At 41.5% G+C, this 576,716-nt stretch overlaps 4 protein-coding genes across 7 annotated transcripts; 2 read left to right on the top strand and 2 right to left on the bottom strand.

The window, feature by feature from the left end:
* Window positions 1-23,569: 23,569 nt before the first annotated feature.
* LOC139597691 (neuropeptide Y receptor type 6-like) lies at window positions 23,570-32,501 on the bottom strand. Its single transcript, XM_071443265.1, has 3 exons — window positions 32,293-32,501; window positions 29,647-29,723; window positions 23,570-28,607 (listed from the first exon to the last, which is right to left on the bottom strand). The coding sequence occupies exon 3, from the start codon at window positions 28,587-28,589 to the stop codon at window positions 27,471-27,473; it is 1,119 nt and encodes a 372-aa protein (XP_071299366.1). The 5' UTR covers window positions 28,590-28,607; window positions 29,647-29,723; window positions 32,293-32,501; the 3' UTR covers window positions 23,570-27,470.
* Window positions 32,502-42,778: 10,277 nt separating this feature from the next.
* Window positions 42,779-51,983, top strand: HNRNPA0 (heterogeneous nuclear ribonucleoprotein A0). Of its 2 annotated transcripts, XM_071443263.1 has the most exons (2): window positions 42,780-43,914; window positions 51,899-51,983. In XM_071443263.1, the coding sequence occupies exons 1-2, from the start codon at window positions 43,145-43,147 to the stop codon at window positions 51,966-51,968; spliced, it is 840 nt and encodes a 279-aa protein (XP_071299364.1). In that variant the 5' UTR covers window positions 42,780-43,144; the 3' UTR covers window positions 51,969-51,983. The 2 variants fall into 2 exon arrangements, with proteins under 2 accessions (XP_071299363.1, XP_071299364.1); XM_071443262.1 differs by lacking the exon at window positions 51,899-51,983 and having other exon boundaries at window positions 42,779-45,718.
* Window positions 51,984-56,851: 4,868 nt separating this feature from the next.
* KLHL3 (kelch like family member 3) lies at window positions 56,852-105,632 on the top strand. 3 transcript variants are annotated; one of them, XM_071443259.1, is made up of 15 exons: window positions 56,852-57,058; window positions 64,603-64,719; window positions 67,714-67,820; window positions 72,797-72,918; window positions 80,504-80,666; window positions 83,210-83,319; window positions 88,113-88,229; window positions 89,216-89,365; window positions 91,926-92,043; window positions 92,754-92,951; window positions 93,870-93,971; window positions 96,858-96,986; window positions 100,217-100,357; window positions 100,568-100,711; window positions 100,943-105,632. In XM_071443259.1, the coding sequence occupies exons 1-15, from the start codon at window positions 57,045-57,047 to the stop codon at window positions 100,969-100,971; spliced, it is 1,761 nt and encodes a 586-aa protein (XP_071299360.1). In that variant the 5' UTR covers window positions 56,852-57,044; the 3' UTR covers window positions 100,972-105,632. The 3 variants fall into 3 exon arrangements, with proteins under 3 accessions (XP_071299360.1, XP_071299361.1, XP_071299362.1); XM_071443260.1 differs by lacking the exon at window positions 64,603-64,719; XM_071443261.1 differs by lacking the exons at window positions 64,603-64,719; window positions 67,714-67,820 and having other exon boundaries at window positions 56,925-57,058.
* A 62,286-nt stretch (window positions 105,633-167,918) lies between these two features.
* SPOCK1 (SPARC (osteonectin), cwcv and kazal like domains proteoglycan 1) lies at window positions 167,919-438,210 on the bottom strand. The gene is made up of 11 exons (XM_071443258.1): window positions 438,075-438,210; window positions 437,513-437,680; window positions 349,671-349,716; window positions 284,183-284,297; window positions 257,854-257,986; window positions 226,106-226,220; window positions 186,095-186,211; window positions 179,286-179,507; window positions 178,638-178,700; window positions 173,476-173,613; window positions 167,919-172,490 (listed from the first exon to the last, which is right to left on the bottom strand). Exons 2-11 carry the CDS (start codon window positions 437,678-437,680, stop codon window positions 172,300-172,302), a joined length of 1,308 nt encoding a protein of 435 aa, XP_071299359.1. The 5' UTR covers window positions 438,075-438,210; the 3' UTR covers window positions 167,919-172,299.
* Between the last annotated feature and the right edge of the window lie 138,506 nt (window positions 438,211-576,716).

The raw sequence follows: 576,716 nt of genomic DNA, 5'->3' as shown, positions 1-576,716 counted from the left end.
TGGCTCAGGGTGCCCAGAGAAGCTGTGGTTGCTCCATCCCTGGAAGTGTCCAAGGCCAGGCTGGATGGGGCTTGGAGCAGCCTGGGACAGTGGAAGGTGTCCCTGCCCATGGCAAGGGAGTTGAGATGGTCTTTAAAACCCTTTCCAACCCAAACCATTCTGTGATGTTACGAGTCTGTGAAGAGTCATCACCCTACAATTTACGCCCTTGAAAGAATATCTAGCCAAGGTTTTACCTTGGTGAGTCATTCTAGCAGTCCTGGTGTCTCATGTAAATGTCAACCTTTACTTAGTGTAACTCTAGATCTTTGTGAAGTGGACAGAATTAGACTCAGCCAAATGAAGAGTCCAAGGACCTTTGCAACCCAACACCAGGATGATTACAAGGTACATCCAGATCATGCTGTTGACACAAACGGTGACGATGACACTCTGGCATTACCTGAATAGCTGACATGGCTGCAGAATTATGCTATAGGCAACACTGGGACAAATTTAACATGGGGCTAGGAAAGTATTAGATCTGCACAGAGCCCCTTTGCCAGGTGTTTAGATCATGGAAAACACATTAAGTCTGTTTTAGGAACAAGACAAGCATCTGCTGGATCTGAAATACACTGCATTGCAAAGAGTGTGTGGAGAGGGGAGGAGTACATTTAAAATTTACGCTTAGGAGTGAGGCAGAGCTAGACTGCAACATCACACTGATGGACCAGCTTGTCTTCTATTTAAAAAGCAGCCTTGAATAGATACACAGGATAACAACTTCCAATCACTTTGGAAATGCTGCATTTTGCAAACCATCTGCACGTACCTGATGGTGCTACTCATTTTCACAGAGGTGTTCAAGCTTTGGGAGGGTGTGCAAGACACTTGGGTATCTTGTGGCACTACTCTAGGGCTTAACAGAGATATGAATAGGTCTGCAAAGAATGAGGCTGTCCCAGTGGCAGTGGGCTGCAGAAAGCTCTGTCTGGAGCTGTATTTCTTCTGTGCCATATGGGAAACAGGGAAATTGTCACCACTTAGTAGTGAGCTCTCTAGTTGTGAGTTGCTCAGTGGTGTGAATGTGTGATTATAAAGTGGCTTCTCTGTTGCTCCTGGGGTGTGAATAATGAGACTTCAGTAGGAAGTGAGAAAAGAGTGATTTTATTTGCTTCTCTTTCTACGCTCCAAGAATCCTGAGAAGATCAGTTGGACTGCAGAGACTTGTGATTTGTGAAACAATTTCATAAAATCACTGCTCTTCAGGTGGGGATTGGGCAGGTTTGTGTCAGCTGGGATATTCTGAATATAATCAAATAGCTGAAAGAGGTTATTGTAGCCATTGATAAGGTCTTCACAGAAACTGCAGAATCCTGGTTGGATGTGAAGCCTGCTGAGTCTTTCTAAATTGTAGAAATGCAGCTGAGTATGTCTCAAAGACCTCTTTTTTTTTTGGCATATTTTCAGAACCGTTAGCACTGAAGAGCACAATTTCAGAGGCTTGTTTTCTGTGAATTCAGCTTTTAATGCCTCCCATGAAGCAGGCTGGAGATTTGCATCTCAAAAATTGTGTCTGGCACTCCTGTGGACATTTCCATACATGTTTGGGAAGGGCAGAAATGTGGGCTGGCTTTCAAGGACTGGCTCCCTCTGGAATTAGCAAGGACTGTCAAGCACAGAGACCAGCATGGCAGCAGGAATGAGTGTCCTGTGCTTCATGCTTCAAAGCCACTGCTAAGTTTAAGTTGGGTTTGTCTATTTTACAGAGCAAGTGATGCAAAGCACTCAGTGAGCATCAGCTCTCACAATGTAATGGCATTTGAACAATAACTTCAATATAGGAAAGAGTACAGTGGAAACCTTAATTTTGGAGCTAGTTAAGGCACGTCCCTGCTGAGATGGTGAACAAACACAGCCAGTGTGTGGCTCACGTGGTGCTGTACTGCATGTGAGTGCAGGTGTGCACATACTCAGGGTGCTTGTGCTCACAGGCACGTGTCCCACTCCAAGAGCAGTGTGAAGAGAGGGAATCTCAATATCTGCCATTCAAATCTCTTTTGGTTGCCTGGAGGTCCCCGGGGCAGAGCAGGGTCCCTGGCAGGGCTCGGGGGCCGCCTAGCGAGAGGGACAGGCTGGGAGGGCTCACACACCAGGGCCTCGTCCAGAGCCTGGGACAGGCTCACACACCAGGGCTGAGGGGGAATTAATTTTATCCCTCGTGCTGCATGCCTCTTCTGAGCACAGCTGTTTCTCAGGGCTGGAAAATCCTGGCTTTCCCTCCCCTTATTTGGATAACAGCTGAACTGCCGACAGATATTGGACACTTGAGGCAAACTGGAGTTCCTAGAACCAAGTGACTAAATCCCCTTTTAAGCATCGACATTAAAAGGCTCCTCAAGCTTATTTTAAGAGATGCTAAGCTTCCACTTGAAGTCATGAGGCTCCATACTTGTTAAAGTATATTCGTGTCAAACAGAAATCCTGCTAATTTCCTCCCTTTCTTCCCTGTAAAAAAACCCCAGCCCTGCCCCACTTCATTGCATGCCAGAGCATTACAGAGCTGTAGGAGGATTTTGAGCCCAGACTGCCTGACATGTGAAGCCTACAAGCCCTGGGATGAAGGCTCTGTGCCCATGGCTGTGACCTGCAGAGGATGTGTGGGTGTGAATGCAGGAAACAGCATTTGAGCAGTCTCTGGGCATCTGTACCTGTGCTGTATCTTTGGCATTCCGATGGCACATCCCAGAGGCTGTGCTGGTGGAAGCTGAGGGTTCCTCATGTGAATCCTATGGACCATTCAGTGCCATGGAAAGAATGTTGTTTCAAGAACCTGTGAATGCTGTCTCTGCAGTTAGGATGCTGTAACAAAGCCAGACGGAATTCTCTCCTGAAAGCTGTGAGGGAACACCCAAAGTCTCTCAGTCTCCAGGATTCCTGCTCCCTAAGAACTCAGAGTTAGCGCTGAGCTGGTGCCCTGGGGCAGGGCTGGGCTGGGCACAGCTCTGAGCCATCCAGCCCCAGTCCCTCCCCTCGGTGCTGGGAGCATCCATGGGCTCCTGCTGCTGCACAGCCTGCCTGTGCTGGGAGGGCATCGCTCCCATCCCAGCTCTGCCTCGCCCTGCTCACTGTGCAGGGGTCATTCCCATCCCACAGGATGCCTGATGAAACTGCCTTGTGGCCACATTTCCCTTCACAGAGAAAAGCAAGGCACAACTTCCCAAGGATATTTTCTGGGAATCTCAGCGAGGAATCTCAGAGAAAAAAACCCCAATTCTTATCTCATGTGCTGTGCCTGTGTTTGTGCACAAATGGAATGCATTGTGGAAGATCCTTTACCTGAAGGGAATTGGTAATTGGATTCTGTGTGAGTTTTGATCCATTGATCAATTGAATCCAGGTGTGTGTGTTGGGACTGACAGTCACAAGGTTCTGGGCAGCTGAGTGGAGTTGAGTGCTTGTGCAGATTCGTTTTAGATGTAGTGTAATATAGTATAGAATAATATAGTATAATGAAGTAATTAATTAGCTTTCTGATGTCAATGGAGTCCACCTTGTCTTTCTCCCCTTTGTCAGGGTTGCCTTGCATTTACTACAGAGCCTCAGCCACAATACAAAAGCCCACAGTGGTGTTTTGTTAGAATAGAAATTGTGCCATGCACTGTTCAGGCAGGGAGCGGGTGACCTCCCCAGCAGGGCCCAGGGACAGCTCTGCTGCACGTCACAGGGAGGATCAGGTTCACAGGGCAGAGAGGAGGGCAAGGAGCCTGTCCTGCCCTGTGTCCCGTGTGGGGCACACCTTCCAAGGAGGTGCCTCTCATTCCAGCAGCCTTAGGAGATGGGAACTGTGTGACCAGTGCAGTAAGTGTGACTCATGGCTTTGCTATCCAGAGCCCCAGGGATGACTCTGCTGCCCTGGCTGTACCCTTACGTTTGCGTTTTCTGCAGCGAGTTCTGATCTCCACTGGCCCCTGACCACACCTGTTGCATGTGTCCCTCCTTCAGGAAGAAGGAATTTTTGTGAACAGCACTGCAGGAATTGCAACTGCTACAGCATCCTGTAGCACAGGATGTCTTTGCTATAGTAGTAATTACCAAAATGGAGAAAAAGCCTTTTCTGTCCCCAAACATCATGATTTTACTTAGCTGATTTCATTTGCATGGGAATAAAAGGAAAGTGTGTCCTCAGATGGGAACACATTCAAATGGGATGTCTCCAGAGTGACAGCAGCAGCTCTGTTGCACTCAGATGCAAATAGGAATGTGGGGTAGCTTTTGCAGAGCCTGCATAACATTTTTCTCCCAAGTGCTATGCAAAGCAGCACGTGCCTGCTGTGGCTTCTGTCATCTCCTGTCACACAGGTGTCCCTCAAGTGCTTACTGACTGGTGCTGCTGCCTGTAAACCTGAAATCATCAAAGCTGGCAGGTCCAGAGATGAAGCAAAGCTCCTGAGCCTGCTGAAATGTCAGCTCTGCTGCCCCAGGGCCCGTCAGGCTCCTGAGCTGCTGCAGTGAGGGCAGGGAGTGACAGTGCTGCTCCATGGGAGCTGCTCCATGGGAGCTGCTCCTGGACAATGCCCCAGGCAGGGGAGCTGTGCACAGAGTCCTTCAGCACCTCTCTGTAGGGGACACAGTTTGGGTAAATGAAGGTGCTATAGAATGTAATGTTATCCCCTAAAGAGCTGCAGCTCAACCAATTACTAAAGATTAGGAGCAGGCCTGTTGTTAACAGGCCACACCTGTAGCAAATAAGAAGAGTGTTAGAAAAGGGTGGATTGGTGGGAGCTGCAGGTGTTGGTTGTGCTCTGAGGAAGGAGGAGTCAGTGCTTAGAGCAGCAGCCCATGAGAACCATCGAGGAGGTATGAAACTCTGGAGATATGGAACCTTTGCATAGAACTCTTGATAGATTGGACAACACCTCTCAACTGTGCCCTCAGTGAATTCTGGCCCAGGGATCCTGTCCCAGCTCAGCCCCATCAGCCCTGCTCACCCTGGGATAGGCAGTGCCAGCCCTTCCAGAGCAGAGCAGAGTCAGGGGTGAGGTCTGGACCAGCACAGTTAACCAGGAGCCCAGAACCCCGTGGAGCCTGGCTGCTGTGAGGGTGCTGTTTAAAGCTCTCTGGTTTCCCTGACACTCCAGGAGGTGTTTTTAGCCCACTGGTCAGAGGATTGTCTGTCTGGGCTGCTGAGAGGTGGTGCCATGTCCCCATGGTGGTGGTGCAAGGGTCTGGCCAGAGGGGCCTTTCCAGAGGCACAGGCCAGAGCTGGGGGGTTTGTGCTGAGCCTGTGAACCACAGGAGCAGCTGCTGGGCACCAGGGTTGTGTAACCTGGCTCCCTCTGCTGCCACCTGAGCAGCAGAGTACCCTCAAGCACCTCTCAAAGGGTGCTGGAGCAGGCTGTGAGTGCTGTGGAGTGAGGGGGAGCAGGGGGTGCAGTGGTGCCAACACAAGGAGGGCATTTTCCATAATTTTTTCCTTTGCATGGGCCCTGCAGAGGCTGGAGGGCTGCTGTGCAGTGGGGCAGAGCTGGGGTCTCTTAAATGCTTGTTCTCAGGTCCTACCCCTGATTTCCTCACCAGAGGAGCTGGGGCAGCTTCAGCATCTAAAAGAGAATTTGAGTCCACACCAAGAGCTCTGATTCAGTAGCAGAGTTTGTGGTAATTATCCAAAGCTGCTGGGAGCCAGAATGCACCATGTAACCAAGTCAGAAAGAGCAGCCTGCTGCATGTGCTGCAGCATCAGCACAAAACTCAGAGCAGGGTCCTACCTCTTGCACTATAAAATGTGGTAAAGAAAACTATTCCTGTCTGGAAGCTTTTGCACAGAGCATAAATTGTGCATTTAAAAAGTGTAAATAACCAGGATATTGCAGGCAGTTTGGAAGCCTGTGTGTAGAGCTAAGGTGCAGACTATGGAGCAGTTAAAGGTGCCAATTCCCCAAACCATCATTGTTCAAATTGCCTAAATTAACCTGTCACTGTACAGTCAAAGGCAGCCTTTTATAGGGAAATAACTTTACAAACCCCAAGCCATTTCACAGAAAATTGAGCTGGCAGAAATGATTGCATAGAATTAAATAACTTGCAGAGATGTTTCTTGAATGAAAAATGAGTTCTAATGGTTATTATCTGTGCCCAGCAGGCATCAAGACTGTGCCATCCAAGCTCTCCCAAGCACCTCCTGTGACAATGCCACGTGCCCAAGGAGGAGGAAAGGTTGGTTTCAATGAATTCTGTGGGATTTGGGCTCCCACAGACCCCTGTGCCCAGCTGGTGCCAGGCAGTGACTGCTCACAGCCAGCAGCCCATGGGCAGTGTCTGCACAGCCAAACCCCCCCAGAAATAGCATCAGGCTAATTTTAACTCCATGGACAGCATTTGATATGGAAGCAGCTGCTGTCATACAAAACTCTGGGGCTGTGAGCAACCCGAGTGCTTTGCTACAGCAAATCTGTTCATTTCCACCCAAAGGCCACCAGCAGCCAGGCCTGATTTTAGCCTGCACTTGACTCATTATAAATCAGAGCTGTACATTTGTAACCATAGGCATTCTGTGCCTAAATTCTCAGATTTTAATGCTATTTCTTTAGGAAAGTGAGGCATTTGTTGCCTGTTTCTCTCACCCTGTAATTATTGCATTGCTAGTATGCTTCACCTGTTTGTGTTTGCAGCTGGTGAAAACATTTCCTGGTCATAGTCCCTGTGTTCCCCTCTTGTGAAAAGGTGCTCTACAGTGAAAAGTTGATTTGCTAGACATCATGCTAACTGCCAAGAGCACACACATCTAGGCAGTGATCTCAGTGTGTGCTTGGATTGCCTTCTTTTTTGGCAGCTAACACAAACTTTCTGGGTAGAAAACTTCTAAAAATACAGAAGGGCTTTAATTTCCTGTCTTCTGGAGAGTGGCAGAGGTAGCATATGTGCCAACATTCAGCTCAAGTGTCCCACAAGCAATTTGTATTGCTTAATTACTGGAAAGTCTCTCAAAACTAAAAAAATGCCTGATTTAATGTGTGCCCAGCTGCACTGGGAAGTTGTCACATGTGCAGCCATGTCAGGGTGGCTTTGGACTCCAGCTTGTGCTGCAGGCCTGGCACCCAGCAAGGGGCTGTGCCCTGCCCTGTGTCACCTTTGGAAATTAGGAAATGCCAATAAAAATCATGTGAGGAACAGGAGAGCTTTGAGTCTGCCTGCCCTCCCTGCTAAAAATGAGAAGTTTGCTTCTGCTTAGAGAGCTGCTCAGTGAATGAGTTTAAAATGTTAAATTAGGTTTGAAATGTTAAAAGGTTAAATTAGCAGCAGAGGTAGAGGTGATTTACAGTTCTTGTTAATTGTGCTTGTGGGAAGTGGACAAAGCTCCTCTCTCAGGCAATGAGGACACACCACTCAGTTTTCTTGGTGCCTTTTGCCACAACAGTGAGGAATTTCTCTAGGAGATAACAGTGTTAGGGACAAAGTTCTTGGATACCCCAAACCTACTAATTAATGCAACCAAAAAGAAAAACATGAAAAGGAAGATACTTAGAAAACAAAGGGAATTAAGTTCATTTCAAGGGGCAAAGTTTGCTCTGCTGAGGAAATCCTTGACCCAGCAGCTCCTTTGGAGCTGGGAGGCTCCACGCTCCCATCCACACTTGGCCATTGTCACAACCCTCTGGATTAAGCCTACAGATGTAGGGGGATAGAATATAAGAAAATAAAGATAGTGTAGAAAGCAATCTCACCCCTAAGGAGCTGCAGCTGGGCCAATTATCAGAGATTAGGAGCAGGCCTGGCTTTACCAGGCCACAGCTGTAACCCATGAGAAGAAGATGCTATAAAAGAGTGGGGTGGGTGGGTGAGAAGGGCACTAGAGTCACTTGGCTGCTTTGTGAAGAAGAAAGAGTCAGTGCTCTGAGGAGATGCCCATGAGAAACACCAAGAAGGTTTGGAACCTTTGTGATAGGAGACAGCAGCATGGAACCCCTTTGATGAGATAACAACACACAGACCTGGGCCAGGTGTTTATTGTGCCCTGGGGGCTGGGCTGGGCTCCTGCCCATGGCCTGAGGTCACCCTGTGCTGCTGCCCTGCTGCAGAGGCACAGACAGGCTGTCCCTCCTCCTTGGCTGTGGCACAGGAGCAGCCAGTGATGAGTTCTGGTGGCACAGGGCTGGACAGTGAACCCCTGTGGCTGTAAATGATGCACTGGCAGAGAATCAGAGCAGCCTGAGCTGCTGCAGGGTGGAGCACAGGGTGAAAGACTAAATCCAAACCCCACTGCTGTGGTTCTGGTTGCCTGCATTGCCTGCAGCTCTAGTGCTCTGAAAAGACACCACTGAGAAGCTGTTTTATAATTTCTGGCCACTTTCTTCCCTGTAGAACCCCTACCTCTTTTCCCCTGCCCCACATTTAGTAGCAGGGTTTGGAGCCCTGTGGGTGCTCTGCTGCCCAGCCCAGCCCATATCACAGCTGAAGGTCTGGGGACCATTTTACCTGCTCTCAGGACACTCAGTGGAGCACTGGTGGATGGCTGCTTGCAGAGTCCCCCAAGAAGGAAGAGAGACATTCATGGGGGCAGAGCTCATTGTGGCTTCACCCCTTGTGCCCCTGCTGAGGTGCTCTGGTGGGCAGTGGAGTCCTGTCCTGCTCTGAAAGCAAAATCTTCCAGGTGCCAGGCTGAGAGGGAATGATGCAGGCAGCAGGGCTGAGCCAAGGATGATGTGGGTTTGGAGCTCCTGGGCTGCCAGGATGCTCAAATGACCACCCCTGATGAGCCTAAAGGTAAGAGCAGAGCTTGGTGTGCCAGTAAGGGCAGCGCTGCTCTCTGAAAAGGAAAATCATATCCCTGCCTCTGTTCCCCACCTCTGACAAGCATCAAACATCCTGAGAATGTGGTTAATATGCTAGAAATTAAAGTGTTACTCACCTCTGTAAGCCATCAGTTTGGGTTTGGGGCTCTGGCTGCCAGCAGTTTGTGTCAGTGCTGAGTCTTGAAGTGGAAAGTCTCCTGTCCAGCAGCTCCCTCTGAGGTCTGGAGGCTGTCTGGGGTGGTGGGTTACATTTCTAATGTTCACATCCCTGCTTGTGAGTGATGGCATGGCGGGAATGTCAGCTGTATGGGAATAAACTGCAGCAATTTATTCCCTCCAGCCTGCTTGGAAGTCAACAGGGTGGCACCATTAACTGGAACAAAACAGGTCCAGTGTTGTGAGATACAAAGGTGGCCAGATCCATAATTGCTTATAATTTGAAATGCTAATAGCCCTGAGTGCTGGAAAGATGCCAGCTCAGGTCGATTGTGGCTCTCCACATTGAAAGAGAAGGGTAGAAAAACTTCATTAGAAGCAGGACTCTCTTATACAGACCTGGAATGTCAAGAATTTCCTATTCACTTGGGATATAAAGAAAACCTGAGCTTCTTCCCAGATGCTGAGGAATGCAGGGAGGTGTCTTGGTGGAGCCAGCAGGTGTCTGGCTGGCTTGGGCAGCCTGCAGAGCTGTGGGGTGAGGTTTGTAGGGGATGTGCTGGTGGTGGCAGGGCTGCTGTACACCTGCATTCCACACCAGGTGCACTGAGGAGCCCTGGGGAGGGAGGGAGGGCAGCTCTGGAGGGGAGGGCTGTGTCCCTCAGCAGCTGTAGGGGGGTTCCTGTGCCCCCAAACCCTTGGAGGAATTGCTTTGTGTGATGCACAGAGGGCAGGATCCCCAAACAAAGCTGCCATTGATCTGTGAGTGTCCATAAACAAATTGGTTCTTGTCTGCCCCCTCAGCAGTGCCCTTCCATGGCTGGGCTGGGGTTATCCTGCTCAGCCTTGGCTTGGCCAGCCTTCAGCAGCTTTGTGGCCATGGAAATAACCCAGCTGCTTTGCAGAACCCTGCCCAGCAGGTGAGGTACTGAATAATTATTTACCTTTTGTGGGATTCCCCACATTCCCAGTTTGAAAACATGACTTGTAGTTTGCTTTCCTGCAAGCACAAACCCTCAAATTTTTCCTGTTGCCTTCCTGCTTTATTCACACTGAGTCCCAGAAGCTGTGTGAAAAGGTGTAAATTGTTTTTGGCTAAAGCATCACTCCTGGCACTGTATTAATGGTGGTTTCTACATTTTTTGTGTCACTGCCAATCATATCAAGACCATTTGGGCTCAAGGATGGGATGGGTCCTGCCCATAGCATGGGCCATGCTGTAGGGGTGCTCTCCCCTTCTTCTGGAAATTCTGCCCCAAGTCAATGGGATTTACTTGGATCCCCTCACCAGACAATCCAGCTCGAGGAATTTAAACTATTATTCACCTCCTGGGGGAGTGATTCCCAGATGAACTTTTGGAGCTTTTCGAGTGCAGGGGTGGTGGGAAGAGACTGGCTATTCCAGCCATCTTAAACCCTTCCCAAAATGGAAAAGCAGCAGGTGCAAAGGCCACAAATGCTGGGGCCCTCCTTCCTGAATTGCTTTGTCAAGGGCCTCTGAAGTGACAATTTATACATATAAATATATACATTTATGATGTATATATTTATACATCATATATACAATATATGCAATTTCAATTTATACATCGAATTCTGAGGCAGATGAATAGGGACTTCTTTTTAATTTTAATTTTCTTTTTTTTCAGAGAGATTTCTGAATGAGGAGTGCAGGTAACAAAAATCTTCTTGTGGACATGAAGGGATGTGCTCTTTGGAGAGACTGGGTATCTTCAGTGGCAAGTTGGTGTCTGGGGTAGTTTTGACAGTAAAAATTGAATTAATTCTGACTGTTGTATTCAGAGTTCAGGCAGGAACTCCTCACTTCCTGAGGGAATTCAGCTCAACTTTCCACCCCAGTGTGAAGGAGCTGGGCACAAGCTGGTGTTTGTGCCACACGGGAGCTGGGGGTAGGGAGGGAGCTTGGCAGTGCTGGGGATTTTGGGAGAGAGGAGCTCCAGGCAGGCTGGCAGGCCCCAGCAGGTGTTTCCCAAAGAGTTCCAGGTCACCTGTGGCAGTGCCAGGGAGGCTGTGCCAGGACAGCTTCTGCACCCACTGCAGGGCTGGGGAGGGTGGGGACACTGCTGGGGACAGCCTGGGCCCTTCCTCCAGGACAGGGCAGAGAACGTGGCTGCAAGCTGGACATCACCATTTGAGAGAGAGGAGAGCCTCTGGGAGGTTTCAGTGCATGGAGGGGTCGTTGCCACAGCCTGGCTGGTGTTCCAAGGCAGCAGAGGGGCTGTGAGGGGGTCCTGGCAGTGTCCCCAGGCCTCCCTCCTGCCCTCCCACACTGGGGACTCCACGTGCGTGGCAAACTCGGGCAGACTCTGCCAGGTTTGGCTGGGTGCACCTCATCAAACCTGTCTGAAACTGGACTCACCAGCAGACTCAGCCAAGTCTGCTTAAACTGAACCAAGCCTGAGACCAGCACGGGCTGGGCTGCCCACATCTCTGCCAGCACACTGCTCCAACCCCAAATTTGGGCTAGTCTGGTTCCTCTGGCTTCAGAGGAGCAGTGCAGGTTCCTGTGAGGGCTCTGTTTGGACAACAGGGACAGATTTGACCTTTCTCCTGACATTGCTGTTCCATTTAAGGTCTGATGTTCTCAGTGAGCCAAACAGATCTGTAGTTTTAGCCTAGGTGCTTATCATGGGCATCTTGTAAATTCAGATTATCTCTGACCACATTAGTCAAATACTGTTCTAAATGATGCTGGTGCATATTGAGCAAGTGTGGTGGAAAAGGAGTGCAGATGGGAATGAGCAATTTGGAACTTCTCTGCTACATAACAGAGGTGGCATTGCTGGCAGATATCCTCAGTCATCTGTCAGTATTAACTTCTGAAAGCAGCTTAGCACAGGTGCCTGCTTGCTCTCCACATGCTGAATCCCAGGAACAATATTTTAGTGGGGAGACTGGCTAGGCTCAGATTAAAGTTCTCCCAGAGTGTTGCAATAAAGACATTACTGGATGCTGCCTCGAGGCACTGCTTTATTGGGTGCTCTTACAGCTCTCTTAGTGCTGCTTTCTGGCAGCATTCCCTGGGGTTTCATTTCAGGTATTTTGATGTATCTAATGTATTTTCCAATGTAATTTAAGCCTGTGCCAGTCTGGGCTATACAGATTTGTCTATAGGCAGTTTGAGGAGGGGTGAACATTGTTGGGTGCTTGCCAGCCCTGGGTGGGACACTTGCCCTGATATCTATAGTCTGGGTCCTCTGCAGGCTGCATCAAGACACAGCTCTGCAGAACATGTCAGAGTTTTTGTGAGTTTCCTCTGTGGATGTGGGTCTAGGCTTTGCAGCTGAGGCATTTCCAGAGAGGAATCTTTTATCCTGGCCTTTCCCTCAGCCACGCACTCGCTAAAGCAGGCAGGGCTGCACTCACCACCATCTCCATTTCCATTTCCCATCATCACAGTGCTTCCTACAGCTGGGTTTTCCCCTCGGTGCTTAGCAGATGGAGTTAAATTATTGGGGCAGAGAAGGCAGAGCCCTTTCCCTGGGCTGCCTGAGCAGGGATGGTCAGGACGCGTGCAGAGCGGGGACCGCGGCGCCGCCCGCACTTGCTGCTTTTAGCTCTGGCAGGAGCTCCCAGCGTGCCCAGGATGCCAAACCAACAGCTGCAGCTCTCTTGATGGACACACGAGCACCTCTGGCCCCAAGTTTGCAGGTTTTCATGGCCATAAACAAGGACATTTGAAAGTTACATTGCCTGTGCTCTGGCAGAAATATTCCTCCTGACTCCTGTGTGGCACAGCACCTTTTATCAGCATGTGGGGACCAGCAGGTGCAGGAAGAGGCATGGAGGGTGGTGGGAAGCCTCTTTTCTGGCTAGACAGCAGGCTTAAGTGCTTAAGGCAGAGCCCAATGGTCAGTATAAATAGCTTCCTGTAAGAACAGTGAAAATGATTCTCATACAAAGCAGCAAAATAATATCCCTGGTGAAACTCACACTGATGTCTGAGACCTGCTGTCTGTGACAGGCTGGGTGCAAACTGGGTATCTTGGAAAGGCATTTTCCAGGAGGGTATTGTGAGCCTCTGCAAGTGCCTTCAGTGGAGGAGCTGGATCAGAGGCTGGGATTCTCTCTGGTTTTATATATGGAGATGGTTCTGTTTGTCCTAAACAGGACATAATTTTTAGGAAACCAGCTTGGTGCCCTTCTCCTTGGGACTGCTGGACTTTTGAGCTGCAGGGGTTAAACTCCTGGCTGAGGAGCTAAAAGTAACAAACTGAGCTAGAGCTAAAAGTAATTTCACCCTAAAAGTAAGTGTCTATCTCTGTTTCTATCCCATTCTTTGCTTCTAGAAGGGCATTGGGTCTAATTTCATGCAGCATCAAGGATTGCGCCAGCAAGGATTTGCTTGTGATATTTCCCATGTAAGTAAATTTTGCCTAAAACTTCATTTATCCCTAAATTGCCACATGAGACCCTCAGGCATCTGGAGGATTTTCATTTATGCCAGGCATGAATTGGTCAAGTCTTAATCTTCTGTGCTGCTGTTCCTGATGTGCTGTGGCTCCAGAACGGCAGATGGCACCAGCAGCCTGTGCTGCTCACAAAGCTCAGCTTCCTCAGCACAGCCTCGGCTGTCACCAAGCTGCTGAAATAGGACAGGAATTTTACCTCTAAAATCCAGCTCACAGCAGAGGTGGCCTTTTTTGCTTGTTTGTTTGTTTTTATTTTTCTTGTTGTTTTGTTTTGGGGTTTTTGTTTGGCTGATTGGGTTTTTTTCGATTTTTTTTTTAAATTTTTGTTTTTGTTTTTTTTTTAATCTAAGCATCTTTCTGGACAGCTGGAGACTGTAGTTTTACCTGTAATTCCCCTTGCCCTCGTGGGTGCCTCGCTGGTGGTCTGGGTGGTTTGCAGCAGAGCACAGAAACACAAGGTTTGATTTCTGCTGGGTCCAGAGCTCCTTGCTGCCCAGGTGGGCACAGAGCAGGCACCCTCAGGGCTGGGGCCGAAGGCAGCCAGGTGGAATTGCAGGCTGGGATCAGCTGCTGTGCCAGGGCCATGTCTGGGTGCCCAGGGCCATGTCTGGGTGCCCAGTGTCCCTGCAGCCCCTGTTTGCAGCTGCCCCTGCAGGCTGACAGCTCCTCAGTTCTGTGCCTAAGAAGTTTCAGCACTGGCAGCTCTCCACAGCAGAGCCTGGGCATGAAATTCAGCATTCAGCAGGTACAGCAAGGGAAAGGAGAGCAAACCAAGGCCAGGAGGAAAGGACAGAAGGGATTGCATTCATTAATTGTGGTGATGTTGAATCACTCTTCCCCACTGCCACAGGGGAGTGGCAAAGCCCTGAGCACAGCTCTGGTTTGTTGTCTAACAAACATTTCTGTACATGTGCTTTACCTGGGGCAAGCTTGTGGCACTATCAGTGAAAGCTTTTAAGTTGTCAGGTCAAATCTGCCCAAGCAGAGTTGTTGGGGCCATGTGGCCTGGTTCTGCAGCTGGTCCTTGCCTCTCCCTGAGTGTTTTTCCAAAGCCATGGACACTGTCTGGAGCTTCTCCTTGGTGTCTTTCTGTGCATCTCTCATTGTGGCCTCACCTGGGACCTTCCCCATGGCCTTGCTCCTGAGCTGGGTGAATGCCTGAGATGCAGATGCTGTGGTGAGGATGCAGATGATGGTGAGGATGAGATGCTGTGCCTGGTGAGGATGCAGGGCTTGGTCCCCCATGGGCTGTGGGCACCATCCTGGGTCCAAGAGGAGCAGCTCTGCCCTGAGCACATGGGGGAAGGAGAGTGTTTGCAGCAGCACATGGGAGAGAAGATTGATCTTCTGAGGGATTTGAATACCCAAGTCCATTAGAGTTCCCTGGGAAATAACTCAGATTCATGCTGGCATACCTTGGAAATAATTTTAAATTAAGTACCAAAACCCAATGCACTGCAAGACTCCCAGCATGTAATTCTGAACCCATTAGGAGATTTGTGCTAATTTTGAAAATAATCTTCCTATTTTAAATATTGCTTTGAATGTATTTTGAACTTGACTATTTGGCAGAAGGGGAGCAATTAAATCAAAGGAAAGATTATATTGTGTTACTTTAATTGTGATGGATTGAGTCATTTGCTGAAGGAAAATATCTACAAAGCATGTCTAAGTGCAGAAGCAAAACTGAAAACTGGTCTTGGCTGTTCTCTTCCCTGTGATGAATATATATTTATGTAATGCATTCCTTCTCATACCTTGATAACCCCAGGGGCCCAGAGTGCATGAATGAACTCCACTGAGAACTGCAGGGAGATTGTCTCTGAGCCTGTGAGAGCACGAGGCACCAACCTCCAGGTCCTGTATGTATTCATTTGTGATTTATGGCTTTAAAACCACATTAGGGGGAGGAGGAATGTGCCTGACTATGCATTGCACTGCTGTCTGTGCCATTTGGGGTGCAGAGGACTGTCCCATGGCTGCTGCCAGGGCTTGCTTCTGCTGCCAAAGGCTGGGAAGGGAAGGTTGGGCCTTGTGGGATTTTGTGAGAGCCCTACATCAAACAATGGGTTCCTCTTCAAGAGCAACTGGTGAACCCTGCCTGATTTCCACCTTCAGAAAATTAGGCAACAAGTGGTAGACAAGTGATGATTTTATTAAAACTCTCCTTTTTGGAGGTTTAAATTTAGTCTGGTTATTAATCCATACAGCAGACTGTAGTTTTGGTGGCTTGTATTTGGTGAGTGCTGGGCACTCAGTGCTCCCAGTCCCAGCAAGGGTCAGCTGTGAGTGCTGGACCCCTGGGGGACCAGCACAGATGGGGAGGAGCAGAGGAGGAGCAGGGCCAGCTCAGAGGCTGTGTGACCTCTCTGATGCCACCATGCTCACTGTGAGCTCCCCTCAGGCTGTATCATCTGTCTGAGCCTTTCCCATTCCTGTTTCAGCCCACAGGCTGCTGGCAGCTGCTGTCATTAGAGCTTCTAACTGAGCAGGAATGGTGCTAAATGCTGCTGGGGGCAGGGAATGGCTTGGGCCAAGCTGGGAGGAGTTTTGTCCAGCAAGTGATGTGTTGTCATGAAAGGATTCTATGTGCAAGGGTACAGGAACTGCTTTTGCTTCTAATTAAGCTGCACCTGGAGCTCCTGGGGTTATGGGAACAGAGCTGCACTCCAGGTTTTTAGATCTGTGTGCTGTGGTAATAAAGCCATCAGTATTTGAGGATGGTGTTGGCTGTTAACTGTCCCTCTCTGACCCTTCCCTGGTTAATGAAAATAGCAGTTGGATAAAAAATGCAAAGATTTTGAGTTGTGAAAAATGTGTGTTTGCACCACTAATCACTTGAAAAATCAATCTCCAGACCTTCATTTGTTAAGAGCAGCTGATTAGCTGCTCTCTATGCTTTTTCCCTTTTAATAAAACCCCCGAGTGGAACAACAGAAGGACTATAATTAAGGAGCAGTCTTCCCTTTCCGTGTGACATTCTGTCAAATGTTAGCCAGTGGGTAGCTGGCACACACAGGACAGAAATGCCTTTGCCCTGCTGGGGCAAGGCCAGGCTTCACCTGAGACAGGGAGATGGGGCTTTGCTGCTCTCTGCACAGGCACTGACAAACCTGGGGCTGGATTGTGGCTGTGCTGGATTTGGCAGCACTGTCTGTCCCTTGCTCAGCTGCCCTGGTGGGGAGGCTCTTCCTCTGCCACCAAACTGTGCCTTGGAGGTGACAAAAGGAGCCACAGCACACCCAGGCTCTTGGTTTCTATGTGCTTCTGTCCAAAGGGCCCAGTTTAGATGATGATGATGATGGTGTCACAAAGATCTTTTGACATAGTAAAAGATAACTCTAAGGTTAATACTCTGTCTCCCCTCTATTTTACCTTGGAGAGTAATGGCTTTGAATGAGAAAGAATAATTCTGAATTGTTAAGATTTGTGTGTCTCTTAAATGACTTCCCCGTTCAAAGGTACACAGTACAATTTTTCTATCCAGGCTGCAGGTTAAAAGGAGCTCAGTGAGCAAAGCTGAGGGCTTTGTCTGTTTTCTGACTGGGACCTTCTGGTTTCTAAATGGCCACATATCAGCCATCTGGCAACAAGAAGGGTTTAGTATGAAAAATTAATTAGATACAATCTAAGTATAATTCTGCCTTGGTTTTCTGCAACACAATAACAGTTTGTACCCATAAAAGGCTAGCAGGAAACATGGTAATAAAACAACCATACCTTAAATTTTTTGTTGATTTGCTTCTTTTCCGAAAAAAAGTGAAGAGCTGTCCCAGCTGAAGATATGCCCTGTGCAGGTTCTTGCTGTGCTGCCCAACCCAGCTGTACTGCAGGAGTGCCCACCCAGCTGCTGCCTTGGCCAAACAAGGATGGCAGATAATGACAATAGTGACAATATATGGCAATAATGACAGATTGTGCCATAATGGGTTTATGATGTGGATGAGTAATTATTATGGACTGGAGCAATTCCACAAGCCTTGTGACTGAGGCTCCAGAGATAACAAGACAAAATGTCAATACAATAAAAGAGTGAGATGGGGAGAGACTTTTGGTTATTTTTCTTCCTTCTCTTCAAGACTGAGCCAAGAAAAAATCTGATTGTTTCATAAATTCAGGCTCTTCATATTTACATTGGGGCCACTAGGAGAAAAATACAATTTCAGCTTTACTCACAGAATAGTGAGCATGATGTGGAGCTCGGAGCTCGTGCACAAAGCTGGCCTGGATTCTCTCAGGGTTCTGTCTACATGCAGCTGTATCAATGAACGGATGATGCAGTGTCTGCACACTGTAGCAGGGCTGATGTAAGCTATGGCACAAACAGAGCTCTGGGTTTCTTGGCAAGCAGAGCTGATACAGGGTGGTGCAGGAAGGGCTGCAGCTACTCCAGGAACATGCAGAAAGGCACTGCTGGGAGTCACAGCAGAATGAGTAAACCTGGACAAGGATCTAGAGCTGAGTTTGTCCTGACCTTTGGTTACACTTAAAAGGAGGGAGCTGATCTGCAAATGTGCGTTCTTAGTGATGTCCAACACCTTCACATTTTGGGAGTATTTAAAGAGCAAAATTTGTGCATGGGAAGAGTTGTCTGACAGGACACTGGTTTCCCTAGGAAGGTTCAAGCTGATGTTGAGCTGGAGATCACGAGGATGCTGATGCAAACTTCCAGCTGATGCAGCTGTGCTGCCCCAGTGCCAGGGGTACAGCCAGGCTGGGTGGAATGTGCTGAACCTGTTGGTGGTGGTGGGAGGGGAGATTCCTTGGCTGGTGTGTGCCTCACCTCTGCAGAGGTGAAAAAGGGGGAAAATGTCTTTTGAGGAATTCCTGTGCTGTACTGCAGGCTCAGTGTTTCTTGAGTGTTTCAGGTGTGCTGTGGGAAGCACAGTGCTGCCAAAATCTCTGGGAAGGAAAAGGGTGAATCTGGTATTTGATAGTTTAGTGTGCAGGAATTCTGCTGCCAAGAATCCCATTACTTGCTTAATAGTGCCAAAAATTGACCTTTGATTCCTGATGCTTTGTAGTAGTTATTTTTTAATTTTAAAATTACCTAAGTGAATGGAAACAACTTTTTCATGTATACATGATGGCTGGTAAAAGTTCCAGAATGTGTTGGTGCTTTGCTGTTGGTTTTTGTCTCTGGGATTTATTATTGTTTTGTGGTTTTTTGGTTTTTGTTGTGGTGGTGTTGGTTTTGGTTTTTTTGGTGGGTTTGGTTGGATTTTTTTGTTGTTTGGGTTTGGTTTTTTTTTTGTTTGTTTGTTTGCTTGCTTTGGTTTAGTTGCTCTTTTTGTTTGTTTTTGTTTGGTTTGGGATTTTTTGATTTTTGGAGTTTTTGAGGAGTTTTTGGTTGCTTTTTCCCCCCCTGTAAATCAAACTGCTTCGATTTTCACTGTCCTGATTGGTAAACCTGAATTACAGGTTGTAAAATCCTGGTGCTGGCTCCTTGCATCATGTAGATGTTCTTGCTAAATCCTGTGAGAATAATTATCTCTATTCTTTCCCAGTAAGCAAGGGAGTGGTAGAGAGAAGGAGGGAAAGGGAAACTGAAAATCCAGGTAGAGCAAACTGAGCACTGGAGGATTCTAGAAATGTGATGAGCTTTGAGAAGGAGTAATCCATTTCCCATATGTATTTTGGAATATATATGTATGAATACATGTATATATATACATGAATACATGTATATATAAATACATATGTATATGTATTTAGGGAATTCAGCCTGGGAGAAACCTTCCTCTCTGTGTAACCATCTCAGATAATAACACATTTCCTGTCTCTGGCACCAAAGTGGCTCATTTTTGATGTACTCAGTGCTGTGTGAGCCAGATTTCTGTCTTGGCTGCAGCTGGGGACATTTAAGAGGGTTCCTTGATGTGTGAAGGAGAAATCCATTGTACCTCTGTCACCCCCTGGGAATTCTGGATCCTTTCAAGGCTTTTTGATTAGGACTGCCAAGTGTTCATTTTTGCAGGAGGATGACTGCTGAGATGTTAAAACTAGATGGGAGATTAACCTAAATGCTGAACAATAGGGTAAAAAGAGTGGGTTTTATAGAGCCCGAGTCATTCGATTTGAGAGCAATGTTTGGTCTACCTAAAATTCTTTAGAACAATTTATCTGGAAATGAATGCTCGTAGGGGAACTGTTATTTTATACTTAGGGCTGCCTAAAGCTGACACTGGGATGTGGGGTACTTTTGATAAGGAGGAGTTGCCAGCACCTGGCTTTCCACCTGACTTTATGTGCCCAGAGGGCTGGGCATGGGGTGGGGGTCACAGGGCTGGCCAGGTCTGCCTGTGCTGGCAGAATGAGGTGCTCAAGGAGTGAAGGACTCATTTCATTGCCTAGAGTGTAAGTTTGCTTTCTTTCCATCTGGTTAAATAATGTCAGAGCCAAAGCAAATTTAAATGTAGACACACAGGTTTTCAAGAAGAGCAGGAGAGTGAGCAAAGTGGGTAAAAGTAGGTCTGAGGATTTGGGTAAAGGAAGAGCAGGGAGTGTGACCCTGTGCTACGATGGCTGCATAGCACAATGCTGATTCAACTACCTGCAAGGAAGGTTTATGGTGTGCTGAGCAGACATCTTGGCACCAAAACCTTATTTATAAATCTCTCCATCACAATTCCAATAGAGTTGGAAGCTAGGAATAGCAGAGGTGTAGCAGGAGCACCATATGGTGAGCATGGCCCTCTCCAAGACAGGGCAGGAGCTGGGGCCAGGCTGTGAGCTGTGTTCACATCTCATTTCAGTGCTAAGCACCAGGCTCCAGCTTTTAGAGCAAGCAGGTGCTGATCTGATTGTTAAAGGTGGCATGTGAGTAATGCCTGCCTCGGGGACCAGCTGATTGCTCTCAAGGTAAAGCAAATGAAGTCAGTATAAAAGGTTGACAGATATTCATGGAGATCAAATTTGACAAGCATCCTCTAGATATATGTAATATAAAATGCAGATGGCAGTAATTTGAAGGATCTCTGGATTCTGGTTGTCTAAGGTGGTTCTGCTGGTGTGTTTCTCTATCTGTACCATGTACTGAAATATCAACTTCCAAACCCATCAGGATCCCACAGATTAAGTGGGCAGGAAATGAGTTTCTATTGATTTCAGCCCTGCTTTGGTCTGTTGCATGAAAAAAAAGGGAAAACAAAATTATTGTTTTGCTTGCACGTCTGCCCAGACACACCAGGCTCATTCCTCCTCCACCAGCAGCTCTGCTTCATGAATATCTGTCAGCCTTTTACACCGATGTCTGCTCACCTCTGCCTTTGTGCTGAAGTGGTTTCCACTGGGAGATTTTGGTTTTTCTGAGAGATTTCAGCTCCCCGTTTGTCAGCAACATGAACTGGGACAGAGAAAAAAACCAATCCTTCAGAGTGGGGAGATCCTGAACCAGAGTAGCACCAAGCATCTGGTGGGGTCAGTGGTGGTTCAGTAACACCCACCCAGGAGCAGCTTTCTGGTGAAGTTTTAATTATGTGAATTTATGATTATACTTCAGAAAAAGCATTTTATCTAACTGAGCATAGGGGTTAGATTAGATGATATCAAGAGGCCCCTTCACATCCTCAACAATTCAGTCATTCTGCATATTTTAAAATTCTACTTAATTGTTAATCTAGCAGCTGACTTTTTTTTAGCTTTTCCAAGAAAACAAGAAGCAGCTATTATTTCTTAGCAGCAGATGTACAGTAACCCTTGATTAAATTAATTTGACTGTTCATAGTTTTTCTTTGTTCATAATTTGTTTTTGCACATAACTTGCTGCTGCTATTCTCAGATGCTTTTTGTACAGCTGCTGCAGATCCCCTCCATGCAGAAACACACTGAAAATATTTTAACACTCACCTCAGCCTTTTAACATGGCTTGACTAGTCCTAAAATCTTCATACACTGTATTTGTCTTTAGAAAGAGGCAAGAGCTCAAAGCAAAAGATAATCAACTCTGTAAATTGATAACTCACCAAAGTAAACTAGGCTAACAAAAAACCCCCAAAAAACACCTTTTCCCTTGAAATAGTTGATTTTTGTGTATCTCAATGAATAAAGATGTGAGGTTTAACAGGATACTTGGACTTCCATGATTGTTGGGTTTTTCTTGCATAATGCCCTCAGTATGTGTCTGGTCTGTTTGCATGATGGGGATGAGAAGAAAGAAAGTTTTTGTTATCATTCATCAAAGGCTTTCTTTTTAAATTTAGTGTCAGAGCTTGGGTTTCCTGGAACATCAAGCAGTAATTATCCCCCTGTGTTTGTTGAACTTCCAGTCAACTCAGACTTTGCTTTCAGATTCAATACTAATTCTGGGGCAAATTTTTAAAGGAGTCTCAAGTTCATCTTTAATGGGTAGCCAGGAATCTTGTTCCCAGTCAGTCCCAGGACTTCCCTTCCTTCAGTTGATGACTCAGTGCAGTATGCCAATGGTTTTCTTTGAATACCTAAATGCAAGTGAAGTTTTAGCAGGTTTTAGTTAATAAAGAGCATTTCAAAAAGAGGGTTATGCCCTCCATATGGGTCAGGTTTTGGGGGTTCTGTCTGCCAAGCACTGGGGTCTGGAGGAACTGTTCTGGGATCTCCTTTCTTTTTTCTATTCACACAAATATTCTTGACTTTTGCCTAGGTTTACTCCTCATGTGTAAGGATTGATGCAACATGTGGTTGTGTTTATTTGAAAAGCAAAAAAACCCCCAATACCACTCCCACCCCCAAACCCAATAATCTGCTGGGGACTGAACACCTTCCACTGGCCAAATTTGGGAATTTGATCAGACTACAGTCATGGGCTGGCTTTTAGTAGTTTTAATTATGGCAGTTCCTGAGATGGCTTCAAGGTAGAGTCATCTGACACAACTCCATCACCCAAATAAGTGCACTTTCAAAATAAATAATTTTGTAACTTGTTATAGACAAGTCTGTTGGCCCTTCCTGAGGACAGGAGAGATTTGGGTGTGCTGGGCAGTGCCAGGTGCCCTGGGAGGCAGTGCAGCTCTCACTCCAGCTGTGCCTGGGACATCTGTGCCTCTGTCCTGCAGGTCTGAGTCCATGCAATTAAACACTGCAGGAGTCTCCAACCAAAAATGGAGCTGCCAAGGGAAGGGGATGAGAGATTCTCTTTAGAAGGAACCCAAACTTTCAGAGCTTCTTGTGGCTCTAGTAGCCATTCCTGGCTGGAAAAGCTAATTCATGGAGTGTTACAACCCTGACACCTACATGAATTAACAGGTTTTCCTCACCAGGTGTGAGAGTGAAGCGAATTCTGCAGAGAACAGCTCCACATGTGCCAATTCCATCACATTATGTAAATAGCCTGTGACTAATGGAGAAATCTATGAAATGAAATGAAAGAAATGAAATGAAATGGAAATTAAATAAAAGGCATCAGTCAGTGCATTTGCATGGAAACCAAAGGAATCTTGTTTAAAAATGAGTGATAGCAGACAAGATAATTCTACAGTTGCCATTGTGGAATATTTCTAAGTGTCTTATTAGCATAGAATTGAAGGGACAATGTTGTTTATGGAGTCTGTGAGGTTCCACTCAATTCTGCAGCCTGTCTGACCCTTCCTTCATTGCGAGGTTTCTCAAAGCTTTGCTACAGATTCACTCTCCTCTCATTTTTTAAATTGCTTTTCTGTGTGTACTTTTATCTAGTTTTCTGTCTCTGTTCTCATTTTTTTTCTTCCTCTGCCTTGTACCCCTTAGCTTTTAAAAGTTTTCTTTCTGTTTCCTGTAATTGAGCTGGCTATTCCTATTTTTTAGGTTTTTTTCTCATTTGTCACATACCCTGTTGCTTTTTAATTTTTCTATGTGTCTTTTTATCCCCCTCTTCTCTCATCCTGATGATTTAAAGGGTCACCGTAGCACACTGCTATCTCTGGAGTGTGCTTTGTACCCCTCTGGGTTTGTCAGGGCATCTCTGGAGGTCACAGCTTCTCCTCAGAGCAGTTTTTGTGTCCTCTCCTCCTCCTCCTTTGTCTCCTCTGGGTCAGCAGCTCCATCACAGATCTGAAGTTTGCTCTGGTCCCTTCCTGAGTACCTTTGTGCCCTCCATGGCCATCCCTTCAACCTGCAGCAGGCTCTGCATCTCTCTTGGAGCTCTGGATCTTTCTTTGGACCTTTTGGTGCTTCTTGGTGCTCTGGTGCCCTGCTTGAATGAGAAATGTCCTATTCCAGTTACAGACAGTACAATTCACAGCTGGCCAGGGGGATGGTTTTACACAGGGCAATATTTATTTATCAGTCAATGGGAGAAATCAAAGTCTTTAAATCACACACAGCACTGGCACTGCCTTTGTCCACAGACAGGATTACAGTCAATAATTAATTGAACTCTTTGCTCAATGGAATCATCTCCACAGTGAATGGCAGTTCCCAAGTATCTTACCCTCGTTATAAGGTTATAGGTGCTTAAAGTGAAACCAATCAACCATAAAATACACGGACATATAAGGACACAGTTCATTTACAAGGATGTTTATAAATATATTGGTCTGATCTGCATGACCAAACCACTCAAACAAAGCTCTGACACAGCTTTTATTTTTTAAAAACTAAGACTTTCAATGCTGGAATAGCACTGGGAGTTCAGGCTCCCCCTCTAGCTTTCTGTAGTTAGTTCCATGGTGCTGCTTCCCCAAGGAAGCTCACAGTTCTCCAGCTGGTTGCATCAGGTAACAACTTTCTGCTGAGAAATGCTGTTAGTATTTTTTTCTACTTGGCTATACCAATAAAACAAGAGAAAATAAAGTCATCAGCATCACTCAAGCCAGGGCAACATTTGCCAGTTCAACTTGAGCAATCCTTAAGTACCAGGTATTGCAGTTACATTTACTGCTGTCACACACCATATTGGAGTCCATAATACTTATGCTTTAAAAACAAGTGATTCCTCTTTGTTCCTATTCCTGTCACAGTCAATTGGCTCCTCCTGACTTGCTTGGAAGTTCAGGACCAGGATACACAGGAAGGCAGTGGATGCAGGGAGAGAATGTGCAGCACTGAGCGACGTCTGGGACAGCGAGGATCCTCTGCTCTGTTAACAATGATTGCTGCAAGTGCAGCTCTAAGGAGAGATGCTTGATGACTGAATGCTCAGGACAGAAATGGAGCATCCATCAACACTTGAGTCAAGTGAAATTGTGAGAAAGAAATGAGAAGGAGAAATCAAGGCACAAGTATTACTGTTCACTTTTGATTCTGAAGCAGTGTCATTGCTCAGAGAGCTCCCACCTGCTAATGAAGAACCCTCTTATGCCAAGCATTTCAGACTGGAAGGAAAAATTGAGTGCTTAACTCTGATCAGGATGTCAGGAGTAGACAATTGCTATTACTAAAAGTGATGGCAATCTTCTTTTTTTTTGCCTGTCTAATACATACTGCCCAAGCACTTCCATGGAGAGACAGCAGAGAGACCATCCATCAGCATCACATTATCTGAACCAGAATTCATTTCATGGCTGCTTTAAAACCACTTGGAACATGATACTGAAACCACCTCTGCTGTAAAAGTAAGCACACCTGGGCTTGGGGATGGGATGGGATGGGATGGGATGGGATGGGAGCCACTCAGGCCAAGCTCACACGTGGAAATCTCAGCTGGGCCTGATTCAAACTTTAAATACTGAGATATTTGCCAATGAGAGCAATCTGAACTGCTGTGCTAGTATTAATAAATTAAATTGTGAGTTTCATGTGCTTCTAAAATGCTTTAAACATGGGCCCTGAAGCTGTAAACAGTGTATTTAAATTTGAGGAAGATGGGTGAGAGAGGTATGTGTTCCAAAGCCAGGGAAATACAGTTGATACAGTTGTGACACCAGCATTTGTTAAAACATTGTTAGGAAATGACCTTCTGAGAGGAGCAGATGGTTTTCAGTGCAGGCACTGGGATCCCCAGGAAAAGTGAAGATCCTGGATCAGATTTGCTCTCAGTGCAGCCAGGTGCAATGAAGACAGTGCATCCCTTGGTTACCCAGGGGTCTCAGGGGTGAGAGCAGCAGCTCCATCCCCTCCCCCTGACCAAAGCCCAGCCCCTCTGACCCTGAACAGCCTCAGTGTCACTAATTTAGTTACTGCTCTAAACTCGATGTAATGCCTGTTGTGATGAACACATCAGCAATAAAGGCAGCCCAGTGACCTGGGTGGAAGTTCACAGAAATAGTCAATGCTGAGAAACTCTCAGCAGTCTGATCAGTGGCCTTTTTTAGGCATTTAGCTGTCTCCTGGTTTCTTTTCTATGATGTACAAGGCAGGTGTTAAGGTTTAGTGTAATCAATTCCAAATGCATGATATTTGATTTAATTAGAAAAAACCCCTAAATTATGCCAAAGCTAATCCATACCTATCACTCAGATACTTGATTACCATGTCACTAATTCTGCCATCCTTGCTCTTGTGATGGGGCTGCCCTGATGACTTCTAAGGGCTCAGACACAGAGATTTCACTGAGGTCTTTTATCTCAGTGTGGATCAGGGGACATTTAACAAACCTGAGCATCTGCAGGAGCTGCTGAGGCTCTTGTGGCAGAGCTCCTCTGATGAGCAGGGTGTGCAGGCACTCTGAACTAATGCTGGAACAAGAGAGCTGTGCCCAAACCCTTTAGGAACGTGATGCCTGTGGAAAGCAGTGCTCCCTCTGCAAGAGAACTTCACAGCCTTAAGGTGAGTTCCATCACAGCTGAGTCATCAAGGAGCTCACTGAAATTTGGATGTGAATGCTTTTTGCTTAAGTGGGGCATTAATAAATTGCTAAAGTTAGATAATACTTTACAAGGGACCTTATGTACAAGTGTTAGAACAAGGGGTTTTGAAACTCACTAGAAAAAATAGAAGGGGATTTGGCAGTACAAGTAATTAATTATATTGAATTTGAATAAGAGGAAGCCTGGTGAGTTTTTGGACTAAAGTGTTCTAAGTACTGTGTTTAAACAGCTCAATATTAACTTATTATTTATGTTGCCACTATATCATGGGTAAAGAAGAAGTTTGGCTACTTTTTTATGGCCACACTGGAAAGTGGTTTTTAAAATGTTTTAGTTTAAGAAAAATTGTGCTCAGTATTCTCCCTCTAGGCTTCTTTGCACTGTGTTACAAAAGAAACTGCTTTCAAACACAGAAATTGTGTTTCTGTGAACAGAAATGAACACATCTACTCAAGTGTGCCCTCTTGGTAGTGCAGAAATGTGGGGGAAAATATTGCTGAAACTAAAATGCAAACCTAATTTTCTACTGGAAGAGAAATCTGAGTAAGTAGCTAGAACAAAATTGATTCTGAATTCATAGTGAGTTGCTTTGGTAATGGACATTCTAAAAGGTCTGTTGTAAGGAGCAGTGAGGATGATAAGAGAGAAAACAGTGGTCTGTACTGGTGCTTTGGAGAATGCAATGCTTTTAGGAGAGATGCTAAATATATATTTCATCTTGAACAACATCATTCTGAGTGAAACTTGCAGTACATCAAATGGGTCCTGTTTTAGTGTTCATAAAAAAGAAAAAGTCCAGCTCTAGCCTTTTCTCTTGTTAAAATTTCTGGGCTGAACTGGTACTAAGCCAAAGCAAACTGCATGAGGGGGCTGAAAGGAAGGTGATGGAGTCAGAATAACTTCCAGGGCCTTCCTTACAGTGTGAACTGCCTCTAAACTGCAGATTCATCGGGAACGGCATTGGTGTAGGGCTGGAAAATAAACATGCCAGAAAACAGTGTGTGAAAGGCTGCTGAAGTTGGGAATAGCAGAGTGCTCAGGGTTTACCTGGGGGAAGCCAGGTGTTTAGGAAGGACAACCCCATCAGTGGCTGAAATGGAAACATTTTTATTGGAGTTAAGGTAGCATGCCAGTGACTGGGAAACTGTGGATTAAAAAAAGTAAGGTGTTAATACTGTTTATAATTTATTATGATTGATCTTTAGGGCTGTTGGAAGTGGTTTTACCAGCATTAATACTATCATAAAGTACCTGTTAATACCATGCCTATGTGGGAGCATAATCCTGGTTTTGCTGAACTAAATGGCAAAGACTTCCTCTAAACCTGGTGGTAACATGACCAAGACCTGCAGAAAGAGGCCATCTGCAGCAAAATACAGAATTTTGGAAACTGCGATTAGATTTTTTTATATATCCACATGGGGATTATTTAACTTCAGAGACCCCTTAGATGCATCTGTTTGCAGGTTTGAAAGGGCAATATTTTCATATTCCTCTTGTGATGCTGAGCACCTGCAGTGGTGAGCTAACACTACCAAATCCTTCTGAAAATTCCTGTTCAGAAATCCATAAAAGATGGGATTGATACATGTCGAGATCATGGCCACAAGGTGGCAGATTGTAAATGCCAGGTTGTGATTACAGCTCATTAGTGCCTCGTAGTTCCAGTCAAAAACCACATTGAATATATTGAGAGGCAGCCAGCAAGCTGCAAAGGTCACCACTATTGACACCAGCATCATATTGATCCTTTTGTTTTCACTCAGCCTGTTCTCATTCTCTCTCATCCTGTCTATTTTACCCCTTCTCCTTCGAAGACACACAAATATCCTGAGATAGCAGATAAAAATAAAGCCCAGTGGGAAGCAGTACTGGAAAACCAGCAGGCTGGTGGTGAAAATCAGCCTCTCTGTAAGAGATGGCCATGCCTCGATGCAAGCCACCTTGTTCTTGTAGAAATCACTGTGGAAGGACAAATGTTTGAAGGGTTCATCTGTTATTTGGTGGAATACTAAAAAAGGAGTGGATATGATGAGGGAAAGCCCCCAGATGAAAAGAATTCCCCAATAAGCATGTGAAATATTGGGCTTCCAGCCACGTGGGTTCACAATTAACTGATATCTCTCAATAGCAATGAGTACAAGTGAGAAAATGGAGACTGAGACTGACAGGCTTTGTATGAAGGAGCCTATTTTACACATTGCCTCCCCAAATATCCAGTGGTCCATTAAGGTGTATGCCACTGTGACAGGAATGCACATGATACAGATCAAGACATCTGATAAAGAGAGGTTGGCAATCAAAATGTTGGTGACATTTTGAGCTTCTTTCCGTCTCTTTATTATAATAATTAGGCAAAGATTTCCAACGAGCCCCACCAGGGTAACCAATGTGTAAGCTGTAATTAGCAAGAATTCTGCAAGGGAGGAAAGGTGGCATGTATCAAAGTTCAAGAACTGGGAAAGGCTAATGTTAGAGATAGTTTGATTCAGGGTCTCGCTGGGGTGCTGAACAGCTTTATCCATCCTGAAGCATCTTCCAACCTATGGACAAAACCTTGCATTATTTAAAATGTAATGTATTTAAATTTTAAATGTATTTAAAATCACCTTTGCATGGAGATTTTCAAAGCAGTGAGTACTGTGGGTCTATCGTTGCAGTCAGTGTCCTTAAAGTTTTGAGCAAATCTAACATGATTAATTAGAGAACTGGAAAAGCAGATGCTTATCAGTGGGTTTATGCATCCCTGTGGAAGGAGGTTGATGAACCTCTCTGAGGTCCTGCACTGACTGTGCTACAGATCTATAACTGATGTACAAGAAACAGCTGTGATAGCAGCTCTGACTGAACTTGTACAGACACTCTCCCACAAATCCTCTTTTACCAGTTGTGGATGAAGTTTGCTTCTCAGAATAAAGTATTCTAAGATCTGTCCCTGCTGAAGATTTAAGAAGGTTTAATGGATTCCAATGAGGATAATCTGTTGCTTTTGTATTACCAGAAAAGAAGAATTGGGTCCTGCCATCACTCTGCTAGCTTAGACATCACACTTAGATTTTCTTTAGAACTACAAAGCAATGTGAGTTAATACACTCAATCCTCCTGAATTAATCAAGGTTATGTGTGCTTGAGATCATGACATTCAAAACCTCTATGAATATATCTAAAAGGGGGTTTCCTGTTCTACTGATGCATTGAAGATAGTATGTCCTTTTTTCTAGATCTGACCTGAGAAAAATGTAAACAAAATAAAGTTCACATTGTAGTTATACAGAAAATAACTCCTCTTTCAGCTCAAACAGGAGTCAAGCAAAAAAAAATCTGGGATTAGAACAGTTCTGTGGTTTTAAAACTTATATTAATGGGAAAAGTTAGGTTCAACAGAATATGATGGGTTTGAATATATCAAAAGTGCAAAACTTAATCTTAATTTAAAAGCTCACCAGCTCTCTGGCTGGAAAGAGGTTGTTTCCAACCTGGGAAAGGAAAAGCTAAGTATGAAAAGAGCTATTTTAAATTTTAAAAATGGGTAATGGATATATGTTCTACACATATATATTTCAAAACTCAAGTTTAACTCACCTTAATTCCCCTGTGAAATTACTGGAAAACTAGCTGGAAGGAGATCATTCTTCACCCCTAGGAATGGTGTTGAGAGCCTGTGGAGAAAGGAGAATGAAGAATCAGTGGGATGTAAGAGGATACACAAAAAGAAGAAGGGATAGGTGGATGTTTTGTTATTATTAGAAAAAATCTGCTTATGTGTAGAAGATTTGTCAGCCCTTTCACAGAAATGGTTGCCATTATTTAATCTCTAAGGATCTTTAAAAGTTTGGTTGCCTGTGCAAAATTAAACACTAAATCCAGGGTTAAACTGGAATTATGATTTTGTAGTTGTTTTCCCACAGACACTCAAAGAATATTCCAGCCAGAGTTATATCCTGGACTGCTTTATCCTGACACTTCTGTTGAAGTTTGGGTGCTTCAAATTAGGACCCTAAAAAATCTCCAAAAAGCACCATGCTCGCCTTTGGAGCATCTATTACCAATTTCATTCTGATTAAAATATTAAAACAGCTTACTCATGTTGGAGTGGGAAGTGGCTGTAGATATATGTGACTCTGTGTGGCCCTGATGTCCCAAAAATGATTTAAATTGTGGTCAGGGCTGGCATTAAGCCCTGTAATCTTCCTCCAGAATGTACCTGGCTTGGTTAAAGCTATATTGGGGTATAGGAATGTACTCTCTGTTGACAGAGTGACAAAAGTATCTTTTGTCTCCTTAAAAAGGAAAAAAGCTCAGAAGTTTCTCTCCTCTATTAGGTAAAAAAAACCCACATAGGACTTTGGGGACTTCACTTTAAACTTAGGGATAACCAATTGGACAGGAGACAAAAAGTCTCACCAAAGCAATTTACCAGAAAAAAAAAGAGAAGAGAACAAAGAAACTAATCACTTTTGTGAGATATTTTACCAGGAGCAAGAACCTCTTGCACCTGGCTCGGGGTTTTTCTGTAAAGAGTTTTGTTGTTTTGCCTTTTATTAAAACTTTTCTGTTTCCAACACTACCACAGAAGCCATCCTGCTGATTTTATGCCTTCTAAGGTAGCTGAGCTATATCTCAGGTGTGGTATAAATCTCCAAGAGCTTATAAGACTTGGCTTGAGGAGACCTTATATCATTGGGGAATGACATGGAAAACTACAATCCTTCTGCAAAAACTGTGCAAGTCTGGAGGCTCTAATGGGTTTTGCAGTCCCTTGCAGGTGTCCCCAGTTCAGCAGGGCAAGAGCCAGAGCTGGGTACTCCACTGTGTGCCCACCAGGCTCCACAAACTCTTCTGCTCCTGAGGCCAGGGACTGTCACTGACTGGCACATCCTGCACAACCTGATGGTGTGGCTGGGTGTATATATAGATATATATACATATCACAAAGAGACTCAAATACATGACAAGCAGCCCCTTCAGGAGGGCACTGTCACCCACCTTTCCTGGAGCAGCCCTGGCTGCCTGGCTGGGGTTCTCACACCCAAGGATGTTTGTGCTGGAAGGACAGAGGCACTGAATGGCAGCTTGGCAGCTGTTGCCCCAATGAGATTTGCTGCCACTTCAGAAGTGTGAGGATCTAAAGCCTGGATTTACCCCAGGGGTGATGTTTCTCTGCAGTCCTGTGCAGTCCACCTGGCTGGCACAGATCTGATCCTTCAAAGACAAACTCTGCTCTTCCCTGCTTTTTATGTGAGGAGGAGAAGCTGTGGGCAACTCAAAAGGCCATGAGGTTGAGCCAAGTTTGTAATATTTTATGCACTATTTGCAAAGCTTGTTTATCTCTCCATGCATGCACAACACAGCTTGATAGCAAATTCTGAATGTCCTCTCCCAAGGATTCAGGGTGTTGGGGCTTCTCTGGCATTTTCTGTTTGGGAAAAGTCCCTGGACTGACCTAACCAGTTCACTTGCTACATCAGTTTAGGCACACTCTCCATTTCACTGTCCCTTTTCTCAGGAAAATGTGCAATTTCTTTTCACTCTTTAGTTTGTGCTGGGAGTTAAAGAGTGCAGTCTTTAGTACACACCATTCTGCAAGGCAATTTAAACATTTCCTTGGCAATAAAGCAAATTCACCTGTCTTGGTAAACATCTGGAGCATTCATAGCATTAAAAAGTAAGTTACTCTAGTATTCGCTACAGCATGTTGAACTATATTGTAATACATACTGGCATTTTTTAATCTAATAAATAAATGTTATTGGAATCAGCATCCTTGGATCACAGCAACAGCTGATACCAGAATTGAAGTGTTTAACAAAAAGAACTAATTACTTCAAGCCCTAATCCATGCATTTTGGAAAAGATTCTCTACCATAGTAAGAGTTTAACACTGTAAGATATTATAAACCCCCAGTCTTGTTTCATTCCTCTATCTGCAGAAACATTATTGAAATGTTCATAAGCAAAAGAAAGGTTTAAAATAAAATGAGTTTTAGAAAGGCTTTCTTTCCTAAGTATTTTCTTACCTATGCTAAAGATGAACAGTCCCATCCTTTCAAGCTGACCAACAATGTTTCAATTACAAACCTTATTAAGTTCCTAAGTATTGCACAGATAAAATGTGGAGGAAAATTTACATTCAATTTTAAATATAGGTTATTACAGAGAATAAAATAATGCTTTAAAAGATATTTCAGTAACTTTTGTCATAGTTCTATTGATTTTCTGACTTCTTACCTGATTAAAAATTCAAGTCATATCCACACTGCTTTAACAATTTTTCTTTTCCCTCAGAGCCAGCAAACACATCTTCTTTCTGAATAAAAGAGTCCAGAGCAAAGCCATGTCTCCTAAAGCCACACTTAAACTCTCCTTTCTTCTGTGTGAAGCAAAGCACAGATCCCCACTTTGCAGCAGTGCTGAGGCTGCCAGGCTGTGGGAAGGCAGCTGAGGATTCAAACGAGCTCTGGAATCCGAGAGGAGACGAACAGCAGTGAGCAGCAAGGAGGAAGGACCAGTAGTCATGGGGATGGATTTTCCTCCACTGTGCTGCTTCCCTCCACCCTGTCAAACACCTTATCATGCAATTTCATTTTCAAGTATTTAATCTGTTCTGCAGTTCAAATGTTTTCCCTCTGCAGGATTTCATACATAAACATTTGCAGATGGCATATTGCTTTCTTAACTGATACAGCAATACAATAAGCTGTTTGGAAGGAGCATGCACATCCTATTAAGTGTATCATTTGCTTTATTGCAATTAAGATAATCAAATTTTCATTATAAATCGATATTTTAGCTTATACTCTTCAGATAAAACCAGTATTCCTGAAAAGCAAGGCATGGCACACTGCACTAGCACATGGTGAAAAGAGGCTTTATTTTTCCTAGTGTTTTTTCAGTAAGAATCCATATGTTTTGTAGACACATGTTTATAAAAATAACCATTCAGCTTACTCACTAAATATTTAGAATGAATATTTATGGAGTGGGAAAGGAACTGCTTTTCTTAGGACCTGCAATCTGGTAAATTGCTCTATAAACTCTTGTATTTTTACCCAGGTCCGCTTAACTGCCAGTATCTCAGTCTGTTTTTTTAAGAGAATGGTTTTTCAAAAAAGCAGTAGGATTTTTGGGATTAGCAATACTGATGCTGTACTGAAGTGCAATTCAGAACTAATTATCTAAAAATATAGTTGGTTGTCATTCTATAGTATTTGAATAAAATTGGTGCAGGGTGGAAAGAGCCTTTGTGACCTTGTGACCAGATGAACATCCTGCTTTTCATGTATTTGAGTCTATTTGTGATATCTTTGTCTAGATTGTTTTTTAACCATCTGTGGAGATCTTGGATTCAAGTGCCTAATTGACTGCTAGGAAGACTGCCTGAACACCTCCCCATAAACTTCCTTCTCTTTAGTTTAACCCAGTGCTTTTTATTCTAGGTGTGTTTAGGAATTCTGATATCTTAACCAAAAATGCTGCAATCAAGCAATGGGAATATATTTTTCCAAAGCATTTCTAGAGCTTGCTGGGTTTGATTATGTCAGAATTACTATAAAAACAAGGCTTTGCCAAAGTGCTTTAGAAATTCTGCTTCTGGTTTTAGTGTAACCCCAGGAAGTCAATCAGGACCTGAACATGCAATGTGATAGATAAGCATCAGAACAGGCCATAAAAATGCATATCTACTTATGAAGCAAATAAGTCAATAAAATTAAAAGATGTTCTGATTCTATTTCTAAATTTCAAAGGTCATTTTGCTTATTTACACATGCCTCTGTTTCTAATATAATTCTGCATGCAGTCCTTCGTTTGTGGAAAAAGTGGGGTCTTTAACATATGATCCATTGGTTTTTACAGTTGTATCAGCCTTCTGCCTCGTGTGGATTTTATTGTGCTGTAACCTGTTGTGAATTAGATCACATCCAGCATCAGAGGCTTGTGGGTGTAGCTGCTGGTGTGTTTAATCCTGATGTCAAAGGTATGTATGCTGAGTGGGACCCATGGCTCTGGAGGAGGGATCACAATGTGTTCTTTCAGCCAAATGCTGGAGTGTCTGTTTGCAAAAAAGGTTAATGGATAGCAGAATTGTGTTTACTTTTTATCAATGGTCTTGTCATTTTTAAATTACTCAGTATTAAGTGATAGGTGAAGTGCCATAATAGGTTTTTAAACTTAAAGTTTGTAATAACTTGTGTAGCATTGGCAACAACCTGTTGGTGGAAAATAACATTTAACTTTTTTTCTTTTGCTCTTTTGCTCTGGCATTTACATGATTCCTTGGCCAGCAGGAATCTTTGCTGATGGTTGATCACTCAAAATTTTTTGCTTTTGCTTAGTTGTTTCCCCTGTGTACCTGTGCAGCAGTCCTTGTTGCTGCCTGTTGCAGCCTCCTCCTTCAGAAAGCAAGATTTAGTAGAGATGAACATGTACAATTTCTCAGCTTCCCACATGAAGGAATTCTTTAACAGCAGATTGGCCAAGAGCTGCTTCACAGACCTGTAAAATCTCTGAAGGGTCATGGAATCACAGACTGGTTTGGGCTGGAAGGGACCTTAAAAATCACCCATTTCCAATGGGCAGGGACACCTCCCACTAGATAAGGCTGTTCCAACATCCACCCAACCTGGCCTTGGCCACTTCCAGGGATGGAAGTCATTTCCAGGACACTTCCAGGGATGGGGCAGCCACAGCTTCTCTGGGTGATTTCTTCCATTGACTCACCACCCCCACACTCAAGAATTTCTCCCCAAATCCCAGCTGACTCTGCCCTCTGTCCCTACAAAGCCACTCCCTCTTGTCCTGTCATTCCAGGCCCTTGCCCAAAGTCCCTCCCCAGCTCTCTTAGAGCCCCTTTAGGCACTGGAAGGGCTCTGTGAGGTCTCCCTGGAGCCTTCCCTTGTCAGGCTGAGCACTCCCAACTCCCCCAGCCCTTGTACCACCCTGATGGCTCCTCTGGACTTGCTCCTTCTCACAAGGGAGCCCAGAGCTGGATTCAGCACTGCAGGTGGGGTCTCACAAGAGTGCAGCAGGGAGGGAGAACCCCCTCCATCATCCTGCTGGTCACACTGCTCCTGATGCAGCCCAGGACAAGGTCAGATTTTTCAAATGCACTTTGCTGGCTCGTGTTGAACTTCTTATCAATCAACACCTGCACATCTCTCTCCTGGATTATTGCTTCCTAATAAATACTGTTCTTCATAGCACTTCAAAGAGGCATAGAAAAGTAAATAAGAATAATTGGAAATCTCATATGTTAGTGTTGGATGTTCTGGTTAATGCCATAAAAGTAAGATAATAAGCTGTGATGGAGGAAAAACACACTCCCCTCACATTTTCCTGTTCTGTGGAGAGATCAACACCCCAGGAAGGGATTCTCAGTAAATAGCTCATAATGTGACCAAACTAGCAACAGCTAAGTATGCACTGGGACTTTTTCTCCATGGATGTACATGTGTAAGGTGAAGCCCTGCTCCATGACTCAGAGGTTTTTAACTAATTGGAAATATTTGTCAAAAAATAATTAATGTTCACTACCTGGAATTTAGGTTTCACTCTATTATACTGCATAGCTCTAAGGGACACCTTTGCAATATCCTTGATGCCTGGTCTCAATTTTGATTCTCAATTAGCTCATGACTAGAATGAAAAGTCAACTGTTTAAAAATCTGATATAACTATAAATGAGTTACTTATAATAACATATTAATTTTTAAAATTGTGTCATGCCTTGAACTGTTGGCGTAATTTCTGGACCTTATTCAGTTGGCATAGAGCTGAGATGGAGATGAATAAACTCCCTGGCTGGAAGGTTAGCATCTTAATTTTTTGGGTCAGACAAGTTACTTTTCTCACTGAAAAAGAGATAAGATATATGAGTAATTGTAATAGGAGTGTGAGTGCATAAATTCATATTTTATAATAGGTTCCACTTTCCAAACCCTGATTCAATTCTTTGTAGTTTTCAAGAACTTCTCCAACTCACTTTTACCAAAAGTCATCTCTGCCAAAAAATTAATTATTTCAATAGCTCACAGATTTGGGAGAATGTGACAATTTGTATTTCTGGTTTGTTCTTTCCCATTCTAGAGTCTTTTCTTAACAACACTGTGAGCACCAAACCCTGCTGTTCTCATGGCATGACATCTGTCAGGGTCTTAATTGTTAATTAAGAAATACTTAAATAATCAAAAGGTTTTTCCCATTAATCTCAGTCTGTTTCAATTTTCCAGCATGTTTCAAATGTAACAAGTGTTTTGATTTTCTGGATTAAAATCAGGAATTCTAAATTGCTATTTCTTGTCTTGAAAGTCTTTACACCACCTCATTTAAGATTTCTTGAATAGCATGGATGTCTTTCAGCTAATTTCAGACAGGTACTTACTGAGCTTCAGAGCTCAGCTCTTCCTGCTGTGTTCAAACAAAGTTTAACATCAGTCTTGCAAAAGCACCACAAACCCACCCCACAGAGGATCTGTGGAATGAATTGGAGTCTAGGAATAGCTAAGGGGAAAAAGATAAAAGCAAGTAGATTTTAATTTAATTGGAAAATACATTATGAAAAATTTGCAGGTGAAAAAGATCAGAGTGTGGCTGAGATTGATGCTGGCTCCAGGTCTTCCTTCGGCAAAACTTAGGATCCTGGTCTGTCTCAGACTAAGATACAGTGAAAATTCTCCCCTCTCACATCTGTGACAGCATCACTACATTCTTTGATCCTTCACAAGAATCTTGACTTTCGAGACCGTATTTTGCTGCCTTACTTTCATCCCATCACTTCAAATTATGGCCAGCTTTTATATACAATTTAAGGAAAGAGAAGAAAGGAAATAATGAATTATTAAAGAAGAGTGAAAAGATGAAAGAGGAAAAGAGAAATTGAACTTCAGAGGGAAGAGGAGGGAGGGCAGAGTTTAAGGAAGAATGGTAACTTAAATCCAAAGAAAAGGATGCAAATTCAATTCTCTGATGGCTTTCCAGTTCACCCTTCACAAAGGTGTGTTTCTTTCTTCAGCAAACTCCCCTTAAAAAGGGCTCCAGGAAGATTTTGTTCAACAGATAAACTTTGATACTACTTACTGAAGAAATAGTAGCTGTGGGTTATTCTGTTACCTTTTTATCTGTAGGTTATCTTCTTTTGCATTAGGCAAATACAAGAGAGGGGTAGAGTTTTATTCCCCATCTGAATTTACACAAGGCAGAGATTTTTATCCTGAGGAGTGTCGTGTTCAGACTTTAGGGGCATAGAAGTCTATCTAGTTGCCTCTCAGTATTTTTAAAACTTTTTCAACAAAAACCCCTCTCCTGATCACTACTAATTCATGAAAGTCTCCAAAGTAAGATCACAGGTTTGATGTTTATGCAGATGAAAGTGCAAACAGCAAAACAGAGTGAAAGAGAAACTTTTGCCAAAAAGGCAAGAGCTCTCTCAAGGACAGCTGTACATCTTTCAGAAGTTTTTGTACCTGTAACTAAAGCAAAGTGCCAGGCTGGCAGTGCTCATGGTGCTGCTGTATTTTTGCAATGCTTCCTGTGAACCACACAATTACACTGCCTGAGGTGTTGGTTTGGGTAGGAGTGAGCCTTCCAAAAGTCTAATAATATCTCATTGAAATGATGAAAATAAAAATCTTTGCTTCTGTATGTATCTCAGAGTGATGTGGAAAGTTATGGTTGAATCCCTTGTATTCCCAACTGTTTCCACAGTTAAAAAAATCTGGGTGAAATTTGTGTGTAGCTAAGGTGGTAGTGTTACAGTCTTCAATGTGAATGCAGAACTCCTTCAGCAAACAGTCTGCATGAAACTTCAAAATGCTTTCTGTCTGCTGAAAGGTCAAACTAGACCTAAGTCTAGAGCATTGTACTATACTAAAAAAAATCTTAAACTCATTAAAAATTCAAGTGATATACATAAATTGCTTAAAAAAATAACCAATGCCTGTCAAGAGTGGAAGCCACAGATGTAACTAAAGAGGTTGAAACTAGTTAAAAAGATATGACTTTGTGTTTATATGAGGGCTTAGATAAAATATTTATAACTTACAAACTACTTCTCACTTCATGATGTTTTTCTATTGCCCTTCTATTGCTCTTTTCCAAAACTTAATTATTCCTTTTCCATCCTGGCAGTTTGGACCTATTAAGTAGCATGAAAAAGTTATGTTTATTGAATGACAGAAATTGATACAAGGAATTCCTTAATAGTTTATTTTGCATCAGCTTTTACTAAGAATATTTGGTAGCACAGGAAATTGTGTTGGAAAGGGACTGCTCAGAGCTCTCTGGTTTTCAATCTCTTAAGCAGCAATGCCCTCCTGTGGACTCTGGGTACAATGATTTCTTCTGAATAACTAGAAAGGTGTATCCATGAACATGATTTGGTTTTCCTTCTTCCTAACACATTAATTAAGATGTCCCATTAAGACATTTGATTAAATTGACATTATTTGGCCAATGCTTCTGGTTTGAGAAACACATTTCCCCTAGGTAATGATACAGGTGGAGCTTTTATCTGAAAAAGCACCTAGCTTTAGAAACTTCAGCTGCTGATTTTTTTTATTCTATAGGTTGCTATCAGAATTGAAAAAATGTCATGCTGCAACTGCCTTGTCAGCAAGTGAAAAGCATGTATTTCTTTGGCATGACACTTTCCTAAGAATTTTTATATCCATAGGCTGATATTATGCATTTACTAGCTTACAGCTAAAAGCAGTTTAAAGATTCTGTGGGAAAGCTGCTGTGGCTGCTGCAGTGTTTCTGGTTTACATCTCACACACAGTCAGGCTCATCTTTGGTACTGCACTCACTGTGGCAGCACTGTGTCTCCTTGGCTCACATAGCTTGAAGGATGTCTTGGTTTGGAAAGCCAGGTGTCTGCTAAGGAAGGCAGGAGCCTCCCCTGAAATGGAAAATGTAAACTCTCCCCACCCCTCTGAATTGCTATAAATTTTAAATTAAGGGGCTCTCCGGCAAAAATATGGGAGCAGAAAATAACAGTTCTTTAATAGGGAAGAAAAGAAAAAGATAAAATAAACAATGCAGTAAACCAAAACAACCCTGACAGAGTCAGAGCCCAGCCTGACACCCTGTGGGTCAGGGTGTTGGCAGCAGAACCATTGGAAATGTGGCTGCAGCCCTCCTGCAGTGTCAGGGGTGGCTCTGCTGGAGCAGGGATCCTGGAGAAAGGTGCAGTCTCTTCCTCTGAAGATCCAGGGCAAGAGGCAGCTGCTGTTCCTCTGGGGAATCCAGTGCAGAAGCTGTGCTGGTGTTCCAGAATCTCCAGATTATATCCAGGTAGGAATGCTTGGCTCCTCCCTCTGGGAGAGCATCTCCCAATGGGATGCTGCAGTTCTTATCAGTCATGCAGTGACATTCAATAGCCTCTTATCAGCAGATGTTATGGAAGAGATAAGAAAAACTGCCCACTTAACAGAAGACAGCTGCCATCCAGATGGCAAATAGAATACAATTAGCTTGGCAGTCCAGGACAAAGGAAAAGTGCATTTCAGGAGCACAGAAAGGCACCTAGTTCCTGGGAATGTGTGCACCAAGTGATGAGTGGGTGCCTCAGCAGAGGTGAGTCCAGCAGCAGTTGGAGAGGGCTGTTTGGAGCCCCCAGGCAGCTGGGATGACCTGGAGGAGTGCAGCTCTGTGGGGTGGGCAGGAGAAGCTGGTGCTCAGCTGGCTGTTCAGCTGCACCCCAGGGCCTGGGAGGTGTGTCAGGGCACAGGGATGTGAGCAGGCTCTCAGCCCTGCCAGGCAGGGAATGAGCAGAGCAGGATTGGAGTGAAGGTGTGAATGAACAGCATGAGCTCACTCTGGCAGCTGGGAAAGGCGGGGGCACGGCAGGACAGAAGGACACCAGGCCAAGTGCACTCTGGCCTTTGTGCATTTCCAGAGGAGACGTTTCCACCTGCAGGACAAGGATATGTGTGTCTTAAAGGTGTCTTCCTTTCATTAACCAACCAGTTAAAAGTGTAAATGAAGAGGAAGAATTTGGGCTACACCTGAATTGAGTCAGCAGCTGATTTTTCCTACTGATTTATTCACATCTTAAAGAGACTCATCTCCTGATGCAAGCTGTGACTTTTTTCTTTGATCTGTTCTTGGCCTACTTGTCTGTCTTGCTTTCAGGCAGAGAAAGTGTCTGAAAACAAGCTTTGTTTTCTTTGTTATCTCTTGAGGCCATAATTAGCTCCTCTTAATTTTTCATTCATTTTGCTCTAAATTACTATAGGTCTATAAAACTCTCATGGTTATTTTCCAGGTGACACATACTAATTTGTCTTGTGAAGGGCCATACAGCTCTCACCATAACTAGTACACAAAATAGTTTTGTATTTCCTGTAATTTATGTGCAGCTTGCAGACAGCCTCTGGGAAGATTTTTATTTAGTACAGTAGGATATGTTTGTTTATTTAAAACCTGCAAATATTTCAGTGGCATTATGGGATATTCTCTTTTCTTAAACTAGATAAAATCATGGTGTCAGTTCATGCATTGAGATAAATGGATTTAAACAACTTTCCTTGTGGCTGTCAAACACAGTCATTTAATAGGTTACTCTTACTAAAGACTTGGCTATAACATAAAAAAAAATCCAGTCTGAGTCAGATTAGATTACTGTATTGCAAGTACCAATGCTACAGGTAATGATAATCATAGCCTGTGAGACAAAAGCCTGTTCAGCCTCTCTGGATTTCCTCTGGGGCTGTGGTTAACCAACCTTCCAGCACAGCCAATGTTCCTCTTGTGTGTGTGTCTCCAAGGGAGCATTTCCAATTGATCCCCATCAGGGGGATGCTGCAGTTCTGCTTCCTCCCTCCTGCCAGCACCAGCAGGTCACACAAAAAAATGTTTCAAAAAGCCGAGGCAGCTGAAAACCAAGTTCTTTGTCGTGATAAAACCATTTATGGCTGTCTCAGTTCTCTTATGTGGATCGCTGTGTGTTTGCAGAAGCATCAAGGCTGGCACATGGGAAAAGGCAGGATCAGTTCAGGAAACTTGGAACTACATCCTGACAGTGCCTAATGCAAAACAGCAGCCATTCTTAACTCCTGCTTAATTTTTAACATAAACCCTAGTGGCTGCAAGACCAAAAAAAAAAAAAATCTTTGTAATGAAAAATTCACTTAAGTTGAAAGTAATGCTGCAGTCTTCATGACAGCGATGTTTAATGTACTATAAAAGTAAGAGGAAAAAAAGGAAAATTATCTCACTATTCGTCATTCCACAGGGCTTGCACGCTCTTGAACAGCTCTAATTGTTTTTCTGAGAAAATGCCTCCTTTTCAGAGCTAAGGAGAGATTTAAGGATGAGTAGGCTGTGATAGGGTTGGAAAGAGAAAGGGAAAGCAGGGGAGGAATCGGTAGCAGGAATAGTGAGTGAGAAGGAATCACAGAAAGGTTTAGGTTGGAAAAGCCCTTCAAGATGATCAAATCGAACCCTTCCGTCAGCACTGCCAAAGCCACCCCTGCACCGTGACCCAAGTGCTACATCCGCACTGCCTTTTAAATCCCTCCAGAGATGCGACCCCATCACTGCCCTGAGCAGCTGTGCCAAGGCTGGACCGCGTTTTCCGAGGAGAATTTTTCCCTGATACCCGACCTAAACCTTCTCTGGCACACTCTGACGCTGTTCCTGCCACCCTGTCCCCGTTGGGAGCGGGCTGCCAAGGGGAAGGGGGACACAGACGAGGGAAGAGCCGTGGCTGACGGAGCAGACAGCAGCAGGGCGGAGCGCAGGGTTAAACCCCGGGTAGGGCAGGGTGAGGTGCGGGCACGGGGGCGGCCCAGAGGGTTAAACCCCGGGTAGGGCAGGGTGAGGTGCGGGCACGGGGGCGGCCCAGAGGATTAAACCCCGGGGAGGGCAGGGTGAGGTGCGGGCACGGGGGCGGCCCAGAGGGTTAAACCCCGGGGAGGGCGGTGCGGAGCGCGGGGGAAGGCGAGGGCGCGGTGAGGTGTGGGCACCGGGGCGGAGCCCGGCCGGGGCCGTACCCAGCGGGTACCGGCACTGTCCGTGTTCACTGGGGCCGTGCCCAGAGGCGCTGGCCGGGCTCCGCCTCACCGTGCCAGCCACGGGAACGCGAGGCAGCGGCAGAAAGGGATGCACAGAGAGTTTCAATGAACGTGAGGAAGAACTTCTTTACAGCGCAGTGACGAGTGTTGGGACAGACGGGATGTGGAGCGTGCCTCTCTGGGGATACCCCAGAACCGCCCGGACGGGACCCTGTCCATGTGCTGTGGGCTGGAGCGGGGAGCTCGGGCCAGAGGCGCCCCGGGGCTCCCGCCGCGCTCTGAGGGGAGGCCCCGAGCCCCTGGCGGGCTCCGCCATTGGGGGCGCGCGCGAGGGGCGCCCAACGGTCCCCGCCGTTCAAACGCTCCCGCGCGCCCCGCCCCCCGCGCGCTGCCCCGCCCCCCGCGGGGCGGGCCCAACGGGGAGGGAGCGCGCCGGGCCGGAGGCGGCGTCCCATTGGCTGTCGGCCGCGGGCCCGGCGCATTGACGCAGCATGCCCCGCCTCTCCTCCCGGCGCGCGCGGAACGCGTCCCGCGTTCCTATTGGCTGTCCGCCGCGTCCGTCGTCAGCGAACCCCGGGACTTTTGCGGAGGTCGCGCTCTTTCATTGCTTGTAGCACACGTCCATAGCGGCTTAAGCCACGCCCCTTAAAGGTGAATGGCGGGCGGCGCCGGCGCATCGCTCTCGTTGGCTGCAACGGCGGGGGAGGAAGGCGCGGGGGGCGGGGCTCCCGGCGGCCCCTTTGTGTGGGCACCAGTCGCCGGCCGCGCTCCCGAGAAGCTGCTGCCGCCATTTTGTGCGCGCCTGTGTTCGCGCCCACCCCCGCCCGCCTTTCCGGGGGAGCGGCGGTACCGGGGACGCCCCGACTGTGCTGCCGGTCAGGTGAGGCGGAGCGGAGGCGCCGGGCCGCGCCGAGGCAGCTACCGCCGGCGGCCGCCGCAGCCGTGAGGTCGCGTTGCTCGCAGGGGGAAGAAGCGGCAAGACGGAGCAGGAGGGGAAAAAACCTCCGGAGCTGCCCCCGAACAGGAGGAGGAGTCTCGGCGCCAGGCCCAGGCGCGGCCCCGGAGGCAGCATGGAGAACTCGCAGCTGTGCAAGCTGTTCATCGGTGGGCTGAACGTGCAGACCACGGAGGCCGGGCTGCGGGAGCACTTCGCGGCCTACGGCACCCTCACCGACTGCGTGGTCGTGCTCAACCCGCAGACCAAGCGCTCCCGATGCTTCGGCTTCGTCACCTACTCGGCGGTGGAGGAGGCGGACGCCGCCATGGCCGCGTCCCCCCACGCGGTGGACGGGAACGCGGTGGAGCTGAAGCGGGCCGTGTCCCGGGAGGACTCGGCCAAGCCCGGCGCTCACGCCAAGGTGAAGAAGCTCTTCGTGGGCGGCCTCAAAGGGGACGTGGGCGAAGGGGACCTGGTGCAGCACTTCAGCCAGTTCGGCCCCGTGGAGAAGGCCGAGATCATCGCTGACAAACAGAGCGGGAAAAAGCGCGGCTTCGGTTTCGTCTACTTCCAGAACCACGACGCCGCCGATAAGGCGGCCGTGGTTAAGTTCCACCCGATCCAGGGCCACCGAGTGGAGGTCAAGAAGGCCGTGCCCAAGGAGGACATCCAGGCGGGCGGGGGAGGCGGCGGCTCGTCCAGGCCCTCCCGGGGAGGCAGAGGAGGAAGGGGTCGGGGCGGCGGCGGCTCCGGTAACCGGGATCACAACGGGCTTTCCAAAGGAGGCGGCGGCTACAACAGCTACGGCAGCTACGGCGGGGGAGGAGGCGGCGGGTACGGCTCCTATGGCAGCGGTTCCTACGGAGGCGGCGGCGGAGGGGGAGGCGGAGACTACGGCAACGGGTACGGCGGGTTCGGCAGCTACAGCCAGCACCAGTCCTCCTACGGCCCCATGAAGAGCGGCGGAGGAGGTGGAGGAGGGGGCGGCAACTGGGGGGGCCGCAGTAACAGTGGACCGTACAGAGGAGGCTATGGTGGGGGAGGCTACGGGGGCGGCTCTTTCTGAGCTAGAACGCCCATACCCATTGATGGGGAGGGCGTGCAGAGCCCTCCCTTCGATACGGGGCAGCTTCCAAATGGTTTCTCCCCTCATTCGCCGAAGGGCAGCTCCTTTTAAATGCCTCCCTGCTGTGGGAGCGGCTCCTAAATGCCCCCTGAGGGTCGCCTCTGCTGCCTGTGCCACTTCTTTCTCTCTGAAGATGGACTGGGCCCCACATACACATATTTTGTGTTACAGTCATTGATGGACTCTATTTTTTTATTATTACTTGGACCTTGGTCGTTTTTATACTAGCAACGAAAAATGTCTTGTTTTAATTTGTTTTTTGGGGGGTGCGGGGTGGGAAGTGTCTTGCTGATCTGGAGTAAATACTGGGGAGGGTTGGGGGGAAGTTCCTTTGTTGTAAGGACTCGATGCCTGGATACTACGTTTTTTTCTACAAAAGCTACTCGGATCCCATGACTGACTTTTAACATTTCTGTAAAGGAAGAAAAAATGGTTTTTACGTTTTTTATTTTTTAAATAAATCATTGTGTTCATTGACCTTTACATGTCTAATTTTTTTTCCTAGGATCAATTCCGTACGGTTTTAAGGCTTTTCTAGGTTTGAAGCAAGTGTTCCTCTGCTTTTAAATCTCTGTGTACTTAGAGTAGTAAATATTTTGTTGCCAGTAAAGGTCCTAACTGACTTTTTTTGCTAGTGGCTTTCAAACACTCAACAGAGAAATTTTTGAAGTACTAATCCGTGGATGTGGTCTGTTTTTTAAATACTCGTTCTCACTTTGGCAGTTTGTGTGCATCCACCATCTTGTACTAGGCAGTTTGACGTGCTGACATGGTTGGTTGGTCAATTTTTTCTATAGGACTTTTCCATCAACGTATGTACTGTGTAGTTTTGAAGAAATAGTTTGTGTTAAGCATGTGTTTCATTCATATAAAATGTTCAGAATTTCTTATTGCTTAGTTTTCAAGTCCTTGGTTTGTCTGTGTGTGATTCCTTCCAGGAAAGGGTCGACATTTATCCCTTCTATTAAAGGCATCCTTGTTTTCCTAGCCCCGGGTTAACAGATTTCACTGGGAACTATTGTCCTTCCTGCAAGTTCCTGAGAACCCTCGCAGCTCCATCTGCTGTCAGCATGGCAGCCCCGTGCTTTAAGGGCTTCCTTAAAGCAGGAGTAAAACTGCCTTGCTGATGATTGTACCAGACTTTGGAAAGTTATTTTATGCCACTAGATGACTGGTGTAGAGTGCAGTGACATCTGCATGTCAATAAAGATGGGGTCCCTGACTGCTGGTTGGCTGGGAGGGGGAAAGGAATGGATTTGCAATACCTGCCTCAGCACGTAATTGAACAAATAATAATTGCAGTTGCCCGTATTTCAGTGGTGATCTAAACTGGGCAAAGAGCTCTGAGAAGTGAGCCAGCAAGTGTACCAGTAACATAGGTGCCAGTTGTAAAGCAAAGATATCTGTGTAGTCTGCTTGATTAAAAAATGTATATTTGTAGCCCTTTCACGCAATACAATTAAAGTTTGTTGTTTATTAAAAAGCATAATGTTTTAGGGGGAAACTGCCTTCCTGCATAGAAATATAGAATAGCAACGTTTATGGGTTTATGGATATCAAATAAAAGATTTGAATTCCTTATATGCTTGAGTGAGAGTATATATGATGTGGGGCATGCATTTAAAAAGTACAAAGTTATTTTCACTTCAGGTTTCTAAGCTCTTAGAATGCTGATGTTTCATGGGACTGCATCATAAAAGCTGCTTTTTGCTTTCCTCCAGATATGCAAGATACTAGGCAAATAATTCCCACTGATTCCAGTGCAAAGTTAAATGTGTAGGGCTTGGTGCTTCTGGGCTGAAGAATTTCGAATGAAATTTCAAGGTATTGTTACTATTTGTTGTCAATATAACTTGATGATGATTTAAATTGAAATGAGCTTTGTTGTTATTAGAAGTGAAACTGCATCACCTTAATTGCCTTTGTGAGCTTAAACAGGACAACCTCTTGGTATCATCAGGATTTAAACTGAGAGCTGAGTTTCCTCCTGATTGGGGTTGTTTATGGCTCTTATGGAGACTGGCTCTCTTTGGCTTAGCTGAGCTTTTATGAATAGTTCCAAATAACTTGCTGTTTGCAATTATACTGTAATTTTTCTATCTCAGAAGCCTGTTAGTCACTGTTGTGCACCAGCATCTCTTATGCATTGTTGTAAGTCAAGTTTCAGAGTCTGAGTTTGTAAAACACTGCAAGTGCCAGCTCTTGCCCATGCACAGCTTCAGGTGGTTTTATCATTGAAGGCTTTTTCTGTACCTTTGCACTTTACAACCATGTTGGACAGTCATCCTTGAACTTCATGTGAAGCACAGTTTTCTTGTTTTTAGCTGAAATGAGCAGCAGAGTTCTAGGTTGTGTGTTAGTTTGGGGGTATGATTTAGTCTTTGCAGTGTTGTTGCCTTAACCTTATGAAGGAACAACCTGGCTTGCAGGAAATGGTTAAATTCACTCTTGTGATGTGTCTTGTCATTTGATTTAGGAAGCTAAAGGTTTATGCACCAGCTGTAGCTTTATGGTATTTTCATGTTATGTGCTGTGACAGAATATGTTGGTACTAGAAACAAGTAGGTTTTAAAAAAAGTGACTTTGTGAAATCTGACAATTTGGGAAGTGCTGTACTGAAATGTGCTGTTACCTGTGTGCAATAGTCCTTGTAGGACTAAAGTCTGCTAGGACAAAGAGCTGATCCCAAAAATCACATGTGGATTAGGGGGTGGGCTGCCTAGTGTCACCCTCAGGAGATTGTCACCTGTTTAACCATGTGGTTTGAGTAGGTGGCACCTGCTCTGTGACCCCTGGTGTCTGGGGAGTGAGAACTTGTGACCCTGCAGGTGCCATTGGAGAGGATCCTGTGAAGGATCAGGGAAGGGGCCCAGGGTGTACCATGGAATACAGAACAGTGCAGATCTGTATTGAGTGGCATTGAAGACACTGTGACTTCAGAACTCTTGGAATATAAAACTGTTTCTAGTACAGTTCCTAGTTATAAGAGATTTCTTGATAAAGCTTTGCTCATGTGTTTAAAGGTATTTAATGATTTTCTGAGCCCTTGGTGGATTTGTCTGCATAGAGGTGCATAGGAAGAGCTGAGCTGAAATAAGGTGTGTGGCTGGCATGTAAATAAGTTTGTGACTTCACAGTTGCTTCAGGAAGGTCACAAAGATAGAAATAAAGTAACTTTACTGTCCCTTAGTTTGTAGTTGAGTTATGAAGTTCATATGTCTGAAATTATCTCAATAAGTTAATGGCCTTCTGTTCAGGACCAAATGCTTGATTGTGTTGATGTCACCTGTGAGAAATAGAAAATAAGAGCAATTAGTTTGCTTTCAGCATTTAATAAAGTAAAAATGTGGTAGTTTTCTTAAAACACAGATGTTCTTTTATTTTTGTAATCTGCATGACCAAAATGGAATTCCCAAAACCAAACTTTTCAGGCTACAGTGTCACTGAACTCAGTGTGTTGTGATGTACATATAGTTTTTTAATAGTAATGGGTGTTCATGTCTGCTCTAAAATATAATTTGTTCTTGACTTGTAAATTTTATTTGGCTAATAAAACTAGCCTAACTTAAACTTTCATAATACTGACTACTACTGCATTAAAAAGAAACATGTTAAACACTTGTACGTGGAGTGCAGTGATACTTGCACAAGTCTGTGGAAGTACCTCCCACGTGTTTGTTGTAATATCAGGTGCTGGAAAGGTGGTTTAGAGCAGTGCTAACAGCCCAGACAGCTTCCATGGCAGTAAATCTCTGTGGGTCACTGATGGGGTGACACACTTGCAAAATAAAAGCTGTATCTTGCAGGCTTCTGGAGTGTAACAATCCTTACCCTCCAGAACTGGGCAAGGCTTTGTGTTGAATGCTGCAATAGCTGCAGTCCAGGCTCCAGTGCTGGCTCTGGCAGTCCCGTGCTGGTCCCAGGAGCTCAGCCCCACGGGGAGGTGGGCACTGACAGGAGGTGTGCCTGAACTCTGCCAGATATTTGCACATATGGACTTAACGACCTGTGAAGCAGGAATACTTAAAATCGCTAAAAATGTAAAGTTCTCAAATGCTTTATGGTGTCCTCCTCCCCCCCAGCCTCAGCTGAGATCCCTGTAAGACAAATTCTGCTTTCATTTGGCAGTGGAAGGTCTAATTGGATGGTGTAGGTCAGAAAAGTGGTTTATTACCCTGCTCTGCCAGCTGATGCTGCCATCCCAACATGGCATTGCCACTGCTGCCAGAAAGGGTCTGAGTGCTGCTGAGGACCTCAGCCTCCCATCTGAGTGGGAAAAGAGAGCAGCTTCCTTTCTCTACATACCTCAGAATGTATATTCTGAAATGAAAAAGTTCGGATTAAATAATCATATTGTTAATTAATCCCTAAAAAATGGCCTGAAGGTTACCCCTCTGATGTGCACACAGTGAACAAAACACGGTGTGTTTTGTGAGAATGGGGTTTTGCTCCTACAGTCTGTCAGAGGGTTGGGTTTCTGATAGAAGGCAGCTTATCCAAACCTTTAGATTAGGATTGTTTGACCTGTTGTAGCTACTATGGATTAGTGTTTATCATGTTATCAACAGTTTATACCACGTTTATGTGGTTTACCTTGTTACAGACCTTTACTTTCTAAGCTATTTGGAAAAAGGCATTTTCAGTGGTTTTTCAAACTCTATATGGGTAATACCTTGGCTTTGAAAGTGTAACACCCAATTTTCAGTCTTTCACACTAGCCAGAGGCATACTTTACGAAACAATGGGTTATTTAAGATGTTTTGCATAGCTGATTCTGTGATCTGGTGTATGTGTCCCTTAAAGATGAGTTTTCTGGTTGTTATTTTTGTATTTCTTAACGAATAAAACAGTTGTATCCCTGCTTCACTTGAAAATGTATTTCACAATACAAGCACACCACAAGGAGTGCTGAGCTAGCCTGAACAAGCACTATTTGCTTTTGTTGATGGGCATTTTTTTGGTCTCCTGTTGAAGCATTACTGCTCTGTTATTTCTGGAATGTTCATTTATACACACACACAGATGTTACCTCTCCTTCCACTTACCTTTAATGAGTATTTATTTGTGCTGTAATGTAAGCAGTGCTATTGATGAGTGTCAGATGTGTATTTCTCATTACAAGATGAAAGTCTTCCTGCTCTGTATGTTTTCCTGGGAATTTTGTATATTTACCTGTATATGAGGACTTTTAAGGGGCTGATGGAGTTGGATGCTTTTCTTGTTGCTGTTCACTTTGACAAATCTTAGTCTTTTTACCTTCTCTGCTCCCAGAACTCTCACCAATTTCTATTATATATAAATGGGTGGAAATAGTCACTTTTGAATTGATACCTCTTGTTCATATGGCTCTCAGAGTGTTTTAATCCTATAAAATCTATATTCCCCTTAAAAACATCTCTCTGGGGAAATGGGTAGTGGGAACCCTGAAAGAACAACAGCTGTAAAGCTGTAGTTCACTGCAGAAAAGAGACATTCTTTAGATTTTTCTATTTCCTGTATTACCTGCTGAGTAGACTGAACAGTTAAAAAGATGGTACAGTTCAGGTCTAGGCTGTAGCAAAAGAAAAAAACCAGCCAGCTTAAAAACCAAAATTCAAGTACTCTTCTCTGTGGTTCAGCCTTTGCCAGTAGGAGTCCTAACCTAAAGCTGCAACAGCTTTTTTTAAAGTACATTCTGAGTGTGGTTAATCTTGGTGTAACTTCTTTTTGCTAAAAGTCTTTGAGGCAAAGCTGCAATGTTTCCTGTTGTTACAGTAGTAACAGCAGTGCTATTCTCAGATTGTCAACCATCCAAAGAACCAAAGCTCCTTAACTTGGAAAACTAGATGTCAAGCCCAGGCAGACTAATAATGCCATCTGTCTGAGGTATCTGGATATTAACCCTCTTAGCATGATGCTTAGGGTTTCATTCCCAAATGCTTTCGCAGATGGAAAGTACACAGATTTGAAAGAATAGCTCTTCTTTTTTTAAAAAAATTAAATTGGGCTATGTTGAGCTGTGTACAATTTTGGTGCATATTATATTCATCAAACTACTATAAATACATTTCATGAGTAATGCAGTGAGGAATCTATGCCAATTTAGAAGGGAATTACATTTCTGGCTGGAAATATGTCAAGATGCACATTTGCTCACCACCATCAAAGTACCAATCGCTGATTAACATTGCAGAAAAATTCCTTAGAAGCAAAATGAGCTGACGAATGTGAAAGTACATAATTTGTTCAAATGCTACTTTGTACCATGGAATTGCCAACTGGTTTGTCTCAGAGAAGCCCTGTTCTCCTGGGAATGCTCTTTGAATTCAAAGACATGCAAAACCACACATCTGAAAACACACTGTCAGTCTGTAATCTAGTTAATATAAAAGATGAGTACCATGTCAGTCTCTTCTGTCATTTCTGTAATTTTTGTTGCTTTCTGTAGCTTTACAATGGACTTTCCCTCTTTTGTAAGAAAATTTGCTTTCCACAGAAGCCTGGGGGGGAGGGAAGTGTGACTGTAGTCACTGCAGGCACTGCCTGAGGAGGAGAAAGTTCAGGAATGCTGAACCTGTTTGCAGCACAGGTGTGGATTAAAGCAATGCTAGGTAAAATGCACAAGTACTTTGGGTCTGGAAGTTCATGTGCTTTTTACTTTTTCTCTGTGGATCAGTAATATTGTTTTCTGTACTGCACACTAGCCCAGCTGCAGTGGGAAGCCTCCCTCTCCCAACCTCACACCCTGCTGAACAAATTGCAGCATGGGCAGGGCATGGCTCTGGGGGAGGCTGTGCTTACCTTGTTATTGTATACAAGCACAGCACTATCAGCTGTGTTTTGAAATCCTTTACTCCAATTTCATCCTCCAGATCCCCTCCCTCCTCAGAAGGGGTGTCCTCTGGTTTCAGGTTCACTGGCGCTCCCTGGGCCGGGTCAGAGCATTGTGAAATATTCCTGATGCTAAATCCCCAATTCTCTCCTTGTGCTTATTTAGTACCTCTTCAGGTTTTAGTACTCTTTTAAGTTTACTGGGTAACACATTTGGCCCAAGTCCTTCACTGTGAGATTTCATTTGGAGTTTGTTTTCTTTCCACCACTGTAATAATGATGCTCTGTTTATTGGAAGGGGCTCCTTTGAGTCCTGATTGCAAGGTCAGAACTTCTCCCCCAAGATCACTGCTGGATGTTTGGAGTTGTCATTGCTCATGCCTCTTGCACAGGGTGGTTAGCAGCTGCATTCTGCAAGGGTAGTGCCAGCTTTCTACTGTTACTTTCATGGAGGTGTGTCCTCCTGAAAAAGAGAAATCCCCAGCAGCCCAAGGAGCTGCAGCCCTTGCAGTCAGTGTGCCTTTTCCCTCAGGCCCATCCCTCCATTCCTTTCAGCAGTCTTAAATGCAGGCAAATTATTTTTTCTCAAATGACATCATTTAGATGTTATGGGAATTTTCTTTTACTCACCCAGCACCAGTTAAAACCTCAACTTCCTCTGTGTGGTATCAATTTTACTTTTAAATCTTCGAGGCATGAGCTTGGCAGTGAATCAGCCCCAGTGTGTTTTGGAAAGGTTACAGTGGCTTTGGGTGTAGGTGGTGGCAATGGGGAGCTCTTGTTTTGGATATACTGGGGAGTCAGATGGGAGGGAGTTGGGAAACATCACCTTCAGAAGGAAGAGCTGGGCTTGTTTTATTGCTGGAGCTGCTCTGTGCCAAAAGTGTTGCAACGAGCTGATGCCACACACTCTCTAATGCCTTTCTAAAGTGTGGTTTTCTTCTTTCACAGGGTGCACTTCTGTGTGAATGAGAGGATGGGAAAGCTGAGCCCTGAAAAGCACACCACAAAAGTCGAGTAAGTGAACAGAAACCTGAGCTGAGCCCCTGACATACAGTTCCCACTCTGAATAAACTATGGAATATTGAACAGAAAAAGAGGTTTGTCCAGAAAATACCAGGCAAGATAATGAAGGTCAGTTACCTGTGAGGAAGATATGCTGCCTGAGAGGGTTTTCTGTTCTGGTAAAATAATGTGCCTGCAGAAACAATCCTGTCTGAACTTTTGTGTATGGCATCTGTGGGTTTCACTCATTTGTGTTGATGTTGCAGCACATTATGTTACAATATGAGGGTGGTTGGCTGTGTTTCTTGGCTTTTGCAAAGAGCAAGAAATGAAATGTTTTAAAAAATTCCAGGAAGAGAGCAAGACAAATGAGTGTGCAGGGAATAACAGTAGCAAGAGACTTGGGTTATGGTGTTGAGATCCTGAATGGGAATAGCTTTGTTTATGCTGTTCCCTCTAAGTTATAGTATACAAATATTAATTCAGCCATACATCTTTATGAAGCACATGGATAATTTCCCCTTATTACAGAAGGTAATAAGGAAGCATTTAGGGTTATATTTTAAAGATGAAGAATCACATCAAAATTATATCTTAGAAAAAATTTGGTAAAAAATCCCACTTTTTTGGTCCATAGCCTAAACTTTTTTCCCAAGTTCAGTCTTTTTCTGAGCCTGTAGCAAGAACTGTGCACTCAGTAGGTGCAGACTCTAAGGAGGCAGAGAGACTTGGTAGATTTAGGCAACTGAATACTGGCCTTTGCCTTTGTTCCAGTGCCCACAAGAGTAGTCTGTACAGCCTTCTTCCTGATTTTAATTTTGAGCACTGAATTCTAAACAATAAAATCAATCTGAAAATCTTCCTGCAAATTTCTGATAAATATGCAATGTGACTGAAGGGCAGGAAGTGTGTGCCTCTGACACAGGTGATTGCGGGTGACATCCGTGACTGATGCTCCAGGAAAGAGTCAGGAGGGCAGCAGGAAGAGCATTTTCAGCTGCTGGGTAAATGCTGGGTAGGTGAGCAGTGGAATGGCTCATGCCCCAGAAATCACAGATGAGGGTGAAGATGGTCAGGGATCGTTGCCCTAAAGATGGTAATGTTATTGTAAAATTGTTGCAATAAACCCACCATTTGTAGGAATTGTGATTTGTACAAAAGAGTAAAGGAAAGCAATGTTCTGAAGGCAGATTATGCTGGCCTGCAGGAGCTCGGGAGTGGGATGTGTGCCAGCAGAGGGCAACAGCCCGGAGCGCCGCTGGGCAGGCTGGTGCTGCTGCAGCACCCGCCGGAATGGGAATGCTGGCACCCACCGGAATGCACATCCCAGGGGAATGCTGGCACCCACAGGAATGCACATCCCGGGGGAATGCACATCCCGGGGGAATGCTGGCACCCACAGGAATGCACATCCCGGGGGAATGCACATCCCGGGGGAATGCTGGCACCCACCGGAATGCTCATCCCGGGGGAATGCTGGCACCCACCGGAATGCTCATCCCGGGAGAATGCTGGCACTCACAGGAATGCACATCCTGGGGGAATGCACATCCCGGGGGAATGCTGGCACCCACCGGAATGCTGGCACCGACAGGAATGCACATCTCGGGGCAATGCTCATCCCGGGGGAATGATGGCACCCACTGGAATGCACATCCCGGGGGAATGCTGGCACCCACAGGAATGCTCATCCCGGGGCAATGCTCATCCCGGGGCAATGCTGGCCTGGCTGCTCCTGCCCCTGCTCTGCAATCACAGGCTTCAGAACACAGCCCACCCGTGGGAGTCTCTCACTGCCAGAACATCCCTGGTTCCAGCCCTGGGAAGGTCCTCACCTAGGAGGTCTCCCATCCTTGTGAGCCTTGTGAGAACCTGGATTCCTGTGAGCTGCTGCAGTAGGTAAATTGTAGCTGCTGATTTGGTTTTGTTGCTGAATTCCAGCAGCAGCTGGACAGCTGATACCCTCAGGACTCTTCTGCTGAGGCATCTCCAGGTCCCCTGGGAGCCAGTACCTGACCAGCACCTCCAAGTGACTGCACTTAGCCTGGGAGCTAGCAAGGCAGCTGTTCCAGCAGATACCCTATACATTGCATTTCTTATATTAATATCCTTAGTGAACCTTTTTCAAGAAAACATATGGTCTAAATACAGATCTATCTAAATGAGTACCTACTTAATTAGGATGACAAAAGAAGTTTATTTAGAAGGGACTTCTGGAGATGATCTGGTTCAAAGAACCCTCAAAGCAGGACCAGCTTCAGGGTGAGATCAGTTTGGTCACTCAAAGATAAATATATATACTTAATATATGCATTAAAAATAAATATGTTTATATAGATCAACATATATTTTTATCTAAATATCTGTATCTCTAAAAAAAACAGAATGAAAAATAATTTAGGCTGTGAAGATGCAGCTTTAGAATCTTCTGTAAATGCAGTGTTTTATTTACACCTTTACCAGCTCTTCAATGATGAAACCTTTTTTGAAGGAAGATTTTTGAAGAAGATTTCTGAAGGAAGTTGATTAATAATTTCAAGGACACAGCTCTTGCAGACGTAGGAAGGATTTTTCCCAATTTGATGCCATTTGCTTTCTGCTGGGTTTTTGGGAGGGGCAGTGACCTTTCAGGCTTCTGCAGAGGCTGTGGAGATTGACAAGGTGCTGTCTGATTGTATTGGGGCTCTTCACAGAATTAAGTTCTTGTAAGCACTAGGTGTCCTTTCCTTATAGCCTCAGCATTAAACCAGCTGCTGACTTTTGGGCCAGGAGAGTTTTGGATCAGATTGGTGGGGATTGTTTTTATTCCCTCCCTTTGTGCCACTTTTATTGAAGAAGTTCCTTGCTGCTGTGGAGACACTGGCAATGCTTTTCTCTCTTGTCTCCCTGTGGCTCCTTGGAACTGGGGGCTTTGGTCTTTCACCGTAGATCTGAAGATTGTCACAGGAATCTGGGAAGGTTTTGATGGGCTGAGGGATGGTGGGACTGGCTGGGACAGGTGTTAGGGGACCTTTCTACTCTGAGAATTGGTTATATGGTTGTCAGTGATTGAAGGTAGATTAGATATAGGAGTAATTTTCGACTACTTGAGACTAGAAATTTTTGAAAGAGGCTGGAAAAATTCCACCCATCAGGTGTCACTCATTCCTTTTAGCTGAATGCTTTTTCAAGATACCAGTCTTTGCTTAAAAACAAACAAGAAGTTTTTGCCTTGGGGTTGTTACCAACATGATTATTTTGCAAGGCTGCTGTAAAAATAATCTCTGATTATTGGAACATGCTTTTGTTCCACTCCAGCAAGGACTATTCACTGTTTAGCTTCTCTGTCACTGTACCTTTCAGGATTTGTAGAATCCAGTGGTACACAAGCCTGTGGGGCAAAGCATGTAAGAAGGTATTGCTGGTTTGGTTTAATTTAGGTGCTTTGCTCCCAGGTTGATTGGAGTGAGATGTAAATTTTTAAGGTGAAAGCCTAATATTTTGTTATTGAGAAACTTTGTGTTAATAAAAATACACAGGCACTTTGCAGCAGTTTCAGGACTTGCTCTTGTATCTGGACTTTTTATGATTACTGAGGGATTTACTCAGAGGAAACAAGTTCTAGCCCTCATTTCCGAAGTAAATTCTACTATTTTTATATACTGGCTTTTTCTCTGGTTTGAGCTTGTGTCTTGCAGTTTTGCATGTTGTGCATCAACAGTGTAAGACTGGACATGGGGAAAGTACTCGAGGATCTGGATGTTTTAAACTGATAGTTTAACAGGATTCTCTAGGGAAAATGAAGGAATTTTGCCTGAACTGTGTGAAGTTTGACTTCATGGCTTTATCTGTATTTCTTCTGTTTAGGGGTAGGCTGCCAAATGGTGTTTAAATAGCAGGACTCTCAATCCCCATGTGTCTTTGATAAAGGCCTTTAAGTTTCAGGTGTGTTAAGTTTTCTTACCTCAACAATTAGGGTGATGAATCATTAAGATTCTCAACAAGCTTTTGAAACCCTCCTCTGGAAGGCACAATAGCATCTGTTCATCATTGCTGATAGGTTTTAAAAAGATGTATGAGACTTGGGCTGAGGACATGGCTTCAGGAGAAACATACAAGAGCGAGGTAATTTTATTTATAAAAGAGATGAAATGGCATCTTCAAAGAGAAATCTCTTGATACTTCCAGTTATCTCTTCCTCTTGCACAAGAACATTTTGTGAGTGGATGAGTAATGAAGAAGGCAAATGTTTCTTGTCTTTAATGCAATTAACCTCAAAGGCCTCACTGGTGCAGAATACAACTGAAAAATTCTTTTAGAAAAAGATTTATGCAGAACTCTGTGCATTTGTATCAATTGGAATAAAAATGACAAATGTAATTTAGTTCAGTGCTTTAGGCTAAATAGCACCTGCAGTTGAGAAGGACCCATGTTGCCTATGCAGGGTCTATCTATAACAAATCCTTTTGGCCTGATAGATTGCATAAAGGACAGGAAGGCTTTGATAAATTGGGGAACTGAAGGCAAGATCCTGCTTTCTGCTGTGGGAGTGGGGAGACTTCGGGGGGCTGGGACTCCCTCCTTCCTCACTCCCCCTGCTCCTCTCCTGCGCTGCCCTGTGCGCGGGCTTGACCTCGGCACTGGGGATGCTCAGCCTCTGAATCTCCAGTTCAGTCCGTGGATCGCAGGGACTGGAGCGCTTTGGGCCACCCGGAGGACAAGTCCCGGCAGGGGACGGATGCGGGGCCCGGGGGCTGCCCCGCGGGGCCGGCGCTGCCGGTGCCGCTGCCGGCGGGTCCCGCTCGGGCCGGCCCGGCCCGGGGCTGCCCCTGACCGACTCCGCTGCGGCAGCGGGGCCGTGCCGAGCCCGGGGTGCGGAGGGCGGTGCGGGGCGGTGCTGCCGTTGCCCGGAGACGCTCGCAAGCCCCGCCGCGGAGGGGAGGGGGCTGCGCGGCGCGGCGGAGCGGCGGCAGTCGGTGCGGAGCGGCGGGGCGCGCCCGGCACGCAGCGCTCAGCGCTCCGCTCCCGCAGGAAGCGGCTCCGCGGCGGGGGCGGCCGCTCGCAGCCATGCCGGGCCCGGGGCGCTGAGCCGGCCCCGCCGCCGCCCCGCACAATGGAGGAGGAGAGGTGGGTACCGCCGGCAGGCAGCCTTTGTGTCCGCCCGGAGCGCTGCGGGATGGGGATGCCCTGCCCGGGGCTGTGCGCAGGAATGCGGGGCGCGGCTGCGGGGACCCCGGCGGGGATGAACGCCTCCTGCCGCGGGAGCCCGCCAGCCCCGGGGATGTTGCAATGTCATGGTGACAGCGGCGGAGCCCCTTGCCGAGCAGCCGGGGGGCTTCCGTGCGATGTGCTTGGGATGGAATTAAGGACGTGAGGGACGCAGGTCGGGGGGTGTTCGCTAAAATGGAGGTGCGGGGCAGGGGGCTGGGATGCCGGGCAAGGAGGAAGGGTGCCGGACAGAGGGGTGGGATGCAGGACAGAGGGGTGGGATGCAGGACAGAGGGGTGGAATTCCGAACAGAGGGGCGGGATGCGGGACAGGGGGGTAGGATGCAGGACAGGGGGGTAGGGGGGTAGGTAGCTGCCCCGCCGGCACAACGTGCTGGGCTGGTGTGTGTGCCCTGCCTGCGCCTGGAACATCAGGCAGCCGACTTCGGCATTCCGCTCAGGACAGAGTCGCTGATATTCGCTGCTTTTCTGAGTCACGAGTGAAAATCCCCGACGCCCGTGGGTGCTTTGGGGTCGGTTTTCCTGCCGGGCGCTGTGCGGTGCTCGGGCAGTGCAGGGCATCCCGCGCCTCCCTCGCACGGTAGCCGGGCCGTGTAGACTTTATTTCCTGCCAGGCAGCTATTTTGCTCCAAAACCCGGGTGAAGAAGTGTTTACAGAGTCGACCTAATGTCCACTGAACCCATAAAAGATGTTATTCTGCGCAGGGACCTTGTGAATGCCAGAGATGTTCAGTGTTTTGGCTCTGCCCTCGTTGCTCCCCTCTGTCAGGTGCCTTTTGCACACCAGAAGCTACTTGTGCTTCTTCAAATGAAACGTTGAACTGCTCTGGGTTTTTTACAATATTTTTTTAAGAACAGGATATGCTGAGTGCTTCCTTTTGTGCTGGCGACCTTGCAGGGAGTGGGGGAACAGAGAGGGGGCTTGACCTGCTGGTAGGACTAAATGTCAGGGCTTGACAGGAGTTTTGTTTAAATATGATACATTAGAAAATTAAGCTGGAGTCAACCCCCAAATTCAGGAAATTTTCCTTCTGTTGAGGGAAAACATTCACAGCAGCCTGTAGGAGTTGTTTTCCAAGCTCCAAAGGGCAGCTTTCTACCCTTCTGTGACTCAAGGGTTGCAATTGTTTGTGTATTTAATGTGCAAAACCTTTCATCCTGCCACGTTTCTCATTGCAGGGCTTCTGCTTCCTCTAATGGTGTGAACAGTCACCTCTGAATATTAATCCAAACATTAATTAATTTCAAGTGCCTTGAAATCTTAGTTTGTCACGCTGGATGCCAGCTCATGGAATGAGATTTCCTTTTCTTGTTTGTTTTTATTTTTTTTTCTCTTTATTTTTATAAATGAGCCTGTGTTTGAGGAAATGGAACAGAGCTGTTTTGATACCCCAGGCTGGGCTCATCCTTGGCACAGTTGTTTGTTACTTTTTTTTTGATGGCTACCAGCAATGGTCTCATTTTGACTGGAGGCCTTTTTCTGGGGATACAGTGGTGAAAAAGCCCCTGGGAAAATACCTGGACTGTTTTACCTTATCCTGTTTTTTCCAGACCATCTGTTTTTAGGGCATGAATGACTATCCCCATCATCATGTTCTCTGCCTCTGGAAGTGAGGAATGATTACCCAAATTGCTGCTTTCATTTCTAGTTTTTGGGAAGAGGAAGGCAATCCTGAACTGGTTGTGGGCAGTAACGATGTGGGGTTTGACTCTTGGCAAGAAAAGCTGGAAATATTCACCTGCTTTCTGGTTAAAAGGGCACAGTGTGTGAGGCTGTGCTGGGGCTGCTTTGGCTGGTCAGAGCAAGTCCTGGGAGGAGGTGCTCAGAAATGAGCTTGGTGGGCTCAGTCTGTGCTTGGTGCTGTGCTTTTGCCCCCCATTTAAACTCAGATCTGTGTTGGGCAGATTGCTCCTCAAATTTTACACTTGGTGGCTTTCATTCTGGCGGAGTTCCCCCTGGTTTTTAATATTATTGCATTTTCCCTTTTTGTGGTCGGTGAGGATCTGTGTTGTTGGTGCTCACTTCACCTCTGACTCTGGTCTGAGCCTGCCCAGACTCAAATATCCTGTTAACTTGCACACCCAGGACACTCAGTGGTATCATGTGCCCATGTCATTGCACATGAGCAGAAGCACCTGAGGGCAAGGGAGATTTAACCTGAAACATTCACATGTGGCAATAAAATATTTCAGAATCCTGCTTTTCTTTTACTGTGCTCATAGTAAAATGATGGTACTTCTATTTTATGGAGAAATTGCATAAGGCTTGCAGTTAGGGATGATACTCTGGTTCTGAATTTGCAAGAGTTTGAATAGGAAAAACCCGCTGGAATGCTAATTTTTGTTAAAATATTAAAACACCTGTGGTTTTATATTTAAATGAAGGTAGTCTGTGGTATCTGAGAAATACAATACTTGTCTTTGAAAGCAAATGGTATTGTCATATTTGAGTTATTTTGTGTTGTTTCCATTAGTGTCAGCAAGGACTTTTCTTCTCACTAGTTCCCAAAGTCTTCTTTCCCCCTGAGGTCTTCTTTGATATGAATACCCTTTTAGGGATCTGCTGTATGCCAATTGTGTGTTTTCCTAAGCTAATGTCTCCATGTTGATCTAGGCACTGAAAAAAAATCAACAAAATAGGAAAATAATATTGCTATTAAAAGAAAAATAATCCTTTGCATTACGCTGCCTCCCATATGTTTTAATGAAAATGCATTTCTCTGAAATCCTCTCAAAACCCAGTTCAGTATGTGGATCCCTTCAGTCACAATTTTTTAATACCTTTGTATGTACCTAAATACAAATTCAGAAATTGAGATTTTTATAATTATGCCATTACATAGACATGTTTTCCTTACTGTGTCTGCCTGACTAGAGGAATAAAACTATTGGGCATAATGTATTTGTCCTGTGATTTGGGGTGCTGATTCTAAACAGAGAATCAGGCCAGTTAAAGTAAAATGATTTTTCATTGTGCTTAGAGTAAAACTAAGACTAATTTTGGTCTCTGTTGATTTTTGCACACGTATTAAGGTTTTGAAGACTACTATCTGCTATTGGGCATCTGTCAGGTTTTTAGACCAGAGTGATGCCAAACCTCTCAGAAATGTAGATTAACATTTCCTGGTGATGATTCTTACATATCCCCCAAAGAAGCTCCACAGGCTTTGGAAATTCATGGTTATCAGGCACTTTTAAGTGAATCCAGGGGTATGAAGCTGCTCCAGAGGTGCTGGATTGCCCGTGCAGGACTCTGAGCCTGGCTGGGTCTCTTTGGTTGTGGTGCTGAAGCTCTGCAGTGTTGGGGACCAAGCAGGAGAGCAGAGCTCAGCCTGTGGTGCTGAGGCAGGAGAGGAGAGCAGTTCCCAGGGACCCTCCAGGGATGCACAGTGGGATGAGGCTGGCCTGGCCATGTCTGGTGTGCCATCCCCAGTGGGAGAGGGGGGCTCTGTGGTGTTCATGTTGGGCTGGGAGCTGAGCCTGGGGGCTGTTCTCCCAGAAACGTGAGCAGAACCTTGCCCTTCTGTGCTCTGAAGGAGACTGCATTTGAGATCTGCCCTTCCTTCAGGGTGAGCTCCTGGCTCCCATAAAGCCAGTGTTAGAACTGGATTTGGCAGAGCTGGGATTTTTGTTCCTGGGGTTTACCAGCTCTCTGCACGGCAATAATCTTGCCAGGGGACAGTTTATCTCTAAAAGGAAGGCTTTTATTCTTTCACATAATCTACAAAGACATCTGTAATTATTGCTGGTAACTAAGGCAACCCAACTTTACAGTTGGTACATGTGGGCAGCAGAGCAGTGGGGTATGGGCTTTTCAAACACCTTCCTGTCAGCTGAGGGTGGCCACACTGGGGCAGGAGCTGGGCTGGGAACCCTGGCAACCTGAGCCCAGCTCTGCTAGGGGGTCCTGGAGAGGAGGAACACGGTGTCAACAGGCTGGTGATTAGCTTCACTGGCTTAATTGGGGACTCTCAAATAGGGGTTCATTTGTTCTACTTGGGGACATCATTGAAAGGCCACGCAGGAGGGGGCAGCGGGGCTGGCACTGTCTGAAACTAAGAGCCTCTCTGCTCATTTTAGGAGCATCCTGCTGTGCCTGTAAAGAGGATGTTCATCTGGCCCAGGGAAATTAAATCATTTGTCCATTCACTGAGTGCACGGCCTCGGATAGCCCAGGAATAGAACAAATTGCTCCTGGCAGCTGCTCACGAGTCCTGCTGCTGTAGTAGGACATCAGCTTGGCAAACGTGGGGACAATGTCCCCGTGGTCATGGGGAGTAGGGGCTCTAGCACCTCCAGTTGGTCTTGGCTGGTGTCTTTGATCAGAGAACCCTATTCCTCCTTTGCTTTAATCCATTAAAATAACAACAGTGTAATAAATGTAATAATTCTTAGCCTTGTGGGGGGACAAATCTCAGAAAAGGCTGTGAAATGTAATGGTTTGGTCTTCTCAGGGGCAGCTTTTGCTTTCTGTCAGGGTGCATTTGCTTGGAGCATCCAGGTTCTTGCATTTTTATGTTGGAAATGTGTCAGTGATCTCTGAGAGTATGTGCATGGAAGTGTAAAATATCTCTCCCAGATAAAATCATCCTCTGTCTCTTACTGGAACACAATTCTATGGTAGCTGAATCAGTCTTATAGATGAGTTAAAGGCTCTAAGCCATTAATTCTTCAAATTTGTTTTTTTGATATGAGTCACTTGGAAAAAACTTTAAATAGCATATCTTGATCTTTTTTGAAATAAGTTTTCAACCAGACAATCTGCAGTATTTTCTCTTTGGTAAATTCTGAAATCTGCCCCTTTTAATTAAGCTGAGGGTGTCTCTTAGGATGATTTTTGAAAACTTATCTTTCCTGCTTTTTAGGAAGAGCTGATTGATCTTCTTCCAAAATCCTGAAGCAAGTTTTTTTGCTTTTAAAATACACAGACAAATGTTGGTGCAGTTGAGGCTTTATAAAAGCTTGACATTTGACCTGACATTTACTTTGGTGTTCAGTGAAACTTGCTGTGTTCTTTGAACTGTATCTTTTGCCAGCAGAAAAGTTTGAACATCTTTGGTTTCTGGCACTGGAGAGCTAATAAACAAATCTCAGCAGTGTGCTTGCTCTTATTAAAGAGCCCCCATGGTTTCTGTGTGCATGGTTGGGTTTTGGGTCCCTGAGGTGTCTGTGAGGCTGCCCAGGGCAGTGTCCTGTGGTGATCCAGCTCTCCTGCCCTGGGAGCAATGGGAGTAGCTCTCCCTGATGCTCCTTTTGGTTTCACTTTCTTTTTAATTTTTTTTCCTTTTTTGTTTACTCTGCTTACTTCCTGTACGTGTTCCAGCTTTGGAGCCTGAAAGCTCCATGAAGTCACTTGCACTTCCAGAGCCTTTTTTTCCCTTCTTGCCTCAATGGTGCCACATGGGCAGGTTTAGCTGTTTAAAAATCAAAGGTTTATGCTGGGGTGATGAAAACTGTGGTCACCTGGCCTAAGGTTTCAATGAAGGCTTTTGACAGACCCAGCACTGAGGCTCAGCTGGATTTGGCTGTGTCCCTGGAGCAAGGGAGCTTCTTCACTGCAGTGTGCAGGGCTGGGGAAGAGCCAAGGGCCAGCACAGCTCCATGGCCATGAGCACCTCTGGCAGTTTGTGTGGCACAGAATGAGTTCAGTGTTCCTCAGGGATAGAAAAGCTGTTTGTGTCGTTGCCTGGTACCAGTCCCTTGAATACTGAACATTTAACACGAGGAATTCTTTCTGATTTTTCTTCTTTTAACCCAGCCACACTAAGCTAATTGGATGATGAGTGTAACGGACTCTGGGAAGTTGTCTCCCTCCCTGGGACATGTGCTGAGTGATGTTCTGCTCTGCCTTGTGGCTTCACTTATGGCTGAAAATATTTCACTCGCTCAGCAAAGTGAAAGCATTGGACTTGGCTGGTTTTTGGCATCAACCTTTGTGTCAGGCACAAAGCTGGAGGCTGCTCAGTATGCAGGCTGGATCTGAGCTGTGTGCAGCTTGGCTGCTGCTCAGCCTCTTGCTGCTGCAGGAAGGAGAGTGCAGCCCACCAAAGGCTGCTGGGGGCAGAGAGCTTTGTGTGCTGTCAGGGGACACGGTGGTGCTGACAGCCACTGCTCAGGAGCAGGCAGGGTGTAATGCTAGCCAGGGCTTCACACTCCAGGGGTTGTAAATGGTGAATGATGTGGTTTTCAAAGGGAAAGTCAGTGTGTGTAAGTGTGCTTGTGTATAGAGATGTATGTGCATACATGCACACCTTGACAGGAGCTGACAGGGTGTTGTGGGAAGGATCCTTCCACACTTCCCTGCTCTGTGCCCTTCTGCAAACATCACCTTCTAGTCATCAGAGGGCCAGGATGCTGGGTTGTCCAGACAGCTGGTTTACCCCAATTCAGCCTTTTTTATCATGTCAGCCCAACTAAGAAAGCTGGTAGGGAGGAGGGGACAAAGGTGGAGGAGACTGTCCCTTGGAAGGAAAAGCTCTGAGAAGGTCTCCAGTCAGGCACATGGGGCTGCCTCCTGAGAGCTGCCATTCTCTTAGAGTTGGCTTTAGACAAGGACAGCCCTCCTTGACGTGTCTTGTTTGCCTTTGCTGCCAGGTTTGAGGGGTGAGCCATGAACCTGCCTCAAAGTGCTGCTCCTTTCTCAGGTGGGAGCCTTTAGCTCTGAGTGGTTTCACAGGCTCTCAGATCAGGGAGGTGGAGATATTGACCTGCTGTCAGTTGTGTGTAAAGAGCCAGTGCTCCCAACAAAGTAATGAGGCCACGTGTGTGCCTTAGGCACCTGTTGGCCTGGTTAAACACAGCACAGAGCTGAGTGCCTCTGCTTTGACATTACCTATGGAGCTGGTGCTTCTGCTAGGAAGGTTTAATAATTCATTCCATATGTTTCAGTGGCAATAAATAGACTATTTCTGAAATGGAAAGCAGCTTCAGTAAAGCTTTGAAAGCTGTGCAGAGAGATTTAATAGCCCTTTTCTACTTGCCTCTAAAGAAGATACAAGTCATGTATTGTGTGCTTGCCTTTTTCAGATGGGACATTGAAGGCTAAACTTCTTTTTCTCGGTATGAATGTTAAAAAAATCCATGGTACTCTTGTAGTTCCCAGTGTTGAAGTCCATTTCTATACAGTGAGGCAATTATGTTCTGGCTTGAATTTCAACTTATACTGCTTTCCTGGCCTGAAGCCTGTAAGACTGGGCTTTGTCCTCAGGTGTTTGGCACTTCTTTCTTTTCTTCCCTGCTGGCTGAAATGTGGGCTGAGTTGGCTTTCAACATCCATGCAGAGGTAGCTGCATTTTTTGGTGTGCTTCATGTGGAGAACCTAAACTGATGACTGACTTGTGAGTAGCTCCATGCTTAATACCCTGTGCTGCAGTTTTAGGACGCTTGTTTTTTCAAGTGCCATTGAATCAAACTTTCTGCTCCTTTTTTTGTCCCTGTTTTTAGCATTAAGCAGAGTTCCCGTTCCTCTGAGGCAGCTGAAGATGAAAAGGACCAGAGGACAGTGACAGTCAATCCCTCTCACATGAGAAAGGCTTTCAAGGTCATGAATGAATTACGGAGGTACACTTACTTTTGACTTACTGGGCACCCTCTCTGGTTTAGCAGAATTGTGCTGATTGAGAGATGTAGAAAATAGCCTGTGCCATTTTTATTACAGCTAATGGTTGCATGTGGAGGATTAATCCCAAATAGGAAGCTAAAATATAGTCCTTTTGTGGTGGGCTGCTCTCCCCAGTCTCAGACCTCTGTCTTCCCAAAAACATTATCTGAGCCATGGCCTTCATTTATAGATGATAATTCATTTAGTCTTTTCCATTACTTACAGCAAATTCAGCTGTAAACTATGTCCTTAACTGAGATAAGGGTCTGAAACCCAATAAAAGAACATTACAGACATTAAGACACCTACACATAATTACAGACCAAAGATTATTAGTGTACTGTTCTTAGTCTCTTTAACTAGCAGCATCACTCAGTCTGGGCTCAGCACTCCAAAGTAAGGAGTGGAAAAAAGCAAGTACTCAGTAAGAATGTCAGCTCTCTTCTTGCAAATTGAAAAATCCTCATATTAGTTAAAAGAGAACACCTTGGTCTTTACACAGCTGTGTGGGTACAGGGAGAACAGAGGCTGGAAAAAAAATCTGTGAACACAGCCTTGAAAACTGCTGTCATCACATCAGCAAGGTGGTGGCAGTGGTTCAGCCTCAATTGTTTCTTGGTGCCTGTTATCCCACTAACAAGACAGAAGTTCAGTGAGCATTTCTCTGACTAATTCATCAGACTTTTCACCCTTCTAGTTTTAAAAAGAATTCTTATGTAAAGTGTGTGTGTCACACACATGAATGTGCGTGCTCCCTAACTGTTGAGGGGATGTGATGAAAGCAGGTAACACCCTCTGCTCTTCTGCACACTCCAAGTAATCAAAAGATGCTCTAATAGCTAACTCTCCATGGATTAAGTAGTTTCCTAATACACACTTCTCTAGTGTGGAGAAGGATTGGAAATGTTTCCTTCTACAGAGATCTGACAGCAATTCTCTGTTGCATAGGAACAAAATGGAAATATTGTAACTATTATATGAAGCAGGGTATGTTGTAATTTTTTTTTTTTTTTTTTTTTACTTTTAACTGGCATCCTTCTGGTCCTTTCTTTGTACTGAAAGCAAAGGATCTGAAGCTAAAGTTTGGTGCAGTTATATTCAGAAATCTATTGTGCTACTATTATTCCTTTGTTAATTGAAGCAGAGTGGGAATAACTGGAGACAGACAATGTTTCTTAGTGCCTGTGGTTAGGTATCTTGGGCAATACTGAACAGATAAAATAAAGAAGAATGAAAGCTGCCATTAAGCACCTGTATGATGTTTTCATCTTCTGGGTACTGTTGTTTTTTTTTTGGTTTTTTTTTTTGTTGGCTCCTGTTGCTGTTGTGGAATGTACAGTTTTCACATCTCTTGAATGTGCACTGAGCCTGGGATCTGTTAAGCTCTCAGCAATCAGTAGATTAATAGATGCCTTGAATAATAGTTTCTCCCTTTGCATGCATCCAGAAAACTTATTCAGAGGGTCTAGAAAAATCATGCTAAACTTTTAACCTATATACTATATAGAATCATGGATTGTTTAGGTGGAAAAGACCTCTGAGATCACTGAGTCCAACCCTTAACCCACCACTGCCAAGGCCACCACTAAACCACGTCCCTTAGGCTTTTAGTTGGCAAATGTAGATGAAATTAATTTTATGAGTGGTGCTTTAGATTACTACAGCCCAAAATGGAATTGAGCAGAGCACGTTTTACATAAGCTAGAAGAAATGAGGAAGCTTCCATTAAGCGGCTCTTAAAGGAGTCCTCATTGCCCTTCCCCTTCGAAACTGGAAAGAATGTAGGGTACAGACTGCCAGTTCCCACTTTCTTCTGTATTCCAACCATAACCCTCCATTTCACAGCTGTTTTTTCACATATTTCAATATGTGGGGAAGAAGAGACATAGCTGATCCATTAGAAACTCTGTGTATGTTTATTGGATAATGCAGTTTCCTAAAGACAAAGTTCAGTGTGGAGATAAGTATTTCCAAAGAGAAGGCAACATCTAGATTTACAGGACTGATCCTTTTTTGGGCTTGACATTTGAAAAGAACACCCTTAGTTTGCATTTGTATGCTTAAGCATCTTAAACCAACTTATTGGGAGGCTGAGCACTTCTTGCTGTCAGCATCTGCGAAGCTCTGTGCAAACATTAACTAATGAATCCTCAAAGGACAGACGTGGGGCGAGCAGAAAAGGTCACTCCTTAATGAAGTGACTTTTCCAAAGCTCTACAATGAGTCAGTGGGGGAGCTTACAAGGGTTTTGTTTTTGGTTTCTGTCTGGAACCCCGTTCTTTATCCCAGTGACTCTTAATCCCAGACTAATTCATGAGGTAAATGAAGTCCTCAGGCCCATGGATAAACTCCAGTGATTGATACCTCTGCTCTGGCAGATAGCTGAGGCAGCCTCTGCACCTACCAGTGCCAGGACATATTTTGGTGGCCACTTTCCTTTGTGACAAGCATGGAAGGAAGTACAGAAATCACTTCATTTTCCACTCCACCTTTTCCCCGTGGAAAGACAGAAGTGATGCTGGTGTTCCCTTGCATGGCTATTTCTTGTCTTACAGATCTGCTAGAGCCTGGCTCCAGGTAGTGCCCAAATCTTTAAGCTCTTTTGTGCCTCCTCCAAGCCCTGCTTGTTTGAGAGGTGAAGGAGCTGCTTGTCCTTTGTTCTTTGAGCAGCATGTATGCCTCATTTGGCTTCCAGGTTTTTTTTCCCCTGGGGAAAGCAGAAGCACAGGCAGGGCTGCAGCCTCAGGAGGACTCAGGCTTTGCTGTGTAGGCAAACAGTGATAGGAGTTGGTACTGAAGCATTAGAGACCCTTCCCCTGGGATTTGGCAGAAGCTCAGGTGCTGTGTCTGTAATGGTGGGTCTTTCATTCTCTTGGGGCTGTGGTGATGTAGCTTTCACCCTGACTCCTCAGGGAGCTCTGAGATGATCTTTGTGTTCTCTGGTGTTTCCCCAGCAAGCGGCTCCTGTGCGATGTGGTGATTGTGGCCGAGACCGTGGAGATGGAAGCTCACCGGGTGGTGCTGGCAGCCTGCAGCCCTTATTTCTGTGCCATGTTTACAGGTACTGCTTGTGACACCAGACAGTGTGGCTGTGTCTCTGTCAGGAGCTGCAGCACAGGCTGCAGAGGGTTTCCTTGAGGGAGAAGGGGCACAGATGAGTCTGCAGTCTGCTCTGCTTGGTGGGTGATGCTGGCCACCCTTGACTAATTCCTGTGGGGTGAGTAGATAGCATGTGGGGCACTGTGAGGTTACTGTGGAGTTTGGCTCACTGCTTTATGTGTTAGTTTTTTTTCCCCCTAACAAGACCTTGGATCATGAAAGCATTACCACTGAGCACGTGTTCAGTGCCCTAAATGTTCATGGTGCACATCAAAGAAGTTGCTGGCACAGGAGTTGTAGTTTCAAGGCTCAGTCCTGCCGATACTGATTTGGCAGTCACAGATGTTTAATCTCCCATGGCACTTTTTTCTGCTGCCTGAAATAACACTGTTGTTCTCTTGATCCCAGTGTGTTTTAGCAGCCCAGCTTTTTAACGGAGTGAGTTGCTGCAGCCAAGTGTGTTTTGGTAATGACAGAAAGGAAGAAGAGGACAAAATTCCTGCTCTGATCACCTGATCCTTGGAGCAGGTGCCCTTCAAAGGCTGTGCCCAGATGGGTCAGCAAAAAAATGCCAAAGAAAGCTAGGTCAGTCCTGGAGGAGGGGAGTGAACAGCTTATTTAAGTCATTCTAGTAAAATTGGTGTGGTCAGAAACTCCTGAGCTTCATTCCCTTCTTTGCCCTCATTTTCAGGATAGGAACTGACAAATACAAAGAAAATGATTGTACACCCCAGGGAATGGTTTTTACTGCCCCTGAGCTCCAACATAAATGAGGTTCAGGGGTTTTTTCCCTGTTTCATGTTCATTTGCTTGTGGTCTGGGCCTTGTTTCTTCCTTTTAAAGGCCTTGAGATTAGACCTAGTTTAATTCATTTTGCTGGAAGCAGAATGCAGCTTGTCGTTAGTGAAGCTTTTTTCCCTTCTGTGATGGAGGTGGGGAGAAAACCTTAGGTGTGAGATGTGACGCTCCCCATGGTGGCTTTATCAGTGTGGTGAGCTAAGGTGGGGAGCATTTGTGTTTTCTGGGGTGCTGAACCCTGCAGCTGGTACTGGAGCAAACTGAGAGGAGCAAACACTGCTCAGAAGCAGCTGTGTGTGAGGGCAACTTGTGGTACTTGTTCCTGATGAAGAGTTTAATAAAGAAAAACCCTTGGAAAAACCCTCTGATCCTTAGAGGTCATCTGAGTGGGAAGGTGGTGGTGCAGGGCTGCTCATGTTTCCATGCAGGAATTCTCTGGGCCGTGTAATCCCTCACTGTGTGAGTTAAACAGTAATCAGCTCACCCATCATGTGGCTGCCCTGGGCTGGGTGACAGCCTGGCAGCCGCCTGTCCCCTCCCCCTGACGAGTCCCCGGGGGCAGAGGGTCAGGCAAAGAGCAGCTCTCCCTTTGCCTTCAGTCTGGCCAGCCCCAGATTGCCAAGGATCCCTTGTGTGATCCCCTTCCAGCTGCACTGGGGGTCACTCCCTGCAAGGGGACGGTTTAAAATCACACCTTCAGCACCAGCTGGGGGGTGCAACTTGGGTTTTTTGCACTGCACAGCAGTGATAGAGCCAAGGGCTCAGGTTCAGCTGCACTGTGGGGGTGTTTGCAGGAGCTGCTTGTGCACACTGAATTCCCTCTGGAGGGGTCCCCCAGCAGTGAGTAGTGAGTGATCAGTGTGGAGCTGTGAGCAGTGGGAACCACCCTGGGACCCACAGCTCACCCCCCTCCACCACTGCTTGCTCTGCAGGCTCTGTCACTGTCAGCTGGCCCTGGCTTTGGAGTCATGAATGACCTTGTGATGACCCTGGGGTCTTTCCTAAGCCATGTGTGTCCTCTGGTTAGCCACTCCTCTTTGAAGTATTCCTGGATGGTCTGAAGTTGGGTAGGCACATTTTCCATTTGTATCTTCCAGTGCTGAAGGAGAGATGGGACCAGCACTCCCTGAGTGTCCCTTTCCATGCTGGCTTTCTAGAGCATTTTGGATGCTGGCACTATTCTGTGGGGATGATTTGGGACAGTAAGGTCTGTCCATTTAGAAGAAAACACATTCATTTCAGAAAGGGTAACAAATACTCCACTGACACTGCTAGGACTGCTCCTGTCAGATACCTTAGGAATTTTGGAAGTGCTGAAGGAGGAAGCAGAAACCTCCCTTGCAGGTCTTATGTGCTGCTTCAAAGCACTCACCCCACGTGTGAGAAGCTGTGGTTTTGTTATCCAGTGCACTCATATGCTCCCTCAGCACATCTGTGACTTAGGAAACAGCCAAAGCTGTGGCTTTGCCCTGGGAAATGCAATGTGTAGGAGCAGGGCAGGCTGCTGTGCTGGGTAAACACAGCACTGTGGGCTGCTGCAGTTTGGAGTGTGGTTCATTGTGTGACAAAACAGAGCTGTGCTCTCTTCTGGCCCTGATGAGCAGAGGGGAGTGGAAAGGGCACTGCTGGTGTTGAGTGTGGTGCAGGAAAGGGATGCCTCCATGAGGGGCTGGTGTCTGCTAAGTCTGTCCCCTACAGAGGTCTGCTCAGAGCCACCCTGCCTGTTTTGCCTGCCTTTGCTCCCTCTCACCTCATCCCTGGTGTCTGTCTGGCTGCAGCAGTGCAGGGATGGGGTCTGTGCAGCCTCCTGTGAGGCAGCCCTTCCACATGTGAGAGGTGCTAGTGAGTGGAATTATTCTGTAATTATGGTGTTGGGTAGGGCTGGAGTCTGACTTATGAAAGACACCCTAGGAGTTGTGTTTTGTGGGGTTTAAGGTGTGGGGTTTTTTCCTGGAGAGATGTGAGATGAGATGTCCTCAATCCAGAGGCTTGCCCTGGGTCTGTGCTTGGAGGAAGGGGCAGCCTGTCGCCTGCTCCTGGTCTGCACCAACCCCTGCCTTGGTTCCCTTGTGGTGCCTCCAGGCTCTTTCCCATCCCCAGCCCTGGAGGTTTGTCCCCCTGTGACAGTGGGAGGGTCTGGGTGGCTCTGAGCTGGGTCCTGTCCAAAGGTGGGCACAGCCCACGGGACCCTCCTGGCCCTGCTGGGCTGGTCCTGCAGCAGAGCCAGAGGAGGGTGTTGGTATGCAGGGCTGGCAGCTTGCTGGTGGGTGGGGAAGCCCACACAGCTTTTATTTTTGTTGCTTGTGTCACATGGATGCCACCAGGAGAGATGATGTTATCAGATTGGTCCCTGCAGCTATTTCTGCATCGATCTCTGGGTGTGTGTGGCTGAGCCCCTCCCCACTCTGAGGGCCCTGCAGGGCTGGGGGTCCCAACTCTCCCTCCCCATGCAGGGGGGGTCACTGGGTGCTCCTCACACGCACCTCCAGCACCACAGAGCTGATAGGGACTGCTCTGTCCTCAGAGGCACCCTTTCATCTCTGGAGATGTTTGGGGTTTTTAGGGGGAGAAAGTATGTGAAGATGACATTTTGTCAATTAAAAAGTCCTACCTGCTTTGAAGGCCTCCCAAATGTAGGCCATTTATCCCTTTGTACTGGTACATTTGTATTCATGAGCTTCTCTGAATAACATTTTATTATTCCATTTTAAAAATTGAATTTGGGGCAAATATTATTTCAGTTCTTGGTACATTGTTGACTGTTCTACCACTCATGGTCCCACCCCACTCCTATTATTCACCTCCTTATTCACATAGGGAAAGTCAGCAAAGTTCAATGAGCAGGATCCAGGTTTTGCTCAAGCTTGGGCCCTCTTTAGCATCTGACTGTGTGCTGTGCACTGACTGTGCCTGGCCACGTCCTGTGAATGCTGCACAGAGATGTAGGCTGTAATTACTTCTATAGGCTGCAGGAAATATTTTTCCACTTAATCCCACAGCAGTACTGAGTCACCGGATTTCTGAGAGTAGTGATTATTCATGCCCAGGTTTAAGAATTGACATTTCTTCGTGCTCTCCTTTGTTTAGCTTTGTTTTTCCACCTATCATTTTCTTTCCACTTGGGAGTTTGTTCTTTCTTTTCTGTGGAGATCCTGGTGATTAACTTCTGGGTGAGGTCAGCGTGTGTGGGGATGCTGGAAGGGCCTTGGGGAGTCCTTTCTCCTCCCCACTGGATGTTTTTGTTCCTCTGGCGTGCTCCTGTTGCACGGGGAGTGTGGAGGTGTGCATAAAGCTCTGGGTCATGAACAGGCTCTAACACAGCTGTGGGGCTTTGCTTTGTGTACTCAGAGAGGAAATTATTGCTCTAGTTCCATGTGCCTTGGAGTTCTGAGTTTGGGGAAGGGATACAGTTTGGATCCAAAGGTGTGAGCTTGGGAAGGTGAGAGATGAGAACTGCATCTTTCAGTGTGGATGCTTTGCACAAGGTGTAAGTGATGGATAGGTTACAGCAGGGTAATTTAGGAGAGAAGCTTGCTGCATGCTGGGTGTAACTGCTGGCCTGTGTGCTTGTTTTTCTGAGCAGGTTTTAGCTTCTTTCTAAAGAAGGAGAATAACACTGCTTTGCTTTTAATGAAGGTTATACAAAAAAAAATACCCTGATGTTGCTGTTGTAACATATTAATTCATATTAATTCACATTCATTCATATTCATTCTATCCATGTGTATATATATTTAAAAACATTAATAAATCTATATAAAACTATATTTCTCAAAGGCCTTTGTAAGACACATCCACAGTCTCTTGGAGTCTGTCCCTGTTCTGAGACATGATTGAAGGACATACTGGGGGTTTATTTTTAGCTCTTGTATTTGTTTGAATGCAGGTGAACCATGGCAGGTTCTTTTCTGTCAAGAAATTGAGTTTTTTGCATTTATTGATTTATGTTGTTTTACACCAGTGTCCTCAATCTTGAGTCACTTTTTAGGTGGCATTAGGAGGCTTCTGGGAATCTCCCTGGTGGTTCTTCGATGGTGAGGGATGTGCCAGTAGTCAGACAGCAGGAGAATGTGCTGGATGTGTGTGGGAAGCAAGGTCCTGCAGAGCAAACTGTAACTGTCCTTCTGAACTGAATTCCAGGAGACATGTCTGAAAGTAAGGCCAAGAAGATTGAGATCAAAGATGTGGATGGGCAGACCCTGAGGAAGCTGATTGATTACATCTACACGGCGGAGATCGAGGTCACGGAGGAGAACGTGCAGGTGGGTCTGCATCAGCAGCTCCTCTGCAGAGCCCAGTGCAACGCTTGGAACTCAAGGGCACAGGTTCTTTGGGGGTGAGGGATCTCCTCAGGCTGTGGAAAGTAAAAGGTTGAGCTTGAAAAGAGCTGCTTCCAGCCTGTGTTTAGTCTTGAGGCACTTTAGCGCTCTCCCCACGCTTAAGTCATGTTGCATTTGGCTTTTGTGTGGAGCTGTTGTAACAAGAGCAGGCGTCTGCCTTCCAAGAAGCTGTGCTGACTTGTGGGTCAGTCTGTCGAAGGTCAGAACAGACTCAGACAAGCAGTGAGTCAAATGTTTTAAGGCCATGGCAGAGGAATGTGGCTGTTAGTTTTGAAATTCTTCTAGGTAGTTTGAGTTGTTTCACAGAGCTTTGAGTGGAATACGTTGTTCAAACAAGGACATTCTTCCTTTATATTTGTGTGTGTGCTCTGTCTTGAATTTCTGAGAGGTAAATATTTGTTCAGAAGTGGAAAGAGTAATTGAAAGGCAACCTCCAAATAAAGCAGGGTGCTCAGGAAGAGTGTTTTGCAGTGTCACGTGGCTGTGGCTGCTGGTAAAGCTCTTTCTTTGATTCTGCTTGTATTTGTGGTAAGAAAAAGGCTCTGCACTTGGCCTCTGATGTCTGGGAGGGTTGCTGAGAGCTTGTGTGTGGACATGCTTTTCAGTTGGTCTGGTTTTGTTTGCAAGTGGCAGCTTGAGCCTGTTGTCTTCCTCACTTTGACTTGGACATTGCCAGGGGAGCAAATCGGTGTCAGTGATGCTGGGGAGAGTTTTGTTGACCTAATTAACATGGCAAAATTAGACTGGTTCTGCTTGAAACGGGGTTCTTCTGTGAGCTCTTCTGCTCCAACCCCTCAGGCAGAGTGCAGGCTCTTGCTGCCCTGCCCAGGAGCTTGGACAAACCCCTGAGCTGGTCCCACTTTGCAGCACAGCCCTGCACCATCCTTCATGACCTACATCTGTGGGGGATTTTTCTTGCCCCTTCTGCCCTCTGGTTTTACAAATGTGACTGTTTGGTGTGCTCCCAGCCTGGCAGTGTCACTCTGGAAGGAGTGTGGAGCCTGGCTGCCCTGCAGTGAGAGCCCCCAGTGATGAGATCTTCAAGGTGCAGAATTATGGCAAAGGAGCTGAGGCTCAAACCCAGCTGTGGGTGGCTTGGCCTGGCTGATGCTCTGTGGCCCACATCAGGGTCATCAGGAGCTGGCACAACATCACTCACTGGGGGACTGGGGTGGAGCTCCTTGCACCTCTGGGATCTCCCATTGCAGGAGGAGAAATGACATTTTCACACCCTCAGGCTGTAAATTTCCCTGTGTCTGTGAGGAATATGGAGGCTGTATCCATGTGCTTTGTGAAAGGTTTGCTTTCCTTCCACCCTGCTGGGCCTTGGGTGCTCCAGAAGCTCCCACTTGGCATTTGGGATGTGCAGAGCTTGGGATCCCATTTGCTGAGCCTGCCTTGGATGGGGCTTGGGCAATGACCCCAGCTGCATTCCAGTTTTGGTGCTCCAGCTGCACCAGGGTGTGAGCAGTGCTGTGGGAGCTGGAACAGCTCCATCTTACCCAGAAGGTCTCTGAAAGTCCAGGTGTTGCCTTTCCTGAGCAAGTAGACAGCCATATATTTTAGTAAAACATAACCAAAGCCTGCCTTCTGTGGCCCAGGGATTACAGGGAGTTAAAGCAGATCCCTGGCTACATTTTGGCTTTCATCTCTCAGACAGTAAGTTAAAAAAATATAAGTTTTGAATACTAATTTTTTTTTCCCAATCTAGTAGAGCAGGCCCTTTTACTGCAGGATTTATTTCAATGTCCACTCTGTATTAACTCTTCAGGCTAGAGGTAAATTAATTCATAGGAGCTAAGAAATGAAGCTGATCTACTGACTGCTTTAAATTTTATTACATGTTTAAAGTGTTCATGCTGAAAATGTTTTAAGGAACTTAATATAATTGTGTTATGAAACCAATAGAAAGAGAAATTTGTATCCTGTCCCTGGGTGTTTTACTCTGAACAAAATGCCATAACCAGGTTAATATTCACCTTTGGCCACAAGAAGAAAAGGTTACATAAGTGAATATTCTGTCATTTATTGCAAAGTTTCACATGAAGTGAAGGCTAAAAACAACAAAAATTAAGCTCCTTGTAGTCCTTCATTTGAATTAGCAGTGTCAATATTAGAAAGAAGTGAGCAGGTTTGGTCCCTTGAATCACCACATCCTCCTGCTGCACAGCTTTGGGTCATCCCTCCATCCCTCCATCCATCCCTCCCATCCCTCTGTCCATCCCTCCATCTGGAAGGACACCTCAGCAGTGCCTGTCTGTGCTGTTTCAGCAATGTTTCTTTGCAGCCCTGCTTAGGCACAGTGAGAATTTCTCTTTTTCCCAGCAGGTATCTCCTGAGCTCTCCTGTTTCCTTGTCACACGTTCTGAATCTCTAGCTGGGCATGGGTGCTTTTTTAAGGGAGTTCTTCAGACTTTCTCTGTAGCTGGAAGAAGCAGTTTCTGGGTACAGGTGCCAGGTGATGTCATTGTAGAAATTATGGAAAGACAAAAAAGTTGCTCAATGGCATTGACTGAGCAGATGCAGCCAAGGTATCAAAACTTGTGAATAAATGAAAAGACACTGTCTTTGCAGTGAGAAAAATAAGATGAGAGCAGGATAGAAATGAGAAAAAGATGAACAGTAAAGGTAGCATGGAGTGCAGAATGAATGTTCCTAGGCTTGTTTGAATGCTGAGCAGTGCCCAGGCCTTCACAACAAGAAACCTTTTAACAACCTCTTTTGTTGTTTCTTTCCTAATGGAAACCTGTTATTTTGGGGTTTTTTTGTTTTTATAGGCCTGGTATGGGCTCAGGAAGTGAGACTGTCTTTCTAAGCACGTATTTCTGTAGCTATTGTGCAATGGAACGACACAGTGTCTTATATTTTGTTTTTTATGGAAGGATAGATATGTGTACCAGGGACTGTGTGGTCAGCTCCAGTCATCATCCATGTAGTGAGCTCCTGGGGGTGCTCATCCAGTTCCTTCTCAAGATTATGTCCCAAATGTGCAGGCAAAGGAGATTTTCAGCTCATCCTGAGCCCATGTGGAGGGAATACTCTCTTCTAACCCTGCTGGGGTACATGGGTGAGAATTACCCCAAGAAATGCAATGTGCTTTATCTATTGGAGCCTCATTCTTGGAGTGGGATTTCAAGGTAATATAGGTGCAGCAGTAGGAGGGCTCAGGGCTGATGGATGATAGGGAAGTTTTACCTGTGAGCATGTATTTGGGATTAAACCTCCCACTTGTTTGGAAGGCATGGAGCAGAGACAGAATTTCTGTCTTTATTGCAGTCGTGTTGTAGTTTCAGGAAAATCCATCCTGGGATTTCTACACCTGCTGCCTTCTGTTGTTCCTCAAGGTTGGTTGTAAATTTTGATATGCATGATATAAAAACCTCATTCATTTGAAGATGGAGCTTGATACATTTATTTAGAAGGAAGTTGTATCATGCAGTTTCTGTAAAAGGAAGGAAAACTAAAGTGAGTGTCTCAGGGAACTTCAGAGATGCTCAGGCTCCTGGGCTGATCTCACTGGAAGTCATAAACACACATCAGAGCACAGGGTCTGCTGCTCCCTACATGAGTGGGGTAGCTGGTGCTTTTAACATATTAATTACCTGAATTCTTCAGTTAGGTCTTGATTTTGCAGCTGAAGTGGTTACATTGCTGCCTGCTCTCCAATGCTCATGTCAAACCTGCCAGCTCAGTGATGGAGAAGCTCTGCATGGTGTCCTTGAGCAGAGCTGAATGAAGAGATTTGGGAGCAGGCTCCTCCCTGTCCTAGGCAGTCCTGGGAAAACACCTGCAGCTCTGGCTCTAGACAGTGAATACTTTAGTGTATTCCCTCCTTAGTGTGCCCCAACCAGCCTTACCTATGACACCTCATTACTGGCAGGCTGCCTGAGAATTACCCTCCTGATTAAGAAAGTCGTTATCATTCAGGTTGTAATGATTCCCTGGAAAAAGTCCTGACTAACCTGGTTTCACAATTCAGTTGTTAGGAATGATGTGCCATGGACCATGTGTGAGGTGTCCTTGTGTACTGCCACAGTTTGAGATATGGCTCATACAGAGAACAAATCTGAAATCAGCTGTCTGGAGGAAGTAGATATTGAACCTGTCAGCTTTGCAGGCATAGTAATTGTCATAAAAAAATGTCTCAAGAAAAGAGGAAAAAAGATTTGCTAGGAGCTGCAATATTTCTGTTTAAGAAGTGCTTCTGCACCTCAGCTTTCCCTGCACACTTAGGAGTTCACAGCAAGGAAAGAGAGTTCTCTGGCAAGTGCAGTTTTGATGATAAAGGGTTTATAAATGGGTCAGTCCATCTCTCTTCCCCCTATTCAGTCCCAAAGCTGCAGCTATAGTAGGTGCAAGCCCAGGGTGGGGCAGAGCACCTTTCAGCAATGAATCAGGGCTGCTCCTCCCTGGAGCCAAAGCTCCTTGCTGTGCATCTCCCTGGGGTGCAGGGTCCCATTGCAGGGCTGACTCCTCTGGGCTGGGGCCCCTTCCTTAAACCCATAGGAAGCCTTTAAATTGGCTCAGCCTTATAGAAATCTGAGGAGAAACTTGTGGATGTGGCACCAGAGCACTGTGTTGTGCCTGATGCATGTGTTCCCTTTTTTATTTCACTGTTTAACCAAGGCATGGTGTGTCTGAAGTTGGAGAAGGTAGCTCAGGAGGGAAGTTGCCAGTTGTTCCCCTGTTTTCTCTCTCACCTCTACATCCTTTGTCCGTCTCCTGCTCCTGACAAGGTTTTTTGTCTCCCTGATGCTGTCACACCTTCCCCTGTCTGGGCTATTTCACCTCAGGTGGAGCATTTAAGTGGAAGCACTGTGATCAGCCCATGTGCTGCCTGGGAGCAGCTGGGGTGTAATAAAGCCTGATTGCCACCCTTGCACTCAAAAGCCACATCATTAAGCTAATGTCATTTTATCTCCACTATTTGTGCTGTTCAGAGCAGCTTGTTTAAAACTGAGCATTCTACCTGCCTTGCAAGCACAAAATCCCCTTGTTTCTCTGGGCAGGTGCCTGGACCTGTCTCCCTGTTTGGGCAGATGTTCAGTCCCAGCTGTGGCCCTGGATGTGCAGCTGAGGCTTACAGCCAGCACTTCTATTTGGCTTGCAATTTGATCAAATTGTCAAAGCTTCTTATAAGCTTTAATACATCCCCTGCCTAGGGGAAATGCTCCTTTCCCAGTTTTGCAGAGCAGGAATGATGTAAGTTAACTTTTGGCCAAGGCTACCTGTAAGGCTCTGTCACAGTAGGGAATTCAGCCCAGCCTCTGCAGTCCAGCATTAATGAATGAACCTTATATATACAGAGCACTTTTGGCTGAAAGATATTTCTAGTTTAGAGACATCAAAGGTCTATGGAGGTAATTGCCCAGGCAATGTTGTGTGAAACTTGAAAGTTGTGTGGAGTCTGCAAAGCACAGCTGGTGAGCTAGATGTTATATGTGTGTGTATATATATATATATATATATATATCTAGACACACACCCATAGATGAAGCTCTGGACATAAATTAAGCAAAGTAGTCAGTCTTAGTAGTAATAGCTGATAATTCTGACATAGTTTCAAAAAATGAGTGGGTTTTGATTTGGAGGCAGATCTGGTAGAGGCTGTTGGAGTTCAAATATTAAGAGCCAAATCCAGACCCATGTGAGTGACTTGCCTGGATATTAATGGGGTTGCAGTTTGGTCCTGCTGCATGTTTAGGCAGGGCATTTCCTCTTGTTATTTCTAAAGGAAACAGACTTTGTTCTCACGGAAATCCTTTGCTTGCTTTTTGCCTTCCCTGGTAAAAACAAGATGAGTGTTGAGACGTTCAGCTGGGAAGTAAGAAAGAGAAAATCCCCTCATCTCTTGATAGGCTTTTTATATCCTATTTCTGAGAAGTGCTGTATGACAGTGGCCCTTTCCTGAAGGCTGAAGTGGTGTAAGGCCCCTTCTGCACTGCTTCTCGAGCCAGCACAGGCCATGAGAGCAGCACTGGTTTGCCCAGGGGCTGGTGCATGTGGGGATGGCAGTGAGCCCACCTGGACTGGCAGGGATGCATCCTGGATGGAGAGGGGTGCACAGAGGGGGCTCTGGCTGGTCTGTACCCAGAGATGGCTTGCATGGAGCCTGACTTGGCTACCCAAAGCCTTTATGTAGCTCAGGTGGTCAGAAATGGTTCAGCTAGAAAAAAAGTGGTTCACAGCCAGGTTTCAAAATCCTAGAGCACTGCTATCTTGACTTAATCAAAGCCACAAACTAATCTTCTCCTGGCATCAAGAGGCTTGGGCCAAAACAGGCTCCTGGGTTAATTGCCTTCTCTTTTTATTGCTGCCTGTTGGGGTGGCTGCTTGGCAGCAGTCAGCCACTTACAGCTGGGCTGGAGGGGAACACAGCAGTTGCTTAGAAAGACCTGGAGCAGGCTGTGAGTGTCCTGCCCTGGTGTGAAATGGGACTGTGGTGGCAGGGACAGGGAGGGAACATCTTTATCCTTTGCTGCCATCAGGATCCAGGGAGGTGAATGCTGTTGACCTATTTGTTTTGTTTAACAGCTGCTTATTTTTTTTGGGTTGGCAATAACTTTCCGGAAATGTGTGCTCAGATGGTGAGCACAGATGCCCAGTTGGAAGGACATGTGTGAGGCAGCCAGAGCTATGAAAGAGCTGGAATAAGACACGTCTGCAGTTGCTCTTGGACACAAGAAAGGAAGTAGCTGATGTCACGGGCTGTAATGTCCTGATGGATTTTGTTTTCTACTTCCTGTCCTTCTCACTGCCCTCAAAGGTGGTTTTTTTTCCCAGTAGATGTCACATTCATCATCCATTTCTATCTCCTTTTTCTGTGCTTGGTTTTGGAGGTACAAAGCAGTACCTCATACTCAGATGCAGCCGTGATCCACAAGTGTCCCCAGCATTTTGTGTAAGTGCAAATGAGAGCTACTGATTTGAATAGTTGGATTTGTCTTTCCCAAGGGCCTTGCTGTCACCAAACCTGCTTGAGCTTCTGGGAACCCCCTCTCTTACATGACTGCTTGGGCACCCTCCTCACAAGCCAATAAGGTTTTGTTGGAAGTAACAAAGTCCAGAGTTTTGAGGACTGCTGGGCTGCTATGGGCTTTGAATCTGGTGGCAATAAATAATACAAATCTGGCTTATAAATAATATAAAGCCCTTTGGACGAAAAAAAAATAAATCTTTGTGCAGGACCTACCTGCAGCAAAGCCAGAGATTCAGGAGCATCTGTGGTTGCTTCTACCTTGTCCTCACTTTGCCTTGAGGTCTTGTGAGGAGAAGCTGGGAGAAGTTGTGAGAAGAGTTCCACTTATAGCCCAGTGTAAGATAGCTGTTTTCATGTCTCAGAGCATGAAGAGGGACCTTCTGCATATGGGTAGAGCTCAGACTTTAACCTTCCCTCTCATGACCCCACAGGGACGTGTCCCTGTCTGCAAGGGAATTTTCTCCGATCTGTGCAAGCTGTGAACTGCTCCTCGCTGCTCACTTTCATTCCCCTCTCGTGCCTTTGCAGGTTTTGCTGCCAGCTGCCAGTTTACTGCAACTGATGGATGTCAGGAAGAACTGCTGTGACTTCCTGCAGTCCCAGCTGCACCCCACCAACTGCCTTGGCATCCGCGCCTTCGCCGACGTGCACGCCTGCAGCGAGCTGCTGCAGCAGGCCAACGCCTACGCAGGTCAGGGGACGCAGGGGAGGGGGTCTGTGAGCTCACCCTGCCCCCAGGCATGGCAGCGTGGGGCTGAGCATGGCCTGCTTGGTCCCTTCAGATTTCTGGTGTTAGAACAGGAAGGGAATGATTTGTTTAGTTCAGTGGCGCTGCAAGTTGTGAAACGTGGTTTGGTCGCGGGGGAGCACCTTAGGAGGTGAAAAAGGAGGAGTTTAGGAGGTAAAAAGGTTTGATCCTCTGGATTTCAGCTCATAAAACAGTTCCTGTGTGTGGTCCTAGCAAGCTCTTGGTGTGCCTGTTGAACAGCTCAGTGTTGGTGCTGGGACCCTGCCCTGGGAGAGCAGCAGGCACTGCTGGGTGTTTCCATTTATTCCAGGGGCATTATCCCCTGGAATGAACAGCACTGGGCAAAGTTAAATCCTGGGGTGGGAGCTGGAACACTCAGCTAACATTGCCATGCAGCCTGAGGCTCTGATCTGTGCAGCAATGGCTCCTTACCCCAAGGGAGGATAGATAGGCTCATGTTACTTTGGGAATGGATGTGTTTGGTTGCAATAAGTAGGTGCAGGCAATGGCTTTCAGCATTTCTCCTCTACATCATAAATGTAAAGCTTTTTCAGCCAGCCCCAAGCTCTGAATTGCCCAGCACTTTCCAGTCTCCTCCAGCAGAGTTGCCCTTGACCTCTGCTTGGGAGAAGCTGATAGTTTTCTCCCAGTTTGTTTTTCTCTTTTCTGATAATTTGTATAGGGACACATACACCTGCTCTTTCCCAGAGCACCTGCTCTGTCCTGCAACATTTTCCTTTTTAATGGTTTTGTCCTTAATTGGACCATAAGTAGGCTCAGTGGAATAAAAATGTATCCACTGAGTCCTCCTCTATTCTCCTGCAAATAAAACTAAAACCTTTTCAGCTGCTCTGGCTGTATTATCCCCTGGAGGAAAAGGTACCTTGGAAGGAATGGTTAATTGTATAAAAGCTTGCTTGTAATATCTCATTATCCTTGTTTCCAGGCCCTGTTTAATCTTTAACCCAACAAGCAGTGCATTCACTGTATATTTATTTGGTTGTTTGGCAATTAGAAGGTCTGCTTTGTTGTTTTATTGGCCTTCATAGGTCCCAGTTAGTACAGCAGCCCATGTAATGTTAATGGAACTCCATTAATAAAAATGCCATTAAAATTCTTTTCACTATGTTGTTTATGTAACAGCCTTAAACCAAGACAGAAGTCCCCAAGCTCAAGAGTCCATGCATTCATGAGCTCAGTTACTTGAGAAATGCTGAGTTCTGGCCAATGGATAACTTTAGTAGGTGAAGGAGCCTTCTTGATGCAGGCAAGAGTTCCTTTATTAAAATCAGTAAATATTCTTCCTTGCTTCCAACTAATAATGAGAGATCAAATACCTTTCTGCTGCCAGATGCAAGTCCAGAATGAATGAATATCAGATTTTGCCCAGAAGTCAGAGTGCATCCAGCTTATTGTGTGGGGAGTGTTTCCTGCCTCTTAAATATTTAAGGCCTAAAGAGTTCATTGGATCATATGTATATTTCCAGTATTAAATTTTATCCACGTGCTGCTATTTTTAATCAGAGCCTTTGGCTTAGCTGTGGGGCTTTGTTTCTCAGTAGAGCAAGGAGGGTCTGTGGTTGGGGAGTCCAAGTCCAGAGTCCAACTCTGCAGCAGCAGCTTTGGTGAGGGGGGCTCCAAAAATCTCCTCTCTGCAAGTTATGCCAGCTCATGTCCCTGTGGTGCTGCTTTTTGTCAGGCAAAGCACTTTGCAGATGTGAAAACTCGAGGCAGATCTTGCTGCAGAGAGAGCTTTTGGGATACAGGAGTCTGAGCTTCTCAAAGCTACAGAATTAGAACTTGAAAGAAGCTGCTTCAGATAAAGTGTCTGAGATTCATGTTTCTGTAATTCAGCCAAAGATAAATGGGGCTTAGCAAGTGACAGGTGAGATTAAATTGGCAGTATATGTAAGAAATTCTTGCAAAACTAAAATTGCTGCAGCTGGCTAATGACATATTTGACCTAGAAATTATTTTTTAGGAAGTGATTATTTTGTGTGCCTTTTGGGTAGATATAAAGCTTGACAGATTTGATGATGCTCAGTCATAATTCTTCCAGTTTGGGGTTATATTCATGCTTTTTGTTTTCAAGTGGCTCCCAGAGTTACAGTATGGAGGGATCTGGAGGCAAAAAAGGGAGAAATAGAAATTTGTACAATTGCAGGCTTAAGTGGAAAGGGGAAAACTACTGGGAAGGTGGCTGCTGTGGTGGCCAGGTTATTCACTACTGTGGACATTGGAATATTCTCAGTGGCTTTTCAGAAAGTTTAGTATCATTTATGGAAGTATTTAATGGGGCTGGTGCTGCTTGGAATAACATCAGGTTTCTTTATGCTGCTCTGGGGCTGGCTTCTGTCTGTGCTGCACTCCCAGCTGCTGTGAGTCTGTCTTGGGTGCCCAGAGCTGCTCTCTGAATGCTCCTGCCACTGACTGAAAACATGGATTTCATTATAATTTTCTGTTCCCCCTTTTCGTTTGTTGAACAGAGCAGCACTTCCCTGAGGTGATGCTAGGAGAAGAATTTCTTAGCCTTAGTCTGGACCAGGTTTGCAGTTTAATATCAAGTGACAAGCTCACAGTCTCCTCTGAAGAAAAGGTACAGTAAATTGTATAGCAAGAGTGAATGTAAGAATGCTGGAATGTTTCTAGATCTTACACCAGGAACTGTTATCATGATATGCTCCTTTGGGGCCATTCTCCAACAGAGATCATGTGGAAAGGAAAATTAAAATAATGTGAATCCTAAAAGCACATAAAAATGACCTTCACTTGGTTGTTCTTTGCAGGAAGTTATGACTCTCAGATCCATATCAAGCTAAAAGCCCTGGGGCTCAGAACCAACTACTTTCCCTCTCTGGAAAACTAGGAAACTCCCATCTGCTGTTGTGTAAAGCATTTAATACCTGCTGTAAAACCTCAAAAAAAAAGTGAATTTCATTAGGCGGGGGAGGAATATTGTCTTCTCTTACATGTTGGCTAGAAAAACAAAAGGAAGCGTAGAACCAAAAGGAAGGAAGGAAATATTTTTCTATCATCTTCAGTGTTTTTAATAAAAAAGGGGAGAAAGGCACTGGTTGATGCTGTTTTTGTGGTTGAAACGTTCAGCACATCTCGTGTAGTCTGGAGTCCCGGGGAGGAGGGTGAGCAGTGTTTATGGTGCTTGGTGAACTCCAGCCCCATTCTCTGGCCTGAGCTTCTTGTGTGACCTGCTGCAGGTTTCTGGGGACAGGCACGTGCCTCCAGTCCTTCAGCTCATCTCCAAATTGTCACCGTGAAGAGATTGTAAAGTCACAGAATCAGTAAGGCTGGAAAAGACATTTGAGATCATTGAGTCCAACCACTAACACAGCACTGCCAAGTCCACCACTAAACCATGTTCCTAAATGTAAATGGTCACTTGGGAGAGTGAACTCACAGAAGAGCTGGAGGGTTGTGTGGTTTATAATTTCAGGGCCCTTATGGATGCCTGCATTTGTGTGGGCTGAGGCTGGGCCTAGCTGTGGTGGTGCTGCACATCCTTGTGTGTGCTCTTCTGCTGCTCAGCCCCTCTGGGCTGCAGACACACCAGTGCTTGGGCCCAGAGGGGCTGTAAAACTCTCCAGAAATCCTGCTCCATGTGAGGTGTGGCCTCAGGGGTGCTCCCTGCTGATCCTGAGCCAGCAAACCCAGAGGCTCCTGCAGGCTGGGGCTGTGAGGTGCCCCGGGGCAGGGCCAGCAAGGGAAACAGCAAATGGCACAAACTCACAGCAGAATCCCTCTGCCTGAGCCAAGCAGCCTGCAAAGGGAAGTGCAAGTTTAGTAACCAATTTTTTCCAGTCCTGTGCAGCATTGTTCAAAAGCTTTTATTGGCCTTGCGCCCAGGGGAATCAAAACGCTCCTTCCCTCATCTGAGCTTTACACAATCAAACCCAGTATTTCTTTAGCTGACTGTAAAAGAACTTGTAAAAGAAAAGATTGTTGAGAATGCAAGGCAGTGGAAGGAAATGTAAGCATAAGCTGCACGTTCAAAACAACAGACCTGAATAACAGGAGAGAGGCAGAAAATGGGAATGGAACATAAACATGAAATGTGCTGGACTTCAAAGAAGTGCTGGAAATTGAGGACAGATTCATAGGCTGCTGTTTCATGTTAACTTCATGACAGACAAGCCATTTTCCTCACTTTTATTCTTCCTATCTGCTAATGTTTCAGATATGTAAAATCTACATGTGTGGATACCAGTCTATACACACACACTTATATCTGTGTGTATGCATGTGCAAAATATTTCAGAAACCTGGCAGCTTAATTGTCACAGCCAGATTTCACAGGGAGTTTTCTCGTTCCTGCTCTTGCTGTGTCTCATACCAGAGCACTGCCATCCCTGGATCACTGGGAAGTGTTAGAGCCAAGTCCTGCCAGGATCAGGGAGGGAGAATTGCCCTTGGAATGCCTCAGGAATTTGTGTGTTCTGCCCTTCCTCTGCCACCCCACAACTAATACCAATTGGCCTAATAAAATATATCCTTATCTTCACCAATTTTGGCTTATTTAAACCCCTAGACTATCAGGATGACAAAAATTCTCTGCTACCACAGAAATCTATTTTAATTATCAAGTGGTGACAGCATTTCCTCATCACTCAAAGATTCTTCTCCTTTCTCTTCTGTCCCCCTTGTTGTACCAGCCTCTGCAGTTACACAAGCCTTTTCAGAAAAGGGCAGAGGTTTGCTGTCCCTGCTTGCTTTTTTTGCTATAGCCAGTACAGTAAATAAATCTGGAAGACAGTTTTATTAATGTTTTCTGTACTGACATAATTGGCTCTTTTTACTGTTTGCAAGCTAAAAAACCAAATAAAATAATAATTATTTGTTATTTACTAAATATGTATGAAGTGGAGGGACTTGAGAATAATCTCCTGCCAACTCAGAACAGTGGCTAAAGAAATTTTTTAGAGGGTTGGGATTTTTTGGATTGGGGATTCTATGCAGAGTCTGGTAATTGATTCATTGTCTCATGCTGCTGACATGCAGCAGAAGCTGATGCAAGGTTTGGCCCTCACTCTTGGGAGTCTCTAACAAATGGATTTTTGGCTGAAGAGACTGGGAAAACATCTGGGCTTGCACTTTCCTTAGGCAGCATGCAGAGAGGGGATATTCCAGGCTTTTACCCTTCTCCTCCATAGAGTGGGAAATTTCCTTCTCCCAAGCTCGGGAGTGCTCCTGCAGCCAGGCAGGTGCCAGCTGCTACTTCAGCCTGTGCCTCAGCTCTAATTCAAGCTGTGTGGGCAACTGCTTTGCCCATCCCAGCCTGGCAGCAGCTCCTGCATGGCTGGAGGGTCCCGGGGGAGCGGCAGCAGCTGCTCGGGCACGGCAGGACTGGAAACAGATGTGGCCTTTAAATAGAGATATTGCTGTCTTGGATTAAAGCCTTTTCCCCTTCTCTGAAATTAGGAATCAGAGCAAATGGATGGTGCCAGAATCTGATTTTTAAAAAAAAAAAAAAGTTATTTTTAGAGTAGGCACAGCAGGGAAGCATCAGTGCTTGCCTGACTCAGGAGTGGACGCCAGCACTGAGGAAGCAGCTTATTCCTGGTGCACATTGCTAGTGCACATTGCTAGTGCACACTTGCCTTACCTTCCTTTAGACTTGTCCTCCTGACCTGTAGCTGGGTATGTCCCAACCCTGTAACCCATTCTGCAGCTCAGCCTTTGTGCAGAAGAGGTTAATGAAAAGCCTGTTTGTCAGCTAAACATTTGCTTTATCCTCCTTCCACATTCATTTGCAATTAAAAAAAATCTCACAACAACCCAGTTTCTACTCTAAAGGCCTCATAACCAAAGTTAAAATGTTTGTTTGCTTATTTATTTTAATTTTAAAATACTTAAAGGCTCTGCAGTAGTTATTCTCCTCAGCATTTGCTGTGGTTTGATTACACCACTCCCTGTTGGGTTGCTTAAATCCTCATTGCAGTGTCCTGAATTCCAAACAGTTCAGCAGGAACTTTGTTGGCACAGGAAATGAGGCTGGTGCTTTACTGCATTTTAAAAGTATATAGTTTAGCCCAAGAGGAAGAAACCCCTTTCTGCTCTGCATCTCCTTCATGGCAGGATGTGTCTGCCAAGGCCTCCTGCAAGTACATTTACCAGCAACAACTGGGGACTGAAAGATGGTGCCCTCATTTTTTGGTTGATTTTGTCAAATTAGTGACCTTGAACCAAACAAAATGGTCTCTTGGGGAGTGATGGGCGGGATGGAAAGAAAGAAATAATTATCTGTGCAAATTGGCCTGACCATTTGGTGACCCTGGAAGGAAGCTGAAACCAAGGGTGCTTGCCTGGCATGCTGGAGGGAAGGGCCAGGGAAGCCTTTGGGAGAAGCATGGGACAGATGGGGTCTCTGCTCAGCCCCCCTGAGTAACTGGGCAGTGAGAGAGCTTGGGCAGAGTTGCCTGTAGATGTGGCTTATGTGTCAGAATTTAATTCTATCTCTGTGGGGAAGCTCCACTGCAGTGATCCAGATCCTGCTGTGCAGCATCCGAGACTGCATCAGCCGCTCTTCCTGCCTTGCTGGCTGTTTCAGGAAGCCTTTCCCACTGCTGGTGACATTTTTAGGCCTTTCTTTTGTGAGTGAGGCTCCCAGTTACATAAGCACATGCATATTCATCCAGGAGCCCACATAGGAGGCTTCTCCTGAGCCAGGGCTCTGCCCATGGGGCTGTTTGTGAGCACTTTGTCACGGGCTCCAGCTCTGGATGCTTATCTCAACCAGCTGGATCTGGAAGTAAAACTAGATTTTGGTTCAGACCAGAAGCCCAGTGTGCCCTTGTTCCCCAGCTGGAGTGTCTGAGTATTTTTAGCAGGGAAATGCAGACAGTGCAGAGGCTCCATGGCTGCAGGCAGGGCTTGCCCTGTGTGTGTGGGGAACTTGTCCTCAAGACTTTTTGGTTTCTGGGGGCTGGTGGAAATGGTGCAGTGGTTAAATATGAGTGTAGTGACTTTACTGTGTAGCCAGGCTCCTGGAGGAGGGAGATCTCTGTTATCAGGAGTAATTGTTGTGGCTGATTTCATGAATAACGTCCAGTGCAAATGTCAGCAGGCTCATTAAGTTTCCTGGCTGCCTTCCAGTGCTCATGTCCAAGAGGTATATGATTGTTCTGGACATGCACTTAGCTCTGGGAGTGATACAGCACATCTAGATGTGAGGCTGCTTGTTAACATGCATGGTCAGCTCAGCTCTTTGCTACAGTGCTGCTTGTGCTGTGTGCAGCCACAGCTTTTTCATCTGTTTCATAGAGATCTTGCCCCCCCTTGCTCTGATGCTCTAAAATCACTATGCTGCTGATTTTGGGTGGATGACTCTGCAAGGAAGTTGTCTCTTCCCCATTTAATTGTGCTTTATCTGTGTAGGTCTTTGAAGCAGTTATCTCTTGGATCAATTATGAGAAGGAATCTCGCTTGGAGCACATGGCTAAGCTGATGGAGCACGTTCGCCTGCCCCTTTTGCCCAGGGATTACCTGGTACAGGTCAGTCTGCAGAGAAGCCAGCAGTGCTTGCACTTCAGCTGCTGGCTGCTCCCTAATCAGTGGCTGGGCTGTTTGTGTCTGAGATGGGTAATTTGGTCTGTTGCTGAGTCTGTAAACAGAAGAATAAAAGCAAAAAACTGAGTGGATTCTGAAATCAATGTGTGCTTCAAAAACCTTCTTGAAAATGCTCTGCCAGGCAATGCTCGGGGCAGAGCTGCTCTCCCTCTAGGGGAAACATTGATAAGTGAATATCTTGTGATTTTTCACCCTGAAAATACTGAAGTGGTGGTGTTACAAGCTCGTGCAGCTTTTTTCTGTCATGCACAGGCAAAACATCGTAATGGAAACACATAATGTGTGATAATTTTGGTTGAAGACGTGTGCTGTGCATGCATATGGGTCTGTGTGGCTGGCAGGGGAGGCACTCTCTGACTCAGTCTGACTTGGAGATTGTTCTTCATAAATGAATTCCTGGCATCTGGGCCTACATAATGAGCTGAGAATTCCCAAAGAAGGGGTTGGCATTTGGGCTCTTTGACTACGATGCTTTTATCATATGTCTAAAAAAAAAAATCAATACAATTGGTATAAAGTAAAATTGGTATTCACAAGATGAACCCATCATGGTTTTGCTTTTCTTTCACTTGTATCTTCTAATGGAATAAAAGGTACTGCCTCTCCTTAAAAATTCTGACTCAGATAAAAGAAATCACTTTGTATCCAGACTCCTGGTGAGTCAAGTGCATCAAGTGTTTGGCAGAGGGTGATAAAATACTCACTTCTTGTGAATGATCTTGGGAAAAAGTGAGAAACTTGGATGTTACTGCATGTGCTTCTTTGGGAGGAGCTGGAAATCTGTTTGTCTCCTGCATTTTTTTTAACGTTGGTGCATTTGAAGGGAAATTCCAGGTTACATGTTCTTTCCATGAAGCTCCTTGTGACCTGTGCCAGTGTAAATGATCTTTGTTGTGTGTGCATGTTCTCAGACAGTCGAAGAAGAAGCTTTAATCAAGAATAACAACACCTGTAAAGACTTCCTTATTGAAGCCATGAAATATCATTTGCTTCCTCTGGATCAAAGGCAACTAATAAAGAATCCTAGGACAAAGCCAAGGACCCCCGTTAGCTTGCCAAAGGTAAGCTGAGCTTCGTGTCACCTCACCCCTGTTCCTGGGGGCGTTTTCAGTCCTTTGACAGGAGATCCAGAACTTGCTGTGTTACTCTTTACTCACTCAGTGGTTGTGCTTGGAAGTGTTTTACTCCCTCTTCTGGCATTGCCTGTGCCCAGCAAGGAGACATAATTAAGTTGAATAAGCTTAGATAAGCCCTTAGGGGAAGGAGTATCTCTGCTCTTGAAGGGTTTTGTCAGCCACAAGTGGCTGGTGGCTGGCTGGGCTGTGGAGTGGCTGCTGGAGTGCTGGGAGGGCTGCCTGAGGTGCTGCTGCCTGGTGAGAGTGTGTGGAGCCCTGTTGAGGAGGTCACAGTGGGTGTCTCTTCCTTTCCTGTATCCATAATCAGAAGCCAGGAAAGCAGGAAGCAGCACCCAGCCCCGTGGGCAGGAAGTCTGAAGTGAATTTCAATGGACTCAAAGCAGCAACTGAATAAATAATCCTTGTTACTCTCCACGTTTATCCTGCAGGCGTGGGATGCTCCAGCCACCACTTTATTAGTGAAGAAAAAAACAACCACAGGAGCTTTTCTCTGTGCCCCAGAGATAAACACAGTGTGGCACAGTCTGTCAGCAGACTGCCACTGAAGGTGCTAGTAAGCATTTGGAGATCCCAGGACATCAAAAGCACAATGTGTTATTTTTCCAAGCACAAACAATAATGAGGTTGCTTTGTGGGATGGTCTATGAGATCTGTGGTGTTTCTGATATTTGGATACTGGACTGTGCTTTGAGGAGTCGTGGTTCTGCAGCACGTGGCAGTGTGTGTCAGTGTCCTTTCTGCCTGCTGTGGCTGAGATGAAGTTGGTAGAGCACAGCTTTGGGGCCATGAAGGGCTGACATGGCCCTTGTTCAGGACTAAAGTAGTTAAGGATAAAAGGAACAGCAAATCAGTGAGTTCAGGGGTTCTCAACATCTTTTATAGCATGACCTCTGAGTACAAACCCAAATCCTTCTGCAGGTCTCTCCTCCCTTCTTTTGAACTGTGAAGAAAGGGAAGGAGGTGATGATCTTTCAGCAATCCTGTTACTGAGAAACTTTCATCTGGCCTGTTGGTCCTGCTGATGAGGGATTATTGTCTGCTGTGAAATCCCTTAATTCCGTAATCGCGTGGAGCCCTGCGGCTCCATGGGAGACTGTTACACAACTAGTAGTCAGGCTGTTCATTTAGACTTAATTTGGTTTCCAATATCATGTTCTCATCTTTGTAGATCAAACAGGCCACTGTTTCCATGCTCTTCAAATTCTTTAAATTGCTGTCCAGCTCTTTACTTTTAAAGCAACCTTGCTTGGAGTTGAGTTTGTTATCTGAGTGACCCCAAATGATGATCTTATCCCCTCAGCCACTCCCAGCTGCCTTGCAGAGGCTAAAGCCAGTTTCCCAACCACTCTTTATCAATATTTGAGTCCCCATTATCTTGTTTCTAGCTCCTTGGTCTTGTAAAAATCAGATTCTCTTGGGTGATGTTTGATTTGCTGTGGTTAGGGGAGCCAATCCTCCCTCTTGATGGCTGTGGAGGGTTGAATGAAATGTGTGCTGAACCAAGTTCAGGTCCAGCTGCTTGCCAGTGCAGGAGTTTTGGGGGCTGGCTGCCAGTGCAGGTGTTGGTTTGCAGTGCCTAGCTGGGGCTCAGAGCCATGGGCACCCTCGAGTGCAGAGCTGCAGGCTCCTGGCATCTGTGTCCATGGGGAATTTGTCTTCTGGCAGCAGACAGGGCAGATTTGGGAAGGAACACACTGTATGCTGCCCAGATCTTCTGCTCTTCTCACTTCCCCACCAGTGTCCACCCCTTGCTGTCGCTGGTAGTGGAGCCTGGGGCTGGATGAACCCTTAGCCTGACCCAGCAGGGTGGTTCTTCCACTCCTGAGGCTGCCCTTGACCACCTTGACATAGCCCTTCCCTACCTGTGAGGAATTCAGGGTTTAATTCCTGCATTTCCTGCAGTACCTGTGGAAGCCAAAAGCCTTAATGAGGCTGACAAATCACATCCTTCAGCAGCCCAGACCCCCCAGGTCGTGACAGTTCTGGTGATTTCCCTGAGTGTCGCCTGCCCCGCAGGTGGCACGGCAGCTGTCACGTTTTATTTGCTGAGTGGCATTGATTATTTTTAGCACCACCATGGAGATAATGACTAAACAGTGGGCTGCCAGTGGAAATTATGCTGGAATCTTCTTCACTTAAAAATACTTTTGCAGTGAGTCTTGGGTATGCTGTGGTGCCAAAAGGTTTTGTATTTCAAGGGGAAATTGGGCAAGTTGCCCACCTTGGACACAGTGAGGAAGGGTAAATGGGGTGGCATTTAGCATGCATTAAATTGGAGAGAAATTTAGCATGCATTCAATTGGAGAGAAATTTTTCCCTCTTGAAATATAATTGCCTGAAATAAGTGTCCCTGCAGAGGCTTCTAGCTGACCTTCAGCACGTTTTGGCAGCTGCTCTTGATCGGGTTGTGGTGATGGTTTCTCTGCAGAGAGCAGCTGCCCAGGGTCATGCCTGAGGTTTTCTAGCTCTCCTCTTCCCTCTGCAGGTGATGATTGTGGTGGGTGGGCAAGCACCCAAAGCCATTCGCAGTGTGGAGTGCTATGACTTTGAGGAGGAGCGGTGGGATCAGGTTGCTGAGCTTCCCTCACGGAGATGCAGAGCAGGTAAAGGGAACTTTTGCTGCAACCTTCTTTGTTTCCCTTATGCAGCTCTTCAGCACTGGATGGATGTCCTTAGTCCTCCCTTTAGCTTCCTCTGTGCCCCTGGCCTCAAGCAGGTCTTTTTTTTGCCATGCCTTCTTCTTCCTTCCCTACAGACATCTTTCCCTTCTTGTTCAGGTGGATGTCCTGCTCTCTAGTGGGGCTGCTCCTGCCTGTCAGCCCTCCCACTGTCTTCCCTTCGTCATCTCTCTCTCCTGGCTGTTCCTCCATCAGTGTTTCCTCTCCTCCTCCCCCGTTGCTGTCTTGGCAGCCCACAGGGGTCCAGTTTTTCTTGCTGGTTTCCTAGTGAAAATCAAAGGAGCTGAATCAGTCCCTCTTGGTGCGGAGGAGTGGGTGATGGAGAGCAGATCTTTAAGCTGAAAACATCTGACAGGGTTGTGAATGTGGCTCACCATTTGGTGTTCCCTCTGGCTCACAGAATTACTCACTCAGGTGTGAGCTCCATCTGTGCCTTATGCTGCCATGTTTTCATGTGCATTTCACCTCCCATACGGCACACACGTTTTATCACGCTCGGCGTTAACCGGCAGAAAACGCCGATTGACATCAACCCGCGTTCCGCTCTCCCCAGCCGCCTTTCACACCCTGGCGGGCCAGCAGCAGCAGCTGGGCAGCTCCAGAGAGCTTGCTGTGAACCCCTGTCCCCTTTTCAGGCGTGGTGTTCATGGCTGGCAGCGTCTACGCCGTGGGCGGCTTCAATGGCTCGCTGCGGGTGCGCACGGTGGACGTGTACGACGGCGCCAAGGACCAGTGGACGTCCATCGCCAGCATGCAGGAGCGGCGCAGCACGCTGGGGGCCGCCGTGCTCAACGACCTCCTCTACGCCGTGGGAGGCTTTGATGGCAGCACTGGTAGGTGCTGGGCGAGCACCAGGCACTGCCTGACCTGGCAAAAGGGCTTCTGGGGGCCCTGCAGGGATTGCAGAGCTTTGGAGCAGTTCTTGCGCCCTTCACCTGGGGTTCTGTAGACAGGGAGCCAGAGATGGGGTTTGGTGTGTGTTGTAACTATCCATGTGCACGTTCTGACCTGTCAGTAATTGCAGAGAATCTCACCCTAATTGCTTTCTTTCTCACCCTTATTATTTTCTTTTCCTTATTGTTTTCTTTATTTCTCTGCAATAAATCAAAATTATTTTATTGCAGAGAATCTCACCCTTTATTATTTTCTTTCTTCTTATTATTTTTAGAACTGTGATACGGTTCTTTCAGCCTCATTCTCTGTATGATTATGCTTTTTCCGGGCTGAAAAGGGATTTTTTTCCTTGTTTCCGTTAAATTTTTCATAGCAACATGAATAAAATACTAGTAAGGAATCTTACAGGGATTTGTCTTGGCATGGCTGTGTGTTTAGATTCACACCTCTGCCTCTGCTGTAAAGCTCTGCCACTTGGTTAAGCCCTGAACTAACTATTGCAGCAGGGTCTGGGGGAATTTTTAAACCTTTGCATGGATGTTCTGGAATGCTTGAAAGGATGTGGGGCTTTTGAGCTTGAAATTTGGACTCTGCTCACCTTGGTGGCCTCAGCACATGGGAGAGGCAGCAGTCCCAGGGCAGGGGTGATGGGGTAACAGTTTTGCCAGCCACTGAAGAAGTGGCATTGACATGCTGGTCCCAGCCTGAAAGGCAAGGGGTTAGGAAGTGGGAATGCAGGAGCATGGTGGGAATTACGGGCTTGGGAGGAGGTGGAAGGCAGATGAAAGTGCAACACCAATCTTTTTTTCTTCTCTTTTTTTTTAATTAGAAAACCTGTGTATCCCCTTTTTAACTAGGTCTGGCATCAGTTGAGGCCTATAGCTATAAAACCAATGAGTGGTTTTTTGTGGCTCCCATGAACACAAGAAGAAGCAGTGTTGGAGTTGGAGTTGTGGAGGGTAAGAAAATGAGCAGCCATTTCCATCAAGCAAATGTTACTTGTCAAACAGAAGCCTGAATGGTTAAGTGCAGTAGGAGGGAATGGCAGGAACTGTTCCCTATACCAGTTGGGAAAGATTGATTTTATATGATGTAATTGCTGCAACTTTTTCCATTCTCCTCTTTATCTTGGTGAAAAATCATGTGTAGCTTTCCAAGAGCCTCAGACATGTATCAGACTAGCCCATGCCTCCTGTGAATGCAATCAGGTGTGTGCAGGTTTCTTTGAATCCTAATTCTGCTGGGCTGGTTCTGGCTGGTGAGAGCCAGCGCTGCTGTGCAGTGGCTGCTGCTGGCAGACGCTGCGTGGATGGAATACCCATCATGGAAAATCTGCTCAGCCAGAGAAACAGGAACAGAGTTTGTCCCACAGCCCCAGGCTGGTGGTTTGGCAGGAATACTAAAACCTGTGTTTATTGACATCAGGCAGAGCTCTGCTGAGGCTCCTGAAGGAGCAGAGGCCGAGGATAGCAAAGGCTGTGGCAGCTCAGAGCGAGCTGGGAGGCTGGGCAGGAGGGTGGCAGCTGCTGGCACCTCTGGGTCAGCACCAAACTTGGGGGAGCTGGAACTGAGCAGCTTGGTTTGGACTCAGGAGAATGAAAAGTTTAAGTAGGAACCATTTATTCCTTTACAAAATCTATTCTGGAGCAAGTGAAAGGCTTTATTTGAACTTGTCTTTAGTGTGGCATAGCACTTTCCTGTTAGTGCAGTGCAGAGCAGCTTTGGCACAAGCCTTGTTATAAACCATATAAACCATGATTTACAGTGCTTTGGTTAGACCTGTTTGAGTGGGAAGTACATGGAATATGTTAGTGTACATGAAATCTGTTTATGTGAGAAGAACAAGGGAGATACATTCAGAATAAATTGTAGTCATTAACTTATATTTGCATATTTAAGAAACACCTTCTTCAAAAATGGCCTATGCTTGGGAAGTGCTGGGCTTCTATCAGTCATTGGAATTTATTCAAGTGGCTTGAATGCAGAAAAAGTATTAAATATGGACCTGAGAGATGCATTTCTATGGACAGATTTTCTACTGGAGACTCATGAAATCCTTTTCCTTTTCTTTTTTTTGAAAACACAAGTAAGTGTTGCATATGTTGGAGTCCATGATAAAAATAATAAGGGCGTATGATGGGCACAAGAGCTGATCACACTGGTGTAGGGAACAAGCTGCAGCCTGCAGTTAATCTACAGGGTTCATCTGAATGTGACAAAAATTGATCTGATGATCAATTATATACTGAAAATACCTAATAATCTGTCAGCCAGGGAAATTGATCTGTCTTGCCTAGATTGACACTCTTGCCTGATTCACTGACGAATACCAGGCAGGACCAACTGCACAAGTAAGAATTTGAAATGTTCTTAGAGACAGGAAGATGCAGAAAGAGGCCATGAGTGGGCCTGAGGGAGAAAGAAAATGAGATAATATTGTTTTCATTTTTCTCTGAGGCTTCTCAGCTTCCCAGGAGAAGAAATCCTGGTGAAGGGATTTTTCAGAAAATATGACAGTGACAGGCTTAGGTGTGTCCCCTAAAGCCACCTGAGGCAGGGCCTGTCCTGGGCTGTGCCTGTGGGTGAGCCTGGCTGTGTAAGAGCCTGAATGAGAGATGTGGGACTCCAGGCAGCTCTTCCAAATGCAGTTTATTGCATCCAAGAGGTTACAGCAGTCCAGGGTCGTGGGCGACAGAGCCTGTGCCTACAGCTGTCAGCTCCAGCTGCAGGCAGGCCTGGAGCTGGTTTTGGTTACCTTGCATTATATACTTTTCTTTCCTGAGCATCTTAATACAGTAGAACCAATCTGTACCTTAACTTTTATCTATAGCCTACCATAACTGCTATAATTACCATATTTATGTTACTGTTCTCCAATCACTAAAAGCTAGTATGTCACAGTGTAGGCCAGAAGTTGTTTTTCAGTTTTCTTGCAGTGGAAAATTCTGAGACCCTTTTTCTACTTGCAACATTTGCTGACTTGTTTGCCTGTGCTATCTTTCTGCTTGGTGAAAACATCTTCTTGTTTATCCTTTGCTCTATATGGGTTTATCCTTTGCTTTAAGTCACAGAGGTGGGTTTACCCTTTGCTTTAAGTCATAGAGGTGGGTTTACCCTTTGTTCTAAGTCATAGAGGTGGGTTTATCCTTTGTTCTAAGTCATAGAGGTGGGTTTACCTTTTGCTCTAAGTCATAGAGGTGGGTTTACTCTTTGCTCTAAGTCATAGAGATGGGTTTACCCTTTGTTCTAAGTCATAGAGGTGGGTTTACCCTTTGCTTTAAGTCATAGAGGTGGGTTTGTCCTTTGTTCTAAGTCATAGAGGTGGGTTTACCCTTTGCTTTAAGTCATAGAGGTGGATTTACCCTTTGCTTTAAGTCATAGAGATGGGTTTGTCCTTTGCTTTAAGTCATAGAGATGGGTTTACCTTTTGCTCTAAGTCATAGAGGTGGGTTTACCCTTTGCTTTAAGTCATAGAGATGGGTTTACCTTTTGCTCTAAGTCATAGAGCTGGGTTTACCCTTTGCACTAAGTCATAGAGGTGGGTTTGTCCTTTGCTCTAAGTCATAGAGGTGGGTTTATCCTTTGCTTTAGGTCATAGAGGTGGGTTTATCCTTTGCTCTAAGCCATAAAACCCCCTTCTACCTAACACACCCTTTGCCTCCTTGATTATCCAGTAAGACCGGCTCAGCAATTCTTTTCCTCTATATCAAAACCTGCTTCCATCTCTATTCCTCCTTGAGACTCTGCATTGAAAAACCTTTCTGCTAGGCATATCTGTGGGACTTTGTTGCCACACTGCCACCCTTCCCAGCACGGGGAGCTGTCACCCTTGCCGTGTGTTGCAGGGAAGCTGTACGCGGTGGGCGGCTACGACGGCGCGTCGCGGCAGTGCCTGAGCACGGTGGAGCAGTACAACCCCGCCACCAACGAGTGGACCTACGTGGCCGACATGAGCACGCGGCGCAGCGGGGCAGGTACTGCTCAGCACGGGCACCACCGCGGGCTTTGCAGGCAGCCCCGGCACGGGACGAGATGAGAATCTTCACTCTGTGTTTCAGGAGGCTGATTTATTGTTTTACGATGTATATGTTATATTGAAAGAAAATGATACAGTAAAGCAACGCTAAAAGAGTAGAAGAAAGGATTTCATCAGAAAGGAATGATGATAAAATCTTGTGGCTGACCAGAGAGTCTGAGAGCCATTAATTAAAAGCAACCACATGAGAGACCAATCAAAGATGCACCTGTTGCATTCCACAGCAGCAGATAGTTATTGTTTGCATTTTGTTTCTGAGGCCTCTCAGCTTCTCAGGAGAAAAGATCCTAGCAAAATGATTTTTCATAAAATATGTCTGTGACACACCACCTGCTCTGCTCACACACAGGGAGCAAAAGTGGGATTTGCCATTGCTGAGCTTGCAAGTGCAGCCTCTTGTGTGCCTTGCTTCCCGTGAGGGGTGAAAATGGAATGGCTTGGAATCTCTTAGCAGCTCTTGTGGCTTGTTGTATTGCCCTAAATAGTTATTTAGTTGTTTGCACTGGGTGTTTTGGTAATTTGCACTGTGCACATGATTTGTATCCTGTGACCTCTTGGTCTTCCCCTTTTTCCCCTCTCATCTGCACATTGTGTAGGATAATAAAATTAATCTCAGGTTTTCCCTTAGCTAGTTTTTAGTTGATTTCTTGCAAGAGTTGGTGATCTGGAGGATTAGAGTAAAGGACCTGTTGTAAAATGATTGGATTCTAGTCTTGATGGTTTCTAATTCGCTACATGAGCTTGGGCCAGGTAGTAATTTGTCTTCTCTGAAAGGGAGCAGAGCTCTCATCCACTGCATTTAAAATCATCTTCAGGCGAATGGGAATTTGTCCTGTTGGTCTTAATGCTCAGTGTGTGCCGTGGGTCCTCCCTGCTATTAAATTGTGCAGGAACCCACAGGCAAGCCTGGGGGCTGCTCTTTGGGGCTGCAATGACCCTGCAGGTTAAGCTGTGGTGGGAGTTCCCTTTTGAACTGGGCAGGTTGAGGCTGCTCTCTACACCCTGTCTCTCTCTCCTCACTCCAGTATCTTTTCTGTAGCTCCAGGTGAGGTAAATATGGACACACTGTTGGTTTGAGTTCTGTGGGAGAGGTTTGTGGTATCTGCTTGATGCTTAAGCCTAGTCCAGTGCAGCCTTCCAGGAGAGCAGAACGAGTATCTCCTATTGTCGGCACTGTGTTGAAACAGCAGGAATTTTGTGGCTGTCGTGAAATGGATTTTATTGAGTTGTCTTTGTTGGAAACACTCTGAGTGCTGCTTTACAAGTGTTTCTCCATGTAGCAAGTCCTTTGTTAGGAATGCTCATACTCCCCTGCCAAACTTTGCAGTTTTCTGTTCCCACCTGACAGCTGAGCTCCTCAGGCTCTGGTTGTCCCCTCCAGCAGGGATGGAGGGGACTGCCCGGTGTCACTGGCCACCAGCAGTGCTGCAGCACAGTCTGCTGTGCAGCTCCAGCAATGACACCGTGCTCTGCACTGCTGTCCCTGTGCTGACATCTAGTGGGGCTGAGGACAGGTGGCCCCAAGTCCCTGGAGGCACTGGGGCTGTGGGCATGTGCAGGTGCTGCCCAGGTTTTGTAGAATCATACATTTTTTTAGATTGGAAATGACCTTTAAGATCATCAGGTCCCACGATTAACCCAGCACTGCTAAACCATGTCTGCAGGTGCCACATCTGCACATTTGTTGAACACTCCCTGGGTTTGCTGGACCAGCTGTGTGGTTCACTTCCCCGGTCCCTGCATGCCCTGTCTCACTGCACAAGGAGGCAGTTTCATGTGAAAAAGCTTGAGCATTTCTGACTCTTTTACTCTCTTGCTTGCTAAATTATTTCTTACAAGTATAAAATTTCCACTAACAGCTGAATATAATCAAATGCCAAGGTGCTGCACAGCCAGGCTGCTGGGCTCAGGTGCAGTTAAGTGATTTTCCATTTCTCAGTGACCATTTCTCAGACACCTGCTCCAGCTCAGGAGCCAGGACAAACATGTGTGGAAGTGTTCTGCTCTTCCCAAGTCCTGCATGTTGGAGTACTTCAACCACACCAAGGATGTGGTCCAGTAAGGTGGATATTTATGGCAGTTAGAGATCAATTGTATGTTTGCCAGAGGTGAACCATGAATCCCAATGTCATATTAGGATTTCAGCACTTGGTACAGTGAAAGATGGCTGGCCAAAACCAAAGCCAGCAGTAGTAAGCTAGGATAATTTGGAGAGGGGAGAGGTGACAGTGGTGGATCTATGTACCTGTCCCCAGAAGGGGATGCTCCTGATGGAGCTGCAGAGCCTCAGTGGTGCCTGTTCTCTGGCTCAGCAGCTCTTCCTGCCCTCTCCTTTCCTGACCAGGAGAGATCCTTGCACAGGGACCAAGTCAAAAACCTGTTGCTATCAGCCTGGCAGGGCCCCTCTCCTCCCTGCTCATGGTTGAAATGATGTGATTCAGATCTGTTTCTGTTTTACTAACATCCCACCTTGTTAATTTTAATAGAGGCCTTTGAACCTATTAAAGAAGATATGTTGCTGGAAGTTTTAACTCTCACGGATTGGTGAACGTTTTAATTAACTAATTTACTTAATATTAGGCAGAAGTAGCTTTGAGATCCCTGTCATTCCTTCAAAAATGGGGGCCTTCAAAAATGGCTGAGAAGGTGGCATTGGAGGCACCTTGTCTGTGCCAAGTGTTGCCAGGTTTTGGGGTGGGAGTGGGAGGAGAGGAGTCAAGTGGCAGCTTCAAGAGCTGTAAGTTGTTGAGGAGAGGAACATCATCCAAGGCATGAAGTCATGTGGCACAATGGCAGCAGGAAAAACAAAAGTAAAAGTCCTGAAAGGGGAATCAGGATGAAAGCAGAGGGTCCCTTGGCAGAAAATATCAGGCAGATGGAAACAAGGTGGGGTGGGAGGCAGAGAGCAAGTGAGTACAGAGAGATGGAATAAAGGCAGAGGAGTATCATGGGACTAGACTGCTGGTCTTGGATTGCCTGAAGCTTCCTAAGAGGGGACATCTGCCAGGCATTACTGTGCAAGTTGCTGTAGCGCCAAGGGGTGGGCGGGGGCAGAGCTGATCTTGATGCACACGTGGCCCATGTTTTTGGAAATGCCATGCCCAGTAGCAGAAGCAGGGATGTGCAGCCCTGTCCCTGTGCTGTGGCTGACCTGGCTGTGCTTGGCAGGTGTTGGGGTGCTCAGTGGGCTGCTCTACGCCACTGGGGGCCACGATGGGCCCTTGGTGAGGAAGAGTGTGGAAGTCTACGACCCAGGGACAAACACCTGGAAGCAAGTAGCAGACATGAATATGTGCAGAAGAAATGCAGGTAACCATGATAAGCCTTTCTGTGGTGGTTGGCTCAGTTGTCTGTGTGTGGTTTTTAATGCAGTTGGTGTGCTCATGGTGAATGTGATCAGTGTTGTAGAAGATAAAAATGGGAGTTGAGGGATCTGCTTGGGGGTGAATTGGAATGTGGCAGCAGCGTGCTGTGGGGGCTGAGTTGGCTCATGTCTCACCATCTGTGCTCTCCTTTGAGGGGTGTGTGCTGTGAATGGTCTCCTCTACGTGGTGGGAGGTGATGATGGTTCCTGCAACTTGGCCTCGGTGGAGTACTACAACCCCAGCACAGACAAGTGGACGTTGTTGCCAACCAGCATGAGCACAGGGAGGAGTTATGCAGGTAAACAGGCATTGGGAGAGTGGCCAGCAGTGGCATCAACTATAAACTTGAGGGCTGTGCCCCCTGAGGCTTTAATTGTACTTTTTTTGTATATTTTACGTTGATTTCAGTAGAAGGAACTTCCACAGAGGTGGTAGACACCTCCCTCGTTGCTGGCCTTTGGCTTTGCAGGATGATTGTAGCAACCCAGGAGCTGCTCCCAGCATAACTGTCTGTCTGTTCTTACAACAGGTGTGGCTGTGATTCACAAACCCTTGTGACACACGATCAAGCCAATGTGAGGAGCAGAAGTGAAGTGGATCCAGCTAGGTGGTGTTGGGAAGATGACTGACCTCTGACTTGACCCATCTCATTGCTGTTAATGTCTTAGCATGACAAGTGATGCGTTGCAAGCGTCATCCACTCTGCAGTGGATTGCATAGCCAAGTGAAAATCCCTCTGGGGACGTGTTCCATGCTAGACACGAGGTGTTGCTTGTTATCTGTGGTGCAATCAGCTGTTCTTCTCGATGGCATGTGTCCTGAGATAATCACTGTGCTTGGACTGCAGGCACGGGATTTTTTGTGTGAAACAAAACTGCTACGTTTGGGCATGTGAGTAAAAACGAATGTTTCTGGATTTCTTCCCTACTGATGCTCCGTGCACATTGTTGGTTGAACTACTTACTCACTGTGCCTGGAGGGTGGACTTTAATACTGGCAGGGGAAACTTCTGAGTTCCAGCAGAGAAAAACAGCAGAAATGGACTGGAACAGGGTGGTCTGGCTCGAGTGTGACGCTGTCTCAGCCGTATGTTTGTACATGCCACTGGACTGCTGTATGTATCCTGAAATGCTTGTGGAAATAAACACCATGTGGTTTTTCTACTTGCCATGAATGCTGTGTGCTGTGCGTGCCGGGACCTGCTGGGCAGTGCCTTCCCTGGGGCTGAGCTCTCTGCACCTGAGCCACTCTGAACTTCCCAGCCCCACACAACACATGCTGCTCCCACGGGCTTTGTTGCTCCTGTGAAACAAATGTTGCTTGAATAGAAAATGTTCCCAACCCACACTTTTCAGCTGTGCTGAAAGCTTCAGTTCTAGCTCTGTCCAGCATCTCAATGCCATTTCATAATAGAGCATTTAGATGTTAAAAAAAACCCTTATGGTGCCATTAATGTAGAGACATTCCGTGCAGCGAGAGCCCTCTGTCACCCAAGCAGGGATTAATGAGCCAAGTAAAATATCTGCAGTGTTTTAATGCTTCCAGAGCAGGGAGATTAACTAATCACTGTCAATGTAATTGCTATTTTAGTCTTGCCCTTACTAAAAGCATTCCTTTATTAGTATCAAGAACTCATAAGATTATTCAAAACAGACAAATCTAGATCCAGATGTAAGGGACCTGTCTTGCTTATTTACCATATTTCTAAAGTTTTCTGTTTAAGAAGATGTTTGACTTTAAAATACCTTTTTGTGTCTCCCTATGAGCTCTGACATGCTTCTGCATACAGAGATGAGCTCCCAGAAGCTTCTTAGCTAAAGGGAACTAGTGAAGAAAAATATTTTCTCTACTCTTTTTCTTGTTGTTTGGGTTTGGTTTTTTTTCTGTTTTTCCCTTGTAGATCAGCTGAGGCTTTTTGTTGTGGGCAGCTGTCCAGAGTTGTTGTGCTGCTTCTGTCTCCATAGATCTGCTCTGTGTGAGCTCTTCTTTGACAGTAGAAAAGAAAAATACTTAAAAATTTATTTCAGAGGGATCCAAGCTGCATCACCTTGTGCTGCTTTTGTAGAGGAGTGGGTTTCCTCTATAAATATGTGTTCTTTGGTGTTTGAGTTGACACAGTAAGATGGGTGCCTGTTCATGGTGGGGAAGCAGCCCCTGCCTGTGTTGTGTCACTGCCCTGCAGAGGGGCTGCCCTTCCCTTCATAGGGAATGTGAGGTAGCTCCCACTCCTCTTGGGATCTTCTTGCTTTCACAAACAAGGGCAAACTGTCTAAAGAAAAAGGCATTACTGCTCTTTATGTCTACCCTTCCACTGTATGTGAGCTCAGAGATCTTGAAAATAGTAATTAAGAAAAAAAAATAGTCCTTTCCATAATACCCTTTACACCTTTTGCTTTGAGTTTTACAATCTGCAGCGAAATGTGCCAAAATCATAGTGTGACATGCTGCTCTCCTCTGAGGTGTTGCTAACTGTCAAAGCCATTGGGGCTGGTAGGGATGTCTATCCCAGTAGGGATGTCTATCCCAGTAGGAATGTCTATCCCAGTAGGAATGTCTATCCCAGTAGGGATGTCTATCCCAGTAGGAATGTCTATCCCAGTAGGAATATTCTCCTGACTGCAGCTGCCTTCAGATCAGAGTCCTGAGATGCACCTTTATGGTGGCATAAGGAAGGTGCTGAGGCCTCAGCTGGGACAGACCCAAATTCACTGGCCCAAAAGGTGGTTCCCTTCTATGCAGCCTGGGAATAAAGGACAAAATGGGACAGACAAAGCATTTCAGTGCAAGGTAGCATCTCTTGTTAGACAGAGGTGACTGGACAAGGCTGGACAAGCATTTGGGCGCTTGTTAGGTCTGGTACAGACATAAAGCTAAATAAATTCCTGTATAAGCTACTGTACAGCCCAACTGCAGCTCAACAGTTGGGAACAGCTCCCAGCCAACATTCCCAGACCTCTGGCTTCACTGGAGTAAAGGCCAATATTACCCAGAGACTGAGAATTTATGTGGGCTGGAGATAAAAATTGGTAGGTACTGCTAGAGAGGTGCAGGGCTGCAATTTGCTGTGTTTGTCAGGTGGCAAAAGTGGGTATGCCTGGAGGTGGGATAATTTTATCCCCTGCTCTCCATCTGTTCATAGACCTTTCTTAATTACCAGGTTTTGGTGGTTCTCTGCTCTTGTAAAATGGCATTTCTGCCCAGTGCTGGCCCAGAGCTGGCACGCTGGACAGGGCTAGGACTCACAGCCCTTGCCAGGGATGGGTGATGCTGTTCCCAGCCCAGCCAGAGCTCCTCGTGGTGTTCCCTCCCTTCCTTCCCAAACGTTGCAGTGTTATGCAAGTCAAGTGACCTCGTTTTCCAGCTATGCAATACAAACAACATGTGATGAACCAGCTGTGCCCCCCCACCCCCAAAATGCTTTTGGAATTTGTCTTTGATGTGTGGTTTCGTGTTTGTATTGTTCATTTTGAGCACCTGAGCCAGATCCTTTACAGATTGCCTTTTTCTAGGACTGAAAACGTAGCATTAGTACTAACAAATTTTATTGTAAATATTTTTATAAGACAATTTAAAATAATTTTTGGACTGCTTTTTATGGTCTTCAATGACATTTCTGTATCTAATTCGTGCACTCCAGTGTGGTTTTTGCTGGCTGTGGTGTAGGTGTGACTCTGTATGTTCTCTGCACAAGAAATGCCATGTTGTAAGGAAGATCTGGGATAGCTGCTGTGCTGGTTTTAATGTTAGAAGGACAGCACTGGGCTCCACATTATGAGATAAATTCAGACCCATTACCTCAGTCACCAGTAGGCCCTTAGATTATTGGTTATTTTACAATGATTCCAATACCCTGATTTAATTTCCTTGTGCCATGAGTTTGGTTCCTGGGTAGTTTGGGGGACAAGCTGTCACTTGGTGGTTTTGTTTCTTGTCTCCTGCATGAGCTTCTTGAAGACAGAGATACTGCCCACAACAGTCTGGGCACAACCCCCAGAATGCCAAAATCAGACAAATTATTGCAGAAGTTTTAGTAAAGCTTTACAGACCAATCCTTAACCTCTTCCTCATGTTGGTCCTTGGTGAATATGAGCACTTTCCTCAGCTCCTTCTGTTGTATCTCGTTTTGGGGTCACCCTGTGCTTGACCCCTGTGGGACTCTGGCCCAGGGTTTCCTAAAGGGGATTTTGCTCCTGCAGAAAAGCCCCGAGGATGAGCCCCAGCCCCAACAGCATCGTGTGTGGTGCACACCCTGCTGGGCTTGCACTGCAGGGCAGATTTGCCCCAAGCAAGCTGTTGTTTGAACAAGTCTGAATGAGGTCCATCTTTTCCACTGGTGCCTAATAGAGAAATTGGGGTGTTTAAAATCAATTTTCAGTTCATTCAGTTTATCCAAACAGTGTCTTTTTATGGATGTGTACAACAAGTAATTACCATGAATACACTTGGCAGTGTTTGCATGTCACCACCATGAAAGCTTGATACTCTTCTCTGGTTTATGTTGTTTGGAGACCAAAATCCTTAATATCCAGCAAGGTGTGGTGCCTGTTCCTGAAGCCAGTGATGGCTCAACAGGTGAATGCTGTTCATCAAGCTACTGTGATGGTTCAACAGATGAATGCAGCTTGGTCTTAACCTTTGGGATTCATTACTATATTGTCAAAGCAGTTCCCCCCTTTGCCCACATCATGCCCAAAAATCACTTTCATGTGAGCATTGTTGCTCAAGGCTGCAGTGTTTGGGAGTGTGCTAGATATCATGGTCTGAATATGGGCTCATCCACTTTTTTTCATCCTCCTTTATCTTTGTTTATGGGTTTATAAATTATTTTCCTCTTCAGTGACAATAAATAAATAAATAAATAAATATTGATAATTTTAATTTGTATATTTTATGTATAAAGACCCTCAAGGGTAATGAATGATTGTGAAGTAATTTACTTGGGTGAGAAAAAATTTTGGTTTTGTAAACCAGACTACTTTGGTTCAGTAGCTGACAGTATACTCTAACAAGTTTGTTGACTGTTTAAGCTCATTTTTTAAATTAAAGATTTTTTTTGCATGAGTGTGGAGGACAAAGGACTTTGCAAAGTAACTCTCTTGACAGCTGTCTTGTCCAGTGCGACGAACAACTCAAGAAACATTCTTCACTGACATATTATGAAAGAAAATCACACTGTAGTTCCCCATCATTTAATTTGAATAAAAACTGGATTAATGAAACTTTTCTGGGTCTGGCTTTTCTTGGCTTTGTTGACTTCTGACCATGAGGAGCAATCTCATCACTCCACGTGGCTTTGTTTGTCCCCTCTGTGATGACAGCAGGTGCCAGCCCTGGGTCACTCTGCCCCTTGCTGTGGGTGCTGGCACTCGCTCGTGCTGATGCTGAGATGCTGCCCTGATGCCAGCTCTGATGCTGAACCAGACTCTGCTCTGCTCCTTTTTCAAGGCAAGGTACAACCATTTCTCCTGGGGCTGGGGAAGCCCTTGGTTCAGGGCATGGTTGGCAGAAGACAGAAACTTTTAGGGAATGCAGCTGGGAAGAGAGAAAAGGAAAAAAATGAGAGTTTAGCACCTAAGGCTCAATATTTCTTAATAACACCATAAAGTACCACATTAGCCAAGTCACCCAACTCATTTTGCTTCATGCTCACAAAACATCTCACTGAGCTCTTTGGTTTTCCAGAAATGCTCCTTGTGCCTCCCTCATCTGTTAATACCGATGTACAACATCAAATTTACCTTGTGGGATCCTGAAATTTAATTACCTGATACACAGATAATGAATGACATATTGTGGGTTGCTCCATGCAGCTGGGGGACTTTGCAATTATTCCTGATTTCATTTCAAAATGACTTTTCTCTTGTGCAGCTGGCTCCTTTTTATTCATGTTTAAACTGATGAATCTATGAACCTGCAGCTAAAGAAAAGCCTTGGCAATCCAGGGAGAAATCTCACTGCCTTGATTTTGCTGCCTGATTTTTTTTTTTCTGCTCTTATTGTTTCTTTTTTTCACCTTATATTATATATCACCAATCTTATATTTTCACCTTTGGGCATGTTTTCCATCCTACATTTCACCCTTGACAGGGCAGAAACTGCATAGCAGTAGCTGCCACCTTGCCTCGTTCACCTCAGAAGGGTCAGGGTTAGGGATTTGCAGTGAGGAAAGGGAAAGCAGAGGGGAAAGGAAAGAAAACAGGGGGAAAATTTATCCAGTGGGGTTACAAGGTCAGAAAAGCAGCTCCTCTCTTTGCTGTTGGGTGTCACACATGCTGGGATAACCCAGGGTGAGATGTGCCTCCTCTGCAGCAGAAATGTTTTGTGATTTGGTGCCTGAGTCATCTGGAACTGGAATCAAATGGAGGGGAGGAGACAACCTCAGCTATGGAAACTCCAATGCCTGATCAAAGATGAACCTGTCAATTTGTGAATAAAAAAGGCCAAAGAGGAATTCCCTGTGTCCCTGAGCTGCAGTGATGATCTGAGTTGGAGATGGGATGTGGCTGTGGAGGGTTCAGGTGGCAAAATTGCCTCTGCTCTGGCTGGAATCTTGTTCTTGGGCTGTGCTAAGGATGGATGGCAGAGAATAATGGCAGTTAAAAAATAACAAACTCTGTTGGATACTTTTGAAAAAGCCTCTAGGAGGCAAAGGACCACTACAGAAACATTGCTAAGAACCAGCCAGGGTTCCCAAAGCATCCCACAGTTGCTCAGTGACTGATGATATTGCCTCACAGAATGTTATTCTGCACTGTAAACAGGCACAAAATCACTTAACTACTCAGTGACACGAAATATTCTAAGAAATTTGCCAAAGTGATTAATGTTAACGTTCTTGTTCAGCAAATTGAATGAGATTTAATTGGCACAGCTGCTGAAACTCAATGCATTTGATTTGGCCTTGATTTACAAAATATGTTGTCATGAGCCTCCTCCTTCTTACACAGCAAACCTCCACAGCCTCTGCTAAGCACAGTGCTCAGTGAATTACTGGTCTTAAATCTAGAGGGGTTTTATTGTCCACTCAGTAAGACTTCTAAAAGGGCCCTTTGAAGTACGAATACCTGTCCCAAAGGATCTGTTCTTCTTACCCAACCACAATAGGTTTAAATGTTACTTTTCAATGTTTTTCTTATACTTTGTTACATTATACTCTTTCTACAATATTTTGTCACTTATTATTTTTAAAATGCTGCAGGATACGTGGTGCACTATGGTCTAGTCTCAACCCATGGACAACTCAAGAAAGAGGGGTTTTAAAATCCTGCAAGAGCAGGGCTTTATGTCTCAAAAATCAGTCGAGTTACTTGTTACATAAGTTGTTTTTAATAGCTTCATCTTGAACATAAAACATGCTTTTGTTTACCAAAGCATATGTGACTTTGGGAGTGGCTTGGTTTATCTAACACAAAATGAAACCGATATCTTTACAATATCTTAGTTAAAGAAAAAAAAAAGGTGGGGAGTCAGGTGGAGGCAAGTTACTTAAAGCAGGAGCACCTGCTTGATGACTTAACCTTAATTGCTATCACTTGGTTGAAGCACAGGAGTTGGCTGCCTCACTTGTACCCACCCTCCACCCTGGCAAGGCAGGGAAGCTTTGATCCCTGCTCTGGGCTGTCTCCCATTTTTCTCTGCAGAAAGACCTCAGACACCCAGCTGGTCCCCAAACCCATGTCCCAGCAGGGGCTGGTTTCTGTGAGAGCTGCTGTGGTTCATATACCCAGCTGTTCCCAAACCCCTGTCCCAGCAGGGGCAGGCAGGACATGGTTTCTGTGGGAGCTGTGGTGGTGCACACACCCAGCTGCTCCCAAAACCCTTTTGTCCCCAGGGTCAGACAGGACTGGTTTCTGTGAGAGCTGCTGTGGTGCATACACCAGATTGGTCCCCAAACCCTTGTCCCAGCAGGTACAGACAGGAGATGGTTGCTGTTGGAGCTGCTGTGGTGCATACACCCAGTTGTGCCCAAACCCTTTTGTCCCCAGGGGCAGAGAGGGGCTAATTTCTGTGAGAGCTGCTGTGGTGCACACACCCAGCTGTCCCCAAACCCCTGTCCCAGCAGGTACAGACAGGACATGGTTTCTGTGGGAGCTGTGGTGGTGCACACACCCAGCTGTCCCCAAACCCCTGTCCCAGCAGGTACAGACAGGACATGGTTTCTGTGGAGCTGTGGTGGTGCACACACCCAGCTGTCCCCAGACCCCTGTCCCAGCAGGGGCAGGCAGGGCTGGTTTCTGTGGAGCTGTGGTGGTGCACACACCCAGCTGTCCCCAGACCCCTGTCCCAGAGGGGCAGGCAGGGCTGGTTTCTGTGGAGCTGCTGTGTGGAAGCCATGGAAGCGGGGCTGACTGCGAGGGGCATTTGGCAGAGCAGGTTCCGGAGGCCATCACACCCCAGCCAAAGCAGAGCAGGGTGGGTGGGGAGGGAGCTGCAGCACAAAGGGCACCCACAAAGCAGGGGCAGCTCTCAGCCCCAGGGGCTCCCTGGCACACAGGTGGCTGCAGCCATTGGGGTGTTTGGCAGGGTCGGTGCTGGTGCCTGTGCCAGGTCACAGGGAATTCTTGTGTTCTCTCCTTTGTGCTTCCTCTCTGCATCTCTGATGGTCATGCTGTGGGATGCAAAAATTCTGGGATCCCTCCCTAAGTGCAGGGGGTGTTTTCCTAGGAGGAGATGATGCTTTGATGATACAGCACCGCAGATTTCTCTTGGCTTCACCTGTGCTTGGAAAGGGATTTTTTTTTGCAAAGTTATTTTGTGTTTAATGAGTTCCAGCATTTTATATGTTTGTTTATGGCAAAGTATTGCATCCTCAGGTGCTGGCTGAAGGAATGTGATGCTCTCCAGTGCAACCCTGCTGGCAGTAGGACACACTGAGGGGCTGCATGCAGCCAGGGTGCTGGGCTGAGGGCTGCAGGCTCAGGTGGGAGTCGTGGCCTGGCTGTCCCAGCAGGGGTGATCCATCAGTGCCATGGGCCTGTTTGCTGATACAGGGCTCCTGGCAAGTCCTGGCTGATCCATCACATGATAGCTCTCTCTGATTCCTTTCCAGGCTGTTATTTATTATGACTTTTTGTCTTTCTCTCTTTCACACTTCAGCACTTTCCCTTTGTCCCCTGTGTGTGCACAGTGTCAATGTCACCAGTCCTGCAGCTGGCCTCCGTGCTGGTGACAAAGGGGACTCAGGGGATGCCCCTGCTCACAAATGTCTCCTCAGCTGCTCTGTGGCTCAGGGCACAAGTGTCAGCCTGAAGGGTGGTGCAGAGCCAGGCAGAGACTGGGGTACAGCCAAGAAGAAAGATCCTGCCTTCACAGAAGGGTATCCTGAGACAAGAGAGATTTATCAGGTTGTCATTTGTGAAGGGGGGTGAGGGAAGATGATTCCCATCTGGGTTGTGAAAAATGCCTCTTACCTGAAGATAAACTAATGGTTTTTTTCTAGACTGAAGGTCGCATTGAGCTTTAAAAGTTAAAAAATTATGTCAGTATTTTAAACTTGCTTAGAAAGCCGCTGCAAAACCTCATCTCAAAGGAGACCTGAATTTGGGTAAAGAAAACTCTGATTTTTTAGTGCTATGTGCAAGAAAAGGACACTTCATTTATTGGAGTTCCTCTCAAAAAAAAAAAAAAAAAAAAAAAAAAAAAAAAAAAAAAAAAAAAAAAGGTGAGCAATCACTCAGCTTCCAGTGCCTTCTTGTCCTGGGGAAGTTTTGGTGTCTGTCACAGTGATTTTAACATTGTGACTGTGGTCTAAACAATTTCTCTTATGCAGCAACTACCTAAGAATAATTAACCCTAAATTAATCCCTCTCTGTTTTCTGTGTGTTTTATAATGTCTGATTGTTATGTTTGATAGTTAATATAGCAAACAGGTTTTTTTTCTGAAAAATGGAATTGGAAAGTCCTAAAAATGTATGTTAGAATGTATGTTAGAAAATAGTATCAGCTTTCTCCAGACTTAAGTAGCAGATATAAAGGATTCTTTCTGCCCCAGCAGGTGCTTATCGAGTGATAATTCAGGTTTTTCCAGGTGTGTGGCTGGAGATATTAGATATAATCAGGCAGTTCCCCACGAGATTCTCTATGTGCTTTATTATAAAGCCTATGTAATTTTTCCCCCCTTTATCAAGTTAATTCTAATTCTGCAGTTTCAAATGCGCGCAGCAGTTTGAGTCAGCGCGGGGTAAATGTCTGTTTTCTCTGGTGCTGGCAGGGTGCAATCATCCCCAGGCTGTGGGAACAATCACTCCAGAAAAATCCCTTTGAATTAGTGGCAGTGGGAGGAAAGAGGCTGGGCAGCCTGATGGGATTTGGCTCGGGATGTGCCATACAGAGCACTGGACTCTGGGGGTCAGCACAGCCAAATAAATGAGCGTGAGCCTGGCTAGCAAAGCCTTTTGTGATTCAGGGGGGCTTCCTGAAAACAGTATTTGGGGGAAAAATAGAAATATTTTCTTCTCAAGCAGTGCAACTGCACGATTCCAGCGTCTGTGTTGTATTTTGCATGCAGATTGGGATGAAAAGTACTGAAAGTGACACAAATCCTTCCTGTTCTGTTCTTCAGAGTCATCATATCTGAGCCTCACACTAAAAATGAGCTGCAGACAAGGAGCTGGAGTTTTTAAGGGCTGTTTCTTTTAAGCCTTGTACTTTGTCATCTCTTTTCTGGTGGGAGGTGCCTGAAGCTGCAGTGAGCTGAGCAACAGCTGATGTGTGGGGGAGCATTTGATGGATCTTAGGGACAGAACCTGTGCACTTGGAGCTGCAGCCTCAATTAAGCCTCAACGTTGGCTGCCTGTGAGCTCCCAGGGGTGTCATGAGCTGTTTTGTGAACTGAACTGTGTAGAAGTCACTGGGGAGCTGGGGTGGGTCCAGACAAGGGCAGGGGAAGGTCTGGGGCACAAGTCTGATGAGGAGCAGCTGGAAAGGGGCTCAGCCAGGAGCAAAGGAGGCCCAGGGGGACCCTCTGGCTCTGCACAGCTCCTGACAGGAGGGACAGCCAGGGGGGACGGGCTCTGCTCCAGGGAACAGGGACAGGGTGGCAGGAACAGCCTCAGGGTGTGCCAGAGGAGGTTCAGGTTGGGTATCAGGGAAGAATTCTCCACAGAAAACCCTGCCCAGCCCTGGCACAGCTGCCCAGGGCAGTGGTGGAGTCACATCCCTGGAGGGATTTAAAAGATGTGCAGAGGTGGCACTTGGGGACATGGTGTAGTGCTGGGGTAACAGTTGGACTCGATGATCTTGGAGGGCTTTTCCAACCTAAACAATGTCATGATTTACCCCACTTCACAGTTTGATTCTCTGCTAATTCTAGTTCCCTCAAGAATCTCAAAGCAGAAATCATCCCTTACTGATGGGGAAAAAAAGAGGCAGGTTTAGGGTCTCTCTCCAGCTGGGACATGCCAAAGATGCCTGGGAGAAATTTGGCTTTTTGCCTCCTGTATAATGATTGAATCCTGCCAAAGCTGCTGGTCCTTGAGTGCAGGTGACAAGGAAGGATGAGAGGATGCTGCTCTCCAACAGCTGAGTTCTGGGATTCAAATCTGATGGAAACAGCATTTAAATTTCAAGTCTCAATGACATTACCTACAAGCTACTCAGCTCTGTAAGTAGCATTTAGTAATTTCTGGATGCCAGAGTATGATTTTGTTGAGCAGGTACAGTTGGTAGCAGGGCAAACAATTACTCTTGGTAGAAATCACAGCCCCTTATTTATTTCACTCTGCCTCCTACCTCGAGGGCTTTTTTATTTGAAACTCATGAAATAAGGCCCCAGAGGTTATTAGCATCTCCCTTTTCTATCATAACCCAGAAGTGGGCACTGCCTAGGAAGGCACTGATTGCCTGTGCTGTCACTGCCTTGTTGATGAACCAGAAAAGCTTCTATTAGTTTATGGAAATGAGACTGAGACTTACACAAAAGCTTGACACCATGCCATGTTTTTAATTAGTTTTTTTTGAAAAGATATGTGAGTTGAGACACGCATACACTGCTGGTTCTTAATGTGGCTGTTAAGGAGCAGGTCCTTGGTTCTGAAATCGGTGTCTTTTCGCAGTGATCTCATTTTATAATTACCATTTAAACAAATCAGACAGTTTCCTCTAATTCTGCCCTTTCTAGAAAATGCCTCTTCAGATGGCCTGCTTCCTTCAATGAGAGATTATCTGGATTTGTTCACAAGCAAATGTAAAAGCAAATGGTAAAATCAAGATCAGGTACTTGATTATTTGTACAGATAGTTTTAGTACTAACTGAGCCCTTTCAACTAAATATTTTCCGTTTTTCATCTTATGAAGCTACAACAGATTCCCCAAATCTTGTGGTTTATGGATAGGATTACTAGTGGATCCTGGCCTATTTGTGGTTTCTTGAGGGAATCACCAACATTTTTAAGACTTTTTTTTCTTTTGTGTCAGGAAGCAGCTTTACATAGGCAAATAAATGTAGAAAAAATGTAACCTAATCCATTGCCTGATCACCTTAAAATATCCCCTAAACTGTTCAGTTTCAGTTTCAGATTGTGACAGATTAACAGATGACAGTTTGCTTCATCACCTTTGGTAAATCCAGTTTTAATTAACTGACATTTTAATGGGTCCTAAGTGGTCCCAGGCTTCAGTATAACTGAATTTAATTTAATTTGTTGGGCATGATTCTGCACTGGGGCAGTGCACAGCCAAGCCTGTGTTCTGATCCCTGCTGCAGCAGTGCCAGCCCTCCATCCATCACCCACAAGTGTCATTGAGAGCTGGTCCAGAGCCCAGCTAAAAGCTGGGTAGGGACCCCAGGAGGCTTCACCAGCTCTCCATGTGACTGCAAATTCGTAAAGAACTGGGAAGTCAGGGTGGTCTGTTTATTTATTCATGTAAAAGAAAAGGCACATTCCCTGTAGGAGCGGTGCCCGGCAGAGGATGTCACCTGCAGGTGGCCCTGCTGTGGCACTGAGGGTCCCTGCACAGCTCCCTCCTCCCCAGCCCTGCTCAACCCCAGCCAGGCACAGAAACCTCCCAGAGACACCAGAAATTGCTGGTTTGTAACACTGCACATCTCTGAGGCTGCTTTTTAAGGGGATCTGCAGGAAAAGCACCACAACCCCGTGGACACCTTTGAATTGGCAGATCCATGTCATGTTGAGGTGACACTGAATTCTGCCTCTTGCAGAATTCAATATTTGAACAACCTTTCTTCTCCAAACCAGCTGTTATAATCTTAGAATAATAACCATCTCTCTTTCACCAAATATATTTTCCATCCTGTGTCTGGGCTCCAGTGTCCAGAGAGACACTTCACCTGCTCTTCTAGTGCAACTCCTATTTGTCCTGTTGAATGAAGCTGTCTGCAGCTTGGAAGTACACAGATGTGCAGAGCATAAGCTGTACAAATGTTAGCACTTGAGTTTGAAGGCCCCTATTAAATTGGCCTGCCTATATTTGCATGTGTACTTACTTAATTCCTTTCTTTACCAAATATATTCAGCGTGCCAGGGGAATATTTCTCTGCTTTACCTGCTGGCAGGGCATCTGTATCACTTCCCACCTGAAAGTGGTGTTGCATCAATCTCTACCTGTTGCCAAAGATATTGATTTGCTAAGAAGCTAAAATACTATGTTTAGAATACAAAATTTAATTTAGTAATCTTAAAAAAAAATAAATTGCTGTACTTGATACCTTAGCTGTTCTGCTCCCTATGCCTCTAGCTGGAACATGTACAACTCTTTTTATTTTTATAAGCCATGTGCTTGTTCTTAGTGGTCACAGAGCACAGAAATTCTCTTTGTGGCAGTGATCTGGTTTGGTGTGTTATGTTTATACAGGAACTTTTTGTTCTGATGGTCCTGTATGGAAGCTTTTATAAAACTGGCACAGATTGAGACTCTTCACTTTCATATTATTGAAATAATTTCATATCATAATTCATATTATTCTTGAAGGGCATCTGGGAGGGTGTGAGAGAGTGGGGGAATCTCACCAAAACCATGCTCTGCAAGCAGGTACTGCTCTGAGTTTTAAAGATAAATGCTGTGACACCCCATTTTACTCAATCACAGCTATAATGAGAGATAATTTGGTGATCTGACCCTGGAAGGTTGGACAGACCCTGCCAGCCCTGATGTGGTGGCTTTGTTGTGTCTGGACTCATCACCTACAGCACCTGGAGAGTTTCTCTGAGCTCATGACCTTGATGGCTCTGTCCATCCTTCGCCTCCCTCTGTCTGTCTGTCTGATCTCCTGGCCACTTCCAAAAGGGTTTATTTAAAATGGAATTGGAATATAGGGGAATTATGCACAACCTGGCAATGCCAGGCACTGCCAAGAGCCGTGGAATAAACAAAGACAAGTTGGTCACAGAGCCCTGGCTAACAGGAGAATTAACAAACCCAGCTGCTGCCAGAAGTGCTTCAGCCAGTGGAACTCTTACCCCAGGGGCCAAGAAACCCTCATGGCAGCAGACCCCAGTTTCTCCAGCCATGCAGGAAGGAAGATGCTCACCCAGCCACCCTCTGGCAAAGCTCTTTCATGGTCCCTTTGAAGGCCATTCACTCTGCCCAGCATGTACTGAAATTACAACTAAATAAGTACTAATATTAATTTAATTTAACTATTACCTGAATATAGCAAGGATTTAAAGGAAATATTAATTTCTTGCTCTTCGTGGTGTAATATTGCTTCTGCAAACTCTTCAGCAGAGGATGAGGAACCCTGGCAAGACTCTAAATATTGCTAAATGCTGCCTTTAACCATGTCTCAGCACACAGAGGATGAAATTAATGAATCTGATGATAATGAAGGTATAACAACAAGATGAGTGTTGTGCCTACAGGTTAATTATCAAGTAATTCAAGGGAGGCTGCCTTTATAAGATTGATTTGTGTGATAACATTGTGTGTTGGTTTTGCATGGCCTGGTTTTTGGTATTGGGGGGTCACAGAGGTGGCTCCTGTGAGAAGCTGCTGGAAGATTCTGCCATGGCTCTGCAGGTGGACAGGCTGCTGGCAGGGCTGGGCAATGAGAGAGGCTGGTAACACCTCTGTGATAACAGATTGGGGAAGGAAATCAAAACAAAGTGGGACACAGGTTTTTTCCTAGCCAGAGAAGAGGAGGAGGAGGTGAGAACATGTGGGGGAAACAACTGGGAGACACCAAGGTCAGTGGGGAAGGAGGGGCAGGAGGTGCTCCAGGGGCCAGAGCTGAGATTCCTCTGCAGCCATGGTGAGATCAGGGTGAGGCAGCTGTGCCCCTGTAGCTCCTGGGGATCCACAGGGATGCAGAGACTCACCCACAGCCCATGGGGATCCACAGGGATGCAGAGACTCACCCACAGCCCATGGGGATCCACAGGGATGCAGAGATCCACCCACAGCCCATGGGGATCCATGGGGGATGCAGAGATCCACCCACAGTCCATTGGGATCCACAGGTATGCAGAGACTCACCCACAGCCCATGGGGATCCACAGGGATGCAGAGATCCACCCACAGTCCATTGGGATCCACAGGGATGCAGAGATCCACCCACAGCCCCTGGGGATCCACAGGGGATGCAGAGATCCACCCACAGTCCATTGGGATCCACAGGGATGCAGAGATCCACCCACAGCCCATGGGGATCCACAGGGATGCAGAGATCCACTCAGAATCCCTAGGGATCCACAGGGATGCAGAGATCCACCCACAGTCCATCAGGATCCATGAGGGATGCAGAGACTCACCCACAGCCCATGGGGATCCACAGGGATGCAGAGATCCACCCACAGCCCCTGGGGATCCACAGGGATGCAGAGATCCACTCAGAATCCCTGGGGATCCATAGGGGATGCAGAGAGCCACCTGTAGGGGGCTAGAATATAAGAAAATAAAGGTAGTATAGAAAGTAATCTCACCCCTAAGGAGTTGCAGCTGGGATAACTATTAAAGATCAGGAGCAGGCCTGACTTTAACTGGCCACAGCTGTAGCCAATGAGAAGAAGTGTGTTATAAAAGAGTGGATTGGTTGGTTGAGGGGAACTGGAGTCTATTGGCACTGTGAGATGGAGGAAGAGTCAGTGCTTGGAGGAGATGCCCACGAGGAACATCAGGGAGGTATGGAACCCTTGCAATAATAAGACAGCAATATGGACCCTTGTGATGTAATGACAACACTCATCCACAGCCCTTGGGGGATGCAGAGATCCACCCAGAGTCTTTGGGGATCCATAGGGGATGGAGAGATCAGTATGGAGAAAACATAGTTTGGAAAAAACTGTGACAGTAGAAAAAATGGGGGAAAAAAAAGTGAGTAAAACATCTAGAAGTCAGTGAAACTTCTCCAGGTGATAGAAAGAAGAGGCACAGAGTGTTGTGAGCTGTAGTGGCTTTGAAAGAAACCAAAAGTAGGGCAGGAGTGCAGGTGTCTGAAAATGATGACTCTGCAAGAGGAGGAGTCAGCAAATGGAAGGAAATGGAGTTGTTTGCCATGGAAGATGGTGGTTCTGGGAGTAGCAGCCTTGGTTTGAGCTGTCCATGGAAAAACTGTGGCTGCAGGGCCAATTCTGAATGAGGCAGAAATCTGCATGCAGCTTCAATTTCTAAAAGCTCATACTTCAACTGGTTTCAGTGCTGGAATAAGCATTTGGAGTTTAATAGAAATACAGTTCTGGAGGCTGGGACACCTGAGGAGACACTCCTGGTTTGGAATAAAGTCACTGTTCCTGTAACACTGAGTTAGTCAAGGATCATTTTGGCCATTAAAGGAGACTGAAACTCTCAGGAAAAGGAGTTTTTTCCACCACAAGATGGCATCAGTTTTGCAGAGATTGGCTTGCAAAAGGACCTTAGGCTGGAGGCAAGAGTGGATTTAAAATAAAAACATTTTAAAATTGATATCAGACTGGTACAAACAACGTATTTGTCTCTCAAGTGTCCCTTGGAAAACTGTGTTACCTAAAACTGTGTTACCTGATTTTGGGTGCACAAAATGAAGGTCCCACTGATCAGATTAGCCAGTGCAGCTGCTGATTGTGATCCTACTGGCACGAACCAAATTTTGCCTGCAAACGCTTTCTGCTGTTCATGCACATCAGATCTAAGTGAGTTTCTATTGCCCTCTTAGGCCTCCTAAAGCCTTTCAGTTGTTTGCTGTAAGCTAGCAACAATATTTACCCTCATTTAAAGCTCATCTGATGTGTTCTAAAGGTCTTTATTGTGGTTTGCTTTATAGAAATCTTCATTTACATGTTTGAATCTTCACATGTGTATTTTCTAATCCTTTTTCTGGGTTCTGTTTTGACTCTGTGTGGCCTCATAAAGTTTTTTTGAGGTAAAATCCCTCTAAATACCTGTGTTGCCTCATAAATCTGTGAACATCAGCTGGACTGCATTTTATATTAATTTAGATAATTTTATAGTTATTATTGTAAATCCAGTAGTAATCTACTATTAAACTCAGAATATATTGGTATTCTTGGACTTCTCTGTTCAGAGTTTTGATTTTTTTTTTCCATTTTATACTATGAAAGATGTCCAAAATCCTGTTCTGTACCATAGATCTGTGGTATTTTCTAAAAAGAGGCTCTTTACAGCATTCCAGGATGGCCACACTCCTCTAAAAAGAGAGAAAAAAAATCTGATTCCTTTCATTTTTTTTTCTATTTTTTTCCCCCACTTCATTTTGTCTTAAAAGCGCTTCTCAAAGTGTCACACTGGAGAGTGTAACTCATGATGTCACAGGGTTATGACAAGGCATTTGGAGATGCTTTTCTCAAGGGGTTTAATCTCTTCTCCATTTTGCACCAAAAACTGCCAGAGCATCAAAGCAATGATGCCCGTGTCTGTGCCCTGGAGGGTGCCTGCAGTGCCCTGGTCCTTTTCCCAGCAGGATTTGCTCAGCTGGCCCCCAGCAAGCCCCACAAAGGAGCAAAGGTGGCGCCTGCACTTTGCTGTGTCCATCACTGACCCCTGGCCCTCCTGGGCCAGTCCCAGGTAGTGATGGCTGTGCCAGGCAGGGCAGGACAGTGTCATGCTGAGGAAAGCTGGGTTTTCCTAGCACAGGCTTGCCTGTTCGCTGTTGGGGTGTTATTGTCTATTTTCCCCTTTTTCTGCAGAATTGGGGATTACAGGTGTGGTGTCCTTCTGTTAACCTGCAGCTGGGAGCCCCCCATGGTATCTCCTGCTGGAGCAGATTTGAGAGAAGAAAATGTTCATTTCTGGTGTCAGTTACCCTCCTTCCTGCAAGCAGAAATGTTCCTTTTAACTTTTTTTAACTCCCCAGGAGGTAAGTTTTTTGTCTTTTGATCTTTGGAATGTTTGACAACTCATGTTATCAGACTTTTGTTTGAAATGTGCTGGAAATAGGTCTATTATTTTTTCCTTCAATAACCTTTCTTTCATAGACCATTTTAACTTCTTAATCACGTAGAGGTAGCACATCATTATACCATTTTCCCTCTACACGTCCACTTAATGGCTTTTTACTCTTTTTAGTTCAAGGCACTTCTTAATTAATCCTTCATCAAATTATTTTAAATATTTCTTTCCTCTACATTTTTAGAAAAGTAGATAAGAAAATAAAAAGGCAAATTATATAATTGCAAACCTTGTATTTTTGGCATCAAAGCTCTTTGACAGAAAACCTGCAGGACCCAAGAGCCTGGTCTATGAGGGCAAAGTGTCCAACAACTCTGCGCATGCTTTAGACACAGTTTGTGGTAGATTTTGCTTTATTTCTGCAGAAGCACTGCCCTTCTCCTTGGGCAGACTGTGCACAACCTTGTGTTTCATGGCATGGCAACTCACTTTGGTTTTATATCAGTTCTTTACTGGTGGCTGTAGCAAGGACTGAGTGCAAAGGCTCCTGCTCCTGTTCTTGGCTGTGAATTTCCCTCCTGGCTAGGAGGCACCAGATGGAGAAAGTTTTTGAAAATGTCCCACTCCTTTTCTGACAGTATACAGTGTATATTGCCACCTGCCAATCCCCAGTGCTGTTAAATACATGTTCATATTGAAATCATAAATTTCCCGTGTTGGAACTGTGGTATGAGGCAGGGATAGGTAATTTGGCTCTTCCCTCTCAACATTCAGTTTTTATTTTTTTTTTCTTTAACTCCATTTGGATAGCTGTACTCTCATACATAATGTATTCCTAAAAATGTATTCAAGTTTGAGCTGGCTGAACATGGTCCCCAGAGTCAGAATCAGTGCTACTTATAACCAAATAATCCAATGGGTTACCCCTGTGTGGGAGATGCTGGGGGTATGGGAATGAACTTCCTCCTGACTTGGAGAAGTGAAGCAACACTTCAAAAACAATGGAAGGGCTCCTGGAAGTGTTTCTGGGCTTCAGAGAAGGAAAAGAAGTGCTTCATCAAGCCTGAGCAATGCATGTGCAGCACAGTAATGAACAGAGAAAGGAAAGAGGCACCGTGCTGAGCCCAAACAGGCTGGGAGCTCAGATGTGAAACAAGAGGAGCTGGTGGAGCTGCTTACCTAAAAATGAAAGTAATACTAAATTAGATGGAATTCAAGGGATTTGAACCCAAATGTCCCTAGAAGTTCAGCTGGATTTGGGCAGGAGCTCCTGGGCTGGCACAGGGCTCTGCAGGATGCTGTTTGCACTGCAGCCCTGTGTGCAGTGACCTGCAGCTGCTGCTGTTATAGCATGAGCAGTCCCTAGAGAATTGTTAAGACTCAAGAAAGGCATGGGCCTCCTTTAAAGCCTCCACAGCCTGATGTGAAGCAGTTTTTGGGGAGGCACCGTGTGGGTGTGATGGCCGTGGGTGGTGCTGGGTCCTCTGTCTCCAAGGAGCTCCCCTGGAGTGTCCTTGAGGAAATGGAGGAGAAAGACTGACAGATCCCTCTCTGTCCACCTTCCCCTGCACCCTGGGCTGCTGGAGATGGGGCTGCTCTGCTGGAACTGTTGTGGTGTTTGTCTCTGTTGTGAATGAGGGAGGAAAGCCTTTTCATCCAAGGAAATGATCTTTCCATGTTAATCAGCAAGGGCCTTGGCCAGTCTCTGAATTCTTGGAACTGACTTTAAAGAGGGAGATATGCATATGTTTGTGATTATTTTACACCAGCATTATTTTGCAGTGGGATTGTTGGCAGAAGCTGTTATTGGGAGTTTTCCCTGTCTTAATTTAAACTGAGACTCATCAAATTAAATTGAACCAGAGAATGAGGCATTCTGAGTTCAATATCCTTCCTCTCCTTCTTCCTCCTCTGCTCCCAGTCCCACACATAATGTGAGCCCCAGAGTCCCTTGGCCAGCAGCCCTGCTCCAGGCCTGACAGAGTTTTCTCTATTTGTGAGAACAAAAGCTGTAGTGAGCCTGGAGCAGTCCCCCCAGACTGGCAGCATGCACAGAGCAGGCAACAGATGCTGGCATTTTTTTTGTAAACCCAAAACCTAATTATGCTTGGAGCAGTCCCACAAGTCTGGGGGGATAAAAACACCCCTCCACTCTGATTTATGGATTCCAGTCACCACTGCTGGGTTTTAAAGCAGCAGAATATGTTTTTCAGTGATGTTCCCTTTCCTCAACCTCAGGAAAAAGGCAGGAGTGAGTGGGGATGATGAGTTTGGTGCCTTCCCACTGTGGGGCTGTGTGTTGGGGCACTCCAAGGGAAGCTGAATCCTCCCTGGGGTGTGAAACAGGGAACCTGGCATTTAGCAGGCATGCAGGTGTGGCCCCAGCAGCTGCATTTGGTTGGTGTTTAGGGCTGATGAAGCTGCTTCCAGAGTGCTTTTAAGGATATCTCTCATATTAAGATATCAAAATCCAGTGTGACTCTGTACAGCTTATTATTTTTGCTGTTTCAGAGTGGGTATTTCTTGTGTTCATCTATATTGAACAGACACTTTATTCTTATCACAGCACCTGCTCTGCAAGCATGGATAGCTGGAGAACCTTGACCCTTTTATGATCCAGGCTTCCAGAGACCCAGAGGCAAAAATATGAAAACTGCCTTTCACAAAAATGTAAATTATAAACTGAATAGCAATTTCTTCCCCTATCAGGATAAAATTTGTATATGCCTGAAGCTGGAGAAAAGCTGCCTAGAGGAGAGGCAAAGCATTTCCCAGAGCCTTGGAAGGAAGGCTCTGACACACCTCCAGCTCAACTGGACTAACAGCCCATGGCGGCTTTTGGACACCTTTTGTGTCTCTACAGATCTCATTTTTGGTGCAAAAGAAATTTTTTGCCTGTGCAGACTAAAGAAAAAATATATTCTGTGTGCTCTGCTTGTGGATGACGGGGAAATGTTGTAGTCCATAGGCAAGTTCATTGGAATTGGACTTGCAAAACAGTTTAGCCACAAGCAGAAGGCAAAGCAGTGGCTTTGGGGTGCAGAGGAGGTGAAGGGCTGTGGAAATGGGCTCCCAGGGACAGCTGAGAGGAGTCTCTGTGTGCTGGGGAGGGCTGAAATCCACCACCATGGTGTGGGCATCTCCTCCAGCACAGGCTGGATCTGGAGGCAGACAGACTGACAGACAACAGCTTCTGACAGGAGGGCTTTTGGCACAATCCTCTCCTGCTCCTTTGGGAGCTTCAGGCCCTGGGAACTGATGTCACTCAGATGTGACTGAGGCAGGGATTTCAGAGGGTGTTGGCAGGTTGTGGAGGGCTGAGCTCTGACTGGAGCTGACACTCCTCTGGTTGTGAACCTGCTCCCTTGGCTCCTGTTTGCACAGGAGAGCTCTGTGTGTGTGGATTTGTGTGTGGTGGGCTGTGGTTGGGGTGATAGGGCTCTTTTGAAGCAAATCCCATGGCTGCCCCTACTTCCTGTGCCCTGGTTTGCATGGCAGAGCCATCTCTGAGTGCTCAGAGCAGGATCCCTTCAAATGAACCCAGCTGGGCACTGGGAATGAGCTCCAGTCATTGGGAATGTGCTCCAGTCCCCCAGTGCATCCAGAGAAGGGCTGCTGTGACACAAACCCCTGGAACACCTGTGGTTCACCCATTCCCAGCACCAGGGGTGCCACACTGCCCATCCCACCCCAGGGAAAGCTGATGCTGAGACAGGAGCTGGACAAAACACCATCAATCTTTTCAGTACCCTGGCATGATTTGTTAGAGCTGAGTCCTTCCAGCAAATCCTGAAGATTTTCAGCAGCTATAAGCTTTTATAGCAAATCAGATTTTTCCATCTGGCTGACCAGTTATAAACACACATTTCTCAAGCTGGCTTGTTACACTGCGTTGGTATTAAAAAGAAAACCCATGATGAGCAGTGGAGTGTTCATCTGTGCCTGCTCTTGATGACTTGTGCCTCTTGCAAATGAACACAAATAACCAGGAAAATCAGTTTGCATGTGAAATCCCAAAGACAAAAACAAAAAACAAAGAAACAGGTTGGTATGGGGAAATGTTGAAGGAGGCTGAGCATGCTTGCAGCTCTGAGAGAAGCATTCTAGAGCAATAAAGAGCTTATGGAATATTGATAGGGAGCTGCCTGGATTTCAGGAATGCCACCATCCACCAGCCTTGTCAGGGTGATGGGACTGACTTTCAGCATCTGTATTCAAAAGTATTGATCTGGACCTTCAGTGTAAGCCTTCACCCAGGGATAAGCTGCACTAATTAATTTTCCTCGTTTCTTCTGAATCTAGGTAATTTAAGAAATGTCTTATTGATTGTGATTTTGATATGCTAAATTTGTGTTCTGTGTGCTGTGAACATAATGAGAAGGGTTTGCCATCAGGGGCTGCTGTGGGGGGCAGTGTGGTGTTATCAGGTGGGGGGAAAAGGGAAACACTCCACTTACTGCTCCCTCCACTTGGTTGCTGACATTTTTATTGCTTTTGTGCCTGTTGTGGGCATTTTGGATGGATTCAATGATCACAACTAGAAAGGATGTGAAGTACTTTTGACACTAAAATCTAGCAGCATAACTACAGTGCAGTCATAGCAGATTTAGGAGATCTCAACTCAAAACCAGATTTACAGCTAAGTCCCACTGTGTTCCATCAAACTATGAATTTCTCCAGTTTATGGTATGGAAAGGATACAACTGGGGAAGAACCTGGATTTGGTTTGCTGTGGCTTGGCTGGCCTAATGCCCAATGTTTGGTGATAGCTGATATTAACCTCTCCCCTAGCATGTGTGTGATTTTGGACCATTTGAAGTAGAGAATATCTGAGGTTCTAATGCAATTTATTAGAAAAACATTATTTCCACAAGGGAGTGAAATCAATTGAATGAGAAATTCATGTTTAATCCTCTGTCCTCCCCACCCACACCCCACCCACCCTGTGCAAGAGGGAGGTCTGGAGGAATTCAAGCAAAATGTGGTCTGGCAGTGTGTGGCTTCTGGCTGGCCTCCAGCAGCCATGTGTTAGGCTCATCACCTGTGGGATGTGGAGTGCCAGAGAGAGTGACTGCCACATGTAATGTGGAATCTTTGGTGAGGGAATTCACTGTGCAGGAGACAACTCCTTCCATGGGGCCTTTCAGGCTGCTTGGCAGTTACGAGCTTTTTATAGCAAGTCAAATTTCTTCACCCATCTGCTTGTCTGCTTATGAAAATGCATTCCTCTGGTGCACTTGTTACATTTCATTACTGTTAAATAAAATCAAAAGTCAACATACCTTGGCCACTGGCTTAGTCATCTGTGTCAGCTTTGGATGAGGTGCAGCTCCTATCAAAAGCACACAGATGCTCTGGACATAAACATCACCCCCTGTTACAGCTCCCAGGCCTCTAATCATGGAATCAACTTCATTAATGATGAGTGTAAAGGTAATGCACACCAAAGAGCAGCTGCACTGGGGAGCTTTCCAAGTGGAAACGTGATGGATACGTGATGCAGATGTTGTCTTTCATGAACAATTACATTTCCCTTGATTACAGCCTCTTGAGAAGGAAAACCAGAAAAGGAAGCAAATAGTAAACTTTTTTCCTGATTGCTTAAGTGCCCTTCACAGAATAAGATGCAGTAAAAACATTTGAGGGGAAATGTTAGAGAGAAATTTGCTCGAGCCTCAGATATTCTGGATATCAAGTCAATCTCATGCCTTAGCAATCATTTGCACTCCCTCTCCAGTGTTTCTGTCTTGGTCCACTCCTCTTGGGGAAAGAGGAGCACAACAGTCCTGATCTCTAGGGGCAGCCTAAATGGCCTCCTCCAATTTTGTCTTGTTATCTTTAAAGTCTTAAAAATTAAGAACGCATTTTATTGTGCTCTGTATAAACAGTCAGCTCCCAGTGGGAAAGTTAATTAAAATAGCCAATGCATCATATTACCAGCCATCTGATAGTGCTCAGTGCTCTCTTTTTTATGGGCTCCTGCACATAATTCAGGTTGTACAGATGGAGGTGCACACAGCCAGAGATGTAAGATGCTCTTAGTTGTAGGTTCATCACCTGTTAAAACACAACTATTATTTACTGCAAAGACAAAAATGTCAGGTCTAGCCCAATACTGTGCTAAAGAATTAGACACAACCAGTGAAACTGTGACTTAGATTAAATACTAAGCCCCATTCCCTTTCCTTTTTCCTTTCTCTTTCCTTGTATTGAATTATTTTCAAGTTTCAAGGCCCTCTTGCTTGAGGTTAAAGGGGCTCAATTCCATTTTGTTTTTCTTTCTGTACCTTTTCATCATCTTAATGGTTTTTATTTTCTTTCCTTTGCTGGCATTTCTTTAGCTGGTCGGTGTCTAAAGTGGATGGTTCAGAACTAATTTTTATAGCCTTTATATAGGCACCAATATCCACTCCTGATGGCTTCAACTCCCACTTTGTGTGAGCATGTTCTGCCTCCTGATGCTTCCTTGCCATCTTCCTGGGAACAGCATCCTCTCCACCCCAGCTGGCTTGCAGCATTCTGGCTGCCACTGGTGAAGCCATTCCTGTGTTTAATTTGGAAAGCCCAGTGCTTTTCCTCCAGGATGATGGGCAGATAGAAGGGATCCTGTGGGAAGGCAAGATGGCACTGTGTGTTCATCATATGGAAAAGTCTCTGTGCATGATCCAGTCTTTCAGGTGCTGCTGATGGGACACCAAGCTTGATTTAGCTGGCTTTATAATAAAGCTGTTACCCAAGGCTGTGGGCAGCAGCTCACACCTTTAAATGAGACAGTGCCAAAAGTCAGTACTGCAGTACAGAAATTTCCCCACCCTGCCCACCTAAATCCCAATTTTTCCTTTAGATAACCTCCCATTTTACAATAATAACCAAACTGAGGCCTCTTCATAATGCCACAGTCCTGCTCTGTGCTGTATTCTGGTACAGTCACTCTCTTTTTGCAGGGGGTATCTTAGCAGGCTATGACTGTGCTCTATCTGTTTATTTATAGGCTCAGGATTAATGTAGTGTGGATGAAAAACATGTTTACTTATAGGATTGTGACTAATGTAGTGTGTGCATTCTACATCAGTAAACATTAATGAATATTCCTCTGTGAGAGGCTGAATAAGCAACAGGATTGTGAGGTTCCCACACAGAAAGGCTGGGGCTGCAGCACTGGCACGGGGGGATTCTGTCTCCAGCACAGCAGGATGGGGCACTGGACCCATTACAGAGGCCAGAAGCTGATGTTCCTTTAATGAATAATGACTTGGGGTGATGAAATGTTTATTGAGGTTAGCCAGGGGTGACATTAAACCTGTGGGATGGCACCAGTAGCACAGAATCCATTTTCTCATGTAAGTACTATTCAGATTAAATAACTGCATATTGAATATGTTGGCAAATAACTGAAGTTGAGTGGTTGGGCACTATGGCAGCAGCTATACCAGTCATCATGAAATGAGATGGGAAGCAGTAAAAGCTCTGACAGAAAGCTCACAAACAGTGACAGCCAGCACCACCCCCAAGGTGTCACCCAGCCACTCCACCTCAGCCCAGCCTGCGCTGTGTTTGCCCATTTGCAGCACACATGCAGAGCTGGTTCTCCCAAGCTTTGCAGCATCTTCCTTTTACACAGGCAATGCTGGGCAAAGAAATGATAGAATCTGGAGACCTGGATGGGAATTAGCATAAATCACCATAGAGCAGAGCTGCATTTATCCCCTTGCAGCAGAGCCAGCAGCCACAATGAGGCAGGAGGGTCCCATCTGAAATGATCCTTGCAGCTCAGCACCTCTGCTGTCTCTGTGCAATGCAGATGCCTGGGCCATGATTGGCATCTGTGGCTTCCAGCCCCCAGCAAGAACTGCTGTCTGAGCTATTCTTCAGCTTTCTTTTCCCCTGACAGCTCTCCTCACAGCTTTCCAGCCATCCTACATGTTTGAATTCCTCAAGCAGGTTTGAGTGTGGTTCCTGCAAATTCATCTCAATGCAGGAGCATGGGCTGGTGCTGAATACCCAGGACAGGTGCATGTGTTGTATTTGAGAGATCAAACTGACATGTTTGTGCATCAAATATTGACTGAGGCAGCTCCCTAGCTGAAAGGGAGGATTTTTTGGCTGTAGCTTGTGTTTGCAGAGGGTCTGGCTGGCAGGCACAGCCTGGGATGGTGGGTGCATAATTTCTGCACTCTCTTGAGGAGGCTTTAAGCCATACCTTGTTCTGGCTGCTCTTGCCTCTTCCTTCATCCCTCCCAAATTGTGCCCTCCTTGCTAAACCCTCCCAGGTGCAAAATGAAGGAGCCTCCTCCTTGTTCTCCTGACACCACCTTGATTTGGAGTTGTAAAAGGAACAGAATGTGCAGGGTAAATACTTCCAGTCCCTGGTCACAATTTGGGAAAGAAGACAGAGAACTTCCTGCAGGCAGCTTTATTAGTTAACCTGCAAGAGCAAAAGCTGCCAGCCAGGGACTGTGCTGCAATGGAGCCCCAAAAGGGTTCTTGGGGTTCAGTGTAATGTCACCATGCTTCATTAGCCCCATTAATACTTTATCAAGCAGGAGAAGAAAGTTTTCCTTTGAAGTTATACATTAGGAAATCAGCTTATTATAGCATTAAAATAGTGACAGTTTTGCTTGGGGAAAGGGAAACAGGCAGCCCAGCTATAAATACTGCATGGGAGCGATTAATAACTTCAGGAATAAGCAAGTGTTACAAACTAGAAATTTACTTGCTGTGGCCCCTAAAGCTGAACCTGCTGCAGCTCTGATCTTGTTAGTTCATTCTTTCATCCTCTCTGAGCCCAATGCAAGCCCTTGGGGGAGCACTTCAGGCCTAGCTGGTGCGAAGTACTAAGGCACCATAAAAAGAACATTTTCAGAATGATGTGATGGACTAGTTGGGAATGGAGGCAGGAACATACTGGGCTTAGAGCTAACTTTTTCTGTCAATTACTGTAATATGGCAAAATGTGTATATATCTTTATTGTATGGTTACAGATTGTCTGGGAAAAAAAAAATCTCTTTGCTAGTGGACAAGAAGGAAAGCACTTTGTCTGGTAAGTGTAATAAAAACTGACCAGCACACTGTGCTGTAAAGATGAAAAGTGCTGCAAATGTGTCACTACCTGTTATGTGGTTTATATGAGAGATTTGTAGCCATCGAGACAAGCTGCCCATAGGGAGGACACTGGGAATTTGGGAGAGGGGATTGTGCTTACAGGGGTATTGGACAGACAGATCCTGCTGCAATCCTTCCCATGAAGCACTTTTTGGAAATCTCTGTTATCAGAGGCAGGACAGTACAATCTAAATACAGACCCATTTGGGCTACAGGGTTATCTCAAGTTCCAGGATCAAAATAGGTCTCAGCACAACAGCTCAGCTCTAATCACACAGAGAAAACCCCCTTTTCTCTCTGGGTCAGTGCAAATGCTGTCACTGAGACTGGGCAAGGCTTTGACACGTTTGCTGGAGTAAGGTGGAAAGCATTTTAAAACCCTTTAATAAAATCTAGTTGTCCAAGGGGTTCTTTGCAATGAAATCTCTTTTGATGGGTTTTGCTGAGAAGAAAACTTCATGCTGATCAGCTGATGGCAAGTTTAATTTAGTCTGGTGTTCCCTCAGGAGGCCTTGGCTGCCCCATTTCGTTAATCCTCTGTGATTTGTTCATTTGGGAAGGACATTTTTGTGGCTGCTTGTTTAACTACATGTTTGCATAGCTGCTGGCATAACCCTGAGTGGGTCTGTCAATAATGACTATTTCATAAACTGTTAACAAAGATGTGTCCTGTGCAGACATGGGGAAGGGCTTTGCTGTCTCAGACATGAAGCTTTTTCCTGCCAAAGCCTCCTGCCTCTTTTCTCAGCCCAGGTCAGCCCCCTGCTCTTCCCTCATGTCCCCAGTATTGTTCTGGGAAGAAAAAACAACATCTTTATAGGGATTTCATGCTTAACTTCAAAGGCCTCTAATGATTAGAGCTAAAATCATGGCCTGTCTTATCTCTTGTTATATCTAGCTAATGTGTTATCCCTAACAAAAATGAAGTGAACGAGGTAATCCTTTAAGTTAATAACTTCAGGAATCAATAATAATTCTAGATGCTGTGATTTGCTTTCTGCTTGCAAATTTAGATCAGTAAACTATGTCCCTTCAGCTCCTCTGATAGAAAATGGCCAGAAGATCCCCTTTGAAGTGATGGGCTTTTATGGCTTGTTATCTGTTAATAGTATTTATAATCTAATGAAGAACAACTTTCCAAATCTGTTTGAAATATTTTGAAGCTGCTTATCATGATGTAGCATTATAATCCAGCACTAATTCACATTAGCCAAGGTTTGGATTTCAATTTACAGTTGCAATACTAAAGTTTATTTAGCCAAACCATTGACATTGGTGTGGTGTTCACACGAACAAGGTGCAGTTACAGAGCTCTCTTCCACATTTCCCTCAGAACTTTGGACCAATTTTCTAAACTATGGACAAAGATGAGATTTTGGGGGGTTTAAAGTTTTTAAATCCAGAGGGTTCTGAAGGAAAACAAGGCACATATTTCCTTGGTATCAAATCTGCCTCTCTCGCTGTCTCCAGCTCTGACAGAAAGATGCAGCTCAACATCCCAGGCCTGCCTGGTGTGTTTGTGGCCAGTCTTGCCTTGGTGGTAGCAAGCCCAAGCTGGGAAGAAGTGGCAATGTGCAGATGCAGGAGGAGCATTTCCCCATGGCCATTGGGCTGAGTTCAAAGCAGTTTCTTTTACCATTTCATCCTTTAAATTACTTGAGCAGGATTCACTCATTTTCCTGGCATTTCTCTGTGCATATTGCACAAGTGCCCTGCAGTACAAAACACAAATAAACATCAAAGCAGGGAAAATAATTTGACTTCCTCATCTTTTTGGATGTGCCTTTTTTATTTTATATATATAATTCCTGAAGTAGCCTGTGGCTGATATTAAAGTTCAAGCAGTTGAAATAAAGTGACAGTGAGTCAACTTCCTGGGAAAAAAGGAAACTTTTAAAGTGTGATCAGATCCTGAAGTCTGAAAACAATATAATAGAAGAGAGAAGGCCTCCTTTCAACAGAAAAAGCCTGAACTAAAAATGAAAATTTTCCTGGTTTTGCTATTTTTTTGTCAGTTCTTGCTGCGGGGCAGGACCTTGAGAGTGTCCCTGGGGAGCAGATGGATGAGAAGGAGAGCAGAAGTGCCTGTAGCTGCTCTGCTGCTCTTGACCTGTGCATATCTTTGTTCTGTCCCTCTCTCAGACACTCTGATTGGGGTGGTATCTCTGTGTCCCACCAGCAGCTGCTGCAGCACCTGGGCAAGATTCCTTATCTCAGGGAGTTCATGGCTTGGCAACTGGCAGCAATGGAATCCAAGGAAATATTTCTTCAAAGGGAGTGTTGGCAAGCAGCACTTTTGTGGGAACAGCTTCACGTAGGCTCAGATTTATATAGTGCTTTAAAAATAAATCATAAATGGAAAGTGGAAAATTATGTTCCCTTCTGTGCTGGGAGGGTTGGGAGCACGGTGGGGCTATTCCAGCCTCCCCTCTCCCCGGGCTTACTGCCCACCAGCCTGCCTGCTCTTGCTCCTGACACCTTCTTTATTATTATAAACAAAGTTTAGGATGCACTGGGGTGGTTATTGTGTCAAATCAGCTAATTGGGGAATTGCTGAGAAAAATGGTCTTTTTGGAAACTTTCTCCTGGGTGTTGACACTGCTGTTTCACACCTGTGAAGCTGGAAAAGAGCTGCTGAGGCTGCTTCTCAGCTTTGGGCACATTTGGCCTTTCTTTGCATTTCCTTGTCACCCTTGAACTCCGTGGGTTTCATAGAACCATAGAATGGCTTGGGTTGAAGGAACCTTGGAGATCAGCTAGCTCCAACCTCCCCTCCCCTCCTAAGGAGACCACCCACTACCCTGGATTGCTCAGGGCCCATCAAACCTGGCCAAGCCATTTTATGGCCAATTTTCAATTGTGTTTTGTCTTCCAAGGTGGGTACCCCTGAGTGTCTGGGTACCCCTGAGGAGTGTCTGGTACCCTGTGCCTGGCTCCTGCCGTGCAGCTGTGGCTCCCTGGCAGCACACCCACCTCTCCTGCTCCTCGTGTGACACCCCAGCCTGCTCTTAGGAAACCTTTTCATGCACAGGGGTGAACCTGGGAGTGATCCTGAGCTCTGTGAGCACCTGAGTGTGACGGTGCTCACAGGGGTCCCAGGATGAGGGGAGAGATGAGGATCTGACTCCATGTTTCAGAAGGCTTGATTTATTATTTTCTGATATGTATTATATTAAAACTATAGTAAAAGAATAGAAGAAAGGATTTCATCTGAAGGCTAGCTAAGAATAGAAAAAGAAGGAATGAATAACAAAAGCTTGTGTGTCAGACAGAGAGTCTGAGCCAGCTGGGCTGTGATTGGCCATTAATTAGAAACAACCACATGAGACCAATCCCAGATGCACCTGTTGCATTCCACAGCAGCAGATAACCATTGGGTACATTTTGTTCCTGAGGCCTCTCAGCTTCTCAGGAGAAAAAATCCTAAGGAAAGGATTTTTCATAAGATGTGTCTGTGGCACCTGAGCATGGATGGGGTGTGGCAGCCTGCCCTTCCCAGCTGGCCTGGGATGCCCTGGGGTGGCAGGAGCAGGGAGCACAGCTCCTGCCCTCCTCACACAGCCCGTGCTGTGGCACAAGCTGCTGCCTCAGCAACCCCTCCATGCCTGGCTCCAGCTGCTGCTCAGGGCTCTGTGTGTGCCCATCCTTGGTCACCAGTGGAATGGCCCCTCAGAAGTGCTGCTCTCCCACCAGGGCACTTTGGGAAGCTCAGCACCTCCAGGCACTTGGTGGGAGCTCCTCACAAGCCCATTTACCCTTGGTTATCTTCTGCTGTGCTTTGGGCTCTGTCCTGCTGCTGCAGACCTGGCCCCAGGTTCTGCATCTCTGCTGGCTCCTATGCATCGCTCCCTCAATCCAGGCACAGCTCCCAGCAGCAGCAGCAGCTTTGATATTTGCAGGCAAGGGTAGCACAGACTCATTTAACTTTAGGTGTTTCATTACTCCAATTGCACTGGGGAAATATAATGTTTAATGGCTTTGTGTCACTTGATCTAACAGGCCCCTCTTGGGCTGTGTAACATGACCTATAGAAATGGTGTTGAATTTGCAGCCTGTTAAAATTTTTCCTTGCCCTTCCAGGACTTGCTCCCTGCCACTGCTCACCAGTTTGCACCAGGGTCCATGTGTGCCCTGGATGGAGCCATTCTGGCAATAGGAGCTACTGGCTCTCTCCTCCTCCTCCTCTCTGACTGTCAGATGAGACAGAGTAGAAAATTACATATCTGCTTTCCACAAGCAGCTACAAGTCATTGAACTCCCATAAAAACCAGCTTGTGATACTCTGCTTTTTAGCTTGTCTTATTTGCTTGTTTACTCACTAATTTTTTTAGCTTCAGCAGCTTGTAATGGAATATTGGTTATTAGCAGGAATTAGCAGGATTTGGCTGCTTAGCTTTCCAGAGTAGACTCATTTGCTTCTGTATATGTTATGTGCAAATACAAAATCTGAATTTAAACAACCAAAAGTTCATTAAAAATATTGGCAGCATATTCTAATCATCATGACCATTTTCCTTGCTCCTTCCCTCTGCCAGGTGCTTTGGAACCATTCCTCCTTTGAAACATCCCTGATTTAATTTACCATTCTTGCTCTAGGTGTCCTTTGCTCCCTGTAATTAGTAGATGACTTAAGCCCCTAACATCTGTGGGGGACATTGTCAGAAGGATGCTGTGTGGTGTGTGCTGATTGACATTTCAAATGCCCAGTTTCTTCTCTGTGCCCTCAGAGTTCATGACTCCTGTGAAAGGCACTAATTAAGGCTTGAGACCAGCTGCTGTTGGAGCCACAGAGCTGGGAAGGGAGATCCACCTGGAGGGGGTGAGGATGGAGCAGTGTAAAGGTTCCTCTGTCCCTGAGGTAGTGCCTACCTGGGAAAGGCACTCCTCACAAAGGAGGGAGGTTCTGCCTCTTTCCACCCTCAGTATCCTCCTTTTCTCTCCATAAATGTGTCCTCTTGCACCTTTTGGACCGGATTTGTGGCACTGCAGGTGCCCTGCAGCACAGGACTCTGGGTTCTTCCCCATCCACAGCACAGGCACCTTTCCACACTCTTCAGTTTCCATTTTACACTACTGGGAACATGTTTTTGATGTGAACTTCTCCAAATGCACTGTAGAAACAATGATTTCAGGAACAGAAAACATGATAGGTATGTTAATCCTCGTGCAATGCGGAATGCTGGTGGGTTCAGTTAGGAAAATTATGAAAACTGCAAAGAATGGTTCAGATAAAATGAAGGAATTCTCTTGGTAACATTACATATTCCTCACAGCTTTGTATGCTATTTATAGCAATATATTTGGCAATCAGATGGAATACATTCTCCTTGCAACTTTCAGATTTGGAGCTGGTAAAACAGGGGTATCTGCATGTCTTTGTGCAGCTGCACTTGAGTGCTGAGATTGTGTTTGTGTGTGAGGTTCTTGATATTTTTTTAAGGAAAAAAGCTTTTGGGTTTAATTATGCTTCGTCCATTTCTCTCTGACTTTGCACTCTGTCAAACAGAGATCTCATTTTGATCTCATTTTGTTGCTTCTGTAGTGGCTTTGGGACCACCACCTCTCGTTCTCTCCTCAGCTTTGCTCCTGGAGGTGTGTTCAGCTGAGCTGTGGCAAGAAAAGGCACCTTGCCTCTGACTGAGGCAAATGTGGCTCTGAGAGTGAGGGGGTGTCTTTGCCTCCACTGCTGCTGCAATGTTTTCCACCTACCACAGACATGCTCCTCTGCCTCCTCTAATTCTGGCAGATTAAAGATTTCATGTGTTCTTAGGAGCACCTTTGCTATCAAAAGCAAAAGGGACTCATGGTTCAAAGTCATTTAGAAATGTAGAAAAATTGCGTCCTGAATCAGGTCTTGATTTTTTGAAGGCTGTGACAGTGGCATAAGTAAATAACAATGAAGAACTACGAGGATGAAAATGGAAAGAGGCTGTGCCAGCACCTGCCAAACAGATCTGTGTGAAGAAAAGACAGTCTCTTCTATAGCATACATATCTTACCAGAAATTCCTACACATTCTCTTCTTTGATAATAATAAACCTTTTCACCCAATATATTTCTCAAGGCTGTGGTCTAGCTATAAGCTTCAGACTTTATTGAGGTTCAGATCTGGTGCTGGGCTCCTCATCCAGTCTGTTGTCAGCCATCACTCAAGCCTCTGATTCCTCCCTTGAATCAAAAATGTGCAGTCTCCTCCTGCTTTCTTTTGGCATGCTCTGCACATTTCCTCTCATTTTCTGGCTCTCTTGAGCTTTAAGAGTATGCTGGGAAATAATAAGAGAGAAGATAAAGAGTTGATTTAATGCTTAGCAAATATTGGAAGGATGTTTGTACATGTGATTAGAATTTATTTGTTCTGTTCTTAGGTAGCAGAGGAGGGTTTGATGTAATAGCTGAGAACATACATGGCAGAAGTTGCTGAGGAAGGCCTTTCAATGGTGACAGCTATGAATTTAAAAACAGCAACTGCAATTCACACCTAAAGAATCCTTTATGGAGTGGAGAGGGATTTCTCAGCAGTGTGGATACAGCTACAATCAATAGGCACAAATCCATGGCAGGTGGCTGCAAGGAATTTGAGGTGTGCCAGAAATTTCCAAGGAAATGCAGTGGTGAGAGAGGTTTGGGAAAGGTAGAAGAGATTATGTAGTAAATTTAAAAGTTTCCTTCTTCTCCTATTTGGCATCAGGCCCTGAATCAAAGCCCCTTGGGCTGGGGAGCAGTGGGTGGTCACAGAGCCATAACACTGAGTTCTGGTGTGGGCCAGTGGCTTCTGCAGGATCTCCTGGGCTCATGGGTGAGTGTGATACAGGAATCTGGAAATGCTGAGCTGCTCTGATGTCTGAGCTGTGCTGTGGGGGTGTTACAATAGTGCTCTGAAGGAAAAGACCTCATTGGTCTGCCATGAACAGAAGGGAAAGAAGAAAGGAAGGAAGTCAAAGGTGATGGGAACTGCAAAGAGAATAAAAACCTGGGTATGTAGAAGAAGAAGAGATCTCTGAACAGACAGTCTTGTAAGAAAGTGATGTAAAAATAAACTTAATTTGCTTCCTAACATGACATTGCAGCAACATAAGGTTGGAATAAATCCTGAAATGGTTTATGGCAGAGAATATAGAGTAAAGCTTGATCAAGTCGTTTGTGTATGAAGAATGAAGGAACATGTAGGAAAATGGAGTTGTATTGCAGAAAAAAGTCTGTTGCAGAGGGAAAATAGACATGTGGTTCCAGTTCAGCAAAGGTTGTAAATGCTGCTTTCATCTTTCTCTGCTGAACTTGAGGGGATTTTGTAATGAGCAGGCAGCAAAGAAGGTGCAGAGTCAGACCTCAGAGCTGAAAACTGAGGAATTGGGTAAAGGGACTGGGGATGGCCAAGGGACACAGCCACCCCTTGCTGGCTTCCCTGGGCACAAAGCAGCAGTGGCCCCTGAGTCAGCTCCAGCACCTTCCAGGATGAGCCCTAAGTCATTCCAAAGGGAAATGAGAGCAAGTAACACTCCACAGTGCAGCAAACCAAAATATTGAAAACATACCTAAATTGGCTATCAAATGAGAACCTCAGTACCTTTTAAAAATGTTTTGTTGTTTCTGGTTTTGATGGCAGTGAGAGCAACAGAATCAGAGAAATTAATGGAACACATTTGAAGTGGAGACATTGTTGGCAAAGTACAGTGGTTGTTTTTTCCCTACCATCCATAAATCTTAAAAAAACCAAAAGAAAGAGAAAGCATAGAAAGCCAAATGAACTGTCAGAGCTAAAAAGTGTCGTCATTCTGGAACTGGCTGAAAAAAGTCAATAGAAGACTATTGACTTTAGATAAATTGTCAAAAAAATGTCAGCACTTGAGGCTCAGAGAAAGGCCTCTTGACAGTGGAAACTTATCATTTTCCTTGATAAAAGTCTGTTAAGATTATTAGAAATGCATTGATAAGAAGTTTATAGAGCAGCTTTGAAAATAAATGATGAAAGGAAGATGACAAAGAGCAGCTCTGCCAGAGGTAGGAGAGCAAGTGCTCTGTAGCAGAATGACCTCTGCTAGAGAGGGAAAATTAGAAAGCAAGGATATGAAATACATTTTCCTTGATCTCTAATTTTTTATGATCTCAAAATACTTTTATATGGAATGCTAAAGACATTTCTTATAGAATTGTAATTCCCTAAACCATAGTGACCACTATGAAGGTTGAGGTTGCCAAGTGACTGCTCTGGTAGCGAGATTGCTCATACCTCCAGAGGTTCATTGCATGCTCTCAATGGATGTTTACTCATGGGAATTGTCCATTTGCTCTTTTCCATGAAAAATGTGGGGAAAAAACCCCAGATTTTTACAATACTTTCATTCAAGCAGGCTGGGGTGCTGCAAGACTGGAACCAGCAGCAGGGAAGAGCCCTGGGTGGGCCAGGTTTGTGAGGCTGTGAGCTGGGACACTCAACAAATCAGAGCCCTCTTTAACCCTTTGGAAATCATTTCTAGGGGATGCCCTTATGGATTCACTGCTCCTGCCCAGTGGTGCTGAAGGAAGATGTTGGTGCCAGAATGGTCCAGACATTTCTGTGGATGCTGTGGATCCATTGGGCTGAGGTGGGAAGGGTTGAAACAATTGCTGTGCTTTAAAAACAAAGTCCAGAATTATGGAAAGGGTATAATTAATCTTATCCCAGTGCCTGAGCTTGAGCAGCAGCTGGAAAGCTCCTTACAGACAGGATCCTCTCATGCCTTTTTTGAAATAGTAACTCACAGAGTGCTAACCTGGGGGACTGCCCATGTCCATCACCTGCTGCTTCCTGGGATCCATAGTTCCTTGGGTTCCACTTCCCTGATGCCAGTAAAGGGGGATGTGAAGGAGATTTGCAGGCAGAGTGAAATACTGTGGTTGAAGAACTCTATCTTGATGTGATTTATTTAACTCATGAAAAATGTAAGAAGATTGAATTATATTGGCGCCATATATCACATTGCTGGGTGAAAAATTAAGATATATTAGTGGAATTTAAGTGACTAGTTTATCACTGAATTTGCATTATGATTAGCCCAGCTGTCTCTGCAGTGTGCTCTGCCCTGGGTGTGGGCAAGAAAACAGCAGGCAGGATGTCCAGGTGATTTGGGAACTTCAGACCACAATAAGGCACACAGAAGTGTGTGGCTATTATGGAGTCATGTCTTAATCTGCATTTTGATGATACCAGACTTGACAGAGTGGTAGGAGAGAATTAAGGGGGAGGATTTGCACCAAGGAGGAGGCATTAGTGAAACTCAGAGGGTTTTGTTCAAGACTGAGGAACAAAAGTGAGGTAAATTGCAGGACAAAGGGAAATTTAAAGCGTGTTCTCTGAAATGCTGTGATTTGTCAGTACCAGCAGGAGGAGAGACACAATTCCAGTAATTAGCAAGAGAGGAAAAGTTTGTAAGAAACCATGAAGAATCCTGTTCATTCAAAGGTCTTTTGCTTATTAATAGAAATCAGGGAAGAAAAGCAAAGTAGTTAATGAAATTGTAGTTAAGATTATTTTCTAATTTTAATTTTCAGTGATATATTTTATTCTTTTTCTAAACACTTTCAGGTACATCTCCTGAAGGGTAATGATATCACATTAAAATAATCTGAATAGAATTGCATTCTAGGAGTATTCAATACTTTTATGCTAGAATTTTTGAGAAACACAGATTTTAATTCTCAATTTGAGCCTCCAAAACCAAATGAAATCTGTAATTTAACAGCACAGTTTATTATCTTATTATCTCAACTTTTGCCCTCATCCCTTCTGCCATGTTTGAGTCAGTGGTTTCAATTTCAGGTTAAAAAGCAGAATAAAATGGTGTCTTAATGGTGCAGTGCCCATCACAGCATGGCTGGATGGTGCTGGGCTTCCTCTCCTCGCAGGTGCTCAGAGTTCCTGAAAATGTCATGTGAGGTGCAACTGCCCAAATTACCAATTCCGAGGTTATGGATGGCAGAGCGCTGTCCAAGGGAAAACGCCATCGTGTTTAAAATCTAGACTGACTAAGTGGCTTAAGAGGGCAAAATTTAATTAAATGCCTGGAGCCAGCCTGAACTGTCGGGAATAAATCTAAATTAAATATGATTACAAAGTGATCTAATAGAATGAGATAAGTTATAAATAAATTAGACATAGCCTGTGCGACAGAAACAAATCAACAGAAAGTCCTTGGGTGTATATCAGTCCTGGTACATTTTTATGACACAAATCAAAATAGGATGAGAATTCCTGACTGTACAGCAGAAAGGAGCCTGTAAACATGATTGACAAATCTGCCAACAAAAGTTGAGTCCATGGGGGGTGGAGATGGATCATGCAGCAGTTTCTGTGTAACCTGCTCTTGGTTGCTGAGAGGTTATGAATTATTACAAAAGAGCCTGGGTTGCTGCTCTGCTTCTTTTAATAGCAGAAATGGTGGCAGATTTAAATGGAGAGCTCTTGATACAGAAATTAAATGCCATTCCCAGAGCACACTTAATGGTTTTACCTTACTTTCTGCCAGAGAAACATGGCTTGTGACTGCAAAAATAAGCCAGGGAAATTGTCTCCTAAATTGGAATACTCTCTGTGGTTAATCCAGGTCACAATTAACAGTAATCCAAGGATTTGAATCTAGATAAAAAAAAAACAACCATGTGCTGCACGATTTTGTGTTGCAAAAAGCAAACTGTAATTAACTTGTTGCTTGAGATGAGCCAATAAATAAATTAAGATGAGGTTGGCCGCTTAGCAAATTGTATCAGCAAAAAGCCAAACCAAATCAAAAGGCACCTCAACAGTGGCAAATATCAATGTTTTAACAGCTGGCAAGAGCCAGCTCTTCCCCAATTAAAACAGCTTCAAAGAGAATGCCTAGACTTCTGTTATGAAAGAAAGAACCTTAAAAAAAAAGGGAATGTGTACAAACATGGCAAATATTGCTGTTCAGCCTATTGCCCTCTGAATATTTGTGTGTTAATTCTGATTTCTCCTGGCACAGTGACACATGGCAGGTTCAGGGGAGAGAAGCATGTAAAAGGGCACACTCAGGATAAAAAGAATGAGTGTAAACAAATGTTTGAAATCTGACTAAATCAATGTTTTTTTTAAAGGAAAACGTGACCAGGAGTGTCAGGAGACAGGTGAGGCTGCCTGTGGGACCAGGGAGGGCAGCTGTCCCATCCTGGATGGCAAAATGACAGAGTTTGGTGGCATCAGAGCACTCCCTCCTGAACAGATGCCAGATCAAAACCACCCAGCACTTTTGCTGAGCTCCTCCTGGAAGGCTGTGAGGGTTTCCCAGGGCAGGGCAGCCTGGGGTGCTCTGAATCCATCCTGCCCTGGCAGGAGCTGGGGCGCTCCAGGCTCCCCCTTTGGGGGTACCACGTGTGCTGTGCAGGGGCAGGGAGGATCTTGTTCTCTGCCTACAAAAGGAAACAAAAGTCTTTCTGATAGAAAGACTGCATTTGTTTCAAAGCTAGAAGGAAAAGAATAACCCCCCGTTTCTGGTCTGCAAGTGCCACATTGCTCATGGGAATGTTTACCATGTCCCTGGGCAGTGCAGGGCTGCCTGTTGTGCTCTTTCCACCCCAGCACTCACATTTGTGTGGCTGCTCAGCCTGGGCAGGGCAGCACAGATACAGCTACACCCCACGTTTGTCTCTGGATTTCAGTGTAAGAGAGGTCAGATTTCTTATGAAATTGTGGTTCCTCCAGCCTGCATTTCATTAGTTGGTCACAGAACCTATTGCAGAGACTGATGATCAGCAAAACAAGACTGTCAACTCCCCCTAAGCTGCCTCTTGCTTTTGGGTAAAAGCACAATGTTGCCTTTTATTTTCTAGTCCTTATCTTGCTTTTTTTAGTACAGTGTGAACTGATGCTGGCATGGAAAAACATGACAGTTCCCTGAATCAGCAGATATAGGTTTTAGAATGAATAGGGCTTCTGTGGGAAATTTATTAGGTTTACAGACAGAATTACAATGGTAGTGGATAAAGTAGAGAGGAATATAACCTTGAAAAAAATGAAGCAGTCTACTTCCCAGACCCCTGCCTATTTTTCAAGCTGGTTATGTACAAACTCAAATGACTATTTCCAAACCATCCTTTTAATTACTATTATTATTATCATCATCATTATAGCTATTATTATTGAGATATTTCTGCATTTTGCTTTGCCTCCCCCATACCTTCAGCAACAGGGTGTGTTTATGGCACTGTTACAGGAACAGTGTCTGCAGCTGTCTTTAGTGGAAGAGGGAAGTGAGATGAGCATTTTGAAATGGGAGCTGTAACTTGGTGTCCTCTGCAGGAGGGGATGCAGAGGAGCAGACAATCAGCAGTTGCTGTACTGCTTCCCTTCCCTGCCCAGAATGGGACTTGGATCTCAGCAGGAAAAATGTCTTTTGAGACAAGGCTTCACAAATCACACCCCTATCACATTAAGTAGGTTGTAGCCCCAGGACCTGGATTTGTCCAGTGAGTGTGACTTGATCTGCACTTTCCTTGCACAGCTGCTCTTATTTTAAACAGCAGCCTCAGCCCTGGGAAGGTCACAGCTGCTTTGCTGGGGGTTGAGCTCAGGCCACGTGGCTGAACATGACAGGGGGACACAGGTGGAGGCACCTGGGCACAGGTGGGACAGGCAGGACTGGCCCCAGGCACTGCTCCACAGGTACCACCCTCCTGTGGATGTTTACTCTGCCCTGAGGTGCTGAGCACAGCAAACTCTTTCTGGCAGCTCCATTCCCTGGGAAATGCAGCCACTTTCTCCAGGAGACTGTCCCTAACTGGGCTGCAGTTCGGGTTTGCCCCATGGCTGTGGGGGACAGAATATAAGAAAATATAGTGTAGAAAGCAATCTCACCCCTAAGGAGCTGCAGCTGGGCCAGTTATCAAAGATTAGGAACAGGCCTGGCTTTAACAGGCCACAGCTGTGAGCAATGAGAAGAAGATGCTATAAAAGAGTGGGGTGGCTGGGTGAGAAGGGCACTAGAGTCATTTGGCTGCTTTGTGAAGAAGAAAGAGTCAATGCTCTGAGGAGCTGCCCAGGAGAAACACCAAGAAGGTTTGGGACTTTTGTGATAGGAGACAACAGCATGGAACCCCTGGAATGAGGTGACAGCACATGGTGAGTGTTTGGGGGGCTCAGCTGGAAAGGGGAGCTGTGCTCTGTGGGGGCAGCTGATCCTGGCTGGCTTTAGGAGCTGGGGGAGAACATTTGCAGGGCTGCTGGATTAAACCACATTTACATGAACACCTGAGGAGAGAAAATACAGAGCTGGCACAAATGCTGTCAATAGGAGCTATTGCAAACAAACATTTGCCAAGCCACCATAGGGACCTTTCTATTGCTTTGGTATTGGAATCCTTTTACCAGCCTTATTTGTTAATGGTATCTATACAGGAAAAATGCAGTGCAAATACTCTGAGGTACAGCTGACTTTGCTGCCCTGCTTCCTCTGAGGATTTGTCCTTGTGCACTAAGGTAGAGGGGACTTGTTCCTGATCAAAAACTGGCAAAACACATTCATAATTAGATGTAAAATGAATTTACTTACAAGACATTAGTCATCCTCACCATTTCAAGTAACTAATGTCATTGGTGAAGTTAACTCTCCTTAATTCACACACAGAGAAAAGCCAGGATAAGTAATTGTCTGTTGTTGGCATCTTAATTTTGGAGCTCAGTGCAATATATTTGGTTGCTTGTTTCATGGATCTAATCATTGCTTTATTTGATATCCCTACCCTAGCTGGTATTCATTCTGTAGTTTCATTAAAGAGCACAGGATATCAAGATAAATCAATCAGCCTTTTCTCTTCATCATGGGACGAGTTTTCTCCTGCAGGGGAAAGGGCTCTTTGCCACTTACTGAGCTTTGGCCTCCCTTAGCTGCTGCTTCATTGCACCTTGGGTGCTGCTGAGCTGCCCTTGCATGGACTGGCTGGTCTTAGGTTTAGAAGCTGCTGGACTTTGCAGAGCTGGTTTTATGAACTTGGTGATCTTCAAAGATCTTAAAAGTCTTTTCAAAGAGAAAAAATTTCATGACTCTAAGGAGCTGCTGCACATGTTGTCAGAAAAAGCTGCAGCTGCTGCCATGCTCCCCTGAAAACAGAAATGCTCTGAAAACAGCGTGCTCCCCCAAAACCAGCCTGCTCCCCTAAAACCAGAGTGCTCTGGTTGTGGCCCTGGCTGGGTGAGCTCTGTGTGCCCAGTGCTGGGGGAGGCTGCTCAGTCCCTGCCCTTGCCCAGCTCCTGGGGGCCAGGCTGGGCTGGGGTGGGCACTCAGTGCTGGCCAGGGCTTGGCAACACCTCCAGCTCTGGACTTGATTTCCATTTTTATTACTGCTGCACTTGGGGGAAATGAGGAAGTTAGTTATGTCTGTGTTCACATTCACATCTCCATTGTTAGCCATGGCCCAACAGCCACGTTCTGCTGCTGCAGCACTCAGGTGAAATTGCATTTCTTAATAGGGAAACTCAGCTACAGAGTCTGCAAGGGGCTCTGCAGAGATGTAATAACTGCTTGTTCACCTGTCAAAGTGGAAAGGAAGTTTGGTTGTTGCTTTGAGCGTAATTTTTGCTGCTTCTGTGCATGTTAGACTTGGATTCAATATTAAATAAATCAGAATTCATGAAAAAGGCTACTCCTTTTCATGGCATTAAATGGATTTTGAATACTGCACTGAGCTGACAAAAATGGCACTGGAGGCAATGGTTGCACAGACTGCAGACCTTTAAACTGCATTTGAAAAGGACATAAATATATTCTAAAATTTTCTTTCAAATATTTCTATATTTTCTTACCTTTTCCTGCCCCACTCTCCCTCTCCCCCAAAAAATAATGAATGTGATTTCAAATATCCTGGGAAAGTTTCAGCATAAATATATGTAAATTTTAAATCTGTCTAAAGGGATATTGTCAAATGTGTTTCTTTAAATAGCTTCCAACATTTTTGTTTACTTCTCTTGTACAGTTTTTAAAAGTGCAGAAATAATCCTCCTTGACCCACTGAAGCCTCTTCCCATTTATCAAACATTGATTTTTTTGTGTTTTGTGCTACAGCTTGAAATTAGCAGAACTGTGCTGATAATTAAAATACAAATGATCACAGCAGTAGCCTTTGCATATGCAGATCACTTCATATAAACATCATCAAGATAGTGATCTGTAGCTGCTACATATCATTTGTATTTACACATAAAAACAGAGGGAAAATTGTTTAATGCAATAAAATGTTCATTTAGGGAAAACCCAGCTCCCCTCTGCCTGGACAGAGATGAAGGATGGCCAGGCCCTGGTTGGCAGCAGTTTGGAGCTGCTGGAGCTCCTGCTGTGTGCAGAGCAGAAGAGCCTTGCACGTTGCAGAGGGAACATTTGTACCTGCCTCGTGTCTTCCCCGCTCCTGGCAGCACCAGAGACTCTGCCCTGCCCAGGCACGAGAGCTCTGCTGGTTTCTAAGGCAACCATCAGCAGCACATCCATCTGGACACATTCCAGGAAATCAGACCCACAGCCAAAGCCCTCCTGCTTGTCCAGGTGTGAGTGGCAGAAGATCAGGTAACAGTGTGCAGACACACATCTCTGTCACTGAGCACCTTCAGCACAGCTGTGCAGCCCTGTCCTGAGGATGCTCAGGGCTGGAGGTGGAAGTAAATATGCTGCAAATGGGCATTATCAGATAAAAAACAAACCAAAATGAAGTTCTCAGGCACGTGGACACACAGATTGCTGCCATGCACTGGGTCTCTGCTGTCATGGCTCTGTGAACAGAGAGCAGCACCCTCTCTGTAACTGGGAAAAATCCATGGTGGGATGGGGGTCCAGAGCTGAGTTTTGTTGTTTGACTCCACTTTTCACAGAAGGCTTCAGCTCTAGGGGCTCACACCCTGCATGTTGTGTGTGAGTCACACCATGAAGGGCTGTAGGAGATCATGGGCTGTGTGAGATGGTGCAGTTTGAAATCAGTAAGTTGAAATTTGAAGAGAAATGTTTGAGCAATGACTCTCACTCCTGGACAGCAGAGGGTTTTAACTGAATTTGAGCCAAGGAGGTGTGTAAGCTGGACTGGCTACTGGAAACCTTATGTTGGAGGAGCAAATAACTTCTTGTTCTTCTATCCAGGGTGCAGCAGAGGTGTGAAACACAAAGAGGTGCAGGTGGCATTGCTTTGCAGGATTCCTGCTGAAGGTTTTAGGTGTGAGTCAGGTTGGGAATGATGTTCACTCTGCTTTGGCAGTAGACTGCAGTAAGAAGCATTTATATTTTGTGAATAAAAGCTTCAACGACCCAAGCGCCCCATGAAAAAGATTTTGGTTTAACAAAACAATCTTTATCCAAAATAGGTGAGCTAAGGTGACCTTCTGTCCTGATATTTTGCTTCATTCCTTTAGGAAGAAAGTACTTGAGTGCCTTTCACAGTGGGAGGTGAGCGTGCATAACATTTCCTGTGACTCTTAGAATAGCATATCTGGGGGGAAAAAAAAAAAGAAAAGGAAAGAAAAAAAAATCTACTGGGTGTGAGTGGTCTGTTGGTTTCTTAGGCAGGCAGCGAGTTCCTCGGGTGGCTGTAAGCAAGAAGCTTTTACCCTTTCTCAGGGTCTTTCTGCTGTGCCCCGAGAACACTGGCAGTGGCAGCTCTGCCCCGGGGCTGGGGCTGTGTCACCGGGAAGGTCGCTGTCACCTCACCCAGCATCGATTGTGCTGCTGTACCCTGAATAAAGGTTAAAGGAAAAGTTTTCTGCCATATGAAGTGGGTATTGATTTCCTGAAGGCTACTGGGAATTGCATTATGGCTACAGTTTCTTTTGCTGAAATAGTGTCACCTTTTTTCCCCTTTTCATTTTTATTAAGGGCCAGGATGTCTCTTTACTCAAGCTCTCTGCAGTCTTTAGTTGTTCAGTAGTTTGCTTTCTGGTTTTGTGAGGGACTGAAATGAGAGTATGATTTTAATGCTCCCTGTTATACCACCCACCAGTTCCGTGTCTATAAAATTTCATTAACTTTAATGATACAATAAACTCTTAAGAGCAATAATGCAGTGATGATAGAAGGGGAGAAACTCAGAGCACTCCTGTTGTTCATGTGCTCCATATGAGGCCACATCTTCAGTAATTCAGAAAGCAAATTTGGTTTGATTCATGTTGGTACCTGACAGAGCAGTGTCACAGGGTGTGTGTGCAAACCTCCCTGTGCAGGGGGAAATTTGGCTTTCACTTGCTGGGGTGCATGGCTCACCCCCTTCACTCCCAGCACTGATGCTTGTGATTCAGAACTTCTGCTTAACAGGGCACACAACTGCTGACTTATTTTCCAATACACAGCTTATTCAGCGGTCCAAGGCGAGTACAAAATTATTGCATGCTCTCAAATTCCTCTTGCAGGGAAGGTTTTGTTGTTATAGAAATTTAACACTCGATACAGCCTTGCCTTGAAATTGTATGGCCCTGCCAAAAGCCAGCCCGGCTGTCCTTTCACTGTGACCGTTCTGTAAAAAAGATGATTTGTAATTTATTTTTGCAGTAGAATTGCACTCACTGTGAGTGGGGACTACAATTTTGCAAGGCTGATTTAATTTGTTTTCTTGTTTCAAGGACAGATATAATCCCATATTTACAAAGTAATTACATAGTCTTTCATGTATAAGACTTAGTCTGTGGAAGTTATTAATCATATAATTAAATGAATGGTTACCCTTTAAAATTTATTGTAACAGGTAAAAAGTCCTCCAAATTCAGTATTAAATACAGCTTTACCTAAATTGCAGGTGCTGGTTAAAGTGACCAATAGTTTTGCTACTCTATAATTATGTATTCTTTCCATTGTTTTTTTTTTTTTTTTTTTTGAAATTAATTCAGGAGCATGAGTATTTAACTAGAATTGTTTTGGTTTTTTTTTTCTATTTACTGGTATGTTGAGGGGGGGTTATATCTGAAACTGAGGATTAGAAAATAATAATTTTGCAACCACCTGAAGTGCCCATGTCACTCATGTCTGTCCTGTAATGCCCAAAACCTTTGCCAAGCATTTAGAGCATTCAAAATAATGATAACAATTTTTCATTCATTTAGTAAAAGAGAGGGAGAAAATAGAGAAGAGAAACTGAAGTGACCTTTTGTGGTAAGCAGAAATGTGCCAATATTGAAACACAATTATCTGAAGTGCCTGTGGGTACCGGCTTCCTGTTGATAACCCGTGGTGCTAATTACCTGCAAGAATTCAGGGCAGATATTTGTGACTTGAATTAATTGGCTCTCAGGAAAGACAGTGCCTGCACAGGCTATAGAGAGAAAAAAATACAGAATTTCAAGATGGTAAAGGTGCTTGTGATGATGGTGGGGCTTTTTGGTTCTGGTTTCCAGCACTCTCCTCCTCCACATGTATGGTTGTGCCTCAGCCAGCCTGTGAGATGTGATGTTTGATCACACCCCTTCAACCTTCCCAGTGATTAGAAATGTGATTTGGTAGCTTTTCCACCTCTTTGTCCCCCTATAGCCTTGGAAACCTGTGGGGCAGAAGCAAGCTGGCCACTTAATCAAAATACAATGTACTGAAAAGGTCAAAATAGTGGAGCAGACTCACTATATTTTCCTAGAATGGGAGGCATTAATATTCTGTGTCTTTATAGGCCACAGTGTAATGTCAAGGACTGCAACATCAGAGCAGAAAATAGAAAAAAGGCAATAGATTCCCTTGACAAAGATTTTAATTAGAATGAGTAATGACACAAAATTAACTAGTGGGTTTTTAGCACATCTCATTTTGGAAGATACATGGAGTTCTGTGAAGTGGCTCGGAGGATATTTCATTTTGCAAAAACCTGAGTGATTTGCACAGAAAATAAAGTCAGCAACTTTGCTTTTGGATAAAAATGCTGAAATGCCCACTGATGGTAGTGAAGGCAGGACAGCATCACTTCTGGGGTATGAGGTGCCCGTGGCAATTCTCTGCCTAAGCCTCCCTGCTCATCTGCCATAGCTGAGTTAATTTGCACATATCCTGGTGGAGAAGTAAATTGATGTTACATTTTAAAAGGGATTAGGTGGGATCAGGTTTTTCAAAGAGCTTGGTGTCCACCAGGGTGTTTAAAAAGCCAGCAAACTTTTGTGAGGGCTTGAGTCCCGCTGCCTTGAGCATCTGGCTGTGGAGAGCTCTGGAAGATGATGCATAATCCAGAGAATTTTTGCAGAATTCATCTTTACTGCCACACTGAAAAAAGCAGCTTGGTTGCTTTCACATAGCTGCTGAGCCATGGAAGATGTGCTTTGAGCTTCAGAAATGCTCAGGTACCCCCAGCCCAGCCCCTGGGAGGGCAGTTGAGTCCATGCACAGTGACAGCAGAATGAGGGCACCTAATTAGGGACCTCCATCTGGTTGGTTAATGCAGCCTGAGCATCTCCTGGTAGTCCCACAGTCACACACCACCCAAAGCCAGGGCTGGGCTGACACAGTTGTTCTGACCTGTGATGCTCCTATAAAGGTTTATTTTGGCCCCTGCTGCCCACTGAAGCCCCTGTCCCCTCGCTGGGCACAGCTGGATGAGCAGCACTCAGGCAGGCATTGACCTTTTCTTCTGCCCTGGTGACAGATGCTCCTCACAGACATGTCAAAATGTGTTCTTTCTACTCCCTCTCTTCTTTTCAGAGTGTCTTTTTATTGATTAATCCAGGCAGGTAAATCTGAGCCTAAAGTAATTACCTTCTCTTTGTTTCATAAGGTCCCTGGGCCCGATATATTTTAATGACTTTCCTCCCCTTTAATGGATATCAAATGACTCTTCATGACATCCATCATTTCTCCTCAGTGACCCTGTTGGCTGGTTACAGCTGGTTCAGACAATTCTGGGCAAACAGGCCTTTTAAAGATAATTAACATTCAGAAAGGTCAGTTACCCTTGCAGGCCTGCATGCTGATGTTCAGCTGTGAGTAAGAGTTTAGCTACTCTTTATTACAAACACCCAGTTGAAAACCCTGAGCACAGCCAAATCCATTTGTAATAATCCCACACAGGTCTGGCTTTCGCCTCACAGCATATGAATATTGAGCTTTTAATTTTTTCCAATTCCTGCTACCAGCAAAGGGCTCAGCTATATCAATTCCCATCAAATTGTTACAAATATCAGCTTCTCCCACTGCCTCCTGCCTGCCTACTCCAACACTTGCATCCTCAGAGAAATATTTGCGCTTCTTCATTCCCCAACAGCATTGATGAATGATCTTAGAGCTGTAGGAGTTCTAACCGAAAAATCCACTCCCTTGTTTATCTCAGCCTACCTCCATGCTCCTTTCTCCAGGAAAAACACTTTGGATCTGAACATTTATATGTATTTACATATCTACATGTGGATATGAATATCTAGGCATGAGGAGAAGTGTTAGGTCTGTAAGATGATGGGTGCTCTCCTGAGCTGGAACCATTGCAAGGGGAGTTCTGTGTGATCTTGTGATGCAGAATGTCCAGCAGAACATGTTGAAGGGATTGCAGGGCCTGGAGATGGTGATTAGCTGGCAGGGTAGTTTTGCAGGTGTCTATTCTGGCTGAAGGAAATGGCTTGGTCTTTTTGCTTCTAAATGGGATTGAGACACACAAGGATTTAACCCAAATTGCTGAGGTGAAAGAGTCTCAAGGCTGACTGTATGGAAAAAGGAGCTTTCCCAGAGAATAACTGCTTAAACAATTTTACATGTGACTCAAGTAAAAGTTCCCATTATGACCTGCAAATGGAAGCACTTTCTGAATGTACATCCTCCTACAAACTGAAACTAAACTGGGAATTTTCTTTCTTGAGAAAGCTGTGTCTGAAAACAAATGATTTTTCTTTTTTTGCTCTTGCTGCAAGAGTAGTTCATTAACACTGAACTTCTGTGCTTTATAATTTCAGCATTACATGTTTATCTGTCAGGTACTTGTCAGATCAGGCTGCTCTGTGGACAAGACAAGCAAGGGGGAAACGTAACTGTTAGCAAGGGAGATGGGTTCAGCACTTCAGTGTCAGCATGTCTCCTGTGTCTGGGATTTTCTTACTTTTCAGCCTGTGCTTCTCTTTGCACAAAACCTTTTACTGTCATGATTCTCCACCCAGGGCTTGCAGGGCCCAGCAGAGCTATCTTAGGAGCAAGCAGATGAGGTGCAGGTGGTGGCTGCACAAGGCCCAGGCCTGTTGGTGATGGCCACGTGGCCATTATCATGATGGTCAGTGCCTGGGTTTCTGTTGGATGGCTAACGTGCAAGCTTACAGATGTAGAAATGATAAAATGAAGGATTGAAAGGGTTTTGACCAAAACATGGCTTTTATCTCTTCTACTCTTATCAGTTCTGAGTAGGCCCAGTCCTGGGCACTGACACTCCCAGCCCCAGCTGGATGCCAGCGTGGCTTTGGGAACTCTTCCAGTGATTTCTACAGAAGCTTTGTCTCTGCAGGAGCTGCTTGTCTGCTCAGGTCACAGGAGGGCTCAGGGGCTCTGATTTTGGGGCATCCAGAGGATCCCAGCTGTTCTGAGCATTGCAGTGAGGGTGGTCAACTGAGAAAAAGCAAATTCCACATTCTCTATTTCTCAGACTGAACAAACCCACGAGAACATAAAATCTCAGCCTGTTTATGCAGACTGTCTTTATTTAAACCGTGGCTACAGGTAATCAGTCAAAGCTGCTCCAATTGCACTGGTGGCTTCAGGAAAGTCTCTGCCAGCACCAGCCTGGGCACTGTTGGACAATATGTTAGAGCAGGAGTAGGTGTCAGTTCTCCTCTCCCATCCCTGCTGATGGTCATTACTGTGCTCTGGCACTCTCCCTCCCACTGATGGCTGATCAATGAGCTTGGCATGGCTCCAAAAGGACTTAGAGGTCAGTAGTAAAATTGCAGCCATTAGTGAGTTTGCCTTTTGTGCCAGGTATTGCAGAATATTTCCCCACCTCCTCCCCAAATAGTCTGCTTATTGAATTGTTACTTTTTTTTTTACACTAACAGATGGTTCCTAGTGGCTGGCATCTGCAATATTTGGGAACAGATTGATAAAATTGATAATGACCAGTTTCTGCAACAGATGGCTTATAGACAGATTTGGGTGTAAACTGACAATGTTACAGCTAAAGAGAAGTTTCCAATGAACCCACACATTACAGCTATGATTACAACATTATTTAGACCCTGAAAAATGAATCTAAGCTTAGCATGAGCACTATGCAGTGCCTAAGACAAAGGTTAAGAAAGATTGATTAGATAATTAGCATTGCTTTATTAGCCTTTCACCACATCTGCACGATGTTTTTACATAAACATTCCCAGCCTAAAATTACAATGATGATGGTTTAATATTTATTATGTAGATAGGCGAGAACTCAATTTACTTTATAAAATAGAGTTGTCTCAGATTTGCAAACCCCATCTGACACAAAAAGATAGGGAGGAAACAATAAACTGGCAAGAGTGAGCCCCAGGCCTGGTGGGGTGGAAGAACATTGAGTGCAGTTGTGGCTTTTCAAGCCTGCTCCCACTTGTGAGCAGAGCACTCTGCAGTCTAGACAGGGCTGGAGGATGCCTGGGGATGCTGAATTGCATTTTTGGGTTGGCCCTCTGCAGGAACCTGCAGGGCTCTCCACAACAGCTGGGGTGTGTGTCCTCCCCCCATCTGGCCAGCAGATGCAAGAATATCCTTGTGGTGTGTGCTGGTACCACTTTGACAAGGGATTGTGTGGCTTCCATAGCATGAGAGGAGCCCAGGTCTGCAGCACTTGGCAGCTGAAGGTGTCTGAGATGGCTCCTGGCTCCTGCTCAGCCCCTTGACATCTCTGTGCAGGGCCAGGCAGGTGCTGTGCTGGTGGTGTCACTGCATGTCCTGTGTCACAGCAAAAGCTCTCGGGCTGTGGTCTCAGAGAGGTGCCCAAGCAGGGTTCAGGGACCCCAGGGCAGGGCTGGGGCACAGGGATGGTGCTGAGCTGCAGGGCAGGGCCCATGTGCTCGGGCTCTGACCTTACCAGGGTCTGCAGTGCTTGCAGGGAGGGGTGCAGGAGAAGGGGAATGCCCAGCACACCTTTACCTCTCTTGGGGAATTTTTTTTTCACTTCTGATGAATTGTTTTATTCTCCCCAAAACTGCTGACACCTTTGAAGTCCTCCCTGTGTGATGTTGCCAATCATTCCAACAAGTCACTGGGCCAGCACGTACCACCTCCTGGAGATGCTCTACAGCAAGAGGCCACCTCTGTGCTCTTCTCCAGAGCTGGAGCACTTTGGCTTCATCCCTCTCAGGTTTCTGTGGTTGAGATGACCCCCAGGTGTTAGAAAGTCTTTTCTTTCCCAGTCCTGTGAAAGAAGAAGTTGAGATTTGTCAATTCTGCTTTTCAAGGTTGTTTATTTTCTCTTATCTATTACATTCTTTCTCTGACCTGCTGAGATCTGGCCAGCAGGTTGGGCTGTGGCACAGTCCCTGCCCTTGGGGTGGTGTTAACTTTTTATACTAAGAGCTACGTGTACTTTATTTACAATAATTTTCCAATACCTATCATCCATGTTAGACAGTCTGTCTCTAAATCAATCCAGAAGTGCCACCATCCCAGCAGAAGATGGAGGCCAAGAAGGAGGACAGGACATGCCCAGATTCCTCCATCTTGCCCCTTGAACCCCCATTCTAAAACCCCAAAATTCTACTTTTTCACCCTGTGACAAATTAACTATCATTCTACTCAAACTCTTGTGGCTTGTAAATCTTCACATAGAGTTGGTAATTGTTTCCATGGGCTAAAATGGAAGGCACAGGTGTCTTTGACTCTGTGCCAAGGTCTCTGAGCCCCTTGCCAGGGTCTGGAATCACCCAGGGCAGCCAGAGGAATGTCCTGGGTCCCGTCACATCCAGCCCTGGAGGGTTGTGGTCCCTCTCTGGTGCAGCCCAGGGCATGGGGCAGGGTGTGGGTGCCCTTTGGGCTGGCAATGGGGCAGGGTGTGGGTGCCCTTTGAGCTTGCAGAATGTCTCTGGCCTTGCTTGGCTCTGGGTTTTCCTGCCTCAGTCTGGGACTCTTGACTCAGTGGAACAGGTTATTCCAAGCTTGCCTGGACACCTTAATTGTGCCCAAGCTCTCAGAGGCGAGCTGTGCTGGAGCTGTGAGATGGGTGAGGATCATGTGTGGGGTGGGCACTGCTGATAAATTCACCTGCCCAAAAATGCCCTGCTGGGCTCAGCCACCTGGGGCAGACAATGCAGGGACAGCTCCCCAGGAGTGCATTTCCACCTTCACTGGCCCAGCTGAAGATTGCTGGGTTGTTTTTCTAGCAGTGAGAGAAGAGAGGTACCACAGAGGATAACACCACATGAGGAATCCAGATTTTTGTTGGTACAATTGGCACCATGGGACAGTTTTGTTTGTTCCCGGCAAATGTATTTATAAATCCAGGCACTCTTCCTGTAGGCAAAGCTGGAACAGTTTAACTAAAATGAGTGTAAAAACAAAGAAAACTGGAGCAAAACCCCTTAGGGAATAGCAGTTCAACTGAAAATAGTTCTCTGGTTCTCTTAAACAAACAAACTTTAAAACTGGGCTGCAATAATTTAATCTGGAATTGCATGTTTTGTGGTGTCTCACAATGCAGAAGTGCAGCTAGGTGAGCTCTCTGCCCTGCACAACTGCATGTCTCTGCTATTTCTCTCAGTAGCTTTTTTTTTTTAATTTAATTTTTCCTTCTTATGTTACTTACCTTAAAAAAAGAGAGAACAGGTTTGTTTTAAGCAGTGTACAGCAGTGCTGCTATGGGCAGTCCCAGGGTGTCACAGGAGTAACATTTTCAATCACCTTCACCTGTTTTTTCTGAGTGGCGATTTCTCAGAGCTTTTTGTAAAATATTCCAGCTCTGATTCTGATACAGACATTGTGATTGAGATGCAGTTTTCATTGGGTTTGAGTAAATGTGGCTTTTGGATATCTACCTGGAATTGCATTGGCAAACACAGAACTGAATTTGACTGTAACTATTTGCATCTAGTATCAGATTGTGGAAAATAGTGTCCTCAAAATGGAAGTGAAATATTAAAATTCTTGAAGCTCTTTAATCCTTTTTGTTCTTGTTTTCTTTCTCTGATATGAGGTTCCTCAGATGTGGAAAAACAACACCCATGTGCAATACAAATGTATCCAAACAGTGAGGTTAGTTTATTTACATAAATGCTGCTTTCCCTGCCTTCCTGAGATTATTTTCAGTGCAAATCACTGTTGCTTGAATGTGAAGTGCTTATAATGACTCAAAAGCTATTATGGCTTCTGCTCTGAGGGATGATCAGCTTCTGTAGCAATGCCCAGAGAAATGTTCTGCTTCCTAATTGTTGCTCAAGGCAGCTGATTTGCCTTTTTTCCCAGTGTCAGGTGAAATGAGGCATTCCTGCTTGGGTTTTTATTTCTCTGGCTTGCCTGGAGGAGGCAGAGTGGGGAAGGGAAGGGACCTGGAGCCCCTCTCAGCTCAGGAATCTCCTCTGCCCCAGCCTGGGGTGTCCCCTCCATGGGGGCAAGGCTGGAGGCGTTTCTGCCCCTGGCACTGCCCAGATCCCAGCCTGGGTTTGGGCCCTGAGGCCCCTCCAGGTCTGCTCCACCCTGGGACTGTTTGAGTTCATTCCTTTCATTTTGCTTCCCCCACCCTCAGGAAGGGCTCTCAGCACCCAACAACTCCTGGGGCAGCTGGCTGGGACCTGCTCTGGCTCTACAGATAAATCTCTTCCCCGTTTATCATCTTTTGATCAGGATTTAATGAAGCCTTGACTCATCTCAGCTGCCCCAGATCCCAGTGTCTCCCTGTTATTGACCAACACAGCCATTCTGGTGAGATATCCCACAGGATCACATTAGGTGTATAATTATTATTCTATGCTTATTCTCCAGTTTGATGAAAGAAAAACAATTTAACACAAGGATAAACTGAAAACCAGCTAAGACACTGAGTGTATCTTTTTTTACTTGTAAAAACTGGAGGAGATATGTGAGATTTTACATCGTGGATGAGGCAACGATCAAATGTCATCTTTGCAGTGCAGGATTAAACACTGACTCAGGTGTTCTCCCCATATCCTAAGTGCCAGATTCTTCTTTCTGTCCTTATCAGCTGACAGGCTCCCAAGCTGGGAAGCTCATGCCCAGAGGCAATGGGAAACTTGGGTTGATTTTCAGGAAGAATGAGAGAACTTCTGTCAGTAATCACCTCCTGCTGTAGAAATAAAGCAAAAAAAAAAAAAAAAAGGTTTGCCTGGGGCATCAGTGATGGTTGTAATGGTTTTGCACAGCTGGGCTTTTGAAAGAAAATATATAGAGGAAAAAAAGGCTCATTTCAGGAAAATGTCACAAATAGGAGGTTGGCTGAAAACTGTGGTTTATGCCCAGTGTTCCTGGGCACTTTTTAGGTTGTCAGGTGGCCCCAGGTGAACAGAAAATGGCACCAAGGTCCAACACTGAGAGATTCAGGCGAGGTTTTGGGTGGGTGCTCCCTCTCACATGCTCACACTCACATCCATGTTCATGCAGCATTCAAGGAGGTTTGAACCACAGTAAAATATCAGCAAGAAGGAGCATAAAGTCTGTCTGACACACAAGAAATTTGAACTTAAATAAAAAAAAAAACTCGAGGCATGCTGCTGGAATGAATATTGAGCTGTGCTCTGGATTCCTAATAGACACCTTAAAAAAGGATATATTAAAAGGGCAGCCAGTTCTTATTACTTGTAGCAGATTTCATGGTCTGCTTTCGGGCTATTGCAATGAATAACAAAAATAAAATATTCATTCTATTTTCCTATTTGCTTTTCCTAACCTACAGGGTCCCCAGAGCACTGTGGAATTGAAGTGCATCTCTGATTGATAGCAGTGAGAAAGCAACTGTAAGTCAGTTTTAAATTGTTCTAAGTGCAAGATTTATAATTTAAGAAAAATATATAGGTAAGGAGCATTGTCTCTTGTTAGTGAAGGAATTTATGGGTTTAATATGTAAATGGCAAGGATCAGCCTAGAGAAACAGAGCAGGTCTCAACAGAAAGGGGCTGCAGGCCCCAGGCAGACTTTGGTCAGGCTTGGTAAAGCCACACTGGAAGAGCCTGCAAAACCAGGGGTTTTAGGGACAAATCTTTTTTGGGAAAAGCCACTCTTGTACAATACATTTTACTGGGGCAGCTGCTCCAGCAGAAATTCAAGAGCCATTGAAAAGGAGCCAGCTTTTCTGTGTTTATGAGCATTACACTGATTTCTTTCCACCTCTCTCTTGGTCAGGGCAGGTACCAGATATTTCCTGGTACCTTTATTCCTGTAGAAAATGTGTTCACACCCAGAGTCAAAAGGACTTGGGTAATAACAATTATTCTGATAATTCTGATCTCTCCTCCTGACCCTGCTGGCTTACAGCTTCTGAAGGGGCAAGGAAAAAAGGTTCCTTTCCCTCTCCAGTGCCTGTGACAAACATAATCAATAAATGCTATTGGCTGCACTTCCTGTGGCAAACAAAGGGATTTGCTTTAGATCTAGTAGGGCAGTGGAACTTAATTAGCAATTGATTATTAAAGGAGTTCACTGATGAATAACAGCAATTTTATATGTGTGACTTTATCTAGATATAAAATGTGATTCACAAGCACTGGTGGAGTTTTCAAGTCCTTGCTGGGACACAGAAGAGTTTCCAGGGCTCTCCTTGCTGAGCATCCTGGTCACTGTTTGCCAGTGGTGATGTGTGACCGCCTGTGAGGGTGACAGGGACCTGGCAGGGTCACAGCAGGGCTCTGGGAGGGGTTTGGGGCAAGGGCTGCCCTCACCAGCTGTGCACTCAGGGGCCTGGGGCAGTGACCAAAGTGGCCATAAAAGCTGCCCTTAGAGGTGGAACAGTGCAAATGCTGTGCTTGGGACAGATAAATAAATTCTGTGTTTGGGACAGGTAAATAAAGCTTCCCTGGCTGCAGCTGAGCAATGGCTGTGCTGTGTTTGTGCTCCACAAGACTCAGTCCTCTCCATCCTGCCCCATGCAGGATGAAAACACAGGGGAGCCCCCCATCAGCAGCACCCTTTTGTGTAGCACCTTTTGTGCCCTTCATCTTCCTCTGCTCCCCACGTCCTGTCTCTCCCTCTGGCCAAGGGCTGCTCTGTTCTGCCCCCCTTTTCTGCCTCCACTTGTATCATGGGTTTCTTTGCTTTATGTATATATATTTTTTACTGGTTTGCCTCTATCATTTTCTCTCATAGGGACTGCATTTAGTACCATCTTACTACTTTCTTTTTATGCTTCCTACATCCAAATTGCTCAGTATATCACCAAATATCATCCTGTCACTCTCTCCCATACCCATTTACTACTGCTGCTGCTGTTTGAGGCTGCAGCTCTGTGTAAACAAGGAGGAGGATAAATTACCCAGAGGGTTCATGTTCAGCCCCCATCACCCACTGGCCATCAGGCTCATCACACTTTCCCTGGACATGAAATGGTCCTTTCCCATCATGGCCTGTGGGATAATAAAAGAGTTGCTTACAATAGAGTAGGCCTGAGGTGACAGAGAACCAGGAGTGATTTACCCACTCTGTCTACTTTTATTTATAACTTGTGGATTCTCTTCTGAGGGGGAAAAAAAGGGGTGTTTTGACTTTCCATTTCTGGATTATGGAGCAGAGGGTCAACCCTGAGTTTTTGACTTGATGGTCCCATGACCTGAAATAATGTGACAAGTGGAGCAAAATGACAAATTGCCCTTTAAAATGTTTGCAGATGTCACTGGGAGTAAATTGGGCACAGAAATTGATTTCATGGTATTTGCCTCCAATGTCGAGGTAAGAGCCTGAGCAACTTATTCAGATTTTCAGTAATTTGGGGCACCTACATTTCTTCCCAGACTGGCAAAGTGTATTTTGCATGTAACAGCCTCACTTGCTGGGAACTAACATGCAGTTACTGCCCACAACCAGCAGCATTAGCAAAACATGATAAAAAGTGGGTATTTACCATCCAGGCTTACAACTTGTATCAATGTGCACACTTTCAAAGAAATCAGAGATTCAAGATCAGCTTGGATGGGGCCCTGAGCACCCTGTTCTTGCTGGAGATGTCCCTGCTCATTGCATTTGGATTGATGACCCTAAAAGGCTCCTTACAACCCAAATCATCCCCTGATTCCATTCCTCATCCTACCATTCTAAAATCCACAGCAATTCCCAGCAGAAGGAGGCTCTGAACCAGCAAGATCTCACTACAGGCTGGTGGTGTTGTGCCTTCCTGCAGGAACATCACCCATGGAGCAGGGTAGTGGCATCATCAGCTCAGTAAAGCCCCTCTTGCTGCTTTGGGTGTGCTGCAGCAGCATCTCCTGGGCTGCTCCTGTTCTCCTGAAAGGGGATTCTGCATTTCCATCTCCTGTATGGGCACAGCCAAGCAGTTTTCCCAGTGCTGGTGACAATCCTGCCAGGAAACTGCTCCCACATCCCCAACAGCTCTGCCTGGAGCTGTGTCCAGCAGGGATGTGTGAGGTGGGGAGCAGGTGAAGGGGGAATTGGAGATGGGGAGAGGAGGTGAAGGAGGGACTGGAGATGAGGAGTGCAGCTGCATTACTGTGGGGGCTGCCAAGCCTGTGAGCCTTAGATAAACAAAACTAATACCTTCATTTCCAAAACGATGTATTTTCCCTCTTTTCATCTCAAAAGGATAAATATTTCAATTGATTCTGAGATCCTGGAAAACTGAAGTCGTCATCAATCTCAGAGCTCCTCTGCTTGCCTACCCACCAGGTGAAATTGCAGAAAAGGACAACAGCACTTTCCCTCTTGGTGTCTCCAAGCAGGCTGATGCTTGTGCTGGGGTGGGATGGCAATCACAGCAGGGCAGCAACTTTAATTGCCAGGCTCTTATGAAATGCAGCAGAGCTCCCTTTACAGAATTTGATACTGTGGCAAATGTAGCTAGGAAAGAGATTTTCTTAAGTGGATAAAATAGGTCATATATTCTTAAGTGCTAGAGGGTGTTTTCACTTGTTAAATAGTGTTTTCAGTCATTTAAGTGGATTTTCATCACACAAAGTGGATCCTGAAAAAACCCAACACTCACATTATGAATTTATCTCTGCAACCATAAGAAAATCTTCATTTCTGCTCAGTTTAACACAGCAAGTTCAAGCAGCTATTTAGCTTGACAAGGACAAATCTGTGTTCACCATTCACAAAATGGGTCAACTGTGTTAAACAACACCTGTTCTACTGTGACAATCACCAGACACCAAGTTTGTCACCCAGACTTCTCTGGGAGAACAGGTGGGGTGTGTGAAAGGAGAAGTTGTGTCTAGAAGGAAAACCCCTTTCTGCCCGTGGCAGGAGAGACAATGAAGTCTCCTCTCTGTGGCATGAGAGCAATTGGGCAGACAGCTTAGAGCAAAACCCAGCCCAGCTCCTGAGAGCAGCAAATAGGATTTATTTTGGATCAAAAGCCCCCAGCAGTGCCCAGAGCAGACAAGGCTTTGCTCCCTCCCATCCCTCTGCACCCAGGGGTGCCTGAGCCTGCTGCTACCCTTCCCCTGTGCCCAGCAGTGCCCAGGCTCTGCTCTGGACTGGCACAGAGGCATTTGGCCCTTGGAGGCTGCAGGCTGGGCTCAGGACAAGGCTCTGGGCAGTCACAGGGACCTGCTGAGGAAAATGTGGGAATTTGGCAATTCAGTCCCAGCAGCCTTCACAGTGATGGGCATGCACAAACAGAGCTGATGGAATTTCCTCTGCCTGCTAAAGGAAGCATGAAACAAATTATTTTGTGTCCAAAGTTTGTAGTAGAGCCATGAGGGACTTCTAATTAGAGAGCTAATGTGCACTTTCCCAGTGATTAGGTAAACATATTTTTTTGTTATTTATAATAGCTTCCATCACACAGATTCAACTAATTACAAAAACTTCCCTTGTAGAAACCATTTACAATTTTAATTCCAATTATTTTTTGATAATTCAGAAACATTTTTCCTATTACTTATCAGAAAGCAGAAAGTTAATCCATTCATTACCATGCTGAAAGGCTGATTTGAAACCAACCATGGATTACAAAGTCAGAGTGAAGGTGAAAAGCAGGAGTTTGCTGTGCAGAGAGTTGAGGGGGTGGGGGGAACAGCTGTAAAAAAACCCCAATAGCACAAGGCTGAGAAAAAGGAATTTTTTGCAGAGCTGAAAAAGGAAATGCTTGCAATGGTGAATTTACAGCCTGAGCACTCCCATGTCCAGGGGGCTCCTGTGTCCTGCTCTGTGCCAGAGCTGCTCCTGCTGCTCCCCTGCCAGAACTGAAATCCAGCTGTGTTAAACCAGATCTCAGCTGGATCTGCACCAGTTTCAAGGAAAGCAAGGTGGGACAGAGTCCTAAGGATGCTGGAAGGTGGGGCTTGTGCTGCATCCCAGACACATCCCCCAAATCCCACAGCACTGTTGGGAACTGCAGGAATGGTAGCTTTGCCTTTAAAAAATACTTGTTTTACTCAAACCCTAAAAAAGGCCAAAGGTTCAGAGTGTCTTTCATAAGCACTGTGGGATGACAGTGAATCTCCTGTGATTCCTTTTGACTCAAAAAAAATAGAGGTCAGGTCCTACCCATATCCCTCTCCTTAAATTGGATGCTTTCAGTGGAGCTGCACTGATTTACAGCCCTGGACAAAGAATGAATACGTTTCTTTTAACTGAAATGACCTTTTTGTAGTGTACCCAATCTGGAAATTAAACATCCCATCTGATGTCCCATTTGGAATTTCATTATATGAAGCTGTAAGATGTTTACAGCTTTTTTTCTCTGAAAAGTGATTATGCTCTCTGTCACAAACTCCTATAAAATCCTACAAAATTTGCTTCTGCCTCCCAATTTTATATAACAAACTCCAAATTCAGAAGCCTATAAAACTACTTTATTGAATTCAGTGTGAAAAGCTTTGATTTCTGTACATAAATACCTTCAGAGTCGTATTCTTACTACCTCTTATCTTCTCCAAATATTTACTTAAATGCACTTTCAGAAAGACTGTTTCAACTTTGAGAAATGGATTGCTCACTAAAATGGGTTTGACAAGCCATGAATGCAGCATCCAGGTTAGAAAAAACAAAGAGTTTTAGTTTTGAAATGCATCTTGCAAGGCAGGTGTGTGTCTTTTGGAGTGCATGCTCAAAGGTCCAGCTCAGCCCACGTTTCTTGGCTCAGAAGGGATTTTTGGGAGCTGTCTGTCCAGGGATGGAGACACTTGGGAAGGGCTTTGCAGGCAGGGAGGAAAAGGAGGACATGAAGAATGTCCCATTAAAAACAGTGGGGGAAAATTTGACCTTTCAGACCTTTCAAGACAATGATCTCAGCTGTGAGGGCACCAGACCCACCCAGCAACCTTCACCTCTCCAGATGGAAAACCAGCTCAATGGACACCCATTGTCTCACCATTCCACATCCCCTGTGTTCTTTCCCAGCCCTTTAGGGCCCTTCTAGATGGCTTTTTAAGAAACCAGCCTGGAGGTGAGTGCAGCAGCTCTGGTCCCTGTACAGCAGTGGCCAGGCTGAATTCCACCTGGGCTTTGCTGAGGAGCCTGGCTTGCTCTCACAGTGAGCTGTCAGCTGCTGCAGACCTCATTGCCAGAAACCCTCCCACCAACCTGGGCAGAATAAATTGGATCAAGGGAGCAAAACAATCTGAACAGTAGGGGTTCAGTGGCAGAAACCACGCAGGAAAATGGGGCTGGGGCACTGAAACCACAGAGGAATTTCTGCTGGGTGCTGGGCCTCAGAACAGCAGGGTGAGAGATTTTCTCTGGGCCTGAGTCACTGCTGAGCTGGCACTGCTGTGCTCACTGTGCCACGTCCAGCAGACTCCTCACTCCCTTCCATGGCTCTGAAAGTGAGCCTCTCACCCAAAACACTCCTTTCTTCTTCCCTCATCCTCCTCTGCTCCAGGGATGACCAAAACTGAGAGCATGGTTAGTGTTGTCACTGATTGGAGCTGCAGAATGGTAAATTGAAGCTTAATATTGCTGAGTATTTCTGGGGGATGCTGGAAGCACAGAGACCTTGTGCTAGAGAGCCAAGCTCAGCCTGGCTCATCTCATGGACAGGAGCCAAAAGTGATGGATCAGCTCTGCCAAAGTGTTTTCCAGCACATCCCCTGCATTCAGCTGAGGGCCATGGCTGTGGCAGTGCTGTGGTGGCATGGGTGGCAGCTGACCTGGCTTGCCAAGCTCTGGCCCTGGGATAGAGACCACTCAGAGGGCAAACACCAGCAAATGTGTTTGTCATTGCCTTTTTGGAGAGGCACCACTGCAGCAGAGGCCAGGCTGCCTCAGTCCAGGGATACAGGCAGGCAGTGAGGCCCAGAGAGGAGAGCACCCTGGTCACTTCCTTGCAGGATGCTGGGGGGTCTGTGCTTTTTGGCTTTCACCTCCTGCCTTGCCAGCCTGTAAAGCTCTGAAAGCAAAAGCCTGACAGCAGGAACAACCCCTCACTGCTGTTAATAAGCAGAGGGACTAATGAGGCTGAAGCTGAGTGCATTAAGTGCCCACCTGAGCACAGAGCCTCTTCCTGACAGCACTTTGCCAGAAAGGATCCATTTGCTTCCCCCAGTGATGGGCAGGCAGAGCCTGTCATCCTTGTCATTAAAGATTGCTCCAAAGGGAGAAAACACCATTTCTGAGACCTGCCAGGGCCAGCAAGGCTCAGCAGCCCTGCCAGCCCACTGCAGGTGCTTTAGCAGCCTCCACAGTGACCAGAATGCTGCCTGGTGGGGCAGCAGCACTGAGAGAGCACTTAAAATTTCTAAGATTTTCTAACACTGCCTGAGGAAGAGGGAAACTGCACCAAGAGCTGAACCAATGTGGAGCTGATGAGCAGATCAGCAAATGCTGCCAATGCCACGTGCATGTTGCACATGTGAGCACATTCAGAGCAAAAAGCTTCACAACTTTGTATTCTCTGCCCTAGAGTCATTGTCATCTTAAGATTCAATGCAAGGATGAAAACAAATCATGCTGTCAAAAAATCATGCATTAGAAACAAATTATTCTCTCTAAATGCATCTTGGCAATATAATTGATAAACTGTGAGTATGTGAAATAATTGAAAAAGCAGGGTGGGAACATACAGGATAAATGACTAAAATAAGAAAGTAATGAACACATGTAAATAAAAGCCACAATCAATAGATATAAATTACTGCGTGACAAACTGTAAATAATCAGAGCATTTCAGGCCTAGAATGTGATCCTTCTCCAGGGAAAACTTGTGTTAGCAAATCTGCAAAAGCCTTAAGAAGAAAACAAGACGACGTGAGGTTATCAGGGCTGTTTGAAATGGCAGACACGATGGATTAGTCCCTGGATTCATTACTCAAAACCTTCACCAGCAGTGTGGAAGTAAGACATGATACCAGCCCACTTCCTTCCTCCACCCCAACATACAAATAATCCTGGCAGGAGTGATGCCCTCAGCCTTTCTCACACTGTTACAGAGAGATTAAAAAAGGGGATGGCATTTTTCCTTCCTGATTTAGCCATTTAGAAGGGGCTTTTGAAGGCTAACTGTGCTCTCTTGATTGACTGCACTTTCTTCCTTCCCCCCCATCTCAGGCATCCTTGTGCTATTCAAAAATAAACACCCACTGCTCCCAGCTTCTGCAGATGCATGTATTGAGGCAGGTTTTTGTCCACCATGGAGGATTTTATCCCATCTCTGTTTCCAGGTCCTAAATCCTTTCCAGATCCTGGGGATTAAATTATCATCAAGACCAGACCATGCCAAGACCCTTCAGCATGAGTGGGAATGCAGCCTGCATCAGGGATGAGCTCAGCCACTGCTGCTGAGAGCATAAAGCAGCCAGAGATCAGCACTGAGGATGGACTGAAGGGATTTGGGATGGATGAGGGCTGGTGGATTTATACCCTGGCCTCCTGGCTGACTCCTGACAATGCAGGTGAGGGATGCAGACCTTCATTTGCTGTTTCAGAACATGGCTGCTTTGTCTGAGCACAATTCTTCACTCATTGCCCAGAGCACAGCAGGAAGGTTCCTGCTCACCTGCCCACTGTGGCTGCCCTAAATCCCTGAATGTTTGGTGAATCATTGCAACACAGAATGGTTTGGTGGGAAGGGTCCCTAAAGCCCATTCAGTTCCACCCTGTGCCATGGGCAGGGACACCTTCCACTGTCCCAGGGTGCTCCAAGCCCCATCCAACCTGGCCTGGGACACTTCCAGGGATGGAGCAGCCACAGCTGCTCTGGCCAATCTCTTCCAGGGCCTCCTCACCCTCACAGGGAGGAATTCCCTCCCAATACCTAATCCAATCCTGCCCTCTCTCATTTTGAAGCCCTTTCCTCTTGTCCTGTCACTCCAGGCCCTTGTCCAAGTCCCTCTCCAGCTCTCTTGGAGCCCCTTTAGACACTGAAAGAGACCCAGAGTTCTCCTCAGAGCTTCTTTCCTCCAGGCTGAACAGTCTCAATTGCTGCAGGTTTATGTCACATTAAATGAAAGTGGGTTAGAACTGGAATAAAAGTTTACTTAGTGGACAGATTTGAAGGAAGGTATCTGCTGCTCTCTAAGACTGAAGCTGGTTTGGAAAGCACCCTCAGGAGCAGTGTTTGGGCAAAGACTGCAACCTCCACCTTGCTGCTGGCTTGCAGACAATATCATGTGGTAAAAATACATCATGCTCTACATCTAGGGGTAATAAGAAGAAAAGAAATGGCATTAAAATGCAAAGTATTGTCAGTGGTTATTTCCATGGAAAGTCCATTTCCATTTAATAGCAGAGAATCCATCATGTTCTGCCTTATTTCAGCTGTGATGGCTCCCAAGAAAAGATGTAGGTCACAGCACGATGAGGCACTGCCTTTGAGAGGAGCTCAAGGTGCAATTTTCAGGTAGTAGAAGGGAGGGTTGCTTTGTCACTTTCCTTTGCAGCCATGCTGGCACTCACCCTTCCCCAAAAGTGCCAGAAAATGTCACTAAATTCAGCTGTGGGGCTGCACCACGTGGTGCAATGTGAATGGGGGCTGAGGGAGCCTGCAAAGAGCTGCTGCAGGGGGTGTGGAAAGGAAAAATGGGCAGAAGGTTTGAAATTCTGGGTACAGATGAAAGCAAGGCTCAGCCAGTAATTCTGCATCTCTACAGGTGCCCAGGAGCCCAGCTGAGTTAATGCTGTGCCACGACTTGCACCAGTCTGGGGCAGGCTGAGCAGCCAAAATGCCCTGAGTTTAATGGAGCCCTACAAGCAGTGGTTTGGGACTTACCCTTGTTTCACTATAACAGAGAGGATTTCATGAGACTCAATTAGCAAGGTAATTAATTAATCAATTATGCAAAACAGATGAGCAATCCGATATCCTGTTCTACAATGATACAGCTCTTTGTTGAAACTTAATTAATACACAGGCTTGGGGACAAAATAAAAAAAAAAAGGGAAAAAAAACCCCAACCCAAATCCTAGAGAAGAATCAGTTGGAGAGAATGATTCCAACAGAGGATGGAAACTGGGCTGGGGACCAGATGGGACGACAGTGGAGTTATTCTGGGTAGTTTAACAACCAGCCTGATGTTTGTCTCACCACTGCAGCCAGCTGAGCCAAATTGGGCTCTCCTGCCTGCCAAGACAAATCTGTGGTAATTCCTTGTGTGTGACTGCTCAGTGCCCACCTTCCCAAGCTGGCTGGTGCTGTACATGATAAGGGAGGTGTTCAGCAGATGTGTTTGTTGTTTTTGTGCCTCCCAGCTCCTCTTGCAGTACCAGGAGGGCTGCAGGGCTGCTCTGCAGCTTTAGGGTCTCCAACAACCACCAAAGCTCACTGCAGGTGCAGGGCTCCTACGTGACCTGTACCAAAAGCAAGGGGGATATTGATCTTCTGTAACAGCCCCTTGTAACCCAAAGTATTTCAATAGCCTACATTAATCTGTGAAAACCTAACTCTTGTTACAGTCTCTGTTTTATTTAATTTTACTTTAGGCTAATAGTTATTTGGGTCAATTCTTTGCAGTTGTGATAAATTGATACATCATCTGTGATGGAGCAAAACTGTGTCAGGGCTTCTGCTTACACAGACTCTTACTCCAATAGTTTTGCATTAACCAGATTTGTGATACTCAATACAGAAAAATCAGTGTCAAACCTGCAAGCCTCTCAAACCCTCCAAATAATTTTAGAGGTAATGTGTTCCCAAAGCTCAAACCAATGTGCTTATGGGCCTTTCCTTTAGCAATATGCTCTGGGGTCGATTTTCCCATGTTCAAGGGCCAGATTGCAAATGTATTGGCTGGGAATGGAGCAGAGTCATGCTCCAGCAATGATTCTTATTGAGTAACTGTAGATGAGAAAAGGCAGTTACTACCTGGCAAAGACCCTGCATTTTAAGGTTTCTTTACAAACTCTCCCTCTGCCCAAGCCTTTAGCGTGGAATTGCAGGAATTTATAGCAATATGTAGAAGAAGCTGATACTCAAGAGCAGTGGCTGCCAGGGACTGTATTTCCTTCTAAGGCTGCTGTCAGAGGGGTTTCTTGCACAGCTACAGCTGGAGGGTGACTGCAGAGCCACTGAGTGCTCCCACCAGAGTCTCTCCATGCCTGTCCCTCACTGCTGGCCTGACAGAATGCTGCACCACCAGAATTTGCTTCTGGCCTTGCTTCTGGCCTTGCTTCTGGCCTTGCTCTTCCCTTCCTCCTGGAGTGGGTGGTTTGTGTGTTTTAAGCCTTGTTTTCAGGGATTCACTTGTTTTCAGGGAAGCACTTACTGGACATTGCCCAGGCTGTAGCAGGAATCTGCCTCTGCAGTTTCTGGGTTTTCATGGGCTCACCCTGAGCTGCTCCAGTCACTGGGAATTCTCCACTGGGAAAAACGAGGTTCAGTCCTGGAAGAAGTGGATTGGACTTCTCTGTCCATGCTCAGGGGATCCATCCTCCTCATTCACAGTTTACCTAAATCTGGTTTCACTGTTTTCCTTTTCTTTCCAAGATTACATGAAACCATCTCTTCACTCTTCCCCCTCACCCCCTCTAAAAGAGCTGGTCTCATTCCAAAAATGGGAGTGTTCAGAAAGTCAAAAGCTTATTAATAGCTCTCTGCCTCTTTTTAATCTATTCAAAAAGCTGTACAGTGTGCAAAGCTGTTGTGACATGATTTTTCTTTTTTAATAACTCACCCTTTGACTGTCAGTATTTAAGGAAAAATGAAACTAATCATCAGTGAAGGCTGTAATGCTATTGTTTTATAGCTGCTGGGGTGCTCAGAAGGAAATTTTGTAAGAGAAGATAAAAAAGAGAGCAAGAGAGAGAGAGGAGGTGTGTGTGTAAGTGTATGCATGCATCTCATATTAGAGGTTTCACAGAACAAACTAAAAAATACATTCATTTGCAAATAATATTAGTAAAATAAGGAAAGTATATATTGGAAAACAGTGAAAAAAGGCCATTTTTGTAAATTTGTCCTGAGTGCTCCTTTCCATGCAGAGGTATGACACCCCCCATATTGCCCAGATTTTACTGAAGATGCAAAATAGAACATTTGGGTGTTGGATGAACTCTACTGTCCTCCAGGTAAGAGTTGTCCTTGCCAACATTTTACCTTGAACCCTAAATGACCTTTTTGTGGCTGGAGCAACATTCCAGCCACAGTCTTCAGTATCAGTGGGGAAGCAAAGGATGTATCTTCTAGGAGGGAGTTCATGGAAATTAGTCCAGGATTCTCCTCTGAAAATGGAGGACAGAGTCATGGAGAAGCTAAATATAAATCACTGCAGCTTATCAGGACATGACAGGTGGCATATAATAATCTACTTTTTAGTAGATTTTAATGTATGAAACCAAAGTACAGCATAAGCCCAGCACAAGTTGTTACAGGAGAGAGGAGCAAAGCAGGGGTGATAAAACCCAGGCTGAACCTTATATGAGGTGTAGAAGGAATTCCCAAAGTGGATATCCCAAAATTCCAGTGGATATCCCATGCCCAGGGGGGTCTAAAGACATATTTACATACATATATAAATAATGCATGTATTGTGTATCTATTTATACACACATTTGTAATTAGAAGGGAGTGGTGTGTCTGTGTACAGTGCATGTGTAATACAAAGCAAAGCTTGCAAGGTAGCTGTAATTTGAAAGCTAGAAGGAATATTTAAAAAAAAAAACAGAGCACCAATCATCAACCCTTTCTGACAACTAAAATCTCATTTACAACTCACACACCTCTAAGCTCTGGATTTCTTTTGCTTTGCTCCCAGCACTCAGTGCCACACACAGCATCTGACATCTGGAACAGCTGAGACACTTCAGCACAGAAGATCAAACACTTCAAAGAGTCTCAGAGTGGTTTGGGAAAGGGAAAACCCAGTTGTTCTCAGAGTCAGGTAAGTGATGTACTGCAAGTGATGTGTGGTACCCACAGTAAAAATAAACTCATGAATGCAGGCAGTTGAACTGAAATTTCAGGCAGGTTCTGGCCCTTGATGGCCCAACTCAGCCAATGGTGTAGGGACAGACACATTATCAGTGCATACCTGATGAGATGACAATTGTGCAAATGCCTGCAAATTGGTTTCTCTTTTCACCTGGTACTTTTAATATTCCACATACAGGAAAAAGGTGATGAAATAACATTTTTAAACTCTGTAATTAGCACTGCAATAATGCTGGCTGTTTAAATTGGTTAATAATATTAAAGACAAGCTCCTATTTAATTATAGAGACACAAACCCAAGTATTTCTAAATGAGGATGGCTTCTCACCAATTGTATTTAATATAATTTTGCCTTCATTTATCATGTAGATAATGGCCACTGCAGAGTGTGGCTGTGTTTGTGGAATTGCCCTGGATACCTTCAGAAGAGACAGAAAAATGTGACAATTTGCAATCTAGAGAAGAAATAGAAATGAAAGCTTCCCCCTCTGCCCTTGCTAGTTCCTCAAAAATCAATTTTAATATAATTTGAAAAGTTCTGATTTTGGTACAGTTATTCCATTCCGTTTGGTTTCATTTCTGCTTCTGAAATAGAGGTTTCTGGAGACCTTGCATTAACTCCACAGATTACAGCTGGCATTGAACAGAGGTATAAGTTATGAAGCAAATATAAAGGAGCATCCATTTCCATGTATGATTAAATGCTGACTCAAGGTAGTGCAGTATTTTTGGTCCCCTAAGTTTAATAAAATTCAGGACAGGCAACAAGGAGTCGCAGACAAATTAAAATTTATTGAGACAGACAAAAATGCAACTATTTCAGACTACAGTTAAGCATTTACAGTTAACCAAAGGTAGCAAAATGCTCACATTCCACTTAACTCCTTATGGAAAAAGCATTCAGAATTTACTATGCAGTTCTACTTACTATGATAGTCTACATCCATCTACAGTAGGGACATCAAACTGAAACACGAAATATTTGGATCTCTCCTTACAGATCTACACATTGAACAGTAACAGACATCAACAGCATTGAGAAAAGTATAAAAAGACCAGAACCCACCTACTGTAGAAAGGGCTTTTTGATGTGTAGTAACTGTACAAGGCAGTCTGTGGGTGAAAGGATGGGACACAGGAGGGGCTGCAGAGAAGCCAACAAATGGAGGGAGCGAAGCTCGAGCGACCTGGTCTGGGTCAGGTGCTGACCTTAGATCTACATCAGTTGCTGCTTGAGGGAGAAAAGGCTACAAAACTCCTAATATCAAAATATTCCCATGCCAGAAATGTACACTGAGACTAACAGACTAGGCTGGAGAGGCAAAGAGAAGCATTCACTAACAAACAGTGTTGTTTTAAATATAAACTTTACATCTTCAATATAAACTGTAGAATAAATATTAAATAAACAGTTCAAATGGTTAAAAATAATAGTACAGAATAGCTTAAAAAAAAGGCAAAGTAAATAAAGAGGATTCTTTGTGTTCACAGCAAAGGCCAGTAATGACCCAAAAAAACCCAGCTGTGCTGAAATCTGAACTCAAAATTTTGATTTAACTACACTGGTTAAAAGGAATATAAAGCAATGCCTAACAGTATCTCATAGACTGTAATATGAAAAGAAAATGAGATTAAAAATTGGTTTGTGTTTCTAAAAGAATGGGACAGAACTCTGATTCCATTTGGCTTGTGTCTCTAAAAGAATGGGACAACTCAGATTCCATTTTTCACAATGAGAAAAATTGTGAAAAATGTTTGGAAGGTCAACGACTTGATTCAGATGGGAAGTAAGTCTTGTTTTGTAAAAAAAAAAGGAAAGAGAAAAAAAAAAGAATTAAATTAAATTAAGTTGGAAGCAGATGAAATCCTTTACAAAGCATGAAAAATGGAAGGGGCTTGATCTGAAGGAGCACAGGTTCTTGGTAGAATCGCTGGTTTCTTTATCACTATTTCATTAAATAGAAGATTTTCTTAATGCATCTCCCCAAACTGGACACACACACATATGCACACACATATCTGTGCATAAATGCATTTATACAGTCACACAAAGATATACATATGTATAAATAGGCTGCAGGTCCCCAGCACGGCAGGATGCCAGTGGATCACCAAAGGGCTTTGTTAAATATCTTTGCAGGATTTGGGAACTTGCTCTCAAAGCAATCCAGAGTCTGAGCTGCCCTTCCAAGCACGTGTGCCCTGCTCCTGCCTGGCTGGACCCTGGAACTGGGCAGGGCTGCCCTGCCCAGCTGCCCCAGCCCATAAATGGCACATTTCCCACTCTGGCTGGAGCCAGAGGAACACTTGCACGAGTCCAAGAGGTGACTGAACGGTCACCTGCAGAGGGGGGTGTGCCTGGGCCCAGGCCAGCATGCCTAGAACAGTTTGTGTGTGTCTGTGTGTGTTTCTGGGTGCTGGGGATGTGCTACCAGAGGCCACCCAAGCCAGCCAAAGCACCTGACCCTTCACCAGGCTGTGCTGGGCATGGAGCTGTTTCACTGGGGCTGTTTCACCACCCCATGTTTGAGCTGGTGAGTCTGAGAGACAGTAATTGGTTTACAGTTAGATGTAAAGCTTTGATTTATAATTCCAACTCTGATTTGGAAGCATCACACGTGAAAGATCACAGCCAGGAGACCACCAGTGGGTGGTGCTGCCATGTCTGCACATGTAACCTCAAAGATGTTCACATTCCCTTTTAAAGGCTTATTTAACAGCTTTAGTTTAACCATCTTGCATGGGACACAGCCCCCTGCAGCCTCAGACCTGGAACTGCCTGCCAGGGCTCAGAGTGCCAGGCTTTGCCCTGGGGAGTGCTGGGCAGGAGAAGGGATTTGCTCTGTGACCTTTGATGGAAGGCACAGCCCAGGATAAACTGTGTTGGCACAGGACTGCCAAAAAACCCCCCTAGCTCTGTGTGGAGAATGAGTCCAGCCAGGAGGATCAGCAGAATCTGCTGATTGTGGAGCTCAGACATGGCAGAATGAAATGGCAGCTCTGTGCCTTGGGCAGGTCTTGCACAGGACAGCAGAGCCAGACCCAGAGAGTGTGGGGTTAATTAAGAAAATACCAGAGGAAAACTAGACAGGATGTTTGAGAAGGAACCTACTGACAGTGTTCAATTGCTTCTCACAAAATCATATTTAGGAGACAGAAATGCTGGGTTATCTGCTCCTCCTGCAAGCTGGCAGGATTTCTGTGGAAGGCAAATAGAAAAAGTGTTCATATGTGTGTGTGTGTCTGTGTGTGTTTGTGTGGTGCAGCTCATGGAAAATGATTATTAAATATATTTTTCTAAAGCTATGGGAAAACCAAAGGGATTTATTTGAGGCAGGGCAGATTGCAGGCCTTTTGCAAATGACTGTGATGGCAGATTTTTGGGAGGATGCAGGGGCGTGAAACAACAAATTCCTCATGGTTTTACACATCCTTCTGCATTAATAATGATTATGTAGGCTTGCTCTTTGTTCTCAGGTCATTGATCTGGATAAATAGGAAATAAAAGAGGAGAAAACAGGAGAGCCCCTGCAGCACATGGTACCTGAAAGGAATTCCACTTCTGATCACATCTGAAAGCAGAGGTCCTGCCCAGAGGGCTGCCAGGCAGGCACTGGCTTTGGAGAGGGCTGAGAGCCAACATCCCCAGGCCAATGTACCTAAAAACTGACTTCTGCCAATCTGTGTGGTATTTTCCAGCTTTCAACTAACTATGTAGACAACCATGTTGTGACTCAATGCTGTCTCCATCTCTATATCCACCATTTACTCAGAAAAAAAATCTAATTAGTTTTTGTTATAAAAAACACATTTTTCATTCTGCAAAATAACTCACTGGCCAACCACAGGCTCTGCTATAATACTTACACCTGCATCCTGATGCAAGAGTGGGGTTAAGGTTCCTCTTACTGCTTCACAAAACAGCAAAACCAATAAAAGATCACCACAGCACATTACTGCATCTGAGAACTGCCATGGGAAAGGACACTGCAAATAATGTAATGTCAATATGCTCTGGTACAAGAGCTTTGAATATATGGGAGGTATTGAGGGAATCACAGATTGGATTTTAATTCTATTCTCTTTTAAGAGTGTGCATTACAAGTGTGCAGCCACACTGAGCCAAGGGGTTTTGCTTTAGAAATATCACCACCTAAAGCTGTTTTTTCAAACAGGTATCTTTACATGAAATAAGGGACAGTTCCTTTTGAGAGCTGGTGTCTTGGGCAGCATTCTGGCTTTGGAAGGAGGGCTGCTCAGTGGAGAACAGGCAGCTCTGTGCTGTGTGAGTGGGAGCAGGGGCTGCCTGTGTGTTATCAGGGACCCTCCTGGTGCAAATGAGCAGCTGAGGAACAGCTCTGGGGGTGGCTATGGTGCTACAAATTCACCAAATGCTCTCCCCTTAAACACTCTGAAAGGCAGATGGACTCTGTCCCTGCCTCGAGGGATTGGTCCATGGCAGCTGCAGCATCTCTGAAGATCAAGAAGGTCGTGTTCCTTTATCAAATAAAGAGTGTCAGTGAGCTGATGGTGCCCTGGTGGGAGTTTTGCCTTCAGTGTGAGCTGGACTGAACCTGTTGGACTCATTCTCAGAGGATGGAAGGAAGGGGAAGTCCTGCCAGTGGGTTTTCTTCTGGATTTAACCCCTGGTACTGGGCAGCCACTGTCCTAAGAGACTTACTCTTCATGGGACATTATAAATACAGGCTGGAAAACGAGGCACCTGCTTTTCCTGCTTCATGAAAGAAAAACCTCTTTCTCATATGATCCAGGTAACAATTTATGACACAAATTCTCTGACATGAGAGGGGCTTCTTAGCCTTTGTATTGTTTTTTTTGAGCCCCTTTCAGGATTCTTTCATAGGACGGATTTCATAAGTGGTGCAAATGAAGATTAAGACACAAAATGGTTTTGAAACAAAACTCATTGCCCCTGTGGATAGAACAAAAATCCCCCAAACCAACTGAACAAAAGCTGTATTCCAAACAGTCCTTTGCTGGAAAAAAAAAGTTGTCATCCAAATTAAATTGGCTATACAAAATTAAACTCAGTAGAGAGGGAATTTTTGTGCCAGGTACTCTCAGATACAATTGCAGAGATATGATGTGAGTTGCAATATTGTGCAAAACGTGAGTCCTCATCATGATGGGCACTACCATATATAACCAATTTCATCATCCTTATCATCATCTTCATCTTCATCATCTTCATTAGCTGCTCTTACATGAATCTTCAGTTTCCCTTCTTTGTCTTTTTTTGTTGCTTCAGGTTCCTCTTCCAAATCATCCAACAATACAACAGATCCACCACTGCCAAAATCCCCTGAGGTTTCTTGCTCTTCTTCTGAAACAGGTGAGCAGGAAAGGTCATTTCCTCACAGAACACCAAATTCCACATTAATCACTATCCTTGTCATGCAAGCCACTGTCATTTGCAATGTTATTTTTTAAATTAATTGGTTCAGCTATTCATGAAACAACCTTAAAATTTCAATTTTCATTCTGAACTAGGAAAAATACATATAAAGTCTGATTTTTTTTTTTTTGCATAAAACACCCCCTTATGCATTTTCTTCCTTCTAGAGGCTTGACTGGAAAATTCCAAACATGTGCATGCAGGGCAGAAAATCATTATTCCTTTGTAAATCCTTTCATTCCATCCCTGCTCTGTATACCATGCTAAAAAATTTTAAAAAATGGTTTTATTTGAGGGCATAAACCTCACTCTGCAAATACAGTTATTGAACCAAAGATCTGTGATGTTATTCTGGGCATCCTGGACCTTCTAGGTCTCTGTTCCTTCTCAAAAAAGAAAGCTGCACTCAAACCATCCCTGAGGCACTCAGAAGGCCTGTAGGTCACATCTGCCTTGTCTGGGCACAACAGCTAATTGGTGATTTCACTTGCCTACATAATATTGTCCTGTCAGCAATTGTATCTGCCTTGGCTGCTAATGCATACAATTTTACACATTTAGGCCTTCTCTTGTCTGGAAAGTTCCAGCAGATGTGCATTCCAGAGTATACAGAATATATTTAATAGCTATGCAGATCAACCCCAGACCCTTAATTTTAATATCACTAACTGCACTTTCCAGGCTGGTAGCAAAAATACCTTAACAGTGGTTATTGCCTGTTAAGTTGTGCTGCAGCCCTGCTGTCCAAAGGAGCCACGAGAGCCCCATTTGTGTGTGAACAGGAGAACAGAGGAGCACTTTGAACTATGCTACTTGTGCTTTCCCTCTTGTCATCATCCTCAGAGGTACAGCAAAGGCAGGGTTACTGCAGTGTTAATTCCCCATTGTCTGAGGAAAGCAGATCATTACTCACCACAGCTGACTGTGCCTTGCTTTCTGGAGCCAGCTATCTCATTGCCATACTTATCAACACACCAGCACTGCCCCGTGCTGCCATGGCACTGCGTGGCTTTGTAATAACCCTCGTCATTGCAGCGGGGGATGAAAGCACCTGAATAAAACATAAAGTGTGCTCAGTAATGCAGGCCTCTGCAGGAGCAAACACACACACAGGGAATTAGGAACTTAGCACTTATATACATGAAGATCTTGACAATGTTGGCAAGGAAATGCGTGCGATTATCCGGTGCCTGAAAGAGTGAAGGAATTATTTCTGGTGAACTCTTTTCACACAGCCTGGTCACAGTGTATAAATGTGTGCTCATATCCAGCACACAGAGGAGGGTGTCACACAGCTCTAGAGAGAGCTTCAGTCTGCCCCTGAATGATTGATATTCCCACTGAGCCTTTTCACATTTAACTCCTGGTTTTAAACTTTTCTTCCCGACTGGATTATTACCCCAACTTCATTAGTTCTGCATTTCCCCTCCTTCAGTGTTTATCACATGAGTCTTTCCACAACACTGTAATTATCCCTGGAAGGTATCTGCCATCTGCTTGCTATTCATACTAATCTCAGGCACATCCCCTGACTTATTGAGAGCTCCCATGTATAAAAGAAGAAATAATGCACAGGCTTTACAGAGAGGGGCAACAGGATCTGAGTCAGTAAGTCTTTGGATTTGAAGCCCAAGTTTTGTCTCACAATAAAACCAATATATTTCAGCCTTGTAGAGTGTGGTTCATTCTGGCTTCTGCAGAGAGGGAAACTCTCAGGAGAAACCTATGTTATTGTTCCCACAGATACAGCAAATGTACTTCAGTATGAAAAGCCCTCTTGTTCTTGGAGATGAGTTAGCTTTATTCCCACTGGAGGTCAGCACATTCATTTTTCCCTTCTTTGTCAATTGCTTCAATTTGAAACATGACATAAACACCCCCTTGCCCCCAAATTTCTTGTCTCAAACGATTTTTGAGAAAGTGTTTTTCTCCTTTGTCAAAGATACCAGTGATTTACTGGTGGTTCAGTAAAGTTTTTTAACTAGTTCCATGTGTAGCATCTATTCAGACAGCACATGTGTCAAAGGGGCCACTTCCACTACATTTCTCACAGGAAAAGATGAATGAGAAGGTGCTGCCCAAATGTCACCAGATTTCCTATATAAAAGACATAAAAGTGGAAGTCAGTCAGTCTCATGCACACAGAGAGTGAATGTGAAATTCACACAAAGTGAATCTGAATATCCAAACTCGTTGCTCTGCAGATCTTGTCTAAAGTTTGAGTGCTGCTATTACAGGTCTGGGAGATGAGAAGAGAAACCTTTGAACACCTGCAGAAATCTTTGTATATCACATCAGTTTTGGAGACCACATCCATGAGTGAGAGTATTTTAAATAATGTCAAAGCATGGTCTTGTAATAGGTTTGCTAATAAGAATCACCATTATGTACAAATGTAAGCATGCTGGCAACTATCAAAGATTAATTTTCACTATAGTGAAAATAGTTTTAATAACAAATATATGTATTTTCCTTGGCAGGTTTTTGTAAGTTAATAATCAGTGTTTAAAACTTCATTTCACTATCAATTAGGAAAGATATTTTTTTCATATTTATGCTCATGTCCTGCCTCTGATAAGCACTGCAGGTGTTTATCAAACCATACACAGCCTTGGAAAAGTGCTCAGGTGCTGACTGGGAGCTGGTGTAAATCAGCACAGCTGTACCCATGTCACTAGAGGTGCCCTTTTATATCTGATCAACATCTGGCTCCAGGGAAGGATCAAAGGGGGAACCTCAGGGGCATTACAGGGTGAGCACAGAGCAGCTTCTGCATTTTAAACTGCTTCATGCTTTCTCTTTTCCTAGGGCAATGCAACCTTTTCCTTCTTTCAAACAGGCCTTTTTGCATAGTTGCACTGTTTCTTGTAAGGTATGAAAATGTTCCACGCTGCCTATAAAAGCTTTAAAAGATTTAAAAATAAATTGTGGCCCAGGCTCAGAGCCAAGATAACTGTGTGTGAATAGATTCACACTTTGGGTCACAGTGAAGAGTGGAAGGTGCTTTTCCTTCTGCGTGGGAAATTCGTGCCAATTTCTATGTAACACTGGAGCTTTAAATATTTATCTATGCCCACTAATGTCCCAGTATTTGCCAGCCATCAGAGGGAGGATGCAGCATGTCCTCTCTGATGTGTCAGGTGCAGGTCTGGAGAGGATAGAGTGGCTGGGAACAAGTGTTGTACAACGTGATGATTCTCCCTGTGAATTGTACACAAATGTGGACAAATCAGCCTGTCTTTGTTGGAAATGAGCTGGCTACAAGCTCTGCTGTCCTGGAGCATGGCACCCAGACAGGCCATTTGCTGGGTTTGGCATCAGGGAACATCTGGAGCTTTCCTCTCCAGAGGTTCTCGCACAGGCAGTGCTTCCCACAAGCCTGGGCACCACAAAATGTGAGTTCATCCCCACAAACTGCCCCAAGCTACTGAATCCTGCCTCCCCACCTCCCTTTGTCCTGGGAAAGGTTTAGTTATTCCACACAAACTTGAACAGCACTGATGCATCTGTATCCTCTCTATGGACCCAGACCTAGACCTTTTTTTTTTTTTTCATAATTTCCTTATCAATATAACACTCCCCTTCCTTAGAGAAAAGGAGGAGAATAATTATATGCTAAAGATAGAGGTAAAAGCCTGTCAGAATTAAGTACTAGCCAGCACACAGCTCCTGGTATTAGCTATTATATTAGCTGAATCCACAGGGTTGATATAGGAGAAAACAGTGATGGGAGCAGAAATTTATTACTTTAGTGGAGTGGGAGAAGCATTACCAGTCTGCACAGTTGTATGCTCTAAAAGTACAGTCTCTGCAGTTAATTGTACTCCAGATAAATCTGGTAGGAAAAGATGAATAGTGCTGTTTACTTTTTAATTCAGTCTCCTGGGATGCTAGACTTCATTTGAAAGCCTCCAAATTCAACATATCTAATGGCAATGGCTTTGAAGTACTTTGTTGCAACTGTCATGTGTTTTGAAAAATATATAGAGAAGGAAATATCAAAAGTCATCATTTTTATCAATGGATACAAGTTAACAAAAATATTCTTCGTGCTAGTGCCCAGACTGTAAGTGCTGTGCTCTCTATGTCAGGGTCAGAGGAGGAAAGAGAATAATTAAATATTACTTTCTCTGAAAATACTCATCTCTTTTCAACTTTGCCATTGCTACAAGTCACATGTATGTTTGAGCTTCATTTGAATGATTTTTCAGACAGTGAAGAGAAAAGACAATGTTTTCTGCTGTATAAATAGCTCTTATATCAAATTAAAATCTCCATGACAGGTGTCATTATGCAGGAAGACTTTCAGGGTAGATGAAGCAAAGAGTTCCTCTTTATATTATAATTTTCTAGCTTGTGGAACAACCTGTGCCTGACACCTTGATTTGTTGAGCTTCACCACCTTCATTCTTCTTCTATTTTTTTTTTTTTATTAATACAGTTGACTAGAAGTTATTTGTGCTGAGGGACCATTCTTACTCCTTTTACTTTGTCATTTTACTCCTGCTATTGTGATCAGATCCCAGGGACATGTGCTACAACCACCTGCATGTTGAACTACCTGCAACCCAGGCATCATTCTTCCCACACACCAGAACAAACTAATGTTTCAACCTAGGTGACATTTATTGCACGTAGAAAATAACAGCAAAGCATAAAATAAATATGGGATAGTCAAAGCTATCTGTTAAGAACTGGGCTTCTTATTCTTTTAGGTGACTTTGAAAATCATGACACCCATGAGACAGAGAACATTGTGACTTCCTCTGCCACAACATTCCCTTGAACACAAATGCAGAATATTTACTGAATGGAGCACACATATCCCAAGTGATCAATCCTCCCTTTGCTCCCACAGCCAGGAACAGCAGGAGCTGTGACTCTGAAACATCCTAATCTTCACGTGAACTTGCAATGAAAGGATGATGGATCTAAACCACAGTCCCTGTGGCCTTTAGGAATGTTTATTCTTCATTTAAACCAATGAATCCAGGTTGGGATTGTTCACAAGGCACCTGAACCTTGAGCCCAAATGGCAGTGGCATCTGGGAGGGGCAGGATTTGGCAGAGCTGAGCTTTTGCAGGGTGTGCTGAGTATGGAGCAGCAGCAGGCTGCAGTGTGGGAGGCACCAGCAGCCTGCAGCAGAGCTGTGCACACCCTGGGCTGCAGCTGGGGATGCTCTGGGAGCCTGACATGGTCTCCATGATGGGGCTGACAGCTGGGCTGAGCTCAGCCACTCCTCAAGGGGGAAGTGCAGGGCTTGCATCTGTCCTGCCATGCCTCAGGGGCTGGGCTCTGTGGGCACAAATGTGCTGGGACACAAGTTTTGGTAAAACACCAGCACACAAACACCAGGCCACACATCACTGGCTGATTTTAGGGTAGGGAATTAGTCACTTGAAATTTTTTCAGTTCAGCAACCTGATTTTTCAGCAATTAATTGGGAGATGCCAGGTGGGGATTTATTTAACCTAATCTTAGATATCCATCAGAGTAAGTCATGAATCAATTCAGGCTCCCAATAGGCATGAGAGAGGGACAGGCATGACCACATCTTACAGCATGAAGCATCCTGCAGGCTGCCTAAAATGAGGTGGTATGAATTCCTGTTTTCATATACAAAGAATATACTGAAACATTTTAAGGAGTGATTAGGCAAAATTGAACCCCAAGGAAAGCCTGCATTGTACCATAACTGGAAGGGAACATGAATGCATTGGCTTTGCACCTTCAGTCACCCTTCAAAAATGGGAGCCTTGAGTATCAAGCAGCCTCCCAGTACTTACTGTGGCCTGTGAGGGGATGAAGGCAGTATTAAGCTCTGTGCAGACAAGGCTTTGCATTTCTGGAGAGCTGTAAATTAGCTCTGAACCCGTTGCCACGCTGACACCTGTTCTGTGTGTTGCTATCTCATTATTTGTTTAATTTCATAGTGTCAGGCCTACGCTCCATGCTGCATATTCCTGACTCAAAACATTAGTCTCTAATTGAAAAACCATTACTGCATATAAAGTTACAATAATCACAGAAGCTTTAATTAGTTGAGCAAATGAATAGCAAGTAATCGAACTTACCCAACAGACTCTTCCCTCTACTTAGCTTTTGAATTCTATTCATTTCATTCTGGCAAGGAAGACCTAAAATATAATGTATAAGAATCAGTTTCCAGATGGCACGGGACAGGCTCTGTAATGAGTGGCTTCACTGCTGACATGAAATGTGGGCTACTGTACACCTGGGACTGAGAGAAGCCCATATGCTGGTACTGTACTGCAAAACAAATTTATGTCATTAGCTCCACTAATTAAAAAAAAAAAAAAAAGGCAACACTGTAGTTGAGAGTAGTGTTTGGGGGCCATTTTAATTGTTAAACCATTCTACCTCTCTTTTCACCAAACTGACATCATGCCAGCTCCATGATTTATGACTTGCTAATTGGCTAAATTCTGTGTTAATAGAAGAGTAAATCCTTGAGCTTTCTATCAGCAATAGAGCTTATTTCTCGACTGTCTGCAGTGACACTTACTACTTTATTTGCTTTAATGATCAAGGGATGTTAATATAGTTCATCTACGACCATAAACATGGTTCCAGAATGCCCTTCACACTGGTGCTGAGCAAAAGGGCTTTTAACACACCTGCCTGCCAATGAGCAAACTCTACAGGCAGGCCCTGAGACACAGAGAGAGCCAAAGAGCTCCTCTTTGCATGGCCCAGCTCACCTCCTGGCTTCTGGAAGCAGTAGCACCACTCGTTGTTGGAAAGCTTCCCATCCTTGAAGGAGTCACAGGAGTTGAAGAGAGGTTTGACACACGGCTCATACTTATCCAAGTAAATGGCACTGATCTCCGAGGGGTCCAGCAGCAGGTCATAGTTCATGTCAAGCTTGTTGAACATCCAGCCTAAGGAATCCTTACAGATTGGTAGGATGCTGGTGTCAAATCCTGTAAGAAGACAGGCAAATATTCTCCAGCTGAACCCCAGCATGCCCCCAGTACAGGAGCCACTCTAAGGTGGAGCCCTGCCAACTTTTGTTTTTGTGGCTGGACTCTGAACACTGAGCTGACTTGCCCAAAGCAGAACAAAATCCTAAGACTGAACTGACTGTGTAAGGCTTAAACCCAAGCACAGCTACAAACCAGAGCACTACTCACACTCTGTGGGAGCTGTGGGGTAAAGAGGGCTGAGCTTCAGAACTGGTTTCTGTAATTTAAAGTTATCTCTACTCAAAAAATTCTTGCTTTTTTTTTCCTTCAGTCCTCAGTCCAAGTGTCTTGGCCTGGTTCCAGGAAACTGAAATGTGATGAGAAAAGGCTGTATCCACCATATTTTCAACCTAGACTGTATCTGAATGCAATTTAAATCCTGTTTCCCAGACTCATTTCTAGTTGTCTGATCACATTCTTTCCTGCTGCGCTCTCACCTTCTACCTCTCATCCTTGCTTTTCACTTTTCAAAGGCCTGTCTGTGGTTTGTGACAACAAACTGCTTTGATCTGGACTGTGAGCTGTCTGGGGGAGAGAAGAGGTGAAGTGTCTCTGTTCCTCACATCGCTCTGAGGGAGGGCACAGCCTCAGCTGGAGCTGCCCATGCTCTTGTATGCTGTACCAGCACCTTCCTGCAGCAACACAGGGCTCTGCTTCTCCAGCGCTTTGGAAACCATCACCATCATTCATTTTAACAGCCCAGATTCTTCAAAGACTGCTGCAGCAGCAGTGGTTATCACAGAAAGCCCAAGTCATGCATATAGATACCCACTGTGTATATGAGAGACACGTTCCAGTATCCTGCAGTCTCCAGAAAAACAGTGGGGTGGGGCACTATAAATCCACACTGGCATGGTATTTTTTCAATGCTTAAACTAAATTCCAAGTTATCTACAATGTAAGGAAGTATATTTGTAATACAGAGATAATAAATCTGATAACAAGGGTATTGGTTTCAACCAGGACTCAGAAACATGAAATCCACTGGTTGGGGATTTGCAGGGACAGAGGGCTCCTGACACCCTGGGCCCCTGGTGCTCACACTGCTCCAGCTGGGAGCAATAACCTGCCTGTGCACTCTCACTCTGCTTTGGGCCTGAGAAGCCTGATGAGCTTTTTCCTTCAGCTGCAACTTTCACTGAAAGAGGCTAAGCTTAGCTTTGTTTGCTGTATGTGTCCCTTTCAGGATGCTGCTTTGTTGAAGTGAAGCTGAGATGTTGCTGGAATCATGCTGACAGTTTGCACAAGCTCTGCACCCTACTCGCTATTTTAGGCATGAATCCAAAGGAGAGCAGGGCTTTTTGCAGGAAGCTGTGGGTTTTGTATGCAGCTGTGGCTATAGGTTGTCAGTGACACAGAGGGACAATCAGAAGGGTCTACTAATGGGAAGGTTTGTGTCATTCATAATACATGTTTCTCTAAAGAAGGAAGAAGGTAAAGCCATTTCCTCAGGGCTAGAGCAGCTCAGAAAGGGAAGAGAGAAATCATGCTGAACATTTCATCACATTTTTATGCTGTTATCTCCCATAACATTATCTAATCATGTTTGAGCACAGTGAAAAAGAACAAGGCTGTGTGAATAGATGTAGGAGGGAGCTCCTTGCCTTGCTGAAGCAATTAGAAATATTGATTTAAATAATTGAAGTCATCTAAAGAAGGCAAGCAGGACTTGGTCACTCTGCAATCTTTTGTCAAGTGAAAGGATTTAAGATTCCTCACCTTTGCCTTTACAAAGCAACAGGAGCAGGACACCCAGTCCTGCCCTGTGCAGGTGTTTGGTGCCAGATTCCCCCACACAGGGCAGGTTAAAAGTAGTCAAACAGGCAGGGGTAGATCATTCCAGCAGGGTGGAGCTGGGATCAGCTCCAGCTATCCCAGTTTACCAGTTTTCAGGAGAAAAAGAGCTAGTTTCCAATGTCTGCTCTTTTCTGCACAGATGCTCTCTCTGACAATGGATTTTACATGTGGTGGTGGCACTTACTGCTGCAATGGATGAGTAACTGCAAGGTGTGCTGTGTCATCAGTTGAGTATGGTACGTGTTGCTCAGCCCTAATAGTCCCTAAAGGCATCTCTTAACTGGCAGGGACCAAAGCAGGGAGATCTGGCATGAACTTGCCCCTGACAGTGCCTATAGATTATTTCTGAGTCTTGTTGTCCTCCCTGTTGGGAAATCTCCACCTGTGTGTGCAATGGGGATGCACCACCAGCCTGCCCTCAGCACAGATCTGTCCGAGCAAATCACCAGCAGTGACTGCAGTGAGCACAAAGCTGCTCTGTGACACACCATCAGGGCTGGATGGGAGATACAGCTGGGAAAGGTCACTCAAGAAGACAGTTAATGACATTAATTGAAGAGGTTTTGATTATCATTTCTTATAAACAGGGGAGCTTTCACTGCTGTTACCTGAGTTTCAGATTAGATTTATTAAGAGGCTGGTTTACTAAACAGTGCTGGATTATCAGACAATGTGGCCTGGAAGTCCTGAAATATTGAAGTGGTAGGTGTGACAGAAAGTCCTTGGCTAGATGGTCATTATCAGTGGAAAGTTAATTCTTTAATTGTCCCCCAGTATGTTGTTGAAGGTAAATAGCAGCTCCACTTCATATTGTCTCCTGATAAAAGGTGCTGCCCATAAATTGCCTCTGCAGCCCAAACCCAACAGCCCTCGATGCTCTCAGCACCCAGCACCAGGAGTGAAAGCCAAATGTCCCCTAAATGTCCAACACAGGCTCTGATTCATGGCATAACCAGGGCAGCTGATGCAAAATGGCTTTTGGAGCTCACTTACCTTCCCTGGGAGGTCACTGTGTTCCCACTGTGTCTGGTAAGGCCAAGTGATACTGACTGAATTAACTTCTTTTTAGACTCTTTTGATATACTTATCTATAAATATGAAGCAATTTTCTGGATGAAATAAACCACATACTATAATTCTGTGAAGAATTCAGTGCTTGGTTAACAGGCCAAATTTCCAGCACAACAGCCCCAGAATAAGCAACTTCTGTGAGAACTCTTCTGCATTTTCTGCTCATCAGCTCAGTGCTGCAGTGCCTTTGGTGAGAAGCAGGAGGATGGTGCAGGCTCCACATCCCTCTTGGCTCCTTGGCAGAGGCTGCCCACACAGATGCCAACTAATGCCAGCTGAGGTGGTGGCTGCTCTCATTTGGACACCTGCTCACAAGGACCTGGACTAAGACCATCTTGTTCCTCTTTTCAACTGACAGCTGTTCAGCATCCTGACAACTTTCATTCACTACAGAGCTGGAAGGAAATCAAGCTGGTGACCTACATGTAAAAGTCTCTCATCCCATGAACACATAAAATGCTCCACCTCCTCTGAATGAAAATGGAATTAAATTTAAAAAAGTCTTTAGGTGAAAATCTTTATTAAAAATAAACACACCTTCTGGCATGAAAGACTTATTTTCCCCCTTCAAGAGTTGACTTACATGAGCCATTTTTATTTTATTAAAGTATGCTACAATTAAATTAACCTAAGGGGTATAATTAACCTAATTTCCCCCATCGCTTAAAATAAAAGAAGGAGAAGAATGTTCCCCAGAAAAAAAATCCTTTATATTGCATAGACCTCTAGTAAAAGAAAAACAACACCCACTTCAACCAGGGAGACTATCTGGATACAATATGGGGATGTTATGAATTATCAACAGGCTCAAGAGCAATTTGAATCTGATCTTGCTACCTAATTAGTTTTATTATTTCCCTATGTCAAAACATGTCCCTGAGTTTCTTACATCATTTATTGAGGAGATTTTAATTGCACAAAGCCTTCAGAAGACAAAGTACCTGGCCCACAGTGCTTTGCTGGGATCAGAGCTCAGGGAAGGAAGGTTTGAAATCTAAACACAATGATCTTCCTCCTCCTTTTCCTTTCAAGAGAGTTACAAAGAAAATAAAAAGGAGTGTACTTTTTTTTCCTTTACCTGGGGGTGAACATAATACACTCAAAATGCTTATTTACACTCACACTAACATCTTGAAAAATTAATGTAGCACAGAGAAATCTCTGCTGGAAAACCTTCTCTGGACAGCTGATGTGTCCGAGGCATTGGAGTCATGGCATCCCACCATCTGCTCCTTCTGCTGCCACGGGGGCACACCCAAAATGGATTATTTGAGGAGGTTCATGCCTTTTCAAACCCTGCAGGCACAACCAAACCAGCTCAGTTTAATGAAGTGAAGTGTGTGGTGAGGAGGGCAACACAGGCTGAGCCATAAAAAAGGGCAATGTGTACATCAGAGTGCGGGTGTCCTGTTTGCCAGGATTCACAAACATCCTTTCCCACAGCTTGGGTATGTGAACTTTGCTTTGAATTCTGAGTTTAAGGTGTCTTTCATTTTTACAAATGTTTGAAGTTGGAGAGAGCCCAATACTGCTGTCCTCACCCTGTGTGTATTTTCAGTGCCACCAGGGAGAATGTGAGCTGCAGAATTTGGCACATGCAGATTGATTCATGAATTCTGTTGCAAAGCCTCAAAAAGAAAAACAAGCCCAAGTTTTGTGGCATTCAAAAATGGCTTAGGCATCTAAACTCATAAAGTTTCTTTCTTCTTTTTTTTTTTAATTGATATAGAAGAAAATAAGAAAATGTAGAAAATGTGCCAAACTAAGTCAACAGTCTAAAAACGAACATTGTTGAGAGCAAGTGTTTAAAATCATCAGTCAGCCTTTCAAATAAAAGCTGCCAGGAATCAAACTAAACTAAAAAGAGATAACAGCTCCTCTGTGAATCAGAGCAAACACTGCAGAATTACCAGGAATGTTTTTCTCACTGAAATTGCTTAAGGAAAAAACCCCAAAAAACAACTACTCAACACCTTTAGGATTTGGTCTCTGGCAAGGTCACCATGAGGATGTCACGAATCATCTGCATGAAAACATCCTTTTGACAATCTGATAAAATGAGATTTCCTATGATTCTGGGCCTAAAGGACTTCAAATAAAGTTTAAAGCCTCTAAGGCTTTCTGTCATGGGGTTTGAAATGAATTCACATCTGGAAGCCATGATTAGCTGTACATCCAGTTGCTTTTTGCACTGTGCTTCGGATCCTCTGCATGAGAATATCTTTTTTTGGAGCACTGTTTCAGAAATAAGTAGGACATGCAATTTTAAAGACTCTGACTTTGTAGTAAATACTGTGCAAAATAAGGGACACATGAAAGAAGATGATTTACACAGAACATGACTTGTTTCACCAAAGAGTTTTAAGATGTGTGGTGGAATTACTGGGTTTGTCTGTAGTTTTGAGCAATACTGCTCATGGTATATTCTCTTTAGGAAGAGCTAATCTGCTGCTACCCCAGCTCAGATGTAGCAAAAAATCGGGGCTGTGGAGACCTGGACCAACACAAAATGCTCACCCTGATGTGCTGGGTCTGCTCTAGTGCCCCTGTAGTCTCTGCAGTGTCACTCTACAGGGACACCAGGTGAAAAGAGCCATAAAAGCAGCAGCTGCTGGGCCCTTCCAATTCTGGGTTTGGACCCTGGCTTTAGAGAGCTCACCCCAGAGAATCAGTGAAGTGAAGTGAGGCACACACCTAGATAAAACTTGTGCATCCTGCTTTGCAGCCCAAGGGCCCATGTGTCTTGGGACACTCTTTAAAAGAATTAATGAGTCCTTACAGAAAGTGAATTTGCATCTGCTCTCTGATGAGCATGACCTCTTTTAATGCTGTTATCTGAATCCTTCCCCTCCCTGGTGGCTAAATGACATCAAAATCAGTCATGTTGGCTTAACCCACAGAGAGTAAATGTCCTCTAGACTGTTCATCTTCTTTCTTTCTTAAAAAAAAAAATGCATCAAAGGAGGCAAAGATGGTGTTATTAAATACCTAGGGCACAATGGGCTCCAGCTTTCTCCACCATTTAACTCTTCTAGCTACATGGCTCAGATGTGGATGTTTTGATTATTCTTTCCCTTACATAAACTGTTAGCAGAAAATTTCAAAGTAAAATGTGAGTTTTTTCCAGCATTGGCATAATGTTCCCTATGCTTGTATGCCATATTTTCATCTTATGCCACCGACATTGTGTTAGAAAATGCTTGGTCATAAAACTGGTGGTTAAGCAGAGACCAGAGTCCAACCCCAAGAAATGATTTGGATGCAGCCAGGTTGAATTGGAGGATGATGGAATTTAACAGTACAGACACAAACTACACCATAATAATTAACCCCAGCTCTTGAGAGAACTCCCTGAGCAGTTGCAGTTCCTCATACAGGGGTGTTCTCCATGGCCTTCAGACATTTATTTGCCTGATTAACTTGTGAAGGTCTCTCTGTCTCTGACTGCCAGTTTCTAGAGCAGAGAGAGAGGACAGAAGGACTGCATCTCCTTCAGAAAACAGCATTTATTTGCAGGACAAGGTCTCAGGTACCTGCTTGTTCACTGGCACCTGCCTGACAGGATGCCAGTGAATAAGCAGGTGGTGCTTGCAGCACCACCAGCAATGCTCAGTTCAATTCTCTCAGGCTGGGAAGCTGCTACAACCCCCAGTGTTGAAGGGGAAAGGGTTCCTTACTGCCTTGTGCTGTCTCCGAGCTCGTGGGTTTGATGACACGATTGGCATCCTCGTGCAGGGCTCCAAACCAGTCCTTCAGCCTCGAGGCCAGACTCCTCAGCTCCTTGTCTGTGCAAGCTAGGAGAGAACAAAGCAGCAGGCTGAGCCAGGGCCACCAGGGAAAAGCCTCTCCCCAGAGAGTCCATTAGAAAAATTGTGTTTATGGTTGTAAAGTTCTCCTCATTAAGAGCTCTGAAGGAAAAAGAGAAGGTCAGGGAAAAGGATGCAAGATAAAAAGAAAATGTAAGTCATGATGAATTTTAAGTTGTACTCAAGTACTTCCTTGGAAGCTGACACGAGTGGTGATGGGAGAAGTGCCATACAAAGCTCCCTGCCAGTTGGCAATTAGAGCTATGTGACTATTTAACTTAAATGTTTTCACCTTTTAGCATTTCAGAGAAAAATATCAGTCAAACAGATGGGGAGGAGGGACATCCTTGCCTAGACATGCTACTCGAAAAAGATGCAAGGGATAATTTATAACCACATTTGGCTTTGTATAAGGCTATTATCACAGTAATAGAAAATATATATACTTATTTATATACAGAAAAAATTGTTATGTTGCTCTAGTTCTACTGCAAGTGAGCCTCTACCACCTCTGAAGGTTGTCAATTCCATTTTGTTATCTTGGTAAAACATTTATTTTCTTATAAATTTTACTGAGAAGTATATAATTTTCCCAGAAATTTCTGCCAAGAGATTAATGTTCAGCTGAAGCAAATATTTTTAGGGAAGAAAGCTGCATTACCCATGAGTTTCTGTCAAAAAAATATTCTTATTTCTGTATCATGTTTAGTGCTTAAAATTGACACGCTCAGGCAATTTTATTATTCCTACTGTGCACTCATTCTACATTTTAAATGACATTTCTTGAAATACAGAGCAAGACTTTATGCCATAGAGGCAGACATCCTTCACAGTCACAATAAGTCTTCTCCATCTCACTGCACATTATAATATCCCTCCTTCCACCTTATTGAAGAAAATTGAGTTCCACAGCTCTCCCAAGTTTAACTCACTGCTCCAATGACAAGGAACTTCCTGATATGTCACAGCTGTTCTGAGGATTTGTTTGTTCTCACACTTTAGTTTGGGACAGGAATAACTCTGAAGTTGAAAATAGAAATTATAGTCTTTCCTAAATTTCAGGGGGAGAAAAAGAAAGATTTCCCCATTTTTTTTTTTCTCTGTAACACTGAAAGGGTTTGATAAATTTTCCTATGAAAGATAAAGATATGAAGATCAATATCCCTCTAAAGTTGAGTACAGGTAAGGAAAAATCAGGTGTTAAACAAAAAAATCCCATCAATGTAAAATAAATGGAAGACAACACAATACTAATTGTAAAGTGGCCTACCTTGCTGAAAAAGCTACCACTTTATTTTCTCACTTGAATTAACATTACACTTTACTCATAGTAAACTATCTTATCTTTCCAAGTTGGGTGAAAAAAAAGAGGATTAATTCATCCAAGAAATGAATAATATAGTTTTATTGTGCAAACCTGATACTTATTAAATAATCATGGTGGCACATGGAGACCAAGGCTGGATCTCTGGATTACAAACATCCATTCTTGTGCCTTCTGGACAGGTACACTGAGCTCCACAGACAGTCAAGGCCCAGGAAAAAGAAATAATAATAAAGAAAATAATTTCTAGAGCCATTTTCCTGATTCAGATCTGTGTGCTTCCAAACACAAAGCCAACCCCAGACACCACAGCAACCCAAATTAAGCCAAATGCTTTGGGGGACCCTGGATTTGCTCCCAAACTCCCCCTGCATGGAGGGCAGGAACAAGGAGCCCACACCCCCTGTCCCCAGCCTCAGCCCCCTGCAGGATGCCCTCCCCAGGGCCAGATAAAGTCTCCAAAATAAATCTCACAAAGTGGTCATTTGGTGTAAACTGCATTGACTGGGGTAATTGGAATCCATGCTTTTAAACTGCAATACAAACCAGGATTGAATGCACAGCATAGGTGGGACAGAAGTAATTAATGAATGGTAAACAGAAGTAATTAATGGCAAATCAGACTTGGAACAACTTGTCTCTATAATTGAGCCAATCAAACATGTCAGGGTCTGTAAAATGCCATTTCTAATGAAGCCATTACAGTTTTTTCATGTTTGTAACTTCAGCCATGTTGAGAAACAGCTTTTTTGAGGGCAGTGTTTGAGAGTGAACCCTGGGTGAATTTATTGCTTTTGTTTTGCTGACCACAAACCCTGCAGTTTTCCTTTGGAATCTGATCTGAGGCATGATTGACAGCAAGCCCAGAACTGGAGTTTTCTGCATTCTGGATAAATTTTCTGTGAATAAATGAGATATTCCTTGAGTATGCTGCTTAAGGATGATTCCACAGTGAGTATGAGGTTGAGGTTCTCTCTTAGGACTGCAGTCTTTCTTCACTGGAATAAATACTGTTTCATGAGTCAAACAGGAGCCAACTTTGCTATTAATATGGAGTGAATAATAAATTTCTGGACAAGACTTCAAAAATTTAATGCAAAGTTCAGTTAAATTTCTATTCAAGTATTTAATGCCCTCAATCTTACTTTCTCCTGCACATTAAAATAGAGGAAGCATCCTTTTATTTTACATTTCTTGCATTAAATTTTATTTTAATGCCTGGTTAAAAATATCCTGCCTTTCTACCCAATAGAACTGCATTCCATTTTTATTTATTTCATTTGAATTTCATTTCATATTCATTTATTTCGTTATCAGAGGCATATAATAATTTTGTATTTTTTTTGTTTGGGGCACATTTGGGACGGGAATTTCATACAAACAAAGTCAATGCTCTGGCATCTAGGAACCAGAGCATTCAATGTTTTATTTCTGGTGGTAGGGCCCATTAGTTATATATCAAACAATTAGCTTGGAGGAGCCCCTCATCTGAGATCCTTACATATAAATTTACATTAGTAGAAGTTATAAAGCATTCTTAAGAACCCTCTTCATGAAAAATGCAGTGCAAATGTATCTCTTCACTATTTATAGAAGTTTCAAGTCCCATTTCTCAGATAAGAAGAACAGGGCTGTAGGAGGAATGGATGTGATAATGGGTCTCTTGCTATTTGAAGATTTATAAGGAGAGAACACCGGGGTTGCAAACAATATGGATATTGGCATGACTAGAAGCACTGATTTAAAAATCCAGGCTGAAGAGAATCACCAAGGGAGGAGACTCTCCACAGCCCCTCTCTCACAACTGGAATCTGTCCAGTCAACTGCCAACAACCATTTAAAGCTCTGCTGCTGTGAAACAGACCCAAGTGCACACATATGTAAATACATTTTCACTGGTGTGTGTCTTTGAGATAAGAGACCTGGGCTTCAATTCATTTCCTACCCCTCTTAAGAGAAAACAACCCACACCTCTTTACCCTGGCTATTTTACTGATGTCAACTGCTTTAGCAGCCATCTGAGATCAGCCCCTCTGTAACACGGATTGCTGGATCCTCCCCTGCTGCTGGCAGTGATGATTGCTCAGAGCCCATGGCTCCCCTGAGAGCAGCAGGCTGGGCTGGCAGCTGCTGCAGCCAGGGATGGGGAGGGAGCTGGGTAAGAGCTGGGTAGGGGCAGCTCCCAGCCCGACCCCGAGCACAGCCCCTGCCCCTGGGGTGGCACTGGGACCCGGAGCAGGGCCAGCATCTGCCCCTGCTCTGAGTCCCAGCAGTGAGAGTGCAGGGCAGGATATGAGAGCTGCTGGACCCAACGACATCCTCAGATCTGCATCTGCTGATGTGACAAATTATCCTGCAGAAAGTGATTTATTAACAAGAACCCAACGTGCAGATTTATTCCCGAGGGTGAAGCACTTGGTCCAGCAGTTATTTATTCCTCACAAACTGAAAGCACTGTTGCTAAATACCTATTTTCACCAAGCAGAAAGCATTAATCTGACCTAATGGAAAGCCATTAGCATGCTGTAAAGGCTCAGGCTTTTATGGGCCTGCTTTTGTTATGGACTTTTGCAGTTCTACAGATACTAATCTATAAACATTGGTAGTGAAAATTAGCAGTATAATATTTAATTTCACTCTTTCAGATAGGGACTTTCAATAGTACTTAGTGATAGAAATCAACATTAAAACTGAACTTACCTGTAGATGTATAAGATTAAATCAATACTGAATCACATCCCATTTCTACTCCAGCCTAGCAAAGCAATATTGTAAAATCTCCGTCCACTAACAACACAAAAACTCCCAAGCCTCACAACTCCTACTGAAGTGAATTCTAAACAAAACTTAATACTTAGGAAGCCCATTCCTGCAGGATCATATTAGTGTCTCACCTGCTGCTGGAATGTTCTGGCACTGTGTGGCTAATCCATATTGTCCAGGAACAAGTTACAGTGGTATGTTACACTATCTCCCAAGAAGCAAAGTGTTGACAACCAGATTCACAGAATCTGTACAAAAGGTTTTGTGCCATTTGACTTTCCTGACATCTCTCTGGCATCTGTCTGTTGCCTTCTCACTCCTACTGTTCTTATTCTAATAATAATTCTTACAAATAGTACTACCAATTACTTGTAGAGTAATATTCCTACCAATTCCTATTCCTATTCCTACCAATTACTTGTGGAAAGACGCTGTTTGGGTTCATATTATTGCTATATAATACTAACTAGTCTGTTAGGTAGAGATTGAGGAGCCCAGAATGCCAAAGGGACACACCCCTGGGAGGTGGAACAGCTTCCACTGTTTCTGTACTGTAGAAGGAAAGAAACTGCAAATGCAGAGAAATAACAAAAAGAAAAAAAAAGTTGGAGCTTTAAAAAATGCATATTTAGTAGTTTAGTGAGGTTAGTGTTCTTCCCATGCAAATTAAATCTTCAGCTTGGGGACATGCCACTTTTTAATAATCTGCTTAAGGATGCAAATGTGCTGCATGGAGCAGAATCCATGGGTTGTGGTCGAGGTGACCAGCCACTAAACATAAATAAGAAACAGAAACCTTTGCAAGAGAGCCCATGGACTGAGATGCTTTTTATTCCTCAACCACAAGAGGTAGTGGATGCATTATTGGAGTCCAGCCCTGCTGCTGCCTGGCTCCCAAGCAGAAAGCAGCTCTGCTGGTAGCACATGTGAGTGGTAACAAACTGTCCAGTCATTTGTCCTCTGAGCCTGGAGGACAAGTCCATTTAGATTTGATTAAAATGTGATATAGCACAAACCTAAATGACATTGCCCATAGTGATATATTCCTCCACTTAGAAGCATTATTTCAGCAATTCAGAAGGGAAAAAACTCTCATTTTTTGCATTTTTGAAGACTAACTCGACAAAATTATATGGTAAAACATATTTGAAAACAATGTGGCAACACTTCTTATAAAGGTTTGACATAAATGTACCTTAGCATGGATGTTGACAGGAGATATTTTGCTCTAAGTACTAATTTTTATATTATCTTTGATTTTTGCATGCTTTGTAAAAAGAAAATGCAGCAATTTTAACCACGCTTTCTCTGGCAAACACCATTACATTTTCTTGTAGGTAAGTCAGCATCTTATTTCACCCTGCTAGAATTGTGTCCACACGTGTGTGGATTATTAAAACAGGCAGTTAAAAAATTGTGGCATCTTTTGGGCTGAGAGGGTGGGTCTGCTCCCAGAAATGCAGAATAGTGCTCTGCTGCTGCAGGAGCTGCTTTCAAAGTAAGCATCAAGATAAATTCAGGGCTGTGCTAACCTTCCACTTCCAATCCAACTCCACACAGATGCATATAAACATACACACATCTGTGTGACTTGCAGATGACTCCCAAGTGTTTTATATGTGATATTTGGGTGATGCAGCTCTGACAATAATGGCCTCCACAAATATTTCATTGTTCGTGGTTGGAAGGAGTAATGCTCTAATTTGCTCTTTTCATTGAGGCCTCAGGCAACTTCTTATAACAATAAAAAATGAAGTATTATGCCAATAATTTTATGAAGTAGAAAGGAATGGATTGTTTGCTGTTACTATAAGGAAAGGTTGTGCATGCCAAACATGCCTTGCCAGTCCAATCAATGAACAGCTTTCCTGTAAAATGCTCCTGTGGCCACCAGCACTTCATGACAGAGCTCTACAAGGATATATTTGTCTCACTGCATTTTTGGCACTCACTGGCTATTCTTCCACAGGGTTGACACCTATGCTGATAACCACCTCTGATCCTCCTGTCACTTGTTTTGCCTTGGCTTACTCGTATATGCAGCAGCAGATGCCAAGATCCTGCAGTTCAGACTTTGAGATGATTACAGGAGCAGCTGAGTTATTGGGAAGATGAAATAGGCTTTGATCTGGAGCTCCTTTGAAAAGGCACATTTAAAACACAAAGCTCAGCTAGAAGTGTGTGAACCAAGATTGAGAGCTACAAAGCTCCCTCAGCACTGGAGGCAAAGTGTACATCTGCCTTCCTAGTGCTTACTGCTGCTTCCTTTTGTGCTCACATTAATTGTGGAAGCCCTGGAAAGGGCATCTTTGCCAGGTAAGTAAGAAGCCTGGGGTTTTATTTTTTATACATCCAAACTATAATTATGGTGGGGGACTTTCAGAGCCAAGCAGGAAGCTTGTGGGAGTAACATCCCTTGTGACATTCTGGCCATGTCAGGTACTATTTAAAATGTCATCTCCTGCATGGTTCTTAGCCTCCCAAAATTCATTCCCCAGCTCACTCTAATGCCCTCATTCAATTCTGTCACAACACCTGAAAGGTGGAATAGAGTTACATCAACTGAAAACTAAAGCAGAGCAAATAAAAATGTCTGACTGAATGGACTTTTCCAACATGCAGTTCATGCAGCACTCTGGATAAAAAAAGGCTTTATAGAGTCATCATGTCCCTTCTTGCCTTCCTTCTTCCCTCCCTCTCTCCCTCTCTGTTTTTCACACTACTTTGAGCAGATGTCCCCATCTCAGAGCACAGACTCCAGCTGGCTTTGGCCATGGCCTGTCCAGCACTGGCCAATCTTTGCAAGAGGGTTGAGTTCTCAGAAAAACTGACCACTGCTCTGAGCTAAAAGCAGTGTTTAAAGCACGCACACAGCTCACAGCCCGTGGGAGGTTTTCACAGATACTTGACTTCGCTGCTGACAGCTCAGCAGATATTACGCTCCAAGGCCTTGGGAATAACAAATCAGCAAAGCTGGAAGAATGATTAAGAGTAGAAACAAAATCACTGTGGTTAAAATGAAGGGATTGTGGGACAGGAGTCCATAGTGTGTATATTTGGGCTTTAAATGGAATTGTTTCCCACAGACCTTCCAAAGCCACAGCTGAAAATGTTAGAGACAACCTGCTGAACTTCACATCCAGGAGGTTGTTTTGCTTCACTTGCTGAACAAAGAGAAATTTTAGATTCTGATCTTCAGTAAAAATGTTCTGAGTTACAGTAGTTGGAAATAACTTGAGCTGGTGATGTTAAGGGAAGCTGCTACTTTCCATAAAGAAAATGGCTTTGAGCTGTAAAGAGTAAAATTAGTAAATTGAAACTATTTGAGAAGAAATGGGCAGATCTATTTATGTCCAATTGGAATGGGAAAGCAACAGCCAAGAATAAAAATGAAAAGACTATATATAGAGGAAAAAAGTGAAAAGAGAGGGTTGTTTCACAGAATGCCTGTGTTGAAGAATAAGCTCATGCACCACTTCTCAAAAAGAAGTTGAAAATATTACTATAATTGAAATGAGCTGTAAGAGACCTCTAATTTTTACAGTTCCTTGTGCAATCACAGATAGACCTAAACTAAATTAGGAGAAAACCCAATGTCAGTAGATAATTTTTTGTAAAGTGTCATAGTAAAAAGAGATCTTCATTATTATTTGAGACCATTCTTTTAAAATACATGAAAGTTGTTCATAGGATAAAACCACTTTTACACAATTCTGTTCTTCTGACACTACCATCTCTTTAAGTTTGTTCAAATCTAAAATCAAGGAGCTCCCAGTTGGTCATTGGGGTTTTTTGTTTGCTTTTATGTGAAAAGGTATTGTTTTTTATGGACAGCAAGATCCAAATGCTAGTGTGTGCTGGGTATGCTTGTTTTGGGGTAATGTTTGGGCTCTTCACTCTCACAGTAATGATCATTGCTCTACCTGAAGAAAGGAACTGCAGAATATTGTGGAGAAAGACAAAAGCAGGACCCTCACTGTGCAGCCTGAGTGGATCTACACAGGGCATTTGCAGAGTGACAGTGAGCACTAGGACTGAGCTGCTTTCTCACAGGAAAATACCCCACCCCAAATTCTTCCCAGAATCCCTGCCAGGATACTGGATATTGCCTAAAACCTGCAAAGAAACCCAGGAATTGATTGGAAAGACTCCTTCTTCCAGGAACTGGTGCTCTATCAAACAGAAAAAAAGGGGGAAACAATTGAGTAGACTCACTTAATTTTTACTGGAGCCCACTATACTTATTCTCTTCCTGAGAGACCCTTGAAAAGCGACAGATAAATCCAATTTCCCTGTGCTTGAGCAGGATGGAGAGAGAGATACTCGTGAGTCAGCATATGCCAGCAGAAGCTGGTTTTCCCCCTCATTAACTTTTTTGCACATCAGCTGATTTTTACTTTATACTGAGTCTATCCCTGTGCTTATTTTCTCTGTTCCCTACAGAATGTCATCATACCTGATACCACCAGGGCTTCATTAATGTGAAATGTTGTCATGTGGTGAATTATTCTTAAATGAGAAAACACAGCCCTAGAAGAGAAAATGAGGAGTTGTTGGATAGCATGTGGCTAGGAGCATTTGAAGGTGTCCCAGAGGAATTCCTCCAGCAAATTGTTGGGAAACCTGATTGAAATTCAATAAGAAAGTGCAAATGAGACAACATAGCTCCCCTGTGGATTGCAAAGATCCCCTGACAGGAAATCAGAACTACCCATGCACTACTGCACCTTGCAAAGGAAGAAATGCACAAATGCCATGAGGAAATGCAGTGCTGTGACTTGGGCAGCATGGAACAACCAAATGGAGCAGAAATCACCACAAGGAAATACAATAGTCCTGAATATTGGGAACCAAATTTGAACAGATTTATGACCTGACCAGGATTTTATTGGAGCCATTTGTACACCATTACCAGGAGTGAGGAGCAATCAGTGTGTGAGCAAACACACTTGTCTGGGATGGTTCATCCATGCTCAAGTGCATCCCATTAGCAAAGGCATTAGAATGCACTTCTCAGCAGAGGCACAAGAAAGTGCATTTCAAGCAGGGCTCTGGGCAGACAGCTCTGTTATTGGATTTGCAGGGACTCTCATGGCAGGAAGGAATGATAAATCTGACTCCATGTTCTCAGAAGGCTGATTTACTACTTTATGATACTCTATTATATTAAAGAATACTATACTAACTAACTAAAGAATACAGAAAGGATACTTATAGAATGCTAAAAAGATAATAATGAAAAACTCATGACTCTTTCCAGAGTCTTGACACAGCTTGGCCCTGATTGGCCAATGAGTCAAAATAACTCCCACCAGAATCCAATGAAACAATCACCTGTGGTAAACAATCTCCAAACACATTCCACATGTGAGCATAACACAGGAGAAGCAAATGAGATAATAACTGTTTTCCTTTATCTCTGAGGCTTCTCAGCTTCCCAGGAGAACAATCCTGGGTGAAGGGATTTTCCAGAGAATGTGAATGCCACACTCTGCAGTGTGATGTGAGCAGGGGACTGTGGGAACTGCCCAAAGGACAGGACCCCAGCTGGGGCTGAAATGAATAAGCACCTCCTCCCTCACAGAACCCGTGCTTGGCAACTTGCCTCAATCTATCCTGGCAAAGTGGTGCAGTGGCTCAATTTTTAACAAAATTTGGTGCTTTTGGCTGAGGTGGTCACTGACACCGTTCTGGGCTCTGTTTCTGGGCCAAAGAGCTGCTAAAGCACAAACCAAACTTCTCCAGGATTAAAGAGAGGATAGCCAAGATGAGCTGAGTGTCAGAGAGGACTGTAGATAAAAAAGGCTCAAAATAGTCACTGTCTGTTATTTGCCTACTGTAACATGTATTACCTCATGTAGCTACAAAACTTCATTTAACAGAGTAAAGAAAAATATGAGGTGGGCCTTACTAATGAGCACATGGCACTTAGAAGCTGTGGGAATCTATAACTTCAAAAAAGTATGGAATGTAGCTGCAAAGATCTCCTACTAATGCATATTTTGAAGAACCATTTAAAGAAATGTCAATTTTCTCAGCTCTTGATGCACATTTGTGTATTTTTAAAATATTTTAGAGGCAGGCTTGAGTTTTGTGTATTCTAGGATATGGTTTATTGAAAATGTCCCAATTTTTAAAAAGATTTGCACTATTAAAATATTTAACATCCAAAGTAATAGGAAAGCAGCAAGTGAGATCAAACCCATCCTGTGGCATTTTGAAAACCATAGGCTGTGCAATTCCAAAAACGATAAAAATGGCTTGTGTGAAAGGATTTTTTTTTTTTGTGAAAAAAATGACAGATTTGCAACTGTGGCTGAAAAAGCTTTGAAAGTGGCCAGGCTGACAGGGTGTATTGTAGGGCAGTTGTAAGCTTTTGTAGATGTAATTATTATCATCTCCCCAAAGCACAGGCAAGTCTGTGAGCAATAAAAAGCAAAGAATAGGAGAAAAGACTGCCTGGAAAGGAGACCTCCCCCTTTCCCAGGCCTAAATGCTGACTTGCTGATGGCTTAAGCCAAAGTCTAAATAACCTGAATGTAATTTAAAATTTGGTCATTCTGAAGAAGATTAAATTCCTGGATTGTACCTGCTGAAAGAATGAGTGAGAAAAGAGGAATGTTCTGGGAGGGGCAGCAGCAGGGGTCAGAATGGAGCTCTGGGTGGGTTCTTCCAGCCCCATCCCCTGCCAGGATACACAAGTGCTCTTCAGAGTCATTATTTAATTACTCTGAGTGATCCACAGAGTGGCTGTGGATCAATGTCCTCAAAGTGTTTGCAATTAGAAAGACTTTCTAAAAGGCCCAGCCAGGCATCCTGGAGGATTGAGGATTTGGAGTGCAGGATAAGGCACTGCCCACTGTGCAAACATCAGCAGCTCTCCAGGGACAACTCTGAACTGGGAGCTCTGAGGCTGTGCTGGTTTCTCTAACACTGCTCAGAGCTGTCTGTGGGAATTCATCCTTTAGAGAAAATATATTTTGCCTAGATTTTTTATCAGAATGTCCAGTTCAAATCCCAGATTTGAGCACATGTAGATCATATTAGTCCATTTAGACTATGGGTCTGCATCTGATTTTCCAAGGTTCTGAATTTACATGGGTAGCTGAAAGTTCCAGGTGTCACACACTGAAAGAACTTTAGGATTATTTAGTCTTCATTTTAGTATTATTTAATCTTGCTCCAAAAGTTGCCTTATGCCTTTTAGATTTCACTATTTCTTTGGTGCTCTTTAAGGATGCAGGGATATAATTTCACATTCCATACATTTTATTTTTTTTATTTTTAATTCACTATAGAGCTTGAATTTACTTTCCCCATTTTGTCACAACTTCCTGGACACAAGTATCTGCAGATGTCAGGACTTTAGTGCACCATTTACTACCCCTGTCACTGTCAGGAAAAGCAGTCATCCCACAAAGGCAACAAAAGTCTCATCATTTCATTGTGAGCTAACAACCACAGGCTGCTCTATGTGTGTCCCAGTGCTAAAGATAAAACATAATTCCCTCCTTCACTTGCTATGACTGATCATAGAAATGCACTTCTAATGTTAAGAAAATCTTGGAGAAGTCATTGGGAATTTTTTTGAATCTTCCTGAAGCCTTCCCTGACAGGAACAGGAGCCTGGATTTAAATATCTGTGTTCCAACAGGTGGAGGGGACACACATTCACTCGTGCTCACAGACTCTCAGAGCTGCTTCCATGCAAGTAATAATGCAAGAGGATCTTCCTCCTTCAGCTGCTGTAAAGGCAGGCAGTAAAGAGAAAAAAATCACTCTTGGATTCATACTTTCTGTCTGTAAAAAGCACTGCTGAAAGCCCAATTATTTTGACAGATACAGGGGAAAGCCAAAAAAAAAAGGACTTAGGTAAATTACAATGCAAGAACTCAATGTATATCTAAAAGTATATCAGGATTTTGCAGTAAATAATGCTTTCAAAGGAAATGGTAATCTTTCTGCATTGAAAGCTTCTGATCTTACCATCTTTACTTCAGATCATATTAGTACTGAGCATGATTACAAGAATGTGCTCTTTGAAGCATGTGTACTCTATTTTCCTTCTATTCATCATAAATACTCTCTCTGTGAAAGCATGCTTTGCCACTGTGCACACATTTTTCTTTCTAAGATTTAACTCATTTCCTAAAGAAACATCATGCAAAAAATCAATCTTGCCAGTTCAAGTTCACAAGGCCTGATTCATTTAACAGATTATTTATTGACAACTGTGAGATAGAAAATAATGGAATGTTGTTACTAAGAGCAACATTCCACGTTCCCAGCAGTGTGAACAGAGATGGTACACAGAGGGCATTAATGCTCCTTCATGGATGAGTGACACATTGGAGAAGAAAGAAGAGAGCTGCCCATGGCTCATGGCTGCCTTCCAACTTCTATTCCAGCTCCCCTTTGCACTCCCACCTAATGTAATCACATAAATCCTGACCTTTGCTGTTGTTGGTTCAATTGAAAAGCAATAGTTTGTGGAGAGAGAGATAAGAAAGCAAGTGTCCTGTTACATAAGCAGTTCTCAGAGAAAACGTGAAAGTTCCACCAAAACTGCACATGAAGGAGCAGACCACAACTGAGTGTGGTAGTTGACAGTTTGATATCTAATCTGGAAAGTACTTGTCTAGGCAGTGTCACAGACAGGAATTAAAGACTTCCCTTCCTTTTCTTTCCTTCTTTTCCCTTCTTTTCACAGTGCCAAAGAAAGCAGAGTCTGCAGTTCTCCAGGTTGAGTACACCTTGGATTTCTTAATATGGTGTATAGATCCTTTTTATCTTCTACTAAAGAAGACATGGTGAAAAGAACCAATTCCCTGCACCATCCCTCTACCTATATATTCCACAAGTGTGGTGGGAATCCTGGACTGTCTCATAAAAATAAAGAAGATTTCCCCTGAGCTGTCTTACGCTCTCATATTCATCACGACTCGAGTGATCGAATGTGACCTTCAGCAGGATAACTACTCTGCTGTCCCCAAGTCAGGCATTAAATCATCCAAATTCTAGTTCAATAGCTCTTGTAAAAGAGTCCAAGCCCTAATGTCAGGTGCTCATGCTCCTGATTCAAAGTACCTGCACACACCCTGGGCAGAGAGCATCTGGTCCCAGGCACAGAAATGGCTTTGACCTCTTGCTTGTTCCTGAGCACCAAGGAGCTGGGGCTGAGCTGACAGAAAATGCCCTGTGTGCTCCAGATCCCATGGCCAGAATCCTCATGGGGAGCTCAGCAAAAAGACCATTTAACTCCTAGAAAGCAGCAGTGAAACATGGCTGTGCTGCAGTAGAAAACAAACAGTTCTGGGCACAGCCTGTCCCACCAGATTGGTCCCTCAGAGATCTGACCCTTTGCCAGACTCCTAAATCCCAGCACTGCATAGCTGAGAAGTTGGTTTCTTTAAGTAACCCATCATGCTCAATGCTAGACAAGCATAGGAAACAACTTCTCATGCATGAAAGACTCTATGCTTTTTGGAAAAAATAAAAAAGTAAAGCTAACCCTTAATCCTTCTTTCTGAAAAATAGCAGGAAAAGATAGCAGGGAACTCCTACAGATTTCTAAAGTGCAAAAAGTGAGGAATGTTTGACATGCTTCATTAAACAGACAAAAGTAGGAAATATTTTGAAAACACAGAGTTGAATACATCCACGGGACTCCACAGGGAAAAAAAAATGAAGAGAAGATTAAAATCTGTTCCCAGAAAGATAATTTAAAACCAGAATGATACATTCCCTCCCTAGTAATCAGTCTTCAAATAGGATGATTTAACTGAGACCCTCAAAATCTCTGTAACAGAAACTCAGGAAAACCTGATTAATTCAATTGTACTGTATTGCACTGTCAAAATTATAAAGTGAAAATGTTAACTCAGCCTACAAGGCCTTTTTACTGTGTAACAGAATTCAGCTGTAATTAAAAAAAATCTCAAGCACCCACATTTCATGAAAACAAGTCTATATATTTCCCTGTGTCAGAGGAATGGGAGAGCCAGGAGGCAGAACTCAGGCACTGATGCATTTACAGGCAGCAGGCACAAGGGAGCAGCACAAAACATCAGTCCAAAGGATTTCCTGAAGATCCCACAGAGGTGCAGGTGACAGGACCCAGCTCTAAGTGTGCAGGAACACAACTTGTGGCAATTAAGTGCTTAGTGGGGAGGAAGTTCAGTGCCGGGGCAGCCTGTACCAACCTCTGAGCCAGCCAGCAGAAGGCCAATAAAAGAGCTTTTGTTTTGGATTTCTTTTAGGTGAGAGATGTGGAATATGAGCTGACATCAGGGCACAAGGAGAGGGGAGCAGAGGAGGTTTGGCAGGGTCATGGAGGGAAACCTTCCATCTGACAGTGTCTCACAGCTTACAGATTGGCTGCTCAGTTCCTGAGCTGACTGCTTGCAAACAAGAACTGATTGTTTTCCCTCTCTAGGCACTTTTAAAAAGAAAAGGATTCATATCAATTCTCCATATGTTAAGCTGTATATACAGCATGATGGAATATGTATGCATGCACAATAACTGGGGATTTTCAAAAGTAAATCTGTATTCTAGGACATAAATGTAGAGGTCAATAGGTCAACAAAGATTAATAAATTCATTCTTTAGCTCCTATAAGGGGTGGAAGGACTTACAGAAATGAACTGTGATGTGCAATAGAGTTGTAGCTGAATATTCACAGATTTCTCAAGAGCTGGATTTTTTTGGCTATTGATCTGCCAATCACTTTTCTGTCAGAGGAAATTCAGTTATCCACATCTCACTGAGCCTTTTTCACCTAGTTGCTTTTGTAGGAATTGTGTTTGTTGTATATCTGTATCTTTTATGTTATCTCAGAATGAAAAATTCAATAGCTGCTGTGTTGAATTCTAAAGATCATTATTCTGCTTGTTTAGAAAATGAAAATGACACCCACTTTTCTCCCCTCTTGCTCTCACCATCAGTTTACTTTCAAACAGCTTGGTATATTTTACTAAATTAAAAAAAAATGATTATTTTGTTATACTGGTATTGTCTGGGCAAATGCTGCAGCTATGGCATTGTCCCTGGCAATAGAATATGTTTGTAAAACTGTTGAATAAAAGCTCTCCAGCACAGGAATAACTAAAGTGACTTCTCACTTTCAGGACGTTGCAATCATTCCTCTTTACTTCCTACAGTTCTACCATAAACCCCAGTGACCTCCCCATTGTCTGGGAGCTCACTCAACCCCCTCTGCTGCCTTGGGCCCTGTTCCAAAGCACCACCAGAATTTTCTTCCCAGCTCAGCATCCACTCTCTGCCTGCTGTACACCAGTACAGACAGACTCATCCATTCCAAGCTGAGCATGTCCAGCCAACGCTGATGCCACCCCCTCTTCCTCCATTTCTCCAACTCTCAGCTACCTTCAGGGCAGATTCCTCAAGAATCTTGTTCTGCCAGGTTTCTGCTCCTACATTTTTCTGCCTGTCTTCCTGCAGGTCCCATTCCTGCTCTCTGCAGCAATTTGGGAGAGCAGAGAATTCATACAATCTGGGAGAGAATTCATACAATCTGGGAGAGAATTCATACAATCTGGGAGATGACCTCTGTCCCCACCCTCCACAAACACAAACTCAGCTCAGTTGCCAAGGCACACACATGAAGGATGGATGGATTGACTTCTTCCCATCAAATTGAAATTTCTGTCCAAATTTCATACACCTCAAAAATGCCAACTGGTCAGCCTACATTTCCCCACAGGCAGAGCTGAGCTCCTCATTGCTCCTCTCCAGTGTTCAAACCCCTTCACTGCAGATTTTCCCCCACCCTTCTGTATGTTTTTAGTGGGGCTGTAGCCTTTGCTGGGACTGCCTCAAGATTATCTCTGCCTAAATGTTGTGCAAAGTCAGTATATGATACTTTAAAACATAATTTCCAATCTAGTCTCACAGGTAAATGAATGTATCAGTTCTCCTCCTGCCTGTTCTCATGCCCTTTCCTCTGGCCTTGCTGAGTCCCACCATCTTCCCTTCATTCCCTTCCAGAATGCTTCTGCAAAGACAATTTTGCCAAGATAGCACAGCCCAGCTCCTCATGCTGACCAGGCCATCTCTGCTCCCTGCATTTTCCCACTGCTCTCCCAGTCCCCCCACACACACATGAGCTGTAACTCTCAGTTTTGAGACCCTTTACATTTCACTTCTGATCACACCTCTACTGAGCCATCCCTGACTTCTCTCTGTTAACTATGACAGCCTTTATTACCCAGTTACTAAATTTTGAAACAAGTATCTTCAGCTTTTCTTGTCACACCTGTCAGAAACTCCCTGTAAACAGCTGCAAAGTCATGTTCAGGGACTTCTGAAACTCAGCTTTAACATGATGCCTACAAAAACCCAGACAAATACATGACAATTCTTGTCTGAGGCACTGACTGTAAGACTGCACATACTGCTGACCTGTGCTGGCACATTTTTAATTAGCAGTGCTAGTGTTGTTCCTTCCCTTTGCTTTATGTAGGTTGTAAACTTTTTGCTTAGAAACCATATTTTTATTCTTTTTACATGAAATGGGCATAGAAAATATCTGACTACTTTATTAGCTAAGCAAGGAAATTGTTAAAAGGAAGGTGTCTATAAAATAGAGAACTGTATAACCCCTTCCAGATGCATAAATTGTATCTTGCAAAGGATATGAAGATGAATATAATAATTTGGCATTGTGTCAGAAAGAAAACCCACTAACTGGGACGGATGATGATAAAGAGAAAATCAAAAATTCATGGCATGATTTAGTTCAATGTAAATCTGAAAAACACCCCAGCAGTGTCAGAGAAATTATTCTATATTTGTTTAAGCGAGAGGCTGCACAGGATGCAATTCAGCCATCTGTGCTTGGCCCATCTGTACTTTGAAAAGTACTGTGGGACTGAACTGCACCATTTCTGCTGTCAGACCTGGGAGACGTTACAAGAGATGCCAAGGAGCAAGAATGGTGGGTGACAGAACATTGACTGAGTGCGTTTTTTCAAATTGTCTTCTCTCCAGTCCCTTACAGAAGCATTTCAAATCAAAATCACTGGCTAAGTCTTCCTAAGGACTCCTTGACATTACTTTTTTTTCCTAAATTGTTCAGCTATTTCTACTCTTCAATGGAAAGACACAGTACCACCATCAGTTAATGATTATATTTAAAAAAGTAAAATAAATAGTGCTCTAAAAAACAGAATTAACAAAGTCTGCTTTGCTAACAAAGTCAGATTTGTTTCCTATGTCCCCAATGGCTTTGAGCCCACAGAACTCTCTAAAGTCACATGTGCCAAAGTCATGCCAAACTGCCTTCCCACAAAACTCCATCTCCAAGGAACAGCCATGGGGACTTTCCTGCTGTCTGCAGGGCTGGGGTCAGGCCAGGAAACTGCCAAGTCTTCCCCTTGGGCCTCTCTCTTCAGCCCATCTCTCAATTTTGTCCCAAACCAGAAGAAAATCACCACCTCCACCTCTCTGCTTGAGCTGATTTATAGGTTCAACAGGTGAGAAAGGCAGTTCAGCAAAGAAGGTTGTGCAGTTTTTATTCAAAAACCCCCTCAAATATATTTAAATTCAATAGAGGAAAAAAAAGTTCTTGATGCAGATAATTCCACCCCATGGGTTTATTTTAAAAGCAGGGAAAATTGTGTTAAAGCAATTAAAGTACTGATGTTGAGGCCTTTTTCCCCCACTGTGAGTGCTGTGAGGGAGCAGCTCTGCTGCATTTACCAGGGACACAGGGACAGCACTCACATGTCCCTGCCATTGGACGGGATCTCCTTTCAGGAGTTTCTTTCCTCTCAGATACAACAAAGGCAGCTGCAATGAATTCATATCTATATATTCACAAAACACTGCAGTTAAGGGTGAGTGGGCTGATACAAAGCCTCACTAGCAGGGAACTATATCTGCTGCAAGGAAAGTAGTAAAATCCACTTAGCTGTGAATTCATACATCATGAACAACTGACAATAATTATTTCGGTCTAGTGCTGCTGGCCTGCTTCAACACTTCCTTCCTTTTTTTCTAATCATACATTTTAGATGGTTTTGCACTTGACTTCTTAACCACAAAGGCACTTAGTAGTTTGTATTTTCCATTAATTCTCTCTATATAATAGTAAGTGTTGCTTCCCCCAAGAGAGAAGTGTAAATGATTGGCTCTATTTTTTTTTTTTTTTTTGTATGATAAGAATGCAGACCTTGTGACTTAGGGCTCAGCAGAGCTCAACACATCTCATGGACCTTTATTTTGATAAGGCTTTGCTACAGAATGAGGGAATTCAGTCAAGTGTGGTCAGTGTAATTAAAATTGTGTTATGCTGTTGATGCACAGGCAGATAAATTCTATAAGAATTAAATTGCATTGGTTTGCTAAAAAAATTGGCTGTTTGTTTCCTTGTAAAAAACAACATCAATTTAAAGACGGTGAATCTATAAATCTGAAATGAATTACAGTAGTTCACAAGCTCTCAGAATAAACAGAGGGCTATTTTCTCCCTTACCAAGAGACTCCACACTTTATGAAGGGTGCAGTGAACCAGTTTAATAACAATTACAAGCCAAAGGGATCTACATGCACAGATTGCTGACTGCTGGCACATTAATCCACTTTTTTTCCATCCAGAGAATCAACTTAGCAGAAAATACTGAGATTTTCTGGGAGTGAAGGTCACAGGTTTAAATCAAAATGTTCTATTTGTAATTTTTTATTTGCCATTTGTTGAAACAAATATGATTAGGTGCAAATAAGCCTGGCATCAAATGTCATGATATGGGCAGATCTCTTTGCTCTGAGTTGAAAAAAAATTCTGGTTATTTTCCTTGTGTATTAATGCAATATTTCATCATCTTTAAGAGTTTAATCACAATATGTTCTATGTGGAATATTATAAATCAAGAGTCCTGCTTGCTTGTTATATGAACCTGAAGTTTAAAGAGACTGGCCTTTTGGAAAAGTTATTCTTTATCACATTTATCAGTCTATAAAAATCAGAGTAAAAAGTCACCTGTTACAATCTTGTCTAACAAAATATTAATACATACTCTCTCATAGGCAGCAGCAATTACTCACAGGGCTGTAGAGATAATGGGAAGAAACTAATGGAAATTACTTTGCACATGCAAGCAAATTCTTGAATTAAAATCAGATGAAAGTCAGATAAAATTGCATCAGGTTTGAAGCTGAAGCCATGTAAAAAATTTTTGGTTAATGGGCATGCCTTCATTCTGAAAAGAACATTAGCTCAGACTGGGAAGTAATCTGTTGCAGATTTATGTGTGAATATTTATAATAAAGTGAATAATATGTATTATATGATCTTTTCCTCAAGTTATTTATGTAGTTAAGATGAAGATAATGTACAATAAAGATTATATAAATAGGATGAAAGATCAGGGCTGAAGAGCAGGAGCAGCTCATTCATAGAAGAGAAGCAGACAGATATTTTCTGGAAAGAATCAATTTCAAAAGCCTTGTGCTCATGAGAGGAGAGTTAGGGTCAAACAAAGGATGTGGGGCAGGAGGAGCCAGTGTCCATGTGCCCAGGCACTTTGCTGGTGATGAACTGATGTTTTTTGTGGGGTACCTGTTGCCAATTCCCGATTTCTGGGACTCAAGCTGGGCCCTCCCAGGGGGCTCCCCTATCCAGGGAGACCCTCCTGGAGTGGTCTTGTGTCAGGAAAGAGAGATGCACTGGATTTTGTCAGTCTCCAGGTTCTTGTTTATTGTTATCTTATCTAGAGTTTTGCATGCTGTCCACACCAGGCTCAGCACACTGGAAAAGCACCACAAAAATGGCCAACAATCTCTTGGTACAAAGTCTTTTAAAGCTAAACTATCCAATTAAGAGCTGACACCTAGATTATTTTCCCTTTTCACCCAATGAAGAGCCTGCAGTGTGGACTTTTCTGCCCAATTATAAAATGCTACTCAAACCCATGAAGAAGAAGGAAGAAGAAGCATGAGGAAGAAAGCCAGTACAACACCCTGTGCCCTCCATCTTGCTCCCATCCACAACATACTAAAAATCTCAAAATCTAAATTTCCCACCTAAGTGATACACCTGCACTACTCTCTACAATCTACTTCACACTTTTGTGGATTCTGGTCTATCTTGAAGTCTGGGAAACTTTCTCCATGAATGAGGGTCAAAGTCAGTGCTCCTCTGAGGGTCAGGGCACCTCAGAGCAGACAGAGAAATATTCCCTGTGCCCTGGCTTTCCAGTTTTTGGTGGCACATAACACATTCAGAAGTGTCATTTTTTTGCCAGGAGATCAGGTGGCACCAGAGCTGGAATAGCAACACAGAAGCTGGGAAAAGAGGACAGAGCAGGATGATGCTGACACCCAGAGCTCCTGTAAGAGCAGGATGCTGACACCCAGAGCTCCTGTAAGAGCAGGATGCTGACACCCAGAGCTCCTGTAAGAGCAGGATGATGCTGACACCCAGAGCTCCTGTAAGAAGAGAATGATGCTGACACCCAGAGCTCCTGTAAGAGCAGGATGCTGACACCCAGAGCTCCTGTAAGCCAGCCAAGGAGTGACTGAGTGTGAAAAGAAGGGGACTGAGGTGTGTTGGAAGACAGGAGAACACCTTAGGAAAGAGGATGTAATAAGAGGGATAAGGAGATACTGACTTTCCTTCTGCTGTTTCATTGCCATGCCAAACATTGCCTCAAATCTTCTCATTTTATCATGATTTTCCAACTAAAATAATCATCTTTAAGGATAATGTCAATACTTCTGGAAAGAATCAACTGAGGTTTGCCATTTCCCCTTTAATTTAGTCTCCCAAAGTTGCAGTAGCTAACAGTGAGGAAAAAAGAAATCAAAAGATGAGGCCTGTGATTTGATTATATCAAGAAACTACATTTTTTACTTCCAAAGTTGTAACTCTGGTAATTTTTTCTTTCTTTCACCCTTAAATAGGTACTTCTGAAATCTGATTGCCTACCTTGTTCCCTATCCTACTGTTTTTCATACAGGTGGTAAATCTCAGAGGGAACTTCTATTCACTGTTAGCTGTTGCCATTTATTTTTCTTGTAGCAGATGTATGTCAGTTCTTTAAGTATGTTATTTATTACTAGGCTTTTAAAAATCTCTTCTGCAAATCTGTGGGGGTTTTTTACTACATGTTCTCAGAATACTTTCAGGGTGTCAGTAAGGCTTATTTATGTATGAAGTTATTTATGGACAGGAAACAACACATCTGCTTCCATCAAGAATGATTCCATGTGCAGATAAACCCAATATTATATTCTCAAGGAATTCACAGAAAGTTAATAGTGGTTAGAAAGTGATTTAGGGAAAATTATCTTGGTGTCTTGTTAGAATTAGCTTACAGTGACATGAATCTTTTCCTTCTTATCTAGGTGCGTATGCAACATCTGAAACACTAGTGAGCCTTTTTCTGGAAAAGATGTTTCAATATCCATCAACAACAACAAAAAAGGGTAAAATCCAGATCACTAGCAGCTTTAGGACAGCAGCTAGTTGCTTTGAACTACACTCTACCAACCTGTTTTTCAAAACTGTTGACAGCACAAGGTATCACACAGATATCACAAAGCTACTTGTGGAAGTGGGTTTGTGCTCATTCTGCTGAAATTAATCCCTTCTGGAGACAGATGAAAACACAGCACTATCATTGCAGTATCTGCCTGACTTGTTCATTTGAAATTCCCCCAGTTCTCCTGGGACAGTATCAGATCATCCACATCCCTGTGCACATTCCATTCTCATCCCCAAAATCACATAAGGAGGGTGGCAGCATTCTTCTCCCAGAGGTGAACAGGGTACTGGAAAAGCAAAGCAGGTAATAGAAGTATGCAAATAATGCAGCCCTGAACCCAAACTGCATACATCTATATTTTATTCTAAAGCATGATCTAAGCTAAATTCAAAATTGTGTTTTCTCCAACTGCAAGACTGCATGGACACCAACAAGTTGCCCAGGGAGCCCAACACCTAGAGGAACTTAATTTTAATTTGCTTGGTTTTCACCTCCAAGCCCAGTTAGGAGCAGTTGTGCTGGTGATAGATTGGCTGCAGTGATGAAGATATTGGCTTGGCTTCCTTCAACTTACCCATTCAGGCTCTTTGTTCCCTCTGTAACTACAGGTGTGCCAAGCACCAGGTGAGATGAGGGCAGCTCCTAGATGGGGAGTGCTCAGTCCCCAGCCCAAGCCTGAACATGCTGTGAATGCTACAACCTGGAGCAGCACAACACTGCAACACTGCAGCAGAAGGTTTAGTGTAAAAAGTAGTATTTGAATAATTTCTCATTCTTACTACAATCATTAACATAAAATCAATTTATGTTGTGACATTTTCAGTTCTCATTATGATCTCTGTCACAAGAGGGAGGTTTTTAATCCCCCATAAAATCTTTAAGAGACAGCAGAATAATATGCACTAAGTGCATTATACAGCTTCTAATGTGACCTTTTCACGGTTCTGCAGTTTGACTGCCTGGTCACTGCTGTTCCTTGGCTGTCTTGGTAATCTGAGAGGAACAGGTGGAATGGTAAATAATCAAAATACTAAATCTTTAAAAGGTTAACTTCATCCTGCAAGTGACTTACAGGTTATATATACATTCTGTGCTCTTACTGTGCAGCCCAGAAAAAAGCAGGAAGAGAAGGAAATGACAGACAATAACTGTTCTTAAGTCAGTGACAAAAAGAATTTGGGAAAAGAGGAAGATGGTTGTGTAATAGCCACTAATTTTATTCTGCCAGTAGTTCACATGTGTTTATGCTGTGTAAAATAATCCACTCTTGATGGAGATGTGGAGGGCTCTAGTCACCCTTCACCCTTAAAATGTCTGAGAGACCCAAATGGTTTATTATGACCCAATGCTAATCCTCATCCTGCTACCATGGTTTTGGGGTTTTTCATTTTGTATGAAATTTAAAAGTAATCAAGAGTGAACCTAGCACTGAGTAAAGAAGTGGCAGGTAATCATCTTCTCATGTTATTGTTTTAAATGGTGGCATTTACTGCAAAGGCACCCAGGGTCATGCAAGAAATGAGGGGACTGCAAGTGCTGAAAGAAAACAGGGAGAAGCCAACCTATCCAGCCAAGGAGAGCATGGACAAACAGGGGTGATCTGACCCATCAAACAGGGGTGATCTGACCCATCAAACAGGGGTGATATCACCCATCAAACAGGGGTGATCTGACCCATCAAACAGGGGTGATATCACCCATCAAACAGGGGTGATCTGACCCATCAAACAAGGGTGATCTGACCCATCAAACGGGGGTGATCTGACCCATCAAACAGGGGTGATATCACCCATCAAACAGGGTGATATGACCCATCAAACAGGGTGATCTGACCCATCAAACAGGGGTGATCTGACCCATCAAACAGGGGTGATCTGACCCATCAAACAAGGGTGATCTGACCCATCAAAGGGGGGTGATCTGACCCATCAAAGGGGGGTGATCTGACCCATCAAAGGGGGGTGATCTGACCCATCAAACAGGAGTGATCTGACCCATCAAACAGGGGTGATCTGACCCATCAAACAGGAGTGATCTGACCCATCAAACAGGAGTGATATGACCCATCAAACAGGGTGATATGACCCATCAAAGGGGGGGTGATCTGACCCATCAAACAGGGGTGATCTGACCCATCAAACAGGGGTGATCTGACCCATCAAACAGGGGTGATCTGACCCATCACCTGAATGGATTGCTCTAAACCAGAGCATCTCCTTTTGACTCTTTGGTGCTGCCCTGAGTTACTGTCCCATAGCCAGGCACAAGAATTCTCCCAGGAAAAGGGATGGGGAGACAGGCTGAGAAAGTAGGTCAGTTTCTAGAATGAATTCTGTATCAGGAGAAAGAAAAAATTCTAAGAAGGGCTGGACAAAGGGTACAAAATGTCACATGGAGTGATAATGTATCCCCACAATACTGTCACAGATATACAGAGGGAAGGGAAGGACAATAGAGATGTCAAATGATTAACAAAAAATATGATGGCCACCATAGTACAATGATATATAATTTTCTACAGTGTGCCTTTCTTACAGGAGAATGCTTAGAAATGAACAATAACAACAATAAAAACCTAAAAGGGAGAAAAGCCTCCTTTAATGAGATTTTAGAAGGAATCCCATTACAGAGAGAGAAGGGCAGCTCTGGCTGGAAGGGGTCTGTGAGGTCAGGGGAGAGGTCACCTCATGAGGCACTGCTCAGTCTGCCTGCAAAGCCTCTATGAAGCTCTAGCTCCATGTGCTATTTATTCATCCTAAGAAAGGGGGAACAGAGCTTTTCAAGTATTTGAAACTCATAAGCAAGTTAACTTTCTGCTCCCTTGTCTGGGAAGACTTTCAGAAAGGGGAACAGCCACAACCACCGTGCAGAGCAGCTCCTCTCTATTCCCTCCTAAGGTGGCAATAATCTCTATTGCTTTGTAGCCTATAAAGCAATGAAGAGCTGCTAAGATTAATTAAACTCTGAAGAGAAACTGAAGTGTTTAATCAATCACCAGTGCTGGTTGCTGCTGCTATACCATTCATAGGGATTATTATATAGCAATTTGAAATTACAAAGCAAAGCAAAAGCACTATAAGAAGGGTATTGCTAGTCAATGTTTGGATCTCTAGTTCCAGGTATTGAGGACTTGCTTTTCCATGGTATTTGAAAGCTATTAACAGGTCCACACTGACCATTCCCTTCAGCTGGGAGTGCTCAGCACTTCTGCAAATCAGGCCTCAGGGTTTCAAATCAGGAAACTGGAAAATTAGAAGATGCAGCTAATGACCATTTGTGAAAAATCTGGCTTAGCAAGATGGGCACCATTGCAAAGGAAATCAGAGCCAGGGACTGCACCAGAATAAAATTCTTCAGGAGAGCACACTTCAACTGCTCTGCCTACGTGAGGTTTTTTCTTCATCCTTTGCAATTTTGCTGCCTCTTGGGCTGTACAGCTTTGGAAAAATATGATGGAACTGTTGGCTCCTGTAGCCTGCAACGTGACATGGCCAAAACAACACTCTGTACTGAGTGAGAAAATTCTGCCATGGACCAAATGGTAGAAAAATATGCAATGAAAATCACATCATATTGCATACAGAAAAGAGTTGAATTAATCCTACCTAATGGATAGATTTGTTAACCTTTCCCAATTTCAAGTGTACTTTGAAAACTAAACAATTATTTGACAATGATTTCAAATATCAGAGGTATTTTAAAACATATTCAGGAAGTTTCAAAAGACACTTTTCTCAAAAAAAGTGAAAACATGGCCTTGCATAATTCCCAGGCTGGTGACACTGAGGTGTGAGATAAGAAGAGAAACATGGTAATAAGCCTTTGAATTCATGCACAAATCCTGCATTTGCTAACAGTGTGTTTGTTTTCTCTTACATTCCATGTTAACAGTGGTTAACATCTTTAGTGTAGCTATGGGAACATACCAGCAAATTATACATAATTCTAATTTTTAAGAAGATCATTTACAGAACCCTAAACATATACAATAGTGATGTAGACCTCTACAAATTGGTAAGAACTGCTTTAAACTCTTACAGAGCTGGCTTTATTTCTGTTGAAAGGAGGAGGACATCAAAGCTCCAGGATGGGTCCCTCTGATACAAATCAGGCCTGACTTTAATGGAGCTCTGTGGATTTGCAGCAGGCAGAGATCTTGGCTGTCTGATTTTCCAACTGACAACTCTCCTGTATGGAGGACTCCACTGAAAATAGGTATTCCCTACAACCTACACCAGACCTATGTGTATGGTAACAGCCATGAACACTGAGAAATGTAAAGTCTAGTTGAAGTCAAACAGTTGTGAAAAGACAGAAAAAAAAGAGTTTTCTGTAATGATAATAGCACTTACTATATATTATATATGCTAAATACTCAAACCACTTTAGTGAAAAAAGCCATTCATTTCCTTTCATAATATGGTCAAGAGTAATTTCTGGCACAGAGATGTCAGAATCATCAGTGCAGCTTTGTGGAACTGATTACCATGTACTTCAACAGAGACCAGCAAATGCTATTTAAGGAGCAATTTGAATCACTGATGTGGTGATGCAGGAGCTGGTTATGTCTCCTTGATGTGGAAGGATAAGCTGTCACAACACTGACAATGCACAGAGCAACGATGAACTATCCTTAAATTACTCCAGTGCAGGACAGAAATGGAAGTTTGCTCTCATGTCCTTGTGCTGGCTCCTTTCCAGCCCAGTGACAAGGACATCTGAACACCATGTGAGCACATTCCCCCTGAGCAGAACCAGGAAGGATTAATGGGCATCTCCTGAGACCCAGGGAAATGAACAAATGCCTGAGGGACAGGATGTTAAGGGATAAAAGAATATGGCATGGTCACACCAGGTTCATTTAGCCTAATGCACTGTGATGGTGGGAGAATGTGCTGTTGTTATTCTCCAGAAATTTCTTTCAAATTCCCATGATTTTTTCACTATTTAGAGCTGAGATAGATCAAAAATATGAACAAGAAACTGAAATTCCAATGCAATGACAAAGTGTCTTTGAAGTACACCAGGAACTCAAAAGCTTACATGGTAATCAGAGTTACAAGCAAAATCATTGCTAAAAGAAAATAATGATTTGCTACTGCATTCCTTGGGAGAAAAGAATTATTATTATTATTATTATTATTATTATTATTATTATTATGGCTTCTGTGCTGCAGAAAATTTACTTAATTTAGTTTGAGATTATCAAAATAATTTACAAATTGGGATTGACAAGATGAATCACTGCAATACTGACATTTAGCTTGTTCATTTCAAAGTGATGTCTCTGCTTCAAAAACTGTCAGATTTCATTTTTTAAAGAGTTTTTTAAAAGGTCTTTTACTTTACCATGAAGAATTACCCCCTTAAATCCTGACTTTCCAGTCCAGTCAGTAAACTAAAAAATCAATTATTTGCAGAGTACTGGTTTTGGGGAAGAAGGCCAGAAGATGAGACAACCACATACAAAAGTCATTGCAGAATCAAATGGAGAGTGAAAGAGAGCAAATATGAGATTTATCCATAGGGCAGACAGATCCTTACAAGAAGCTGTCTTCTATTCCTAAATTATATTTAGAAATGTACGGGGAAAGGTAGGAGAAGAAACTTTGCTGTGAGTGGAAAAGTTGGCAAGTTCACAGCCATGTAGAGAACCCAAGTACTCCAACTTGGCAAGAGGGCAGATGGTCTCTGCAAACTATTTTAACACTTCTTGGCAGAAGACAGCCATTAAGTAAACTAAGGGAGAAGTTGGTCTTCAAAATCTGAAAAGAAATTAAAAGCATGTGCATGACACAACAGTCCCTGGAGCAAGGTAGGTGTCTAGACTAAAAAAACTGGAAAAGAGCCCCCTGGAAATCCAGCTGAAATGTTTCTCTGTGGAGGACAGTAATTCTTGTTTTGGAAATCAGACGAGTACAGCAGTTGAAGCTGGAGATTGAAACCTCTGCTGGAGGTTTCCTGATGTGTGTGAGTCACAGGAGCTGGGTCTGCATTTGTTTACCTGTGCATTAATGTGAATGCCCAAGGCAATGTGAGGCTGAATCCATTGACATTAGCAAAGAGCATAAACAACTCAGGTAAAGGGGTTTGGTGGCACAAAGTGCCCACAACAAGAATGTTGGTTAGTATTTGACAACAGCAAGAGGAACTGAAATAAGAACATAGCCAAGCACCTAGACTGTGTTTAGTGATATTAAAATTATGCAATTTGTTAAGGACTTTCTGTAGCTAGGCCATGTGGCATCCTTCCAATTCCACTGCTTTATGCAAAACAAATAATTTTGCATAGATTTGCATGTTACTGACAGAAGAAGAGACTTATTAACAACATAAATTACAACTCACTTGTATTTAATTTATTATCTTGAATTAGCTGATGAGTGTCCTCGAGCCTTATCTCTCTGTTTAGACACTAACAGAGCACTTATCACTGTGGCATCAATGCCACTCTTCAGCCTTGATATAGAGCCTGGGATATGGACTCAAAACAGTCAGCTGTGAAATAAAGCAAATTGAATTTTGCCTTGTATAAGGAGGAAGATAAGTCATTTGCAGAAGTTCAGGGCATTCTGTTCTATTAAAATAAATTTCCTAAAAGTATTGAATCCTGTAACTGCTTTGCCCCAGAGGATTAAGAGGAGTATTTCCAGTAGAATGTGTGCACCCAGCTGCTTTGCAGGCCCCAGTCTAAATCTGAAACCAGTCCTTTACAGCCAGTCTAACAAACTGCCCATAAAACCAGCCAGCTGGCTGGATCTCTTCTGGCCACTGCCTTCTCCTCTCATTCATTGTGACCTACAGCTAAGGATGTTTTTCACACTGCAGACCCATGGAAAAGGCTCTCATAATCTTGTTAAAGGCTGGCATACTTGACTTGTACTACATTTGTCTCCCCAGGGAAATAAACATTTTAAAGAGCCTTTGGACTTCAAAAATGCCTTAGACAAATACAATGGCCACTCGAGTAATAAGTGAATCAGTTTTCTGCTCCTCACAAAAATGTCTACAGCCAGGAATTTGGATTTTATGTGCCCTTATACAAACTCATCTAGAGGTTTTTTATTTTTTTTTTTTATTGTTCACATGTTCTCAAGGGAAAGCAATTTCTCTTTCAAGCAGCAGTGACTTTAGGAAGTCAAAGCATCCAATTGCTAGAGGAGGGTTTACTTTACGTCTCATCACTGAAACCCTGCTGTGGAATACAATCTGTTTTCAGAAGAGCAGAGAGGTGAAGGACAAAAACAAATGGCAATTACTCAAAGCCTGTGAAGAGCTTGGAGACTGGTATTCTCTTGCATCTGAATTAGGGCAAGAAAATACACTGGTCAAAATGTTGCCAAGGATAATGCTCTAACACTGAGCAGACTGAAATTTGTCTTGCTGTCATGGAGAATATTAAGCAATAATATAATACTATGTAACACTTGCATTTATGGCTGCTTTTTAAGAAAGACTGAACCAATTTGTTAACTCTCCTTTAGGACAGATGTTTGGCAAGGACACAATAAAATATTCACAGTTTGCACTGCTAACTCTAATTCCATTATTTCATGATTAAAACATTTCTTGCTACTTTCAGAACCTTGCCATACCAGTGAAAAGAGTTTCTGAATTTGCCCCTTGATTATCTACTTGAAAAATAACTGCATTTCAATCCAAATTCATGCAACGCTTTTCTTAGGGATTCCACCAGTCCAAAATGTAACACATTTAATCCATATTAGGGTATTTGAAGCACCAGGAGAAGCACAGTATTTTTCATTATCATAGTTGCTAGAGAAGCACTGTCTTTAGCATTAGTAAAAATAAGTTGGCCTAACAATACTTTTATAAACACAGTGACTCTAGAGAACCTCAAACTCATATATATCTGCAAAATTTCCAATTACAGAAACTGAAACTCCAATGATAATTGCAATATTATTGGGAATTATTTACAAACTTAAGGTGTAGGTATCTGCTAATAAAAATTATGCCCAAGCAAACAGAAACGTGTTTGGAACCTGGTAGCAGTTTGCCATAAAATAAGAAAATAATCTCTTTGTATAGGAAGTTAAATGTAGGAGCAACTTTGTGGCCTTCACTAATTCTTAGAGTGTGACACACAAGTCCAGGCTTGCTTAAAACATAAACTGCATTAATGTAATTCAGTTTCCCAAGGTCAGGAGGAGTTTATTTCCAAAGCCTTGCTCTTAACAGTGCTGTCATACAACATGAAATAACAGCACCACATATCAGCAGGTCCTGAATTTCTTTTGAAACACAAAGGCCTGACAATGAATCTGCTTCTCAGGAGCTTAATATATTGTTTTCACTTGCATCTTCTTTATTGTAGCTCTTTTATACCTGTACTTCAATTGCACATGGCATCTTTCTTTTATTGAGGGCTGCACTTAATCAGCTGGTTCCATAAAGCACCACATAAATTCTGCTTTATGAATTCTTTGTCACAAGAATGTAGCCAAATGCCTCATGTCCCAAGACTCAGCAGTAACACATCACCTTTGCACAGCCTTGCAAAACCATATGGAAATTACAGCAGCCCATGAACAGAAACTCCTCAATCACCTTTACTGTGTTAGGGATGGTAAGGAAAAAATAGAAAGCAGTGATGTTTAACAGACATGTCTTAAAAAAGAGTGAGGAAAAGAAAGAGAGAGAAAGTCAGCCTGGGTTTGAGTGGATAGACATTTGCAAGGTTGCCTTTCAATTCAAGAACCTTGACAGTGTGAAGTGCTGCCATGAGCTCTCATTCTCCAAAATCCCTTACAAGTAGCAGATGTCTTTCCCCTTTCCTCAAATTCCTCCTTCATTTCACACTCTAAACTATATGACTACAAGAAAAAAATCTAAAAAAATTATGTGCAAAAATATTTTTTTTCCACTTAATGCATACTGAGAGAATTGACTTAAAGCTGTATTTATATTATCATTTAAATACCTATACCAGGCTTCTTTCTCCCTTTGGCTTCTCCAAAGCAGCTGAAACAAATCTTTTCAGTAGTCCTGTAGAGTAAACTTTTAAGAGACAGGACTTTTTATGAGGTTTTTGCACCAAGCACAAAGAAGTCTGTGACAGGAATGGCTCAGCTCTAGATTGAAGTAGTGAAAAACTCACTCAGTCTCCTGTTTCATCTTGGAACTCTCCCTGATAGAGCATTGCTGATCTGAATACACAAAAAAAGCCCAGACAAAGTCTTACCAACGTCCTGTCAAGAACTGCCAGTATTTCTGGAGATGCCCCTCCTGACATCCCTGAGGTTTAAATGCCTTTTTCACAGCCCAGAGCTGCTCACAGTTATTCTGTGACCAGCAGCACAACTGAGGCCTTTCCTCCTCCAGGCATTTCTAACCAAGGAGCACTTAGATAAAGCAGATGTTCACATTAGTACACCTCAAGTGTATGATTATGCACTTTGTGCTAATGAACTTCTTCCCATTTCTATTGCTCCAGCTCCCAAGGACATCCCATTGAAAATACAAAAAGGAACTTTTTTTTTTAAAAAGTGAAATACTGTCCAGCGGTTTTTGCAAACAGCTCAATTTCTTGGCATAATGTAAACTGAACAGATAACAATTCCTTCCACTTGCTTGTTTATTGAAAAATCCATTTTAATCATTTATTGCCTTCAGGGTAACAGCATTCTCAAATGCACTTACTCTATACACTATACAGCATAATCCTCATACAATTAAAAAAAATAAATCAAAACAGTTAAAAGTTATATTTACTGGTAAAAACCTGTGCTTTAAAAATTCTGATCTTGTATTTTTTTTTTTGCTCAGAACTTCTTATTGCTCATGGGATTTTACTAAATTGAGGAAAATGATTAACATATAAGCCTCATGTACCAATCTCAAATGTACAATATCAAGATTTCTATGAAAGATTTTCTTATTTATAATGTCCAGAATGCTAGTGTCAATATTAAAAATGAAAGGGAAGCATGATATATAGTTCATAACACTGGTTAGTTTTGTGCCTTTGGCAATTTCCCTCAAATTGAGCCTCCACTGCCCACCAATAATCTAATTTAGAGATAAGAAACTTCATATATGAGATGCTTCTTCCAGTGCCTCTGCAGCCCATCAGGCTCAGAGGAAAGGACTGCAGATGTGGGAAGGATTTTTTTTACACAGGCCAATCTCACTGCACTTTGTCCCCAAAGTCCCAGTGCTGAGGTATCACTCCAGCACATTTCCTGCTAAGAGCTTATAGAAAATACTGAATTCATAGGGATGGTTTGCAGACCTTGAGTTTTCCATGCATGAAACCCAAGGTTTGTTTGTTTTTGTTTGGTCCCATCCCGAAAATGGGAGATCCTGCAGTTTCAAAGTTATTTCTGGTGCTTTTCCTGGGTTTCATTTCAAGCAAACAGCTCAGGTAGGAGCTAATTAATCCCTTTGTGAAGACAACAAAGCAGAATGAGGCACCTTTTTCTTTATATAACTATTTTTTTTAGCCACACCTGAATGTTATTGTATAACATTACCAGAGGATGCAACACACTTGAGAAATACGTGGGCATTGCTTTTTCACAGGGAGTTATTACAGAGATAAACAACCACGAACCAGAAGTGTTTGGAAAATCATGATAAAGAGAGAAATATGGATATTTTGTTGTCACTTCACAGTCCCAAATGAAGCCTAATTCTTGTGGTCTCAGCCAGGATTTTTCAAAAGATGGTACCCCTTTTGCTTTTCCTTTTGCATCCTTAACTCTCCATGGACATTTGAAACCTTTTCAAGAACTGAGAGCTTAAATCTGAATTTCAGTCATGAATGATCAACGAGGCATTTGTAACATACAACTTGCTGTCTGGAATGACAGTGACATGATTTTATTTTACCCAGTTTTCATTTTTTCCAGCTGACAGGGATTCCCTGATAAGCAAATACTTGCTGCTACAGACTATACTTAAAATTTGGACAATTTCTGACTGTTGTCTGTGCCTGATAACACCTGAACCCCAACTATCTTTGTAAAAAAATAGAAAAATAGGTCACAGTGATAGTAAAATCACCTTCAGACAAGCAAGATGGAGCCAAGACTATAAATTATTCAATCCAAACACATAGTGATAACACTGTATAGTCTCATAAAAGAAAATGTTTCCCTATAAACACAGTCTTCTAAACTATTAATGAAATTAGAATACAATATTATAGAAATGTAGTTAAGACCAAGTTTGAAAATCAGCACAGAGTAAACAGATTGCTTAAACATAATCTTAACCGCTCTGTATGTTACTATTAATTAGAAATATTATAAAGGCTTGTCTGAATGCTTGCAGGGTCTAAGAATTTATAATTCAGCTCCAAATTTGAGATTTGACTGTCCAAGCTAATGCCAAGGACTGCTCCAGAGAGGCTGCATCAGGAAACCTGCAGGGAAGGTTAAGCTGCAGTTTTGAGTGACCAACCCCATTTTCAGAGTTTGACCCTGAATCTGAAAAAAACACTAAATGTTGAAACATGGATATTTTAATATTTGGGGCATAAAGATCTATGGTGGTTGCCTAGAAGCTTCTCCCTTATTTATTTTTTGTGTTGCAGGATATTTTAATGTTTTTGTGTGCATGTTGGACTCCTATTTGACAGAGATGGGCCTGAGCCAAATCATTCAGATTTTAGTAATTTAGTAAAGATTCTCATTCTAGTCCACATCTAAGACAGCTACTTCAGAGAAAACAGATAACATTATTTTTTGATTTACATGCAGTCCATTAAACTGAATTACAAAAAAATGCAATTCTCCAGAGACAAATTAATGTAGAAAGGTCCCTGTTGGGTCAGTGGAAGCTATAAAATATGCAAGAATATATATTTGGAATGAGGTGGTGATATCACAAATGCCATCTTCCTTCTTCTGCACTAATAAAGAATTAGAAATTGAAAAAACCAAGAACTAATTTGCCACAATGCTGCATAAAAAGTTACAACCTGTCTGGAAGGATCAATTAATCTCTAGGCTACACTCATTTATACCTCTATGGACTCAGAATAACTTAACCCAAAGTAACTAGCTCAACACTGTTGATGGAACTATTCCAGATTTATACTGGAATAACTAAAAATGGAACTTAGTCCTTAAGATATCAAAAGGAAAAAACTCAAACAACCCAGAAACTGGAAAAAGATGTATTTGAAACATCAAAAGTCTTATTTTCCCCTTTGTTTTACTGAAAAGGTTTGAGGCTTTTTTTCCCTTCACACTGGGATGTTTTACCTTTAACACCACAATGATATGCACTATAATTTATTTCATTGTCAGGTTTCCAGAGATTTTCCAAACTTCTTGGAATAAATGTTAGGGAAATATTCCCAACAATGCATAAATCAATATCCATGAGAAAAAGCTATATGGAACCAGTCTTATTTATTTGATTTTGTTTATGATGAGAGAAATTTTAGTGCTCTAATTATCATTATCAGCACACAAACACCTGCTGTTACTAGATGGTGTTTCTATTAGCACAGTGTGCCACTTCAATAGTTTTTTGCTGGCAATCCAAAATCAAATTACTTCTTGTCTGAAAATTATTGTTACTTGCTGACACAAAGTGTTTACTATGTCTGTCATTTTCTAACCTTTTATTTATGCTAGAAAAGGAAATCAATAGCCATTTAAACAACTTTTTTTTTTTTTAATGCTGTTTATGAAACTAACAACCATTGAACTGTCTCAGTGTGCTCTCTTTGGTTTCGTGCTTTTATGCATCCCAGTATCCTTTGGGACACTGTATCCTTTGTGTGTCCAGGTGGGAAGTTGTCAGCAGGGTCAGTGATCCAGGTGATGCCTACTCTGCCCTTGGGACCTGTGACCCGTTTAGGTTTGGGTTCTGTATCAAATTTAATGTGGAACTGAGCAATCCACAGCTACTGGTTACATGGGTGAGACCCACAAAATCAATTTTTTCAGTATTTCTATTTTAGCAGGTGACCACTCCAGGGGAAGGGATGAAACCTGTATTTACTGCTAAGCCTGGGTAAATGAACTGCTATAAATGCTTGAGAAAACATAAGACTTGACTCAGCCTCAGAGAGATGCCAGGGATTTAACACAGCCTTAAAAGTTCTCTCTGCAAAGATTTCAAAAGGATTGAAAAGAATACCCTACTGTTTTTAATACAATTACACCACAACACAGTTATTTTTATGCAGTTCCTGTCTCCTGCTGCCATCTGGGATTAGCCCTTATTTAGCAATGATGAGGAATTATGTCTCATGTCCTGATTCAGCCTTGAAAATTATGTCAGGAATTTTGGCTCAACGTGATTCTCTTGCCAGGATAGCCTGTTAAAGAGATGCATTTACCAAAAGGGCAAATCCTGCTGACAGGGATGTTGCTGCTGCACTCAGCATCCTCTCAGCAAGCACCTGAGAGCAGCAAAGTGCTGCCTGCTCCTCCCTTCTGTCAGTGCTGCCTCTAAAGCAGATGTTGTCTGCTGTATTTTGGAGCCTGCTGTAATTTGATCAAATCCATAGAAGATCATGCCAAAAAGTGACAGCTAGTCAATGGCTGGTATCATCCCTAACTTCTTATCTGTCTGGGGCCTGCTGCAATCAATGCTTTTGTGCCAAGTTCCAAACCCTCAGAGCCAGATCAAACCACAGCATTTCTACAGGGGACACTTCTGCCTCCTTTTCAAGTTCACGTCAAAGCAGCCTTCACACAGGCACCTGGGTGCTTTCTGGGCATAACTGCTGAGAGCACAAAAAATATTTTAATTCCTATTCCTTGGTAAAAAAAGCATTTAGGGTATTACAGATCCAAACCTAAATTTACTCTCAGGCCTAAGCAAGTTTTTTTGGCTGATTTTCTTTTAGGACACAATTATGATGGAAAACAGAGCAACCTGAAAATTTGCTTTTAATTTCCATCGTATGAATGCTTTGTACATATAATTCAGAACATCAGTATGGGAATACTGAATGGTGGTGAAAAATCCGATAGTATTTGCTCAAGTTGAAAAGTGATTTTAGATTTGATGTTTGAAATCTCTCTGTATTCCTCCTTAGCAGAGCTTTGAGCTCTTAAATCCTACCATTTTGGCTGTTTGCACCTACATGCTAAAATATGGTGCTCATATACTGGTGCAAGAGAAATTTAGACTTGGTTATTCAATGATAAAGTTTGCAATTCACGTTATGTGTTGTCCAATTATACAGTCACAATAATTGTATTTGGGAATGGGAAAAAACACTACAATAATTCTATATCTGGCCTTTCTCACATCAGCTCTTGCTTTTGTCCAGTGCACAAAAGGAGGATTCATGTGAGGTCAAGCAGCAGAACAGCCCTCAGCCACCACTGCTTTTCTCTTTCTTCTTCTGATGCTTGCAAGAGTTTGATTTTGCTGGCTCAGTCTTGGAGCTATTGGCTTTTGCTTCCAAGAGGAGTGGGTGACACCAAGAGCTATCCATGGGGAGCAGAGGCATCTGTCCTTGCCTGCTTCCTGACTTTCTTTAATCAAATATTAATTGGGTGCAGTCACTTACTTCACTACTCCCAAACAGTATCTTGCAGAAGTGAAAAAAAAGTGAATCTTTCATGCTTTGGGGATGCTTTTGGCATAAAGACTGATCTGCTTGTGTGAAGGCTTGCAAGTGAGGAAAATTGTATTGGTAATTGTAATTATTATTTACAGAAACTACATAACTCAGATTTACTTAAGTTAAATTCATCATGTAACAAATAAAAAAATTGAATTGCAGTATTCACACAGAAAATTTTGGGGCAAAAATATCAGGTCCTGCATAGTTTAGAGCTAACAAACCTATTATTTATTGATGAAGTCCAGAGGAAAAAACCCACCTGGTTTTCATGAGATATACTAAAGCTTTGAAACCTTAATTTTGGAATGCTTTTATCATTCCCAAAGTCTGAGACTCAGGTAAGTAACTTGGAAATCTACCTGGAAATTCAGTGTCAGAAAGAGCCTTTTTTCAAAACTAAAGCCACAAAAGGAAACATTTCCTGACAAATCTGCACCAATTTCAAATCAACCATGTTCATGACTCATACTTCATCTTCATAAACTTTAAAATTATGTACTCTGCGGTGATGAAAATCTGTGAACAGCAATTTGAAGCTGAAATATTCGCTGAAAGTGGATTTCAAGACTTTAAATTCTTTTAGTTATCAGTCATTCAGACACAAGAAGTGATACAACTCATTTGGGAAACAAGACTGTTGTTTCTTCCAATGTATTTCATGCACGGAGTGTTCTTTTTTTATAGGAAAGGAACATTAGACCTTCTCATCCATCACACCCAATAGTGCTGGTAGTTAAATGCTACAATTCATACCCTAAACAATGTAGATTCTTGATCAAGCTTGCCAAGACCTATTCTGCAACTTAAAAATGTTCCCTTGATTCTCCTTAGAAATTTAAACAACACATGGCGTATTTGAATATATTTCCTTCTGCCTATTGACCTTATATTCCCCTTATCAAGATAATAAAATTTCCTCAGAAGTTGCCTTGGGCATTTCTGCAAGGTCAAAAGCACACAATGCACAGACAGGGATAAACCTACTTTGAATTACTGCATCCACTCATGCTCCAGTGGCTCTGCAGCCCTGATGGCAACAAATGAAGTCTGGTGTGCTGGGAGTAGAGCACTTTGAAAACACAGAAAGGGTATGGTCAGAAAGAGCCCTGACAGACTGGTAAACATTTACCACCCTGCCTGAGCACCTTCTGCACTAACACAGAGCAAACAGCAGTCACAGAGCAACGGGGGAAGCTGACAGAACCACATTATTGCAACCACAAATTCACACCTGCCAAGAGACAGCCCAGCCATTGCACTGCGTCGGTGTTTTGATAGAATGAACAGCACATTCAAGGCAAAATCTCTCCACTTGCCAGGAGCTTCTGAAGAACTGAAACAGTTTGTTTCTTATCTGAACTTATTTAGGGTGGGATTTTTGGAAGCTTCATTTGGTCTAAAAATAAGTTCTGCTTGATGAGGACTCAACTTACTATTGCAAAGAGGTACCTGAGAACCACCAGCAGACAAGGTTCTGTGCCTTAAATAATTTCTGTCACTGAGACACAGTTTCTAGTCCTTTTCTTTTGTTGAAATTATAGCCTTATTCATTTTATAGTACTAAATCAAAGGGCATACACACTCTGGAAGGGCAGCTAACCTCAGGGCAGTTTACAGCTCAACCTCTGTCTCTGGGTAGCCAAGTTGAAAATCAGCAGCTATCATAGAAGCATATTGTAAAGCTGGGATACTGCTGTGAATTATGAAGCATATCAAGTGTTTGGATAAATCAAAGGAATCTAAATGGGCTTAAAACAGCAAAAAGTAAAAGCATTAGGGTTTGTCTTCTTTTGCAAAATCTTCCATTAGTACCTTCACAGAGACCTGTTTTCTACCTCTCAGACACTGATTCAAAATTCCATTTAAGAAAATGAAGAACATGATCCTGCCATCTCCTCAAAGATTTAACTTTATGGTAGAAAGATTTTATTGTTGTTACTTGCCATTAAAGGTAATAATTCTGGTGTAGTTTTCTTTTGCTTGCATTCATCCTATTTTATTAATGTCTCCATAGCAGCAGTTAGCATTGCAAAAGGAATTCCAATTTTTAAGATGATTATTAGTCTTCATTTTCATCCTCCAAGCTGGGATGTTTTCAGAGGAGCTCAGGGAGGAGGAAGGAATAAGACTCAGACACCACAGTCCATTGTTACCTCTGAGCACATACACTGAGATTGCCTTCCTTTGATGCTGCTGCCAATTTTATTCACAAGCGTATAAAAAAAAAGGTCATGACATTTAGAATTACACTACTTTGGAAATTAAATGTTCCTTTAAATTTTTAATTTCTGAAAGTAATTTATCATGGAATAATATTTGAATATGGTTGAATGAATGTGTAAAGATTAATGCAAACATTCTTCAAACTGGAAGATCACAACAACATATGTTTAACCTTGTTGTGTAATAGGCATAAAAATGTTGATATGTGAGCTTGAAGAGCTGCATTTCCATTTTGCTGGAAGCACTTGCACTGTAATTCTAGTTAGTATTTTTCCATTGGCATGTCTGTATAAGGCATGAGGTTTAGATCTCAATCATTTTCTACTTAACATTACACTTCACAAACCTGGCTACTAAATAAGGAGCAAAAATTAATCCCAATGGTCTGCAGAGTTTTTTCAGAGTTTTATGTGAGAAATCAAACTACTGATTTTTAGGCTCATTCAGCAATATTAATGATATTATTGTAGCATATGAGAAAATAAAATAATTTTGTGTGAGCACTTGAGAAAGCACTAAGATACCACATAACCAACATAATTAATTAATAATAATAGTAATAATAACAACAACAATAACAACAATAATAATATCATCCTTGTCACCAGGACAATGGCAGGAGCATTGCTAATTCAAGTTTGGCCTCTTGAAAAGCCCTCAGGAAAGTTGCTCTGCAGATCACCCAATTCATTAAATTAATGCTTTGTTGGCTGGAGTTAAAGTTTGAGTCAGGCAAAACAAAAGCCTGGGTTTCAGAATACATATACCCTGTCAAATTGCATTTATCAAGATAAGGGTTATTAGAATCTTTTTTCTCTTGTGTGAATGAAATTGTAAGCTTGAAATGTCACTGAAGATTTATTAATCTGATACTCTTTCTGATAAGGGCAAAGAAATAGAAAGGGCAGAGAAAAAGAAATATTTCTTGTAGCCTGATAAGGACTACAAGAAATAGAAAATATGAATAAGGCAATTTATCAGTGGGCATTCTGTAACCAAAAGACTCAAGCCACACAAAGCGATAGTACAGTTATATATTGATTTCAGAACACTGCCATCTACAATACTTGGTCAAAGTTTGAGAGCTGTGCAGAAAAATGTCTGCAATTTTCAAAAAATGATACTAAACCTGAATTTTCAAACTGTAGGCTGGAGTAACACTTGTTCTAGAAAGTAAAATGAGGCCTAAAGTATGTTTTCTTTTCTACTTTCTTTAACAATTTTTCAATATTTCCATTTGAAATATTTTCATTTAAAATATTTCAGTTCATTAGCCAGAATTTAGTTTTCCTATGATACTCTCTCAAGCAGGAGTTATCTTTGCAGCAATTAAGGTGTTTGAAAGCACTACCTGCTTAGAAAATGATTCGTTGTACCATACCCCTTTCTCAGAATGCCTTACATAGAAAAGATGCCAGTTAAGAAAAGTCTTTCTTACATTTTTATAAGAACATAGCAGGAGCCAAATCATCTGCCATGATTTCATTAACAGTTCAACTCACCAGTTTTCTCTGTCTTGTGTTTTAAACTTTCAGGTCCTGGCAGGCAGGGGCAGGGCCCTTCACATCGAGCTGTGATGGTTTTGCCAGAAGTACAGGCATGGAACTCCATCTTGCACTAGAAGCATAAAAAAAGCAAGAATACTATTTAGGACAAGATATAAAATAGCAGCTGTTGATTAAATGAGAAATTGTGTTATTATTAATTACATTGGATAGACTGCAAAACTTCAGTCTCTACTGCAAATATTTTTATAAGATAACACTGACTATTCCTAGCCTTTGTTGTTTGCATTACCTACATTTTAGTTCTGACTTTCCTCTGAGAGCTTTGTGCCTGTGTAGTTGCCCTCTCTTCAGTGACTGCCCCATGGGTATTTCCCCATTCTGTGCCCAGCAGCACCAGTGGCTGGACACTGGACTAATGAAGTAATAAAATGAAGTGAAAGAAAACAGCACAGAAATACAAATGTTCCCTTTGGCTTGATACCTAGTGAACCAAATTCAGGTCCATTTTTTGTCCTCTTCAAGCCCTGCTTTTAGAACACCAGAATCCAAGGGCTTTTGATACACAGGGGAGTGCTGCCTGTGGTGCCCAGGCTGGAGCTCCTCCCTGCAGGGATTGCCCCCTGCCAAGGAAAATGGGAATCCAGGGCTGCAAAATCCCTTTGATCTGAGTTTTATTGAAGATTATGATTCATTTAAAAGCAGGCCAACATGTTTACACAGTGGGACATGACTGGTTTTGACACAGCTGAAGGACACAGAGCCTGGCCCATGGTGTTACCATGGAGGATGCAGTGGGCAACTGGAGCTCACTGGGCAGCAGCCACTGCTGAAACCCAGAGCATCATCCCCTGCAATTCTGGTACAGGGGAGCCAAGAGAATGGATGTTGTTACAAGATAAACACCTCCTGCTTTGAAAGTACTGCAAATACCTTGGCTTTGCCTGCATTTGTTTTTGTTAGAAGGGCTCATCGTGGCCCAAGCTTTAATCTAGCAGCAGGGGACCATTATACTGTGCCTACATCCCATTCTGTTGACATTATCCCCCCACCATCCTCAGCTTCAATGCATCAGAGTAATTCTGTGCTCTCTGTGATGTCCTGCCCTTCTCATTTAGAAAATGCAGGGCCACACACAAGCTTGCAAGTGTACTTTACAAGCTTGCTTGTACTTTACACCAATTTGCCCCAAGACTGAAGGGAATATATGTACTTAGTTTTCAACTATTTGCTCCATAAATACACTTTGCTCAGAGCACAAAGACAAGAGAGAGCACATCAGAAGGAAAGGAGAATAGGAGAAAGGACAACACTGAGTGCAGTCCTGAAGGCAATGACTTTCTGCAGCATATTTTGATAGTCAATGTGTTATTGAGAACACAGGCATAAATCTTCTTCCTGCAGCTGGAGTTGATCATTTAATCCCTTACAGAACATCAATTACTTACATATTTTATTATGCATAATAAATGTAAATTATGTATCTAAGCATTAGCAATTATACTTCAAATACCAACCTTTAAGATGGCACCAGCCTATTTCAAGCCTGTGCAGTTAAGAAAGGAAGAACTTTATACTTAGAAACATCAAGGCAAGTTTTTCCTCAGCTTTCCAGACAATTGATAAAAATGATACCCAAAAAGCTAAACACAAACCAAAAAAAGAAACTGCTTAAATGATTTGTATTATCTGAGGGCAAGGAGGAGAGCCCAGCTTGAAGATCACAATGCTGCAGTCATTATTAACATGATTAACATTACACCCATGATTAACCACATTTTATTCCCACCGTGCTTGTTTGGGATGTTTGGTGTTGGGGGATGAAGATCAAAGAATTCCATCATTTTAAATATTAAATTAGGATAATACTAACTACTTTTCAACACCTAATCACTGTATGTAGCTCTTTATTCCTTACCTAGAGGAAAACATGGAGATCTCTTCTTTGCATGTGATGGTGTGCTTACTCACTGTAACAACCTACACAAGTAGCTCAACTTTGGATTTAATGACTTTGCCTAAGCCTCACTAAGTGATGTTCAGAGGCAGAGTGGCCACAGAGGATGTCTTGTGGAGCAATAATGACTTTTTGGATTACTCTGCCACTGGATCTACAGCATATAAGGAGCCTGCTGGCTTTCTCCAGACCATGGACAATAAGATGATACACAGTGCTTGGAAAAACTCTCAGTCTTTCACACCAAAGGGACATTATACATTTTGCAGACATGAGTCTCAAAGCTCCTTGCAGTGATTGTGCACAGGACTCCATGGGAGCAGCCCCACAGTTTGGGGCCAGTCCCTCTCATTTCAGGGGACTCATTTTGCCACTGATATGATTGGATATGCCTCAACTCTCTGCTGAGCTCCCTGGGTTGTGCAGGCTTTGTATTTTTCTGCAGCCTCCCTGGTGTGTGAACTGCATTTGTTTACTCTGAACCCCAAGGCCCACATAAACATCTCTAAACTATTTTACTGCAAATGGAAAAGCAGCTCTGTTATTTGTTGCTAAATGTATATGGAGATCAATAAAGTATATGAGGGGAGAAATGGTTGAACATATTCATGGAAAATTCATAAATTAATTTATTCAACTAAGATGTGGGAAATTACTGCAGAGTGTGTTTTGGTTAAAGTGTTCCCCTGAGAATCCACTACTCCTATAATGATTCCCTCTTTATTGTCAGTGAATCTACAGCAATGTGTTTTGCATAAGCATTCACATTTGAGGGAGAAAGAAAATAGCTACATAAAATTTATTCTTAGCTATTTTATTCTTGTCTGTTAGTCTCCAGCCTCCAGTCCCTGCTAGAGGAGAATCTAGATTTTTTTTTTTTTAATGATATAATAAAACAGTGTATCTCTGCCTTTATTCTGGCTTTCAACTTCTGGCAGTCAGGTTTTGATCTAATGTTCAAGTAGGTAATCCTGTGGAATAAGTTACTGTGATCTTTTCTGCAAGGGTGTGTATTTGACTGCTGAATGTGTTCATGGACAGCTTGGTGCAGCCCAGTGCATTAATGCTGTGAAGAGTTTTGTATCCTGACATAAGCAACTCATGGATTTGCTTAAAACACAGCCAGGTACAGCAGCACATCCTGCCCTGATGGCACCTTTCTGTGGCAAAGCAGAGTAAATGAGATGCAAGATGCCCCAGGGGCCCTGGGACATCCTGTGTGATTGATTCACAAGCAAATAATCAATAACTGAAATTTTTTTGTAGTCATGCTAACACAGGAGAAAGTGCCAGGTTCCAAACTTCTGTTACTTCTATTTTTAATTTAATGTGAATTAAACAGGAGGGTATGTAGGAATTAGCAGACAATTTACATGACAAAGATAAACATGAAATCTCATTTGAGAAAGAGTGAGCACTGAAACAGGAGGTTAAATTTTATAGTATCCTAATTAAGCATTAAACTCCTGAGATATTACATCATATTAATGGCAGTGTCTCTAGGCCTGTTGTTGAACAGTGCTCCTGCCTGGAAGACACTGCATTTTTAGCACCCTACAGCTTTTTACATTTTCACCAAGAATGATTTCAGAGCACTGTTTGTTTTATGGTGCATCTTTTGTTCATTCACAATATGTCTCTTCGAAACTACACATACAAATAACAAAAGCTCATTATTTTCTACCTTATCTTTTACCCAGTGGCTGCCACAGGCAGAAGCTAAAATTTCCTAAAATTATAGCATGTATATATTTTTAGTCGAGTTTCTTGATATCAGTACTGTTCCCTACCTATCTGTCTTAGCAGATAATTAGAATCCATTGGAATTCAGACACCCCTTTGAGAGGGGTTGTTTGTTTACAAGCTTTAGAGCTGTGCTTGCCATTTCTTCCTTAGCTGGGACTCTTATCACCATTTTCTTTACAAGCCTCTCCTTCCAGTTTTCATCAGATGGAAAACAAAATACAGTATTTGGAACACACTCAGATCAATAGTGTTTTTTTAAAAAAACTTGTCACAGTAAAAAAAGGTTCAGTATCTCTTGTACAAATCCCAAAAGAAATGTCAGATGGTGCACTCCCACTGCTGAACATATACATTAGGTTTTAATGGGAATTCTCCAAAATTTCAGGCTCTGTAAAACCTGAAATCCTGAAATAAGGATTGAGAGACAGCAGTCAACCACATGAATTCATGTTCATTAAAAAACCAGACACTAATGTGGAGTCTGGAGGTGAGTCTCAGATTCTGGGCTGAGGGCAGGGCTGTGTGGTCCCTGAGCACTTCCCCTCCCTGCCCTGGGCTCTGCTGCCTTTTTGTGCTCTGCAAACCAGAGCTCCCCTGTCCTGGCTGCTGGGAAGGAGAGGGGCTGCCCTGGGACACAGCAGCTCAGGGGGGCACTGAAAATATGGGCCAAGCTCTGTCCCCAGGACTGGCCACTTGGGCAGGTGCCTGCTGGCATTAGTGAATATTCCATGGCCAGACCAACACTTGGTGGCTGCTGCAGTCACCTCATTTCTCTGGGCACCCTTCTGCTCACAGAGCACAGCTCCCCACTGCCAGCCCTCCTGCCCTGCACAGGCATTAGTCCAGGATGGGATTGGCTTCTGCTATTGCAACAAAAATTAAAGGGAGGCTGAGGGAAAAATAACTATAATAAAAACACAGTATTTTTCCCTCTTACAATAGCTACCAGGTGAGCACACTTGATCTTTGCAATAAAGCTGTACAAAGATATCTTAAAATCCTGGAGCTCTAATTAGGAGCTATGCTCTCCTTATGAGAATACATAGTTGGTGTTGATATTGATGGGAGTTATGCATACATACTAGTGGTGGAATAAACTCTAATTAACACAACCAATCTATTGTGTAAATACATATTAAAGGCTTTTAAAAATGTGTGCTAGCTCTAGCTTTGAAGCAGATGTTCTTGCTGATAGGCTCAGAAATTCCCCTCTCTGCAAGGAGTGGCATGAAGGACCTTGTTATATCTCAGGTAAACAACAAATATTTGAGAATGTCTCTCACTGCACAAGCAGCTGACAGGCTGGTGGTTCCTAATCTGCTAGAAAAAGAGAACAGCATCCAGGTGGAGGGTCAAGAGGAGAGAGACCCAGGGCCCAAGCCACTGATATTAAAGGGGCTGAACAGGTTTATGCAGCCAAATGCAGTAGCACCAAAAGGTCTCACACAGCAAAGCTCCAAGGAGCAGAAATTGGTGCACACTGCACAGCTCTGCTCTCTGCAATCCTGAAGCTGTAATGAGGGACAGCTGCAGGACTTTGCCCTCTGAGGAAAATTACCAGGGAACAGAAGGAAAGCATGAGACCCCAGCAACCTTTAAATATTAGGGTAAGTCAGGCAGTTACATCAGCAACTGCTCCAAGCACATGACTCAGGTCCTTAAGATTAGAATTGCCAGGTTTAAGATTTTAAAATGAAACAATTTTTTTAATTATTAAAATTTTTAGCTGCTTTTTTTTTGTTAGATCCCAGCCATATACAATCAGAAAGTGACATGTTTTTCACTATTACAGCATAATAGTGCTTAAACCACAAAGTACCACCTTTAGAGTAACAGGAAAGTCAGAAGGTTCATCTTCCAAGAAGAAACAATTGATTCTTGGGCTTCAGAAAAGAACAAGCTGAGTTGCATTTGGCAGCAATCGCGCAATTCAGGATGGCAATAATTGCATATTTTGTGGCTTTGCATTACAATTAGAACTTTACACACCTCTCTAAAAATAGCCTTCAGCTTCTCAGGAGGAGGAGAACAGAAGGAGCTCCTTCTTTTCATCAGCTAAAGACAGAGTGACTTTAGAAAACATAGAGCTTGATTGCTCCATAGAGGGTCAGCTCTGCTCCTAAGCAGAGTTCATGACTTCATAAATAAATAAATAAATAAATAAAATTCATAAGGTAAATATTAAAGACTTCTTTAAAAAAAGAAAAAAGAACAGTTTTCCAACGTGACTGATGGCTAAAGACATAGTAGGATGACTGCTTGTAGACATAATGAACCATCTCAGTGTTTGACTGGCAGGGCAGCAAACTAAGCAAATGATCCTGTACTTGTGTTGCTGCAAACTGCCCTTACAGCCAGAGAATAATCAGCTAATTTGGGGATTCTGGACAGACCACCGAAGCACAAAATTCTGTTTTAATACAGAGCACATTGCCCCAAGAAACAAGTGGCAATCAGCTCAATGTGAAGCAGGAAATTCTAAAAAATGCAGTTGATGGCATGAGCTGGATAATATGGCATTCAAGGCCACAACACTATGTGGAGGTGAAGGACACTCAAGGGACCCTTTAACCATTTATTAATGCAATGTGACACTGAAAACAAATGGTTTCCTATTCTGTGATCAAGCAAGAAAATAGTTCCAGGCACCAAAATCTACTGCATCGTAAAGAAATTGAACTTGTTTTTACAATTTAGATGCCAGTTCGGGAAACATCTAGGTCAAGGGGTGTGTGTGGGAATCTCTCAGTTGGTTTATCACCTTGTAAGAAATTTGGAGAAGTACAGACCAAACAGAGTTGGAACTTGACACAGAAGAATCAATTCATAAGTTGAAACATTTGTGCAATGCTGATTTCAACTTTCCCTTCACTGGCTGATGAGACCATGATGAGTTAAGTGGGAAATGAAGACAAAGCACTTCTGTCCCTTATATAAATAAAGACACCCATCCTCCCTTCTCATGGAGATTTAACACAAAGCACCAGCCTGGCTTAGATCTGCAAACCACCCTGCTCTGCTCCCATCCTCCTCCTGTTACACAGCATGCAAAGGCTTTGGCACTTTGATTTTGGTGACTATTTCAGAGTCCCAAGGTCATCCTCACACTCTGGGCTGTACTAGCTGGTTCTTGTGCATAAATGCAGGAGTTGAGGTGCTGAGGAGATGATGCACAGTCACCCAACCCCATATTCTGCACTCTGTATTCAGTCACAAAAGCTTTTTCTGCTTAATGTCTACTCTGCTGTCTCCCTGCAGGATTTGCATGACAGGTCACTGATGATGAGCATTTCCTAGCTGCACATGGCAGTTTGTGCTTTCTAGTACACTACTCTGCTGTATCTCAGGACATGGACTTTAAAAAATCACTTTCCTACTGCATTTGCTTTCATTCATTCCTAGATTTATATTGTATTGCTTTTGCCTCTATGAAATTATTCCCTATTCTAATGCCTCGTAATCATGAGCTGAGAGTTCATAGCTAATAGCACTATTCAAAGTGGAATGAAGCTACAATTTTTTTCCCTTTAATAGACCAAAGCCATCTTAGATTAAAAGTAAAGAAAATCACAGAAAAACAACTGGAGATTTGGAGTGATCGATGCTGCTTGAAATGTACTTGCCATGTAATTGAGATGCATTCTCATTCTCATTCTGCAGCCATTTACTGATCACATGAGAAGGATGATTTGTCATTTTTACTTGCTCCAAATTACTAAAGGCAATTTAATTTCTCTCATGGAGACGACACATCAGATAACGTGAACATAATCAAGGGGTAACGATCTGTGGCTCTGTGCACACACTGCTGCTCCTGTTACCAGCTAAACAGCCACCTGCATATGGCAGAGGGGAGGCAACACCAGGCACTCAGATCCCCAAGCACAGGCTCTCCACCCAGGCAATCACATTATAAACACAGCAATTGAGCTATGCCGGTGACTACACCAATTCAGATTTCAGATGAGGCAATGCTCCATCTACAGTCATTCCCATACCCCTCTGGCCATACCTGGACCAAAAGCAGCAGCTGGTGACCACTATAAAGGGTGGGCATGTTCCCTGAAGGCTCTCATGCTGTTGGTATGGTGGCAATATCTTAGCATCCCAAAAATCTATTGACTCTCCCTATCAATCAGCAATTACAAAGTATTTAGTACTATACTTGCAGTTACTTTTGGGATGTCTGATGCCCAACAGGATGTGACTGGGGATGGGATTCTGACCACCTATGGCTGTATGGACTGAATATCAGGAAAAGTCTGGATAAGTCCTGAAACAGTATCAGGATAAGCTCAACCTTCTCTCTGATGTATCCAAGTTTTCAAATCAAAGTGAAAGAAAAGTTACTACTACACCTGCTTCCCCTCTTGAAATGTTGGTGAATTAGTCTTGAATTTGTTCTATGCTGCCCATTTCTTCTCTTGCCACACATACTGAGTAACAGCTTGAGTGTTGTTTAGCTCCAACTTAAGGCCAGGTTGGATGTGGCTCTGGTCTAGTGACAGCTGTCCCCACCCATGCTCTTTAAATTCCCTTACAACCCAAATCATTCTATGATTTTGTGGTCACAAAGTTTTGTCTTCCCAGGGCCATTGTTATAAACTTATTGGGGAGAAGAAGTAAGTACCTGGAAACATTTCATAATCCATGGAAAAGGTCTGGGGGGCTTCCAGGAGAGACAGAACAAGGGTTAGACCAAGTGCTGTAGTCCGGGCTCCAGAGCTCATATATCCTGCACTAGCAAGGATCTCTTAGAACTCACTGCACTTTTTTTCTAGAAAGTGGTGGGAGGAAAAGGCTGGGGATACAGTGAAAGAACACCCTGGCTTGTTTGACAACTTGGTGGTGCAGTGAGCAGCAAACTCAGGAGTTCACTTGTGCTGCCAATCATAGGCCAATCATACCATCAAGTCCTGAAGTGCCTCTGCAAAACTGGACACACCAGGTTTCCCAGCATGCATGCTTGGTTTTCAAATGTGTCATCTTTTTCTAACCAAACTTTGTCTTTGCATGCAAGGGGTGAAAGCCAGTCTGAGTTTTTCTGTTCCCAAGCAGCTCCTTGTTCCCAGATAATAGATTTCAGGAAGCCACAGGAACATTTATTCCTGCTCTCTAGAATAGTTATCCCTCCTATCCATTACATCTATCAGATGAACTAGTTCACAGTAGGTTTGCACAGGTTTCACTGACCATGATGTGGCCCCAGCAGTGCTCATTCCTTGTTACAGATGTATGAAATGCACTGTATCCAGCAAACTTCCAGCTCTCAGAGAGACTTTTTGTGTGTTGATTACAGACAGAACAAACCTGAAGTGTAAGTACAAATATAAAATACTCAGCATCCTGTAGTACCCCTGCTCTGGTTGCTTTTAGATTAGCAACAAGACTGAAGTCCTAAGAATGCCAGGGTGCTTTTTAATTGACTTCTCAGAATTTTTATTTTGTAATCAAAACAAAAGCCAAACAATCTCCAATGCTAAGAAGCACTGAAACAAAACATTTGACAGTTACTACCAAAGAAGCTTTAGGGATGTCTTTTGGAGCATAGCAACCAAGGGAGAGTAAGCAGGCTTAAGCTTTGAAGTTAAAGCTTTCAGCAACGTTTCTGATTTCTAAAGAACACAATAGAAACAACAAGAAATTAAAAAAAAAATAAATGGAAAAACCAAACCTCGGGCCTAGTTCAATGCTCACTGAATGGACTTGCTGTGAAAGACACCCATACAAAGAAAGCAGAATTAGTCTGTTTGCTTAGAAATCAAGTACCCACAGCTAATCCTTTTGCAGTATTATCCTGTTTTGGCCTTTAATAAATCTGCTTTAAATTAAAGATGCACCCAAGCCAAGAAACACCTCCTTTGATGTTTCAAATGGCTCAAATAAGCTGTTTGCTAGAAAAAGCTCAAAATATGAATTCTGCAACTGAAAAAAATAAAAGTCCTTCTATGCTACAAGGCTGGCACCTCTCAGGAAGGCCAGAGACCATTTAAAACCACAAATCAGAAGCACCTCAGGCATTGGTCCCTCCTGAGCCCATGCATTAGGGGGAAAAATCCTGAAATACATATCCCTTACAAGCCAAGTAGCCAAGAGCAGCTAATCCCCCCCCTTTTTTTACAATCATAACACCACATCACTGGAATACTGAAACAAGGAATTTTACAGGTTAACTGAATGCAGGCATAGAGCTTGGAAAAAGCTTGGAACAAGTAACTAAACAACTGCAAATGATATTTGTATTTAAGCTTGTATAATGAGCTGCAAGCTGGTGCAATAAACTCTATGTTCTTCTTTCCTCTTCCAGTCAAGAACACAACTTTCAGTACTTGCACTGTATCAGATGACTCACCGTGTAAATAACAGTTTTCTCCCGTTTTGACCTTGACTGCAGAAAGAAGGATTTTAAAAATAATACTGGTTTTACACACCAAATGTACAGCAGGCAAGTGGAACTAACACCAGCAGCAATCCTAAGGTTGTCCTTAGTGCAGGAGCATACGTAATTGATGGGTTTTTAAGTTCCGACCATCACATGCCAATTTGTTTGATTTGGCAGTCACAACTGTGATTCTAATCAAGTTAGAAAAGCAGACCTGTGATTACCATCATCAAGATTGGTAGCTTTCCCAAAAAGAACAAATTGTGTATCTGCAATCCTCACTTACTGCTCACTTCCTTTCGAAGGGCGTGCTCTCGCCCAGAGCCGTTCCTGGCACAGGGCAGGTCACCAGCCACAGGCAGCTCAAGGACAAGAGCTGCTCAAACTTTGTGCTTTATGCTTTGATCATCCCCTTCAGTGAAAATTGTTGCAGCTTTGCAGGCAGGCATGGGAACTTCTGGGAATTTTCCATAAGCCATATAAAAATGCAGGTTTTGGAGGTGCCAGGGTTGGGTGCAAGGAAGCCAAAGGCTTCCCTGTCCCGTGCCCCTTCTCAGGGCTCTGAGTAACTGGGCTGGCTAAACCAGGGTAGTGATGGGAGAAAGCAGCAGCCATAAACCAGCACCCACTCTCACCAGGATGTGACCATCATCCTGGCCTTCATTTCCATTTTTCCTTCTGCCATTCTCAGCCATGAGACCTTGATCCCATGCAGTCTCATACATTCAGATGCAGAAATCCTTTTCCCTTCCAAGCAGGCAGGCTGAAAGACTCGTCTCAAATATTCTTTGGCAAAATGGTTCAACCAGTGGGCACCCACCTTCTAGGTCTTCTGCACCATGAACCAACAGAGAGTACTGGATATTCTTCCAAAACAAAATCCATTGGAGGGAATTGCTCAACACATTTGAAATTTCATTCACTGCAGAGTTAGTAAATACCAATGTTTAAGACAAGTCAAATTACAACTTACTCTGGTTCCATGTAGTTTTCATTGATGTATTATTTTTCCTTCTTGCTGCCTTCTGAATTCTCATTAACCTTTCTGTCAGGACTGCATTAAACATGTCCTGTTAATTCAACTTGTTTTTCAAGAAATCTGACATGGAGATGACAAATGCTCATGTAAATAAAACCCTCTAGTTAATGAAGCGCATAATAAGAAACACAAAATTCTAGTTTACACGTTTTATTTCAGCTTTGCTACTCCAGTGAGTTCAAAAGTGAGATTTTCTGAATAGCTTTGGCATCTGTCCCTATGGGAGCAGAAGAAAAGGTCATGGACTCTGAAGAAACCTAAAGACTTGAAGAACTTCCTCCAAAGCTTTAGCATTTTTGTTATTCTAATATGATATTCTATGGCATACATATCTCCTAAATAAAACCCTTTACATGCTACTCTTAAAATAAGCCAGGGCAGTAAATTTCTCAAGAAAGTTTATAACTTTGTTGGCATTTCTAGTGAGAAGATGCAACCTTGATGCAATACAAGGTAAGGAATAAATATTTATATTCAAGTAGGTTTTTTGAGAAAAGTATTGCATGTTCTATAAACACCAGAAAATACTTGTTAATCCTTAAAAAAATCCAAAGAAGTTTAATTGACTAGAATGATTAATTGCCTGATGTACTACATCTATTCTCCTAAATATTCTTTTGAAAAATATTCAGCAAGACAATTATACTATAAAATTACCATTTATATGACTCCTTTCATCCACAAAGGCGTCAAAGTCCTATGTATGTATAAAGGTATAAATACCCAGTACTGCTCAAGTGCAGCCAATCCTGCAGCAGGAAATATCAAATGCTCTGCACCAGCAGAAAATATAATGGGATGTTCGAAGGGAGCAATGCTATTTAAATTCAGAGAGATGACAACACCCAATTAACCAGATAAGAGTAGTAAACCTGTGCTCAAACACAGGGCTTCTTTTCAGACTTTTGTTTATTTCCCAGCTGCTGAAAATTAGGCCTCATAAAGCAGCTTTTATTTTCTTACATACCTCTCTTGACCAAGCAAGGTAGTGCTCAGACCCTGTGTCAGATGCCCACAGATGCCCTTTCAGAATCCACTGCTTGCTTTAAACATAAATCAACAAGAATGTCAACATTCTCCACAAACCCATGGTTTGCACACTACTGAATGGGCTCTTGGCAAGTCTCACACTTGTACCTGCATTAACTCAGCGTGGCATTGAGTGGCACTAGGACTGGTAATAAAACTGCAAAAGGAATGGTTGGAACCAAATGATTTCAAGCTGGAAAAGCCCATAAGCCACAAATTCTGTGAAAGCAACCCCTAAGCCTTACAGCTGAATTGCTACAGGAGTTTGAGAAAAGTAAAACAGTGTTCCCCCTCCTCTCTGCTAACAGTTGCACATAATGAGCCACACAAACGGGTGAAAACTTCTCAGGTTTTCTCCATTTAACATACCAACTTAAAATCCAACAATTTTACTTTAAAAAAATCATAAAGTAGAACTGCAATGTGGATCATAGGCTGGACATTAGCAAAATTACTAAATACTAGGGCTAATACAGTCTCAGTTTCCAGATGGCCACTGGGCAGATGAAGTTTGTGGCATAAATCTTCTCATTTGCCACTATAAATTCATCAAGGATGAGTGAAGCTTATTAGCAAAACTTAGATGTTATCTCCCACAGAACTGTAAGGCTCCAGAAGATTAAAAATATTTTCCTGCCATGACAAGTACAATGACCTCATAAATATTAGTAGACCCTTTGGCACTTGAAAATGCCAAATCTATTCCTGCTTCTGTGTAATATTACAGGACTGAGCAGAAAAGAATACAAGGATGTTGCTGCTAAAGTTTACCCCCATAGAAGGCTAAGTAAAACTGCAGTCTGAAGTCATATTTCCGTGCTTCAAAAGGCCATGAAAAACATTTGAAGAGTGCATTTACCCTTTTGAAGGGAATTCAGCCCATTAGACTAAGATTTTTTTTCTGAAACATAAATATCTCAAGAACCAAAAGATCTAGCTAGATAATAAATGAGTATTTTTCACATAGGATCAAACAGCCAGTTATACACCATTGATATTTGAACTGCTTTCGTCAGAAAGAGATTTATTTAAACTCCTTTTGAAAGAGCTATTTCCTAGAATAACACAGCAAAGCTGTCATGTCTAGTACTGTACAGTTTGTTGACCAGTTAGTTACTCATCTATTGGTACGTGCATTTATCCCCCATTTATGTGAATGTTCCATTTGTTCCAAATGGCTGAGCTCAAAGCTGGTTGCAGCTGCTTGTGATGGTCCAGACAAAACCTTCCTTTTTTCCCCCTCACAGGTCTGCAGCATTCCTGAATGTCCATAAATAGAACTCAGAAATTATATTTCTAAATGACAATTCATCACATCTCCTGCAGACTGTAACAGTATTTTAAATTCCTACTGAAGCCTCACCAAATTCAAAGTCAAAGATGACTGCTTCTTTTTGGAACCAGTTTTTTGAGCTCTTCCATACTGAGTCTGGAAATTACTTCTTGTGGTAGAGAAAATCTGTGTGTGCCTTCTGCCACATACCTGAATTGTCCAGAGGATGCCACTTTTGATATGTAAGGACTTAAGGCATCTTTGCCCAAGTCCTGTTTTTACAATTGAAACTCCAAGCTCAGCATTGGTGCTTGCTCAGAGGAGAGGCTGGAAATTGGGTCCTAGAGGCACCACTGGCCAAGCACTGCAAAGTGCCATGGACAGAAACTGCAGTCTTGCCTTTCTCATCTGGCTTTGGAAAGGGTCCAAGAACCAATAAAACTCCCCAAAAGAACCAATAAAAGTGAGGCCAGTCCAGCTGATAACTGACTGCAGCTCAGAATTAATGCCCACAGTGACTGATAACAGGTGCCAAAATGAAGTTTGATCTGCCCAACCTGCAGACATTTAATGCCTGAAACAGACACTGAATTCTCAGGCTGGGTTTCTACCTTATTCCCAAACTTCAGACTCATTCTCTCATAGAGAAGAGAATGAGTCCTGTCTCTCCTTGTCTCTCCTTTGCACTGGTGCCAGAAGGGCCAACTTCAGCATCTGAAGCTTCACCTGTCATTTTAGCAGTGATATTATTCTCTTCAACATTATGGAGACTGAGTATATTGATAGGTGAACATTGCTGAAGATAGAAGCACAAATTAATCTATTTTATCTGTTCACTATCATATATGCACATATTGAAGAATTAATTGTATTAAAAAGTTGAAAGTAATGTAAATATTTTGATTGACAGTATTTGGTACACTGGCTGAAGGTGCTATGAGGAGAATATCTGGAATAAAGAGTTGCTGTGTTGCCTTAAATCAATCACTTAATGACTGTGGAGTTCATCTTTGCAGCACCCACTCATTGCCCTGTAGAGCCTGGTAGGGGCTCTGAGCCCTTAGTTCCATGGGGAGGCATTTAACAAATCAGTGAGAACTGGCCTCCATCCTTCAGGAAAGGCCTCAGTCCCTGCTCATTCCCACCACAGCTTGGACAGCCCAAGGGGTGAGAGCCTCATCCCCCTTCCACGTCCTCCTGGCCTCTGGGTTGTCTCAGCTCAGCAGGGAGGGCTCCCCTCATCAAGGTGCTGTGAAGGAGCCATGATCAGGATCATTTGGCTTAAAAATGAGATGAGAATGGGTGAACTGTGCTGTCAGAGTGATGCTGAAGGATGACAGCAGCATGCAGAAGGCAACTGCAGCCCTGTTCATGGCATCACCAAGGAAATCCATCCCTGAGCAATGCACAGGCTGATGGCTGGAAACTGAGGGGACGTGACGGATTTGCACAGCTCCCTCAATAGAAAAAACATTTAATTTAAGAAAGATTAGATTGTCACAATCACCCCTGACAAGAGTGCCTCTATAGCAAGGCCTTGAGCCTATATTTTGGGCTAGAAGTGTGCCTTAGCCAAGACCTTAGAAATATTCACAGTACAGGCTGTCACCAGCGCTACATTTCCTTGTCACTCTTTAAGTGTGACTGATTTGCCCAGATCAAGACTAAATTCACAATCAGCGGCAAGGGCACCCAACATGAATTATAAAACTGCCTTTTCTTCCCAGCCTCCTGGATATGCTAGGGAAAATGCTTTCCCTGCATTCATTGTTGCTTTTTATATCCACAGCATATCCTGCGTGTAATGATGCAGGACTGCTCGGCTCATCCCACAGCCTCCACCCTGCTCCCACAGCAAAGATGATGCTCTGTAAGAGGGAAGCATTTAGCTATTAAATATAAAACCTGTAATAAAAAATGTATTGATTTTATGGCCAAGTGTCTTGTGCTCTGAGATGAAATGGAAATAGAGCTGCCAGTAGAAGTGGAGACAATTTTTTTATGATTTTTAACACTGAGGGAAGGGGCTGGTTGTTTAGTGCAGCTCTGTGGAGGCTGGGGCAGTGCCTGGGCAGACTCCATTTACAGATACAGAGCTCTGTTCAAAGCAAGGAGAGAAAAGAAAACCCAAAGACAAGGGAACAGCTGATTAGAGGGAGGAAGGAATAGGAAAGGACCTTTCCTTTCTCTTCAACTTCCCAAAGTCATGCAAGCAGAGGTGAAACTAAAGTCACTAAATAGACAAACTTAAACCATGCATCCAGAAGAACCTGTGAAGTCAAAGGATTAACTTTTTAAATTTCTAAAAGTGGCTTCCTGGATCTGAGCAGAAGCATGGAAATTACTGCTGGTACAGAGGAAACAGGAGGCTTGGAGCATATCAGACTTTGGGTGGCAACTGATTCTCTCCCAAACCCAGGATTCAGGCCAAAGCTAAAGTTGTAAAATAAGGTAGACAGAGAAGAGCAATGAACAGAAAACCCTAGATAGTGCTCCCAGCTCCTACAGTGACAGATGATGTCTTGAGCATATTAACAAAGCAATAAATCCCACAGAGTGATCTGCCACCCTTAAAGCACAGTGTATGCTTAGCCTTGAGGATTTCTGCCCAAGGGAAGAAAATACTGGAGTTCCAGTGCCAGCTTCCATCTCAGATTCTCTTCCAAAGGTAGCTCTAAGTAGGTCACAATTTACTGGGAGACTGTGAGATGTAATGCTGAAGTTGCAGAGTCTTCTCTGAAGAAGAATCAGATGATGCCAGCTCAGATTCTGATGAACTGGGTTTCACTAATCCCAGCACTGTGGAGATGACTCTGGGTAATGCAGAAAGCTTTCTTCTAAGTCACTTTACAGAAGTTTGTAAGCTTCAGTGCTTTGAAAGTCACAAGACCTACTCCAAGCTTTCACATTCTGTGCTGTGGGCTCACTCACACAGATGACATGGAAAAGTTCATGATAGTACATCAAAAGAAAAACTCTAATTAAAAAGGCTTCCCATTAAAGAAAATGGAAACAATGACAAAAACTAGATTTAGAGTCAATTTTTAGATTAGTCATAAGAAGAAGAAAAATTCCACAACTTTATAGTAACTGTCTACTTACAGAAAAGAAAGGCTCTAAGTTAAACTAATAGAAAACCAGAATGAATGAGATTTAAGGTTGAAATACCAGGAAACTGTTGCTGACCATCATTCCAATACTGTGTTGCATCAGCCTGTGGGGGTGTTCCACACTGACATAAATTAGGAATTCTTCTCATATCACTTTTCTAACCAATACAATTACAGTTGTTTAGTCACAGATCAGCCTGAATGTTGCTCAGAATGATCTCCTACTATTTTGCAGTTATGATTTAGGTCTGAAAACTTTTCTAGTGGAATCAACAAACAGAAAGAGCTGAAATTTAGATAATAATGCCAAATTTATCACCACAGTAGAAATATGATTCATCTGTAATTCTTCCAGAGTTTTTCACCCTTCACTCCTGAATTACAGCTGTTGCCTCATTTAAAACCCTGTATTATTCATACTTTATCATAGCAGTGATCTGACAAAGCTGACTAAAAACCTAACAAACTACTAATCAGCCTGTATTTCACCATCAATGAGCAAATCTAAGTCAAATACCCCTGGGATCACAGCACTACCTTCAGAGTGGTGCACTGGGCACTTCTGGAGTCTCAGTTCATGGCTCCAATCAATTGGCTTTGTGCCTCAAAAAGCCTGACAGCCTTTCCTGCTAGCTGCACAGAGCTAATTGAAAAATGACAAAAGAATATCTCCTGTTGCTATAGTTTTTGATGCTGTGAGCTCTCAGCCAGATGGAAGCTGTTTACTGCAGATTATATTCAGGTATTCTTAATCCAAACATCTTGTTGTAGCCATCAATTTATATATTTTTTTTACCAATCTAATATTTATCCAATATTTCACTGAATTTGACAGCAAAACCTCTCTCTGTGTATGACCACACGAGCTCACAACATTCTTGGTCCATAATGCCCCTGAATTAATCTTTACCTGCCTTATTTCCTATTTTCATTTCCCAAGGAACAGCTTCTTTTTATTTTTATAGACACTATATGGTCCAAAGAAACAGCTAAGTGAAAACATAACAGTTAACTGCCCTCAGCCTGCAGCCCATATCTTTTGGCATCACCAGGAACACTTAGAGCTGCAAGACTGGATTCAGGAGCTCCTAAAAGTAAAATTACTGCTGCAAAGAAAGTACACAAACATCTCTGAAGACTGAAGTGTCCTCACCTGACCCCTTTGTTAAGCACCAGCATCTACAGCTTTAGCAAAAGCACTGATATCCCACCAAAACCAAACAAAACCTGCACACCAAACCCCAAAAGGTTGCTTGTGCCTTCCCTTGTGGATGGGTGCAGAGTGCCACTCCAGCTCTGATGCACAGATGAAGTGGCAATTCCAGGGTCTGGTTGAAGTCTGTTGGATCAGTGCCACTGACAGCTCCCAGCAGGGCAAAACACTGACCCTGCTGTGCCTGGAGGTGTAAGGGCTGGCACAGCCCTGGCCACCACTCAGGCCCCTGCAGGAGCCCAAGCCTTCACTCTGATTCCTGTTTCCCCCATTTCAGGTCTGGCTGGGGACATTCTTTGACTCCCAGTGCCACCACCTGGGAGAGCTGCCTCATAGAAGGCAAAATGGGAGTCAAAATGCACGTCTGAGTGCCTGCAGGTGATGTCACTCAGCCTGGAAATATGGGATCAGGCCTATTGGATAAGTGTTCAAACTAAATGCTACAGGATTTAGAACATGCTTTTAGATTTAAGGAAAAGTGCAGTCTTTAAATTACTGCTCTGGAATTTACTGGCTTAAAAAGAAAGACCTTAAGGCATCCCATCAAAGAGTTATATAACTCAAAAGGGTTTTCCTTGCTCAGTGTTGCTTGTGCAAGATAGATTTAAGTAATAAAACATGCTTCTGGCACTAACCCTTCTATATGGGCTTTATGGTGACAGATTTCAGATTTGAAAATAGAGGTCTCCATACAGGCCAGCATTCCTCTTCTATGCCCTTACAGAAGCTTTGACTGGTCATTTTCTACTCATTATTTATTGCTTTGAACTGAAAAACTTTTGCTATCAACTTCAGCAGGACTTGGTCATGATGTGGATCAGATGGGCCCAGGTTTGGTGCCCAGACCATACCCCAGCCTGGTGCAGCACAGCAGCTTAAAGAGCCTTTCATTTCAGTCTCCCTGCAATTTAAACTGGCTACATCTGATCTGTAAATATCTTCAAACTTCACACAGTTTGTAGCAGCAATCACCCCCTGGGTGACATAGCACTCTTGAGAATGTTAAACACAGAGACTTTAAAACCGGAATTTCTAGCAAGCAGCTTTTCATTGGCATGAAAGGCAAGAGAGTCCTGAAAATACTTGAAATTCTGAAGTTATGAGGAAAAAAGTCCATTAACAAGTTGAAGACTTTATCTGTAGGAGGCTTTTAAAATTTTATCTAATCTAATTGGTATTTAATAAGACAGGTTTTTTCAAACAGTGCATCCATAGTCCCCAGTAAGAATCCCTGTGAACGAAATTAATTATTTTGTACTTTCTGCAGATTTCAATTTTGCATCTTTAGATATTCTCCTTGAAATGTGTAGATAGTCTGGTGTTGCTTTGGCCTGGTAATGATGTCATTTCCACAGATAATTAATCCCATTGATTAACTGGATTTGTTACTTTTAGAGAGGCAGCTAAAAGAAGCAGTCACAATTTGTGCCAGTTTTATTTGTGAACTTCCATTTACAAGTCTATTAGAGTTAGGTCAAAATCAAAAAGTGGCCCACAAAACCCAAGAACTGGCTGTTGATCATGATCTGTGTCAAGGAGTCTTGCAAGTTATTTATGCACTGAATCTTACCCAAAAGGTGGGAGCACAGTACACATATCAAAACGTGACTCCAGGTTTGAGGAGCTGAATAAGTGATTGTACACTTATTTGAGTTTGAAATATGCTGGGACACAAACAGTTTTAACTTTTTCTTTTAATATTCTATTTATTTCACTGGTGGGGCCTTTCACTCCCATGTGCTGCTGTTGGCTGTAAAAATATAAAGATCTCCTCCAACCTTGGATATCCTCTCACAGCAAAGCACTTGGCACCTGCACCTGCCCAAATTAAAGGTGCTGAGCAGTGCCCCAGCCTCCAAAGGGAGCTGCACCCCACACTCCAAGGGAGGCTGCTTCAAGGATGTCATTTTTTTTAGATTTGCTACTGGAAATGCAACTAAGGGCTTCAAGTCTGCAAATGTGATCTCTACCTTAAGCTTGATGGAGAGAGAGCTCCTCCAGCACATTTACAGCCAAACCATATTTTTACAGACATTATGCTGTGTTATTCTAAGCCAGGGAGGTGTGAGAAAGATGTGCTTTATCACATCTGGGAGAAGGACAGCTACTGACTTACTGAAAATAGCCAGATTCCACCTCTCCAGTCGCTGGGACTAACCTAACAATTCAGTTAGCCTGTGTACAAAAGAGAAAAAAGAACCCCCAAAAGATTCACCTAAAACCAAATAGTACATGGTGGCAGACAAGATGCATTACATGGTGTGATTACATGTCTGCATGAAAAGGAATTCTGAGTCTCAACATGAAATATTAAGACTGCAGGCAAATTTTGAAGAACCATGTGGTGCACAGCTGCAGACAGACATGCAAGAATAGGACAAAAATATTCCCCTGCTGATTGAGCCCCATTAGCAGTTTCAGCTCACCCCCAAGAGCTCAGGCAGGGGTGGATATAATTTGCAGGAGAGACAATCCAGCAAGGAGAATTTGTGTGCTGCTGCCATGTACTGCCCCAGGACACGAGAACTATTTGCAGAGGTCCTGCAGGGTTAACTCTGCCAGGCTGGGCAGAAATCCAGATTAGAGCTGCATCCAACAAGGGTTTCCTGTCTTTTCCAACCTACACAGGAATTGGAAGAGACAGCTTGAATAATTTTGCTATCTCCCCTCTGAAAGCCTTTGCTATTCTATTAATAATGTCTTACATTTTACAGCTCATTCTCATCGTGCAATGCAGATGAAGCAGGGCTGTGCCTTCGTCACTCACTGAAGAAAGCCACTCCCACCCCCATTCAGCTGCTGAACTTTCCAAAGGCTCCTTACTCTGCCTGTGCTACCTAAAGAAACTTTTCTTTAAAAGACATTTTGGTATTTCTTTCCAGCATCTCAGTAGTTTTTAAAAAGTTGGGTTTTTTTATCAGACAGGGCAGGTTACCATAACTCTTTTGATATATCTGCTCTATCCAGCTGCAGAAATTCATACTGAGATCTCACAAACAGCCCTGCTGAAACCTGAACTTGGAAACTTCCATCTCTCCTTTATTTCCCTAGCTTTTCATCAAGATCTCCTGCAAGAAAAAGTGAGTACAGCCAGCTAGACCCAAAATGACCCACTTTACTTTCTTTTCTCAGTTTGAAAAGGTAAGAACAATGAAGGCATAACTTCCATTAATAAGAAAATATCTACCACTCTCAAACACATGTAACAAAACATATACTTTTTTCTCCTAGGAAAAATTATAAAAGTATATTTGCAGCAGAAATTGCTTATACTAAGATTGCATTAAAGCAAACTAAAAGGATCACATTAAAACACATTATTTCTCCTTACATACTTATTTCTATCTGTGACACATTAAAATGGGAAAATAAGAGTATAGATCATTGGAGAATAGTCCAAAGCATGTGGAAACAAAAATTAAAAGGTATGCCTACATGCATTTTACATTCTCTTCTCTGCTCTCCTCCAATTATGATGAAAATATCCTGGATGAAGGGAATGAAACTAGTTGAGCTCTCTGCTTCTGTTTTGTGTAGTATTACCTCTGGGAAGAAAACCCTCAGTGAATCAAAAAATTCCACTTGTATCATCTAATTGCCAGTGACTGGGCACAGGCCCAGTTTGTTCGAGGTTTTCTGCAAACAGTGAAATGGAGTCAAATTTTTCTATGGATTCATAGAAATGAATCCCAGTATCTTTCCCTTCCCCTATAATATTCTCAGCATTGTTTTTTCTCCTTCCCACAGATCCTCTCCTAATACCACCAGTCCAAAACCACCTTTGACATCCTCTGCACTGCTCCCAGGTCAGTCAAAACTCCCTCCTGCCATTTCCTCTCCTTGGAAGGAGTAAACACCTCAAAGCAGAGTACATGAGGTATAGGGAGGGGAAAATGGAGAAGAGGATTTGAACAGCCCTTGAAGGAAAAGACAAAGCCCTCTGGAAATGGCCCAATCCTTACAGCACTACCAGGAGATAATCTGGATGACTCCATGTTCTGATGATTTGGAACACTCTGTCCCACCTCCACCACTTCACTCTGACAAAACCCCAACGAACAAAACCAACCCAACCCAACCCACAGCCCACCACCCCCACTCCCTCATCCTCCCCAAAGCCACTCCCTATCTCCTCAGGAAGAACTGTTAACATACAAGATATCACTGGGCAGGCTCTCAACTGATTTCCAGCCCAGGGTACAAATATTTTGAGGGTGAAGAGACATTTCTCTCTGATTTTTGCCTTAGATTCATTGGAAGTTCACAATACTGATTTTGATGAAAACTCTGGGAGCTCAGAGTGACATTATGCTATAAAATGCTTTCACTGGAAAATATGCACATCATTCTACTTGCAACAACTATCACAGTATCTCCTCAATATTATGTGTATAATATCAATGTGATCTCTTTCTAACACCAACTGAACATATTTAATATGATAGAATTACTTTGTGCACAGCTATTAAAAACCCACTTTAGTTGTGGATTTACACTGCACAGATTTTTTCAGCTATGAGAAATGTGTTCACTTAAGCACTTCATGCCACACTGACAAATCACTGAGTAATGTCAACCCCAAGAAGTGTTTTCTAGTCCTGTTATACTACAGGGGCACATTTGAGCATAATGTAGAATATGAAGAAGATAATAATGAGATTTATGTGTGTAATGGAAACTATGTGCATTGCACCTCCCACACACTGTTTAAGAATTATGCCCCACAAAATCATTTAAAATAACTCATATTCTACACACTGTGAACATCTCATCTGAAAACTACTCCTCTGCCTGCTCTATTATACAGGGACAACAGGCAGCTCACAAAGAACAAGCATTATGACTTCAGTCCCTTTGAGTTTCTAGGCTTTTCTTTTGAATACTAAAAATGCAAACCAGCTGTATCACTCAAATAATCTAATTTTCCAAACCACCTACATTAACATACTGGCTGAAGCCAATTACAAATGCCTTAAGGCTTCTAGCCTCAGAAGCATAACCTCACAGGTCAAATTTTATTGTTTGCTCCATCCATCATTACTGACACAGTAAGTCCAAGTACACAAGTCACAGTCAACTCACTGCTGCTTCTTTCTCCCTGTGCTCCTGCTGTAATTTTAATGTAGAGGCTTATTAATAAGGACATTGTCTTCTGTCACTTAGTGCTGGCTCCTTCCACAAAGAAAAAGCTCCAAGTTCTGCTTTTATTTTAACAACATCTAGTGCTCCCTGCTTTGGGGTAATGTGCCCAAGCAAGTCATTGATATGATTTATCCACAAATACTTTTTAGAAATCTAATAAAATGTTTTAATAAGAATTAAAAATACACCTCCCCCCCAAAAAAAAATCAGCCACAAAATAACAAACACCAGGAAAAATCGTACACTTTTGGAAAATCTAGAGAAATTATGTTCTAAATAAGATGTTAATTTACTGTGTAAAATACAGCTGACAGGCCTACATCTCCCAGCCTAAAACAGGCACAGAACTGCATTTTTCAAGATGCTAATAGGATTCAGTCTTATTTAATTCAGTAAGACTTCAGCACATATATTTAAACACATTCCCTAGAAAAACATTGTTTTTCTGGGTCTTTTTGAATAATGAGCACTCAGCAGCAGCAATGTTACATATTCTGACTTCTAATTATTGGCAGCACCTACCTGGGTGCCTAAATAAAAACATTGTCCTCAACACTGCAGAAGCTCATAAACAGGAAGGGGGGAAATCAGTGACATTCTAAACATTATTTCATCCTTCTGAATAAAACACATGTGTGGAAATCAGAAAAGCATGGGGACCAAGCTCTGCAAGAAGCTGCTCTTCTTCAGCATTAACCCTTGCTATGTAAATAAAGTGAATGTGTCATTTTCCTCCCTTGAAAGAAACGAAAACCCCACAAAACACCAAAACCAGAAGGAAACATAAATCTGTATTAAGATTATTTTAGAATGCTAGAAATTGCCATAGGAAAACCCCAAAATATTGTTGTTTGTGGATACCTTGGCCGAGATACTTTAGACATGTATGACTCAACCCCACACACATCTTCCCAGTCCCTCCCTCATTCTTTTTTTTGGTGTTTCTGTAACAATTGACATGAAAATATGAGGAGCTGCATTATCATGCAGCAGGTTCTAGATACACTTAGTGGGTAAACATAAATCTAATCTATTTAAGGAAGATACATTTGAATGAATCCTATCAATGAAATCTGGTCAATCTAAATGACCACAGTACAAAAAAGCATAAAACTGCCAAAAGAGTAGACTACTTCTTTTACAATTTATTTAGGGTTTATTGTGCTGTGTGAGCACTGATGAAACTCAAGACAACCAGGCCAAAATCCTGCACTTCTGCAGCCCTAAAAGATGAGTACATTCAGTTGCTTTAGAGAGCTCTGAGTATTTTCAGAGCCATTTGGGAAAATGGGCCAGTACAGAATTTAGGGGAGTTGGATGTGAGAGGAGCAGCCTTGTGCTCTGGAAGCTTCACCTCTCCCTGTCCCTCAGGGATGGGGGCTGTGGGCTGGAAACCTGAAGGTTGTTTTATTCTGCACAGGTTCTCATTCTGCCTTTCCCAGCATGATATTTCTACATGACTACTGAAGCTGTACATTGAGAAGGATTTTTGGGGGTTTAGAGCAGTTTTCTCTCTATAGTGAAGTTACCCAAATAATATGAAGGAAGAGTTACCACTTGCAGCAACCCACCTAACAGAGGCATTTAATCATAATCTCCTCCAGAGTCTTTAGGCTTGACTTGATAATTAAAACATTCAACTCTGACAAGCCTTAATGTGGCAAAATAACAGATTCAGGAATTAAAGAGAAAATATGGATTTAGAAACTGACACAATGTGTTAATCACAAAGAACGCAGTCTGTGCAAGGCTAAATTCTTGTGGACTGAGAAACGTTAGAATATGGAAAAACAAACTAAAAATATCTTTTCCCTGCTAGGCAAGGTTAGAGAAAGGAGATAAACATCAGCATACCCCAATTAGATCAGCCTGTTTAGCTCATAGTTGCTAAAACTTGGGCACACAACTTTGCATAAATTTTGAGTTCTGTCAGGGCCTTTTTGCTCACTGACCTCAGCACAAATTAAAGCAGTGAAAATTTTAAGTAATCTCTCTTAAGAAAGATTATAGCAAGGAAAAACCAAACCAGGTTGTGATCCATTTTAATCTGTTCCCAAAATGCCTCCAATGTTTCTCTGTCCTGCCTTTGTGCAGGAGCAAAGAGATCACCAGGCAGGACCAAAGCAACCCCCATCTCCTTCCCACACTGACCAGTGGCTTTAACAGAGCTTTAAGTAGCCAATTTCCAACAAAAAGAATCAGTGTCTTCTTTGTAAGAGATTTATTCAAGGAATTAAAAATGTCTTCTTTGTTGTTTTTCCTTTGTTCATTTTTGTGTCTTTACTTCCCCCCTACCCCCAGTCTGTTTTTGAAGAGTTGTTTTCATGAAGACTCCTCCAAAGACTAAGGGGATAGCAACAACCAGTCTCTGAAGGGACATCATGTCCTGGGCCACAGCAATTTCTCATTAATTCACAGAATCTCAAACCTGGCAATATGACAAAGCAGCCCTTACTCTGTAAAAATTGCCCAGAGCCCTTCTCTTTCCCCCCTCTATCTGTTGAGTCACTGCAGAAGCCTCTATTTTGGCTGTTCTCACAATTCATATTATGTCAGGTAAAAATCCTTGCAAACATGTATATATTCATGGGCTTTAGCTGGGGAGCTGTCACAGAAGCAGCTGCAGTGCACAGATGAGTGGTTATGCAGGGCTATTTTTTTCCTGGTTAGGATGTAAAATTGGTAGAGCATTGTTTGGGGTTTTGAATTTACTATCTGACACCACTAAAAAGCAAAAGCTTCTTTACTTCAACACAGAACTAAATGGGATTTGAAAGGAAGCTCAGGAATTTGCAGAACTGAATGATTATGTGAGCAGAGTTCAAAAGTGCTATTTCCCAGCTCCCTCAGAATTTAACAAAGGTTACCCCAATCAGGGGGAAGCACAGATCTTTGTCCTGGATTGTTAATTTGTGCCCAAGACACCCTCAAGAGGCATCACTGGCAAGACTGTAGGAGGCAGAAAACCATTTTTTAAGCATATTAATTGACCAAAAGAGAAATGCCATTCTTCAAGCATATGCAAAAATGCCCTTTACACTCAACCATCTTAAGACACTGACATGGATTACAAGGTACAGAAGAATACAAATCTACCTTACTCCCAATTTTCTGCTCATTTCTAGAGACCATGCAGAGAAGAGCACCATATGAACAACAGGATGTCTTTAGGATACACAGCACTTGATCAAAAAACATTGCTTATCTCATGCTTCAAGCCAAATAAACTGTGCAGCCCCAGATGCACAGCACACAACTCTGCCTGTTTTGCCTTCTGAGAGACAAAATTTATTATTTAGGAGTTGATTATGCAATAACAGCTTCACACAGCTTTTGGATTACACAACTCAAGTCTCACTGGCCCAGAGCACAGGCTGAGGGAACATCTGCCTGGTGGGAATGCAGGAGCCAGATGTGCCAGAGTCAAAAGAGGGGATACACAAAGGTGCTCAACATCAGGCCAGCTCTAGTTCTCCCACAGTCCTCTGAGGTTATTTGGGAGAATAAAGCCAGTAGTGCTAAAAGCCTCGTGTCAGAGGTATTGCTGCAGGGAGGAACCCCCTGCAGCACATGGAGTCAAATAACATATGGAGTCAAATATCCCTATTATCAAATAGGGATAATGCTGAAAATCTGCTACTAGAATAAGGAAGTGGTGAAAATGCTGCAAAATCTTTTTCCTGTAGAAAGTTCATTCAGAATGGTCACATCCCATAAAATCTATCAATTTTCACAAAGAGATATATGAAAGAATAATTTATTCTTGTACCTCCCACCAACAATCTTTAAAATGCATACAGGGAAAAGATGCATAAGGATGACTTGATTTTCTTGCCCATGGAATTTTTTAATCATATCCTGTTACGTCTCACTTTCCCCCTCCTCTCTTATTTTCTTAGTTTTCCCTTACAAAACCAGACCAAAGCTAAAAGTTAGGAGAGAATTTAACCTAACTCTTATCTAAGTGGGCACACAAAAAGTGTTAAGGCTTGCTGAGTCTTTGAGTATCTTGTTTCCATCAGAAGAGGCCAAGCAATCCCTCAGATAAATCACAGAGAGGAAGGCTGTGCAAAACCACAGCTGAGGAGCAGCACCCAGGCTCAAGGACAGGGAGTGCAGCCAACAGATTGATTGTGGAAAACCAAACCACATTGCACTAAATGCTCAACAGTTAGACACTTGAACAAGTCTTTGCTAATTGTGCTTCTGCATACAGACCCCTCCTAATTAAATGTAGCAGCCTTCACTTTGCACACATTTAACTAATAGTGTCTCATTATTTTGGTCGTTATTTTTTCCTTCTGTTTCAAGATTGTTGGAAATTTTTTTTCTCGTACATCCCTGAATATCAAATTTATTACCTAATGTTATGACAACAGGACATGATTTTTACATTTTCAAACAGAAAGAGACATGATTATGGACTTAATTAGTTCACAATGATTTAATTAAAATTTGCAGAACAACAATGTACCTAATTAGAAACATAATAATTATGCCAATGTACCTTTCCATCTTTGAAGGGGCCATTAGTCATTGAGGTGGTATGTTTTGTAATTTAAGATGATCCTAATTTTCATTTTCTGACTAGTTAAGTACAGTCATCGTCATGTTCATGTAATTGCTTTATTAACAAGCTTAATTAAAGTTCCTGTAAAACTGACATCTTCAAAGTTATTCTACTTAATGTGTTGCTGACAAAAACATTAACTAATTACATTGAGCTCTTTACAGGGCTTACGTCCCTCATAAGCTTCATTCATTAGTACTTCCAAGAGCTTTGAAAAATCTGCCTGTATAACCTATGGAAGTGCTTTGTATTGTCACAATATTAAATAGAGCTGTTATACCGAGGAAACTTCTTTGTACAAAGTTATTATGTAAGAGATGGTGCATTTTAATATACTGCATTTCAAGCAGTAACTAGAAAAAATAAATCGGGGAAATCTTTGATAAACCTAAGCCTCTTAGAGTTCAAAGCCCACAGGGAAGGGTGGTCATTTATAAAGTTTTCCAGAAATACAAGCAAATTCTGCAAGTTCAAAAACCACTAATTTTTCAGTTGCTGTAAACAGGGTACAGGGACTGAGTAATACAGACCACATCTGTGTTCAAATTTTGTCATGAAGAAGTGCTGAATTATTGGTGCAACTGAAGAATCCCATTGCTTGGAAGAATTAGTTTGTCATCTGGAGAACAAAACTAGACAATAAAAAACCCCACCACACACTACAGCCCAACAAGGGGGCTTATCAATTTCCACTTTAGCACTTATATGTAGCAGATGAAAAAAATCCAGATCAAGTTTTCAAGATTTCAGAAAAAGGAACCAGAAAGGTTTAATGCCTAAAAGTCAGTGAGATTTTTTAAGCAGTACAACTCCCAAACATGAAGCTAAATCAACTTTAGAGCCATCAAAGTTCTCATTACCTTGTGTCTCCTATAGTTTAGGTGACACTTAAATCATTGTAGCACAAGATGTAGGCATGGCATTTTTATAATTTTTAACATTTTACCATTTGTCTTTGTGCTGGAAATCAACACACTGAATATCTTCCAAGGGAAGATTAAAAAGACAAAAGATTCCTTTGACTAGCCCTCAATAAATTAGTTGTGGGGCTGAAGGGTTCCAAGTCTTTGGTGGAACTCAACCAGGATGAGTTAAACATCCTGAACCTCTGTCTATATCAACCAGTAAGCTCAAAACCAGAGCTTTAGTTTATCTTTTGTTATTTTTTTCCCCCTATAACCCTTGCATTATTGATTTGGTTGACTTTCCCCAGTTTTGCCAAGAAATTCTTGCCTCTAGGTCTACTACATTTCCTGAGAAACAGCTGGAATTATTCCAGGATCAAATGGCTAAATGAGAGCCTCTGAGATGTATATTTAGTACGTGTGCATTTTCTTAATGTGAATTACTGGGCATTTATTGACACCCAAGTTTCACCTGCATTTGATCACCCAGTCATACTTGTGTTGTGTCTTTTCCTTTTCATTCCTTTTTTTCCTCAGATAACAAAGTATGGGAAGGGCCATTGCTGCTGTGGGATGGCAGCCCCAGGTCACCACTGAAACACTCTGATGCTGCCCTGCCAGGCCAGGAGCCCAAATCCCTTCTCCCACCTGAGCTGTGCCTGCAGGAGGGGCCAGACCCACCTGCAGCTGTGTCTGCCTGTCCCACCTGGCTGCCAGCAGCAGGGGAAGCCCAAGGTGCACTTTCAGAAGATTTTTTTCCCTCCAAAACTTTGTGGCCTCTCTCCATGTTTTGCTCACAAGCTCAGCAGGAATCTGCCCATTTTCCCAGCTCGTCAGTGCCCGTTCAGAGATGCAGAGCCAGGACCAGCAAACCCATCCCAGACAAAGCAGTGCCCTCACTCCAGTCCCCCTGGGTGCATTCTCACAGTCAGTGCTAGAACATGGCAGCACTGCAGGGCCAGAAATAATTCCTGCCAACAGTACTGGCATGTGAAAGAAAATTACTGAGAAAACTTTGATTTTAGTGACTTGAAGGCAGAAAAAACGGATCACATTGTCTAGTGAATTCTAACAGAGAGTTTGAGGGAAGCAGTATGTTTCTTTGTAAAGATACTAGATACTCATGATCATTCCTGATCACAAACACTAACATATACTATTATTATATACTATATCATTATTATTATACATTATAGACTATTATTATATGTTGGGACACTAACATACACTATTTTATTTTAATGTTCTCCCTAAAGTATTTTCAGCTCATTGACCAAAATTCATCTTCTGAAAAAAAAAAATAAATTGAATTTTGCTAGAACAGGAGCAATTGATTGTAAAACATAGAATAAATAAAGATGAAACTAAGTTGTTTCAGAATAAATCTTTAAAAAATCTCCTTTGAAAAGAACCCAAAACCCAAACAGGCAACTTCTGTTGGGAGGTGTCTCTGACAGTCAAACATGTCAGCACTAGGAAATGTTTCATGTCTTGTTTGTAGCTGTCAGGCTTATATCATAATGACAATAGCTCAGTGAATTTATAACATTGGCAGTATGTTGATGAAAACCAGTTAGATCTTATAGTGAGAAACAGAGAAGGCAAAAATCCCATTTGGAGCTAACAGAGAGGCAGGTACAATGTGTTTATACGTTGAGAGAGGCAGGTGAGATGCACAGAATGAGTGCATAGATTGACAGAACATGAAATGAAATCTATTTACTACAGAATGTCTTATGGACTCGAGAGTTCAGGCAGAAAAAGTTGTTTTTAAAATGGGCCCACCTTAACCATAAATAGCAAAGCTATGTTACTGCAATACACACTCACAGAGAGAATTAAAGACTAACTTGTTTAATAGGCAACATGTGGCCATTTTTCCTGCAGTCTGTGTGCACAGATGAGAGTTTCTGCTTTCATTTGCTCCTTCTGGCCATGCAAATCTTTCAGCCAGAACAGGAGAGAAGCTGAAACTACCAAGGCATGGCAGCATTTTAACATTTGTGTCCATTGATAAGTGGAGAATTCAAGATGCCCAGCTGAGAAAATAATGTCGCTGTCACAACACAGCAAAGAAAATTTTTTCCCTGATAGCTCTATTTTCCTGTTTGTTTGTTGGTTTTTTTGGTTTTTTTTCTTTTGTTTTGTGAAGGCTATTTTTGGATTTTAAAAGGTAGTTATACTGGCTGTTAAACATTACTTTGTATGCATGAATTTAAGAGAACCTTAAGGGTATTCCCTAAAACATGCTTTCCAGTGCCTGAAGTGCTGTTTTTGGGACACGTGTCCAAGGCATGGAAGGCTTTATTTGCTAATGGGAGATCTGGAATGCTGAGTGGCTGTGAAGACATTTTCTTTTATTGAGTCAAGCCCTAAGGTGATCATATTTTCAGTATAACAATGAGTCAATTTATCCCCACTGGGTTATGGGAATTTTTTTATGGTACCATATATGCTGCATCTGGCACACAAGCCTATTAAAGCCATAGGCTAAATGAATTGTAATATGTTACCCATGCAGTCTAGGAAAAAAGAGACAATTAAAAATAAATCTATCACTGAAGAATGTTTCTGCTAAGTTACTTTATGATTTGGAGACCAAGTCTTAAAAAAAACCTAAACAAACTATCCCCAAATCCTCTTGTCTAAACAAGCCAATCTCATCAAATGATACTTCTTTTTCAGTTGCATCATCAATATTAAAATTGTTCTACTTCATTAAGAGAACAGGCTATTTAGAGAAACATGAATCAGGAAAGTCACAAGATTGCAATTTGACATTCTGATTTGCTGTTTGTCAAATAAAGAAAAGCATACATTTATTAGCACTTTTTACATGAAAAAACATAAAAAAAAACATTCCTAGGGTAATGAAGAGTATAATTTAATATTGCCCAATAACATGAGGCATTTCACCTTCACCCCACATCCCAGCTGAGTGCTGCTGCAGGGGCTGGGGCTGCAGGCAGAGCTCACCTGGCTGCTGTAGGTGTGTCCTTACCTGGCTGCTGTAGGTGTGTCCTGTGGGTGTGTCCTTACCTGGCTGCTGTAGGTGTGTCCTGTGGCTGTGTGTCCTTACCTGGCTGCTGTAGGTGTGTCCTTACCTGGCTGCTGTAGGTGTGTCCTGTGGGTGTGTCCTTACCTGGCTGCTGTAGGTGTGTCCTGTGGCTGTGTGTCCTTACCTGGCTGCTGTAGGTGTGTCCTTACCTGGCTGCTGTAGGTGTGTCCTGTGGCTGTGTGTCCTTACCTGGCTGTTGTAGGTGTGTCCTTACCTGGCTGCTGTGGGTGTGTGCTGTGGCTGTGTGTCCTTACCTGGCTGCTGTAGGTGTGTGTCCTTACCTGGCTGCTGTAGGTGTGTGCTGTGGCTGTGTGTCCTTACCTGGCTGCTGTAGGTGTGTCCGTCGGAGCCGCAGACAGCGCTGGGATGTGCCACAGGGCAGGGTTTGCACTTGGCCATGTTGGCTGCTCCAGCCCAGTGCTTCTGGGCCAAGTTGCCTTTCTTTTGTCGAAGGCTGTAAAATAAGACACACCGCAGTTTTTGAGAAGTTTGTATAAAACAGAAGAATTGGAGCTTCTCTGAATAAAGCTGGATTTTCAGTACAGCATTTATTTAGAATCATTTCAGTTGGAAAAGACCTTTAAGATCATCTAGTCCAACCATTAACCCAGTGCTGCCAAGTCTACTAAACCATAATTTAGAGCAAGTAAATTAAATACAGCTCCTAACAATGCTTTTATAATATGGCATATTACAGCAGACAATCTAAAAAGTCATAAATTGGTAGGCAGACCTAGATTTATAACACTTGATGGTTTCATTTAGATTTATAACTACAAATGATTTCACTTCAGAATATAGCATTTCTTGAGCTACACAGCATTTCTGGTTACACCAGTTTGTATTTAGAGACATTTTCACCAGGCCTTCTCAGAGCTGCCAAACTAGTGCTAAGCTAGCAATGACTTTAAAACAAAATCCTTCAGAAAACACTTTTGTGTGTGATTCTGTATATTGCTATAATATACAGAATATAATATACAGGCAGGAGCCCCTTTGACACACCAGCTACTGAATGATCAGCTGAGGTTCTCAGATTAATCACAGTCCCCCAGGAATGCCATAAAGTCACAGAGAGCATCTCCAAACCCACCAATGTGTGTGTCCCTGGGGAGTGACTGCACTTGTGTTCAAGTTATAGAATACTCAATTATTGCATTAAAAATGCCTATGAAGAAAGACATCTGCTCCAAAAACTTATTGCAAAATGTGCCATTGACAATGACTAACGGCTCATTTTCCTGTCATAATGAGCTACTTGACTGATAGGACGTTAAGTAATTATCACCAGCCTAATGTTGCAAGCTGATTAAAAGTTTGCTTTAGATACCCCAATCCAGTGTTACAATGCAGATTCATTTTGGTGGTGTGTACTTGTCTTTCACTTGAAAGCATTTACAAGAGAAGGCAAAGAATTGCAGCAGCTTTGCTGGAGAACTGGTAAGAAAAATAACTGCCATCTGTTCTTGTACCACAGGAAGAAAAAGATATGATATAACAGTTCAGCTAGAAATGCATTTCAATGTGCTGCTGAATGACTTTATCACAGTTTTAGAAAAATATATACAGATATTTTTTAAAGCAATTTCACTACAGCTTGCAATTTGCTACACAATACCAACTCTGATGTAATGACACATCCAGCTGCTAAATAATATAAATTCTATTCTTTCTTCTCAGTCCTAATTTCACTCAAGTCTAACCTTTGCCAGAGATGAATAGTACTATTAAGAAGATTGGGTCCACAAAAGGAATCCAATCATGATATAATAAACTATGAAAATAGAAGCCAACTATTTAAGACTAAATTCCCTTGTTATTTTGAAAAAGTCTCCTTAATGCAGAGAGCAGCACTCTCTGTTTCAGATGCATTCTGCCTACAAAGGTACCATACACCAGGTGCTAAATGCTGTGGATAAGGATGTTTACTGGCTCTGAGCCCCCTAAAGCAGCCCTGTGGATCTGATCTCTTATGCTGAGGCTGTACAAACTGTTTATTTAAGTTTTCCACAGTAACTGATTTCACTGTAGCTCCCAACTATGCTTTGTTATCAAAATGTAATGATTATCTTATTTTCTTGACCTCTTTGGATTACAGGCATGACTTCTGGTTGTTTTTTTTTCAGCTTGACAGGAAAATTTCCTCATTTACTTTACTTACAGCCCTACACTTCTAGAAATGCACAAACTCAGAGTCAAAAATACGTTTGAATGTTGTACTGAGATACTGATGAGCACAGTCAGGAGACAAATATGAACGGAGTTGTGCTTTTCCTCTGGAGACTGCAGAAGGTCAGAGCTTAAAGCAGACTTTTCACTGACTCTAACTTCCACAATTTCAAAAGTTAGATCCTTTGCTATACATAACATTATTAAGAAGAACATTTTAGGATTAGTTATAGAAAAACAGCCAAGAAATGCTAAATTTGAAGTGTGTGATTTAGTGCCATCATCATCAAACCCATCAGCCACGAAGAGTGGAGGATGGAGAGGAGTGAGTGAATAACGAGCACCTCATCAAAATTAAATATATTGCAGTTCTTAGCTAGACTGATGCCTAAAAAAATCACAGGATCTGAGTGGGAAATATAAACACATTGTACAGCATTTGTGGACCACACTACATCAGGTATTCTACACTATAACATTAAAAGAAAGATCCACTCAGGACAGGGCTTCTTGTCCATCTCTGCACAGCCTTACACCCCCTTGGTCTTAATTTATTCAATCCTTCTTTGATCCCTTCAAGATTCATATTGCAAAGACAATTCCTACAGGAAAATTCCTCTGAAGCTGCTGATGTTTTTCATTTTCCCATCATCACTTAAAAAAAAAAAAAAGAAAAAAGTAATTAAATTTGATTGTTTCGAGCCATTCCAGCAGCTCATTGAGCCTGGTGGCCCTTTCCATCACTTTACAGAGAGTATAAAGAACATGCACAGCCTTAGGCCTGAGCTCTGTTCTCAGAGCAGCTGCCTGGAACACAACACCAAGCCTGGCATGTCCCCTCAGCTGGGGACCACAGCAGCTTCACCTGAGCCCATTTGCTGTGTTCTGCCTGCAGACAATGAAGGAAACATTTACTCTTCCTAAGCCCCACATTCATCTTCGGGATCTTCTTTTAATAATAAAAGGAAGTTTATTCTCGGAAAGAGTGATGTTTAATAACAAGAATTTACAGTGGAGTAGATACCAAAGCATTTCATTAATATGACATAAAAACTAAACAATTTTAGTAGCACTTCATATAATGTGGGTAATAAGGCAGAGAATGCTGCAAGGAATCTGAAGCTCCCTCATTCCTGCAGGTGCATGGAACTGGTAGCACAGCAGCCATTTCTGTGCAAGAAACAGTCTGGCTTCCAAAACCTAATATATTCTTTTCAAGCTGCAAGTTTTTCCAAAATGATAGTGCAAAGTGCCACTGTATTTGAAGCAAGTCAAAAGTAATTTTTGTCAGCTTGGCCAAGTGAGCAACACCTGAAAGTTTTAACTGGATACCCAGGTACCCCACCAAAACCACAGCTGAGCACCTGTCTTGTAAAAGGAACATCTATTTTCCAAAAAACCAACATGTATTTTTCTGCAGTCATATTTTTGAGAGTCTGGATAGGACTTTTGGAAGCTTTTCAATCCTATAACTCCTAACAACACATCAAACATACAAACAAACAAATTAAAACCTAGACAAGAACATTGGCTGCCATAAGCAGCCAGCCAGCAAATCCCCTCTCAATGGAAGTGCACATTCACATACTCTGGGAATGCTCTGCTATGCTAATTATCTTGGTTTAGAATGAATGTGTCAGGAGCAAGCCTGGCCAAAGACAATTAGGCTTTTTTTTTTCCTGACAACCAAATTTAATCCTGCTTTAAGACTCAGAGTTGAAAGGATCTATGACTATTTTCACTATTCCAGAAGCTGGAACACATGAATGTTTTGGTCAAGTATTAAGACATATAGACAAACCCTGTCTGCTCTTGTTTTGCAGACTGGTGAACCAATGCACCAAAAGGCTGAAGAATTATGGAGTTGGCAAGTTTTACAGAATTCAGCCTCTTGTATTTTATCACATTCAGAAATGTCAGTGGTTTAAAGCATCCACAGTTGCACAGTGACTCAAGTTCATTACTCTTTACACACTGCTCACCACACACTGTGACAGTCCAGGGAGCTGCCATCTGCTTGGCTTGCACAGGAGCAGGGACAGTGCCTGAGGCTCTGCAGATGCCACCAGCCAGATGCCAGGAGGGTGCAGAGCAGCCCAGAGCCACAGACAGCTGCACATCAGCACACGGCTTCCAAGCACACAACCCTGGCCATGCAAAAGGGACCTTTAGGAAAAGTGCCTGCACTCAAGGTTTTATGGCTTCCAGGTGTGCCCTGGGGAGCCAGCCCAGCCCCAGCTGGGTGCAGCTGGCAGCCCCAAGGATGGGGAGCACCTGGTGCTGTCCAGCCTGGCAGGGAGCATCAGTTCTGGGCACTGAGAGCCTGCTGGGGAGCTTGAACTGTGCCTTTGAGTCAGCAAAAGTTTGTCAAACAAAACACCTTAAATTGACTCAGGTTAACAAAAAAACCAGCAATGAAACCCAAAAATGCAAAGTCTTAATTCCTGACCAACCCTTGACTGGATGACATAGGCTGAGCTATTTAGGGAATCTCTGTATTTTTCTGGTAACAATTTTTTCAGGAACAGTACAGAAAAACATATATGGAAAAACCTCAGGCAAAGCCAAAATAAAGGCACTTGCAGAGAAAAAAAGATGTTTGGTTTCTTTACATTTGCAATCTATTTACATTTAATTTTATATTTGACACATGTTCAGACTTTTCATTAAGAAGAAAATATGCAATAATGAGAGTATGTTATTTGGCTTCAAGATCAGTTACTCCCAAATGCACATACAGTAAATTAGCAGATTAAGCATTGATGGGTATAATGCAATTACAAATCAGGTTCCTTTGGCAGGCTATTGTTTTGAAAGTCCTGACAAACTTTTAGGATGAAGCAGACAGTAAATAGAAATTTCTCCTTAGGACTTTAGAACTTATTCAGTAATTTTATTGGACAACATTTTACCCAAAACAGTTTTTGTTAGGTGAGTTTTCAAAGGTCTGCTGCAAATAACAGCAGAAAGTTTCTAAAAAACCCCAACAAATAAGTTACACAATGTCTTCTGACAGAAAGTATCAGGTAAACAAATGGTGAGATTGGTACTGTCTCTTCTTGTTCTTTAACTTGGTGTTTCAGTGATGTAACACAACCATAGAATTTGGTTCAATTCATGTTGTAAATTACTTACACCTATGGTGTTTTCTGGGCTTAAAATCATACAACTACTTACTTGAGATCCTACTGAACAGGATTGAGCTGGTTGGGATTTTTTTTTCTTGATAGAACAGGCCTTATGTACAAAATACTGACTTGACAAATCCAAATTAATTCATGGGGACAAACTGGTGTTACTGAACTTTTATTGACATTGCCACTCCTAGCTGGGCTGATTGCAGGAAAGGCCATCTCTTCCCAACAGTCTCTTCCAGAGACTTCTTCCATGAAGCAACAGCCATGTCACCATCCCCAGGGTTTGCAGGTGCCCTGGAAGGCAGGTTTGAGTTAGGCACCCACAGGAGGGCCCACCCACTGCAAGTATTCTCCAGGTAAACCTGTCTTTGGGGCTCTGTGAGTTGTGTACTGGAGATGCAATTATAGCTCTCCCAGAGACATTCCTCAAGATTAGGATTAACTTCATCCATCCTTCTTTCTTTCTGGATGTTAAAGCAAACAGAAATTCCTAAGTCACATAAAACTATTTTAAGCTCTGCTAAAACAAAATTGAAAAGTTCAGTGCACCAGAGCTGGTACCAGAAGCTGGAAGGAGCTCTGACAGCAAACTTGAATGGCTTCCTGAAGCTGGAACAATTCACAGTGGGAACAGTTTAAAATGTACTGTCTGTACCTTCTCCATGCCTCATGCATAGTTTGTTCATGTCCCCCTGAAGGAAGCTTATCACACTGAAGATAAAGCCAGCAGTGCCTGCCTCTTTTTATCTTTCCTTTGCATAAGTTGTTTCTCTTGTTCTCAAGGAAAAGAATGACAAACCTGAAATTTACCAGTATAAATGGCAGTGTTCTCTTCTCTCTTTGTATCATTTTGGTATTCTGCTAGAGTTAAGAGCTTGGCCTCATTTCTAGAACCTTTCATATTTTTCACAAGAGCTGTGTATACCTTGAGCCACTACCAGGCAAGATTTGTGAAGAAAATAGTCTACACATATTACCTTGAAAAACAAAGGTGCTATGCTATTGAATCTGATACAGACTCTTTATTTAAAACAAACACTGTAAAATGAGAACAGACATATGATTACAGTAATTTCTCCATCTGGGTTTTACACTTTCAGATACAAAGAATAATAACATGCAGCCTTGCATGTCAGCATCATCCCACTGTACTAAGTACCACTTTCCATGATTTCAATATTCAAAGAAATAACTTCACCTAACTGGTTTTACTTTCTCTTGCTGCCTTCATATCTTCTCCCCAGCAGATCTGGCTTAAAAGAGCCATAAGAAAGAAAAAGTCCATGGCTCACTGGCAGATGTGCAAAGCTTTTAATGGAGCTTAGTGATGGCTGGGGACCCTTCTGGCAAAATAAAACTAATTCAAGACTGGCCCCCACAGCAAATGGACACTCTACTTCCTTGCTATTCTTTCAAACAATGACATAGATGAGATTATATTAGCAATTAAGTCTGTCCAGAGAGAAGCAGTAGCCACTGGAGTGTTCCCAGAAAGCAATTGGTATCAGAAGACAGGGTTAGAGATGAAAAATTTAGGGAAGAATTAAAGCAAAAATCTCAAGTGCTGAAATGAAAGTGTACCAGGTGTCATTCCAGTGAAATGAAAAACATGGGTTTCTAGGGGAAGAGGAAGCGTTGAGCCTCCATTTCTTACCAACAGTAAGAAGACATTTTGAAATAAGCATGGGGGAAAAACATTCCAGAAGGAACCTGTCAGCTGGATGTAGGGAAGGTTGAAAGGTGTTGTACAGTGTATGTTTTGCAAGAACACCCCCTGACACATCTTGCAGGGAAAATGCCCTGAAGATTCCTGCATGGATCCCACTAGGACCAGCTGGCAACCAGCTCTGGAAAGAGAACAAAGGGCCTGGGGGAGCCAGGGTCCTCAGGGTTATTGGTTCTGCAAGATGAAGGAATCTTCTTATTTTTTTACTTTCTCTGTGTTTTAAAGGAAAAAAAAATGACTTAGACACAGATTCTGAGGCCCTGGAAGGCCAGAAAAACTCTAGTGAGTTTGATTGAGGTGATGCAGCTGCTGCAGGTGACTTCTGAGATCCTGCAACAGCAGTCAGGGAACCCCAAATGCAGCTACTTGAGCAAGGCTACTCAGAAAGCAGCAAGGTCTGTGTCTAAACAGATATAACATGTAATTTCAATATGGATACTCTGAAACTGCCAGGACAACTCTGAACCATATCAGGGTTTCAGTACAAGTATCTTTCTGAGATGTTAGTTCTGGCTTTACTTATTCCTGGACAAAAAATGATAAGGTTGTTTATTAAGGCCATTAGAGAAGCATAAGGATTTCTGCCTTTGAGCACTCAATGCATAAAAATGGTTTTTGAAAGTTCCACTTACAGTCCAAGGTAACAGATTGTTGTGCTTATAGGCAATTCATTTTTTAATCTAAATTCTAAATGATTTTCAACTTTTAGACCTAATACATATGCTCAACAGCTGCACAGGTATGAAAACAGGCAAAGTACACAAAAAAAAAGAACCAAAACAAAAATCGCACACAAACAAAAAATACCAGTGTTCTTAAAAGTCATTGTGCTCTCCTGAATAAATAACACAGCTTCTAAACTCTGCCTGTTCTCATGAATTTTTATAAGAGAATTATTTTCCTTTTCATCGTTATTTTTCCACTAACATAAAAAGGAATCTCAGACACCAAACTATGTAAAACTAAAATGAAATGCCTTGAATTTCAAAGGAGGAGGGGAGATAGCAGGAAGTTTGTAATTAAAGCTGAAATCTTATTCACCACTCATCAGTTTGCAGGAATCTCCAGTCCTGGATTTCACATGCTGGATGAGATGCAAGAACTTGGCACCAAGCACATAAAGGTGAAATGTGCAGCACATGTACTGCCTTTTTTTTGGCACTGGCCCTCTTTATTTCCTGCTAGGACAGCTTATTGTTTTTTCCCCTATTACCAAAGAATACATTTTGAAAGGATAAAGGAGGCTTTTCTCTGCCCAGGATCTGAGTGCCCTGATATTAAAATAATGCATTCATCAGGTCTGCCTCCTCCTGCTGGCAGAACTTGCCAAGATCTCCAAGGAGGCTGAATTGCTGATGGTGTGTGAGATTAATCTGAGCTGTCAGGTTGTTTGGGGAGGAAAGCTGATCCTCCCTCTCTATGCACTGTTTCATGAAATTAGACAGGTTCAAAATTGTTTTCACCAAACCTGGCAGAGCAGTCATTTCCCACCAGTTCCCTGCTCCAGCTCATATTTCTAGTTCCAGTGTTGAACCCTGTATAACCATAGCTGTGCAAACAGGTGCAGGTTACTTAGTAAGGCTAAGATTCAGGGCAGATTTCTCGGCAGCATTTAATAACATTTTAAAGCTCCAACCTGACTGATGAATCCCCCAGAAGCTGAGGATAGAACAGCTTTCAAACCACCCTCAGTCTTGGCCAAATGCAGAGGTCTGTGAGGTTTAGCACCATCAAAGCTCTGATGTGTCCCCAGACATTGAGCAGTTTGGCAGAATGGAACTGATGGAACAAATGAATGGCCTGAAAGAGGCGACAGACCCACCCTGGGCTCTTGCTCAGCTCCATGTCCTTCAGTTCAGTTTATAACCCAGCCTTAGTTATTCTGTCATGTGCCACACAACCCTTAATTCTACATTCCAAATGGCTCCACTGCCCAAAGTGTGAGAGTTTTTTTTCTGAAGCAAAAATGTTCAGAAAGCTCATTGTCACGTTGCAACTGCAAGGGAGAAAAATCAATGCTGCCCCCCCAAAGCATCCTCAGACAGTTCAGCTGTGTTCTGCTTCATTATGTTGCTTTTGCTTATCCTAAGGCAAATAACATGCAATCCTCAGAAAAAAAAAAAAAATTGACATTTTGCTGGTAGGGATGAGAAAGTAAATGAATTTTAAAAATATAGTAAAAATTCTTGCCCTTAAGGCACTAAATCAAATGTTTCTGTTTAAAAATGACTACACAGTACTCCTGTTCTTGAATACTCGGTGCCATGGTTCAGACAATCAGTTACAAGCTGTGCTAGCAAAATATTTGCCCCTTCTGACACATTTTATTATGAGATAGGCTTATTAAATTCTCAAGAAAGCTACAGCAGATTAAGCTGCTGAGGATTTTTACAATTAGCATTGATTACCTAAGAATTCATGTGTGATTTCTGAACAGAATTGGCTTGTCAAACAACAGACAATTAAAAAAAATCAATCCCAAAGCCACCTCCAGAGTGTAGTCAAAATCCACTATTCAAGGTAGGTTCAGGGAAATAATCAGAATGCAGTTTCCTATGTCAGAATAAAATGAATGTTAGTGAAGTGCATGCAAACTAAACCAGTTATAAATACTATAAGGAGCTGAGTAATTTTAAAATCCCATCCTTTTTAGCATCTAAATAGGCTAATGCCCCTGTTGCTTATTCAGCACTGCTGATTTATAGAGCTCAGTACTATGAATGTCTAAACATTCTGCTGAATTTCTCCCACATTCAGTGCTGTCTGTCTGGTTATTGGATGCTGGAGCTCATAATATCTATACCATTCCCAGCTTCTCAAATGAGGCCATCAGAAGCATTAACCCATCTTATATCAGGCTGTGTCTTAATGAAAGGTGACTACAGCTTCGGGAAGGGCCCAGCTGACGGACAGCATTTACATAATCACATTAATTTATGACACAAACTGAATGCACATGATCCAGTGCAGGGACAGCACACAGTGAAACACACCTTTGGGTAAAATTTGAAGATGAGTTCAATTGACATACTTGCAGAAACTGCAAGATATACATTTCATTTCATGAGGTACTTCCACTAAGCGTTGAAGGTCTCGCTTTGCTGTGACCTTGAATCACAAAGCCCAGCACCTGTGCCTTCCAAACCATCCCTTCTTCCCATATTCTTTCACCAGGTAGCTCCAGAGGCCCCTTACTACAGGGGTTAAGGTGGTGTTAAGAGGCACTATACCTACTCATACTTTTGATATTTTCAGCATTTTATAGCTGCTTCCTCAAAAGTTTACTTTCGATTTTACTGTCATTTTACTGTGTGAAAAAGAAAGACTCAACCAGTAGCATATTTATACAGAAAACATAACACTACCTGGGACTTTAGCAGGTTGTAAAAATAAATTAAATACTTTGCTACTGAGTTATTACACAGGAATCAGGTTTGGGTGTTGATGGCTTAAGATGTGCCACCTTACTTTCCATCACTTCTTACCACCCAAATTTCACTTCAGCTACTCAATATTGATTCCTTGGACTCCATTCTTATTCTTTCCACAGTTTCTCTGCTGCTGTAATAGAAATCTAAGGACTGCACTAATTCTCTGTCACTGTAAATTGATGCTATTATTTTTCCTCAAATGTTGTTGCATTTCTTCAAAAAACACTTTGGTTTTCTCAAATCCTACAGACTCTATCTTCTGCCTGACTGGCTTAGCTGACTTTCTCCTCTAGCCCTATTTTCCCAAGATCTGGTCAGCTATTATAAGGAAAATTTTATAAAATTGTGAAAAAATTGCAGAGTCCTTTCTTACTCACTGCTGTATTTAAACATTTTGATTCTAATCTTTCAGCCTGACTGTTTTGCCCTGACATCCTCCCACTCAATCTCCTTTTCCTCACACTTTTTCCCTCCTACTTCTGAAACTTTCTTCTGCTTCATTCAGCCTCAAAAATGAGGCCCCTAGGAGAAGCAGTTATTTCTTCATCTACTCCTGCCTGTTCTTTTCCTCTCTGCTAGGATGTATCATATTAAGTGTTATATTCTCTCTAAATTGTATCTCAATGTCATTTTGGTGCTTTACCTGTAATAGTTTAGTCTTCTTACCCTTCTACACTTGAGTCCTTGGAAGTCTGAGAAACTTTATAGGTGTCCTCTCTGGCTTATCCTTCCATCTCTTTGCACTATTATTGCCATTTCCTCTCAGGAACATCTTGTCCACATTAGAAGCTCACTATGTCAAGACCAAATATCCTGTATTTCTTCCCACATCATCTTTTTCCTTTTTCAGCTGCTGTTTCCCTGTCACATTTATTTGGATTTATTCTTTAACCATATCCTCCCTTCCCAGCTGCAAACCAGAGCACATTATCTTTCTGCTTTCCACAATGCCCAAGAGGCAATCATGAATTTAGCTATGTCCTATAGCTCCCTAAAATTCTTTCAGATCATCTAAGCAATCATTCTTTCATTTCATTTATTTATAATCTATTTTTCTCTTATTTTCAGTCTGTACACTACTCAGGGTACAAATGTACTTTTACATTTAGGGCTAATTAGTAAATTATACTTTTGGGTGAGGGCAGGACACATTTGCAAAGGTAAAGTACAAAACATGAGTTTGTTTCTTTCCAGAGCTGAAAATTAATTGACATGCTCTGAGATACTTTCTTCATAAGCCCATTTCCTTCCTTCTCCCTAAAGGAAGGCAGAGGCTGGTTAAATCTTCCTCTGAGGGTTGCATGATAGCAGCTGTAAGGCTGTTTTTTGTATAGATTACTGTGCTTCAGATTCATGCTCTACTGATCCTCATTTCTCCTCTACCTTTTGGAATTTAGCAGAGAGCCCTCTAAACACTGAATATCAGCAGCACTGAAAATTCAGCTTGTATTTCCTGACAAGGCTCTGCAGGCAGTTTATCTCATCTTGATGTGATCCTGAGGTGTCAGTGTCAGAGCAGCTCTCTCCTGGGCTGGGTTTCCATTTCAGCACTCACATTTCTGCTGTGCTGCACAGGGCTGGGTGAAACTCTTTCTGAAATGAAAAAGCTCTCATTGTGTTTCATCCATAGGAGTTTCTAAAAGCACTATGAACCTGTTACACAGGCAGGCAGCTGGTTCAAAATGAAGCAAAAATTTCTGAACTAATGAAGGAACTAATTAGCAAAACCCCCAGACTTCTGGGCTAAGATAAAGTGTTGTTGCAAATGAAAAATTTATATACAGATAAAACATAGAGGCTCAAGAAATTAACTATGGATGAGGTGCTAAGCAGGAATGACCGTGGTGTAATTCAGCTTGGCAGTCCTGGGCTCGGGGTAATCTGGGGTAGCAAAGACTACAAAAATCTGTCAAAGGACTTGAAAGAGATTTAAAGCCATCCAGAATAATGGCACACACATTACAACATAGGGCAATGAATAATGGACAGAATAATTGATGCAACAAAACCATAAAGTGTCCTTTTTGTTCAACATGAACCATCTATTTAATATGCCAATAAGGTACAAATTTAGAATTTATAAAAAAGAGGAAAGAAGAAGCATGTGTAAGTTTCCTGTGTTTCTGTCTGCTGAACTGCAAGGCAGGGACTGGATGCAAGACTAGAGGAGCAGGTTTGGGTCTTCATTTATGTTTTCATCTGTTTCTAACCAGCTCTGTTCACCTGAATTTTTAACTCATTAAACAAATGAACAAAAATCTCACATTATGTCTTACTACTAAGGTTAATTAATTTTCCACAGTTGAGGATCACTGATTGTAACAACCAAGTAATCAGGATGGCTTGTTTTGTTTCATAAAAGAAGATGGATTGCATGGTGATTAAAGCTAGAGGCCAGATAAATGAAGCAAAATTCCCTACTCTTACTCCCCATATACATTAAAGAATATTATCCTAGATATGATCATAATAAAGCTGACAGCAGCAGTTGCAATAAAAAAATAAAGCAGAATCTATTGTTTCTTAATATTGGCAAGCAAAAAAAAAAAAAAAAAAAGAAAAAAATTGAAAGGCTCAAAATTTTTGCGAGTGAAAGGAGAAAAAAAGGGGAAACAGAAGAAAAATTGACAAAATTGCAAGAGAATCTGAAGTCACAAGGCTGCAATCTGCATTGGTGACAGGCTGAATGTTAATTCTGAACAAAATATGTTAAATTTCAATGCAGTGTTAATAAAAAGTTTGTAAAGATTTACTTGCAGAAGTGACATAACTTCAATACTTGAAATATGTTCAGCAAGACCTCTGCAAAACTATTCTTTTCTACTAGAACCTGCTACTTGAAAAATTTACAGATTATTGATTCAGTCTGGGTCAGAACTGTGGCTGTAGTAGAAAACTCTTCTGATCCAAATCAAAACTGTTGTGACCGTCCTTCCATGACCCCCTTAAAAAAAACCAGCTGCACAATCCTTTAGGTTTGAAGGACAAACAAAAAAATACAGTGAAAATAATTGAAATTTCAATGAAATGCACAGCATGTTTTAGCCCTTGGATGTATTCTTCTTTTTTGAAAAATTAACATAGTTTTGAAATTTGACACGGTTGTAAAAGAGCCTCTAGGTAAAAATTGTTCTTTATTTTAAAACTGCATGACATTGTATAGGAGAGTGTTCATTCAGATGTGTGAGATAACATAAGCCCTCACTAAGGGAAAAAATAATTTCTTTTCAGAGTGAAGACCTGGAAAGAAGAAAAGCACAGTGACTGTCAGAGAATGCTTATTTAATGACAAGTTTTGCTGCTGGAGGTAAAGTAAAATGTAAGTAAAACACTGCAGTAATTAGAGTGATCACATCACTAAGTGTTCACAAGATTTCTGAATCCTGCAGGTGTAGTAGGAAGTCCTCAGAACATTCTGAAGCATCTGCTTTCCCTGGAAAACTATGCAGAGAGGTAATGATAGAAATTGCCTATTCTCCCTATGCACAGAAAAAAAAAGATAAGTTGAAGGCTGTTGGGAAAGTCTACTTTGCAATATTATTACTTATTAAAGATACTGTCCCAGGAAATGGAAAAGAAAGGAGACCAGGGATGTTTTTTTAGTAGTTGGCATTCATCAGAAACCAGTGAAGACCCAGGCAAAGGATTTCATCTTTCACAAATCATAATACAGTGTGTTTAATAGCTATCATTTTAGAAATAAAATATGAAAGCAATGCTGGATCACTTCCAAATAATGAAAAGAGAAGAAAAAATATCTCTCAACACTTTTCCAGGAGCACACTCATACTCTATCTCCAGAGATAATAATGAAAGATAAGGTTTTATTTTCTCTAGGTGCAAATGATAATTGAATACTCAAGTCAGTAGGAGCGGTCTATATGCTACTGACTCTCTTCACAAGCTTAGCATGAAATAAATTTATCACTCCATGAGGATGGGAGGTGATGACAGCACCATTCTGATTTGACTGACTTCTCAAAGGTGTGCTGGGAAGTCGTGGGAGTGGATTTTATTTACAACAGCAGTAGGGACTCAGTAAATCCTGAGTGCCAGCTGAGTGCCATAACCATCAGGCTGCTGGGTGAATTTGGCATAATTAATGGAGAGATCAATCTCTTCTCCAATTAACACCAAAGGAAAGGACTAAAACCTCCAGACTTTCAGGGAAAGAGAATTCAATAATGACTCAAAGAAGATCCAGAAGTCTATTCTACCTGAGTGACAAGGCTTGAACCTCTCCTTTTCACATTCTACATTCCAGGTCTCTTTGTCATCCTACTCACATTTGTGAGGTGAGAGACTTTCTTGTCAAGAACTATTCTTTACATTGCTAGAAAATGTTTTGTTGAATTGACAGGAAAACCATTTTGTCAGAAGACTCCAGCACACATCTACTCAATGCTTAAAGCTGAAAGCTTGTTTTCATTTTGAGCTTATTTCTATTTCCACTTTCTCAAAATGTTCCAGCGTTGAAAAAAATCTCAGCAGGGAGTCAAGTGCAAACTGAGCAAAAGCTACACAGAAAATTCTACAAAGTTAAGAGCTAATCCAAGAACAATAAAATCCCCATAGTTTTAAGTACTTTATCTAATTGCAATATTTGATTTCATAGAGGTGGCAATTTTACACCAACTGCAGTGACTGTAGTGCAAGATTTCATCTTTTTTTTTTTTTTTAACCACTAGTTGGAATAGGAAATAACTCTATGGGATGTGCCAGAATTTTTTATTTTTTAAAATTGCAGTTACTGAACATTCTGTATTTGCTTGTAATGAATCTTTTAGGATTTCATTGGGAAAGTAGAGAACATAAATGCAATAAGTGATAACAAAATGAAGGCTTGATAATTCTCTCTTAACTAATTTGAAAACTTGTTAATCTTCCTGCCCCTGCTATTTCACAAGGATTTAATAACACAGATCTGTAGAAATGTTTTGTGATAATTATGCTCCATTAATGTAATGGAATCTATCACGATACAGTTCCTACTTATTTATTTATTTTAGACAGCTCTATGCTGTAGCTGGTTAAGCAGCTGAGAATGAATACACAGATCAACGACACCATAGAATAGTTTCAGTTGGAAGGGATCTGTAAAACATCATCAAGTCCAACCCCCTGCAATGAGCAGGAACATTTTTCTTATGCCCATGATTTTTTCTGCCCTACCTCTCAAGATGTAGAAGATGCTCATGAGAATTAAATCATCATATATTACAAGACTGCTTTCAACCTTGAGATAGAAGAAATATTCTTTCAAAAGTGCTAAGATATTGCTCTCTCTGCCTAAAAGGTGAATGGCTCAGCATCACCTTTCTGTACATAATTTGGGAGTGGAACAGTGATACCTGAGCAAACACATTTAAAGAAGCAAAATATTTGGGGTTGATTTCTAATCATGTTTAGCACTGCCTACATACAGAGCTTTGAGCAGAATGTACTCTGGTGGCTCATGTCCATAAATAATCTCATCTGTGGTCCATTGGTTGAAGAAATCTGATACAAAATGACTAAACTGAAAATCTGTAGGTAGAACTCTTGATGAGCTCTGGCCAAGCACTAGGGAAGCAATCATAAACTTATTAATAAAAGAGAATGATAGAAATTGAAATATTAAAGAAGGAGGAAGTAATAGAATAAAAGTTAATTTTGATAATATAACATCCACCAAATAAGAAAATGATTGATGCAAGAAGCTCCTTTTCATTGTTTTCATGTGCTATTTCTCTCAGAAGAGTGCCATTAGATGGAATTGCATGGCTCTGAAAAGGATCAAACACCAAAGACTATCTTTTTCAATTTTCTATTTTAGCTGACATTCATGTCTTTGTTGTTAATCTAGTTTGGAACTGGCAAACCTCTGTGGAAATATCTTCACAGTGTAAGTTTTTTGCAAACTTCAACTCAAAAATGAAAGCTCATTGATGAATTCCTTAGGGTAGTCTTGGGTATAGTTTCATCATTTTTCCTAGTGAAGTTTTGTGCCTGAAATGAAGGATGTTGAAGGAGATGTGAAATTTAGCAGAACTCTGCTGGAAACCACTCTCAGCTTTGGAGGAGCCAAAGCTCTCCCCCAGCAGAGCCCCACATGTGGGTAGGAAGCTGAGAGTACTCAAGGCAGGAGGTGTGGAAGGGTCTGACCCAGATGATCAGAGTTTCCGCCTGTTGTTTTTGGTGCCTTTCACTGCCAGGGAATGGCTTCAGAAGCAATAACTGGCAAATCTCAGCAGTGCAAAGGTAAAATAAAATAAAAAAAAATAAAAACTGTTTTGTAAAATAAAACTGTAAAATAAAAACTGTTTTGCAAACAATAAAGATCAGTTTTTAGTTGGTTTAAAAGCTGTGTGTGTTGAGTCTTCATCACATGGAAGACACGTGATTGGAAAAAGCAGCAAACTGGCCAGCTTCAAATGAAATGCAATATTTTTAAGACCTAATTTGCAAATTTCATACAAAATATATTGTTTGTAATATTGACTGCAATTGGAATGGATAATGCCATTTACCAAAAGGCAGATTTGAATTTAAATGCTGCATGTGTAACATTTTTTCCAATATAACAGGATGCTGGAAATTGAAGAAAAACTTTAATAAAATTCCTTTACTGTAAACATCAGCCCCAATCTTACAAAAGCATGGCTTTTATTAGCACTAAAAAGACTTCCACTGAACACATTTATGTCCTGAGGCTTCTACAGCAAAAACCAGCAATAAATTTAGAATCTCCAGTAAACAGATTATTGTATAAACACAGGATAATTTTTTGGTGCATTGGAGGTCATTTGTGAACATTAAATAGTAATTTACGACTGACTGGATTACTCAACAGATTTAAGATAGGGATAAAAAGCAAAAATACAGGCACATATTAAATATTAACACAAATTTGCTTCCAGCAGTTCTATGGTTAAGATTTTTATAAAGAACACAAAGAAGATGAATCGGGAAATACGTCCTGAACTTACTGGGCTGTGATAAACCCGAAAATATTGCAGATTCCAAGTCATGTGAGGATTAATGTAGTCATAGAAGAAGTCAGACAACAGCAAAGCAAAACTACACCCATGTGACTGCCAGGGCCAGTGGTGAAATGTAATGGTGCTGACAAGGAATCCAAAGAACGTGGAACTGCCCTCCTGCACCCCACATCCTCTTACACCAACCTGCTTGTATTTTAAATATAGTGATGACAGTGTATGAAGGTTGATTGAAAAAGCATTGAAAATCCAAGAATTATGAGGCTACTCCATATGCAAAGCCTAACAGCTTCTTAGAGAACAAGGATTCAGAGGCAGTGAATCCCTTCCAATTTTATTCATTTGTTCACTATTCATTTGTTGGCACATCTCGTGACATTTGCCAAGCAGATGACATTTATATCAATTACTGTTTTCATTTCTTGCTCACTTTAAAGTGAGCAAGAGAAGCTTTACAAACGACAAAAAAGCCAACATCCCTTATGCTATCAACAGCTTACAGTCCAAGTCAGGAACAGAGAAATGCCATGGAGGAGGTGACTGAACTTTTAACTTTGCCTTCTTCCAGCTATCCTGAGGGAAACAGGAACTTTTGGATGCTAACTTAGCTTTGGATGGTGGCTCTCAACAAGCTGATAAGAGGCATGCCAAGAGGTTTATATATGACCAATATATAGTCTCCAAAAGAACCCACTGAGACAGTAAAACCACTGAAGAACAAACATGATGTTGTCCTTGTTTTACCTTTCATATATTTAAGTTTTCCTGCTGGCTCGTGTTTCCCGTGAATCTGCTGCAGATCTTACATTCACACATTAAGTTTCAGACATGCATATTCCATCATTATACATTAGCTTACATATTAGTCAGAGCTCAGAGCTCTAAACACTGCATTTTATATATAGTTTGTATGTAATGCTGAACTAGGTATGGCATTTACTTCAAACTCTTCCCTCAGCCCCCTTTTTGTTATCATGTAAATAAAAAATGTTTTACATTACAGACAAAAGTAATTAGTGTGTGTTTCTAGGAAGGATGAAACAAATACAGCATGTTATGCAGGAGTGCTTGAAGCAGCAAACTGCACATGTATTTACAATATATATCAATTTAGAGATCACAAAGTGTCAAAGCCAGAGCTGTCCTCCAGAAAGCTCAGGTGAAAAGCCCAGCTGGAATAAGGACTACTAAGCTGCACACATTCCAAGAGGAGTGATGGAAGAATCATCAGAGGTTTAAAGCAGGCATGGATAGAACAGCCATTTTAAAAAGGGGATTAATTTCAGAAATAAAAAAATAAGAATTAAAATCTTAAAATCTTTTTTGATGACTCAGAGTCACTGCAAAACCAAAGATCTAAAAAGAATTTAAATAGCAAGAAGATGAAATGATAATTTTGGTTTTCTTTCTTTACTGATCTTAGCAGCCGAACCCAATGATCTCTGCTACAAAGGAAAATTAAAACTGCCAAGAGGAATGTCTTTGTAAGAGAGCTTGATTTATAAGAAAAGACTATGAACATTTGCCAATCTAGCAAAACAATAGCAGGTTATTATTCCAAAATAAATACTGAGGAAACATTTAGGAAAACTCCAAAAGTTTTAGCTGGATTTCAATAAACTTAGGCTAGATATTAGCCAGTTCCCAACAAGAAAGGTTTGGATGTTCAGGATTCATCCAAATGGAGTACAGGAGGCAAAAAACCTTATTATCTTTAAGACAGAACTTGATTGGCTTATGAAAAAGTTGATTTTATACTTTTGCAGAGGGATTAGACTTAATGATCCAAGAAGTCACTTCTAGTCCATTTTTATATACTGCTAAAAGCATACAACTAGAAATATTATGAGCGGGAATATTACAAAGAGGTATTCAACACATTCAGTAATAGTATCTTTAAGTGCAAAAACTATTTATAAATGCTAATTAAAGTGCAGAAAAAGAAGTTATTTTCTCATTCTGTTCAATATAAAAACGCTCTGATGATAGCAAAGGTACCCAGAAGTATTCAGGTGGTTTCAGTGAGGGCTCTGAAGCTGGTCTGAAAGGAGCAATGCAGCAGGAGATTGTCTCAATGCCCACTGTGCCTCCTCTGTGCTTGCAGCTCCCTCAGGGGAAAGCAGAGCACAGAGAGGCAGGAGCTGCAGGGTAAAAGCCAATGACCTCAGCAGTGAGATGCTCACCCAGCAGCCTGGTGCTTGGTGGCTGTGAGCAAAATACCCTGAATCCCCAGCTGACAGCAAGAACAACTTCATCTCCTGGCATGGCCTGTGCAGACAGGGATTGAGGATGCGCTCTAAAGTCTGTTATAAGAGAGTTGTGCATTACTATATATTTCAAAAATTACTCATGTCCAGGAAGAGCCCATCACCTTGCACCACTCTAATGAGGTCTAAAGCTGCTGGAGTATGAACCAGCTCTGTGGAGAGACAAGCAGAGTGGCTACCTGGCCTTGGGATGCAGGAAGTCCAGGCTATTGGTGACAATCTTGTGCAATTCCCATGGGAGATATCTGTGCTCTGCCTGACCATGGCTTTTCATGTGCACGTTTTCCTGCAGAAGTTAGGAAATTCATGGAAATACCAAAATGCATGGTGTAAAATTTGAGCTCTTTTTGCTTTGAATTTCAACATGAATTTAAAGTAATTCAATATGAATTTAAAGATGACTGTAGTCATCTTTGACTTAAAGTCAAGGAAGGATCTTTCATAAGTTTGTGAATTGTTCAGAGGTCTTTTACCTCCGAGTTTTCAAATACACCAACGTCAACAGCACACCTAGAGCTTGGGAAAGCCAGAAAATAGCCTAAAAGGAGCATGAATTCTCATCTGCTGAGAGGACAGACCATAGCCAGCTTCCTCCAGAAAGTAATCAACTGGAGGGTGTTTGTGCAGAAACCCCTGGCTGCAAGTAGGTCACTGGAGGCTCAGAACTGAGTGAGCTCACAGCAATGTGTGGGATGAAAGACAGTCCCTCCATAGCCTCTCCACATGGTCTCTGCAGTTAAAAGCAATTTAATGTAGGCAGAGCTGAAACTGAGAAATGGACCACTTTGAGGGGGAGACCTACAGTTTACAAATGACCCTGCTCAGGAGAGTAATATCTGCTTTTAACACCAGCGAGTGCTGCTCCAATATTTGAGCATCCTTGGACTGAATCCCGGGCAGCTACTGATGGAGACTCTCTTGGAGGAAAAGCTATTAACCTTTGGGAGTTCATGCTTAGATCAGAATTTTCATAATCAAAATTTTAGAAATAACTGTAATGGAGAATAGTGCCAGACTCTTATGCTGTTCTCTCTTAATAGTTAGTGGTCCCCTTGAGCACTTATAGATTGATGGCACATCACACCATGTGCTCTCTGTCTTATGAAAAGGCAACTTGGACTCCATAACAAAATGAATATTCCTTATTTCCATGTGTCTGGTACTTGCCTGTTGCAAAATCCCAAGCTCTTGTGCTGTAGTGGAGGTACCTTTGTTGTCAGGCAATCTGGAGATGAAATATTTGTAAAAGCTTTCAAGTTTCCTCCAAGGACTTGCACACATCACTTGCACACTCCTTGCACGTCACATTATCTACTGCACTTGGCTGTGACCTCAAAGGCCCCTCTCTCCTTGATTTTCGTGCTTCTCATTTCTCTTTGTGGACAAACAGCATGAGCCACAGTTAAACTGTGCAATGTACCGTGAGGGATTGGATATTAGTAAGAATAACAGTTTTTACAGAGTAATGCACTGGAGTTAACAACTTACAAAAAAATACCCCAAACGACAAACATTTACTCAATCCTGTTCATGTCTAGAACTTTCATTCACTGAGGATTAAAGTAACTCTCCAAGATTCTATCAGAGCAACCCTTGGGAATAATAAGCCTAAATTCTGGCAATTTCCCCAGTACAATAGCTTTGCTTGAAAGAAACTTAATGCAATCTATTTGGTCTCATGATTGTGTGTTTAATCAAATATTTCAATGCTTTTTCTTCTGAAGCAAAAATCTATGCCAGTAGATTAATCAATACTCAGCACTAGAGGTTGATAAAAAGTTTTTCATAAAAAACATTCCTTTTCTTCTTTTTTTTTTTCCCTAGGAAAATCCAGATTTAGAGTTTGAATCAGTTTGCAGATATGTGTAAATATTGTTGTATTGTTACTTGGGAAAAAATCCAACCTATTTGAAATGGCTTTCTTTTATAATAAAACAATGGTCAAAAGATTTTCTTTTGACTCTGAACTGCTCAGTTTTCTTCCCTTAATTCTGAAAACATTAATCAGCAAAAGAATTCATTTGATGCTCATAAATAAATCTGCAGTAAAAAAAAAAAACTCATAACTGTGAATTCATCCAGAATTCACCAAGACCACTAGAGATGCAGAAAATAATTATGATATTTATGAGATTTAGGTTGGATATCAGGAGAAGTTTGGGCACTGGAAGAGGCTCCCCAGGGAAGTGGTCACAGCATCAAGCCTGACAGAGTTCAAGGAGTATTTGGACAATTGTCTCAGGCACGTGGGGGGATTCTTGGGGTGTCCTGGGAATTGGACTCAATGTTCTTGATAAGCCTCTTCCAACTCAGCATATTCTGTGATTCTGTGATTCATGTAAAGTACCCTTTGGGCTATGCTTTTCTCCCTGAAATGTACATAATACACAAATGAACAACAATTATTTTCTAAATCAGTGTTAAAAGGAAGAAGAGAATAGAAAAGAGCTATGAACACAGCAAGGTTAACTGGGGAGCCAACTGATGGTATTAATTGATCCAAAGATAATTAATCATCACCCAAGTTTGGTTCTCCTATGGATTTCTCACCTACTCAGGCTTTGATAAACATTACCAAATAAATCAGGCAGAATTAAATGAGCTGAGGACCAAGCCCTCCATGGCATCAGTCAGGGCACTGGGAGTGTGAGAGCAGAATTTTCAGCACAGGAGGCTGTAACCCCCACAGGAGCCCTTGGTGTTGTGCCAACCCTTCATTAGCATTAGCAATGAGACAAACAAGAAAAAACACAAGTCAGCGAGAACAGCAAAACAACAGGGCTGGGTTTAGAGGCCCTATTTTAGCACCTTTTAAAAGGTGATTGTTGATGTAATCATAGACACTGAGGAATAGCACTGTTTCAAATCCTTGCTTATGTGCACACAACTTTTCAGTAAATCTCTGAAAGTGCATTTGCTGTGGTCAGAGATTTTTCTGTAATGCTCCCAGCAGTTCTCCAAAGCAGGTGGGTCACTGATGTCCTGGCTGTGATTGCTTTGCCTCCCCCTCTTGGATACAATTTAAAGCACTCACTGGCAAACCAGAGCAATGCTACAAAAATGCTCTATTTCACATATGGGGATGTTTTACTTGACTTGTTTTGAGCAGGGTCCTTCCTAACCAGAAATGGTGTATCAGCTGCAGGATTTGTAAAGAAAGAGAGGGAGATTTGTCTGCTCCTTGTGGGTAGGTGTAGTTGCCAGCACTGGCACGCTGGTCAGACCAAGGCTTTGACGTGTAATTTAGAAGAACAGATGTTTTATCTGGGAACTTGTCCAGATCTTAAAAAAAAAAAAAGTGAGAAACTCAGTAGTAGACTCTTTTGTCAGTAGCATTATCCTTAAACGTCCTGGAGAAATAGTGAGTGAGTAGCTGGATTTCTAAGACACAGCAGAGAAGGAGAGAAGATGCGTGATATCTTTGTGAGTGACTTCCATTGCAGTGATGAATTAATTGGTCATTGCTGGTCAAATGGACTGAACAAAGCTGTAAACCCTGGACATGTTAATATGGCCATTATTTTCACATCAATCCTCTCTTCTCATTCTGTTCTTTTGAAAAGAGCCCAAGAGTGACATCTTTCCTTCCCATGTGCTGCGCTGTCAGCACCAGCAGACACAAATGGCTTAAAGGGACTGAGAATGCATGAGACAACTTTGAGAGACATTAACTACTGCCTTTCATGCAAAACTGAGCTAATAAAGACTTTTCCTCATAGATGTCCAAATTGAAAGGGGTTTTAATCCACTCAAAAAGATTTCATAAGACTCTATCACTAGTACAAGGACTATTAAGCATGTAAGGAGGCACCTCCAAATTTATCTTTTTCACACTCTTCAATTACAACTCAGTCTTGCCTTTTCTCTAAATGTACTGTCCAATTCATACTGTAAATAGTATGTGCTGAGAGGATGTGCTAACAAAACTCCTTTATCTGTCTGAAGTACCTCTCAGACATCTTCTGCCTTAACTTCTGAAGTACTAACAGCTTACAAGAAAAATTAGTTGGTTAATGCCCATGGAGAAAGACAAAAAAAATAAATAAACCCCCAGTGGTTCTCCCCTGTTATTGTCTGGGTTCTCCCATCTTTCTGCTTGCGATAGGCTCTTCAAGAAAATGCATACAAATAAAACACAAACAATTAACATGAATAAATATACCAACAGGAATCCAAATTATGCCATTTTGCAAAATTCCCTTTGGGCTACACCCTTTTCCCTGAATTGTACATAATAATCAAACAAAACCCAATTATTTTCAGAATCAGTATGAAAAGGAACAAGAGACTGAAAAAAAAAATCTACAAACAGAGCAAGATTAATTGAGGAACCAACTGATTGTATCAGTAGATCCAAAGGGCAGAGGGTTGGAATTAGATGATTTTTAAGGTCTCTTCCAACCCAAACCATTCCATGATTCAGGACCCAGGGCTGCTCACGAGGTGACTGTGCAGGGGAGGAGGAGCAGAGAAGGAGGAGGCTGCAGATGCTGCACAGGAGAGGCCAGACTGCCCCTGGGGCAGGGTCTCAGTAGCTTAAATAACACATTCCCATGCAACTCAATTTTCTACACTGCTACTGAGCTCCTGCAGTGGTTAAAAAAGCAGGCATTCCAGCAGAAAGGAAATGAAATGGGAACGGCATCGTGCTGGCACTGGTGATTTCAGAGTTTGCAGCACACTGTGCCTGGAAAACCACAGCTCTCCAGCCAGGCAGGCACTGGGGGACACAAACCAGCACAGCTCTGTCTGGGAGGCTCAGCAATAACAAAGGTGTTGCTCTCCATTACCTTCTGCTGAGCCAACATCCTGTGCAAAGCCACTGCAGCAAGTTGATAATGATGCATGAAATGGAAAATCCTCCTGAGCACACCCAAAAGCACCATGGATGTGCAAAACAATCACAGCAGCACCGTGTTATTTGGTAATTGTTATCACATGTGCCCTCACTAAGATATTCAGATATTAGCTGGTTTTACATAGGTGCAATTCCGCCCCTTTTAATGTGTTTACTCCTGATTAACACAGCATTTAATATGACTGGAGTCAGATGTACAGCAGTATTCAGCTCAGGCATAGAAAAAAATAGAATGCTGTGGGACTGAAGATGAAAACCTTCAGGGGGTGTCACTCCACTGATTCAAATCAACAGACAATTTGCCCTGGTTACTTCCCTCCTTGACCTATCTGCCCTCTGAGGCCAGGCTAGCTGGGTACAGGGAGAATAAAACCACTGTGGGGTTATATGTGCCACTGTCACATATCAGCAGTAGTTCTTCTGGCATTGCAAAACTTGCTGGAAATTGTTTGGAGAATTTTCAAAGTAGGTTTTCAATACTTTTTGATTCATCTCCATAGTCACAGTGCTACTCAAAGGTTTGCTGAAACAGCTGCAGGCAGTGGAGGAATCATAGAGAGATCACATGAAACACAGCTTGCTTTCTGCAAAGAAAGCATATTCAGTTCCTCTGCACCATTCCTCTGAACATTTTGACTACTTTGGAGACGTTAAATACTGGAAATAGCTCAGAAAGCATTTGGCTCAACATCTATGTCTATGGATCACAAGGACTACTATATAATGCAAGGATTTAAACCAGGTTTCAATCCCTCCTCACTAGAAAATATAAGCCACATAATGTCAAAAATATCATTAGAGTGTAAGCACTGCATATAGCAGACCCCTAACTTCCTTCCAGGGATCATTCCATACTAAAAACCAAATACTGAACACACTGCCTCATGTGCATTACACCATTAACTTTGGACTATCAATCAAAGACTAATTTTTCTTACAGGATTAGCTTCCTCAACCAGGTGACAGTGAGGAAAGATGAGATGTAGTACATGGGAATCAGATCATCCTGAATTTAGTTTGGCTTAAACAGTTGCTGAACTACAATATTAGCTGACAACAACATTTGGGGACCTGAGCTGTGTTACAGGCAAATTTTTTCTTCCATACTAAACAGAGAGAGAAACTGAATAGCAGTCCCCAGATTTATCACTCAAACATAATGAAAGCAAGACAATGTATTCTCCTTAAAGTGCAGACCAAGCATTCAGAGTTGCTCATTACAGCAGTACACAATTTATTCTGTTACATATCTGTTGGCAGGTGGAGGGGCTGATTCTTCCAGTTTAATTCTGGGTCTTGAGCTCTGGAGATACTCAACTCTAATTTCCCTACTGGTTCTACTAGCTCTCCTTCCAAAATAGGGCAAAGTCACATTTTTTTTTCTCAACATTTGTTTATAAATTTCTCAGTTCTTGGTTGTAACATATCTCAACCCATGATCAGTAGGCTTTTGTTTGTAGCTTCTCTCTGTTTGTAGCTTCTCTCTGTGAAGTTCTGTGGTCTAATTTGAACATCCTGGCCTTGTAACATATTAGCTAGGCCATTTGCTCTTAATTCAGTCATTCAGCAATCTGATCTGGAGATTTCTCTAGTTACGAGACTTCTCAAGGAGTTGCTCTACAAAATTCCACCAACATTTTTCAGCTCTTTAGCAAATTTAAGCAGACGTTTGATACATTTAAAAAAAATCTTTGTTAATCTCCTGCTAATTACTTCTAATTAAGTTATCAGAAGTGTAGATATTTCTGGCACAGTGTTTTCATATTTCATGTTTTCAGTTTCTAAAATATGCATAATTACTGCTCTCTGGGGGGAGAAGATCCCTCCCAGAACTGGGAGAGAATTCTGCAATCCACACCACAGGATGCAGCATGTTCTGGGTCATCTTTTTTAAATAGCCTCAGCTATAAATATAAAATGTCTGTCTTTTTTTTTTTCTTAACCCAAATTAAAATTTAAGAGAATGTTGTAAAATGATGGGGGTTTAAATATAAATTTTGGAGTTTTCTCATTTTCCTTCTTCTCCCCCACTGGGTGTCTGTGGCAGACACAAAAGCCTGGAGGAAGGGGAAGTTTCCTCACCTGTTCACCAGCTGCTTGCGGCTCACGCAAATCGCGGTCTCGTAGTCGTGGGTGACGCACACTTTGTGTGGGCTGCACTTCACCTTCAGGCAGGGATCTTTGGATGGATCAAGGGCTATAAAAAAGTCAAAATTATTATTATTATTGAATCATTAAATTATTAAATCATTTAAAAGATTTAGCATTAAATTATCAAATCATTAAAAAAAGAAAGTGAGAAATGCACGCAGAGGGCTCTCCCAGCAGGTGACAACTGGTTAGAAGGAACACTCCCCCATGTGAGTGAACAAATACTTTGATATTTTATAGTATGTGCTGCTGTTTTCAGACTGCATGGGAAGTAGAGACGTTTACACAGAAAGGTAGATGGAGACCTTAAAGACTCATTACTGAACAGTGATCTAATTGGTGTTCACATTAATATTAGACACGAGACTTTGGGATGAAGTTCTGGTTTAACAATCTATATCACGCTGTTTATTTCACAGAAAAGCTATGTTTGGATAAAATGTACTCAAATAACAAAATGACCGGTATTTTAGAGCTTACTAATAACTGATATAATGCAGAGTGCTAATAAATTTAATTTCACAGCTGCTGTAAAACAGGCATAATATTTTCAGAGATTATTTTTAATTTTTACAGCTAAGCATCCCCTGTATTTAAAATGCTTGAGTAGAAAAGCTGCAACAAAATAATCCTGGCTTTCACACAACAACCTGCAGCACCAGCAGTGCTGTCAGAGTTGGGATCAGACAGCACAATGAGTTGCCATCTCAGAGCAAACATGTCCAGGCTCTTGTCCCATTTGTATCTGTCTAAATTCATTCTTCTACAAAAGAAGGTTTCTAAAATCAGCAATAAGACATTTTCTGCCAAAATGAATTACAAGTATTCAAAATATGGTTATGTTAACATGTCAGAAGGAAAGTCTCTGCCATACCAGCCACAGAGAAATTTCACTTTTGTTTGAGAAGTGATTTTTACAGAAGCTCTTTTTGGACATTCTGTTGCCATGGATTTGACTTCTGTTCCTCTTCAATGTCTTTAAATCCCATTTTTCCTCTCCCATATCTCCTCACATCTTGGTCCATTCTTGGAAATGGGCAACTCTTGTTTTCATTTTGGGGATGGTCTAAAGCTCTTAATTGCCCTTTATGATAACCATTTTTGATTTCTACTGAATAATCAGAGAAACTTTCAAAGGAGACTATTTGAAGTAGAAGAAGTTTCAGTTTGCTGTGTACCAGATTTCTCTGAGAGCAAATATATTTCCAACAAGCAGAGGATTCTTCTGTTTTCCTTCGGCTCTGAAGTGCTGCAGCTGTTCTGTGCTGGGTTAAACAGCCACAGCTACAAGCTCCTGCCACATTAACACCCATTACACATTTGTGATGGGCAATTAAGCTTCACTAGTGCATATGTATTTACTGGAATGCCTTTGGTGCAAGACAGGGGGAAACCGTAAAAACAAAGCAAAAGTGCTAAAAGCTTTTTCTTTTAAACCATTAAAACTGATAGAAGAGGTGAAGTGAACAAGGAAGGAGAAGAGACCATCTGTTTCCTACACCATAAACAATAAGGCAGCAACATTCAAAGTGTTGCCATTAGGAAAATACATAAGCACTTTGAGCAGACAGGGTCTGTCCCACTGGAAAGACCAAAGGCTGTCAAAGCTCTTCGGGGATGTTTTACTGCTGCCTTTTGGTGTCTTTTTTAAAGCCAGACAGATGAGAAGTATCTGATTCCCTGCCCTTTACATTCCCAGAACACAAACAGTGAGAGACACCTTCTTAATCCTCTTACTTCACTCTCTCTGGAGACTGAGTTAAGGACTGAGGCACATCTTTGACAGGGATTTAAATGGCAAGCCACAGTTTCCTGAGCTGGCTGTCTACCTGGATATTCTTAAACTGCAAACCAGTGAAACACCCCCCTTCTGCAAAGCCTTTCATGAGTGAGCACCACTTGGAGTGTGCAGGGTCACCACATCATCGTTTCAGTGGCTGAGGCAGTTCAAAAGTCATATCCACACACAAATTAATGACCAGAACTTTTGCTCTCTTGCAGCTGGCCTTGCTCTGTTGCTGGAGCCCATGCACATTGTTTGCTTCTGCTGGCAACACATCCTTGAAGCAAAATGCTGCATCAACAAAAATCGCTGTGCAAACTGGCTGGGAGCCCAGGGCTAAGAGCTGCCAGGAGCTCTGGGCTGCTGGGAAGCACAGCCTGGCCTTGTGCTCAGTGTTCCATCAGCCAAAACCTGAGAAGTGGGGATGTAGCTTTAGCCTGGAAAGTCAATACTAGTTTGGCATGAATAAGGAGCAAAATTTAGGCCCACATGGTCTATGAGACATCATGCACAGCTACAATACTTAAGTGTTTTTTTCACAGTAAAATTTACTCTAATTGGTGAATCCATTCCAGGAGCTATTTAGGTCTTCTAAGGCAATAAAAATGCATGCAGTTCTGAAATAGCATCACACTATACATTACTGGTAAAAGGAACACAACTTTCAATATTTTGCAATTTAAAAATTGTCTATTCTAAAATAATAAACACCGTTAAATAATCATCAGGAAGGAAAGCAATGGGAAAAGATGTGGGTGGAAATCCTAGCCTCCATTTCCTTACAAATCTGGCCTCAACTCTCTATACCTCAGTGACTTGCTTCTAAAATCTGAGAACAATAATAATATTGACAATAAATCCTCTTGATTTCACCAAGTATTGAGAACTCTAAAATTTCATGATCACTGTGCCCCAAGCAGCCTCCAGCCACCACATCTCCCACCAGCCCATCTCTATTTGCAAACAACTGGTCTAACACAGTCCCTCACTGGGACACCTGGTGGGGTCACCCACCAGCTGTGACAAAAAGTCATCCTCCACACACTCTAAAAACTTCCTGGACTGCCTCTTTTCTGCTGTATTAAGTTCCAAGCAGATGTCTGGTAGGTTAAAGTCACCTACAAGAACAAGGGTGGGTGATCCTGAGACATTCTCCTGCTGCTTGTAGAATGAGTTGTCCACCTCCTGGTTGGGTGGACAATGACAGACTCCCAGCAGGATGTCAGCCTTGTTGACCTTCCCCTCAATTCTCACCCACAGGCATTCAATCTCATTGTCATTAGTTTCAACGCCCATGGCATCAAAATCTTCCCTAATATAAAGGACCAGTGGTGGAAAACCTCATGAAAACCCTTAAATGGAACACATAATAGAAGCATCATTTATTATTCATTACAAACAACCCTTACATGCAGTTCAAAACAGTAATTTATTAAATACAAGCCAAAGTGTGTGGACTTTGTCAGAATACAGCAAAAACCCATGATGTGGATTGTTATTTCTGGAGATTCTTTTCCCCACTTATGCAGAATGCATGGTCCATATGAACATAAAAGTTCAAAGTAGGGATTTATATGTCTGCAAAGTTCCTCAACATGTTAAATCCATTTGGAAGGTTGTTCTACTGCTAAGCAAGACAAGCCCTAAGGAGAGTTTGTAATAAGAAACAATTTCTGAAATATGCTAATCAAAGATCATGCTTTGTTAATCAGATTTCTACATGACTAGGAGCAGATGCTCATCACTGGAAGAAGAACACACCCTTGGGAGTAAGATGAAACATAACAACCATATTTGTCATTACAGTTCTTTTTGTCCTAAAGCAATGAGTATGAACTCTTTGAAAATGAAGAGCTAAAAGTACAAATAAACAAAGTGACAAGAAGATGTTACTTTATCAGCTTGAAAGGAAAACTACAGCCATCCCTTCACTATGTCAGGGAGTCTGCACTCAGCTCTGGCTGCACAGTAATAACAAAAATACCTTAAGCCTGGCTTTGAGATGTGAACATTTTCCCACTTTTTCTTTAGGCTGAGTCTGAAGGTGAAACTGATATGATTAATTAATCTCACTTTAGAGTGGCTGAGCATTCATTCAACATTTATGTAGGGAGATATGTGTCCAGCCAGTACAGCAATTAAACGATTCACTTGGACAAAAATTCTCTGATGAAAACCCCTTCAGTCATCCTCCCTATCATTTTTTGAACCTAGGCTCCATGGTTTCCTGTTCTGAGAATTTCCCATGGATACTGGGTCTCCAAGGGAAGGATCCACCCCAGGAGGCAGCTGCCTGAATTATAATACTGGACATCTCAGTATAACAATTTTCAGAAGATTTTTATCTTGGAAAAATGTAGGAAATTAGAAAAATATCATCTTGGCTCATGAATCTCACTCTTCCTCACTTCACACCCAGAAGTTTCTGTTGCTGACATTTGCTTTCTGGGAAGCTGTCCTGGTACTCAGAGCTGAGAAGTCTCTTCTTTTTTTCTTTTTTTTTTTCTTTTTTTTTTTTTCCTGGCCTAGCTTTTATTATGCAGAGCAACCTAAGTTCCCTCTTAAAATGATAAATCTTCTATGGTAATATCAGAGAGAGACCAAAGTAATTGGTAGATGATAAACACCAGGGATTGCAGGATTGCATCATTCTCCTAAAAACCTCCTAATGATATGGTGATGTTGTTTTCCAATACCAAAAGGGCTACAAACACCAACTGCATCCCAAATCTCTTTCTGTCCCAGCTCCACACAGCAGCCCAGAGAACTTTCCCCTATGGACTGAACACACTTTCCCTCTCCCCTGCTTGCACCATTCACCAGAGCTGTGGATTTGCAATATAAATCAGTTTTGGACAAAGACCTACCAACAGTGTTTGAGACACTTTTCTATTACATTTCACATTTTTATTTATTACCACAATAAAAAAAGACTTATGACTCGCAGGAAAATCTTAGTTCAGTCAATGGCAGTAGAGGGGGAAGTTGCTCTGTAAGGATGTAGTTCCATATGTTGTGCCAGTGGGTCACTGTGTTAATCACAACAGAGCCAATTTGCTTTTCACACATTTGACTTTAAAAGGGTGATAACAAATAAATACTTTCAGTGTCTCACAGCAATGGATGTGTAATCCTGCAGAAACTGTACAACTAGTTCACAACAAGATTTATGAGGTTGGTTCTGTTTTTATGACCGTTCCTCAGGGGGAAGAGAGTATTTTCAAAATGTAGCTGTTTAGTGAAGCTGAAATGAACTGCACAATAAAAAGAGACGGTGTTATGTAAATATTGGGGGGTTTGTATTTAAAATTGCCTGCCAATAAGCACTATGATCATTCAGTGACAAAATAGGCCTGCATAATGCAATGTCAAGAGCAGTTGCTTTTATGCAATCCCCTTGGAACTGTTCTGACTATACAAGAAAAGAACATCTGCTGGGGAGGTATGATGAAATGGAAAATGAGACCTGCTGTTTTCAATACAAAGATCCTAGTGTGCATTTTAATACAAAAGAGATCAATAATAAAGTCAATTAATGATGCATTACATGATATGTGTGCATTTCAATATCATTATGTGTTACTTGATTCCAGCTATGCTTCACAAGCAGGCAGGAGAAGGAAAGCACAGTTCCTGGCTGTAGAGGCCAGGAGATGGGCAGGGAAGGGAAGGGCAGGAATGGGAAAGCTGTGGATGAACAGCTCTGGGCAGGCAGGGGACAGAAGGCTCTGACTCCTCCTGCCCTCTCAGCATGAAACTCAGATGGCATTTAATGTCAACTGCAGATCTAGGAGGGAAGGTTCCAAATCAGCATCGTGTGTCCACTTCCAGCAGAGTGAGGACCAAAGAGAAAGTGACTGAGGCTGCTGAGTAGGGCCTTGGAGGAATTTTACTCTATGCTTCCATGAAAACCATCATAGAGCAAATGTGAAGGAGCCATTAAGCCAGGTGAAACACGTTAATAAAAATTCCTACAAGCTCCCTTTGATTTTTATGAGGGAAACAACATGTTTCCAAGGCATGCTGGCTAAGACCAGCTTTGGCTTTAACATTTTGGTTATTTGAAGTACGCCACAGCCTTCCCATCAGAGTTAGAGCTTCATCAGCTTCATGGTGAATTTCTGCTATTTTTTCTAAGGTGAACATGGTAATACATATTAACCTAAAGAGCACCTCTCTTGGCATGGTAAGTTTCCAGTGCCCTACTGGTAAACTTGAGCCAGTCCATGTGCTGGGATCAGACTGTCACTGGGGCTCCATCCAGGTGCAATGGGACTAGCCCACCCCCCTTGAATGGACAAGATGTCCCAGGAAGCTCTTGATGGAGTTTCAGGCTTTTATAGCCATTCAGAAGACTTTGTTCTTTGTTGGAGCCAAGTGTAACATTTATTCTCAGAGTTGATACTGTTAATAATTCTGGTCTTAAAAATTTTTATTTAACAACAGATTACAAGACCCACCCACCATACAAATGTAAATAACACCAATTGTTTTATTCTGCTTCTGCAAATATTGGCATAAATCATTCAGCTTCATTAGGGCTAAAATTTGTGCTAGCCCAACCCCAAGTTTAGGAGAGAACATGTCCTCCAACCACCAGCTCTGATATTTAAGTCTCTCTCTCTCTCCTCAGAGCAGTTTGGATACAGAAATCAATTCAGCTGAAAATTAATTACTGAATGTTTCAAACATGTATGTGAATTATTTTCAATAAATGGAGTTTCCCAAGGCAGTTAGGCAATAACATCTCAAACTGGCAACATTTGCTCCATCTCTGTGTAGTATTTTTGTACAGCTTTGTTTTGGAGCACTCTAACATCTGAGAGGCTGAAGATGCTGATACAGCACACAGAAACAGCTATTTTAATTTTTACAGACAGTTTAAAAATCGCTTTTTATAACTGACATATAATTGCTTTTGACATTGCTGAGGGCCATCCAAGGCAGAAGATGCTTCAAAGGACTCTGCAGATTTCCTTTCTGAAGAAAAGGATAAGGACTCTTGGTATTTAAATTAAATTTTCTGACGAATACACAGAAATCCAATTCAGTGGAAAAAAAAAAAAAGCAAAGAAAAGAGAAATAGGGCAGGATTGGAAGTTAGGAAATGTGCTTCTACTGGTGGGTGTGATAATGAAAATCACAACCTTCAGTGCAGAGACCCTTTTCACAAACAACCCTCCTGCCCTCAAGGCAAAGGTTTCCCCAACATGCAAGGATGGCTCACTCCCATCAGTGCAATGAGTACAATCAGAGCCACGTGTTCCCTCAGCTCCAGGCAATTCCACTATGGGATCATTTGTGCTTGCATGTGTACCCAAGGGTGTGTTTCTGCATATCTCACTGAAGGCAAAACAGACTTAAAAAAGGCCCCTGACAGAAACATATTGGTCAGATGTTATTTTCAATTATTAATTCCAGGGAGCAGTGGGGTATAAAAATCACCCCATTCTCTGGGACTCAGAGGGCTTTGGCAGATGTTTAATGACAGCAGCTCTACAGCTTCTGGTTTAGAGTCTCCAAAAACCCCAGGTGTTCCAGCTTCAAACTTCCTGGGATAGAAGGGAGAGCTTCAAAACACTGCTCTAAACTTTAGTTGGTGGAACGGGAGGAAATGCTGAACCCTTTGTGCCTGCCTTGCAGGGAGGGCCCAGCTCTGCAGGATGGGCTGTGAGACCCTCAGGACAGGAGCAGAGCTAGAGGTGTCCATTTCCTTCCACTGCTCAGCTCTGCGGCCTCTCACCAACACAGCGAGGACACGGTCCCTGTCCCCAGGCTCTCCAGGGATCTGCAGCACTCCGGCCTTTCCCTGCTCTGCCCCAGCAGAGAGAGAGACATTGGGAGAGCCATGGGGAGAGACATTGGGAAAGATCCATTGGGAGAGATCCATTGGGAGAGATCCACTGGGAGAGAGCCATTGGGAAAGATCCATTGGGAGAGATCCATTGGGAGAGATCCACTGGGAGAGAGCAATTGGGAAAGATCCATTGGGAGAGATCCATTGGAAGAGATCCATTGGGAGAGAGCAATTGGGACAGCCATTGGGAGAGATCCATTGGGAGAGAGCCACTGGGAGAGATCCACTGGGAGAGCCATAGCTGCCCTGATGCCCCTGGGTGCTCCAAGACCTGCCAGCCCTCATCAGAATGGAGCACCCTCCCTTGGACTCCCACCTTCAATTTCCTGGCAAACGAGCGTGATGAAAAGAGAGACAGCCTGGGAGCTCTGCACTGGTAGATCATGCTGGCTGGTAACACCTTGCCAAAGGATTCTAAATCAGATTTAAGTTTTGTAAGAGGCTGAGGCTGCATTTTGAATATCTGTCATTGAACTGGGTCCTGTGACACCACCTGATCTCCTTAAACCTCGAGATCCCAGTGCCAGAACAGAACTCTGCTTCTTTCCAAATGCCTGAAAGATTTTATTCTCTTTGCTGCTAGGAAAATACTAAAAATAAAAACTAGAAAGTTTTAATAATGTCAAAACCATACAAAAAACCTCTATATCATCATAAATAAATTAAAAGGAGAAAATATATTTAATTTAATTTTGAGATTTCTGAATGCTTGGACTTAACAATCCTATGGTAAGTTTGAAATACTGAATATAATTTCTCCTGTGAACTGACTTAGATTATTTCTGCTTTCTGTTACACTGGAGCGAATTATAATTTATTTAGTGGGATTTAATTTAATACACATTATTTTACTCCAAGGCCAATGAAAACAAACCAGGTTATACCTTCTTGAGAAAATAATATTTGAAATTATTCATGCATAATTAAAAATATACCATTCCCATTTCAGATTAATACAAATATATGTTTTAATGTGCTCAGAGAGAATTTGCATTGCTTGTTGTGAAACACTTCTGTAGTACTTCTGAAGTTGCTGGAATTTATACTTCAACTGAAGTACTAATATGATGGGTAAAAAATTGCTATGATTTAATTCAGATAGCTAATTCATAAGATACTGAACCCTTTTCCAACTCTGATTAAAAGCTGTAATGAAGTTTAATACTATGAACTATGACTAGAAAAAAAAATTGAAAAAGTAACTCCTCTGTATTTTTCACAGAGAATATTTAACCAATCACATTTTATTATTCAATATATTTTTTGTCATTAAATCTCATTTCAAAACATGAACAACATGTACATCTTTTAATCCTTGTTTTTAGAGTTAACGCAGAAGAAAAACTACATCACTGTTAATACTGATTCCATCAGCAAATGGTAAAAAATAAGGACCAAACTGGTTTTACAAATCAGTATTTCAGTATGCATAATTACAACTCTTTCCTAACACAGCACTGTAGAGAGCTAAGCAAGCAACAAAAATTCTGGGTATGAGTTCTCTGAAAGGCTGACGAGGTTGCTCTATTTGTTGACTGAATGTCAATGTTGTCACAGTTACAGCAATTCCCAGACAGGCTGCTGCCTATCTCCACATGCCTGGATTTAAATGGGAGGGAAGACATTCTGCTCTGGAAATGAGAAAAAAATCTACTTTTCCCATTAAGTTCCTAAGCTTATTTTCTAGGATAAATGAAACAGAATTTGGCTGAAAAGATTATCAGCTATTGTATTTAAAATGTATAAGTTGTCCCAGGAAGTTTTCAAGACCAGGTTGGATGGGGCTTGGAGCAAGCTGGTGTAGAGGAAGGTGTCCCTGCATATGGCAGGGGATTGGAACTGGATGATCTCTAAGGTCCCTTCCATCCCAAAACACTCTATGCTTCTCTGATTTTCTACTTAATGAATAAGCCAGAACACTGATAACATTCTTTAAAACAATATGTCAAGGAAGAATTTCCAAATTTGCACCTTTTCTTAGTGCTCTTAGAACATTAATGCATGGGCAGTGCCAGTCCTAGTCAATGGGGCAGCAAAGAAAGGACACCCTTACACACTGCCTTCTTGTTCTATCACTGCCTTCTTTGTCCCTTGAGATAAAGGAATTTGTCACTTTGTGCTCCAGTATCTTTCCCAGCATTTAAAATGGAGATAGCAAAACTCATTGTCTAGAAATCAGCCTGGGACTCTTGGAAAGCATCACAGAACACAAGCAAAGGAGCCTGAGAATGACTTGTAAGGGAATGGTTTCAGAAAAGTCAAACTCTGCAGAACTAAGAGCCATTTGATGTGCATTTATGGCAGCCTGATTGTCTCCATGGAAACATGGGAAAAACACTTCATCTTTTTCAGCGACAGAAGATTTATTTCCATATTACATTAGTTTTAGTGTGCACCGAGCAAAACAAATACTAAAATAAAAGGCTCTTGAAAGAGTGATTTCATTATGAAAACAGCAGTTTCAGTCCTATGATGTGGAAGCACCTCCTGCCAAGGTGATGCCACTGTGGAAAACCTTGCAGATGGGCAGTGTTCTGTGAACACCTCTGGATTAGGGATGAAATGGAAAAACCACAGAATTGTATATTTACAGGTAAAGAATTTATTGTCAGAAGAAACCACTAGAATCATTAAGTTATAGAGATTTTAGCTATCAGACAGAATTAAAAATACTCTGAATGATGAGTGTTACTTCTGCTGCTGCTGCCCATGGCTTGTACTTAATCCAGATAAAGGAAACACATCAGAAGTGGAAATTGGCTGGGGCTGGCTGGTGTAATAGATTGTTGCCTAATGGAATTTTCATTGCTTCTGAGAGGAATTACCTAAGCAGGAAAAGATGAAGCTTCTCTATGGATAATCAATTAGTCATATAATTGATATCTGGAAGAAGTTTAAATGGGAAATAAATGAAAGGACAAACACCCAGCCTGCCTAGATCTAAAGTATAGTGAATATAAATACAGCATAGAGAATTCCTTCTTCAAGCATGAGTTTAACAGAAACAAGCTCTAGGACAAGCAATGTCTGATACCATTCCTCACTCCAAAATGCAAGAGAGAAGCTCTAGTGTGAAACAAATAAAGATGAAAGCTCCTAAATTACAAAATCATTTTGTAAAAATTAACTCCACTCTGCTGGAATTGATCAGTAATTGCTGGAATTGTGTTAAAGGTAGAAATTTTGAGACTGGGAGTCTCTAAAAGTAGATCAGTGACTTTTCTGCACAGAATGAGATAAAAGGGTAAAATTAGCAGGTAACCTCAGGAGTGGAAAAAGCAGATTGTCAAATGGGCTGGAAGACAGAAAGTGGTCACAAGGAAAAGCATTAGCATTGCAGTTTAGAAGTGTTGAGTGGAATGACAGCAACGAAAAGGTGAAGTCACAGGACTTGTACCACACTGCAGAATTTATGTACAGAAGGGAAAAAAAAGCAAGCTTAGGTTCTTTCTATAGTTTTTTTTCCTTGCTACAATTTAGTTGCTGACATCTCATAATCCAATATTTAATTCACACAACCTGAAGTTACTATCTCAGTTTTGAGACCCCAAAATTAATTTTTAACAACAAAAGATCACATCTAGAGAGCTGCTGCTGATCAAAGTTGTCTTTTTATAGCTCTCTGACAAATGCTACAATTCTTGTTTCATTAATGCATTTCAGGGCATCATGATAGGTCTTTTGATAAGTGATAATTTTTAAACACACAAACCCAATGTTTAGAAGGCTTTCAAGGATTTCATAGTTTATTAAGGAATTTATAGTTTAATTAAAATGTTTTATGTTTCTCAAAAAATGCATTGATGAAGATCTCATCTGACAGAGGAGAAATGCTTTTCCTCTTGCCACTATTTAGCTAAAATAATTCTGAAAGAAGATCTTTTATGGAGAATTAAAGTTTGAACAGCTCCTTTTTCGAGTAACTGCGGAATAACTAAAATGTTGTTTTGTCCTTTTCCTACAGAGAAAGAGCTGAAGCTGCCTCAGGCAATACAACAGCAAACTCTGTAACCTTGCACTCAGCATGGTAACTAAAATTGACTTCTACAACAGAGGAACAACTGTTCATAAGAGAATTGCTTGATTTCTGGAACACCTAGGTAAGAACAGCCTTGGAAAAGAGTAAGCTCCCTGAGTTATGAAGTCAGCCTGAATTATTCAGGGTTCCTGATGTACATGATATTTTTTTATTAGAACAAAGATAAAACAGCGTCCCTATGTATGAGTAAAGATGAATCATTTAAACACACATTAACAATGGAATTGGAAACTGGGGTTTACTGTCTTTCAGGGAACATATATTTCCAGATTCAACTTGTCTGATCAGTCTCTAGACAGATCTGGAGGCATTGCCCCAAATACTTTCCAGTTCCAAACAAGATCCTTATGGAAAAATGACAATTAGAACAATTGACCTGAGTATTAAGGAGATAAAAAATGTCCATTTATATAAATTTGCTATGATGTTGAGAAAACAGAAATTTTATTGCAGCACAGTTTGTCCATTCCACTGCTTCTCTTGCAGAATATATATTTCTATTTGCTTTTAATCAGTAAATTGCCATTTTAATACTTCACTACAAAGAGGTCTTCTAAACTTCCAGAAGAGGTTGGAGCAAGGTGTTCAGTAAGAAAGCCTCTCAGTGAGGGTGTATCTCATATCTCTGCTCCTTTCTGATTCCTCCTCTCTACTTCATAGGGTTTGCAATAAGCCCCTGTGATATTTGGGCTGACACTGAACTGGAAAATGAATTTAGCTTGATTTTGCCATAGTCAAACATTAAAATCTGTTCAGAGAAAATGTGTTTGTCTGACATGAATACTGAATTTGCATTTATAATTTGGGCAAGATCATTTTCCAGCTGATGTCACAGCACTTTCCAGGATACAGATGCTGACAGAAAGCCTAACTCAAAATTTTAATCCACTCAAAGTCATATCAGAACAAAGACTGAAGACAATCTGAGCATGCCAGGAGTGCAGAAGGGAAAAAAAAATAACTGAGAGCTTCATGCTCTGCGCTCTGACCCTTTTCCAACACTTGGGACATTAAAGTAACTTTCCTGAGATCCAGAGGTGGGGAACAGCTGTACAAACTAATAGGCCTGAGCAGCAGTTATATTCCAGTCCTGTCTTCTCCATCACAAGGAACACTGGCACATCACTTCAGCTGCTGCCACACAGGCAGCCTCAGGACTGGGTACCATTAAGTTCATCAACAACAGAGTAAAAATGTAATTCTGCCCTTGTAATTCTCTTGAGAGCCTTTATGCTATACATCACAATTTGGATGCAGAGAGTCAGCGTTTCAGTTCAGGGTGTTTAATTCAGCTACTCACTTTAACTATCCCTTGATTAGACAGTACATATAGATTAAAAAAAAAAAAAGTAAAGACATTAAGAAAATATAATTAAAAGAAATAACAGGATTTTAGTGTATTATTCCATGTGCATGCCTGGTACAAATGAGTTATGAGGAAATATCACAAAACCTCAGATTAAACTACAGTAACAGCCATTGTACTAATGTGCAAGACCTAATGAGGGACTTCCTTTCTCTCTTTCTCACACAGTATCAATTTCATGCCCTATAGATTTTTAAATGGCCCACAAATCTTCGTGATTTTTTTTTCTCTAAAGGAAGACTACCATAGGAGGTTTTTTAATGTGAGTTGAACAGTCAATAACAATCAAGATATTTATTAGGCTTAATGGGCTCCTTGAACAGGGCAGATTCTATGTGGGACATGGCCATTAGTCCATGTGTGTAGTAGCCTTTACTACTGGTCCCAGTCTGCTGAACTGGATGGTGCCACACTGACATTAATTTATAGATTGATTTTTTTCAAAGGCTTGGCAAACACTTCAGAACAGGAGGTGTCAAACTGCCAATGTCATTGTTTCCACAGAAACATCCTTCTTTCCTCCTTCCAGTGGATTGTCTCAGTGGCTCCTCCTTAAAGTTTCCTATCAAGCTAATTAATTCAGCAGTTTTCCAGGCAGCAGGATGATTTGAAACTCAGCATGTTCTCCTACTGATAATTTGCTAGCATATCTAAATTTCACATCATTAACTACGTTTCAGGTCGATTTCTGGATCATTTGGCTTTAGAAGGAAACAGGACAAAACCAAAAGGCTGCAGCTAAAAGGCTTTACTGACCCTTCTTATTTCCTTGAAGCCTGAGAAATCAAACAGATGAAGAGGAAGCTTGGCAGGCTCGTGATACAAATACAGAGAAGTGAAGTGTATTTTTACAGAGAGTGGATTGTCAGGTTTTTGTAGTGAAATAAAATGAACATATAGTTGCTTCCTTCTGTAAGTAATCTGAAATAAGGTATTCATCCTGCTTAAAATCCCAGAGTGTTAGAGTTGCAGTGCTGATCCTTTAAAAAGCTGTTTATCCACAACTTCCTCTGCTGGCATTCACTGGCAATTAAAACTTGCTATAGAAATGTCATCATCCATGAAGAGCCATTACCTGCATGGGAAGTACTAAGTGCCTCCATCAGAGAATATGCAAATTTGCAAATGGCCATATTTTTACAGATACTTATCTTTCAATGATGAAACACCAGACATTATCATAGACCGGTGGAAGCTTTGCCTTCTTTGGGATGAGGATTTCACTTTCTGCTTTCAAATGGGCTTTGCTAAATGACTCATAAGATAAAACCAACAGGAAAATAGGGAAATGCTTATCTACACAGTAGCCTTGGTCACTTACAGGATTAAAATACTTCATTGTATTGCTGACACATTTGAGAAAAAGGAGCACGCCAGAAAGTAACAAATGGAAATAGAATAACAGTAGACATAAACATTCTTGCCACCATGAAAAAGCTGATAGCTGAGCAATACATATCATTGCTCCCACCATGTTTTAAAAGAAAAAAAGCAAACCAAACAGTAGGGACAGGTGGGGTCAATGACCCCATCTCTGCATGCTGTTATAGTGCCAATATCTTTGTCTCTCATGCTTGATAGAGCTGTCAAAAAGAGGAGACTGGAACAGCTAGAATCTTTCATTCTCCTGTAATGAATAATTCACAACTCTGGAATTTGCTTGAACTGCTGAATGCTGGGCCTTACAACCAGATAATTAAGTAATAAAGAATAGGGGATTTGTTGCATGGTTCACTTGCCAGTTCCCCAAGTTCATGTAAAGATGACAAAGTGCATTCCTACATGTGCATATACAGAAGCAGTGTAGGAAGAAGAAATCATAAAAGCATCACATGACTGCTAACATCTAGACAATGCACATAGCTTCCAAATGATCTTCAAGTTTGTCCAAGACCCCAGTTGAGGTTTTGCCATATAACACACCATTATATTGTGTGAAATGATCCCACATGGAGATGAAGAAACCCACAACTGATCACACTGTCTATCAGAACAAGCTTTGGGCCTTCCCAAGAAGATCAGCTGGAAGCCCCTTTATTACATTAGATTACACATTTAATTACATTATCCATCAACACCTGAGAGCTTCTAGACTCCTTTAACTACTTCCTTGGGATTAATTGTGCCTATTACCAACTGTCCTAGGTCAGATTGCAAGGATATGCAAATACACAGCACTGCCTCAGATTTAGTGGGGAAAGACAGAAAGTGCTTAACAGAGTATTGCTGCCCATTAATGACATCTCAAGCTGTGTCCACACTCCCATGTCAAATTTCTTCCTCTCTAGGACCAAGAATTTTCTGCATCAAGTATAAAACCAAGTAGTTATGCTTGTGTTATTAGAAAGGAAAGAGTACATTTACTATTTTGGTAACATTTGGATGAAGTATCCCAGATAAAATTTGTACATTGCAGAGAGAGGGAATTGGGCATGAGGCCATCTGTCTTCTGCCTGAAACTGGTAAAAGCTTTCTTGGGGGTACACTGGGGATCTGGCTTAAGTGGGCTGGCAAGAGAAGGAAACAAATGAGAAACAGTTAATGAAGCAGAATGTGAGTGAGCATCAACCAGTGTGACGACTCTAAAATAAAGATACGTGCTCTTCTTGTAGATTTGCCTCAGACTCCTGAGGCAAATCTTTAGCTGAGAACTCCTACATGAACAGCCCCCAGGGAGCACTTAATGTTACGTGAAGAACAGAAGGCTTCATGTACTGGCAACTGTGCATTTTCCAGTGCAAAAAAAGCCCCAGACCTAAAAAATATCAATCAGCTAATGCTCTTGGAAATGCAAGAGAGAGAGAGAAGTACTAAGAGACAGAAGTACCAGAGATTCTTTCTGACTGCCACATCTTCTGTGGGCTCACTGACCCCACTCCTATCTCTAGCACACAGATTACTTGAGAGCTTGCAAAGGCAAATGAAGTACCCCATAAATGCTGTTTCTCAGCATGTCAGTATGTTTTGGTACTTTAACCACAGGTTGTCTGCTTGATGGCATAAAATAATCCTAATTTTCCGCTCTAGAGTTTTGCACAGATTCCATTTGCTAATTCAGCTTGCAGCCAGCATTTAATTTAACTCTAGGCTGTATCCTCTGCTTTGAGGCTTGCTCATCTTACTTAAAACAACTCAGAGGATTCAATATCCAATTAACTTTCTGAAAATCTAGTTGTTCCCCAATTTTGCCAGTTGGAGTGAGTAAGTGCTAAATTTACTCACCAACACAATCTTTTATTATAACTTGACATCCTATCTCATCAGCACTGCCTTGAAATATTGACCTGGGAAATGATGCTGATGTTTAATTGGGGTGGGTGTGGTGGGAATATGGGTGAGTGGAATTTCATTAAGTAGCACCTACCAAGTTACTTCTCCAGGAGGGAACAAACATAAATTATATTACATTTCCCAGGTGGAAATGTCCTAGACATGAAAATATGGTAACAGGCAGCAATTAGAAGATGCCAGAATTTGGCTTTTAAGGTCCTAAGCTATTGCAATGATTACACTTCATTAAAAGGTAATAATTACCAAGGACAGTTGACTACACGTCCAATTCAAGCTCTTACCCGAAATGTTTGGCTGAATGCCTGCTTCAAGAAATCTGTGATATGGAGAGCTATGACACAGAGCTTCTCTGGGCAGGGGCTGCTTGTGGTGAGGGGAATTGCCATTTCAATAACACAATTTCAAACTGAAACATTCTTTCTGGTAGCTGAAGCAATCTAAAGCACTTGGTGTCCATTTCATACAAGGGAGTGTAATCCCTTAATACATTCTGTTCCACATTTCCTTGCAGTCTGTATAATTCAAAGGGACAAAAGTGTAAGTTGCTCCATTTGAGAGACTAAAACAAGAAATGAAAACATTTATATCACTTAAATCTGACTCATTCACACTTCTATTTAAATCTGAAAAAATCAAAAGTTCTCCAGTGTTTGACAACTACCAGCTGGGAAATTATATTGATATGGAAATGTCAAGACATAAACATACCAGGTGGGAAGCCATCTCATTTAACATTAGAGTCCCACACTGTAGGCATCTAAAACCCAACCACTCTCCTGACTTGTTTTTTTTACAGCAATCTGACTGTGAGCTGAATTACACCCTGGAGTATCTATTGCCTGTACTGATGAGAAACAGAATCCAGACAATCAGATCCATAGTAACAGACACTGAAATGTAGACAGATGAATCTCTGCTGCTGTGATGATACACCCTAAGGATACTGCAACAATCCATACAGGGAAAAAAGAGAACTTTGGCAAGCTCCTTTGTTACTGAGGTATTGCTATTAAAAATATTTCATTACTAACAACACTACCATGAAAAAAAAAAAAAAAAACAAAACCTCGACCAGAGGGAGTCTCATCCAATTTACTTATGAAGAATTCACAAAATCTGTCCTTTGGCCATTTCATACAGGCAATTTTTAAAGTGCTTTCCTTAGATAAGAAGAAAGAGAGGGGTATCATATCTTTCATTATTCATCAAAAAAAATCAAAAAGCATTCATGCTTTGAATTTAGTCAGCAAATATATCAACAGGTACCATAGCCATTTATTAAAAAAGCAGCTTGTTCAGCCCTGTACCTGAAATCAAGGACGTGTCTTTGCATGTATCTTTTGAGTGTTGAGGTTTATAAGCCTGGTAAGCAGGATTATGGATTCCATGTTTAGACTACATTATTTACAGTGACTTTGTTAACCTAAGCTTTTATACTCCAGTTATCTATCAGAACTGGTAGCTTGTTCTGGTAGATACAGCCTAACACTATTAGCACCTCAGGAAGATTTTAAGTTTCTGTACTAATCCTTCAAGAATGTTATAAAATTGAAGCAGTGGGCCACTTTAGCCTGTGAGGAAAATGAAAGCAAGTTTATCAGTCTTAGGCAAGGAAATATGGAGAAAAACAGGCAGAGATAGACAGAGAATTCTAGTATCCCTGGCTGCCAGTTCTGTGCCAGTTCACTGAAACATGCTTCTGTCATCATGATTTAGCCAAATTGTAGGCTGCACTCTGCATTTGCAAAAGTTGGAAATTTCTGGATGCAACTGCAGGTGAAAAAGACCTCAGTTACCAGGAGTGGCCTGTCCTGGCTGGCTGAAGGACTGGTAGTGTCAGGATTAAAGAGAGGATGATTTTATTTGTGCTGTAGACAAGAAAAAGCCCCTGTATATTCACAGAAATGTGACTATGACGCAGTAAATGCTGGGGGAGATGCAGGCTCCATCCCAGAGCTCCCTGCTGAGGCAGTGCCGGGATGGGCTGGGCAGCAATTCCTGAGTGCACAGTGTCACACACGGGCAGCCAAGCCAGGAGTGCTGTGCTGCCTCTCACACTGCACTGGGGCTTGGGGGAAAAAGAGAAGGACAGGAACATTTCCTGCAACTGCAAACTCTGCTGGATTTGGGGAGAATTTCCCACCCCTATGCAGAACTCACAAAAAGAACTGACACCATTTACACACACAGTACTGCAAGAAAAAAAGTGAAAGAACCAGCATCAATGGAAGAAAAAATTAGGAATAATAGGTAAGCTAGAATTCACATAGCATTAATAAATCATGGCCAGATTTGAATACAATTAGCTTAATGGACATCAAGTACAGGAAGCAATAGAAAGTGAATTGTGTTGCCAATGCCATTAAAAAAACATTTGTGCTCTTGGGAGTACTGTGACTGGACCTGTATTTCATATTAGGATGACTGGCACATTTCAAAAAGAAGCTGGAAACTTGAGAAAAATTTTTTCCATATCTCCAACTAAAATAAAATTCCAAACTTTTTCTCTGTTATGAAATGTTGAGTTTTTAAGTAATGATCCCTTCAAAGTGTGTTAGAGAATGTGCCTTCTGACAACTTCTGGTGAGGCCAAAATTGGATCAGAAGATTTTAGGATTAGCAGAAGCATCCCCATATCCCCATGCCTGGTGGGAGGCTTTATCTCTAAGAATATCTTCTCAATAAGAAAGTTCATTATTTGTTGGTTGTTTCAATTATAGATAGAAAAAATTAAATAAAGATTCATTAATACCCTGAATGCTGATTGTATAAATATTCATTCTTTCTCCTGTTCTCTTTTTATTTACGAACTTGCTTCACACCCTAAGAGTTTTTAAGGGCATGAACAGTCCCCTTTGGGAAAAGAAATTGTATAAGCAAAAGGATTTTTAGTTTATTATACTAATAGCAACAAAAAAACTATGATTACTGCTGAAGGAGATTTGTGTCCCTCCAAATCCTTCTGATATTTATGCAAACACTCAAAATGGCTGTGTTTTTTCCCTCTGGGGAGGAAATCTTTCATACCCCAGTGTAAAAGCAGAGTGGATATTCCCACTGAGCAGGTTAAAGAACTCATTGAGTTTGGTGTTAAACCAGGGGCATCTCAAGGAACAGAGCGTACACAGAAGGCAGATGGAAACAATTTCAAGTCCACTTGAAAATTCCCAAAGCAGTAAGGGGCACATATGTTTTTATTTCCCTAGGCACAGGCTAGGAGAGAACTCTTCCTGATGTGCCCATGGAAAATTTCAATTAGCGTGAGGAACATCGAGATTTTGCTGTGGATGGGTTTGTGGCCGCCGCCAGTGCCACTGATTTTGGGAGACACTCAGTACCTCTGGATCTGAACTGCCTCAACTCCTTTGCCAAACCTTCCTACAGATTTATGGAGAAGCAAGCAATATGGCTTGTCATAAAGCAGTTTCACACTGTCTCTGTAAAGATTCCTGCTACTTTAATTGGATTCTCAGGCATAGCTCTCCTGCCTTGTTTCTGTACTGCTGCACAGTTCCATTCCATCTCCACAGTAATCTATAACAATTGAGTCTGAAGTGAGGCTATTAGGAAAAGACAAAAGCATCTTGCTTCAGGACTCTCTATAAATGAGAAACATATTCCTAATTTCATATTGGTATTTCATTTATTTTAGGCTTATAAAGGGCTCATATACTCTAATCATGCAAATGGATAGTACATTTCTGTTTCCATCAAGTTTCTGATGTCAATTTTTTCTTCAGTGTTGGGGTAATGGAATTTTTAATTATTTTTTATATATTCCACCGTGGATATTTGGTGTTGATTTGTAAATAAATAGAACAATAATGGAGGAGATAATTATTGCTTGTACGGAAAAAAGGCTACCTAACTATGGAGTTGTCTTTCTAAGTATGCTGGATTCTATCAAAGTAAACCTTGAAAAGTTGTAATTGAAAGCAAGTGCACCCCTGGCAGGCTTTACACTGATAAAAAGGGCATGATAATTAATCACTTGCCTTATTAGAAAGAAATGATTCTACACAATGATTAAAAATTACTACAAGAGCTGATACCCTGTTACCTCCTCAGGAAGGCAGTTTTGTGGATATAAGAGACAATAACTGCAAATTCTGTCAGTAACAGAACACAGACAAATTGCAAGGGACATGGTAAGGGCAGTGCTAACACCAGGGAAGAGATTATTAAAATACAATATAGTCTAAAACCATCTCCTGCTGAATGAAAGGAGTGCTCTAATAGCATATGTGATTAGCTGGAAGGAAAACCTCAACAGAAAACTTTCTCTAATTTTGTCTTCTCAATCATGTATTTTTTCCTTAAGCAATGAACCCACAGACCTTACCTATGGATTATTATCTGATTAAATAATGGTATATTTGGTTTCAAGATAAACCACAGTATACTCATCATCACCTTGGACATTGTCTTTAAAGACCAGTTTATGCACACGACTCAAGCAAAATATAAGACATCTGAAAATGGTCAGCAGCCTTGAAATTCTGTATAAAGAAAAAATAGTTTTGCTTTATACAAAAAACCCAACAAAACCCAAACTCCCAAACAGAGACCACTTTGCTACCTCAAATGAAAACTACAGAATTTTGCTGTGACCTGGTGATACCTCTGGTTGGTCATGACTGATATGGATGCTAAACACTGAATAATTTCTTTCCATGATTCTGACCTTCTCTTGACGAAACAACAGATAAGAGGAAAGAGGCTGAGAGGAAGAGTGTGTTTGTGGGACTTGGTGCTATTACATATGCTTAAATTTAAGACGAAGCTCAATAACCTCAGCAGTCACAAAGTCTGAAAACAGACTCAAATGAAGCACTGAAATGAAGCTACCCTAAAAAAACACCCTTCCTTTGAATATTTCAGACTAAAGACAAAACCAGCCATTTAAACCATGGCTTATTTTGGAATCAGTCTGATATCTACGACCTTGAATTTTCAGAAATCAAGGCAATGTGATTTATCAATGGCACTGCTGCAACTGTCTGACAGACCACACAGGCAGATTAGAATTAACCTCTGGCTCTGAAAATGCATCTTTTCACTGTCTTCTATCATGCCTGGGGAAGACAAGCAACAGGAATATACTTGGGATATTAATGACAAAAAACTACAGCAGTTCACACTTTTTGCTGACTGTGACTCATTAGCCTTGTCTGCCCACCCATCCTTTATCTCCTCATAATTTCTTACTAATTATCTTCTACATCAAAGCTTTTGGGTGGTTCTAATACTGTAAAATCATCTAACGAAGCACCATACTTCAAATTATGTTTTATGTAACAGCAGGTTGCCAGATGGATAAAACGTGGCAGGAAAAATGCCCAAGTTTCAAACCATTCGACCTTTCTTGTGGTCACAACCCTGGCAATAACAACTGAAATATTCAAGCACCCAACTCTGCATTTCCTGAGGGACTGGGAAACATGCAAGTGTGGAAGGTACCTGCCACCAGGTGAGTGTTAAGCCTTGATTCAGTCAGTATGAGAACAGCTATCACAGCTGGGGAGCTGTCTCTTAAATCCTCTTTTCAATTCTGTCCCCAAAACCTTTGGTATCTTGGTCAAGGCAGTGTCATAATAAATATGAAGAAATAACAAAAGCAATGGTTTGCCAAAGGTGCTCATTGTCTGGAGCCTTTAATATGGAGCTCAGTAACCTCAAAGAGACCTGACAGAGGTGGGCATGCAGCCACCTCTCCTGCTATGGAAGCTATTCCTCTCTCAGCAGTGCTCCTCCTGCCCAAACACGGGATCCCGCTGCCTGACAGCACGGCCGGCTCGCACAGCCAGGCAGGCACGGCAAAGACAGCGATGACATTAAAGCAGCATCTCTGCTGTCACTGAAAACAAAGGCCCCATTTGCTGTTTCCTCTGTTGAGGCAGGTGGTAAACAAACACTGCAGAGAGCTCCCAGCACGACAGGGCACCGGCAGCACGGCAGATTTTCCATTGCCCTGTGTACTGGCTTTTGTAAGAAAGCTTTAGGATTGAGGCTGGTATCAACACTTCTTGCTCTTCAGGCAAAACACAGGCAAGCCTTATTAAAACAGCAAGTAGAATTTTCCCCTGGGATGTTCAAACAAGCTTCCCTGGAGTGAAAAAAACCCAGTCCATTTATAGTTCCACGTGTGCAAGATGCCCTTCTTCAAACTTGACATTTGTGCACATGAACAGAAGGTATTTCCTCAAATATCAGGAAAACAGCAATTCTTTGCTCAGTTTCTCAGAATTCAAAACTTTGGCTGTTGTATGGAAATTCACAGATAAAAGGGCTTTTTTTTCATGCTGACCAGAACTGCAGCATCACTGTCATAGGAAAGTGATAAAGCTAATAACTTAACAAGATCCCTAAAGGATTGAGCATTTATGCAGACAGCAAGAATACCTAGAATTATCATAATTTACCACACAAAGGATTTTAAAGCTTAACTATTTCAAGGCTTAATCTGGTATCTGTGAAAGCCCAGGAGAAGACCTAATGGGAAGAAGTGTGCAGCTGTGCTGGGTGGCTGTGACAGATGACTGTGACCATGGCTGTGTGTGGCTCCTTTCTGCTTCACTTGCTCTCTGCACACACGGTGCCCACTGGCATCCCAAACCCCTCACTGGCACATTAAAAATTCTCCTGCACTCTGGCTACAGAAGGTCCTCTTTTCTCTACATCATTCCTGCTGGCCCTGCTGCCTGCAGCTGCAGGGAGTTTCTCTGCTTCTGAAGGTGTCTTTGAAGTGGCCTTCAAAGGACAGCGCTGTGTGTGAAGGAAATTCCTGCCTATTTGCTTATTGTCCAATTTTAACACACTTTTTTTTCTAATGGATCTTCCTCAATCCCCTGTGAAAAAGGGGACATTGGACTTATTCATGTAATTTAGAAAAGAAATTGCCATTTTCCTTTGCTGTTTTTATCCAGCCAACATGACAGACATTTGCTGACTTAAAATCCAAATAGGCTGTGCAGGTGGCTGACTAACTCAAAAGGCAAAACTGACCTCACAGAGAGAGTGAAATAATAAAACAAATTAAAGTTATAAGTTTCACTGGGTTTATAATTATTCATAAGAACAAATGGAGACTCCAGGAAATGCCAACAATGCCGTGTCAAACATGCATGAAATGGGAAAAGAAGCTCTAGCCCTTCAATGTTCAGTTAAGACCAGCAACCACTGCCTCCCATCTGGGACTAAAATTATTGAATTATTATTAGAGACATGCCAGTGCACTGGGATCTCTATGTTTCTGTGTCACAGCTGTGAGCCATGCCATTCCCATGAGCCAGGAACCCAACAAGGAAAGACCAAGACATGTGCACTGGTTATTTGTAGCCATATGTGTATGGCAGCCAATCCATCTGGAGCCTGTTGTGCATGCCAGATATTTTTGGGAGACTGGACAGGAAATGGGGCCTGTCTATATCCAGAGTTAATTAGTAACATTCTCTTTGCCTTTTATCTTCTCTGCCTTTCATCTGTGGATGTTTTGCTACATGAGATGCTGAGGTGCCCTTACACAGAAGTAGTGTTACAGTGGCTTAAATATAATCCCCAAATAGTTTTAAAACATACTGACATGTGTGTGGGGGGGTCACCTCTTCAGTGAAGTTAATATTGGTAGACAGAGTATTAAAACAAAATAGCTTCTTTTGATGTGCACATTGGCAGATCAAGGAGTTGTAATCACTGAACTAAATCTCTCTGAAAGCTCTGCAGAATGCATATGCTCATTAGAGCACAATATTGCTACTTAGCAATCCTCTGAGCAATATTTATAAAAGGAATAAATACTGTTAATGTGAACAGTTCCATGACTCCCATGCCTGGGCAATGCATTTGATGAGTTTTAAAGATGAATAAGATATGCCTTAAACCTTAATTTACCTCCATATAATTGACTCTTGACAACCTGGGCAACTACTACAGATTGTGATCAGAAACAGTTTATTGTACAACCTGCTTGCCCTTAGTGGTTTACAAGATATATCTAATATTTCTCAAATTAAAAAATAAAAAATAGAAACTCACTGTGAAGCCTTAGTCAGGATAAAAATCAGAGGCAATGTTATAAGAAAGATGGTTTAATTAGTGTAATATTTAAGATAAACTAAAGCTCAATAACACAAATTAACATGGAATTTGCTAATCAGTAAATCATGCCAAAAACTGAATCTCAAAATAAATAATTCCCCTTTCCTTTAGACTGCCAGGATTTTAAATATATTTTTGTATAATGAAATTTTTGATGTTTTACATTGCTGCTTTTGGGTTATCGTGTTCGTGACATGAGAGAAAAAAAATCCTTCTCAGTAATTTGTTCATCTTATACCCAAAACTTTAAAGAGTATATATTTTTACACATATTATATATATATATATATATAAATAGTTGTAAATACCAAAGAAAAAAAATGGTAACCTCTGTAACTAAGGAGTGGACAAACACAGGCAACACTATTCTAAATCTTCTCCTCCACAGTATTTGGGAAACAAAGCACGCATCTACTCAACTGAAAATGAAAAAAAAAAAAATGAACAGCTTGGGAGCTACAGACAGAATCCCCAAATACTCAGCAAAACTCATGTGCAACTACAGAACCTGTGTGGCCTTTTGGCTCTCAGAGCTACAAACAATGGATGATATTAAAAACCCATTATGGTTGAGGAGCTGCCTGTGCTCTCTGGAGCCTTTTGAGGTTGTTGACCAAAGGCTCTCTCCCCTCTCAACTCCCCCTCTCTTCAGAGAGATGAAACAGAGCTCAGATTTTTTTGCAACTGATGTGTTTCATGGGAAGATGATTTCTCCAATCTTCACTGCTAGAGAATGGCAAACAGGAAGTGCTTCACCCACTGAGAAGAGACAGAAATGAGTCAGGAAGAATTAGAAATGAGTTGCTGCTCCATCCCCCATGGGGACATACAGGTAAGAGAAGCCTTTTGTCTAACCAGCACCTTAAAATGCCACTTTCCACGCCCCCAGCTGCTTACACTCTTGTGCACTGATTGTGTGCAAAGCTCAGGATGGGAGGTTTGTCTTTGCAAATAACCTGAAGTAAATTTGTATAAAGGAGGAAAAAACCTACCATTAAAATCTTGAAATTTAGTAATGGTCTGATGGCCCTAAACTATTTCATGTCTGTCATCCCCACTTGACCTCTGGCTTCCCTGTCCCACAGGTTCACAGTGATGACTCTCCATCCACTGCAGTGCAAGGACCATCAATTTACTGCACACATGAATAACTCTCTTCCCAAATTGGTTTCTTCTGAGAGAAGCAATGAGAGTAATTTTGCAGTTTTAAAGCATTATATGGGCCCAAAGCTGCCAACAACCATTTAGATACGAAGCAGGGTTAAATTTCTTGACACACAGCTGGCACAGCTTCATCAGATATTAGTGAGAAATTCAGTGATAATTGCTGCCCAAGATGACATTTTCTTGTTCACTTATGAAGTGTGAAGATTAAAAGCCCTGAAAATTTTTAAATAAAAATACCTGCAAATACATATTTCTATATACTAAAATATGCACGTGTACAGCACAAGATAGCCTCTTTTGGTGACTTACACCATCTTTTACTTCCAGTGGATTTCTGAGGTAGAAGGAATTATGTACTTGTTGCATTCCTAAACATCTTAAAATGTTCTCTGCTCCATGGTGCTGGAGAACATTTCCTCTTGTGTGATGTGACAAAGCAGTTCTAGAATGATGTAATGTTTGACAATACTCTGCTACCCAAGGACCTCCAGCAAAGGACATAGGCTTTGCCCTATTCAAAGATGATGAAATGATGGTCTCAATACTCAATTACTTTAACTGATTGTCTCCTTTTAATCCATTCAATTGGAGTAGTTGGAGTAGGTGGATTAATGCCATTTCAGGAGCAAGACGAAAAGACACCTACAACAAAGGAATGTTATGGTAATTGGCACTTGCAAAAACAGAAGCAGTGCTTGAAACCTGTTCTCTAACACCAGGAGTGACCTGACCACTCTGGTGAATATAAAAAGCCTCAACTCTCTGCTTTGACTGAGTGTAGCAACAAAAGTGTTCTGGGGGCTCTTGTGAAAAGAACAAGAGGGCTAAACAAGCCTCAACTCATCAGTGTCAGTAGACATCAGGGGACCTTGCATCCCCAAGGAGATATGCAGTAATTTGGAGAAGCAAAGCCTATAAAAATGTATTAATTATCATAACATACAATACTGGCCTAGCTGGCACTACTGCAGCCATAGCCCTTTAGTCTTTGCATTCTCCTGTAAAATATGATGTCTAAGAGCTTGGAAATGACATATAAATCCTTGTCTGCTTCAAGAGGGGGGCTCAAGGACCTGTCCCAACCTGTCACCCCAAGCTCTCCTGCCTCCACACCTACTAGAGCACTGTGCTGTATTATGGGGATGACTGTCATATCAAACTTGCTTAGCTACAATGTATTCCACAGATAATCAAGGGTTGTGGCTTAACGTTTGTTGTAATTTTTAAAATAGCTCACTGAATTTCATTAAATGTCTCAGTAGAGGCTATTTCTGAGCAGAGCTGTGAAAACAGATGTCTGGAGAGTGCTGTATTGCAAACCTTGAGTGAAATGACAGATCAATCTTTTCACAGAGATTCCTGGGGATATAAGAACTTGACTCTGTGCCAGCCAGGCAATGGCAGCTGCCCAATCGGGACAGAAAGAGGATAAAGCAAATCACTCATGTTGTACCCAGACAGAGTCACTCCTTCCCCCACCTTACCCTGGTGAGCTGGAAGTGTTTAGCCTGGAGAAAAGGAGACTCAGGGGTGACCTTATCACTCTCTACAACTCCTGAAAGGTGGCTGTGCTCAGGTGGTGTTGGTCTCTTTCTCCAGGCAGCACTGACAGAACCAGAGGACACAGTCTCAAACTATGTGAAGGGAAATATAGGTTGGATATTAGGAAAAATTTTTTTACAGAAAGGGTGATAAAGTTCTGGAATGTTCTGCCCAGGGAGGTGGTGGAGTCACCATCCCTGGATGTGTTTATAAAAAGAGTGGATGTGGCACTGGGCGCCAGGGTTTAGTTGAAGTGTTCAGGCATGGGTTGGACTTGATGATCTTGAAGGTCTCTTCCAACCCAGTGATTGTGTGAATTCTTCTGTAAGGGCAGAAGAATATTGGAGAGCTGTGTCTGGAGCTGTGCTGACTGCCAGGGCCTCAGGTCAGCTTCATAAAGAGGCAGCTTTGCCTGAGTGTGTAAAACCAGGCTCTAAGCAAGATGGGAGCCAATGCATTGACAGAACACGTGGAGATCCTAAAGCTGTTTTTCTACCCCCCATTGGTGCTGAAACACAGTGATAACAATGGTGATGTTCAATGCCATACAAGTATTATTCAGATGGATACAAGAAAAGGTGGGAGGCAAATACAAAAAAACAAGGGGGATCAAGATAGGTAGAATATGATCAAAGATTTAAGGAAGGGCTTTCCTAAGAGAAGTTATCATAACTAGCATTCCAGCCATGTAATTTTTTTTTGGCTTATGGAATCCCACTCCCTTCCAAATGTTTATGCAATGCCATGGTGCTGGAATAACTTTCCTCAAGAGATTCCTCACATGTACAACAGCTATACATGGTATTCTCCCAATTAACATAGCATTTTTCAAGCAGATCAAGCTTTTTCCAATTCAAATGCAGACTTCAGCCCTGTTAAGAGGTTCTATACACACTCAATATGTGTACACTGCCCCAACTGGAACAATAAAAAATTATACTGGTATTTAAAACACAGCAGGTTTATTAAAAAATATAGTCTAGAATATGCTCAGTACTTCATTTGTTATTTATATACAGATTCCTCTGAACTCAGAATGCCATGTGAAGGCTCACTGCGAACTCTACACACATCAGGGATATGTGTGGTATGGAGAGCACACTCATGAATATACCACAAAATTTGCCCCAAAAGGATTTTGGCATCACAGCTGTTTAAGCAGCAACTGTAAATTCTGATCATGTTCAGCGGAGATTGGAAGAAAATACAAATGGTAGCTAGGAAACAAAGACACTTGAATAGGAGGAGGTACAAAAAGTAAAAACACAGTATCCTTCACCCAGCTCCCAGACTTAGGCATATTTTCTTGATTTGTTTATTGACAACACACTTAGGATAAAATAGTAATATACCTCAAGTGGCACTATCAGGAGAAAATTGGAATGCAGAGTAGCTTAAAAATCCTTTACAAATGGAAAGAATATTCAGTAGAAAATAACACATCTTCAGTTTCTTTTCTACAAGTGGTGTTTTGTTTTGTTTTACTTTCCTACTTGAAAACAGCAATAATATATTATGGAAAACCTGGTGAGGGAAGGAAGGGGGATTTTGTATTTCAGGCACTGGACTGTATCCCCTGAAACTTGGGTTCTGTCCTGAGGAAGCTTCAGACCTCATTTCTGCACAGGTCATATTACCATTCTTGCCTACTTCAAAAATATTTAATGTAAAAGTGTGAGACTGCAAAGGATACATATATTACAGTGACAGAGACTGTAAAATCATCACATTTTACTAACCTGAAAGAGCTGACAGTGAAAATTTGAGTTATTGCAGGATTCTCTCTTAGAAGGACAGTAGGATATGACTCAGGTCAAACTCTCATTTTTTTTAAAAAGTCCTATTTTCTCAAAAAAATAAAATTAATCCAACAGATGAGGGCTTCCTTGCCTAAAGTTGTTGAACTCCTTTCTCAGTCAGCAGTAATCTAAAAACTCTCTGCTACTTCTACAGGCCATAGCATCACTGTTTCTAAGCTGTGTTATTCTATGATATATTTTTAAAGCAATAGCAAAGCAAAAATGAGCTATGAAAACAAATAGTTTTTTCTAAGTAAAAAAACTTAGAAGTGGGAGTCTTGACTTTTTTTTTATAATGGTTCATGTTGGGCTTTTTAGAAATACCAAAAATGTCTACAGTCACTGTGTTCTATGTCCTGCAACATTCACCTTACACTTTAAGCTATGATTGCATGGAAGAATCACAAAAAAGTCTGTAACAGACAGGCACTGATTTGTGCTTGATAGGACAAATTAATTCTATTCTACAGGAGTAAGGAAACCATTACACAAGTCTTGAGCAGGCTGCTGCCTTACAAATGATCACACATTTTCCTCTTCATCAGCATCCTAATTCCCTGAAGACAACTTCGTTTTATCACTAACACACTGGGAGTCCACAGTTGAAATCTGCCTCTGAGATATGTGCTTTATTTTCAGCTGCTTTTATTGTTATTTTTTTCATGCTAATTAATTGTTAGATGAATCAAGATCTGGATGAACTGGCATCTCTGAAATCACCAGCTCTGATGTGCTGTCAACTCTGGGCCCATGGGCTGTGTTAAAATCCTGCATTGGATTAATCTCCATTTATCCTCTAGGGTTGGGGTTCAGCTTTGCAAATGCTTTGTGAAACAAATTCCCTTGTAGAAACAAATGGTTTGTTCTGGACCAAAGAGAATAGCCTATGATGCATTTAAAACAGAAAATTGATTTGTATGAGCTGCTTGAGAAGTTCTGTTGTTCTCCAGTCATGCCTGGACAACACTGAATGGGTGGATAAAAATGTAAACTGGAACTGTACAAGGTCATCAACCAATGCACATATTTTTGAAATGTGTATTCCCCTGCATGAGCACCTCAACATCATCTGAATACACCTCTGGAACAAGCAGAAACACTTTTTTTTTTTACTTTTCCTCAGCACAGAACATCATCACAAACTGAAGCGCGGCACGAGCCCTCAGGGATTCTGCAGCACCAAACCCATCTCGTGGGGCTCTCCTTTCTTCCACATGGTTACCCAGCTCCTGCAACACCTGCTCTGCTCCCACTGGGCTCTGCTCAATGGGCCAAGCTTGTTCCATTTTCCATTTCTGGAGGGAGACATGCACTGCTCCCTCTGCACTGCAACTCTTTAAATCAAACCTCCTCATTTCATTAGATTCTAAGATAACTTAAAATACCATAGGAGGCTAAACTGGAGGGAGCAGAATGCCAGAACTGAGGAAGGAATTATCCATAATTCAAACATTTCAGGAAGCTGAATACCACCAGGTCCATAACATTTTCTGTTCTGAGCTTCCTTGCTTTGTAGATCTTTTTGACTAAGTGGCTGCATTCAGTGATAAGTATCTGAACTGCTCATCTTTATGAATTTTGCAGCTGAAACAAATGCCACAAATCACAGTTACCTGACAGAGCACCATGGGGAAAAAGGGTTCAATTCATTCTCTGTGACTTTTGGAAGAAGCATTTATCATATAAACATTATTTTCTGAAATACTGAATTTGAAGTTAAGATAAGTAAAGCTGACATTTTTTAATGTTTGTTCTCCTAGGTGTACTAAAACTTGCTAAGAACCTTTTTTCTTAAGGGAAGCAAAAATCTCACCCACAGTGATTTCTTTCCTCAGGAATACTTTCAAATTCATTAATTTTAATAGTAATTCAGGACTTTCAGACCCTGTAGTATCAAGAAAAGAAAAACTTTGATTTCACGTTAGTCTGACACCCTTAAACCAAACCAACCAAACATTCCTCCTGAATTTATTTAACCTTTTCTTTTATCTGCAAGCTTTCATTATACGGGGCACCTGCACAGCAAATTCAAATTTCATTTATCATTCCTTTTTAATTTTTGTTGTTTCAATGCCTTCTGCATGCTCCTCTTCCCCTCATGTGCCAAAGCTGAACTCCCTGGTGGATGTGGGAGGTGTCTTTCTCCCCACAGCTACTCTAACAATTTACTTATTTCTGTAGCACAGTTGACATTTCCTCTAGAAGACAAAAACACACAAAAAAAGAGACAGAAATACTTTCCCAGGTTGTTTTTCTTGTTGTGTATTTCACAAAAATATCTCAGTAAAACATACCAGGAACAAACTGTCTGTGAAATCTTACACTGCAATTACTGCCTACTCTACAATAAAACAGGTAATGGATAGAAACTCTCCTTCTTGGTATATATTACATGAACTTGGTGTTTTTCCAGTCTAAAAATAAAAACCCATTCAGCAAATAATTGAATCTACTACAGGAAATAACAGGGGAACCATCTTCTTCATCAGTTCAAGGATGAAGCCCCTGATTTCCCTGTGAGGCTGCAGGAAGCCTCCAGTGCTTCGAGGGTTTGTGGACAGAGACTCTGCTGCAACACCTCAAAGTTCCCCTCAAAGCAAGAGAAAAAATCTGAAGGACTGTGACAAATATCATTTAATATCAAACATTAAGGGGAAGATTTGTGACTAATGCTGGAAACTTGTATTTTTTTCAAAGCACAGCAAGATGCACATGACTATGTGGTGGTGCTGCCTTCATGAATCTTACTGAAAATAACTTCTTCACCTTTAACTTATTCAGTAAACCAAGAGGCTTTTAATCAAAGCTGCAACTGTAATGAGTTCTGTAACCATAATATAGTTCTTTCTCAAAAGCACCAAATGAATGCACTAATCCTCTGAGAGCCATCACTAACTGAATTCTTTCAGAATAAATTAAAATTTACAGCATAACCAGAGATTTTGTTATTCCCAAGATGATAATGTGCTTCAAGGTTTCCATTTTTAGCTTCTTGGTTCTTTTGGTTTATTATTTAACTATTTATTTTACCAACATATTCTTTTTATAGGTAAAATAAATAGTTATGTATTCTCATAAATACATAATAATTATTATTGTTATTATTTAACAGTGCTGGTACATAATGGGAAAATATAACAAATTTTCAAATAAGGAAATGGATCACTCAGTTTTAAAAATTTAGACTTTGTTAATTTTCTCCTCTCTCTAAGATGGCAAACCCCAACAACTTCAAAACATGACTGTCAATTTGTTTCTGTCGCTTCTTCAATGGAAAATCTATCCCCTCCTTCCAAAAAATTCACTTCCAAATGAGGTTCTTGTGAAATTGGCAAGTCTTGAAACCTTTGGAGTGTCACTGGGGTTTCTACTTGGCTTGTGTCTATTACAATTGCTGACATGGGATTGCTTTTTCCCCCCTCCTCTGGGGTTTACTTGCATTGAAGTCAGGACTTAAATAATCATGTAACTCTTTTGTCAGCTTGTCACTTTGGTGTACAAAGGGCATTTCTGCTTGACAAGTGTGTTATAAGTGCTCAGAATTTAATGAACAAGACAACAAAATAAGAAGCAACAGAATACTAATATTTTCATGCAAACTAATAATGATGATGAATATTTGCAACTAAAACTTGAAATATTTCTACAGTTCTCATAAACACACCCAAAAGAAAAGATGCTTGCTGTGAAGTCAGACATACTTATCTGCATTATATAACATTAATGAGGTTCCCTGCTGTTTCTGAATTAACTTTAAGTACTCTCGGTGTAGTATTTGCTTACAAAAATATAATGTTATAGTAAGTCAATTTCCTTTTATGTGGATTTTAATATTTCTCTTGTAAATAATTTAGTTGCATTGAAAAAAGTCCCAGAGAGCTGTATCATGATCTTATCCAAAACCTGCTGCCAAATTCAGATTTTATAATTTGAAATTAATTGGTGTTAAAATTTTATGTTGATAGTTGTGTAACAGTATGTAATGTTGATTGTGGTAGCATAAAGGCCCAGCTAAATCAGATGACTGAAAGAAGGACCAGGAGCTTTCATTCCTTGCAATACAGTCAGAATCTGTGAGACGGAAGCAGAAGAAAGGACTTACATGACACAGTGACAGTGCTTACACTGAGGGAGCAGTTTCTGGTTTTGAAGTGCAGTAGAACATGTTAAACCCCTCCTAACTCAGCTATATGGAAGACATAATAATCTCATTTTAGAGATGAAAGAAATGCAGCACAAGTAAGAGCCCTGGTAGGTACCAGACAGCTCTTTCAACAGGAGACAAATAGTTCTCTCCAGGTCAACATTTTCAAAGGCTGCCACCATTAGGCTTCCCAGAGTTTAGGCTGGATTGCAACACTTTCCAGGGTGTCTGGAGATTTCAGAGTTGGCTGCCTTTGATTTTGAGTGAGAGAGGAGCAGGGAGGATGCAAAGGAAAGGAAAAGAGGTGGGCACTGTCCCAGTGTCCCAATGCATCACCAATGTTCAGTGCACAGCAGCACTGGACATGGTCAGACCCCCAAGACAATCATTAACCACACACATCACCTGAGGGCACAAACTGGGGCAGAAATTTCTGCAGTCCATATACCCAAGACTCCTTTGATTTTAAAGAAAAGCACAGGTACCTATGAAAATACCATCCTGGGCAACATCCAAGGCTTTTCCTAAATGTGAGTTCCTGTTTAGGTACAGGTCTATTGAAAAGGGGATTGTAGAAACCTCACCCATTAAAATGATTGTGTTGGAATATGCTGGAAACACGAAAGGAAAATGGAAAATAAAATAAATTACACACTATCATCACAGACTGACTGTCAACAGCCACCTCCTACTTAAGGGTCCAGGAGCAGAACCAGGGATTTCATGTATAAATGCATGGACAAATGTATATTCATGAACTGCAAACCATTCAAACTTGCTGGACAAATGATTTGAAAGAAATCATCTACTGATCTGAGGATGCTGATTTAGGAATCTCATACATATTCAGTACCTAGGTGTTTCTTAATCAACTAATCAAAGCACTTGACTAATTGATTGCTTTCTGCAGTGGGGTGAAAGTCAGTTCTCCCTGACCTGGTTTGAGTTACTCCAAGAACTGATGAGATCTGGTTTTTATTTGTTCAGAGAACTGATTAGAGCTGCTTTATAGCTGACTTATTCTTAACATCTGCATTTTCTCTGCTGAAAATTCTTTCCATTCTGCTTCGTAGCTATGTTTGAAGAAAAGTTGAGTAATCCTATCAGATTTCTTGCTAGTTTTCTTATCAATGTTTGATAACCTTCGCACACATCCACATACATTTAAAAGTTCCCAGACAGTTTTCTATTTGTGTTCTAGCTGGAATGTTTTGCTGAAAATCTTGATGGATCACCAGGTGAAATCAAAGCTTTGGGACCTGATAATGAAATACTTTTTCAGGAAAAATTGCTTCTGAGGTTGAGCTGAGCTTCCTGTTCCAGGATTATATGAAACCAAGAGAAAAACCAGGCCCTATTCTGCGTCATACTCTGTAAAGTGGGGTTTTCTTAACCCCAAAATTTCTCTTTGTGGCTTTTCCAAGCATTGCTTTGAATTTTATTGTTTTTGTGTTACAGCAGAAATACACTTTAAACAGAGTTTAAAAAGTAAATTATGAAAGTGGGTTTTTTCCATTTTAATGCATAAGACATTTGAAAACATTTGAGTTAACATAAATGTTTTTGATAAAGCTTTTACACTAACGGTGAGATTTAATGGGAAACATCAATTGAAAAATATAAGTAAGAAAAAGAACCAATTTCATATGGTTCTGAGCAATCACCTTTATTATTACATTCTTACTAAATTATTTAATCAAAGTGACAAGCTGGAAGAACTAACCTGAGAGAAAGAAATTTCCAAAGATGCCTAAAGATATGGTATAATGATAGGTTTTAAAATTCAGGAGAAGTTATTTAAATATTCTGCAGATAATGCTGAAAGTGAGAGGCAAAATGAGAGGATTTTCAACACCTGTTGCTTTTCAGTTCTGTTCTCCAGGAGTATCACTGTCAGAGTCTAGAAAGAAACTAAAGGCTCTTGCTGTCACTTGGCAGCAAATGAAATTCCTCCTTGAACTTGCTTTTTATTGTTTTGACTAAATTTAAGAACCATAGAGATGATCAACTGGTCTCACAGCCTTGGACACTGAGGTTTTGTGGCTCCAGAAAAGAGAAAATACAAATTTAAAGCAAAGAACCTGAATGCTTCTTGACATGATATCTCTCAACCTCCCTAACCAAAAGGGCAATAAGATTTCTATGTCCATTTAAATACAAGTTCAGAGACTTCCAAAAGTCCTAAGCAAAAACCAAAATTTTTCTAACAGGAATATTTATTCACTGCAAACAGCATGTTTATATTCTTTAGCACATAACTTAATTTTCAGATGGGTCACATGTGAAGAGAGGAGCATTAATCATTGTACCAGAAGATTTTGACTCGCACAAGTCAAGCCTTGAAATCTTCTATCATGTAAATAAAATCTTGGGAAAAAACTGTTCCCCTATAAGGAATGCAGACAGTCATTTTAACATCAATGCAACCTTTCAAAGTTTCAGAATTAAAACATACCAAAAGTAGATATATTTTATAACAGCAGTGTATTTCCCTAGTATATCTTTTTGCACAGAACTAATGTATAATGCAATCACTTTGGTGCAGCAATAAATATACTAATTTGAGAAATTTTGAGTTCACAAGAAATAAGCCTAAAGGAAAAAGGAGAAATATTAATTCCTTCAATGAGATGCTCACAATCTGGAGGGAATTTTCTTCTGAGCAAGACCTTTACACTGTGAGGATCTAGTCACACATTCCTATCTAAACCTGCAGAGCTGGCAGCAGAATTTCCTGCTACCTTGGGATTGTAGTTTTACTATTGTATAAAATTTCAAGGACAGCTTTTTTATTTTTCCTTTACTTTTACTGTAAGAGCCAGGACTCTGTACATTCCAGTGTAAATTGAAAGCAAAGCCTTGAAACCGTGTAGCATTACTGTGGATTTACAGTTTTATAACTGAGAGCAGAAAACTGTCCCTAAATATTCAAGGTTATTGTGGAACGATTTTATAGAAGAGAAAGATATTACTTTAAGGATAAAATAGGGAAATTAATCAAAAGGGATTAAAGTGAGAAAAATCTGACAATTCCAATCACTTAAACAGCACAAGGATGAAATCAACTTGTCTTACCATAGCTATATTACACTAATCCTTTTTTTTTTTTTTTCCCCAGGAGGAAGAAGTGTAAAGTAATTGCAGAACCAGCTAGATCCCAAGAGTATATTGCTGTATAAGAAAAATAATCTACTGAGAATTTTACCAAAGCTTTTAGAACAAACCTTACCACTAGAAAAAAATTGTTCTTTTGTAACACACTGATGTCTGTATGGATATTCTGGTGAGCACATGATTGTTCCTCAGTCTTTCTGCAAAGATGGTCAGATGTAACATCAGCATTTATTATGTGAGGAGGGGAAGGAGCAGACAGCAGGGTAAGAATATTGAGGGACCTCAGAGACCACAAAGACCAGAGGAGGAGCACAGCCTGAGCTGAATACACTGGGCTGACTTTTTCCCATCATATCAAGTGGGAGAAGGCAGTGAAAACTCATAAAGATTCCCAAATTCTCCTCTCTTCTGTTCCCAGAAAACACACAGTGCTACAATGGGGCCAAAGGCCAAACACTGAGGTTAAAGCAAACTTCCCAAATGTTTCAAACATTTTTATCCTGCTGGCAAAACCCAAGAAGGCAGGCTGTCAGAAAGCAGCCATGCATCTCCCAATGATTTAACATTCACACTGGCAACACTTGAACCACTGACCTCAGTATTTACAGGTTTTAGGACTGGAAGGAAGAAAAAAAAAGGCCAAGGCACCTGTTTTTAAAAAGAGAGCAAAAATACAAATGTTCAGTATTTCAAAACCTCTTTGTATGTGTCACCAGATCAATGCAATTCATCACTGACCAAAATGGCCCCCAAAAGTGTTCTATTAACTTCAGGACAGTGTGACAAAAAAAGTCATTATTATCAAAGTATATTAAAAAAACATGCTTCAGCAATACAGAGTATTTATTTTTAAACTTCTTCTAAATTTCTTTTATTTCTTCTAGATTTGTTGTATGCTTCATTTTTTTAAGTCAATGCTACCAAAGGCTGAGGAGGGAGTGCGGACACAAACTATAAGCAGTGCAAGTGGAGATGATTATTTTGAAATGTAAGGAAATATCTTCTCTTTTGTATTTCCTCAAATTGATAGAGGAATACCCAATTTTCTTTACAGAAAGTAGCAAATGAAGACAGTTACTACAGGCAGGGGCTATTTTCATAACAATTTGTTCGGGTAAGTACCAGGAGACTTTTTATTCCTACCTGGGGAAGAAGATTACAAAATGTTATGTTTGATTGAACCTGACTACACTTACATTACTTCATATAAAATGCCTTTGCAGAAATTAATGCTGAAGTCAGTTAAAGGAGATGCAAAAATAAATATTGAGAGAGATCTGCATTATCATGGAAGTGAGAAAATATAGATAACTTCCCTTAATCCATGTATTTGACAGTTGGTCTGTGCTGCTAGAGAACAGCAAAGCTGTAATGCCATAAATTTTCATATGTCTTTGATTCAAATGAACAAGAAAGCTCCACTGGGGAGGCAAGCAAATTTAACTCTTTTAGCAGCAGGCTTCATATCTGGGGATCCCTTTTTCTCGCTCCTTTAAAGTAACCAGTAAATTCCTGAGGTGTTTTGTGGACTACATAAGTAAAAGCTGCTGTTATAGAAATAAATCCTGCAAGCAGATCAGGATAGAAAAAGACTAAAAATGCAAAAACACTAATTGCAGAATGCAAACCAAAATGTTATACCCTTGATTTAGTGCTTTCATATTATGATTTCTGATTTCTCATTCCTGAAATGTTTGACTTTTTTCACCTGTTTCTCCCTGTAATCTGACCACAGAATTTCCATGGTATATTAGTTTGATACATGTCTTTCATTTTCGAACTTTAATCTGTGATATCATCAGAATAAAACTATTATTATTATAGTGACACAATTCTCAAGATGTATTTAAGGAAAAACTAGTTTGTATGGGTACACAGCAGGGCAAAGAGCAAGGTTTCCTTTTTTCCTAGAGCAGGAGAAGACACAGACTGGTTAACCACAAATATTTCACACAGGAGTTTTTACTAGTAGACCCTCTAATGTCAATAAGTAAGTCCAAGGAACTGTCAGAGCTGCTAAAATTCTTTGAATCTTGGTATTTTGATGCTGCTCATATACAAATGTCCTCTTTCTATTCTACACCTGAGAACCCCTTTTCTGCAGTTTCCATTTTTGATATTCCCGTGTTTTACTTGCTGCTTAAGGATATCAGCAAGTAATAATTATGTATTATAAAATACATTGCTGGGAAGTTATCACAAAACAACTTCTGTCATGTTACCTAGAAAGCAATATTAAGCATGAATATCATAGTCAGATTATTTATTCAGCACTTTATTATACTGTTTCTGCCATAACCCAGGTAAAAATGTACTGCTTGTGATAAAGGTCCCCATATGATTATCTTCATTCTTATTTCAGACTGAAGCAGTTTTCCACTAAGTTTTTTGGGGACTTACTTTCAAGTGTTCCCATTAGACAAAGCCTTGTGTCTAAGCTACAGGCAATTTAATGCAATAATCTAGGAAAATCTTCCTTCAGATGATAACAGAATGTGTTATAGTTGGCACTTTGGTGACAGTCTTTGGAGATTCTGGTATCTTTGCTGTGGACTCCTTTTGTGTACTGCTAATTAAATCTCACTGAAGCGCCTGCTTCAGTAGATAATTTTAGTTTCTCTTTCTAGTTCCTGAATGTATTAGTGGTTTTATGAGAAATGTGCCCACTGGTTGACAGGTTAAATGGAAAAGCATCTTGGCCAGAAGTGCTGTCACTGGATGGCAACTGGGGCATCTCTGGAGCTCTGATGCACTCAGCAGATGCCAAGAGATGTCTCTGCTCCTCACAGCTTGATCAAATCAGTTCTTAACAATTAAATCCTCATTTGGCCTCCTCTGTGCTTGGCCACTCTGTACTGAAAGTCTCTTAGGAAATTTAGAATCCACTGTCTTTCTACATCTTTGTACAACATTATACCATCAGTTCTACAGTGCCTTGCATGCTATTATTGTTATTATTTTTTGTTTTCAGTATTGATGTTTGTCCACCTGCCAGACTAATCTCAACTGACATTCTCCAGCATCTGTATCTGTTGGCTGATGTCCAGTGTGTGAAAACTAAATTGCTAACATGTCCCTTCAATTTTCCTATCTACAAGTTTGCTTTGTTTTACTGCCATTACAGCAAAAGTCCCTATGCAGGTTATTTTTCATTCTCATGTTATTTTCTGCCACTACCCATAGGTATTTAATTGTATTTTCACTGCTAAGTGTATGCTTCTATTTTTGCATTTATTTTACTTCAATTCTTCTGTTGTCATTAATTCCCTAACCTAATGAATTATCTCTGCTCCTTTTATCCTGAATTCAGTGTAAGTCCAATGACTAGATTTTTTTAACTGTCTAGAGATCTTGATAGACTGAGGATAGAGTCTCTGAATGCTCATTTGATCTCTCTCTTTGTTTGTATTACTGATCTATCAGGAATTAACTCATCTTTTGAGATTTGATAATTGCATGAGTCAATCACTTGGCACAGCTCAGCTAAATAGCACTTTAGTGTTTATTCAGGTCCCTGACTGCACAGGCTTGAGTATCTTGTGACATTTTTGTGGTTTGCAAATACTCCTGGAGTGCTCCTGGAGCTCTGTGTGGATCCCTTTGTTTGCTGCTGGCTAATTGCTGCTGGTCTGTGTAACAGCACTTCTGCTCATGTTTTGTTTGTGTTTCTGCTCGTGTTTTGTGCTTCTCATACAGCACCCACTGTGATCCAAAGAATATTCAACAGTAAATAAACCCTGTTTCATGTCCATCTGCCCACAGGCTGGGGTTTGGTACTTTTCCATTAGTGCTGTTTGATCTTTCTGGTTTGTTTGTTTGTTTGTGTACCTGGAGGAGCAGCCTCACCGTTAACATCATGTTCTCTCCTCAGCATCAGAAGAAGGATCAAAACCACACAAGAGTGAGGCTTTGTCTTTTCTCCCCATAGAGAATTTTTCTTCTTAACATTGGCAGGCATGTTATCCTACTCCCCCTTGATTACTACCTCACATAATGCTCCCCTTTGAAAGAAGCAAATTGCTGCTACAGAAAACCCTTTTCCAACCTCCAGTGGGTTTCCTGTGGCACACAGAACCCAGATATTGTGCCATGTTGTTAACCACCATCTGCAGGTTCTTTGTTAATTAACTATTTACTCCTTGCAGCTCTCCTGTAATGCTTTGAATGAATGTTTCTCCAAACCTGAGGTTTGCACATACTGACAGAACATACAGCACAGCCAAAAAAGTCCCTACACTTCATCTGTCACTGTCACAAAAGCAGCCAATTACAAATCATCTGGCAAGGCATCTTTAATCTAACCTATTTTTATGTTGCTTGCCATTAATTTGTTAGATCAAAACCATTCAGCTATAGAAATGAGTTAGTTCACTCCCCAAGTAAAATCAGGGAAGATAAGTAGCTCACAAAATCGTTTAAAATCTGTGGAAGCTGATAAAGCATATTTATACCTTCTTCTCTAAAAGTGGTGCAGTCTAACATAACTGCCAGGTTTCCCTGGGTCTGCTGATTGCTTATCTCTCAGTACATCACAAAGGACAATCTGGATTCTGGGACATAAAAGCTGCCAGGCAGGGTTGATTGCATTAACTGGAGATCAATGCTACAAGCATGGAAAATACTACAAAGGTATATGGAACCTTCCAAAGAGAATCAGAGCATCCAGTCCTAGTCCAAAATTCAGAAATTGTTTAGATGGTCGAATATACCAATGGTTACACAGGTGTGCAATCAGTTCCAAAGCCACATTTTAAAATATGTTTCCTTTCCAATGGTAGGCTCTGGGTGATGAGTTATAGGAGCTACATGATGCTAATCACTTGATCACTCAACAAACCCTCCCTTCACCCAAAGAACAACAGTAACAAGAATTTGTTATCAAAACTGGGTATGAACTAATGAGTCTTTTCTAAAAACATGCAAAGTTATTTGCACTTAAGGGGAGACAGGGTAAAGTGGGCGTAAAAACTTGGTAACAAAGGCCAATTTCTATGTCCATTTTGCACAAATAGAGAAAACAGCCATCACCCAGGGGGTGCAATAAGGCCCATTGGTTTATGCCCAACACAATCAATAAAATCTCCATCATCCTCAGTCAAGCTTGATTTAGTCATGCAGAGAACAGCTCCTATTGAATATTGCATCTCTGCCTATTGATATTGCTGTAGATTTCAGTGAGAGTGATCATCATTCAGGACTACAGATCACAGCATCCCACAAAATCAAGCACTTGAGTAACAATTTCTGCCCATGAAGAGTTTGAGGCTCTCAGGGATCTTCTGATGAGGCATAAAGTGTGAAAGCTCCATCCTTTGTAGCTAGGCTAAGATGATTGCATGTGTGTATGCCAAATCGTTTTATTACATATCAAAGACATTTACCATTTTGTATGAGACTTGAAACAACAGTTTGAGGATTTGCCAGCAATAGCTTTTAAAGAAATGTTTACAAAGAAAACAGAAGAAATTACAAGGTTTTAGAACTATTAGTATATGAGCCTAAAATTTTGGAGGACAGGTCTGCATACCTGAGAACATCTGCTGTGCTGAAGTATCAATTTCCATGAAAAATTTATTTAAGAAATCATAGGAGAAAGGTTTTTCTGCTTTCCATATAATCCAAAATTAATATAACATAGCCTTAATGTACCTGAACTTCTGGAAAAAATATTTTGACCCCTCCTGAAAATAGGCAGAATCATATAAGCACCTAAACTTGACTAATGAGCAAGGGTGAAGGAAGAAGTGAACAGCATTTTCATGAGCTGATCTTTCACCTGTGCCAAGAGCTGACTCTGGGATTCCCTGAGCCCTGCTGGGCAAAGTTTTGCTCTCAGGAAGGAGAAAATTCAGGAAGAGCAGCTGTAACTCTGACCCACATCAGTGTGACTGATGGACAGATCCAGCACTTGGTCATCCTCACATCCTGCTCCCATTTAAGGGATTAAAATGCTGAGGGATATCAAAACACAGCCCTGCCTCAGGCAGTGGCAATTTCTGGAGCAGTCCTAGACCTTGCTGGGAAGGCTGTTTACATTGCAGACTACTGGCTGATAGCAATGGCCAAATCAGTGAAACAAGATAATTTCTCTCCTACTCATCCAAGTGCCTCCAAGCCATTTAAAATTAACTAACTGCAAATGAAGAAAATAGAATAAATCAATTTTCAGGTTTGCAAAATACTGCATTTTTTTCTGTAATGACATTTTTTGCCTCTGCCCATTCATGATTTTACAACTCATTGCCAACAACTTGAATGATGCTCAAGCTTCCACAACTTTCTCCTAGTGCCAAAAAAAAAACCACTAGAAAAAATTTTTTTTCCATGAAAAAATGGAACCAACATGACTAACAGCAGCCAAAATGCAGATGCCAGAATACATACATAATTTTTTTCCCCAAAGTTATTATCATGGCTTCACAATTTTACTGCCTCCCTGCTGAAATATTTGGTCTGCACATTTTCATCCTTAATGCACCTGAACAAACAGTTTCAGCAACATAGATGAATAAAATGTTGAACAGATGCAAATGGCTTTTATCTTATTCCTATTCTGACAACCAACTTATGCAGTCATCTCAGGTCGTTCCTTATCTATCTACAAACAACTTGAAATTGTCCATAATGCTTCTTTTCCCTCTCAACATTGATTATATTTATGTTTCCTTTATTTTTCATTAATTCAATCAAATCTGAGGAGCAGCTTGATTAACGTTGCTCTTAAGCAATGGATTTATGGTTTGGAGATGATCTTCTGTCATGCCAAATGTGTTATGTGCATTAACACTTCAGTTCAGCAAAAGGCTGCTGCCAGAGCTCAAATACAAACAAAACTTTTAAAAACCAAGAGATTCCTTGTATTACTCATTTCACTGGCTGCTCTCCAGGTCAACTGCCATTATTTATGAATAATAAAAAATTCTTTTTACTATATCATATAGATGTAATGAAGAGAGTTCTTATTCCTATGGAATAAGGAAAAAAAGACTCAGAAATCTTTCAGTGCAAAGGTTTGGACTTCTGGAGAATTGTAAAATAATGATGCACCTGTCTTGCAGCAGATTTCAGTGTAGCATCAGCATCTCTTTTCCACCCAAGAAAAAATTCCAGATTAAATTTGTGGCAATAGAGTATTTTCCTCCTTTGTGAATGGGATGCATTTATTATTGCCACAGTAAATTGGGACCTGTTTGCTTTCCAGTCCTCAACCCTCTGCTTATCAGATCTTTGAATGACAAATTAATATTTCATCATTTTTCAAAATCAGGGAAATAATTCTGACATATATCTAAAATGAAAAATACTTTTGTGAAAAATGCACAAAAGGAACAAGAATGATGAATGTTTTACACTGATTCCAATGATGCATTTACAGTACATTCAGTACAAGACAAAAAAGGGAAAACAAAAAGTGTATTTTATAGGCTTGGTCAATACAGCTGAACCAAACAGATCATCACACCTCCAATGCTGGGTTTTTTTTCAGAATGCTTATCCAAGAAATGTTCCTCCCATTTTGTCCAGAGCTACACTACATGGTACAGTAAATGCACAGTAAAATACACAGTATAGTATTTGAATTTGATAATTGGGCCCCAAGTTAGAAAAAATGTAAATACTGTTTCCCTGAGTGCCTTTTATTAATTTATTTAATTTTACCTGAAATTCTAAGAGTAATGAAAAAATTGCAAGCTTTGAATTTTCCCACATTCTGGCTGCCCTTGTTATACAGCAGGGAAAAAAAATCTGATGCTAAAGAATTAAAAGCTTATCTTCCCACAGCCCATTTCTGAAGCTTTGGTCACTAGAGGACACCAGGAAATACCCTTGGAGATGCAAATTTTCATTGCCCAGACCTATTTAAAGTGATGTATTTACATATTTATCACTTGCTGAGCTGTATCTTGATAGTATATTTAACACATGCAACTGAACTAGCCTGCCTGACCTCAGCTGTATCACTGGGAAATAGACTCATTTCCCAAGTTTCTATTATGAAAAAAAAGAAAAAGGGAAAAAAAAAAAAACAAACCCAGCTATACTTATATGACCCAGAAATGTAAACATCAAGCCATAATTCCTTTCACAAGGCAGCCCCACTTGAGCTATGCATGAGTTATATGGCATTTGAGATGACAGTCATATTTGGGGTGATTAAAAGTTATTTGCATTAATAAATAATGGGGTTTTTTTGCAATTCAAATCCATATCTTATCCCAGGAGTGATTTATTAAAAGAAAAAAAATCAGATTACTTCCAGCTTTTAGAAAAAGTGCCTTCCTTGAAACAAAAAGAATAGCCTTTAACCAAAAACAGAAAGAGCACAACTTATACAGATGAATGTGGAGAATTTGCATGGAAAATTAGAGCTACATGACTAAGAACTACTTGTTTTAACACCATGTCTATAATAAATGAGTCAAATACCTCACGTCAGTGCCTTGTCAGACCTTTGCACATCACTCAACACACAACCCCAAATGCTGCAATGCATAGGAAGCTCCTCAGTTGGAGCTAAAAAGTGCTAAACAGCTGTTCCTACAAAATGCTGCATAAAATAATTCTGTCTCAATATTGTACCTATTTAATCCATGTTGCCATACAATCACTACTTCTCATGAAATATTTCTCTCTAATGTTATTTTTTTCCATTCCTTGCTGATTGTTGAATCCAATTCTGGCCTCATGCTCAAGAATATTTGAGCCACAGACCAGAGTTTTCTACTTTTACTTGCCACACTCAGAAATGGCTTGTGTGAGTAGCTACCACAGGGCTTTTGAGTGGAAAACCAACCAGACAGAAGTTGTAGATTCACTTAAAAGTTGAGGGAAAGAAATGAATCAAGGCATGCTGGAAAAAGTCCAAGTGATCTGAAGGAATGCACAGGCAGGGTTGGGAAAGAGAACAGGGTTACACATATCAGGAATTTGAAAAGCTTGAGCTGCTGCAGATCCAAAGTCTGAGTTATGTGCTGAGTTTTGGCAACCTAACTTAGGATGAATAAAATGAAGGCACAAGTGAGCTGACCAGTAAAGTAGCTTTTGCCTTTATCATTCCCAGAGCAAAACAATGATGGATTAAGAAATAGTGAGTGCTTGGAAGGAAAACTGAGACACACAAACATGAGTGATAAGGGTAGAAGCACTAAGTGGGCTTAAAAATATCAGTGCACTGAAACAAAGCCAAACCAGGCATCAGGGGCTCTAATAAAAATGCAAATCTTGAATCTGCATCACAAATACAATTGAAAAAAAAAGAAAGATGTCTCTTTACCAATACAGAGAATTCTGTGAGAGCAGAGATTCTAGATATCTAAAGGGTTACTTGTGCATACCATCAAGCTGAAGCATTTCACAAAAGCAATTAACAATCCCTTAACTACACCCACTGATGGGAAAACTCAGAGGACCAGGGTGGTCAGGTCATTGCTTCATCCAGGGTCCTGAACCCACTAATGAAGAATTCTGCAAAGTGCCACATGAAGCTGATGGGCTGAACTGAGGTAACAGATAACTGAAGTAGTTATTAGTTATCAGTGTCCTATGCATCTGGCCTCTGGTACTTCAAAGAAAGAGCTGCAAGTGAAATATATTTTTATGTGATTTAAATCACAGTTAATCAGGAGTTTCATGTGCCACATCTCCAATGATCTGATTGCAAAGAATTAATGCACTTCTGTCTATTTTTGTCTTTTCATTGCTCAGCTTTGCATAAGGAAATCTGTTGCAAGTTACTATGGAGTACTAAAAGGGTAAGGAAAAATAAATTAATAAATTAATTAATAAAATATTAAGACACTTCCCAACCAAAGGATGCTTTTTCTGCTTTTTCTGCATAAGATGCAGTTTTAACAAATCATGGCTAGCTGGTGGGTAGCAATATATAAAAGTTAACACAGCTCCTTCCTTCTGAAGTTAAGGATGCTTTCTCAGTGAAATAAAGAGACTTCTAGAGATAGAGGACACTCTCTTTTTTTGTTGTAATATATCAAGGACTGAATAAGCTTTTTAAGTAAATTAAGAATGTTAATCTCACTAAAAAGTGTGTCACAAAATCATTGATCTACTCAAGCAACTAAAAACCTCATTCTGATGTAAAGGCTGTGGATTTCAGCTAAGGGGCTATAGGACTGCAGAATATGGGAGAACTTGGAATGAGGTAAAAATTCAGTGATTACCAGAGTTTCTCAACATTTGGCAATCTCAACAATTTAGTTACAACTATGCAATTGGTACAAACATTTTGACCCCAAATTGGAGAACCTTTAGGATACCTTGTGAAATACAATCTTAGGAGTAAAGAAAAATCCTCAATTCAGTGTTACTTTCTGACAGTTGTAATTAATGACTGAAAAGCCACCAAGCTTGGGTAAGGCACTCTGAGTAATGAAAGCTGAGCAGGTCATTTCTGGCTCAATCACCTTTTTAAGGCTGATCCTTCTGTCTCTCCAAGCAGGAAACTCCTACTGCAGTCAACAGGAACTGTGCACAGAGGGGAAGAGTGATAATGATGCATAAGGCATTCCTGCACCTAACTAATGAGCAAACCCAGAGCTTTAAAAGTTAAGCAACTGAGGGAAGTTAATTTTTCTGGAGTTTGAATGGATTCACAACATGACTTTTACAAGCACACACACATAGGGTCTGAACCCAAGACCTCTGAAATCAATGGGAATCTGTTTTATGTCCATGCTTTTCTGATTAGACTCTCAGCAGTTCATTTAATACAAGATATGAAACAATTTACAAAGCTAATTTATGTCCATTTTTTTCCAAGTGTACATGCTTTGCAGTATATAATGCCATAAAATAGAATGTGTTCATAATAGCCAGACTAATTTGCAGCAGATTCTCAAAATCTTTTTGCAGAGGCAATATCAACTCCAGTGATACTCTGCATACCTAAGTTGTTGGATATTTCAGCTACTAGTAATGCTTTTAAAATTGGAATGAACTTTTAGAGTGCATCCAGTGTAACATTTATCTCCTGCTATCAATATAGGGTGCTGTGGACTATTTTGCTAGATAGGGCTAATAGCAGCCAGCTGACTTTGCAGCACAGGGGTTATACAATGAACCTTTTTCTGTGCACCTTATCTGATTTCAGGTCAGTCAGCCCCTTTTTGAGGAGTAAGAAACACAGGTTTTTCTGCAAAGCTTTTCAAAATAAAATATTTAGTATTGTCCACAGGCTGAGAAGTGATAACAAAAGAAACACAGCTGGAATTAAAATTCTGCTGAAAAAGAATGAAAACCAGCAGCACTGAGAATTTCTCAAACAAGCCTATCAGTAGCTGCACACATTCTGTTCAATTATACTGCCTTTACTTCAGAGTTAATAAAAATCTACTACATAATGCTTCTTTATGGAGATTGATGGGCATGTTTCATGCTAATTCCATCCTGAGTTAGTAAGCCTTTATTTGCCATGTCAAGGCAAAAATGATGGCAGGCAGCCTAGCAGAAATGCCAGCACATATTTTCAAATGTCATTAAGTTGCAAACCAAATTAAACTATTGACCAAATTAAAGTGTTTACCACACATGCCATCTACACCTCACTCCTGGTAGAGGCTGAGGTGACACCTCATGGGATCAAAGTGCATTTTACAGAACTGACACTTCTGGCTCCCAGGAGAGACTACATGATAACATCTATGAGGGACACAGGTGTGACTTCCCCATGCACAGGAGTAGAGGGAAAAAACCCCCAAAAACAACAACTGGCAAACACAAAGAAAAGCATCAAATATGGACTACGATTGGAAATATGATTTACTTCAGCAGAGTTCTATTTGATCTTATTTATCATATCATTCTGAACTGGAAGTTTGCTGACATGGAGAAACTCTAAATCTGGAGAGATTGTCCCCAAGGGATATTCTCATCCCTGCTGATACAGAAATGGAGGGTCCAGTGGTTCAGCTGCCAACCCCAGCACAGCCAAGGCTGGTTCTGACTCCAACAATCAATCTGCCCTCAGCTCCAGCCACAGCAATTCACCTGCAGGCAGCATGGCCACTGTGGCAGTGGACAAAACCCTCACTCCCAAATTTCTTTTGTGTACCAAGACAGGACTTGCAGCTCTTGTTCTATTCCTTTGCAGCTATCAGTCTCAGACAGCTGAGTTTCCCTATATGAAATATCTAAGTGCTAAAAAGTTTTCAGCAGCTCAGTTTCTGACTAGGAAAAAAGAATTTGACAAAACCACCTTGACTTCTTGTTGTCACTTTGTCAGTACTTAGTGCCTGATGGCTTTGATTTAGGTTCAGACACTCTCAGCAGGAAGGATGCTCAGTTCCCAGCAGTGAGAACAAGGCTCCTGGGTTTTGACCAGTTTGATAATGGCCTTGCCAAACAGAACAAACATTACCCTGGCTCAGCAAAGTGTTCCCAGGGATGTGTGAAGCTGGTACATCTGTTCCTTCCCTCCGGGCTGCTGGGCAGGCTCAGCACCTCTGGAGGCTCAGCCCTCAGAGAATGTGGAATATACAGGATAATTCAGAGCAACTGCTAAACAGTCAGCATCCATCCTCACCCCCCAGACACCAACAGGCAAAACTGCCCAGCCAGCATAAAACGTGCTAAAGTGAACACAGGCATCTGAGGAGTTGATTTCATTTTTTTCACATTAGTCTGTCTTCACACAAGGGGCATTTTGCTAATTGGCATGATTCAGTTAAATGAGGAGGTATTTTGAGATTAAAAAACATAGCCCAACTGTTGGGATAATGGAATGGGGAGCAGGCTCATAAGCCACAGAACTGAGGAAAGGAGCTGTCATGCTCTGGAGGTTACAGTTAAAAATGATCTTGGGAAATGAGAGGAATGAATAAGGCAACAGTAAGTACACATAAATACAAAGCAGCAGCATCACAAAGCAGAAATCAAAGCAATAAACACAAAATGGGGATTGACTAGGTAGAAATAATACAAAATGAGATCCCAGCGTGTCAACAAACTGCAGGCTGAATAGGAATCAAAACTGTCAAGCTGCTGCAACAGAAGTAAAGTCTTTGAACTGTAGTGTATTATCAGGAAAGTCTTAACTAAAACACAGGAGATGATTATTCTGCTCTATTAAGCATTGTTGATACCCTCAGCTGGCACATGGCTCAGTCTGGGTAAAAGTATGAATAAGATACACAGGATAAGAGGGTAAGATGAGGATAAGAGTTCAGGAGGGGACAGTAAAACTGATAAAAATTTGAATATGACTTCAAAGGAAATGAGAATTCCTGTTCAGAATTCCAACATTGGGGAAGCAGTGGGAATTCATCCCCCACCTCCCAGGGAAAGAATATGGTGACCAAACAGCCAAGGCAAGAGCTTTGCTTCTGGTGAGATGGTTTCATTTGGAGAGTTTTACAATTGGAAGAAAAGAATGAATTTCTGAATTTTGAAGAGACAACTGGGTTACACATTTTCAGTAAAAAAAGCACAGTGAGGAATGTTCTGATAATCCTTGAGGAGTCCCTACAGTGTGGGTATGAATGCAACCCATCCTCATTTTCTTGGTCATCTTTAGATAGTCTAAGTGTGAGACAGAGGTTCTGGGGAGTGCATGAGGGATATTTACATTTAATTCCATGCAATCAGTGTGTGGCAGTCATATTAGAAATAATTTTTCCTGTGATTGACTCTAGCAGCAAAAATTACTCCAAACTTTCAGGCAATATCTTACTTGTTTTAAATATCAAGTTTTGTTAAAATTGGTTATAATCCCATTTCAGTGGTACATTAAAGTAAAAACACTACTACATCTTAATATGACAAAAAAGTAAACCAAATGTCATTATATCTCCCCACAGCATACTGATAATCTAGAGCATATTCCTCATTTTAGAGCAGGTTTGGAGTGACAGTTAGGTGGAGAAGATAAAAAAGAAACTTTGAGAGAAACTGTAAGGGCTGAATTTTGCAAGTGAAGGAAAAAAAAATAAAATAACATATTATTGTGGCTACTTTTCTATTTCTTTATGAGCAAATAAGGCAGATTGGAAAAATGATCATTCCCATCAGGAGGTTCTGAAAAGATATCAAATAGATTAAACTGCTCTTATGTTTGTGTTTGAATGTAGAAGCAACAGAAAGCAATTTCAGTTCAGGGAGGCTGAAGGTAAACAGCAGTAATCTTCAGTTTCATTTTCATTCTGGCAGGTCTCCTTGCTGATGCTTTGCCCTTAATTGCTTTTCTAGTTACCTGGTTGAGCATAACTGTGTGAGATCATATTCAAACAAACTCACTCTGTTTTCTTAACTCCTGAAGAACCAACATTTTTTCCACCCTGGATTATGCAGTTCTGACTTCATTAAGTAAAAGGTTGACCTTTTAGAGGTTTCTTTGTTTGGCTAGGTTTTTTGGTTGTGTTTTTTTTTTTAACTTCACACTCTTAGTATTGCTATTTTCTGACTCCATGCAGATATGCAATGTTTGACAGCAAGCCTTTCATTCATGATTCCCAGCTGCCCTACAGTCATGGAAGCATCTTGCTGCTCCCTGATCTTACCTTTCCCTTTCCCCCTGATTATTTCTGATAGCAAAAACACCAGATGCCCACAACATGGGGGCTGATCTGACCTTTCTGATCGCACAGCAACTCCTACAAATAGATCCTGAAAAAGCATTAATGGGAGCAATCAACTCTGCTGATGGGGAACATTTCAGCACTTCACAAGTGAGAGGGATCCATGCTGAAGCAGTAAGAAAACAGACAATAGCTGGGATGGAGAGAGTCAAAAGTAGTAGAATGAAAGAAAAGGCTGAAAAGGCAGAGAAAACAGCAAAGTTCACAGATGCCAGAAGATACAGTAGTGGAAAATGCAACAGAAATTCTGAAGGAAAATGAAGCCAAAAACCAGACACAATTAAAAAAAAATTATGATCACAAGGGCCAGATTACTACTGTATGAATATTCCAGGAATGAAACACATTTACTTCTCTCTGATAGGCAGGATTGGGAGTTAGAGATCAGTCTTGAGAACTTTCCAGCATGGCCAGAATGAGACAAAGAGGTTGTGCAGATGCTTCAACCACAGTAGTGCTGCCCTGTTACTTAAGTTTAAGTAACAGTTATTCTTTGTCACATTGATATTTCACTTGTTCATAATGCAGAAAAAAAGTCAGTCCCTCCACATAGCAAAGAATTTTCACCTTCCTTCCTTTTATTTAAATTGATTCAGGAGACCATACTCAGACTGCACAAATCAAAGCACATAAACCAAATCATCAGGGGCATCTCATGATTCAGGGAGAGAGGTGTGCACACTGAGAACACATAAAGCACATGGGAGTGATATCCAGCATGCAAAAGGAATGATTTTGGGCATGCACAATATTTTAAAGATGCAAAACCTTTCATGGTAATTCTCATGTTTTTGTGGGTTTTTTTCCATACCTATATCTACTGTTATATTTTAAGGGAATTCTTCTCTAATAAAATTCGGTAATTTAATGCACTGATGGTAATGCTGATTCAATTTTCTGCTTGCATAAATATATTCTAAATCCATATTATAATAAATACAAAATACCACTGGCCCTAGGTGTAAAAATCTGTACTTTTAATTATCTATGTAGCCAGAATTAATGATCCAGTAATAACTCTCATTTGATTAACTGATCAATCATACTTTATCTGCACTACTATAGCATAATATGGGCATCCACTAAGAAAAACATTAAAAAATAAAAGATCAATTGGTTCTGAGCATAGATTAAAGGATTATTTGACCAGATGAATGCAATGAGGCTGAAATTATTTCAAACAATGTGGAAACACCATTTGTTTCAAACTTCCTCTTCTGTGAGGAAGAACTCATGGATCTATGGTTAAGAAGACAGCGCTGAAAGGAAACATACCAAGTCTTCATATAAAGAACAAGCCACCAAATTTAAGGTGACACCCAGTTGTTTATCACTTCAATGGCACACAACACGAAAGTTTTCAATTCAAAGGCTTGAACTGCAGAAAAGGAAAGTTCAGGTGACAAATTTCCAATGATTAAAAATATCAGAATAAATTGCTGGGGAGACTGTGGACAGTGAGGAAACATCAGGAGTGATGCAGATAGGGTTGATGTTGCCTTGGGGGAAGAAGTGAATTACTTAATTCCTTAAGAGTGTCTTGAGATAATGACACACCATGTCATTTCCAAAGCTTTGCAAGTTTAGTGGATTGAGGAAGTGATGAACTAATTATTTATATGAAAAGATTCTGATAGGATGATATATCTACTAAAGTAAGTTTTAGCTGGATTTATAGTTTGTTCCCTGCCATTTTCATCTCTAGCAGATGAGGTGTGAAATTGCTTCAGTAGAAGGACTCAGCACATAACAGCATCAGACAGCCTTTAGAAGAACAGGACTGCCAGGCTTCAGGATCATGCTGAGCTCATCACTCCCCTCTGGATCTGCAGTTTCCTTGTTTATGCCATATTTTCTAGGGAACTGTGGAAGCCAGATCTGGTCACATGCTCATTTTTTCATGGTTGGACCACTGACACTTTTTCAGTCTCTGCAAATGAAATTGTGCCCGAGAAAACAGCACTGAATGGCAAAATTACAAAATGTGGGATGCACACACAATCCCCCTGCTTCATCTGCTTTATTCACTTTGAGAATTCTTCCAAATCCATGATCTCATAAGCATTTGAAGAATGAGGCTGGGTACCTCAGACAGCACAGTAAGAGAGAGGCAAGGAGCCCACAGGGTGCTGGGCACCCCTCAAACTCCCTCAGCAGAGCTGGTGGAGGGATCTGAGCATGCTCTGGCTGTCCTGTGAAGGGAAGGCAGGGGATGAGAAGAGGCTTCCTATTCCCCCCAAAGTGTCAGACAATTCTACCAACAACAACAACAACACTGCTTTTGAACCTTAGTACTTTTATCTGAGAGGAGAAATGACCTAAATCCACAAGCTAAGCAATTAATCAAAGCTTAAAAATCAGCTAATTTGGACCAAATTTGCCCAACTACTGCCATAATGATGCTTACATGGACAGGAAAATGCACATGATCCAAATGCCCAGTAGCCAGGTTTATACCAGAATGACTGAAAAAGAGAAATACCCAATGAACATGCGTTTTCCATCCAAGTTATGCAAGTTAATTTAAATTTAAATCACTGTAACTTCACAGCCCAATTTAAATCACTGTAACTTGACCAAGAAGCCCGCACGTAGCTGAGGATAGAATTGGACACTGATGAAATTCTGCCTTTGTGTTCTGCCCCTCAGTAATCCATTTAAATCTATTTGTCATACACCCCATCCAGTTTTATAAGCTTAAAGGAATTTTTAGTACGTCCTTTTTCAAAGAAAAAAAGGACGCAAAAGAATTAATGAATTTAGAGTTAATGCCCAACTTTATTTGTCAAGACAGGAAAATTATACTATAATTCATTAAAATAAAATCCATTCCCCACACATATCCAACCCTAGGCTCTTTATGTGTCAGAGATGTCACCTAAATTCACACCATTTGGTGGAAAATAAATGCTACTAAGTTTTATTAAAATATTTGTTAAATCACATCTACCCTAATTGAAATACAAGGAAAAACATTGTAATTAGCTCCCTACTACAAAGATTTTAATGAACTTTTTTATTTAGTCAGCATACCAAAAATTAATTTCTCAAACTAAGTGTTCTTATCATTGAGGAAATTGCTGATTTACATAAGAATGGTCTCTCATAATTATTTAGTGCCTTAAAAAAACAAGCTTGTAAATATTTCAGACTTTCGTTTTTAATAGTTTCCTTTTGAAACCTCTTGTGCCAATGTACTGGACAAACACATGGAGGGAAATAGTGAAATAGAATTTAACACAGACATCCCTAAAACAAATAAAATTGTTCACAAAAAACACCTTTGTTCCAGATATACCTTTAATTTTTCACTCCTTGCCTTCATCAGACAAAAAGCTCTATTTCCATCTTGTACTACCTTGCTCCAGCAACCTCCTGAAACCCCATCCCCCCTTTCACTGAATACTAACTAGAAGTGAGATAAAAACTTCATTATCCTAAGGTGTAAAGGGTATGGATTCAATATTTTAATTAAAGAAAAAATAAAAATAATTTAAAACCTGTGCAGAGATCACAGAATTCCTGTTATTTCAGAAAAGCAAGCAAAAGACTCTTTTCTCTCTACTAGATTGATGAAAAAGACAGCATACTAACAGGCAGGCAAAAATCAGCTCTGCCAGGGGACTGCCACACAAAAATTCCATTATTAATCTACATGATCCTTTTTCAAAGCATTCAACATCATCTACTGCATACTTTATTTTTGCTTCTCTCAGCTTTCTCCCTCTTCCTCATCCCTTCCCAACTCAAATAGTGAAAGGTACACTACCACAAGTTTCCAACACACCCTTTTTCCCACTGAAACTGGGTAATTTTCAAATACTCTGGCAAAGTATGACACAAAGGCTGAGGAGAAATTTCCAGGAGAACCTTTCTGCTTAAGGGACACCTGTCATGGTTATTTAATGCAACACATTTCCTCCAAGTTCTTGTCTTCATTTGAAAGCCTGGCAGAATTAGTAGTTCTTTAATATTTCAGAAAATGTGGATAAAGTAATTTCCAAACATCTTATGTATAACTAACATGAGCTGTGTCTCAGTTGAGATCAGTGCCCAGAAGAGGCCCTGTGTGCATCTTGTTTGCACCTGGTCCCATCTAACTTCTGCCCACTGAAGGTTAATTAGGCTCAGCTAAACCTCAGAGGGGCTTCCTAATCTGAACCACAGACAAAAGGAACAACCACCTCCAGCTTTTGGGTAACTGTCCAGATGAGAAAAGTTAAGCAACTATGTCCTTTCTTTAAATCTGCAGCCTGTGAAGTTAACTTGTTGCATTTTTATAAAAGCCATAAATGTAGCCCTGGAGTGCATTCCTCCTCCTGGGCTTTCTGCTTCCTCTCGACAGGTGGCCTCTCTCTCCTCTTTCATCTCCAACCTTTATTTTTTTTCCTATCTTAAAAAATAAAGTACCTGACTGACTGACATGAACAGGCCTATTTCCAAATCATATCAACACCTTCATCTGCCAAAAAGTTCCTCTTCAATGCAATTTCCAAGGCAGAGCTCTCCACACCGGGTGCCTGCCACAGTTCCATACATCAAGCACGCTGCTCACAAATGCACCCCATGACACTAACAGGGAACACAACTTTCCCTACAAAATCAAGGGAGAGCAAAGTAATAGAAACTGAAAGAAGATAAAATGTTTTGTAGGTAGTGGAACACCAGCTGATAGCAATTTCTCTTTCAAGCCACAGTATACTTAATTTATTTATAGGCATTGGGAAAAATGTTATTGCCACAGCTCTGCGTAGGAAAATACACTAGAAGTGCCACTTCATGAAAAAGCAGCTTAGAAGTAGAAACATAAGGAAAATGAATAATGTTTCCTTAAATATCAAGTCCCATTTCTTGCAATAGAATAATGATGAAGCCAGGAGCTCTGTCAGGCAATTAGGAGGGGGAACAATTAAGTACAGCCTATAGCCAGCACACAGCAATGTCACATTTAGGAATTCTATTGATGAAGTATCTAAAGATGAAAAACATAATAACTCATAGTCTTTAGGTCTAAACTATCACAATAAATATATTTATGTTTCTGATACTTGGATATATCCTTCACATTAACATCCTGCTGGTATTTTTCAAATAGACTTGTGCTTTTTGTGACTCTACTTGAACCTGGCTTTTCATGGTTTTACTTTTATCTTCTTTGGGATAGCTAAACATAATCTGGATTTTGAGGATAAATAAATCCATTGGGTTAGACTGAATTAACTATAACCATATGCTAGAGTTGAGAACAGGATTAACAAATCATGGCTACTGGATTTCTTTTAGATAACACTGAGTCCTTAGGCAGCTTAATGTCCACTGAGATAGAACCTGACATTTTTTGTTAGATGCCTGTGTTTAACACTGTGATGTGCAGAGGTTCTTCCCTTTCGGTTTTGCAGACTTCTGGTTATGTCAGTAAGCTTTCACTGGATTTAAATATGAAAGGTCATTCAAAAGGCACCACTGAAGAGAGAAACAAGCCTCAATGCTGGAGCCTTTCCAGCAAAGATACATTTGCTCTTAGAGAATATGTGCCTCTTCTGAGGAATTTTAACCCCCAGCAGTTAAATAAAGGATAAACTCCATGAGTGCACAGATAGATCATATAACAATAATTACAGTGATGCTCACTTACATTGCATTAAAGGTGGCTGTAATGTGCAACCATCCCTAGGATTGCTCTACTGTACATCCAGTTACCACAGAGTTCTGTTTACTTGTTACAGATAAGATGGGAAGTGAGAGACTGATTTGATTGCTCAGTATATAAATTAAAGCTATCCCAGGAGCAGAACATACTTATATTGCAGGTTTTATTGTACTGCTTTGCCTTGTGGTTAAAGTGAATCTAACACTTCCACATTTTGGGCAGTGCAAGGATGTACATCCATAAGGAAACAATGCTGCTACTGATCTTCTCTGGGTAAAACAGAATAAACCCTCAAACAGACCTTCCAAGGAGAACAGCAGAAATAAAATTTCAGTCTTCAGATTTCCTGTCCTTGCACTTCAAAGAAATATATGTAAATTTGACAAGCCTTTCAAAGCTGTTGGCAATAGCTGCTAAACACAAACAGGTGTTGATGCTGAAGTCCATGGATATATTACAACCAGAGGACTCAGAGAGAAAAGACAGAATGAGATCAAATGACTAAACAACACTTGCCAAACTAAATTTCAACATACTATGCTTAAGGAATTTTTTAGCACAGAATAGCACCAGAAGACATTTGAAAATTTGCTTTATTCATCTTGCTGTGGACTGCTTAGCATCAGCAGTTTGGAGTTTAAAGTAACTTTCCAAATGACCAAGTCTGCAAAGCTAGAATGCAATCATATTAGAGAAGAAATAATATTATTTCATGCAAATATGTTTAATTTGAAACAAGGAGAAGATGAAATAAAATGGCTGTGATTCACTTAGTGTTTTGATGACCTGGGCACTTAGGTTTACAGCAGAGGGAGATTTAATTCCTAAATATATAGGTATCATCACATCTTAGCTCATGAATTGAAAAAGTAACTGATTTTCACCCAGATCTTTAGCCTTAGGGGTAGATCACAACCTTTATTCCTGGAGAAAAAAATGAACAAACAACTACTAACATCTTGCACTTTATGAACATTACTTCCTTCAAGTAAAAACCTGTATTTTTGCAGGTGGTGCCAAAACATCTGTCCAGGATATTGGTTCATTTATTTTCTATTCTTTGCTTTGACTGGAAATTTATTTTAAGAAATCCTTTCTTCAGCATTTCTTCTGCGATTTCAATGGAATTAGCTGGTTTTCATTAATCAAAGTACAATCACAGAGTCACAGTGCTAGAATGGCAGTTCTGGGAAGGATGCTGGTTCCATTCCCCCTCTCCACTGTGGACCAGCTACTCCTGGGTCACTATCTGCAAGACATTTGTCTAATGTGTTCCAGAACACCTTTCAACAGAGTCTCCACATCCTCTTTAAAATATTTTCCCCACTGCTTAAATATTGCTGCCACTATGAAGGCTAAAATTAATTTTCTTTGCTGCAGTTAAAATTACTCCCCCTTGTTATATCCAGAACGGATGTAAAATCAGCCCTCCGCTCTCCTGTTAATTTTAAGCATTTAGAAGCAGGATTTGTGCACTTTTTTGCTTTTTTGTGGTTTATTGTGCTGTTTTGTTGGTTTGCTCCTCTCCTTCAGTCTTTCTTCACAGAGGATATTTTCTGCAACTGTGATCATCCCTATTACATTTCTCTGGGTACTTTCCAGTTGATTCCCAGTACCCAAGAAGCCTGGTACTCAAATATGGACAATGTATTCCAGCCAAGGTCTTACTGGCACTGCTTAGAGCTGAAGGATTACTCATGGTTACACATGCCAGTGCAACATTTGCCTTTTTTTGCAGCAGAATGACATTGTTGACTCATGTTCTATTTGTAATCCAGTATAATCCCCTAGCCCTTTGCTCCAAATTTATTACTCATTGGTTTTCATCCTGTTTTGTGCAGATGATTGTTCAAAGATAAGAACTTTGCATATGCCTAGACTAAATTTATCCTTTGTTTTTAGACCATTTCTTAAATTTCTTAAGACAACAGAATTTTATTTCTGTGCCACATTTAATAGGCAGCCTAATTTCAACATCCATAGTTTAATTAAAATGGTAAGTAACAGTAAATGTTAAAAAGTGGGAAACAATACTGGACCCAAAAGAGATCACAGAGACCTCTACTCAATTTATCCTCCCAGCCTGACATGAACCAATGACAGCTACTACCAGAACACAGTTTTCCAACTGATTTTTGTACCACCTCAGAATTATTTCTTTTAGACAACATTTCTTTAACTTGCTTATAAGGCAGTAATGGAAACTAAAGTCAAAAACCTTATTAAGTCAAGATATGTGATGCTGCAAGCTTATCCTTGAGTCTCGAGGCCTGTAATTGTCACAGAAAAAAACTGAGTTTAGTTTGACATCCATGTCAGTTTTATTCACCCCCTGATCTTACTGATGCTAACAAATATTTGCTTAAATATTTATCCTGGTGTGGAAGTTTGTTTTTTTTTCCCCAGGATTTTAGGTTTAACTCACAGGATACATTTTCCCATTTTCTTCCTTTCCTTAATAGAAAAAAATAAACAGTGTTCCTTGTCTTTTCCCAATCTTGTACAATTTCATAACTTTTCAAGGATAACTTTTAGCATCTCTCAAATTATTTCAGCTGTTTCCCTTAAACCATAGATCAATTCCAGCTGATTTATAGATATCTAATTTACCCAAGCCTGTCCTTTCCCTCATCCAGAATCTTACGTTCCAAATGAAGATATCAACTATGTTTCCACCTGGTCTCAGCAGCCCTTTTATGTGAAAGCCAGAGCAAAGCCAGGTGCCAAAGCTTTGGCCTTTTCACCAGTGCCTGCACAGGAGCATCTCTCTCCACTGAGCCATCATTTTTCTTGATTTCTTTTTCTTTCTTCTAATACACCTGTAAAAAATTGCTATTTCTAAATTTTAGCCCAAAGATCTTGTTTTGTACTTGGCTTTCTGGGTTGAGGCTACCACCTGTGCACCCTTAAGAGTTCACTTAGCTGGACTTTCTGTAGGGTCACTGCAGTCACTAAGGGTCTTGTAATTAGCCAAGCTTTTGGACAATTCATGTTTGTGCTTCCTACATTGAGCAAATGCTAATTATCCCTGTTTTTCTTCCTCTAATTCTTAGTTTACTTAAATCTATATTTTAAACAACTTGTCTTTACTTTGACATTTTTCTCTTTCTAAAAATTCTCCATTATGCATTTTTATGGCCATTGCCACTCTGCCTTCTACTTTTATTCTCCACAGGAGTTCCTGTTTTTCAGCCAGAACCAAATGACAGTAATCATCCATTAAGTGGCAAGCATATAAACATGTTTAAATACTGTTCAAACTAGTCTTCTGACTGGATAGTGATTCAAGGGTCACTTTGGCATGCAGATGCCATACCATCCAAAATTTAAGTCAAATAACATTTCAAAGCTGGAGGCTTTGCCCCTCATTGGTTTGGCCTTCTTAATCAGAATACAAACCAAAGCTGTTTGGCTAAGGAAGGAAGATTTGCAGCAAATAAGGAAGGAAGATTTGCAGGCATGTATTTACAAATATCACCTTTAAAAGTCTAGGTAGGTTACAAAAAATGAGTTCCTATATACTGAACTGAAGCACAGGGAAGGAGACCTCTGCTCCCTGAGAGATGCCAAAGAGAGCAGGGCTGGGTTCTCTGATATGCCCCCAAAATTCCCTTATTTCAATGGAAGCTGGCTGAGCATGGGGAGGGCATGAATTTCCCTTTGAAAATCATGTCTGCTTCACAGTCAATGAAGTAAGAGATATTAAAAGCAAGCCAGCACCATTATTGACAAAACTAACAAGTGCTCCCCAAGTGCTAATAAAATTCCAGCCAAGCAGCCTATTGATCACGGCCTCTGCTCAAAGCACATCAGCCACAATGCAATCACACACAAGGACCCCAGCCTGTCACTCCCTGTGCCATATTTAATGACAAAATTGGTTGCTTACAAGCCCATAAGGAATTTAATATTACCCTTGTAGCATGCAGAAAGAAGCACGTGCATCTGTCTGGAGATGAGCAGCCATATGTGCTGGAAATGCATTTGATGGGAGACAGTGTATTTCATGTGCTGCATCTCAGCTATTGTTTTTGGTTGATTCAGTTAACATGTTCTAAAATTGGACTGATTTACTGAAGATTTGCAAACATAATTCATGTGCACTTGCACTATGAATAAGCCTCTAAAACTAATTCAAGCACAGTCAAAAAATAAATTGCAAAATAAGTTATTCAATTGAAATCTGCCATCTGAGGCACTGTAATAGAAAACATTTATTATAAAACTAACATATATTTGTGGCTAGAGATGTGTTCAGTACTAAACATCTCTTTGTGAGGAATTTATTCAGGCTTTTCTGAAAGAACATCTTAACTGGGCTAACAGAAAATTACATGTTCAAAAATAATTGCAGGTTCTATGATTTTCATCCTGCATCTCAGGCTTCCAATTTTCACTCCTTTTGTTTTGGAAGGCTTATGAATTTTAGGCAAACTTTTTTTCTGCACAGCTGCAGAAGCTCATTTCTGGAGTCTGGATTTGTGATTTAAACATTGGAAAGACACAGGTTGGATGTGATGCACACGAGAGGAAGCACTGATACCAACACATTCATCTTGAAATGTAATGCTCTAAATTTGGTAAATTCACTTCACAGGGCTGCTGGGCTGTGAAAGTCACAGGCTATGCTACACTGGAGGCCTCAATCCACTCCAAAGCAATGTTTCCTCTTCAAAAGTGAGGGTATTTTGCTAGTTCAGCCTTTCATTAGTGCTCAAGGGGAGCTCTTTGAAATGAGAACATGTCTGTAATTAATAATGATAGTCAAGTCTAAATGAGTGTGTCTGACATTAGAGTCAATCATTGATAGGTCCAATTCAAGCAGATAAAGATTTTCACATAATACACTGGGATAAGGAGTTTGAATATTTTTATTTTTTTGTATTACCTCCTCTCCAAGGGCAGATAATGAAAGCCCTGAGAAAGAACATCCCTGTCCAGATTTCTCAGTTATTGGGGAAGAGGATTGGGAATAGACAGTGAAAAGAAAGACAAAGGCTGGAAGACAAGGGGGAAAGGTCAGACTATTTCTAATCAGGAGCTTTTTTTTCCCTGGAGCTTGGAACATTTGGTATTGCTACCACCAGAAATGGGTAAAAGTGTACCCTGTTTCCAGCCAGTCCTTGTGTCTCAGTGCTGAAGGCAGAGCTGAGGGAGGGGACTCAGGCCAGCTCCACCCACTGCAACCATCTGACAGTGTCACAATCCAAATGGAAAGGGGGAAACTTGCACCTCCTTGAACAGAAAATTCCACAGTTCAGTGGATGGTTTTAAACACATATTTGGGGGAAAAAATCAGCACTACCACAGAATCACATTTTTACCCCTCTTACTGCATCCTTCTAGAGATGTGTTATTAAGAACAATGGCAGCTGAATGTTTTAAAGGTGTTTTGATTCACAGCTCATGCATCTGCAATACAAAGTACACCCCATTACTTCCACAGTTCCTGTGTTGTGGGCAAAGATGCTTTTAAAAGTCATATGGCAAATTGGACACAATTCCAAACCGCTTCCAGCAATTTTAGGGGTGGCTTCTAGCAGACCTTTTCAGTAACTTAAACTTATTTTTTTTATTTAACAGTTTTCAATTAACAGAATCCATAAAGTCTTAATGAGTTCATTTTCTGGCAAGTCTGAATAGGTGCTGAATATGAGACACATTTCAAAATCTCTCACTTGAATTATGCTAAAGTTTTCCCCTATTCCCTCTTTTCTTTCTCCAAAGTGGATGAAGAAGACTAGGAAAGTATGCCAGGTTAGCTGTCAAGCTCCTTAAGAACTCTCAAATGACCTTGTCAGGAAAAAAACCCAACTCTTTGATTCATATTTCAAAATCTTGACTACCTGCCCCTTCTGCTCTTCTGCTTTCTTGCTTCTGTAACTGTGACAGAATCAAATTCAATATTAATGACCAGCAATCATTTCCAGGCTGCAAACTCTGCTGCCTTCTGCAGTCCAAGTGCCTCGTTAGCTCAGCTCTGTCAGTAAGTCTTACTTTTGTATTGGTTTCTCCTGGGTTAAAGATGAATATAAAGCTGGGCTGGTAGCTCAGCTGAAAAAAAAAACCCCTCTGATCACTCAAGTGCCCTCTGAGTTGCAGTTGAACCACTCAAGTTGACTCCCCTTGAACAGATCTGTTATCCAAACACACCTCGTGTCACTCCCTAGAGGTTTCAGTGAAAGCCACGAATGCTTTTTTTACAAAACAAGGAATTTCTTCTCTTGAGACAAACACTCAGGTATTTCTCTCCACACTACAAGCAGAAAGCAGACAGCTTGATTACACTGTTATTGCTTTTCAATGCACAATTAAATAATTCATCCTGCTGAATAAAGCCAGCTTTTTGTTAGAAAAGAACAGAGAGTTGGTTGGATGCAGCAGACTACTTTAAGAGATGCAAATGAAGTCCAAGCCTGGAAGTAGAACTTTGCTGATTTTCATAACCTCTGATTACTGCTGGTTTTTAAGTCTGTTAAACATATGGAATCCTGCAGTTACCTTTGTGAGATGCTCTGGCAGGTGCTTCCTGCCTTCAGTTACTTCCAACCCTGCCCTCCCAGCTCCTCCAGCCTGGTTCTGCAGTCTGGCTCCACATAAAGACTTCACAATTAGAATATTCAAGCAGAATCGAGAAGTAGATTTTTAATATAAAAACTTGTAAACCTGTTCCAAAAAGTTAGTACTTGCAAAAAGAGCTTTAGCTTGGTGACACCACACTTAGATTTTCTATAAAATCCCAAATCTGTTTTCATTCACCTACTGGAGAAATTTTTTCTCTTCAGTAACTCGGAGGAATCTTGGTCTTGTGAGGTTAAAAGAAGCCTTTGAGATATTCCTCAAAATAACAATGGTGTGGTGAGAACACAGACCTGCTAGTGAATTCACAGGAGCAAGCTAGGGCTCCTCACCACAGGATCTGCACAAGCTCTCTAGATATCAGAATCCCAAAAATATAAAATGAAAGTTTTTCTATCTTCAAAACCATACAAGAGCATAAGGGACATTTAAACTCTCCAAAGTGAAATAGAACAACATGGGAAAAATACCAGGGCAGGGAGAATGGAAAAAGAAAAACAGATTAAACAATTGTCTTGCAGCTCCTGCTGCATAAAAGAGCTGGGACAAATTCTTCTGACTGTTCTTTTTCCTCTCTGTGGAAAATTACAGAAATTAAAGCTTTGGTGGGAACATCTGGGAAAGATAAAGCTTCCCTTCTTTCCTTCCTTCCTTCATCTCAGCAGTTTCTATTTTAATACAACTCTCTCTATATACACATAAATATATCATGTATACATTTACACACATATACATACCTATATGCAAATATAAACTGAGGATTAGTCTTGTCAGCATCTGACTCATAGGGCCCACAGCAGCATCATATAATTTCTCTTCATTTTTTGGATGACAACACTGGAATCAATGACTAAAGACTCACATGCTCTGTGCATATGTAACTAAACTAATCAACAGTTTTCAAACAATTATTTTTTTGGATAATAAATATCTTTAGAAATGTTTCAGTGGCTATTTTTAACGTTCTAGTCAGGGCAAATTTTGCCACAGCCAAGAGCAGTGACCTCTGTCAAAAAGAACGATCTATTGGCCAAATAAAACCCATTTGTAAGATTTGAGAAGGAAGCAGTGCACAGCTCTTGTGCAGGGCAGAGTACCCTGCTCAGACTGCACCCACAGTCTGCATTCTGTCTCCTGAGCAGAGACATCCCCAGTGTCAGAGAAACTCTACCCTGAAAAAGAAATGATCCTTTTCTTTACAAAGAGACAGAAATCTTACCAGACATCCGACATATCCCTTCAAGGTATCCATGTGTGACTTTAGATTCTCTACAAGCATTCCTGCTTTTGCCCACAGTCAGACATCTCAGTAACACAATATACAGGATAGTTTTAAAGCATGTCAGTTCAAAATCTCTCTGCAATACTTTGCCAGGATTTACCTTTTTGTTTTTTCTCTTGGGAAAACAGAGGGTCACAAGGCCTCCAAAAGTAGTAGGAGCATAAGTTCTATTTGAAGTCAATAGGATTTGTAATCCTAAATCCCTCGAATGCCTTTGAAAACCTCTGTGGATATGTGTCTTGACAAAAGCATCAACTTTGCCTTTCCTTTGACACTGAAGTTCCATTTCCCTAAAGACGGAGAATCTACACTCCTAAGCTCTAACCCCAAAGATATTCCTGTGAGCTACAGACAATACAAGGAACATGCTTGGCAATGAAATATAGAAATAGACACAAAGTGAAATTTTCAAAAGCACCTTCAGAGACTTCCAGTAAGTATTTTCTTCTTAAACACTTAAATAATTTTGAATTTCTTTTTCCTGTTATGGCTGTTGTATCCAGTGCTATCCCAGACACAATTAGAATGGGGTTTTTTTGGGTATTTTTCCTATCCTTTAGTGGCTGGCCTGGAAATATTTGAGGTACTGCCATAACTTAAACCCTCACCAAGACAAAGTGCAAAACATCATTTACAGAACCTGCATCTGAAACAGCAGCATATACACAGCACCATTTCCCTTTTAAAATCAGCCCTGAAATTCATGCATTGTAGCTGATTTCAAAGAATTGGCCTCTTGAGTGTTAGAAAACACAATGGTTACATTTACAACATTAATTTAGTAAAGCCTTTAACATGAAAGAAAATGAACGTGAAGATCCCTGTTTTAAATTGCATGTTAAACCAAGATTCATGGTTACAGACAATCTCTCTGAGCATGCATTTCATCATTGAACAGCAAGTGGAATGGATGGGGATTAAAAAACATGGTGAAAAAATAGCGAGATGAGTCAAACTCTTCTACATAAACCACCTCAAGCTGTGACTAAATTGGGAAGGAGATGTAAATATGAATATAGCTCTTCACTAAAGCATGGGACAGACAGAGGAAGGGAGGCATAAAGCATATGGGGATATCACAAAATAGCAGAAGACAACCACAAAATGTGTATTGAGTTTACCTTGATCAAACGGCTTGTTTGGATTCCAGTTTCTGAAATAATCATCCTAAATGGGGATTAAAACAAAAAGAAAAAAAACTCAGGAAAAATAGAATCAGTATTTTCAATACTATTTTACACAATTAAATGAATCAACTTGTGTTTTGATTCTAACAGATTTAGCTCCAATAAGATAAGACTAATCAACAGGTTGTGTCCTAAAGAGTAGTAAATGCAGGTTAGAAATTAAAGAATAAAAGGTCCTTGGATTCAGAACCTTGAATTTTTCTTCTGGATTGTTTTTGAAAGCATGCCCACTATTAAATATTTTATAATAACTCTGTATGATTTCATGTTAGCCTACAGTCTTTGAAAAGAAAGAACATACTGTTCAGGTAGTATAACGTGATCCACAACATCCTGGTGTAGTGAAAGATCAGCAGAGTGAATTCAAAGATACATCCACATGTGTAAATCACACCGTTGTGAATGTATAAAAATATAGGAGTAACATTGCAAACACTACATTTAAATAGTACAACAACTTCCAGGAGCACTTGCAGTGAATATTTCTGTCACTGTTCCCACTATTAAACTTTAAAAGTTTTATGAAATCTGATGTAAAGAGATCATTGTGCTGAGAGTGTTGTTGTTCTGTTCCACACAATTCTCACTGGATTTTACACAGGAGAAAGCAGGGACTGTCAGAGTGCCTGGCCAAATAATGATTGTTGCAAACTAGCCTCTCTCAGAAAGAATGGAAAACTGCATGGATTGGATCAATCTGTATTCTGTGCACTTAGCAGATATTTATCTGAAGGCAAAAGTTTCCCTGCTTCAGAGAGCCATCAACCCTAGTGCTGAAGAAGTGGAGTTAAGCCCAGCTGATATATCCATTTCAGCACACTCTGTGCATCTCACTTGTGTCCTCTTTCAGAGGACGTGATAACAACAGAATTATCTATTTGAGATGGGGAAGCATAGAAAATGTCTATAGCACTGTCAGATTTTTCTGCATATTAATCTTTGTTTCCTTTTTAATATATCCAGTATTCTATATTCATTTCCTGAGGGATGCCACTAAAGAGATGTATTCATCAAGCTGTCCAGAATGACACTGAGATTTCTTTTTCCTGCCAGGATGGTAACTAAAAACCCATCTGTGTGAATAAGAGACCTAAATTATTTCTTCCATAGGGCTACATTTACCATTTATCTCCAGTACACTGAATTTCACACGCTCTCATGCTATCCAGCTCACCCTGACCTGGAATATTTTGGAGATTTGGAAGTCAGCACGACTTTATGGGGTCAGAGCAGGCTGTTACAGGAGTGAGGACTCCACAGCCTCAGTGAGCACCAGGAGATGCACTCCATGTCCCTTTCAGAGCACTGTGGACAGGATTGTTCTGGAGCAGGCAATCATGGCCAAATGCTGGGTTACATCAAATTATTCTGCATGACTAGCAGAAGGAAATGTATATTTTTTTTTAACCAATATGTTCATGCTCAGTGTCATACTGACTTCATGGACAGTGATAATGTTCCACAATAACAGCAAAGCCTGTTAGCCATAATTTATTTCAGATACATCAAAAGTATCCATATTTTTTTTTTCACAAGTACAGGGTTTGGCACCAGAAATAGAATCACAGGCTTGCCTTTGAATTTCACAGCTTTGCTAATACAAAACCCCCTCATGGTTATACAATGCTTTGTAACTGATGATGATGTACTGCTAAATTCACCAAGCATTAATCACTTTTCAGAATGTGTTGGGTTTTCAGCTTTTATGGTGGATTTTTTTTCAGCAACCTGCTTATATATTTTCCAAGGTGTTGCTTTGCTGCTGGTTTTTCAGCATCAGAAACTGTTAAATAATTCAACTCCCAGCAAGAATTTCTTATGCTGGTGGCATATGGAACCAGTTTTGAAATAAGGATTGGAAAGGGGGTTTATCTCAATTTCAGTGTCAAAGGAATATTTTACAAAAAAATGCACCTTCCTCAAAAAAAACCCTACAATACAGCAATCTCTTCTGTAGATCTATTATTCCTCCTCTTCTCCTTCATGCAGGCCTGTTTAGTATTCCATTTTGAAAATTGAAATTATGTTTATTTTAGAATGTGCCTGAAACCACAGTGTGATAACATAGAAAATACGGGGAAAAAAAACCCTAAAAGGTGGAATAGAGAAAACCTATGAGATTTTCAATATATAAACCCCATTATTATTTATAGGAGTAAATAATGACTATACATACATTAGAGCAATACAGTCAATAGCAGTTCAAAATAACTTCTGCCAGTTGGACAACTGTCCTGGTTTCAGCTGGGATAGAATTAATTTTCCTCTTAGCAGCTGGTACAGCACTGATTTGGGATGGGAATAATTTTGATAGCACACTGATGTTTTAGTTGTTGCTGAGGAATGTTTACTGCAAGCCAAAGACTTTTCAATTTCCTTGGTTTCTTCAGAGAGGAGCCAGGAGGAAGAATGGCCAGGACAAGGGCCTCAAACTGGCCAAAGGGATATTTCACCCCTTAAAGGCCAGAATAGAAACTGGGCTGAGGAGGCTGGGGAGAGATGGTCAGTACTGGGGGCATTGCTCAGCAGGTGCTGAAGATTGTACTGGGCAGTACTTGTCCTTCTTATGGTTTATTAATCTCTCCTGTAGTAGTAGTAGTAATAATAATAATAATATTATAGTGCTGTTCTTATCACAGCTCATGGGGTTTACCTTTTTCCCCCCCAATTCTCCTCCCTTTGCCATCCAGGTAGTGGGGAGGGTGAGGGTGTGGTTGGGTGGTACCTGAATTAAACCACAGCAACACAAAATACAGAACCTGGGCTTCACTTCAAGCAAGAACTGAGACTGAAGGGTTATGGCACCATAAAGGTGAAACTCACCCTGTGGATATGGGGAGCAGAAAATCTGTGTCACATTTAAATGCACACCTCAAGCTCTGTCTCAGAAGCTGGCAGGGCTTTGTGCCAGTCCTAAAGAAGGGGTGAGATTTATAACAATATCCTCAAATGACTTTGTAAGAAGGTGGAACTCTGATTGTCCCTGCAGGAATATCATTATTTCACTGCAACTTCTTCCCACTGAGAAGCAGCATGTGTGTGTGTATATATATATATATATATATATATATATATTTATATATTTATATATATATATATATATAAATTCAAATCTCTTTAATCAAGTTGATTGTATTTCCCATTCAGTAAAAGACCTTCCTGACATAAATTTATGTATTTCTAAACATTCTACTAGAGTTCATACTACTGTGCTAAAAATTTCTTATTCCTTCTGTAACAAATAAAGCTTAAGCAATTTTCATATTAATATTTTAATTAATCAATATTAACAAAATAATTAACATGTATCAATGCATTTCATTTATAACAATATCAACAGTTGATCAAAAGTGTTTCAAATATAGAATGAATTATAATATATTGTAAATATTTTTATTCACTCTACAGATATTTACAAGTTAAAATTTAAAAACCTACCTCAACTTCCTGAACACGTAAGCATTACAAATGAGAAAAGAAAAAAAGAATGAAATAAAGCAATATAAAATTAGGTTAAAATTCATCAGTTATCTCCTTAGTGGCCTTTTAAATGTGAAATCACTTATTTCAGATGACCTTCACCCCCAAATGAAACAATTTTCTCTCTTTTCTGCCCTTTCCACCTCTGTTGCCGTGACCTAGTTTTTATCTGCTGCACTATTAGCCAAAGGCCATTCTAGTAACGTGTTTCTTTCTTGTAGAGCACCAAAAAAAGGCTTTTTCATTCCCTTTTGGCAGGCAAAACCACCAGAAAGTGTTTTCCATAGGCTCACCTGTACATACTTGGTATGAGAGAGACATAATTTAATTTTTTTCTTAGCTGATTTTAAAGACTATTTATTGGATGGACTTTGAAGGGAATGCAAAACCAGGCACAGGGCCACTTCAATACAGCAGGTGACAGCAAGTGAGAAATATTTTTGATGAACAAATATTTAAAAATATCTTTCTTCTTCCACAGAATTCACACTTTGAAGGTTTTGCGATGGTTCAGTGACTGCATATGACTAAGTCAATCTTTTAATTAACTGAAGGGACTCTGCACACCTAAAATCATGCATGAAAAGAGAAGAGCTGATACTGCAAGCCAAGGCTGGATCTGACTCCCTTAGCTAAATTCAGGGTTATAGAAGAGTGATGGGTTGGCTTTGCTGAGTCTCACATCACAGGTTAAATATTTCACTTCCAATTTCAGGAAAAGAAATTCAACTCATGTCAGACCAGGCCCAGTGCAATTCTTGAGGAAATCTAGAGCTCTGTTCTGTTCTCACTAGGTGTGGGGTAAGGCCTTTGGCAGGACCCTTTTCTGCCCCCTGGATGAGGTCCATTGCCTGCCTGAGGTGGGCACAGCAAGGCAGGGAGCCCAGGGGCCCTCACACAGAATGAATCTCACCAGTGATTTCCTCACCCCAATTAAATTGCAGGACTGGAGCTGCCTTTTCAGTTTTGCATCATGGAACCCTTTTTCTAGATTTTACCCTCAGGATATCTAACTTAGCTATCAGTTATGAATATAAAAAATGAAAAATATATATAAAAGCAAATATAATTTTCTAGACTTGAGCCTCAGTTGTTCATTGCATTTTTATTATGTTAGTTTGAGCCATTAAGAGATTAGAGCAAACACATTTTCACAGAATCACAGAGCTGGAAGGGACTGACAAGGATCATCAAGTTCAACTCTTAAGCAAATGGGCCACATGGGGATCAGAACAGTGATCTTGGCATCCCTAGCACCATGTTCTAAAATCAATTTTGCCACACCATGCATAATAAATCCTTGTTTCTTAAGAAGACCAAAATGATCTTTTAGCATTCAGTATGTGGCTGTCAAATCCAGCCAACTTGATTGATGTGCCATCAACAAAGTCAATCAAGAGAATAATCCTATCTTAAACTAAGTATGCAAAGGGCACGTTAAAAACATTAGTTTAACAGTTCACAAAAAGTTTGTATCAGAAATTTCAAAATTCTCCTTCATTAGAACCCTTAGATTCATCAGAATTCATAGACTGGGTTCTGATTTGCAAAAAAATCAAGCCTTGAAGTGGACCTGGGTCTAATACAAGTTCCTGTTAGTCACCACAGAAAAGTCAGCAAATAGAAATTGTCCCTAAGACCGTGACATCAATATGAGACTGATCTTCCCTCTTATTACCCCTTCCATCACTACAATAACAATACAGTTAAAAAAAAAATTAAATTAATGGCAAACCAAACACATTTATCCTCTTTTCCCCTGCCAACTAAGAAAGCAAACAACAGCTTCTCGTTCTCCTGAAGTTTAAGTATTAAAGTTATTCCCACTAATCCCACTGTTTTGTCACTTTGAATTTAGTTATTACCTAAGACTTGATATTTTGGAAGAGTTAATGAAGCATGGATAATTTAACACACAAACACTCTCTACACTTTATTTACTTGTCAAAAAGAAGCTCTTGCAAGATGCTCTTATTTATCAATACAGCCAAACATTAGTTAAATGGCTTCATAAATATTTATATTTGCTACATTAATTGAGCTTATAACTTATTTGTATGACTCAAGCAGAAATCAGATGCTGACTGAAAACATTCCCCTGATTTTGTACCTTTCAGAGCCAGCTCAGCTCAGTTTGCTTCCCCAAGCCTGGGAGCATCCCCCAGGACTGCAGGAGCCTGCGAGGTGCAGAATCATCAGGGAAGGCTCACAGAGCCCTCCTGAGGAACCTCCTGCACCAAGGAGGAACCCCAGGACTCACAGAGACCCCCAAGGAAACAATCTTCACTCCCAGCTCCTCCTAGCCAACATGAGTTTAAATGTCTAAGTACCTCCAGGAGGGCCATTTATTAACACTGCTTTGCAGCCTGCTCACTATTTCCCTCTCTCACCTTCCATCTATGAATAAACCCTTCACCCTCATAAGGACCAGCTGGAAAAAGTGGTAATTACCAGCTCATTGCTTTTGTTAAAATTAGCTCCAGGAAGATGCAGCTGCATTTTCTGCCTCTCCACCTTGCAGTGCAGAAAATCATTCCAACACCAAGCAGTGTTAAAGCACCAGCTGCTGCTTGCTAAAGTCAATCCAGCCTGTCATAAATATCTCCCCAAGGCCTATTGACTGTTTTAAGCAAATAGCTTGTGTCAGCAAATTACACATTATTTATTTATCTATTTATTTTTTTATTTGCTTAAGAGGAAGAGAATGTATTTTACCCACTGAGTATTTCAGTGAACAAAGCTCCCCAATGAGATCTCTGTGTTAAAACATCTCTACCCAATTCCATGCTCTCTCCCAGGAATCATAGAACTGCATCTAAACAGGATGCTTTGGCTTAGTGAATTAGTAATGCTGGTGCTGGAGATATTTAGCTTTAAATTTTGTATGAGAAAGTTTTAAGTTTAGGGAGAAATTTCCCAGAAAGGCCAGGAGTATCCAGGTTTACTGAAGGAGCTCCCAACATTAAGTGGTGACACTGAGAGAATTCATGGCAGAAGAAGCAATGTCGAATGTGATGAAAAGTCTGCAATGTCAGACCTGCCTAGAATGCTAAGTCATTAATAAAAATATAATGAATTGATAAAAGTATAACCATTCACATTAGATTCTGATATAATGGCAAGTACATTAACAGTGGTTTATTAATAACAGTATGAAATTCATAAATAAATATCCTAATGAGTCCTCAGATGTGCATGGCATTGAAAAAATCCTTGACCACATCTTACAATCTCAGATTTCCCATAAGACCCAAATTCTCAGACTTTTGCTCAGATACCACTAAGATGCAACACCAACTTCTTCTGCCCATATTAACAGCCCAGAATGTTACTGTGTTTCTAATTTTCCAAAAATTAAAAGGTTTTTTTGGTTGGTTGGGTTTTTTTTCCTGCTTAATTAGGAAAGATTTGCTACTCCTATTTTGCTGAAAGACTTTTCCGGAAGTTTCCATGAGCAATACTGAAAAATGTGAAACTTTCATCATAGACTTTTCTTACCCGTACTCACAATCATTCACTGGAGTGCAACAATTTTAAAAATTACAATATTTGGGAAAAAAATGAAATATTCCTTACCACTGAGCCCATATCAGCTAGAATAAGAATTCTCATTTCTTACAACTCAATCCCATGGGCTTTTATATAGAAATCTTCCTGCTGCTCTCTCGGGTTTTGCAGTTGGTTGTTTTCAGTTTTTTATTTGGTTGGTTTTGAGGGTTTTTTTTTTGGGGGGGGGGGGGGGGGGTGGGGATTTTTTAGCTGTTAGGGGTTTTTGTAAAAAGACAAATACAGTAAGAATTAAAAATATTTATTAAAAAAGCCCAAATCACTCTATATTAATCCAAAAGAATGAAGGCAGAGTGTATGCCTGCAATGTTGAGGGCAAACATGCTGATTTTCAGTGCCTGTGCTCCAAGCAGGATGAATGGGGGCCAGCTGTGAGCCACTGTGGCACAGCCCTGTGCCAGCACACATTCCTGACAAAGCTGATATATTTGGGTGGCTGGGACAATCACACAACTATCTGTGCTGGAAATATCTAAAACTGGGGGACTGGCAGGGAAAAAGTGCCTTGGTTTTATTATTCTTTGCTGTCCCTTTTGGCAGACTAACTTCAGAATTACAATGCACTTCTGCCTGAACTCCTCCTCTCTTTAGCACGTGCTAAAGATCCTGTCACCCCTGCTTGAATTAAATAATTCTCCCTAACGTCATAAAGCCTTCCAGAGGTCACAGCAGGCCATGCTGCAGGCTGCACAGCCCTCACAGGGCCAGCAAGGCAGAACTCCCCAGAGTTTGCATCCCAAGGGATGGGCTCACTGATTCCTGCTGGGCTGCCAGAGCTGCCACAGCCCCAGAGCCAGACTGACCCCTGGAATGGGAACCACCAGCTCCCCCTTCCCCTGCTGAGCAGCACCCACTCACACAGCAAGGAAGAAGCAGAGCCAGAGATAACAAAGATATATTTGCTCTCCTTCCAGGTGCAATTCCTAAAGCAGCATTACTTCTGCTCTCTGAAATTCCCAGCTGGACAGCCAGGCTAACTCACTGCCTCTGCTGAGCCTCACAAGGTCCCAACTAATGCACAGAAAATCCAGAAGTGCCCACCACATGAAATGAAGATTCACAGGTCACAGCCTGGCCTAATGATGCTTTCTCACATGATCATTTGCTTGTTTTCCACTTATCAAAACCACCATGCCTTGATCTCAGTTTATAATTGCAAATACTACTGGGGGATGGCCCCTGCAGGGTCTCTATAGAGAGAATTGTATTGTTAATAAATCATATTCTCAACAGGGATAATACTGAAAACAAACCTTGAAAAGAGAGCTGCTGAACTCTTTCTACATCTTAATTTTCAGTCAAAAATTCAAATTACGTGCTTAGAAAGCAATTGTTTTTAGGCAGCTTGAAAGCCAAACACATTAAGCTGAAGGTTATAAAGCCATTGGCAATGTGGCTTCACTTGCTGTACCCTTGTTGCTTTGACAATATATCTGCAGTAGCTGTTTTTGACACAATCACTGGTTCTTCTTAGCTGATCATTTATGGGGTTGTATCTGGAGAACAACACCCACACAAAAAAAAAAATCTAATGCTACCACTGCTTTCACACATGGGAACTGCTTTACAGAGAAAAACAATTTGCATGATGATTAAATACATTGCTAGTTCTTGCTTTATTTTAAATTTTTCAGAAATTTCTTCTGAGTCATGTAATTTTTTTTAAAATTACTAAATTGGGAATAATCTCATTATGAAATAAAGTGATAATTCTCCTAATATCAAAGTTATAAAATAGAAGTTATGCATAAAATACTGATGTTCCACTTAGATATACAAATCCCAGTGGTCAAAACATACAAGGCAACAAACAGCAGTTGAATAAAATCAACTTATCTAACTTTGATATTAAGGGACAAAATTTTCTGTAGAGACAATTAAATTAGTTACAATGTCCCAAGTCTTTCAAATACTTATTTAAATGCATAACTAATGACTGGGAAGAGGCTGTATGAATTATACTGGATTATGGGCAATGCACTGTCCCTGGGAGCACACAGGCTTTTTACTTCATTTGTAGCTACAAGGAAAATCTAGCTCCAAGTATTGTAGAAGAAACCTTTGCAAAAGGTGAAATCAAACATGCTGCTGTTGAAAAGGACAACTTTGCTGCCCTTTAGTCACTTTTAGCCAAAATTTGAAACTTCTTAGAACTGCATCAGGAAGAAGCAGTCATGGGCAACCAGTCCATGACACAACCAGCTGCTGAGTGTGGGAGAGGGTTGTGCACATTTTAGATCAGAAACCCTGTGAGCCATTACAAATGTGCAGCTTCCATTCCAGTTTATAACATCATTTTCTTAATTGTCTGACATTTTATCCATTCTAAGAAAAAATAAAAAAGAACACTACATCAAAAATCATTATGCAAAACTGAGGGCGGGTTAATGGGAGCAAACCAGTGAAAAATGTGCAGCAGTTCTGCAAACAGAAATGCTGCTCCCCTTCTGGTAAAGGCTCCTCACTCTGGTTGTCACCAACTTCAACACCCAGCAGGTTATTTTAGTATCTGGCTCAATTTATAAAAGTCATCATGTGATGGAATTGTACAGAATAGCTGGGGCTGGTTGATTCAGCCACCAGAGTCACAGAATGATTTGGGTTGGAAGGAACCTTGAAGCTCATCCAGTTCCAAGCCATGATGATACCCCCAGACCAGGTTGCTCAGGGCCCCATTCAACCTGGTTTTGAACACTTCCAGGGATGGGGCATCCACAATGAAGTCCCTTCATTCAGCAAAGTCCTTCATTACGCTCTTTTGTTACTGATAGACCTGTGTTATCTCTACCCATTTCCTGAAAAATCATTGGAGATACAAAAATGTAACTTTTTTTAGTGACAGTTCCTCATTAATTTATTACTCTGATTAAATAAGATTTTTATGAATATTAAGAAATTAATTTTCTGTGTCAGTTGTAAAGCAACAATGACAAGTTACTTTTCCTCAGTGACTGCTACTTGCCACCTGGCTAAAGCAATAGTATTTTGTAGAGAAACAGACTTTTTTGGAATGGTATTTCAAAGGCTTTAGCTCAAGTAATCAATAACAATGATAAAAAAAGTAATCTAAAAAGGCCAAAGAAACACAATATTCTGATTCAGGCATCAGATAGCTAAACTGCAGTAATGGTTCCAGAGGGATTCAAATGTCAAAGCTGTTGGTGTCCACAGCACAGATTTCCACTACCTTTAAGCCTACTTTATTTTAGCAGAAGAGAGCACCTGACTGCTCAATTTGTGCATAATTTGCTTTTAAGAAGTCCACAGAACACTGTCCAAAGGCAACTTCAGATCCATGCTGAGCATTTTAAGGCACAGAAGTCTTGCATTTGCAATGAAGAAGGTGCTCTAATTTACACATCTCTGCTAGGAGGACTCCTTGGCAGCAGAGGAACTCCAGCATTTCTGGATAAAGATTTTATTCCATCCCAGCATCTTCCCCTCAAGGGGGGAGGGAGACAGTGACCCCTCACACCCTAAGCACTAATTCCAGAACTGCTCACCCCAAAAGTACTGCTGCAAATCCTACATCATAATGTCAGCTGGAAGTCAATAACAAACCCCATTCTGTTAATATACTTGGACTCTTTGTTTCAGAATCATGCCAAACAAAGGAGCAGAAAGGTTCAAAGAGAATTCACTGGTGTTACATGTTTTCAGAAACTTTGATCATTTTGTTTATGCTTGCACTGGCACTTGGTTCATCAGCAAAGATTTGCAATTGTGTACATGGGGAATTTCACACAGTAAGCACTCCAGAAACAGCATTCAGTATCAATTACTAACACACATTCAGAGCTGCTTTAGAAAAGGTTAAATTATAAATAGGAAATATATATTGCATTAGGCTTCTACAGCTGTGATCACAATGATAAAGCAATATTCAAGCTAAGTTCAGATAAAACTGAGAAAACTAAGAGACATTTCGTTTCTTCCAGTAGCATGCACTTGGATCAAGGACACATATCTGAAAGAACTCCTGCAGGAATATATAATGCACTCCTGAGGCTGCCAGAACATGAGCCTCTGCATCAGTGACAAAAGGTCAGCATGTAGTGTGGCATGGAGTGAACAATGACATGAGAAACAAAGATGTAGCAAAACTTTATTTTCCAATCTTAGGAACCTTCTAACCAAGTGCCCATGGCTCAAGAGAATAGAGAGCTCCCAGATCTCAAAATTTTTGAACTGTTCAGCTGTAAATAGAAGCCTGCTCCTGATCTCTAGACATTATAGTTGCTCACTCCTGAAGGGATTAAATCACAAAATGGGTCTAAAGAAAATCAAAATAGCATTTCAGCAAAAAACAGAACCTGAAAAAGCCAGCATTGACAGACATCTGAAGAGTACAGAAGGTCATAGAGAATTCTTTAAGAAAAAGAGAACATTTGCATTTTGATCAGCTGTAATTTTACACCTGAGGTCTAGTACAACCAGCTATTTAATTCTAACAACTGAGAAAATAGTTCAAACTTGCAGTACAACTAATCTCCAAACCTTAGAGATATAAAATCAAAGGAAATGTGTATTTAGAGAGCAGCTGCAACTACAGGATATGGAATTAAAGAAATGTGCTGAGGATCTCTGAAAACATTCACTACAAGATATAAAACACTAAATTACCTGGCAATTGAGAGAAACTGTGGCTGCCCCATCCCTAGAAGTGTTCAGTGCCAGGCTGGATGGGGCTTTGAACAACCTGTTCTGGTGGAAGGTGCTCCTGCCCGTTGGAATGAAATGACCTCCAAGGTCTCTTCCAACACAAACCATTCTGTGATAATACAGTGTCATTCAAATATTGATGGAATTAAGACATGTTTTAGTAAGGCAGAGAAGATAATTTTTACATTAAAGCTTTAATGTCTATTTGTAGGTTCTCTCAGACAGCTCAAATTAGAAATTACACTTCAAACCCACTAAGGTTCCATACTCACCAAGATTAAATTCACCTCCACAAACACTATGAAACTTCTAATTCATGTATGTTTGGGATTTCTGAGAAACTAAATAACAGCAGCCCTTGCTCCAATGGAGATCGAACAGATAAATAAAGCACAATTATTGACAGAATAATTTGAAATGTGTTAAATTTGTAGCAAGCTAACCATGAAATGTGAATTATAATCATGTCTTAATAGGGAAACATAACCCAAACTTTTCCAATTGCTATGAAACAAACATCTGGGGACTTGCCTCATTCTAACTGAATTATAGACAGTCAGGAATGTGACTGCTCAGCTGCAGCAACATTCATTTAGATTATTACCTTGCATGGCATTGTCATTCCTGACACTGTATTTTGGCAGATTCCAAGAAGGCTGTCAAGCCATTTGTCAGCTCAGTCAAACATAATATGAACTGGAGGAATATTTCAACAGAGTTGAACTCATTTTCACCCAAGTATTTTGAGAAATGTTTGTGAGGGAAACAGCAACCTGAATTCAAGAGAAAAAAAATTCAGATGAATGAAAAATATCCTAGAGAATTTTAATATTAGCTAGAAGACTGGAAAAATCTGCCCTCTTCTAGATCTCCCAGTTTGTCTACTCCTCAGAAAATGATGGTTTAACCACACTGAGACTGCTACAGTAGATGTTTAAAGGAAACAGCATGCACTTGTTTTCATGCTACAATCCAGCAATCAGTTAATAAAATGCAAATTATGGTTTAGTGTATCACTTCTTAACAGAGGATTGAGAACATCTGATGTCTGAAAAGCATTTATGTGACAGAGGAAGGACCAGACCCTTCAGCAGTGGCAATTTGCACAAGCAGGTTTGCAGCTGTATCTCATGGAAGGAAAGCAGATCACAGAAAATGCTCCTACAGTGCAGATTCTGACACCTCCAACAGCCAAGGCAGGGTGCCTGGGGACTGGATTTGCAGAATGGGATAGTTCACACTGAGGATCCAACATCTGCTCTGCTCATTAAGTTCACACTTAGCTCCAGAGTAGCTCCAGCCTGATCCCCTGCACTGATCTCTTGGCTGTGAGGTTTGCTATCTCCAAACACATCTTGTTTTCTCCTTGCATCAACAAAGAATCCATTTGATGTGCACTGCAGTGTGCAGTGACTGGAAACAAATGGGAGGTTTGTTTCTGAGGTAGACTGGGATGGAAACTAAAATGTTAATGAAGAAATGCCCTGTGCTCACTGCACACTACTTCAAGACCTTCAAGGATTAAAATAGATCCTGATTAAATAGAGGATGGCTAAATCTAGATCATGTCAGCTGAACTGCTGTGGGATGAGCAATAATACTGACTGAAGAGAAAGTGAGGGGAAGGTCTGACCCAGTGTGAGATGAATCCAGAAGCTGAAGTACAATGCAGCAGCAAAAGGGCAAGCAGGAACCACAAGAGCCATCTGCCAACAGACCATATTTTGCACTTTTTAATCATTCTTTTCTTTATAGCAGATCCTCTTTCTGAAATTCCATCTATAGCTCACCTCTGAGACAGGCTGGTAGATCCTGAAATTTGCTGGAAGGCACCATTATATATGGGCAAATATCCTTTCAAAAATGAAGTGTCATTAATCATGACAAGAGCCATGAAGAGCTTGAAGAAAATGGCCACAATGAATCTCACATCTGCTCAGAAGGATGAATAAACATACACCCCACACCAATGTCCCTGCAAGAAACAGCACTGCTTTATTTGGCTGTGTTTTGGCTCAGTATGATCCCCTCTTCTCTATATCTATAAATGGGGTAAAAAAATGGAGCCTTGATTTTTGAAAAACCCACACTAAATCCATATACTTGGAACTTAAAATAACCATATTCAATATTCTGTGTGACTCTTTGCCACTGTAAGGTGTGACCCTGTTGTGTGCTTTCCTGGCTACCATATCTGTGCAATTACACTCTCAACTGCAGCCCTTTGCCTCCCTCAAAACTGCCTGCACTGACTGGTTTACAGCTTAATACATCTAGTTCTGTATGCTTAATTTCACATTCCTGCCTCAAAAAAATCATCAACGTTACAAAATAAGGTGGGGAAGCAAAAATTCATTGATCAAAAATTTTCTTAATTCTGGATTTTAAGACCTTCAGAGTGCCCCTTCAGTTGTACAGCTTTTTTTCCAACAGGTTTGCATTGACATTAAAGAGAACTGCACAATTACCTGTAGATCTTTTATTTCTTTATGCAAGGTTCAGTGGTTCTGTGGTTTACAAACACTGCAAAGATTTTTCTGTGACTGCTGACAACTCCAGCAACAAAAGGACTGTTTACTGAAAATTGTTAGCTGCTTTTGTTCTGAGCTGATTGCTTCAACTTTAGCATGCAACTACCTAAAAGATTTCTTATTACTTGCATTTCTTTACCTTGGCTCAGATTTTCTTCTTAGTTTTCCATTCAATCAGGCTAAACCTCCTTTGCTCTCACCGATCTGTTAAATTTCTCCCAACTTCATACTGGCTTTCAGCCATCCATTGTTAACATTTCTTTGTAAAAGACAGTTTACAGTTAACCCTGTTCTGTCTCTCTCCTTTTTTCACTCAAGCATCTTTAACTAGCTCTTCAAGCTATGCACCCAATTCTTTATTTCCTCTTATTATGAGCTTAGTCTGGCTGTTTGGCTTCCTGCAATCCACACCTCCAATGTATTCTCACTATCTTTCATTCTGGCCATTCTTTATGTCAGAAAAACAACTCCTATTCTGCCTTCTATTTCACTTCTGGCTGTCATCGAGATACCATGATTTTTCACCATCTGTCCCAATCCATTTGATGGATTGTCACTAGAGTTTCTCTCTCCTAAATGCCCTTGATATCTTTAATTACCTATTTCTCTCTGTTTACTTTGCACTCACTGGGACAGATTATATAAATCAGCAGTACGTGAACTGAAATTAACAGATTTGTACAGATGTAAAAGTGACAGAAATGAGAGCAGAATACTGACTAAAGAAACAACTCCTAATTTCTTTCTACATATATATCTAATGGAAAATCATGGCTGAGAATTTACAACATTTCTTCCTATGCTTAGCATAACAAATTCCTTTCTGTCATCTGCAGCAACAGCACTGGCAAAGCCAGCAATTCATGACTTGCTTATGCTGTAGAGTAAAACAGCATAAGCAAGCATGTTTATTTCTTATCTGCCTTTATAATAAAAGAAAATTTAAAGGAATTTCCTGAAAATTTATTACTTAGGGAATGCTCACACAAACTTGCCTTTCTTCATCATCCTGCCACTTCCAGATTCTCATGGTGTTCTGATGAACAATCCTTATTTGTACCTGTAGTACTCATCAACTAGACAATGGATTGCTTCCTACTTTGTATTTCAAAGACAGACAACATCAGTTTCTAGAGAAAGCCAAACTAGACTGCAGTTTATTTGTTTTAATCATCCAGTGGTTCTCTGAAAACTGAGCCAAAGAATTTATCCCTAGAAAGCTGGACATAATACATCCCCTGGACCTACCGTCAGTAAGCTCAAAACATAATAACCTTCTCAATTTATTACAATTCCAGCATTTCCACACTGATTATATCTGAATCTACTTTCAGTCTATTCTAGCCAGGCAATAACATTGTATATTTTTCATTTTATGGATTAAAGTTCCACTTCACTAAGAAGAAACCCTCCAAGTGCTTCTAATCCACCATCACTTCCCATGTGTGATTTAAACACTCAGGTTCCTCTTTGATGGTGAAGATTGCAAAGGTGCTTTGCAGAAAGCAGCTCAGATGTGGACACACACACACACACACACACACAGCCCTGCCCCAGGGCACATCTCCTGGGCAGCTGGGGCTGGGCTCTGCTGGCCCCAAGGGCAGGTGAAGTGGGGGCACTGAGGAATCCAGTGAAGGAGAAAAGTCTCTTATCACTTACCCAAGTTTTTTTTGGCTACATGGCTTTATGGGCTGCTCACACAAATCTGATCTAGAGACTTATTTTTCCACAGACAGCATGGTGAGATTCAAAGGTAGCTTGGCCACAGTTAAAATTGATCATTTTCCCAAAAAGGCAGCAGCTGGCCTTTGTTCATTCCCAAACTCATCTACATGGGCTGTGCTCTGTCTGCCCCTCCTCTGTCTGATTTGCTTGACTGTTCTCCACACATAGCCATGTGCCATGTGTGGTCTGGCCAGACCATTCTCCTGACCACACCAACAGCTTTCGTGCACTTTCAGTCACTTTCTCAGTTCTCTCCTCAAGCAGTTAAAATATCTCCTCCTTTCCCAGGCTTGCAATGGGAATTACTCCTTCAGGAGCAGCTAAGCCCCTCCAAAAGTGACCAAGTCAAGTTTTAGCAGCTAAGATTATCAAATCCAAATGTTGATAAATCATAACACCCCAAAATAGCCTTCAAATAACAGAGATGAGCCTTGTTTTTTTTCTCAATATAGCTCTTAAAATGTCAAAACTTGCTTGGCTCTTTGGAGTGCAGTGCTCTGAGCCGCCTCTGAGCACTGAGCTACTACAGGTATTGCTGCAGTTCAGCAGACTGATAGCTGAAATATTTGTTTTATTTATATACATGATATATATTCTCCTGGCTGTCATAGAGTATGCTTAGCTTTTCTGGAATGCATAGCAAAATCAAAAAAAAATCCTGAGATGGAAGATGGATAGAGCAGGGCTGTATGTGCAATCAACAGAAAAATCCTTCCAAAGCAAGAATCATGTTACACTTGCTGCCTTATATATCAGTGTTATTTTTTTTAGCTCATCACTCAAAATAAAGTAATTTCAGAGAGAATCTGGGGGATGTTCTGGGGACCTCTCATCTCCTGTGTCAAATTCATATAAATACACAAAATACCCAATTCTACTTAAAACCATTTTCTTCCATTTGAAGAGTGATGACCTACACTTTTGTATGCTAAACAAGCTCTTAACATTGCTTGTTTACTGCAATATTCCCTTTAGCAACTGGAGCTGTGGAGTGGCATGATGATGGATTCTGCTCTTGAAAGGGATTTACAGATGAAAAAATATATTTTTTTTATGTTCAACTGTATTCTAAATTGAGTTGCTGCAATGTAAAGAAGTCTGATTAGGTAAGATAGAGTCTGTAAATTTTTTAATGGGTACTTATTTTTTTGCAATAAGCAATTTTTGCCTTAAAGAACAACCAAAAATTACACAGTACAATTCCTTTCATTCTAAAACATCCAAGGGTTTTAATATGTGTGTTTGCTGCTGGTGGTTACTCCCATAAAATGCCTCTGACTGCACAAGTTCCAAAAAGACTTCTCATTGCAGTGCATTTCCAAGCCTACAGAAAGGCACAGTGCAGCCTGTCCATCCCATCAGACACTCCACTGGATGGGGCTGAGTGTCTGCTCCCCTGCTGCTGTGAGAAAATGCTGCAGAGTGGCTGATGGATCTGTACAGGGTGGGAATGGAGACAGCCTCTGCAGCCATCCATAAACTCCTCTCATTTCAACTGCTTGCTGTCTGCTACTGAGAGGAACACTGGGAAGAGGGAAGGAAAAAGGCTATTTTTTTAAAAAAAGATAATAATAATAAAGAAAATAATTTCCCTTTATCATCTGGTATGGCAACGTGAGCCACTGGATCCTAACACAACCCTGAGTATCACATCTGATAATAACTAAGACATATATTTCCCAAAAAAATTAATGTGGCAGCATCATGTTCCCTTTCCACTGGAGCATCCACTCTTGATCAACAAACATCAGGGATAATTTCTGATGATGACTAGCCTATCATAGGCAAGAAAAGGAATTTGTTTAAAATAAATAAACCAGGACAGAACAGTGCACTGCAGTGCTCAAGAAGCAGCTAAATATTCCCACAGAACAGATTTGCTGAAATTCTGACATCCAGATGAGGAGAGGTGACTAAACCTTGAAAGCAGGTGAATTGAGGCTGGTTCTATGCACTGACTCTGAGATGTCTGAGTTCACCATGAAGTAGTGCAGAAGTATATTTCAGGAACAAATTTTTTCCTTTAGAGAAAAGCCAAAAAAAACCAGAAAAAATAGGCAAGCAGATTATATTTCCCAGGTATGTACCTTTGATATGTTCTGCATTTTTTCTAGTTTTGCTGTTTGAAACATTGTATTTATTATTTGAGTAAAACTAGATGTGCAAAATGAAGCAGATAAAAATGTGGGTCTGTGGGGGTAGTTTTTTGGAAAAAAAAAAGATAACAAAAGGGCATCTTTTGATAAAATGAAAACATACCTATAACATGTATTGGTCAAGGAAAACACCATTTTGGCTTTTTTTGTGAAAAATATTTGAGAGAAACGAAGCCCTCACCTGTATGCAACACTGGCAGTTTGGGCTGGCACAGCCTGTGGCACAGGGAGGGCATTTTGGAGCAGGCAGCACCATCAGCATTGGTGGGGGAGCCCTCTGGAGATTCCCTGCTCTGCTCCAGCCCAGCTGCTGACTGGGCCTGAATCCGTGAGCAAGCAAACTGTTTGCAAAAAGCTTTTCCAAATGGCTCCTCCATTCTCTTTGAAATGGTTTTCAAGCTGAGCCCACTTCAGTTTTCCTTGTTATTTGAGATCTGTTATGCTTCATACACAGCTTTATTTTGCTTTCAGACTCATGCCTGATTCAAATTAGGCATAGGGAGTGAGATCATTGCTAATAGGGGGGAAATCATGTTCCAGGGCAGCAACTGACATACAATTTAAATCATTCCAACAAAACTGCACAAATAACAACTACCTGGATAACCTAATATACCTTGGCTTGAGACACAAAACTTTGCTATTTTGAGAAAAGACCAGTTATTGTTTCCTCTAATATTTACAAAAGCACCTTTGCAGCTGTCTGTCAATTGAATTGAAGTCCTGCCTGCATACAACAAATTGTTCTGGAAAACCTGTTGTCATCTTATTGCAAAGCTCCCATACCTTCTCAGTGATTTCTCATGGGCATCTCCTTGCAGCACTGACTCCTTCTTCCTCAGAGCACAGCCAACAAACTCCAACAACTCTTTCCTCACCCAGCTCACCCACTCTTTTATAGCCCTCATCCTCATTGGACACAGCTGTGTCCTGTTAAGGGCAGGCCTGTTCCTAATCTTTGGTGATCAGTACAGCTGCAACTCCTCAAGTGTGAGATTACCTTCTGCACTATCTTTATTTTCTTACATTCCATCCCTCCACAAAAACCCACCCAGCTGCTCTTACTAGAATAACCTACCTCAGAGGTTTTGTGATGTTCTTACAGAACATCAACTTCCCCTATAGACAATCACTTTGTAGAAGAAAGAAAAGCCCCAACAGGAGCAGAAGTCTCAATTTGCTGTGGAAGCACTGCCACACAGGCACAAGAACATTTCCAGTTCTCCCAGCACAGGACATGTCCCAGGTATGTCCTGAAGTGAAGCCCATTAGTCTAGAAGTGAAAAGTTAATTCTGCTTCAAAATCTAGGCTATCTAAGCAAATTCTTATGTAAACTGTTGCCACAACACAGCAGGAGAGACACATGATGAATTCAAGTATGGAGAAAAAAGCCTCTTCATCCCAATAACTACCCAATTAATTCTCAGGATTTACTCTTAATGAGTAACATTAACTTGTAGACACCCAGTGAAACAAACCCAGAAAAGGTTTTTCAGTCACACTCGTGCTGTCTAGTTAACACTGCAGGGTAGTAACATCCCCAAAAGTAGAATTTGATCCATTTTTCTAGATAATAGTTGTTTTTAGATCAAATACAAATTGCAGAGGCTTAGCCTTTCCATTATGTAATTTAATTGTCATCCTCTCCCTTCTCTATACAGAAAAAAGATAAATGCCTTTTTGGCTTCCAAATTCGTACCCTTGAGACAGACAAAGCGTGGATGAACATATTAAACACTAGAGCTGTTGTGTCCTGGTGAGAATGAGGGGATCATTTTCTTTGCATCTTCTGACCTGCTATAGAAATCTATAGCACATTAATCATTCCTAAACTCAATCTCAGTGTGAGGTGGGAGCAGGGTAATTTACTGTGTCTGCATCAGATTTTTCTTTCATCAGACTTTTATACAGCTCAGTGGAAAAAAGTAATACTTATAAGCTTAACAGGAATGTATTTCTGGTGAGGAAATGTTACTGTTACCCAAATGTAGAAATTAATAATTAAGCTTCTCTTAAGTAAGCATCCACTGTATAATAATTCCTAAACTCATTCATGACATAAATTGAACTAATTAAATTAGAGATGTTTCTTCCCCAATATACAACAGATATGTAAGCACTGAGACAGCAGAATGATGCTCATAATATCAATACCTCCATAGATTAGCCAAAAATGACAGCCTAATTCCTGGATAACATCAGAGGTGAAATGGATCAACCATATGCTGTAACTTTTGGACTAAATCCTCCATCTTCTTTATTCATGAGGCTTTGTGCTTCTAAAAGCTGTATGCTGGAGCCTTGCTGCTGTATTCTGTTTGCTCCCTTCAGACATGGGGGTCCTGTCTAAGATACAAGGAATGGGGCTGAGGACACTGCAAGACAACACTGCATTGGGAAGGATGGCAATTCTTGCTTCCTTACTGGAGGAACACATTTTCACAGCTGCCTGAACATGACATAGGCTGGAAAAGACCAGCCCCACCCTCTTTGTCATTATTTTTCCCTGTACCAGTTCTCCACTGTCTCAACACAACCACTCACACGACTGAGTACTCCTGGATAAGGAACTGCACTGATTAAAATTTTGGGTGGGATAACTCTGCTCCCTGCCTCCTATTCCTGTGCATCAACTGGATCTCCTTTGAGGATGCTGAGAATCACCCAAGCCCAGGTGGCACTGAGCAGTACTCAGCTACTCTCAGTGTTTTTCAAGGCACAGAAGTATTTCAGTAATTGGCTACAAGGATACACCCAAGGGGTGATCTCAGAGCCCTCTGCAAAACCTCTGAGCAAGAAGGACAAAGAGAAGAACCCAGCTCCCACTCCATCTAAGAGGACTGAAATCACAACAGTGTTTTCTTTGTTTAAAACTATGTTTTGGCTTAGAATGAATAAAAATTCACTATTGCATAGAAAATAGTACCCACCACAATACTTCTATATACTTAAAGGACCAAACTCATCAGAACAGTCTGGCTGTTCAAACTGTACAAAGCATCTGTAAACTACAGTTCCTGGCCAGAAGACACTGAGGAAGGTGATCCTCTGCATTTCTCTCTAATTCTCCTTAACACATCATGAATTCAAACTGCCCAGAATTTACATATGTGTTATTACTCTTCTCTGCACATTGGATTCTACTCATGCCTCAGTGCTGCAGGGAACACACTGGAGTGACCATGCAGCCTCTGGAAAGTGTTCCTGAACAGGGATCCTCTGTTTGGCTATTGAGCAGCAGCTATCAGCATCTATTGGAATATCCTTATACTCATGGCAGAAAGGGACACAGTATCATTGTTCTACCTTTAAACCTATGTGATGTACAAAAATTAACAGAGATGTGGCATTCCTTGAATCCCTGCCACTTGTCATATTCACAGCTTTTCATTTTGCTTGGTGTTTATAAGGGTTTGTTCAATGCTTGGTGAGAGAGAGAGCATGTAATGATCTGTAAAGGGCCAAGTCCTCATTAGACTCCAAAAATTATTGAAGATTCCAGCCAGGAACCCTGGAAAGGGATATCACGAGTGCCTATTCTTATCTCCTCTTCCCTGAAGCCATAAGGACAATTTTTATGCCACGATTCAAAGTTAGAAATGTTCCTGTCCAAAAAAACCCAAAACAAAAATGCTTGGAGTATTTCCAAAGGAGGATTTCTGCATATTTCACCTTCTCCTACAAATCAAACCCAGATATCTGGGGGTGGGAGGAAGGTTGGGCAGAGACCAAGCATAAAAGCAGTGCAGTTTGATTTAACTGTCAGAAAGCTCTGAAAGTAGAGGAGTGGGCTGAACTGGAAAGATTACAGCTTCAGCTCCAGATACCCTCCTTGATATACACAACCCATTTATTTTGCCTAATTCAGCCTTTCCATAAACAGGCAGGACAACTATTTCTGTACTTAATGTTGTCATTGATACCTCTGCAATTCAGGAGGTACCAGTGAGTATTAGCATTAAGACATCAATATTCCATCACTGACACTGGCACAAATTCAGAAAAGGAACAACACTGAACTTCTAAAATGCTATGGAAATCACCAGGCTTTCTAACTATGTCCATATTCATTGCACACACCTTGGAGTGTAACAGACTCGCACAACTTAATCATCAGCTCTAAACACTTTTTTCTACTGCTGCTTCCCCACTTTAGCAATTTTCTGTTATTTAAAATGCAGAATGCAAGTGAAATAAATGCATGCATGAGCAAAAAAAAACCCAATGCCTCTTCCAGCCATCAATACACACTGGCAAACACACAACTGCAATAATGGGCCCATTGTATATTCCTAATGTTTCTCATTAATCAAACCTTGTTTGTATTAGAAGAAGGAAATAACTGTATCCAAATTAACTTGCCAATATGATAGCCATTAATAACACCAGAGTGAAGACTCATGGAATGCAATTATGGTAGCAAAGTAATAGTGGTACAAACATAAAACATGATATAGTTGATACAAAGAATGGAACAATATGCATTGTCAGCTGCATATATAAAGGTGCTTTTGCATGTTCTTATTCCTCTAATTCCTTGGAACTGAAACCATTCTCAGTCCACTCAACAGCTCAGACAGCTGTAAGATACCATTTGCAGAAAGTGGCTGCTTCTGGTCATTCTGCAGGGTGCTGAGAAGACAGCAAATGTGTGGGTAACAAAGGTTCTTGAGCTGTGGCAGAACTTCGTTGCCATAAAATAACAAAGAAGGAAGAACAACTTGTAGGTAGGGCCATTATTTCTGGGAAACACAAGAAAGGACTTGAAAACCTTAGTTTCAGTCACAGCTTGAGAGTGAAGATAGGATCACCATCCTGTGATCTGAGCTCCAGAGACTCCATGCAGCCACTGGTGGGACTGCAGATCTTCCATTCTACAACATGGAACAGAATCAGGGAATCAAAGCCCTCTAAAATCATAGAGTCCAACTGTTAACCCAGCACTGACAAGGCCACCACTAAACCATGTCCCCAGGTGTCACATCTACACAGTGTCCTGGCAAACTTGTTCCAATGTTTGACAGTTCTTTCAGTGAAGATTTTCCCTGATACCCAATCTAAACTTCCCTCATTTTTCATAGCTACACTAAGTTTTTAGTATATTTTCCTAAGGATATGGTGTTTGAACATTCTTTCTGTGTTGGGGTTTGTGCACAAGCCACCAAACTCTGAATACACAGACTGATTTTAAATCAGTGTGGTGAAAAGAGCAGAGGGCTTCACATGTAACTATATCCCAACAGGAGAAATGGATGAGAAGAGAGCTTTTCCAACTGTCTCTGCTAGAATACTAAGGCTGTGGTAAGAACACATATATTATTCATGTGCCTGATGCTCTATGAAAGCTGGAAAAGCTTTCACGTGGCATAAATCTGTAGGAAACCAAGCCTCGTTAATTTGCTGCTCAGTGAATATTTACTTATTCCAACCTAGCTTTCAGTGCAGACACTGTAGACTTATCTGTTTTCTTCAATTCCAAACCTGTGAGTCTAAGGTTTTGGCATTTGGCCCACAGCTGACAGGGGATGCAAGCAAGATGAACAAGCCTGATAAAATTGGAGGGCTTTTTCTCACTCTGTGACCAATTAGTTCACTTGACACAGTTAAAAAAAAGACAAAAAAGTGGCAAGCTTCTAGGAAGACCAAATATTCTAAAAATACTTAAATTTTTACCAAGTATTTTAGGATTAAATTCTAACTCCTCACATGGCCCTCAGTGGAATTACTGCAGCATTTTTGTTACACTTCAGGAAGAAGATCATTTACTCTGTAGATATTGTCTGAAGAAAACATGATTATCAGAGCTGGGGAAAAGCCAAGCTAAGTGTCCTGTGCTACCCTGACACATGGTAATCAGTGTCTCACACCCCTGTGAAGGAGTATTCCACAGGTCAATACTCAGAACACTCAGGCAGGGAAGAATCTTGACCAAGAGATGCTAAGATTTCTCTGAAGGCAAAGGTTCTCACTTGACAGGCCTGTTATGTGTGTGTATTTCTCATTCATGCTGCCACAGTGGTAAGTGAGGAATGGCTGTGATGACACAGAAATACTGCATCAGTCCCAGACACTGCCACTGAGCTGCTGCAGCTACTGACAGCAGCACAGATCAGCAGTGTCAAAACTGCTCTGAAAAATTATTTCATTATAGGAATGGAAGATGTGATTTTAAAATTGTCTTACTTGGGTCTATGAACTGAATTCTTGCTATCGATCAGGTAATCTGCTGTGTTGTTTAGGAATTCTTGAAGACAGAAGAAACTATAAGCATGATATTTTGGGATTTTTAGGGTTTTTTTTTTTTTTAAGAATACAAAATTAAAAAAGGAGACAACATTTCAAAGCACCACTAAGAGATGGATTATCCCACCTTTTCACACCCCAGAACTACTCCAAAAGCCAAACACAATTAACCCTGAGCTTAATTCCTGTTAAAAAAATCAAACCAAAACAAACCCCCAAAGTACATCATTATATTTATGCCAGTAACTAAGATTGCAGGAGGCCTGAGCTTTTCTGGAGGGTTGGCTGTAGCAAAGATAAGGATCAGTACACAAGAGCAGCTGTATTCCCACTGAGGGTTAATGGAACTCTCTGACCAGCTGCAGATCCCTGCTTTGCCTTGGAATTGTTTCTTTTCCTGCTGAAAATTTTCCATTTTGCATAAGATACTTAAATATTGATTAATCCAAAAGGCCAGGCAGATGCTTCTTTTGCCAGGTAGACAGATAAGTTGGCAGACAGCCCAAATGGACTGTAACATGGGCATTCATTAATATTTACACATTTTTGTTGAAAGTTTAAGAGTGTTAACCAAGGAGTCAAAGAGCACACAGAATAAAATACATCACAAGACATCTCCTCACCATCTGGGGGATATGAAGGTTAAATGTCCATAGCTAGGTGAAAGATTTTAGCAGGGCACAGCAAATCTTCGCCTAAGTGCATTCTCTCATACCCCAGAAAATACTTGATTTCTCATTAAATAGTCTGGTCTTTACTGGAAGAAATGAAAACATCGCTGCATAAAATATTTGCCCAAAACACAGTGCAGAAACACACATTTCTATGATTAGCAGGGCAGAGAAATCACCCTGCTGAACAGTTTGCTGTTCATCTGTCCAGCTCATAGACAATGGGGGTAAAAATGTGATGGAACAGAAAAACAGTAATTAATAGACAGTATCAGATAATAGTCACACAATCTGTATTTCAGAATAGGCTATTTCTGTCTTAAACATTGATTTATTTTTTCCACCATACCTTGCAATACAGATACCCATAGATGACATCTAATCAAAATTAATAGGGTCATCCAGAGTTTTAAGTAATAGAGGAAGAGGAAGAACTTCTTCTAGTTATTGTTATCCTGGTTAATACAATTTAATATATTAATGTGCTAAATGTATTAATGATAAATGTAATACATAACTAATGTATTAAGGGATGTGCTAAAGTTAATATTTTATTGTGTTAGACCCCCTGCATTTATAAAACTCTTCATCTCTCAGTCTGTGAACAGAGCCCACACTGACAACTCACAAGTACAGTGAATATAGAAATAGCTCTGAGACTCTTCCAGAGCTTTTAAGTTAGTAGTTGAAACGTTAAATCAAAGGGACAAAAAATGTTGAAAACCCCAATAAAATATTTTTCTTCACTAATGAGGATATTCCTCCCAAGAGACTGTAACAAAGGACTGGTTAAAGAAATTCAAAGTTTCAGTTTTATTTGTCTTGGCCACTACATCCTTACCTTCAATTCCTGAGTAGTTACTGGTTTGTTTGCTCTCAAGAGAGCCCATCTATCTCATTCAGCTCCTGCTGTTCTGGGATGAAAATGGGAGACTAGGGCAGAAAAAAGTTTTCCTCACATTTTTAGACAAATAAATAAATAAAAACAGCTTCAAAATCTGAGTTTGGATATTAGAATTGAAGCACTTATCTATTCATGTGACATGACACATTTAAGTTGCACATCTTGCTATTTCATTGTGGGGGATCTTCTGATCAAAAAACCTCAGTGCACAGCCTTGAGTCCTAGATGTACCATGAAAGAGTTAATGCCAATGTTGTCTGAAATACCCCAAATGAAGGCTTCCTGCAAATTTCACTCTCTGCTGTGCCCTCACACAAAACAAACAAAACCTCTTTTGGGTCAGTGGGAGACTCTCTGTGCTAGAGCATCCCACTGTCCTGGTTTGGGTCAGGAGCACAGAGTGCTGCCCTGGTGGGCTGAAAAATAGCACCAAGATTATATTTTAATTATCTTTGCTTCAGGATGTGTAAGTGTGCCCATTACACCCCTAAATCTTTTCCCAAAGCCCTGAGCACAGGGACACACCAGGATGTGTCACATCAGTGTCACACAGACACAAATGGTGATTTCCCACCCCACATCCTGCCCTGGGGACGTGGGCAGGAGCTCTCCTGGGCACATTCACTGCCTTTCCTTGGTCATCTTTCTAAAAAATATCCTCATCTTCTCCTACAGAGGCTGGGATTTATGGCCTCTCCTGCACACTATTTTTGCTTCAATCAATTCTGAATTATACAGCAAGAGAGCTCCAAGAGAAGAACAACTCCCAACAACAATCAGACAGTAAATACAGGGATGGCTTTGAGCCCCTTCTAGGTCAGCACAGGAAGGAATGTTTCATCCTCTTCCCAGATTCAAACATGAATATAGAGCACCTTATCCAACTGTGTTGCTACATTTCGTTTTCAAGAGTTTTAAAATTAAATGGAAATTTAAATTATTTAAAATAATGACCTTTAATCTTGTGAAATGGGATTAAAGGGTTGAACAGAATTTTCCCCATCAGGAATTACACATGGGGACCTCTGGCCCTCTCTGCTGCTGATTACAGTGGATTTGCCTCTTGTCCTTCCCAAAGTCCAGCCTTTTAGCTGTCTCTTGGGAGCTGTAGACTGAGGATATCCCACAGTGCATGTATTTCCCATGTTAGATCTCCTCTTGGAGCAAATTTGAAGATCAGCTTCAACACAGCAGCATTCCAAGGGCCCAGCTTCTAACATTTCTGTGTTAAAGGGTCTGGCACATTAAATTGAGTTCCCCAAGACAAAACCCTAATGAATTTTATTTAAATTATTTTTCTAAAAATTCCAGTAGGAAAAATGTAAAATGAAAAGCCTTAAACTGAATTCTGAAAGTCCCCTTTATAAATTGTTTCCTACATTCCCTGGGGGTAAAAGTGTCCTTCACAGGAAACAATTATTAGAGAAAGCAACCTGCCTCACCAGAGCCTCCCACAGACTTTCACCCTGGATTTTAAATTCTCCAAGGCTTTTACTTTGAAAAAGTATTTTACAGCCCAAAGAACGATCCTTCTGCCTTGAAGTCCACTCTTACTGATACACCCCTTTTCTCCCAGAAAATAAAATCCAATCCTGTATGTGACTTTGTTTAAATGAACAGAGATTTCACACAGATGATTTATCATCCTTCAGCAGAAGGCAGCACCAATCTTATCAGCATACTTTGGGTGTCAAGTGTTCAATTAGAACAGTTTGTAGCTGGCTGTCTTATTGAAGCCAGGGGACCTGAGGTCAGCATTGATTGTGTATTTTATTGATGGGGATCTTTCCTTGACAGTTGTTTAGAGAAACACAAAAATACAAAACACAGCTTTGAGAATAACCTCTAAAAAGGCTGCAAAATGAGCAATTACTTATCATACCTCATCCCCTCTCAGGATGCTTCTGGGCCTTGGAATCTCTCCCAAAAACAGTGTCTGCTGGTCAAATTCTACATTAATGCCAGCTAAGGTGTAGGGATTGTACATCCTTTGCTATCTTAAAGCTTCCAAACACTAAAAGTTTCAAATGTTTGTCTGCAGATTCCAATAATGGAAGGATTGCTTTAAAATTGTGCTGCTTCAATACTAACAGCACAGCAAAATTAATTATAGTTTTCTTGACTCTGTCTGTTGTGTTTCTTACACATAAGGAATAAAAATATGTTCAGAGCTTTTGTGAATTTCAAGATCAGTGATCTATTCAGAAGCTTCAGAGAGACAATGCAGCACATTACAAATGCCCTGTGCTTCTAAAGCAATTCCAGATCTAAGGAAAACCTCAAAATCTCATTCACACACGAAGAAAAAAAAGTCCTATCAAAATGAAAAGTTCATTTTATGGTCTAAGAAATCATTTTATAAAAAGAAATATTTCTACTCAGACATCTCCTGGAAAACATGGAACAACTCATTCAGTGGAAGGTGTCCCCACCCTTGGAAGGGGCTTGGAACCAGATGAGCTTTAAGGTCCCTTTCAGCCCAAACCATTCCATGATTCTAAGATTTGGAGCAAAGCCACAGCTTTATTAGACAATCATTTTTAAATTTTTTTTTATCTTTGATTTACAGGAAGTCAAGATTTCAGTGCAAATAACTATGCAAGAAACCTTTCAATGTATTATGACTCCATAATTTATGGAAAACAGCCTCAAAATATTTTTTCTTGAAATGCAAAACAGTTTTCAGAAAGAAGGTGCTGTTCTTAGTGGTTTCTGATCACTCTTTCTTCCCAAAACATTTCTCTGAATCAAGTCAGGTATTCTTAATGACAAAAATGAAAAATCAGATGCCTGCCTGAAACATCACTTAGAGAGAACAATTTTTCTCGTATTAAATATACTGCAGTAAATATATAACAGGCTATCAATGCTCCCAAGATAGATGCAAGCATTCCAACCACAAAAAGTCTGCATTTTGCCAATTAAAAAAATAATAGCAAATGGAGGCCTATTCCATCACAGGCACAGTAGTAGGGAGATATGGAATAACCACATGGATATATGGTTATATGGATATAAAACTGCACTATGGATACAACGAGGTTTTTAGGGAATTGTTAGATACATCCTGTTCCAGTTTGCATAGTCAAAAAACACATTCCCAGCTAAAGGGATTACACTGGAGAGAAAGCACAATCGTAACCCTTAACCCCAGTGTTTGAGTTCTTCTGGTGAAATTTTTCTTTTTTAATGGATGCTTGGAAACGAAAACGTCTTTAGCCAAATGACTTGGGTGGATAATTAATTCTGTCTTTAGCCAAATGACTTGGGTGGATAATTAATTCTGTTGATCCCACAAAGTGAGAATGCATCAACATAGAATATAGACGCATTTTGAAGGACAACAGAGCAAATAATGTTTAAATCTTTCTTGAAAGCAAATAACTCTGACTTGGCCAATTGATAAGAGCAGTGATTTCAATACAATCGAATTGAAATAAAGCAGTTAAGCATTTAAGAGTTCAGTAACCTTCCTAAAAATCAATCTTTCTTTTAAACTAGCCTCCCTGTCATTCCTTAGCTTTCACAGTTTTAAGGAACCAAAAGTGCCTATAAAACACCTGTGTGGTGAATTTTTTTTTTTAAGAAATCATATTTGGGAAACACTCTAAATAAATTTAACAAAATCACCAAAACCTCCACACCCCAAACCAGATGTTTCTCTGGGGAACTGGGTGCCCCACATGATTGTTGCTTGCATGCATATGTGTGACTGTGAGAGAGTGACTGATTGCCTCATCTCATGGTGAAGATCAATAGTTGCTTTAAAAGGAGACAGATTCATGGAAGCTATTGGATCCAAATAGTTTATTGCTTTGTGCTCATCCTTTTGTTTAATGGCAGCTCTCAGAGTCACCTCAGCAATTACTCTTTAAGTTGACTTTCAAGTAACTTCCTTGCACATCACGTGGCCTTTTAAAGGTTGTGTTGAAAAGCAGCATCTCCCTCTCCCAAAGTGTTTAAAATAGAGGTGGTGTCACATTCTTCAGCGTCAGATGGTGGCACTTAGTAGGAGGTATATACTAAGAAAACATTGCAATTTACTTTCAGCCTCTGGAGCAATCCTTGATCTCTGGAATTAACTACTTGTTGGAAATGTCAGACTTGTGTTGCTAATTTTGATGCCAAAGGAGTTGGTAAATTACTGCACTTCAGAGAAACATCCAAACACCTGTGGGCTCATCTCAAGGTACCTGACCTACCCAAATCTCTGCGTTTACTCCAGTGCTGTGGAAATCCATTTGCTTCTATTATTATTAGATCATAATCCAATGAGTCAGCAGGTTTCATTACTGCATAGTTTGTGTAGCATTGAAATACAAATTTGTTTTTTAATTATTGACATAGCTGTATTTTTCAGCTTCTGGCCAATCGAGTTATTCTCTCTACAGCACTGTAAGCCTCTGCCTGCCCTCACCTCCCTCCGTTTTGTAGGGAAAGAAATAATTTTTGAACGGAACATTTAATTATAAGAAACCTCAAGGAAGAAAACCCAACCTTTCATCCAAAATCCTGAAAAAATCCTGAAAAAAAAAATCTGGTAACTCAGGTAACTGAGTTAGAGAATGTAACCTGCCTCACCATAGCCTCCCATAGATTTTCACCCTGTATTTTAAAGCCAGCTTGCTTTTTCTCCTCAAGAGGTGATGTTGTGAGGATGACAGGCTGTACCTATGGCATCAGACTGGCCTGAGCTCCAGTTTCATTGAGCTGGTGTCACATCTGGGTGCAGAGTGCAGCCTCCTGTGCCTTTACTAGGGACACACACAGGGGGAGCTGCCAGTTGGGATTTAGGGGTCCCTTGCAGCAACACCAGTGTGGGTTCACCCCATGATGCCAGAGCACTCCCCAGGCTTAGACACAGGCACTGTGTTCTTCTCCACCAAGTTATTTGTCATGTCTATCAGTGGCCAAAACCCATAAAAGCTTGAAGTGACTTCTTCACAAGCTTTATTCACATCTACAATCACTCTCAGAAATGTAGAATATACAATCACAATTAAAACAAAGCTAGGATTAAACACAGCATCAGAGTCTTGTCAAGGATTTTTAGCTGGGAGGATTCAGCTATCGTGACTTGAAGCCATGGTGGCTGCATGATAGACAAGCCTGGACTTTCTTGGGAGGACAGAAATAGGTAAATCTAAAACACACAGTATCTTACTTTATCTAGTTGTGGAAATAGTATAGAGAAAAGCAGAGAATATCTTGCAACTTAAAAAAAAAAATCAAAATGTAAAAAGCAGCAGTAATTCCCAGCCAGCCTTTCTTTGTCCTTATCTGCTTAGGAGCCAGGCTTACCTCCTGTTGGTGCCACATTACTCTCCCTGCATCAATCACTGCTCTGGAACTGTCACTTTTTCTACCCAGTGACTTGTTTCACACACCACTAAGAGCAAACCCAAGGTAAGGCCACACCACTAGGTCAGAAAAGAGAAATGCTCACGTATCTGATCACTGTTTTATGAGACAAGAAGCAAAACACCACTGTGGAGGCTGCAGCAAGCAGACAAGCTTTATGCACTGCTCCAAGGAGGGAAGACACATCAAATTGGGCACCAGATATTCAAACACTGCTCTCTCCCATGGTCTGTGCACAATACAGAGCACACACACCATGGAGCTGTTGGGAAGCTGCTGTCAAAGCCACAAGTTTCAGCAAAAATCCCCTCTCACCCTGCATATCCCGAGGGGCTCCTGTCCTCTTTTCACTGAAGTATTCCAGTGCTGCTTCCTTCCACATTCAACCTCCCATCATCTATTTATTTCCCCTCATCCATACTGAGGACTGTGGATGTTGCCTAGAACAAGTTTAGCTCCGTAGGCTCCAGATAAAACATTGTGTCTATTTGCACTTCTTTAGAAGATTTACAATCTCATTCTACACTAAATCCCAAGTAAAGCCACCAAATATAATGGTATGTGCTATTACATGGGTAAAACAGAGCTCACATTGCTGGCTTTGCCCTGCTTATGTCATCAGGATAGCAGCTATTCCCTTATGCCAGCTAAATACCACAGATTAGGCTAAATTCCTTGCTCAGGCTATGTTTACTTGGTCACTCTAATTCAACATGAATCTCTGTTGCCACAGAAATAGAAAACAGGGATTTTATGTCTGTATTAGGCTGAAAACTCATCTCTTTTTTTCAGCCAGCCTGGTTCCTTGACAGAGGCTACAGAAACATACGGGTTGATATTTATAATTAGGCTTCACAGTAAGCGTAATACACAAAATAAAGGACATGCTATTTCCAGAGGTTAGATTTAAGGATGAAGACTTGATTTCAATGCTATTCACCTCCCTTTATTAATATTCCACTTGGCAAGAAAGCCATGCCAATTTTCTGGTATTTTCTTTTGTTACCATTTTTTTCCTTTTGAAATCCTATGAGAAATCTAAAACCAAAATTAGTATGATAATTTTTTCACTTTTTTTTTTTCATTTGTATTTTGTTTATACTTCATCAATAGGAATAAGCAGCCAATCCTCAGAGAAATAAGTGCTTTAGTTTCTTCAAAGTGAATCAGACTGGCTTGGTAGTCCATCACTGTATTACTCTAAGTGGCACATTGGCACCATTGTCAGGGGCCCTTCCTGTGCCTGGAACAAATACCTCTCCCATCAGATAAAAGCAGTTCACTTCAACACAGGGGAAATATGCAATGTTTATTAAAATAGTGTCAAGTATTCTGGACCAACTGCCAGTGAACAGCTTTATCATCTGAGTGACAAATATTGCTAACAGCTGCAAGGGAAAAGCAGTCAGATATTCTCCAAGGAATGCACCTTCTATCAATCTGTCCACTCTTGTTATAAAAACTGTTTCAGATATTTATATACAGGACATGACTTTTTCTTCCAAACAAAAAGGTTAAAAAAAAAGGGTAGGAAAATAATGGGAAGGAAGACAATGGGTTCTGGGATCTGTCTACTATCTGCCTTCTTGACATTTATTCAATAAAATATTTCAGAACAAACATGCTAAATACGTATTTTGTACAATTCCTTTTGTTCCACTTTATGGCCTCAGAATGCTTTATTTTCAGTTCTGCCCCTCGGTTTCTTGCCCCTAAGCATTGCATCAGAAATTTCTGTTTTATTTGGACCCAATTTTTAAAATGAATGTTAGGTGCTAAGAGATGCATACATTTAATTATTACAATCCAAAAAGAGAACAACACTGCCAAACTTGTATCAATTTCTTAAATAAAACTGAATTAATGAACTGGAGTTAATAAATGGGTAGGGAGCTGGAAACAGATGGAGAAAGCTTCTGGGGCTGTTTGGAAATATAGGTTGAGTTTTGAAATCCTGATATGATAGGTGTTTGTCTATGTATGTTGGCACCTAAGTTGCAGATCCAGACCTTTGCTAAATATGAGTAGTGACTGCTGTCTAGCCAATTTGCAAACTGGGACACATCTAGCATCATTTGTCTTAAAAAAAGAAAAAAAAAAAACAATCTGATTTTCTCACCAACAACTGTTGGGCAAAGAAAATGCCAGCAGGACAGGAGGTCAAGGCCCCAGGAGCACTGAGCTGCCTGGGCAGCAGCAGGACAATGTGTTCCAGCCCTCGACAGCAACTGCAGGGCAAGCGAAGCTGTTAAAGCTGCACACATAAGGAAACCAAGGTACAAAGTTGGGAACACTTTTGACAAGGTCACCCAGCAGGACCAACACCACAGCTGAGGAAACAACCCACACATCCCAGTCCTGTGCTCCCATTAGGCTGTTTACCCAGAATATGCATCTCCTATGGAGGCATTCTCCTACACCCTCTTCCTCCTATAATTTTGTTTAACAGCCTGCTGAAGTTACAGCGTATGTAATTCTCTCTAATATTTACAACCTCTGGTTAAAACAATTGCAACCTATTAAAGTGTGTTATAACCTCACAAAAAATAACCTTGTACAAAAATCCTCCACGGCTCTGTATCCCTAAATCTTAACAAGGTAATTTTAGCACTAGATTTCCATCTCTGCAGAGCATAAAAGAGTCAAACATCAGACAGCTACATTTCAGAATGCAGACACACCAAGGCAGAGTGAGACTCCTGTACATCACTGCAGCATGAGTAAGATCAGGGTCAGGGACCCCAGACACAGCTGAAACACAGAGCCAGAGAACACACAGTGCACAGGGAGATCCATCAGCCCAGCAAACATCCTTTCTGCTGGGAGAAAAGGATTTCTCCTGTATCCACTGAGTCATGTGGCTGCCACCCCAGCAGTATCTGCTTTTTTACTCCTTCAGAAACTTGTCATCATTAGGTTCCAGTCATAAGGATTTGATTCTGTTTACTGTGAAAATCCTGAAGGACAATGCACTGCGTGGTTCAGTGCACACAATTCAAGGAAGGACCGTATAATATGCCCTAAGATGTGAAAATGTTTAAGTAGAATTTAATTCACTATGGAAGATGGGTAAACCAGAAACCAACTTAGTCAGAGCAACCCCATGTACACTGTAATTATGGAGTTATATCAAGCCTTGAAATTCTAAATCTGTTACTCTGCATTTCTTCTGCTTCACTTGCTTCCCACTGCCACACTGTGTCGTATCCAATAACCTGCCTGTATTTCTTGGATTGCTTTTTCCACACATACTGGCTGGATGTTTATAAAAGGATCTCCATTTGTTATTTTCTATATGGGTTTTACTTTCTCAGTTTCTATTGGCTGTTGACAGCCTTAGTTGCATACCCATTTTCTCCTGCTCAGTCTTGCCTATGCACTTCATTAATATGCTTTTTTACCTATTTGTTGTTTTTTTACTAATCTGGGTTTAGTCCCATTCTCTGAAGTTGCCCATGTCACCTCCCCACTCCATCTTCAGGAAACCTTCTTAGGGTTTTACTAATGAGAGATGGAAAAATCCTAAATAAGAAACATCATGAAATGTATCTGTCTGCCAAAAGGTGACTTTTTATGCATTCATCCTATTACAAGGACAAGAGCCTGCCAGTTTAGGGCTCTGTCTTGTGTCCTGGTAAGAAGCTGCAGGTACATAAACCACATCTCAGAGATTTGATTACACTGGGGAAGAAACTTTGCTTTGCTATTTCATAACCTCCCTTCTTGCAGGAAGGTCAGAGTATGAAGATGAGCCTCCCACTGTGCTCTTAGCTTAATTACAGAGAGTGAAGAACAACTTGATGGACGACCTTCTTACGAAATCACTCATCCCTTGGCCTCCATGAGCTTTCATAATGGAGCTGAAAAAACTGTAGCAAGTGATAAGAGGAGGGTATTAAGAATTTTCTGAAGAGCAAAAATGGCTCCAAAACCTTGTGACAGCATTTCAGAACTTTAAAGCCTGTTTTTATTCCTAAAGGTCCAAAGCTGACCTGTTTTTTTTCAACACTGTGATTTTCTTCCTTTGACATTTCTAGTTAATAACTAAATAGTTTCTCTTTCCAACAAAAGCCCACATTAAATAGGACTTTGACAAAATGAGAAGAGAAAAAAACCCTGTATTTCTATATTCACATTAAGTATTTCTGCACTCACATTAAAATTCACTAGAATAAAATGGCCAGAGGAAGAATACATTTAAACATATGTGACAATTCATCAGTCCATCTCTGAGAGCCATTCTCCCTTGAGAAGCTCTGAGACAAAGGGGACCAAATTTAGGAAGCAGTTTATTCCTGCAAGGGCTGCAGCATTGGGTTCAGTTCTTTGCAAGAAGAAATATATTTGGCCTTTGGGGCCCAACTTGAGAGAGGTTTCTTTCTATAGCAATGTTTGCTGGGGCAGCTCTGCTCCTCCAGCCCCACCTCCTCTCTCCCCTGAACCACATGCAGCTGTTGAGAAGACAAACATCTTGACTGGAGCATCACCACAGCCTGGTGGGCTGCAGAGAGGCAGATTTACACACACAAAATAAAAAGAATGGAACTGCCTAGAATTGAACTTCCACTGAGAAGGTTCTGGTGAAACAGCCTGAATCCTTCACCTAACGAGTCAGAGGAAGGACTGCAGGTAGACATGAAATATCTGAGCTGATACCAATCATTGCTCCTCTCTCACCTGTCTTCCTCAACACAGCTTGAGATGAAATCCCATCCTGTTCTGATAACAGTGCCATGGAAACAGATACCCTCCCATGAAAAGGTTTTGGGTTAAATGAACTTGTGGTTTACAAGAGGAAAATGTAAAAAACTAAGATAAAGATTAGAAAGGCTATTACTTACAAAAGGAGTTAAAACCTGATTTTTCCCCTCATTTTCTGAAGCCTCTAGCTTTTTCCATTATTAGAAGAAGGCAAGACAATTTCCCATTTAATTGCTTGGATTCAATCTTCCATGTAAGCCTTTTCTATTTATATATGCAGCAAATTTTGATGGCAAAATTTTTATAGAAAAAATTTGAGCTGTTAGCAAAACCAGAAATAATTCTGTATGTTGACCCATATGAAAAATAATCCTTTTACTTACCTAACAGTTAAAATCCATAATAAGATATGTTTTATTTAATACACTCCCTACTTGCCATACCGATAAGAGAAATGAAATGTGTAAGCTAATGTTGGAAACCTTCACAAAACTGTCTTTCCTTTGTACTCTTTAGATTAGAATGATTTTTTTTCCTAATAGCCTTTCAACTTCTCAACATACATTCTCTCTTACCCCCCCCCCACTGTATGTTTTTATGTTGTAGCTAAATTTATCTGCAAGTGATGAAAAGGGTTTCCTTCCATTTGCTTCCTACAGACACCCACCAATCAGAATGTGTAATGCCTCTGCAGATCTTTTTCAAGAAAATTTGCCAGGGTAGATCAAGCATTTAAAACACATTTTTCCTTTATCTCCTACCTCCTATCCAGCTACCTTGAACCAATTTAATAGGCACTCAGTATTACCACAGAAAGAACTAAATGACCTCAAAGTCCACGGAACAGGAAAATACAGGACTGCTTTTTCAGGTATTGATTCTGGAACTGTAGTCAGAAAAAATTCTCTCACAAGCCAGTTGGTCTCAAAGGAAGGTTACAGAAACTTAACTCACTCGTGAGTCTTCAGTAACATATATATATATATAAGAAATACTTGTTGGGGAAATGGTGTTTAAAATGAATACTCTCATTATTAGGTGAGTACATAACTCTGTGGGAAACTGGCCCACGAGGTCCATTTCAGAAAGATGTGCTTGTCCATCCTCTTTTTCTCAGCCACATCAGGACTTGAGTTGCAAAGGAATAGACACATACCCTGTAACTCTTCAAAAATGGTGGGGGAGTAGGGGAAAAGTGAGAAGAATTAAAACAGACCAAGTGAAGTACATGTAGGCGGTTTACATTAACACTTTTTGACATATCAATAGCTTCTATTTTTGGTAGTGGTGGGGTTTTCTTTTTATTCTATAAAAGCACTGAATAGCATGACTGCCTTATAGGTTTAAAAATTCAGAACAGCTGGAACAGAGTTTGAAAAGTGAGTTTGGTTTCCAGAGGGGCCTTGAGGACTATTTTGTTGAAGGTTCTGGGTCTCTCATTTCTTCCTCAGAGGGTTTTCAATCTGAGGACACATTTGCACAAGAACAAATCTTCCCAAAAGTAACATCACACCCAAACTTGCATTGAAATGTTAACAGGAAATTAAAAAAAACCCCAAACTAAACACCTTCCTACTGTTTAGCAAGTGGAACTTTAAATATAACAGCAGGCCCACGGGATGAACCCGATTCTCAGAATCCCACATCAGCTGTCCCCAAGCTTTTATGATGTTTGTTACTCTGAAAATGCAACTTCCCCCATGCTACCCCCGAGAAAAAAAAGGGACAAAGAAACCAGCATCTGCCATCTTGCCATTGATTCTCTCTAAGAAACTCTGCACTTTATTTATCTCTGTCAAGCATTTGGAAGCAGACATTCATACATCCCAACAATTGAATCCAACTCCACGGGCAGTGCCAATTCTTCTCCAATGCAAGGGTGACATGCTACACTGCTCATAGGTCATCTAATCAGCAGTGAAATAAAGAACTGCCAGACCTCATAACATTTAAGCTGTCCACAGAATGAAGTGTGCTGCACGTACCCCCTGCAACTGGAGTACCAAACACACACTGCAACATTGAGAAGCCTGACTCAAAACTCATTCCAACTTAAAAGTTTCCATTTTAATTAACTTCTTCTGTTACATTTTGCTTTGCCATCATACCATAGGATGGGAAAATACAGCAAGCTAAGCAAAGGTTTATAGTCATGCAATTTAATGTGAGAATTAAAAGAAAAAAAAAGGCAAAATATAAAGCTTTATTTGCCCTTAGATATACGTGTACAACTGCCAGTTTGCAATAAGGGATTTTTTTTTTTCTTAAGACAATGTATATTTTTAAATCAGGAAAGGGCAGAAAGTGGGTCAGAGTCATAATTGGGTAAATGCAAACAACCAGAAATTAACTCAGATCTCCTCACGCTTTACAGAGCAGGCAGGGAAGGTACAATTCTGCTAACAGAGGAGACCTTTAGGAGGAGAACTAGCCAACTAGCCTGAAGAACTGCCAACACCATCTGTAACCTGTGGTGGCTCTAAAGAGACCTGGAGCCACCCGAGTGGCTCTGAGAAAGCTGCTGGCAGCTCCTTCCTGCACTGAGGAAGGGAACACACCTCAAAAGGAAGGCAGACCTATTTCCAATCTGCATTTTTCTTCACAGTCCTCCTGCCTCAGCACAGCCAAAGGTCAAAGCCTTCAGCAGGCAACGATTAAAAAGCAGAAGCTTTTGTCTTTTCAATAGCCTTAGAGTGAATGATTTTATTTGGGAGCAATCTGTGATGCAGGGAGAGGATTTAACTGCAGCTGCACCAGCAGCTACAGATTCTCTCTTTAACCTGATTCTTTTTTTTATTAGTTCTTCTTTATCTGTTTATTGGCCCAGGGAGTACAAGGGTGGAATTGAATGAGAAACCCAAGGGAGCTTCAGTCTCAGTCAATGCAATTTTCCTCTCTTTAGAGGCTAAGCACAAAGCCAATTGCTCTCCAGAGTTCCTTAAACTCTCATCCATCTATGAAACCACATTCATCATCCTCATCCCTACATTCTTCTCCCCTAACACACTGGCCATTCAAGTCCTACAGACTTTTTTCCCCAAAATTCATTGAGATGCAAGAAACTTCAGTATTGTCTTTTCTTTCATTTTTTTTAAGTGCAGCAGAACACCTAGAAACAGTTTTTACATAAATTTCCCATTTATTCTGCACATCAAAAGGATATGGGGAACACAATTAACAAGCAGTTTTAAGTGGAAGGAAATTTAAGTGAATCAGAAACCAGGAATACTAACTTGTTCATGGACACTGAATTCTTCAATGGCCCTTTGAAATTGCCCCAGGAGTGAAAGCTGGGGAATATAACAGTATCATGGGAACAGGCACTAAAGGAACAGCAGTGAGAGAAGCTCACATTGACTTTGGAAATGGAGAAAATTGGATACTGTGCCCTCTCAACCTTTAACACATGCAGTCTGCAGGTAAGATAAGAAACAGTCCCCAAAAGATTAATGCAGAGGGAAGTGTCTATTCTTTATATTCTTGTAAATAGGAAAAGAAAAAATCACATCAAATTCCAGCAGAAATATTCTGACTAGAGACTAGAAAATCTTATTTAAGTCAAGAGGAACAAAGCTCACGTGCAAGCTGTGGAACAACAGGCAGTAGGAATATTTAGTGTTTTAACAGACTCAATAAATATTTGCTGGGAAAAGCACAGGAATTGGAGCAAAAGGGTCAGCCAAATAACTTAAAGGTCTTGCCAGCCTATTGTACTTTGATTTAAAACCTCTTTATAAAATAGTTTATCTAAGCACAGCCTACATTTTAGCTGCACAAAACCTGCTCATCCTAGTCTGTGTCATCAGCTCAGGTTAGAAATCTGTTCTGTGACATCTGCAACTGCCTTTTCTTCAGCAATGGGGTATTCCCTCCTCACTCTCTTCAAATGTCTGCTTAATCAGAACATTTAGTCAAAATACATGATATTTTAAGTTTATTAATGTAAAAATGTCTCTAGAGCTCAATTTATATCCCATTATAATTTACTGCACTTTAAGCATATGCAACAACCATTATTCATGCAATCAGAAATGTTTTCCTGATTGCATTTATGCAGTTTTCAAACATGTATTATAACTGACCTTATTAAATATGCTGAAGCACCACTTACACAAAATCATACAAAGGCACAGTTCCTCAACTGAACTCTCAAGTAGCACTTACAAGCATGAATCAGTGCTAATTGCTTCACATTTATCATCTCTGAAATTAGAGTATGGGCAAAAGTTCTCAAACAAACAGCTGTGTAGGTCACAGCTTGGCAACAGCTTGCTAAGCAAGTTATTTGCTCCCCCTTCACCCCAGACTTGTTTTTTAACCCCATTTTCAGCCAAATAGTCTGAGAGATCATGTTCTTTCTCATCACCTATGAATGTCTACTCTAAATTTATAAACATTCCTCAAATACAGTAAAATCATTGGTTTAAAATGAATACTGAAGCTCAGGTTCTAAACCATGCCATGTACTTCACAAGCAGAAATTCTGAGACTGTGTACATTCTTGGTAATTTATTTTATGCCAAATAGTTTTCTGTTATGTTTTTATGGGTGTTTGTTCCAAAATAAAATGATTCCTTTAAAGTTTGTATGTTAAATAAAAATCAAAACAATGAGAAGTCAAAAACTTCTGTAGAAACATATGCCCTTTTTCTTCAGAAGGCAGAAACAAATTACAGAACTTGATTGCCCACAACTTTCATCCTTGTACAGTCAATGACCCTTTCAAAAGATTTGCCACAAACATCCTTCAAATTCAACTGGAGAGTGTTTTAAAAGTGCCTTTACAAAAGTGTCTAGTGGTTCCATGTAATTGTGTCTCCCAACCTCCAGCTATTAAGTTTACCCCATGTTGACTCCCAGTAGAAATATTCTGAATTATACGTTTTCTGAGTGACATCAGTTTACATCAGGAAAAGATCTGATCCACAGTTGTGGATTTGTTTGGTTTTTTTACCAGCACTCATAGAGCACTTGAGTATTACTTATGAAATGAATGCTTGGCAACTTGGGCACATTTACTCGAGCACATAATCAACAGTTACACTTTGGGAATCAAGATATGCAGAAACACCATGGTGTTAAAAGCTGGAAAGAAAACAGAAATAAATAATAACCATTCTAGACATAGCCTTTCAGAGCACATAGGACCACAGAGACTTTTTTGCCTGGAGGCTGTACACAAATCTGAGGAAACCAACGTGTGGATGTCAGTGTGATGTGCAAAGACCTTGGTTTGAGCAAGATGGGGCACCCGCCTCTCCTGTTCCCATTAAATGGCACCCAGGAGTAGAAGTGCTTGTACTAATCACATCCCCACAGTGCAAACATCCTCTCCCTCCTCCACGATGGAGACAGCCTGCTAGGTTTGGATAAAACCAAAGGACTTGTATGAGAGCTTGGCAAGACAGAGAGGGGATGTCCAAGGCACTCCCTCCTTCCTTTGACAAGGGGCAATTAAAAAAGTTACACCCCAAATTATCATAGGCTGACCACAGCACCCCAGATCTCTCCATGGAAATCTTCATGGCTTTCACAGTGTACAATTAACTGAGAGAAATCAAAATTATGAGTATGTTTATAGAACCTATTTCAACTATTTGTGTTCCCTGTACCAGTCACACACACCTGAGTTGGACTGGGCACCAAACCATTCCAGATGCATGAGGACAGCACCAGAGGGAGGATGAACCTGCATCTCTTTAGGGGCCAAAACCATAGGGTAGTGATTAGGATATTAAATCTGAGATACTTAACCCAGCTATTATTCCCTGTGAGAGCCCATCCCAGCCTCAGCTCATCCTAAGGGGTAAAATTTACCTTCACCTTAAAAAAGGTCCTTTCTTTGATGCCAAACCAAAGAACTGGAACATGTCACAGCTGCCACCAGCATCACTGCACATTCCTGTCAGGTGTCAATGTCTTCTTTGCTCCCACAGAGGTTTATTCATCTCAACAACACCAGCTTTCTCCACAGAATCCTGCACAATTCAAGGGCAAGGAAGGCCAGAAAGTCTTCTGGAATTGTTTCAGGCTAAAGTTGCTTTCAGAGTAGAATAAGGCCCCCTGTATATATTCATGGCTCATTTGTGGTAGTGAAGCAAAAGCCACTTGTCCCACATGTCTGCAGTCAGAAAGGACAGAATGAGAGATGACCATGACTGTGGTGTGAGTCCAAGAGAAGATGACTCTCTTAATAAAGACACTTTTAAACAAAGAGCTATAATCATGAGCAAAGCCTAATGGCATCAGGGAGGAAGCTGAAGAGGGCTCAGACAGTTAATTTTACTTTTGCTTCAGCTTCTCCTGATTTAAAAAAGAGGAACAATACAGTGAAAGGCACTTTGGAATGGATTGGTGAACAATATTATTTTAAAACTGGGGATTACAACTCTGCTTTAAGATTAGAGGTAAAACATGGCTTGAAATGAAACATTAGGTTGACTGACAGAGTTATTAATATTCTCACACTTCTTTGACTTACATAATGTGATATGCAGCCCTTTTTGCAAACTAGGAGAATGATGCACACCTTATTTGTCTTCATAAATCATTGTATTTTTACCTATAACAGCAAGACAAACTCCCTAAGAGTAATAGAACAAGGCCTGAATGATACTGAATTTCTACTCCCTAAGAGTAATAGAACAAGGCCAGAATGATACTGAATTTTCACTTTTAAGACAATCTGATAATCAGATGCAAGTCTTAAAGTTTTTCCTCAGTTGCTTAAATGGCAATAAGCATTGCTTAACTAACAAGGCTATAAAAGAATCAGGAAAGCAAAAGATGAGGTCTAAGAATGACAACTTCAAAGCAAGATCAGGGTGAGGAAGAATGAACCAAGTGGTAAGAAAACGTTTAAAAAAAATTGAGAAAGAAGAATTCTACTCCAAAATGTTGGCTGTGCTCAATGGCACTTAGTACAGAATATGCCAGGATAATATGCTGCAGTAATAAAGACACCAGGGTTCAGATCATGCATCTTTTCTGGCATTTTGCTGAAATGCTAAAGTCACCAGTGCATTGAGAGGCTTCAAATGAGTGATCCCATCCTTCTCAGTCATGCACACACCTCTTATGTTCTTTTCAGTAATAATGAAATTCCTCACATAATGGTTTTTCCTCACTCTTGAGAGCATAATTTCTGTCTATGAAATGTTTCCCTGAAGAAACAAAGCTAATAGACTTTTGCCTTAGTTGCTTTTGTCAGTGTTTTTACCCTGGTAATTTCCTAGGAAGGAATTTTTGATTAAATTAATGACAAACAGTTGTCAAATGTATTCTGTCCTCAGGAAACATGGCAAGGATATAATAAGCTGCCTCAAAGTTTGGGTAAGCTGTTTCCCCTCAAATCCAAACTGTAATCACTGACATGCATGAGGTGATGCATTGTTAGACTAGCTGAAAATTTTCTATAAAAATACACTTTGATTGAAAGTAACATTTTTTATAAAATGCCGTTTCTTGGAGATGACATCTGCTGTCCTTAAAAAAAGTGAATGTTTTGGTGTGCCAGAAGACTTGGAAGAAAGCTTTGTATTCACAGTCAGAGATGACTTGATTAAGAAAAAAGTTTTAGTCTTTCCACAAAGAAAGAAAGAGAGAGTATAATCCACTTGGTTCTAAAAATTAATAAAAAGATTTAAAGCTTGGAAAGATCAGAAGTAGGTGGTAATTCTATTGAAACTTTACTGAAACAAGAGGTCCTTATCATATAAGAAGACTTCCAGGTATATCAATTACCAGAGTCCAAAAAAGGGATTTCATCACTATGGTATACCATGGATTTTTTTCAGCAGTCTGTAAATGAAGTTATATTCAGAGATTTAAACACAAAACTCCTTATGTAACTCTAACAGGACAAAGAGAAAAAAATACAAACTCCAGCAGCTGACAAATAATTAATTCATATGTAGGTGGCACAGGACCTTGACCTCAGAACTTGACAATTTATATCACAGAATCACATTTTGAGTCCCTGTGTAGCAAAAGAAAATCACTAAGCATTATGTCTAAGTAAACCTCATCCCTCCAAAAAACAAAAAAACCCCAAAAATCACTGCAGGCCAACATGGCAAGGAAGAATCTTCCTAACCCAATGTAAGTCCAGAAGCACATCTCTGAGCTCTGGTAAATTCAAGAGCTCTGGTTTTGCAGACCTCAGCAGGAAGCCAACATCAGCCTTTCATGACAACAAAGATGCTCTGTGCATTTGAAATGGTTTTCATTATCCTGAATATATGTTAATATCCTTAAACATGAAATAGATCAAAAAAGCACAGATTCAGCCTTACCTCAAAGACAGAGAATTCCCAGACTATAAGGGAAAGTGATGAGGTTTTAATGTACAAGAAGAGAGACTTATTGTTCAAAAGATGCTGCTAAAATGGCAATGTCTTTTTATGCTTACTTTTCATGGAGCTGTTTTCAGGGCAAAAAGCTTTCTTTGAAATGGTTTCTAACAGTTGTAGGATGTCTCAGAATTTTTTAACCCTCTAATAACTCAAGGGAAGGAAATTATTTTTGATTTTTTATTCAGCTCCTTGTTTTCCTCATCCTATTAATCATCTCTTATGTAAGACACTGCTGCAGAAGCCCTATTTCAGAAAGTCAAATGAAGCCAAATAATTTTGGTGGACAGATATCAGTCATGTGTGCCTGACACACTTCAAATGGCTTGGTTTCTTTCAAGCTTTGCTCCCTCAGAGGATTCAGCAAATGAGCATGTTTTCAAAAACTATCTGGAGATCCTTAACAGTACTTGAATGAGCCAAAACAAATACTATCATCTTACTACTTAATGTTGTGTATCATTTTATTTGTTCTTTCATAATCTGGATACAACTTTGATATCCATACAAAGTTTCAAGACATGTTAAATCACTTTCAAGAAGCATTAATCATTGCTGCTAAAAAAGCATTATTATCCATTGTATGGCAGAGTCACTTGTGCCTCCAAATTCCCACACAGGTCCAGGAAGACTTTGCCTGGCCTGGTACTTATGCACAAATAAAATTTACTTTTGTTTATGTCAAAAGGAAATAAGAAGGCCTCACTGCAGTGAATAACAGAGAATGAGGCATGGCTCAGCTCCTCCAGGAAAGCCAGCATGAAGTCAAGGTTCAGAGAAACAAAGTGCTCTCCAAGTATAAAAGGGTAAATGACACACTGCCCTCATTAGGAAAAAATTGCAACTGCTGACTCAGGGAGATCCTTTCCTTCCTGAAGCTCAATGAAACCACAGATCAAAGGTACAACTCAACAGAAGGTAAGAAATTCAGGTGGGAAGAATCTTTACTTAATTGGGAGCTGAAGTTGCAGTTTAACACTGAAATGCCTTGAAATTGCCCACTGCCATAAGATATCTAGGCACAGATATAGATACAGATGTAAGACATGGAGCCTGCTTTCCTTCACTGGTCTATTTGTATATGTGCACACACACAAAAAAATCAGTTTTATTGCTCATGTGGCAATTTCCTGAGTGAAAAGGTGTATGGAAAAGAAAATCCTGATCCTGAAAGAGAGGGAAATCTAAAAGGCCCTTACAAGTGTTAGACCAGAAACACCAACCCTGGGTATGGTAACTCCTGATGCCCAGAGGCTGCTGCCGTCTCTGTATTTCTGAAGCATCCTCAGATTTACTGTTCTGACCTGTTCTGGGAGCAGTCCACATCTCATGGAGCTTGCAGCAATATGCTGATGCTCAACTAACAGTTTTCTAAACTACCCCTTGAACAACACACACCAAGGTTGTTTTATGGTTTGCATGTAGCACAGGCTGCAGCTACATCAACGTTTCAAGTTTAATTGCAAGCCAGCATAAATACACTTTTAGAAGTTATGCTTAGAAGTTATGTGACACATTCTACTGGAAAAACATGCAAATTATTTCAGCTTTCTTGATGGGCTCTAACAAGATTTTACTTTTTAAAAGCTACTTCACATATATATACACACACCTCTCCTAGGTATTTTTACAATGACTTCGTAATTATTCAGCTGCAGCTTCCATTCTCAGCTCCATCAGAGGAGGATTTAAGAGGGACTGTAATGATGATCTGTAGGAATGAGACTGGACTGCTAAGTCACTTTTCAAGAGCTGCCACTGAATTCTGGAAATTAGTTGAGAACAGATCCCTGAATTGCCTCTAGCCCCATTGAAATACACACAGTGAGACAGAACAGCTTGTCCATTTTACTGCATCAGCTAAATTGTGCACTTAACATATTAACTGCAGAAAAACCCCAAACAAATTTGACTTACAAATGGCTACAGGCCACTTACAAACAGAAAAAAATACAGTTAATTATATTACTCTATAATTCTATGTTAATACTGTTCATCTGTTATCAGAGATGTTTATTTGGTCATAAATGATCTAATTTTGCTTTTCCAGGAACCATTCTAACAAATTGCTTTGGTAGAGATCCATTCCTCTTGAGTCAACAGTCAAGTTAGCAGGAACATTTTGCACTGAATTTATGATGTACTTCTTGTGCTTTCTTAACATTATTTTTGCAAGTTATTTTAAAACACATTTTTGCCTTGCACAACTTTAATATCAGATAAAACAGTCCTATTTCATCCCATTTTAACCAAACCACAAATTCATGAAAATTTTCATTCAACCTTTGTGCTCTTAGATGATATTCCAGTAGTTTCAGGCAGAATTGCCATTCAGATAATTTTTTTTAAATCATAACCCAAAACCCCCTTTTGCACTTATTGTGATGTTAATATGATCAGCATACAATTAGGGATACATTAAAAAAATTTGACACTTTCTCATATCCTACCAGCCAAATGTAGGCCAGAAGCAATGAATGGAGGGAAAAAAAAAAGATTAAACTGTAATAATCTGAAGTTTATTATTATTTCACTTCACAGGCAGCCAGTCTTCCAAGCTTACCATTTACCAGCCTGGCTGTACCTGAATGAATTGCCTGAACAACTGGTTGAATTTCAGCCACCAGCAAACATGAAGAAACATGAAGGTTTCATTCTAAAGGTTGTTAGAGATGGTGTTCCTGTGGTGCTGAGCTGAAGCTACACAAGATGAGCATCCTCATGGTCAGCACATTTATGGAGCTCAGTGGAAAATGCATCCCTGGCATTAATTCTCTCCCTCCTTCTGACAAGCTGTAAAACTCATCAGAACATAACCACCAAAACAAAAAAAAAAAAAAAAAAACCACACCAAAACCCAAACAAATAAAAACCAAAAAAACTCAAAAAACAAAGCAAAGCAGCTTTTCACATAAAAATTGAAATTGTGTTCTCTCAGTATGAGGGTTTTTTAATTTACTGCTTGTATAGATTTTCTAAAAAATAAAACAATGCCCCTCTACCAAGTTTTGGGTTCGCTAAAACTGATTTCCCCTCTTCAAATATAGAAACTGAACTAAGAATTCACTTTTATTCAGTAAACTCACCCTGAGAAATATTTACAATGATTCTGCTTTTTTTTTAAAAATTGAATTTATTAAAGTCTAGTGCAACTGCAGCAAGTGATCCACAGAGAAGCCATTATGGAAGATGTAAGGGCAGTAACTGTTCAAGAAGGAAGGGGAGTGAGTTTCAGGTTCAGTCCCCTCTTCTGAACAATACTTGAGCAAATCTAGAGGGTACCTGGTGTCTAAACCCCTAATTGTGAACTGGGATTGATGATTTTGTAACTCAAAACAGAAATCCATCACTTACAGCTGTTCAGATGGTGCAACAAAAATAGAACACAAGACAGAAGTCTTCTAAAGTCCTCAAACCAGGGCTGGCAGCTGCCAGCAAACACTTGACTGTTTTCTCATTTTCATCATATCCACATCTGGTGACTAAAACTAAATTACCCGTTCTGTTCAGCTCCCCAGTAAGTTTGGGATTTCTGCCTTAGAAGAATTCAATGCCAACTGTAATATCCTCAGAACTGTAGGGTTTCTAAAGTTCTGAAGCTGTCCCTCTGCAGACATCATTCTTGTCCTGCTGTACCTGCTCTAGGATACCACCATGGGAGTGACTGAGCACCAAGCACAACTCTCAACGTGTCTGACCTGTTATAAAGCTGCTTTTCAACTTCCATGTTACTTTTAATAAAAGTATTTAAACTATTGATTCTCTTGGCCACAATCCAATTTTATTTAAACAGAGAGAGTGAGAGCATGAGAGAGCCAAACAGTCCTATTTGTTGACCACACAAATAAAGGTTTGCATCTGTTATGCTGGGAAAAAAAGGCAAGGCTGTGATGGACCCCCCTCACTCACTGGTCATACTTCACTTGTCATAACACACAGCACTTTTAAAAAATTTTAAATTCATACAATTGCAGCAGGCAAGAAAATAAATGAAAAACAAAAAAAAAAAAGTAAAAGTTCCATAAAGGGTAGTGCCGTAAAGCGCGACTGTTGTAAAAGGTGCCGTAAAGCCCGACTGTCGCAAAACGGCCGTAAAGCGCGACTGTCGTAAAAGGTGCCGTAAAGCGCGACTGTCGTAAAAGGTGCCGTAAAGCGCGACTGTCGCAAAACTGCCGTAAAGCGCGACTGTCGCAAAACTGCCGTAAAGCAAAACTGTCGTAAAAGGTGCCGTAAAGCGCGACTGTCGTAAAAGGTGCCGTAAAGCGACACTGTCGTAAAAGGTGCCGTAAAGCGCGACTGTCGCAAAACTGCCGTAAAGCGCGACTGTCGCAAAACTGCCGTAAAGCGCGACTGTCGCAAAACTGCCGTAAAGCAACACTGTCGTAAAAGGTGCCGTAAAGCGCGACTGTCGTAAAAGGTGCCGTAAAGCGCGACTGTCGCAAAACTGCCGTAAAGCGACACTGTCGTAAAAGGTGCCGTAAAGCGCGACTGTCGCAAAACTGCGGTAAAGCGTGACTGTCGTAAAACGGCCGTAAAGCGCGACTGTCGTAAAAGGTGCCGTAAAGCGCGACTGTCGTAAAACTGCCGTAAAGCGCGACTGTCGTAAAAGGTGCCGTAAAGCGCGACTGTCGCAAAACTGCCGTAAAGCGACACTGTCGTAAAATGTGCCGTAAAGCGCGACTGTCGCAAAACTGCCGTAAAGCAACACTGTCGTAAAAGGTGCCGTAAAGCGCGACTGTCGTAAAACTGCCGTAAAGCGCGACTGTCGTAAAACTGCCGTAAAGCGCGACTGTCGTAAAAGGTGCCGTAAAGCGCGACTGTCGTAAAAGGTGCCGTAAAGCGCGACTGTCGCAAAACTGCCGTAAAGCGACACTGTCGTAAAATGTGCCGTAAAGCGCGACTGTCGCAAAACTGCCGTAAAGCAACACTGTCGTAAAAGGTGCCGTAAAGCGCGACTGTCGTAAAACTGCCGTAAAGCGACACTGTCGTAAAAGGTGCCGTAAAGCGCGACTGTCGCAAAACTGCCGTAAAGCGCGACTGTCGTAAAAGGTGTCGTAAAGCGCGACTGTCGCAAAACTGCGGTAAAGCGTGACTGTCGTAAAACGGCCGTAAAGCGCGACTGTCGTAAAAGGTGCCGTAAAGCGCGACTGTCGCGCTTTACGACACTACCTTATATGGAACTTTAACGGCACTTTATGGCACTTTACGGATTTTATTTTGTTTTTCATTATTTTTTAATTAATTAATTTTTTAAATTTTATTTTAATTTAATTTTTATTTTTAATTTTTCCATTTTTCAAGCTTTTTTTTATTGTTTTAATTTTATTTTTTATTTAATTTTTAGTTTTAATTTTTCTATTTTTAAAGCATTTATTTTATTTTTTTAATTTTACTTTTTATTTAATTTTTAGTTTTGATTTTTCTCTTTTTAAAGCATTTATTTTATTTTTTAATGTATTTTTTTAATTTTTATTTTTAATTTTTTCTATTTTTAAAGCTTTTTATTTTTTTAATTTTTTTATCTTTAATTTTTAATTTTAATTTTTCTATTTATGTTATTTTTTAATTTTAATTTTTATTTAATTTTTAGTTTTGATTTTTCTCTTTTTAAAGCATTTATTTTATTTTTTAATGTAATTTTTTTTTAATTTTTATTTTTAATTTTTTCTATTTTTAAAGCTTTTTATTTTTTTAATTTTTTTATCTTTAATTTTTAATTTTAATTTTTCTATTTATGTTATTTTTTAATTTTAATTTTTATTTAATTTTTAGTTTTGATTTTTCTCTTTTTAAAGCATTTATTTTATTTTTTAATGTAATTTTTTTTTAATTTTTATTTTTAATTTTTTCTATTTTTAAAGCTTTTTATTTTTTTAATTTTTTTATCTTTAATTTTTAATTTTAATTTTTCTATTTATTTTATTTTTTAATTTTAATTTTTATTTAATTTTTAGTTTTGATTTTTCTCTTTTTAAAGCATTTATTTTTTTATTTAATTTTTTTTTAATTTATATTTTTTAATTTTTCTATTTTTAAAGCTTTTTATTTTTTAATTTTATTTTTATCTTAATTGTTAGTTTTAATTTTTTTATTTTTAAAGCATTTATTTTATTTTTTAAATTTTATTTTTATTAAATTCTTAGTTTTGATTTTTTTATTTTTAAGGCATTTATTTTATTTTTTTAATTTAATTTTTAGTTTTGATTTTTCTCTTTTTAAAGCTTTTTTTGTTATTTTTTAATTTCATTTTTATTTAATTTTTAGTTTTAATTTTTCTATTTTTAAAGCATTTTTTTATTTTTTTAATTTTATTTTTATTTAATTTTTAGTTTTGATTTTTCTCTTTTTAAAGCACACAGCTTTTGGAGCCATTTAAAGGCTATTTAAGAGATGGTGAAGAGCTCCACAGAAGCAATTGGAATGTTTTTCACAAGTACTTTCTGGGTTTTATTTTATCCATTATATTCAGCAGTAAGTAATCAGCTGGCAGCTTTAGTAAGACTGCTCACAGGGGTAAGGATGCTACTTTTGTGACTTGAAGAGTCTGTTGAAGCAAATCTCTTGAATGTAGAGAGGAGAAAATAATCCACAGGAATACCTCAGTGCGGTATGACGCAGCTAAATAATCCAGAATGCAGAATCGTTAAATTAATGCCATCTAATGTACTCTCTTAAATATTACTTTAAAAATAAATATTTTGATCAAAAAATCAAAATTCTGAGAGAAGTTTCACACATCTATATTCTGTCTAGTTTACAGTAGCCATCAGATGTACAGTGTTGGGACACATTTAGAACAGTCACTGCAGCTAAAGACAAAAGAGAGTAGAGCAGGAAGCTTCCAACTGTGAACCAGATGGTCCCCTAAGTAGGGAAGCCTCCTCCTCAAATTTTCCTCCAAGTCATTCTGTCCATTTAGAATGAGGTTTTCCTGTCAGAATAACAGAGTTTGGAAACATGCATTGTGAGATAAGTAGAAAACTCCTAGAGATACAAAAATGCCCTTTGTCTCCAGGGAATTCCCTTCCCACCTGGTATAGCAGCCTCAGTCTGTTAATGGTCCTATTGAAACTTTTTTCAGATTATGTAATTTCCAATTCTCCCTTTTCAGCTTTGGGGCTGTGGGTTTAAATTTTTAACTGCAATATGACATTACTCCCCACATGGGAGTGCAAATCCTTTGCATTTGATATTAAGGAGAGTTCAACAAACTTTTTCAAGGCAGTCTTGCCCCAAACATGCCCTGATTGTCAGTACAAGGAGCATCCACTGAGACTTTTGCAAAAGGCCTCCAAATTTTTAATTGCTTGGCTTCCTTATGCTACATGCAATGTAACAGACAAAGCAGTCCCACTGTCTCATGAAAAATCTTTTATGTGCCAGCAGAGAGTACTTTAAGTATTAATAACTCCAAACATTCAGAGAATAAGAGTAGCTGCTACCAAATAAAAAAGTGATTCACAAAGAATCACAGAAATTTTTTTTAAATTCCAGATTATTGCATTTAAAAAAAATAATGTTTAAGCCTAGCAGCTTCCAACTTGTGGCTTCCTAACTTTTTTCTACACAGTCCTGAAACACATAAAAGATGAGAGTCAAATGTAACTAAGTAACTGCAGGACTAGGACATTAAAAAGAAAATATTGACCAGGAAGGCAGGATCCCTTCTGCAAGCATCTGGTGATCTTACACACATAGTGAGTCTTCAGGCACTCAAGCTGACCCTGTGCCAATAACTTACCTCTAGAAATACTTTTAGATAGTTATGCTAATTCTGAGGCATTGAACAAACCTCAAAGACGAACCAGCTGACCTGTACACCCACTGATTTGGTTAGATTTAACTTTGGAATCTCTGAGTGTCCTTGGTTGTGTGGTGGAACGTGTTCAATTGAGCATTTTTATACCAACACACTGCTCTGGGCTAATGCTTTGCTGGCCCTCTCCAGAAAAACAACTTCTGAATGTCTATTTCTGATTAATTGTTCAATCTAATTTACATTAGAACACTAGTAAATTATTTTTGCATTTAATTTTTTTTTTAAACAAACATTTAACCAGACATTCAGAAAAACTGAGAGTGGAATGCACTAGAACAAGAATTCTAGTTAAAAATATTCTAGGGTATTACTGCTAAAATGTGTTGGTTTTTTCAGGTGGAATTTGAAATAGTGAAATAATTTATTAAAGAGCATGAAATGTCCTAAGTAGAGGTCAGCTACTTTTAAAATGCCCCCCTGCACATTAGAACCCCAAATTTCTGAAATTCTCAGCAGCAATTGCATATAGTGTATTATGGAACTGTACTTATTAGACAAATGGAGGACTCTGTCAAAACTCACTTTCAAGTTCCTTATGTCAGAAAACTGCTCTTCCTGAAGCACTTAAAGCAAATTCTGATGCACTGATAAAAATAAGAAAAAAAGTTTTGCTCTGAAAGTCTTACTCTCCAGATGGTGCAGAAATATGGAACATAACCATAAAACTTCATGTTTACAAAGCACAAGAACAGAAAGATTACAACATTAATGAATTATACTTTTCACCATCCTTTTCTTTTTAAAGTATATTTTTCTGACCCAGCTTCTCATTGCTAATCTACTCTTTTAATTCTGCAGAAATCCATGAAAACACCAAATATTCTTTTTTTCCCCAAATGGCATTACCATATAAATGAGGAATAGCCAGCAGGTATAATCTTGAATTTTAGAGCTACTTTGCTTTTAGAATAAAACACAGTATTATCTGAACAAAGCTCAGCTCAAAGCTGTTACCTGATGTGTCCCAGAGGTAGCTTAACCATGGACAACATCTTCAAATCAACACAACAGGGGAGAACTGACAGTGAAAAAGGTGCAGATCTGAAGTTTCATACTCAGATCCCGACTGGATGATCTTCCCCCTCAAGGGTAAGGCTGTGTCCTGCCCTCCCCATCCGTGCTCTCCTTGGAGCAGCACTTTGGGACTGCAATATGACATTATGTCCCCTTGTCCTGCCCTCTCAGCTCTGGACTTTGAGGCTCACCCTGCCTTCTCCACACATGCAGGGTCTTCAGCTCTGCAGTTGTTGCTCCTCTGCTTCAGTCACACCATGGAAAGAATGAATGCAGCCCCTCTGAGCTGCAGATAAGTTATCAGCTGGCAGTACTCACAGCAGCTCATCAACAGGTGAACCCCACACCTGATAAAATGTCATTTCCCTCTGTGCTCTAGAGTGGAAAATTAAGTCCATTTTTACATGCCAAGTTTCTGTGTATATCTGTATCAGAAAACCCATGGGTCACCAGGGCATAACAGAGGAGAAGATGTTTTATTTCTGTTTCCTTCCCAATATATTTCCTTCTGTGGCCTACTTGTTAAGAATATCCTATTACTGTAAAGGGAAGGCCACATTCTTTCACTTTTCCCTCTGGAGTTGTACATTGCTTGGTCCCCTTTTGCAAAATAAGTAAATTATTTATGTCTCAGAGAGAAGATCACTACAGCATATTAAATACAAGATTTACTAGAATTATAACCTGGCACCAGTCTCTTCCATGCTGCTGACTGCCTTGAGTACCCCAGCTGCATTCATTTATATTCTAGAATATGTATAGGAAAGTTAAAAACTCTGCAGCCCAAAAATACTGACTTGGTAAGACTTAGTGCCATTTTCATAAGGAAACTCTTGTTCTATTCTATGTGTTGATTGAAGGACTGTGTTGATTGAGCTTAAAGTATAGAAAGATTCTGTATGAGGAGATACCTGAATATTGACCTGAAAGGCAGGATTCCTCTGAGCTGGTGTCTAGGTTTCCTTTAGCCAGTAAGCTGAGGCAGGCTCCATTCATCTCATGCTAACACAGCTATCCAAAATAGGTCAGATGAACCACATCCAAAATTAATTGTCCGTTTCACTCCAGTGGCTGCAAAACAAGTGTAACCACTTGGCTGAAGTACAACTATAGTGCAGCCTGCTCAGGTTAGATCAGATGAATTGCATTTAAAGTGTATCTTTTGCTCTATTAAAGCCTGAAAGATCACCAGCCTGGCAGAATTCTGTAATGAAAAACCAAGACTGAAACATGATTGTACTGCTTGCTTAGCAGTATGGACACTGATGCCAGTTCCCTTGGAGAGGGATTTTCACCACCCTGACATACAAGTTGCTTCCTGAAAGTAAGGTCTGTCCTCCCCATCCAAAAAAAAAAAAAAAAATTAAATAGTTTATAGGTGACTTTGCCCTGCTGAGCCAACATATGGCTCTTCAGTTAAACACTGCAGGTGTTCCTGCTGGAACCACAATTGTCTCAGCTAACTATGGAATGATAAACAGGGAACACTGGAATAATGAGAAGCAAGTAGAGAAAGGAAAGGTCAGGGAAAATTCCTAGCACTTTTAATATGTGATATTTTAGCTTATGCAAAAACTGAATTCTCCAGAGAATTAGAGTCAATGACGGCCTGAGGAAACCATTTCCTAGAGCACTTGGTACTAAGAACTTCCTAGGTCCATCTAAGGAACTGGTGGGGCCATGGCATGGTGACCATTGCAAGCCACGCAAATGCCACTGTATGGTCTGTACAGGCAAGTGCCCACTCCAAGGGTGCTTGCCCAGGAAGCTGGATATTCTCTAATTTAGTGGCTTGGGTCATACAGGAAACCTGAGGGGGTGTAAATTGAAAACAAGTTTTCTAAACCCCTGCCTTGCACCACACTTCCTCTGTGAGCTGCTCAGTGTCGTGACTGAAATACCTGCATGTTTGCCTTCTTTGGGAAATCACCCCCACAACAGGTCCAAAACAGCCAAGAGAGTGGAATAAACTTGTATATATACACATATGATGGATGGCTTGAAACAGCACAAGTCACACTTCAAACCTGCAGTTGCTACTCCAGTCCTTAAATAAAAACTAGAATAGTCTTCAGTCCAGTCATGGGTTAGGATGGCATATTCTAGTTACAGCCTGGTTTCAGTTTTGTGTACAGGCTGATTAATCAGGCTGTACATGGCAGAAACTGATTTTACTTATATGGAAATTCAGTAACACAGTAGCAGCTGTGTTGTACATCAAACAGCATGACTAGAAATGCATCTATGGGCACATGACAGCATGTGACCCTTTAGCTTGCACTATATAAATCAAACCAAGTCATCCAATGATATGACTAGTATTACAATAAGCTACTTACATTTATTTGCTATTTTAAATGCTGTAATAAGGTATTCTGAACAAAAAGCAGTGCACTGCACTCTGAGAGACAGAACAACTGAAAGTCCAGAATTTCAATGAATTCAAGTATTTCCTTATTTCAATTTAAATGTATATTTTTTTTTTATTTTTAAGGTCTTTTACCCCATCAGACACACTGAAACAATACAGAACACTACTGCTGAGTGAAGGCAGAGCAGGTTCCATTCCTGCAGACTCAAATCTGAAGGCAGATGAGGATCTCATATCTCTGTACACATGCATGGTAATGTAGCAACTTACTCCTCTGCTCTTTCCTGCTCTCTGTCCTGCCTATCTGAAATGTTACAGCTGTTCCATTTCCCCCATTTGCAAAAACATTTAGCAATTCTCATACTCCTAATTCATGGATTTGAGAGTAATATCCTCAGTGGGGCCATTTATTTTACTGCAACCACATATAACAGAACCTGCACTCCTCCAAGGAGCCTGTGATCAGGGTTTGAAATTACTGTTATCTTCCTATACAGGTACATTTCTCACTAAATAGAACAAAACATTATAGAACATTATTTCAGAATAACACAATGTAGTTATCTAATCTTAGGTTTCTCTGCTACCTACCAAAGCTATAGAACAATTTTAATTTATAGTCTTTTAGGAAATTCAGTGCTCCTGAGGCAGACTGCTCACAGAGAGCAGCTCTCTTGTCTGTCAGGGTTCACACCATTGCCTCTGCCCAATGAACTGTGATGGAAAGCATTGTTTTGCCTTCCTCTCCCCTTCAATCCCATCAGTCACCCAAACAGCTCATGCAAGCTCTCTGCCACAAGAATGCTGCTGTTTGATGGCTAAACTCAACAAAATCACAGGATCTTTGATCAGGGTATAAGAGCAGAGCCCCCACCTGCCTGCCCTGACAGCCTGACCCAGCCCTTCAGCATCCCAACACAGAAAACATTGGACAGGTGAGTGATACCAGGGCTGACCACTGGCAGACAATCTCCCTGAGATACCCCTGACTCTCCCCTCAGAGAAATAGCTACAAAGAAAAACCTCAACCAGCTTGAAATTCTTACATAAAGATGACAAACCATCAGCCTGAAAGAACTGCACTACTATCATACAAAGAGGAAAAAAAAAATAAAAACCCACCCTAATATTTAAAAGCCATACTTTACATAAGCATCAAGCTTAGAAATTGACAGCCACATCCACTGAAAAAGAACACCATGTCTCAACTCCCACAGAGCACAGCTCAGCAGGAGTCACAGGCAGCACAACTGCTCATGCAACCACTCAGCAATGACAACAAATTTCAGCTATAAGGAATCATCAATAGTTCATGAAGCCTTCTGCCTCTTATCTCTCCCCTCCCACATCTCACCAGAAACAAGAAGAAATTCTGTCTGAGGGTCCTCTAGGTGTCTGGCTTTTCCAGAGCCACCTTATGTAAGAGAAAACCTAAGTTTACATTGGTCATAAATTGCCAGTACATAAACTACTAAAATTCTCAACACTATATGACTTAACTTGGCAGTTGTAAAACACAGTAAAAAGAGAAAAAAAAAACAAAAAACAAAACCACTCCATATCATTTTGGTTGAACATTCCTGTATCAGGACATGAATCATAGAATCACCACATCATTCAAGTGGGAAGGTTCCAACCTCCCAGGCAAAGCACAGATACACAACTCTTCACATATGTGAATTATTAATGCCCAACATATACAGAAATAGGAAACAGACATTTGTCAGATGAGTCTGTGATGTGCAACAAATTTCTGGGACTGCCCTTATGGCCCATTACTTCCAAGAATGTGCCTTGCATGCATTTGCCTGGACATCTGCGCTCAATCACCTCAACAACTGCTCCCTACAGGAGTCAGGAACTGCCACTTCTTTAAGAGATATTTGCCCCAGTTCCAGAAAACTGGATCTCTTGTGGCTTCTTAGATGCAAAGGTGTTATTGCTGAACTGCATACAAACCAAATATCTTCTGAAATACACAGTACAATGGCACTGGCTGGTCAGAAGACAGCGCTGCACTTTTGGGAATTCCCATACCACAAGCTTCTTTTCTATGCAAGCCCATCCATAGAATTGATTTTCTAATATTAAAGACAGGATATCTGAGACAACTCCTCTATCAATCAGCCCATCATGCTTATAAATTAACTTTATTGCAAACCTGAGCTTTGTTCAGGTGCAGCACAATGGATTACTTCCCCCAAGAGAATAACATTTATTTCCAATGCTTTTATTGATCTTCATTTTTGTTATTTGCCTGAATGCTACTAAAACCATGGTATAAGCAAACCAGCCTAAAGCTTAGAACATGCCAAAAGTCTTAATATACTACATTACATCATCCATGCTGATCAATATTTCCCTTTAAGCCACTGCTGGAAAAACATGCAGTTACCTTTCAGTAACTTCTGTAACAATTCATTAGGATTAAGAGATATAGGCTAAACTGTTATGGATGTTCTTTTCATGCCAGTGAACATCAGCTTTTTCTATGCATTCAAAGGCATTCATATTATTGCCCAAGTGCTGCTACTTGCCAGGTGACACTCAGCATAAAGAACATCATGAAACTTCATGTAAGAGATCCCATATTAATCATGAAAAATCTGTGCGATTCCAGAAAATTCAGAAACATGCAACAATAATAAAGCATATTACAATTGTCTCTGAGTCTTTTGAGACCCTAAAAAAATACCTGGCTTTCTTCATTCTGCAAATGCAGGATTACTGGAGTTTTATCAGCAGATTCTTGGCTAATAGCCAAGCCTAATTCAACAGAACAGCATTTTAGTATTATGCTTTGAGACTTTCTTAATCTTGTTATTTCAATGAAGTTACACTGAATTAAAAACAATGAGAGAGATTTAGGCTGAGAGTATTTTAATTCCTCCTGTATACTGGGTTGAATAGAATTGTGAGCAATAGAAAGAGTTAGAACCTGAATTGCTTACATACAGAATAAAAAAATACTGCAAAAAAAAATCTGTAAATCATTAAGTAAATGCCATATGAGGAAAGAAGGAAAATTAAATTTAAGAAGCACCCTGAAACATAATAGTTTATTTCCAACAAAAGCTACTATTCAATGGATAGACAAAGTTACTCATTGTATTCCAAACAATCCAGTCTTTGTCAGCTCCATAAATCACAATAAATCATATGCAACATATTTAAAATAAACAATGAAAGAATAAAATGACCCCTCAAAAGACAAATAATCCCTAGTTCAGAAATGTTTTGGAAACTAATAACTTGTATATGCCTGATCCACTCAATTCCCTGTGGTAATAATAGATTAATGCTAAATTCATTAATCACTGCAAAAGACAGAACTGTTACAAAAGAACCATGTTGGGACTGCTGCACTAATGCTCCCCATGGTGTGAGATTCATGTGTGGCCAATACAATAGGAACCAAGGCAGTGATATTGCCATTTATAAATCTGGTGTAACCTTTTTATTCAACAGCCTGCCCTGGAAATCAAAGCTATCGAGCACATTGGTGTTTTTGATCTCACTGCACCTTTGTTTTGCTCCCAAGTCACGAAACTGAAGAATCCAGTGCCAAGTTTCTATATTGCAATCATTATCTTGCCAAGGTAGCAGTGTCTTATCAGCTTTGATCAGTTGGACACTCACACACTGGAACTGCCTTCCAAGTGTTCAGGGGCAATTCTCAGGAGCTGCCCAGGGTTTCCTCACCTACAGTACAGAAACTTGTCTGATTCCTTCTTTTATACCTATTCAGCACGTTCCACATGCTTCCTAATTTTCCATTATAGCAAGGAATTTGTAATAAACACTCAATAAATGCAATATTTCCCACAGGTATCACTGCAAATCTTCCATTGCTTGACAGAATTGTCACTTAACAAGGATGCAAGTGCAGAGGCTTTCATTAACTGCAAGAAAAATGCATTAATTGCAGTTCCATGAAAAACATATACAAGTAAATTAAAATTTGTCTGTCCCCAAATTTGCTAGCAGCTGGGTCAGCAAAGCCTCTAGAACAGCAGGCTCAAGTAGAGAGCAGGATCGCACTGCAGAGACCTGAATTCTATTTGTGGCTCTGCCCTTCACCCAGTAAAGTGTCAAACCCAAAAGTTATATCATCTCTCTGCCTCAGATTCCCAAAGTAGAAACACCCTTTGTGACTTCAGAGAAAGCACGAGGTGTAACAGCAATGCCTTCCAGGACTCCAACCTCATTAAGGGTGTTGAGTACATTTTCAGTTCTGTGGACATGTTAAGACACCTCAAGAACAGTGAGAAAGCTTTGTGGTCCTCTCCAAGAATGGGATCAAAATGCCTGATCTCAATGACTCATTTTAAGGTCAGGGGCAACACCTGAAGCTCAGTGTCAGTGTAAGGGAAAATCTGGTCCCAGTTTTTAAATTTCATGTAGTGGCTTTATTAAAAAGATCACTATTGGAAAAAAAAAAAAACAAAAACAACTAAGCCTCAAATGTCAAGGCTTGACCAAAAAACAATACAGTCAACTGATATCTTACACAGACTTCTGTGTTTTAACCTTGTTATTTTCAATTATATGAATTTAAATTTCATAAACCACAAAGTCACAGAAATCTAGAGATCCAAACTGTCACCTAAGGGACTTCAAAATGATGTATAGATTTTATCTGGAAGGGGGTTGTTTGTTTGCCTTTTTAGTTTTAGAACATTTATAGTATATCTTACTTAAATTTTTAACTATTTTCCAAAATTTTCAAGGTAGAAAGCAAAATGAAATCAGGCACTGGTGCTCAGATTCTGGCAGCAGCTGCCATGCAGTGAGACCCCCAGAAGGTGACATTTGAATACTTAAAGGACTTCATCTATAAGCATTGAAAAACTCAACAGCTACAAAAGCAAGCCTTGCACCAGAGACTGAAATGCAGATATAAACCTTCCAGTTATTGACTATGTTGCTGTTTGAATTTTTCATTTTTTTTTAATGAAACAGAGATTGTCACCCAGTGCCGTGCATTTAGAAACTCCAGTCTTTGCACAAGCATGGAACACTTTGGGATGAACCTGACTCAGCTTACATGGCAGCCACAACAGATCTGTTTCTGTTTCTTCTTCTCCCAGACCACACTTAATTCAGCTGCTTTGATAAAGGAATAATAAGTCAGTTTAGGGAAAGCATAAAATGCACCTGAAAAGAAAGAGAGTAAGATACAGCAGAAAAAAAAAGTAACCTATAGGAAAAGGCAGTTCAAAGTGAACCCAATTATATAAAAATATTTACAAAGTTCTAATTGCTATAAATGAGGGAGCAACTCATGACAAATTCCAATTACAAAAGGAATTATCTGCTCTGCAGCAACTAGTTGGGTGACATTTATAATACACAAGAAATCATGAAGCTTAATTATTTGCATCTTCCATTACTACAGATGCTGCATGGAAATCTAATTAAATAGATCCAGTAAGACTTACAGATGGTAGCCTACAAGTAAAACAAGAGTTTGCTGATCCATGCATTGTTTTTAAAGGAATTCATAATGACCTCTAAATAAAATGGGAATCAATCTTTATTTTAATGTGTTACAGTGTGAAAATACCTTGCAAATCAACAAAATATTTACACATTGATCCAACCTACCAGGATGAAAAAAAGGAATATTTTCCTTAGTCTGAGACTATCTCTGCCACAACACACTCTCTTCTGTGGTGCATTTTTTACATATTGACTGCAAAAGAATGTTTCTTGCCTTAGGAGTTTTCCCAGAAATAAAAAGGGGAGGTTCTCTTTATGGCGGACTTCCCTCTTCACTTGCCGTTCACCCACACCTCATATTCTTAAGTTTCTCAAATAATCCAGTGCAAGTGGGGCCACAGGCTTTAGAGAAGTCCATAGATTCCTCTGTGACTCCCCTCTGCATTTTGAGCTTCCCAAATACATCATTATTCACACTCTACAACTGAAATGAATAAACAGAAATTCACAGCAACCTTGCAAAAATCAGCACACTGTGATGAAACAGAATTTTACATGAAAGTCAAAAGGTAACAGAGAGGTGCCTTTTTTTAAGATTTTGAAAATTGTCATTGTTGCAGTGAAAAGCACAACTCAGGAAAAAACTTACTATATTTCCTAGACTCCCTTTCTAGAGAATTCACAGTCTATTAGAATTTTCTGAGGGGTTCTTCTATGTGCAGATAGATTGATAAACAAACAATACCATGTATGAGCTCTGAACTAGAGCCCCTATAATCTTCCAAATGCTTGCACTCAATGTGCTCTCTAGAAGAGCCAATGAACTTTGCACCTTCCTCTGGATGCACCCAGTGATCCATCACTTACCAAGAAAAAATCCACCTAGAACATGTGATGTTCTATTTGGCACATCCCCAGCCCAATCACAATTTAAAACAGGAGCTTAAGAAACAAACAAAGAAAAATAACCCCACAATACAACCCAAACAGAACAAATGAAACCTAAAACAAGAAAGGAAGGAAAAATAGGCAACAGTAATGATGGTTTGCAGATTTCAGCCCTTGAATTACAGGGGTCACTGCCTGAACAGCTCCAAACACCATCAGAGCATTCAGGGTTGAATGCAAACTGAATATTCATCCTCTCACTTCTGAATGCATGTGTAAAATGCTGCCACTTACCCAAACTCCTCACAAAATTAAAGTAACTTTGTGGGTCCTTGTGGTTTCATTTATTGAGCCCTAGGGCTCAGAGTTGTGTCTTGCCAATCTGTCTCTGATTAAAAAAAATGATTACAGCTTTACTGCTCTCCTCCTGCAGCTCCATAACCTTGCAAAACACTTGCTGCTGTGGCAATCACAGTTCTATTTCTCTTCAGCTATCGGTTGTTGCAAATGATTTGAAATGTTGCTTCTTGTGCTTTGAATTTGCATTTTTGATACATTTGATTTTCTGCCATAATACATTATGCCACAAGCAGTTTGTTGGTAGCAGTTTGGATCCTCTCTAGTGATTCCTAGGTGATGTGTTTATTTTAACTGTTATTTTCTTCATTTGGTGCCTCTAATATAAAAACACTATGCCTTGAGTATGACTAGACATTTATCTGGACAAAGTTTGTTGCTCAGGACCAAATGTCTTGGATAAATTCTTTAATCTCACAGTCTTCAGCCAGAGACATATTCAAGAGAAGGGATACAGTGAGACCTTCCTTACACCCCAGACATCTCCAGTCTGGTTCAAAACTCTGCTGGACTAGAACAGGCCATTATAGGGGGCAGAAACCTCAACCCTGCTGACCTTGCACAGAATTGCCTCACAATCAAGAATCCACAAAGAATGTTTTTAAGCCTTTATCCTGCAACTTGCACTAAGCAATACTTAGATCTTGCTTCTGCTCCATTTACTGCTGTTCCTTTCATTATCTTCATTAAAGCTGGCTCTAATTAAGTGGCTGGTATATATTTCCAGCTGCATGGCAATAAAGGCAAAATATGATCTTAGATCAATTACTTCTGACATGCTCTGCAAAACTAGAAAATACACAGCGTATTAATCAGCATTATGTTAAGATTCCATTAAAAAACGTTTAGCAGATGAGCCTGGATTCTCCTCAAGGGTTTACTGTGTTATCAAAGGCAAAATTCCTTAGATTATGGACAGTAAGAGTTAAATTTTACTGATGTGTCCCATTTGTTGTTGCAGGTCACTCACAAGGACAGACATGAAAGGGCATCTCTTCTGAGCCTTGTAGAAAGCTTTGCCAATGACACAATCAGCCACCTAAGGCAGCAGCATCCATGCATGATGTGACAATCAGATCAGGCCTCAAAGCAGAAGCAAAATGTGTATGAAAAATCCCTCTCAGGGAAAAGTTTTCAGTAAGAATCTCCCTAAAAAAAAGAACTCTGCTATTTCCTCTGAAGGTCAGCAAGTAGTCAGCACGTCAGACTAAAAGTGACAAACTTTGCAATGAGCTCTCACTGAAAGCAGTCAGCTACACATCCCTTCTTGTTTTACTGAGAATTCTTTCCGTGCCAATTGCAGCAGCCCTGAGTCTCTCAGGTAAGCAGTCAGTAAGTCACTGACTCAGACAGCAACTCCCACTCACATATAACAAAATCCTACCTCCAGCAGCAGCCCTAACTGCAACAGGGGAACTTGCTGGGAGAGTTATTGTCCCCTGGAAATGCCCAGGAAACACCGATCACTTTTGACAAGAATGTCCTATGGGAAAGGGAGCAGTTCCTTCTGGCTTAGATCATCAGTGATTTCTCCTTGCAAACCTCAGCGGCTTTCCAAAAGAATTTCAAAGTGGCAGAATCTGATTTTACTTTGCAATAATGAGGCATTTCCCTTCCATTACTTCTTTCTAGAGCTGCATCCATCCAGGTCCAGCCTCCTGCCAGGATTCACTTCACACCCTCATCTCCAGGACTGACAAACATGCCAGCTGCCCTGGGGACAGGCTCCTCACCAGGATTGATGTGGAGAAGCATGCTAATTGTCATTAGTATTGTCAACAAATACCACAAAAGAGTTTCTGTAACAAAAGAAAATCCATTGGAGCATCCTTTCCAATGCAGGAAACGTTTCCAGTAACTGACAGCAGGAGCTGTATAATGGGAAGTGTCACTCATGCCCTCTTATCTGATGTTTAAGGGTTATCTATTTACACCAAGGACGAGTGTATAACAAATCAATAGCCACCTCAAATCAAAGAGTAATTACATGGAAAGGAAAGAAAAAAGGGGAAAAATTAACAAGTCAGGTGTTTCAAAACACTGTAGCATCATTCATTAAGATCAATGCTAATATTTAATTGGAAAATCTTTCATAGATTACTAAGTAACTACTTCAAAATAAAAATCTAATCTAGAGCGAGTGTGATATGGCCTATGGAGGTAGATCTAGTTAAGATCAATAAATGAGGAACAGCTATTCTGTCCATTTTCTTAGCATGATCCTCTCCCTTCCTAGGGCTCCCACTCTCTCAGTGAAATCCAAGTGCTGTTATTTGGAGCCATCCACCAGGCAGTGCTGCACAGCCCAAAACCTGAGTGCATTGATTCCACTTTGGGCAGTGACACACTGAGTAGGGAGGGAAGAACATGCAGCTGTTTCTTTTTTGATCATCCTCCCTTGCTGCTGATGTCCAGTAAAGTGACTGAATTCATGTTTTCTGACCACAAACCTTTCACCACTACGTTATTTTGCTCAACTGTTGAAATCAAAAGGCGCTCCCTTGGTCCAATGTAACAATTTCAGTCACATTGGCAAGCTCCTGTCACTGGCAATATCTTGCTCTTGTGAATAAGAATTCACATAAAGCAGAAGAAGGAAACCTGAGCAAGGAATTTTAAGTCCTCAAAAATGAGCCAAACACATGACACAAATTTCCAGAAGACACAAGAATGAAAAGCTTTTTACTTTACAGTTGTTTTTACATTACTTTCCAGTCATACCTTCAACAAGATTAAAAAACTGTATTTGCACATTTCTCACAGTTAAAGTTCAAGAGAATAATTCTTTATATGAATCACTGACATTACAAAACTATTCTTGTGGAATATGCCCTACACATCTGAATGTATATACATTTATTTTTAAGAAGATTAGAAAGATAAATTTGTATTGTGTATACCTGAGTACAACATAACTTAAGGAAGACTGGATGTAAAGCTTAAAATTTCCCATGCCAACCTTTTCCAAGGGAAGTTTGGGAGCTGACTATGAAGAATATCAATAGTTCAATCAAACTCCGGCTTTAATACTCTAATCCAGTTTGGATGCAAACCAAAGCAGAGCAAAGTACTTTATTTGGAGCACATTCAGTGGGTTATCAGATGAAATGCTAGCAGGAAAAATTGCCATATCAAATGCAGTATCACAGGGAATAAAATCAATAGAGAAGACTGCCTGTATCTGAAATGACTGAACAGACACACAGAGCAATTGAGCACAAATATCAGTAAAATCCTTTAGATCAGACCTGCAAATTTAAACAGATTTAGACTGCTAAATCATAATCCTCACATCCCCTTATGCAGTTAGCACACATTATAAACTATAAACAAAGCAAGACATTAAGATTGCTCAAAGTTTGATTTTTTTTTCTCTCCTACTTTATTTGGAAGCTGTTAGTATTTCCATGATTTTTTGATTTATATTGTAACAGTATTGGACATGACATATATGAGCATGTGCTTTGGGACTCTTCTATTACCTGAATTGTGCTAGTGAACAAATTCTAAAGGCCACTTGCAACAACTTTCTTGTGTTCTGACTTGAAATTATTTTTTTAACCTATACCTCTTTATTTTTTGCTTGAGGCTACTGACTTAGAAAGCAAAGTACAGACATGTTTCAGAAAAATAGGCTTCTTCTGATAGGATTGTTTTCTTGTCTTTCAAGGGAAAGAAGCTTTAAATTAATATGGAGTATATAATATCTTCATGTGGAAAACATGACCCCACTAGAGGTAAATTTACCTGGCTTGAGTGGGACCACAATTTCAACTTTAAACAACAGGCACTTGAAAATTACAAATAACTAACATCTGTAAGTGGGTAGAAATTGAAAAACACTGGGAGAGGTTCAAGTTCAGGAATAAGCATTTGATTTGATTTTGATCAGCAGCTGAGGACAGAGAGCTGCACATCAGCTATAAAAGTGCTCAACCACGAAACAAGAGCTAAGACAACCACTAAGGTGGGTTTAGTATTGTTTAAAGTGAAAGCTTCAGAGCACCAATATGTCACCAGACTGCTTGAAAATAATGGCAAATCTGTCCCAGTGACTAATCTTTGAGCCCTGCCAGCACTCAGAATTTAACAACACTGAAATGGGGAAAGAAAATAATGTCACCTTGTCATTCTGAAATGGACCTATAATCAAAACCCTTGAAGTGGGTTCATAGAGAAGTATCAACCCCACTAAAACAGAAGGCGAGCTCAGCTTGAAAAGAATAAAATACATTTTGTGATCTCACAAAATACAAAATGGCACATTCCATATCTCTGCAACTCTTAGTCATTTATTTGGAATTGTCAGTAATTTATACTGCTTATTTGCAGGTCTGCCTGCAGCCTTACAGCCTCCCACTGTGATTTTGTCAGATTCCAAGCCCAGCAGGGTCAGGCTGGGTTAACTCTGGTGTGTAGGACCAGCTGCTACATTTTACCCTGTAGACAGCTGCCTTTCAAAGGCAGGTAAAGCATTCCACAATTTAATGAAGTCTCAGGAATAAGTCAGTCACTAGAAGATTTTCCTCAATACTTTTTGCAAGATTCAAACACACTTATTCTTTTGTGTAATGTATTTGTGGTTTTATGGCATCAACATACAGACACCTCACTGACCACAGCATTTCTGATTATTTATTACCAAAGTCTTATCAGGACTGAGTGATGAAATTACTTTTGCAAAATAAATAGCTTTCCAATGAAGTCAAACAGATTTTGAAACTTGTAACTATGCAGCTACATGTTTGGGCTCAAAATTCAACCATAAACTAATGAAATGCATCACTAAATAAAAATCCTACAAACAGCTATAGAAAACCCTAATTTAGAGAAGGCAAACCAGCCCACTGAATTCATCATTATTCTTTAAAGTTGAACACCTACCACCTTGCAGATTTAGCAACTCTAAGCATAATGTCTGCGTATTTAAGAGAACTGAGAGTTAACATATTTGTTACTGCTACCAGAATTCAGATTTTTTTCATTTTAAACTCCTTTGAAAAGAAGGCATTCTCCTCACCTCCTTCCCAAAGCTAGCCTTTTTTTCCTCTAGTTTTTCTATTTACTCACATCAAAAAAAAGCACCAAGCAGAAAGAAATATGGATAAGTAGATGTATTTGAAGAGACTGCTGCAAGGAATCTGGTTATAAAACTTCAGTTGCTGTTACAGATTGCTACACCTTATTGTATCATACACAAGAACCATAAGCAAAATTGTCAGAAGGCAACTGAATAGAAAGATAACTTGTACTCAGCTGGCTGATAAAACCAGTAAAAAAAGAAAGGAAAGGTTATATATGTCATTTACTTCAAAGTATGAGGAGGCCAATTGTTTGAAGAGCTTACTGGGGTCTGCAAAAACTCTGCTGGTTGCACTGGGGCTAAGCACAAATGTGAAAATAAAGATTCATTGAAATATTGGAAATATGACTGACTTTCATGCCTGTGGTTACACAGTATGTGTGCAGGTAAAGTGGAAGGATGCCACCAATTTCAGTAGATCTTTCAGAAAATGGAGTGGGGCTCAGAGAGGCAGTGATTTGCCTCACACTTAATTTTCTCAGGCTCTCTGGGAAACTGCTTTGACACACACAAGGGATCAGATAAGTAAAAACCATGGTTTGTCACAAAGATAAGAAAACCAGGTAGGGGGTTATTCTGCATTTCTGAAATATGCTGAAGCTGTATCTTCAATCTGACCATGATAAAGCTTTATCACAGTGAGGACTTCACAACTTCATTATAACAACATTTTGTTCAAAGCTTCCAGCAAGGTACCAAAACCATAGCATAGCCATGCTGTCTGCTTAGTACTGCTGGCCAGAGAAATTAGCTAACCATTATATTGACTCAATCAAAATAATGCAATTTAATTCCATGGTATTTTACATAATAATGGTCAGGCTACCATTTTCCTGAAAGACAGCATGACATTTACAAACTAAATTAATTTCTATAGCACCTATAAAATGGTAAATACTCAATATAAAACATTAACCTCAGGTTTCAAATAGCTCTTTCACATAATGCAACTTGCTTTATACAATACCTTTATTTCCCATGTTAAATGACTATATCTGCTTTACATTAGTGTTTATCCCTTATGTGGTGTTTCAAGAGGCTCTGTTCAATTTATTTGCAGGACAGACAAAATTACACTTGTTAATGATCCCTGTCTACCAGAAAAAATTAACATTTTTGGCTAGGCTTTAAGCTTGCTGGAAAGATTGTACTGATCTGGCAACTCTCCACCACTTTTTCAGGAATCCAAATTCTTTCTAACCTGGTATCTCTAAATGACTTCCTTTGGAATCCAACACATTCCAAAACAAAAGCAGCATTAAAAACATACAAACTAACTTTGGAGAGAGATACATCTCAGAAAAGAAGCTCGCCCTGATAAGGGGAAAATGAGGAAAAAATAGCGCAGCCTGCAAGTCACAGTGGAGAGTGTTGCATTTGGGCTTAGCCTCAAAGCTTAAGAGACATAAATTCCATCTTCCAGAGTATAAAGAAATGATCCTGTAGGGTTACAGAAGCAAAAATATCACCGTCCTCTTCTTTTAATATTTTGAGATCAACTGTAATAGATTTCTAAATTACTACACTTCAAAGAGACTGCAGTACTTTGCTTTAACGTGGGTCCTAGAAAAAAAACCATTAAGAGCACAAAAACTGGACAGCTAAACCTTCCAGTTCATGTGAGATTTGTATTAGATTCCTTAGGTAAGAAATGCATTAAACCCATTACTTGTTTCAGAGATACTGAAATAATAATTGTCCTTTAGTCAGTAATGTTAAGTTTTATGGCAGACACAACAATAAAGAGAATCTGCATCTTCATCTCCTATCTAGTCTCTTGAACTGGAAGTAGAGATCCTCCTTCAGCTAGACAGACTTGAAAAACCCCACTTTTTTGGTGAAGCTGTGTTTAGGAAGCTTAAATAAATGCTTACAATTACAAGTTGGACAGACTGCTAGAGAAATTAGGACTCAGAACTAGTCTCTACACTTCTGCCAAGGCTATATAATTTTTCAGCACTGGTTCATGCTTTCAAGTCCTATAGTCCCAGACTGCAGGAATTCCTGGGCAGGCATACACACCAGTTTTCAGTGTGCCAGGTTTAAGACAAAAATCAGACTGATCACATCATCATCAGTTTAGATAAAACAGCTCTGCTCTGACCTACTGGCAAGCAATGTTTGGTGGCAAACTCACAGGACTTGGAGGAAACTCAGACTTGAAGGAAAAAAATATTAAAGATAGCTGTTGTCATCTCATTGCAAAAGTTCCATACCTTCTAGGGGATTTCACATGGGCAGCCCCTTACAGCACTGACTCCTTCTCCTTCCTCACAGCACAGCCAACAAACTCCAACAACTCCCTTCTCTCCCAGCTCACCCACTCTTTTATAGCCCTCATCCTCATTGGGCACAGCTGTGGCCTGTTAAGGGCAGGCCTGTTCCTAATCTTTGGTGATCAGTGCAGCTGCAGCTCCTCAGGGGTGAGACTGCCTTCTGCACTGTCTTGATTTTCTTACATTCTATCCCCCCACAGATATCTATTATAAAAGGAGGGGAGAAAGATTAACACTAGGAAAAAAAAGAAAGAGGATGGACAACTGAGATTGCAGAGTGAAGAAAGAGCAGAATATGCTACAGAGTCAACTACAAGAGATACTGCAAGATAAGCCAAGAGAGAATGAGAGATGGAAGAGGGAAAGTAAAAGCAAAGCAAAACCACATGAACCTGAGGATCAGCATCAGGGGGAGAGCGTGGACAGCCCAGAGGTGAATGAATCATTTCAGCAGCAGTCAGCTGGGCAGGAGGTGTTTGCACAAACCCTTTGAAGGAAGGGTCTGTTTGCACAGAGCCCCACAGAGCTCGGGTGCTGCAAAAAAGCCACACTTTCAGACTGACAGATGCTCTGAGGTGGAAGATTTCTGTAAAGATTTTTCAGTACCAGAGTTTATAGCTGTTACAATGACACATGGCTTCGTTGTAATTTTCCATGTAAAAGGAGGCAAAAAGATTAAAAAACAAAACTAACAAAAACTCTCCCCTTCACTAGATAAGTGAGTCAAGTATAAAAATGTTCCCAAGCAAATGACAGCTTTTTAGTTCATCTTTACATCAAACAATGACAGCAGTTTGTATGACTCAGACAGATGATTTGGCTGTTGTCCTCTCAGCTCACTCCAGAAGGGAGGGAAGGAGAGAAGCAGTTTATTTTTAAGTATGCCTTACTAGCAAGATTATTATGAGAAACCCATTAAAATGTTTTCTTTCCTTGAGAGCTGGGTTCTTGCTTAAAATCTGCTTCAGAGATAAATAAGAGTAGGAGGGTTCCTGGGAACCTGGAGACAAAGCAGGAAGCCTTAAAGAAAAGAAAGAAACTATTTTGAAAATCTGAGATGCTTTAATTCTACTAAGATCTCTTTAGCTAGGACATGAACCAAAATATTTTATAACTAAATCTCTTTCAGGAAGCACATCACCTATTCCTATATTGTTGATGAATATGTCAAATATAGGATTTTAAATGTCAGTGTAGAGTTTCCAAAGGGAAAGAGCACTGCCTGAAGGATAATCCATACTAGTAACAGCCCTTTCAGAAATACTCACTTAACCTTTGGGAGGCAGGAAGATATTCTATCTGGTTTTCAGGGGCTTAGCCTGAGGCTAAAATAGTCACCAAATGGATAAAAGTCAGAAAACTGGTCACCAGAAGGAAAAATGAAGGGCACTTAATTATTTTTACTTTCTCTACACAACACTTCAAAATGGATATAAGGAAACATCATTTTTTCTTTTTGAAAGACTCTTTTCAGCTCTAGTATCACATTAAAATTCATAACTCCAGAAATCATGAAAGTTTGGCCTCTGTTATCACAGTCTATTATTTCCATGGGAGAGTTCAACATGTTTTAAGGGAATCCTACACAGCTTAACTCACTGCAAAATACAGCAGAGGAGCAGATGGAATATCAGCTATTTCTGAACAGAACTATAACAACATCATAGAATCATAGAACATTTCTACTCTAGTTGATAGCAAGGAGAACAGTAAAAAAAGCTGCCTCTTTTGCTTCTGAATATATCTTTGTTGACAAAGAAACTTAGAAAATAAGGTAAATTCATTCTATAGATGACTTCTTTATAAAATGTGCATACAGGTTTGGCAAAAAATGCTTCAGATTTTTCTCTGAAAATAAACAGTAAAACTTATCTAAACAGGTTTATATTTAGGCATAAAACTGTGAATCTTAAACAATACTTTGTGTAATTGTAAATAAGTGTGTGAATAATTTTCATATAAACAAACTGCCAGAGACAGTTTTAATCTGGGTTGGCTGATTTCTAATTTTTTTTTAAACTCAGTCTTTTTTACCCTCAGAATCTCAGTAACAGGGACATTAGTGCTTCATGGTGCCAGAACATCTCAAAATGCAAGTGGATCCTTTCCACAGAGATCTGAAGCCCATTAGGATTCCTCTTCCAGAGCAGTCATCCTGCTTGCTGCAGACTCACAGAAACCCCAGTGCTCTCTTGGCATAAAATTGCCACAAGTGCCAAATGATTGAGTGGCCTCTCCCACTTATGGGCAGCCCTACCCTGGCCAATTATCAAGGCTCTCCCAGGCACCAATCTAGGAGCCTTGCCAGTGTTACAGGGATAAAAGCAGAGCCTGTGGATATTGGATATTCTTTTTAACTCTGGCTGGTAGTTTGTCATTTGATTTGTAAAGGGAGGTTGGACATGACTTTTAGTTTGGCATTTTCTTATTGTTTTTATTTTCCAAATTACAGTGACAACTCCTACTGCTTCACTTTTGGGAATTTGTCATGAAACTGTGAAGCATGATCCAAGGTCTATCTCTGAAAAACAGACTTATTTTTCTCATATTCAGTAGGGTAAAAAAGGCTGTAGAGATTAAAAATCCGTTTATGTTGCTTTGCTTTGCAGAAAGTAGAAGCTGAAAATAAAAATAAAACCATTTATGTAACAGAAATGATGAGGCTGAAATGAAGGAGGAGCTTTTCCCACAGCATTCCAGCATTTGCTATTTGTGTACTGTGAAAGCAAAAGATAAAAGAAGTGCTCTTAACTAAGCACAGAAGTGAACTCAGTGTCAGATTTACAAGGAGTGATGAACTGGAAGACATGGAGGGAAGGCTGGGTAGTTGCTGTGTTCAATGCAGGAATACAAAGAAGTCACCAACCATCTCCTGCCCCTGTGGCCTCTGTGTACAGGCCCAGCAAAAAGGATTTGCAGTGCTCAGGAAGGGCGAGCAGGCAAAGGCTGAGCACTGCTGCTGACACATGGAAAGGAGGTGGGAGGAGAAGGAGCTGCATGATCACAGCAGGGTGCAAATCTTCCATGGTTTGATTTAACACTGCACTTGTTAGAAAGTTCAGAAAGGCAGCAATGCTCCCAAATCAGGAATTCACTCTATAAACAGCGTTTTGGACAAAAGTGAGCAACAACTTGCATTCTGCCTTTCCCCAGAAAGAAACACTTCATAGGCAGCAAATGAAAATTTGCTTTATGAAATCTGTTTTTGTTTTCCCTCCTGTCACTCCTCCCAGCTGTTAACAAGATGCTGTTTACTCCCTGTTGTTGAATTTCACTGGTTTTCACCATACCAAGCACATTTTTCATGTTGAGTTGCTGAGCAGTCACTTAATGACCTTTTTCAAAAGTCAAGTCTCCCACTCTCTGTACATTCCTGAGGTACATCCCCCAGGCTTTCTCAACCATCCACTCAACTCACAGCCCTAAGTACTGGGCTGCTGGTGGCACTAGGAGAGGGGATTAGGTGGCCTGAATTTCTTGCTCAGCTTTTTGCACAGTCATGTTAGTGCAAGTTACAGTCTGAGCTGGGAGGAACAATTCCCAGCCCAGCAGGTAGCTGTAAGCCCTGTCATTATGGGGAACACCATGTAATTCCTCAGCTCCTGAAGGCAGCTGGAGTTTGGAGCAGCACAGCTGCATTCACTTCAGATCCTGGGTGATGGATATGGCATTTTGTCTATTCCATACTTTCAGCAATTAAGAAGCATCTTCGGAAGCCATGAACATGCAGATAAGAGCCATTGAGGTGGTGTTCAGCAATCACTATGAGGAATGGCATCTTAAAAATCAACTGAAATCTTCAAAAACAAGGGAGAAAGCAGAATTCTACTGGGCAAAGTTCCTACAACTCATGGGCCTGTTGGCTCAAGTGGCTGTAATAAGCTAATAATTTCTGGAAATTCGTGGTGAAGGAACAATTTCTGACTAAAGTTTCAAACAGGTTGGGCTTAATTCTGCTGTGGGGGCAACTGAAATTATATTGCTTTTGTAGCTCCTGTAACTGAATACTAAGATTGTTGTGACTGTTTTGGTAATCCCTAAAGTGAAAATACTTCAATTAACTTAGAAAAGGCTATTTCTGAACCTGAACTGGTTTTATGGGATCTGCAGAAGGAAAGAGAGTCCCAGGAAAAGTCAAATCCTGTGACAGTGCTGCTCTTTCAATAAACTTTCAATATAAACTCTTTCAATATAAACTTAGCTGAAGTTTTTCTGTAGTCTGAGCAAACTACTCTTAAAAAGAGCAGCACACTGAGAAGGCAGAGAGATTTTCAACACAAAAAGACCCCATAGTGACATGGTTGCTTTAATTCAGTTCTACTACTGACCACATCAATTGGAGATAAAGATTAATTATTTGTATTATAAAATTTATACTGGTCAGCAGTCCTCAGAAAGATGACAGGCCCCAGTGAACTCTCAGCTTTTGCACAATCATCTATAGACAAACACAAAACTACTATATTCTGTGAACTATTTTCTGTGAGGAGATTTAGGGAGTTCACAAAAGAAAAAGAAAACACAGCTCACAATATATTTAAATTTACAGTTCAGCATCTGGAGAAAAATAGGAACTATCAAAGATCATTTCATTGGCCATTACAGATATCCTCCAAAATATTACATACATAGAGGGAATGGCACTACTGTTCTCACAGAAATATTTTTTTATCTGCATCCATAGAGTCTCCAGGGAGAAAGAGTGATACAGTTTCACAGAGAAAGAGAATATCCAGTTCATTGTGACTTGAAGGTATATACAGGTCATCTCACAGAGATAAATATCTCAACATGGGTTCATTTATCTTTTTTTAAGAAAAGATAAAAGCAAAAAGAAAATGTGATCTCGACTAGATTGGATGGTTGCAATAATCCATTCAGCTCCTTTGGGACGGAGAATCCCATATTTCTACTTTATCAATGAAAAACAGATTTAGCTTATTTTTCTCTTCAGCAACCTTCTCCTTGCTCCTACCTCTACTTAAAATCAAATATTTCTAAGTTTTGAATTTGGAACATGGAATCACGCAACTAATCAATCAGCCTGTACATCCAGAATCTCATCATTTCCAACATTACCTCATACATATCTCGGTGATTGTGCCTGCCGGGCTACCACTGCCTTCTAAAAAGATTACATGGACCAAAAGAAAGCTCTTTGTTTTGCCCTCTGGCTTTCTAAGTGAAACAAGTGTCATGGTGAAATGCTGACAAAATTCTCTCATGTTTTCCAGCTTTGAGAAATTGCAGCACCATGTTCATGTTGGAAGCACACAAGCAAAATATATACCCAGGGTTTTTTCATTTGTTTTGTTGGGGGTGTTTTTTGATTAAGCTACAGTACAATAGTTACTAAAATTTGAGCACAGAACAACTAAATTGTTCCCTGCTGTGCAGACATAGGACAGGGGAATGGGGAGATCCTTGGGACATTTTGCTGTACTTCCCCTATACATAAATTCATGCATAACAGGTTTCATGTTTGCAGAACAGTAAAGGTTGAAATTATCCTTTTGAAGCACAGGATACGAGCATCCAGGAGATATTTTGTAAGCTTAAATGTTTTCCATGTCCTACACACTAAATTACACCAACTGTTAGAAATTATCTTCCTACTTTACTCCTGCACCACTGTATCAGAGCAGCATCTAAGGGAACAAACTTCTTCCAAAATAAGCTTGCAGCAGTACATGATCACTCAATGGATGCTCTGTTTTATACCAAGCTTTTGCCATCTGTTCGTCAGCTAATTATGAATGCTACAAATACCCACAACTACATTGCAAGGAAAAAAAAGTGATTAAAGTGCATATATTCTTTCTGCCATGCATCTTCATTGTTCATCTCAAATGAAAAGCAACACCACCCACCACACAAGTCCCACAGCAGGAAGACCACAGAAGGGCAGATGTTTAGAGCTCCTCATCTGGCAATCAGCCATTGGTGATTGCTCAGAGTCCAAAATGTATTGTGCACACTCAGCAAGACAAGCTTAAAACTGTGCAGAATCACACACACGTCTGAAGTGGGGCTTGCAAACAGCTTTGCTCACAAGAACTCTTTGCTGCCCAAGTCAGGGTCACCCAGGATGCTGCTCAGTAGGGAAATAATTTTCAGCTGCATCCTTCCTAAATCCCTTCTTGTTCTCCTCTCCCTCTAACCCTAACACCATCATCAAAGTGTCATTTTGAAATTACTTGTAATGAAGTGAAACATCGTTTTCCTCATCTACCTTTTTCCCATTCTCTCTGTGTTTATAGATTCATTACCTGCTATACATGCAGATACATGTCATGTTCTCATTTCCTCTTTCTGCCAAGTATTTTCCATGAGGAGAAATCAGTGGGCTTTAGTAAAGATTGTTCCAGACATGATTTCTCACCTAATGGACCATGTCTCCATTTCAGTCATGACTCCTCTCTCTGGATCCACTAAATCATCCAGCATTCATTTGCCTCTGACACAGATTGTATTCTTTAGGGCTTTGGGATATTTTGGTATTAGGAGGCCTTTTGATTGGTTTCATTCATTTTTTTAGTTTTATTTATTTCCTTGCAGCTATAGAAAGAACTGAAAAAAACACATTTACTCCATCATTGCTGTTTCAGTAACTCCTAATTTCAGGGAGCTTCAGCTTTAAAATCAGCCATGCCTTAAGAAATCTTATGGCATCTTATTTTATATCCACATCTCTCCTTAGTGAGTTCAGATTTTATAGACAACTTTGTGTCATTCTGGAGGGAACACATCAGCTGCACCATCCCTGATATATCAGTAATGGGTTTGCAATTATGGCGGCAGGTTTCAAAATTGCTTCCTATTTGCAGCTTCTTTTTTTGCTAATGGAAACTGCAGCACATGCCACATCTGTCTGTATTTGTACATTGCCCTGCTGTAATAGAATATTGCTCGTTCTTGATTACACAGGGACATAGTCTGCCATTAAAGTGTGGATGCAGTATCTCAACAGAAACTGATGCTAAGGTTGTGCAGTTACTTAAAAAAATACTGATAGCAAAATATGGCCCATAAAAAGTTGTTTGGATTTCTTTTTCCTTTTCATACTGAGATAGGACTATTTGTGATGCCATATGTTACTTTACAAGGGGAAGTTTCAATATATTTTATCATGGTTCTAAAATTGTTTATAGTAGCTTTTTGTGAATGCTCAAAAATTGTTGATCTATACCCATTAAAGTTCCATGTACTTGTGTTCAGTCTTCTTTTCTCTTTTACAGGCAGTGCACATGCATAGGAAATGCTTGCTCACAATCTCCAACAGCACTGTCTCCAGGGGAAAAGGATTACATTTCATCTCAAGTTATAAGTTCATTACAAGTCACAAAACCTTTGCTCTGCTGAGCTTTTTAACTTATTAAGATGAGACACATGCATGAGAAAGAAAGCACTTCTTCATCAGAAGAGACAAAGACTTTATAAAAAGGAGACTAAATATAAAAACAGACATTTGTGTCACAGAAAGATCCTCATTTCAGTCCATCTTGCCTCATATTCCAATGAAAACAAACCCTTAAGTGTCTTGTTATATTCAACTTAACTTTGTTATATAAGCATGAAGAGACTAATAAATCTGTGGTCACTGATCTGAATCACCATATCCTTCCTTATGAGCAAATATATCTGGTTTACCAGCTTCCTTCATGCTGCATAACTGCAGTTCTACACATAACTGACAGTATGCAGTATTTTAGCAGTTTATATTTATTCTAATTAAATGTGGCACAATTTCCTTTTGGATGCTGCTGTCCTGGGTGAACCATAATGTAGAGATTCATGGTATGCTTAAGGAATACTGCAGACAATTCTGTATTTAAACCACTAATTATCATATGTTTATAGATATCCCCACTGAATGTAGCACTCCGATGTACTTTTATTAAAACAGGGGGCTTTTTAAGACAAGTTTTAAAAAGATCAGTAGATGTAAAAGACCTGAGCCTCATGAGTTTCACTAGATGTAGTTAATATAAAAATTAGATTAACACAGGAAATTCACTCTACCTAATACTTGTATTTTAACAGGAAATACCTAATCTCCCTCCAATATGCTATTCACCTAGCGTTAAATAAATAATAAATAACATTTAGCTAGCATAAAAGATTGCTTACCCTGACTTTACTTATAAAAAAAAAAAAAGGAACAAAATTTATCCCTTATATACCTTGAGTGAAGTTAATGTTATCAAACAAGAAATGAATCTGGGCCAATAAACCCTGCTGTCAGATAGTGGCACATATATCCACACAGACCTGTTAAGCTTTGTCTTTCTGTATTCCAGCACAGTTCATCGCTCTACAGAAGAGCACTGTCCTGGGACTTGCACGACATAAATATTGTTGTTATATCTGGCATTAGCTTGATGGATAACTCTGAACCAGCTTTATCCTCTGCTTTCACATCTGTCTAATCTGGAATACATCCCCATGTGCCTAACCACGTCAGAAAAGTGCTTTACCCCACATAGCACGGGATGACACAAAAAGATTCAGGATTTTCAGGCGAGAGGAGGGGTCCTCAACTTGCGCCGCACAGCTCGGTCCCCTGAGCGGCTCCAGCACCGGACAGCTCCGGGCAGCACGGCCGGGCCCTTGAGATCCTCCAGCACCGGACAGCTCCGGGCAGCACGGCCGGTTCATTGAGCAGCTCCAGCACCGGACAGCTCCTGGCAGCACGGCCGGGCCCTTGAGATGCTCCAGCACCGGACAGCTCCTGGCAGCACGGCCGGGCCCTTGAGATGCTCCAGCACCGGACAGCTCCGGGCAGCACGGCCGGTTCATTGAGCAGCTCCAGCACCGGACAGCCCCGGACGGGCACAGCCAGTTCTTTGAGATGCTCCAGCCCCGGACAGCACAGCCCGGCTCTGAGCGGCTCCAGCACCGGACAGCTCCAGGCAGCACAGCCAGTTCTTTGAGATGCTCCAGCCCTGGGCAGCACAGCCCGGCTCTGAGCGGCTCCAGCCCCACACGGGCACAGCCAGTTCTTTGAGATGCTCCAGCCCCGGGCAGCACAGCCTGGCTCTGAGCAGCTCCAGCCCCACACGGGCACAGCCAGTTCTTTAAGATGCTCCAGCCCTGGGCAGCACAGCCCGGCTCTGAGCGGCTCCAGCCTCGGCTGCCTCCACCAGACCCTCAGCAAACCCTGCAGCAGGCAGAGCTGCACTCTGCTCTGGAAGCAGAGTGGGCACTGGCACATGTACACACACAGAGCTGTTCTAGAAATCAAGTGTTCAAAGTACAACACTCTTGTTATTCACCAAGAAATGCCAGGGAATTCTGAATTCTCTCAAAATGATTTTTATAAATATTTACTAATTGTAATCAAATTCTGTCAAGAACTTTAACATTCCTAGTACACACAGAAACGCTATTCTAATAGCAATGTTTTCTATTCCCTTGAAGAAACAATTTAGCCTAATTTATTCTTAATCCTACAAGTATAATTTTCAGCCTCTCTCCCATTCTCTAACATTTAAGCATCCCCCCACTGAGTTCCAATGACTGCAGCTACTTTTACCTTTCTACCTCAATCTTTTGTCCAGGTTCAAATTCTCTAACTGCTACCACTTGAAGAGAAAGCCAGAAAGTCCAAACACTAGAAGATACTACACAAGATACTACACAAGATACTACACTAGAAGACAGTTCTGGAATAAACTTCTGAAGGGACAACGGAATGCAGGGAAGGAAGGATGAAGACTGATGTCCAAGCTAAAAACCACACAAAATTTATGCTGTGCAATTTCAAATGAAATTGTGTGCACAGCTGAATTTCCTGATTAGACAATTTCAAAGCAACCTGCAGAGGCAGACAAGTATCACTTACCTCTATCAATCCCTGTGTTAGTCAGAACTCAACTGTAAGCCATGATATATTGAAACCTTTTTCAAAAACTAATCTGAAAAGAGTTACTCTGACAGTAAACTTTAATAAACTATTTTTCTATCTACCTGGGAGAAAGCAATCAGTGAAGTAAATTTATGACACAAAGTTCATTAAGAGGACAGCTAAGATCACAGAATTAATTGAAGTCCCCATGTACCTATTTAATGAGAATGATTTTCTGTTACCCAGGATTACAAGCCAAGTCACAGAAGTGACAGATAAAGACCAATCTACTCCCTGCCAAAGCCACTATTGAGTAGCTTAGCAATTTATCTGTAAACTGAATTTTGAATCATATCTTAGCCTTGAAAGTCATTAGACATTAGCTGCTCAGTCCAAACGTGTAATTCAATTTTCGCTGCCAACCTGCTACAGCAAATCCCCCAATGATAACTGCTGGAGTTATCTAGCTGATAACAGACTGCTTACTCAGAGCTAGCACTTGGTAACTCCACAGCAACAAGTCCCTTTCTAAAGCTGGAAGAGTTAAGTGGTGGAAGTACAAAAAATCACACTGGAGGCAGCAGCATCACCTTAATTTTACTGTGTCAACTCTGCTTTCTTGTTTTGGTTGAAATCTATAAAATGTGTACTTTGTAGACTACAGATGTTTGATTTTCAGATAGTTTGATTCTTCCAGGGACTTTGAGGGAGCTTCTTCTATTTATGCTAGCCAGACACCTGATCTTTCAGGCTTTTCCAACTCCTCAGGGTCCTCCAAAAGGCAAAGAGAACTGTTTAATCTAACTGGTCTGTCATGTACTGTGGATCTTTGTCTAAGAGAACAGGAAGATAAGCAATACAAGAATCAAACTCAAGCTTCACTAAAGCCTTTGACAATTTGGCAATTTTTGACAATCAGCTTCAACATAACCAAGATTTCACTACAGCTCCTTTGAACACATCTCAGTTTTGGTTACATAAGGAAAGGAATAATCAACCTGTCCTTGCATAAGCAGATGTTATCTAAAAGAAATAGGTTTTCACACCCCAGATGTAATATTTGAACTCTACTTTTCTCATGAAGTCCTACTTCTTGTAAAAGCAGCTCAGCTGCTCCACCCCAAATTCAGACAGGCTTGCATTTTACCCTCAAAACACACACAGGTTGATAAAGACACTGACTGGAATTCCATGTCTCTAGTCTCATGGTTAAAACTGTAAGTATAAAGCTAATAGTTAAAATTTCTGAGAAACCCCACCCCATCCCCACCATCCCCCAAAAAAAGAGGTGACAGTCTCCCTGATGCTCAAAACAGGGTATCATAAATACCCTTTTGGACCTTTAGAATAATGGACCTGTTTTTCTGGACCCTCACCCTGGACAACTTACCTAAAATAAAAGTAGTATAATTTACCCATAGACACCTGAGCTTGATAGCAGCTCTTACACTAACCAACATCAGAACTCAGCCTTCTATAAGGCTTTTCAATCCACCCATTTGATATTACACTGACATATGGCTCACTTTTGTGGCATTTTTTCCTTTTTTCCTTTTGTGAATCTCTCAGGAATCTGACAAAATTACAATTTAAATTTGGATTAAAACAAGCCCCTATAGAAAAGAAATCCACTAGAGGGTGGGGGGGAGGACAGGACAGGGACAAGCAATAGAATACAAGAATGGTTACTCTAAAAATGCATTAAACATGTTGGAGAAAACGTTAAATCTACAGAATTTCATGGTAGGGATATGATTTGTGACTGCAGTCTGCAGAACCCTTCTGTCAGTGAGGAAACTATTAAAGTTATAATTTGAAACATAATACAGAAACTAAAATCCTAGTTTTGTACTGACCTACTTAACTTTAGAGTCTTAGGTAATTCCTAGGGAAGCTGGATAAGTGTCAGTTAATTAGAAAAATCTGGCTCTCTGTACCTTCCTTAAGTTAATTATTCTGACATAAATGCCATTATTTTTCCCCTTGTCCACTGCAAAAGGAAAGTGTCAAGTTTGAGAAGGGCTTTTTGAAAAAGCATATCTCCTCTGTTGTAAGAAGCTGATTATGCATTACACTTGCACAGATTCAGTTTCATGTTTTCCTATTCTTTTAAATTTCATGCAAGTACATCTCAGCTGTACTTTTCAATCACATTTATATTCCAGCCTTGTCCCCCTGTTGAGTAAGAATTGCTCTAAGAGACAACCTATGCTAGGAGTGCCTGGGTAGACTTATAAATCACATTTCAACTCTGTTGTGCTGCAGATCCACTGGAATACACACACACAGAGTCTTCACCTTCAATTAAATCTCAAGGTGGGCTGGCAATGACAATCTCCTGGGAAGCCAGCCTGAGGTGCCTGTGTCCTGTCACAACCCAGCCACTTGGTACATCCATTACCCAGCTAGGAAATATTCTTCAAGAGTACTGTAACCTTCCTTATGACTAAATTCATTACAAATAATTAGCAGGACCTGAATGGATTCTCCAGGAATGTATGTATTGAATGTACCAATAACTGCTTCACAGAAAAACCTGTGCTTACATTTGAGCTAAAAAAAGAAAAAAAAAAGATGTTCTGTTAATAAGTTATGGCAGAAAAATACTTAATTCTTCCTGTAGACCTAAATACAATATAAAAAAATAGAAAATGCAGTATCAGATCTGGTAGTTGACTCATTGAAGGCAGGTGTCTGTCAGGGAAGGGACAGCAGAAAGAAGCCAGTCTACAGAAATGACCTCTTATCTCAAAAATGCTCCCAGAGCAGCAGATATTTGGGTGTCACAGATCAGGTTCCACCACACTGCATGGATAAGGAGCAAGACAACAACCAGCAAGGAGCTTTAAATCTCATGATCTAAAAACCCAAGGCCTTTAGAATTTTGACACAATGCTGGATTTTGTGTCATCTTCTCAATAAACATTCTGAAGAAAATCCACTCATTTGTAATAACTTTTGTTTGACTAAATGAATATATTATATTATTTTAAAATAGGATCTTTTCTTCTATGATGCTGGAAGGCCTTTGGATTACCAACTCCATAAAAATCTTTCATGAATTTTACTGATCAGAAGAGCTCAAAATATTCATAATTATGTGGTCCCTTCTATATAGTGTACATTTTTATGTCTTCAATAGAAGCAGAAATCTTTCATTTTCTGCATTCCTACAGTATATTTGCTCTCCTCAGAGTAGCATTACTTTTGCAACTTAGAATAACTCTGCAAATCAATGAAAGTATACAGGTTTTCCTTCTCATCTATTTCGAGCTGCGCTGCCAGGACCCAGAATAAATTTGTGTTAGCTCTCAATTCCATGACCTTCCACTTTGTACTTTTAAATTTCATTTCATTTCTATTACCTGAGTTCCCAAGGTCTTCCAATTCTGCCTGCTTGGTATTCCAACCCTTCTCGGTACTGGTCATGTTCTCCAACTCCCTGCTATCAAATTTCACTACCACACTTCTAATTTGGGGCTAAAAAAATCAGAGAAAGGTAAGAACCAACAAGGGGAAATGCAGTGAAGAAGTGTGAAGAGCCAGCCCAAATGACAAAAATCAGCGGCAAAGCTGGAACAATTCAAGTTCCTAATCCTGTATTTGTTTTGTCACCTAACACTGCACTTCTGATCAGGTGTGAGGAGGAATTTGCAGGCTCAGAAAGGTGATGTACATTAATAGCTGACAAAATTGACCCTTCAGTGGTTTGTGTGAGAAGTCTAATATCTATCTAACCTGTTGATAGGCATCCTCAGCAGGAATAGTTCTGTGTAACTATTTATCCCCAGTAAGTCTGAGCAACGTGTACACACAGATGATGACATTTCATGCCTTGCTCCTTAGGCTTGCACAGTCTCAAAGCATCTCCAGGCATAAAATACATGGAGGTTTTAACATGATAGCCTGAACTGAAATTCTGTAAGCAATAAAATTTAGAGAAACAGCTTAGTTAATGTTCAGAACGTGGTCTGGCAGCCTGCCATGCATAAACATGCACTGAAACCAGAGTTCATGCCAAGATTCTTAGCTTTCAACTTCATAGAAATTCCTTGTGGGGTTTATACTAGATCCTCTTAGTTCATTTAACTTTTTTCTTCCTTTTTGCAGTTTAATCCATGGCTAGTTGAACTTATTACCTTTTTATATATAAGCATTAATAATGTAATAGACATAACTCCAAGCAGAAGTAATAGAATTAGTCTGTTCATATAATTTTGATTAAAGACAGATCTAACACTAAAATGACATTTATTCTGTGCCTTCTGTGCCAAGCCTCTATGAGCACAATGAGATGCTGCAGTGTGACCTGTTACAACAACATGTATGCTTATTCCCATAACAATAAATGCTTCCTGAGGCTTGTAAGAATTCACATTCAGCTCCCAAATCTATTCTGAAGCTCCTCTCAAGCCAGAGGATCCCTCTCCACAGGTTTGATCAAAAGATTGAGGTCTTCATATTTGGGTTCCTGGTATCAGAAGGTCTAATTTGACTTTCATAATCCTCATGTCTGCTTTTCCAAGCCTCAGATCTGCACAAGGGAAATAGCTGGAGGTCCTCCCCAGAGAGTGCATCTTGCTTACTTTTTCTTTTTCCAGTAATAATTACATTGATTTACTTCTTATTTTTTAGAAACTTACTAGTCAGTTACTTAAGTATGTACCAAGCCACATTCAATATATGGATTAGGTGAATAATAAATTCCATATTACCACAGATTCTGAGCTCTGTCCTTTCTTATTTACAGCTTCAACATATAGTTGTGAGGAAGAAAAATACTATTATCCCCAGCTATAAAATTAAACTTAAGGCACAGCTAAGATTTTTTCATGTATCACACAAAGTCCATGGCAGACAAGGAAAAAGGGGTGAAAGACAGACTGGAGTAACAGGTTTAGATTGCACTGAAAACTTATTAATCCCACAGACATTGCACTGTTATTGATTCTGGGCAGATGTAAAATATACAAGATTTTCAACAGCAAATGTTTAACAACAGATCAGTCACACTGGTCTCACTATTCATTTACAGCTTTTTTTTTAAATGGAGAACTTAACCAAGAAATTGTGTTCAAATCACATGAAAAGATTGTGTTGTAAACTGTTGTTTTAGACACATCCCTTGAGGCCTTTGGAAAATGATGACACATTTCACACTATTGAATTCAGTCACATTTAAAAACTTAGCATGATTCTGTGGCTGTAATGCAGATTTCAAATGAGGTGTACTTCTGTGCCCTCTTTTCACAGAAAAGTAGTGACTGCTGAGACAATAAGTACAACTACCATGCTGCCTTTGCCCAAAAGAAATTTGGATCACGCTAAAAAAAAAAATAAAAATTATCATTAGTTTCTCCTCAAATTAGGCCATATTGGCCCATAGCTCAATAAGGCTGACCAACCAATTGATTTTGAAAAGAATAACTGAAAATGTCAAGAAATGCTTAATTTAAAGTTTTATATTCAATTCACATCATCTGGGTAAACAACCCTCCCAGTACTGCAACATCATGGCAGATTTATATGCACATCTGTGTGTGCAGATGTTTCTGCTGATGCACAAAAAGTGGCCACACCCACCCAGAACTTTGAGCATCAAATCTCAGCTCCACACCTTCAGTGCTTTTCCCCACCATCCAGAAGGGCACATTCATGTAAATATTTGTGCAAATATGTTTATATAACATGACATAAATTTCACAGAGCAGCTAAGGGTAATTGTGCTAATTACTGCAACCTTGCCTCTGCTGATTTACGAGGTACAAGGCTTCTGCCCCGGAGTGACTGCAGTGTCAGATCCAAGACAGTTTAACTGCAACACCACTTCTGCACTCCAGCCTCCTGTGCAAAGCCTACACTGAGAACCTGATGTAGACATGATGTCTATAAAATTAGTTTATTAGTTTGGCAGTGAGGGGAAGGGCAGGATAATTTTCCTAGAAATCAACAATTATCCACGAAATTCTGGTCTAGTGCATCCACAGCAAGTAATACTCTTATGATGCATCTCATCAGGCTGCCTTCTAAGAAATGTTTTAACAAATATTTTAACAATCTATCTCCAACAGCACAGCCATGAAGTAAGGACCAGATTTCTTCTAACCACATCTCTGCATGCAAGAAGTGTGCTGTCACTGCTGTACCTGCTATGCTGGCAGCAGCTCTACCTGTGCATGGCTTCACCTGTGGGCACAGAACCTCTGATGGAAGATTATGATCCAGTAAATCAATGTGGTTGAAGACAAGTAATTAAGAGCTTAATTACATATGTAAGCTTTTTATGTTTTCTTTTCGGAAAAGGCTTAGTAGAAGATGATTACTAGTCTGTTAATTTGCTCCATAAAAGGTTTCATGAATAATTATATGTAAAATGCTAGTTTTGAAGTAATTCAATAGAACCACTAAGATGGCCAGATAGAAGGATACCTAAGCTTTGATGAACTTCATATTACTGCTTTTGCTTGGTAGACCACTGGTTAAGGTTGGTTTTACTTTTCCATAGAATGATTCTTCCTACATAAAAGAGTTTTGAGACTCTTTTATGGGGTTTTTTAGCATTTTCAGAAGGTCTAAAAAGGCATTCTTAGTCATGAATTCTTAAAATACGAGAGGTATTATTCATGAATATTATCCACAAGAAGAGAAATAGTTTCTCTGGACTTGTGAGACTGTGTCTTGGAAAAAGGGACAAGAAAAGAAGTTGCAAGGACTCCAGTTTTAAAGAGAAAAGAAAGAGGGAAGCAGAAAACATAAAAATTACATCAATTTAAATAAAACATTTAAGCCTTGTGATTAACATGAGGCCTCCATTTGGAAGGAGACTGTTGAAAGATTGCTTGCTACAAATCTGTCTCGAGTTAGAAGTGTTTTCAGGTGAATGTGTCGATTTCATTCAATTTACCATTTTCAAATGCTGGCCAACTCTCACGTCAGGTGGGATGTAGAAATTAACAAGTGAAATCCTCCACCTCTGTTCCCTAGAAGACTAAACCAGATATTTACAAAGATTCCCTTGAAGTCTGGTAAATCTAAGCATCCATTTTTACTGTGGAATGCCCTTTTCTGTATGAGAACTCAGCAGTCCCAGCAGGTGGATGTGATCAGTGACTGCAAGTGAAGACACATTCCAAGACAGCTGTTAATTGCCACCATTGCTAAGGCCACACTCTGTTAGGCTGAGATTCCGAGCAGCATTTCTCACACAGAGATGACCAAAAATACAGAAAAGCACAGGGAGAATAAGCTAAGCAGGGACACACCACATTTAACTGCAATACCTTGACTTCCCCTTTCTAAAGTCAGATCCAATTTTAGGATCACAGAGACAAAACCAGAACATAAAAGTTTGACTTGTTAATATCCTATAAAAGACCAGGATTCCTAACTAAACAAACAAATTCTTGCAGAAGGGTACTACCAGAACTGATAGCCAGCTCTAGTCTTCCCTTTCCTAGAGTCTCACTGTGGCCACAGTGCACAAATCCCAGAAAATAAAGAACATTTAGCCTCACTGTGCTCATGATCAACACGATCAGTAAAGCTTCCATCACACAGTCTTGGGCAGACTGAAGCAGGGTTTTCTGTGTGCTCCAAAAAAGCTTCTTCAGTGTACAGACGGCAGAAGTAAGAGGAACTACTTAAATATTACTTCTATTTTAAAAAAGTTGCATTTCCCTTTCTGCTGTCATTGACTTAATACATGATTGTATTCAAACTAGGGGAAGTCTAGAATTAATTTTGAGCCTAAGAAATTAATTTGTTTTATACAGATAACACATTATAATACATCTTAAAAATATCCCTTTTTTCCAGACTACAGGGAAGAAAAAGAGCTAAAGCACTGCTTCCTCCAACACTACACCAGCCTCAAAGATCTCTACAGGCAGAATTGACAATAAAATCCTTTCCACAAAAGCTGCAGGCACAAAAAGCTTTGCTGTTTACCACCTTGTGGCTTGAACTGGTAAGTATTCCTTCTTACACACACACCATTCCATCATTTTTCAGTTAAGCAGACTCTTAAGCAGCAAGCACTGAACAAGAAACTTCACTCAAAGTTCCTCCTCAGAGGAAAATCGAAGACCATAAGAACAGCGAGACTGACACGGAGCCCGGGCTGCCCCAATCTATGGGGTAAATCAAGAATGCCAGGACTGTCTGTCCAGCTCCCAAACAACCCTGAGCATCCCTCACACAGGCACCAACCGGTTGCCCAAGCTGCATTTCTCTTCTACGCACAGCTCTCGGCAGCCAGCAGCCCCCTGGAAGGATGCTACGGTCAACGGAACAAGAAACATGCGGTAAAGCGAGCAGTACTCACATCCCGGAATTTGTTCCAGTACTTGTCTTTATCGTACTGCGAGACGGTGCTCAGCCATTTGTCGTTGTCCAGGAAATTGCCATGATTGCTGTTACTCGTGATGATTTCAGGATGCCGGCTCTCCACTTGCAGGAAGCACCAGGCAGCGATCACCAGCACCCCCGACATCTGCAACGAGAGGAGCGGAGCGAGGAGCGGCGGGGGCAGCGGGGCAGCCCCGGCTCCTCGGGCTCCCAACTTTTGAGGGGACCCAACTCGGGGCCACTCGCCCCTCACGGCCCTCGCCAACTTCTGCCTGCGGAGCTGCCGGCTCCGCCGAGACCCGCCGTACCCTCCGGCGGCCCGGCCCGGAGGGGCGGGGAACAGCGTCAGTAACAACAATAATAACAATAATAATAACAACAATAGTAATAACAACAATAAAAATAAACCGGGCCGCTGGGGCCGGGCGGGGAGCAGCCAGGGGACAGCAGCGGTACGGAATCGCAGCCAAGCCCCTCGCGGGCGCAGCCAGCGCTGGCTCCGCGAAGTTTGGCTGCCAGGGCGGAGAAGAAGCTCCTACCTCCGGGCAGTGCCGCCGGCCGGGCTCCAGCACCGTGCGCCGCTCGTCCTCCTCCCGCTGCCGGTGCCGCGCTGCGCTGCGCCCGAGCCCTGCGCGGTGCCGCTGAGCTGCGTGCGGTGCCGCTGCGCTCTGTGTCTGTGCTGTGGCGGTGCCGCTGTCTGTCTCTCAGTCTGTCTGTCTGTGTGTCTGTGTGCCTGTCTGTCGGAGCCCGCGCGGAGCCGCTGCCCGTGCCGCGTCCCGAGCCCGCCGTGTCCGTGTTGCGGGTGCGCGCGGGGCGGGCGCGGCCGCGGTCTGGCTCCCCCTGGCGGGCGCGGGCCGCGCTGCAGCGCAGGGGCGGAGCGCGGGCAGCGCCGCCGCAGGGCCGGGCCGGGCCGGGCCGGGCCGCGGGGCCCGTGAGGGGCGGGGGGCGTTAAACACAAACAAGAGAGGCAGCGTTTAAATACTGCAAAGGCCGCTGCCAAGAGGAGCGTGGGGATCCTTTTCGGTGGTGCCCAGAGACAGGACAAGGCGCAATGGCCATAGATTAAACGCAAGTTTCACCTGAGCATGAGGAAGACCTTCAGGTGGAGGGTGACTGGAACGGGCTGCCCAGGAGGGAGTGGAGTGTCCCTGTATGGAGATAATCAAAACTCATCTGGACACGGTCCTGTGTCACCTGCCCCGGGTGATCCTGGCATTGCAGTTGGGCTGGGTGATTTCCAGAGGTCATTTCCAATCCAAACAATTCAGTGAAACCTGGGGAGGGTGACTGTGAGGATACCTGAAGAGGAGGGCTGTAAGCAACCCTAGGAAGAGCTCTGTTAGGAATCTTGGGGAGAATCCTCTGTGAGGATACCTGGAGAGGAGGGCTGTAAGCAACCCTAGGAAGAGCTCTGTTAGGAATCTTGGGGAGAATCCTCTGTGAGGATACCTGGAGAGGAGGGCTGTAAGCAATCCTGGGAAGAGATCTGTTAGGAATCTTGGGGAGAATCCTCTGTGAGGATACCTGGAGAGGGTGCCCGTGATCATATGTGGGGATGATCTCTTGGGAGAAATCCTCAGTGAAGTCTTCACTACCGCTGCAGTCTGAAGAGACATAAAAGTGGCCTTAAAAACATAAAACCCCTATCAAACTGCAGCTTTCGTAAGCCCTGGGAAGAGATGACTGTCTTGAGTCAATGGTTTTACAATTTACGGGAGCAGTGACATTTCCAAAGCTCAGAGGTCATCCCGGGTTTGTTCAGGAAGGCGCTCCCTCCCTGGGCCAGCACATCCCACACTGTGAAAAGGTTTTGCTCCTGCACTGGAGAATGACCTCAGACACTGCCCAGGAGGTCAGAAGGGTGCACTGAGAACAGCTCATGTTGTTAAAAAGGAGGAGGGACAAACAAGGGGCACTACATCGCTCTGGGAACTGGGCTGAAAGGAGGAGACCTTCTCCAGGGATAAAAAGGAAAGTTCTCCATTATCAGTGGAGGAGGTGGGAGGGGTCTGCTGGTTGGTTTCCTATCTCCAGGAATTCATCCCCTGATACATCATATGATGCCCTAAAATGAGGACATACACTTTGGATGCTCATTTTAAATAAAGCAGTGACTATTGTTCCATATGATGTTTTTCAAATATGGTTCATTAAACTGTCTTGTAAATAATGCCTTTTCTCTACAAAAAATTGTCAACAAGGTTAATTCCACATTTCCTGACAGACACATTGGGCATTTCTTAAGTAATACAGAACAGGGTCACGTTTATTTATTTTTTTACGGCTGATCTGAGCACTGAATGCAGGACACAGATCTATTCCTAAATCTGATTTTAAACACAGTTCCCAAATGTGATGTTACCTCAATAAAATCCTCGGGGATTTAAAAAAACTGTGAAGTTTTATTAATTTTAACAGCAGAGAACAAACACATGCACATAAGTGCCCTGCATTGAATCCTCCCCTTGGTGCACATAGAATCTAATGAAAAGTACATGCCTGCAGGAGGGCAAAATATAACCCAATAAAAGCAACAAATAGAAGAAATCCAAACTGAAGCCCTGCAGATTTGAATGTAAATCCTTACCTAAAAGCCTTCCTGTGCCCTCCCTTTTACAATGGACTGTACTGTTTTGCTGAAGGTGGCCCAGGGCACATATTCCTCTCAAATCTCTCTCTGTTGTGCACAGACCATCCTATAAACTGTTCATTCATGTGGGAGATAAGGTTTATATAACTTCCACCTGGCAGGGTCAACACAAGCTCCCTCCCTTCTTACTTAGATTAACGGGGTACTGTTCAGTTTACTCTGTATGGGCCTTTTCTGTAAGGCTTTTAACAATAGAGAATTTGTCTCTTCTGCACAGTCATTAAAGATCTTTCACCATTTTAAATCTGATGGTTAAGAGATTTCCCCTGTGACCTTATAGAAATCCATGGCCATTCAGCTTTACACAGCTCCATTTGACTGCATTTCAGCACCACCGGGCACAAACCCTATTACCTGCTAAATATTTGAGGACTTTTATGCCCCATGACAGTTGTGCACAGGAGCACTAATTACTGCTTTCTTCATCCCACTGGAGATCCAACCAACTCAATTCTCCCTTGACCAATTCTTCAACTCATGAATTCCTAGGCTTGGCTTGGTAAAAAGCAGCAGAACATTGTTTCCCCCAAACTTGCAGGAGTTCCACCCATTATATATTTATAGGAGCAGTTAGTTCACCCCTGTAAAACACACTTGTTAGCACAGTGAACCAGACTCAGTCCTTTGGTGACCTCAGTACTGTTGACTTCACTGAGTATGAAATAGGCTGCTCTGCTTGCCAGTCAAAGACCTGGATGATAAATTACAGAAACATTGTCTATAAAGTGAGTAATTACTTTCTTACATGTAGAATTTGTGTCAGAAATGTGTCTTCATTTATTTAATTACTTCATAATCCCATATTCAACACATGGCTAATCTTTCTTGATCCTGTAAAACACAGCCTTCCTGTTTAATCCTGATAGCAATCTCTATCACTCAGCAGCTGCTGCATTTCACCTCCACACTGTTTATCATCCATGACTAGAATTGAAACACCCTTGTCGGCTGGTTTTTATCTTGGGATGGTGCTATAATTGCTTCTAATTCTCATCCAAAAATACAGGATTGCAGATCTCCCTGTTGTGGATGACTTAAGTATTTGGTATTTTGGATGTAGACAGCTCCTTTGTTCCAAATTAGAAGAAATACTGAAGTGGTAAAAACCTTTCTTTTATTTTTTGGGGTTTTTTTATCTTTTTTTCTTACAGCTGTAAAAAGTGCCGCAGTATTGAATTTGGATATTATTTGATAATTCAACTGTATAAATCTTTTGATCAGAAGTTGTATTAACAGCCATACCCTGCCAGCTTCTCTGTGCTGTGGCCTGTCCAGGTTTGTTCTGGAAGCAGAACCCTCTGGTGCAGAAAGGATTTCACACACACACACAGGAATCAAGGGGCAGATCTCGACTAAGACCAAGCTCCCCGTGCAGAGCAATGAATGTCTTTGTGGTCTTAATAGGGCACTTGGGAACTCTCAGGTAACAGAAGAGCCTTCAGCACCAGCCTTGCCTGCAGCAGAAACACAAACCAAGGATGACAGGAAAACCAAGCCAGGCCCTCCTGCTTTCCCTGAAGCTCCCCTCACCTGGCCTCCCAGCAGAGCCCATGGCCAGCAGCTGTGTACCCAGCAAGGTGAAGTCCACAGCAATAGCACAGAAGCATGTGCAGGATTTTACTTCCTCCTTTTATATTTGGCAGCAAGATTCACTTTTTCACTACCTTGATTGCTTCCATAGTTCTTGAGGCAGAGGCTGCAGCCTTTGTAGTGGCACCTCAAAGCTTCTGTGGACTTTTATTCATGGCTTTCCTCCTTCTCTTGTGAGCCACAATTCCTCTCATTCAATTTTTTTTTTAAACATTCACTAAGGAAAGAAAATCTTTGCAGTGACCAATGTTTAAAGTGAATTTCTTTACTGTACCAGAGTCCTTCATGACTGGATTAGAAAAATTCAGGTCTGGTAATTTAAACAGATTTAAAAATATATCACTATAAAGGTGCATGCAGTGGGATAGACCTTTATTTAACAACCCTTTGTATCTTCCATGTACTGTCGTATCCTTTTAATAGACAATAATAAAACTTTTAAGAGTTTTATTTCCTCCTGTGAGTCTCAGAACTGCAGATTCAGCTTTGTTAGCTCTGCTGGCCAATTGTGCAGAAAAAAACCTAGTTTAACCTGTGCAATAAGTGATTGGTGGCTTATACAAAGTTCCTGAGACATTTGTTCATTTTACAACAGGCCATAATTCTGCTTTAAAAATACTGCAAATACAGGTTCTGATTTGACCTCTTTATTTGCCTCTGCTCCTGGCCTCTGCTCCCTGTGACAGCCACATTTTATTGCAACAGTGCCTGGAATCTTGCAAGAATTTGCTAAATGCTTGCTACATGAGTATGTCCCATGGCAGGAGAGTTATGGTTCCTAGCAGGCAAAGTGTCCCCAGTTACTTTGGTGACATTGCAGTTGGTGCAATCCCCCATGTTCTCATCCTCCTGAACCACTTAACCCCTTAATGTAATAACTTAAATCACTTAATGTCAGTGATTTCAGTGAAAGAGAAGACATCCAATGACCAGGAAAGATTATCATGTTCTGCAGTCTATTTGCTAGTTGTAATTACCCAGATTAAAGTGAGTTTTAATACTGGCAAGTCCTGGACAAAGTAAAAGCTGAGCACAGTTTATGGTAGAGAGTATTAGAAACAAAATAATTCAAGTAAAAGGGCAGTAAAAATTAATAATAAAATTATTTATCACATAAAAAAGTGGAAGGTGGTTTTCTAGGTAAATCTTTCTCAAGTTGCAATGTCTTGCCCATGTCTGTCTAGAAGTGAGAAGAGAAAAATGCATTTAAAATTGAAAAGACTCATGTTCACATAAAATGTATAATCAAATACAAGGTTACACTTAAACTGAAAAATGAGATTGAGGCAGGTATTCACAATGTTTAACTTGTGTCTTCTGAGGCTCATCCTCAATTCCCTCTGTCATAAGGAAAAAGAAACAAGTCTGTGTGAATGATGCCTTAGAGCTGATGTCTGTCCTAGCCACTGTGGATTGTTTTGTGAAGGATGCTATCAACTCCAGAAAGAGCCTACAAAACCAGAGGCACACCAGCTGTAAGGTAGGCTTGTGATTGCTGTCCTCAGGACCTACAGAGTAACTTTATAAAATAACTGACATGAATCAGTCTTTTTGGGTCACATCAGAGCATTCATCAATTTAAAGACTAAGTATTTAATGGGAAGATAATCCCTGCATATTTGACAAATGGTTTCATTTTTTTATCTTTCTAGTGGGTCTGGTGATCATGACAGAAGTGATTTTATAGTATTTCACAAAGTATCTTGTAAAATGGCAACCATATTTTATAGTGGCTTTTATTACTACTGGAACTTTTACTAGGAATTACATCACAAAAATCGGTTAACATAAATATTGCAGTGAAGAGCTTTCACCATTTAATGCCAGAGTTAACTCTGCCAATGCAGCCTTCTTTTTCAGATGGAAAAGGTCATTAGAATTAAATTTGTTCTCAGACTTTTTACTTAGCTGAGATGAAACACTGGTATGAAGTTTTGTAGTTCTCTTCAACCTGGAAAATATCATGGCATGATCTGTCACTGTCAAGCTGTCTTACAGGGTTGCCTTAAGCCTCTCTATAATATATGAACAGAAACAGAGATTTGGAGATTAACAAGTGGAATATAAAATGGGTTTGTTCAATATTTACCACAGTAAGATCTGTTTTGAACATCTGCCAGGCACCACAGCAGAAAACAATAATAAATAACACCACTTACATTAACAGGCAGCTTTCAGAAATTAAATTTGCATGGAAGATGGAGCATCATTAATGGTAGAACTACATACATTAAATTTGCATTCATGTAAATGTTAAGAAGACTCAAGTATGCTTGTACTTTCTTTTCTCCTCCTTCAACTTTCTCATATTTCCCCATTTTTGCTGCAAATTTTCTTTGATCTTTAACACAACCTTATACAGCCTTCACATTGTGAGCCCTTTATGGTTCTGCCTGAAAATTTCTTCCATTCTTCCCTTTCTCCTTCTGTTTACTTCACTCTTCCCTTCCCCCTTTTCCCTTGTTCATACATGCTAAAATTCTGACAAAAGCAGCAGCTTTCCTGCATCTCATGGAGCCAGTGCTGCCTGATGGAGAAGGAGTCCCAGAACATCTTGCAGCTCGAGGCCAGGCTTGGCATCAGCCCAGCTGCATATGGTTATCATCAGCTTTGAATCTGCTGAGTAATGTGGAAACAACTGGAACTCGGGATTTATTGTAGCAAATATTCTGGCTCTCTCTAAACCTTCTTTTCATTAAAGAAAATAAAATACAAGTATCGATGTCTATAGATGAGGACAATAAAGATGAGCCACAGCTGAGCCATAATGGTTTGCACACTCATAAACCCTCCTCAGTTTTTGTGGTTTCAGTGCTTTCCTTTGGGGGATAATGTGAAGATGTGCTGGAATGAAATACTCTCGGATAATGCAGGGAAACTATTTTCTTTCTGCCTGTCACTACATTTTAGGTGTGAAGCTTAAACTCTCTAGGGAAGCTGACAGTTCTCTTTGCCAATAACTTGGACCCTTCTGGAAAGCCAAATGCTGTTTCACACAACCACCAAATCCCTTGAAGCCCAAGTGCTTGAGATGAAGAGTTTGGGAAGGGAGGGAAGAGAGGCACTGGGTGTGGCAATGGCTGGAAGAGGGGAAGAGGTGCAGGCAGGATTGACCTCAGCGTCTGCTGGGAGCCAGGAGAGCTTTGAGAATTGTGGACCTGATGTCCCAGGTGTCACATGAAGGTTCTGAAAATCTGATTCTCACAGGCAGCTTCAGGCCTTTGGGTAGGAAAAAGAAAAGAAGGAAAAGGAGACGGGTCAGTTATCTTACTCTGGATACCATTATGTCTGCAGAAACCTAACAATAATTTTCCAATTGAAAAACAATTTTTTTTATCTCAAGCAGAGTAAACACTTTTCTTAAGTATTTTGCCAGCTCAAACTAAATATGAAAATTTATTACCATTGCCAGAGGACCTGAAAAATAATCTTTTGAGATTGTTTTTGCTCATCTACAAGTGCCTGGCTGTTGGTTACATATACACACTCCAGAAGGGCAACAGAATGAAGTGTACTGCTTGATTATATATGTTTTTCTGAATGCAGTTCATAAAACCAGCCTGTCTAACATGAGATGAAGTAAAAATTGCAAATTCCAAATATACAGCTGAGATCCCCCTGAAGAAAAAAACTAATACTATTAGCACAAGTCAGCTCTGCATGTTCCTGGCCCATATACTTTTAAAAATGAGAATATTAAATTGTTAAAGAGGCAAAGATAGTGACTCCCCAAGGCTTCATAGAAAAATTTATGAAGATATACACAAAGGTGACTTTAGACATTAAAAACTCTAAGAAAAGGTCTGAAGTCTTGCCTCAAATGAAGCATGTGCTATTAAATATTGTCACCTAGGCCAGCAAGAGAGACCACACTGAGTGAAAGAGCACATTAGAAGATAATCACCAGCACACTGATGCAACATAGAAAGAATTGCCTGTCCTCTGCTGTCCTCTCCAACAAGAGAATTTAACAACAATGTCTAGAAACAGATATATAACAGTTATATTATTCTGTCCCTCTCAGCAGCATTCTTGCAAGAAACTACAATTAAATAGGCAATCCTGTGTCTCAGTTTATTTTTCTACATATGTAAATACTGACAAGCTCAATAAACTGCTTGGTGTATGTGGCTTCAGTTTAAGCCATTAATTTGAAATGTGGCTTCAGATTCCTGCCCAGTATTCCTCATCATTCATAGTCCAAAGGGTTGCTGGGAGAAAGTGTCAAAAGAACAAAGAGCCTGCCCAGACAGACTGGACTTGTTTCCAGACTTCATATTAAAATTAAAAAAAAAAAATGTAATTAGTTTAATCACTTGCTGATGTTTTATTCAACAGAAGACGGAAAACCTGTTGAATGTTCAAAATCTAAAGCTGCACTCATTAGGGACACAGAGCTACCCAAGGAAGTGGAAAAGCAGCACCATGGTTTGGGTCCCATATGTATCCCACAGCTCTCACCTGAGGCTGCCCTGCCCCTGAAACCCAGGCAGAAGGACAGAAGGGCACCCACTGTGACAGCTTCCCTCTTCCTTCTTAAGGGTAAATCCAAACTCTTGTGCTCCCCACAAAGTACAAGGACTCTACAAGTCCTGGTTTGTACCTAACAAATACTCAGTGACAGGGAAACATATGGGATACAATACAGCAAAAGCAAAATGTTATTTAAGATCTTGTGGGAAAGAACTGAGAAATGAATTGTTCTGAACTGCACAGAAAAACATAACTCCCTCCCTCTTTAAGTCACAGCATAAAGTTTTACACTGATGAAGACAAATTTTTAAAAAAAGCTTAACCTCCAGACAAGAACATGGAGTGTTTTGGTTAATTTTACCAAAAAATTCTCTTGGGCAAATGATAAATAATTTATATTCTGTACTCATTTAAACAACTCATTCACTTCCTAAATGCAAAGTACAGGTTCTTGGAAGAGCCTTTGATTAAAGCTCCTCACATCAGTCCTAGGTGTTACAGCATGGATACTGGAGACTTTATGAAGACTGAGAGAGCATAAGCAAAAATAATAAGAGATGTCAGTAAATTAACCCTTTGTCTGGATCCTGTTGAGGATTATATTTCAGATTTAGTTCCTATTGAATGATGAGTGAGATAATTAATATGAATCAATTCTCTAGGGCTCAACTTTTAGAGTTTTAAAACAGCTAATTATTCCATGGAAGTGGAATAATACATCATACATATTTATCCCAAGCCCTAAACCTTCAGTAATCACTTCTTGCACTCTCTCTTGCACTGGTGTAGCAGGGGCTTGGAAGGATAGAGACAGGAAGGACTCTGGCTTAATAAATGCAGGATGGATATAAATAAGCACTGTCTAGCACTAATAGGCTGTGCAGAGAACTCCCAAAGGGGACATTGCTTGAGACTCTTAAGAAGAGGATGATTAAGGCATTGGTGAAAATACTCTGGGGAACTATCCTGCAGTGGCAGAGAAATGGGCTAGTAGACAAAACAGGTAGTTTCTAGCAACTTCAAGGCATGGAATTCTATCCCCAGCAGCCATTCAGACACCTCCAGAGAGGTAAGGTTATTTCCTATGTACATAAAATTCATGTATGGGAATCACAAACTCCTCTATTCAGCATATAAATGCACACAGTTGTGTAATCTTAATACAGAATATAAATAAACAGTGACAGAGATGCTTAAGATACACACACAAAAACTGACAAGGTATTGCCCTGGATGTGTCAGAATGCAAAATGGGATATGGCTGCTCTGTATTACACTACATTCCACTTATAAGTTTTTCCATATTCTTCAAGGGTTGAACAATTTTTTGCAATTTATTTACTCTTAGCATTAAAGAGTACCAACGGTGAATTTGCATCCAATCCTTAATCCAAATGGACTTTCCCAGCAATTAAAATCTGTATTTAAAATGCAGTTTTAATATTGTGACATTCAAAAAGCAACCAAAGGTTTTCTCTGATTTTAAGTAGAAAGAGGAAATAATGTATTATTCAAGCTCCAGAGCTTGCTTAATGCAAGATCAATTTTGTTAAGTGTTGCTTAGCAATGGATTATGAGTGCAGATCCTGAATATTAATGCAGAATGGGTATGGAAGCAATTTTTGTGAAAGTACACTTTAAAAGCAAAGGCTTTTCCTGGTGAACCACAAACAAATAAATAAATACCTCCAGAGTTCCATGCACAAAAGGAGGTCACATCTTCTTCACTTCTTGCATCATTTATTGGCCACTAAGCCAAACAGGAGAAACTTTTGGATGATCTTTGTTGTTTTCCAGATATGTACCCAATATGCTGAGAGCCTGCTCCCAAACTCTGAGGCAGAGCCAAACTTTGTAGTGGCACAGGATGAAGTCAGAGCAATGGAATCAAAGTCTGGGTCACAGTTTTCATAGTGTGTATTTTATATCTGCAATCCAACACATTGAGTTTTTAAATTTTATATATATATATATATATATATGTAAGACTTCTCCTGCACAGTGGTGATGTAACTCTCCCTTATAATCAGAGCAAAGATTTTTGGCATTTAGCTACTTCTGGTTTTGGTATAAAAGAAAGTGCCCATCACCTCACACAGTAAAATCCTATTTTATTCTGTATTTTATTTCTATATGGTCTGTAGAAGAGAGGACATGTGGGCCATGATGTGCTGGGACAATGATGGGCCACAAAGCCATGCAGGAGTTGCAGCTGAGATGGAAGTTCCAAGGTGGGTTTGTTTGACTGAGATTCCCTGCACAAACTGTGCCTGCCCCACCCCTCTGCAAACAGCCTGTTCTGACAGCACTTTCTGACAATGTGCTTGGCTCTAAATACAGACCCCTCTCCTTCAAAGTTGCAGTAGAGCTGGTCATGAGGATTGCAACATCTAACAACATGCTTTGGCAAACCCTAAAGATGGCAGAATGTCTTTTTGACCTTTTACATGGCTCACATTCTCCATTGTTTTTATAGCGTTCATTACTTGAATTTTTTAATGTAATTTTTTAAATAAAACTAAAACAATGGAGAGATTATTGTCTTATGCCATCATTAAATACTCCTACATCTATATTCTACATTGCCCTTTTTAGCTAAAATTTTTCTGTTATTTCATGGGCTTTATCATACAGGATGAAGTCTGAAGCACACTAAGATCATTGTTCTAGAAGATTTCCTAGCATCTGTCTACAGGAGCCTTTGGGGGCCTTCATGTTAATTTACTGAGTCTATGTTTGTTAAAGATGGGGATTTATAACAAAGTACTTATTTGACTCTGATTAGTGTCTAATTTGTGTGAACAGGTCCTGCCTAATAAAAGAATAACTTTTTGAGTATATTTGTTCCTAATTCTCCACTTTCCACGCAACTTGGGAAATCCTACTTGTGTTTTTTTCTCCCCTCAGACTCAGCTTTATTTATGAGATCTAATTTTCTTTAAATGTAGATTTAAATGAAGTGTGGATTTGGTTTTATGCATTTCTTAGGGGAACTGAGGAGAACAATATATGTGTATGCAGATGTGTGACTGTTGATCCTCAGACCGCTTCCAACTCCTAATTAGATTGTAAACTTTTCAGGACAAGGGCAGCCTCATAGTCTGCATCCAGTAGCTGACTACTATCTTCATCCTTAACATTAAAAATAATTACTGGTGTTTATATTATAACATCAACCAGGGGCTTCAGAATTCGTACATAAAATATGAGGCAGTCCTTGCCAGAGCCCTGATAGCAGAAGTTATTTCAGCAAAGCACTTAAACATAGATGTGACCTTATGGGTAAACTTAGAGGCAACTTCAGGGATTTTCTCTTGCTTCTTTTTTTTCTTTCCCTGTTTGTTTTTTTATCTTCATCCCCTCCTACTGTGGCAGGATATTTAAGAGAAGCAGAGCAGTAAAAGAAACTCAGGAAACACAACCATCTTCCATCTTCATAGCAACTTTGTTCCTTAGTAGGAGGGAGAATTACTTGCCTTTTTATTTTGAAAATGTAATGCTAAGGCTGAATATCAAAGAAGCATGATACACTATCTCAGCCCAACCATTAGTGACTTCCTTCTTCCAGATTCTGCAGCACAGCTAAAATTTTAGGTAAGTCAAGCTCAGAAATTCAGAAAAGACCTTCAGAGATATCTTCAGAAAAACCTTACTGCTTGAATTGGTTAGCTTGACTGCTTAGGGCTCAGATAAGCAGCAGAAATGCTGATGGCCTGTTTTTTTATGCTCTTTTCTTGATTGGTAAACCCTAGATAGTATTTATTTACTCTTCCACTCTCATGAGATAACATATGGGGCTTTTTTATTTGCTTAGGTTTGCTTTCAGAAAGCTGCATTAATTTCCTGTTACTTTGGACATTTGTCTTGCATTGCAGTTCTTGGTTAGGTGACATTTTCCTTGTGCCTCATCCCAGGGGAAGTGGAACTCGGTGTCAGTCTGCAAGGTGAGGGTAATTTTGCTAAGGAACTCCAGTGGGTCTGTCCAGGGTTCTCTACTGAGCAAGTTAGGTGTGCTCAGCTGTGTCCAAGGCTTGCCAAGGCAGGCAGTGAATAATATTTTATGGAAGGCTCTGCCTCGGGAAGTGTGGTCCACAGAACCACAGTTTTCTGTAACAGGAGCCAAGGTTTTTTGAGTTCTCCCTACCACACGTAAAGAACAGGAGTTTTCACCTCAAAGTATCCTGTGACTTTCTTTACCACAGCATCACTGCATTCATTCCCAGCACACATCTGGACAATCTTGCAGTGCTCAGCAGCACCTCCACATCCACCCAGCTGGGCATCCCTCCCACACACACTGACTGGTTGAATGGCAAAGCTGCTCTGTGAAATCAACATCTGCCTAAACACGGGTCCTGTCTTCAAAATTCAGCTCTGCTGCAGAGTTTAGCATTCACCATCTCCTGTCTTCAGCCCCAGCAGTAATTGCTGTGATGCAGCTACGTATGATAAATTTAATAAACCTGGGTCAAAGCAAGTGCTGAATATCATTATGGACAGGACTGTGCGTTTACAAAAATTGCCAGTCAGGTCTAATTCCAGAATTCATATTTACAGTGTGCAATCTTACTCATGAAAACAGCCTCCCTGAAGTCATTGTTTATAATCTTTTCAGTCAACATTGCTCTGCAAATATGAATATGAAAAGAAGTTTTAAAATGATGTGATTTTTCTCCTAGATAAAATTTTCTTTAAAATGTATCTGAGTAGCTGAGTTAGGGTGGGGAAAAAAAAATCAATCTCTGAAACTAGGAAATGCTGCTGTGACCTTTAATTACACATTTCAAATTAGGACTATGTCACATTGAATTTGCACATAATCAGACTGGATTGCAGAATTTAACTTATTATTCAGTCTATAGTCTATAACAATTAGGCTCAGAATTTGATCCCAGTGTATGGGGTACACATATTTTATGGCAGGCATTGACCAGAGAATAGAACACAGCTTTCACTTCATTATAGAGTGGTGCCAATCTAAGTACTCCCTCATCTTACTCTCTCTTTTCATCACTTTTCAGTCACCTCTGTATCCTAGAGTGTACAAACTGCTTTAAGAATTGACTTAAGGAACTGGCAGTTCAACTCTGCTTTCATGGGAAGGAAGCCAAGTTCTCTTTTCTTTTAATCATTCTGTCTATGATCTGTGTTTGAAGAAAAGAGTTTCATTTTCCTTTGTTTCTTTTGTTTTGTTTATTTTAATCAGGACTATAAGTTGTTTGTAATTGCCATCTCTAACTGTAAAAACAATTTTAGCTGGTGAATTTTGCTATCATTTATGTTGCTGTATCAAATGTCCTTCCTCTAGCATAAAAGCATCTAACTTAAATGGATTTTTGGTATTTTTTTCCCTTTTTGTCTTTTCAGATGGAGAACCACACTTTTCTGTACCTTTATGCTTTTGAGTGTTAGTTCCTATGTGTAAACATCAGATTTAGCAACAAATCAGGTGTATTTTGCACAGCAACTAAGGAACATTTTGACTCTTTTCTGGAGAACACAATTCCTGTCGCAGGCTGGCTGATGAGAAAGAGTTTCTAATTAACACATAAATCTCATAAAATATACTGGCATGCTTGTCTTCTGTCAGAGCAGGGATTTAGAACCAGCCTTTTACTCAATCATGTCCAAATCCACTGTGTTTCTTTACCATTAAGGAAGAAATATTAAGCATTATTTCATCAAGTCCTCATCTTTTCATCATGCCTTGAAGAGAAAAGACCAAGCTAAATCCCAGAGACACTGAAAAAAGCAGAAAGGCTTTTACTTTATCTGGGAGGCTCAGATCCACCACTGTGTGAATACAGATTTGGCAGCTTATGACTGTATCTTGAACCAGAGAAGGTTAATTCTGGAAGAAGCTCTCCTGTATGACAACACCTCTTCTGTTAAAGGATGAGATTTAGAAAACTCTTGTTAGCCCTGTGCAATGTTGCTGTTGGAGAAAATGGTACAAGAAGCAGACCTGGATGCTTCCAGGGAGAAAACAATGTGCCTCCTTCCTTGAAATGCACAAGGCATCCATTGTACTGTAATTCCAGGCTGGATCATCTGCCAGTATAAGAAGACACTGCACATAATTAAAATCAATAGTGATGTGTTGATTTATGCCTGCTGGAGATCTACTTCTCTACTTCAAGCATCCAAACTCAAGAAGGAACTTGGAGGCAATTTAGATAAGAAACACCAACTTCACTAAGAGCCAACATAACTGATTTCTGAGCAAAGGTATGCAGAGCATTCCTAAAGAATGGATCACAACATGTTAAGGTGCAGGATGATAGGAACAGCCTATTGCTTATAGGATTGTGTTTTGTTAAAAAGGAAGTACATCCAGAGGGAAGGACAGGATGTAACTTAGTGATGGACAAAATCCAGAAGGGTAAAATTAAAATTAATAACAGCAAATATCTTCAGTGGCTTTGGTAATTGAACATGTCAGAGTTTTATTAAGGATCATGATGAAGATATGCAGCTATGATGCCATGAAAGTAGAGGCAGATAAGTCTCTAAAAACATTTTCCATGGACACTCAACTTTAATGGGATTTTTTTCACCTTTTATCATCTGAAAGTTTTGTGCGATACAGCATTTTATTTATATTGCTTTATTCTACCCAGTAAGAGCAGATGATAATCTGTTGAAAGAGCATTCATCTGTTTTTCCTGGGATTCCTTTGCAGGCCAGCCCTCTGGGTGAGCTCCAGAGAGGTCACACAGACAAGTATCACCTAATGCCCATTAATCTCTCTTTGTTAGACAAAGAAAAATGCTTAGAAGGTGAGCAGGGCACATGGTATTGAACAAAAGCAAAGAGTGTAAGCCTGCTCCAGGATCCTTCCAGCAGATATCCATAATGCTGAACTCTATTTGTTAGAAAGCTTGACCAGAAACACAATGTCTGATTTTTGCTGTAGGGTGCAAGTGCTGAGGACAGGGAAGGAAAAGTAGAAATTTGTCTGTGTGCCTGCCACAGCTCCCTACCATTCAGAGCCAGAAAACAGAGAGAGAAGTGTGAAATATCACCTCAGTTCTGTTGTTCCTCACTGTTACTTCCCCTCAGAATCAAATCTGGGTTAGATTGATAAAGAATGGGATAGAAAGTCACAGGAGCACTGTAATTAAACAATTGAAATAGCAACATCCAAACAGCAGTAGCAACTGAATTTTCATGATTTCATGATGGCAAGCATGGAGTTAAACATAGAAGCCCAATTATAAAGAGAGATGGACAAAAGCCAGAAAACAAAAATTTTACAACCATAAATTGAGATTGTGCTACAAGTGGTGAGATAAAAGCAAGAGGAGCACCTGGCTCTATAAATGCAGTAGTTACTTGAAAGAGAATGCCTGAGAGTGTTTTATTAAAATTGGGCTTTCATAATAAAAGCGGGGGCTTATTTAATAAGTATTCCTCCTAAAGACTTAAAGCGTCCTCTGTCCATGCAGTCTGCATTCCAAGGTTATCAGAAGAACTGTTGCTATGGGCTGAACTCAATTTAGCACATGCTTTTTTGTGTGGTGAGTGGATGTGAAAAGGATTCAGCAACACAAATCTGTCTGTGTTCTGAATGAGAAATGAACTTGTGTTAAAGATCTTGCAAACCTCAACTACAGCTGCACAATACTGATACCGCCAGGCAAGAGAGGATGACCTATTTGTGTCTGTCTGAACTTTGTATTCATCTTTTGATCACAAGCAATGAAACCTGAGGCAATACACCAAACAGGAGAATGTAAGGAAGTGAGAATTGTGTATTTAATTGTCCTTATATGCTGTTTAACTTCAGATTTTAATCTAAGATTTTCCTCTTATAAAATCTCTTTAAATCCAAAAATACTGTATGCTCGGGAGATTTTTAATCATTACTATGAACAAGGAAAGTTGGAACACTGCAGAGAGAAGGTTAGAAAGGCCATGTATTGTAATGTAAATTTCATTGTTAGGATCCACAGAAATATATTTCATTTTTCTAAAGAGGGAAAAAAAAACCCAAACTCATCATTATCTGGATCCATGGCACAACAGAATGAAATAAGACATTTTGCAAAAAAGACCTATCATCTTCCTTCCCCAAGTATTTGTGCCCTACAGCATTTGTACACAATTCTTTGTCAGGAGATAAATCTGTTCTATTGGTTTATGTGCAGATTATTCAAGACCTCTAGACTAAAAGGAATGTTTACTGAAATGCTACAATACGGTCACCACAATCCAACAGTAATGATACCCTTGCTCCAGTTCAGACATCTACCCCACAGACAAGTCCTGAGACCCTCAGCCCTGGCATCATTTCAACCAAGACATGGGAGAACAAGATGTTTTCTCTGGCCCCAATACATAACACACCCCATAAGAAACACTCTGGGGTTTAAAATATGTTCCTCTCTTTATGCAGTCTGTCATTAGCAAAGCAAAGAGCAGCTATGGTATTATCTAAAGAACCCTGCTTAAAAAAAAAAAAAAAAGAAAAAAAGAAAAGAAAGGTAGAAGTAAAAATGTATTTGCTTAAATATTTCTGCCACTCAGATTTCTTATTCATACTTCCAGGTATTTTCAACAATGTTCAGTCCTCTGCTCCCATACAGCAACTCTCAGAACACAGAGTGTGTCTTTCATTTGCCAAAAAAATGTAAAGGGAGAGATGGACACAGTTCACCTAACTAGGCAGCAAAAGATAATCTGGAGCTGTTAGCTCATCTCACAACTCTGGTTATTATTTACTTAGATCAGTGGGGTCTGGAGATTATTACCATTACAGTCTCTTGTTCACCTCAGGCACACATTCTCATCAACTCTTGTTATAGTCAAATAAGTGGCTTGAGACAGTTCCCCCAAAATTCATTGTTTTCAAATCAGTGTCTGTATAGTCAGAGCTCCTGCATGAGCACTCACAGGATTGCTGCAGGAGCCATGCTGTTATTTTGCTGGTTGTGTGTCAGAATTCCAGAGGTGTCCCAGTGGGCAAGGAGTGACTGTGTGGGACACCATGGGCACAGCTGAGCTGTTCAGTTGGCACATCCAGCCCCAGTGCCACCCCTGAGCCTGCTTCTCACTTTGGGCCTACTGGGTAATATTCTCCAGCCTTTACCTTGACCAAACACTCCTGTCCAATTACACAAAACAGTTGGAATGAGCCTTGAAGAGCACAATATAACCCAATACCTGGAGTCAACAAGGATCAACATCTCAGTGTGTGAGCAAAGCCCTGCATGTGCTGCATAAACGATGGCAAGAGCTGCCTCTTTTCCTCTCTAGGAGAGCAGAGCAGAGCAGAGCAGAGCAGAGCAGAGATCCTTTCCCCTGTGGGCTCTCTAGCTCACTCTTTTAATGGCTTTGCTTTGTGCCAAGTCCTATAAAACACAGCCCAGACTCACTGCAGTGTGTGAGGCTAGCTGTGTACATAAGTCACACAGCAGCTCATAAGTATTTTTGTTAGCTATGTAGAGAATGCCATGTTATTGCAAGGTAGGCACATTCATGATCATTAAAACACTTCCCTGTAATGGCCATAATTACATTGTGATATTCTGTTACACTTCTGAGCACACACCCATCTCAGAGTTAACATGCCTGAAGATATTTTCTGTAAGGCAGGTACACCTCAATGTTTAGATCAATAAAAGGACTCTTAAATTTGGTACTTGTGCCTTTTTATGCATGAAATTGTGCTGAGTTTCTCTCTCAATATATGTATAACCAAGAGAGCTAACAGAGTTGCTGGAATTTTAAGTACTGCATTCACTGAAGTTAACTTATGGAAGTCAAAACTATGCAGCACCAGGGAAAAAAAAATCAGATTCTGAGAATCTCAAATCATAAGATCCTTGTATTAAGATTCTGCTAGAAAAATGCAGTTGTGAGAACAGAATGAAGCTCCTTCCTAAGAAAACAACTGGCACAAAAGAGTAGGAATATTTAGTAAGATATTTCTGTCTCCAACTCAGGAGTAGCCTGTTCCTGGAGTCACAATATTTCACTGTAAATATTAAGGAACAGCCTAGATGCCAACACACAACTGTCCACATTAAGTAGAAATGCAAGGGCATGAGATAATGATGTGAAGGTGAGGAAGTCAAACCCCCAAGAACAGGCAGGAGACTGCACTCAATTACAAGAAAAGTGCAGCAGCACAGTGAGAGGAGTAGGAAAGGCTGGCTTTGACCCTCCCAACTAGAGGGAGAACACATAAGAGAGGAAATAAATCTTCCAAATGCCATGCAGGGAAATCATTGATTCAAAGCAGTGTTTGTTTTTATGTAACACAGTGCACACATAAGCAAGATGGTTTAAAGGAAAGCTGGGGTGATTAGTAGGAATGAACATCAGGAAGGAAACTGAGTTTGTAACCCCTCTGATCTGGCTTTCCTGGCTTGCCTGACTCACCTTTCCCAAGTACAATAGTTCAGAGCCAGCTGAACATGCCAGCAGTAGACTTTGGACTCCCCTCCTAACCATGACTGGTGTCACACTCTAGAATTGTTTTTTGTCTTTTTGAGCTCAAGGTCAATCCAGGAAGCTTAAATCACCCATCATATTAGAAGCCCTTTCTCACTTAGAGAGTCACCCACAAGTCTGAGTGAGGGGTAGTGCCAGGAAGGGACTTGCAGCTCCCCAGGCACCCAGACTCCAAATTCCCCAAAGGCTCTTGCCCACTCCGACTCCAAAAGCCACATACTGAAACAATATGACATGAAATGGTACAATATGATTTGGTAAGCAAAGGGTGAAGGGGATAAAGGTGAGGATAAGTGAGGACAAAAGCCTGAAGGAAAATGTAGAGGGGAGGTTTATCCTTTCATCTCTCAGCTTTGTTTCACCCTGTATGTAGCATGGAAATAATCATGTCCATGACAGGCAAAGCTGCTGGGAGGATGCACATTCTGTTCCATGGCAGCTTTCAAGATTTGACAGTTTTATTTCACAGTGAGCAGGAAAGGGTCCAAAGCCCTGTGAGACCTATAATGAAAAAAGCAGTGTCAAAGCATTCAGTTGCTGATCAAAACTTGCACATTTCAGCTCTGGACCATGTGAAAATGCAGTCTTCCTGTAGGGCTTGCCTTTCCTGTAGGACCCTGAGAATTAAATTCCTGGCCTCTTTATTCACAGTAAAGCTTTGTTGTTTTTTTTTTTCCCTGTAGTGTACAATAATCTGTCAGAAGAGGAACCCAAATCTTTTTCTTGGCATCCCATGGTAACCTAAAAAGTTCTTCTTTGAGCTGTTTTCCCTTCCCCATAGCACAGGTTTCCCTCCATGGTGTACTATTCAGCATTTCTTGCTTAGCTGATGTTATTTGTACAAGAGTCTCTGAACAGAGCCTGGATTGACACAGGGACATGTTTCTCAGCACCCATGTGCATTTACTTTTCCATTTTCTCTGTGCCTCTGGCAGTTGGTGCAGCAGGCAGAATATCCCTGTCCATGGGGTAGCACCAGTGCTTTGAAATAGGAATCACACCCACAGGCTCACAGTGGGAATTGACCTCTCAGCTGCTGGAAACCTTGAAGCCTTTTTGTGTCCACTTTGGAGCAAAGGAGGGAATTACAAAGTCTCAGCAGTGCAAGCAACACAGTTGATTCCTCAGAAATGTGCAAATCTTGATTAGGAAATTAAAAACTTAAATAATGCTCCCAAAGTTAACAGGCTTAGGCTAGTTTGCAAATCATAAATATTCTTGGAGAGTCATCAGCATCTTTCAAAAGCACAAGAAGTTTTGCTTTGTTAGGATTGCTGTTGCACACATATTGCAAAGCATCAAAAAGAAAGTAGCCTGGCATGGTTTCTTAGAGCTGAATTATCTACATGAAAGGCTTGTGAAATTAGATCCTTTCTCCATAATCAAAAGACTTTTTACAATGATATGAAACAAAATGCTTTCATGGAGAGTATAAGTCATTCCTGTGTTTTATCTTTATACCCCATTCCTTTAATCTCATGGCATGATGTGGACCTCAGTTGAATCTAGAAGCCTTTTAGCTCTGCAGAAGCACTGCCTGGAAAAAGTATATATCTGTGATGTTATGAACATAAGAAAAAGAAAGAGATATACTGGTTTAGAACTCTCCACTCCTTTGACCATTTTCTTTATTTCACTACTATTTTGTCTCAATTTCCAGACATTACTAGTGGTGTAACACAGTACAGAAATATAACTTGAACCTTTGTTAGTTGAAATAAAAACTTGGGTTTATTATCTGTAATCCCTTGGTATAATTCCAAAATTATAGCACTGAGTAGATGTACAGCTGAAGGTAAATGGTTGTCATTATTAGAGCACCCTTTTGATCATCATTTGATCTCAGTCCAAATCATGTATAAAAAATGTAGCAAACAGTAAAGAATATCAACCTAGAGCATTTGGTTTTCTATGAATTAACATGATCAGGAATCAGAGAAAGTTTACTTATAGGAACCTTTCAGGCCTTCATTTATTCTTATTTGTATCAGATTTGTAGGACTTTGGATCAACTTGGTTTGCATTTTTTAGTATTTTCCTCCTCCTCACACACCTTTGCCAGTTTCTGTCTTATTTTTCAGTGGTCCTGGTGCTGCTTAGCTCCCAGACAATCTGAATGGGAGCAAGTTCAAGCCATAAACTAGGAAAAGGAATTTGACCATCAAAACACTGAACTATCTTAAGTGAAATCTCTTCAGAAGAAGAGGGCACTGGATGCCCAGAACATTCCATTTTTCCAGTCACAGGCTGCAGTGGTTTTAAATAGAGACTGCACATGGATTTAGTGTTGTGGCCTTCAAAAAGCAATGCATGATGCAGTCTGTGCTCTGGAGAATTTTCCACTGCTGTGCAGTGTCTGAAAGTTTATTGTGTGGCTACTCAGAACTAGAGCAAGATTATTCTCTTTTTAAATGTAGTTCAATAATATATTGAAGTTTTTCTGAATCTTGGAAGCTGTCAGAAAAACTCTTCGTGCTTGGTCAAGCAAAACATTTTAAGTAGAATAGCTAAGATCTGTAGTATGATTATTCAGAAGTTTTGCTTTTATTTTAGTCTTTAGTCACAAGATCTGACAATTTACTACAGAAGATTTACTTGAGAATTAAACAGATACATTTGTGGTGACAAACAGTATATGAAAGCTTTTGCTAAACTGGGACATCCCTGTGCTGGAGTGCTGTGGTTTGGGAATTTTTAAATCATTTTTGAAACTTTCTAAAGAGCACAAAAGTCTGCTTTGTTCATCTTCTGCAGATTCACCAGAGCTGCACATATAGTTTGCACATTTGTCATCTTATTTATGACGACTTCAAACATTTTTTTAACATCTATTGAATCATATAGTGAGTTATGGCTCTGGTGAATTACCCAGAAGTCATGCCTCTGAATATATAAAAGATCAGGATGGAATGTCTTCTGTCTTATATGTTTCCAAGGGCAATTGCTCATTAGCTGTTTTCAGATCTGGTCTGCAGGTATTTGCATTTTAAGAAAGTGAGCAGTCTTTTCAATGGGCCACCATCAGTCTTCATGTCAGCTGCAGCAAGCAACATTTCCCTGCATTGTTTTGTGGTGATAACTGAAGGGAACACTTGGGACTGCATTTATTTAAAATTGTATTATTTCTGAAAGAATGATGACAACTGGCTTGGGTGCAGCCTGCCCAGCTTCATGATGCTCAGAATGTTAAAAATTTCATTCACATTGCTGTAATGGAGAATGTTTGGTAGAACAGAAAGAGGTTGCTATATTCTCTGTAAGCAAAGGTGAAGGCACCAAAAAAAAAAATTCCCTGGTCCATAAGACAGTGATGGGTGTTCAGCCAAAGGCAATTATAAACCTTCCCTCAAGAATGGCTCTTCAAATGCTGGGATATTTCTGCCCACTCTCTCTACTGTGGATGAAATATCCCCTGAGTAGCTGAGCCATGGACTGATTACTAACAGAGGAAAGTAATTTTCCCATCCTAGCACTTTCACAGGTATAAGAAGTAGTTTCTAAATGTTTCTGTTCATTTTCCACTTAATTTTCTTCTGTCAGAAACAGAAGCTCAACACAGTTTGAAATTTCAACATTTAATTCAACCTGTTTTGAAAAGCTGTTATCACCTGTTTAATGGGTTTTACTACAGAAGATCTCTTAAACAGGCAAAGAGGGACTATTAACACTGAACATAAAGATTGCTTTTCATTCCCCCAGTAGTAAGATTCACTTCAACCTCCTATTTTTGACTTCCTGACACAGCATTTCATATGTTGGTTTATCTTCTAGGAATAGAAGATACTTAATGGTTACTAAGCTTCCCTTCAAGGAGAATAAAAAAATTAATTGGGGCTGAGCTAAAATATAAAGACATTTGTATTTAAAGAGTCCAATTTGGTCTTAAGACTCCAATAGTGACTAATTAATCCTCAGTTAGAGGCAATTGTTAACAGTGAGTTTTGCCTTACATTCTCCACACAAAAGAAAACTTTCAGTACTTATATATTGATAATCAGCTCCTATTGTGCTCCAAAATAACACTACTTTGTTGAAATTTTGCTTGCTATTCTCAGAATAGTCCATGGTTACTGCACAGGAGGAGTATGTGCAGAGTGACAGTTCTGTCACTGGGTGATGAGGGTCCTAAAACCCTCAGCTCAGGGTCAGTGGGCTTTAGGTCAGCCCCAACGGCCTGGGATTTATCAGTGAGTATTTCATGTGCCATTAATTCTGTGTTGGGTGCAAGGAAAGGTCAGGCCCCAAAGCAGCAAATAATTAAGCAACTGAAACACTAATATCTGCTTCAACACATCAGCTCTAGTACCAGTGGGGGAATTACAGTTCACTTCAGTGTGAAGAGAATGGAATCCCACCTTCTCCTTCAGTAACCCACCTTCCTGAGAGAGAGCAGTAAACAAACTGAGGATTTGCTACATTGCAGTGTCTTTTGAGATTTTATAAAACTACTTTTTCCTTGGCACAATGTCCTGCCATGTCTCCTCTGAACCCCAGCCTGTGTTTTTGTATGACCTAGGAGGGGCTGATGGTGGCCTTTGTGGCCTCACAGCAGGTGCCTTGTGGCAGACAGGCAGCTGGAACCTGGAAGCTGCAGCTCACCTGTTACCTACTCCAGGGGGCATCGTTTGCACTGATCTGAATTAAGTTTGTACACTTCCCACTGAAATGGTGCAATGTTAGTTACATCAACTATCATTGCTTCTGCTGTTGAAGAAGGCTATAGATCTAATTTTCTATAAATTTATTTTCATAACCTTTGTAAACCCAAACACTTAAAATAGTAATTGTGAATGCTACAACGTGGACAGAACATCTAAAGCACCTTAACAGCCACTGTGATGTCTTTGGCTGAGTCAAGCACATTCTTGACAGAAGCATCAACTCTACCTTCTCTTCCCTATTAAAATAAAAATAAAATAGTTTTAGCAGTGGAGGCACATCCAGAGATTAAACTCAAACTCTTGTGTTTACTTGAGATGTCTCAGTGAATTAATCATCTCACTTTGTTAATTAACCTTGCTAGTACCATTAAATAACAATGTGGTTTCTGTTCATCCATGGAACCAAGGCTGCTTGGTACTTATTTGACTACAAAGGCTCCAGCAATGACTCCCCAGAGCTGTTTTATGAGAGGGACTGTGAAAGAGTCTAATCTTAGCAAGGTGATTTATATTGGTCTGTTTACCATTGCTAATTTCAAGGTCAATAAAGCAAAGCAAAGAAACTTGAGTCTGGACTCAGAAAACAGATTAGGAAAACAAAGAGCTAAACCTTCTTGTGTTCTTGAAGCATTTGTTCCCTAACTTAGTGAGACTCAAGTACTCTTGTGAGCTCTTTTGTTCTCAGCAACATATGAAAACACTAAATTGTGAAATATTGCTCTTCTTTCCCTGTTCAGCTCCTTCTTACAAACCCAGAAAAAAGGCATAATTAATCAAGTACCAGCTTTTTTACCCAGAACCCATTATTATTTTTATGAATAATTGCTCTCCTATAAGTTTTTTGTTAGGTATCAGAATCTACTGGGTAGGACTCAAACAAGGGGAGTGGTTTTCCCTTTAAATACAGCCTCAGAAAAAAGAAATGCCTAAGCCCACATGCTTTGAACCAAAGCTTTCCAAAGAGCATCCTCGGGTGCAGGCTCAGGAGGATGCCCATCTTTAGCAGGTTTGAGACTGGGATGCCAGGAGAAAACAGGTGTCACAATGAAAATGTCTGCAAACTGTTACACTACTTCAGTCTCCACAGAAATGGGACAACAATTCCTACTGTTATTGTAAGACTCTTGCTACTCTTAAACAGAGCATTGATCACAGCATCAATGGCCCTGTTGATATCTTGCCTTCCAACCAAATACTGGAGCTGCAGCTCAGATCAAATCAGAAACAAGCTCCAGCTTGCTTGGCTGGTGTTGTGTTGTGTCTGTATAAGCTGGACTGTTCTGTTCCCCCTGTCATGCAATGGTTCTGCCCTGGTCCTCCCTTCCCTCCTTTATGCTGCCAGTTATCCCAGCTCCTCCCCAGTTGCCCTGGAGATTATTGTACCCTTGCTCAAATCCCTGCCCGGTGCCCTGTCCGTCACTCTACGCTCCCACCCTTCTCTCTAGAACTCTCTAGAAACTTCAGCTAGAGCGTCGAGTGATTGGCTCGGGGGCTGGGGCCCCACCCTCAACTTATCCCCATTGGTGTTCTCCCTAAGTCAATCTTTTGTATCCCACTCCTCTCTGAAACCCCATTCATCCAAGGACTGACTCCTCCCTTGTTTCCCTCCCTCCTTATGAGCTGTTGCAACTTCCCCCTCTATTTCTCTTTGGCTGTTGGTTCCCCTGGGGCCCAATAAACCTGGACTCACCCCAGCTGGAGAGCGCTCTCCGATTCCTGCTGACTGTAGCCACAAGCCAAGCCGTGTCCTACCACAATTTGGCGCTGCTGTCACAGCACAGAGCGTTTGCCTTAGGGGCTGTCCCGAACCACAGAGACTGGGACAGTGCCCCCGTAGTGCCAGCGGTGCTGGACAGCCAGCCAGGATGTCCCAGAAGGACAATCAATCCTTCTCCAGCTGGACCGCTTCAGGGTGGGACTGTACCCATCCTGAAAGAGCAGCATCCTGATTAGGTCTGGAATTTAGCGTCATCTTCCTCCTCAAGAAGAAACCATGGCATTTGTATCAGAATGTTCTGTTTTGCACCTTTCTGTGTTTTCAAGGTAAGGCTTATTACCAATGGTTTTGCATTTCCCTGTTGAAGATTTAGGTTTTTAGATTTTCTTCATTTTCACATGGCTGGAGAGCCTCTAAGTAATTATTTTTGAAAGAAGCTTTTCTGCTTCACCTCATTTTAATGGACTTTTTTTTAGCAAAAATAAAAAGAATATTAAAATAAAGAGAGCAAATAGTGGGGATCCAATCTGTCTCATTTTTAAAACAGGCCAGAGGAGGCCATAAGTACTTACATCTGTACCCCTTCCTCCCTGGCCAAATCAGCTGAAAACCACAGAAAAGGAAAGGAAAAAATAAAAGGAATGATTGGTAGGAAATCCATTAATCTATTTTAAGAGAGGAAAAGATTGGGTAACATTGAATAGTCAACAAAACAAAAGTCAAATTGAAACGATTCTCTTGAGGTTCTATTGAGAAGTTTGCTCGGGATAATCCTCCTCAACGACCCATCTTACTCTGCAAATACAGAGAGGCTTCCTCTCCTCCTGTATCAGTGTGATGCATCTACAGCTGCCACAGCCCTGACTGCAACAGAATTCCTTGGGCCTGCTCTGTGTTAATGCCAAGGGATTCAGGTGCTGGTAGAATCCAGCAGAGAGAAGAGGGCAGGATACCCAATTCTCAAATAATCTTTGCTGAAGGAACAACAACAAGGTCATTTCAATAAGCTAGAAGAGCCATTAATATCTTGGCACCATGATATTTCCTAGCAAGTCAGAAGGCAAGCTTAAAGTAGGGATTATCTGGAACCAGTTGAACTGAAACTGTGTCTTTTTATTACCTCCACGACAGGACTTCCTGCTCGGCACAGATGGCTTTGTCAGTCCCTCTCTAACAGAGCTTTTCTTCCAGCTCTGCAGCAACCCATCTGCCAGGGTTATTATTCTTTTGTCACAAAGGAAATAATGTTTCTTTCCCAGGCACAGCCACGGATAACTATTTTTTAAAGCCAGCTCCTCGTTTTTAATTACAATACATTTCCCAACCTAACACCCCAGAAAGGCTGCAAGAGTAATGAAAGATAATGCAGCTTTATACACAGTGACTGTAAATACACATTATTCATTCAGTCTGAAGAAGCAAACAAGAGTCCAAAACGTTACCTTGAAAAGCAAACAATGGCTCTTTTTAATAAATAGATCTCTTCTTCAGCAAGGAATATTATGTTTATTAGAAAATCATAGTTCTTGGGTAAAAAAGAACATCCCCAGCAATTATTTTCCTTCAATATTTTAGCTGTATTACAGACTCATAAGAAAATATTTGAATAATTTAATGAGAATTTTTTCACATGATGTACTTAGATTTCAAAAAGAGCATCAAATAATATAGCAGCAAAGTCAAAATAACATCATACAGCACCATCTGGAACATCAAATTACTGTATTTGAAAGCTTTGACTAAAACTATTTGCTACCTGCTGCAATCTGCAGAAAATACCACAAAAAATGATCCAGTTAGAGGAAGGTCATCACACAGACCTCATTCCAGGGATAAGCCTGCTGCAGTTTAGAAATGCACATTTCTGCTTCCTACTGAAAAAGGTACCCTGTTGGGAAGCTAGAGGAAGATAAAATAGGTACAGCTGTTTGTTTGAACAATCTTGAACTGGGGAGCTATAGAAAGTACATATTTGCTCTGCCACCATGAAGCCTGGAGCAGAAATCACATCAGCTCCTTTCCCAGCCTGGCTCTTTGCCCACACACAGCCTGCCCTGCAGGGATGCCCTGGAGCCAGCTTCAGCCAGGGACACTCTGGAACTGGAGCAGTGCCCAGGGGCACAACCAACTTTTAGTCATTCACAAACACTTATCTTGTATATTTAAGTTACTGTCCTGATTAGAGAGTGGTCATGGACTAAAGGTTGTGGAGCTGGATAGTCCCAAACCCAGCCCTCTCTAGTCCTTTACTATCAGGGTCCTTTCTGCCAGCAACAGGAAATGGAGACACTTTCCAATGAGGTCCAGCATCCAAATATCTACATTGATTAACTCCCTAAAGCAAGAGTGCAGAGAAAAATTCCAATATGATAGTGCACTGGGAAACAAGAAAGCTCGTGTGAAATAAAACACATTTCTTTAACTTTGGTACACAAGCAGGCAACCACAACATTCTAAATATCTTTCCAGTCGCTTGAATTTTCCATAAAGATCTTTTTATTCATAAGAATTAAGCCATAAACTTTCTAACTTTGACAATCTCAGCTGAGACACATCCCTTGGGCAGGATGAAAGAATAACCATGACCCAGTATTTCCTGCAGAAAGTAATTCTGCCTGGTGCTATCTGCTGCTCAAGCATTGTCCTCATTGGACAGCTGGAAATGTCCCTTCAGATCCCAGCTATACATCAAACACCTCTGAGGGCAGCTTGCTCAGTTGGATGGAAAATGGATCATGACCTGAACACTCCCTTGGAGTGCATCCCCCTGTACAGCAGAGCAGGGCTCCACAGCACTCCAGTGCTGCCAAGGGCAGCTGGGGAATGCATTACTCTTGCAAAAGAAAGCAATCTCTAGTGCTCCAGTCAGCTTTATCAAGCTATTTATAAAGTAACTTGATAAAACAGTTAAAACACTGATATAAAATATTTTGCAGTGACTCCAGTGTTTTGGATCAACAAGGGTAAATCTCCATGACAAAAAAATTAGAGGCCATCCTTGCTGGAATCTGTACTTCTACTTCATCCCATTTGCCTTGATGTCACTCCTTGTGACTTGTCTTCCTAGAATAGCTATATGAGCTAAAATCTCACTGTTTGGGGGAGAAAATACCAAGTTTTACATACTAGAGGGTTTTATAAATAAAGATATTGCAGCCTTGTGCAACACTGTCATGTCCACTCTGTGTGAAAACTGTATGTCTTTGTCTACTGCTTTTGAATATTATATTTTAATTCAAAATTCTATTTGAATCAGAGCTTAATCAGACTATGATACTTGTATCAGCATGCTCTCCCTTATGAACTCCTCTGCAATCCCTGGTTTATTACATTGGTTGAGCTCCTTATTTTTTAATATGTTTGAGGAGGACAGGACTTCCCCACTTTAAAGGCAAGGTAAGATTGAGAGTGAGTGAGACCCTAGGAGTCACTATTAAAGTGTTTGCATTTGCCAAGAGAGGAGCCTGGTAGGGATTTTCACAAGTATTTAACAAAGTCCTTTCATTCCCAGTGGATTTAAAATCCATTTCTCTAGAGACATTTGTGCAGGGGATGATGTGAGCCCTCTCTTTCCCCAGGCCAGCAAGCCCTGAGGAGGTCAGGCAGGTCTGAGCAGAGCACTGAGCTCCTGCCGAGAGCCTCCATGGATCTGCTCAGGCTCAGCCTGCAGTCTGCCTCTGCCAGACAGCTCATTATGGTAGCTCAGAGTATTTGGGTCTGTCTAAAGCCTTTCTTGGGAGATGCTCCCTAAATCCTTGTCACTGAGCCAACCTGTAACTCTGAATTCACAAGTGAGGCTGTCGCTGCTGAAAACCCAGAGAAATTTCTGTAGACTGCAACATGTGTAGAATAACTTGACCCTTGGGTCTTCTACCTCTAAGTAGTAGCAAGACCTTAATGTGCCAGAGTGGTTTAATGTCAGATTTTAGTGATCTATTAAAAAAGGGGAAATATATTTTGCAAAATTGAAATCCACATTTAGTTTAGACATGGTTCTTATGTACAGTATCTCATGACCTGGGAGAAGACCTTTCCTCTAACCCAGTCATTGAAACAACACAGCTGACTGCAGAAAATTACTAATTTATTTCACTCTAATAATTTAGAGCAATACCTTTTTAAGTTGTTTTTTTTTTTCCTACATTTGCACAGTGTATGCTGCTAAGGTTTTCCCATGGATAAGGTGGGCTGTTCTCTGACATTACAATTGAACCTATTGAACCTGTCTGCTCAGTCCTTTCTTCTTTCGTCACACAGGGACAGCTGAACAGACCAAGAAACCTGTCCCTTAACAACAGGGTGACCCTTCAATTGGCTGGTGGAGCTGAAGGTTCCAAAAGCAGAGACCTGTTCTCCTGGGGGAGTTTATTATGTGAAAGAAAGGTTATGCATGGTAAATTCCACCAGCAGAGAAAGAGCCCTTTGCACACACAAAAGGAGCCAGTCTTTGGAAATGTATAGCTCCATTTAAAAATAAATTAAAAAAAGCTCTTAGAGATATCGAGTACTCTGTGTGTGGAGATAAAGGTATTAACTTTCTGGACTATTTTTTGACAAAGGAGGAGTTCTACTTTTGTCTTTGCAGAGACACTCTATCCCTCGGAGACTCAAGAAAAAAAATGAGTGTGACAAGCAGTGGAACTTTTTTCCTTTTTTTCCTTCTGATGAAGTCTTCAGGGATTCACAACAGAGATTCAAATAAAAAGTGCTGAGAGCTTCCTGTGGGATGGCCAAACAGAAAACTGTGAGTGAGGCTGCTCAGCACTTTGCTGCTTCCCAAGAGCTTTTCTCTCTTCAGGCCAGCACACTGTTTTACTAAAAGCCCATCCTATTAAAGTGAGGGATTGTGCACATACACATCCACAGATCCCACTGCACCAGGAGGGAGACTGAGGAATCTCCTTGAATTTGCAAGAATTGCACAAACTCAAATTAATGTCTGCAACTGCTGCGCTGCAACTTTTGGTTTCCTTACATCCTAAAGAACAATCAGGTCTTTCAGCCTTCAAATTTCCTCAGTTTTCAAAAAAAGGAATCAAATTTAACACCATCCTTAGCCATTCTTGACACAACAAGAATTCTGATGCCTCATCAAAACCCTTGATTCCATCTGCCACCGATGGATGTGAAATTACATTAACCTTTCTGGATTTACTATTTACCTGCACAGTGATTTACGATGCAAAGATGTATTTTAGCATTTAATTTACCTGGTGCTGCTAAAGTCCAGTTTACTCAGTAATGACATCTCTTCCTTCTTTCCCTACACATAGGAACAGTTACAAGGCTTATTTTTGTTACTACAGACAAAACCCAACTCACATTTCAAACACAACAGCACAGGAAGGTGTTTTGTCTCAGCATGCAACAGCTTCTGTAGCCATCTATTCAGCACTGATTTTTTGTTGAAATCCTTACTGTTATTGAAAAGTAGAGACCATACCAAATGATCAGAGGTTGGTCCCTTTTCAAGCAATATTTTCCTGTCTTTGCCACACATGTGCCCATGGAAGGGGCATGAGTCACAGAGAGGGATGAGTCAATCAGACTCACTGCTGACCTGCAGCTAAAGGCTTCAGAGTCCTCTAAAGGACACCTGGAAAACAGCACAGAATAAAAGCCCAGCAGACTTTTCAGTGGGAAGAGAGCTTTGGGAGTATGAGAAACCTTTATTGGAAATTGTCAGTGTGAGCAGACACTGGTTGCCAAGGTTCCAGTTTGCCCTTAGGCTGATTTCTTAGAATCATAGAATGATTTGTAAGGGAAGGGACCTTGATGATCATTTAGATCCAAGCCTCTGCCCTGGGCAGGGACAGCTTTCACCAGATAAGGTTGTTCCAAGCCCCATCCAACCTGGCCTTGGACACTTCCAGGGATGGGGCAGCCACAGCTTCTCTGGGCAACCTGTGCCAGGCCCTCACCACCCTCACAGGGAAGAATTTCTTCCTAATATCTAATCTAACCCTGCCCTCTGTTAGTCTGAAGCCATTTTACCTTCTATCACTCCATGCCCTTGTCTCAGCCAGCCTTTGTTTCGTGTCTGTGCTGCTGTACAGGGTGGCCTCAAGGTGAATAAGTCACCTGCAGCCTCCCAAGAAGCTGTGGTGAATGGGATTTGTGGGGGAGAGAGAAGAGGACTCTTCATTTGCAACCAGCTGTTTAGGAATACTCAGGTGTTAATCTAAAGCACAGTTTGGCCTCTGAGAGTAAGACACAAATATCTTTAGAAAAGAAAAAGCAGCTTTGCACAGTCTCTCAGAAAAGCACAGTATAGTTTTCAAATTCTCAGTTCTTAAAACATTTCTTATGCTTCAAAGTACTTTCCTTTAAAGATTCTCAACTCCCCTGAGAACCTTAGCTGTCATTATTTTTAAATGCAAATTTCTATCTTCTAAACTACTTAGATTCCCTGAACCCCATACCAGTAACATCTAATACCTCAGAAAACCAAAAAGTAACCCAATTGAAACTAATTTTAATGGTTTTTTTAATGTCCAAATATCTTGCTGTTCTGGGGAGCTTGATTCTCAAATTCTTTTAGAAACTATTTTTTGTATGGCTTAACCCATAACAAGGACAAGGGGAGAGAGTTATTCAGAGTAAGAGGGACAGGTGCTGGACTGAAGGAGGGCAAGGAGCATCCTCATGGCAGCCTGGATGAAGAAGCTGGGCCAGGGAGCTGAAATGACCTTTCTGCTATGCAAGAGACCAATGTCAGCCTCATTAACAGAGTCCCCAGATCTGGTGCCCTCTCTAATCATCCCTGTTGCTTCCTCTAGAATACTCCCTACAGGAAAATATTCCAATAGCACTCAGGGCCTCACAGGATAAAAATCTTTTCTCTTGAACGCTATTATTTAGCACTAATCTTCAGAGGAAAACAGATGATTGGAAGAAGTTGTTGATAATTCTGGCATTACAAATTAAAGGGCAGTGGCAGGGAGATAACCCACATGTTTCTTTTCCCCTTACATCAGCTCCCAATTGATGCAGGTACATTAACACCAGCAGAGCTACTCCTGGTTTACTCCAGTACAGCTGAGCAAGAGCTCCTGCCTTACCTTTCTTAGACCTGCAAAACCATTTTTGGGATCTTGGCTGTAGAACTTCTGGGTGGAAATAGCCTTTGGTCATTATAAGATCAGGAAATTAAACCTGAGGAAGCTTAGTGATGCCTCCAGCTGACAGCCCTTCAGAAGGTGTTTTACTGAAGGCAGCTGAGGAGTCTGCATTTTAAACACAAAAAGGTTTAAAAAAGAAAACTAATGGGACAAGTAATGGATGTACTCTCAATTTAAGTATTACAAGGACTTTCTAGGAGATACAAACTCTATTTGAGACAAATGGGTTTGAAATTGTTAACATTTCAGGGAAGATGTGGCTGCAAGACAGCTTTCAACACAGGGGATCTGTCTCAACTGATTTATCTCCTTGTTTTGAAAAAGGATTTGGGGATGTAGGGCTGGGAACTCCAAGGCTTATTTATACATTTGAAGTAAATAATCAGTTTTCTTACTACCATGCTGAATCAGAATGCTGCATCTGATTGTCTGTATGAGAGGCCACACTGGTGCTGCTGCTGATGTAAGGAATTGGTCATTGTAAGCAGTCAGAAGCCAAAACAGTGAGGAAAATAATCTATTTCTTTCTTTGTCACACAAAATTATAAGATTACATATTACAACGGGTGATATTTCAATGGTTAGAATTAGTTTCTTTAAAAAAGGTCACAATATAAATCCAGCAGTGTGGAGGATTTGTGTTGACAGAGTATTCTACAACTTTTGAAGTGCTTTTCAACTTGGACTCCATTATCCTGCATCATTCATGAAGTGCTTTGAAGTGCTGGCTTACAGAAAAGATCACACATACCTGCAGAGGTCCAAGTTTTCCAAGCTGACTAAATTTTTTTGCATCCATGACTTCTGCTGAAGAAAAAATTAGTTTTCAAGCTAGAGGAGTATAATTTGGTAAGACATTATAAGGCTGTAAAATAACAGCAGCAGCCTTTAAATGCTAAATATTTGCAGAACTCCTAGCAAATATACTCTTCTGGCTACAGTGATTACCTGCCTACTGAAATGTTTGCATACTTGCCTGTATTTAGTATCACCCTTTGCTCAGTGTAATACAGTGTTAAATCATTTTCCAGTGTAATCTTGTAAAGGACAATTGCTGTTTGAGCCACAGCAGCTAAACCCAAGATTAATTACTGAAACCAAAAAAATGATAGGGAAGCCCAGGAAATAACTCCATGGGAAGTTGGCCATCACAGTGACTGTCTGCTGTTATCTTATTGCAAAAGTTCCATACCTAATTGGAGATTTCTCATGGGCATCTCCTCACAGCACTGACTCCTCCTCCTTCACACCACAACCAACAAACCCCAGCTCTCTTCTCTCCCAGCTCACCCACTCTTTTATAGCCCTCATCCTCACTGGGCACAGCTGTGTCCTGTTAAGGGCAGGCCTGTTCCTAATCTTTGGTGATCAGTGCAGCTGCAGCTCCTCAGGGGTGAGAATGCCTTCTGAACTATCTTGATTTTCTTACATTCTGTCCCCCCACAGCTGTCACATTTGTAACTGTGAGGGGCTGCAAGGTTGGCTTCAAGGTCAGATCCTCCCATTCCCAAAGAGGAAGGGTGAGGAGGGTCCTGCCTGCAGCTGGACAGGGCTTGGTGCAGCATCCAGGTGTCAGCACCATCACAGGAGTGAAATGGCAGACATGGGAGGAGGGCAAGAATGTCTGCACACATATGTTCTCCTTTCCAGAGCTGTCCAAGCATTGGTTTGTGTGTTCATTTGTGTTAATTGTCCCAAATCCAGCTTTAGTTGAAAGCCTGTTCTCTTCCACAGGGGTTACAGTGAGCAGCTGCACAAGCAGCACCTTCCAGCACTTTCCAGAGCTGCTCCTAAAAGGAAGAGGAGGAGCCTTGTGAAGCTTTCTGCAGTGAATTTTCTGTTCTATTCTGTTCTATGTACACTTTGAAGAGTGGGTTAAATGACAGAGTCCCACTTTTCAAACCCTATTTACTTGACAGGTATTGACTAAAAAATTTTGAATCTTTTCTCCTTGGATACAGCTCTGATTATGCCTTTTGGGTCTCAGATTGGTGGACAGTAACATTCTGGTGACAAGATGATAAATTTGACATTCTTGGAGAACAGTTTACTGTGCAAATTACTGCACTATAACATACTGTGCCAGATGAAATAAATAGACCATACTTCCCATTTTTTGAATCTTGTACAGTTGTTAACACTTATGCAAAGTGGATATTAAATGTCACTTTTTTGACATCCAAATCACTTCATAAAGTCTCTCAAATGTAGAGGCTTCTGCCTCCAATACTGGTGTATTAGGAGTTTTCCTGCACATTTATTCTGTTAAAACATTTTTAACATGCTTCATGCACAAGTTCCTCTCCCTCTTCAGCCTCCCTTTCTCATTGCAACTGCTGACATGCATTTTTCTTCCACTTGTCAAATGCAATTTCAGGACACAGGTTCTTTATCTGTTACACCTTGCAGATGGGGAATTAGAAATTAATAATGATATATCTGTTGGAGCTTTTTTGATTCCTAATTCAGCACAGCTTTTGGCTCATGACCACATGGATGTCCTAAAACATTATGCACTTATAAAATGTTCAGGGGCAAATGCTATGGAATAAATGTTGACTGAATTCTCATCAAGTGATCTCATTGCATTTTAGAAGTAATACAATTTTACCTTCATTTAAAAATACATCTTTATCCAAAACCTGCACATAGAGGGTTTCAATGTTACTGCCCTTAGAGAAATTGTCCCTGATGCTGTTTTTTCCATCCATGATTTATAGCAGCCTATGTCACAGATGTCTTATTCAGGAGACAGATATGCCAGAAGAAAAGTGTCAAACGAGTTGTGAAGCAGTGATGAAATACACCCTCTGAAGATGCATAATCTACATCAAAATAAATAACTTTGTAAATAACAGAATAGCCCCAAACGATGAAGATTTAAAGAAATGAAATGTGTGGCTTGGTGGAAAGGCAGCAGACATGCTTATCAGCAAGAGCAGATACAGGCTACTGGAAACAGAAGTTACCTACTTAATATTTAATTGTTGCAATTTTGCCTTATATTTAGCTTGGTTTTCCAAACCAAAGATTTGGCTAAAGTACCAGGGCAGCTAGCAAAGACGATATGAACTGCTTTCTCTTCTCCCTTTTGTTTCCCTTACACCACAGTGTAGTGTTTTTCTGCACAAACACCTCATCACTGAGGGAATCTTAGGGGGAATCTTCAAATGCACCTGTGCTGGGAGCAGCATGCAGGTGGTTCTCAGAGGCTGGAAATGGTGCTGGTGATGCACTCAGTCCTCTCACATTACCCTTGCTCTGAGAATGCTTCAAATCCAAGTTTGTTCTGAGCATTAAATTGGCCTTGAGATGAAGCAGCTGTCTGAGTTTCCTTGGAAGGAGGCCAGCTGGCTGTTAAGGCAGGCACTGCATATCCTAAGCAATGTTCCTGATCTTGTCCTTTCATCTGGTGTCCCCTGACATACAATGATCTCTTTCTGGGAGCTGTCTTGCAGCTTATGAATGTATTAGAGGTGCTGGTTGAGCAACTTCTCCTCTTTCCCCCAGCTCAATAGTCCTCTGATTTTTAAAGTAATTTGAAAAGCCACCCAATAACATCGATATCAAGCAAAGGCTTTAGCCTAGGATTCTACAGATACCACATTCTCAGAGGACCCACATGATCTAAATACTGCCTTAATACAAAAAAAGGGCAAAAAGCCTGTAGGTAATTAGGACCCAGGTGTACTGGAGGAGCTTTGTGCTCTCCCATCAGCTGGGGGAGCAAGATGAGCATTCCCTGATTGTTCCCACAGCACTCAGTGCCAGGTGCCAGCACCTTGTCCCACCCACTGCACGCCTCAGTCTCACCACAGCTGGGCCATTTCACCTGGATTTCCTTTAAAAATCAAACCCACGAGTTCAAAACAAAATCATGAAGGATAACACTTCCTTTTTTTTGCTGGAGCAAAAGATACAAATGCATGAGTATTCCTTCAGAAATGTTGACCTTTTCTGCTTTTCTTTGGATCCAGAGTAAAATCCCATTTCATATGACTGCCATCCCTAATGAGACAGAACTGCTGTCCCCTTCACAGCTCCCTGCAGCTGACTCAACAAGTCACTGTGTGTGATGGCAGCATTTTGGAAAAAAGGCAGATTGAAACACTGTGATACTTCTCTCATCATAATGGAATCATTCCCGATTAAAAACCACTCTTTTCACAAGTGCAGTAGTTTAGTGTTTATTAAAACCTAGAGATCAATAGGTTTTCTTAATATGTAATGCCTCTGGGTATCATATGCCACCATAAAATAGAAGAATTCCTATAAGCTGTGTGCCTGATACTCAAATGAATATTTTAACCTTTCAGGAGAAAAAAACCCACCCCAGTTCCCCCCACACCAGCTTCCCTCAAGAATCCACTTAATCATATTTTGAAATTTAATAAGGTTTTAGGAGTGATAACAGTGTGCTAGGTTACAGCAATGGAAGGGAATGGATTATTCTAACCTTTAACAAGAGCAAATGTGAAGGGCGATTAATTTGGGAGTTTTTCTGAGGTTGGAAACAACATCTGAGCTCCTTGAAGTCTATTGTTTCACCTTCTGTTGAGGTTGCACAGCCATCTCCTGTTTAACTTCCCCCAGTGAGCAGCCAGGAGTTATGGCACCACCAAACAAGCTGGACCCACACGTGGAAATTAAACTAATACATCTCAGGAAGGAGCTGAGAGCTAAAGCAGAACAGGGGAAGGCTCCTGTGCTGAGTTCTGCCACAGATCAGAGCACATTATCACCATGGCTCTTCTGGGTTTAGACACAGCCCACGAACAGAGGAATCCACTCATCTCCCAGTCCCAGAGGGTGAGACTGCAAGAGCTATTGTGTGACAGCAGAACAAATAATATGTAAATAACTACTTTGAAACCTAGTTCTGATCTGTGTTTTCATTCTCACCAAAGGGCACTTCTCAATAGAGGCTTTGATCCAGCAGGCTTTGGTGGTAACTTTGATAATTCTTAGTAAATTATCCTCTTGTTGGCAGCAGTCTGGAATTGCCTGCACTCCCTTGGTTGAAAGTTTCCATGACTTCAGGCTGTGAGTCACAGAACACCTCTGACCTGAGCTGGGGAGAGGGAGAGGCAGGAGGGAAAGGACTGGGGAGCATCAGGTGTGGAGCAGAGGTTGGTCTGAAGTGTGTTCCTTCCTTCTGCAGCAAAGGAAGGTGCAGATCTAGAGAAAACTTAAATGACTCTTAAACCATGAATTTTCAGAAACTGAATTGGGGGTGCCATTTTTAACAAACACTATGTGCTATTTTCTGATGCATTGTTGACTACAGTCCACAACAGAATTTTTTTTCTTTTAAATAGCACAATTATGCAAGAAGCTCTTGGTATGTATCCTACTGAAGTCACTAGAAATGTATGGCAGACTTAGAAAGCAACAGTGTGAGCCATTGATTATAGACAGACAGAACTGCCACCACCTCTGCCTGCTGAGAGAGCTCCTGCAATAAATGTGTTTGTCTCTCTGTGTTTCAGATATACCTTTTACCTCTGCATCTCATTTGGATCCACCCCATGGTGCCTGGGTTAAAACCCTGTGGCATCAACTTTGAATTACATTCTTTACAAGCCAGAATTGTCAGGTGTTTTAAGAGCAGGAAGAAGATAGAGCAAAATGATATAAAAAGCTTGGAATTTTTTTTTCTGAAAAATTCTAATGCAAAGGGGATGTAGCACACAAAGAAACACTGGGGAGGGAGAAATGCAAGGGATGGACTGTGTTAAATCAGCATGGATAAACTTTCTCACTGAAGCTCACACATGACACTGTAATCAGTCTGCACACATTTTACCAGTAACCAAGGCATCATAGCAACCTGTATATCAGCTATACCCATGTAAGCAAGCCCACAGTTGTTCTTCTTTGTTTTTCATTTTCTTTTTAAAGCTGACTACATTTAAGTGTTTAGGCTCATTGTAGGTTGCATTCAATTATTTTTTTAAATATTTATTTTAAAATTTATTTAACTTTTTGGTGATATTAAAGTGTTCAAATCAAAAACACCACACGTGATGAGTACCGCTGAAATACTGTTTTTCAGTCCAGAAAACCTGCAGTTTGAGAAACATCCCTATAGATCCCTATAGAATATCACAGCAGACTGAAATGGCTTCAGGCCTTTCTTTGTCCTCTGCAAACAGTAACAGTGACCAAAGAGCCACAGGACAGGAGGATGCAAATATGTCAAATATTCATCTTGCCAGGTACCAGCCATTTCTTTAGGGTTTTGCTTGGGTTGACAGGATCCCAAGATCCCATCTGGGAACCATCAGACTTCAGGACTGTGAAATTTGGCTTTTGTAGCTTCAATGACAGAATGACCTAACACATTGCCCATGAAGTGCTCTCTCCCTGGATTTAATATAGATTTGCAAAATGATTCTGCATCGATGGGAGATGAGGTGTGGTGAGCAGGAGAGCACAGAGGCAATGCATGAGGCACTGCTGCTGCTCACTGAGGACAGCTCTGCTGGCTCATTAATTCTTAGCCTGTTGTTAATCTCAGATGCTCACTTGATTTTGTGACCCTGCCAGGTTTCCATTTAACACAGCCCTCTGTAATGTTCCTTTTTCCTGCTGGTTTTCTCTTCCTGGAACACTGCTGCTCTCTAGCTTTCAAAACTCCTCATGCCCTCCACTTTTCTCTTACACACTTTACTGCTTTCCTGTCTAAATTAAGCTGAAAACACATAATTCATGTTCTAGGCAAAGATATCATGTTTGCTCTGCATGTTTTTAAAAGCCAGGAGCAGAAATTACTCACCTCTGAAAGGAAGGTCAGCAAAAGCAATCTATCTCCCAGGAACAAAGGAACAGTGGAAGGACAAATATTTACAGCACATGTGAGACATGAAGTTTCTTGTGGGCAAGGTGCCCTGAAAAGCTGGAAGTGTATATACAGGCAAAAATCATGGATGAAGTCACACATAAATGTCCTATACCCCTCACAGATTCATACAGCACCATCAGTGGACAAGGGAGGGACTGATGAGACTCTTGTGAGCAGTGAATTGTTTTTACCATGTCTCTTCTTTCCTCTTATGTAGGCAGAAAAAGAACAAAGAGAAAAAGAGTTTAACCTGCATGAGAAGATGCTGCCATGTAGAAGAAGCTCTGACAGATGTGGATGGCCCTGGGAAGGAGCCTTAGGCTGTGTGTGGGCAATTCCAGGTGCTGCTGGCATCCCATGCTGTGACAGCCTCAGAGAGCCCAGGATGGCAGGGCCAGGGGTACCTGGTGTGGGGGGGGTTTGTGTCACAGGCAGGCAGGGCAAGGGAAACACCAGCAGCAGCAAAGTCAGTGCTGGTGGAATAGGTGAGGGTTGTAGGAGAAATCTGGCATGGCTAAACACTCTCATCATCTCTAGCATCATCTCCAACAGGTGGTGGTGGGGTTTTTATCTGAAGATAAAGGTACAGCCTCCAGTAAATCACCCTTTTAAGGTAACATCTGCATAAGCAAAGTCTGAAACTTGACCAGCTCCTTACAGGAACATTTCAGCAGGGCTCTGGCTATGCCTTATGACTTTAGCTTTTATATTTTTTATATATTTGTAATCCTGTGATTCTTTAATTTATAATCAAACTCCATATACAGTGTTAGCTACTGTTCTCCCATTTTGGTCAGACACAACAATTCCTCTCTAGGCCTGAGAACCAAGGACACCTCACTGTCTCAGGGCCTTAAGATATTAACAAAAGTGAGTTGGGGGGGAGCAAACCTGGGCTAAATGACTTCATTACCTGAAGCTGTAATTGGAACATTAACCTCCAATATGCAAATAGACCAAATGTATAAAAGTATAATACCCTATGACCTGTCATTGATTTTTGGTTGTAGCCCCTGGGGGGATTTTGTCTGCCTGAAATGTACCTGAAGGCCCTACAATAAATATAAGCACTTTTTATTCCCTTAATTTTGTCTGGTCTCTCTTTTAAGCAATCCCAAAAAGGCATCAGCTATGGCACTGACTGCCCTAGCAAGAGATGCACAGCTCCCCCCTGCAAACCTAAGAAAATTCTGCCATTCACTTCTACCTGCTCAAAGCTATGGTGATGACCTGGAAATCACTGTGATCTAAAGGCATATGATCAATAAACTGCCTTTGATTTCACACTTCTAAAGACAACTTCAGAAGCCTGAACTTCGGAGAGAGGGGCTGTCCTTTGTGCAACCAGATTTGTCAGCAAGGGAGAGCTTTTTGATCTGAGTCTTTTGCAAAGGTTTCTCCTGACCTTTCCTCCCACACACAGGCATCTCTTGGGACACAAATGCAGCCAAGCCTTTGAATTAAATTCATATTCTTAGAGCTTTCTTGTGTGTTCATCCTGTATTTCAATGATTAATCTGAGAGCAAAATTCATCTTTGCTTAAAAACTTCCTGTGAGAAGAAGGGTTTGGTTTTGTATTTGGTATTTGGCTGCTTTTTCCTTTAGACACAAGGAAGAATTTATTTAGGAATATCAAGAGAGGAAACTGTGCTGTGCAGCCCTCAGCTCAGCTGTGTTTGGGGCAGCTGTGGGCAGGACTCCAAGATAAAGGAGGGAGCTCCTGGGGCCTCAGTGGCTGTGTGACCATCCACACCCACCCCTGAGTTTTGTAGCACGAAACTTGCAGTGAAAAGGCTCATGAGACTGGGACCAAGTGCTTACATGGCCAGGGACTCCCTGCTTCAGTCATTCCAGACAGGCAGAGCAGCAGCTGGGTTACTGCTTGGGTTACTCAGCAGGGTTTGGGAACAGAAGGGCTCAGTCTGGGAGGCAGATTTGTTCATGTTTTCAGAGATATGTTTATCACTGACTAGAACTGACTTAAGCAGGAGCACTTTTATTAATTGTTACAGCAAGGGGTAAATGCTACTGGGCAAAGACTACCTTGAGTTACCTGCCAAATGTGAGGAGGGTCTCCCTGTAGGGGCAGACTTGGGATGAATAGAATTGAATAGAAAGAGCTCTCTGCAACTTGAAGCCTTAAGGCGGCCAACAGTGCCCTCTTCGGGATTCTTGCTGAATTCCTTCAGTAAAGCAGGAATTTACAAACTGCTGGCTGTGAAACGTGTGCTTTGCCTTTACTTTACTCCTCTTTGTATGCTAACACACGGGATGTGTGCAACACTAAGCACCAGTGGAAAACAAACCCATTCTGAAATCGTTTTTGTAATTGTTATTTTCAATATTAGATACTGACACGTGTCAGGCAGAGCACTTGGTCTCTAGACCATGGTCCAGCATTGTTATACTTACTTTTAGCCTTTATGAAGACAATTTTCCAGCTGGAAATAAATTACAGAATGAACGCACCAGGTGCCATTTTAGGTGCTAAAATACTCAGGACTTGGGTCCAGGTGCAATGGCATAAACCAGAAATTGTCCAGACTTAGCTGAAAGTCTGAAAATTCCCCTTTGCCCCTGGTGTACAATCACTGACACAAGACCCCTGTGAGCCATGAGTGGCTCCAGCTTCATGCCCACCCTGCCTCTCCTCAGAGAAGCTCCTGCTTCACCATCACCACCTAGAAAAGGATCTCAGGAGCCCTGAAGCACTACTTTAATATACATGACTTGAACTACAGTTCAAATTACCTGGTTTGGCTCTATGTCACTTGAGTCTGTGCTATCCCAATTCTCCTTTACATTGGGAAGTCTCAAGAGAGTTTCCTCAGGTTTTTCTGAGCAACTCTGCAAAATTCCTCTGAGGTTCCCCTTTAGGTTGTGTTAAAACAACTATAAATCTCAAGTTTGCAATTCAGACCATAGTTCTAAAAGTTTTCAAAGCTTAATTAATCACAACAGCAATAGACAGCCTTTTCAGCAGCTGCCCAGCAGCTGTATTGATCCTACATGTGTACTCAGCATCACTGAAACACCAGCAAAATAATTTATGGCCAGTGGCAGAATAGCTGCTACCAACAAATTATAACCAGAAATAAACAGATAATGCAGAGTTATGAAAAATGAAATAAAGTTAGATGGGCATAACTTAAGTCTAGGGAGAAATAATCACAAATTCACACACCTAGTTTCAAATACAAAAGCCCTGGAGCAATAGGAATGGTGTTTTACCCATGACTACAGACAACTGAGGGAGGGCAGAGGCTAATAAAGAGATGAAGGAAAAGCAAGGAAACATCTGAACAGGAAAGGTTGCTTGAGATAAAACAATTAAGGGGCTTGGTTGCTTTTCCTTCAGGTTTTGGAGATCAAGATGAAATGGAAACTCAGGGTTTTTGCTTTGTGTAAAGAGAAATAAGAAAAACACAGAACTACGGCAGCACCAAGGATTACTGATCTTTCTATAATAATGCAGATGGTGAAGGATGCTCAGATGGTCTAGAAGACAAGGAAACATTATGAAACACAGCCAGAGTATTTAATGGGCAAAGAATCAGAAAAAAGTCTTTATTTCCAAGGCTGTGATGCTGTGGCTCAAGCAGGCTGGATGGAGCCCCAGAAATGCAGCTGGCTGTGGCAGAGGAGTCCCTGCCTGTGTGCTGGGGGTGCCAGAGGAGGTGTAAGAAGCACCTGCTGCTCTGCACTGCTGTGTTTGGTCATATTCTGACTTGCCTTTTTTCCAGCATCTCCCTGAATTCCCTGCTTCAGACCAGAGAGTTAATTGCCTTTTTTTCTTCTCCAAGGCTGCCTGTGTAGAGGCACCATGCCTGGAGATGACTGCTCTGGCTCCTGAGGAGCCTGACAAGCAAAAGGTTCCTGTGTGATCTGTGCTGGTAATCCATTCAGACTCTTGTTTCCCAAAGTGTTGTGAAAAAGCACAAATTACTGTACTCACAGAAGAGTTGTTCATTGTCAAAAGCAAATAATGCCCATCTCTAGCAAAAACATCACTCACTAGAAAAGCAAGCGGTGCAGTCAGACTGAATTACAGATTATGGAGAGCTCTTGCAGCTGCCTTTGCTTTAGAAGAATGAATCCAATCTCTCTTCAGCAAGGGAGGAGACATCACCCTGTCCCAGGGTGAGCTTTCAGCTCCACTGAGGCCCAGCCTTTGTATCACTTTATGAAAGCATAAGGAAGAAAAGGTCAGTGGTAAAGAAGTTTTTACAATTACATATGCTTCTGAATTTTCCAGTATTGTGTACATCCTTTCCCTTGTAATCTCCTGGAAATCTATCCAACAGCAAACGCATCCAAGGTAGCCCTGGCATGGACTAGACAGAAGGAAAAAAAATGTATAGCTTAGGCCTAATAAAAAGCATTTCTCTCCCTGTCACAAATGCTTTCATGTGATGCTGCACTTCTTTCTTTTTTTTTCCCTACTATTTTTAATATAAAAGTTATACATAAACACTGCTTTTGCCATGTAAACACAGACCCTATCAACAGAAGCCAGGAAATGAAGTATCTTTTAAAGATCTAGCTATATATATTTTTTGTTTTCATGTTTTGCTTTGGAGTCTTGTAAAGAGCTACAAGACTAAACCATCCATCAAAGTCAGCAGCCAGTGGTGGTCAATGTGTCCAATCTCCTGAGCATCACTGGGAGCAGCTTGCAGGATGAAATGCTGCTGACAGACCTGACACACAGCATTACATCTGCTGATTGCAAAGTTCAACGTGCTGGTGCTCCTGCACTAAGCAGCTCTCACACTGCAAGTAGGAGGGGGAGTTATTTTTAGCCCCAGGTATTCCAGTGAGACATTAAATGCTGATGTTGGAGGGGACAGTGCATGATTAGCTGAAAGGCAGACAGGAGCGTTCTTGCAATGACAGCCATCGTACTGCGTGTCACCTGCAAACGGGAATGTGGCTAAAAATATACAGCAACAGGATAAAAATACACTGTGCAGAAATTACAGAGCTAATGGAACACCCCAAAAACATGGTAAGACACTGGAATCTTTCTACAGCAGCACAGAATTCCTTTAATCAGACAACAAAGTGTCACTCCCTTCAATGGAGTGCTCAGAGGTGGCTTTAACACTCTGTAACAGGGAGGGCAGAGTGGCACTACAGCTCCAGGACTCTTCTTGGGAATCAGCTACTTTTAGATTGACTACACCCAACAGGTTTGCCTGTGGCAATGAGCATGACCAAGACACAGCTTGACAGGACCAAGTGCAGATTCTCAAAGTCCTGTTTGCCCTCAGACTCTGATCCTGCACAGCTGCTGAGGCAGACACACCTCCATCCTGAGGGGCTGGGGCATGTCCAGAAAGGGCAGCAGAGCTGGGGAAGGTCTGGAGCACAAGTCTGGTGTGGAGGGACTGAGGGTGTTTAGCCTGGAAAAAGGAGGCTCGGGGAACTTTCTCACCCTCTAAAACTCCCTGACAGGAGATGTAGCCAGGTGGGCTTGGGCTCCAGGATGAGAGGAAACAGCCTCAAGTTGTGTCAGGGGAGGTTTAGGTTGGATATTGAAAGGGTTGTGAAGCATTGGGAAAGGGTGCTCACGGCAGTGGTTGAGTCACTGTCCTTGGAGAGATGTCAAAGGTGTGTAATTGTGGTGCCTGGGGTCATGGTGTAGTGCTGGCCTTGGAAGTGCTGGGGTAATGCTTGAGCTTAATGACCTTAGAAGGCTTCTCCAACCCCAGGAATTCTGTGATTCTATGATGTGGGGGTTTTGGGAGTACAGCAGTGACTGTAGCACCCCCAGGTAGCAATGTCCAAACCCCTCCATACCAGTCAGTAAGACAATGGTTTTTAATTTACTGGGGATATTTTTTCCCCAATAATCTTAAAAACTGTTTGTTGTAGCAATTCAGAGGAGCTAAGTTTTGTTACATTTTTCTCAGCTACCAAGGACATATTCCGTGCCAGGAGAGTGTGTTTGTGTCCCATGAGGTTTAGCAGGGGAGAGGTGCCTCTGGGCAAATGTCTCAGAATTCAGACACAGCAGTGGTGGGCAGAGCAGTAGATGGCACCAGCATCCTGCCAAACAAAACAGAACAGCAGCAGAAATCCCTCCCGATGGGTTTTTCAGTATGCAAAGAAAAAGTATTGCAAAAGGAATAGTGATCTTAAAAATTGTAATTCCAGTTCAACTGGCAGTAATAAATCTTGATTTACACATGCCTAACCCACAGCCAGTGGCCTGGGAGGCACCTTGTGTCAGAGGGATGGAAGGTAGAGGTTCACAAGGTCCCAAATATAGCAGGGGTTCAGGTGTGCTGCCCACAGCTCTGTCTGTCTGTGCTTTGGTGTTTTGAGCAGGGCAATAATTCCCTCAGTTCTGGAAGGCCTTCATGACAAGCACAGAACAGGGACAGCAGGAGCTTGGGCAGAGATGTATATTTGATGTATATTTGATCATTTGTTAGCACCTGAAGAATTGGCCTGCAGGGGATCTGTCACTGCTTACTTCAGTTCCTTGCTAGACATCACAAGTGCTGGGAATGCTGTGCTTCCCTGCTAAGTGACATTTCCTTCAGCACTCAAGCACCCAGTTCTGCCATCTCCTGAGCTTATTCCACACAAAAAATCATCCCTCAGATCTGACCCTTTCCTGCACCAGAGATAAATGAGAAAGCACAGCCATGCTCTGCTGCTGCTTTGTGCTTCCCTGTCCTTTCCTTGGGCCCATCTGCTCTCTGCCTCTGGCCCACAGTGGCACAGTGAGGTGACTGTCCCCTTGCTGTGCACTCATGGGGCACCCAGGGAGGTTTTCAAGGTGCTCTGCAATTACCAGAAATTATTGTCTTGCATTGAACCAAGTAATGGGCAGGAGAAAACCTGACAAGTCCTGGGAGAGGCAAGGCCATTAACAGTGTCACGGTGGCAGTGATCTTATTAACAAGTGACCTTCCAGAGCAGAGCAGAGCATTCTCTGGAGATGGGAAGCAGCCAGTCCCTGCCCTTTGCTCCTCCAGGAGCTCTCTGAGCAGCAGGGGATGGTGGCCTGGCCAGCAAGGAGCTGCTGTGACCCTCCCCAGGGCTCCCCTCCACCTCTGCTCCAGGGGTGGTGGCAGCCCCAGCCCTGACCCTGGAGCTGGCAGAGAGCAGAGCAGGATGCTGGCATCTGCCTCTGATGCTTTCCAAATATCCAATTCACTCAGTGAGCTTTTCCAGCCCCGAGTGCAGTCCTTTTTCAGGGTAAATGTGAGATGTAATCACTCCTAAGCTGTGCACCTTCTCTATTCTCCTCTAGGCAAGAACTGCTTGCCCCCTCTTTGTGTGCCAGTGAGAGCAGGAATTCCTCAAAGAGGAGATAACCCAGATGTGCTGGTCACATTACAGTTGTTCTAACATTAATGTGACTTGCACATCTGGGTTATCTCCTCTTTATGGGGGAAAAAAGGTAGGGTTAATTAATTATATAGATCTGAAATTGCTCACAAGCAAATAGGTGACCCTTTGATTTCAGTTATTTCATCAGAAATCAAATGAATTGATGAATTTCCATTGAACTAAAGAAATGATTTAAATGTGTTTCAGAAGAACAATTCGCTGTCAGTTTACACAGAATCAGCTGAAACCAGATGCTGCTGCCACCTGGAACAAAGGGCAGAAACAGTGACCTTTACCTAATTATTTAAATTAGTTTGAAGTATGTGAAACTAAGAGATAAGAAATTCCATTATTATCAAAACTGTTCTGCTTCCTTCTATTCATTAAATATTCGACTTCAGCACCAAACACAGTTAATATTCTCCTTCTGAATTTGAGGATTTTTAATAATGCATTAAATTATTCCTTGGGCTTCACTGAGGCATCATAGCATACACAATGGTTTTTTTCAATGCTTATATACACAAAGCAGCTGGTTGGTTACCCAGGAAGTGTCTGACTGACACCCTTTGCATCTTTACAGATTAAAATTTTGCATTTAATGGCCAGCAGTCACACTGTGATCCTAATTGCAGTGGGCAGTGCATCTCTGTCTGGAGCCTCTTCCCTGGGCACAATCAAAATGACTCTTTAAAGTGCTGGGTACATGTTTGGAAAATTAATTCCTTATTGTAAACAATATCTCAACTAAAATGCTCTCTCTTTCCTTTTATAAAGGATCCAGGTATGGTGGGAGGGGTGACTGGGCAGCACAACTGGGCATGTGCCCCTGGGCCACCCTGTTACCCTCTTGTCTGACCTCAATTTCATACAAAAACCTCCCTTCAAGCCATACCAAAAAAATATTGTTTAATAACAAAAAACCCTCTTTGAATGGCCATCACCATACTGCAGTTAAGCAAAGTCCTGTGAGTATGTATAAAGCATTGATAATGATTTTGGGTTCCACAATTATGCCTGAGACTAAAGTTTAAACTGGTTTTGAACCCTGGATAAGTGGGTTCCTGGCAGAATATCCCTGAATCAATTTTTCTGTGTCTCATAGTTTTTGGCACACACTAATACTGCTAGCAAGTGAATCTCTCAATTTTTGGATATAAATGTCACTCCTGTCTCTGGCCTGGAAGGGGCAGTGACAAAACAGTGTGAGATATGCTTTAGTTAATTGCTTCCTCTTGCCAGTAAATATGAAACTGGTGACCCCACAGTGGTTAGTAAAGATCATGAAGGCAAGACAATGTGTTCTGCTTGGCTATTTCTACCCCTTTGCCCTCTTTTCAGGAGAAGTTGGACTACTGTACTCTTTTTTCTCCTTTTTCTGGATTCCACAGTAACAAAATGCCCTCTGCCATGTTCCTGCCTGTCATTCAGGAAATAAAAACTCTGTGGTTTCAGGTCCAGAACAGATAATTTATATTGACTCCAATCCTGCTGGGTGAAGCCAGAATTGATCTGGGGCCTCTCTGAGACTGCACAGTTCCAGCAGCACTGTGCCAAGAGCAGGGAGCCTGGGGCCAGAAGGGTTTCAGGTCAAACTGCAGCAGTTTGGGGACAGCAATTTCTGCAGCACAGATCAACTCTGGGTTTCACTTTGGGGCAGGTCCCTCAGACAGGGATCAGCTGGAAAGGTTCATCTCCTGCCAGAGCTTTCTGGGACAGAGCTGCTGGGGAGATGGGGAGCTGTGTGATAAAGACAATCCCTATTTTTCTGAAGGAGCAGGAATGCCTTGAGATGCAGGCCTGGCATCCAGAAAGGCAGAGGATACTGCCTCTGTGTGCTTACATGGCCTCAGGATCTCACATATGTGTTTAACCTGGAAATCTACAGTTCTGCTGTATTGGTGCAATATTTTATCTGGGAGTGCCACACAGAAATGTTCCCATCTTTGCAGAAGCTCTGGAGCTGGCAGGAAGGGAAAGTAGAGCTGCACCTTCCCTTGGGTTTCTAGAAAAGCAGACAGCAAATCTATTCTTATCCCAGCTGAGCCTGCCCGTACACATCTTCAGAAACTTCCACACTTCATTCCAGCTTTGAGCTCCCCTTTCATTTCATTGCCTTCTCTCATCCTCATGAGACTTCTCAGATTTATGGGATTGTCAAGGATATTTGCTTTTGCTCAGTTATAATTATTGCCTTTCCTGCATTTTTAGTACAGGTGGCTCTACTGTGTGTCAGCCATGCTAAAAAGGGGCAAGTAGGTTGTGGGGATGTCTCATTAAGGTGAATTTTAGGTTTAACAGAGCACCAGGGAAAAATATTAATGTTATAACCTGATATTGTCCCACATTACACTGAAATCTGGGAAAGATGAACACTTCCAAAGGGACAGTCCCCATTAAAGGGAAAACATATAGAAACTTGCATGGATGACACTAAAATTTTAAATGCATTATATTCCACCAGCCTGCCTTTTCTTGGGTGTCAGAAAGTTACAAATAAACTTCTGGAGAGAGATCACAATACTGGTTGCAATAATAATACAACAACAATAATAACAAAATAATTCAAAGTATAAAATTTAAACCAGAAACCTTTCTACTTTTACACATGTAATTTACTTCTTGATGAGAATTTCCTTCTTCTCGAAAGTTCCTAAATCTCATGAAAGCTTTGAATACCAAAATCTTCTCAGATACATCATGTGACATTTCACTTGGTAACTTTTGAGGACAAAGCTTGCTGAGATTGTGAATTAAAGCTGCCCAGGTTTGGAGGAACAGGGTATTTAAGGAACAAGAAGACCAAGAGAAACATGAAAAATAGAGTAATTTGGAGGGTTTTTTTTGTTCTCTTATAGGAAGAATCATACCTAGAGAGTACAACTTGTCTTTAAGTCTATCCTAATTTCTCTGTCATTTATCAAAAAGTCAATCTTGTCTTCTATTAATAAAATTGAAGCTCTGTATTCTTAGAAAGCTCATCTGTAACTTCTGTCATTGTGACGCTTGGACCATTTTTTGTTGTCACTGGCATTAATTAACCATGAATATTTTTCTTTTAATAAGCCCACAAAATCCAAATAGATGTCTTTTCAGTACATGAAATCCTGCCCATAGTTCACTTTTTAATACCTTTTAGCCTTTATGCTTTGCTTTCTTCTCCCTCAAATGAATGATGTGTGACAAAGGCATTGCTATCCCAGAGAGAAGCCTCTGCCAGCTTTGTGCAAATGGACAGCCAAGAAGAGAAGAGACTTTTTAATGCCTCTGCTATGGAATGACTGCAGCAGGAACAACCCTTCTTGGGGTGAGAAAGCCCAGATGAGAGACTGGGAAACAGCAAATACTGAGACAATCATCCATCCCCGTTGGAGGTTATGTGAGGGAGCTCACTGCTCAGGCATGGGCAGCTTTTATTTTCTGCTGGATAGTGCCTTTGATTACCTAAAGAGGGGCTGCAATGATGGAGAAGCTTTATTTAAATGGTGCTAAGAAGAAAAGATCAGTCTGCCTGTGTCAGCCTGACAGAGTGCTGGAGCCCTCCCTGCTCAGCAGTCAGTGGCTCACCTGAGGGAAAGTTCCTGAGCACAGACATTCCCCACACTCTGATTAGCCAGGGCTGTCTCCTTGGCACAGCTGGGACATCCATCACCACTAAAGAAAGGGAGTATCCACTTCTGAGCTTCAGGAAGAAAATGTCAGGTTTTCAAAACCAAGTAATTATCCCCCAGGTCTTCTCTCAGCCCCTCCCCACTGCCTGGGTCTGCCCCCCTGTACAGCCAGGAGCCCAGCTGACCCATGTGCTGGATGTACCTGGACAGAGGGCAGTGAGGTGCAACTGAAAATGTTCCCCATGTGAAGTGTTTCAGTTCTGGCAGTCATGGAAAGTTATTCATACAGCCCAGGTTCAAATTCTGTGGGCTGTGTAAGAGATCTGAGTCTGCAGAGGTGAAGGATTAGTCTGGAGGAACTCACTCTCCAACTGATTTGCAGAGGGGTGGGGTGGCCTATGAGTCCTGCTCTCATTTGTGTTCTGTTTTGGGAAGAGTACTGCAAAGCTGGGAATTCCTGCATTTCACCACCTGGAACTGACCTACAAGAGCTGCCTCTCACTCCATGGCAGCAGGGACCAGCACATTTCTGCTTCTCTGCACACCTGAGCTATTTCTCAAACTCATATCTGGCAGAGAAAACTTCCCAGGGTAAGCTGTCAGAAACAGAGGATAAGAGGGCAAGACCTGAAAGAATTTGATACACTTGCCCTAAGGAGCAAGAGCACTTACTCATGTCAGCCTTACATAAATCCCAGGGCAAAAAGAGCTTACAAACCTGTCTTGCCTTTTAGTAGGTTTGACAGCACTAAGCAGTCAACTCTCAGAGCAGATTTCAGATTCCAAGGGGTGTTTTAATTCCTGAGAAATAAAAGGACATAACCTATAATGAGGAACCAGGGACATGTCCATGTACTTCAGTACTGGAAACTGATGAAGACATCCAGGGCTCTGCTCCTGTGACAGGCTCAGAGGTGTCTGAAGACACACTTATTACTGCTCTGTGTTCATTAGATACTCTTGTGGTTTGAGTAGCATCTGCTTTTGCTGACAGGATACCATGTCCTCATTACCCCATCAGAGACATGGGTTTACATTGCTCATGTGAAAGTAAGCAAGCAGAGAACGAGGAGGCAAAGATGAGAAACCTTGCCAATGCTCATAACACATCCCTGCTCTTTCATCAAATTTCTAGTCTGGAGAACTGCCAGAGTATTGAAAGGAGACAGAGAGACATGCAAGGAGTGAGGAGGAAAAAAGGGAATTGTCACAAAGCTGATTGTATTGGATTTTCACAAGCCTCACTGTCTGCCTCAGCAGATGCACAGGCAGAATATGCACCAGGAGAAACAGCAAATCTGACACCACATTTCATCCCCACCCCAGGAATGGATGTCTGTCTCCTAGAATAAAGCTGCTAAAAAGGCAAGTTCCTTATGAAATCACAGAAGGAAAGGGGTGGAAGTGACCCCTGAAACACTCCAAGGTCAGCTCTCCTGAACCCCTCCTGGGGGAGGCTTAGGGAGACCTGGGTGAAGGGAGGGGGCTGCAGCCCCCAGGCACAGGAGCTTGGCCCTTTGCTTTGAGTACTTTCATAACAGAATCACCCCTGCTGTTATCCAAACTCTTTATTTCCATACCTGGAAATTTCCTGGCTCAGCAGAAGTTCCTATAAGCTAGAACTGACCTGTGGCTATAACTGTTTAAATCCAAAGCACCATGGTGCAAATTAATTCTGACATGTCCACTCTTCAGTCTCTGCTTGCTGCTCCCCTTCCTTCAAATGACCATGAGAAAAATGACTTCTTAGTACACACCGTATCACATCTTGATGGAATATAAAGTCTACTGGTCAGGTAGTACAAATTAAATTAATTTCATTCATGGGTTTTAATTTACTTCCTACAGAGAGATTTTTTTTCATCCCAGCAAGTTAATGCCAAAGTCAATAATGACTGCCACCATAATTTCAACCTTTCAGTTCAGTTTCCTGAGACACATCTGTAAATGGAATCAGTTCTTGCTGTGAAATGCATGTGCTGTTTATTTGATTAGCTCTTGTATAGGCCCTGTCATTCCCTACCACAGAAATAATTGCAGCTGTAACCTGTTAAACCAAAGCTTGACTCTCTAAGTCCCTGTGCTAGAGGCTGCACAGCTTTCTGTTGCTTTCCAAGCCATTCCTGACCTCATCTCCACCCTGGGTTCTGTGCCTGATGCATCAGCCCAGCAGGTCTTTACAGAGCCCTGGACCAAATGCTTGTGTACAGCTGAGGGTATGAGAGAGTCACAGAATTGTTTAGGTTGGAAAAGCCCTCTGAGATGATGGAGCCCAGCTGTTCCCCCAGCACTGCCAAAGCCACCACTAAGGCATGTCCCCAGTGCCACATTCACACATCTGTTGTGTAGATCCCCTCCAGGGATGGTGATTCCAGCACTGCCCCGGGCACTCTGTGCCAATGCTTAATGACCCTTTCAGTGAAGAAATCTTTTGAATTATCTAATCTAAACTTCTCCTGGCACAGCCTGAGGCAATTTCCTCCTGTTCATGTCTTGGGAGAAAAGACCAGTCCCCACCTGGCTTTGAAGGAGTTGTAGACATCAAGAAGGTTCCCCCTGAGCCTCCTCCCCTCCAGCCTGACTGAGCATGGATTTGGGCCAAGGGGGAACCTTGTTGGCATAAATGATGAGCTAGAGAAGATGAAGCATTTTTAAAGGAATTGCTGTTTGCAAATAATGCATAAAGCTAACAAAGACATTGCTGGTGATTTTCCTGCAAATGATATGTACAGCTGCCAGTGAAATAAAACCAAATTTTACTCCTTTTTCAAGCGTTCAACATGTCTTTTCCCACTTGAGACATTCTGGCTAAAGAAGCATAGTACAGATCCTTCAATTTGAATTGTCCTGACTAACATGATGTCTTCTGACATCTCTAGGTCTTGTGGCAAATATAAATTATAGTCAGGGTCTGTACACTTTGTTCTCTGGTACAGTCAAAGACACATTTGCTGGCATGGAAACCTCTTCTCCCTTCCTCTGCATTCTTCACCAGGCAGCACACCACTGCTGTGTACCAATTCACAAAATGTTTCAGCACTGAAAATTGATTCCTGTTCAAATTTCCTAAAAGCTAAGAAAGAATATTGCCAGGTTGTAACGGGCACATTTCAGATTCTTGTCTCTGCTTGCCAGTTGTTTTGCAAGCCTTTAAAGTTTATAAATAGGACAGCAGCAGAGGAAACTGCCCTTTGCTCCAAACCTGGCTGATTTGCTTAAAAAGCATTAAAGGTTAATCAGGGCATGGCTATAAGGATTTTATTTGTGGTTCAGTAACGTTGATTGTTTCTCTGAAAAATGCAACCTGCATTTTCTCATGGCAGGCCTTTTTATTAATAGATCAAAGGAGATAAATGATATAACACTCCCCTTTTCCCCATGCTGTAGAAAAATCTGCCAGGAACCACTGCAGCACATTTGTGTTAGAGGCTAAGCTCCTAGACTCCCTGACCCCCTTTTGACATCAGAATGGTTAATATTGTATTCTTGAATTGCAAACAGGTAACAGTATCAGCATTTCAAGGGGATTGCTACTTCTTTTGCTTTTCTGCATAGGACCAAGTACCCAATGCCCTTAAAACCTCTGCAGTTGTGATTAAAACCTGTGACAAATATCTGTTCTGTGATTTTTATTTTTTTTTTTAAATCTCATAAGGAATACCTATTACAGCCCTTACAATGCTGTGTCTTTGCACGCCTTCACCCTGGTGAACAGTACAGCTGCATCTACAAAGATGACAAAAGAAACATCACCAGTTCCTGCTTTTCTTTTTGGCAGGTCCAACATTCTGCTTCAGGGAGATTCTGAAATAACTTCATGGCACTGCTCATTTTCAGAGCTCAGTGCATAAAAGCACAAATCATAAAACTCAGCTGCATTTAGCTAAAACATTTTCTAGGGCTCTTGAACTTTTCAAGTAATCCAGGCCTGATTTACAGCTTCCTATAAAAGTCAAGCAGCATTTCAAGGTTTCATGTGTCACCAGTGAAATGATCCCATTTTGACTGCAGTTTGCTTCTCTTTTGTCACCTTTGAACCCTGATTATAAAAATACTCATTTGTGTTAACTAGTTGAATGTGATGAGAATCAAATGAAACATTCACCCAAATCTCTCTGCAGCTTTGCTGCTTTCATTTTCAGTGTTCCTTAACTTTCAGCCTTCCTTAACTTATGGTGCTGTACTATGATGCATTCCTGCTGTGACCTCTCCATGCAAGGCAGACACAAAACACCCACTCTGACAGTGAAAACCCTGAGCTTTTCTCATCCTTGCCCCAGGGGCCACATTTCCTCAGCATTTATGCAATTAGCACTGCTGACTCCAGTGGAGCTACTTTCAAATTGCACTGATGTTGTTTCTTATTCTGATTTGTAGATTTACAGGTTAATGATTAAAGGAACAAAAAAACTCATATTGCCATATAGCAGATGGCAATATTAATTGTTATCTCCTCATTTGTTTTTCCCAGATGAATCCCAGACTTTTCACCCCCTTCACAACATATTTAGACTCCTGCAAAACCGAGCAGTGAAGGTTCTAATTTCCCTTCACTTTGGCAGCAGAAGAACACATTAATAGATTAGCTACCAAAATATTTACCTTTTGTCATATAATGGTTTGGTAAAGAGTTGAAGTGACATAGACAAAGCCCTCCTAAAAAGGAGATGGTTTAACAACCTCAGCATGGTGCTCCAGGAGCTGATGGTGCACACTGATAAAAACACCCATCACATTTCTACATTGGGTTTGCTCAGTTTTGGGTTCCAATCACTGCCTCTTACCCTTTTCTCCTCAATTTACCCTTTTCTCCTCAATTAAGAGGTACCAGGAGTTTTTGTTGCAGAAGCAACTTTGTCTGGTGATCACATCCTCTCTCAACTGGCTGTATTAATGGAAAGAGCCTTTGTAGAATTGTCATCCAAAAATCCTTGACCTTGAAACTCTTTCCTGTGACCACTGTTCAATCATCCTATTTACAACGTGGACAGCAGCACTGCCATCCACAGCAGTCAAATATCTACCTTAAAGTAGTTTGCACACTATAAGTCTTATTTAACACTTATATCTCAATGTTTTGTCCCAATGAGGTGAAGCTATGATTTTCCATTGTGCCTTAGTAGTTAGTGTTTGTGAAAACCTGAAAGTACATACAGATATTAGGATTTGCCTTAATTTTTCCATTTTAACTATAAACACACATTTATTTCTATAATATCATTCCCACAAATTTCCCCTCCTATGGACAGTTTATTATCACAAGAAAGTCTAAAACTTTCCTTCTCATGACAAGTTACTGTATCAGAAAATGCATCAGGGTGAGGGTTCTGAAAACCACAAAGCCCAGAGCTCCCAGCACACTGCAGCTGCAAAGGGCATCCCAAGGAGAACACAAAACTGCCACAACATGGCCCCACCCCACCCTTCCTGCCTGTCACCAGCCTCACCCCTTTATACCTTTTATGCTCTCACCTGGGGCTAGGCTTGCACCCAGGTTTAGGGTTCTGAAAACCACAGTGTGCTCCAGGCACATTGGATTAAAATAAGGTAGTGGCAATGGTGTTCTGGGTGGTTAAACAAAGGGCAGGTGAAGTCATTGGAGTGGAAGCATATATTTAAAATTTATTTAAAGCATGATAGCTGTCATGGACTGATAACTGTTCATAGTGACTTTGCTTCCAGAAGTCAGTTCTTGCTGCTCTCTCACAGCACACAACCTGTGCTTTTCTCTGTGTGCTGGTTCCCTAGGCAGCACTCTGGCAGGCCTGGGCTAGAGTTTCTTCCTCCACTTGCAAGTAAAAATCTTTTAATTATTTCCTGGGTCTGCATAAGCTGGAATTGGTATTTTAAAGAATTTGGCATATTCCAAAGCAGAAGATGAGGTGTGCAGTGCTGCAGACTGCTGGATCTCTTGTGCTGTTGTATTTTTAGAACAGGCTACAACGTGTTTGAGGTGAGATCAGGTCAGGGATCACAGATGTGCTCCTAAGTGTTCCTAGACTGGGTTGTTTCAGTAGTTAAGACACATCCAGTTCCATGACAGCTACTCCTTGGAATACAACACAGCCTCATTTTCTAAACTGTGAAGCAAACTGTTACAGCTTGGGCTCCTCCTACCTTTCCAATCACAGCACATATTGTATTAGTTCAGGCGTGATTCACACTCTGAATGTTTATGAGCTCCCTCTGAGTGTGTTTTACTGAAACAAGCTTTGACAGCTGCTAAAGATTTTCAATGGTAAAAATATATTCTTTGTGATTCAGGCTGTCCCCAGGCTGATTAGAACAGCAGAGCAATATGTGTGTCTTGAGATATCCTGGGCAAGAGGTGCTTTCCTCTGAAGAGACAACTCAATCTGCTACAATTTCTTTTAGAGAAATACAGTAATAAACAAACATATTAATTGGTTGGGTAATTCCCACAGGAAACAGGACCAAGAGGTTTTATTTGACTTAGATACTGCTGTGGAAATGCTAAATGAAAGCAAAACTCTGACTCAGACCTGAAGGTTGAGGTTAAAGCTCTCTGAATCCTTGGAGCCCAGAGCAAAGTTTGCTCTTGTTTGGGAAACTGGCCAGGCAGAAGGCTTCTAGCCTAATAGAAGGACTTGTTTTCATGGGCCTATTTTCTTTTGGTCCCTCTGTCAGGAACTTCTGTCTTTGCCACACTGTTTTATGTCTGGCCCCAGGTGGAACTGGCCAGGCCATCTGGAAAGCAGCTTCAGTTTCACATTTCATTTTAATAGTAAAATGTGGAGGGATTGCAATTCACACAATTCTTGTGCCTGAGTTCTGAGTTTGTGAATATCTCTGTATAAAAAAATCCACTCTTACCTACACTCCCTTTCTGGAGAACTTGTGTCCATTTCCCCCTTTTCTCATTTTAAACTAGGAGATCTTTGGGGCAGTGATTTTTCTCACTCTGGTATCATGTGTTCCCAAGTATAACATAGGAACCAAAGCTCTATTTTCTACTGCAAAACTAAAAGGTTTGCCAAAGATAACAGCCTTACAAGGATAACATTTCTTTTCATCCCTTTTTCACCATCTTGAGAAGTTATTATGGCCACCCATTACTCTGCTTTTCCTGTGAGTTTTGCTGGCAGAAGTGTCTTTCCATCATTGCTCTGCCCCAGAGTAATGAGATGTGGATCCAAGCAAGATCATTCTTTTTTAGACAAAGGCTCAGGCCTGAATTTGAAGGAAAATGTGCACAAGTGTAAGCTCAAATATCTGTAAAATCTCCCACAGTCTGGCTGTCAGCACTGTGGAGCATTTTACACATTAATCAGTGTCAGAGGGGATGATGTCCTGGTCTCAGAAGGGTGAATGCAAGTATGAAATTCAGTGATACCCTCTCAACACACTACAGAATATTGTGCAGAATACGGGTAAGAAATTAATTTGGCATAAATTGAAAATTTTATCAACTGGTCTTGTGATTTTGCACTGTGAATGTCCCCCTGAGGCAGTACTGGCCATTTACTTAAGAGTTGGACACAAGGATCCTTGTGGGTCCCTTCCAACTCAGAATATTCTTTGAATTGTGTCCACCCAAACTGGGTAATGAGATCTGCAGGGCCACGAGGTTACAGAATCCCTGCTGGAACAGCAATGCACCTCTTGCTATGCACAAAGCATCCCACAGATCCTTATCTCAGTGGCCAACCCCAATTCCTGGCTTCTGTAAGCTTTCATAGAAAAAGGTTTTTGTTGTCAAAATTATGTTTTTGACTCCGTACATCTGCCTGTTATAAACTATCCCTCTGACAAGAATAAAATTCCTTTAAATCCCCAATGCTGTTGGATTATTGACAGCCTGAACTCCTAATTCACATGTCACTCAAGAAGAACTTTGTCTTAAGATGAACGTCTGTCACTCCTGTGTATTATTTTACATATGAAAATCAGAGCAAAATTTCAAAAATAGCTGTTAAATCACAGATTCATAGATTTCCACTTTTCTCTGTAGTGTTACAATTAATGCTCTTTCTGGACTTGTAAGAGGCTGAGCCCTGCATGTTTCTGTAGAAAGGGACACATCCAGGTGATCAAGGTTTAATTTTTACTACCATGATGCTAAATGAGCTGTTACCCCTGAATGGGGAATAAAAAGTAGAAGAAAAATAAGGAAAAGCAATACAGGCTCCTTTGACTAAATATAGTGTGGGCTCAGTCCATTGAGCTGAAGTGTGCAAACAATTACTACAGACATCCACAAGATGTGACAGCTTCACTCCTGTGCAGTATTAACACCAACAGCTTTATCTTAGCAACACATGAAATTTAGTGTTAATAGCAAATGAGTCACTGAAGTAATGTATTCTAGAACTAAAGAAATTTAAAAATGTAGATTTTCAACAGAGGGGTAAAACAGCCAAAGATGTGTCAGGGAAGCACAGTGATCTTATATTCTGAAATCACTTATGCTAGATGATACATTTTTATTTTCATGCATTTCTCTAAAAATTAGCAAAAGAAAACATGCTTATAAATACATGAGGGTAAAAGGGGCATAAAGTTCAAGCACCAGTTTAGGACTACAAGTCCTACCTCATACTACATCAAATATTTTTTAATAAGCGTTCATGTTGAGGCTGAAAGATCTGTAACTTTGTGTAGCTGCCTGAGTAAAAATCCCACATCATGATATATAGGCCACTAAAGAATGAATAAAGACAGCATAACTAGGCCTGTTCCAGACCAGAAGATCTTGCTACCAGACAACACTATCATTAGCAAGTGGATAATTATTAGCAAATAATTTCTGTTGTTATTGTAAAACTTCCATACCTTCTCAGTGATTTCTCATGGGCATCTCCTCACAGCACAGCCAACAAACTCCAACTCTCTTCTCACCCAGCTCACCCACTCTTTTATAGCCCTCATCCTCATTGGGCACAGCTGTGTTCTGTTAAGGGCAGTTCCTAATCTTTGGTGATCAGTGCAGCTGCAGCTCCTCAGGGGTGAGACTGCCTTCTGCACTATCTCTATTCTTTTACATCCTACCCCCCCACAAATTTCAATAGGGTTAATTGTGTTGTAACATCATCTTAGTTCCAGTCCTAAAGATGAGGTTATGACTATGATCTGCTGAACTCATCAGTCTCTTGTAAAAGCTGAAAAGTCCTCTGTGCTCGTAGAAGGCAACTGTAAATGTTCTCAAATCACTAGGCTGGACTTCTCACACCAACAATTTTCTTATCAGATCTGTTATAAACCTTTTTGGCCCAGGGAGCTGCTGTGAGTTTCTGACCTGCACTAACCCTGCCAGCCTTACCAAACAAGAAAGTGTCCGGGACAGAAAAGCTCACCTTTCCTAATCTTTCCATTATAAGATGCAGAGAGCAGGCTAAATGAGGTGGGGGAAGGAAGTAATGTTTGCTGGCACCTTCTTGTGTAGGTTTGAACCTGCTTTGGTAAGAAATAATTTGTGAAATGATTGGTGTTGGCTGCATAAACAATGCTTGAGCTGCTCTGCTCAGTCTTGCACAAACTGCTCCCCAGTGCTCCTCTAGCTCTGTTGTTCTCCTTCAGAGCTGAGTCACCCTGTTGTTCCCCTGAAGGAAGGTGTTCACTGCTCAGGAAAACAGAGACTGTTGGGGGAATGATGCAGGTCTCTTTGTACTCTGCAAAGTCTGTGCTGTGTCTGGAGACTGCAGGAGCTGCTCTTCCTCAGGGAGGGCTGTAACCACCAGTGCCTTTGCTGCCCTGAAGATGTGGGTGTTATGAAGCAGAGGACTTTGCATTTGCACCCTATTTTGGGGTGTGATGGAGAGTGAGGAAGTATCTTCTGTTCTTTCAGTTCAGTGTATCTTCTTTTCCTTGTGTGAACTTATAGAATATTCTGCACTGACTTATAAGCCTTGTCCTTTCTTGGCTTTCTCCTGCTGGAAATGTCCTTAGTCATAAAAGAGAAAAGCTTCTCTGAAATACATTAAACTATTCAAACCTTATAACATGTTTTCATCCCTCTAGCAGGAGATTTTTAGGACTGAATTTACAAAGCTTCACTGCATGTACAACTGTAGACTCTTGCTGGTAGCAGGAATGAATTGAATTGTCTTTCCTTGGTAAAGTGAGAGAAAAACAGGACACCTAAAGGCTCAGCCCAGACTGAGTATGCTGTGCTGACACACTCACTGATTTAATGAAAACAAGAATTATTTCTGTCTATATAACAAAAACTGATCAATGTCAAGGAAGATTCTTCACTTCTCAGTGGTAATGTCTCCACTGAGAGGTCTGTGTGCTTTGCTGGCTAGTCCCTGGGTGATTCAAGCCTTGAGACAAGCACCCCCTGGTGAAAATCCCATGTCTTTCAGAGCCAGCACTCAGTGCAGCCCATTGTCACAACTTCCCTGCCAGCACAGGAGGGGTCCCATGTGCTTCCCACACAAGCAGGATGCCCACAAGGATGAGGGCACACAGCAAACAACACCACTGGGAATTTGTCCAATGAGTCCTTCTGGTCTTCTGCTGGCCTAAAAAGTCATGGTGCCAAAAGAGTGGTACAGTCAGGAGAATTGTCCTGGGTGGAAGAACATGTTGTTCAATAGAAATGTTCCTGCAGGGCAAAGCAGAGGGAAGAAATGAGCCCAGCATGTACAAAGGATTGGAAGGAACTCCCCATTAAACAACAGTGCAGTAGGGGAAGGGAGAGCAATTCCTTTCTGCCCAGGTACATAAGAATGAGTGCATGCTACCTTGAGCAGCTCAAAAGCAAATAAACACCCCACCCCAACTGAAAAAAAAAAAACAAAAAACAAAAAAACACCCCCCCCAAACCAAAAACCCAACAACTATTCACAGTGCTCAGGAGCTCACACTCCTCTGGCAGACCACAGGTTGGTTTCATCCCTTGTCATCCAGCCTGCTCTCCTGGAAGGCCCACATGTATCCTGTGTATTCTCATTAAATAAGATGTAATTTTTGCTGAGTTTCTTCTTTATGCCCTAGTTTCCACTTAAGAGTACCAGCCATTCAGAAGGAAAAGCCTCTGTATTTTCCTCCCTTGAAGGTCACATCTTTATATCAAATATTTTGTGGTCTTTGACATTTCTAATGAGTAATGCTTGAAAAGGCTGCTGGCTCTGGCTATTGTGTGAAGCACTATCTGAGACTGACATTAGCAAAAAGCTCTCAGTCCAGCTCAGGAGTGACATTGCTGATGTGCCTTTCACATGAGGTGTTTTATCCCTTATTCTTACATTCAGATTGATGGATTTGCTGGGATTATTCCCTCTGGGCTAATAGCTACAATTTCTTTGTACATAGAAAATTTAAAAGGAGTAGTACATTTGATTGATTTGTTCAGGAACTAGGTGTGATTTTTGGGAATACATTTGAAGTGTCAGATGTTGAAAGCTAATTGCATATTTAACTGCTCAGCTTCACTGAGGTTTAACTTCAGGACTGAGGGCCAGATGAGTCACTAGGTTCACACGGCTGGCTAAATGCTAACAAAGCAATTCAGCCCTGTTTGTTCAACTTCCACCTGATTTTGTTCATGGCTGCATCTTTACCTTCCTCCTGCTACCAGAAGTTCCTCCCTGTGAAGAACCTTGCTAACAGCTCAAACTGAACTTTGAGATGAACCAAGTTGTCTTGAGAAATTGGGCCTGCCCCATCTCTGGAAGTGCTCCAGGTCAAGCTGGATGGGGCTTCCACCTGGTCCAGTGGAAGATGTCCCTGCCCATGGTCAGAAGGGCTGGAATAGGTGATCCTTGGAGATCCTTTACAACCCAAGCCAATCTCTGAGCCTATGCAAGTTAAGATTTTAAGAAAAGTTATCTCCCCAACTGGGTCTCCTTGTTAACATGGCACCCACAACAGACACTCTCCTGCCCAGCCTATTGCCTGTACAAAAGTCTTGGTAAGAATTTCGTTTTGGTAGAAATTTAGTTTGGTAAGCTTATGAGTTGGGGTGGCAGGTAAATCATCAGCCTTGAGGGACTCTGCACAGCTTCTGTCCCACAGGAGTGTGGAGGCAAGGGAGTCAAGGTGGATTTACTCTGCTGAGATCTGGCCTTGGGTTATTTACTCACCTGCATGCCCTCCCATCTTTTCATGACAGCTTGTCTGTCCCCTGCTCAGTTTTCTCTCTATTTTTTTTCCCTGGGTTATTTTTCACTGTTGTTTTTCTCACTTAACCTGAATGTTAAAGGAAAGACTTTCAAGGAATGATGTAGTATACTTGACTGTGTCTTGGGGAAGGACAATAGGCTAAATATAGTTTTAGAAATACTTTCTTACCCCATCTTTCATCATTCCACGAGTTTAAGACAAAAGTGCAATTTCAGTGGGACTCTTCATGGGTCAATGAAAAATGAATTCCCCATCTTCCCCTGCAAGAATAAGCATTAAGCTGTGAAATGTCACATCCTTATTAGAATGCCAAGACCACGACTGTCTGTTTCAATATTTTCGTGAAAGACAGACACAGAATAATTATTTTTCAGAACAAATACTTGTTACAAAAACACCCCTAACCCTTAAACCCAAGAAAACCTGCAGCAAGTCACAGAGTTACTAGTGACTTTTAAATAATTCTCAATTATATTCCAACATCACCAAATGTGACATACTCTTTCATATGTGAGGAAAGTGAAAGAGGCATTGCAAGAGAAGATGGACCAAAAAATTTTCCAGTTTATGTTGCAAATCTGTAGCTGGGGACATAAGTGTGGCTATGTGCCTACACATGCCATGTCATTAAAAGATTACATGATTTAGTATATCCAGTATTGCTTATAAATCTGCAATTAATCACATTCTGTTTCTTGCAGTTACTTATGTGTCCTTTGTTACAGGCACATTATGCCTGTATCCCATATTTTTAGCTTTTATATAGCCCATTTATTGTATGTAATCCAAATATAGATTAGGAGCTGCAGAGCTGTGCAGAAGGGCCAAGCACAGAACTAACACCATGGCAGTTTTCTGTCACTGCCATGTTTCTGTCCTGACACTTCTCTTTCAGGGTTGTATCACATCAGCCTGTCTTGAGGAATCTGTTTTCTTTTTATTCCTGTCCATAATTGCTATAACTTGAGCTGAATGTGATCAGCACTTTCAGGCAATTGTCCTACAACAGATTTTTAGTGCTCTTTCTAGATTTTTTTTTTCTTTTATTTGCTTTCTGAATTAAAACCAGTTTAAGCACCCATGCTTCAACTAGTTGGGATTTAGCAGTAAGATTCACTTGAACTTTTGCAAATGAGAGCATGCAGCTAAGAACAGCTAAGGCAGGTTCATCTGGCAGTGTTGTGGGGAGCAGAGCAGAGGAAGGGAGAGGAGGAACCTCCTCCTCCAGGCTGGCTCAGACATGGAGGTGTCTGAGTTGCAGATAATCAAACACATTCACATTCACAGCACTGGTTTACATGAAGGAAAGGAGGTTTCAAGAATCAGTCCTGTCTGCCACCTACATTTGCTCTCTCCAAATTCCAGGAAATGGATAAATTCAAACTTTGCTGATAGGCAGCAAGAGCCAAGTCTGTGTTATGACACATGGAACAGGGGGAGCAGATGCCATCTTCCCATTTATAGTGAGGAGAAGGATGAAAGAAGCATCTCTACAAATTAAAAAATGTGGAAGAGAGACCATACCAAACACAAGCTCCTCTGATCCTCGAGCAGCCCAGAGCACAAGAGCTGTGAGTAGAGAGGTTTGTGCTCCTCCTGAGGATCCCCACAGGGATCAGGGAGGGAGCTGCAGGGCTGTCTGCAGGTGACACTCCCCAGGGATGAGGAGCTGCCAAGTGTGACAGCACCAGAGCACTCCCCTTGTGAGTTGCATCCCATCCCCTCTATGCAAGGAGTAACATTTCAGCTCTGGGTTGAGGAATTTTTCCCTCTTATTATGTGAGAAAAACTGAACCCAAAAATTTTTCTATTCAGGCAGTTGTTTTCCTCAGCCCATCTCCCTTCAGGGGCACCCTGGCCATGGAAAACAGAATTGATGCTGAGCCCATACAATGAGCTGTGACTGTTGCTACTTGTCCTCTTGCCTTGTGCTGGCTCTTCAACTCGTTGTGTATCTTGACTGTCATTCATGAGCTTTGCTTCTGTTTTCTTGGCAATCATAATGATAATTATTCATGTCTTTCATGCACATTGCACACATTCCTAAACTCTCAAAATAAGACACCTCAGTGATATGAATAGGAGGCACGTAGGTAGGTCCTGTTCTGCATCATGGTCCTGAATATTTACAAGGTAATTTCAAAATGAAAAATAAGTGCAGCTCACTAATGAGCTATAGCTCAATGTTTCCTCATGGATATATACTTATAGGTACATATTCTTCCTGTTGATCACTAAGAAAACATGTGCAGGGAGGATCAGCACAGCAAGATTGAAATGTAAAGAAAGGTAACTTTTAAGAATATTTATTTATTTATAAACAAATAGAAGCAAAACTTCTCATTAGGAAAAAAACCAAACAACAAAACAAAGCCACACCAAACATTCTTTTCCCTAGTGATGAGACTTCTTTTTAGTTTGAAGCTTTTCTGATAGAAAAATAAAATAAGAGGGAAGATTTTGTAGCCATTACTCTCTCCAGGGGGGAGTGGTTCAAAGTAGTTTTACCAGAATTATCTACTAATGAGACTTTTGCCTCAAATTCCCTTTTTCCTCCCCTGAAGAGACTTTATTCTCTCATCCTGAACCCTATGAAATAGGACAAAACACAATCACAAAAAAAAGAGAAAAATCACAGCATTAATAACCCAGGAACTGCCTCAGCCATGGCAGAGCTCCTGCTGGCAGATGCAGAGTGACTTCAGTGACCTCTTGAGCCGTGTGTGCATTGAAGGTGTGTGGGAGCTGCTCCTTCATTATGGAGCACATCAGAGAGATGATCTGAGAAACTCCCCTGCAGCAGCTGCCTGCTGAAAGAGCAGGAGATGAACTGAGAGCTGTCTGGCCTGGATCTTCCCTTTCAGACTTCTCAATGGTGCTGAACTCAGTGCTCTGGAAAAGCTCTAGGCACCCTTCACTCTGCATTGCGTTTCTTGTCGCTGAGTTGCACAGCTCCTGCATCTGCAGCCCTGTCAGGACTTGGTGAGATGGCCCTGGGGCTCTGCCAGCTGCCCACTGAGGCCACCCTGCCAGGGAGCAGCTGAGGTGACACACCTTGGGCAGAAAGCTGTCCTCACCTTGGGCAGAAAGGTGTCCTCACCTTGGGCACAAAGGTGTCCTCACCTTGGGCAGAAAGGTGTCCTCACCTTGGGCAGAAAGGTGTCCTCACCTTGGGCACAAAGGTGTCCTCACCTTGGGCAGAAATGTGCCCTCACCTTGGGCACAAAGGTGTCCTCTCTGACCCTGGCATTGCCATGGAGCAGCACCAAGGGCTGGCACGTTTGGGAGGATATTCCTGATCACCCACCCAACTTTTGCCAAGAATAACTTTGAAGAGTGTGTGGCCTGGTTTTGGTAAAGAAGCAGAGAGACAGGCTCTAAACTAAAGGTGAGCTAAAGGCCACCTGGTGCTGTCCCCACAGCAGCCCAGCACTGAGTGGGCTGAGCTTGTTTGAAGCTGCATCTGCCAGTCCGTGGGCAGCTCCCTCTGCCAAGGCAGCCCCGTCCTTCCTGGGCAGGGATGTGTTTGGGCAGTGCTCAGGAACCCCTGCAAAATGAACCATTCACTGCTGTGAGAGGCTTTTGGGTGCTGAATCAGCCTTGTGAAACTGTCCAAAGCAGGCTCCTGCCAAGGGTGGAGTGGGAATCCTTTGTCTGGAAACAGTCAGCTCTGCTGTCCAGGACCAATTTGTTTCAATTTCCAGGGGTTTGGCCTTGCCAGTGACTCAGCCTCTCCCTCACTCCTAGGTACTCCTTGTGTTTTTTCATGGCTCTGTTCTTTCCCTCTCATAGAGAAGGGGACCACCTCCCTAGGATGATAAATAAATAAATAAATTTCTTGTGCACTCTACCTGTGTAGCAGCAGCAGCACTGTTGGAGATGTTATTTACATGAACTTCATTAATATTTATAATCACATTTATAGAGTTGTTCAGCAGGAGGCTTGATCAAGTCAATAGTATGTCTGGAGATCAGCCTTGGGTATACTACTTTTAATGAGAATAATTTGCATTTAATAAAGTGCCTGAGGTAGCAAGTTTCAATGCAGATTTCATTTCTCTTGGTGTTTGGGGAAATATTTGGATTACTGGTTTGATTCCACATCCATTTTCACTTGCAGTGACAGAATGAAAACAGACATCCAAATCCAAAGAATCAGGCTGACAGGAGCAACATCAGAATATGCCAAAAAATAAAAGGAGCATTTTCCTTGTAACCTCTATAACATTGGTAATGCAGAATTAGAGTTGGACCCTGATGGCTTTGAGTATCTACCTTTGTCTTTGTCTTAATCCCTGAAGATATCTAGAGGGGTAGTTGGAAAAACCTGGGGTTTTCCTCTGGTGCATTTTAAATAAGTTTTACCTGTTAAACCCACTTTTCCCTCCCCACAAATATTCAGGCTGCTCTGGTCTCTCAATGTTCTAATTTCACCTGCCTCTGTTTGTGTGACTTCATGGAGACATGGTTCAGAACCAGGCAGTTTTCAGGACCAGCCTTCAAAGGCATCCTTCTGCCACTGCAAAAAGCACCACATTCCCTTGGCTGTAGTTATTTATAGGCCCAGGCCTCTCCACAAAAAGTTGAAAGGCCAAGGAGATAATAGATGCAGAGTGACTTCAGCTTGAAGATGGTGAGCAGAAATAGATCCAGGAAAAAAGAACATCAGAACTCTCTCTCACTCCTCCTGACCCCTGGGTAATTTGAGGGAAGGGATTTATAATCTTTTTGTTCTCTTCTATTGGCAAAGACATAGAAACATGCTGTATCTAGTTATATGCCCCACTGTTTCTCATTATTTCATAGCTTTGTGATTTATTTTAGCCTCAAAATACTTGAGGCTTAAATGCTTAAATAAAATTTTTCCCCAAAAGAATTCGCATTCCACCAGCCGCAGTTTTTTACATGGGCAGCTGGTTTGGCCAGGCCATGTCTGCAGTGGGATCCCCCTGGTGGTGGCTGTTATTTCTTGGGAGCATCAGTGTGAGCTTTGGAAGTGCTGTTACTGAGGAATTACCAACCCTGTGTTACCAGCAGCACCAAATCCCTGCTCACCTGGGATCCGTCGTGGTTCCTGTGGCTCCTGGGCATCATTTGAATGTTGTGTGGAACATCCCACGGAGAAACCTGCTGGCACAGGAGGTGCCCATGTTCCAGCTCGTGCTTTGGCTACATCATTTCAGTTTTTGAGTTTTGAGCCAGCTGCTTTGCCATACAGTAGGATCTGACAAGGCCTTGCAGTATTCTTATACTTAGTGTGAGCCATGAACTTGGGGAAGTAGAGCTACCTCCAGCCATTCTCAGATGGTTGCTGAGCTGCCATCTCATGGCATAAATGTTACAATAGCTTCATTAACAAAATTACAGCCAAATTCAGTGGGTGTGCTTGTGGTTTTAATGTTCTTGACCCGAAAATCATGGAGATAAGGATTACCTTCTGTTGTTGTTTATATAACCTGATCTTTTGGAATGTTTGCCAGCCTGTGGCAGGGGCATTGGAGTTAAATGATCTTTAATTTCCTTCCCACCCAAACCATTCTAGGATTCTGTGATATTGTGGAGGTTGGAATTGTTTTAAGCAGCCATTACAATAATTTTTTTCTGGATAGGCATTTTCTGTTCAGCTTATTTGTACATTTTGCAGTCATTTCAGCAATTGTTCAGCAAACAATAAATGAAGGACTCATTGAGGGCTGACCTTGCAGAGATAAAAGGAGAAGGAATAAACAGAGTATAAGTGCCTGTAGGTGCTTGCAAACACAGAAACCTTGACCAAGGATGATTTAGAGCCTGAGCAGGGTTTATGTAAATGCTACAATTATTTTGCATTCATACTTCAGTGCTTTTCCACTTCCTCAGGAAGATATTTTTGTGTCCGAGATCATTAATCTCCCCACATAGTATACTTTAATGCTTGAGATTATTTAATATATTTGGCAGTCTTGCTTGTTGTTCTTAAGCATATATTGAATTTTTACACAGCAGCTACTTGTGTAATTCCTGTAACATGCCAGAACAGCTTCCATTTAGTGTCCATAATTTTCTGACTGTCTGGAAGAATTTTTTAAAAAGAAGGAAAAATTTAAAAGATTTTACCAAAACCGTATCTACAATTTCATTCTCTCTTGCATTGGAATTTATCCTCTTGCTATTGCAGCAGCTACTGCTTATTAGGAAATAATCTTCATGATTTGGAGAGTTTGTTTTGAAGTTTGGGGTCTGACTGTTAGATATATTGGAGTAAAACCTAGACAGGAATTTTAATGACACTCTGGATGATCATTTTAAGGGCTCTCTGGCCTTCCACAGAAGTTTTCCCATTGCATTTGCTGCACATTTTTTGTGTTCACTCCTCTTTCCTCCCTGCCTTTGGTGCTGAAAGGTCACAGGCTATTGAGAATCCCAAAAAGCTGATACTGAGTGTGGGTTTAGTGCAGCAGGTGACTGAACCTGCACTGAGCAATCAAAGAACTGCAGGACAGGAGGGACATCTCTGTCTCTCAGCCAGAACCTTCACTAATTAACCCATACTCCCTGCTGACACCCTCTGGAAGAGGCTTCCAAATCCTCATTTTCATTGCTGATTTTCTAAAGGGTTTATTATTGATTTGTCTCAATTTATACTTCATAAAACAATTGGGTATTAATGGATGCTCTGCATTTCCAGCCATACTGCAGGCAGTCCCTGAGTAACAACCAGGGGAACTATTCTAGGTTCTGAATTCCAGTGTGGAAACACACTTACTGTATTCTGGAAACACATTTACTGTATTCTGGAAACACTTACTGAGGGATTTCAGTTTCTATGGGATTTTGTGGGAATCACCTGCATTCACCAGTAAAATATGATTAATGATATCACCATTCTAAATGCAAAATGGGGGCATAACCCTAACCCTAACCCTTGGTGTGGAGGTGTTCACAGGGGTCCCAGGACAGGGGAAGAGATGAGGATCTGACTCCATGTTTCACAAGGCTGATTTATTATTTTATGATATATATTATAATAAAACTATACTAAAAGAATAGAAGAAAGGATTTCATCTGAAGGCTTGCAAGGAAGGCAAAAAATGGAATGATAAAAATGCTTGTGACACTCAGAGTCTGAGCCAGCTCATTGTGATTGGCCATTAATTAGAAACAACCACATGAGACCAATCCCAGATGCACCTGTTGCATTCCACAGCAGCAGATAACCATTGGTTACATTTTGTTCCTGAGGCCTCTCAGCTTCTCAGGAGGAAAAACCCTAAGGAAAGGATTTTTCATAAAATATGTCAGTGACATCTAGGCAGTAAAAGCCACCTGCTAAGGCTGCTTCCAGGGAAATGCTGTGGTGGAAGCCATGGTGTGGCAGTTTTGTGTTCCCCTTGGGATGCCTTTTGCAGCTGCAGTGTGCCTGGAACTTTGGGTTTTTGGAACCCAAACCCAGTGCCTAACCCTAACCCTAGCTGAGGCTGTAAAAGGTTCATGTGGGTGAGGCTTTTGCCAAGGAAGAGGTGGGGACGGAGCCATATTTTGGCAATACTTCCTCCTCTAACTTCCCCTTCATGCATCCTCCTTCTCACACCTCCTCCTGCCTCATTAATAATCATTTTGCAAAGAGGTTCTCGTGTTCAGTGTGTCCAGAGCAAGCAGGATGAGAAATCTCTGCCATGAGCAGAAGTAGCAGGTCAGTTCCCTGCCCTCAAGCCCATCTGCCTCTGAGAGCCCTGGCTATGCTGAGGCATCACTGGTGCCAGGAAAAGGTGAACACACCACTGGCACAATTTCAGGCCACTGAGCTAAGTTTTAATCATGTATCTTCCACTAATGTCAGAAGAAATTACATGGCTAAATCCCTGCAAGCTGTTTTGGATAGGTGAAAGTTAATTTTACAGCTATTGCTGGGGCAAAGAAATAGGCAGCAACTGATAGAGACTGGCAGGGCAGAGGGAGATTAACAGCTGGAAAAAAGCAGCCCCCCCATTATCCCCCCAAAGGATGTCAGTGCTGTTGGCACAGGACACTTCACTGTCACCCCTGGAGCAGAGGAGCCATTGCATTGCACACACTCCAGCCATGATTCCCTCTAGGGAAGGATGGGGATGCAGGATTGCTGGAAGGACTTGGAGCACAGGTTCATTTTTGCCTCTGAAAACCCTTGGGCAGCTCAGTGCCAGGACAAGTAACTGCTTTTACCAACAGCCTCTGACTTTCCAGGCTAATTACCAGGGACAGGAGCATCCCAGCACCTCCCAGTGCTCCCAGCAGGACTGACACAGCCTGGTCCCTGCCCCCTGCAGCACCTCAGGCAGCTCTGCTGGCTGGTGAATGTCCAGGGCACCTTGTGCCTGGGGCAGTGGGCACAGCTCTGTTCAGAAATGCTCCTGCAGGCACTGAAGGCACAGCACAGGCACTCAGGACATGGAGCAGGACAGCCCAGACTATCTTACAATAAAGGGTTCTCATTTCACTCACAGGTAACAGATCTAGAGTTGGGTTTGTGGTGTTGGTTTTGTGTTCTTTTTTTTTTTCCCCCCCAGTAAATTATAGGAATTGTGCCCTCCCACTTCTGAACCTGCCTGAGGTCACTGCTGTGCTCCCATTGCTGTCACTGCTGGAAAAGGCTCTTAAACATCCAGGATCCTTTGAAAAAGGAGAAAGTGAGCAGATAGATGAGTTTCTGGATTACTAGAATCTCTAGAGATTGTTTTTAAAGGCTTTGTATTTAAAAATGGTTGAAGATAAGGTATAGTACCTTCTGCATGCTTCATTCAACAGCTGCAGGATTAATGGCAGCACAGCTGAGAAAGCATTTAACATGCTTCCATCTCCAGGAACCCAGTGCTCCCAGAGTCTCTCTGGGGAGCATTTTTGACTGTTCAGGAGAAAAAGGTCCATGGGATAACAGCACTTTTCATCTCAGCAAAAAACTTCACCTGTGTGCAATAGATTATTTTAGAAGCTGTGAGCCTGAGCCTGTCAGTTAAATCACAGCAGAAAGAATTAGAAATAAAGTATTTGGTAAAACATAAAGAATATTGTGGAATGAATTCAGCATGGCAGCCAAGCTGAATGTTAGTTTTCCTGATCACAAAACCAATAGACAAATCTACTTCAAGCAGGGATTTCACTCGTTCCTTCATTTCAATGCTTGCAGTGATGTCGGTGGTTTTGTACATATGGCAAAAGCAAATTTGGCTCTAAATATGAATTTAAAAACCTTTCTCAGAAAAATCAGTGATGGCAAAAATCACAGCAGAGCTTTTCATATATTTTTAAGCTAAGACAAAGGTGGTGAAGATAACAATATTTATTTAGCTGCTCTCTGCTGATTAAACCAAGCACTAAACAAGGACACATCCATTGCAGATAATGTTTTCAGCACTCACTGCTGAGGCCATTTAATTAATTGTTCTCCTGGGGTCAATATCAAGTTATGTCAATAAACATTTGAGCTCATCCAGCACCAATAGCTGAATCTGTTTGTTTGATCTAGCAGTTTTATCTTGTGAACATGGCTCCTGCTGCAGAGTCTAACCACAAAAACACCTCAGGAATTTTTATTTTTAGGTTCATAGAAGGATTGCACCCACGGAAGTATAAAACTGCTTTTGTTCTTCTTTTAAATAGTGATGGAGTTCCCTTTAGATAAAAAGGATCTGGTGGGGAAAAAAAGAGATTTTGATGTATTAATGGCTTGTTTTCTAGCTGAAGTAAGAATAATCCACAAGATTTTGTCTTCCTCTTTGCAGAGAAATGTTCAAAAAGCAGATTTCCCCCCACTCTTAAAGGCATCTATGTATATTCAAGAGAAAAAACCCTTGAGTCTAGCAAATCTGAAGCCTTTTTGTGAATTATTATAAGAAAATAAAGCGGTTGATTATCTGTCATTAGGCCTAGAACAAAAACCACCTGAATTTAAACACACAATTTTGACATTCAAGATATCATCTTCAGGAAGGAGCCCTCATTTCTTTTGGTGCCGGATTTTATTTTTTTTCCCCTGAGACAGCAGCCAGCACTGCATCTGATCAACACACCTCATAGCACACAGAAAACCTTTCCTGCTTAGGCAGTGTGCAGGCAAGCTTGGCTTAGTGCTCCTGGAAATTGGCCACATGAAATGTCATTTCAATGTGGAACAAGTCCAATGAACTGGAAGTTATAACAAATCATTTCATAGTGAGGATTATTTGCTTATCCTATTCATAGAGATTGGGCCACACCATGGGAACTGGACGCTCTTCAGGTTGCACCAATTAGCCCCCAGTTGCTACTGCTTTGGTTTTCTGGTGTTCTCCAGAAAAAAAGCAACACAGGAGCATGAAGCAGGAAGGCTGGCTGGAACAGAACAGCTTTAAGTGCTAAAAGTAGAACAAAAAGCACAACAGTCAGCCATTTTAAATACTTTGCATACCAAACCTTCTCTCTGGTGTCACCAGACAATTTCACCCACGTATCCCCTGTGTGTATTATCAGAGTGCTCAGGAATCAGGAAAAGGTGAAGACACCAGAAAATATGAAAGTGTCCAGGGAAGCAGAAGGTTATAGGTGAGTGCAGATGCTCAGTGAGAAAGCAAGCACAAGTTGTCTGCTCTTGTTTTTACTGAAAAATCACCAGTCTAAGCAAGAATGAGTATTTTTGGGATAAGCGGGCTTCTTACTTGATAGCTCTTTCCTACTCTATGTGGTGTATTCTAATTTTGGTATAGAATACCACTAAGTGAAGGATAACACGATCACTTGCCTTTATCAAATGGGCTGAGTCCTCCCAAGGGAGGCACGTGCTTTAAATTCCCCAACCATTGGTGCCAAGGTAGGTGTCACCAGCCTGGAATACATTACACAGCTGACAGGAGCCCAAAAAGAGCTGAGCTTTCCAGATATCCTGGTATTTTTTCAGCATGAGCAAAGATCTTTTTCAATGAGATATGTCAGGCACCAAAATCAAGCAATTACTGGTTATAAAACTATTAGCCTGGAAAAGTGGACAGTCTGTGTGTAACTTGCTGTTAAATGACCCACTCTGGGTACATCGTTCATCATGGTACAGAAAATGGTCTTTGTTACTTGAAGCAAAGCTTAGACCTTTAGTATTCATCAGGGACAAAACCATTCCATGAAAGAAAGAGCATTTTAATTTTGAAGCACTAGATTATGTGGTTTTCAAGCACATCATACAATGCACCGGGAAACCCTGTATGTGGGAACATTTTTCTATTAATGTACAATAACCTCTTAATAAGGGAGGAGATGGATCTTGCTCCTCAGATCTATTTACATCTCACCCCATTGGACTGAAAGACTTATAGAACAGAAACTTTCTGCCAATACTATGAATTATTTAGCTGCTGGGGTGTAACACTTAGTAGATTGTAATAGGTTTGGTTTTGCCAAAAGGAAGCTGTTTGTCACTACCATCCCTGTATTAGCACAACATTTATGGCACTGGAGTGCCTTAAAGAAAACTCCATCTGTCTTGAACTGCTGTTCTTCTGCTTTGATGTAATGGTTCTTGAAGCAATAAGAGCTGCATGGTCCCACCAACTGCTGTTAGCTACAGAAATAATAAGTACTGCATTGAATTCTATTAAGGAGTACTAAATATTCAGTGTGACTATAGAATTTCCCTACAACATCCAGATGGACTTACACTTCCACTAAGGAAACAGAAGTAAACATCAGGAAATTTTCTGTTCAGGATTCACTGCTGGTACAAAGTGAGTTCAGCCACAATCAGGGTACTAATGAGCTCTGGGCACTGATGACCACAAGAGCAAGAAAATCGTGTTACATGATACTGAAAATAGCAAACTCAGGAATAATATCTGCTGGACTGGCTAAGAGTCCTTCTCCTTCATCATCATCTGAGCTATGCAGCTTACAAAGTAAGCAGAAAAATTGCCATTTTGTCTTTGTTTTTATGGTGGGGTATATACACTCACATATGGAATACATGCAGAACACCTCTGAAGATCACAAAATAGATATGAAAGCTGTGCAGAACCCTCAATTTTATTTTTCTACTGCACTATTTTAAATTGTAAAATGTCTATTCAGATGATTACAGCATGTTGCTTGCTCGTATTCCAGAATGTTCATTTTCTTTTCACATTTAATATACTGGAATATGTGCACAATCATGCTGTGCGGGGTAATTGAAAATTAAACAGAGAATTACTCACAGCAGCAATATTTTAAATTCAAATAAGTTGCACAACATATGGCCTTTATAACATAGTCTAACAAAAATTTTGTAGCTGCTTAGATGAAGCAGGTGCTTTCTTTTTGTACTGCTGGATCCACACCTGTATTGTCTGAGGCACATCTCCAGGCTGCTGCCACATCAGGGCCTGGCCAAACAGATTTCACAGCCAAATGCTTCATCAATTGCCCTAGCCCTTGATAGATTCTCCAATCCATCTTAGATGCCCAAAAATTTTAAAGTCCCTTTTTACAGGAAAGCTGGCATCTCCAAAGCCACCTGCATCTGTTTAAACATTAGGTCAAGGTGGATCAAGGCTGGTACAGCTCAAGAAGATGTATGACCCCATCAGACCAAATTTCCCTTTTTCCTTACAGGGTGCAGCACCTCTTGGGCATTTCTGATTGTGAGACCCACTGTTGGCAGAGAGCTTAAACTCCAAATATTCAGCACAGAAAACACTTCTGCAGTCTAACCTTAGCTGTCCAATACACATGCTCCAGCCTGGAGTGAGTTCTTTTGCACTGCACAAAGTTTTTGGAGGTCTTGGGGAAGCCCATCCCTTTCCAGCTCCTGACACAGGGAACAGCCCAGCTGATGCAAACATCCTGCTCTCAGACATTACCAAGGGAGGGGTGCTGGCACATCCCAGTTATCTTCAATGGCTACAAAACTCATGTCAGGTTTGAGACAGCAGGGAAGCCTCCTCCACAGAGCAGCACAGAACACTCTCTTTGGGAGCTATAACCTCCCCAAAAAGGAAACTCAGAGAAATGAGTATTAGACAGCTCCCTGTTTCATTTCCCTTTTTCCTCATACTTTTCCCTGTAATATCAGAAGCAGAAATATCTATGTAAGAAGAAGGAGTTTTGCACCAAATAATGCACGTTGTAAGTAATGATTTAATCTTTCCTTATTTGCTCACTCCAGAGATTATTCAAAGTTCTTATCATTTAGATGCAATGAACATGTGTATGTGCCCACCTTGAATATTTTAAAGGGGGAACTTGTAAAAGTCTCTACCTTCACACAAATAACTAAAGATTACTCCAGGACCTCTTTCTTATGTCACACAACCATAACTTTCCTCTGAATTAAGAGGAACCCTATCAAGTTATCCAATTATTTACAGTATCACCCAGTATTTGGGTGCACAGCTGTCTGATCACTAATTGCACACACACCAACACAGCCAGGACCACCGAGGGAAGTCCCCTGATTTTAGAGATCCCTGGATTTCATGGGCATGAGGGAATCAAGCTACAGAGCATTAATTATTTTCTTCTTTAATGACAGGTAACATTCCTCTGTCATTGCTGCTCTCTATTCAATTATCTGTTTGTGGGAACCTGCATAACACCAATGCTCTTTGGCTGGGAAACAACGAGATGTAAAGCAGAAAACTGATGCTCTTCATTACAGTAATTTTCAACCTGTCTGACAGCAATAGGAATTCAATTACAGTCCTCCAGTGGCAATAAGCTCTGTGCACTAGATCTTAATTGTTCAACCATCAGGTTGCAATTTGCATTTGTAGTATAGTGACAGCTGACTGTTTCCATCAGTAGCAGACATTTATATTCATGAAAAAATAAATATATTGTACATCTAGCTCAGCAAGGAAACTTTCTATAATGAAGGAACCAGCCTATTTACTTAAATGGTTGCAATATTTTGCTGCTCTGGAGTCTGACATAGAGCTTTTCCTTGGTATTACAAACTAGAGGCACAACTGTGCCCTCTGAGGGATAGTTATATTTGGTAACCATGTAGAGCACGTTTCAGTTCCCCTCTCCCTTAAAGAAATCAAGTTTTATAGGAAAAGGTTTCCAGTATAAATGGGTATGTCCTGAACACTACACTTTCAAAGCCTGCATGCTATAGATTTGCCTGTGTATAAATAGAGATATGTGAATATTTGGTAGGGTGCAAACAAACCCTTTATCTTGTGCAGCTAAGCTATAAAATAACCCTTAAAAATTGCTCCAGCTTTTCTGGAACAGTGATGTATGTACAGGGGAAGCTGTATGTACATCTTCTTCCCTCCAAGAAGCTTATGGAAATGAGGAATTTTTGGAGCATCCAAGAGGGCTTGTCAAACCCTAAGCAGGGCAGAACTGGGGAAGTGCCACCCATGTGGGGACTGCCCACCACTGCCCACAGCCAGGGCAAGGTGGGTTTTCACTGATGGCTGCAGTCAGAAATTCCTGTGTAAAGAGGAGTTTGGCAGCAAAGTATTGACCCAGTCAGCTCATGGCTGTCAGCCCTTAGGGGTTTGTTAACTCAAATTTAAAATCACTGCCAAAGATCAAGGTGAGAAGGCAGGGCTGTGTCACTAAAGCCCAGAACAGGTATGGGCTGGCAGTGTCAAAGAACCCTGTGCTGCAATAAGAGAAATTCATGAGTGGGAAAGCAAAGGGCCAGGATTGAAATTCAGTAACTGAACAACCTGACAGAATTAGGTAAAATACCTGCTTTTACATCACCTTGATTTGACAACTGGTATCATTCTTCATCACTTTTTTAAAAACAAAACCATGTTTTTAAGAGCTGGGAAAACAATGACAACTCAATGTTGTGTCCCACAGGCAGCTCCTGCCCTGATGAATTACTGCTGCCTCTCACCACACATCACTGCAGGGCACAGGGAATGAGAGAAGCATTTTTGTGAGAGGAGGTATCAGAGATTTCCATCCACAGCTGAAAATCCTTTCCTTTTCATGCAGATAGCACAGCCTGGGACTGCAGCCTTGGGATGTTTTGCTGCTCAAGCCTCTTAGCATAAAGGTGCCAGGTGCTTTACCAGGCTCTAAGGACTTATTCTGATGGGTCTGCTCAGGACTGAGCCTGCCTGTGACAGCCCTTCAGGAGTTTCCACTTCATGATGGATTTCCCTGATGTGGGCACTGTTTTCCTTCTTGCTGTTTGTGTCAGATACCTTCTCTGGCATCCTAAATCTAAGTAGCAATTTGTTAGTGACAGTTTTAATTTAATGGAAAACATTGTACCTGCAATAGTAGGAAAAAAAAAATCAAAGAAATTTTTGACTGTTTTTTTTCCTTTGTCACTCTTAGAATACATAACCCTCCATTATATTGATTCAAGGCAGTCTAAATCAACCTGACTTCATTTTCCAAGATGAATAAAGCCAGAGCTTCAACCAGTACAAATAGGAGTTGCACCCATACTTCAGAAATAATAGAGTTCAGATACTTTTCATATATTTATACATATATAGTATATGTTATATTTTATAATTATTTATGTATTACACATATATATATATTATTTATATTAGAATTTTAAATATGTATCTGTTTTCCTTCAAAAGCCAGACAACTCACGGCACCAGACCAACACATTTCTAGGACACAAACTGTTTTGATTTTTGGAGCTATCCCTATTTTAACATATGTTTTCTTGTTACTTAGGTCACAGGAATTCAGTACACTCCTCTGGTTTGCTGCTTGAACTCAAGTGGTAGCTGTACTTTCAGGGAAACTTTTTTCTTATAAAAAAGAGGAGGTTCAGCTCAATTTCCAAGTAGATCATAATCCATATCCTGTTGTTTTAGAAAAATTAGTCAATCACTGTCCAGAAGGAAAAACCCAGACCCTGCTGGTATTTACCTGGGTGCAGAATAAACAAACATGCAGGTAACTGGTTTAGGTTGGAGATTATATTCTAAAAGGTTATTGGCAATAATAATTTTATTATCAACCTCCCCACAACCCTTTTCTTACAAAAGCAGCACAGATGTGAACCTTTATGCCTGGAACAAGCTGCCTTTCAGATGAGCAACGAGATACTGTACGAATGTCATATGAGAGCACTGCAAGAGAATTCCAAAAGGAAAGAATGCTGGTTTGATCTACATAATCACTTTGGAAAGGGTAAATCTCTCTCAAGCTGGGGTTTGCAGCCTCAGACGTTATTGTCAGCTCACAGCTGCCTGCTCTGAGCCCGATAACAGCCAGGAGTTGTAATGAGTGTGCTGCAGAAATATTACAAGCAATAAGCTCTGAAAATCAATGAAGCATGTACCCTTCAAACCAGCCTGGTGTAAGGCACATCAAGTGATATTTCAGGTGTTATTACAGCTTTGTATGCAATGTTTACTTGGGCTGATTTTGTAAGACAAGCCTTTTCCCAACCCCAAAATATAAAATCAGTGTTATTGAATGTAAACACAAACCTTGCTTTGTGTTCCTTAAAAATCCTACCTCTTTTCTCCCTCCTGTTATTAAAAACAAACAGCCAACTAAAATGTCTTACCTCAGGATTACCTTTTAAGACAGAAACCCTTGTATCTGCATTTTCTGCTTTGCATTAACAGAGCTCTGCTTGACTATGCATCAAGTATTTATTCCAGGGAGCTTTGTCTGCAGAAGACACTACCATGATTCATCGTGCATGTATGCTTACTAAATTTTATAAATACTGTAAAATAGGCCATAAATGCTGCTTTATGTTTTAAATCACTGTTTTGTCTAGCCAAAATGTCTTGAGAGTAGTAGTGCTAGGAATTCAGATAAAGAAAATTAAATGGACATGTGCTTTGCATTCATACAACAAAATCACACTGATATAGAAGTAAATCTCTAAAATGATATGGGTAAAAAAAAAAAAAGTTATAGTATGATGCAAACTGCAGGAAAAGAGACAGATTCCACAACCTTTATCCTGAGCTGAGCTCTGCTGTGCAGAGCAGCACTCAAAGGCTCCCAATGTGCCTTTCCCAGACCAGCAGGGCCAAAAGAAGATCAGCCAGACTTTATTTAAATTAACTGTAATTCAACAGTAAAATATTTTTTAAACATGAACTCTGCTTCAGCTGCTGTGCTGTGGTGCCAGAGCAGCTGAGCTGTGCTGCAGGCAGGCTCCTGCCCAGCACGGAGCTGTGCAGGGATGCACGGGCAGCTCCTTCCAGGCACCTCGCCAGCCCAGCAGGGCTGAGCACGAGCACACTGGGCCAGAATGCCACAACAGCTTCACAGCATTATTATTTTCCCCCTCTCCCTTATAAATATATATTTAAAAAAAAAAAAAAATATATATATAGTAAATCAAAGGCGACTCTGACGAAGGGGAGAGAATTGCATCTGACTTTATTATTTCAGAAGGTTAATTATTATATTAATTATATATTATATTATATTATTCTATACATTTAAAACTGAATTTGTTAAGCACTTAACTCTGCACACAACTGCACACACTCTGCCCTGAATCTCGTGACTGTCACTCTACAGTCTGCACACACACACACACACACACTCTTGGCCCTGATGGGCCAAGGAAACAAAACATTTTCACTTTGGGTAAACAATCTCCATACTGCATTCTACTTTGGTACAACACAGGCACAGCAAGTGATAAGAATTGTGTTTTCTCTTTCTCTGAGGTTCAGGGAATGTGAATCTCAGAAATCTTTGGGAAGAATTGTGCTTTGCTTTTCTCTGTGAAATGTGCTAACATATATATATATATATATGGACAAATCCCCAAGGCTTCAGTGAGAACTGTGAGAGTTCAGAGGGGGATGTCAGGATTTCTCAGCATCCAGGTAATTTCATTTTCCCTTAGAATGTTTTATGAATTTTGTGGGTTGCAGAGTGCTGCTGTCTCACTCTCTTACCAGGGCTGGCATGCTGATGGACTCTCCACAGCACAGGCCATGGAACTCTGCCACCAGCCAGACCTGTACCCTGAGACTCAACTGTCCCAGCTCAAGAGAAGGGGTTCAATAAACTGCAAACAAGAACAAGCTCATTTAACATTGAAATATAACATGAATGCCTTGGGTTGAAAGGGACCTTAAAGACATCTCCTCCCAACCCCCTGCCATGGGCAGGGACACTTTCCTCTAGACCAGGAACTCCTCAAAGCCCCATCCAGCCTGGCCTTGAACCCTTATTCTTCCAAGCTCACTCAAAACATATTTGGAATATTTCCATATTCCAAAACATGGAAAATACCATGGCCATCAATACATACAACATAATGGAAACTTTAACTACTGGAAGCTACTGGTGAGTGGTCTGCCAAATCCCAAATATGAGACAAGCAAGGAAGTAGTTTTAAATAGTGAAACTTAAATTTTGCCAGTGGCAACATGAAACTCTTCACTTACTGAAATTTCATTTCCTTCCCTAGGAAAATTGTGTAGGCTCAGGCACAATCAAAGATCTCCTGAGTGCCAAGGACTGTAAGGACTTCTCTTTCTTTCTGGCTGGCTTCCCAATTAATTATTAAGTTAAACTTAATATGTTGGTCCTCTCTGTCTTGCAGGTGCCTCTAGGACTGGGCTCTAGAGTACATAAAAAGACTGCCTAATGCTTCAGGAGACACTTGATTATCAGCCAGTCAGAATTATCAGTTCTCTCACCTCAGATGTACCAAACTAACACACATTTTGCTGTCTGTGAGCTCCCCACTTGTCTCCTCCTCACAATCCTATTGTGGCTCAGTAGAACCCATCACAAAGGGTCAGGTTGGCAATCAGGGAAGGAGTTTTGGTGGTAGTTCCACCTCATTAACAGGAGATGGACACACTGGGGGTACTGAGAGCAACATAGACTGATGCAGATGGAGGTGGACTGACTTATTAGAGAAGATTAAAAGAGCAAAATCTGTGTAGCTGGGTCCGGTGACAGACAGTGACCATCAAAACTTCTAGGGCATAAAAATTAAAAGGCGTCTTTAGACCCTAAGAAGAATGTGTGGAACTAGAGAAATAAACACTCAAGAAATTGCTTTATCATTGTGAGTTAGTTTGTACAAAACAAGGTTTGCATTTACTACAGATATTTTTTGCCAATTACATCTCAGTACTGATGAATTTGGCCTTCAGAAAAGCTCCAATGCAAGACAATTTTAACATGCATAAAAGATATATTTTTATGTTAATTATTAAAATAGTAGCTGAAGGTGGAAATACAGACCTCTTTTCCAGGCAAAGAAAAAAGTATTTTATATATATATATATATATATATATATATCTTTGGGCTTTCATCATAAAGAAATTTCTGGTTTCCTGGCAGACCCAACACTTTACCTCACACCAAAAGTTTGGTTTATTGCCTTCCTGTCTACTTTTATGTTTTTATTTCAGTGACTGAGCTGATAATTAAAAAAAAAAAACAAAAAAACCAAATAAATTACAGCTGTCTCTGTATTCCAAGAATTTCCTGTACAATATGCAAAGGTTGTAAGGAAAAGCAGAAGTTTGTGTTTCTTGGTGAGGTTGGATTAGGCTATAAGGCCATTTTTTACATCTAATCTAACAATCTGGGCTGACTGCCTTTACCCTCTGGTCTTTACCCTTCAGGTCAGGACACCTCCATTTTAACATTAAAATCTCAGGCAAATGATTCTGCGGTGATTACAAGAAGTCAGCCTTTAGAAATTATCTCAGATTCATGGAAAGCCTGCCATAATCAGGGGTGCATTTTTACTGCATCTGTTATATTTAAGAATATGACCACACATTCAGTTCACTGATCTTTTCCACAGAAAGGTTGCCTGCTTTGCCACCTATAAATTGAAGCCATTTATTGAACTTTTAGCAAACCTTGGGCATTAAAATGTAGCATATATGAAAGATTATAAAATGTGTGATCAAAGGAGACCAGCTCCTAGTAAATTTTCTTTTCTAATCTTCCCTCCTCAGGCAAAAATCTGGATGAATAGCTAAGTTAGTCCCATGAGGTGGATGAGACTTTGATAATAAAGCTTATGCTACTTACACTGATTCTCATTCAGTTTTCTGAAATCCATTTACACAACGTGATTAAAGAAACAAGACTTGGCTTTCCTCTAACATTCAGGCACATTTTGTTCACAAAATACATGCAAGATCATACCCTGTGTGTTTTTTGGAAAGTAGGAAAAATCTCAATACTATCTCCTGTAATTACAAAGGAAAAGATGTAGAGGTAGGAAAAAGTCTTTCAGACTGTGCAGAAGCCAGTAAAATACAGCAAGGGAGTCCAGGATAGTAATTTTAATATGTTTTAATACGTAGCTAAAAATCATTGGAAATTGTCCATAAAGAGCCTCTGATGCACTTAAATTATACATCTCCCAATGTGGCCTTGTTGCAGCTCCCCAAGTAATAGGAAAATTAATATTCTAGGTACTTCTTTGCATCCTTCTGATCTTAAAAAGACCTAAAAACTAGTCCAGAAACTGTAATGACATATTTTTAGACAATTTCACTTAATGCTTTTTTTCAAGATGGAGGCACAAGGGACAGAATCTTTGAACTCAAAATCCCTGCCAGCAGTTCTGATGAGTAAATAAACACATGTTTTTTGATGTTACCATACCAACCTGAGCCAAGGTTTCATTCTACACAGCTACTCAGAAAACACCCATTTACAAAAATAATTGAATTAGTCTTTCATTAAATAGGTGTAAATAATCTCCAACTGCCTCACAGATGTACAAAGTTTTGGTTGAAGAGGAGTTTTTTTGGATGGAGTGGGGAGGTTGGGTAGTTGGTCGTTTTGGGGTTTTTGGTTGTTTTTGTTCATTTCTGCACTCTGCAAGCTCCACAAGTGCACTGTGACCTTCTGGGACAGAATAGATTTCTGCCAAAATTTTCAGTGTTTCTCTGGCTCAGCAGGTTTATTCTTTAAAGTCTCATCTAGGCTATTTCTGTATTCTTTGCTGCACATCACCAGGCAGGTAGAGAGGTTTTTCTTTGTGAAAGATTTGGCCTCAGCACAGATCTTGCAAATTTGTGTTTTTTACAGTGTCAGACCTTTTCCTGACACAAGCTTCAGAAAAGCCAGGTGTGGTCAAGTAGCTGAAACCCTGCTCAGGTGATAAAGTAAAAGAGTTCTTATGAAGAGGGAAAAAAAGGAAGAGAAATTAAGGCCCTGTTGATGCCCCCCAAGGGCTGTTTGTCATCAGCTTCAGTCAGACCCATCAAATTCCAGCAATTCCTTTATCCAAGGAGTGATGTTTTGAGAAACCAAAACCCAAACTGTTCCTTCCAGGCTCAGATTATCTTGTTGCAAGGAGAGCTGCCTTTATAAGAGGATTTGCACTAATTACATAAAGTATGTTATAAAACAGTGCTCGGGAAATAATAGACTAGAAAGCCAGAAGGTTAATAAGAAAACTGATCCTGTACCCCTCTCTGTCCTGAATTCCCACATAGGAAATGCAGTCAGGATGCTTAGTAAAGACACAAACCACAATTACTTTATGGAAATTATTTCTCAGCAATGCAACACCCAAGAGTTCCCTTCCACACTCATTTAAATGACTGGTGAAGCAAATAGCAAAATCAATAGCCACAGAACTCAGTCTCATTTTTGCAATTAAACCCCTGAGAGAGAATCCATCCATAGCATGCTGCTGGCAGTCACAGGGGAGATTGCAGCCTGCCTGCTCTATCTGCCTGAGCACCTCATTCCCATGCAGCAGCTCTAAGGGAATATTTCCCATACACAATTCCATTTAACCTGCTGGAGTGGGGGCTCTGCAAGTGCCCTACATTCATTTACACAGCCCCCTGCATTCCTCAGCTCAGTGCACACACATTAATTACTGGAATTGGAATCAGGCTTGGTTCAAGCAAAGGGGATGATTTAGTGGAAATTTGCCAGTCTCAGGTAAGTGCACCCCGTGGTGGGAACACACATTGCTGTGGTGGCAGGGTATGGCCATGTGTGATTTTATAGCTCTGTGTAACAGCCAGCCATGAGGAGAAACTGCATCCCTGAGGGGGTGTGCAGGGTCAAGAAGAGATGTGATAAAAGCCTGCTCCTTTTACAAGAGGCTGAGAAAAAACATTTTAGACATTGCAGCAAAGGAAAAAATCTTCCCTTTACCAACAGGGGCTTGGGATGCAAGCGCACAGAGACAGGCTTGGCTGCACCAGATCCCTCTCAGCCCCAGCAGCAAATCAAGTGGAATTAGTTTGGTCTGTGCAAGGGAATCTCAAATTTGATGCATTAAAAAAAAATAAAACCCCAAACACTGAAATAGCAGCAATAAATTTAAATCTCCAATTTTCAGCACATAAAAGTTATGTGTATAAAATGTTAACATCACGCAGATTTGCTGAGCTTATGCTCCAACACAACTTGAAAAATACTACAAATTACATGTTTTGATAATGTCAAGTTAAAACACACAAGAAAAATGAGAACATTTCTGCAAAAACCCCTGCTTTCACCAACACTACTCTTTTGGAAATAAGAAGATGCTCATCAGAAATTTTAAATAAATTTGAGAAGTGCCACCTATGCCATGTATATGTACCACTTCTCTCACATGAGCATGTTGTCCCTCTTTCCTCCTTCTATGGAGAAGCAGGACCAATTACTGAAGCTTTGATCCTACTGAAACAATGGGAGTTTTGCCATCTGACTCTACTGCAGTCCCTTTTGCTCCCTTGCTTCAACATTTACTAGGCTTACAGAGCTCATTTTTCTAATGGGTCTTTCCCACAGGCAGGGTTTGTGGAGTAACCCTGATGATGTGGCAGGGATCCCTTAACAATATTAAGGAAAAACAAGGTCACTTAAATATTTACATTATTCCACTAAGGCACAAATGAACACCTAAGTAGTTCAGGGAGGCATTGGGGAAGTTTTTTCACTTCTTTCCATTTTGACTGTGTCCCCAAGTCATACACGAGAAGTTAAATATTTCCCACAGGAATAAAAGCTCCTTGGATAATGTTCATTAGTGGTTAGGAAAGTGGGAGAGGAAAACAAGTCCAAAAGGTTCAAAAGGCTCAGCAGCTTCCCCCACCTGGCTGTTATTGGTGGTTTATTGTTTAAAGTACAAACAAAAGGTACAGCAAAATACACATATTATGACAAAAGAAACTGTATCCCAGCTTTGGTTCTGCACTGCCTCATGGTATTTTGGGGCCAAATTGTCTCAGCCCAGAGGGGTCTCCTACTGCTGGGTTGTACCCACATGAGGTATTCTCATGCCCAGGTTGGATCTGAAACTCAGGGAAGCAAAAAAATCAGAGCAGAGTCTGTGTCCTTAAAGAACAGGGCAAACAAGTATTTTTAGGATGGAGTCCAAACCATACTGTCATTTTAATCTTGTTTTGAAATGTGTTCCATGTAATATTTTAAATTTAAACCAATCTGGAAAGGCATCATGCAACCATAAAACTAACCATGGAGGCAGAGGAGCAGGACTAACAAGGCAGATGCTTTATGAGTTTGGCCAGCTTCCTGCTTGCAGATAAAAACTGCCAGATGCCTCAGTGAAGAGAATTCCTTCCTGGGAATGCTGATTCCAGAGTTGCAGGCCATAATACTGATTAGACAGGAAGACCAGAAATTAAAGGCAAGAGGAAAACCCACAGAACTGCTTCTCCAAATCCCAAACATATCTGCCATGGCCACTCTGCTAAGAGCATATCACAGTGTCTAGTTTGACAAATGTGTCCTTGCTACCATCAACTCCCACTTGGAGCTATTGACACAGAACCTCCATAATAAGATGATAATCCATAATAGGATGATAAAGAGCCCACTGCAGGAAGTATATGGAAATTAAAAAAAAAAAAAAAAAAAGAAAAAAGAAAGGAGAATGTGTTTCCTAGCAGAAGTTATCACTGAACAACATATGCAATTGACTCTGCATGATTTACCCTTGTAGTTTAACAAAAACTGGGGTTTGAACAACTGGGTGTTCATAGGACAAGAGGACACAGCCCCACGTTGCACCAGGGGAGGTTTAGGGGTCACCATTCCTGGAGGGATTCAAAAACAAGTAGATTTTGTGCTTAGGGACATGGGTTAGTGCTGCACCTGGCTGTGTCATGTTAATGGTTGGATTGGAGGATCTTAGAGATCTTTTCCAACCTCAACAATTCTATGGCTATGAGTGTAACAGGCAAGGAAATTGCCAAGGAAATTCATTTATGTGAAAGAACTTTCCCTCAATCCCAGGAAAACCCCATGGGGAGAGCAGCATGCACCACAGACAAGCAATGAAAATCACACTTTGCTTACAGCTGCTTAAGGATATTATTTTATATTGGCTATCTACAGTTTGGGGTTGAATCTCATTGCCAACAGCAAATCCAACAATGTAAAATGAAACAGAATCTGTCTCATTGCAAAGAAAACCCAGGACAGACAGAATGAAGGACAGATACACAGAAGGGGTTAGGTTTTTGATAACTTTGGAACAACAAGTAACCTGCCTTGCTTGGCTGCAAGGAATAAAACCATTAGAATATAAATATCAAGTGAGAAAAAGACTGCAAAATGGCATTTAAGAGTTATGGACCAGCCTGTGTGGACTCACATCCACTGCACTTGATGAACACTTAAGAAGTCACATTTTTTTGTTGATAGCACAGCTGTAAGGAAGCAGAAGGAGACTGCTTGGGGGTCTCAGAAATGGTACTGAATGTGGAATCAGAAAAATATATTTATTTTTAAAGAGAGAGAGAGAAAATAAAAGAGAAAATAGAAAAGTCATTTTAGCAGTGTACCCTTCCTAATGCCAGCCTGTCCAATTGGTAAATTGGTAGCAGCTGTGGCCCTTTAGGCTGTTTTGCATAAAATAAAGAAAAAAAACCCAAAAAACCAACAACAACAAAAAAAACCACCCCACAAAAACAACAAAAACAAAAGCAAAAAGTGCCCCACACCAGTAGTGGAAAAGAAACATTCTTCCAACAACACATCCTATAACCATTCCTATCTATTTTGTGTGTTCTAACTACAAAATATTTACAACACATTTCTGGAAAATACATCTCAAAGATTGCTTTAAAACTTTAACTGTAAGAACCCTGTTTATACCACAAAACCAAGTTCCTCACATGTTTTGTCTCTTCCAGCCACAGACAAGTCCCTGCACTTATAAAGGATCAGTGTTTTTGTTAAAGTGTGCTTTATTGATTAGCCACTTTATTCAAGAGCATCATCATAAACTCATCTGCTTATTAATTTCAGCTTTATCTGAACACTCCCCTCTAGACACTACTTCTTCCTCAGGCATATCTGCCACTCCTGTCAAGAGTGCTTCCAATTTAGTGCCAAGAGGACCTGGGATGTACTGACTGTGGAAAAGCGACATTGGCGTGGATTTGTGAATCCCAGTGGAGATAGAGAAAATAATGAACAGCAAGCCAGAGGTAAATTGGTGTTCCTTGCACCAGGCTGTATCAATATGGGCACAAGTCTACAAAACATTAGCTGCAGCAATGAGAGAAAACATTGAAAAGAAACATGGTGTTAACAGAATGCAAAATTAGGCTGAAAGACTCCTACACACACCCTGACAATGAGGGCAGAGTGTTGCTATTAGGCAGTGTCAGCTAAGCAGAGAAACAGCACCAGGATTTATCTGTTCTGGGAGCAGAAAATATATTTTGTTTTATCTGTTTTATACAGTTGCAACAAACAGAATGAACGGCTCATTAAACACAGTATTATAAAATACATGCAGGGCCACACAGATTTGTTCAAATCCATTCCCAGCTGAACCACAGGCACTGATCTTGCAGCCAGGTCAATACTAATACACTCAGTAGTATTTACCATAGTTTCAGAGTGAAGTCAATTATAAGGGCTGACCATAAGCCAGAGTTCAGTGTTTATCCCAGCATTCCAGCTCCTGTGGACCTCAGGCTAAGCCACAGAAGGCTGAAAGGCAGGGTGGAGCCTGTGCACATTGGCATCAGCATCATCATCTCAATGAGCCAGGATGGGCTGGACCAGCCTCCTGCTCTCTCCTTTTCCAGCCAGGGGTCCCAATAAACCCAACAGTGGCAGAGATCCAGCACATCTCAGAAAAACATCAGCAGAAAGGTGAGGAATGCAGTGGCAATAGCATTTAACTTGCACTCCACACTTATTCCCAATCCAGCTCATGTTCCTGCAGCTAATTCATGTTTGAAAATGCCATCCAGACTCATGGCAAAAGCTTCAAAATGCCAGAGCCTTGGCTCTGCTCCATCTCTGTCTTTGGAAGGTGCAGAGAACAGCTCCGTGCAAGGCAACATCTGGCTTTTAATACTAAGTTTCCTCTTAAAACATGAATCCAAGTTACCCTTACTTCATGAATATTTACTATCAAGGACGTCAGTAAGTTCAATGAATATTTGTCAGACCTCACTCAGATATTATGGCTGTTAGACTTCCCATATTGAATCATCCAAATACTTAAATACAGCTAAAAACACTTGCAAGAGTAATCAAAACTGCCTTAGGACTGTGTCCTGATTGCTATAGAAGAATTTGCAGGTTAACTGAACATCACAAGCTATGGGAGATAAAACAAGTTTTTGAATCTTTAGTCTGATCTTTCTAGATTTGTGATTAACTGCAAAAAGTGTTATTTTAATGAAAGTAGTTACATACTCTTAAAAGTACACCTTTCAGAGGGAAGCTTTGAGAAGACAAAACATGAAGACTTTAATGACAGAAACAGTAGGAAAAATAAAAAAGTACATTTTATATGTCTGTGGTCTTACTCTTAGCTGTGAACAATCTGATCCTGAGTATTGGAGTAGCTGGAAAGGAGGGAACAACCAATCTCTCTGCAGAGCTATTGCTGCAAATACACACGAGATTTATTGTAAAAACTGTGATAAAATCCATACAAGCAAAAGCAAGGAACAAAACCCAAGAAAAGAATGGGAGATATTTACTACTCAGGGGAACTCTTTAGCCAGGAAATGCTCTTCTATATGCACCTGTGTAGCTGGGGTGCAAAGATCTATTGAATTTTTCAATTTTCAAGATCACACTAGGGAGATCAAGAGGGTTTTTTGGCATACAGATAATTCATATTTGCATAAAATGGACCTAGGATGTCACAGCTATGTGGCTTAAATTACAGCAGTGTAGGAAGGTGCCCCTTTAAAGCACTTGATGGATGAAAACATGTAAGACAGTTGACAGCTGGATAACAATCTTTTTCTTGTGCAGCATCATTGTATCATCACCAGCTGCTTTGTGAAGTAGCTTTTAGAACCAGCTATGCATTGCAAATGCTGTAACACTTCTCAGGCTGTTAACCCTCTGCTTTACTTACTCATCTGAGCACCATCAATGAATGCTACAATATTACAATATTACTTTAAGGATTTAATAAATTAGTCTACGAATGTGAATAATTCCCCCAGTGATCCCAGAAAGTCAGTAAAAAAGAAAGCAAACAATGGCTTTTGTAACTCTCATTTTACAGGAGCCTGTTAAAATAGGCAAGTACAAGAATACTATTCTATTTCATTGTTTCCCTGTTTTGCTGTAGCCAGGATCTTTCATTCCCCTGCACCTGGAAAAAGCATCATGGGAGCCCAGGACCAAGTGGTGCCTCCAAGGCCCTGGAATCCAGCAGCCAACTTGTTTTATTCCTTCTATAGATTAAACTTACATTAAAATTCCTGCTGGAGAGCCTGATTCCAGAACCTCATTCCCCAAAACCTATTTCTTCTTTCAAAAACCCCAAATTCCCTCCAGGCAATCAACAATCTGCTGTGAGCTCCATGGAAGGTTCCTGCCTTTGCCCAGAGGGGAAGGGCAGCATCCTCCTCACTGCTCCAGCCTGCCAAGTCAATGAAAGCAGTTACATTAAAAGTACACCTTTCAGAGGGAAGCTTTGAGAAGATAAAACAGGAAGACTTTAATGACAGAAACAGTAGGAAAAATAAAAAAGTACATTTTATATGCCTGTGGTCTTACTCTTAGCTGTGAACAATCTGATCCTGAGTATTGGAGCAGCTGGAAAGGAGGGAACAACCAATCTCTCTGCAATTGCTGCAAATACACACGAGATTTATTGTAAGAACTGTGATAAAATCCATGAAAGCAAAAGCAAGGAACAAAACCCTAGAAAAGAATGGGAGATACATCAGCCAGTGCTGATTTTGAGCCTTCAAACCTCTGCTTTTTCAGCAGCAGCTTCCAAGTGCCCAAGCACAGAGGTGCAGCTCCACAGATGCCTTTGCTGCCCTGCTCTTCCCTAACACTATTCTTTGTTTCTTTAAAGTTAGATTTTTAGTAAAGAAAAGAAAGTGAAAACCTAAAATTAAGGTTTTACCTTTCAATTTCTTCATTTGCTCCCTTAAGAAACTCAAACATTCATACAGACTAAATATAATAATTTTGATTAACCTCCTTTTTAATAACTAATCAGCATTCCTTGTTATGGTTAAACACATGCATCCACCTTGGAAATTTGCATCAATTTGTTGCAGTTTTCACCAACACTATAATCTCCAAATGACAGGAAAAGGAACAAAGTACCAACCATACAAAAAATATTTTTTTCCATGAAAATTACTTCCCGTTGGCATCTGCAATAATTCAGAAACATTGCACTTCTAGAGCATACAATACATAAACACCCATGAGAACCTGCAGAGCTAAGAATTTTTCATTTAGCTTGGAAATTTGTCAGATTACAGGATCACATTACTTACTGTCTTCCCACAAAATTTTAAATCAGGTTTAGTAATTTAAAAGCAACACTCACTCAATCACTGCTTCCTGATGGGAGCAGACCCCAGGCCAGCACTCTGCCTTGTGCAGCAGCAGCTCCCTGCAAAGATCAACATTCTCTCACACTAAATCAAGGATTTATTACAGTTCAAATCAGGATAATTCACTTTTTAAGGAGAGGAAACTCAAGAGTGTCTAAATCAGAAGTAAAAGGGCTCCCAACCAAGCTCACCCTGCTCCCTCCATCCATGCAAGCAGGTCAGTGCCTCCAGGCTTTGTGCCATGCTGAGCATCCATACTGAGCCCAGTCCCACCCTGAACCACCTAAAGCATCATCACAGAGCTGCCACAAACCAGAAAAATACACCCACAAGCCCTGCCCAGGACACCTGCCTTGCCAGAATTGATCACAGCTGTTTATTAACAGCTAAAGGACATTTTCTGACTCTTGTTTTGTGGGCTTTTTTTTTTTCCTGTTGTTCATTTTGTAGGGTTTTTTCCCTTTTAAAACTTCTGATTCAGAATATTAAAAAGCATATTGCAGTATTATGCTTTCTGCAATATATTTATGTTGATTTTAGTGGTTTTTTTTTTCATCCTGTGGGTGATTGGTGTTTTGTAGATTGTTTCTTGCTAGATGAGCTAGATGGAAATCCTTACAAGCTGTGTGTAGTTTATTCAAAGAAATGTTGAAAGTTGCCTTGGGAATTGTTGTTGAAAGCACATCTTGGCAGTACCTGTGCCACGTGTGGAGGACACAGCTCTGCTTCTCAGTCTGCTCACGCTGAGCCTTCTGAGGGTTTGTCAGGCAGAAGGATAGGGCAGAGTGGTTATTCTGAAAAAGAAAAGTGCTCTTTCAAGGGAAAAAGAAACCCCCAAGCTGGTAAATATTGGACAGTTTTCTCCTCCCTTTCCCTAGTACTAGAGCTGCAGTAGGGTTGAGGAACACAGAACAATGCACTGGTACTCAGAGCTGGTTAAAACCCAAATAATCTGCAGAAGGGCTGGTGCTTTAAGAGAAACCTACAAAAAACATTAGAGAATATAAATTTGTAATAGAAATTGCACTGTTTAACTTTGAAAACTCCATGGCACAATGTTTGATATAGAAACACCTCCATGTTGACAATGACTACTCCAAAGCTGAAATTTTAGATGTTGTTTCTATGGCTCCTTAAGGCTGATAAGGAAAATTTAAATCCAAAGGCAAACCCTTGTAATTTATGTTTATTAGTGAAAGAGGGCCCTGGGGCAGGAAAAGCTATTTGGGGGCTGGCATGTGAGTCAGAGGCATTTTCCAAGCTGCAGCAGCTGCAGCTGGCAGGGAATCAAGCCCTGATGTGCTCTGAGGAACCTGTGTAGCAGCTTGGCTGCAGACTGCTCACAAGGCTGTGGGGAAGACAATGATAGCTGAAGTTGGGTCTGGAAAGTGACATTCTGCTTTATGGTGCAATTGAACAAAGCATTTAAAGACATATTTAACTCCCAATAGTCAGTGTTTTAATTAAGCATGTGCTTAAGGATGCTGTTGTCTAATTTGGGATACCTGACTCTAAAAACATGGTGTGATGTGAGGGATTTGCTATAGGTTTGGTGACTGGCTTTTATTGGGGTAGAGGGAGGTTTAGAGGAGGACGAGAAGCTGCAATAAAAGCATATAAATGAATAATTGCATTAACCTTTCCATACCTCCTGGGAAATCACCAGAAAGGTTTTTCCCACTGAGTTTATGGCATGTTTAGAGTCCTTAATACTGACTTCCCTTTCCCTACTTACTGAAGCAAGGCAGGATATTCAGTTCTGGGCTGTCTCCCAGCGTGTCCCTCCAGCCCTGCCAGCACAGTGCAGCTCAAATGGCACAGGGAGAGCACAAAGCCTGAGCCCACTCTGTCCCCGAGTGAGGCAGGGAACCTGGGGGTCACTGCTCCCCTGCTGTACCATTAGAGCCAGCAGGCTGCAAACAGATGGCTGTGCCATGCTAAATGTACTACAATAAGATGTAAACAACTTCCACCCAAGCTAAGTTTTGCTCCTGTGTGCAGGAGCAAAAGGAAAAACTGGAATATTACAAAATCAGGCTTGTTTGCAGAGTTTTCAAACATTTTCTGGTTGTGATTGCACTGAGGTTATCACCCTAGGCAGCCACAGATAATCCACCCAGTCCTCAGTTTCTGGGCAGGGGAGTAATTCTTTCTCCTGAATTAAAAATAATGCTAAGCTGAGAGAGCAGTTAGTTTTATTTTTCTCACATTGCCTTTGTGATGAACTCAACCAGATTTATGGTTTTTGTAACAAAACTGTCCAATTATTACCAAGAAAGGTACAAGATATGGAAATAGGATTCTAATTTATTCTCTTAACCCCAATCCACTATGGAAATACTTGTCTAACTTGTAATGGAGTATGAAGTACATTACAGCAACATTTATGCTTAAACACTACTCCCTGACTGATCAAACAGGAGTTGTATCAAGAGAGAAAATGTATGAAATACCCCAGCACACAGGAATGTCATCAATCATGAACATAACTGTGTGCATTTTGAAAAGCTTTCAACTTGGTCAACTCCTGATCGGTGTTTCTTTAATTGCTTTAATTGGGCTCTTTCCTCTGGTGTAAATTGGTGTTTTTTCCTGGCTGCCAAGCAAAGTACAGCTTGTCATCTCCCTGGGAACAAATGCTTATTTTGTCCTGCCCCAGAGCACTTTGGTTTGTCTAGTTATCATTTTCCTTTTACTTGATGATTAGTCTCCATGTGCTTGATTATTTTCTGATTTTCATTTCCACATGAGGTATGGTGGAACAAGCCAGTATTTTAGGTCTTCATAAAAATATGGCAAAAAATCCCCTTAAATTGAACCAAAGGTCCAAAATGCCCTCCAGACTAACACAATTTTTTTTTAATTTTTTTTTAGTAGAGGTATGTCTTGAATATAAGAGGACACTTGCAAGGTAGTTTCTACAGCTAAGAATTTTTCAGATGAAATATTAAATACTAGTGGCTTTAATATGCAATCAGTGTCGTTTCAGGAATAGAAAAATATATCCTTTCCAGCTTGAAGAACACACATTAATCTCTTCAAAACCTCTGCTATAGCAGAATGGTCACCACAGGCTTTGAAAAGAAATACTTGGAAAGCAGTAATAGAACCTAGTGCCCCAAGGTGCTCTGTGTCCTGATCCTGCCAGCTGCTTAAATCCCTTAATCCCAGGAGGGCTGGAGCTGGAAGGGACCTGTGGAGACCCTGCAGCCCAGCCCCACTGCTAAAGCAGCTTCACCTGCCACAGGGTGCCCAGGACCTTCTCCATGTGGCTTTTGAATATCTACAAGGGAGAAAACTCCACAATCCTTCTGCTAAGTCTCTTCCAGTGCTCTGTCAGCCTCAGAGAAAAGCAGTTTTTCCTCCTGTTCAGATGGAACTTATTGTATATCAGCTCCCAGCTCCACTTGCTCTGTGGATGCCACTGAATTGCAAGGGGCCCTGCCTGGAAAATGCAAATTTGAAGATTTGGAAGGGAGTGAGACCCCTCTGGGCCAAAGATATTGGCCATCCTTCTTTTTGTGCTGTTTATAAAGATTTGGAACCAGAAGGTAATGTAATTTTCCTCTTGCTTAGGGTCTTGATTTAATATTCATTTACAGAAGCCATTTTTCTTTGCACAATGGGATGGGCAGAGCATTAATGGATTTTTCTACTCTGACCTATTATATTTTGCTGAAGTCTGCCAGAGGCTTCCAATCCCTAGAAACTTTTCTGGGACATCTCCAAATCTGTAAGCATGTGGAGACACTAATTAATGTAAAAGCTTTACTTTCAAAAGCAGGTCTACTAAAAATCTGTACTGATACATTTTTTAATTTTTTTTTTTTTAGATCTTTCAACTATATGAAGTTATAGAGCTTCTATTTTACTGAGGTATTTGGCTCCATGTCAAGCAGAAGTAGAAAAAAAAAGGTAATTTTCCAAAAAATAACTTTTACTAAGTAGGGTTAATTTCTTACTTGTGGTATATGAAGATGTGTTGTGTCTTACCAGTGCTCTCAACTTCTTGAGAGCAGAGAGCCTGAAGAGAAGTTAAAAATCCACAGTTTTCAAGATGTGAGGAGCTGTCTCACTGCTGCAGGCACTGAGATGAAGCCTCAGCCCCTGCTCTTGGTCTCTAACCCTCACTGACCCATTGCCAGGGGCAGCTCCTGCCCAGCCTGGATCACCAGAGGCTGCCATGACCAAGGCCAAATTCCATCAGCAGTTGCAGACAAAACCAGGCAGCTGCAGACCCTGCACCTTCCACTCATCCCTTACATCTGCAGCAGATTTTCATCAACCAGGCACTGGTTGATTTGCTGTCACCTCTTTGCAGGAAAGAGATGTTTTAAGTAGGCATTTCTTTTTCTACCCTCTCAAAATCAAACTTTCTTTGTCAGAAATTCTCCTCTACAGACCTTTTTTTTTTTTTTTTTGTATTTGTGTGTGTGACTTTGAGACCAATCTTCACAGTTTTCCTCAATTTCATCAGCTCTGCTTGATCAGCTGTGTTAGATTTGAAGCAGTCAGCTGTTACCCAACACTGGGATTTTCTCATTTTTCAGAAGCTGTAAAAACATTATTTTAGCATAAATATTTATTGTGTTTATTGATGACTTAAAAAAGAAAAGGATGCTCTCTGAAATATGTCTGCTATTTTTTTATCTCCCGCTCTCTCCTGGCACGTATCCAGCCAAGCCTTTCACACAGCAGAGCCCTGGGAATCAGTCCCTGTGATGAATCACTCTGCTTGAAAGTCCTTCTGTGCCATTAAATCAGGCTGATGATCCAGATTTCCTGATGTGTGATTCTGTGCTTCAGATGAAAATTGGTGAAGTCAGTGAAGCTGTCCTGGTCCTACACAAAGGTGATGTGTCCTGGAGGTGAAGCCTGGCAATGTGCTCTTCCCTAGAACCACAGAGTGGTTTAGCTTAGAAGAAACCTCAATAAACCTCAAGAAACCTCAATAAATCATCCAGATCCAATCCCCTGCCATGGCAGGGACAGCTTCCACCAGCCCAGGCTGCTCCAAGCTCCATCCAACCTGGCCTTGGACACTCCCAGGGATGGGGCAGCCACAGCTTCTCCCTCTGCCAGGGCCTCACCACCCTCACAGGGAAGAAGTTTTTCTTAATATCTGATCTAAATCTGGACTCTTTCAATTGAAAGCCTTGTCCAATCACTTTTCTTTTAAAAAATGTAATTTTTCTTTTAACTTTTCAAAATATAACTTTTCTTTTTCTTTTAACTTTTCAAAATATAAATAAAAGTATAAAGAATGAATCTGAGCAATTAGGAGTTAAAGTAACACCAAATACAGATGTGCAGATGAAATTACTCAGATTTGTATCTCTGAGTAGTTGTTTGGAGGGTTTCTAATTTTTATCCTACAACCTGTATGAGTGTCCAGAATACCTCGAGGGGCTGCTTTTAGTGTGGCAGTGCTCAGAGACACTTTGGTGTCAGGGTTTATTCTTCTTGTGACTCAAACTGCAGAAGAATAAACAGTCTTGTTTGAGTTCAGTGATACCAGCACCAGACAAATGGAATTACTGCTGAGAAAAAAGCCAACTCCTGCATGAAGGAGAAAATAAAATATGTATTTTTAAATAAAGCAGAGGCTCTTGAAGTTCCCATGAAAGTAATCATTGAGCAGCAGTAGGCCAAGTAGCCTATTGTGCAGAAATAAGAAATCAGTTGATTTGTAATTTCAGGTCTTCCAAAAACCAGCCCATATAGAAGTTTAAAAGAGGAATATGCATTTTCTGTGAGTAATTTATTTTTCCTGCTACCTACAGTTCTCATACTTTAAAGCAGAATAATTACTCAAACACCCATGTATGTTTGTGTGTGAGAACTCTTTACTGTTTTGCTTACAGATTTGAAGGCACAGTGTGAAGAGTGGTTGAGAGATCTCCAGTATTGAACTGGAATCATTATATGCCATAAAATATTAATATTGTTCTGACTTAATTTTCTCAGGTTTCCCAATTGATAACTTAAAACAAGAGGTTTACACCTGCCACAATCCCAGGAGAGCATCATTTCTGGTGAGTGCACAGGCACTTCTCTGCTCCTGGAAAGGTCACAGGCTATGGGTTGGATGGAACTTGGAGCATCTTGGTCCAGTGGAAAGGGTCCCTGCCCATGGCAAGGGGTTGGAACCAGGTGATCTCCAAAGTCCCTTCCAAACCCAGACTATTGTGGGATTCTGTGTCTCAGGGATATATTGTGTCTATTCTTTTCTGTTGGCATTAACAGAGATAAAATTAGAGCTAAAAAGTAGCTGGGATTTATTTTATATTCATTCTAAAATTAACCTCTGAGCTGGTCAGTTTGATTGTTTCTTTTATGATTTATCTTTAAATGTCATTGAGCAAAGCACATCACTGCTGGAACTTCTGAGGGGATTGTTTTCAAGAATTAAGAAAAAGGGGCAGGTGAAGGAATTAGCAATTAAAAGACGACTTCTGAAGAGGAATGTACTAATTAAAAATCTGAGGAATTATTTCAGCTGAAGTGCTTTTCTTTCCAGAGACACAAGTATTCTCTTGAGGGAACTGATGATGAGCTGTTAAAAAGAAATACAGCTCATCTTGTTTTGTGATGTTTTTATTTGTAATGTGGTCCTTTTCCAAGCAATTTTCAGAAGATTTTACATTTATAATATGTACCCATAAATTGAAATGGGTAGAATGATAAAGAATGGTAAAAAAGTCTAGAAGGGGGTTATTTTATGATTTTGATATACACATGAAATACAAACAGTGAATACTCCACATTTCTGAGCAGGCTGTGTCCTTCCAAAGAACACATCTTCTTTATCCACATACCCCTTTCTCACAGACAGGAATTTGTTCTCACAAATAAACTAAAATAAACAACACCAAATCAATGGAGTTTCCAGCTTTTTTTCCCTTTGAAAAATTGAATTTCATTGTTTCACTTTGTATACATGACGAAATGAATGGCAAAAATAAAAATAGAGGAGGAAAGGAGTGATCCAGACTGGGCAGACTTGATGCTGAAAAATTAATTAAGGCTTTGTCTCATCTGTGCCTGCTGAATCTTGGTGAAGTTTAAGAAACTTTTTATTTAATATGGAAACACTGTAGATGAAATAAAATTATTTTCCCTTTCACACTGATTAGAGGGGATAATGTGAAAAGTGTTTCATCTGACACAGCTTTGTGGAAGCCTGAGACCAGTTGATTGACAGGACTGGGCACTGGAAATAGAAATTACATCCTGCAAATGAGGTTTTTGCCTGGCTCCACATATCACTGAGGCAGATATTCATTGAATTAAACAAAATAATCCTAGAGTTTGGGCATGGGGACCAGGAGGAAATGGTACAGAAAAACCTGTGAGCAGCGTAAGCAGAACAACAAATAGTTCTGAAAACAGGCAGGTAAAATCCATGGCAGCTCTTTCCAGCTGAGCTCTGCAGATCTCAGGATTTGATATACAGGCAACATATTCCAGCTGGATCAAACTGGATAAAACCAGAACAAACCAGTTCAAACCCGATCCAGCTGCATCCAACCAGACAAACAAGGTTCAAGCCAGTACAAATCAGATCTAAGAGCTCCCCTGGGCAAGCTGCACTGAAATCACCTGTTTAAGATGGAAACAGTTGCTGATAACCAAACAAACTGGAAATTACAGTCCAGAGAAATGCTAAAATAGGTGAGTGCCACTTAGCTCCCTACTCCCCAAAGAAATCCCATTCTCTGGCCATCCTTTACTCGTGATCCAGATGACAAATGGAGTAAACATGCTTACAGGTTCTTTTCAGGTATTCATGCATTTCAAGTGAAAAGCTGGCCTTTCAGCACCTGTGGTCTGTGTCCTGGCTGTGCTGGCACTGCTGGACTCACCTGGGCTGGCCATGCTGGCCAAGGGTGCTCAGGGTGCCAGGGCAGCTCTGCTCCTCACAGAGCTCTGGGGTCACAACAACCACAGTTAGGCACAGTTGTGATATTTCTCCATTGCATCTTCAGTGAGGAAGAGGAGGGCTTGGAGAAAAACACAATAAAGCAGGATTGCAAATATACTCATTTTTTTGTGACTGAGTGGGGTAACAGGGGGAAAAAAGCCACTATTTTCCTAAGAGATTAAGACAGATAAGGGACTTTAAAATTCCCTGTGACTGGGAATAGGAACTGAAGGTCTCATGCTGGTTCTGAGACTGCTTGACACAGTGGGCATTCACAGGGGATTCTAGTGTTTCACAGGAAAGTTATTATTTCAGGAAAAAAAAAGAGAAAATTGTTAAAAATGAGGCATTACATAACCCTACTTTCAGATTAATTTACAGCCTCTTTAGAGGGTGAAAATACTACTTGTTAATAAAGAGAAGTGATGACCAATATTAGCCATGGATGGTTGTCCATGGACATGGACGTACAGAGCAACTTCTCATTCTTAAAATCTCTCCTCTCCTCTCCTCTCCTCTCCTCTCCTCTCCTCTCCTCTCCTCTCCTCTCCTCTCCTCTCCTCTCCTCTCCTCTCCTCTCCTCTCCTCTCCTCTCCTCTCCTTCCTTTGCTTTACTGAGAATTTTAGCAATTAATGAGCAGCTAAAACACGACCATGGCAAGTGTTTGTCACTGGAGGTGAATTTCTGCATGCTGGGGTTCTTAAACATGAGAAAACAAGTTTCAGGTGATGCAAACCTGACTGTCTCAGGGTTATTTTGAATCTTGAAAGATTCTTCCATTTTCTTTGTCAGGAAAGGCTAAATTGATAGAAAAGGTTGCTGCAAATCTGTTCTCCAGCTGCAGTTACTGGAGCTCCTGGACAGGGTATTTCAGCCTGGGACTTTTTGTCAGGTACTGTGAGATGCTGATACCAACAGTGGGAAATGCCAGCAGGTGCTCACTTTGGCAGATCTTTAATCTGAGAACTCTGATTTAATGTTTGAGTGGCAGATTTAAGTGACTGGATTGGACTCAGGCTGTGGCACTACTGACACTGACACACTGTGTGCTCATTAATTCAGGATAAAATATAAATTACAATTTTGCCAGTGAGGTACTGCTGTGATCATCTCTGTTATTTACCTGCAGAGAATCTAAGAGAGGCTCTTTGAGCTCATGAATTCAGTTTATGTGACTCTGGCTCACTTTTCACTGCCTTCCATTCATGTTATTCCTCTTTTGTGCACTTCTCCTTGACCACTTACTTTCCAGTCTTTCTGGAGATTTTGGGAAGTTTTCTCTTTATGTTCAGCCCTTTCTTCTCCTCACAGTCCTTACCCATTGCATGGTGCTGAGTGTACTTCATTAATAATTATTCCACACAATGTCCTCCTTTCCAGCCTCTTCCCACATAGAAAATGCCTATTAATCAGTCTGTCTGTCATACTCATTATTCATAAATAGACACATGCCACAGCACTGAAAACAGACTATCTGTCTTACTTAGGAGCATCCTAGATCTTAAATAAAAGAGACATAACACTGCAAAGCACTCAGGACTTTGACAAACAAGGGAAAGAGTGGAAAACTGGATCATCACATGAACTAGGGATTTTCCATTCAGAAGCCTTATCCCAAAGCTGGCAGTGAAAAATAAGCAATGGTCAGAAGGGAGAAGAAAAATAATCCTATTTCTTTCTTTTGAAATCATCTCATGTTCCAATACTCAAACCCTTTCCATTTTGGAATTTACTTGCCACGCTGTCAGCTGTCTCAGAGCACAGTTAAGACAAAAACTCTCACATTATTGTGCAGAATGTGATAAAGTGGGAGTGGAAATCTGAGAAAAACACAAACACAGGATGCAGCTATTGTACCCACAGAAAATTAAAAGGAAATGAAGGCTGCATGGAGGCTTTGTCCCAATAGCTTATTTTCTCCATCTTTCATTTTTTTTCTCAATCTCATTTTACTACATCTCTATTCATGTAAATAAGTCTGGAACTTATATAGACAAAATGTATATGCTCATTATATAAAAGATATGCTCCAGAGCTATTAATGCTTGAGTTCTACAGAAGAAACTGGAAAAGAGTTATTTACTCAGAAATGGGCTTCCACTATCAGAAAAGGATGATTTCTTAAGGAGAGCTTCAAATTAAAGGCTTTCAGTATCCATTTTTGGAATGTGAATTTGGTGAGTTTCATTTTAAAAGAGAGGTTACCCTGAGTTTTGCACTGTTTCTCACCAAGGGAAAAAAGCCCTAGATTTTGGGGCAAGCTCTCCTGTCTTCAGATCTCAAGTAGATCTGTGTTTGAACCATAATACAAATGCTCAGTGAATGATCCTAAAATGCAAGTCTGAATCACCTGGAAGGTGTGGGGTGACTGAGAGCCCTGATGAAGAGAGCCTGGATGGGCTCTGATTCCCAGGATCTCAGGTGGAATTAGGGGCTCACCCATCCCTGCTCCTGTCAGGTTCTGCTCTGTGCTGGGTCACAGACACCCTGCATGGGCAGGACATGGGGTTCCCCCAGGCAATGACTGATCCCAGCTGCAAATATCAGCTTTTGGGGGTGCAGGAGCACCTGGGCTGGGTCTGAAGGATGATGGGAGTGTTGAAGTGCAACATGGATGGTTTGTCTGATGTTGTTTATCACTAAATGTGAGTGAACACTCAGTTCCAGTAACTGAATTAACTTTCCTGTTTCAAATACATTTATTTTACTTAGAAGATGTGGGATATGTATGGATTCTTATTTTGCTAGAGTGATGGATGAAAAGAAGAAAAATCTTATGTTAAAATGGATTAGGTAGAAGTTCTAATTTTTGCATATGTGCAGACATTAATTGAATAACTGGAACAAAATTATGTTTAACACAGTGAGTTGCATGATCTTTTTAGTGAGGAAAAAGAAGTGCTTGCTAATGATGGTGCTGAATAATCAATCTGAAAATCGAAAAAAAACCTTATTACCAAATTAATCTACTTTATTACCTGTCTGTATTTGCTCAGCTATTGTAAAATACTACATTGAGAATCCAGCTTGACTAAAGTAGTAACAAAGAACACCTAGATACTGATAGAAGATTCCAAAGGACTTAATATTATATGATTTTCAGCCTTGGGTTATAAACTGTGACCTTAGGTGAAGTGCAGCACTTTATATATTTAAAGAGCTCTTACTTTTGCAGTAACCTTGCCATTGTAAATTAATCTGGAAAAAAATAGTCTTCATTCATTTGAACTCCATGTGTCACTGTGCTGCCAGACAACCTGATAATTAGATTAATTTGTGCTGGTTGTTGTTTAATTATTATGCCTCACAAATGCTTAATGTTTTCAAATAAAGAACTATCCATTGCCATCCTTGAAACAATTTGATAACTCAATGAGTTTTCAGAAATTATATTTGTAATGAGCCATTTCTTCTAAAACAATCAGGTATTTTCATCTCAATTCCCTTGTTCTTGGTCAATTTTCATTGGGATTTTCTCCACCTAAATCCATGTTACTGTTGCTGTATTGCCTTCTCATATAAAAACTTCTCCAGTGATTACAGGGAAATCTCTGGGTCTCATGTGACTTTCATCCATTTTGTGGCACCACTTTTTTCTTTAAAAAAAGCTTTGAAAAGTGAATTTTATTTTCCCTGAAAATATGGTATTTTGCCTTCTGGTATTTGGCTCAACTGTTCTTTGTGTTAAAAACCACACAACTGTACAGGCTGTTCTCATGGGCAAAGTTAGGGCTCCTTTCCTCTTCATTGTTCTCCCCATTTTTCTGTTGAAAAAACTAATACAACATCTCACTGTTGCTTCAAGCAATCTCTCCTCTCCAAAAGAAACTTGTTGGAATACATTTTCCAGGTATTAATCTATTTTTCTAGCTTTATTCTGCTACAATCCTGAATATACTTATGAGATTAAAAACTTTCCTCTTTTCCTTGTAAAAATTATATTTATTATTGTTATATTTCCTTCTGTATCTAAAAATCAAAAGCAAAAGCTCTGTCTTCAGGACTAAATTCAATCAGTACTCCCAGTCTCAGTTTTTGAGGGTGGCTTGTTTCCACAGCCAAGGCTCTGCGGCAGGTCACAGGACTGGCAGCTGCACTTTCATTTTTTATGCTGCTTCAACCAGCTTGCAAAGTCAAAAAAATGTCCTATAAACATCTCTGATCTGCAGGGACAAGAAGAGAGAGACTCAATTAGGTGGATTGAGAGAGGATTTTCCAGGGTTTTAACCAGTCTGGTGGCAGCCAGCCTCTAGTTTGACATAGTATTAAGTATAGCTTTAAATAAAATTAAGAAACACGTGGTTAGTCCATCCATCTTAGGAGCTGATAAAAGGAGGGAGTAAAGAAAGTACAAATAGGAATGAAACTCTTTCTGAAACTGAGGAATTACCTTGTTTTCAGGCTGAAAGTACATTTTCTCAGTAATTCTTGTACACCGATTACAAATCACTGAATACACTTTATGTGTATATTTTATATTTGAAGAAAAGCAAGGAGGCTGAGGCAAAACTTCATTTCTTTGAAATATTTTCCAAGCTGCCTTTGGGTCTGCACTGATCTCCTCACTGCTTTCCATGGAGTGTATTGATGGGGAATTGAGAGCAGCACCCCGTGAGAGCTGCTGGAGCAGTAAGGAACATTCTCCTTGTGCCATTCCAGAGCAAATCTGCTTAGCACAGAGAGCTGAAAATGAGTTGTGAGCTGAGAGAGTTTGATTGAAATGTCAGAGTACTCAGAGCCCTGTGGAGTTCCCACAGAAGAGACTCCTGCAGCAGAGGATTGTTTTGACAAAGGAGTCCTGCTGTGGGAAATCTGCAGCTACACCTTGTGATGAGTAACCACACACCCGACTGAGAAAAATTCCTGTCACTACTTGGATCATGAGACATTAGCAAGGAATATTGCTCCAAAGCCAAAGTCTTCTTCCTAAATACAAGTGTGCTCTTAAAATCAATATATTTATGTGCAAGGATCAGCCTGCTTTGTGAGCTTTGAAGTCCATTCGGGGGAACGAGCGCCACATTTCTGAACTTAAAATAAGAAATTCAAATGCAGAATGAAGTAGCACATACAGCAGAAGCCAGAGGCATTATATGCAGCAGAAAGAAAAGCAAACTGAGGTCTCTCTGGGACCTGTGGTGCAGCTAATAAAACTAAAGATCTGGTAATGCACCGTGTCTGCTTCTGAGAGGGTGACGAGCACAGCTGGAATCTGTGGCAGTGACCGTGAAGGATGCAATCAATTGGGAGTTTGATCTTCTCACTGAATCTGTGCTTGGCACTGAATTTTAAAAATGCATTTTCTTCGTTTCTTTTGAAATAAAAAAAAAAAAAATGGAAGCAATCTTGACACTGATCAAACAAGAAATACTGACATGCATATGTATTTTCTTGCATGGTGGCTGGTTGAGATTTGGAGCCAGGAAATAGTTTGTTATATCTGCACTGAGAAGCTGGAATTACACTTAGCATTCATCATCTCTTCAATTTACAAAAAATGATACACTCAGTACTTCATGGAGAGCATGGTAAATTAATTCATTCAATTTTTTATTTGTTCATAGCTTTTCCCCCTCTGTTTATTGAGGCACCAGCTAGAGCAGGCAGCTCTGCTTCCACCAGGAACATGCAGCAGGGTCTCCATTTGAAGCTGTGTCCTTCCTGCTCAGAAAGAAGGCATCTTCCCTGAGGAGAGGAAGCAGTCTTGGGGGTCTGGAAAGTAGGGCACACATCACATTGCAGGTCAGGTGTTTTGGGGATCTGGGGAGAAGCTGAAGGCTGCAGGCTCTGGCCAGGCACCAGGGAGAGCAGTGAGATAAAGCTGCTGGAAGCTCCTCTCCCTGTGTGCCTCTGATGGACCTGGGCTCTCAGAAAGTGCTGCTGAAGGAGGGCTCTGTGTGTCTGACATGGCATGAGGTGAGGTATGAAAGGAGCATGTTTCCATATTTTCTTCTGGCTGGCAGAGAAAGAGCCAAGGTTCTAAACTGCTTACAAAAAACTAGAAGGGCTTCACAGTGACCAAAGACAGGCTGAACTTGTAGTTTTCTCCCAGCTCATCTCTCAGGTCTTCAATATCATTCCAGCTCCAGGAAAATCCATTACTTCCCTGACTGCTCAAGCTGCAAGCTCTCACCATAACGGATTTCTCTTCACTTGACACCTTGGCTAGAAGTGCTCTGGAGGAATGAACTATTATTTTTGTCTGGTTTCAATTTGGCACTCAAGGAAAACCTGATAACAAGCTAATATCCAGCTTGCTGAGGGAAAGGCTCTGTCACTGGAATGAAAATGTGAATTACTGATACAAAGCCTGAATGTAGATTTTCAACTTTGCTCTTGCTAGAAAAGCCTTTCCTATGCTTAGGAATTGTATCAGGAACTTGGAGTCCACCCTTTCCTGGGGTAAAATGGGGAAAACAGCAATTATTTTTCTTTTGCATGTAGAAACATATCCTGTCCAGAGTAGAGATCCCAGCACACAGTTCCCCATCTTCAAACCCTACCAAAATTAATTCTGCCCAAAGTAATGTTGCTATGTGCCAAGGGGTTTGGATTTTAGTAATGTTTGAATGCTTGAATTGGAAAACAGTTGTCAATCTTATATTTCAGGATCTCTTTGTTTTTATTATCTCTGCTCTGCCTGCCTTTAAAGGCTTCTAATAAACCACAGAAAATATTTAGCCATCTTTTTCTTTCTCAAATCACATCTTGTTGCAGTCAAATTTCTCCAGGGTTTGGTCTTAGCTTGGCTATGAGATGTGCCTCAGTTTGGATGCTGTTCTGAAGTCATCAAAACATAGTGGATCAGCCAAAATTTGCTTGAGAACTCTTGAAAACAGGCTGTCTCTTGAGCTTTCTAATGTTTTTGGCTTCCAGTCAGACTGGAAATGCTATGGAAACAACACTTATGACAGTCCAACTCCCAGCTGCTCCCAGAACTCATCATTTGGGAAGTAAGGAAAAATCACAAATTAAATGAAAACAAACTGAAACTCAGCAAAGATGCAAGCATGGGTTTAGGTAAATTCCAGCAGTTCCACATCCAATCACACCTGGTTTACCTGCATCTTTTTACTTTAGGGAGTGGGGACCACATGGAGCTCTTCTACTTCAGGTTTGGATTTTCAAAGGTGTTCAGTTCTGGCCTAAATCTATTTTCTTTAAAGCTAGTGGGTAGAGTTTGGATTTCAGTGGGAGTTGAATATTTTGAAAATCCTACTCTGGCTGCATTTTTGATCAAAGGCACTTCCACCTCATGTTCCTTAAGCAATGTGCATGGATGGTAATCAAGTTTCACTGCACTGCCTGTGAGATGGGCACATTAGTGGGGCAGGCTCTGCAGAAATCAAGGACCTCTGGCTACTTAAACACTTTTGCCTTTTATTGGCATCAAAGACAGAGGAAATCAAGGCCCTGATACTGCCTCAAACCTCTTGAAAATCTTCAAGTTGAGCTAAAATTCATCAAACTGTAGGTTTCTTTCTCAGAACTTGAGAACATAATCAGGACACACATAAATGTAGATTGTGGAAGTTTTAAAGGATCTGGGTGTTCAAGTAAAAGCAAAGTGATGAGCAATGTCTTTAACAAGTATTGTGAGACACATTCAATCAATATGGAAGTTGCTCATTTCTCCACTAGAGCTTCCTTCTTCCCACATGCTTTGCATGGATCTTGGTAGGATGGAGCTGGCACGAGCATTAAGCAGATCAGTGTATTTTGCACCTAGCTGGGAAATTTTTAATCTCTTCAGGCATGAGGATGGAGAGATTTAAAGAGGAACACTATCTTTACAAAACCAAACCAGAACCAAACAAAAAAGCCACAAGCAAAACAAAACCAAAGAAAAAGCCCACCAGGGAATGCTCTAGCTGTGGGGCAGCAGGCAATCAGAAGCAGGGCAGGGCTCAGTTTGGGATCTTCAGGTGCCCCAGCAGCAGGGGAGGTGGTGTGAGGTCTCCCATCTCCCCTGGCTTCAGAGGGGTTGCTCTGGTTTGCAACAACTGTGAGCCCATTGGAATCCCTTTTATTTCATGGAGAATGAGACCATTATGGTTTTTACTGGAGGCTGTTTTGGTGGGGAACAGGGAGGCAGGAGCTGGGGTAAAACAAATACTTCTGGTGTGTGATTCCAGCAGTGTTTGGGTGCTGCAAACGAGAAGCCTGAGTGGATTTGGTGGAAGGCAGAGTTACCACAGCTCTGCTGCCCCAGGATAAGGTGCTTGCCTGGCTGACCCTCAGTGGAACCCGGGATCAGCCCAGGCTGGAATCACTGGGCAGCTCCCAGCCCTCCCTGAGCTGAGCCCAGCAGAGCACCCAGCACTGCTGGCTCGTTTGGTTTGTAACCATAACAGAAAAGCTTCCACACCTGGATGAGGTTTCAAATGTTTAAACAGCTTAAATGTAGCATAAACATGGCTTGTAGGAAATCCATGCAGTTGAGGCAAAAATTGTCACCTGATAATAAATGGGATCTGACTTGCCTCTGCCTCACTGCCTTCCCCATTTCACACTGAGGTTTGTATGATATTTCCCTGCTCTAGGATGTGCAGATTGGCTTCATTCAGAATTTGGGTGCCTTAATGGAAACCTTTGCTCTACAGTGAATTTACATCTCTTTGTCTTGCTGCTTGTGTTGCCTGTGCTCATGATATGTAAGACCTGAGTTTCAGGTAGGGTAAAGTAGAGAATTGAAAATTGCATTCCAAATGTAATTTTGATTATATAATTTTAACAGTGGGATTTTGTTTTTCCTTTCCTTGAGGTCATGTTTTCCAGAAAAAATAGGCTTCCTGGGAAAATGTGAATTCATTTTCTCAATTTAATAAAAAAGTCTTAGAAACATTTGTATGTAAATTTCACTGGTAGAGGTCATGACTGCTTGTCAAAATAAACAACTCTCAGCTTGCATTTTTTCTTCTTTCACTTTTTATTTAAATCAGATAGATATCATGTGGAGGGAGAAAGATGACAAATGAAGTATCCATGGTATGCTATGATGGAACATTAATTTATGATGTGGTGTTACCCTGAATTTTGGAACTGATCTTCTCTTAGACCAGTACATTTCAGTCTTCAAAATTAAAATATGCTGTACCAGGCAAAATTCTGCTTGGCAATGTTGCAGGCATCATCTGTCTTGCAGATTTGTGCACATATGCTGCTGCAGAAGTAAAAAATTCTTTGAATACAACATTTGTCAATAATTCAGGAATTTAAATAAACAGAAATAAATTTTAATTGAAGAAATTCTGAGGGGTCTAAGCTGAAAAAAGATACACTTTGTAAGCTAGAAAACTTAGGCTGATTTTTGTGCCATTAAAATCTGAGAACTGCTAAAAAATTGTGATCACTGCTCTATGCTCTTTTTAACAATAATTGGAGCTAGTGCTGCTGAAGTGCATAACAATTTTGTAATCTCATTCCAATCCACCTCACTTCCTGAGCAGCCTGTTTGGGGAAAGTGAGACTGAACTCTGCCTGTTTATCTGCTGAACCCTGAGGCTGTGAAATGCTGATTTATGGCCAACACACTCAACACCTCGAGGGACCAAGCCCTTCATCCCAGGGATATCTACAGCACTGAATTGCAAACATGCTCAACTGTGGCTTTTTTCTTGGGTTTTTGCTTTTTCATTCAAACTTTGGTATTCACAAAATGTCTAGTTTGGAAGATTTTTCAATACTTTCAAGCTCTCCTCTGCAGTTTGTTGGGAGGGTGATTAATTATAGCAAGTGGAAAGGGCATGAAGATTTATTCAGGCAAAGTTTTAAGAAGTGCAAATGTCAATAAAGAAGTTGAAGAAATTAAATACAAGAGCAATCCAAAATAGAGCAGCCATGGTGACAAGTTTACAGTAAGATGTAAAGATATTTGTATTCTGCAAACACTGTCCTGTGTGGTGATACCTCCTGGAATCTGTGTGGATCCACGGGCTGCTTTCTCTGTAGCTGTGTTGCAGATGAAATCTGTACTGCAGAATGTATTGAGGAAAATGTCTTGGCTCAGTTTGCATGATAGCTGATGAGTGAGATGGAATTTAATTTTAATTTTATTAATTCATTTTAATCAGTTCTTGAAATTAGGTATTTGGGAGATTCACACCAAAGTGAATGGACAGAATTAAAAAGCCACAGATCCATATTTGAAAGCTCACATTTCAGGTTGCTATCAACAGAAGCATGAGGTTGTTCAGCCTTGCTGAACAACTTTTGACAAGAAAGTTGTTCGAATATTCATTTGAGCAAGATATGAGAGATACTGTGAGATCAAGCTCTTTGCTGTTGGGTCTTAACTACAACTTTCCTATAATTGGTGCACACAAGACATAGGCCATGTTGTCTCCAAAAAAATTGTACTTGGCAAAAAATCACACTGTTTAGTTCTGTAATTGTTTTAGTTAAATAGAAAGGTTTTTTTTCTTTAGAACACATTGAGCTATTTTACAGACAGATTGTCTGGTTAATTGTTGGCAAACTCAGTGTATGGTGGGTGGGTGGGTGTTTCTGAAAAGAGAAATCTTGTCTTAAACATTAAATTCCAAGGCAGTTTTTACAGGAGGAAAGCAAATAGTCCATATGGAGATTAATTCACAGCCTCAGTAATTGGGCTCAGCTGAACTGTGGATCCTGGGAAGTTGAAGTGATAATGTGGTCCTGAAGGACAAAGTTCCTTATTAGCAATGCTGAGCAGAGTCAGATTGTGCATTTTGGAGACTCTTTCCTTGCAGATTTCCTTAGTGTGACCTTAGCACTGCAGCTCCCCAGCTCCTTCCTCTGATCCAGACCAAAAACTTCCCTGCTCTCAAGGCTTGCTGCATCTTCTGTCTCACTTGAATTGTAAAGTGTTTCTTTAAAATTATTTCAAAGTCCTTCCAAGCTCTCCCTATTTAGGATGTTTAGTCCCAAGCTTGCCATAGCTCTGTACTGCCAGCAGAAATGGTTGGACGCTTTTTGGGGAAGAAACAGGTTGATCCTGAGGAAGGAAATCCAGCCAGTTGTGCCTCTTGCTTATTATTCCCACCACTATTCACAGCCTGACAAATAGGATAGCAGGCAGGAGGTGGGCATTTTCCATCACTGGTTTAACACAGAAAATTTCATCTGTGTAGCACCACTTTTGTGTTCCTCAGATTTCCAAGAATCTTCTCTTTGAGTTATCAAGTCTTTAGACTTTATAGCTTGGAGAACATTAGGAAGAGTGCTGAGAACTCCCTTTAAAAGTCAGTTGAAAATAGGATTTCAGGCTGAACAACAGAAAATAATTTCAAATACACTGATAGATGCAGTTTGGGATTATTTTTTTCGTGAACAAAGTGTATTTGATGCTTTTATATAGCTGCTGAGAAAGTACAAGTTAAGCTCAAGTGACAAGAAGTATCTTTCAATCCTTTCAACATTTTTCTTATTGCAATAATGCTTAAGTTAGGGAGAAGTGAATCCACAAGTCCCTCTGCAGTCCCAAGACAGGAAGAATCTCAAAAAGTCATCTTGTGTTCAGGATGGCAGTGAAAGCTCAAATTACCAGATTCTGATTAATTATTGTGGATTTCATTGTATTGCACTGTCCTCCTGCTGTGTTAATGGCTGGGTGTTGAGCAGTGATTGCAAATGAAGTTCTTGTCTTTGTGTCATCACATTGTATTGGGTGCATCACTGAATCTGTGGTGGGTTTTTCTGTATTTAAAATATATTGGGAAGGAGGTTTGTGTCAAGCAAATTAAGGAGGAAAAATAGAGGAAGGGAGGAAAGGAAGAGGCTCTGCAGCCAAAAGAAGCAAAATCACACACGTATTTGAAAGAGCTGTAACTCATTTGTGGGCTCATGGTTTTGTTCCTTTAGGTTTGCAAAGGACTTGAGATCTACCTCCCGTTTGGGGGAGTGTGTGTTTTCTGGAAGACAATGCTACCCAGGGTTGGTAAATATATTTAATTGATTTATTTCTGCAAATCATTTCAATGCTGAGGGTTGTACTGCTGTTTGGAATAGGTCATGCCATTGTATCTGGTTGGAGATACCACTCCTTAAAATCCCACTGCTTCTGAATTCCTCCTCCCAAAAAGAGCAGAAGAAGCCTTAGGAAAATAATAGCACAAACTATTTTTTTGTAAGATTAAAAGCAAAGAGCAGGAGTTGAGACCAGAGGGACACTTAGGACGGGTAATACAATTTATAACTTGTTCACTCTGCTTTGCTTCTTGCTAATTTGGTTTAAGATGTTTCCTGATCCTGTCACTGAGATTTACCATGCAGTTCCCCTTCCAGACAAAAAGGAATTTTCCACTGCTGCTGGAGCAGTGGGGGAGCAGATGGCAGAGCTCTGGGAGAGGCAGAGGCTCCCTGGTGCAGCAAGGGGGAAGGAGGCATGGGACAGGGTCCCCAGAGCCAGAATCCCGTGGGGTGACACACACTGGGGAGCTGCTCCACTAATGTTTAACAAATTGCTTCAGTCACAGGAGGAAAAATGGCACTGAGGTGAAGGGAAGCACAGCAGCCTAGTGCTAATCTTGTAAAATATCTGATTCTGGGGCTCAGCACAGGATCTCAGAAATGAAGTGCACTTCTGAAAGTACCTCCTGGTCTTCTGCCTTGATAGAAAGCCCTTCATTAAGTTTTCCCTCAAATAATGCATAAAATGAGCTCCATGAGGATGCTGTAATTTCACTCTACTTTAACACTCACATTCCCTTGATTATCCAGGTCCTGCATTACAGCATGGCAGTGGATAATGTTTTAAGGGTTTTAGAGCTGACAAGACAGACAGAGATTTATTAGAGGACAGACTTTTTTCTGTCTTGGCATCAGTGTGTGTGTCCCTGAGAAAAGTGATGGGATTTCTTGGCTCTGCTGTGTCCTTCTGCTTCTCATCCATCCCCACCTTATACCCTCTCCCCTCCAGGGCAAGCCAGTGTGCCAGTTCAGATCTAAATGAAAAAGTGGGTGCAAGAGGAAAGTAAAACTGGAAAAACTGCTTGAGTTTGGTAGAAAAAATAAATTCTTAGAAATCTATTTTTTTTTTTAATTGGGAAATCTGGTTACATTGAAATTACTATTTTACATTAAATTATTGATCTCCAATTCCATGCTCAGCAGAGCTCTCCCCAGAAGGTATGAGAGCTCTCACTTCTACACATTGAATTTATCAGATAGTTCTTTCAGAAAGCCAGCATTGGAAGTGTTTCCCTGGGTGTGAATTGCACTTTCAGGGTGTAAGTGTAGTGCACAAGAGCCTGGTAATCTCTTCTCCTTTTTCCTAATGAAATGGCAGCATTTTTTTTTACTTTTCCCATATATATTTATATATATATATATTTAATACAGCAGCACATGGTAGAACTGAAAATTCTGGCCTTTGGGGCTCTGCTGAAGGCCGAGCTATGAGTTCAGTATTCATATTGTGTAATGAACTTTACTTCTGAGAGAAAAAATACACATTTCAAACATCATAATTCATAGAAAATTTTATGGTTTTTATTATAAATGAAACCATTCTCTTCATATTTGCAATTTTGATCTTAACATAGGAATAATAAAAATGCAACAAAAATGTCTCTTTACTCCATTCTAAAGGAAATATAAAGTTAAGAGGATGAAACAAAAACTCTCTTGGCCAATCTCAGACCAGAACAAATTGTAGAGCTGAAAGGAAATGAGTGAATTACAACTTATATTACAATGTCCCCTCAGGCTTTGCCCGCATGATGAAAACCAAAACAGTCTTCTCAGGAAGATTGAAGAATGAAGAAAAGAAATGTCTTTTTCCAATAGATGGCAAGGATTCATGTGGTGAAAAGGACAATTGGCCACTGAAGCAAGAGATTTCTGTTGGTATTAGAAATAAGAGGTTTTTTGGCTTCTTCTTGCAAACTTATGCTTGTTTGTGTCAGTTAAATGGTCATTTAGTGGCATTTGAAGAATCTATTTGTAGTTCTATCTGATGTACCCAATAAAACCCAGCTTTGTTCTGAAAACCAGGTTATGCAGAAAATCTGTGCCATCTCCATCAGCTTTCATAGCCCCTCTGAGATTAAACCACATCCCCAAGCCTCTTGCTTGCCTGTGCTTAAGGGACAGAATTTATTTCATCAGGTGAACAATGATCAGTTTAATTTTGTAACTGAATTTTCTCAAATGCATTATTTATGCTCATTACCTCATGAAAATCAGTGGGAGTTCACCTCCAATAAGCTGAACAGATGAATATTACAGTTTTTGAAATGCTCTGCAACACTTAGTTAGGACCTGTACTAAAAGCAAAATAAAGAGCTGATATTTTCCTTTTTATTTGAAGTGCCCAGGGAAGCAGAGAGGAATTATTGGGATTTGTTATTTGCATTCCATAAATCTGAAATAAAAGTCATGTCTTTGCAGAAAAGACTTTGTATTTTAACACAGTAGTTTAATAATATTGTACATACAACATTTACATGAGTATTTATTTTTTGGAAGGGCTTTCATCACTTACCCATATAATAAAGCAGAGCATTCAGCTGCATCAAAAGATAAGGCAATATAGATGATCTGAGTTATAATCAAAGATGGGGATCAGCAGTTTATGTTTTCAGCAGCAGTCCATGGGGAGGTACAGAAACCATCTGCACCCTAACCATGTAATACAGCTCCACACATCAGTTATTTACTGCAGGCTCTTCTTTGATCCTGTGTGGTATTGCCATTGATCAGAAACCCCAGCTCAGCTCAGCAAGTATTGGATGTCTCACTTTCTTCAAAACCAGTCTGGAAACCTTCCCAGGGATGCATCTGCTCCTTTAATTTGCCACAGAGCTGAAGAATTTGTGAAGAAAATTAAAGCTGGAATAAACATCCAGCATCCTAAATCTTCATGCTGTGGTGGTAGAAAATGTGTGTAAAGCAAATGGAAAAAGCTTCAACAGATGTTCTGCTTTTAACCCTAAACTGTAACTGATGCCATGCAAAGGAGACCTGTCCATATGGCAGAAATAATCCCTTGTTTCAATTATTTGTTTGTGATAGAATTGGTCTTCCGTGAGTTCTACAGGAAGATTTTCATTTACATTAAATAGGAAAGTATTTACCTATCCAAAGGAAGGTTTCCTCACTTTACTGGTTTCATATATTCCTTTCTATTCTGAATTGCATATATCCAGAGGCCAATTGTCTGGACTTTCAAAGGTTCTGCTACTTGGGGTAGCCAGGGATCCTCAGCAGCAGCCTAAGACAGTGTAGTACAAAAAAATAATTGGGTGTAGTCCAATACTGAAGGAATATTTTCCTTGCCTGGGATTTTCTTAAAAAGTTCTTTCCACTGTTCCCTTTACCCCACAGTTTTCTGGGGGTTTTTTTGGGGTTTTTTTTGGGGGTATTTTTTTGTTTGTTTGGGTTTTTTTGTTTGGGTTTTTTTTTGTTGTTGTTGTTGTATTTTGGTTTTTGGGGTTTTTTGTTGTTGTTTGTTGTTTGTTTGTTTGTTTTGAAGGGCTTTCTTTTGAAGGGAATTTGAAGGGAATTCTTAAGAGTGGAGGAAATGCATGGTTTTGGCTCATCCAAAAACCATAACATGTCTCATTTAGGAAGAGTTCTGTTGAGGTTCCTCTAATCTGACCTCTGCAGGCCCAGCCCACCCTGTGCTCCTCTGAGGAAAGTTAACCAACCATAGTTAATCAAAGTTAAATGCAATCATAGACCAGCTTGGGTTGGAAGTGACCTCCCCTGCACCAACCCCTGCAAAGAGCAGGGACCCCTCCAGCTCAGCCAGGCTGCCCAGATCCATGCCCAGCCTGACCCTGAATGTTTCCAGGGATGCTGCCCCCACCACTTCCCTGGGTGCCAGTGTTTTACCACCCTCACTATGAAAAAATTCTTCCTTCTATTTAATATAAATTGATATGTGTTTAAACTATTAGCCCTTCTCTTCTTCCCTCCCAGGCTTTTGCAGCAGAGTGCAAAAGAGACTTAAATGAGCTCTGCTTTTGCTCCTGGTTCAGAGCTTGCTCTCCTGCTCCTGCTGCTGCCATCCATCTGATTTTTGCACAGCACCTCATGGCACAGCCAGCTGGGGTGGCCTGGTGGCAGGTCTGTGATGGGGACAATAAGTCATAATCAGCTAACTTGAACATTAAATCTGGCTGCAGTCTGGACTGAAAGCTTTCCATAAGAAGCAGGAGAAATGATCCAGTGGGAGCTTGCACAGAGTTCTTTGGGCTTTCTGCCAAGGTGTCATTTGCAGCTGTGCTGCTCTCCTCCTCTGGAGTCCCTTGCTCCAGGCTGTGAAGGGAGCTGGAGATCAAACTGAGGCTGGAAATTTATATGCCTTGAGGTCTTGTTGCTTCACTCTGACAAGGTCTTTCCCCACTGGCACACAGGAGACCACACAGGCTGGGATTCTGTCTGTTCCCACTGTTCTGTTTTCCTCTTCTTACCTTTTAGTTTCTCTGTCCCAAAGTCCTCCACACATTTCTTGTTTCTCTTCCCTTGCTGCTGCTCACCTGTAAATCACCAGAAATCATTTCCTCTGGCTCTCCTTTCAGCTTAGCAGGTGCCATGCACTTGCTTTGAGTACATGAAATGTGGACTTCAGACAATATTATGGCCTGTTTGGGGCTTCTTTTGGGGAGAGGGATTTTTTGGTAGTTAATGGCATGGAACCAGGATCATTGCAAATAAATCCTGGAACCTTGTTGCTTATTACTTGCCTGTAACAAGTACAGAGTGAATGGTTCTCGCTCTGAGCACAGAGTGAATGTTTTATCACTTTTCTTTTCTGTGACATCACATACAAGATATTCACAAAAGATCAGGGTAAGAGTTAAGATGCTTTATTGAATATGAAAGGGAGGGAAAAAAGGTGGCTTATATAAGTTATTCCTTTTTGTTTTCCTTCCAACCCAAAAAGAGGAGCCTTAAAATCAGTTTACTCAAACTGTTCATGATGCTGAGCTGTAAGTCCATAGACTGGTCTGGAGTGACTGTCCTGGGAAAGGGACAGTTTGTAAATGCAGCTGCTGTTGTCTAATTTCATGAAATCTTGAAGGAAATTTAGTGAAAACCTGTCTTTTTTAAATACAAACCAGATTTTCTCATAGTATTCTGTATATAATACAGAATTAGCATTATATACAGTATAATATATTTCAAACAGTTGTTTGAAATAGGAAGATTGAATCCCTTTTTCATTGCTCAGACTCTGTGTGTGGTGAAAGGAAACAGCATTACAAGCCAAGTGAGTGGCATGGCCAGGTTCAAACCTATAATAAAACCCAAACAAATTGGGGTAGTCTATGCTTTTCCACCTCAGTGAGCCCAAGAACCAGTTCAGGCTGAACCTTTTTAGGGCTTTTTGACAGAAGAGATCCATTATAGCTGAACTTCCTGAGAAAATTTTAGAGCTACATTTAGGTGAATCAGAAAACAACCCTACCATTTCTCTGTAAGAGATTTTGGGAGTGGACTAAATATTTCTTGGAAGGCAGCTATACTTGGGGCACTAGTACTCCACATAGACCAGAGTCTGATTCTGCATTTTTAGGAACTTATCCAAAACTGAAACCTTTCTGCTCTTCCTCCTGTGCAAATGCTTTTTCTGGGAGCAGCTCTGGCTGTACCCACAGCTGGAGCTCTGAATGAGAAGCAGACCAAACACATCCCCCTTCTTGTTTCTGCAGCAAAGAGAGAGGATGCACAGAAATGCTTTTATCCAAATTGTCATGTTCAGAGATCTTTCTTTTTATTATTTTCTTGACTTGATGTGTTACTTCCATTTTCACTTTTCTGCTTGACTGAGAAGATGACTGGTGTGAAGGTGAGCAATGGTGGAACAAGGACTGACATCCTGGAAAAAGAGCTGCTCTGTGCCCATGCTGCTGAAGAGAAGACTTTCAAACACATTTTTACTATAGGGAAGCAGACATATAAATGTCAGAAAATGTTTACATTGGTCTCCTAAATCTTGGGTCTTGCCCATGGTTTGATAATGTTATGCTAGTGAATAAATGCTTTATTTAATAGGAATTTTTCACTCAAATTTGCTATGTTTAAGTCTGGTTCTTGTGGGGTGCAGTGTAGATTTCACAGAAAGTAAATAAGAAAAGAGTAAAGGCTAGCTCTAAACAAACCTTTCTTGCTGTAGAATTTGTTTAAAGCAGAAGTTATTTCTACTACAAATAAATTACTCGCCATGAAGTTTCTTGAACAAAAAAAATGCATCTGAAAAATATGGGTGGAGAAAAATAAAACAGATTTTTCTTTTCTATAACAACTGTAAATCTAAAACCACCCTGCAAAGCTCCCTGTGCTTATTCTGGTTTTACATGTGCACAGGGGACACCATGTTCTTGCACTGAAAGACAGAATCCAGGGGTAAATAATTTTTCTAGGGAACCACATATCCCACAGATGGGCAGGGAAGATGTGTTCTCACCTGGTTCACAGCCAGCTGGCTTCATTGCTCAGGGCTCTCTGTTGCTTAATTCATATTTTCCTTGGTGCAGTCCTGGTTCTCCTCTTATTATTATGATCTTTTCTCCAGGTTGTTGTTGGTTCCTGATTTATGTCTAATGTCCTTGATATCTGGAAAGTACAGAAGTTCTTCAGACTCCATCTCTTTCCCTTTTAAAGGTTTTAAAGGCTCGAGTTTCATTTTATGCCTGTGGGTTGTTACACAGGAAAAAACCAATGGAGGATCCTTAGAAATAACATTAATCTTACTCAGTGTCATTCACTTCAGGACTCCATTTTCAAGACATGCTTTCCCTGTTTCTCCCTCCCTGCCCTGCTCTGTCTTTTGGTTATTTAACTCCAGGTCTCCACTTTTCACTGGTTCCTAAATTTCTCTTTTTCTTTAACGCTGTCATTTAAGAGTGGATAAACCAGGAAGATAATGAGTCTCTGTCACAGAAATGAAAGTCATAAGGAAGAGCCAGCTTGATGCTAACTTGCTTTCTAGAGCCAATGGGAATTCTTAAGAGTGGAGGAAATGCATGCTTTTGGCTCATCCAAGCATTCAAAGCCTGCCTGTAGCAGGCTGATAAAAGCCAGAGATAAAAGTGCCTGGTGCCCTGTGTGGGGCTCTGTGGCCTGGGCAGCTCTGGCAGTGAAATTCTTTGGGTTGAAGGGCTCTCAGCCTCTCCTCTCAGCACATCCCTCCTGCTACTTGGCATGGGAAGGGCTTTGCCTCTGGAGACCTTCCACCATCACTGCTGCAGCTCAAAAGGGCAAAGCCAACACTGACAACAGCAGAAGGCTGCAAACTCCCCTAATCCCTGGCTCTGGGAGCACTGTCTAGGCAGAAAACCAAAATTTCACTCATGCTGCCTGGGTAATCCATGGGTGGATTATGATCTACCTCTGGAAAATCCGTGCCATGGACATGTTTGGTGTATTCTCACTTAAATCTAAAATGTGTCATGAGGTGGTAAGAAAACTTTCCTTCAGTTTCTTCAGTTCTCCCTCATACCTCATTAGGCTCAGCAGCTCTGCCATGAAACATTATTTACATCTGTGCTCCTACTATTTCAAAAATAATGTGTGGGTAGACCAACTTGGAAAAATAGTACACAAAGAAAGCAGGATAGCCTTAATTAAACAAATTAGTGTTTGTCTAGTCAGTGTGATTAACTTTTGTCCCTGCAACACCCTGAAATGATAGCACTAACAAATATTGCAAGGCATTTTAAAATTAAATTAAATGCTCCTTTGATTACATTAAAGATAATGCATTTTAAATCTAGTCCTTCAGGAGCTGTTGCTCTCCAGTGACAGCACTGATCAATTTGCCTTGACTTTCCCTGCAGAAGTAATCTTTGAGTCTCCTTGAGTCATCATTTGATCAAAGGGCATTTGCAGCTGGGCTATTTGAGCAGTCTGAGTCGTCATCTTAATGTAAAGGTCCCAAGGGAAAGGAAAACCAGAGTGAATGTGCTTATGCATGGGGGTAATAAATTGATCTGAGTATGTAGATAATTACACACAGGTAGGAAAAAGCAAAAGGTTTGGAGGAAAAAAGCCCTGCTCTTTACAGCCTTGATAAAGAGCTGTTTGAGTTGTTATTTTTCCAAGAAAATCAAATCACAACTACCAATTATTGCTACCTGCAGGGGAAAAACCATTCCTGGATTACACATGCAGGACAGAGAAGTCTGGTGCCTCATTTCTTGCACAAGAAAAAGGTATGCACTGAGTATGTTCTTAGCAGGGAAATGAAAGCTGTAAGGAAAGGATATCTCCTGGATGAACTAAAATATAGCATTAAAAATGTTGACATAAATATACATGAAATTACTAATACACATATACCAGTTTTAACTTGGAAGGATTTTTGATATTTCTAAAATAAATCATAGAGAGCATATTTCAAAATTATTTATAAAACTTGAAATCTTGATATTCTGTCTTGGACTTGTCTTCTTTTCTTTCCTTGAAATGCCAGGGGCACATGGTTATTGTTAAGGTGCTCAACCCAGCTTGGGAATGTTTTTCTTTTAAGCAAGCAAAGTGTGGTGACTTTTTCCAATGAAAAAAGCCATGATTAAAAGCTTATAAGTCAAAGAGCAATTTCCTGGGTAATGGGATATTTGCAAATGTATGCTGCAGTGGCTTCAGATACTGTGGTCATGCAGAGCAGGAGCTGGGTTGCTGCAGATCTCTGTTTTCTTGCTTAGACATTGGCCTTCTTGAAATTCAATTACACAGATGCAAAATTCTCATTCTAACAGCAAGGACAGATAACACAGGGATAAAGCATTAGTGTGCACACACACACTGCCTTCTTGAGAGAAAACTGATATATCCATGTTGTTTATGCCATTCCAGTGCCAGCTGCAGGGACAGGAGTTTTTTGTCTCCAAACAAACCATGTACTCCTCAATCCCTGGCATGAAATCACAGTCCTGCAATCTGAAGCAGGTGATGTCTCCCCTGATAAATGAACCAATGGAGGAATTAAAATCTCCAGACAACCCTTTTCAGAGGGAAAATAATCTGGTCATCCCAATTCCTGACATGGAAGAAAACTATGAAATGTCAGCACCACTCTGCTGCAAAAAAAAAAATTAAAAACATTTTTGGGGAAAGTAAGGCAGGTTGGTCTGATATGAGGTGCAATATTGCTTCAAAGCACAAAGGACTTCCCAGAAATCCAGTATGTTGAACAGAACACCAAACTGGAATTTAAGATGCAAAATAAAAGCCTATAATCACACTTCATAGCTTCATTTTGAATTTGGAGACTGTATTAGGGATGAAGTTTAGTATTAAAGCTGTGGCTTGACATATCCCAAGGATTTGAAGCCTAGAGCTTGCAGTTCTCATTTATCTTTCTATTAAGCTCTCTGACAAGTTTCAGAAAACCAGGCAGTTGAATCTCCAGTTATTTGTGCTGCCTCATAGTAGCTAATAAAGCTGTCCTACTTCCTCAGAGGTATGTAAAAATGTAAATTGTTTTGAGAATTTGTTCGTTTACTGATGTATATTTTCCTTTTGCATATTTTCTAAATGAGTACCATGGCCTGGAGGGAGGGGGAAAGTCCTGTGAAATCCTACACTGCTATATATATTGAGATTTACTTTCTGGCTGCAATTCTACCTAATTATTACTGCTTTCTAAAATTGTTCAGTATAATGCCCAAGAGTCCCAAGACTAGAAAAAAATTGTATATTGTGAACAAGCGAAATTTGCTCATTAAGTTTAGTTTCCTCATGCTATGAGATATTTAAACAAATAACAATCTTTAAACATCAGAGTAATTCTCTTGAAATCCTGATGCTTTGATAAATACTTAAGAAAAGCTTTTCATTGAAAGAGAAAACCATGAGTTTTTTTAAAACTATGCATTCTTTATGTATATGTTATGGCTCATTAAGTCATCTCCTGACTTGCCAACTATAGCACAGATGATATTTTGATTATCAGATGCTGCCTTATGAGAAGAAATTGCAAATTCTCCCCCAGACACGTTGCTGTGGTGCAGGAAGGCTGAAAGAGCTGGGACTGAAGAGGAATTGCAGAAATTACTCAGCCTCCTTGAACATCACAGTGTGGCATTGGATGATGGAGAGGGATGTGATAAATATTCCTGTGGGTAAAATAGCTGTAAAAAGAGTATTCTTTGTGAGTTACAACATCTCACATATTTCTTTGGCCTCTTCCACGCAGGATGTAATTTCACCATTGCTACCTGGACAGAAGGAACATAGAGATTGCTCCCATAGTATTTCACTGAATTTCAATTTTAATACTGAAATTTTCCAGTTACTCGTGGGATTTTCCTGATGGGATTGAGTCACATAGTTCCTGTTAAATTCTAAAGTAAATCCCCAAAGTCAGACTTTCAAAATCACAGGCTTGATGCTGTAACGTCAGTGATGATTTCACTCAATCGGGTACAGCAGCTCCCCATAGAACACAAATTTTTATTATCTGGAAAAGTCAAATCAGGTTTGATTTCCTCTGTGGGCTGGATTTTAGGAGGCAGATTTCTCTCACAAGAAAGGACAGGACACATTGGAAAAGCTTGAATATAGAAAACAATAAAGCAAATAAACTGGGCAGGCTGCTGGGTTTTGGTCTGGGCTTTGCATTCCCTGTTCCTGACACACAAATCAGGAAGCAATTGCACACTGTGGGAGTCACAGCACTCTCTCAATGTCTGTTTCTAGGGTTTTATTCCCCTCCCTGTGTTCAAGTGATCAGTTGTCATCCCCCTGTGCACAGGACCCAGCAGCATTCATGGAGGGAGGACTTCAGACAGGGCCAATACAAGCAGAAACCAAAACAGTTTTTTTGTTAAAGCAGCTCAGTCCATCACCCCAGTGCTTTTCCCTCATTGCTGCGTGAGTAGCTTGATGCTGGATACAGAAACTCTAAATATTTTATTACATTTGTACTCTGAGGAGAGGTGGATTTTGTTGACAGTCAGCTTTTACTATGAAAGGCTAGTACATGCTTCCAACATTGCAATCTATTTTTCTTGGATAAAATAGAGTGAGGGTCTTTTTAATAATAAAATGTGCAGCTCAGCTTTCAAAGAGTATAAATTTAAAGTACTCCATTGAAGTGCATTCTTTAAAAAAGTAATTTATTTTTTTTCCGGTTAAATTCAGAAAAAAGGAAAAATAATGCAAATAAATTTGTAGTTATCTCCTTGCAGAGGGGTAGGTATTTTTAGTGTTCATTAGTATCTATTTTGATGAGAATTGCAAAATTCAGATTACCATTCAGGTTTTATTCATATATTCATGCAGTTCAAAGCAGTTTTGAGTAGATGCTGCTTCCAGGTGGTTTGTAGCTTCTGTTAGAGGGTTTAATACCAGTGAATTGATGTGCTTTATTGCCTTCTCTTACCTGAATTATCCCCATTAGTCTTACTGAATTTGCTCACAAGTGTCATGGGACAAAAAAGAGGAATATTCCTGGCAATGCACACCCAACTTTGTGCATGCAAAAAATTACAGCTGATTGGGGAAAATTAACAAAAAATTTAAAATATCAAGCATTTTCCTTTTTTACACCATTCTGCTGAACACTGCAAAGCCACTTTATATTTATAGATTTAATTCAAATAGTAAAAATCTCACAGACTATGGACAATATTATTGCATTTATGCAGCACCATGAATTTTTGGGTTGGATGTCTTATGATGCAAAGCAATTCATTCTTCATTATTCATGAAATTAATTTATACAAGCAGTGCCTAAACTTGCTCTCATAGAAACTGGAGAAATATTCTCCTTGCCTTCAGTGCAGGAAAGGACAAGCAACTGCAATATTATACATCTGGGAGCATAGACATTTCTGGAAAACCTTTTATTTCTCTATACAATGGGGTAAATGAAAGATTATGTTCAAACTTAAATGAAAAACCAGTAGAGAAATATCAATTCAGTTGTCTAAGAAGTGAGTAGTATTTTTTGCAAAGGATCAGTAAGCAGAATAAATAGAATAAGAGCTGAATAAATAAGGTTTGTATAGAAAAGAACTCCATGAGGGTATCACACAGCATTGAAGATGGGCTCTGCCAAGCAGCTCTGTGGGGAAATAAATGTATACTAAAGGGAGCCAGTGAAAGGTTGACTGAATACAAAATAATGTCAGCTTTGTGTCCTTACAGACTGAAAAAAACCATCCCCAAGCCCCCTTCCTGTCCTTACTTCAGATAAATCTGCTGTGTCCCAAGGGTATTACAGCTGGAGGTGCCAGCTCACCTGGGCTGGAGGGGCACAGGCCCCACCTGGGAAAGCCTCTGGCAGTGCCTCCTACCATGAAATGCTGCTCAATTCCAGAGGAAATTCTTGTTTCAGTGTTAAACCTCTCCTCTGCTGGTCAGCCTGCCTGGGCTCTGATTGTGGCTTGTCTCTTTCCAGGGCTCTGGATATGTTTTTCAAGCTTTTAGATCTTGGAGACTTTAAATGGAACTTAACCAAAAAACTCAACAGAGTCTTTCCTTGGGTCAGTTATTGATCCAATAACAGACCAAACCAGCTTCATTACATCATTTTCTGGCTGCCTGAAGTCAGATGGAGAAAAAGTTGCTTTCCAGCATTGTGGAATTACAATAACTTCATATATTCCCTCACCAGAAAGCCATCTATTCTCTCATCCTGCAATTAATCTTGCAAAAGAGCAAACAATGACATAGAATTAATCAACCACTGTGACAAAAAAATTGTGATGGAAAGATGAACCCAGCTAAAATTAATTTTTTGAGCGACAGCTTGAAGCTCAAACAAGTGGAAAACATGGTGCAAATTGTACCTAGCTTCAAGAAAGGGATTTTAATGAGAAATGTAATGGCACAGCAATACTAATCAGTTCTAAAAACACAGTCCACCTTGGGCTACTGAGTGAGTCTCTTCCCCTTTCCTGCATTTTCCCTCTCCTGTGCAGCACAAAGATTGCCCTGCATCCATCCCCAGGCTGGGGGAAGCGCTGCTGCAGCTGAGTGGGTTTGTGCTCATGTGCAAACGTCTGTGACAATGTCCTTTGGCAAATGCTGCATGAAAATATTGCTGATGGGTCTTCCCATGTATGCTGTGTTATTCACCAGGAATCAGCTACCCAGGAAGGGCCCTGGGGGCTGGGTGGTGTCTGTCACACACTGGCAGCTGCCAGGCAAGGACAGGGACCTTGGGATCCTGATTCTGCATCATTCTGCAGCTGCAGACAGGACAATCAGCAGGGAAGTTCCACGAGTGCCAGCTGGGGCATTAAGCTTTGGTTCCTGCCTGAAATACAGCAGACACCACCACCTTCTTCTTTTTAGGGATGTTCAGCTTTGTATGCTTTGTTTCTTTAGGGTTTTGGGGGTTTTTTAGAGCAGAGAAGTCTTGTGCCTTTCTTATGGACACTTCAGAGAAAATCAGGCAACCTGTCCCTCCCAAAATGCTTTTGTGCATTGATGGAAGTGGAAGAGGAGCCTGGTATGTCCTCCCATGGATTCCTGGCTCCAGGTAAATTAATTCTCCCCTACTTTAATTGAACTTCACCTCAGTGAACAAAAGAGGTGTGTAGAACCCAGCTACTTCTCAGGTTCTCATTAACTACTATTTAGCTGCCTTTACCTGTGCTAGTATTTTCTAAGTAACTGAAAAGGTTCTGATTTTATAGCAATGAAATATTATCCTTACTTTTCTTTGCAAGTATTTTGAAACTATCACTGCAGCCTTTTTCTTCCAGATTTTAGGAACTCAACTGGCATGTACAAGGGTGCAGGTTTTATTCAAGGTAACTTCCTAAATTTTCCATTTTGGAGTTAAAAAGACTGGTTCATTTACAGTTTATTTGTTCCTTTGTTTTTTTTTTTTTTACAAGTGAATGTATAAACCTACTAAATATTTCTGTAGTTGCAGTGGTGATAGTAACTCAGCTGCTCTTGGTTTCCAAATACTATTTCAGGATTGGTTTGTAAACAGCAAAACCAAGCTCACAGATTCCTTAGCAGTAAGCTGTCTTCTTATTTAAGTTTTGCTGTTAGATTTATTCATTGAAAGAATACTTGAGAAAAAGTACTATGAAATACAATTGTTTAAAAACTTTGTAGGAATAACGAGGTGCTTTACTGATAGAGTGATAAAATATGATTGCTTGGCTTGCAGAAGGCTTGTTGTATGTCTGCCTCAAATAGAAGGTACATCTTCAGCTGATTAATGATCATGTATTTCTCTATGGTTCCTTAGAATGGCAAACAATGCACTAAAATGTACTAAAATATGGAGGTGAAGATGCCTTGATGTGCATGAGATACAGACTAACAGTGAATACATTGAATCTTTGTCTCCTTTTTGTTTCCCTCTCTCAAGTCCTTTCTAAAAATGATGGTAATTGAATAGATAACAAAAACATAATGACATAGTGAATGATAGGCCTGACTCCCATGCAACACCCTTTGCTCTCTTCTAGGGAGGTACCCTTGGACACCACTAGAACAGGGCTCACAATAATCTCTGGGCTTCTGCAACTTATTCCCTTCATTTCTCAACATTCCATTGTTTCCATTGCATCTTTGCAGCCTTTTTGAGTGATGTTTCATACATACAATTAAGTGACAAAATCTATCCCTTCCCCACCTAAGGTGAGATGAGACATTAGAAAATAATTTCCGAACAAATGTGTCACCATTGTGCAATATGCAGTTTCTGATTCTTAAATCCAGATTTTTGGGAGGAAATGAGATACAATTAATCAATTTCCTCCCCTCTTCCCTCCCAAATGGTAGTTTTCTTATTTTAATAAAAGTCCCTGTAATCATACAGAAAAAAATGTTTGTCAAAAGAACACATATATTATGGCTGTGGAGCATGTCATGGTGTATAATTTGCTTTCTTTATCTTAGAGCTATTATTGTTTTCCTTCAAGTCTCCTATATTCAAGGCTAGATGATTTCAATTACTTCAGATCTGCTGTAGGTCATGTTTTCTGCTCCTACAGTCATCCACCCTTTTCATTTTAATTTTAAAGAACTGAGATAGATGAAACAATAATTTTCAAACAACTGCAACTTTAACTCCTGGTTAAAACTGGGTGAAATGGAATGGTTATTTATTTTTTCTGCTAAGGAAAAAAAATTGTTGTGTTTTTTGATTGTTTCTGCAAACAGCTCTCAGAATCATATTTCAGATTTATATTGAGGCTATAGATTTTCAGAGCTATCTAGAATTAATCAAGAGTCATACAAGAGCATGTGTGCAGTGTTTGGGCTCACAGCTCAGGACAGACACTGCAAGTGCATCCAGTCCTGCTGGAAACTGTAAGGGCTCCAGCTGGCTCAGGAGTGCCCAGCACCTTCCAGACAGCCCTGGCAGTGTCAGCAGCCTTGGCAGAACACAACTGGAGGAAAGGATGATCAGAATGAGTGACCAGCTGAGTCTGGAGGAAAAAGTCAACGAATGCAGATTGCCCAAACCACAGGACAACAAGCAGCTGTAGATTTCTGTCACTCCAGTATTTTGGAAGGGAGGAGAGAAAGAAGGACAGGGAGGTCCCAAAGGAGCATGAGAAACATCTGCTGCTCCTGTCCCCTGTGGCCCTGGCATATGGACCCCCTGGGAACTGGACTTTCTGCTCTGCTTTTCACACTCATCTGAGACCCCAGAGTGCTGCAGACACCCAGCTGTCCTTGTCTTCTGCAGCAGATGTGCTCTCCAGATGTCTCTGAGGCTCAGAAGCACATGTGGAGCAGCACCCAGCTTTGTTCAACTCCAGGGGAAGAGGGGTTGAAAAAACCAAAAATATGTTCCAGGAGTTTGACCTGGTGCTGGCTTCAACTCGTGGTTCTCCTGCTGTCATTGAACATTCTGGAAGGTCCTGCCAAGGGAGAGACTTTACATTGTCCTTAAGAGCCTAAACACCTCCTTTACACTGATCACCTGTGCTGGTGCAAGCTGGAGGTCTCAGAACTGAGAGCTAATTATAGAGCTAGTTATGGGCTGATGGGACAGGGATTGAGCACCACATAATTCTTCAGTCCTTGTTGATGTATCCCCTGAATAATTTTTGAGGGAAATTTTCTAGGGGTTAATCATATATAGAACTATAAAAAAGTAATTTTGCCTCCTAAATGAAGATATTCCTTGGCAAGCCTTTTGAAATCCATGGTGAATCCATCCAAACATTCATTTATTAGTAACAAAGCAAACACAGCTTGAATGGAGTCAGTGCAGGAGTCAGCTCCCCGGGCAGCAGACTGCAGGCCCTTTACCTGGTGTGTAATTCTGAGCATGCTGCTGCTGCACAGCACCCAAACTCTTCTTGAAGAGACTTTTCCAGAGCCTCTGGTCCAATCTGTTGATATTAGCACCTCCTGGCCAAGGCTGACTCCTTTGGTTTATTTTATCACCTATTTCCCATCTCTTTTGCTCAGTGCTCTTCTACCCACCATACTCTGTTCGGGTATGCATGCAGAATATAAATGTTTTGAGGATAGGAACAATTGAGTAGAGAAAGAATAATGAAAATTAATGGGGGGCTTTGGGTGACATTTATTGCCTCTTCTCCAATCAATATATTCATAGTTGGTGAACAATGCAGCGGAATAATTAAAAAAGCAAACAGCATATGTCCTTTCTCACTAGGCAAGGAACTTAATCATGCATCATTTTTCTACATCTGTTATGAGATTGTGGGTGCTGACACTTTTGAGTTGATAGATATTTTGCTCTGTAATTTGTTGAGTATGAAAGCATCCCTCAGCAAAAAAATATGAATCTAAAACATTGTTCTTGGACTTTTACCTACAAATTCTTATAAACATATTCCTGAATAAGGCAACATTCAAGAAATAATAAATGCCAATCCCAAGCATATCTTTATTTTTTATTGTCTTTTTTTACATTCCTCTAACTTCTTTTCTTTTAAGAACAAATAAACTTGATTCTATTAGCAGTAATAGACAAAAGATAAGCGAGGGAAAACCACCACACAGCCCACATAACTCACACACCACAACTCAGAATGTCTGCACTACAAACAGAGGATGGGTGAAGCAAGGAGCTGGCTGATTTTTTTTATTTTTTGGATGCAATTTCACATGAGATGACCTACATTCCTGCTGTGTCTAAATGCACCAATAGTTAAAACAAAATACAAACAAAGAAAACACAGTTCTAGCCCAGAAAGAGGAGTGGAATAATTTTGATTTATGATTGCTACTTTATTTTTCATTGTTGCAAGTCTCCATCAGCCAATATGACCAATCCTTCTACTGGACCATTTTTCTTGTCAATCATCTGCTAAGAATTTCAGACTCCCATTTTAAACAGTGAGTCTTTTGTTATCAGAAATCAGCTTTATCTTGAAAACAGTTATCTCTTAAATTACCATCATGGGAGGGGTGGACTGGAGAAGGTTTATTTTCCAATTTTTTCCCCAAGAGCTTTCCTTTTATGCACAAAGCCTATGGAAGAAAAGGCATCGTTAGCACAGCATCAAAGAATCCAAAGAAAGGATAACCTTTTCTCAAAGCAGGGGCAACTATTAAATGAACAATTCATTTAATTTTTAGTCACCTTCTCCTTTCAAATGAAAAGCAATAGAAACACATGTCAAAGAAACCAATCATGGTAAAATCTCTGTGCAATAGGCAGACTCTAATAGAAAGAGATGATGGTACAAAGGACTGAAAAAAGCAGCTCTTCTTTCTTCTTCTCTCTTTTGTTGTGAACACAAAGATAAGTGCCTGCAATCAGATGATTTTAATGAACAATCCAGTTGTTTGGTCTGGATGGTATATTTCCAGATGCAATCTATAGAGGTGTTTGAATATGAACTGGTTCCTTCCTAAATGTTGACTCACCTGGCAGGACCTGGCAGGGCAGCCCTGTTGCAGTGGATGTGCTTTCTCCAGAGAGAGCAGGCAAAGGGGAGGGAGAGAGCCCCTGCAGGAAAAAATGATTTTCAGTGCTTTTCCCACACACACACACACACACTGTGCAAGGGTTCTGATCTATTATTTTCTATTATGTTGTGCAGGACCTGCCTGGTTTGAGTGAGAAGTTCCATTTGCACGGAATAGAATACCTGTGGTAGCTGTAAAATCCCCAAGCTCTGGAGCTAAACATTCTGCTGTGTGCAATCAGACTAATACACAAATAGGAAGGCATGATGTGATCTTTGTTGCACTGACTATCTTGTTTTGGGAATGTCTGTGTGGGAGGCCTGATGCTGAAGTGGGAGACAGAAGATCACTGGTAGGAGTAACTGTGCATCATGTTACCAAGAGATTCATCTGGTAAGTACACAGAAAATCTTCAATATTCAGGGAAACTGTCTGGTTGGTAGTAAGATGCTTGGAGAAGTCATATGAACACATTAACAGGTCTCTTAAAATTCCAGGTAAATTTTGAGCAAGTCAGGATTTGTGGACAGCATTTGCTCCTAGTCATGGGCCTCTCTCCCCACACATTTTGTTACCACAATCTTTTTTGATGATATATTTAAAAAATCAGGCCTCAAGCTGTACTTTTTCCCAGAAGTGCCTCCCTTTTTCTGATTTCCATCTCTTCAAAATCCAAACAAGTATTTGCAACACCTGAACATTACATTTATGCAATCAGGTCAATATTTTCTCAAAAGCAAAGTATAAAAAGTATCTCTCTTTGTAGAGAAGTTGAGATGACTCCAGTGTGTGAAGAGCACCAATATCATAAACAATAATTACAATGTTCTTTTCTCTTACTAATGGTTCTATTGCTTGTATTATTACTTCCTTTCTTATAAAATGAATTATGTCCCTGGAGCTTTGTGAAGGGATTCATATCTACTATCTAGGCCTGGGGAGGAGAAGAAAAATTCATATTCACTTAAAACATCTCATAGTGAAGTATGGAAATAATAACTAGCTAGAAAATTAAGGAGATTTCCATGGTTAGTAATTTGTATGTAGTTTTGACTGTAACTACTAAGGCCTTATGTTGGATCTAAAAATATATCTTTATATAAATTAAAAAGATTAAATATACATGTTAGAAGTCTCCTGGGCTATTAGGTAGTTGTGTTTAGTTCTCATCTACTGGAAAAGATCCATTTTCAGCACTTGGTTTCAGTACTTGGTACTGAGTGTGCCTTCCCCTGCTGGACATTCATGAAGAGCACAAAGAGCACTCTAAATCCCATGAAATGAGGGTTTCTCACTCTCACAGCTGGCTGCATGGAGGGATTGTGCTTGGAAAGAAGTGGGATCTCACTGTGGCTTTGCACTGCTCAAGAGTACAATGTACAGGTTTAGTTCTGCAGCCTGTACCTGATGGTGACCTCCCGTGAGTTTACAGAGATAGAAAATGTCCCATCCTAGGATGTTCTAGGAAATGTCTCCCAGGACATTGCTGCTAAAGGAAGCTCAGCTCTATATTATAATTTCTGTTCTTTTGGGAATACATATTTATCTGCCCCTTTACAATCAGGGTCCTTGTCTGACTGTTTTTCTTCAGTGTGAACCTTGAACAGAGCACAGTGCAGCAAATGTGGATTCAATTGTTTGCCTATAGAGATACACCCTCAGATTTCTAGCTGGAAGGCTCTAGGGATTGATATATGACATTTTCTTGAGATAGTAATCCAAAGTAATTAAAAAACACAAGTCACGAATTAAAACATAACTTGAACAAAACCCAGAATTAAAATACGTATTTTATCCCTTTTATCTAGCCTCCTAATCAAAACAATAATGCTTTGTCTAGCTTGAAATGTTAATTGCATTCTATAGGTAAAGGATCAAAGGAAACAGTGCACATGAAACTGTAGCTTTGCAGGTTATGTATTTCTTGTATTTCCTGTGTTTCTATGTATTTTTTGCAGGATCTGTATTTCCCTGCTGTGAATGGCACTGGGCCAACACAAGACTTCCTGGGACAAGAGCAATCCTTACCCCTCAGCTCTAAACTGACCCTGTTCCTCCACCTTCCACAGAATCCCAGAATGGTTTGGGTTGGAATGGACTGAAAGCTCATCCAGTTCCCCCCTGTGCCATGGGCAGGAGCACCTTCCTCTAGACCAGGTTGCTCCAAGCCCTGTCCAGCCTGGCCATCTTTTTTTTCAGCTTAAATAAATGCATTTTGCTTTCAGATGATAAAATAAATCAAGATTTAATATAAATAATTTTGCAATTTGTCTTGCATTTTTCTTATCCCTGTTTCAGTAGTCCTCAGTTGAGAAAATCCTGCATTAAAGCTCCTTGATCCCTTTCCTAATGAGAGAAATTAAATTCAACTTATGTGACCTGCTGTGAACTCACCCAGCTCTTTTGGGAAGGGGAAGAACACCTGAAATTCACAGCTGTACTGGTCTCTTGAACAGAAAAAGACAATACCTGCTGAAAAATATAATATTCCAAGAATATGAGTGCTGGATATGATGGATGCTGACAGATAGATGAGAGTAAACAAGGTAATAGGAAGATATTTGTCAGTATGACAGGGGCTGGTCTTCGCATGCCCGAAGGCAGATTCCTATCAAGAGAAAAAATCTTGAATGTCTGTGAGCGGTAAAAATGGGGGGTTGAGAATAAGCAATGAGGTGATCTAGCAAAGTTTTGGGGAGCTCAGTAAGAAAGAGGGATGGAAAGCAAGATGGTGAGATGTCTTTAGCAATCTGGCATGCAGATGGTCTGGGGATGGGTCAGAGCTGTCCAGGGGCTCTGTGCTGCAGGGATGAGCTGGCCTGGGAAGGACCAGGAAAGGCTGGACACTCAATTTATACCAGCAGAGTGGGGAAGGCAGCAAAACGTGTGGAAATAGAGATGTCACACAGGCCATGCAAGGAAAATGATCTTTCAGCAGAATTCAGAGTGAACAAAGGGGAAGAAAAACTGTGGTGAAGAGATGAAAACTTTAAAAAGAACGTTTTGTCTCAGGAAATCTAGGAAAAGTTCTACTTTCTGGAAAACTTTTAGTTTTGGATTAAGGTGCATAAAAATCTGTGTGACCTAGAAGGGGAAATGAAGGTATTGCCTGGGAAGTAGGACTGGATTACTGTTGTCTACAGTGAGGGAAAAGAAGATTTGGAAGGATTATGGAAATTCCTGTGTTTAGCTATACTGGTCTTGAAACAGAGGATAAAAGCCATCAAAGGAACACTCCATAAAGGTCACTGTGATGTTTTAGAGAAATATCAATTAGTTAAATAGCTAAATTTTCTCATTTTTGGGAACTGGATCAACTTTCTGTCAACAAGTTCCTATTTCATAGGTACAAGGTACTGCCTTGCTCAATGAACAGGAAAATACATTTGTGTTACTGTTTTAAGTACCTAAAATTTATTTTAAATTTCTGTTACTATTAAAGGCTAATTTTTTGTGTGTGTATATAAATGGCAAACCTATGGAAAACTTCTACTTTCTTGTCCTTTCATTCCCCTGTTCCACTGCTCTCTCTTCTTTAATTCCATGGTCCTTTCTCTCCCTACATTCACCTATGCAGAATAATTTCCAAAACTATTCAAACTCTCTAGGTTATTTAAGGCTACTGCCTACAAGCCATCCCAAGGGTTTTCTCTTTCAGTGTAGAACAATGTGTGCATGTTCCTGTCCCAAAACAACATCACCAGGCTCTGCAGCGTGGATCTCATGGTGCTAGAGAAGGGATGAGAAATGAATAATAACTTGTTCACTCTGGTTTTGTTTTTCATAGAATGAACCCTTTGTCTCCAGCTTAAGAAAAGATTCTGTGCTCACATTAAGAGGTGTACAAGGACAGAGTTCTACAGTGAAGCTGCTCTTGCTGAGGACTCAAGACATGCACTTCAAATTGTTCAGGAGCTGAAAGCTTTGGGAAGGACCAGCTCAGTCAGCTGCAGGAAACTCTGCTAATGTGGGGATTATGTGTAAAGTGTGATTTTTATCTCTACCTCTGCCAGAGTTGGGTTGTGATTTGGGGAGTGTCTCTTTATTAGTCAAACGTCAAAAGTACTTCTAGTAACATTTTGTACTAATAAAAGTATTAAAGAAAGAGATATGTGTTTGACACCTTAAACAGTCAGAAATGCTTTATAGGTGGGGACTACACAACACTGTGGTGTTCTCCCTTGTGTGGTATAGAGCTGTTCTTACATCAGTGGTTTGGATGACTCAGTCTTACATTTGTCTCTCAGGGACTGGAACCTTTTGTTTTGGATCTAGGCACCATCATTCAGCAATGTTTATATAGCGAAGTTTTCTATTTTAAGTCAGTTTCTATTTCCTTCCTGGCAATATTTAAAGAATATTTATTACTACAGACCATTTCCCCAGAGTAACTAGATGAATATGGCTTTTCTAAACATTCCATAAATTAGAATTTTTTTTCCTTTATTACTTAGTGCAGCTGTTCCATTTATTACCTTTTGTTAGGGACAAAAAATACTTTGGATCTTTCATTTTGCAAGTAATTTACTGCAGGTTGGTTTGTTTCATTGTTGGTTTGTTTTATTGTATTCAGTGTTAGCTTCCAATATGGCAGGGGAAAGAATTAAAAATTTGAGACACATTTTGGCATTGCATAAAAATACTGGGTTTTGCTTGGCTCCTAATTGCAGTTTCAGCTCTTGCTGTTGCTGCTTTCTGAAACCAGAACAGAATTGTCAGAATTTCTTCTGTATTAGAGGTCACAGACAGGGCAAACAAACACTGCTATTTCTAAATCATAAAGTTTGCCTAAAAAGGGTAATCATTAAGCTCTAATTTGATCAAAATATAAGCAGTGTCCTTGTAGCAGATTTCTGAGGTCATTTGAGACACCTTGGGAGAACTGAGAGATCCCCTGTGTCTTTTCTGCCTCTGATTGCCAGCACTAGGCAGGAGAGCAGAAATATGACATAGCCTCATGCTTTACATAAGGTCAACTCATTTTGCACAGGGGCCAAGTCCTTCTGAAAATAACAGCAATAACTTTTAACTTATTCTAACATCTCCAAATATTTGTCTAAATGATCTTGGTTTCTGTCCTCCTGCTGGGGTTCCAGCAGGGACAGAGGCAGCCAGGGGCAGCTCTTGTCTTTCATCCCTCTCCCAGGGTTTCCATCCCACCTTGGCTCTTCCACACAACTGCTCCTTCTGTGCCCTTTGCAGGACATTCTACTGAGCCAAATATCAAGGATAGATATTTGGAACAGAATTTTCTGGAACCCTGTGGTCTGGAGTCCCAAGTCCCAAATCATTGCTGCCACCTGCTCCTTCAGCTCTCATGCAGTGATGGATTGGAACTGGAATCCAAAGCAAAGGCTGAATTTATTGAGTCAAGAGAGGTCTGTTGCTGGCTTGATTAGAGCTTGAACTTCATCTGTTCTTATGGAGCCAATGAATATCTCTCTGGGCCTCACATGCTAAGAAGTTTAAGCCTTTTTCTCTTTGAAAAATAAAGGTGCAGGAGTGCTGAACTTCCACATTGAGAACATTCGGTTGCAAAGTCAAGCAGCAAGTTCAGTGAATGCCACAAGACAAAGCCACATTCTGAACAAGCCCAGGGATATTTGAGGCGTGCCAGTCTCCTTTCATGTACAGGCTGAATAGTAATGAAGGCAGAAACGTTTAAAGAAGGAGAACCAAGGCTTGTCCCAGGATTCAGTGGCTGGAGCAGAGCCCCCAGGGCTGCTCCTGTGCTGGCTGGGGCTGCCAGGAGTGTCTGAGCCTGCTGAGGCTGCAGTGAGACTGCAGGAGCAGCTTCTTGCAACTCTTTGGCGTGTCTGCCTTTAAATAAAGTATTTCTGTGTGCAATTCCCTCTGTTGGTTTATAAGGAACAGTTTTCATGTCTGCTGCACTACAAACTCCTCCATCTATCCGTGACTCATCTGGCAGCACAGCACAAAGAAACAGCCCAGATTAAAAATGCTTTCATACGTGGAGCTGATGGAGATTTGTTAATGTCTGAAACATTTTTCTCTTTTCTTTGGCTGCCACTGGCTTGCATTATCATTCCTAATCTTTTAAGACTCAGGGAAAAAAAAAAAAAAAACAAACAAAAAATCAAAAAAAAAAACCAAAAAAAAAAAAAACCAAAACCAAAAAACCAAACAACTAAAGAAGATAATTAAAGAGTTTTTAGTGTAAAAGGAATGAAGGAAAATTACCATCACAGTCTGTCCTTACATGGCTGCTTGATTTTTCTGCTCTTTAAGCAATATGAATTGGACCCATAGTTTGATTTCTTTCCATAGACTCATTTGGGGCTGTTATCTGTTTCACAAGGAAAAGCCATCAATTCTGACTTAATTTAATTTACTTTTATTGGAATACAATAGTAGAAACAGATGCTTATGTGTGGATTTGATTATACAGAAAATAAATCTTTTTAATGCTTTCAATAAATATGAATGGTTGCCCAATACTTCTCATTTTATTGCTGCATTTTTCAAACTCCCTTTGAAATTAGTTGAATTTTGATATTTATCTCAAGGTGACAAGTAAGCCTGAAAATCCTCTGGGTTTTTTTTTTCTTTTGCTTAAGGATGGCTATAGGAGTCTCAGACTGTAGCTAACACAGAATCCACAATCTTAGAGATAATTTCTTAAAGTACAATTCTATTGTGTACATCCAATTACCATGGAAATCAAACCCCTACTGTTAGAACCTTTCACAGTTCATTTTTCAACTTAGTACACTATGAACTCTTGTTCTTCAAGTGTTATTAAATTGTCTCTTTAAAACTTCTTTCCAGTGATCACACACAAACACAGAATGACAGAGTACCCTGAGCTGGAATAGATCCTCAGGGATCACTGAATCCCAGCTCCTGGATAGGAACCTGCACAGGAACACCCCCCAAATCATACCCTGTGCCTCAGAGCCCAGTACAGCAGAAGAGCAGTGTCATTGCTAAATTGGAAAGTACCTGATCACTCTGCAAACCTTCTGAAGCCACTTTCTACTACTGGACAATAATTATAGCTCATTTCTTCCAGAGCCTCATTGACCATGTACAGGGTATTAAAACTGCCCTGTTGTGGACATCAGGTGTGGACATTTCTGTTTGCCAGGGGACAGCTGCCACTTATCTCTATTCTAATCAAAGCATGAGCAGAAAACCTAAATTTCAAAGTGGTTAATGCAATTTAAAAGTAGAAATATTATGCTTAGAAGCCATAGATTGTTTTTCTTTCTATTCTGTATTCCCTCTGCAAAGGACAGTTGAAGTTACACAATGACTTTTTGGAAACTTTTGTTTTAGCACAAGAAGCACCACTGGGTTTTCCAGTGTGACCTATTTCAGCTGTTATGACAGCCTGAGGATCCTGTAGTTCCACTGGGTGGTGGCACCCCTCTGTGAAGCCCCAAATGTCACCAGCACAGGCTCTAAACCTCCAGCCTGCTTTTCTGGGTGTATTTGCCACTGTGACTGGACTGACACTCAGCAGACAGTGTGGCTGGGGCACTCTGCTGTCACTGAATGGCAAAATGAGCGTTGCTCATGGTTTGTAGAAGTCTGTGGGAGGCAGGAGCAGCATAAATGACACATCAAGGTCTATTAAAGCAGCAGCTGAGTCTATGGCAAACTGTAGTTAAATCCTGACAGGGAGAGGCTTTGTAAATTACAATGCCAGGTGTTGGTCTCTTTTACCATGCTAAAATGTCCTATGGGTGATGAATTTTGGGTAGGATTCAGCAGGGATCAGGCTGTTTGTCCTTTTACATCCTCAGAGAGCCCCCCAGTAACCAGACAAGCACCATAATGGTCACCCAGCCTTGTGACAGGAGGGTGTCATCTTCTGTCTGCTATCAGCCAGAGCCTGCAGGACCTCAGTCCACAGAACAGGGATCAGCTGGGAGAAAACTTCCTACAAAATCCCAAACTTCTTCCAGAGATGCATCAATTTTGACAGGAATTCCCTTGGAAATTTCCTCAAAATGAGGAGATGTGGCTAACAATTGCCTACAATAATCCTCTGGAGGTGTGAGAGGTTCAAACTCCTGGGATTGGATTTGTGTCCTGATGAGCTGCTGACCCTCAGCCCTTTCCTCAGCAGCACCAAATCCCAACACAGCCTGGCATGGGTCTAACAGGAGATTCTTCTCCCCTTTGCTGCCCCTCAGAAGCTGGGGATGATAGGAAATCATCCCTGGTGGTTTGGGAAAAGCCAAGGAGATTACTGGTCTCCTTTCTATTATGATATTCACTACAAACTTCCCTTCTGCAAGAAGAATCTTAATAAGGTAACTTTTGCCATCAGAGAAATTATATAACACTTGAAAATACAGAGTTCAAACCTTCCTAAAGGTTTAGATGTGATACATGGTATTAATTCACTAATTGCTAAATTAATTACTGCACGCAAAAAACCCACAATAACAACAACAAACAAAAAGATCACAAAATATCCCTTAGTTAAGAAATTGCTTAGGTTTTTCTGTTTGTTGGATGGGGCTTTTTTAAAAGCAAAAATCTGCACTGAAGCATTCTTTTGAATATTCCCATTGCTCTGGTGGTGCTCAACATGATAGGGAAATCGTTTGATAGGAAATGAAATGCTAATTGTACCTAAAAAAGGCAGCATCTCTTCCATCTGCATAACCTGACTTGTATGGCTGTCAATAACACATCAAACCTCTAAACAGACAAGCCTAGTGTTTATGAAAACAATCTTGCCTTGAAATTTTGAATAGAGCAGAGCTTTTTTGGTTCTGAACACATTTTTTACCTTGAAGCAGCTGATGCATTTGCTGGGAGCCAGGACAGGAGTGGGGCTGGCACTGCTTAAATGAGATTGGAAAAGGAATAAAAAAAAAACTCTGTTAGTCACAAAGGAGTGTGCATTGCACTGGAAACCGTGCAAACTTCATCTAACATAAAGGGTATTGTCAATTACAGATAATCCTTGCTAATTAAGTATTGATCTCATTTGCTTTTTATGTCTGGCAGCAGGAACAAAGCCTGTCCCCAAGTAGCTGCCCCAGCTTGGTTTGGCACTTTAAATGGCCCAGTCCATTTGAGCAGCACTCCCTCTGTGCTGGTGGGTTGGATGCAGCTCCCTGTGGGTCAGCTCTGCCTCTGCAGCTGTAAATGTGGGTCAGTGCCTGCCGTGAGGCTGCTCCTTATCTCTAAAAGCACAAACCCTCACACGCCACTTCCCAGCGTGCTGCGTTTGTCTGTCCTGTGAGCAAGCTCATTTTTCTGGAGCAGAGAGCTGATTTTGTGCCATCAGCAGTGCTACCAGCCTCCTTACATCTGTCCTGGCCCACCTCTGCCACCAGCCCCCTGTGCCACAGCACTGCCAGCGTCCTGCCTGCTGTGGCACAGCCGGGATATCCTCAGGGCCAGTGCCCATCATCTGTGCTGCATCACTGGGATGTGGATGCTTTCTTCCACCGTTCAAAAGAGAACCATTAAGTTACAATAAACCCCCAAAAATAACTCCCAAAAAAAGCCAAAACATACAAGCAAAATGAAATGCCACCAACTGGTACTGCTGGAGAGGCAAATTAAGTGACTGTGGCACCTGTTTAAAGGAAGCAGTTCAGCAAAAGTTAAAAGAGAATTAAAAGCAGTAGCTCCTACCCACTACCCAATTTTAAATCTGTGTATAGGACTCGTGATTGAGATTTACAGGTGTGAAAAATCAGTTCTGGAAGGGAAGTGCACAGTGAGCTGATTGAAGGTAATATTTCACACCACTGGAATTAAAGACATGCCCAGTGCCAAACCATCTACAAGGGCTGGTCATGCACAAATTATTTTTTTCTGTGAAAGTGACTGAGCACTGGCACAGGTTGCACAGAGAAGCTGGGGGCTCTGCACCCTTAGAGGAACTGGAAAGCTGTCTGGGCACAGTCCTGGGCACAGCTGCCTCTGGGTGCCCTGCTTGAGTAGGGGCTTGGACCAAATCAGCTCCAGATGTCCCTTGTAACCTCTGTGAATTCAAAATGTATGACCTAAAATGAGCACAGCAGTCCTTGTTAAAATTTCTTTCATTAATCAGACGGCTGTAGTGACCAGACTCTCTTGGGTTTGTGTCTTGCCTCATTTTTTTTTTTTGTTCAGCCAAGAAATTCCTTTTTCTTTCCACCCAGCTGCTGCTGAACTGTTTCTGTGAGTTTCCTGCCCTGAGCTACCTCAGGGTTTTCAAACCTGAGGCCAGCCTGGTTTTG

The sequence above is a fragment of the Agelaius tricolor genome, unplaced genomic scaffold, assembly GCF_023055355.1.
Source record: "Agelaius tricolor isolate 1412-34295 unplaced genomic scaffold, bAgeTri1.0.p SCAF_18, whole genome shotgun sequence".
NCBI classification, from domain to species: Eukaryota; Metazoa; Chordata; class Aves; order Passeriformes; family Icteridae; genus Agelaius; species Agelaius tricolor.
Note: the sequence above shows the minus strand (reverse complement) of the source record. Positions and strands in the feature narration are given on the sequence as shown.

Excerpts from the sequence above, each read along its gene's own strand:
- LOC139597691 (XM_071443265.1), bottom strand. The coding sequence starts at position 28,589 with ATGGATAAAGCTGTTCAGCACCCCAGCGAGACCCTGAATCAAACTATC.
- HNRNPA0 (XM_071443262.1), top strand. The coding sequence starts at position 43,145 with ATGGAGAACTCGCAGCTGTGCAAGCTGTTCATCGGTGGGCTGAACGTG.
- KLHL3 (XM_071443259.1), top strand. Across the intron at positions 64,720-67,713 it reads GTCATGAATGAATTACGGAG|CAAGCGGCTCCTGTGCGATG; the intron begins GTACACTTACTT and ends GTGTTTCCCCAG. Across the intron at positions 88,230-89,215 it reads CCAGGGATTACCTGGTACAG|ACAGTCGAAGAAGAAGCTTT; the intron begins GTCAGTCTGCAG and ends GCATGTTCTCAG.
- SPOCK1 (XM_071443258.1), bottom strand. The coding sequence starts at position 437,680 with ATGTCGGGGGTGCTGGTGATCGCTGCCTGGTGCTTCCTGCAAGTGGAG. Across the intron at positions 257,987-284,182 it reads CGCAAGCAGCTGGTGAACAG|CCTTCGACAAAAGAAAGGCA; the intron begins GTGAGGAAACTT and ends CTTATTTTACAG. Across the intron at positions 178,701-179,285 it reads CTGCTTCCAGAAGCCAGGAG|GTCTTCCTTGCCAGAATGAA; the intron begins GTGAGCTGGGCC and ends ATTATATTTTAG.